General features: G+C 40.6%; 2 protein-coding genes, 1 long non-coding RNA gene and 1 pseudogene across 3 annotated transcripts; all 4 read left to right on the plus strand.

The window, feature by feature from the left end:
- Nucleotides 1-15,823: 15,823 nt before the first annotated feature.
- LOC124777570 (DC-STAMP domain-containing protein 2) lies at nucleotides 15,824-270,281 on the plus strand. The gene is made up of 12 exons (XM_047253029.1): nucleotides 15,824-15,993; nucleotides 28,801-28,940; nucleotides 48,018-48,153; nucleotides 64,719-64,869; nucleotides 94,604-94,763; nucleotides 134,515-134,778; nucleotides 171,907-172,120; nucleotides 177,999-178,152; nucleotides 191,997-192,165; nucleotides 217,545-217,709; nucleotides 252,033-252,276; nucleotides 270,059-270,281. Exons 1-12 carry the CDS (start codon nucleotides 15,845-15,847, stop codon nucleotides 270,279-270,281), a joined length of 2,169 nt encoding a protein of 722 aa, XP_047108985.1. The 5' UTR covers nucleotides 15,824-15,844.
- On the plus strand, nucleotides 109,987-110,104 carry LOC124722961 (annotated as a pseudogene).
- On the plus strand, nucleotides 120,234-121,641 carry LOC124797312. Its single transcript, XR_007016882.1, has 2 exons — nucleotides 120,234-121,170; nucleotides 121,262-121,641. It is a non-coding gene; the product is annotated as an uncharacterized LOC124797312 (long non-coding RNA).
- Nucleotides 270,282-478,952: 208,671 nt separating the features above from the next.
- LOC124777590 (lymphokine-activated killer T-cell-originated protein kinase) lies at nucleotides 478,953-482,121 on the plus strand. The gene is made up of 8 exons (XM_047253052.1): nucleotides 478,953-479,213; nucleotides 479,514-479,894; nucleotides 480,040-480,258; nucleotides 480,308-480,343; nucleotides 480,700-480,828; nucleotides 480,875-480,995; nucleotides 481,544-481,574; nucleotides 481,996-482,121. The coding sequence occupies exons 1-8, from the start codon at nucleotides 479,132-479,134 to the stop codon at nucleotides 482,119-482,121; spliced, it is 1,125 nt and encodes a 374-aa protein (XP_047109008.1). The 5' UTR covers nucleotides 478,953-479,131.
- Nucleotides 482,122-550,103: the final 67,982 nt, after the last annotated feature.

A 550,103-nucleotide genomic window follows, 5' to 3' on the forward strand; every position in this document is an offset into this window, starting at 1 on the left:
TGCTTGGATCTTCACTCTTCATAATATTTGTAAATGGCTTGACCAGTATTGTTGTTGTTGTTGTGGTCTGCAGTCCTGAGACTGGTTTGATGCAACTCTCCATGCTACTCTATCCTGTGCAAGCTTTTTCATCTCCCAGTACCTACTGCAACCTACATCCTTCTGAATCTGCTTAGTGTATTCATCTCTTGGTCTCCCTCTACGATTTTTACCCTCCACGCTGCCCTCCAATACTAAACTGGTGATCCCTTGATGCCTCAGCACATGTCCTACCAACCGATCCCTTCTTCTGGTCAAGTTGTGCCACACTCTTCTCTTCTCCCCAATCCTATTCAATACTTCCTCATTAGTTATGTGATCTACCCATCTAATCTTCAGCATTCTTCTGTAGCACCACATTTCGAAAGCTTCTATTCTCTTCTTGTCCAAACTATTTATCGTCCATGTTTCACTTTCATACATGGCTACACTCCATACGAATACTTTCAGAAATGACTTCCTGACACTAAAATCAATACTGGATGTTAACAAATTTCTCTTCTTCAGAAACGCTTTCCTTGCCATTGCCAGCCTACATTTTATATCCTCTCTACTTCGACCATCATCAGTTATTTTGCTCCCCAAATAGCAAAACTCCTTTACTACTTTAAGTGCCTCATTTCCTAATCTAATTCCCTCAGCATCACCCGACTTAATTCGACTACATTCCATTATCCTTGTTTTGCTTTTGTTGATGTTCATCTTATATCCTCCTTTCAAGACACTGTCCATTCCATTCAACTGCTCTTCCAAGTCCTTTGCTGTCTCTGACAGAATTACCATGTCATCGGCAAACCTCAAAGTTTTTATTTCTTCTCCATGAATTTTAATACCTACTCCGAATTTTTCTTTTGTTTCCTTTACTGCTTGCTCAATATACAGATTGAACAACATCGTGGAGAGGCTACAACCCTGTCTTACTCCCTTCCCAACCACTGCTTCCCTTTCATGTCCCTCGAATCTTATAACTGCCATCTGGTTTCTGTACAAATTGTAAATAGCCTTTCGCTCCCTGTATTTTACTCCTGCCACCTTTAGAATTTGAAAGAGAGTATTCCAGTCAACATTGTCAAAAGCTATCTCTAAGTCTACAAATGCTAGAAACGTAGGTTAGCCTTTCCTTAATCTTTCTTCTAAGATAAGTCGTAAGGTCAGTATTGCCTCACGTGTTCCAGTGTTTCTACGGAATCCAAACTGATCTTCCCGAGGTTGGCTTCTACTAGTTTTTCCATTCGTCTGTAAAGAATTCGTGTTAGTATTTTGCAGCTGTGACTTATTAAGCTGATAGTTCGGTAATTTTCACATCTGTAAACACCTGCTTTCTTTGGGATTGTAATTATTATATTCTTCTTGAAGTCTGAGGGTATTTCGCCTGTTTCATACATCTTGCTCACCAGATGGTAGAGTTTTGTCAGGACTGGCTCTCCCACGGCCGTCAGTAGTTCCAATGGAATATTGTCTACTCCGGGGGCCTTGTTTCAACTCAGGTCTTTCAGTGCACTGTCAAACTCTTCACGCAGTATCATATCTCCCATTTCATCTTCATCTACATCCTCTTCCATTTCCATAATATTGTCCTCAAGTACATCGCCCTTGTATAGACCCTCTATATACTCCTTCCACCTTTATGCTTTCCCTTCTTTGCTTAGAACTGGGTTTCCATCTGAGCTCTTGATATTCATACAAGTCGTTCTCTTATCTCCAAAGGTGTCTTTAATTTTCCTGTAGGCGGTATCTATCTTACCCCTAGTGAGATAGGCCTCTACATCCTTACATTTGTCCTCTAGCCATCCCTGCTTAGCCATTTTGCACTTCCTGTCGATCTCATTTTTGAGACATTTGTATTCCTTTTTGCCTGTTTCACTTACTGCATTTTTATATTTTCTCCTTTCATCAATTAAATTCAATATTTCTTCTGTTGCCCAAGGATTTCTACTAGCCCTCGTCTTTTTACCTACTTGATCCTCTGCTGCCTTCACTACTTCATCCCTCAAAGCTACCCATTCTTCTTCTACTGTATTTCTTTCCCCCATTCCTGTCAATTGCTCCCTTATGCTCTCCCTGAATCTCTGTACAACCTCTGGTTCTTTTAGTTTATCTAGGTCCCATCTCCTTAAATTCCCACCTTTTTGCAGTTTCTTCAGTTTTAATCTACAGGTCATAACCAATAGATTGTGGTCAGAGTCCACATCTGCCCCTGGAAATGTCTTACAATTTAAAACCTGGTTCCTAAATCTCTGTCTTACCATTATATAATCTATCTGATACCTTTTAGTATCTCCAGGGTTCTTCCATGTATACAACCTTCTTTCATGATTCTTAAACCAAGTGTTAGTTATGATTATGTTGTGCTCTGTGCAAAATTCTACCAGGCGGCTTCCTCTTTCATTTCTGTCCCCCAGTCCATATTCACCTACTATGTTTCCTTCTCTCCCTTTTCCTACACTCGAATTCCAGTCACCCATGACTATTAAATTTCGTCTCCCTTCACAATCTGAATAATTTCTTTTATTTCATCATACATTTCTTCAATTTCTTCGTCATCTGCAGAGCTAGTTGGCATATAAACTTGTACTACTGTAGTAGGTGTGGGCTTCGTATCTATCTTGGCCACAATAATGCGTTCACTATGCTGTTTGTAGTAGCTTACCCCGCATTCCTATTTTCCTATTCATTATTAAACCTACTCCTGCATTACCCCTATTTGATTTTGTGTTTATAACCCTGTAGTCACCTGACCAGAAGTCTTGTTCCTCCTGCCACCGAACTTCACTAATTCCCACTATAACTTCAACCTATCCATTTCCCTTTTTAAATTTTCTAACCTACCTGCCCGATTAAGGGATCTGACATTCCACGCTCCGATCCGTAGAACGCCAGTTTTCTTTCTCCTGATAACGACATCCTCTTGAGTAGTCCCCGCCCGGAGATCCGAATGGGGGACTATTTTACCTCCGGAATATTTTACCCAAGAGGACGCCATCATCATGTAATCATACAGTAAAGCTGCATGCCCTCGGGAAAAATTACGGCTGTAGTTTCCCCTTGCTTTCAGCCGTTCGCAGTACCAGCACAGCAAGGCCGTTTTGGTTATTGTTACAAGGCCAGATCAGTCAATCATCCAGACTGTTGCCCTTGCAACTACTGAAAAGGCTGCTGCCCCTCTTCAGGAACCACACGTTTGTCTGGTCTCTCAAACAGATGCCCCTCCGTTGTGGTTGCACCTACGGTACGGCTATCTGTATCGCTGAGGCACGCAAGCCTCCACACCAACGGCAAGGTCCATGGTTCATGGGGGGGGGGGGGGGGGGGGGGGGGGGGGGGGGGGGGGGGGGGGGGGGGGGGGGGGGGGGTGACCAGTATTATGTTGTGTGAATCCACATACTACATAGATGGTATCAATTTTATTGCAGCTGCAAAAAATTGAGCACTGGAACAAAAAAACAGGGATCACCTCAGATCAACACACTGTGTATGAATCATTAAAAAATGTGAGTGTTCTCTTCAGTTTATGTACTGAAGATAATGGCAGTGACTGCACCTCAACTCAAATAAAATTATCATCTAAGATTTGTACTGTTAAGAGTTAAAATGTGATGCATATTTGTTAAGCAAACTAAGGCCTTGAGTAAATGCTAGGCTATTGCTCAATGTAAAATATACCTTTTTCAATGTCCACTTGACATACATCATTTTGTTATGAGGGAATTCCCCAAGAGCAAAACTTGTCCTCATTTGGCAAAAGAATGCAATCAGATGCACGTATGAAGTCAGAAGTAATGAGCCTTGTAGACCACAGTTCAAAAAAACTAAATATACCAACAGTTGTGTGTCTTTATACTAAGTTGTCTAATACAAACAAAAGAAAACCAAATCAAAACTACCAACCAACAAAAATACCTCCACCTCAACAGCTGTCACCTGTTCTGCACCATAAAGTGCTTTCCATACAGCCCAGCCAATGAGTTTCAACTCCCTTTCACATGCCCTCAAATGAGAAATATTGTCCCCCACCCATTCCCCTTTTCAACTACCTCTCATTGTGCCATGAAATGAGAAATATCTCCACTCTTTCCACAGTGGTATTCCGCCACAATATGAATTAAAGTTTAGGGAGAAGAAATAAAAACTTGGAGGTTTGCAATGACATTGTAATTCTATCAGAGGCAGCAAAGGACTTGGAAGAGCATTGAACAGAATGGACAGCATCTTGAAAGGAGGATATAAGATGGGCATCAACAAAGACAAAACAATGGTAATGGAATGTAGTCTAATTAAATCAGGTGATGCTAAGGGAATCAGATTAGGAAACAAGACACAAAGTAGTAGATGAATTTTGCTATTTGGGCAGTAAAATAACTGATGATGGCTGAAGTAGAGAGGATGTAAAATGTTGACTGGCAATGGTAAGAAAAGCTTTTCTGAGGAAGAGAAATTTGTTAGCATCGAATGTAGATTTAAGTGTAAGGAATTATTTTCTGAAAGTATTCGTCTGGAGTGTAGCCATGTATGTAAGTGGAACATAAACAATAAACAGTTTACATAAAAAGAGAATTGAAGCTTTCAAAATATGCTACTACACAAGAATGCTGAAGTTTAGATGAGTTGATCATGTAACTAATGAGGAAGTACTGAACGAAATTGGAGAGAGAAGAAATTTGTGGCGCAACATGACCAAGCGAAGGGATTGGTTCATAGGACACATTCCGAGACATCAAGGGGTCACTAATTCGGTATTGTAGGGAATTGAGGGGAAGGGAGTGGATGCTAAAAATGTACAGGGAAGTCAAGAGATGAATACAGTAAGGAGATTCAGAAAGATATAAGTTACAGTAGTTATTTGTAGGTGAAGAGTGTCTCTCAGTATAGAGTAGCATGGAGAGCTGCATCAAACCAATATTTAGATGAATACCACAACAATAGTTCTAGATGCAAGACCTGTCTCACGCATCCTCAAGCTACCAACTACTCCAGTCCCATCAGAGGCACCTCTTTCATCGGAGACAGGGTTACCTGTGAAAGCAACCATGTGGTCCACAAACTTAGCTGCAACCACTGTGTCACATTCTAAATGGGTGGATCAACTAACAAGCTGTCTATCTGCATGATGGCCACCACCAAACTGCAGTCCAGAGATGGCTGGATCACCCAGTTGCTGTGCATGCACACAACATACAATGCTTCACTTTGACTGTTTCACAGCCCTTGCCATCTACTCATAGCATATTGACACCACCTTTTCCAAAATGTGCATGTGGGTAGTCTCTCTGCAACAAATGCTACGTTTCTGTAACATGTTGGCCATGTCAACCTCTGCTGGTCCTCGTCTCCCATTTTTTACACACACACACACACACACACACACACACACACACACACACACACACACACACACACACACAATCTGATCAATGCACCTGTATAGTCCTTTCCCCTTCTCTCTCCTCTTCCCTTTCCCCCTCCAACTTCTCTTCCTCCTCTCCCTCCCCCCCCCCCTCCCCCCAATCACCACAGCCTTTTTCCTATTGAACCTGCACCTTTAATCTGCATCATATTCCTGCATGCTCTCAGGACAACACTAGCATCTTCCCTCTATCCAGTTATCCCCCCCCCCCCCCACCTCACCCAACAAATTTAAACAGGCACACCATTCAGTCCAGCAAAGATTACTGCTTACCTCGCATGCAGTCACAGCCAGACCTTAGAGCCTTGATATGAAAATAGTTATATGCGTGAGTGAGATCTGATTTCGTATGGTTTTTTTTTTCTGCCTCTGTTGAAGGACTTATCTATCATCCAGAATTCTGTTATGTTCAAAGCCAATCTTAATGCCTTTTTGAAGGGCTATATTTTGCTATTGGCAAATTTTCGGTTTTCCTGATTTTTATTTGAAATTTATGTGCAGTGCAGTGTTCAAACACTGTGTCCAACGTAAGTCTGTGATACCTGCAGGAATTTCATTATGTTTATTACAAAATATTATTTAATTCTGAAATGGAACATGAGATTTCAAATTTGTCATGAAGTTCTCTATGAAATCTCACTCTTACCACTGAATTGCAGAGTAGCTTCTTACTAACTGTAGAATAGCAGTTAAATGCTTGTATGAAAAGGATACATTCTACTCACCATACAGCAAAGACACTGAGTTGCAGACATGCACAACAAAAAGTCTACTACACACATTCCATATTTACAAACCTCATCGAACAGCACCACAAAGCATCAAAAACAATGGCATCCAACACTTTCGGATTTAATAATTTCTTCTCACTGGAATTGCCAAACTTTCTCCTGTTGCACGGGTGGTAATAGTACTGAATTGAATTTTATTCGATCCTGTAAGATTACATTGTGTACAGTAAATGTACGTGTAATATATTACATGTCAAAGTAGTAACATTCATTACCACTTATTTTTCTACCCCTTTAACTTACATTTTTACATCATTGATAATGAGTAACAATATATACAAATTTAATGACATAAGTATTCTGCAACACTGTAAAACTCTTTTTCAGTGAGATAGTCTTTAAATTTCTTTGGAAATTCATTGTCAAGTACACTATCCTGCAGGTTTTTAGGTAGACTTCTTAGTATTCCGATACCAGAGTACTTGGGTCCTTTTTCTAGCATTGCCAGTTGGTGGGGTATGCTCCGTACTGCTGTTGTAGGTATGAGTTTTACTCTTGTAGGTGATGCTGATAGGGGAGTGTCCTTGTTGCTGGTAAACTTTAAGCTTGTGGTGAATTTTCAATTGCTACTGCTGTTGGTGTCGTTGAGGTTTGGTTTGACACAGAAGTTGGAGTGGACACTGTTGTGTCTGCAAAGGTGTTTTGTTGTCAGTGCTTCAGTGTCAATTTCCTCTTCACATTCTGATGCTGCTATTATTTCACAAATCTTTTGGCAGATAATTCTCTTGCCTTTGCCATTCATGTGCTTACCAAGCTTCTGTAACATCCCTCTCTAAATAACTCACAATTATATAAAACACATTGTATGTTTTACATATTTCAGTGAACAATTGATTTGCTTTCTATATTTAAGCACGATGTAGGAATTAAAACACACTTTTATGGAATTCCTACAACCAGCACATGTTTCTTTCCCCTGTGTTTTAACAATGATTCTGAGGTATGTGTTGCTCTTCTCAGGTCATTTCTATAGACATCATTCCCACCTCCTATGATAATTTGTCACTGTTCTTCATTTTTGCTATTTCCCACATTGGTTCTCTCAATTCCACTTATCCACTGGCTTGCAGTTCATATTCATTACGTAAACGTTGTGCCATGCCTCGACCATGCTCATCAGAATGAAGGAATATTTAGTTTTTATCAGTATTTATAGTCATGTTTTTACCCTCTACCATAGTCTTGTTGAATGCATATTGATTTTCACTCGCAGGTGAACTTGATTTAGTCCGTATGTTGTTTTTCACTCAACTGATTGCAGTCTCTCTCACTTACAGTTAAGTTGCACGAATAAAGCTTTTCAGTGTCAGGTGATGTGTTTGTATTTATACTATTTTTCTCCGCCTTTTGCTTCCAGTCTTCTTTTAACATTGAGGCTGAAATATGTTTATTAATTCTAATTAAAACTTGATTTATCACGTGTCACACGATTTGTATTCTTAGGGTGGTTGTAATCATCACTTCATTCTTTCCCCAAAGAAAAAATTGTCACTGAGATGTGTCATTTGCAATTCTATGCGGCGAGCGTGGTTTCTAGCCATTTCAAACTCTTGATGTAATGCAGCCGTAACGTTTTCTTCCCCACATATCCTCGTCTGATGCACTGCGCAAAGCCGCAATGACAACATGGGTTTATTGGTCCTAAATGCTTTAAACACGATGAGTGGCTCCAAACAATAGTTATCGAACCTAGTCTGATGCCTTTATGCAAATTTTTCTTGCACTTTAGATGAAATAAATTACTGTTTTTCGCGGGACGATTTACTATTGCATCTACGCTATCTTGGATAGTAGCCTACTAAGAAACAGACAATATTTATTTTGTAAAGCGTGGTAGTGTAGAAAATTATAAACATTTATAAATTTCTACGATTATTCAATTGTTTCGAATCTTACCTATTTTTTCAGAGCTGCATATTCAAATTGAAAGTTGTGACAGCACGAATCGTCAGAATAGAATAAATTGAGTATGCCAATACCCATCCTGTTTCTATACGAACTTTTGGCAATATTCATTTCACTAAAACATCTCTCTAATTCTGCAGATGGCCAAGGCTTCCAGGTAGCTTGCATTCTGATATTTTGATAGTTCAGACCAAAATCCAACTGCGCCTGTCAGTATCTCCCCCCAGCTAGCACTCAAGCTTATTTCAAGGTGGATATTGAGTTTAGGTTCAGTTGAAAATTCAAGATTGAAAAATCAACCTGTTACACAGTTTACATCAAGCTGTAAAAATTTAGCTCGAATTAAAATAATTTTCCCAAGCTTGAAATAAACTGTAATTTCCCTGGAAGGCTGTACAGCAGATGCGCGTGCAGCATAGCTTCCATAGATGTCCAAGCGTTTATAAGCCTTGCACTGACTCTGCTCGGTTTACGGCCATTTTACCTTTGTGACACGCGTTAATGATTGTTGACTGTTGTGAAGTTTGTTTTATACTGGAAAATAGTTCGGTAAGTGTGTGGCGTCTCGTGCCTTACTGCTACACCCGGTCTGAATAGGATGTATAGTGTATTACAGGTATGTTGGTGCATTTTTCTCTAGTGGTACGTTAATATTACAAATGTTAAATACTATTACGTAACAAAGAAATATCATATTCTTTTACGTAGAAAAATTGAGCCTGGATGAAAGTGAAATGGATTACCAGCTAAGAATACATATTACAAGTTGTTCAGCAAATAGCGATCATTTTAAACTAGCTCTCTAGTATGTGGCACCAATAAATTAAAACTTAATGTTATTTTTAAAATCTCGCCTTTATATATATATATATATATATCGCCCTATTACATTTGTTTACTTGTAAGTACTCGCGTGTGTCACACCATGAATGAATAATCGTGAAATGCGAAAAGTTTCTTTGTGAATACAAATAGTAATGACATGGTGAACGGGAAAAAGTACATCAAGAACCAGTCGCTACATAGGTGTCAGTCTTTTATATTTACGTAGCTTTGACTGCTCTTCAATTGCGGTAATATGAAATTTCTTCCCGTTAGTATGACTCTCTTGCACAAAGTAAACATGCTCAAAAAATTCAAGTCAAAGAAGTCTTCAAGTTGGGGCAACAGTAAAATCAGAGTTGCAGTCTTATTACGCCATCAGTCTTGAGAGATTTTGTTGAAGCTGTTAATTCTTTCTGTGGTGATGGACACAAAATTTCTTGTGACTCATGCTTGGCAAAAGTTAAGCATATTCATAATAAGCGTAACATTACTTTTCGTATTTAGGTTGATCAGTTTCAACTTTTTACATTTGTTAAGTTTAGGTGTGGCAAACATTTTCTTTTACCTGTTACAGGATCATTATACCAGCAGAAGTCAGCGAAATTTGATCCTGCTCTGGTCTGTGTGCTGGGGCCAGAGGGGCATCAGAATAATTAAATTTTGAAATAAAACAATTTTAAACACTTTGAAAATAAAAAATTTTAAACATAAATGTCTTGATAATTTTTTCACACCATTTCCATTCTGATATTTATTTAATTAATTAGGTTCAATAAATTCAGATTAATAATTATATAGCTTAAAACAAGCTGTAAATACCAGGCTGTATTCCACGTGTGTAGATACAGCTGGAGCCAAACTTGATAATTCAAGCTTGAAATATAGCTTGAACTCTGCCAACTTTGATGTTTGTTTCAAGCTTGAATCCAACTAACAGGCCTGAATATTCCAGCTTTGATCAAGCTTATATACTTGAACTTTACATCTGGAAACAAGTTTGAAACAGGTTTACTGTGCTATCTGGGCCACTCCCCATCGTTGATTTCCTGCAACCGAAGCTCTGCAGCAGACAGAATGGCTGGTCTGATACCTATTTCCAAAGCTAATGGTGTGATATTGTCCTTCATTCTTTGTAAACAGTTTTCTGGTGCTGTAAATGCTACCTTGCATCTTCAACATTCTTCAGGAGACGGTATTGGAGCTCGCTGACAATGCGTGCGTTTGCAGACTGACTCAGCTGTGATCCATCGTTTGCGATGATTTGTAGTATCTTCAACTCACTCATTATAATGCGTATTTTACAGATCATTTTAAGCCTTTTGCCTTAACGAGTTGGACTCGCATTCGGGAGAACGATGATTCAGTCCCGTGTCCAGCCATCCTGATTTAGGTTTTCCGTGATTTCCCTAAATCACTTCAGGCAAATGCCAGGATGGTTCCTTTGAAAGGGTACGGCCGATTTCCTTCCCCATCCTTCCCTAATCCGACGAGACCGATGACCTCGCTGTTTGGCCTCGTCCACAAAATCAACCCCCACCCCGCCAACCGTTATCGATCAACGGTGAAATCAGTTGTGTGTTTCTGAAAAAACAAATGAATTCCAAATGGGTTGGTAATTATTCTTTACAAGAATGAAAAAAGGCCAACTGGATGGAGTGACAAGAACATGGTGCGAGGATTAGGTGTGGAATTTCTTGCTTAAGGAGAGTATAAATTCCACTGTCTTTTCCGAGAATATCAGATGCATTATCTGTGCCTATACCAGGCGTCTTCTGCAAATTCAATTCTTACAGCTTCCACACAGCAATTTTTTGCATCATGTGAATAAATCTCTGAACAGTTTCACAAATGTTGAAACTACAAGGCCTTGGTTTTCTGGGAAGTAAAAAGTACAACACCTAGCTGTTTCGTAATAGTAGTTTTTGCTCCCTTCGATAAGTATGATACACGAAATTTCACCAACATAATTTTTCAGTTAAACTTTAAAGTGTTCATATAGTACTTTTTTTTACTTCATTGCATTCTGTGCGATGTATTTTCAGATCACCTATTTGGAAACACCATTTGGTCAGTTCGCTGAGATGATCAACAAACTGTATACCACAATGCATACTCAAAAGTCATTCAGGCATCGGCTCTGGCTGTTGTGACTGATGAAATTTGGACTGTCTAACATGAGAAAATAGTTTAGCCACTTTCACATACTTTTCGGATTTAGAATGATCTCTCAGTTCTGAACACTTGCAGCTGGAAAGGCACTGACAAAAACGACATTGCACCTTCGTTCTATCTGTCGGCACCTTCTGAATCCAGCTTTTACCTCTACATCTTTTTACAACTATTCTGTAGATTGTTGCTTATATGGAGGTTTCTCTGGCATTTTTTAACGAAACGTACACACATCTAAGAAAACTGACTTATATTTCAAAGTGAAAAGATTGAAATAAACGCACTTAGAGACTGATGTCGGTGTAATGTTGATAATAAGAGTGGCTGTGATAGCAACTGCAAGCTATATTTTAGCAAGTGCGATTGTTTACTCAAGGAACCCACTGCAATCCCGCTGCAATCTTACTGCATCAGGCATCGAACAGCAAGCAATAACAATCACAATACTGATTGTTAAACAACGTATTACTATCTGAAAGTCCATTCAAAATTCCGTTACAAACTCTGTCGAATTTCTTGTTTGAGGGTTAATACTTCAATAACAACGTGAAATACGTTAATTAAATTACACTGATTAAATTATTAAATTGTGTTTAATTCATTAAATTACAGTAGCTTGAGAAATCTGACCGATTATCGGCTGTCGGCTGAGAAGAATATTTTCCGGTTATGAAATTGCCAGAACCATCCGAAAATAGCCTGTGTTGGCAACACTTATCGTCAGTCCCTGTTGTAATTACATCACATAAAAGGCCCCACACACCGGTGTCGCAGCGATCCGTCTCAAGGGCGATCGATAGCACTTGTGCGTGCCAATGGCAGTGATCGGTCGCTGATCGCTGGTCGTGTCGAAATCCCAGGCAATTCGAGCGATCGCATGCAATTCATGCTTGCGATGTGACTGGTTGGTTGCCTGGCGATGTGCGACTCGTTTCTCTAATTATTATTAATAATTTTTATATTATTAATAATTACTATTAATAATAAGTTGCCTACTTGGGAAAGAAATTTATTGTAGAATTTAAAGTTACCAAGGGATCACGAACTACTCTGAGGAGTGATATGGAAGCTGCAGTTGCCAGTTTTATTAAGAAGTATTGCAAGATACTCTCTCCTTTTTTGCAGTGATTAGCATTTTGCAGCCTGTGCTATAGAAGCAGAATTGATGGGAAGTTCATAGCAGGGAAACAATGGGCTCCCTCTTATGAATTTGACATATTTTCGAAATTGTAGTGTTGGCAGAAGAGCCAACACAGTTTTTCTAGAGGAGGCCGAAATGCACGCGTTTAATTACACGCTGACTGGCGTGAGGTCTGGAACAGGACAATATCTTGAGAATTGCAAATAAAGTACGTAGTTGATATTATACTTAACTTTAATCCACAATTGTAGAACATCACTCTTGATGATACATGCTTCACATAAATTTCAATTGAATACGGCGCCTTGCTAGGTCGTAGCAAATGTAGCTGAAGACTATGCTAACTATCGTCTCGGCAAATGAGAGCGTATTTGTCAGTGAACCATTGCTATGAACGTTGGCTGTACAACTGGGGCGAGTGCCAGGACGTCTCTCTAGACCTGCCGTGTGGTGGCGCTCGGTCTGCAATTACTGACGCGGGTCCGGCGTATACTAATGGTCCGCGGCCGATTTAAAGGCTACCACCTAGCAAGTGTGGTGTCTGGCGGTGACACCACAGAAATAATTATACGCATTATTAAAATTTTTAGCTTCTAAACGAGATGGTATACATACCTACTATAATATACAGAGGACATTTCAGTTTAAATGTTCAGAGCACATCTGTCATACAGTTACACTCTAATCTCTTGTCATTTCATATTCTCCTTCATTCAGTTTATAACAAGAATTACGGTAATCAGTAGTGACGCTATTGACACCATCGCTACAGATACATCGAATAAATTGTGTAAGTACTTGAAGTTAAATTATAAGACTAATGAATAAGAAGGAACTGAGGACTGATAAATATAAAAGAATTTTATTGGCACACTAGGAAGACGTACACGACCCATATTGTATCAATGGAAAATGTAATATTTTCTGTAAAGTAACCTACAGTTCCAAAGAAAAGCGTTTCAAAACAAGATTCATAAATTATAATTCCTATTTATTTTAAATTTCTGTTTTGCGAGTATTCCCTGGGATAAGGAAATCAGCTGCAACTGCTGCTAAATACAGCAGTTCATGTTCCGTGGCAGAACTTCTCAATACAGTGACATTCATAATACCGATTGAAATTGCTTGGCAAACCGCTCGTGTGTGGGGTGTCAAGGGTAGCGACCAATTACAAGCGACATCGCATTTAACGGATTGCTGTGATCCGTCTCTCTTGTTTGAGGTCCTTAACACTTTCATCTGATCGCAACAATGCTTGTCAGAAATTGATACGTTTGAAACTAGGAGGATTGTCTGTGGTACTCCACGGACGCGCTGCACTCGATTTTGTAGAAGACGTCCTTCGTCTGCATGAAGAGAACCTGAGTACAAGTATAAGGGGCGTTCAAAAATAAATGAGCTGGAGGCATAATTACAGAAACCAATACCAGTATGTTAGAAATATTGACGCTGGCTGTTGAGACACTTGTTCCACTGTGACACAAGGTGGTGAATGGCTCTCTCATAAAATCTTCGGGGCTGCAATGTTAATCACTTCCGCACGTACTGCTGGACGTCGTCGTCCAAGGTGAATCGTTAGCCCCTCTGAGCATTTTTAAGGGGACCAAAAATGGCTTAATCACAGTGTGAGAGGTCCGGACTGTATGGAGATGGCCGAGAACCACCCATTTGAATTTTTGCAGGAGTGCCGCGACTGTGTTGGCCGTATGAGACTGCGTTGTCGCGGAGAAGGACAGGTGAGATTGCCTGGTCGTTTTGATTTTATTGCTTGGTAAAGGGTGGTCAAGTTTTGCGAGTAATGCTGGGCATTCACTGTTGTCTCGTGCTGCAGGAAGTGAATCAGAAGGGGGCCATCTTGGTCAAAGAAGAACATCAGCGTAGCCTTTTCGTTTCACCTCGAACGATGACGTCCAGCTGTACGTGCGGACCTGGTTAACATCGCAGCCCCGGGAATATCATGTTACAGCCATTCACTGCCTTGTGTCAAAGTGGGACAAGTGTCTCAACAGCCAGGGTCAATACTTCTAACATACAGGTACTGGTTTCTATAATTATGTCTCCGGCTCGCTTCTTTCTGAACACCCCTTTTATTTTAATACTCGAAGCATTGCCCGCGTCGTGTTATTCTACAGTACACATGTCAGAGGTCACTGTCTCAGCTGTGTGCGTACGCGAAGTGAGAGATTTGAAAGTGATCCAATCCTCAAACTGATATTACATCCAAACAGTGCATTTCTGGACATGAGTTGCTTATCAAAACTTAGTCTCGTTTACAACTCCTAGAAGACTGTCATAGGAATCTTCAATTGCCCTGTGCATATCGTTTAGGTATCGAAGTAACCTTCATTACAGTGATAATAATTAAATGTTTGAGATAAATTAGATTTCAATACTTTCTGTTAAAATTAGTGGATGGGATACGAAACATTTTCAGACTAACCAAATCAGTTACCGGTATACTGAAAATGCTAGTTTTAGAATTTTGATCATCTTAGAGAAATCTCTGCAGTCGCCAATTGGTGAACATATTTTGTATTTCGTTATGTCTGATAGTGATACAGCTGAAAAATGTGGGCCCAATGCACTTTCTGGAGTATGTGAAAATATCTAAAACAACAAGGAATATTAAATAACTTTCGAAGCGTAAGTAGTGGTTGGTGTCACCCCTTTCACCAACCAAGGTATTTTCTTTCGTATCCTTATCATGTCAGAACATATTTAAAAAGGGACTTTTCCACATTATGGCGAAGTGCTTCAATTTCAAATTTTTCCTGTCGGGTCACCGTCCATTATTCGAATCTATAAATACAAAATACCTGTTTCACCGAGCGAGGTGGCGCAGTGGTTAGCGCACTGGACTCGCATTCGGGAGGACGACGGTTCAAACCTGCGTCCGGCCACACTTATTTAGGTTTTCCGTGATTTCCCTAAATCGCTTTAAGAAAATGCCAGGGTGGGTCCTTCCCTATCCGAGCTTGTGTTCCGTCACTAATGACCTCGTCGATGGGACGTTAAACACCGATCTCCTCCTGTTCGATCGCAGATACTACTCCACCGACTGGCTGGACTGTTCACATGGATACCACACAGAATATAGGATACAGTTTCGTTACACAGTCTGTCGTTTCGACATGCGTAGGCGTACGGTAGTCTTACAGTCAGCAGACATGTATTTTATGATACGATTTTGCGCTGGTTGGAGTAAATTAGGTACCGTACACGGATTCCTCTTGAATTGACACTTCGAATGTTTAGGAGTCCCCATACCGTAGCCAATGTTGTGTTATATTGATAAGTTAATAATTTAAATTTCGTCTGACAGACAAACTGTGAAGTTCATTATGATTCGCGAGCTAACCTGCAATAATACTGTCTGTTTCGATTGTTGAGAGAATAGTTCTTCTCTGTCTGATGTAGCACACTCAACACAACGTCGGTACTGATGATATCAGTGAAAGTAGCTACTGCCACAGATCAAAATTTCATTTTTTTGTCTTACCCGATTGTTTTCTGTGGATGAAGGAAAAGGTATATAGTTCGTCTGGATGTATGGACCATTGAAAGTGCTATATGTCATACTTCGTGTTTTCACTGAAAGCTGTTCGACTGAGGAAGAAATGTTTGCGGTACGAACGAGAAAAACTGAATTCAATAAGGATTCACCAAGGAGAAAAACCTATTTACACCTTCGTCGACCGCTGCCGTCACTGTTGCTCGATGTAAGTGCGGTTTGTCTATATTAAGGGCTTATTTTTTAAAAAAAGTCTATTTGTTTCTTATCTGCTAATAGATTATCCGTAAAATATAAGAACACACGGTAAAACTCTATCTAGACGTAATATACTGAACGCATATACTGCAGAACAATGTTGGAGAAATTGCTCGTGCTGCTGTCTAATGATGAATTCTTCAGACCTCGCCGTGCTTGAGCTTGTCAAGTAGCATCTGTTTCAATTCTTAACCACAATCAATATGAAAGAGACATATTGACATTACTATGGAGTAACTTCAAGCTATCTAACTGTTTCGGAGACATTATTATTATTATAATTGTAATAACGGTACTTTTCATTCCTCACTCTGACCCATTTGAGAGTAAATGACTTATCATCAAAGTACCGGTACCAGTCGAAATGGTAATGGAGCAAAGAGATACCAGATTGAGAATATTTGAGAGAGGATTTCTTTTAGTTTACTCGCCAGTAATTGCCGTTTGAAATACGACTGTTAGTTCTGAACTTATTAGGTTTTTCCTAAAAACTTATTATGAATTTGTTCACATTCGTATTCCACCCTACTGCATTTTTCTTTACTTCTGAAATTTTTATCGTTGTTTTCTTATGCATCAAGTGCTGGGTGTGGCTCTACAGTTTTTCGATTGAAAACGATTTGCTTGCACTGCAAAGATAGCATACCATACATATCATCTTTCGTCAAGAGCGTGCAGGGACAATTTCTTGAAACAATTTCAATGTTTTTGGAGAAACTTTCGCGCTGGAAGTTTTCTCTTGGTTAAGACGAATATAAGTTAGTCAGCGACGACAAGTTAGCCAACACATCAAAAACTGGCGCAAAACTCTTCATATTCTATTTCCGTATGCCATATTTGTTGATATTTTGTATATTTTTTAGCTATCGAAGTTGCATAGAAACCTTCAGAAAGCCTCTTAATTTCTTTCAACTCGAATTCATGGAGCATTATTATGTTTTCTTCTGGCTGTTCAGTAAAAAGTAACGTTTTCGTCACAATTGTAAGCAGCCCAAGTTTTTGTTGTTATTGTAGCAACCAAGTAAGTTCACAGTTTTTGAGTAGTCCTATATCAACTTGTGCATTTTGTCAAGTTGTATTCTCTACTATTGTTTTTAATTTACAAGAAGCAAACTTGAAATTTTAACAAACATGCCACCTTGTACAAAGATGGAAGACTTCAATTCCCTGTTTTCACACAAGTTGCTAATATATTGGCCTAAATGGAAATAAGTGAAATCCCTGGAGGGAGCAATAAGTAAAAGTAAAGAACGGTAACCACTCACCTATATAGCAAATTGATGCTTGGAGCACAAAAACACATAACAGAAAACAGCATTCTTGGAAATTTCTGGATGGAGCAATTTGTAAAATTAAGTAATGGTAACCACTCACCTATAGCAGATCAATGTGAGGAGTGCAGGAAAACATAACAGAAAACAGCATCACACTGGCTTTCGAGCATATTCCTGTGGACAAGGCAGTGTGTATTTGGGCGTCTTTGTGGTTGTGTGGGCGACAGTGTGTGCACAATTACTGGAAAAAGAGCTAGTGCTCGAAAGCTAGTTTGAATGATGTTTTCTGTAATATGTGTTTCTGTGTCTCACACATTGCTCCTGTATAGGTGAGTGGTTACCTTTCATAAATATTGCGTATGAAGAAGAACATATAGGAAATTGCCATGAGTTTAAATTTATGTGTGTAATCCTGACTTTAAACAATAATCTGCTGTAAATGGTACAAACATTGCCTCTATATATGTTTAAGCATTTCGGACTTATACAAATTTGGATTAAAAGTAAAGCATTCTATTCAATTCAAGAAACATTTCAAAGGCATTTTAATAATACTTATTCATATAATGTATAGGCCTACATATGATGTACTTCCTAAAATAATATCTAGATATATAATGTCAAACCAGAAAGGTGCATGGTGTAATTCTTCATATATGTCTAGTTAGACATGTAACGAGAGTTATTTATTTCAAGTTTTAAAGATCCATTTGTGAACAGATCACTGGATATAGAACAAATCAGTTTTTAAAAATTACTGTGTAGTACCTAAGTACACTGGACTTTTGATAGTTCAACATCCATATATTGCTTTGCTTAGGAATATACAGAAAAATGTGAATTTGAGTTTAAGTTACCACTGTACATAAACAAAGAATGATGAATCTGCTATATGGGCCAAAAAATAGGTTTAAGTATACTAAGGAGCTAAAAATTACTGTAAAATTATTATGTGCATTTATGCATCATACACCTTCTTCATAGGCAACAAATAATTCTTTATGGGTACATATGCATATTCTTTCTCACAGTTCACATCTTAGTATTACAGACAATCTTATAATATAATGTTCATTCAAGTCCTCTAGTTTAAAATTGCTTACTGCATGTACCAGTTGTTTCAACTTACATATTTTTCAGGAAACGTATACTACAAACATATGTTGTATTTCATAGTTACATTCTACAAGAACTTTACTGCTACATTTATGGCTAAGTTATTCATCTATACTATAATAAGATCCATCTAAAAGTAACTGCCTTAGTTTTTCTTCAAACTGAGGCATGTTCCCAACCAGGTCTAATGTATTTGCAGCTGTGAATATGGACAATCATCAGCTGTATAATGGAATGATGACAATGAAAATTTGTGCCCGACTGTAACTTAAGCTCGGATTTCGCACTTATCGCGAGTGATCACCTTTCCATTAACCTATCTGAGCCCGCTCCATGGCCAGATCTAAACTTCCATATGCCATCAACCATGTGTCTACAATCTACACTCATACATCCATTTTGTATATTCCCATATGGGGGAGATGTTTTAAATGAAAGTCGCTTGCCAAGTGTTAGCAGATAAATACAATATTGCAGTACCTGTGTTATTCAGAAATACAATGCAGTGTTCCTTTGGGCATGCACTCATGTCTCCTCTGTATGGGAATATACATAACACATGTATGAGTGCAGGTTGTAGACACAGGCTTCAGTTTTCTTGAGGCCTTGTCGAATCTGTGGAGTGTACTGGATTCTCTCCCTGACCAAGGCCAGGCTGGCTCTTCTGGTGATCCAGTTGGTGACTGCAGTTCTGATGTGATGAATAACCTTAACAAATGATGGTATGATTCAAATCATCTATTGCGAAGGCTGTTCATCAAATCAGAACTCCAGCTACCAACCAAATCACCAGAATAGCCAGCCGGCCTTGGTCAGGGAGAGGACTCTGTACACTTGACGCATTCTTAATGAGACCTCAAGAAAACTCTTTTTGCTCCACCTTCAGTGGCGTTGGTAGTCTTCTCTGACTTGTGGAAATGGATAGATGCAGTTAGCAAGCCAATGAAGTGTGGCACTCATCCATCTACAGGCAAACTGCTAAATATGAACACCTTGCTGCTGAACCACCGCAAGAACCTCAGAGAACTGTCATCAATAATTGTACTGAGAAAGCAACTGACAGTGCTATCTTGCATATACTGGGAAAGGGCTAAATTATGCATTGATGCTGGTGACCATAGCAACAGCAGAATTTATCAGCACAATGGAACAGGTAACTCCTGCACTTCCTTGGGACACTGCAGCAGAAATATGACATGGAACATTTAGTTACACTTACCAGGGCTATTCCACTGTTCAGCCAAACATCTCCAAGAAAGTGAGGAAAGGACTCAGCAGCTCCAAGAAATTGCTGAGACAGTCATCCTCCCAGCAAACAAAAGGAACTGCATGTTCTTGTTACCAAGTCACATTTACATGCAAAATTGTATGACCTTCTAGAATGTGACACATACAGGAGAACTGAAGATGACCCTACCAACCGAGTGAAGTGTACGTCTTTTGAGATTCTCCAACACACATACCCAGACAAGAAGACAGTGAAGAAACTTCGTCCACAGCAGCTGCACCACCTGGACTTTATGGACTGCCTAATGTCCCCAATGAAGCTATGCCTCTCCGTCCAAATGTTAACAACATTGGTGCACCAACATATGAATTGGCAAAACATCTGATGGCAATGCCCAACTCCTTTGTGGGGAAAATGGCTGCACCACATATGAAATTCAGCAGATTTCATCCAGCAACTCCGGAACTTCAGACTCATGTTGAGTTTCAGCATAGTCTCTCTCTTCACAAGGGTGCTGCTAAGAGATTCCCTAAGCCTCATAGGATAAATGTTTGGCCAGTGCTAATGAAACTGCTTGAATTCACGCTTATGTGAACCGACTTTCTATTCAGTAGAAAGGTATGTAGACCAGACTATCTAGGCACTACAGGAGAGATGCGCTAACTATAAATGCCACACAGACAATGTACAGCTGACAAAGTCCTCTGTGGCAGAGCACTGCATCTCCTGTGGACATTCCATGAATTACAATGACACCAAGTTGTTGCAATAATTTTGCACCTTATGGGATTGTATTCTCAAAAAAGCTGCAGGATCTGACTGCATGACGAATTGATAAATAAAGGCAGCGGCTTTCAGTTAACGAAGGCCTGGGCTTGCCTTGAGTATGACCAAGGCACAGTGGCAGTATATGTGAAAGGTCACTCCATCTTGACAACTGAAGAGGATGAGGAATCATTGTTGCCATGCTAACAGGGATTAAGGCCCAACACAAGCCACAGCACTACTGAGGACTCTTGATTGATGCCCGATGCCACTCTTCCCCCACCACTGCACCAGGTCCGTGTCCTGCTGGAGGCTGTGAGAGGGGAGGGTGTCGGAGCATATAAAGATGGCACCCAGCAGATATCACTCAGTCATCAGCAACATTTGAAGATAGCAGGAAGTCAGCTTGGAAAAATATCCTGCCCTTTGGACAATGCCACCTAACTGAATACCTGAGAAATATTCAACAATTTTTTTGCTTGCAGTTGATTTTTCCATTATATTATGCCATGAACCATAAGTGGATGAAAATAGCCAAAGTATGCTGTTTTTATTGTGCTCTTCTCCCTACTGTTACATATTACAGTGGAACCTTGCATAGGTAGTCTAATTCATTCCAGAATCTTACTTATAGCATGAAACACATGTTAAGTGAAACAATTTATCCATATAAATTAATGTAAAATATGATAATGCTTTCCATGCAGAAAAAGTACTAAATGTTTTATCTTATTCATGCCATTTATTTAAAGAAAATTATACGTGCAGTATTATGTAATTTATTATTCATGATACGTAACTAATTATTGTTTACTAGGAAGCTATCCATAGTCATTTGTTTCTGCTGATTCTTCAACACGTGGTGAAAATGTGACGCAGCATTGTCATCAGGTAAATTTGTAGCACACATAGCCACTCCTTTATTGGGGTGATGGTTTTCAGTTATGATGCAAGTGATCCCCATGCTTTCAGCATTTCTCCAGAAGATTGCTGCTACCAGCTCCTCCTCCTCTGAAGAACTCCTCTCCACAACCCCCTTCTGTGAAACACACTGCAACTCCACAAGCTCTTCAGTGGTCATTTCTTGGCTGTGATCTTCCACAAGGTCATCGATGTCATTATTATCCACTTCTAGTCCCATACTCTTGGCCAGAGACTGAGGCTCCATAGGTACTGGCTCAAATGCCTCAGAGTCACATTTGACAGTGCACTCTGGCCAAAGCTTCTTCCAAGCAGAAATGAGAGTTCCCTAGGTAACCTCTTCCTATGCCTTTTCGATCATCTTGATGCAGGCTCTGAGAGTGAGATTGTTAGCCTCAGTCATCTCAAAGATGCTTTTTAAAGTTAGAAATAATCTGCTGGTCCATAGGCTGGAGTAACAGAGTTGTGTTGGGAGGCAGAAATTGGATCTTGATGAATTGAAATTCTGCAAGAAGGCAGTCTTGTAGGCATGGTGAATGGGCAGGACCTTTGTCCATAACAAGCAAGACATGGAGTGGCAGATTCATCTCAAGGAAATATTTATTTGGCTGAAGGACCAAACACTTCATTGATCCAATCATAAAAAAGATCACATCACCTAAGCCTTATTGTTAGACCTCCACATCACATTTAACCTGCTCTTCTGGACTTTACACTTCTTGAAGGCTCGTATAGTTTCTGAATGGTAAACAAGCAGTGGTTTAATTTCCAAATTGCCGCTTGCTTTGGCACAGAATAGCAGTGTGAGATGGTCTTTCATTGGCTTGTGACTGGACAATGCATTCTGCTCTCCTGCTGTAAAGGTACAATTCAGCATCTTTTTGCAGAATAGACCCATCTCATTACAAGTAAAAACCTGTTTCGGCAGATAACCCTCAGAATCTATGAACATCTTGAAGTTGCTGATGAAGTTCCCTGCTGCTTTTGTGTAGGAGCTGACTGCTTTGCCATTCCTCACACTGCAGTGGATGCCAGTACTTCTCCTAAACTTCCCAAACCACTCATGGCTTCCCTTAAACTCTTCTTTGGCCACTGATGATCCTGGTGTCTTCTTAATGAGGTCAGCAAAAATCATTCTCACCTTCTTACAAATGATGTTCTTTTTAATAGTATCGCCTTGTAATTGCTTTTCATTTATCCATATAAAGATCAACCTTTTGACATTGTACAGATTGTGAAACCGTTTTTAGCACTTTCTTACTCACAAATAGTTGATGTAGACCGATTGTACAGTATGTGTGTGCTAAATCAACAATACTCACCCCACGTTCGCATTTTACAGTGATTCTGTTTCATTTCGAACGTCATTTTTCTTTCTCTTAAGGTCATATTCTTGTGGCTTTTTCTCCAGAGACATTTCTATGAAGGTTATTAAAATTTGCACACTGAAAAACACTGTGTGAATGCAGGTTTAGAAAAATGTGTGATCACAAGCAGCACTAAGATGGTAGCAGAAAGAACACTAAACTCAGACTGCAGAACATACTACAGACATTGTTCATATGCTGCTTCTGACAATGAAAGGTGTTCATATTGTTGAATGTTCCCTCCCCCCCCCCATCCCACTCCGCACCCCCCTCCCCCGCTGTGTGCAAACTGCTGGTGACATCACACTAAATCATCATCACTTGCTATGCGAAACATTGCTCATGAAGTGAGTAATTTTTTTTACAGTGTGTTTTGTTTGTTATGCGAATTGCGTGTCATTGGAAGTGCTCGTTAAGTGAGGTTCCACTTTATTCTTTAGACAAATGTTGTTGTACTCAGTTTTTTGCATTGAATATGGTATGGACACTTCAGTATGCTGTCTGTATGCAGGACTCTCGTGGCCACCCATTTTTAATTTATTTTGTCTGTGACACTAGTATTAGAGGAGAAATTAATGTAATTTGTCTTTTATAGATTAACCGAAAGACCGTTAATTTTAAATCATTTGTAAACCACATCTGCAAATGCCATATTTAGTGTGTCATTTAATATATTCCCTGCAGGATTATTAACTGATATAGTGGTGTCACATGGCAAATCATTAATAAATACTAGAAAAGCAATAGACCCAATACTGCGCTTTGAGGCAGTCTAATTCTACTGAGCTTTGAGGCATTCTAATTCCAATGGAGCCACAGTTGAAGATACATGGCCACCATGCATTCCTTCCATTATAGCTGTCTGCTTTCTACCACATAACTAAGGTACAAGCTACTAGCCAACTATTCCACTCTTTTTCTGGGTGTTCAAGTGAATATGGGGTTCAACTTTGCCAAAAGCTTCTGACAGGTCACAAAATATTCCAAATGTCATTGTATTGTCATTCATAGATTCCAAAAAATTGTCAACCAATGTATGTATTGCATTCTATGTTGATACCCCCTTTTGGAAACCAAACTGACTATTGCTGAGGCTGTTGTATTTACTAAGATGCTACACCATTCTGCTCTGCTTTGTATCACTTTCTCCAATACCTTAAAAAATGGGAATACTAAAACTGTGATAGATAGTTTGTAGCATCTGTCTTTTCTCCCTTTATCATAAATTGGTCATGTACGTCCATACTTTAATCTGCCAGGGACTACTCCTTCGTCAAGTGACATATTAAAAATGTGGCACAGGGCTTTACTTATTCCTCTACAGCAATATTTCAATAATCACTGGAAATGCTATTAACTCCAGAAGAATTTTTGTTTTTTTAAAGAAAGTTATTTTTTTTCTATTTCCTTCATTGTCATTTTCCAAACATTCATCACTTCTATTTTGTTAGTTTGAGTTTTATGCAAGAATTTTGTAGCTTTGTGTACAGAACCTAAGCACGCTGCTGGATTTCTAACTATTATGAAATGATTGTTCAAAATATTTGCTAGCATTTCAAGATCATCCACGTCAACGCACCCATTTCTTAAACTAATCATTTCTTTGACAGCCGAACATTTTTCACATATTTGCATATGGTTTTCATTGTCTTATTAGATTTATCAGTTTTCTCTTTTAAGCGCATACTTTTGTATTTTTGTAACACCTTCCTTAATATCTTACATTTCTCTTTATCATGCCTCATCATTTTGGAACTGTTAGGCAATCTGGCAGATGCCTACAATTCCCGTTTCGGTTTGCTTGAAATTTCTATGCCCTGAGTAATCCTTGGCTTTGTTGCAGTGTTACGGTGGTTTTCTCTAGCTCTTTTACTTTGAAAACACCTCCTCAAAAAGCCTTGTAGCTTGACTAACAAATAAATCAGATTTTAAGTTAACACTGTTTATATTATATTACATACTTCAGACCACATCTGCAGGCTGTAGATTCTGCCTGTATGTCTCCATTATTTCTTTATGTATTAATCTCACAGTTTTCTAGATAGGTTTGATTGTAAGAGTGAACTGAGGGATAGTAAGACTTACAGCATCATGGTCTATCAAGCCATTTAATAGTTGACTGACTGTCAGGCAGCTGTGTCTAGACTCATCAACAAAAACGTTATCAATTAAAGTACTAGGATGGTCAGCTACCATAGTGGGAAATTCTACCACTTGCACTAAATTGTTAAGAGCTCACCAGTTGATCCAGGTTTACTCTGTTACTACTTTCAGACAAGATATTTACATTAAAGTCATCTAGTAACAGCACTGAAATGGTTGCCCCCCCCCCCCTCCATTTTTTTCTGCTTCCCATATAAAAATTACTCAAGTCTAGGGCTCTAAATACTACATTATTTCTACCATAAATCACTACACCACTTTCTCCATGGTAGATCTATAATAATGAGTTGCTGAACAGAGGCTGTCAATACACAGCATGTGAATTCCACTTGTAACATAGTGTTGTGTGAAATATAGTATGTCAGGTTGCTTTTGACATTCGCTGTCATTTAGGTTCATCACTAACTGGTCTATTTTATTTTTATGTCCTCTTATGTTCTGGTAGAAAATTGCTAGAGATTTAGACTTGCTTAAATTTTTAAAATTATTGGGTGCCAGAGTAATTTCACGGAGTATATGTATCGGAGGTTTGGGCTTCATTCTTTTATTGAAAGCAATAACAACTTTTTCTCATCTGCTGGCCTGCTAAGCCTAACACATCTGAGGGTTCTCCTTCAGGGTTTACTCCCTCAGCCTTTGAAGATCCCTCTTCACCACAAGGCAGTGGTTCCACTCCTCATTTGCCCTTAGGAGTGAAGGGGTGCCTCCTCCACCAGCTGTGCCATACCGAAGATGTTCTTCTCCACCATAGCTGCCGTTAAGGGCTTCGCCTATCCCTGGCAAGGGTTGATAATGGTAAGGAAAAAGGAGAGGTTTAGGATAGGATAGGATAGGAGACAGGCTAATGATAGGTCGTTGTGGGACACACTTTGTCTGGCTCCTCCTCTTTGGCCTGACCGGCATGGGTGACCCTGCTGGTAGCTACGCTACCGCCGGCATAGTCCTCTGGATCCAGAGCACACAAACCTCCTTGCACTGATGGTGCTGTGTTAAGGCGGTGTCCCCTGAGAGACCTGCAGGTGACGTTGACTACAGAGGAGAGGATGAGTGCTTTGAGATTGAAGTGATTCGGTCATGTGAAGCGAATGCACTTAGCTTGAACTCCACACCAGTTTTTGAAGATGGAAGTACCAGGAAGAAGACCAGTTGGGCGGCCTAGAAAGAGGTGGACAGACCAGGTTAAGGAAGATCTCAAGAAGAGAGGAGTAACATGGGATGTAGCAGAGAGAGGGAAAAGCTATACCAGGACAGAAACCAATGGAGGCATATCGTTCATACAGTTCTTATCCGGCTCACTGGAAGGAAATACTGATGATGATGATGGTTTGGGTTTCTGATCTGCTGTATCCTCTTCCTCAGCTGTGAAGGATGTCAAATATCCTCTTGGAGTGTGGAATTCTCTTTTCTTCTTAGCTCATTCTTGTGGTTACTGCCGAGATTCAAATAATTCTGACTTGTCAAGTGTGCTCTGTGAGTCACTGGCATGTGATACTGTATTTCTGTCATCAAATCAGTTGCTAATAATTATTCTACTGCTGGTACATCCAGGTTTTGTACCTATGTAATGGAAACTTTCATTGGAAATGCTACACAAGATGCCAATTTAAATGGTCCAGGTATTCATTTTTCTGGTAATGGGAGTGTCACGTGTTTAACTCTGTTTTGGTTTTGGAAATAGCATTCCAAGATCTGCTTATACAGTTCTCTTTTATCCCTAGAAATTCTATGCAGCCCATGTCTTGTGAAGTGTTCCCTAAGTAAATGGCCTGTTACAATAAATTTTACATGTTTAAAACTGCTAAATATTTTTCTTAGTTTTCAGTTTGCTACCCAAGTAGGAAAATCAGTAACTGATGTCAAATTGAAAGAACCAATCTTTCTGTCAGACTCTTTCAGAAAATCTGCATTGAAATCCCCACAAACAATAATTTGATTTGCTCTGTCTGACAGATAGCAGAACAAAAAATCAAGTTTTTCAAAAATAGTTGAAAATTTTCCAATGGGGGTCTATACATGGCTACAATTATAAAAGTGCCATTATTTAGTTTAAGCTCACATTCACATGTTTCTATATGTTGCTCTACACAAAATTTTTTACAAGGTGTACAACTTTTGATTCTGCCGTTTTTTCCCCAACATTTGAGACTTTAATGAAACAAATTGGTTACACATCTATCGTTCGAAGTATTTTCGATTGCTGGCCCCTACTTTCTCCCATCTTTCGGGTGGTGTACGAATCCCGTTTACACAAATACTTAGCATGGTAAATAACAAATTATCTTGTATCATAGTAACAAGGTTTCGCAAAAACTTATTTATAGGTACACTCATGTTCAAATGTGGAGCTTAATTGTACTCATGAATATGAAATTAAATTGTTATGTCACGTATACTGGCAGCATTGAGAAATGGTTTGATGTACATCAGTATGTGCCAACAGCTTCTGAATGGAGTTGAAGCAGTCACATACATTCTGATGGTGTGTGTGTGTGTGTGTGTGTGTGTGTGTGTGTGTGTGTGTAAAGAGATTTACTTTTGTTGCTGTGAGTATTTGAAAAAACTCTAACACTAACAAAATGACTTCTGTGGAAAAATAACTGTTCATGGTGGCTTCTGGTGGCATTCTCTCTCTCTCTCTCTCTCTCTCTCTCTCTCTTTTTTAACTGCCTTAGGCTTTACCCCTGAATCTAAGCTTCAGACACATTTTTAGACCAAGGAAAAAAATGCCTTGCTTTTGGGTAAATAAGAGTAGAATGATCAGATGAGAATTACTAATAAAATTCTTGTTAAGTAATAAAAGTGCAATTTAATTTGAGTAAATGTATAAGAGTATCAAATCAGTAGTGTTACATCTCTCATTGAACTCTTGAGTTTGCCAACTAAAACAGCTTCAAGATATGACACCACAGTTCTGCATGCATCACTGAGGATTTGTAGTGATAGTGCCAGGTTAGTATTGTTATAGACTATAGATCCAGTGGAAAGTTTATGGTAAGTGTGTATTACCTGTTTTGACATTTAACAGTGGCACAGTGGTACCATTTAAAACTAGTGGAATGTTTAGCAAACATTGGAAAATGTATGTTGGGAATTGCTAGGGGTGACAGGAAAACAAATATGATACCAGGGAATAACCAGAATGAAAGACTCGAGTAAGGCTGTAGTGACAATGATCTACAGATAGGTGGGTCATGTAGTTATAGATGGATGAAGGAATTCCTTGCTGGAGTCCAAGAAATAAGAAAAGACTGAGACAAGATCCTGATGAAACATAGGCTTACATTAGAAAACAAGCAGGAGTAGTGTGGATGCATTTTGCTGAAGACCACAATGATAATAATAATAATAAAGATTTTATTGTCTTTAGGCTATTACAGCAATTGACAACGTCAAATGTAGTTACAATTTATAGTACAGTGTGATACGGTATTGACTACTGAAATATTTTAGCTTATATTACAATAAATGTACAGTGGGTCATCTGTTGGATTACTGCATTTTACAGTTGAAGAATTCATTGATATCATAGAACGGGTGGGCAATAAACCATTCATGTAGTCTTTCTTTGAATGTATGTTCAGGAAGATCCTGTATAGCATGTGGCAGCTTATTAAATAGTTTGTGCCCTGTGACTTCATAGCTATTTATTGATTTTGTTAGTCTGTGGTAGAGTCAAGAGGAGAACTTTACCCAGCAGTGAATGTCAAATTTTTGCTGTTGCTGCTGATTCAGTACGAATGGATAAAAAAAATCAAGATTACATCCAATCTGTTTTACAGTCCACATCTTTTCTGTGTAACTCACAATTCTGCAGTCATTTTGCAACATTTGAAAATGCATGGAACTGCATAGTTCTTGAGACTCATTTTGATAAATAAACTGCAGGAATATTCTTTACATAAAAATTTTTCTTTGGTTTTCAGTGTCAGAAGATTTGTGAAACACTGGTGTTTCTGTACCAGATGGTGCCAACCTGGTACTCGCTTCGGAAAATTTTGGCATAAGCTGTTGTTTTATGGTACACTTGAGAACTATGTAATGACAAGCTGCCTTGGATTTTTTGGTAAGGAAATTTAACTAACAGACTGGAATTGTCAGTATATTTTAACATACAAAAAAACATACTGTCAAAAAAATGGGAGCACGTTGAGAGGGTATGTGATGTTATTTCAGGGATTATAAAATCAAATCCAATATACAGTGAACTTACCAGTACATGCCAAATTAACTTGTTCTTTGACGGGAGGTACAGATTTCAAGGGCTTACAGTGTACTTGGTGCACCATAAGGTCATCCTTCCATGTGTTGGTCAGACATGGTTGACTGGAACTTTGACAATGAGTACACCCGCTCTCACGTTCCTATGCAGTCCAGCATTGGGCAACTGTCAGATCCAAATGCCGTAGTAAATCTGGATACTGCATGATTCTACCAGCTGCCCAAATGGAGCCCCCCAATGAGGCCCCTTTCAAACTCTGTTAGGTGCTGATAATGCTGCCATCTTTCTATCCTTGACTCTTTTCATGCCTTTTGTATGCCATCCACCCATAAAGTTCTTAGACTTCTTCTGTTCTTAGCATATTATCAGTGTCGGAACAGCAACTATTATGTCTACGTGAACTAATCTGCATTTGACCAATCAGTTGTGAGCAGGCAATGTTAAGTAATGGATGTGCAACCATAGTGTGTCAATGTTGTTGCGTCACAAATTGCAGTAGATTGTCCAAGACGTTGTCCACAATGTTTTGAAGATGAGAAAAGTCTGTGCAAAGTTTGTCCTGTACTACACCGTGACTCCCAAACAAAAACAATGATGTATGGATGCATGCAGTGACTTCATTGGAATGCGAAACATGGGCAGTTCTTTTCTGGAAGAAATCATTACTGGTGGAAAGACTTTGTGTTATCAATACAAAACAACAAAGTGCAGGAATTCGCATGTAGTGACAGTGCTTTGACGACATGACCGACATTCCATTTAATTTGAAATGCAAGTTGAACAGCGTCCCAAAGAAGGACTTTTCTGATAGTTTCAGATAGTGCATCGTACTCAAGTGGCATGAGATTATGTAGAAGAGATTAAGCATTAAAACCACTATCTTAACATTCCTCTATTTTTAATTAATCTCACCTCAAAACTTTTTGGACTGTCAGTGTACTTACACCAGGCCTCGTAACAAAGCTAAATGCAATCAAACTAATGTACTCTGATGGCCATTCTATATTTCATGGAGAAGTGCAACGTCAATCATTTATGTACCTGCCATTGGTCTGTACATATCCAAAGTTACATTGACGCTTGCCCATTCCTTCTGCTCTGTGGTCTGTGATGGGCCATGCCCAAAACGTATTATGAAAATAAAGGAGTTGGGTCATTCCATGTCAGTTCAACCAGGGCTCTAGCTCATAGTCTCAGATTTGACTGAAATTCAGTACACTAATTCTACCATGTGTGGAACACTCGTGTACAAAGTATTAGTTTCCCCTACCAATTAGTTCCAGAATTATGACTTGTGAAAGAAGGTGGCATGACCTGGAAATTGCAACCCGCATCTGGCAATCTATCTTCAGACCCAAATTCAGGTTTTAATAACTTTGGAACTATTCCACACAGTCCAGTGAAATTTTTACAACCTAGTAACATCCATTTAGAGATTACACTCCATGAATCAAAACACCAACAACATATTTCTGAGGGAAAATAAAAAATTCCAAAATGTGATTAAAAAAATGTAATATGTTAAAAGATACATATTGTAGGTGCCCTCTGTGCCAAATATAATTCACTCAAAAGGGGTATAAATTTTTTGTGGTAAGCTTAATGTGGCCCAAACACACACAGAACTCATCATGCCCATATCAGTCACAAAAACTGAGTTACATGCACACGAAAATACAAAAATTTGAAAAATTACCTGAAAAACATGGATTTTCGAAGTGTGGTAGCACAAAAGGGACAAGTGGTATCCAAGCCAAATTTCACACAGTGCATTGTTGTTGTTGTGGTCTTCAGTCCTGAGACTGGTTTGATGCAGCTCTCCATGCTACTCTATCCTGTGCAAGCCTCTTCATCTCCCAGTACCTACTGCAACCTACATCCTTCTGAATCTGCTTAGTGTATTCATCACACAGTGCATAAGTAGACCATAATGATATATATCTAAAAATTTCAGCATGTTATTGCAAGACATTTGTGTACAATGGAAGTTGACAGATGTATTTAGTGATGTGGTCATTATTCCACAACACAATTTTGTAAAAACATATCATAAACTGTTCTGCCTCTTCTTATCCTCTCCCACAACTTTTTAATCACTAAGCAACAACATATAGACAGATTAACACAAACTATCATTAATGTTTACTGCACCTTAACTGCTAAAAACCAGTTGATTGTGCTTCGAACAGAAGTTCTCCCACACTTTAGCTACTGTACTCTGTACATCATCATCATCATCATTTAAGACTGATTATGCCTTTCAGCGTTCAGTCTGGAGCATAGTCCCCTTTATAAAATTCCTCCATGATCCCCTGTTCTATGCTAACATTGGTGCCTCTTCTGATGTTAAGCCTATTACTTAAAAATCATTCTTAACCGAATCCAGGTACCTTCTCCTTGGTCTGCCCCGACTCCTCCTACCCTCTACTGCTGAACCCATGAGTCTCTTGGGTAACCTTGCTTCTCCCATGCGTGTAACATGACCCCACCATCTAAGCCTGTTCGCCCTGACTGCTTCATCTATAGAGTTCATTCTCAGTTTTTCTTTGATTTCCTCATTGTGGACACCCTCCTGCCATTGTTCCCATCTAGTAGTACCTGCAATCATCCTAGCTACTTTCATATCTGTAACCTCAACCTTGTTTATAAGGTAACCTGAATCCACCCAGCTTTCGCTCCCATACAACAAAGTTGGTCGAAAGATTGAACGGTGCACAGATAACTTAGTATTGGTACTGACTTCCTTCTTGCTGAAGAGAGTAGATCGTAGCTGAGCACTCACTGCATTAGCTTTGCTACACCTCGCTTCCAGTTCTTTCACTATGTTGCCATCCTGTGAGAATATGCATCCTAAGTACTTGAAACTGTCCACCTGTTCTAACTTTGTTCCTCCTATTTGACACTCAATCCGTTTATATCTCTTTCCCACTGACATTACTTTCGTTTTTGAGATGCTAATCTTCATACCATAGTCCTTACATTTCTGATCTAGCTCTGAAATATTACTTTGCAAACTTTCAATCGAATCTGCCATCACAACTAAGTCATCCGCATATGCAAGACTGCTTATTTTGTGTTCACACATCTTAATCTCACCCAGCCAGTCTATTGTTTTCAACATATGATCCATATATAATATGAACAACAGTGGAGACAGGTTGCAGCCTTGTCTTACCCCTGAAACTACTCTGAACCATGAACTCAATTTACCGTCAACTCTAACTGCTGCCTGACTATCCATGTAAAGACCTTTAATTGCTTGCAAAAGTTTACCTCCTATTCCATAACCTCGTAGAACAGACAATAACTTCCTCCTAGGAACCCGGTCATATGCCTTTTCTAGATCAATAAAGCATAGATACAATTCCCTGTTCCATTCATAACACTTCTCCATTATTTGCCGTAAGCTAAAGATCTGGTCCTGACAACCTCTAAGAGGCCTAAATCCACACTGATTTTCATCCAATTGGTCCTCAACTAATACTCGCACTTTCCTTTCAACAATACCTGAGAAGATTTTACCCACAACGCTGATTAAAGAGATACCTTTGTAGTTGTTACAATCTTTTCTGTTTCCATTTTTAAAGATTGGTGTGATTACTGCTTTTGTCCAGTCTGATGGAACCTATCCCGACTCCCAGGCCATTTCAGTTATCCTGTGTAACCATTTAAGACCTGACATTCCACTGTATTTGATGAGTTCCGACTTAATTTCATCCACCCCAGCTGCTTTATTGCACTGCAATCTATTGACCATTTTCACCACTTCCTCAAATGTGATCCTATTTCCATCCTCGTTCCTATCCCATTGTACATCGAAATCTGAAACATTACTGATCGTATTTTCACCTACATTGAGCAACTCTTCAAAATATTCCCTCCATCTGCCCAAGGAATCCACAGGATTCACAAGCAGTTTTCCTGACCTGTCCAAAATACTTGTCATTTCCTTCTTACCTCCCTTTCGAAGACTGCTAATTACACTCCAGAATGGTTTTCCAGCAGCTTGACCCAAAGTCTCCAACCTGTTTCCAAAGTCTTCCCAAGATTTCTTCTTGGATGCTGCAATTATCTGTTTGGCTTTGTTTCTTTCTTCAACATAACTTTCTCTCTCTACCTGAGTTCTAGTATGTAGCCATTTTTGATACGCCTTCTTTTTCCTTTTACAGGCTGCCTTGACTGTGTCATTCCACCAAGCTGTTTGCTTCATCCTACCTTTACACACTACTGTTCCAAGACATTCTTTAGCCACTTCTAGTACTGTGTCCCTGTACCTTGTGCATTCCTTTTCCAATGACTGTAATTGACTACATTCAACTAACTGAAGTTTCTCCACTCTTACCCTCCTAGATATGGACCTGACCTCCTGCACTTTCGGCCTCACAATACCAATTTCGCTGCAGATTAAATAATGATCAGTGTCATCAAAGAATCCCCTGAATACATGTGTGTCCCTCACAGCCTTCCTGAATTCCTGATCTGTTATTATATAGTCAATGACAGATCTGGTTCCCCTGCCTTCCCAAGTATACCGGTGAATGTTCTTATGTTTAAAAAAAGGAGTTTGTGATTACTAAGCCCATACTGGCACAGAAATCCAAGAGTTGTTTCCCGTTCCTGTTGGCCTCCATATCCTCTCCAAATTTACCCATAACCTTTTCATACCCTTCTGTACGATTTCCAATCCTGCCATTAAAATCACTCATGAGCAGAACACTGTCCTTGTCCTTTACTCTAACAACTACATCACTGAGTGCATCATAAAAACTATCTATCTTATCTTGATCTGTCCCTTCACAATGCGAATATACTGACACAATCCTAATTTTCTTGCTAGACACTGTCAAATCTATCCACATCAGTCGTTAGTTTACATACCTTATTGCAACTACGCTGGGTTCCATTTCTTTCCTGATGTAAAGCCCTACACCCCATTGTGCTATTCCTGCTTTGACTCCTGACAGGTAGACCTTGCATTCTCCCACTTCCTCTTCTTTCTCACCCCTTACCCGAATGTCACTAACAGCTAAAACATCCAGCACCATCTTACTTGCAGCCTCTGCCAGCTCTACCTTCTTCCCAGAGTAGCCCCCATTGATATTAATAGCTCCCCATCTCATTAACATTTGTTTGCCGAGTCGTATCTTGTACTCTGTACATTGAGTGGCAAATTGTACTGTCTTCCTGACACTGTGGTAGGAACTGGAACTGTCATAAGAATATGTTCAAAAGGAATCCAACACCTGTCTGCCAAATGTGGCCAATGAAATGATCTTGATGGTCCTGCTGGTGTCATGAAGTTCACAAATACATCACCTTCTGCTTCGCAGCACTCTGCAACATATCCTGAGTACCATTTGTCATCATAAACAGCAATAACATAGCAACCTGGTTGTATGTTGCTGCTTTTGCTTCTGAATCCTGAGTCAGACACACTGTGAAGACACATGTTGTGCATGAACCTATAGTTATAACCGGACAGTCTGCTCATCTGCACATTGTCAGAGTTTGCTGGAGAGAAGTGATGATGGCTCCTTGTGTCTGCAACAGTTTTAACGTGTTCTAGTCTGCTTTATAGCAACTCTTCGACTGATTTCACCTCATTTTTCGAAACATAGAATGATTGTATGCCAGAGATATTCTTCTGTACCCAGATAAATAATTGAAGAGGTGTTAGAATGTGACCTTCTGTAGGGTGCTGCAGACTAGCTCGTGATGCCATGTGCTTAATGGTAGCACCAATACCATCACATACATTTTTACCATGACTTGTTGCGAAAATATTACATTCTGCGTGAATCTGAAAATCTTGGTAATGCATGCATAAATTTTTGAAATTTTTACAGTTTTTGTACTTACTAGCTGCCCCATCACTGAAGTATTTCTCTAAATGTATGTGAGGCAGCTTGTTTTTCACATATGCCATAACAGTGTGAATGTGGGCATGAACTGCAATGGCATCATGAATTAAACAGTCACTAAAAACGCACAGGTTCATGACAGAGACATCACCTGATTCACCTCTATAGTAAATCGCAAATGGCTGGAGAGTTGCTTGACTGTTGTCCCAATGATATCCTTGGATGGCATCTTGAACTATAAATGCATAATTTCATCTTGTTTCAAATTATCCTTACAAAACTGGAGATAAGCCAATCGTGCTGTTGCTGTGAAGCTGTGTGTGGTCAGTTTGTCCATTTTTTGACAACACATTTCAACAAAATCTTCCACTGTACTTTGCTTTGTTTCAAGACTTGTGCGATCCATGTGTGTCCATTGTTTATAAGAAACAAGTTCATTGTCATCCGTAAGGAGTTCACCATACAGTTTGTTCTTCATGTGCTCTGCAAGATTTGCCTTACCAGGACACTTTTTCACACCTGTGTATCATTCACTGGTAGGAACTGATATCACACACTAGCAGCTTCATTGCACCTTTGTAATCCAGACCAGAATCCTTTACAGCAGCAAACATCAACCTAGCATTTTGATGGGTCTCGCATACACAAACATTGTGTGTGCCCCTTGCACTTACAGGCACAATCCATTTTGGCTGAAGATTGGAAAAAGATGATAAACCTACTTTGGTATTGGGATACTTTTCCTTGAATTCTACATATAGTTCTGATATGTTGCATAGCAACAGTCTTTTTTGCATCTGTACATGTACATTTCCCATTTTCACCATTACATAGTCTTTTTTTTCCAGGCATTATTCGGCTGTAGTCATTATTTTCATAAAACTCCGACACTAGCACCTTTATTTCTGAATGCAATTGCTTACCCTGAGCCTGCTGAAGTTATGGAAGCACTCCTTGGGTTGCTTTTATTTTCCTAGCTTGCTTTACCATACATGTAGAAACATTGAATTCCTTTGTAGTGTAGTCAATAGACCAGCTGGAAGGTGCAAAGGTAGGAATAGCTACTTTTTTCTAGCATGTGGATATGGCACATTTTTCTTTCAAATCATGCAGAATTTTGTCCAAATCAGAACATTTCTGGCATGATTTCTGTTCATTTGGAGCAGACAGTTCTTCCTCTTCAAACATTAGCGTGTCAGCTAACAAACATAGAACCTAACAAACATAGAAGCTGACACAGGTAAATGGTAACAATACATCTGTGAGCGAATGCCTGCTGTACTGTCCTTATATAGAGGAGCACTATGGTACATGGCACAGCAGCTGCCATGCCATGAACTCAAGTCCTGTGACACACTGCAGGCAGCCTCTGGTGGTCAGTCCACACAGATGCCGTTGGTGAATGATTTGAGTGCAGTGCACTGTCGGCCTGATGCCGCAGTGCTTGGTCAGGTATTGCGTACAGGGTTATTGGGGTGACAGCAACTGTGATCGGAAAGCCCATAGTAGGAAACCCATTTACTGTATGTTGCACCACACCATATAAGTGGAAACAAAGGCATTCATCCTGGTCAAAAGTAGGATCTGGCCCCATCGGAAGCCAGGACAGAATATCAGCGTTGGCATGTTGAGTGATAGGCCAAAAATGTATTTCATTGTCAAAGTGGGACAGAAAGAATGCCCAACAGTGGAGACGGCATGCTACTTTGTCAGGCAATGAAGCAGAAGGGTTAATAATGAAACCAAGGGATTGTGGAACTTAGGACCATATAAGAACACGTAAAATTTTCTTAGGTCATAGATGATAGCAAGTACTTTCTTTTCAACTTGGGAGTAGCAGTGCTGAGCAGACTTGAGCATTTGTATTGCGTCAGTTATGAACCATGGACCTTGCCATTGGTGGGGAGGCTTGCGTGCCTCAGCGATACAGATAGCCGTACCGTAGGTGCAACCACAACAGAGGGTTATCTGTTGAGAGGGCAGACAAACGTGTGGTTCCTGAAGAGGGGCAGCAGCCTTTTCAGTAGTTGCAAGGGCAACTGTCTGGATGATTGACTGATCTGGCCTTGTAACACTAACCAAAACGGACTTACTGTGCTGATACTGCGAACGGCTGAAAGCAAGGGGAAACTACGGCCGTGTTTTTTACCGAGGGCATGCAGCTTTACTGTATGGTTAAATGATGATGGCGTCCTCTTGGGTAAAATATTCCGGAGGTAAAATAGTCCCCCATTCGGATCTCCGGGCGGGGAATACTCAAGAGGATGTCATTATCAGGAGAAAGAAAACTGGCATTCTACGGATCGGAGCGTGGAATGTCAGATCCCTTAATCGGCCAGGTAGGTTAGAAAATTTAAAAAGGGCAATGGATAGGTTAAAGATAGATATAGTGGGAATTAGTGAAGTTCGGTGGAAAGAGGAACAAGACTTCTGGTCAGGTGACTACAGGGTTATAAACACAAAATCAAATAGGGGTAATGCAGGAGTAGGTTTAATAATGAATAGGAAAATAGGAATGCGGGTAAGCTACTACAAACAGCATTGTGAACGCATTATTGTGGCCAAGATAGATACGAAGCCCACGCCTATTACAGTAGTACAAGTTTATATGCCAACTAGCTCTGCAGATGACGAAGAAATTGAAGAAATGTATGATGAAATAAAAGAAATTATTCAGATTGTGAAGGGAGACGAAAATTTAATAGTCATGGGTGGCTGGGATTGGGCAGTAGGAAAAGGGAGAGAAGGAAACATGGGTGAATATGGATTGGGGGTAAGAAATGAAAGAGGAAGCCGCCTAGTAGAATTTTGCACAGAGCACTAATTAATCATAGCTAATACTTGGTTCAAGAATCATGAAAGAAGGTTGTATACATGGAAGAACCCTGGAGATACTAAAAGGTATCAAATAGATTATATAATGGTAAGACAGAGATTTAGGAACCAGGTTTTAAATTGTAAGACATTACCAGGGGCAGATGTGGATTCTGACCACAATCTATTGTTTATGAACTGTAGATTAAAACTGAAGAAACTGCAAAAAGGTGGGAATTTAAGGAGATGGGACCTGGATAAACTGACTAAACCAGAGGTTGTACAGAGTTTCAGGTAGAGCATAAGGGAACAATTGACAGGATTGGAGGAAAGAAATACAGAAGAAGAAGAATGGGTAGCTTTGAGGAATGAAGTAGTGAAGGCAGCAGAGGATCAAGTAGGTAAAAAGACGAGGGCTAGTAGAAATCCTTGGGTGACAGAAGAAATACTGAATTTAATTGATGAAAGGAGAAAATATAAAAATGCAGTAAATGAAGCAGGCAAAAAGGAATACAAACGTCTCAAAAATGAGATCGACAGGAAGTGCAAAATGGCTAAGCAGGCATGGCTCGAGGACAAATGTAAGGATGTAGAGGCTTATCTCACTAGGGGTAAGATAGATACAGCCTACAGGAAAATTAGAGAGACCTTGTAACAAGTCCGATTTATGTATCCCGCTCGATCGGGATCTGATAGCAGCCCAAATAAATATTAATTAATGTGACCGTGTACCTAATGGGGCTGGCAATTGGATTTGACTGCTACGGAGTTGTTACATTCCATTTTGTCCTTCTCAAATGCTGTAATAATGAAATGTCCGGTGGCAAGAAGGAACGCCAGCACAGCTTCACTAATCAAGAACCTATATTCGTCTCAAAAACACAAAAAGAAGGAGGCAGTCACTGCCTTCGTCATACATATTTAATAACGGCTAATCTCAGCACAGGCTTCCTCGCTATTCATTATTGTCACACGCAAATTCAATCACTGCAATCCAATACTGCAATCCAAATGATGCCGGCGCGGTAGACGCGAAACCACAAAGATCGGCACAGAAATATCACTGATCACTCTCGTAATTATACTTTTTCACTTTCCCGTATTATTCTAACACAAAGGGGTTAAACCGCGGCGATGGCCACTCCCTTTGTCATTAAAGCCTTGCATTACAGCAACAGGCCTCCACACCGCTCGGCCCGCAACCTGGGAACTGACTCAACTCTCACTCGCTCTCGCCACACGACACTATCGATTGTTTGCCCAATCGACCTGTGCCGAGTGCAAACTTATAGTAAGGGCCTTTGGACCCCTTACATCCCCGCCCTCGAAAACTTCTTTGGAGCCACAGGCATAAAGGAATCGGCAAGGGAATTAGACATTGCTACATCTGAACAAAACACACATTGTAAATAATTAATGAAATTACAATTCACCAAAAAATCCCTCGACTCCGGTAGTGGGCTGCCTCCACAATAATTTCTACAAAAGGTTATTCATCTCATAAACATGGCATTGTCCAAATTACAATTTTTTATCAAGCAGCAATAATCCTCTATAGTCCATATTGAATGCAACACACAACATACAATCAAAAATTATTACTTGAACACATGACATATTAATTATTATACTACAAATTAGTTGTTACAGGTTTTATACCCATTCTCAGGTAATCATCGATATGAAATATGCAATTCTAATTATAATACATCAGAAAACACAATGTAAATAAACATTTTCCTTTTTCAAATGTCCGTTTAACAACTAAATGTTCTAAACATATCTTAGTAGGTTTATTCGGGTCCTCGGACCTCACCTGGAGTGTCATTCAGTTTTCCAGTCCCTCCACCTCTTCCTCTATAATCAGACGAATGATTAAAATGATTCCTTTGGTCACTACTTCCCTCTCGGTTTTGATCCTTAGCTTGATTGTGTTCCTGTGATTGAACAGATTCCAACTGTTCCAGTATCTCCATCAAGGCCTCCCTATCTTTAATTAGGCTCCCAGATATAGTTTCTTGCATTGTCCGGCTCAATCTTCTTTTTATCGCAGATATCATTACGTCATCACTCAGGGGTTGTTCTAAGGTCTCGTTCAATTCCCACAAATGTTCGGCAAACTCTCTCAACGTTCCTCTCCATGTACTAAGTGACTTATGGTGTAGTAGGTCCTCAAGTGCTGCACACTGATGACTTTTGCACCAGTATTTCTTCAAGAATTCTCCTTCAAACTGATCATAACTAGTATTCCCTTCCTTCTTCTTGACTCCCCAAGTGAAGGCCTCACCTTCCATTGCAACCCTCTGGTTATCCTCTTCTCGTTGCACTGCTATAGCATTTCTCAGATTGACTGCCAGTTGGTTTTGCCTATCTCCTATCCCCTTAACCACATCGTTGCATTGTTTCTGCATCTGCGTCATCTCGGTGACCCTTTCTCCCAATTTGGCTTTAGTTTCTTCAATATCGTCTTCTATCTTTTTTGTTAGCTTTCCTTCCATCTTCTCCACGTCTCCCTGGACTTGGTCTATATTCTTCTGTAGCCTACTCTCTCTCTCGTCGATGTTCATCTTCAGTCGTTCTGGTAACTCCTGCATCTCCTTCTTCAGATTACATTCCATCTTCATGTATGATGTTTTGATCTCTTGTGCTATAGTTTCTTGTAAATCTTCCTTTAGTGATTTGTGGAATATTTCTCTCCTTTCTCTTGTTTCTTGAAAACTCTTCTCTAATGATTCTCTGAAACCTCGTAAATTTTTCTGTATTGATTTGTGGAATATTTCTCTCCTTTCTCTTGTTTCTCGTGTCTCGGGATAACTGGTTGAATGCGCTAATGGGCTCTCTAATGACAATCCATAATCACTGATTCCTGAATCATCTCTTGTCTTCCTGCCCTATCCCTTTCCTTTCAACTACTGCCTCACAAACCTGCATATCTTCAGTAGACATGTTTGGTTTATTTTTAATGCACAGGCAAGTAATACAAAATAACCTCTAGCAACCCAAAACACTCCTAATTATCATGAAACTAATCAAACAGTAACTGCAGTATCTTCAGTTAATCCCAAAATTGATACAATATGCATGAGTACTGAACATAACAACTCTCAAAACCTAATAACTTCAAATATCAATTCTCACATACACAGCTTATGTAAAATGTTCTAAATAAGATAAATCACACCACTCATAAAATCTATAAATGTAAAATCCCCAAAAACAATAAGCATATCTGTATAAGCACCATTTAGACTGCGCAGCATGCATCAATAAATATGCTATATTTCAGAGTATGTTTCGCAAATTTTTCGGAAATTACTGTAATTGGGCACTTTTCCTAATATGACTCTCAGTTTACAAATGTTTATCTACCGCGAAGACTGCACACTACAATTTAATGTTATGTCAACCAGTCGTCTTCACTCACCAACTGACGTTACCACGAGTCGCGATGTTTTGACGTTTGAAGTGGGCGTGGCGCTGTACTGCCGCCGGAGCTGCGTGAAGGTGCGCTGAAGATCTGTGGCGAGTCGTCGTAGTTCTCTGTCGGCCGCTCCGTGGCGCTGTAGGCGGGCGTAGTTTGTAGTTTGGCCGCTAGATGCTGGGTCGTCGCTCGGTGTCTCGAAGTCGCGCTGCTCACTGTGGCGGGACGTCGTAGTTCTCAGCTGGCCGCTCTGTGGCGCTGCAGGCGGGCGTAGTTTGTAGTTCAGCCGCTAGATGCCGGGTCGGCGCTCGGTGTCTCGAAGTCGCGCTGAAGACCGTCGGTGTAGTGCGTCTGTGCTTGACCTACTCCTTGCACAGGTAGTTGGGATGACGTGTGAAATCACCTTGCGGATCGAAGCTCTTTGGCGCAACTGCTACACGGGTCTGCGTGACGTCACTCAACAATTGCGTCGCCACATAAATTGTCTTCCGCATAACAGTTTATGGGTCCTCCTGAAGCTGTCCGATTCAAAAGCAATTTCAGTCAAAATATTACTATTAAACACTTCTGTAAAGCTTTCGTGACGAATTCTTAGTTCGTTTTGCTATTGTAATGTTCACACGTGTCTCTCTTTAGTGTTCACTTTTCACAGTTTTTCGCGTGGATTTACGCATTTGCACATTATAACACAGTTTATTGACACTATTATTCTTATCTAATATGGCAAGAAAAAAAAAGTTTAGTCACAGTCGTAAGATGCTATTACTTTGTATTGTTCGAAATGCACTGTTTCTTGTCGCAATTTTAAAGTTTATACTCTGTCTTCATCCGAAATTGGAAAAAAATATTTTCTTGCGTTAATCAAGGTGAAATTACCTATTGTTCTTTACTATTCGTCTGAAAATTGCACTTGTCCTTTCACGGTAAGCCAAGGGTGTAACACCTCCGATTTATGTATCCCACTCGATCGGGATCTGAACAGCAGTCCTAATAATTATTAATTAATGTGACCGTGTACCTAATGGGGCTGGCAATCGGATTTGACTGCTACGGAGTTGTTACATTCCATTTTGTCCTTCTCAAATGCTGTAATAATGAAATGTCCGGTGGCAAGAAGGAACACCAACACAGCTTCACTAATCAAGAACCTATATTCGTCTCAAAAACACAAAAAGAAGGAGACAGCCACTGCCTTCGTCATACATATTTAATAACGGCTAATTTCGGCACAGGCTTCCTCGCTATTCATTATTGTCACACGCAAATTCAATCACTGCAATCCAACACTGCAATCCAAATGATGCCAGCGCGGTAGACGCGAAACCACAAAGATCGGCACAGAAATATCACTGATCACTCTCGTAATTATACTTTTTCACTTTCCCGTATTATTCTAACACAAAGGGGTTAAACCGCGGCGATGGCCACTCCCTTTGTCATTAAAGCCTTGCATTACAGCAACAGGCCTCCACACCGCTCGGCCCGCAACCTGGGAACTGACTCAACTCTCACTCGCTCTCGCCACACGACACTATCGATTGTTTGCCCTATCGACCTGTGCCGAGTGCAAACTTATAGTAAGGGCCTACGGACCCCTTACAACCTTCAGAGAAAAGAGAACCACTTCTATGAATATCAAAAGCTCAGATGGAAACCCAGTTCTAAGCAAAGAAGGGAAAGCAGAAAGGTGGAAGGAGTATATAGAGGGTCTATACAAGGGCAATGTACTTGAGGACAATATTACGGAAATGGAAGAGGATGTAGATGAAGATGAAATGGGAGATACGATACTGCGTGAAGAGTCTGACAGAGTACTGAAAAACCTAAGTCGAAACAAGGCCCCGGGGTAGACAACTTTCCATTAGAACTACTGACGTCCTTGGGAGAGCCAGTCCTGACAAAACTCTACCATCTGGTGCGCAAGATGTATGAAACAGTCGAAATACCCTCAGACTTCAAGAAGAATATAATAATTCCAATCCCAAAGAAAGCAGGTGTTGACAAATGTGAAAATTACCGAACTATCAGTTTAATAAGTCACGGCTCCAAAATACTAATGCAGATTCTTTACAGACGAATGGAAAAACTAGTAGAAGCCGACCTCGGGGAAGATCAGTTTGGATTCCGCAGAAATGTTGGAACACGTGAGGCAATACTGACCCTACGACTTATCTTAGAAGCTAGATTAAGGAAAGGCAAACCTACGTTTCTAGCATTTGTAGACTTAGAGAAAGCTTTTGACAATGTTGACTGGAATACGCTCTTTCAAATTCTGAAGGTGGCAGAGGTAAAATACAGGGAGCGAAAGGCTATTTACAATTTGTACAGAAACCAGATGGCAGTTATAAGAGTCGAGGGGCAGGAAATGGAAGCAGTGGTTGGGAAAGGAGTGAGACAGGGTTGTAGCCTCTCCCCGATGTTATTCAGTCTGTATATTGAGCAAGCAGTGAAGGAAACAAAAGAAAAATTCAGAGTAGGTATTAAAATCCATGGAGAAGAAATAAAAACTTTGAGGTTCGCCGATGACATTGTAATTCTGTCAGAGACAGCAAAGGACTTGGAAGAGCAGTTGAACGGAATGGACAGTGTCATGAAAGGTGGGTATAAGATGAACATCAACAAAAGCGAAACGAGGATAATGGAATGTAGTCGAATTAAGTCGGGTGATGCAGAGGGAATTAGATTAGGAAATGAGACACTTAAAGTAGTAAAGGAATTTTGCTATTTGGGGAGCAAAATAACTGATGATGGTCGAAGTAGAGAGGATATAAAATGTTGACTGGCAATGGCAAGGAAAGTGCTTCTGAAGAAGAGAAATTTGTTAACTTCAAGTATTGATTTAAGTGTCAGGAAGTCATTTCTGAAAGTATTTGTATGGAGTGTAGCCATGTATGGAAGTGAAACATGGACGATAACTAGCTTGGACAGGAAGAGAATAGAAGCTTTCAAAATGTGGTGCTACAGAAGAATGCTGAAGATTAGATGGGTAGATCATAGAACTAATGAGGAGGTATTGAATAGGATTGGGGAGAAGAGAAGTTTGTGGCACAACTTAACTAGAAGAAGGGATCGGTTGGTAGGACATGTGTTGAGGCATCAAGGGATCACCAATTTAGTATTGGAGGGCAGCGTGGAGGGTAAAAATCGTAGAGGGAGATGAAGAGATGAATACACTAAGCAGATTCAGAAGGATGTAGGTTGCAGTAGGTACTGGGAGATGAAGAAGCTTGCACAGGATAGAGTAGCATGGAGAGCTGCATCAAACCAGTCTCAGGACCGAAGACCACAACAATAACAACAACAACAAGTTATTTGGTGTTTGGAACCATCCTCATATCAGTCTGCGAGAACAGCCCCATGTTTGTATTGAAAGGCGTTCGTAGCCAAAAACCAAGTGTTGGCCAGGATGGAAAGTAGCCAAACAAGGAGCAGAACGTAATTTAGATTTCAAAAGTCCGATCACATGCTTGCATGCCAGCATCTACAAGAAAAGGAACATTCTTGTGGAACATCTCATGGAGGGGATGGGCCAATGTGGCCTCACTTGGGATGGATTTGTGACAGTATGTGATTTTACCTAAAAATGCTTTTGAGTTTTTTGAGAATGATAGGGCAAGGCAAAGTTGTGATGGCAGCAACATGGTGACATAAAGGCTTAGCACAGTTCTGAGTAACCTCAAACTCCAGATATGCAATGGATGGCTAAAAAAAGTGTGACATGGGCAAGTTGCACTTCAATTCTGCAATATGTGCGATCATGAACAAGGTTTGTAAATTATAGGAATGCTCTTCCATAGATGCACTCATAAAGAAGATATCATTGAGGTAGTTGATGCATCCTAGAACATATATCATCAGTTTTTCCAAAAAATACTGAAAAATTTCCGGGCCACTTGCCCCACCGAATGGGAGGTGCTGATATGGGTAAAAACCGAAAGGCCTTTTAATCCCCAGGAGCAGTTTAGGATCCTCATCCAATGAAACTTGTAAATAGCATTAAGATGAGTCAGTTTTGGAGAAAAACTGCCCCTTGGCATGTTTATCCATTAACTCATCCTGATGGGGCAAAAGGTAGGTGTCAGTGTTAGATTGAATTCCTATTTCAATTGATAGAGCAAACCATAGGAGGAGGGTGTGTTTGGAAAAAGTGCAGCCATGCCATGGGTTTCAGGGTAATGTGAGCAACAAAATTAGTGGCACAACCTAAATGATCCTAAAAATGAGAAGGGAACTCAGAACACAGAGAATCTAACTGCTAGTAAGGGATGTGGTCTGAAACAAGCTGCATTGTATCTGAAATGGAAAAACCAAAAGCATTGAAAGCATCCAGACTGAACAAATCGTTGGCACCAGCATCATGTACTACCAAGAAAGTCAAGGAATGAACCACATATTTACACATAATGGGAGCATTAAGTACTTCAAAATTGGAGTATGCTGCCTATTTTAACTCACCAAATGTCGAGTAACCACACATTTTCCACCAATTGCACTTCAATAAACAATGTATTATGAATCATAAGCACTGGAGACACACAATTAATATCCATGTCCATGTCTGCTGGAGGGGCTGGGAACAACACACAAACGCCATTTGTCCTTTTTTCCTACAGGTGTTGCAAGTCGCCCAGCACTTAGCGTACATGACCCAATCATGTTGCACAAAACAGTATGGGCAAGATGGGAGGGTGAAGTGCTGTCGTTGCTGTGCTTATTGTTGTTATTTGGCATTGTGCTGTCCAGTGCCACATGGAAGTTGTATTTGTATGGCTACCACATTGTCCTCCCACCGAGAGCTGACTGATGCTCAACAGCCAGGAACAGAAGCCGCTGCGATGATGTCACACCAAGCCACTGCCTGATCAGCTGCAGGGTGAGGTACTTCAAAAGACTGACAAGGGAACCTCCCCTTCGCACCCCCCTCACCCCCTCAGATTTAGTTATCAGTTGGCACAGTGGATAGGCCTTGAAAAACTGAACACAGATCAATCGAGAAAACAGGAAGAAGTTGTGTGGAACTATGAAAAAAATAAGCAAAATATACAAGCTGAGTAGTCCATGTGCAAGATAGGCAACATCAAGGATAGTGTGAGCTCAGGAGCGCTGTGGTCCCATGGTTAACATGAGCAGCTGCGGAACGAGAGGTCCTTGGTTCAAGTCTTCCCTCGAGTGAGAAGTTTAATTTTTTATTTTCAGATTATTGTCAAAGTTCAGGCACTCACACATAATCAACTTCGCTCTCCAAAATTCCAGGACATGTTCAGATTTGCTTGGACATATGCAGGATTTGACGGTCTACACACGGAAAAAATTGAAAACGTTAAAAACATACTTTTTGACAGCACAGGGAAAACTGTGCGACTGTGAAACTGTTGCATTCATTTGTTGCAGTTTATGTGACAAACTCTTATGTTTTCCTCACTTTTTTGGGAGTGATTATCAATCCACAAGAAAACCTAAATTGGGCAAGGTAGAAGAATCTTTTTACCCATTCGCCAAGCGTACAAGTAAGGTGGATCGACAACATATTCCTGTCATGTGACACACATGCCGTCACCAGTGCCGTATAGAATATATCAGACATGTTTTCCTGTGGAGGAATCGGTTGACCTATGACCTTGCGATCAAATGTTTTCGGTTCCCATTGGAGAGGCACATCCTTTTGTCTACTAATTGCACTGTTTTGCGGTGCGGTCGCAAAACACAGACACTAAACTTATTACAGTGAACAGAGATGTCAATGAATGAACGGACAGATCATAACTTTGTGAAAATAAAGAAAGTACACTTTTCACTCGAGAGAAGACTTGAACCAAGAACCTCGTTTTGCAACTGCTCACACTAACCACGGAACCACGGCACGCCTGAGCTCACACTATCTTTGATGTTGCCTATCTTGCACATGGACTACTCAGTTTGTATATTTTGCTTATTTTTTTCATAGTCCCACACAACTTCTTCCTGTTTTCTTGATTGATCTGTGTCCAGTTTTTCAAGGCCTATCCACTGTGCCAACTTATAACTAAATCTGAGGGGGCTGCAATGGGGAGGTTCCCTGTGAGCAATATTTAATACTTCAGCGAAGGATGGATTCTGGTACGGCAATGCACGCTGACGCATCTTCTTATTGGGAGCCAACCAAATAATGACATCACAGACCATAGAGTCAGCAAAGGAATCATGATGATAAGCATCAGTAACAAACTGATATTTATGACTGAGGCCATGGTGTTCAGCTGCCCAAGCTCTGTAGGACTGGTGGGGCTGTTTCTGAAAACGGTAGGACTCTACACATGTTGCAGTGACTTGCATGAATTTATGGCGATAATTTGACAACAACTTACACATTTCATCAAACTGAAGCAATGCAGGTTCTTGTATAGCAGATTAATGTTTGGAAATTTGTGTTTGAAATGAATATAAATGTACACATGTGCATCATGTAAAATCTTTTGTGGTTTCTCCAAATTCATACAAATAATATTTTAGAATGAAGTAATCAGTTGCAGGCATTAAAGAACTTAATTAAGGTACTCAATAAATTTAACAGTGTGTTTGATGTTCAGTTTTAACCACCCAAATCAGAAAATTTTTTGATATTGTTTGGTTAAAACTGCATCAGACTTTATCACTCATTTACAGTTGATTAGGTATACATAATAATTTATGTTTCTCAAGTTATAATGACTGCTTTGGCTGTCTGTTTAATGATGAAGTTCTGTCATTATTATGGACAGTTGTCTATATGGAAAGTATTTCACTATACTTGCTTTGAATCAAAGCAAAAAACTTATGTCTGTAACAATAACTGATTCTTTGTTTCAGGAGGAATGCTACTTACTTACATTTTGTTCATGTTTTTTGTCTTCCAACTGCATTTTTCAACTAAGAAAGCAACTATTTTGTGTTCTATGATTGGAACAGTACTTACACTTGGTTTGGCATTTTCTTACTATGTCAGGTAAGAGTTTATATTGGGATACAAAACACATTATGAAAGAGTGTCCAATTTTCACAATCATTTGTTTCTTCCTAAGTTACAGTCATTAGTTAATGTAATGATAAATCACTGGGCTTTCTAAATGTGTTATAAAAATAGCTAGCTAATTTTCAGACTATTTGTTCCACACATTTCATTTTTCCATCTAATTACAAGGTTAAAACGTTTGTTCGTCATCAGATGGCTGCATTACAGGATGAATTGATAATCAAACATTGGTTGTTTTGCATGCCATTTGCCCTATCATAACAATATATTAACTGATAAACATTCATAAAGGAAATGAAAGTAAATGAATTCTCAAATTCCATAATGGCTGTTTAGGACTACTACTTACAGTGAACAGGTCTTCATAGCTTTGAAGACTTGTGTGTGTTTTCTTTCTTTTTTTTTCCATGTACCATGCAGTCATTCATGCTAAATGTGTCCCATTGTTATAATAAACATACCCAAAATTCACAAAGTAAAAGTTGGGTCACCATTAATATATTTACAACGAACAGTCTGGTTTCGCATATACTCCATGTGTTTTACGTGTACTGATAGCTTCCGAAGATGCTGTGAAGCAAAGGTATACATTGTTTACATAGATGTCAGATATCTTTTTAGTGATATTTGTTGTATGGGCACTAAGCCATGGTCCAAGACGTATTTCTCTGCATAATGCAGACAAGCAAATATAAGAGCTACAAAAAGCGGTATTAAGGAACACAAGAGCAATATGTGTTTGAGCAACACAGATAAATCGGCAGTAGCAGAACTTGCAGTAGGAACAGTGAACCACCAAATTTGTTTCTCTGGTACCATTTTTTTATCAAGGCCTAATCATTATTATGCGAGGTTATACAGAGGTGCCATAGAAAACCCAAAAACAACTTTAACAGAAAAAAAGAAGCATTGAAATTAGACAAGTTGTAGGCCTTATTATAAATAAAGCTCCATAACGCACATTTGTGCGACTGTGTGATTTTAGGCAGTGATTTGATCATGTTACAAACCAACTTTCGCCTAGGTATGTGTAAGCAGTTCAGCTTGCTGGACGTGTTTGGAATTGTAACTGCTTTCTGAATTGTCACAGCCTCTGATGATATCTCTAGCATGGGAAGATGAGATATTAGGCAGGGAAATATGCTTTGGACCGTCACCTAATCCCCATAAAACAAATAGCACCAAAAACTCCATTTATTATTTCCCTGAATAGTGATGTCTTCTATAAGCACTTTACATAATACTTCACAAGATAGCGCAGGACCAAAAACTTTTTTTTCATCATAGCGTTGTGTGACAAAAGAGCTGAGAAAGACATATGATGTTTGAAACAATCAAGATACAATTGGCATGTTTGTATGCTACAAAAGAACTGGTGTACAGTAGTTGAACTTAAATAGCTTTAATTTTTGTGCAGGTATCATTCATCTATTAAATAGAATTTTGTTATGTGTGATTTTGAACTTTTCAGTGTGTACTTAATAGAAAGTATAACAGAGAAACCAGTGTTAATTAACACAATTATGACTTCTTCAACTTCTGTAGTCCTGTCTTCCTCAGTTGCGTGTAATATTAAGGTATATTCATAATTTTTACTTTTGAACCATGTAACTTCAACTGATTCTAACACAGTTTTCGTGCCATATGTGACTAAATAGTAAAAATATGTACATATTCCAGGCCTCTGAAAATGCCTTGCAGAGAATAAAGGCAAAACATTTATGGCACGAAAATTGTGTTTCATTCAGTTGTAGTTTGACAGTCCAAAAGTAAACATTATCAATATACCATAACAGTTATGACTTATTTCTTCATGTTGTTGTTTACTTATTCCAAAATAAGGGTATAGGATGATGGATTTTACTATGGAATATTATGTTTATGTATGTTGAAAAATTCAGACTTGAAAAGATTACTCTTGAATTAAAGGCAGTTTTGTTTATACAATGGTCCAAATGTATCGAGTGATTTATCAGTAAAATTATTTCATTAACTACAGATCTGAAACTGTATCAAAGAGTATGAATTGAACACAGTATCTGTCTCTTCATTTTTCAGTCTGGCCTACTACCTGGTATCTTATCCCCTTCCCCAAATGTTATGCATAGCATATGCATGAGAGTCTGTGAAATTATGGGAAGTATTATTTCCAAATTTTGAGTCATCCCATTTTACACAAAAAAGGCCAGAAATGTTTCAAATTGAAATTGTTTTACTTACTGATCTCTGTTTGTCTATTGAAACAGTATTACTAACCATATTCCCTTTACCATAATTGATTCAATTTTAATTTATAATTTTCATGAAGGAAGTATTTTTTAAATCATCCAATGTAAATTTATACAGGGTGTCTCAAAAAGGTATCTCACCAATTTTAAGCCATTCAATCAGTTTCACATGTTCACCTTTAGGGGCATTCCCAAAATCCAGTATGCATTGAAACTCTGTTCACAGTTGGTGCAACATCTCTACATCAACTGTGGCATTTACAGCAGTTTGGTTCTTTAAATCATTGATGTGGTTGACAAGCATTTGACAGACTCTGTCCTTCGCATAACCCCACAGTAACAATATCAGGTGATCTAGGATGTCAGGGAGTTGGACCCCACATAACTCCACAGAAAGAAGTCTATCAGTCTAATGTCAGGTGAGCTAGCAGGCCAGGGACCTGGACGACCCCTCCAATCCAGTGATCTTGAAACATATGCCTAGAACATGTCACACAGTCTGAGCTCAATGTGGCAATGCACCATCTTGGTGGAAAAGACTGCTTTTTGGTCAGTCAGTTTTGGAAATGCAAATATCTCCAGCATATCAAGGTAGTTGTTAGGATTAACTGTTTGTTTCCGAGAAAAAATGGTACCATGATCCAATCAACCATCAAACAACACCATCCTTCCCTTTTGGGCTGTCATGTACCTCTTCCATCACAGTATGTGGGTTGGTTGTGTGAACATTGTGTTTGTTTACTTTACCACACATGTGGATTGTTGCTTTGTCAGAAATGTACATTGTGGTATGTTGTGTGGTTTTACTGTAAGCAACACTTGTGATCGGTATGTATATATCTGTAAAAGTTTTTGAAGGACCCAGTGCATTGTTGCTCTGGGGATTTGCAGCTGCTGCAACACCCTCCAAGCAGACTTCTGCCGTGGATGTTGCAAAGCCATCTGTATCCTTTCTGTGTTAGCTTAACTTGTTCCAGATTGTCCAGTATGATGCTTCACAGCAACGCTTCCTGCCTGCTGAAAATTCCTGTAACACCAATGTATCAACGTCCTTGAGAGTGAGTGCTTCCTGTACTGTGTTCGCAAGTTCCTTTGAACCTGCATGTCCATTTTGATCTGAATAAACAATTCCACACATTGAGCCCATTCTTGAAACATTGTCATTATGTGTCACTCACGACAATCTGGAACACAAACAAAACTTTGTGAGTTTGTCTGTCACATAAGCCAAATGTGGTATGAAAATCATCTTAATTAGTTTGAATTGTAGCATACCTTTTGAGACACTCTGTATAAAACTATGTGGAAGTACAAAAATGAATACTAACACAGGATATTAGTAATTTTTTGAAGTATTGAATAAGATTAGGTAGTTGAACGTACTATTGAAATAATAGTTTGATACAGAAAAAAATATCACATTAATTTTTCAAAAACTATTCGTATCTACTGCTTTGTAATTAATATTTTCCTAATAGCAACTACAGTATTAATTGTCATGGTGAAATGCCTGCAAAAATTCATTATCTCACTGTGTTTTAAATGTTCATATGACCCCTATTTTTCAAAGAAATTTTTACTAAGTATTAAAAAAATTTCTAACATCTCATAATCATCACATATGTATCCCTTTTTTTCTTCTCGTTTCTCATTCACAAGTTCCCCATGAAAATGAACCAATGGTTTTATTTTTCCAAAGCTGTGACCATTTCATATGTATTTATTATATTATCATGTGAGTCATGTTTTGATTTTTTTTATGCCTTCTCTCTCAAACAAGTCCATTCTGGATATTAGTGGGTTCCTTTTGTGCAAATCACACTTTTATATGAAAAGTACTTATTTGAATTAATGTTGGGGCCAGTGTATATGCACAGTACATATCTTTTGCATTTAAGTCTTGGGATTCCGGAGTGGTCATAACCTAGTATAAAACAACTAATACAGTGGCTGCAGTTTGAATAGTTAAACATTACATTAAAGCTTTGAATCACATGCAAAATATTTGTGTACATAGTTATAAGATAAAATTTTTAGATCAGTTTGCAAAATTTATATTGACACAACTGTTACTTGTAGTGTAACTATAACTGGGGTGCTTTACACAAAAAAATATGGTTATTGTGAAATGTGGAAGAACAAACAGTCTTGGTGACAAAACAGAGTTTTTTATTTTATTTACCATCCAATGATGCAGTTCGCCTTAAACAGGGTGAACATTAATAAAACCAGCAAACTGCAGGGACGGTTTCCTGGCTGGAAATGGAGGAAAAAAAAGTTCTGTGAAAATGTGTTCGGAAATGGATGGTGTGTGTGCAATGACAACAAATCATCCCGGAACACAGTGTAGAGCTGCATCGCATCCATGTTGCAACAGATGTTTGAAGTGGCCTCCAGGGGATGCAAGGCACGCCTTCAAATATCACACCGAGGATTGCTGCACTCTTTTGCATGTTCCGACCTCTCTCCAAATAGCATCGGTGGTGTTGTGAACACGCTGTTGAATGCTCTGCACATCAAAAAATGATTCAGCTTACACATTGCTTTTCAGATGCCCCCAGAGGTAAAAATCCAGGGGGTTTAAGTAATGCAGAAGTGAGGTGGTGCTCTGTCATGCAGAAACCACATGACCTGTCGTATTGCCAAAGGCACATTCTCAAGCAGCCTAGGCAGAGTGTTCTGCAGGAATTCCAGGTATGTTGTGCAATAATAGCCGGTCCAAGTATGTGATAGCCAAGAATCACTGCCCACACATTGATGCTGAACCAATGCTGATGAGATGCCTCAACCATTCCCCTAGGATTGTTTGTAGCCGACAGATGACAATTATGCACATGGATAATGCCAGTTCTGGTAAAACTTGCTTCATTGGAAAGAGGACTGGTGACAGGAATCCCATAATTGTGATGGTCTGTTGTAGGAACCATCAACAGAGGAACCTTTCCATAGAGGGAAATGTGCTGCTGATAATCCTTCCACTTATTGTAAGTGATAGGGATAGTAGCAGTTGTCAAGCAGGATACACCATAATTGTACTTTGCTTACACCATATTGGCAGATCACTTGCCTGGAGCTTGTACTAATGTTCGTCTCAATATCCTGTAGAACCCAGTCCTTCCGACCTGGTTTATGCACTTTCTGCCTCCTCCCTGCACATTCATTTGTCTGGAAGGGCTGATGACCACACAAATGCCCAAAAAGAGCTTGAAATGTTGTGTGATGTGGTTGGTGTCTTTGAGGGTACTTGTTTTAGTATGGCCATGCTGCCACATGACCATTTCCATCTGCTTGGCTATACACATATACCATCTTGGCTTGTTTCTAACATGAATTCAGTATGCTGCGCAACCACACAGCCTGCAACACACAAGGAACACATGGAACATTGTTAGAAGAGCTTCCATTTGTCTGTGCCATCTGCCGTGGCAACTATACATTTCCAGACATATATTCGTATTACCTTTTTCTCCATTTCCAATCAGGAATCTGTCCCTGCAGTTTGTTGGTTTTATTAATGTTCACCCTATAAAAGACTTCTTCAGATTGGCCTAAGAGGAAAAAAATACAACCTTTTGTATAAATGGCATCGTTATCGTTTCATTCAAAAATTATTTGAACAAACGAGAAGCCAAAATAACAAGATTACTTGACTAGTACACACAATGTTTTGCTATTTTTTTCATTCTGATAGAGGTGTTTGTTCTTTGTCTGTTTGGTCCCCCTTACACAAAAGGTGTGTAGCATTAATGACATGACAAAAATTGTTCCAATAATATCCTTATCATAATGTATACACTTAAGAATATTTATTTTCATCATTACAATTTTAAGAATTATTATTGGAGCCTTATGAACACTTTACTACAAAATTTAGAGTATCTCTTTTGTAAATTATCAAAAAAGAATAGATGTCTGATCATTTGTGGTAACTTTAATATTGATTTTTCTGTGGAATCTAAAAAACAAACAGACCTACTAAACTGCCTCTTGAAATTTAATCTGAAACCTACAATATAAACAGCAAAACATGTAACAAACACTTCAGCCACAATAACAGACCACTTGTTTACTGGTGTAGGTATAAAATATAATCAAGCAATGGAAAATCCAGGATGGAATGTAACACTATTATGAGAAGAAAAGTTGCTACTCACCATACAGCGGAGATGCTGAGACTGCAATAATTCGTTTCTTATTGAATATAAGTCCCTTGTTAAAATCAGTGTTTTTTCAATGCAACCAAAATGTTATGGTTCCTTACAACCCTTTATTCTGCTCATTGTAGAGCTCCTTGATTTCATTCAGGACATAATACTCCTAAAAGAACCGAGATGAAGAATATTGTAGATACTGTTCAGATTATAATATTCGATGTTTTTATAATAATTACATTTGGTAAAATTAATGCATTTTCTACATCAAAACTTAAGAAGATGGCGGTAATTAAGAAAAATGAAATGTGTGTTGTACATTTATGGCATACGTGTAAGTAGCACACTGAGATGAAGAATATTGTAGATACTGTTCAGAATATAATATTCGATGTTTTTATAATAATTACTTTGGTAAAATTAATGCATTTACTACATCAAAACTTAAGAAGATGGTGGTAATTAAGAAAAATGAAATGTGTGTTGTACATTTATGGCATACCTGTAAGTAGCACATCAGTCTTATTGGAAATGAGCTGCTCTTTCTGCTGGTGTCATGGAAATATATGTAGCTCTCATAGAATTTAAATTACGGGCAGAACTATCCAAAAATCTTATTAATTAATCAAAAGTAGCAGTTGTGCAGTATAAACTTACAGTCTGAATGCCGTTCATGATTTGAATCTATGTTTTCCAACACATGATGAAATGTTATCTCTTTATCTGTTGTTGTTGTGGTCTTCAGTCCTGAGACTGGTTTGATGCAGCTCTCCATGTTACTCTATCCTGTGCAAGCTTTTTCATCTCCCAGTATCTACTGCAACCTACATCCTTCTGAATCTGCTTAGTGTATTCATCTCTTGGTCTCCCTCTACGATTTTTACCCTCCACGCTGCCCTCCAATACTAAATTGGTGATCCCTTGATGCCTCAGAACATGTCCTACCAACCGATCCCTTCTTCTGGTTAAGTTGTGCCACAAACTTCTCTTCTCCCCAATCCTATTCAATACTTCCTCATTAGTTATGTGATCTACCCCTCTAAACTTCAGCATTTTTCTGTAGCACCACATTTCGAAAGCTTCTATTCTCTTCTTGTCCAAACTATTTACTGTCCATGTTTCACTTCCATACATGGCTACACTCCATACAAATACTTTCAGAAATGACTTCCTGACACTTAAATCTATACTCGATGTTAACAAATTTCTCTTCTTCAGAAACGCTTTCCTTGCTATTGCCAGTCTACATTTTATATCCTCTCTACTTCGACCATCATCAGTTATTTTGCTCCCCAAATAGCAAAACTCCTTTACTACTTGAAGTGTCTCATTTCCTAATCTAATTCCCTCTGCATCACCCGACTTAATTAGACTAAATTCCATTATCCTTGTTTTGCTTTTGTTGATGTTCATCTTATACCCTCCTTTCAAGACACTGTCCATTCCATTCAACTGCTCTTCCAAGTCCTTTGCTGTCTCTGACAGAATTACAATGTCATCGGCGAACCTCAAAGTTTTTATTTCTTCTCCACGAATTTTAATACCTACTCCGAATTTTTCCTTTGTTTCCTTTACTGCTTGCTCAATATACAGATTGAACAACATCGGGGAGAGGCTACAACCCTGTCTTACTCCCTTCGCAACCACTGCTTCTCTTTCATGTCCCTCGACTCTTATAACTGCCATCTGGTTTCTGTACGAATTGTAAATAGCCTTTCGCTCCCTGTATTTTACCCCTGCCACCTTTAGAATTTGAAAGAGCGTATTCCAGTCAACATTGTCAAAAGCTGTCTCTAAGTCTACAAATGCTAGAAACGTAGGTTTGCCTTTCCTTAATCTAGCTTCTAAGATAAGTCATAGGGTCAGTATTGCCTCACGTGTTCCAATATTTCTACGGAATCCAAACTGATCTTCCTCGAGGTCAGCTTCTACCAGTTTTTCCATTCGTCTGTAGAGAATACTCGTTAGTATTTTTCATCCGTGACTTATTAAACTCATTCTTCGGTAATTTTCACATCTGTCAGCACCTGCTTTCTTTGGGATTGGAATTATTATATTCTTCTTGAAGTCTGAGGGTATTTCGCCTGTCTCATACATATTGTTCACCAGATGGTAGAGTTTTGTCAGGACTGGCTCTCCCAAGGCCGTCAGTAGTTCTAATGGAATGTTGTCTACTCCCGGGGCCTTGTTTCGACTTAGGTCTTTCAGTCCTCTGTCAAACTCTTCACGCAGTATCGTATCTCTCATTTCATCTTCATCTACATCCTCTTCCATTTCCATAATGTTGTCCTCAAGTACATTGCCCTTGTATAGGCCCTCTATATACTCCCTCCACCTTTCTGCTTTCCCTTCTTTGCTTAGAACTGGGTTTCCATCTGAGCTCTTGATATTCATACAAGTAGTTCTCTTTTCTCCAAAGGTCTTTATTTTTCCTGTAGGCAGTATCTATCTTACCCCTAGTGAGATAAGCCTCTACATCCTTACATTTGTCCTCTAGCCATCCCTGCTTAGCCATTTTGCACTTCCTGTCGATCTCATTTTTGAGACGTTTGTATTCCTTTTTGCCTGCTTCAATTGCTGCATTTTTATATTTTCTCCTTTCATCAATTAAATTCAGTATTTCTTCTGTTACCCAAGGATTTCTACTAACCCTCGTCCTTTTACCTACTTGATCCCCTGCTGCCTTCACTACTTCATCCCTCAAAGCTACCCATTCTTCTTCTACTGTATTTCTTTCCCCCATTCCTGTCAATTGTTCCCTTATGCTCTCCCTGAAACACTCTACAACCTCTGGTTCTTTCAGTTTATCCAGGTCCCATCTCCTTAAATTCCCACCTTTTTGCAGTTTCTTCAGTTTTAATCTACAGGTCATAACCAATAGATTGTGGTCAGAGTCCACATCTGCCCCTGGCAATGTCTTACAATTTAAAACCTGGTTCCTAAATCTCTGTCATACCATTATATAATCTATCTGATACCTTTTAGTATCTCCAGGGTTCTTCCATGTAAACAGCCTTCTTTCATGATTCTTAAACCAAGTGTTAGCTATGATTATGTTGTGCTCTGTGCAAAATTCTACCAGGCGGCTTCCTCTTTCATTTCTTAGCCCCAATCCATATTCACCTACTATGTTTCCTTCTCTCCCTTTTCCTACACTCGAATTCCAGTCACCCATGACTATTAAATTTTCGTCTCCCTTCACAATCTGAATAATTTCTTTTATTTCATCATACATTTCATCAATTTCTTCATCATCTGCAGAGCTAGTTGGCATATAAACTTGTACTACTGTAGTAGGTGTGGGCTTCGTATCTATCTTGGCCACAATAATGCATTCACTGGCTTACCTGCATTCCTATTTTCCTATTCATTATTAAACCTACTTCTGCATTACCCCTATTTGATTTTGTGTTTATAACCCTGTAGTCACCTGACCAGAAGTCTTGTTCCTCCTGCCACCAAACTTCACTAATTCCCATTATATCTAACTTCAACCTATCCATTTCCCTTTTTAAATTTTCTAACCTACCAGCCCGATTAAGGGATCTGACATTCCACGCTTCGATCCGTAGAACGCCAGTTTTCTTTCTCCTGATAACGACATCCTCTTGAGTAGTCCCCGCCCAGAGATCCGAATGGGGGACTATTTTACCTCCGGAATATTTTACCCAAGAGGACGCCATCATCATTTAATCATACAGTAAAGCTGCATGTCCTCGGGAAAAATTATGACTGTAGTTTCCCCTTGCTTTCAGCCGTTCGCAGTACCAGCACAGCAAGGCCGTTATGGTTATTGTTACAAGGCCAGATCAGTCAATCATCCAGACTGTTGCCCTTGCAACTACTGAAAAGGCTGCTGCCCTTCTTCAGGAACCGCACGTTTGTCTGGCCTCTCAATAGATACCCCTCCGTTGTGGTTGCACCTACGGTATGGCTATCTGTATCGCTGAGGCACGCAAGCCTCCCCACCAACGGCAAGGTCCATGGTTCATGTATAATTAGTGTATAATTAGTTATGCTGACTAGTTAATTACTTAATTTAGAATTTATCACTTGCTAATTAAGTGCAAAAATAAATGTGAACAGCTCATAATAATTTGCCTTGAAGAGTGTTTTCATTTGGCAGGTCAGTCTTCTCTGTGGCTTAATTAGCATAGCTGTTATTACAGTTATTGTAAAAACAAACAATGGAAACTCCAGATAGGAATATCAGCAATGTAGGAAAAGATAGATAGCTACTTACCGTAAAGAATACATGTTAAGTTGCAGACAAACACAATTAGAAGACACCTATATAAAGCTTTTGGCCACAGCCTTCATCAACAAAAGAGAAACGCACACCATTCATACACAAGCAAGCACACCTCATGCAAACATGTGCAGTTTGAGAGAACTCTGGGAGCTGTGTCTGGAATGAAACTATAATGTAGGAAGCAAGCAGCAGCCTGTCAGAGGCAGAGAAGGGGAAAGGGAAGGGGAAGGGATAGTAGTGTACAGGTGGGGGGGAGAGACGAACACTGTTTGGTAGCCTGTGCAGTAGCTAGAATGCCAATAGGCACAATGCCAGGAGGTTGTAGGGCTGGGTTGTGGGGCAGTGAGATGGGGAAAAAAGGAGAGGAGCAGGGAAAGGTGGGCAGGTGCATAACAGAGGGCAGGAAACGAAGAGTGTGGGAGGCTGAGGAAGGAGAGGAGATGATAGCACAGAGAGGGTAGAAACTGTTGGGTGGAGGATATGTTACTGTAGATTGAGGCCAGGATCATCATGGGAGCAGAGAATGTGTTGTAAGGATAACTCCCATCTGCGCAGTTCAGAAAAGTTGGTATTGGAGAGGAGGATCCAGAGGGCTCGAGAAGTGAAGCAACCATTGAAATCAAGCATCAGCTCCATGTTGTGCCACAGGGTGGCCTACTTTGCTCTTTGCCACAGTTTGGCGTTGGCTGTTCATCCTGGTGGACAGCTGGTTGGTAGTCATACCAATATAAAAAGCTGTGCAGTGATTGTAGAGCTGGTAAATGACATCGCTGCATTCACAAGTGGCCCGGCTCCTAATGCGGTAGGATAAACTTGTGACAGGACTGGGATGGGAAGTACTAACTGGCCGGCTTGGGCATGTCTTTCATCTGGGTCTTCTACAGCTGTATGATCCTTGTGGCAAGGTGTTGGGATGGAGAGTTTCATAGGGATGGACTAGGATGTTGTAGAGGTTCCGTGGGCAACGAAGAACCACTTGAAGAGGAGTGGGAAGGATCTAAGGGAGGATGTCATTTCAGGGCATAATGATAGGTTATCAAAGCTCTGGCAAAGGATGTGCTTCAGTTGTTCCAGTCTGAGGTGACAAAGGGGACACTCCTCTGTGGCTGGTTCTTGAGGATGGTGTGAGGGAAAATGGGACTGGAGATCCGTTTGCAGACTAGGTCTGGGGGACAGTGCCTGTCTGTGAAGGCCTTGGTGAGACCCTCATCATTCTGAGCATAGGAATTCTTGTCATCCTTGGGTGGCTGGGCTATATGAGAGGGATTTTTTGGTGTGAAAGGGATGAAAACTGTCGAAATGCAGCTACTGTTGGTGTCTGGTTGGTCTCACATGGACAGAGGTATGGATGGAGCCTTCAGAGAGGAGGAGGTCAATGTCTAGGAAGGTTGCACACTGGGAGAGAAGGTGTTGAGGTTGTGAAGGAACGAAGGTGGGGTGTCTTGATCCTGAGTCCAGATCATGAGAATATCATCAATGAACTGGAACTAGACTAGGTATTTGGCGTTTTGGAAGGTGAAGGAGGTCTCCTCTAGATGGCCTATAAACATTCTGGCATAGGAGTGTGCCATACGGGCGCCCATGGCTGTGCCGCGGATTTGTTTGTATACCTGTCTTTCAAAGGAGAAGTAGTGGGCTAGTACAAAGTTAGTAAGGTGTATTAGGAATGAGGTAGTGTGTTTGTGGTCTGAAGAACTTTGGGAAAGGTAGTGTTCAATACCAGTAAGACTGTGGACATGAGGGATGTTGGTGTGTAAGGAGGTGGCATGAAACAGTAATGAGTAGGGATCTAGGAGGTAAAGGGGTGGGGATGATGGAGAGTCAGTGAAGGAAGTGGTTGGTGTCTGACATGGGAGGATAGATTACAGGTAATTGATTGGAGGTGTTAGTCAGTGAGGGATGAAATTATTTCAGTGTTGGCACAGTAACCAGCCACAATGGGGGCATCCAGGATTGTTTGGTTTGTGGATTTTGGGGAATATGTAGAAGGTGGATGTGCAGGGTGTCATGGGGGTGAGGAGGGAAATGGATTCAGGGATGAGTTCCTGGGAAGGCCGGGCTTTAAGCAGGGACTGGAGGTTGTGTTGGAATTCTCTGATGGGATCACTCTGGCAGAGTTCATAGTTGGAGGAGTCAGATAATTGACGAAAGCCTTCTGCCAGGTTAGCATTGTGATTCATAATAACAATGGTGGAACCTTTGTCTGCAGGTAGGATGACTAGGTCAGGATTTATTTTGAGGTTCTATATGGCTATTCTTTCTTCTATCGGAGGGTTAGTGTTCTGAGGAGGGGATGAAGGGAAGGGCAATCAGGCTAAGTTGGAAATAAGGAATTCCTAGAAGGTGATCAGCAGGTGGTTGGGTGGGTTTGGGGGAGGATCATAGTTGGATAATGGTATGAACTAGAGGAGGCAGGGCTCAGTGTTTGAATTAGGTCAGCTTTGATTGACGGCAAAGAAGTGCTTCCATTGCAGGGATCAGGAGAAGGATAGTAGTATTTGATAAGTCCGGCATGTTAGAATTTGGGTGTGGGGCTAAAGGTTAGGTCTTTGGATATGACTGAAATTTCTATAGAGATGAGGGTTTTGGTGGAAAGGCTAACAACAGAGTTACGGGAATATTTTGGCTTTGGATATGGTGGAGAGCTGGTAGGGAGTTTTGGGGGATGCAGCAAGTTGAAAAGGTCAGCTGGGCAGTGTTTAGGTATTATGGGAGCTGAACAAGGAGGAATGCTTTGGGTAGGATAGGGGTTGGATATTGGTGCACTGAGGTGGTGATAGGATGTTAGCAAGTTGGATAACTTATGGAGGTGGTGTCTGGAATGTTCCTCCAGGTGCTGGAGAACAAGGGATTCAATTTGAGAGATGTGACGTATGGAGCACAGGTATTGCACATTAGTAGTATCTTATGGAGGGATCAGAGGTGGTTCTGGGATGCCTGTGCCTTGGATATGTGGTTTCTCAGTACCAGGTGTGTGAGGGCCAGGGATAGGCAGACTCTGAAAAGGTGAAGATCATTGTGAAAGCAGGGGTGGGATTCAGAGAAAGGAATCTTTATGGTTAGTATTCCAGAAATAGGATGTGGGACTGCATTTTAGCCAGGGAAAGGGGCACTTTTCTGAACTGGTGCAGAAAGCTGGAGTAGGGATCCATTGTGGTAGGAATGGTGCAAAGGAAATGGTAACGATGCAGAAATAGGCAAAATAGATGTTGATGATTGTGAATGGAGCTGGCTAAGAGAAAAGGTGCATAAAGACACATAGAAACATGCACAGGTACGCAAAAATAAGCACAGATACATAAAAACATGAACAAATATATAAAAGTATGTGAAGATGTGTGAAAGCTCTTGAAATCATGTAAGAATATGCACAAATATGTTAAAAACGTTCAAGAATGTGGGAGGAAAGGGACAATGAAGGGTGTGTGTGTGTGTGTGTGTTTTGCCATAAGGCAGGATAGGGGGAGGGAGGATGGGTTAGGTCAAAGGTCATAATTTCATGTGGTATGGGCAGGTGTGGAAAATAAAATGCTAAAGAACACCAGGATGAGGGATGAAGTGGAATCAGTAGGAGTAAATATAATTATAGCTACTGGAGGAAAGAATCAAGGGCATCAGACACTGCATCAACATGCAGCAAGGGCATCAAACATGCAGTCACGAAGCCTGTGCTGTGCACAGATCATTGTTAATACACCATGGCTCGGAAGTGGGTGCAGTTTGGAAGGCAGCGAATAAATGCAGGAAAGGACAGAAAGAATGGACACTGAGAGGAGTAGTGTTTCAGAGAAGAGTAACAAAGGAAAACATCACAGGAGTGTGGGATAGTAGGAAAGCTATTGTGCAGAATCAAACAATGGAAACTCCAGGTAGGAATGTCAACAATGTAGGAAAAGATAGATTGCTGCTTACAATAAAGAAGATATGTTAAGTTGCAGACAGGCACAATTAAAGCACATTTACATAAAGCTTTTGGCCACAGCCTGCATCAGCAAAGGAGAAACACACACCACTCTTATACACAAGCAAGCACACCTCATGCAAACATGCAATTTGAGAGAACTCTGAGCTCGGTCCGGAATGCAACTATCATGTGGGAAGCAAGCAGCAGCCTGCAAGAGGCAAGGCAGGGGAAGGGGAACGGATAGTATGGTATAGGTGGGGGAGAGACAAACGCTGTCTGGCAGCATGTGCAGGGACTGGAATGCAACAGGTGCAGTGCAAGGAGGTTGTAGGGCAGAGTTGTTGGGCAGGGAGGTTGGGAAAAAAGGAGAGGAGCAGGGAAAGATGGGCAGGTGCATTAACAGAGGACAGGTAACGAAGAGCATGGGAGATGAGGAAGGAGAGGGGATGATAGCACAGAGAGGGTGAAAACTGTTGAGTGGAGGGTGTGGGCACAGTACATTACTGTAGATTGAGGCCAGGACAATTTTGGGAGCAGAGGATATGTTGTATGGATAACTCTGATCTGTGCAGTTCAGAAAAGTTGGTGGTGGAGGGGAGGATCCAAATGGCTTGGGAGGATCCAGATGGGGAAGTGATCATTTAAATCAAGCATTAGCTCCATGTTGTGCCACAGGTTGGTCTAGTTCGCTCTTGGCCACAGTTTGGTGGTGACTGTTCATCCTGTTGGACAGCTGGTCAGTAATCATACCAATATAAAAAGCTGTGCAGTGATTGCAGCTAGCCGGCTGGGGTGGCCGAGCGGTTCTAGACGCTACAGTCTGGAACCACGTGACTGCTACGTTCACAGGTTCAGATCCTGCCTCGGGCATGGGTGTGTGTGATGTCCTTATGTTAGTTAGGCTTAAGTAGTTCTAAATTCTAGGGGACTGATGACCTCAGAAGTTAAGTCCCATAGTGCTCAGAGCCATTTGAACCATTTTTAATTGCAGCAGAGCTGGTAAATGAGATGGCTGCTTTTACAGGTGGCCTGGCCCCTGTGGGGTAGGATAAATTTGTGAGAGGACTGGAATAGGAAGTGCTGAGTGGCTGAATTGGGCACATCTTGCACCTCGGTCTTCCACAGGTAAGTGGTCTTTTTGGCAAGTGTTGGGATTGGGAGTGGGCAGGGATAGACTTTGATGTTATTGCGAAAAGCCATTACTGATTCCTTTTCCACCCATTAGCTTATTAAATATTTCGCTTCCATTACCAGCCTATTCATCAAAATAGTTAATCCCTCTACTTTGGTGTATTGGGCCCCAATGTATGCTTAGTGATTTACACTCCATCTCCAAGTGTGTATGATGATGTTTGTATTTTTAGGAACTGTTAACGTCCTTCCATGATGTAACATCCACTTGCTGATAAATCTGACAGCAGCATGTGTGTCCTGCCACACCTTTGCTCCATGACTACCAGGCACCAATCAAACCTCAGACTGGTGCAAAGATGAGCACCTAAGCACTTGAAGCAAAACAAGCCACCGCAGATATCTTTTCAGTCTGTCATGTCACAAGGCGGATGATAGTGATCTCACAGTGATAGTTGGGTCAACAGATTAGCTTGATTTGAAACTGATGGAACACAGTTGGGAAGATACTGGGCAACGGCTTTGCACCCACTAACCATTGGTCCATAATTTACCAGAATTGTGCATAGGCAACAGGTGTCATGTACCTTCAGCAACTTTTGAAAGACTTTTCGAATCCTTCCTTTGTAGAATCACTGCTGTATTGCTTTCTGAAGGTAGACTGACATGCTGTCAAGCAGGTGGTCACAGAATGCTTTGATCTGTCAGTCAGTGTGTGTTTTTTGTGTTTGTGTGTGTGTGTGTGTGTGTGTGTGTGTGTGTGTGTGTGTGTGTGTAAGAAATTTAAAATCAAAGATAATTGTCAGATTTAACACTATCATGTTTGGAGTTATTTAGAATGAAAAATACCGTATCATTGTTTTATTTTGTAGATGCATTGTGGTGCTTGTTCTTCCTCAACTGTGTGTAAATCGAGGCCGGCAGGCCCTCATGCTATATGCCTTTGTGTTGACACTTACTGGGCCTGGGAAGAATACAATGCAAAATGTTGGGGTGCTCGCAGAATCTCTGTCATGTGGACAGGTAAGGCATTATATACAATTACTTAAACATGGCTACAGTGTTTTGCAGCTTTCCTGTTTGAGACAATGGATGAATCTGACGATTAATGCAAGTGTTAATGGGCATATATGTTCTAAAAGTCCCAAAAGGAATGACACATTTAGTGTAGTGGAATATGTCAGTGCTAAACTGAATAAATTCATTGTTGCAGATTGACTCCATAGCAACAAATACCTCAAGTTATTCCACTTCTCTTTATGTTATTAAATGATAGGATCTTTGGACCATCAGTACACTCGGTATCAGAGTAAGTTTCAGGAAATGTGTTAGAGCAAGTTTCAGGAAACACCTGTGGTAAGTTCAACAAATGGGAGTTTGATTTTAGGTTAGGAAGTATTTGCTGACAGGAGCTTAATAATTTCTGTGAGAACACTGAACCAGCAATAGCTGAATTTTCAGCTTGATTAGAACTGTAAAACAGTTGGAATTATGTGTCGCATTACGTCAAGATTTTCAAGCACATATACCGAGGAGCCAAAACTGCTCACCATGATCTTAAGTGCCACCTGTTGGCATTACAAACATGTGACTGGAAAGGAAAGTATATAAATGGAGCACAGATGACTGAGTAATTGTTCTAGCAATGTTATAGGCTTCCAATATGGAAATTCCCTGACATTAGTAACTTTGGCAAAATTCAAATTATTGTGACGTGGCACTTGGAAATGGACATCTTGGAAATGGTGAAGATTGTCAGTTGTTTGCATGTTATTATCACGACCATTTACAGAAATCAGTTGAAAGACATTGAAATCACAAGTAGGTGACAAGGTGTCTGATCTCCATCTCTCATCACAGTATGTGGAGGTCAAAGGCTTGCATTCTTTGTAAAGGAGGACAGATGGCAACCTGTGGCAGATCTTATGCTAAGAATACAGTGCTGGCACAGGTACAAGTGTTGGACAGTGCACTGTCCAGTGCACATTGTTGAAGATGGTACTGTGGAGCAAATGACCCTTACGTGTTCTCAGGTTGACACAGTGACATCATCAGTTATGGTTACTGTGGGCAAAGGATCATAAAGATTGGACTGTGAGTCAATGTAAATGTGTAACGAGATCAGATGGATCACATTTAATGTTACACCAGTTCTAGTGTTGTGTCCAGATAAGGTGTCATCCAAGTGTACAGCTACCTGAAACATGAAAAGCTTCTGTTGGAGGAAGCAGTATTATGTTATTGGAGACATTCACCAGGGCCTCCGTAGGAGCAGCAGTGGACCATATGATCATAACCACACACCTTTGCATCCCTTCATGTTTGATGTGTTACCCAATGGCAGTGGTACCTTACAGCAATACAGCAGTGTCACAAGGCCAGTATTGTGCTCCAGTTGCTTGAGGAGCAGGATAGTGAAGTCACGTTGGTGTCTTCATCGACAAATTCAACTGATTTGAACCTGATGTAACACGTGTGACGCTATCAGATGCCTGTTCTGTGCCCACTAAGCTCTGGCCCATAATTTATGGGAATTGTGTAACCTTTGCCTAGATATTTGATACCACATACTTCAGAAACCTACCAAAGGTTTGTCAAATCCATGCCATACAGCACCATTGTTGTATTTTATTTCAGAGGCGAACCAACTCACTATTAAGTAGGCAGTCATAATGTTCTGATTCATCAGTCTACCTTGTAGGTATAGTTCTTAGGTATGAAACCAAATCTCTTTGTTGTGTGTCACTCACAGATTTCATTGGTGACAGTTGCTTGGGTGGCCCTCTAATGATTTTTCAATAGTGTCACTGATGAGAATTTGTGGTCTGGTTTAGCAGCTTTGCTGAAATTTTTGGATCCCAAGCCATACTGACCTGCAAACAAAATCTCCATGATGAGATGTTTTGCAGATTTGTCTAGCTATCAATATGATGAAAATTAAAGATTTGTTTGCTTCTCATACATCAAGCATTGTCGTGTACTAGAGGAATAGGCCTATTTGACTATTGCTGAATTACCAAGCTTCTCAGGACTCATATAAAATTTTTATTTCCAGCTCCTAAACGTCATGAAGTGTTGAGCCAGTGTAGCCCTACAACTTCCACACATGCATGGAATCTCGTACTTGCCTCATGTCTTGTAGGTCCCAGCATGATTTGTAGTTTTGTTGGGGTACTTGTAGTTTTGTTGGGGTACAAAAAACACTTATTATGTTGTAAGAGATTCTGATGAGATGCTACCAAAATATGACAAGATAGCTATAGTGGTAGAGGACTTCATTTTTTAAAAAAAAAAATAGTAACTTAGTCAGCACACTATGAGTGAAATCAGCAATATTTTTTCCTTATGTACCCATTCTACAAAATAAAACAAAAAACAAAACTTTCCAAAGATGCGGCTACCAAGATAGATAATGAACAATGTGCTCTTTGTGGAATGCTGGCTGATGTGAGCCACCACTTTGTGTTATGCACAACGTTACAGATAGTCATTGATTCTATATTTTAAATATTAAAAACATTTATGTAGGTATTCATGAAAAATATCTAATATCCCTGCCTAATGGTCCCACAGATTCAATATATCATTTGTGTACTGTCATATGCTGGCAGGTTTAACATTGCTGGATGGAGAACTGTTTCTCCAAATTCTCCTATAGAATACTTGACCATCATGGAAGAAAAAGAACTCCTGTTGAAACTCACACCAGTTATCCAAAGTAGTATATAAGTGTATGGCATTGGTGGCCGGGAGACCCCTCGTGTGGTGGTTCAGCCACCGCTCCACAAGTTCTTTAACACCACTACGGCGACTTGTGTGTTAATGAGGATGAAATGATGATGAAAGCCACACAACACTCAGTCATCTCGAGGCAGAGAAAGTCCCTGACCCCGCCGGGAATCGAACCCGGGACCCCATGCGCGGGAAGCAAGAATGCTACCACAAGACCACGAGCTGCGGACATTCAAAGTAGTGATCATTAAACACAGAACGTATTGATGTCATCATATTTTTAAAAACTCCACAATTTATGCCTGCAATTTTCTATCAGCAATCTCCAACAAAACATGTAAAGGATCTCTAGTAAACAGAAATTGTTCTAGGAAACCTTGATAGTTTTCACCTAAAAATCAACATGTGACCTATGAAGTCATATAACTGTTTAAGAAAAAGGTGGTTATATACTCCTCTCAAGGCACCCTGTTATGATGTAATCAGCAGCTACTTTGATCTTCCTCACAACCATAGAGGTAACACATCTTATTGGCTCACATGGTCTTCGAGGAACAGCCTGTTGGAATAAAATCTTTAATGGGACAAGGCACTGGCAGAAGTGAAGCTGTGAGGATGGGGCTGTGAGGATGGGTTGTGAGTTGTGCTTGGGTGGCTCAGATGGTAGAGCACTTGCCCATGAAAGACAAAGGTCCCGAGTTCGAGTCTCAGTCCTGCACATAGTTTTAATCTGCCAGGAAGTTTCAACCTTTAATGTTTTCCTAAGATCTTGGATGATCACCCCCTGCTGTGATGTACAATTGGATCTGGTGAATGGGCTTATTGTTCCATGTAATTTCTTCAGTAGTTTTGCTTTAAGTTGGTTTGATAACATAGTTCTTGATAATAAGAGTGAGAGAATGTAGTAGCCTGTTGGACATGATTTGGACCCCTACAGCAAGCATATGTTGTTGTTGTGGTCTTCAGTCCTGAGACTGGTTTGATGCAGCTCTCCATGCTACTCTATCCTGTGCAAGCTTCTTCATCTCCCAGTACCTACTGCAACCTACATCCTTCTGAATTTGTTTAGCGTATTCATCTCTTGGTCTCCCTCTACGATTTTTACTCTCCACGCTGCCCTCCAATACTAAATTGGCGATCCCTTGATGCCTCAGAACATGTCCTCCCAACCGATCCCTTCTTCTAGTTAAGTTGTGCCACACTCTTCTCTTCTCCCCAATCCTATTCAATACCTCCTCATTAGTTATATGATCTACCCATCTAATCTTCAGCATTCTTCTGTAGCACCACATTTCGAAAGCTTCTATTCCCTTCTTGTCCAAACTAGTTATCGTTCATGTTTCACTTCCATACATGGCTACACTCCATACAAATACTTTCAGAAACGACTTCCTGACACTTAAATCAATACTCGAAGTTAACAAATTTCTCTTCTTAAGAAGCGCTTTCCTTGCCATTGCCAGTCTACACTTTATATCCTCTCTACTTCAACCATCATCAGTTATTTTGCTCCCCAAATAGCAAAATTCCTTTACTACTTTAAGTGTCTCATTTCCTAATCTAATTCCCTCTGCATCACCCGACTTAATTCGACTACATTCCATTATCCTCGTTTTGCTTTTGTTGATGTTCATCTTATACCCTCCTTTCATGACACTGTCCATTCCATTCAACTGCTCTTCCAAGTCCTTTGCTGTCTCTGACAGAATTACAATGTCATCAGCGAACCTCAAAGTTTTTATTTCTTCTCCATGGACTTTAATACCTACTCCGAATTTTTCTTTTGTTTCCTTCACTGCTTGCTCAATATACAGATTGAATAACATCGGGGATAGGCTACAACCCAGTCTCACGCCCTTCCCAACCACTGCTTCCCTTTCATGCCCCTCAACTCTTATAACTGCCATCTGTTTCTGTACAAATTCTAAATAGCCTTTCTCTCCCTGTATTTTACCTCTGCCACCTTCAGAATTTGAAAGAGAGTATTCCAGTCAACATTGTCAAAAGCTTTCTCTAGGTCTACAAATGCTAGAAACGTAGGTTTGCCTTTCCTTAATCTAGCTTCTAAGATAAGTCGTAGGGTCAGTATTGCCTCACGTGTTCCAATATTTCTATGGAATCCAAACTGATCTTCCTCGAGGTCAGCTTCTACCAGTTTTTCCATTCGTCTGTAGAGAATACTCGTTAGTATTTTGCATCCGTGACTTATTAAACTCATTCTTCGGTAATTTTCACATCTGTCAGCACCTGCTTTCTTTGGGATTGGAATTATTATATTCTTCTTGAAGTCTGAGGGTATTTCGCCTGTCTCATACATATTGTTCACCAGATGGTAGAGTTTTGTCAGGACTGGCTCTCCCAAGGCCGTCAGTAGTTCTAATGGAATGTTGTCTACTCCCGGGGCCTTGTTTCGACTTAGGTCTTTCAGTCCTCTGTCAAACTCTTCACGCAGTATCGTATCTCTCATTTCATCTTCATCTACATCCTCTTCCATTTCCATAATATTGTCCTCAAGTACATTGCCCTTGTATAGGCCCTCTATATACTCCCTCCACCTTTCTCTTTTCCCTTCTTTGCTTAGAACTGGGTTTCCATCTGAGCTCTTGATATTCACACAGGTAGTTCTCTTTTCTCCAAAGGTCTTTATTTTTCCTGTAGGCAGTATTTATCTTACCCCTAGTGAGATAAGCCTCTACATCCTTACATTTGTCCTCTAGCCATCTCTGCTTAGCCATTTTGCACTTCCTGTCGATCTCATTTCTGAGACGTTTGTATTCATTTTTGCCTGCTTCATTTACTGCATTTTTATATTTTCTCCTTTCATCAATTAAATTCAGTATTTCTTCTGTTACCCAAGGATTTCTACTAGCCCTCATCTTTTTACCTACTTTATCCTCTGCTGCCTTCACTGCTTCACCTCTCAAAGCTACCCATTCTTCTTCTACTGTATTTCTTTCCCCCATTCCTGTCAATTGTTCCCTTATGCTCTCCCTGAAACACTCTACAACCTCTGGTTCTTTTAGTTATCCAGGTCCAATCTCCTTAAATTCCCACCTTTTTGCAGTTTCTTCAGTTTTATTCTACAGTTCATATCCAACAGATTGTGATCAGAGTCTACATCTGCCCCTGGAAATGTCTTACAATTTAAAACCTGGTTCCTAAATCTCTGTCTTACCATTATGTAATCTATCTGAAACCTGTCAGTATCTCCAGGCTTCTTCCATGTGTACAACCTTCTTTTATGATTCTTGAATCAAGTGTTAGCTATGATTAAGTTGTGCTCTGTGCAAAATTTTATCAGGCGGCTTCCTCTTTCATTTCTTAGCACCAATCCATATTCACCTACTACGTTTCCTTCTCTCCCTTTTCCTTCTACCGAATTCCAGTCACCCATGACTATTAAATTTTCATCTCCCTTCACTATCTGAATAATTTCTTTTATTTCATCATACATTTCTTCAATTTCTTCATCATTTGCAGAGCTAGTTGGCATATAAACTTGTACAACTGTAGTAGGCATGGGCTTCGTGTCTATCTTGGCCACAATAAAGCGTTCGCAATGCTGTTTGTAGTAGCTTACCTGCACTCCTATTTTTTTATTCATTATTAAATTGACTCCTGCATTACCCCTATTTGATTTTGTGTTTATAACCCTGTATTCACCTGACCAGAAGTCGTGTTCCTCCTGCACCGAACTTCACCAATTCCCACTAAATCTAACTTTAACCTATCCATTTCCCTTTTTAAATTTTCTAACCTACCAGCCTGATTAAGGGATCTGACATTCCACGCTCTGATGTGTAGAACGCCAGTTTTCTTTCTCCTGATAACGATGTCCTCCTGAGTAGTCCCCGCCCGGAGATCCGAATGGGGGACTATTTTACATCCGGAATGTTTTACCCGAGAGGACGCCATCATCATTTAATCATACAGTAAAGCTGCATGCCCTCGGGAAAAATTACGGCCGTAGTTTCCCCTTGCTTTCAGCTGTTTGCAGTACCAGCACAGCAAGGCAGTTTTGGTTAGTGTTACAAGGCCAGATCATTCAATCATCCAGACTGTTGCCCTTGCAACTACGGAAAAGGCTGCTGCCCCTCTTTGTCTGGCCTCTCAGCAGATACCCCTCCGTTGTGGTTGCACCTACGGTACGGCTATCTGTATCGCTGAGGCACGCAAGCCTCCCCACCAATGGTTCTTGGGGGGACAGCAAGCATAGCATGCACCAACATTCAAACAGTGCACCCACAGATACCAGAGGTGGTTGCCAGGGATGGCCCAGTCACTGACTAGCAGTCATCTGGTCCACAGTGCACATATGACATAACTCCAATGACACCATATGGAGACAGAATCTTTATAAGGCCCTGCGCATGCTTTCGGGCCCTCATTTATCAGTTGTATGCGAGACTTGTAACTACTCTCTGTGAAGTCTTGTTGTTGATGTTGTTGTTACTCCCAGGCCCAATAAACCATATTTATTTCATGGCAGTGTGTTTCTTTGTGTTCCTAGTTAGAAAACAAAAGGCAATGATTGAGGGTAGGATTTTTGTGTCCGGTGGTTTTTCTGCACCTGGCTCTTTCGTGGAGGCTCTACTCCAAGCAGTTGGCAACAACAGCAGAAAAATACAACCATCTGAGAAGGTTGTACATTACACTGACACTGGCTGCACCACCAAATGTTCACGTGCTTCCACCCCTGCTCCCCTGTGATGAATGCGTGGAAGACTGGGGACTGTTTACATGCATACAAAGGCTCTTTTCTTATATGTAGATCCCCCTCGTATATGCAGAGTCAGAGTCGCTTTCTTTTGAGAATATGTCACATTTGCTGCCCTCCTATCATTGCAAATGTATGCATGTTGTTTGTTGGGCATGTTGAATTCTACCACTGTTGCAAACAGCCGAGCAGTTGTATCCAGCTTGGATGCCGAAGCTTCACGACCTCAGTTGTGAGTGTCGGTTCATCTTGGGTAGGTCTCAGGAGTGTTATGCAGACACCATTATTCATTCAGCCCCAGATGAGGGGTGTCAGTGTGCCCTTCAGTTTGAGGACCATACGTTATAAGAGGTTTTGAATATTGCATAGTTGTTCGAAATCTTGTGTGCTATGGGCTGTCTGTTAAAGGGTTGGAGTGATATTGCTATTGTTGACAGTATGCCACCCTGGTGCTTGGAACTTAGCACGTTGGGAGAAGAGGTGTAAGCCACAGTACAAACAAGCCAATTGGGCTGCAGTAGACAAACACATTCTCGGTAGCAGGAACGGTGAATGCCATTCCTTTGTGCCCGTCTTGTTTTGCACAGCATGAGCAGGTGGCCTGTACCAGATGGTGGGCCTCTTGTCATAAACATAAAAAAGGGTTTCATAGCAGTGATATGTCAATTTCTACCAGCTCAAGAGTCATTGCAGGAACCTATGGACATTGATATTCATACCACTATAACAAACTGCAGATTCCTGCTCTTGACCAAATCACAACCGACAAAGTTTGTTTGTATTAGATGCCTGTGCTACTTCTGGTTTTTCTATTATTGTTGCGGTGCATATGTTTTTTTTTTTTTTTTTGTTTTTTAGCTTGGCTGTTGCCTCTAGCTTAATGTGACCAGGTCAAGACAGAGCTGGATCACCTAACATCATTGAGATCTAATCACAACTAGTTTCCTCAAGCGAATGGGCTCTGCCCCAAGTGATTGTAAAGAAACTCTCCAGTCACTTTCACTTTCAGCTCTGTGGTGACTTCGAGGTCACTATACTTCGAGGTCACTATTAATGCACAGGCAGTCATAGACATGTACCTCCTACCTCACCCAAAGGAGTTGCTCACAAAGTTGGTTGGGGATCAATTCTTATCAAAAACTGACTTGGCCAAAGCTTACATTCAGACTCTGTCGGACAAGTCTTCAAGACAGTTGCTTTTGTTTAATATGCCTTGCAGCCTTTATCAGTGTCAATGGATAGCATTTTGGATCGCTAGTGCGCTTGCCATCTTTCAACATTTTTTAGAACTCATTATATTGGTTGTCTCTTAAGTGCATCGTTTCATGATGATATCACCATGATAGGTGCTACAATAGAGGATCACCTACATAACCTCCATTCTGTGTTTACTGTTCAATAGGTCACAGGTCTCAAATGCAATTTCGCCATGTCCCACTTTTTCCAGCCTTCCATTGTTTATTTGGGTCATGAAATTTCCTGGTAGGACATGTGCCCCATAGAATAACATGTCACTGTAGTTACGGCTTTGCAGCATCCATCTAATTTACGAGAACTTCAGGCATTACTCAGCACAGTGGCATACTATCACAAGTTCATTTCCAAAGTGGCTACTATCGCCCATCCCTTGCATCTGTTCCTCCAGAAATGTGCTCCTTTTGTTTAGTCTGCTGCTTGTGAGTGTGCTGTTGTGCAGCATAAGGATAGTCTGTGCTCTGTGCCATGTCTTGCAACATTTCAATGCAGCAAGCATCTGGTCTGGGCCACAGACGTGTTCAGTTATAGGGTGGTGGTAGTCCTGGTCCCTTGCCATTCAGATGGCTCCAAATAGCCTCTTGCCTTTGCATCAAATCACTCAATTTGGCTCAACATTATTCTCATGTGAAAAAGATGCTCTTGCTATGTTTATGCCTTTAAAAAATTAATGTTCTTGTATGGTACAAATTACATTTAAGTGCCCCCTTGTTCTCCCTGTTTAATCTGTCAATGTCCTTACCAGATAAGGCTGTGCATTATCTCCAGAATTGAGCTCTGTTCTTGTCCCGGTACAATTATGAGATCCGTTTTCATCCCACACATCAACATGTGAGTGTGGATGCTCTGTCCCAGTTCTCCATGGGCCCTGACCTTTTGTTCAACCAGGAGGAGCTGCTTTGTTTTCAACTGGAGACAAGGCACACAGTGGATGGGTTCCCCTTCATCAGTTCTCATGTTGCAACCCCTGTGGCAATGGATTGATGTTGCAACAGGTTGTATGCATGAAACAACATGGATGGTCCGACCATCTGCAGGGTTGGGCATCGGACCCACTTCAGAAATTTTATATGCTGCCCCATCACCTCTCCCTCTTGGATGCCATTATTCTCCTATTGACAGAAAGGTTTATTTCCTGCATCATGGTCCCAGGAGCTCTGTGGCGGGAAATCTTCTGCTTATTGTATCAGGATCACTGAGGAATCTCTCACGCAAACTGTTGGCACGCCACCATGTGTTTTAGCTGGGCATTGACTGGGCATTGGAACACCTTGTCATGGCCTGCCATAAGTGGTCAGATCAGTACATTGTTTTTTCATCACGTCAGGCTCTACACAAAGTTGGGAAGAGTCCACATTGATTTCACTGACCATTTTTTAGACACTTTCTCATTATTGGTCACTGATGCTTCTTCTTGTTTTCTACATCTACATCTACATCCATACTCCGCAAGCCACCTGACGGTGTGTGGCGGAGGGTACCTTGAGTACCTCTATCGGGTCTCCCTTCTATTCCAGTCTCGTATTGTTCGTGGAAAGAAGGATTGTCGATATGCTTCTGTGTGGGCTCTAATCTCTCTGATTTTATCCTCATGGTCTCTTCGCGAGATATACGTAGGAGGGAGCAATATACTGCTTGACTCTTCGGTGAAGGTATGTTCTTGAAACTTCAACAAAAGCCCGTACCAAGCTTCTAAGCGTCTCTCCTGTAGAGTCTTCCACTGGAGTTTATATCCATGATGGCATGCAAAACTGTCAGATACGAGTCTGGAATAGAAGGGAGAACCGATAGAGGTACTCAAGGTACCCTCCGCCACACACTGTCAGGTGACTTGCGGAGTATGGATGTAGATGTAGATGTAGATGTAGAAAACAAGAAGAAGCATCAGTGACCAATAATGAGAAAGTGTCTAAAAAATGGTCAGTGAAATCAATGTGGACTCTTCTCAACTTTGTGTTGAGCCTGACGTGGTGAATGTAAGTTGAAGATAATCTGCATAGGAGGTTTACCTGGCTCCCTGGTTTCAGACAATGGTCTTCAGTTTGTAGCGCAATCTTTCAAGGACTTCTGTACATATATTGGCATTCCATATGCCATGGTGCCTCCCTTCCATTTGCATTCGAATGGCGAGGCAGAATGCCTTGTCAAAACATTTAAAATGTAGATGCTCAAGTATGTAGAAGACTTCCTGGGTGAGGAGGCCCTCATATTTTTTTAAGCTCTTAGCAGGACAACACCAATCGATGACAGGAGTCCTGCTGAGTTTCTGCACGGTCATCAGTAGCTGCACTGCTCAACCTGTGGCTTCTGAGTAGGTGTCCTTCAGCAGTGCCAATTTTGTCAACATTTGCTTCTGGTACACAGTCTAGGCCAATTGTTTTGGATTTAGTCATGTGTCTTCATGATACCCACAAAGTATCAACTTTAGGCTTACCATTAGAACCAGTTGCATTCCAGGATGGGTACCAGGCCCCTCCTCAATCTGTGGGCTTGACATCTCGCTCTTTGTCTGCCCTGACCACTCCAGGACTGAACCTAAGTACACCAGTGGTAAAGGTTTCACCAACATCAACAACGGGTTTGCTTCCTGCAGCCAGTGCCGGCATCTCCCACTGTTCTGATCCCGCACTGCCATTAGTGGGAATGGAAGACAGGTCTTCATTGCCAGAGCCTCTCCACTCCAGTGCACCATCATCACTACCAGTAACAATATCTGTCACTATGGACTCCAACGACATGCAAATGGCTTCCTCCCCAACCGGTCAGCCTGGGGTCCGTAGGTGATGGGGGTGCCTTCATCCCAATAGTTTTGTCCGTACATGCTGGCCCAGGTGGATCAGGAACTTCTCCCACCTTTGGCTACCACTGCTGAGGCAGTAAACTATATTTATTTTACAGCTGTAAGTGTCTTTGTGTTCCTTGTTAGAACAGAAAATCATCAAAAAATCCAGATAATAAATGGACAAAATGATTTGGTCAGAAGAGAGTAGAACTCTGGGATTTCTTGAGGGACATTTATTCTCCTAAAATGAAGGAGATGCTGCATGCCACCACTATCTTTTTCACACTCCATCATTTTGAGGAAGAATTATCAAACAGTGTTGTACAGTGCTAAACATTTGTAGAATAATTATCACATGATGAAGCCAAATGTGAAACAAGAACAATTATTTAATTTACATAAACCATAAATAATACAATTTTCAGCCACTTTTAAAGATAATTTGTCAGTAGTAATGGTGTTTATTGATGTTTTTGTCATGAAGTTTCTGTATGTGACAATGTTTGTCAGCAGATTTGACACCATGTTACATATTTCTCTTTGTCTACTCATATCAATAAAGCAATACACTTCTTTTACTTAACTGTGCACAGAAGCAACAAGAATTTGTCATAATTTGCTATGTGGCAACATGCGAAGCTTGGTCAGTTGCAATGAATAAACCTTACCGAGTATCGACATTCATACCACTGACTTGGTAATGTTATCTGTAAAATTAATGAAAACAGTTATGCATCATATGTGCATTGCACGTGTAAAAGAAATTTTATGTTACTTGTTTTGCTTTATTTGTATTTATGTCAGAGTGTCGAATTAGTCCCTCCAAATTTGTAAGTTATGTCTGCAGCCTGTTTAATCACTATGCTTTCTGACTGATATGAGAAAATTTCGACCACATGGAGTATGATGGAAGAATGATTTGAAAATGGATTCATATTAGCTAATTTTTCGCTTGGTATGTAGTTCAAAATAACATGCGTACAAAATTATACATCAAACAATGGAAAATCGAGGATGGAAAGTAACAATGTTATGAGAAGGAAAGTTGCTACTCACCATACAGCAGAGATGCTGAGTCGCAGGTAGGCACAACAAAAAGTCTCTCACAATTAAAGCTTTTGGCAATTAAGGCGTTTGCCAATAATAGACAACACACACACACACACACACACACACACACACACACACACACACACACACACATGGTGTATACGGCCCGGGAGATCCGCGAAAAACCCTGTAATTTTTTCATCCGGGACAAATCCGGGAAAAACCCTGGAATTTCTTAGAATTCCAGGATTTTTCATTGTTTTAGATTTCAGTTAAAGTTTTGTAGGTTTGACGTGTAAGACCTGATACTCTTGACAAAGAACTTTAGTCCACTACTGCTGAATAATACTGCAGCAATGAAACATAAACCAGAGAATAACACCAAAATAAAATTTTAGTAGCATAGAAAATGGGTAATTTACACAATGCACAGACCAGTTTGCCGACACCGAAAAGTGTCAAAGGCTTTAGGTCGAAGATTGTGCAGTACGTCCGTAACAACTAACATGCATTCGATGTGCGTGACATCACAGTTGTTTACATTTCTAACAGATCACCAGAAAATATTACAAATAGTGGCTTGAGATGCGTTACTTTCAAAGGAAATTTCCACGCAAGATGATTTATGTTACGTGTGAGAATGTGCAGTGAATTTCTTAAATCACAGGGCGTTATAACTCTCATTCAAAACGTAACACTTTGAGGATCAGCCATTTGAAAAATGTCAGGCCCAGAAGATAAGTAATTTATGCCACTATTTAAAATTTTACCGGCACATTTGTATTTGATATGACTTAACGTGTAACACATGCTAAAAAAAGACCGAGCTTCAAGTTAGTTTTCATAGTTAATGTTGTTCTTACATAGATAAAAAAATTATGCAATTGATGGCAAAAAATGTAATTGACCTTCAAAAAAATGTGCATAATGTGTTACTGAGCAATGTCACAAGTCTTTTCATGCCAGAACACCTCGACTTTTCTACACAACTGATAATCATTTTGGCACGATTTTAATTGCCAAATTAGAGCCTGTTAGTAGGCCTACGGACTTCCTATCATTGTAGGACTAATAACAGTGGATGCCAATAGACGATGCAATTCTCGTTCGTACATACACATCTACTTACGAGTTAACCACTGTAGAAACGCACTTTGCTGATTTGAGCGAGCTCGGCCTACCTTCGTAACGTACGTGCCACGGCCTGTCTTTCTCGTAGGCCTCGTGCTCTGAATAACTGCCATCATTCGCTAGCGAGATCACGTGACATAAGCTATGACTGGCTGACAAAAGTGCATCGCTCAACGCAATCTCTATTTTAGAGTTTCGGAAGCTACCGTGCTGTAATTTGTGGAATTTGTGTACATACTTTCACAATACTAAAATAAACTCTGTGCATATTGTCTCGCATCAAACAACTTTCCAAACGCGTTGTTTTTCCTGGATTTCGTTTCCTAAAGTGCTGGGACGTCCTCCGCCGGTATAAGACCTTTTCAATTCAAAGGACTGATAGGTTTTACAGCTCCGAGGGAAAGCATACTGTTACTTAACACGGATGTATTTTCACCCGCTTTATACGTAGTTTCATCCGGGAGAAATTGTGTTTTTAACCGGGAAATCCGGGAATTTTTTTTTCTTGTCCACGTAGACACCCTGCACACAACTCGCTCAAATAGTGTGTTGTGTGTGTGTGTGTGTGTGTGTGTGTGTGTGTGTGTGTGTGTGTGTGTGTGTCCTTCTTCGGTGAAGGATTTTTTAATAACTCTGCTTTAATGGCACTGTCATTGGTAACATAGTCAAAGCATTATGACCATGCCCACCATGAGCTAAAATGCCTCCTGGTGGCATTGCAAGTATTTGAAATGGAAAGTATATAAACAGAGCACAGATGAAGGAGAACACATTATAGTGATAATATTGGCTACAACTAGGAAAATCCACTTACATAAGCAACTAAAAGGAAGAGCAATAACTCTGCACTTTCCATTGTTTAACAAAGGGCAGATTGTCATGGCCTGACACCTGATAACGAGAATCATGGAAACACCGAATGCAGTGAATTCAGGATCATCGAGATTGGACTATGGATCAATGGAAACATGTTGATGGGTCAAGTGAATAATGTTTCTTGTTACTCTAGGTTTGCCTGTGTACGCATCATCCAGGCAAATGGCTGCTCAAAACAAGTCTAAAATGTATGGAAGACAAGACATAGTTTTGTAAATGCTTGAAGTCTCACTTGCTGTGTGACTATTTTTCCTTTGTGCAAGAATACCTAGAACAATGATTTTGCTTAATTGTAACAAATGAACTATTCAGTGAAGGAAACTTTATATAAACCTGCTGCAGTATATTGTAGGTAAACAATAATCTTCCCGTTGTAAATATCAATATATTTGTCCTGCATCCGCAGCACACTGTGTAATATTAGATCCCATGGACCAAATAAATAATGTTATGGACACTGGCAGTGGGGGCAGTGTTATGCTATCGGGAACAATCATCTGGCCTCCATGGGACCTGTGGTAATAAGCAAAGGCACCATGACAAATGTTTCAAATGGCTCTGAGCACTATGGGACTTAACTACTGTGGTTATCAGTCCCCTAGAACTTAGAACTACTTAAACCTAACTGACCTAAGGACATCACACACATCCATGCCCGAAGCAGGATTCGAACCTGCGACCGTAGCAGTCGCGCGGTTCCGGACTGCGCGCCTAGAACCGCTAGACCACCGCGGCCGGCGCACCATGACAACTATAGACTATTTGAACATTATTGTGGACCACCTGCATCGCTTAATGTGTGATGTCATAATCAACAGTTATGGAATCTTCCAGCAGGATAACTGTCCATGTCGCAAGACCCAATCTTGCTGCTGTAGCTTGAAGATAATAATAATAATAATAATAATAATAATAATAATAATGAGCGTATGGCATTGGTGGCCGGGAGACCCCTCACAGGGCAGTTTGGCCGCCACTCCACAAGTTCTTTAATGCCACTACAGCGACTTGCGAGCGAATGAGGATGAAATGATGATGAAAGACACACAACATGCAGTCATCTCGAGGCAGAGAAAATCCCTGACCCTGCCAGGAATCGAACCCGGAACCCTGTGCGCGGGGAAGCGAGAACGCTACCGCAAGACCAGGAGCCGCGGACAGCTTGGAGATAATGGTAGTGAACTCATGTTGATGTCTTGGCTACCAAATTTGTCTTATCTATGGGACACATCTGGGGTGCTTTTGGTTTGCCAGCTCTGCACTAACAAATCTCAGCCCATAAGGTATGGTAGTTAAATGGCATGTGAATAGACATATGGCGACACTTACTTAAGGAATCCTATTGAGGACTTGTTAAATCCATACTGCTCCCCCTGCGGGTTCGGGGGTAAGAATAGGCCCGCGGTATTCCTGCCTGTCGTAAGAGGCGACTAAAAGGAGTCTCAAACGTTTCGGCCTTATGTGATGGTCCCCTCTCGGGTTTGACCTCCATCTATCTAAATTATTCCGAAGAGCGAGCCAATTGGGGAAGGGCACCTTACATGGTGCACTGTATCCTTCGTGCAATTAGACCTATAGCCGTCTTTCTTGTCGTTGCCATGGTGTCCCGCTCGTTTTCAATCTCTTGGGCGATTACCACGCTGCACTCTGCAGTGTTTCTTTTAACTGTGACGACGACCTTGGCCATTTTTGCACCTAAGATCCAGCACGGTAGCCAGTCCGTTGTGGTGGGGTCGCCATGTACCCTCTTGGTTGTAGCCCCCTGACAACACAGGGATCGCTCTACTGATGCCTGCGCCGTTCACTCCCCACGTATGCCAAGGAGTAGATGCCCATCTCCCTGGGGCATCGGGACTCCCGGCAATGGCCATCCTGCCAGGTGGCCTTTGCTGCGGCTGGGTGGCGCCCGTGGGGAGGGCCCTTGGTCGGAGTAGGTGGCATCAGGGCGGATGACCCGCAATGAAGCGTGGTACATCATCTGTCGCTGGCGGCCAGCCGTCAGCAGTCTCTAAGCGTTCGAGAGCCCATTTTAAAGGTAACGTTTCTGACCCCAAATCGTTCCCCTCCCTCGCCACACCATGGGAGGAACGACAGGCATTGCGTGACACTGAGACGTATTCGCCCAGATATCTTGTCTGTACCAGAGCTGATGGGGAATCTTTTCTATCCGTGAAGCCTCAGTTCTTTGTAGAGCATTTAGAGGACAAGTTCGGTGAGGTGGAGGGCTTGTCCAAGATGCGGTCTGGATCGGTGTTGATAAAAACGGCATCCTCTGCCCAGTCACGGAGGTTGCTCAATTGTGACAAGTTGGGGGATGTTTCCGTTAGCATCACGCCGCATAAGAGTCTGAACATGGTCCAGGGTATTATATTCCACCGGGATCTTCTTCTGCAGTCCGACGATGAATTACGCGCCAACCTCGAACGACGAGGTGTTCACTTCGTCCGGCGCGTCCATCGGGGTCCGAGGGATAATCAGGTCGCCACCGGTGCCTTCATCTTGGCCTTTGAGGGTGATGTCTTACCCGAAAAGGTTAAGGTGATGGTTTACCGTTGTGATGTGAAACCATATATCCCTCCTCCGATGCGGTGTTTTAAATGCTGGAAGTTCGGGCACATGTCATCGCGCTGTACTTCCAGCATGACGTGTCGGGATTGCGGGCGTCCTTCGCATCCCGATACTCCATGTGCCCCGCCTCCTATCTGTGTTAACTGCGGAGAACACCATTCCCCCTGCTCGCCGGACTGTAGGATATTGCAGAGAGAACGGAAGATAATGGAATATAAGACCTTGGACCGGCTGACCTACCCCGAGGCTAGACGGAAATATGAGAGGCTCCATCCTGTGGCAATGCCGTCAACTTACGCCGCTGCTGCAACGACGGTTCTCCCGTCATCACGAATCGGCTCTAAGATCGGTCAGCATCCACCGGCCCCCTTGCTTGTGGGGGGCACTTCACACCCTGTTGCTCCTGCTCCATCTTCTCCAGGAGCAACACCCTCCCAACCATCGGGGACATCAGTTCCCCCTTCCCAGCCGGAGAAGCGTAAGACTTCTTCGGCTGCTCTCGCCAGGAAGGGATCCCTTGGGGCTCTCCCTTCACCAGTTCCGACCAGTGGAAAAGCGGACGCCCGCAAGTGGTTGAAACAACCGCCAGTCCCTGGTCGTCGGGCCTCGCGGTCGTCGTCTGTCCCTGAGACTGACCCGGTGAAGCCCATGCCGCCTGAACCGCCGAAGGCGCAGCGTGACAAGCAGACAAAGAAGAAAGTCCCCAAGACCAACGGTATTGCGGTAGCACCGATCCCACCGCTTCCTACAAGCTCTGCCTCTGAGGACGAGGTGGAGATTCTGGCGTCCGCTGAGGACCTCGCTCTTGCCGGTCCCTCGGACGCAATGGATGGCATTTGTACAGATGCTCCATCGGAGGCAGCAGGTGACCCAGTGGCGTAATCTGCCTTCCCAGTCTCGTCACGCCTTTCCCAGCCATGGACAACACCATCCTCCAGTGGAACTGCAGCGGTTTCTTCCACCATCTAGCCGAGCTCCGTCAACTTATCAGCCTTCACCCTTTCTTCTGCATTGCTCTCCAGGAAACTTGGTTTCCAGCGATGCGAACCCCCGCCCTCCGTGGCTATCGGGGTTATTACAAGAACCGAGCAGCTTATGAAAGGGTGTCTGGTGGCGTCTGCATATATGTCCTTCACACTCTGCATAGCGAGTCTGTCCCTCTCCAGATGCCTTTAGAGGCTGTTGCTGTACGCGTGTGGACGCCACAGGCTGTTACCGTCTGCAGTCTTTACATTCCACCGGATGGTGATGTCTCGCAGCATGTCCTGGCTGCACTGGTCGCCCAATTGCCGCCACCTTTCTTGCTATTGGGCGACTTCAACGCCCATAACCCTCTGTGGGGTGGGTCAGTGGCAACAGGTCGAGGCACCATCGTTGAGCATTTATTGTCGCAGCTCGATCTCTCGCTGTTAAATGATGGTGCCTTCACACACTTCAGTGTGGCGCATGGCACCTACTCCGCCATTGACCTTTCAATCTGTAGCCATAGCCTCTTACCGTCTGTCCAATGGAGTGTGCATGACGACCTGTGTGGTAGTGACCACTTTCCGATCTTTTTGTCGCTACCACAGCGCCACTCTTCTGGGCGCCCTCGCAGATGGGCTCTGAATAAGGCTGACTGGGACTTGTTCTCCTCCACTGCCGCTTTTGAGCCTCTCTCTACCGATGACATTGATGCGGTGGTTCAATCGGTCACCACCGGCATCGTTACTGCCGCCGAATCTGCCATTCCCCATTCCTGTGGGTCCCCTCGGCGGAAGGCTGTGCCTTGGTGGTCGCCTGAGATCGCTGAAGCGATTAAAGATCGCCGGCGGGCGCTCCAGCGTCACAAGCGACACCCCTCCCTCGACCACCTTATCGCCTTCAAACGGCTGCGTGCGCGGGCCCGCCTCCTTATCCGCCAAGGCAAGAAGGAGTGCTGGGAGCGGTATGTGTCCACCATTGGCCTCCATGTCACTCCATCGCAGGTGTGGGCCAAGATTCGACGCGTCTACGGCTATCGGCCACCTGTCAGCGTCCCTGCGCTCTCACTGAATGGAGCAGTTTGTACTGACTCCGACGTCATTGCAAATCGCTTAGCAGAGCATTTTGCTATGAGTTCCGCTTCTGCGAATTACCCCCAGGCCTTCCGCTCCATTAAAGAGCGGATGGAACGTCGGAGCCTTTCGTTTCGCACCACCCACCCAGAATCTTACAATGCTCCATTTAGTGAGTGGGAATTTCGCAGTGCCCTCGCTGCTTGCCCTGATACCGCTCCTGGGCCAGATGGCATCCACTGTCAGATGCTGAAACACCTTTCAGTGGACTGCCAGCGGCGCCTTCTCGATCTTTACAACCGTCTTTGGGTCGAGGGGGAGTTTCCGTCGCAATGGCGGGAAGGCATTGTCATCCCCGTTTTGAAGCCTGGGAAGAACCCTCTGGAGGTGGACAGCTACCGTCCCATTAGCCTCACCAACGTTCTTTGCAAGTTGCTTGAACGGATGGTGAGCCGGCGCTTGAATTGGGTACTGGAGTCTCGGGGCCTTCTGGCTCCATCTCAGGGTGGGTTCCGTAAAGGCCGCTCCGCCGCCGACAATCTGGTGAGCCTGGAGTCGGCCATCCGTACTGCCTTTTCCCGCCGTCAGCACCTGGTCGCTGTCTTTTTCGACATGCGGAAGGCGTACGATACGACGTGGCGTCATCACATTCTTTCTACGCTTCATGGATGGGGTCTTCGGGGTCCTCTGCCGATTTTTATCCGCAATTTTCTGTCGTGTCGTACCTTCCGCGTGCAAGTCGCGGCCTCGTATAGTTCCTCCCACGTCCAGGAGAACGGTGTGCCACAGGGCTCTGTTTTAAGTGTCTGTCTGTTTTTAATAGCCATTAACGGGCTTGCTGCGGCCGTGGGAAATTCTGTCTCTGCTTCCCTGTATGCTGACGACTTCTGCCTTTATTACAGCTCTACTGGCATTGCAGCTGTTGAACGTCAGCTACAGGGCGCTATCCGTAGGGCGCAGTCTTGGGCTGTAGCGCATGGGTTTCAGTTTTCGGCATCCAAGACCTGCGTTATGCATTTCTGCCGGCGACGTACTGTCCACCCTGAGCCGCAGCTTTCTCTTAACGGCGCACTTCTTTCGGTGGTGGAATCACACAGGTTTTTGGGGGTGGTTTTCGATGCCCGGTTGACTTGGCTGCCTCATATCCGGCAGCTCAAACAGACGTGTTGGCGGCATCTCAATGCACTGCGATGTTTGAGCCACACCCGCTGGGGAGCCGACCGCTCTACACTGTTACGGCTCTACCAGGCGTTAATCCAGTCCCGTCTGGATTATGGGTGCCTGGCATATGGCTCAGCATCCCCGTCTGCGTTGCGGGTGCTGGACCCAATCCTCCACAGCGGGATACGCCTTGCCACTGGTGCTTTCCGCACCAGCCCTGTGGACAGCTTACTCGTGGAGGCAGGTGTCCCTCCACTGCGGTTCCGGCGCCAACGTTTGCTGGCCGCTTATGCTGCCCATGTTCTAAGCTCGCCCGGGCATCCTAACTATCGTCTCCTGTTCCCGCAGTCAGTCGTCCGTCTGCCGGAACGTCGGCCCCGGTCGGGTTGTCCGATCGCCATACGCGTCAAGGAGCTTCTCTCCGGGCTTGGGCTTGTCCCTGTTCCACCTCCTTTCCGGGCACCTCTGCGTACACCCCCGTGGTGCGTTCCTCGCCCTTGCCTTCGGCTAGACTTGGCACAGGGCTCGAAGGACTCAGTCCCTCCAGAGGCCTTCCGCCGCCGCTTTTATTCCATCCTGGCCACGTATCAGGGCTCTGGCATTGTTTACACCGACGGCTCGATGGTTGCTGGTCGAGTCGGGTATGCGCTCACTCTAGGGGACCATTCCGAACAACGTTCCTTCCCGGCTGGCTGCAGCGTTTACACTGCTGAGCTGGTCGCCATCTTTCGAGCCCTAGAGTATATCCGCTCCTGCTCAGGTGAGTCCTTCGTTATCTGTAGCGATTCCCTGAGCAGTTTACGAGCACTCGACCAGTGTTTTCCTCGTTCCCGTCTGGTGATGGCTATCCATGAGTCCCTGCATACTCTTGCGCGTTGCGGCCGCTCTGCGGTCTTCGTGTGGACCCCAGGACATGTTGGGATCCCCGGCAACGAGAATGTTGACCGGCTGGCGAAAGAGGCGACTAGTGCACCATCTCTGGACGTTGGCCTCCCGGAGACAGATTTGCGGGCGTTCCTACGCCGCAAAATTCTGGACCTTTGGGACACTGAATGGCGCGCCCTGCCTTCACGCAACAAACTTCGGGCCATCAAGGGGGCTACCGGTGTGTGGCGCTCCTCCTTGCGGGTCTCTCGCAAGGAGTCTGTTGTCCTCTGCCGGCTGCGCATTGGGCACACTCGGCTTACCCACGGCCACTTATTGCGCCGTGAGGATGCGCCTCTATGTCGCTGCGGCTCCGTTTTATCCGTGGTTCATGTTTTATTGGAGTGTCCGTTTTTAGCTGCGCTCAGGCAGTCGTTCGCACTGCCTGACTCGCTCCCTGCCCTTTTAACAGATGACCCGGCTATGGCTGACTTAGTTTTACGTTTTATTCGGGCAGGGGGTTTTTATTCTTTACTCTGAGTGTTTCTGTTTTTATCTTATTGTTTTGTGTTGATTCTGGCCTTTGGCCTCCGGTTTTAAACTGATCTTTTTTAATGTGTTTCCAGTGGTTGGCTTTTCCTTTTTTATTTCTCTGGTCGGCCAACCACCGTCACACTCTGTGTGCTTTTAGTTCGTTTTGTCTTGTCTTTGTCTCAGTTTCTCTTGTCCTGTATCGTCTGTGATCTCTTTTGTTCCTCGTTTTTATTCTCTGTGGGTGTTCTTTGTCTTTGGAAAAAGGGACCGATGACCATAGCGGTCTGGTCCCTTTAATCCCCCAAACCAACCAACCAAATCCATACTGCTATACTGTATTTCGAAGAAGGACCAACATACTACTAATCAGGTGAACATAATGTTTTGGCTTATCAGTGTATTTCATTCAGTGTGGTATTTGTTTTGCTTATTTGTGTATGGCACTTTAAAAACTTACTAAATACCGAAAACTGAGACCCTTGCACTCCAGCACCTGGAGGAGCATTCCAGACCCTGCCTCCAAAATTGTCCAACCTGTTGACATCCTACTCTTGGCTCGGGGCACCACTATCTGTCGACACCCATCATATTCACAGTGAACACCTTTGTCAGCCCCTCATACCACCCAGACCCTATCTATCACATCCTCCAAAATTCCATCCCAAAAGTCCACAAAATCTGGAACCCAAGCAAACCCAAAACGCTGTTGTTAGCCTTTCCATCAAAAACCTCAGTCTCACAGAAGTTTAAGTTCTTTCCAAAGAGCTCATCTTCAGCCCCTCAGCCAAGTTTAACGACATTGGGTTTGTCAAAGACCAACTCTTCTTCTCCCAATCCCTACAGTGGAAACACTTCTTTGCAACCAGTCCCTCTAACCAAAGCCAACCTGGTCCCAACATTGGTCCTTGATCCTCCCATTTCGTACTACCAACCAACCATGGCCCTCCACCCCTCCCACTTTAAACCCTCTGGTCACTTTCCAGGAATTCCTTACCTCCAACTTGTTTTTACCATCATTCACCTAGTCCCTTCTTGAGAACACTAACCTTTCAGCAGAAGAAAGGACGGCCATACACAAATGAAAACAGAGCCTGACCTAATCATCCTCCCTGAAGACAAAGGCTCCACTTTTGTCACGATGAGTTGCAGTGACTAACTGGCGGATGGCCTACTAACTTCTTGACTACTCCACCTACAAGCTCTGCCAGTGTGATCCCATTCAAGAAGTCCAACATAACCTCCAATCCCTACTAAAATCCACAGTCCTTTCCCAGACACTCTCCACAAAACCGACCTCACGCCAACAGCAGCCCACACTCCTACCTTCTACGTCCTCCCCAAAATCCTCAAAGCCTACAATCCTGGATGCCCCATTGTAGCTGGCTATTGTGCAACCACTGAAAGAATTTTTGCTCTTGTTGACAAACAGCTTTAGTCAGTTGCCAAAACATTGCCTCCCACATCAAAGATTCCAAGCACTTTCTTCACCCACTATCTACCATCCTCATCCCTTATCCTCATCATAGTTGGTGCCAGCTCCCTCTACACCTCATAACAATGGCCTTACTGCTGTTGAACACAACCTGTCCCAATGTTCTTCAGACTCCAAACACAACACCTCATTCCTTGTACACCTTACCACCCATATCCTGACCCACAACTATGTGTCCTTTAAAGAGAAGGTGTAGAAACAAATCCGTGGCATGTCCATGGGCACTCATTGGCACCGGACTATGCCAGTCTTTTTGTGGGCCATCTAGAACAAACCTTGCTAACCTCCCAAAACTCCCAACACCTTGTCTGGTTCAGGTTCATTGATGGTATCTTCATAATTTGGACTCAGGACAAATATATCCTTTCCTCATTCTTCATAACCCAAAAACCTTCTCTCCCATCCATTACACCTGGTCCTCCTCAACCCAACATGACACCTTCGTAGATGTTGATGTCTACCTCTCTGAAGGCTCCTTCCACACTTCTGCCCACATTAAACTCACCAACTCAGTGTAAACATTTCAACAGTTGCCACCGCTTCCACACCAAATAATACTTCCTATACAGCCTAGCCACCTGTGGATGGTGTATCTGCAGTGATGAGAATACCCTTGCCCAGTATGCTGAAGGCCTCACAAAGGTGCTCACTGACATTCACCACCACTGAAACCTAATCCACAAACAGATTTCCCATGCCGTATCTACTTACACCCCTAACCCTCCCAGCACCTTCAAGAATGAACTACAAATGGAGTGGCCTCCTCATCAACCAACATCTTCCTGGATTGGAACAACTGAACAATATCCTCTGTCAGGGCTTTGATTATCTCTCATCATGCCTACCAGTATCCTTTCCACCCTATTTAAAGTAGTGTTCCATCATCCATCCAACCTACACAACATCCTAATCTATTCCTGTGTCGTTCCCACTCCCACCCCCTTGCCACAAGGATCATATGCCTATGGCAGACCAAGGTGCAAGACCTGCCCAAGCCACCCACCCAGCACCTCCTACTCCAGTCCTATTATGGGCTTATCGTACACCATTGCCGGCCGCGGTGGCCAAGTGGTTCTAGGTGCTCAGTCCGGAACCGGGTGACTGCTACGCTCGCAGGTTCGAAACCTGCCTTGGGCATGGATGTGTGTGATGTCCTCAGGTTAGTTAGGTTTAAGTAGTTCTAAGATCTAGGGGACTGATGACCTCAGATGTTAAGTCCCATAGTTCTCAGAGCCATTTGAACCGTACACCATTAGAGGCAAGGTCAACTGTGACGGCAATTATGTCATACACTAACTCTGCTGTAAACATACCACAGCCTTTTATGTCGGTATGGATACCAACCAGCTATTCACAGGGAAGAGTGTCCACAGCCAGACTGTTCCCAAGAACAGTGTAGATGATCCAGTGGCACAGCATGCACAATTTCAATGGCTGCTCCACAACCCAGGCCATCTGGACCCTTCTCTCCACCACTAGCTTTGCTGAACTACACATATCGTAGGTATACTCGCAATACATCCTGTGCCCCGTAATTGTTGTCACCTCAGCTGCCAGTAATCAGCTGTCCCCACACCCTCCTCCCAATAGTTTTCTGTCATCCTCTCCCAATTCATATTCCCGTGTCACCTTGTGCATGTGCTGCTCTCCACTGGCCCCGACAACTGTGCATCACTTGCGTAGCCCATGTACCTGCCGTCGCTCCCTCCTGCATTCCCAGCTGGCAAACCGACTGCCTCCTTCATAGTCCCTAGTCACCAACCCCCAAACCTTCTCCCTGCCTCCTACTTCTGTCTCCCTCTACCCATCCTACCTGACACAACCACCATCAAAACCTAGTCCACCTGTTGCACTGCTTGTCTGCACTAGCAATTAGAAAGTTTTCTTTCTTTTTGTGTGTATCTATTGACCACTCAACACTTAAGCTTTTCAGTGTATGGTCTCCTTTAATCCAAAAGAATTTATTTTCTTGTTTACAATTTATTGTGTGTGGGGTGAAACATTTTAGTGCAGTATATCTAATGCTATATCCTTGAAACACAACATTGGAATTTGGTGGTCCAAAATAGGAAAACTTTACTCAAGTCTAAAAAGCTGTCAGTGGATTTTCTTTCTCTCAACGTCATGTTTCACAAAATCCTAACCTGCATTGAAGGCATGCGGGGCATCTTTGAGGATTGTGTTTTTGTTCATGAATTTCATTAACCTACCATACACTCATCCAATCTGATATTGAGCAAGGAGTAAAGGAAATGTATAGTGAGCAAGGAGTAAAGGAAACAAAAGAAAAAATTAGGGCAGGAATTAAAATTCAGGGAGAAGAAATAAAAACCTTGAGGTTTGCTGACAACGTTATAATTCTGTCAGAGGCAGCGAATGGCTTGGAAGAGCAGTTGAACGGAATGGACAGTGTCTGGAAAGGAGGATTTAAGCTGAACATCAACAAAAGCAAACCGAGGGTAATGAAATGTGGTCGAATTAAATCAGGTGATGCTGAGGGAATCAGATTAGGATATGAGGCACTTAAAGTAGTAAAGGAGTTTTGCTATTTGGGCAGCAAAATAACTGATGATGGTCAAAGCAGAGAGGATATGAAATGTAGACTGGTGATGCCAAGGAAAGTGCTTCTGAAGAAGAGAAATTTGTTAACATCAAGTATAGATTTAAGTGTCAGGAAGTCTTTTCTGAAAATATTAATGTGGAGTGTAGCCACGTATGGAAGTGAAACATGGATGATAAACAGTTTAGACAAGAAGAAATTAGAAGCTTTGGAAATATGGTGCTGCGGAAGAATGATGAAGATTAGATGGGTAGATCACATAACTAATGAGGATGTACTGAATAGAATTCGGGAGAAGTGGAATTTATGGCACAACTTGACAAGAAGAAGGTAAAAATTGTAGAGGGAGACCAAGAGATGAATACACTAAGCAGATTCAGGAGGGTCTAGGTTGCAGTAGTTACTCAGAGATGAAGAGGCTTGCACAGGATAGAGAAGTGTGGAGAGCTGCATCAGACCAGTCTTTGGACTTAAGACAACAACAACAACAACAACAACCATTCACTATTTTTTATGAATCTGGCATAGTCTAATTATAAAGAGATTGTAGTACAGTGTTGTAAATTTGTTTTGTCTTCTTTGGTATGGCTAGGGATTACTCGGACAGTTTTAAGACAGTCAGGATATGTGTCCATCAAGAAATATAAGTGTACTATATCTGCAAGGGATACTGCAGTGATTTTAATCCATTTATTTGTGATGAAATATGAAGTACCATAAATTTCTGAAGATTTTTGTAAGTTATTGCAGTGAAAATTATTTCATCCAATGTTTTTTTCGTGGATATAGATGGAACGAAGAGAGATAAGAGCTTACCTTTTTTTTTGAAATGATAATTAAATGGACCTATCCATCTGAGCCTCAGATGGATAGAGCGTCTGCCATGTAAGCAGGAGATCCCGGGTTCGAGTCCCGGTCGGGGCACACATTTTCAACTTGTCCCCAATGAAGTACATCAACGCCTGTTTGCAGCTAGGGTGTCCATTTAATTATCATTTCATTTCTAGCAAAGCTGCATGGTCATCCATGGTAACTGTTCTTTCGGGAACAGATACTACCGTCATATATAGTTACCTTTTTTTAATGTTGTTTGGGCCACCTCTATTATCATTGATTATTAAATTATTTATAATGCCAGAAGAAATTTGCAAATATATTTGGAACCAGTAGATGTCATATTGTAAGAGTTCAATGTGTTTTTTCCTTTTCTGGGGACACTGAATTTGTGTTCTTTATTACTTACCAGACTGCTTTACATTTATTTGCTGCGAGTTCAAAAGAATAGTAGGAAATTCTAGAGAAGTTTTCAAACTTTTTGTCAGTGTTGTCTGACGTACCCCTTCATATGTTTCCCTTTTTATTAAGTAATTGAATGTTACTGCAGTCTGTGGATTGAACCTCCATGAAGTCACATTTATGTTATATAAGGGGCATTCAAAAAGAAATGAGCCAGAGGCATGTTTACAGAAACCAGTACCTATTTGTTAGAAGTATTGATCCTGGCCATTGAGAGGCTTGTCCCACTGTGACACAAGGTGGTGAACGGTTGTTTCATAAAATTCCAGGGGCTGTAATGCTCAACAGTTCCGCACGTACAGCTGGATGTTGTCATCTGAGGTGAATCTTTTTCCCCCTATGCTGACGATCTTCTTTGACCAAGATGGCCCCCTTCTGATTCGCTTCCTGCAGCACGGGACAACAGTGAATGCCCAGTGTTACTTGCAAACCTTGACTACCCTTCACCAAGCAATCAATTAAAAATGACGGGGCAATCTCACCTGTGGGGTCATTCTGCCCCATGAGAATGCAAAGTCTCATAAGGCCAACACTGTCGCGGCACTCCTGCAGAAACTCAAATGGGAGGTTCTCGGCCACCCTCCATACAGTCCAGACCTCTCTCCCTGTGATTACGCCATTTTTGGTCCCCTTAGAAAGGCTCTGAGTAGCAAACGATTCACCGCAGATGATGACTTCCAGCTTTATGTGCGGAACTGGTTAACATCACAGCCCTGGGAATTTTATGAGACAGCCATTCACTGCCTTGTTTCACAGTAGGACAAGTGTCTCTACAGCCAGAGTCAATACTTCTAACATACAGGTAATGGTTTCTGTAATTATGCCTCCAGCTCATTTCTTTTTGAACGCCCCTTATAGTTCTGAATGTGAATTAGGTAGTTTGAAAGGATATCTACTTGATTATTAATACTAATATTAATACTTTTTCAGTACAAACTTGCATTTGCAGATATCTGGTGACGGCAGTAGGAGATACTCTTGTTGAGCTTGTGGAGGTTTACTTAAAGTTGAAATTATTTTTTAGTTTGAACATTAGTTGGTTCCTGTTGATGATTCCAAGAAAATCAAAATTGAAATCTCCACACAACACTATTAATTTCTTGCCTAGGTGTGACCCATTTAGTACAGTTTTCATATTGTTGATATATAAATCTTTTCATCTATGGATTGATAAATACATACCACAATTGTTATTTGCACCACTAACCTTAACAACTGTTACCTCAAACTATCTTTCCGCATTGAGAAGTGGAAACATGTTAATAGTTTTATATTTTAACCAACATTTGACTAAAATCACAGTAATTCCATTTTTGTAAGTGGTCGAACAGGAATAATTGGTTAGTATGTAGGCTGTTGTTGAAAATGAAACACACTGGTTGCCGTACTGGTATCCATTAAAGGAATAAAGCCCCAACAGCATCCAGATATAATGTATGTAATATACAGTTTAACTCTGGAATATTAACTAAATAGCTATGTATAATGTTATGAATAGATATAAAGTTGGAGAAACACATAAAAATGGTGTGAGAAATGATGACAAGTCACCACATAGAAGAAATATTGTTCAGCAGATATAGATATAAGTAAGATGGCGTTCACTATAACAGAGCATATGTGTGGTTTGAGAATATGCTGTTTTACAGAAAATATTTGTAAAAGTTCTGTGTAACTACCAGAAATAAGAACCTTTGGAAAAATTAGCAATTGGTGGCAAGATGTAGGCACACATGCAAAAGGTCACACAAATTCCAGATTTTATAACTGGTATTGCTTCCCTCTGAGAAAACAGGCTAAAAATAAGGCTATTACATTCCAAAGAATCTCAGTCAAGGTATCCCTAGAGCAGTATTAAAGGGAAATCAAGAACATCTTGCTGTGTTCCTTTTATTCCGGGGTACTGGGTATTTCCCTACATAATTCCTAAATAGTCATAGTTTCTTTAGTGACTTGCTCTCGTATGGCAACAGTTACTTATTACACTTGAATTAGAGCACTACAACAGCAAACAAAAGTCATTAAGTTTGCAGTAAAATAAAATAATTGTCCTGGACCACAAGCACAGAGGTAGTGATATTGATAAACTGTGGTGAAAACCACAGCAGTAGTTAGTTTAATTGGCTGAGTAAGTATACTAGTCCATAGGCACCAAAATGTAACTTCACTGTAGCAATCTCACATACTAGCGTAGGCAACATGCACAGCACTTCGATCACTTTGATTCACTGTCTGGGTGAATTTGTAAATATAGTGTTGTTGTCTAGGAAACTGTCAGTTAAGACCAGAACATGATTTCAGATGACTAACAGAGAATGGAGCAAGCTCATGGCCACTTGGGCTTAAATCAGCAGCTAGCTGGTTCCCATTATCCGCTGGCCAGAGATGCTGTGTTTTTCTTGCTGGCAGCACACTCACTAAACATAGATGAAATGTCACTTTTCAGTAGTTCTGCACCTTCCATCAATATGCCTAATGGGGTTGCAAGAGTTTCTTCATTCCTTTCCTTTCTTTTCCGTGGTAAGGGAAATTCTGCTCTTGAAAACTGGTGTTCGTGTTATCTTTTTGTGCGTACCTACATTAACATTTGTTATGACAGTAAAAAGTTTTTTTTTCCTTCACTTGTTCGTAGTTTCATTTAGGAGATTCTTCACTCCATGAAAGTTGGAATTTATTGCATTTCTAAATTTCTTAATCCCTACAGGAGCAGCTGAAAATTGCAGCAAAAAAAATTATGGAGGCTATCAAGAAGCCCTTTTTAGCAATGAAAGATGCCCTATCCAATGCTATGAAAACAATTAAATCAATAACACTCAAGATCAAGGATACATTGCTGTCCATAAAAAGAGTTGTGATGTCTGTATGTAAGCTGAGAAAAGAACTTTATGTTATAACTTAACAAAATATTTACAAGTTTCTTGTGGTGGCTGTATATAAATTGCAGTAGTTCAAAAGAAAAACATCTTTTGTGCAAAAGGTGTTTTTCTTTTGAACTAATACAATTTAAAAATATTTGTACCTGTATAGAGTGACAGTACACATGTTAACTAAGATGTTAATCATCTCTTGGGAATTAGTCAGAGAGAAAAAATGGGAGGAGGTGGGACACAGTGATGACTTTCAAGGGAGATATAGCTGATTATGGAGGTGAGGAACTCAGCAGTCATATTCCTGTAATAGATTCCGCAGCTGGTCATGGAGGTGAGAGGAACTCAGCAGTGATTTACTTGTAATAGATGAGTAAATTAAAAGTGCACATAGGGCAATCAGAAGCTTACAGATAAAAGCAGATTGGACTGTGTATAGAGGCAAAGATGGAGAGGAAGGAAAGGGGAAGGAAATAGCCCAGGGGAAGAATAAACATAGAGAAAATAAGACTATTGGCACATGCGAAAGGAAGGTATGGCATTTAGCAGGAAGGTATTATAAATTAAGGAGGGGACCATCAATAAACTGTAGATAACAACAGGAAAGTTCACATTGGTGATGGGACCAAAGGATATGCTTTAGAGGAAGTTACTGGCAGTGAAAATCTGAGGAATTGCTATAAAGTTGAATCATCTATATCATTTATGTTTGAAGTCACATTCAATGTCCTTGATATTACTCTGTGAAATGTTAGAGTGTGTACAATATTACATGGCCCCTAGTTGTACAGAAGGTGTCATAGGGGAGGGGTTATGGTTTGTGATGGGGACTCCTTTGCGGATGTGTCAGCGCAGTAGGGGTGGTGTAGTTCTACATCTGAAACCTTTACATAAACATCTGTCATGTAGAACTTGTAAGCTACAGATAGTTTCTCTGAAAACAGTTGCATTAACGGATTACACCAGTATGACCAATAATTCAAGGTCTACCATATATTATTAAAAACACAATGAGTACAGGACTGTGTTGAAATTTCAACAGAGGGAGCAATTTATTTTTGCCTGTCTTGTATTCTTCTTTTTCTTTCTCTTACTGCCATGTTAAAATTAGATTCTTTTCCCAAAACACAACAGGATTTACACAAATTCATCTCGCTAATGCACTAACATTGCAATTGCAACAGGATCTTGAAACAGTCTAATACTAATCAGACAATTAAGTAAAGTCATTCATTGACTTATGAAAAGCTCATGCTTGGTATAAAAATAAAAGGGTGAGTCTTTTGCTTGTGTTGTTATCAACTCATATTAAGTCTTATTTCACCACCTATGATGGCCTTTATTTAACTGAAAAATCTGTAGTCACTAATATATCACAGTAGATAAGCAATTTTCACAGTTAGCTATATCACACAGTATTCTCAGCTTGCTATCATTTACCAAAAATTTGTTTCAGTACCTTGAGCCATATATAAAATGTGAGGGAAGTTATGGATATTTCACTTCCACAGTATTATTTTTGCACATGATTGGAACTGAGTGCACTACATACAATCCATTTTCTCAAGATTGGTGATCTTGTCTCAAATTTGAAGAAAAATTCAATATTAGCTCTATTTTGTACACAGCAGTATGTTATCTAAGATACACCAAGCACAAAGTCCTAGCAACTCCACGTTTCATTTAAAACTTTTCGAACTTCGCACAGCACCTTACTTAAAATAGAAGTATCACAAAAACTATGACCATTAATGAAATGGTATGAGATTTGTGAGAATCATTTTTTTTTAACAAATAGTTTCTTTAAAATCATATGAGAAGCGTTGCAGTGCAGCCAGCATACACATGTCTCTGTTCTGACAGTGTAGTTGAGACAAGCGGAGAGTGTTTCATTAATAACAGGCAACAAAAACTGAGACAGCACTGAGTTCAAGAATGAGTTTCTAATCTTGTGTGAGTTCTATTTTTTAGTTGGATGCTGCAGTAGCAATATATGTGTACTGCATTTTAACTTCTTTTCTGTTTTGCTGTACTTCCTCTCCACTTCCTCTCATTATTACTTCTTACTCCACCTGAACAGGCCTTAGAAGGCCCAGTGGTACCAACCAATCGCCGTGTCATCCGCAGCTGATTGGTGTCACTGGATGCATATGCGGAGAGATATGTGGTCAGCAAACCTCTCTCCTGGCTGTTGTCAGTTTTTGTGACTTGAACCACTATCTCTCAGTTCAAGTAGCTCCTCAGTTGCCTCACAATGGCTGAGTGCATCTCTCTTGCCAACTGCACTCTGTAGACATGGATGGTCACCCATCCATGTGCTAGTGAAGTCCGACAGCTCTTAACTTTGTGATCTAATGGGAACTGGTGTTACCACTGTGGCAAGACCACGGGCATTACTACATAGTGGTATCTAACAATTTTAATGTCAACAAGATATTAATTTATTGTCTTCTGTGTATCTCAACGATGTGAAAAGAGTCAAGCTATATAAAACTGGATCTACTTGGAGGAACTTAATTTATACACTATATTAAACTAACACTCTACTGCTTGGTACTATTTGTGCTTATGTCAACTAAAAGTAAATTAGTGAATTAGCAGGAAATCTGTTATTCTGAAGAGAAAAAAGGTACTGCTTCCTCAATATGTTAAATAGCTACTTTTTGTGTCCTGTTTGTTTTTAATACGTACATAAATACACAGAGGTTTGTTTACAATGCCGTACTGCTTATGCAGCTTTAGAATGATCATTGCTACCTGCAAAGCAACTAATAGGAATTGAAGCCAGAAAATCAGTTTTGTTAATGAGGTAGGTTTATAAGAATCCTTGTAATTGCTATGGCTTTCCAATGTTTTGCTGTGTGTTAGATGGGAGTTTGTAGAAGTCTTTTGCCCCCAGAGTACATAATTTCACTCTGAACTCTAAATAAGTATTCATACATGTCTTATATTGTGATTATGAAAATCACAATTCACCTGGAACTGACTTATTATCAACACCAAATATCATCAAAGAGTAAACGTGCTGGGAACTAAGTATAATAATTTCAAGATGCTTAAAGAGGCCATTGCAAGATTTGCAGTTATCTGATATGTAAAACTCCATCCACAGGCCCTGGCGGGCCCATCAGTAGCATCTGACCTCCATGTCATCCTCCGCCAAGGGCTTCATTGGATGCAGTATAGAGGGTCATAGGGTCAGGACACTACTCTTCTAGCCATAGTCAGTTTTCATGATGTGGAGCCATTACTCCTCAATCAAATAGCTCCTTGATTTGCCTCACAAGGGTGAGTACAGCTGTTCCAGTCCTCCCACAAGGAAAAGTCCCTGGCAGCACTAGGAATTGAACTCAGTTTCTCCACATGGCAGTCAGCTGCACTGGCCACTCAGACATGGAGGCGGACGTGCAGTTATCCACTGCTCTAAATATCTTTACTGAACACTTCTGCTTAGTAAATATTTTGTTTACTTGAAATGTATTGCTCCATAAAATAATTCCACTGGACAGCATAATGAAAATATGCATAAACAGAACAATTGTCTTTAGATCAACAAGTTGAAAGTGCAAAACACACCAAAATGATTAGCTTACCTATGTGCTGCCATCCAGCTGTTCCACAAGGGTTTTACACACTGTATTTCATTTACTATTTGCCTCTTAGTACATACTTCTGTAACTAGAAAGTCATCATTACTTGTTTGAATTTGCATAATATGAGTCTTGATATGATTGTAGGCACTGCTCAACTATCTTCTAAGCTGTGTCTGGTAGTGTTGAGTTTGAGCACTTGAATGGTATTCTTATGTCATAAGCAAACATTACAGTTTTTAACCATCATTTAAATTTGACGGAATCTTATACAAGTGGCGTGATTGGTTGAGATTGAATTCATCCATTGCAGTAACAATTCTTTTTTATTAACCTTGAACTAAACTCAGTAAACTTTAGAGGACCAAAGTCCACACTTGGGTACAATGAAGTCCATGATCATCGGAAGTGATGATGTGCCGGGATGTATAATGGATGACCAGTGACACTGTACCATGAGGTTATGAGCTCATGGGATATCAAGTGCAGGTCCAGGCAAGGTAGTGGCTGACAGACATACAGCAGCTGATGATCACAGCAAAGGCGTGGGATGGCAGGGTCTAATGGGCATTGGCAGCAGCAGTGATTGTAGTCTGAAGCACAGACACAGACTTGAGGTGGCTGACAATCAGCCTGGAACCCAAGTGGAACAGTCTGTTGACGGCCTGATTGGCAAAATAAGTACCTGTCAGTGAAGAAATACAGGTGTGTTGTCAAAAGGACATAAGATCTCACACATGCAACTAGATACCTTCAACTGCAGTGCTGCTTACTGTGACCTGCGCATTGGTGCAACTTGCACCCCCAGATGCTGTGGCAGCTGCAGGAGTCTTGATGGTAAACAGCCTAATGAATCTTTTGTTGACCAGCAACCTCTCAAGGTAAGTGGGAGCCGTGTCTCGAACAGGAAGCACATCCAAGGGTGTGGTGGTCGAATATACAGGAACCGAACCCTACATATACTACACTCCTCTCCCCTTATGAGAAATGCTGCAACCATCTCAGAGAAGTACAGCACCAAAGGGTGGAGGCACCTTGCCACCACCAGAGCAGTCTGTAATGAAATAACAGGACAATCAAACAATTTGCAAGTGAAGAACTGGACCAGTAAAGGACACAAAAAAATAATCCCAATTATAGAAGCAAGTTGTGTCCACTGTTCCCCATAGACAGCGAGGGGAAGACTGGGCAGAGATAGGGCTGGCGGTGTGAGGTGTCTAAGAAATCACATCCTAAGGCCCAGAAGAACATATGATAGCCGTGATAGCTGGACTGGCTGCAGAACGAGTGTGGCAGGGTTGGCAGTGCAACGGCTGGTGGTGAGGTCGCCAACAGGGCTGGCAAGAACAGGAGAGCCAGCTGCAACAGTGCTGGTGATGAGAGGATCAGCATCTGATGTTGCCATGTCCAAGGGCGAGCTCCAGCAAGAAGGACTTCCATTGGGAACACTGGCAACAACAATGGAGTGCTGTACAGCATGACAACATTGCAAAACAAGTGTGATGGAACGTGGCCCAGATTGCCACACACAAACTTGTGGATGCCCCATCCAAACATTTGTCTTGATCACGCCCACTCAAACACTGAGAGAAAGACTAGAATCTGAATGAGCAGAGAGCTGCTCCGTAGCATCTCTGCTATATGGTGGAACATGAGTGGACAGAGAGATGCTTCCATTGCAGGTCTGATATTGCTTGACTGTAGAGTGGAAAGGCCTGAGGGAATGCTGGCTCTGGTCATTGAACAGACATGGTACACAGAAAGATGAGAAAGACACCAAAAACCTACTGAAAACATTGCAGGTGAAGAAGATCAAGGAATAAAATGCATGTTGGAACAACACATGAATGGATCACCCAAACCACGCTGAAAAGAGAAATTGCCAAGAACTTTCATGTGGCTGAAAATGTGAACACAACAACACAATTGAACACATTTGCGGAAATTCTTGAACACGGAGCAGCAGCGCAGTTTCGTTCACCCATTACCTGCACCTACCTGTGAACTCGTTGCAGCAGATAGCCGGTAGGAAAGCCAAGCAGAAATCTACCATACTGCAACTTGTACCAGGATGCATACAACGTAACTATTCTAAGAATCAGGAAAAGGTCTTAATTTTGAATGAAAGTGGAAATACTTGCAAAACTTTGGTATATTCTGAACCTTGAGATGTACATATTCGCTGCCAAGCTCGTGCTAATCTTAACACAGTCATGCGCAAACCCTTTCATCCACGTTAGCAATGTACAGGATGGGCATATGGGCAGGCGGTGGGCATTATGAAATGAATAGGATAATTTTTAGATAAAGGCCATTTATTGGCAAAAGCATGTTAAAAAGGTGTAACATAGGCCTAGGGAGGTGATGGTGAGCCAGAGCGTAGAGTTTGGCAAAACATAGTTCGCAAAGCTAATGAAAGTTGTTGTCTGCCGAAACTAAGTCCAGAGTGCCGCAGCACCACGAGAAGCGGGAAGGTCTACGCTGCTACAGGGCATGCGTCCGACTCGTGGGCGAGCAAGAATACAAGAGAGCGGGCCCAGCGAGGGGTGGCTGGGTATATTCGATGCACCACGTGGCTTCCTCATTCCTGATTGGTCGGGACCGAGAAACCCACGGGGGCGGCAATGGAACTTTCCATAGCATTGCCTGCTGAGCGACGCCTGGAACGGCGTTACCTCATAAGCACATGAGGGAGGTGCATGATCAAGTTGCCCTTCCTTGGTGCTGACTTCCTGTTACTAGACCGTGGACAAAAGAATTTACAGGCAGCTAACGCTGCCGGCCGTGGCTTGGCTGTAATGTAAAAATGAAGTTACCGTTTGAAAGCTCAAATAATAAAGTAAAATCCCCTATTGTCTGGCTCATCCTTTACTGCAAGTTTATAAATTTATGGTGATGTATTTCCTGAAATTTGAACAGTTACTAAGCATGGATTGTTCTTAAATGAAAATGCTCGCCATACTGTTAAGTTTATCGGTGTCTAATGCACTCAAGTTTTTAGTCACCAATCTGCTCAATATGCCACGTGGAATCTGTCTTTTCTCATACACAAAATTATTTTAAAAACTCTGTTTTTTTCTAAAAAAAACACACAGGCATAAATATGCCTTCACTTTAAAACACTTTTGAAACATGTAGCACTGCTAAGACCGGCAAATTATAACTTACTTTGGAGCTCATACTTCACACGACCGTACACGATCAAAGGCAGAGCCACGTGTGAAAGCACCCACGTGATTTACCAACTGACCTGCCTACACTGTGAAGCCTTCTATGTGGGAATGTGGGAATGACCAGCAACAAACTGTCCATTCGCATGAACGGACACAGGCAGACAGTGTTTGTTGGTAATGAGGATCACCCTGTGGTTAAACATGCCTTGGTGCACGGCCAGCACATCATGGCACAGTGTTACACTGTCCGGGTTATCTGGATACTTCCCACTGACACCAACCTATCAGAACTCCGGAGATGGGAACTTGCTCTTCAATATATCCTCTCTTCCCGTTACCCACCAGGCCTCAACCTCTGCTAATTTCAAGTTGCCGTCCCTTGTACATCACTTGTCACTCAGCAACATCTTTGCCTCTGTACTTCCACCTCGACTGACATCTGTGCCCGAACTCTTTTCCTGTACACATGTCTGCTTGTGTCTGTATATGTGCGGATGATATGTGTGTGTGTGTGTGTGTGTGTGTGTGTGTGTGTGTGTGTGTGTGTGTGTGCGTGTGTGCGTGTGCGTGTGCGTGTGCGTGTGCGTGTGCGAGTGTATACCTGTCCCTTTTTCCCCCTAAGGTAAGTCTTTCCGCTCCCGGGATTGGAATGACTCCTTACCCTCTACCTTAAAACCTACATCCTTTCGTCTTTACCTCTCCTTCCCTCTTTCCTGATGAAGCAACAGTGGGTTGCAAAAGCTTGAAATTTGTGTGTGTGTTTTTTATTGTGTCTATCTACCAGTGCTTTCTCGTTTGGTAAGTCACAGCATATATATATAATGGAAGGAAACATTCCACGTGGGAAAAATTATATATAAAAACAAAGATGAGGTGACTTACCGAACAAAAGCGCTGGCAGGTCGATAGACACACAAACAAACACAAACATACACACAAAATTCAAGCTTTCGCAACAAACTGTTGCCTCATCAGGAAAGAGGGAAGGAGAGGGGAAGACGAAAGGAAGTGGGTTTTAAGGGAGAGGGTAAGGAGTCATTCCAATCCCGGGAGCGGAAAGACTTACCTTAGGGGGAAAAAAGGACAGGTATACACTCGCACACGCACATATCCATCCACACATACAGACACAAGCAGACGGATTGGAATGACTCCTTACCCTCTCCCTTAAAACCCACTTCCTTTCGTCTTCCCCTCTCCTTCCCTCTTTCCTGATGAGGCAACAGTTTGTTGCGAAAGCTTGAATTTTGTGTGTATGTTTGTGTTTGTTTGTGTGTCTATCGACCTGCCAGCGCTTTTGTTCGGTAAGTCACCTCATCTTTGTTTTTTTATATATATATATATATATATATATATATATATATATATATATATATATATATATATATATATATATATATATATATATATATATAATTTTTCCCACGTGGAATGTTTCCTTCCATTATATATATATATATACACACACACATACACACAGGGTGTTTCAAAAATTACCGGTATATTTGAAACGGCAATAGAAACTAAATGAGCAGCGATAGAAATACACCGTTTGTTGCAATATGCTTGGGACAGCAGTACATTTTCAGGCAGACAAACTTTCGAAATTACAGTAGTTACAATTTTCAACAACAGATGGCGCGGCAAGTGTTGTGAAAGATATAGAAGACAACGCAGTCTGTGGGTGCGCCATTCTGTACGTCGTCTTTCTGCTGTAAGCATGTGCTGTTCACAACATGCAAGTCTGCTGTAGACAACATGGTTTATTCCTTAGAACAGAGGATTTTTCTGGTGTTGGAATTCCACCGCCTAGAACACAGTGTTGTTGCAACAAGGCGCAGTTTTCAACGGAGGTTTAATATAACCAAAGGACCGAAAAGCAATACAATAAAGGATCTGTTTGAAAAATTTCAACGGACTGGGAACGTGACGGATGAACGTGCTGGAAAGGTAGGGCGACCGCGTACGGCAACCACAGAGGGCAACGCGCAGCAGGTGATCCAACAGTGGCCTCGGGTTTCCGTTCGCCGTGTTGCAGCTGCGGTCCACATATCGTCTCATGCGCCAGAGTTTACACCTCTATCCATACAAAATTCAAACGCGGCAACCCCTCAGCGCTGCTACCATTGCTGCACGAGAGACATTCACTAACGATATAGTGCACAGGATTGATGACGGCGATATGCATGTGGGCAGCATTTGGTTTACTGACGAAGCTTATTTTTACCTGGACGGCTTCGTCAATAAACAGAACTGGCGCATACGGAGAACCGAAAAGCCCCATGTTGCAGTCCCATCGTCCCTGCATCCTCAAAAAGTACTGGTCTGGGCCGCCATTTCTTCCAAAGGAATCATTGGCCCATTGTTCAGATCCGAAACGATTACTGCATCACGCTATCTGGACATTCTTCGTGAATTTGTGGCGGTACAAACTGCCTTAGACGACACTGCGAACACCTCGTGGTTTATGCAAGATGGTGCCCGGCCACATCGCACGGCCGACGTCTTTAATTTCCTGAATGAATATTTCGATGATCGTGTGATTGCTTTGGGCTATCCGAAACATACAGGAGGCGGCGTGGATTGACCTCCCTATTCGCCAGACATGAACCCCTGTGACTTCTTTCTGTGGGGACACTTGAAAGACCAGGTGTACCGCCAGAATCCAGAAACAATTGAACAGCTGAAGCAGTACATCTCATCTGCATGTGAAGCCATTCCGCCAGACACGTTGTCAAAGGTTTCGGGTAATTTCATTCAGAGACTACGCCATATTATTGCTACGCATGGTGGATAGGTGGAAAATTTCGTACTATAGAGTTTCCCAGACCGCAGCGCCATCTGTTGTTGAAAATTGTAACTACTGTAATTTCGAAAGTTTGTCTGCCTGAAAATGTACTGTTGTCCCAAGCATATTGCAACAAACGGTGTATTTCTATCGCTGCTCGTTTAGTTTTTATTGCCGTTTCAATTATACCGGTCATTTTTGAAACACCCTGTATCAATATAATAGAGGGAAACATTCCACGTGGGAAAAATATATTTAAAAACAAAGATGATGTGACTTACCATACGAAAGCGCTGGCAGGTCGATAGAAACACAAACAGACACATACATACACACAAAATTCAAGCTTTCGCAACAAACTGTTGCCTCATCAGGAAAGAGGGAAGGAGAGGGAAAGACGAAAGGAAGTGGGTTTTAAGGGAGAGGGTAAGGAGTCATTCCAATCCCGGGAGCGGAAAGACTTACCTTATATTTAAATATGTCTGCTTGTGTCTGTATATGTGTGGATGGATGTGTGTGTGTGCGAGTGTATACCCGTCCTTTTTTCCCCCTAAGGTAAGTCTTTCCACTCCCGGGATTGGAATGACTCCTTACCCTCTCCCTTAAAACCCACTTCCTTTCGTCTTTCCCTCTCCTTCCCTCTTTCCTGATGAGGCAACAGTTTGTAGCGAAAGCTTGAATTTTGTATGTATGTATGTGTCTGTTTGTGTTTCTATCGACCTGCCAGCGCTTTCGTATGGTAAGTCACATCATCTTTGTTTTTATAATATATATATATATATAAAAAAATCTCTGCATCTTCTTATCAACAAATGACATTAACAACTAAAAAGATATAAATAAAGGTATCAAATTTAAAGTTATGGGTGTTGTGTGGGATTGTTATTTTTAATTCTCTGTGGCAAGCTATGTCGAAAGACAGTGCATACCTTTAACATGGGGCACTGATCGCAGTGATTTTATCAGATGTAATACCTGCTCAGACACAGGAATAGAAGTTTCATAGATTGCCAGCTTGGCTTGGAGATGTGCTGAGTTCCAAAGTGGAGGACAAAACAAATGAAACATTTTAAGAAAAAAATGAAAACTCCAGGTTGTAATATTGACAATATAAGGAAAAGATAGATTGCTACTCACTGTAAAGATGACACATTAAGTTTGTTGCAGACAGGCACGTGAAAAGACCCATACATATCAGTTTTCGTCCAGAGCCTTCAACAGAAAAGGAAAAACACACAAATTCATTCACACAAACAAGTACACATCATGCACACATGACTGTCATCTTACTTAATCTTGAAGTGTCATGGTAAGTATGATTAGTATTGAAAAGAGAGCCAGTTCATGATCATGCTGTAATGTGAGACTGTAAGTTGTGAAAGAACCAATTTTTTTTTAATCATACAGTTTTCTCAGAATTAGATGGGAAAGACTCTTTGTCAGAGAACACATGCAAATCCTAAAACACCAGTTTTTAATTTTTTATATGGAACACAGTTTTACTGAGAAACTAACTGCAGAGATGGATGTTGATATGTCATGATGTTACACCTGCAGGGTCGACAACACATCATACATTCCAGCATTGGGGATTGCCCACTTGCGCGACAACCATTTTTGCTGAAAAGAGGAGCAGTGTGAATATTGGAAATATGAAGCTTAACACATTGTACTAATTCTAGCAACTCCACGGACTCTAGTAAGACTGCTGGTCCAATGAACTTTTCTGCAAGGTTTAGAGCTTGTCCATATAGAAATTCTACTGATGATGCTTTTCAGTCATCTTTGAATGGTGACCTGACTCTTAATAAAATCAGAGGGAGAGATCCCTGTTCCTCAACCCCAAGACATGTTAATGCTGCCTTTAATGTGTGGTACCACCACTCTACCAGCCTGTTGCTATTGGGGTGATAAGCAGTTGTTTTTAAAGTGTTTCCCTCTGCACATTTTACAGAGGTTCATGAACAGGGCTTACTCAAATTCTCGGCCATGATCAGATGTGATGGCCACAGGGCAAGACCACTTCAATGAATGCTTTCACTGTGGTCTCTGGTTGTGATGTCTGGTAACAGAGTGGGTTCCTCCCACTTGTCATCTTCTCAGTGGCAGATAAAATGTATTTAAAAGACTCTCATGTGGAGGTGAACATGCTGTAAATGGTCAGCTGGAACATCGAACATGCCTAAAGCAGAGCTCGCGTGTCTTTCTGTTTTGCTCTTTTGACAGTCTACACGAGCTTGAGTCCAAACATTACAATTGTTTTTCATGTTCGGGTACACAAAACATCACTAGTCTGTTAGATGGGTTTATTCCCAGATGCAATAATCCATGCACTTACTGAAAGATTGTTTGTATACACCTTTTAGGCATGAAGGTCTGGCTCACCCTTGTGATATGCCACACCATGAAGTGTCTGCTGTATCAATCATTCACCTGCATCCAAATTTTAGACTCATTATGTTGTTTCATAACAACTGTTATAGTTTCTCACCATTTTCTTGGGCTGCTGTGAAGTCATTGGTGTCAAGGCATATTGACAGTGAATTTATTCTGGAAATATAGTCTGCCACAGTATTATCCATCCCTCTAATGTGTGCCATATCTGCTGAGAATTGGTTGATTAAGTTCAGGTACCAAAAACGTCAAGTTAAACAATCTTTGCTAAGATTTATTATTCCATCCACCAGGTGATGGTGGTCCAGCAATGCTGTGAAATTTCATCCTTCGATCTCCGCCTTAAAGTACCTGACTGCCTCATAAAGTGTGAGCAATTCCCTGTCAAGCACTGACCATTTTTGTTGAGCCACGTTAGTTTTTTTAAAAAAGAATCTCAATGGGTATGTCTGATGTAAAAATGCTCCAACATTGACATCGCTTGCATATGCCGTCATAGTTAAAGGGGCAGCTCTACTGTATGTGCTAAGCTGCATTTAATCTTCCCAAAAGCTTGTTGCATACCATCTTTCCACTTCAGCGCACATTCCCCATGATTATCTTCTCCATAAAGGTGCCTCCCCCCCCCCCCCCCCCCAGGGGGCCCACAGCTCTCTTGTGGACATGTGTGTGGTGTGCTTGGGCCCTGAGCTATTGCAGCCTCTCTTCTCTCCCATGCCGTTTTCTCTTCCCCTTACCCACCCTTTCCCATCCTATCTTCCCCCCTCCTGTCCCTCTTTCTCCCTCGGTGTTTCCCTTTACAATGAACTGGCTGTTTCCTTGGTTCTGCTGTTCTTTTACAGTCTTGTCTTACGTTTCCACTTTCCCTTTTCAGTTTATTTATTTGTTTATTTATTTATTTTTTTGCGTACTTCTTGAGGTTTGACCTCCCTTTCTAAATTGTCTCCATAGTGTGAGGCATATGGGGAAGAGCTCTCTCCCTACAGTTTCTGGTGTGTGTTCCTCTCCCCCCCTCCTCCTTTCCCCCTTCCTTTCCCACCATAGCCTCTCCCACCCCTTCCCCACCTGCTAGCTGACTAGCACAGTTCCCAGTCCGTGTGGTGGGCTGGTATGTAGGCATCTGGATAAGCCCCCTGACAACAAAGAGGTACCTGAGCTGTCACTGCCTTGTGCATGCCTAGGAGTCGTTGCTCATCTTTTGATCTTTTGGAGGCATCAGAACTCCTGACGACTGCAGTTCCAGGTGGCACTTGCTGTGCCTGGGTGGCAGCACTGGGGTGAGCCCCCAGTCAGAGTGGGTGGTGCATGTACATCTACATCATACTCTGCAAGCCACTTAATGGTGTGTGGTGGAGGGTCCTTTTGTATCACCAACTGAACCCTCTAACACTTTTCCACTCGCAAATAGTGCATGGGAAGAATGATTGTTGATAAGCCTCTGTAATGGTTCTAATTTCTTGAATTTTCTACTCGTGATCATTATGCGAGATGTATGTGGGGGAAGTAATATGTTGTCTGACTCTTCCCAGAAAGTGCTGTTTCGAAATGTCAATAGTTAATCTCTCTGTGACGCACAGTGCCTTTCTTATAATGTCTGCCAATGCACTTTGTGGAGCATCTCCGTAATGCTCTCGTGCTGGCTAAATGATCCAGTGAAGAAATGTGCTGCTCTTAGTTGTATCTTCTCTATCTATTCTATCAGTCCTACCTGGTAGGGAACAGATTGACAATACTCAATAATCAGTGGAATGAGCACCTTATAAGCCACTTTCTTCATAGATATTTTACAGCAGATAGTGTTGCCAGCGGTTTGTCATCAATACCAGGGCACACTTCGCACTTCTAGCAAATCTTCTGCGGCCATATCTTCAGACAGGAATGAATCTCTCATTGCTTTTGCTTTTGCTCTATCATCCTTATCCTGCCTGGCCACTCCCTGGAAGGAGGGCCAGGCCCTCTGGTTTGGGACAAAACTCTCTGCCAGTTACTTGGTTTATTCCAGGACAGATGGGAGACTTTTACCACTACCAAATTGCTCCTTTTTGTTGAACAAATTGAAGATAAGTTTGGTAAAGTTGATCTGTTAGTAAGATGGGATCTGGTTCCTTACTTATTAAAACCTCCTCTGCCTGTCAGTTGGCTTCCTTTTGTGCTTGCGAGTGCTTAGGAGACATCCCAGTGAGCATTACTCCTCACTAGTTCCTAACTATGACATAGGACATTGTTTTCCACATGGACCTCCTTCTTCAGTGTGATGAGGAACTCTGGACTAATCTGACACAATGCAGCATTAATTTTTCACAGCGAGCCCAGAGAGGTCCTAAGGACAAAGATGTTTATACCAGCACTTTCATCCGGGCATTCAACAGGCATACCCTTCAAGAAGAAATCAGATTTAAGGTTCACTGTTGCAGTGTGAAGCCCCATACCTCACCTCCCATGTGCTGCTTCCAGAGTGTCTGTTTTAGTCACATCTTCACGATGAGAGGTGATTCCTATTTGTGGTGACTGCGGCCGCTCTATCCATGTGGGAAGTCCCTGCACCCCACTACCCAAGTGTGTAAATTGTTGCGGCTCACATTCTCCTCACTCACCAAATTGCCTCATCTATAAAAGGAAGAGGAAGATTCAAGAATTCAAAACTCTCAACCATCTATCATACTCTGTGGCCTTTGCTTCTGTTGCATCTTTTCCTCCTCCTCCTTACCCCCAACATGCCCACCTTCCGTTTCCTCTTCCCTGTGGTTCCTGTTCCCTTCTTTCACAAAACCCCCCCTTCTCCTTAGCCAGAGAAGAAACCCTCTTTTCTGGCTCCCACTGGGGATCGGACTCTCTCTAGGAGCCCTTCCCCAGCGTCTCCAGAAAAAGAAGCCTGTTATTTCAAGTGGAATCTGTGACCTGCACTCGATGGGCCTCAGTGGAACTCATTCTCTTTCAGATCTTGAAATTGCTGTGACCTGCTCTCTTCCCAACTACACCTCTTCTCGCCCTCCAAAGGAGAAAAAGGAGATGTGTAAATCCCAGGACGAGGCCCACATGGTATCACAGAGGATGTCACCCCCTCCCTCTTCATCAGGGTCCAATCTTTCATTCATGAACTTCACTCCATCCTTACCAGTGACAGACACTATCTTTGCACAATAATTGATTCTGGCCTGTTTGACATCCATCAGGGTTCTTCTACCACTTTTCTCCAATGGAATTGGACATACTACTGTCACCTTCTCGAATTGCAGTCTCTTCTTTCTCTTTACTCTGTAGCTTGCATTGTATTGGGTAATGGCCTTGCCACAGTGGATGCACCGGTTCCCATCAGATCACCAAAGTTAAGCGCTGTTGGGTGTGGCCAGCACTTGGATGGGTGACCATCTGGGCCACCATGCGCTGTTGCCATTTTTCGGGGTGCACTCAGCCTTGTGATGCCAATTGAGGAGCTACTCGACCGAATAGTAGGGGCTCCAGTCAAAGAAAACTATCATAACGACCGGGAGGGCGGTGTGCTGACTACACGCCCCTCCTGTCCACATCCTCAGCCAAGGATGACATGGCAGTTGGATGGTCCTTGTGGGCCACTTGTGGCCTGAAGATAGAGTGCTGTTTGTGTTGTATTGCAGGAATCTCATTTCATGGAAACTCAATCTCTGACTCTTTGTGGTTTCCAATCCTTCTGCTGGAATCTGGTTGGCCTGTTGCAAGTCTGTGGTGGTGTCTGTACATTGGGCTGCACAGACATTGTTAGTTGCTGGGTTCCTCTTCAAAGTGCACTGGAAGTGATGGCCATTTGCGTCTGTTTATACTCTGCAGTAATAATATGCAATTTTTATCTGGCCTCAGACCAGTCTCCTACACTACCTGCTCTTCTTGCCCTCCTTCAGCAGCTCCCTCCTCCCGTCCTTCCCCTTGTGGATTTTAATTCCGAAACCCTCTGTGGTGTGGTACTGTGACCACAACCACTGACCAATGCAGGACTGTTGAAGACCTGCTGGCAGGGCTTGATCTCTGTCTCCTCAACACTAGGATTTATCTCTGCCTCCTCAACACTGGAGAGTTCCCACATATTTTAGTGTGGCACAAGGCACTTACTTGGTCTTGATCTTTCCATTTGTAGCTCTTGATTCCTCCCCTCCATTAAATGGGAAGTTAATGAAGTTCATGCTGATCTGTATGACAGTAATCATTTTCGGATTGTTTTATCTTTCCTTCAGCATCACAAACCTGGATGCCCTTCCAGGTGGACCTTTACTAACACAGATTTGTATGCCTTTTTTGTTGGCTATCACCTGTCACAAGATTGAAAGACTTGGCTCCACCTGAGGACCTCCGCTGCCAAATCTTCTCGATTCTCAGCGCAGTGTTTCCACTGCTGAGTTGGTAGCCATCTCTTGTGCTCTTTAGCATATCTGTTCCTGCACTGGTGAGTCCTTCCTCATCTGGAGTGACTCACTAAGCAGTTTACAAGCTCTTGATCAGTGTTACCATCGCATTCTGTCATCCTGACTATCCAGAATGTCCTTTTTGCCCTCAAGCAATGTGGATGATGGAGGTCTTTGTCTGGACCCCAGATCAAATTGGAACCCCTGGGAACAAACTTGCTGACAGGTTGGCCAAAGTGGCTATCAGCAAGCTGCCTCTTGAAATTGGTATTCTGGCACAGGATTTTTGATCAGTATTATGCTTTCAAGTTTTAAGGATTTAGAAGACAGAGTGACACACTCTGAATTTGCCAAACTACTGGCAATAATGGGGACCACAGATTTGTGGAGATCCTCTGTACGGGCCTCTCACAAGGATTCCATTGTTCTTTGTCAGCTTCACATTGGCCATAACTGGCTGCCATCTCCTTCATCATGAGGATACATTCCACTGTTGTCATATTACCCGTTTGATGGAGGTCCACATTTTGATGGACTGTACTAATCTGGCCACCTTGTGGCAGATTCTTTATCTTCCTGACTCACAACCCCTGGTGTTAGCAGATGATGCCTCAGTAGCTGACCTCGTATTACTGTTAGTTTGTGAATGGGGTTTTAGCCACTCTCTCTAAGGGTAATTACCTTAGCTTTGTCAGCCTTTTTTGGGGTTGATAGGATGCCCTGCTGCCTCCTCTGCCCCAAAGGAGCAATGGCTATCTAGGCTTGGCTGTCTGCGCCAGCACTTGCCTTACCCATTCTTTTGCTCTTTTCCCTTTTTCATGTATTCTGTCTGATTTGGTGTTCATCCTCTGCTTTTGTGTGTGTGTGTGTGTGTGTGTGTGTGTGTGTGTGTGTGTGTGTACTTCTCTTGGCCTGTCCATGTTACTAGTTTTTACAGTGTATTGTTAGGTGGGGTGGTATGCCCCCATCAGAGTTCCTGCCCTTCAGGGCCTCTGGCTGCTCCCAGGATGTGGCACCTCACTCTCTTTTCTTCTTTTCCCCCTTTCCTTCTTCCCTGGTCCTTTTTCTAGGCTATTTTGACCTTCAGTATACCTTGGGGTTTTCTTTCCTTGGGATTCAAGCACTAGGCCCTTCTTTGATGGGTAGTTTTGTTGCTTTGCTTGTTCCAGGTAGGAGGGACTCATGACCTCATACTTTGGTCCCTTTAATCCTTAAACCAACCTGTCAAGGCATCTGTCAAAAGTGGCTGCAACTGTACTACTTGAGGCAGATGTCTCATGTGAAAGGTGACAGTTCCAAGAAATCATTGCATCTCTTTGAAGGTTGTAGATCTAGGACTGGAGCAGATAGTTTCAATCCTATCAGCTGTGGGTCTAGTACCTGATTTAGTTACAGAATGACCCAAAAAGGTTACCTCGTTTTTCCGAAGTTGACACTTCTCTTCATAGACCATGACACGATGTATCTTCAGAGTGTCAAAAATAATTTTTAGATGTCTTTCATGCTCTTCTGTTGACTTTGAGAAAATCTGTACAGCATCCAGATAACAAAAACAAAATGTAACCTCTCCTAATTGAGCTGATTCAACACTGTCATGTCTGGCTTGCATTGTTTAACCTGTAAGGCATTTGCATCAATTCAAAAAGGCCAAAGTGCATGATAATTACCATTTTTGGAATGTCTTTTAGTGCCATTGGAATTCGACAGTAGGCCCTTTTGGAATCTGTCGTGCTAAACGTATTTGCATTTCCCAGAACTTGTGAGAAATTCTGTAAGTTGGAAAAAGGATACCTATCTGGTATTACAGGAGCTATATGATCTATAAGCTCCACACAATCTATAAGAACTGTAGAGCTGTTCTTCTTAGGTACTAAATGGATCAGCAATGCCCAGTTACTAGCAGAAGGCCAAACTATGCTGAAGCGAAAAATTTGTTTGCAGTTGTTTAGTTGCCTGACATCTATCTGGTGCAAGTCTTGTTGTCTTGGCATCGATTAAGGGACCTTGCAATGTATAAGTGTAATGCTTTGTCCCCTGAACAAACTTCCAAATGCATTTTGTCTGCATTTTGGATTGACCACATATTTCCCTTTGCCAATACCAGGTAAAATCTTGATCTTGGTGACTTGCACTATACTGACCAGTGTATTTTGTCTCTTTCAATATATGCTGCTCCACCTGAGGTTGAGGCTGCTGCTGCTGATACTGCAAGGCTGGTAGTCCCATGTGTATGCTGTCCAACTGTTCTTGATGATTCCCTATTACGTCTTCTAATCTCTTCTGTATTGATTACAATTTTTGTCAAAAGTTTTCTTTTATCTTCCTGAACTGTTGCACCTAAATTGTCCATATGCCTCTGCACTAAATGTCGAGTAACAGAACAACTAATCGTTCCTTTTGCTAAATCTAGTGAAAGTTTGTGGTGGCAAAGGAAATCTGCCCCAGTAATTGGCACAGATATATCTGCTATCACAAAATTCTATGTGAAAGTGCACTGCAATCCAAAATCTATTGTGAGATGACATGTTCCACAATGATGCACTGGTGTCATTAACAGCAAGTAGTAATGTCCTTGGTTTTCTGTCTGAGTGGGAATGTTCCCATGGTACGCTGCTTACTGCAGAACCAGAGTCTACCAGAAAGCCATAACCGTACCCCCTATCAGGCACATAAATCCTTTGGGCCTTAAACAGAGAAAATGAATTGTTATCCTGGGCCTTTACACCTTGTAGCTGCAGTCTGCTGAGTTTTGTCGTTCATCGCTGTTGCTATTACATGAAATTGCAAGGGAAAACACCGTGTGCTTTTGCTCTGAATTTGTCATGAAACCAGCATATGTCCTTCAGTGATGTGCCGCTGTTATATGATATGTTCATATGCTGTCCTCATGAGGCTAAGAACCTCAGGTGAACAGTTTTCTATCATGAGTAGTACGCTGCTTCTGCTAAAGCTTGTTTAATCAGTTTTCCACGTCATGTCTGTGGATCGCATTATTCCTCACATCGCATGTTGCCAGCCTTGTGCGAATTTGTGTCTTAATTCTCTGGAACCACTCCTCTCTTGCTATGGTAACACGGCTCCCTGCCTAGTATTAGTAATATTTCTTACATGTGAATCTGCTTCCTTAAGTAATTGCATTACTGCATGGAGTCTAACAGACTACTGCAATTTGGTGTCTATAGCCTCATGCTCTCATGAAATAAGCATAGCTTGCAAAGGCAGTAGAATCTTGAGTAGCCATATTCTCCGTAATGTGCTTCTGATATCCACTTCATACAAGGACTTGCCTATTTTTTGTTTAGGTGTCAGGCGTGACAGTAATGCGTTTTTTATTGTATCAAACTTGCTTGAATAGGTGGAGTGGCAATAATGTTGCCAATGTATGAGAATGTTTGGCGTAATTGTTCAGCACTGCTATGAAATTTATGTGTATCATCCATCACTCCATAACTTTGTAAAATGAATTCAGTTGTTTGAAACCAAGTCTGTGTGTGGCTGTATTGGAATGCTTGCTGATAACCTTGGAATGATTCCCACTCTCCATTTTTCAGCACTAATCACTCTCTGAAGAGGCAGTGAATTGTCAGATTCACAAGACGAAAGTTCCTGACATGGTTGAACACCTGATGCACATTCTACATGATTGTGCATTTACTATCATTGTAGTTGAGTCATTGGAGCGCACATCACATCACTCCAGCAGTCGCAGAGTATAATGCAAAGTGGGTAGAAATGTCAGATTATGAACTGGCACAGTATAATCCAGCATGGTTATCTCTTCCAGTAACACTCACTGATAGTAAAACAGCTCCACCTGTGTGTGTCCATATGGTTCAATGTACATGGCACCCTGTATGTGGTTGTATCCACACCATAACACAGTTGCTGTCCATTGCTTTGTTTACATATTGGTCCGCCATTACCACTGTGGTCCGTGAAATTAATAGTTACTGCCTCATTTCCTCTCAGATTTGAGTCTTCTTGATGAAATAATGATTGTGTTAAGTTCGCCATTTGATTCTTCCTTCTGAAGAGAAGTGTGATCTGTGAGTGTGACGTTGTCAGTGACCTACGCAATGTCGGTGGGAAAGAACTATGTGGGTTGCTAAATGCCAGTTATTTGAGAAAAGATGGGAAAACTGAACGTTCGAGAAACAAAACATGCGGTGTTTTTCATGCATTTTGCAGGAAAGAGTACACTAGAGGAGATTCAATTAAAAGATTTGTGAGAGAATCTCTTTCAGAGAAACAGCCTTCAACATCAGCTGAAGTCAAATGATTGCGTTCAGCTGAAGCAAAATTTGATTTTAAAACTGTCTGTTTTGTGAAGAAGCAATTGATGATGAATTTTTTAATAAACAGAAGAAAAAGCCCAAAAAATGGCACCGAAAGGTTTACAGTGTTGGATCCTTCAGTTGTGATAATACAATTTTAGTTTGTGCACAGGAGAGGAAGGATGAATGGGGAGATACCATCCAAAGACATACCTGTTCTGTTGGCGATCTGTATGCTGAAGATGCAAGGTATCTCAAGGATTGCTACAATAGGTTCCTCACAGGTTCAGTGCATAAATCTAGACAGAGTGGACACCCTGAGGATGAAGAAATTAATGCATCAATGGAGGAAATATTCTGTTACATAGAGGAGAATGATGACTGCCAGTTCACCTTAGACAAGTTGTTGGAGCAAGTTTCTGGAACATTATCTCATATAAAGACAGTCAAGGACAGACTGAGAGAAAAATATGGGAACACTGTTTTCAGCACAACCTGCACCAGAAAAACTGTCATGCGCTTTTGTAGTTCAGGCGAAAACATTTTAAATGAAAACATTTTAAATGGTGGATGGTATTCTTCAAAGGGCAAAGATGAACAAGCAGAAAGGAAAGGAATTGTAAAGGCAGCTGTCACTATAATCTTATAAGATGTTCAGTCCATGGTGGCATATGATATTTCTGTTTTTCCACCCTGAGACAAATTCTGTAGTGAAGCTGAGGAAATGGCACCTCGTATACTCCATGTCTTCATGGACTGCACTTCGGTGAAAAAATCCTATTCCATATGACATATTAACATCCACCATGCCAGATATGCTGTGGATATGTTTTAAATGGCTTCATTCTTCGCAGGTCACTCCACAAGTATCAGCAGTTCCTGAGCTGAAGGGGATTTATGACCTCTCTTGGTACCACAGTTAATGCTGAAAGAAGTGCAGAAAATTTCCTACTGTTCATTAATTCACCAACAAATGACTACGACACAGTGTACACAGCTTTACAATACACTGATAACAGTAGCCAGCAGCAAGGTGCCGCAATTTGTTTCATTCCTTCGACCAGCCACTGTATGTAAAGGCTTGAGAAGTCCAGTGTGGTATAATATTCATGAGATTCGGAGGATTTGATACACTCATGTTGTTCATGGGGTGCATCAGTTACATAATGGCAGGGTCTGAGCTGAAAGAACTGTTAAGCTTAGTTTGTGCCGTAAATTCTGTTGAAAAGATGTTAATTGGACATGCTTACAGCATAGGTGTTAGGGGACGATTACTTGTCCAAGCTGTTTTAGCTCGCATAATTCTGGAAGATACCAGTGTCTCAGAGAAGAAAAGAAGAGTGTTGTCAGCATTTTCAGCAATAAAGAAGAACTTACTGTATAAAAAACTGAGGGAGGTGATTGTTTGGCATTAATTTTAAATAAATTTAACAGTGAGCTGGCTTGTCTCAAGGAGAATAGACCTACTGCTGATTTTTGGTTGCAGTATTTTTAAATGGTTTCATTAATGAAGAAGTTTATATATTTTGAACATTATGGTGATTGGAATGGCGATTTGGCATGTGTTCAGAAAGTGATACCATTCTTCCATGCATGTGGTCACTTTCAGTATGAAAAATGTGCCCATCTTTATGTGAAAGATATGATGGCATTATTAACTAGCTGGCCAGATGTGTTCAAGGATTTTGCAGCTAAAGGTTATTTCATCATAAATAGAAGTGCATCTTCTTGTGCAGGAGTTTGGTCAGACATGACCATAGAACAGAGTGCACTCCATTAAATGCTCAGGTTGTTCGATACTAGGAAGAGGCTTAACTAACTCTGTCCTAGCAAAGTGGGTTGGAGGGTCTCCTGGGGCAACCACCATCAGTTCATCATTAGAGGAGCTACTGGAGTGACTTTTTCAAGTGGGCACTAGCATGTTGATCTCCGGGTTTCACGGTAAATTAGGGATGGACAAGACCACACAAAGATCTATGAGTGGTTCAGTGACCATCATCCTTTTCCAAAAATGGATTCACTAATGTCTCTCTTGACAGAGTCAATCTGAAACTCAAAAATAAATTGTTATGAAGCCCTAGAAATTGGCACCAGAACCATGCAGAGTTATATTGTTTGTTATTTTGGTGATGTAAAGCAGTCTAAGAAGAATGTGGCGATGTATTTGGATGGTACCAACTACACTGTAAAGGTGCACAGTGAAGCAGTGACTGTGGACCTTCTGACAATTTTCCAAAGAACAGCCATTTCAAAAAAGACTGATGAGGATGTTGCAGAGCTTATGGAAGATGAATTATCTCCATTCCTATTGTCTCTCTTTAAAGAAGGGGGAAAGAGGAAAGGAAAGAAATCTTCTCTCTGTAATGCTTTTTCAGAAGACAACTATGCAGCTCAGGACCTACAAACCAGCACCAACGTAGTAGATGGGGCTTCCTTCTCCATGGTGTAAAATGGAATGGGGGCACCAATATTTCTGCACTCTGCAATCAGTACATAGCCTATGTGCTCAAACAATTATAGAAATTGTACTGTGGTATTTGATGGTTATGGTGATGTCAACTGTACAAAACGAGCAGAGTAGAAGAGAATGGTCTTCACAAAAACTTCAATTGACATCAATTTTAATGAAAGTATGACTATCACTGTTCAACAGGAGTATTTTGTTGCAAACAAAAAGAACAAAACCAGACTTACAGCACTCCGTACAGGGTTGCTACAAGTTCTGGAAATCATGGAATTTGAAACATGTCAGGAAATATGAGGGAAACTTGAAAACAAAACACTGAAAAAATCTCATTTTTGTCTCAGTAGATGAAATGGTTTGTTTACTGAGATGTCATGCAGTGTCACTGGCTGGGCGCAGCTGAGTACATTCACTGCTTCCCTGCTCCATCATTCTTACTGCTTCTCCCCTTCCTACCATTCCTCTCAGCTTGCAGTCACTGCTGCCACCACTTCTTGCCACTCGCCAAGCAGCTGCCGACGAGAGGCAGGGAGGCATGAGGAATGGTTTGTGTGGATCTGATTCTTAGAGACTATCGTTGCAGCAGCCGGAGACAGTGGTCATGTGTGCATGGCTTGTGTCTGAGTGACTGTGTGAAAGTGTGTGCACTCTCATTTTCTGACAAAGGCAATGGTTGAAAATTTAGTTGTGAGAGTATGATAGTCTTTTCTACATGCCTGTCCACAGCTCTGTGATCAGCTTCACAGTGAGTTGCTTCCCATCCTCAATAGTATTGATTCTCAGAGTATTCGTGCAAGTTATCTGGATTGATCACTGTGGTCTCATTTCATCAACATGGCGTCTGTGACACATAAATAGCTAGCAACACAAGTGGACCTCCACAACGGGCCAAAACTGCAGCCCTTTCTGCAGGCATCTCTAACGGATTGGGCCTGCCAATCTGAAGCCCATCATTTCCCACTAATGTGCAGGCCCTGCCCGTCAGATCTAGCTGCACCAATCCGCCCACAGGCCAGGTTGGTTTGTGTGTGACATAATGCAACGGATTTTCATCATGGACTCAGGACTGTGGTGCTCCTTGGCAGGCCAGTGGTCACAGGCGATGGATTTCAGAAACTGCAACTGTCTTACAGCAAGTACAATGTACAGTGCAGTGTTTTATAGACATTTTATATATTTTAGTACATTGTGGCACTTTGAAAGTACTCCATATATTAGAAAGCATGGACAATAAGAAGAAGAAAATTGTGGCAGTCGCTGGTGGTTTGTACACCATGTACTCATATATTTCTAGAAAGAAAAACCACACAATGCCTGTAAAATGCCAAAAATAGCTGGCGGCACATGTGGACCTCCACAACGGGCCCAAAACTGCACCCTGTTTCTGCTGGTATCCCTAACAGATTTGGCTTGCCGATCTGAAGTCTATCATTTCCCACTAATGTACAGGCCCTGCCCGTCAGGTCTAGCCACACCGATCTGCCCGCAGGCCGGTTCGGTTTGTGTGTGGTATGATGCGACAGATTTTTGTCATGGACTCAGGAATGTGGTGCTCCTCAGCAGGCCAGTGGCCACAGGCAATGGATTTCAGAAACTGTGACTGTCTTACGGCAAGTACATTGTACAGTGCAGCATTTTAGAGACTTTTATGTATTGTAGTACATTGTGGCACTTTGAAAGTAGTCCATATATTAAAAAGTATGGACAATAAAAAGAAGAAAATTGTGGCAATCACTGGTGGTTTGTATGCTATGTACTCATATATATCTTGAAAGAAAAATCACACAATGCCTGTAAAATGAAATGATTATGTGGCATTGATGGCCAGGATGCCCCATACAGGGACGTTCGGCCTCTGAGTTGCAAGTCTTCATTCAGGTGACACCACATTGGACAACTTACGTGTCAGTGATCATGAAATGACGATGAGGACAACACAACACTCAGTCCATGAGTGGAGGAAATCTCCAACCAAGCTAGATATCGAATCTGGGCTTGCAGCATGGTAGGCAAACACATTACCACTTCATAACACAATGTGTAATAACTGACAATAATGAACATAGTAGAACTAACATTTTATTGGCAGTCATATATAGTGTTGGTTTACACAACTCTTTTCCACCTTATCCACTTCTGCCTGGAGGCCTACTTTTCTTTGAGGTTATTTCTGAAATCAGTGAAGGTATTTTAAATCTGTCTTGTGACTCTAAGGAAATGAATATTTTTGTCACCTAATGTGTTTTGTTTTATTGAAATAAAATAACATCAGTGGTCTTAATGAAACACATATACCATTTGGCTTGCTTTGTCCATCTAAATACAGTTCATTACAAGAGATGTTGATGTTAGTACTTAAGATTTTTGCTCATATGTTTAGAAATACAGAAGTCCCTACATTTTTTTGTCAACTTATGTCTTTACTCACCCTTGAGATCTCAAAATTTGTCAGGGAAAAACGCAAAAACTTGTCTGGAAATGAGGGAATTTCACTTGGGGAAATGAAAATGCGCGTATGGCAGTGTTGGCTGGGAGGCCTCATACGGGGAAGTTCGGCTGCTGAGTGCAAGTCTTATTCCAGTCAACGCCACATCGGGCAACTTGCGTACCGGTGATGAGGATGAAATGATGATGAGGACAACACAACACTCAGCCCACGAGCGGAGAAAATTTCCGACCCGGCCGGGAATTGAACCCAGGCCTGCTTACATGGAAGGCAAGCACATTACCACCCAGCTAAGCAGGCAGACTCACTTGGGCAACCGTGCCTTAGTAACAAAATGACAGCAGAGGGAATAGAAACAGTAGTTACTACAGGTGATGCTGATGGTATAGTAGTGAGAAGTGCATTAGGTAAAGCAAACTGTCATGATAAATGGGAACATGTCGACTCAATTGTTTTACTGATTGCTTTTTCACTGCCAGGCACTAACATACGCTTCATGAACCCCGGTAACGGCAAGGCTGACTCCAAATTGTTCTCAACAAATAAACTCCAGCAACTTCCTTTTGCTGAAACCGTACTCATATCCATGCCTTTAGTGGGTGTGAAACAACCTCTGTCATTTACAACTAAAGCAAAGGAGAAATGGTTAAACTGTTAAGTAAGATCCTGGGGCAAATGAAGACAATGTCCAACATCTTCAATAACTCCTCAACACCAGCAGAGGAGGTGGCACAGGCTGGTGAGAAGATGTTGCTAGAAGTGCATCAAGCGAATGAATATCAGCAAGATTTAAATAAGCTCCAATATGATGCATTCTTAAAGGCATCAATGAAGCCAAAACCAGACCTTGCCTCACTACCGCTGAAGCTGAACACCAGCACTATTTTAGAGTTTATTTACAGGTAAATTGATTTTATTAATTGTCTGTTTTTATATAGTTATTTTTACAATGCCAATCTTGTTACTTACTGATGTTTGGTTACTTATTTACAGATACAACAGTGGCTCAGTAACCCCCTACTGCTGACTAAATGGGGATAGAAGCAAGGAGAGGACAGATCACTCCATCCATTGGTTACCAAGGACCCAGTAGCACCTGAAGCTATACTGAACAACATCTTTTGCAGATGTTCTACTGGGTGTGGGGGATGCTGAAAAGCAGGAATCATATCTTCAGTGGTCTGTGGCATGTGCCATGGTACATGTACAAATGGTGCACCATTGCTTGATCTTGAAGATGATGATGATGATGATACAGTTGTTGATTCTTGAAATAAACAAATTGAAGATAAGATGTTGTTTTATAATAACAAATGTATATTTTCTGTTATTTCCAAGTTCATTTGGCATTAAACATTAATTTTACACCATTACAACACTTTTTTTTAATTTAATTTAATTTTATTTATTTATTTTTTTTATTGTGGCTTTTACACGCCTTGAAATGCGGAAACTATTAGTCCTAGAGAAAAAATTAATAGGAGCTTTTTTGTAGGAAATTCAACATACTTTAATTTTGTACTAGGAAACAGTTTTGCTAGAAGCCATGGTTTTCGAGTTACTCAAGGAAAACATGAAAAAGTGCCCCCACCCCTACCCCCAGTGATCACACTCCTCAGGTCAGGATTTGTAGTATGTTGTTCATGACACTTCACCCTACCATTGTACAAAAATTTGCGACAACATGAATTTTGACTGGATTGTTTCACTCATATGCTTTGTCAACAAGAATTGTCCTATTTACAGAATAAGCAGTCCATATCATGATCATGATACAAGAAATAAACATGATCTCCACATAGATATAAGAAATCTCAGCATTATTGGAAAAGAAAGAGTACGTTATTCTAGCATATAAGTGTAAGATAAACTTCCGTGGCTCACCAAGGGCATAAAAACATCATGCCAGAGAAAAAGAGAACTGAAACTTCCTGGCAGCTTAAAACTGTGTGCCGGACTGAGACTTGAAATCTGGAGCTTTGCCTTTCGCAGCTACCCAAGCGCAACTCGCGACCCGTCCTCACAGCTTTACTGGCAAAGGTCCTGAGTTCAAGTCTCAGTTCAGCAAACAGTTTTAATCTACCAGGAAGTTTCATATTAGTGCACACACTGGTGCAGAGTGAAATTTTCATTCTGGAAACATCCCCCAGGCTGTAGCAAAGCTATGTCTCCAAAATGTCCTTTAGTTCAGGAATGCTAGTTCTGCAAATTTTGCAGGAGAGCTTCTGTGAAGTTTGGAAGGTAGGAGATGAGGTACTGGCAGAAGTAAAGCTGTGAGGATGGGTTATGAGTCGTGTTGCCAATGAAAGGCAAAGGTCCTGAGTTTGAGTCACGGTCTGGCACACAGTTTAAATCTGCCAGGAGGTTTCATACCAGCGCACACTCTGTAGCAGAGCGAAAATTTCACTCCGGAAACATCCCCAGGCTTTGGCAAAGCCATATCTCCGCAATATCCATTCTTCCAGGAGTGCTAGTTCTGCAAGTTTCACAGGAGAGCTTCTGTGAAATTTGGGAGGTAGGAGATGAGGTACAAGTGGAAGTAAAGCTGTGAGGACAGGTTGTGAGTCATGCTTGGGTAGCTCAGTTGGTGAAACACTTGCCTACAAAAGGCAGAGGTCCCGAGTTTGTGTCTCAATCTGGCACACAGTTTTAATCTGCCAGGAAATTACATACCAGTACACTCTCCACTGCAGAGTGAAAATTTCATTCTGAAAAAGAGAACTGATTATAATATCCAGAGAATTATAATCCTCTCCAGCTTAACTATTATTGGACATACTGTAAAATTTTAACAAAAGTAATTAGTAAATCAGAGGGTGTGTGGATAACTCCTGAAATTAGCTGTTCAAATAATAAAATCAGAACGATTTGGAATATGATAAAGAGGGAAACAGGAACTGCATCATCTGACAATGTAAGAACTGCTGTCCTAAAAATTAACTATTCAAAAATAGTTGATAGTAAACAGATAGCAGACACATTTAACGACCACTTTTTAACTATCACTTCTCTGATAGGTTGCAGTGGTGACCTAAGTGAAACTGCAGATAATCTGAAACTTTACCTCCCTGAAATTTCTGATGATATAAATGTATCACCCATAACTGTCAATGAAATCAAAAAAATAATTCACCCAATTTAAAAGTAAAAGATCTTCAGGTATAGATATCTGTAGCAAGCTTTTTAAAGCCTGCAGTAATGAAGTAAGTGTAGTATGTCTCACATTTGCAACACATCTTTCTGTGAAGGATTTGTTCCAGAGCCATTGTGAGACCTCTTTACAAGTCTGGCGATGCTATGGATGTCATGAATTATCATTCTGTCTCCCTGTTTACAACATTCTTGGAGTCTGTTAACAGTAAGAAGTCACCAGTTGATGTCTTCTGTGACATTTCCAATGCTTTTGATTGTGTAAACCACAAGATATTCTTAGAGAAGGCCTATCATTATGGAATCAAAGGGCCTGTAGGCAATTGGTTAAAATCATATCTCGAAGAGAGGGAACAAAAGGTGGTCCATATGGCTGCAACAATGGATCTCTTTATACAGCGACTTCTGAATGGGGCAAAAATACAGCATGGGGTTCCCCAGGGACCTGCCCCTGGACTCTTGCTGTTTTTAATATATGTTAGTGATCTACCCCTGTCCATTAGTAAAAAATGTGAATTCACAATGTTTGTTGCTGGTACATGCGTTGTGGTAGATAGGACGTCTGCTACTGATCTAGAGCCTCATGTTAATGACATACTCACAGAAGTTACAGCTGGGTTTATAATTGATTCTCTTTCAATTAATATTTAAAAAAACTAATTTAATTCAGTTCCACACTGAAAATAAAAATCCAGAAAACATAGTCATTGCACACGACAACCAGGTACTAGAACAGGTGCACTTCAGTAAATTCCTAGGGAATCATAAGGACAGTAGGCTGAACTGGGAACATTATGTGTCCCTGACTCTAAAAAGGCTGCCATCAGCAACTTTTGCTTTAAGAATCATCACTCATCTTTGGGACATCACCATTTTGAAATCAGCTTATTTTGGGTACTTTCACTCATTATTGAATTATGGTATAAACTCCTGGGTTAATTTCCCAGTCTAAAAAAAAAATCGTAACATCTCAGAAGAGAGTAGTCAGAATTATGTGTGGGATTTCTCTACGAACCGCATATAAAAAACTTCACACAGTTAGAAATGCTGACAACAACAAATCAGTACATATACCCACTGACGAACTTTGTCATTTAAAACTGTGCTCAGTGTCAAAAAAATTGTTCATCCTACAAATATAACACTAGAGGTAAAGATGATCTCCATTTCGAACTAAAAATTTTGTCACTTACACAGAAGGCAGTAAAGTATGCTGCTGTTAAGACTTTTAATGCACTGCCTAATTATATTAAATGTGCAGAGAAAATGAAATGCTATTCAGTTGTACGTTAAAGGCATACATGCTTGATCATCCACTGTAGTCCGTAGATGAATTCTTTTCCAGATATAATTAAAAGTTCCTATATACACCTTAATGCACTTCTTGAATAAAAAAGTATATCTTGTTATTCAGTTATTAGATGAAAGATACAATACTATGGTAATATTAGACAGTGAATTACAATACTAGATAAATGCTAGTTGATAAATAAGAAAAATTGATGCTTACTATTATTGTACTATGTTATTATAATTCTGTAGTACGAGGGCGGTTCAGAAAGTAACCTCCGATTGGTCACAGTGCGGGTTGTGGGGGGAGTAGCGACACCATCTGTGCGTTCACGCACTCAACAGGTCAGTCGGCATCAAGCCGTGGTCGAGTGAACGTCGTACCTGCGCTAGTTTAGTTTTTGTGGCAGTTTGAAATGTGTGGTGCAATAGAAAACCCCGCCAAATGTGAAGTGCGTGCTGTCATAAGGTTTTTTACAGCCAAAGGATATTCTGCAGCAGCTATTCATCGTGAGCTTTGTGCCGTGTACGGACCAAGAGTTATGAGTGAAGGAGTTGTCCGTGAATGGGTACGTTTATTTAAAAGTGGACGAGAAAACGTTCATGATGAAGAGAGGAGTGGTAGACCATCATTGGTGACTGACGAACTCGTTCAGACAGTTGATGCAAAAGTTCGTGAAAATCGACGTTTCTCAATGTCGGAGTTGTCTACTGGTTTTCCACAGATTTCTAAGACTCTCTTGTACGAGATAGTGACAGCAAGATTGGGTTACCGTAAGTTCTGTGCACGATGGGTGCCCAAAATTCTTCCTGACCACCACAAAACTCAAAGAATGGCCTCTGCATTAGACTTTCTGTCACGTTATGAGGACGAAGGAGAACCATTGTTAAACAGAATCGTGACCGGTGACGAAACCTGGATTAAGTACGTGAACCCTGAGACAAAAGAACAATCAAAGATGTGGGCACATTCAAATTCGCCTACCAAACCAAGAAAAGCCTCGCAAGATTTTTCTGCCAGAAAACTGATGGCAACGGTGTTTTGGGATGCCAAAGGGGTGTTGTTGGTTGAATTCATGGAATGTGGTATGACCATTAATCAAGACGTGTACTGTGAAACAATAAAAAAGTTACGACGGGCTATACAGAACAAACGCCGTGGTATGCTGACTTCCGGTATCGTTTTTTTGCACGATAACGCCCGTCCTCACTCTGCTCGCAGAACAACGGCCGTTCTTGAGTCCTTCAAGTGGGACGTTATCAACCATCCACCTTACAGCCCAGACCTGGCGCCAAGTGATTATCACCTCTTCATGCATTTGAAGAAATGGCTCGGGTCACAGCGGTTTGATGACGACGAAGAGCTCAAAGATACAGTCACAGGCTGGCTCCAGGCACAAGCGGGTGATTTTTATGCAGAAGGAATTTCAAAGCTTGTGAAGAGATACGATAAGTGCCTCAATCGCTATGGAGACTATGTAGAAAAATAGTGCAAAGATGTAGTTGTAAGATGTATATATTAAAATATTTTTATTTAACTTGGTGTATTTGTTTAAATCAACCGGAGGTTACTTTCTGAGCGGCCCTCGTATTTATTGCATTTGTATTGACACATTCCACATCCAAGCAAATTACTCACGTGTGTGAATCCATGGAAAGTGCATACCAAATAAATGAATAAATAACTCCATTTCATGCCGAATCAGTCATTGGGGATATGAATAAATTAAAAAAAAAGAAAGACAGCTAAAACTTTATCTTTTTGATATCTCTTTCTCTTCGTTACAGAATTTTTTGACAGTGTTGAATACTTTATGATCTGTGGTTAATTTTAAGCATTACTATGTGAACTTATTATGCAGTACCTGTATACCACATATTGCCAGAATGCTTTGTATGTAAATTAGAGTGTAAGCCTTATACTTAATTTGTGTGACTGTTATTACTACAGTTTATCAGAGTTATTATCTGAGCACTTAGACCTCATTCTTCATGAATCTGTTTACACACAATATAGATTGTAAACCTTATGACTGAAAGGCAATAGATTATAGAGCCTAGGAATAGATTATTGAAGCTGGGAGGGTCTTAGGATGAAATCATATGTTTGAGCATTTCAAAACAGCTGTTGTTGCTAGGAAAAGTGATGGTTTTGATGCAACCATACCTATTGTGCTAACTAGTAGCATGATGGCTATGCTGGGTGTCCAACAAGGATAAGGCATGTGGGGAAATGAACTATTAATTAGAAGTTGCATAAGGATAGACTGAGCTATTTCATTGATACGATGAGTGTCAGAATATCACTTTTGGAATGGCCAGAGTAACTTTGTACGGGATATCTTATTTTGAAGGATTACAAAAAGTAGTCAAAGTTGTGGTAGGACATTGAAATTCAGCCAATTCAGTCCATCTTGCCCTAGTGCTATAAGAGTAGTCCTCCTGTCCGTGGAGGCCATGGCAAAACTTTCTGTAAATTGCAGTTGGACCTGAGGATGGCACTAAAAAGCATGAACTGTGCTTAAATCTTGTGAATGAGGGTAACTTCTTCAGCACTTTAGCTGCCAAAGGGAGCTGGGGATGTCCTATGAACCTAAGTAACAGGCATCATTTAGCGAGATGGTGCAGTGGTTAGCACACTGGACTTGCATTGGGAGGACGACAGTTCAAAACCCTCATCCAGCCATCCTGATTTAGGTTTTTGGTGATTTCCCTAAATCATGACTTCAGCCAAATGCTGGGATGGTTTATTTGAAAGGGCATGGTTGACTTCCTTCTCCATCCTTCCTTAATCTGATAGGACCGATGACCTCGCTGTTTGCTCCCCTCCCCAAAATCAACCAACCAACCATCATTTTGGCACCAGTATGAGCTGGCTGCAGCCACTGCATTCAGAAATGGTCATTGTTACACATGTGAAAGAATCTGATCAACTGACAGCATGTAATACTCTGTCTGCCAAAAATGGTGAACCACCCAGGAGATGTAGTCAGATGTCAATGTAATTTTGTACACATACATAGCGACAACAGGTATATGAATTATCAGAGTTGCAATTCTCTGCAGCAACCAGAACAGCCATCAGAGTGCATTGGTGTTGCTCATGTTTAGTGCTGTTGCTAGGACTCGTAGGGTATATAAGAGGCATGAACAGTATCAGATGTTGAGTGATTACTGTGAAGGATGTGGAGATGCTGTGCTCTCATTTGACACAGTGTTATCAGCATCTGACAGCGTTAGAAAAGGGTTTGATTGGTCTTAAGTTGTCTGGTTGGTTGATCATGCAATATCCACATTTGTGGGACATTCGGATATGACAGTGCCCTGATATTGAACAGCTTGGGAAAGTGAGGGCAATTATACTTGTTGTCAAGACGATGCTTATATTCTGCACCATGCACCTCATAAACCTTTCACATCTGCACCAGCCATCCAAGAACAATAACAGACACATTGCAACATTCATGTGAGATCTTGCACCATTAGTTGGACTCTGCCAGCAGCTGGACTAGGGAAATACTGCCCATTGCATAGGCTGGTGTTAACTAGAGGCGTGCATTATGCACCACAACAAGAGCTGGCCCACTTTGGACAGGCCAGCTCCCCTAGTGGCTTTGGCCCAGTACAGCCCAGTTTGCGAGGACCCGCCTGTCCCAGGCCAGTACGCTGGGCTCTGCTGTACTCGACCTGATCAGCATGCTGCCGAGCAGATAGCAGTTTGTGTATCGCAACGCTGGAGGCTGCACTTGCCGAGTGACCCACTAGCTTAAGGAGACAGTGCCACTCGTCTTCAGGTGGGAAGACCACTTGTCTGTGCACTACCTTGAACTGTCACTGACTTGGTCAAAGTTAAGAAGAAATAAAAATTACTGATCATCAGAATTGTTTCTTTTTTTTTTCTTAAAACAAACTGTTAACATTCAGTTTCTTGCAGTGCCTTGTGAGAATTAAGTTGTGGGAGTCCGCGAGTATTTCATTTTATTTGCACCTAACACAAGGTGTGATGGTCTGGTAAACATAGTTGTTGAGGATATCCAAGTTAAGTGTATGAAAAATAAACCAACAGTTATCGTAAACATGTTTTACATGTTGTGACTGACTGTATGAGCTTGGGTGGCAGAAATGACAAGGAGAACATCTCAGGCTTGTGATGTGAAACTGCTACTTGGTTCAGCATGTGGTTCTCCAGTCATCATCCCAGGAAGTTGGTGGAAATGGTGTGCCCTGATCCACAGAGAATACAGCACATTCACAGATTTTTTTTTATCTGTGTCAGCTGAAAAATCTGATTGATTAAAAAAAAGGACAGCTACCATTACAATTTTGTATGTAGTAGCATTTAACACATAGAACCAGTTTTTGTTAATTATTTTTAATTAGTATTGTTTAAGTTGGCTGCTGTGTGGTGGAATTTATCTACCAAGAGCTACTACACTGACAAGTAATCCCTTCAGTGCAAGGTCGCAAGTTCAGTCTTTAGTAAGACTCATTTGAAAGAGTTGTGTTAATAATTGGATGGGAAAAATATTAGCTGCTAATGACTCACTGTGAGCATCAATAGGATGACAGAAAATGAGCGTCTGAGAGTTGTAGAGATCGACCTTCTAGGGGATGTTGTATAGCACTTCACAAAATGGACATCATCAACAGTCAAGAAATGTTCCAAACAAACCATTAACTTGCACAACACCAGCACCGTGAACACCAAATGAAAAATGGCATGTCACAGTGATCACAAAAAATCATCAAGATTGAAGACAAACTCCTTGGAAATTACAAACCATGCAGGACTTTCAGCGAGGTATCTAATGCAAAAGGAATCATATTGGTGTAAAGGGATGATGAGAACTTATGGAATGGGATGGCACGTAACCTAATGTGAAACAGTCTGTCATGGAATTTACCGTCTGTCATGGAATTTACTGTGAAACTGGCTATCCTTTAAGGCATAACTTCAGGAAATGTGATAATATGTTATATAGACATGAAAGATGCAAACATCCATAAGCTGAATTGTGTCCAATGATTCCAGATGCTACAAATTGCAATGTCACACATTTTTCAGAAGGGATAGTTTGCTCTAAAAGAGTATTGTCATGGATAACATGATTTGTCCTGTATCTTCTGCACTTCATGTACAGAAAATATGGGGTGTCAGATCCCATAAACATCATTGGCCTTTTGCAACCTCACACTTGAGGGGTTCCTTGTGAGTGTAAATGTACATGCACTGTGAACATTATTCTGTCACAAATAAAAGACTGGGAAGTTACTGAGTATATTATGGATCAACATCAGGACATTCAGGTAGCCAAAGGAAAGAAGTACTCGGAGGATATACCTCAGGAGGATTTATGGATTGAAAGTGTCTCAAGCTTTAAGTGATAGCCTCCACTTCCAAAAGCTTTTGGTTTTATTCAGATGTGCCGCATCATGTTAACAGAGTGCTTTTTACCTAAGTACACCATTGTGAAAGACTTCATAGACCTCTCTAGCCACCAATTGCTTGTTTAGAATTATGTCACAATAGCTATTGCAAGGCAAGTTTGTCCAAATTACACTGCATTTTGGCAAAAGAAGCAAAATTAAACCTCTCAAAAAGAGAAACATAGCATTACTCATAACTGGTGATGCTGCTTCAAATGAGAAAAGGTTAACAATTCAGACAAAAATAACATGCCAATTATGCTGCAGTTTTGGGAGAATCTCATAACACATCATATTTTTAATAGTGTGCGACTGAAATGGACACTTAAGAAAGGATTTCCTGTCTCTTCTTCAGGTGAGAAATATGAAAGTAATTTGCAGCAAATAGCATACTATATTTTTGTTCCAACCTTCTTCTCATTAATTGTCTGTTGATGTATTAAAGATAGATTATACATATTTGTAATCGATTTTAACATTAATGAGTAGTCTCAAGCAGTTCATAAAGTAATGAATATTATGTTTTTGTGACTTTGTTTTCCACAGACAGACAGGCACCAGATTTGTTATTTCTGATAGAACTACTCCGCATTTTTGCTGCAGAGTAGAACTGACCTAATAAAATTGTTTCATAATTCTGAAGCTATGGACTCATCAACAACTTGCAGAACCTTGCCAGCTATTCACCGAATTCAGTATTTCTGATGAATTGAAATATATTTGTAGTTAGAAGATTCTCTATCCAGGGACGGGAATGGAAAGATGTACAGTGTTTGCTGTACTTTTTCATATGTCAAATGATACTGAGATGTAGAGAGAAAATCCTTCTGTAAATTTCATTCCCAGCTGTCATTATTAAAGATAGGTTGGGTTACAGAATAGAGAAAACCTTTTTGTGTTGATTTGCTGTGACATAAGAGAAGAAATTTCATTTATTTTCATGCTATCAGATTCTCTTTTCACTAGTGGTCAGTGACTTTTTTTTTTACAAATGACAGTATTGGACTGAAAAAATAAGTAAATAAAAACTGTAGCTTTGGCTGCATCTATGTAGATTAGAAAAATCCATATGTTAACAATAAGGCGAAATACTCTCCTCATCGTGTGCTATCACATGCTAAAATCTCGTTTTGATATCTTGAGCAATTTAAGAGATATGAGGTACGCTATTAATGTTTCATTCTCATGCATGAGTGGTCAGAAATGAACATGATACATATTTTCCAATTTTTTGAGATTAGAAACACATAGAGACCTCCTGGAAAGTCTAAAGGAAAATTCAATATCTTAGCTAAATTTCATTTCCAGAAACATATGGTGTTATATGCACCAAATGCAAAATCATAGCTACATGTATTTTTCATTATTTTTTTCAGGCTTAATCTGGTGCAAAAATCTTACAAGAAAAATACAGATAAGTGCGAGTAGCATTCATGCACTGAGGATTTTGAACAAAATTAATTATGTATATAGATAGTTCATCCATCCTGGGAATCAATCATTTCAATGCTTTTTGTTTGTTATTGATATCAATACTGTCGAGACAACAAAATATGTGACATAAATAGCTGTATCTTTTGATTGCACCGACATAGAAGGTCCGATATTTTACATCACCTAGAGACCATAGGTTCTAGCGTGTGCGTGAATTTCAACTTGATTCATACATGATCAGAGGGTACCTTGTACCACTACTAATCATTTTCATGTTCCATTCCCAAATAGAGAAAGGGAAAAATTACTGCCAATATGCCCCATACAAGCACGAATTTCATTTATCAGTAGAACCGTTCTGCCGTCAGTTGCAAGTGCTGTTCTCTTAACAGTCAGATAGCAGAGAGACAGACAGACAACAAAGTGATCAAATAGAGGTCCCAATTTTACCGATTGAGGATGGAAACCTAAAAAATGAGCTCTCAGATTTCTACTTCTTGCTTCTTACAGATGTGATGTTTTGTGATCGTTATTTTTTAATTATATTTCACTAAATCCATTGTATCAGAATATAAAAGTACTTCTGACTGTTTATGCTTTAGCAGAATAGATCTTGCAATCTTGGATTACCCTACACACTTAGGTAGGTTATGTGGAACTTTGTGACCCTTAAGGATGTGGTTGATATGAGTGCTGTAAATGTAGCTTAGGGAGCAAACATTGCAGCCCGGGCCTGGCTGCAGCTTGCAAGCAACAGATGGGCAAGCTGGATGGCTGAACATGCTAGCCACAGCTGGGTGTCAGCATGGGGCTGACCTGGACTGAGGCCGGCTGGCAGGCCAGTGAGCTGACAACCTACCTGGAACAGGCCAACCTGCCTGTAGTGGACTGCAGTGGGCCAGCAATCCACTGCACGTGGCTCTGTTGTTAACACCACGACACAGATGGCTGTCCTTGGAGTAATACTGTGAGCAGGAACCATCTACATCTATGTACATTCTTCATAAGCCATTGCATGGTGCGTATCAGAGGGAACCTTGTACCACTATTAATCATTTTTCTGTTCCATTAATAATTAGGGCAAGGGAAAAATTACTGCTTATATGCCACTGTGCAAGCACGAATTTCACGTATCTTGTCTTCATTGACCCTACATAAAATGTACACTGGCTACAGTATAATGATTCAGCAATCAGCTGCTTGTGCCATTCCCTGAATTTTCTCAATAGTGCTTCATGAAAAGAAAGTCATCTTCTCTCCAGGGGTTCCCATTTGAGCTCATGAAGGATCACCATAATACTCTCATGTTGACTGAACCTACTGGTAACAAATCTAGCACCACGTCTCTGAATTGCATCAATGCTTTCCTGTAATCCAACGTAGGGGGTCCCCAAACATTTGAACAGTACTCAAGAATAGGTTACACGAAAGTTCTGTGCCATGTTCTTTTAATGCTGATAAATGGCATCAATTTGTGTCCAGTGATGATTGCAGTTATGCACCATCTCACCTAGTATGATGTGATCTGGGAGGAGGTTCCATTCTTCCAATAATTTGAAGAGGTACAGTGGTGTTTCCACTGGTGTCAGGTATGGGAAGATATCGGGTATGACTTCAGCTCAGGGCTGGTAGCGATTGAGGGAACTTCGATGGCACAATTGTACATCATGGACATCCTGTATCCTTAAGTTTTACCTGTCAATTGACAGTGTCATGTCGCCACTTTTCAACAGAACAATGCTTGTCCACACACAGCATATGTCTCTATGAACTGTCTGCATGACAGTGCACGCATGCCACCAAGAATCCTAGATCTTTCCCCCATAGAACATGTGTGGGACCAACTCACACTACATCTCCGACAAAGAGCCAGAATTGTGGACCAATTACAACAATTGTGAGTCAGTTTGCTTCAGGACAGGCTGCAATGCTTTTGTGACACCCCTCTCAACTGAATCAGTGCAAGCATCTGGACTAGAGGGGGCACAGTGTTGTGCTGAAAAGTGGGCTCAAGCTGCTAAGTTCTTTGTAGATTTGACTCAGTTTCATGATCACTACAGTAAAGTTACATAGCTTCTCAACTTGTGAAGTTTCATTTCATTTCTTCCACCCCATCTGAGTGCATCACGTTTTTGGTCAGGCAGAATGTGTAAGGCAAACCAAATGTGTTGTACAAACAAAGTACTGTGACTGCTGTTTGTGAAGCTGCTGAACTTGATTGGTGATCTACTGGACTACATTTCAGATGGTCACCTATTTGTTCAAATTAGGTGACAATGGCACATGTGGTGGTGTGGAGCCACACCCCTGCAGAATTTATACACTAGAGCCTATCTCTTAAAAACACACAACAACCAAAGAAAGTACAAAATAAATCACTAAAGCAAAATGAAAACAAGAAAATATTTTATATTTGCTATCTCTTGCACATAATAAGTAAAAGTAAACTACATGCTAGTTACATACCAAGTACTGCTGCAGCTGATACAATTACTGTGAAAACTGATGCACTGCTGAAATGAGGAAGGAGTGTCTACTCCCATATTCATAGCCCCATCTTCTGCTGTTTCTTCGTCTTCAAGCCTCTCACCTGTCCTAAGGTGTGCAACTTTAATATTCACCCTGCCCACTCCATTGGCAAATTTATTCACTCAAGGGAGACTGTAGCATCACAAAAGTGCATGGCGTCTGTGTGCCTCTGACAAAAATCAAGGATTGAAAACAGCACTACATTGTCACAAGCCTTCTGTATGTCTCTTTGTACTGTTCATTATTCCTGCTATATGCTGAATGAATAATTTTTCTCATATTAATTGTAGTGTAGGAAATAAGTCATTGCTAAATTATTGATATTATGTGCTACTAAAATCTTCATGTGTTAAAGTGACAAAATTATTTATAAATACATTGGTTCAAGTTATTTTAACTTTCATAACTTGTTGTAGTGCAAGTCATCAAGAGTGCTGCAAGCTGGTTAGGTAGTATTATCAACATCTGCAATAAGGAACTTGGAACCCCATTTGAACGCTGCATGCGTGTATTTGAGCCAGCCATTTCTGACTGTGTGGCTGCACTTGGACCTCTTTTCTCTTGGCTTTGCTCAATTGTGTATGTAGGACAGGCCTTATGTTTTATCTTCAAGGTCTTGGATCTAATATGTGCCTTGGTTGATCTCATTAAAGACACAGTCACTGGACCAATAAAGAAAAGTAAGTTTTGTGATTGTCAACAAATGGGCACCAATTACAATTAATACATTATTAAATGTAATATAGATAGTAACTTCAAAACTTTGGTCTTTTGTTCGTTATTCCTTTGCCCCTTTTTTATCATTGAGTTAGTTGTTTATGGTAGATCTTGAATTTATAGATACAAAATCTGATTGGAAACATTTCTTTCAATATTACTGATGGTTAAAATGTCTATCATGTTAGCAGAATTCCCAATTATTATCTGATGAAATAGCTTCTTATACTTCAGTAGCTTGTGAACTGTTCCAATATGAATAGGATCGTAAGATGGGGGAACATAAAACCATAGCTTTTGCTAGTACAAGTCTTAAATAAATGTGAACTCAAATATACAACCATAGAGAACAGGTTGTTATATAGAGCAAACAAAAGATTCAGATGCTAATTTGGGGTTCTAAGATCATAGTATTGAAAGTAGATTGCTACATAGCAGATTAATGTGATAACAGATTAATGCATTCCTTCAGGAGTATCACATAGAGATTAAGTGTATAAAATATTCATTTTTTTCTATGAAATTCTTAGCTGTAATTTCTATCCGTGATGAGGTAAGATGTTAGCATTATTAACAAAACAAGATGTAAAGGTTAGTGACTATTTTCAGGAAAAATGACAATGATGTGAACAGACAATACCATTATTAGAAGAAAATTCTATGTGGTCAATAATCAAAGATGCTCTATTTAGGAATTAATGGGAGAGCAAAGTCAAGTGGAAGTTATGTATTCCACAAACAGTAGCAAACGATTTCCTATGGCTCATACACAAAGGAATTTGCATTTTGGAATACGTAAATATATCAAATCTATGAATCAAAAATCTAAATAGAAATGTAAGGAGCACATGAAGAACACGTGAGGTGTGCCAAAAATTTGAGGAGGATAATATTAAACTATCTTACAAATTGTACCTCATAATTTCTAAAGCTTAGCGTGATCTTAGTGCAGCAGATTTTTTTGGCCAATTAAAACAAGGTAGAGGAGGGGTAACATATATTTTTGTCCTTATTGAATTTTGGTTGAAATATATAAAACTATATCCAAATAAACAAGAAAAAGTGGCCAGAGTAATAAACTGCTTAAGAGAATACTTTGTAGATATAAGTAAACCACACAGATTATTAGCATATAATGGCTCACAATTCACAAGTAACAGTTTTAAGGAATTTCTAGCTTAGGAGGGTGTTAAACATATGACAGTAGCAAAATACTATCCGCAACTGAACCCTTGTGAACGTATAACGAAAGAAATAGGACAGTTATGGAGAACGCATTGTTCTGAAAGATATACTACTTGGACTCAGAGGATTCCTGGGTTTTAGATGATAATATACGAATTCTCACAAATTCTACAGGACTATCACCAGTGGAGGTGATGAATAAAAAGTTTATTGGAGAACCTATATTAAAAATATTCAAATGGCCACAGAATTAGAAGAATTACATAGGATAGTAGATGACAGTCTACATAGGCAAGTGGAATTCTGGGTGAATAAATATAATGGAAAGGCAAATGCACCTTTCTTTAACACAGATGAATTAGTACTAGCTAAGGATTATCATCAAAGATCGAATGTAAAGAAAGAGATGATGTAACATTTCTGAGATATTGTGGACCTTTTAGAGTAATGAGTGTACCACATTCACAAGTAGTGTTTCTGGTAGACTCTAAAATGGAGCAAGAGATAGGACTGTATGAGATTGATACAATAAAGAAATTTAAGACCTCAAGAGAATGTGCCATTTTTGCAGATTAGGCAGATCGATGACCACCAGGTTCCAAGTTAGCTGCTTCATTACTTCATGTTAAGTTTTCCGTGAAGCAATTTATTTGGCTTCAATTATCCTCTTGATTATATTTTACATCCCTCTATTACTGGTCTACTTTACATCATGAAAGTAAAAGCGAAAGCCTGTTATTTGGACATAAAGAGTATGAAATATGAAAATAATGATTATAAGGTCCATTTGAGTACATGTAAAGTAATTTTTTATATTTTATACATAGGATTTTCTTCTTTTCCTGTTCTCTTATAAACAGTCATTCGGCTTTGTATATCTTTCATAGGGGTATTTGGTCATATAAGGTGCTAAACATGTAATGCAAACTGTTAAGTACGGAGGGACTTACAGTCCAATATATACGTTTCACAGTGGTGAAATATTGTGAGGGGCCTTTGCATACAGACATGTTGACTAGCATGTAGTTATCAATCTCTACTAGCTACTCATGGGGGTGTAGTTACGATCCATTCTGTAGAGCATGCCAACTGCATTTTGTCACACGGCATCTCGGTGAGGAACCCATCAGGAAGGGTACCTTGGGGTAGAGGTTGGTATGGGAGCCTGTCTTTGGTAATCTTGTCTTCTTTATTTCTTCAATCCTATCATATGCATCCTATATTTTCCTTTCATTTTTCTCCAACAGGAGTTCTGGTTCCTTCTTCCTTCTTTCCAGATTCATACATTTCTATCACTGAAACCCTTCATTTATCCATTCCATATTGTGACAGATATAACCTGTTTCACAAGTAATACCAAGGATGGAATGGGGTAACACACAAAAGACGTATTGATATGGTTATAATAGAGGGAAACATTCCACGTAGGAAATATATATCTAAAAACAAAGATGATGTGACTTACCAAATGAAAGTGCTGGCAGGTCGACAGACACACAAACAAACACAAACATACACACAAAATTCAAGCTTTCGCAACAAACTGTTGCCTCATCAGGAAGGAGGGAAGGAGAGGGAAAGACGAAAGGAAGTGGGTTTTAAGGGAGAGGGTAAGGAGTCATTCCAATCCCGGGAGCGGAAAGACTTACCTTAGGGGGAAAAAAGGACGGGTATACACTCGCACACACACACATATCCATCCACACATATACAGACACAAGCAGACATATTTAAAGACTTTTTGGGTGAGGGCAGTGGATTGTTCAGTTTGGAACTGGTATAGGGACTGATGGAAAGAAGGGTTGCAGCCAGAGATGGGAACTTTAAGTGTGAGGCCTTTGGGGGTTATGCCAAATGTCAGACAAGCCTGAGAAAATAAAATATGCGAGCGTAATCTGGCTAGGGTGAAGGCATGTTTGCGGAGGGAATGTAAATAAAACTTAATGGGGTCGTTGTGGGGGTGTTGTGAGGGTGACATGGTATTAGAAGGTGGAAAGTGTAAGATGAGGTTGAAATGAAAATGAAAGATAAAAATATATGGGGAGAGATAAGGGTGAACTAGAAAATAACTGGAGATCTGGTATGAAAAAATGCGAAAAAGTGTTGGTTAAGTTGATCCTGTGGTGAACTTGGGTTGGTAGACAGCGATGTGCATGAAGGTTAGGTGGTTGTGTTGCCGCTAAAACACGTTAAAGGACGGAGAAATTCGGGAAAATTTCGAAAAAACGTGTAAATGTATTAAAAGGCGTGGTGTTGTGGTGAAAGATTACGAAAATGTAAATAATGACGTTAAAACCTGTGGAGAGCAGCTAAAAATGATCAGTGATGTACGAAAAACGGAAGTGGAAATAAAGTAAAAGTTATTAGAACTAGCCGAAATGGTTGTTTAATACGTGAAGGCAGCTGTTATTGAACTAGAAACGGTTAGCGGTATTGTTGAAAGTGCAAAATAAAAATTTTTTGGTTATGGTTTGGAAGTGGGTTACGTATTATAGAGTATATATAGGCGGGATAAAATATGTCTGCTTGTGTCTGTATATGTGTGGATGGATATGTGTGTGTGTGCGAGTGTATACCCGTCCTTTTTTCCCCCCTAAGGTAAGTCTTTCCGCTCCCAGGATTGGAATGACTCCTTACCCTCTCCCTTAAAACCCACTTCCTTTCGTCTTTCCCTCTCCTTCCCTCTTTCCTGATGAGGCAACAGTTTGTTGCGAAAGCTTGAATTTTGTGTGTATGTTTGTGTTTGTTTGTGTGTCTGTCGACCTGCCAGCACTTTCATTTGGTAAGTCACATCATCTTTGTTTTTAGATATAAAAGACGTATTGACATAGACAATGATATTTTTTAATGCATGGACAAGAAGGTTGTGGGTATTATGTTAAAACGCATTTGTCAGTAATGTCAGTTGAATTATGTGAGAAGGAAGGGTGTCAACAATACCACAACAAATGGAAAGTTGTATACTAACAAGTACATGAAAATGGAATGGCAAGGAACATGAACTGTTTTGCTGAGATCACGATAGATGGCATTAGCGTTATCACTGATAAGAAAATGTGGATGCCTTGTTTAACAGATGAGGAGCAAAATTAATCTAAGAAAAAACTTTTGTTATCTCAGAAGAAAGCACTAGCACTTGAAGGGTTTGTGTGAATATAAGAAAACCACAATAATTGGGAATATACACGATGGAAAAAAAAATCACAACACCCAGAAGGAGGTGTGCGAGATAAATGAAAGTTGGTAGGTGTGTTACACCTGAAAGATGATGTATATTCAGATTTCACACCAGTTGCATAAAAGTAGTCCTAATAGCCTAGTAGCACCACTATGAGAATGCAAATCAGAGTTGCTTTATATAAGCACTGTAATGGTCTTGAGCATTAGATACCTTTCAGAATGGACATAGTGGTGGGTGCTAGAAGAAATGCCTTTAAGATGATGAAGATCCCATTATCAATAGCTCACTGTGCATGATAATAGGGTATGTGGTGAAGCTGGATGTTACTCGCAACATGGTTGTTGCCAGCAGTGGTCATGGGAAGATATGGTTGCAAGATGACTGAGCTTTGGATGGCTACCGAGAGGGAAGACTGTCATGTTTGGCGTATGGCCATGCCATATTGTGCTGCACCTGCAGCAGCAATTCTAGCAGCAGTTGGCACAGTGACTGAACAAATTGTTACAAGTCAGTTATTTCAAGGACAGCTCCCCGAGCCAGAAGCCCTGTAGCGTGCACTCCACTGATCCAGACCAACACCATTTGCGATTTCAGTGGCATAAAGTGAGAGTTCATTGGAGGGTAGAGTGGAGGTTTGTTGTGTTTTCTGACAAAAGCCGGTTCTGCCTTGGTGCTAGTGATGGCCATGTGTTGGTCAGGAGGAGGCCAGGTGAGCACTTGTGACCAGTCTGTCTGGAGCCTAGACACTGTACCTACATCTGGAGTTATGGTCTGGGATTTGATTTTGTATGACAGCAGGAGCATTTTCACATTTTTCCTCGCACCTTGACAGCAAATTTGCACATCAGTCCAATGATTTCATCTGTTGTTCTGCAATTTATGAACAGTATTCCAGGGGGAGCTTTCTGACAGGATAATGCTCACCCACATACTAGGTTGTTATAACCCAATATGCCCTACTGAGTGTCAACATGTTGTGTTGACCTGCTTGATCATCGGATCTGTCTCCAGTCGAGCTTGTATGGGACATCAGATGACAGCTGTAGAATCATCCACAACCAGTCATAACCGTCCCTGTATTGACCAACCATGTGCAACAGGCATGAGACTTCATCCCTCAAATTTACATCCAGAACCTGTATGACACAATGCATGCACATTTTCATGCTTAGATTCAACATTCTGACAGCTACACCATTTATTAATGTAGCAGCATTTCACAGTTGCAATGGTTTTTCTGGCACTTACATCTTGCAATGTTAATCGCTTAAATATGTTACCTAGACAAATGTATTCCTGAAATTTCATTACTATGCATTCATTATTTATTGGTCCTGGGATTTTTTCCATCAGTGTATTATGTGTTTTAACCCAAGAATGCAAATCTTAAGAGCAATTAAGTAAATGGTTTGTATGTTACAATAATAAAAAAGATTAAATAAAAATAGCAGCCAACAAAGACATGTTCTTAACAGGATATAAGTATCCACACTGTAATATCTGTTGCTAATATTTGTCTATATATTTGAAAGGGAAAAATAACAGATAAAAGGTACACTTGCCTGAATTTTTCCATTTTTTTTTTCTTTTTGAAGTAAGTTGGATGCAACTATGTGAATAATAAGGAACAAGGAACAATATTATAATCTAGTAACAAGTAATGAGTTCTTGATGAACAGCCCTTAAAGACAAGTACATGTAAGTGAAGACTTGTTGAGAAACACTTGGATAACATACATGTGAGCTACAGCAATTCAAGAAGCATAAAGAAATGGTATGAATGTGGGAGGCAGGAAAATTTTGTTTTAAATAGACAGGTAAAAGTCACTAAGCTACTGAGAAACTTTGATGTTGGAAATTATCAAAGTAAGGGTCATAAGCTGTGCATACAATTTCAAATTTTAAAGTGGAGTGGATCCAGTTTTATGTATGGGAGACATTAAGGATGGGTGGACATGTAGGAGCGGTGGTCTAGTATTTGGTCTGGTGAATCGATGGAAGGGATTATTTGTACCATATATATTGTAGAGCAAAGGATAGGCAGACCAATAGTAGGGATGACTTATGCGTAGGTCAGGTGGATTCATAGAAGGACTGACCTGTACTGTTTCTTTACGTAGAGGGAGAAGGAGAGGGACACACATGTCACAAAGACAACATTGTATTTTCGTGGTATTGGCACAAAGATAAGTGTGAGTGCATTTTTTCCAGAATTATGAAGATGTATAATGATGATTAGTCATGCTGCTAAGGTGTTCTCTATATTAGTCAAAAGCAAACGGGCTTACCTGGGCAATGACTGATCTTCATTTCTGCACATGTTGACTTATCACAAATCTGAGATTCACAATCATGGAAAGTTGTATAGAGTAAAATGTCAACATGTAATTCCTTGTGGTAAATAAATTTTAAACCTTGTACATCTTGATAAAGTAGGAGAGATTTGGTTGTTACAAGCCAGTCACATGAGACTACCATTGATTAAGAATAATGAAATTGTTATAGAGCCTGACTGATCATGGCAAGTACTTCACAGGGATTTTGACAAGGCAGATGTCGAAGCCTCTAATTGTTAGCTGTTCCAACTTATAACTGTGTGCTGTGCTTTAGCTGGATCATGCATCATTATAAATGCCGATGTATCACTTAATTGAGTAACTTTATTGTTTGATGACAGAGAGCAGGTACTTGAATAACATTGTGAAAACTGTAACTGTACAGGAGACTGAAGTAAAAATGAACTGCCTCTAATTACTATGTCATGTTTGTAACTATCAACAGTCAAGGGATGCTGTAACGCCACAGAGCACAACACAAAAAACCTAGCGCCTCTGGAGTGCAGTGTGTGAACTCTGACAGCTCACCTGAACACACACAGCAGCTGATTTCAATCTTATTTCTTGGCAAAATCATCACTAAACTGTCACCACAGCAGCTCCCTCAGAGGAAGTGGACCACCCTACAGAAAGTGTGGAGGAAATTCACTTGTCATTCGGAGAGTGTTGTGCATAATGTAGGTGCTGGTGCTGGTGGCCAAAGTCATCATACCTTAGTCAATCGCAATTTCTGGAACACACCTACTGGCTTTGCTTGGTCAATAGAGATGGCAGTGGGCGTGCCATTTACTTATTTATCAACAGTGCATGCTTCTCATTGTAGGACTCTATGGGACCTTTGTAAATCAGTTGAAGGGATGGTCTGACGCAATCTGTTGGAGACACGGCATCAATACAGGTTTCCTGGTCATGGTGTACATAGGTGGAGATGTCCCATGTCGAGAAGGGTGGCAAGGGCAAACCTGCAAAATGTGTCCCCTCAACTGACGAATGAAGTTGCTATGGTGGTGGTCAGAAAAATGGAAGGACTTCGTGTCTACATATTCTCTCGGTAGGAATAGCACTTCACAATAAACTAGCTCTGTCAATGATGAATCTAAGTTGGGTTCCTAAGCACTTCTTAGAGCAAGGAAGACCATTGTTAGAGCTGTAATCCACTTGGTATGATGACACGTGTGCGCTGCCTTCAGTGAATAGTGCTAACATTCTGTAATACTGTTAATGGCCGACTGGTAACCTGTTGTTTTTTGGTGAAGAGCGCTGTAGAATTTGTTCAGGTGAGCTGAAAGGTCAGATTCGAAAAGGTGGCCATTGTCCATTGATATGTCTAGTGGGCAACCAAATCAAGCAGTTCAGCTTGCGACAAGTGTATAGCGTAAGGTTTCTATGGAAATGTTGAATATTGGCACTGCTTCTGGCCAGTGAGGTAATCAATTGATTGTTAGAATGTAATGTTGGCCAAAAGATGAAGGCAATGGTTGTAAACATCAATATGTACATGTGAAAATTGTGTAGTTGAATCAGGGAAGGCCCCCACAGGTGCAAACACAGGCAGAAAACTTTGCTTTGCTGGCACTTGATGCTTTTTGAATTCACTCTCAATAGTCTTTTTGAACTCCAGGCCAAACAAATCATTGTGAGACTAGGTGAAATGTTGGTCTGATGCCAGGATGACACAAGCTATGCATACTGTCAACTGTTCACTGTTGAAATGTAGCTGGTGAGAATGGATGAGGTTTTCCAGTCAAAATATAATTTGACATCTGCACCAGGAACATCAAGAAGTTGCAGCTCTAAGGCTGATGATGTATCCTTGAGGAGATTCTGGAGTTCCTGGTCAGCCTCTTGTGGCTTGGTGAGTCACACAAAATCAATAGTGTTTGAAATGTTGCTGACATAGGAAAGACAATCTGCTACTACATTGTCAATTCCAGAGATGTGTTTGATGTTGATCTTAAACTGGGTGATAAATACAAGTTGATTATGTTGACAAGGCGAATGGTTGTTGTTGTTTTGCCAGAATGTATAAGTGAGCAGCTTATGGTCTGTATAAACAGTAAAGTCTTTTGTTTATAGTTGTGGTCGAAATTACTTGATGGCCTCATAAATAACAAGTATTGCCCTCTCATATGTGCTCCACTTTTGCTATGATGGAAATAGCTTATGTGAGAAAAAAAGACAGTTGTAGCCCCACACCATTATGGAACTGCTGTAATGCTTCAGCTGTAGCTGTTTGACTTGTGTTTACAACTGGTGCGATGGGTACATCCAGCTCAGGGTATGCAAGGAGTGCTGCATCTGCTATGCTCTGTTTTGTCACTTTGAAGGCACAGTCTGTTGACTGAGTCAGTGAGCTGCCCTTGATTTTTGGACCAGTGAGTGCTGCAATCAACAGTTTTTGTAGCTCAGTCAAGTGTGGCACTTGTTTATGATAGAAGTTTAGCATGCCCAAAGCAGCATCATAATTCTTTAGCAATGTTTGATCAAGCAATTTGTGGGATGGCTTCATTTTGATAGTGAGCCTGCAGATGAAATCTGTTGTCCTAGAAAGCTGAACTGCGGCTGACAAAACATGCACTTAGCTGTTTTGAGAACTGTGCCTTATTGTTGTACCCACTTAAAAACTTCAATTAAATTTATTCTGCTCAGCAGTAGACATAAATACAAGAATATTGTCTAAGTAGGCAAAGCAAGTACTGAGTTGATAAATCCTCGCCGTGTCTGCGCAGCCTTCCTTTGGCCGAATGTCATAAAAAGGCTCTCAAACAATCCAAATGGTGAGATGATGGCTGTCTTTGGAATATCTTCCTCTATCATTGCAATTTGTGTAAAAACCTTAGCACTATCAATCTTACTGAGCAAGGTTGCTCTGGATAAAGCATGATTATAGTCACTTAACAGAGGCACTGAGTTCTAGTCAGGTCTGTTAGAGTGTTAAGTGCATGATAGTTTCCATGCAGATGCCACGCACCACCCTTCGTTGGTACAAGGTCAAATTCAGATGGTCATGGACTACTGGATGGATGATTGATGCCCTCCTTCAGGATGGCATCAAATTCCACATTCACAATGGATAAGCAATCATCGAGCTAAACATCTGGGTCAAGACAAGATAGGCAGACCATCAGTAGTCTTAATTTGAGATACGGTGTTGTGGTATACCTATGTAGGCACCCCAGTTGGGCAGTCAGGGCTGGAAACTGTAGCAGTAGCCGAACTTGCCATCACACCTGGCTGCTTCTACAATGTTGGCTATGTGCACCACTGCACCATGTCAGAAACGCAAAGCTATCAGGCCTGTAATGCTGTCAGCAATTTGCGCATTTGCCATGTCTGGTAGTAGGCGGTAGAATGCCAAAAAGTCAGCCCCAATGATGGTCTCCATGACATCCACAATTGTAAAATCCCATGTTAACACATGACGCAGTCGAAGATTCAGTTCCATATGCTGTGTGCCATGTGTTGTTATAGAGGAACTGTTGACTGCAGATAGACAGAACAAGGTTGGTGGTTGACTACTGTGTAATGAGATCCATGGGAATATACACAAATCTGAGCCTGTGTCTATTAAATACTTTCAGCCTGACTTCCTGTCTCATATAAATAGGCGCTGTGACTGTGCCCTGCAATCGGATGATCGCCACTGCCATTTGGGAAGGCTCAAAGTATGGTGCATTTGTGTACCGTATCACCAAATCTGCAATAATACCAACAGATGGAGTGTCCCAGAAGTTGAAGAGGTTGTGGAAGAAATGGCTTGTTGACTTTAAGTGGCATCAGTTTCCATTCCTACTAAGATCACATCGAGATAACAGCTCACTGATCTGTTTCGAGATACAGCACAGAAATGCCAGTGTCGACATTGGTGATGTCAGTGTGGTTTATCCTGCACTACAACAAATGAGCAACTCAATTTAAAAGTGAATTAAGATTTGCAAACTATGATAGAAATCCCAGACATGTTAATACCATATGTGTTTCCAGACTTGCTTGTGCATTTACTGCCTTTCTGGCCACATAACCTAACATTGTGGTATGCACAGATGGAAGCCAGTTTTTATTATTCCAGAAATACTGTGGGCTCTAAAAAGTTCACAATTGTGGTGAGCCAGTTAGAACATCGATATGAGACTGAAGATGTAATAACCATGCCACCTATCACGAACTCCTATGAGAAGTCAGAACTTATGTGTAGAGTCTCTGCATCTCAAGAGGGGCAAGTTTTAACACAGGAGAATATTTGAGATTGGAAGCCTCCTCAGTATCTCAAACACTTGTGAAACAAGATTGACACTGGCAAAGTATCAGATAACTTGCTACATGTGTCATGGACCAGTCACCTGCTACCTCAAAAGAAGGCAATAGTAGCATCACAAACAGAGATGTCAATGGATGCAGTGGCCGACTTGACTGGCAGGATTATGGATGCAATGATGCTCACTCCAATAAGTGCAGTGATAGCTTTGTGTAGCAGCACATCACACCCACAGACTGCAACAATCTTGCAGCCAAGGTTGATGTCCTCACCTAACAGATTAGTGAGTTATCATCTTGACATGACCATAGTAGTGAAAGAAACCAGTACCACAAAAGGTCACTAAGCCATCTTCCACAAGCTCTTTGACTTTTGGGACCACAGCACTTCCTGGTCCAAAAATCAAAGGCAGCTCACTGATTCAGTAAATGGACACCATGAGCTCTGCCTTTAAGACGCAAAACAGGGCATAGTGGGTGCAGCACTCCTCACATGTCCTGACTGGATGCACCCTTTGCACTAGTTGTAGATGTGAGTCAAATGGCTATAGGTGAGCAGTAGAGCAGCTCCGTGATGGTGTGTGGCAACCACAGGCTTTTTTCTTGCATAAGCTGTCTCCATCATAAGAAAAGTGGAACGCATATGACAGGGAACTACTTGTGATTTATGACATGTCAAGTACTTTCGTCCACAACTAGAAGACAGAGACTTTACTTTTTGTACGGAGCATAAGCCGCTCACTTATTCATTACAACAAAACAGCTACAATCACTCATCTTGCCAACAAAATCAACTTTTATTTATTGCCCAGTTTAAGAAGGACATCAGACACATCTCTGGAATTGACAATGTAGTAGCAGATTATCTTTCCCATGCTAGCAGCATTTCAAACACTATCAATTTTGCGTGACTCACCAAGGCACATGAGACAAACGAAGAACTCCAGAATCTCTTCAAGGAAAGCCTTATAGTTACAACTAGTTGACATTCCAGGTGCAGATGTCAGATTATATTGTGACTTATCTTCTTGAAAACCTCATCCATTCTCGGCAGCTACATTCCTCAGACGCACCTCTGACAGCATGCATAACTTGTGTTATCCTGGTATCAGACCAACATTCTGCATAGCCCCACAATGATTTGTTTGGCCTGGAGTTTTAAAAGGCTGTTGAGAGTGGACTCCTAAATGTGTCAGATGCCAGACAAGTTTCCCGCCAAATGCAAGCACCTGTGGAGGACATTCCAGACTCACATACATGATTCACACATGTATGTATTAATGTTGTAGGTCTGTTGCCTTCATCTAATGGCCAATGTTACATTGTGACCATTTATTTATTATCTTTTTTTGCATATAGTCACCAACTGGTGACTTTTGCAAATGTCATAGCATTTTTGTACAATTTTTGTATAAACAGTAGTAATTTGCAATTCACATGTACAAGAAGCCACTTATGGGTGATGCACTTGGCAATATATGTTACAGTACTTCATAATGCAACATACAGTTGTTACATAGTATAGGTATTTGAATTTACAGCATGTTGTTACAAAAATAATATATATTACAATCACCTCAGAATAGTACATCGTATGGATAGAAGCCCCCCCCATGAACCATGGACCTTGCTGTTGGTGGGGAGGCTTGCGTGCCTCAGCGATACAGATAGCCGTACCGTAGGTGCAACCACAACGGAGGGGTATCTGTTGAGAGGCCAGACAAACGTGTGGCTCCTGAAGAGGGGCAGCAGCCTTTTCAGTAGTTGCAAGGGCAACAGTCTGGATGATTGACTGATCTGGCCTTGTAACAATAACCAAAACGGCCTTGCTGTGCTGGTACTGCGAACGGCTGAAAGCAAGGGGAAACTACAGCCGTAATTTTTCCCGAGGGCATGCAGCTTTACTGTATGATTACATGATGATGGCGTCCTCTTGGGTAAAATATTCCGGAGGTAAAATAGTCCCCCATTCGGATCTCCGGGCGGGGACTACTCAAGAGGATGTCGTTATCAGGAGAAAGAAAACTGGCGTTCTACGGATCGGAGCGTGGAATGTCAGATCCCTTAATCGGGCAGGTAGGTTAGAGAATTTAAAAAGGGAAATGGATAGGTTGAAGTTAGATATAGTGGGAATTAGTGAAGTTCGGTGGCAGGAGGAACAAGACTTCTGGTCAGGTGACTACAGGGTTATAAACACAAAATCAAATAGGGGTAATGCAGGAGTAGGTTTAATAATGAATAGGAAAATAGGAATGCGGGTAAGCTACTACAAACAGCATAGTGAACGCATTATTGTGGCCAAGATAGATACGAAGCCCACACCTACTACAGTAGTACAAGTTTATATGCCAACTAGCTCTGCAGATGACGAAGAAATTGAAGAAATGTATGATGAAATAAAAGAAATTATTCAGATTGTGAAGGGAGACGAAAATTTAATAGTCATGGGTGACTGGAATTCGAGTGTAGGAAAAGGGAGAGAAGGAAACATAGTAGGTGAATATGGATTGGGGGACAGAAATGAAAGAGGAAGCCGCCTGGTAGAATTTTGCACAGAGCACAACATAATCATAACTAACACTTGGTTCAAGAATCATGAAAGAAGGTTGTATACATGGAAGAACCCTGGAGATACTAAAAGGTATCAGATAGATTATATAATGGTAAGACAGAGATTTAGGAACCAGGTTTTAAATTGTAAGACATTTCCAGGGGCAGATGTGGACTCTGACCACAATCTATTGGTTATGACCTGTAGATTAAAACTGAAGAAACTGCAAAAAGGTGGGAATTTAAGGAGATGGGACCTGGATAAACTAAAAGAACCGGAGGTTGTACAGAGATTCAGGGAGAGCATAACGGAGCAATTGACAGGAATGGGGGAAATAAATACAGTAGAAGAAGAATGGGTAGCTTTGAGGGATGAAGTAGTGAAGGCAGCAGAGGATCAAGTAGGTAAAAAGACGAGGGCTAGTAGAAATCCTTGGGTAACAGAAGAAATAGTGAATTTAATTGATGAAAGGAGAAAATATAAAAATGCAGTAAGTGAAACAGGCAAAAAGGAATACAAACGTCTCAAAAATGAGATCGACAGGAAGTGCAAAATGGCTAAGCAGGGATGGCTAGAGGACAAATGTAAGGATGTAGAGGCCTATCTCACTAGGGGTAAGATAGATACCGCCTACAGGAAAATTAAAGAGACCTTTGGAGATAAGAGAACGACTTGTATGAATATCAAGAACTCAGATGGAAACCCAGTTCTAAGTAAAGAAGGGAAAGCAGAAAGGTGGAAGGAGTATATAGAGGGTCTATACAAGGCCGATGTACTTGAGGACAATATTATGGAAATGGAAGAGGATGTAGATGAAGATGAAATGGGAGATATGATACTGCGTGAAGAGTTTGACAGAGCACTGAAAGACCTGAGTCGAAACAAGGCCCCCGGAGTAGACAATATTCCATTGGAACTACTGACGGCCGTGGGAGAGCCAGTCCTGACAAAACTCTACCATCTGGTGAGCAAGATGTATGAAACAGGCGAAATACCCTCAGACTTCAAGAAGAATATAATAATTCCAATCCCAAAGAAAGCAGGTGTTGACAGATGTGAAAATTACCGAACTATCAGCTTAATAAGTCACAGCTGCAAAATACTAACACAAATTCTTGACAGACGAATGGAAAAACTGGTAGAAGCCAACCTCGGGGAAGATCAGTTTGGATTCCGTAGAAACACTGGAACACGTGAGGCAATACTGACCTTACGACTTATCTTAGAAGAAAGATTAAGGAAAGGCAAACCTACGTTTCTAGCATTTGTAGACTTAGAGAAAGCTTTTGACAATGTTGACTGGAATACTCTCTTTCAAATTCTAAAGGTGGCAGGGGTAAAATACAGGGAGCGAAAGGCTATTTACAATTTGTACAGAAACCAGATGGCAGTTATAAGAGTCGAGGGACATGAAAGGGAAGCAGTGGTTGGGAAGGGAGTAAGACAGGGTTGTAGCCTCTCCCCGATGTTGTTCAATCTGTATATTGAGCAAGCAGTAAAGGAAACAAAAGAAAAATTCGGAGTAGGTATTAAAATTCATGGAGAAGAAATAAAAACTTTGAGGTTCGCCGATGACATTGTAATTCTGTCAGAGACAGCCAAGGACTTGGAAGAGCAGTTGAATGGAATGGACAGTGTCTTGAAAGGAGGATATAAGATGAACATCAACAAAAGCAAAACAAGGATAATGGAATGTAGTGTAATTAAGTCGGGTGATGCTGAGGGAATTAGATTAGGAAATGAGGCACTTAAAGTAGTAAAGGAGTTTTGCTATTTGGGGAGCAAAATAACTGATGATGGTCGAAGTAGAGAGGATATAAAATGTAGGCTGGCAATGGCAAGGAAAGCGTTTCTGAAGAAGAGAAATTTGTTAACATCCAGTATTGATTTAAGTGTCAGGAAGTCATTTCTGAAAGTATTTGTATGGAGTGTAGCCATGTATGGAAGTGAAACATGGACGATAAATGGTTTGGACAAGAAGAGAATAGAAGCTTTCGAAATGTGGTGCTACAGAAGAATGCTGAAGATTAGATGGGTAGATCACATAACTAATGAGGAAGTATTGAATAGGATTGGGGAGAAGAGAAGTTTGTGGCACAACTTGACCAGAAGAAGGGATCGGTTGGTAGGACATGTTCTGAGGCATCAAGGGATCACCAATTTAGTATTGGAGGGCAGCGTGGAGGGTAAAAATCGTAGAGGGAGACCAAGAGATGAATACACTAAGCAGATTCAGAAGGATGTAGGTTGCAGTAGGTACTGGGAGATGAAAAAGCTTGCACAGGATAGAGTAGCATGGAGAGCTGCATCAAACCAGTCTCAGGACTGAAGACCACAACAACAACAACATGGATAGAAGAGTTAGGCCTACATGTAAGAATAGCTACATTTTAATATCAGTATTCATTCAGTGAGTACAAACATTTGAGAGTTAAGAATGATTTTAATTCCCTTTTGAATACTTTACCTCTGTGGCATATAAATTTAATAGTCATGGGTGACTGGAATTCGTCGTTAGGAAAAGGGAGAGAAGGAAACATAGTAGGTGAATATGGATTGGGGGGAAGAAATGAAAGAGGAAGCTGCCTTGTAGAATTTTGCACAGAGCATAACTTAATCATAGCTAACACTTGGTTCAAGAATCATAAAAGAAGGTTGTATACCTGGAAGAATCCTGGAGATACTAAAAGGTATCAGATAGATTATATAATGGTAAGACAGAGATTTAGGAACCAGGTTTTAAATTGTGGATTCTGACCACAATCTATTGATTATGAACTGCAGCTTGAAACTGAAGAAACTGCAAAAAGGTGAGAATTTAAGGAGATGGGACCTGGATAAACTAAAAGAACCAGAAGTTGTAGAGAGTTTCAGGGAGAGCATAAGGGAACAATTGACAGGAATGGGGGAAAGAAATACAGTAGAAGAAGAATGGGCAGCTCTGAGGGATGAAATAGTGAAGGCAGCAGGGGATCAAGTAGGTAAAAAGACGAGGGCTAATAGAAATCCTTGGATAACAGAAGAAATATTGAATTTAATTGATGAAAGGAGAAAATATAAAAATGCAGTAAATGAAGCAAGCAAAAAGGAATACAAACGTCTCAAAAATGAGATCGACAGGAAGTGCAAAATGGCTAAGCAGGGATGGCTAGAGGACAAATGTAAGGATGTAGAGGCCTGTCTCACTAGGGGTAAGATAGATACTGCCTACAGGAAAATTAAAGAGACCTTTGGAGAGAAGAGAACCACTTGTATGAATATCAAGAGGTCAGATGGCAACCCAGTTCTAAGCAAAGAAGGGAAGGCAGAAAGGTGGAAGGAGTATATAGAGGGTTTATACAAGGGCGATGTACTTGAGGACAATATTATGGAAATGGAAGAGGATGTAGATGAAGATGAAATGGGAGATAAGATACTGCGTGAAGAGTTTGACAGAGCACTGAAAGACCTGAGTCGAAACAAGGCCCCGGGATTAGACAACATTCCATTAGAACTACTGATGGCCTTGGGAGAGCCAGTCATGACAAAACTCTACCATCTGGCGAGCAAGATGTATGAGACAGGCGAAATACCCTCAGACTTCAAGAAGAATATAATAATTCCAATCCCAAAGAAAGCAGGTGTTGACAGATGTGAAAATCACCGAACTATCAGTTTAATAAGTCACAGTAGCAAAATACTAATGCGAATTCTTTACAGACAAATGGAAAAACTGGTAGAAGCGGACCTCGGGGAAGATCAGTTTGGATTCCGTAGAAATGTTGGAACACGGGAGGCAATACTAACCTTACGACTTATCTTAGAAGAAAGATTAAGAAAAGGCAAACCTACGTTTCTAGCATTTGTAGACTTAGAGAAAGCTTTTGACAATGTTGACTGGAATACTCTCTTTCAAATTCTGAAGGTGGCAGGGGTAAAATACACGGAGCGGAAGGCTATTTACAATTTGTACAGAAACCAGATGGCAGTTATAAGAGTCGAGGGGCATGAAAGGGAAGCAGTGGTTGGGAAAGGAGTGAGACAGGGTTGGAGCCTCTCCCCGATGTTATTAAATCTGTATATTGAGCAAGCAGTAAAGGAAACAAAAGAAAAATTCGGAGTAGGTACTAAAATTCATGGAGAAGAAGTAAAAACTTTGAGGTTTGCCGATGACATTGTAATTCTATCAGAGACAGCAAAGGACTTGGAAGAGCAGTTGAATGGAATGGACAGTGTCTTGAAAGGAGGATATAAGATGAACATCAACAAAAGCAAAACGAGGATAATGGAATGTAGTCAAATTAAATCTGGTGATGCTGAGGGAATTAGATTAGGAAATGAGACACTTTAAGTAGTAAAGGAGTTTTGCTGTTTAGGGAGTAAAATAACTGATGATGGTCGAAGTAGAGAGGATATAAAATGTAGACTGGCAATGGTAAGGAAATTGTTTCTGAAGAAGAGAAATTTGTTAACATCGAGTATAGATTTAAGTGTCAGGAAGTCGTTTCTGAAAGTATTTGTATGGAGTGTAGCCATGTATGGAAGTAACATGGATGATAACTAGTTTGGACAAGAAGAGAATAGAAGCTTTCGAAATGTGGTGCTACAGAAGAATGCTGAAGATTAGATGGGTAGATCATAGAACTAATGAAGAGGTATTGAATAGGAATGGGGAGAAGAGAAGTTTGTGGCACAACTTGACTAGAAGAAGGGATCGGTTGGTAGGACATGTTTTGAGGCATCAAGGGATCACAAATTTAGCATTGGAGGGCAGCGTGGAGGGTAAAAATCGTAGAGGGAGACCAAGAGATGAATACACTAAGCAGATTCAGAAGGATGTAGGTTGCAGTAGGTACTGGGAGATGAAGAAGCTTGCACATGATAGAGTAGCATGGAGAGCTGCATCAAACCAGTCTCAGGACTGAAGACCACAACAACCACAACAACAACATGGGTATGCACATCAGAGCATTTAGTTTCATTATTTTTATGGTCTACAAAGAATGTTATTAATTTGTACAGATACAAGGAATAAACTGTTAGATATTTATGTTGTACAAAGGTTTCCCTACATGAATCTCTGTATCCTAGTCGATGCATGGTCCTGATTCCTGTTTTCTGCCAAGATCAAATTATTTACTTACTGGTCAGAAGCAGTGCCAATAGACAACATCTCCGTAGGAACCTTAGCCTATACATTTGTCGCAAGCTAGACTGCTCGATTTGGTTGGCTGCTACATGTATCAATGGACCATGGCCACCTTTTCAAATCTTACCTGTCCGCTCATCTGAACAAATTCTGTGGTACTCTTCACCATAAAACAACAAGTTACCAGCCGGCCAGTAACAGTATTACAGAATGCCAGCACCATTCAATAAAGGTAGCATTCATGTGTCATCTTACCAACTGGACTACAGCTCTATTGATGGTTGTACTTGGTCCAAGAACTACGTACAAACTTATCTTAGATTCATAGTTGTTGGAGCTAGTTTATAGTGAAGTGCTACACCTACTGGGAGAATTTATAGATGCACAGTCTTTCCAAATTTCTGACCACCACCATAGTGACTTCATTCGTCAGTTGAGGGAACACATGTCCTGAATTCACTCTTGCCAACCTTCTTGACATGGCACACCTTCCACCTATGCACATTATGATTTGGAAAAATGTATGCATGATATGGTTTGTATGGATGAAGTCAAATTCTCCCGTGAACCACCATACACAGATCCTCATAGAGTCCTACAACAAGGAGCATGCACTGTGGACATATCAGTAAATGACAAGCCCTTTACCATCTTTAGTGACTGAGCAAGCCTGTATGTGTGTTCCAAGAACTGTGACTGAAGATGTATCAAGACTTTGACCACCAGCACCACCACTACCTAAGAAACACATGACACATTCGGAAGACAAGTTCATTTCCCAGCATGCTTTCTGTAGGGCACTCCACTCTGCCTGAGCCATGGTTTAGTGATGATTTCACTGAGTGCTGTCACCTGAGATTGACTCAGCTGCTGTTGCAACATGAGCTGTCAAAGAGTTCACACGCTGCCCATCAGAGGCAATTTTTTTTTATGTTACAGCATTCTTTGACTGTTTATGGTTGCAGAGAAGACAGAGACTTTTTCTAGTGTTTGGACACAGTTTGTTTTTACTTCAGGCTCCTATATACTTGAATAACAATGTAAAAACTGTAACAATAGAGGAGCTTGGGAAGTAAAAGCTAACTGTACCTAATTTCTATAAAAAGTCTCTGTCATCTCCATAACTATATTCAATCAAGGAGATGCTGCAACATCACAGAGCACAACACAGAAAACGCAGCACCTCTGACTGGCAGCATTTGAACTTTTTGACAGCTCATGTCAGCACAGCAGCTAACATCAATCGCAGCTGACAGTACTCGATGAAACGGTCACTACACAGTGATGTATAAGCAAAGTAAATGGCTGTTGATAATAAAGATGTAAAATAGGTAAAGAGAAAATTATTTACTTATGTAATAAAGAAATCAACTTACTGTTTAATTGGTATTCTCTATTAACTTAAAAAAGGTATATTAAGAAAGAACAAAGATATCAAAAACATGGAATACCCTTTTATCAGTTAAACTCAAAAATAAATTCAACATTTGTGGTCCTGTCCTCCTCAGTTGCGCGTAATACTACGGTATATTGATAATTTTCACTCGGTCCATAAGTGAAAATTATCAATATACCGTAGTATTACGCGCAACTGAGGAGGACAGGACCACAAATGTTGAAGATGTCAATACAGCTATGTCAAGCATTCCCTGTCAACGTGTAAAACAAGCGTTCAGTGCATAGTGCTGTGGAATGCGGAAAAAACAGCAAATTGACTGTCTACGCAACCTGCCACTGGTGACGCCTTGCAGAAAATAAAGGCGAAACGCGTATGGCACTAAAATTGTGTTTTATTCAGTTGCTATCAGATGGTCCATAAGTGAAAATTATCAAAAATAAATACTTATCAGAAATGGAGATGCAAACTATGATACTTACCTTTGGGAAACCAACAGACTATGAATTGAAAATGACTGATTTAATGTGTATGATCATTCAGTGTTTGTTGAGTGGAGAATCTGTATTCAGTCTCTCGAGATGTTTATTTTAATAATGTTAATAATTTATTAAAAAACATAATGTTATAGGAAAGTTGTAATTAGTTAATTAAATTAATTTGCATGACATCTTTCATTTTGGGGGGGGGGGGGGGGGGGGGAATATGTGGTGTAACAAGTTGTTCCACTGCTTCATCTCAATCAGATGAAAATGTTTGTGTAAAAATGTTGTTTAAGTAGTTAGCATCTAGAGTATCTCCACTGTGCATGCTTTGTGTTGACATATGTGCAGAGATGATGAAAGAAGCATAGGCACAGGACATCGACAAAGCATAACAGCAATCTTGCATCTCCACTTGCTTTGAAGGGATCATGTTTGTTTTGGCATCATGGCCTGGTGGTGGTTTGGAAGGCAGAGACAGGGAGGTGCTGCCTACAGTGTCAACACCCAGAAACAGTTGAACAAAGTCAAAGCGAAATGTCACTCTCTTCTGTGCTGTTTTGAGATTCACTTCGAAAATTTTGTTCTAGCTAATATGAGTGCTGTTCACTGAATGTGTATAAATGTTTCATAAGAGCAACAAAATACAGAAGAGTTATGTAAAGGCAGTTACATCATTTTACAGCTTGAAGATTGCAGTGCTCTCTTACTGTTCTTGACCCTCTGCAAACAGAAGCAAAGTCACAGTGAGAGTCAGTGGTACTCATAGCAGGTCCACAGCATCAAAAAACTATGAGAAGGCAACCATAAGAAAATAGTGAAGGTAAAAACTCATGAATGACATATCTAGTTGACAGATTGTTAGTGAAGATGCTGGTCCAGTTACAATACGTAACCAGAGACTTTTAACACTTCAATTTACCTTAGTCCTATGGCAGCACTGATCTTTAGCACTTCAGGTGTTACAAATCACTCCGGTTGAGTGGTGTGTACCCCCTAAATCTATCTGGCCAATGGATAATGATCATAGTTGTTAAACTACACATATCGAAAAAAAGTTTTGCATCACCTCAGTTCCGAGAGTTTTGGAACCTGTACAGAAAATTGGAATAGAGATCAACATAAAAAACATTTCTGTCCTTTTTATTGCTCAGGAAACAACACATTGCATGTTGTACCACCATACAGTGAGGCCTTCACAGTTGGTGGTCCAGATTGCCGTGCACACCGGTATCTCTAATACCCAGCCGCATGTCCTCTTGCATTGATGCATGCCTGTATTCATCGTGGCATACTATCCACAAATTTGTCAAGGCACTGTTGGTCCAGATTGTCCCACTCCTCAGTGGCTATTCAGTGTAAATCCCACAGAATGGTTGGTAGGTCACCTCGTCCATAAACAGTCCTTTTCCATTTATCCTAGGCATGTTCGATTGGGTTCATGTCTGGAGAACATACTGGACACTCTAGTCGAGTGATGTCATTATTCTGAAGGAAGTCATTCACAAGATGTGAATGCACGATGGGGGTGCAAATTGTCGTCCATGAAGAGGAATGCCTTGCCAATATGCTGCCGATATGGTTACGCTATCAGTTGGAGGATGGCATTTACATATCATACAGCCATTAAGGCACCTCCTATGACCACCAGCGGCGATGTTGGCTCCACATAATGCCACCCCAAAACAGCAGGAAAGCTCCACCTTGCTGCACTCGCTGGACATTGTGTCTAAGGTGTTAAGCCTGACCGGGTTGCCTCCAAACACGTCTCCGACGATTGTCTGTTTGAAGAGATATGTGACACTCATCGGTGAAGAGAACATGATGCCAATCCTGAGCAGTCCATTCGGCATGTCGCTGGCCCCATCTGTACCACACTGCATGGTGCTGTGGTTGCAAAGATGGACCTTGCCATGAATGTCAGGAGTGAAGTTGTGCATCATGCAGCCTATTGCGCACAGTTTGAGTCATAACATGACGTCCTGTGGCTACACAAAAAGCATTATGCAACACGATGGCGTTGCTGTCAGGGTTCCTCTGAACCATAATCCGTAGCTAGCAGTCATCCACTGCAGTAGTAGCCCTTGGGCAGCCTAAGCGAGGCATGTCATCGACAGTTCCTGTCTCTCTGTATTTCCTCCACGTCCGAACAACATCGCTTTGGTTTACTCCAAGACGCCTGGACACTTCCATTGTTGAGAGCCCTTCCTGGCACAAAGTAACAATGCGGATGCAATCAAACCGCAGTATTGATCCTCTAGGCATGGTTGAACTACAGACAACACAAGCCGTATACCTCCTTTATGGTGGAATGACTGGAAGTGATCGGCTTTCGGACCCCCTCTGTCTAGTAGGTGTTGCTCATGCAAGGCTGTTTACATATTTGGGCAGGTTTAGTGACCTCTCTGAACAGTCAAAGGGACTGTATCTGTGATATAATATCCACAGTCAACGTCTATCTTCAGCAGTTCTGGGAACTGGGGTGATGCCAAACTTTTTTTGATTTGTGTGTATAACAATTTAATAATTAAGAATATGATGTGGTATGGTTGATTTAGTTGCCTGTTTTGCATGTAATGAGTGAACAGGAGCAACCATCTGTCTTCAAGGTATGGTGGCAGTTGTATTATCACCAGGAGGTGTGTTACCTGCAGGAGTTTTGTGTATGCTCCTTGAGTCGTCACACCACTGAATAAATGCACACAATATGATAATAAGGCATGATGTCAGTGAGAAACATAAGGAGAAACTTGATACGTACAGATATGTGATTTTCCCTATTTTGAAAAGTAATTAATAGAAGAAATTTTTCTATCTTGCTGAACAATATGTGAAGTTTGTTATAGAAGAAACACTTTGCATTCTGTTGTAAATGCTCAATGTATATTGAAGCAATTCATTGCCCACATAATGAAGATTGCTTTAGGGAAGAAGTACTTTCTAAATGCACTGACACTCTCAGAAAGCAATTTAATTTCAGGTAGAGATGTTCTGAGCTATGAGATCGACTAGAAAACTGTGTGTCCTCTAGTAATGGCACATCCAAGTACAACTTTAAACAACAGTAAATTTCCAGCAAAAGTATCCTATTCTTTTTTCTCTAAGACTAATATTTTTCTGTGATGCAGGGGATTTAAAAACCAAAGATTATTGAAAATAGTATTTAATTGTGTAAAATTGTTAAATGAAGTGGACTAAGTACAAACATGAAATTTGTATACCACATCTAGGTGCAAAAGAGTCATTTTAAAGGATAAATCATGTTATTGGGCTGTGATGGGTTGGAGGGCAATGAGGGTGCAGGGTAGATAAAGCCAATGACATGTGCTACTTTCCTCATTTGTGGGTCTTCAAACTGAGAAGTGGGCCGGTGAGTCCCTACTCACTCAATCCCACTACATCACTGGAAGCAACTATGTGGAGTTCCAGAGTTATACCAGCCTTTCTGCAGCCTACCTTTCAAATTCGTAGCAGTGCAGTGCCCAGTCACATCTGGAGACGTTTATTTTCTGCAAAGTGCATTAACACTACATGGAATACAAATATTTGTTACTAATAGTACTAATTGTAGAACTGTGTATGAACAGAATCTCTGTTCACTGCTCTGCACTACTAGGTGGGAAATTGATTCTTAGTTATGCAGTAAAATAGTTGTAGCATCCTTTCAGGGAAGGCCACATCTCCCACCATGAGAACTGCTCGCTCTGTAGTTTACAGACAGACTATCCATCCCCAGCGTTTCCCATCCAGTTGTTTTATGTGAGCAGATGAAATAAGCTATAATTGTCCTTATTTAGTGGAGCTATTGACAGTTTACAAATGAGTACTTATTTGCAGTTATTAGGTGGATTTCTACATAAAATGCATTTGTGTAAACAATGGCTGAGACATGTTTAATTTGTGAGAATTATGTCAGTGACTGATTGGATTGGTAAATGTGGCACCTTGCTACTGGGTATGACTGAATGCATATTGTAAATCTGTGTACACCGTCATAGTCAGTTGGTGATGAATTAAGGAATGACAGGAAAGCTACTGCACTTCTTTCACTACTAATTATATTACTCATAGATTGCATAAATCTCTTCCACTTAGGAATTGCTGGCAATTTCATAGTTGGCTGCATTTGACAGAGCCATTTGCCACACATTCCCAGTACATATTGCAAGTGGGTGTCAGTATGTCAAATGGAATACAGCTAATCATGTGCAAGCCTAGAACAATAATCTGCCATTAATGGATTGCTTCTGTGAAGTTCAAATATTGGTAGTTCCATAACACATAGGTGGCCTACATCTGTGCCAATTTAAGCATCTGGGCCTCTTCACATGATGGGAGAGCTGAGGCTGGGGTGATGCATTTGCTGTGATGTGAAAAGTATTCCAGCCATTGACAATAGGGAACAGAATTTATCCCTTAATATGAGCCCTTGAGAGAATTTGTGGTGTAAGTCAAAAAATGGAGTTTTGAGATGAAACTGATGGCAGATTGAAGCTGTGAGCCAGATGACCTTTGCCTTTTGAAGTGCTCCACCAACTGAGCCACCCTAGCACAACTCATGACCCATCCTCACAGCTTTATTTCCACCAGTACTTTGTTGTCTACATTCCAAACTTCACACAAGCTCTCCTGCAAAACCTGCAGAACTAGCGCTCCTGGAAGAAAGGTTTGGAAGGTAGGAGACAAGATACTGGTGGAAGTGAAGTGCTTCAGTAGCTGAGTTGGAAAATTACTAGCCTGTGAAAGCCAAAGGTCTCAAGTTTGAGACTCAGCCCAGCACACAAAGTTTCATGTTCAGAGGGATTTCAGGACTGCTGTGGGTTGTTGTAAACTTCACCCCACAATATTTCGATTGGACACCTGCAGTTATCTTCAGGTGAGCCATCAATGACTGATCGAGAAGTTCTGCACTGAAAGTATTGCCACGCATGTGTCAAGAGTCACAATGACAGAAGGACCACACTGCCCAGTGGCAGTGCCCTCCCTGGTGGAACTTCCAAGATCAGCTGTCTTCGGCATTGCTGCTTGCCACAGTTATCGAAGGTGACGGGATTCCACGCATTATCTGTCTGGTAGCCACTGTCACCATTCATTAGATTTTCCACAATGCATATTTCAATGAATTCTTTTATAATGGAGTCCAAAAAATACGCTGCTATGACCAAAACTAATGTTTTGTCATGTTGTTGTTGTGGTCTTCAGTCCTGAGACTGGTTTGATGCAGCTTTCCATGCTACTCTATCCTGTGCAGGCTTCTTCATCTCCCAATACGTACTGCAGCCTACATCCTTCTGAATCTGTTTAGTGTATTCATCTCTTGGTCTCCCTCTACGATTTTTACCCTCCACACTGTCCTCCAATAATAAACAGGTGATCCCTTGATGCCTCAGAACATGTCCTACCAATCGATCCCTTCTTCTTGTCAAGTTGTGCCACAAACTCCTCTTCTCCCCAATCCTATTCAATACTTCCTCATTAGTTACGTGATCTACCCATCTAATCTTCAGCATTCTTCTGTAGCACCACATTTCAAAGGCTTCTATTCTCTTCTTGTCCAAACTATTTATCGCCCATGTTTCACTTCCATACATGGCTACACTCCATACAAATACTTTCAGGAACGACTTCCTGACATTTAAATCTATACTCAATGTTACCAAATTTCTCTTCTTCAGAAACGCTTTCCTTGCCATTGCCAGTCTACATTTTATATCCTCTCTACTTCGTCCATCATAAGTTATTTTGCTCCCCAAATAGCAAAACTCTTTTACTACTTTAAGTGTCTCATTTCCTAATCTAATCCCCTCAGCATCGCCCGACTTAATTCGACTACATTCCTTTATTCTCGTTTTGCTTTTGTTGATGTTCATCTTATATCCTCCCTTCAAGACACTGTCCATTCCGTTCAACTGCTCTTCCAAGTCCTTTGCTGTCTCTGACAGAATTACAATGTCATCAGCGAACCTCAAAGTTTTTATTTCTTCTCCATGGCTTTTAATACCTACTCCGAACTTTTCTTTTGTTTCCTTTATTGCTTGCTCAATATACAGATTGAATAACATCGGGGATAGGCTACAACCCTGTGTCTCTCCCTTCCCAACCACTGCTTCCCTTTCATACCCCTCGACTCTTATAACTGCCATCTGCTTTCTGTACAAATAGTAAATAGCCTCCCTGTATTTTATCCCTGCCACCTTCAGAATTTGAAAGAGAGTATTCCAGTCAACATTGTCAAAAGCTTTCTCTAAGTCTACAAATGCTAGAAACGTAGGTTTGCCTTTTCTTAATCTAGCTTCTAAGATAAGTCGTAGGGTCAGTATTGCCTCACGTGTTCACATATTTCTACAGAATCCAAACTGATCTTCCCCGTGGTTGGCTTCTACTTTGTCATACTCCATTAAATATCCATTGGAGATACAATATTCCAAAATTGCAGACTTTCTGGGTTGCAGAAGGCGATTGCAACATTTACATTCTGGTCAGTGTTCTCCTACTGTGCATGTTGTTTGTCCTATACAGGTCATACCACACTGTCAAGGTATTTTGTAAATTCCAACCTTCCACAATAACAAATTATCCTTCACTGATCCCAGCAAGTCCGAAATCTTAGATGATGGGTGGAAAATCACTTTCAGCTGAAAATTATTAAGGATTTTGAAGGAAATATTTCCAATGAAGCAAAGAAAAGCTAGGGACTTTGCTGACACATTCTTCTTTTTACCCACTTTCCAGTTCTTAGCTGTAGCTGAGAATGCTCTGTTAATTTGCTGGGTAAAGTATTTATTGTCTTTGAACACTGTCTTTAAATGTGCAATCTCTTTAGGCAAATTATCTGCATCCAACACTGTATGCGCTCTCTTTACAAGGGTTTTAAGCACCCTCATAGTTTGAGATGTGTGATGGCAACTTGAAGTGTGTAAGTACAAATCAGTGTGAGTGGGCTTACAATAAGTAGAGTGTCATCACTCTTCCGTCTAACTAAAACATCCAGGAATAGGAGACAACCACCTTTCTCTAACACTGTAGTAAATCAAATGTTCTCATGAATGGAGTTAAGGTAATATAAAAACTCCATTAACTTACCTTCTCCATGGGCTATACTGAAAGTATCATTCACATACCTTCAAGAAACAGTTGGTTTAAGAACTGTTGATTCAAGTGCTCTTTCCTCAAAATCCTCAATAAAAAGGCTAGCCGCCAAGGGAGTCAAGGGGCTACCTATGGTGACACTGTCAGTTTGTTCAAAATATTCTTGGTTAAACATAAAACTGGTTGAGGAAAGAGCATGCCAAAACAAACCAATAACACCAATCTGAAATAGTATATCAGTTAATGCCAAGGAATTAGCAAAAGGTGCCTTTGTAAAAAGAGATATTACAGCAGAACTCACTAAAAGATCCAGCCTATTTAGGAGTAGAGCCCCAAGTCTGTTGATAAAATCGGTTGAGTTCCTTATATAAGTTGACATTTGCCAACCAATGGTCTCAGCAAGAAAGCAAAATGTTTGGTTAACTCATATGTGGGGCAATCAGTATTACTCACTATAGGCTGTAAAGGAAGACCATCTTTGTGCACCTTAGGAAGACCATCCAGTCTTGGTGGAATGCTGCCATGTGATCCTAACCATTTGGTGGTCTCTGTAGGTAACAAGGAAGAATTCAGGAATGTAAACATCTTCCATTGTGCACGGCTGTAGGGTCGTGATCAATCTTCCTGTACATAGTATCTCTAAGTAGGCCAGACACCTTCTCCAAACACAAACTATGAGGTGAAAAAAAAACCAGTTGAGTTACCTTTATGAGCCTTCAGCACCACTATGTCCAGATCCTCTTGGAGATTTCGTATTGCAGCCCTTTCTTCAGAGGTTATATTACTGTGTTGAGGAGGAGCTTTCTAAAGAGCATGGCAAATTTCCCTTCTTATTTCTTTGGCAGCATCCATAGGAGGATGTCGTACACCTTCTTCAAAACCACTCATAAAACTTACCGGAGGTAATGCACTAGGTGGAGGTGCAAAGTTAAGTTCTCTACCCAATACGAACAGTGTAGCATCGCCCAAATTCTTCTCCGTGAAGTTGACAACAGAACGTCATGCAGTTATTCCGTGAGGCAACGGCTGTTGTGGCACTGATCAATCAAATTTTGAGATCTGCCGAGGACGTGCATCCTTATATATCTAGTAGAAATTGGCTGAAGTCACTCCATCCCATGATACAGGAGAGAGAAGTGCTGTAATATTCAGATGTATGTGGAACAATACTCCTTAAATGGCAGCCAATATTCATCTTGTATAACAATCTCTCCTTAACAGTAGCACGAATGACCTTATCGATTATATTCCGTACAATGGCAGTCTTAATAAAGTCATTCTTGCAGATTTTGATATTATGCCATGGTCCCGACATCTCATTAAAAAACTTAAATAACTTAACAGTTTTGCTCTGTTACCACGTAGCTTGTCGAAACTTCTTACATGGAGGCCATCTCCTCCCCATAAAGGTGTTTGATGTGAAATTGCTGGATAATGCGTGTAATCCTGCCATCTCTGAGATTTGCTCCAGTAAAACACACCAGAATACTCTGATAACTGTGATGGGTGGTAATGCCGAAGACAGCTGACCTTCGCAGTTCCAAAAGCAAAGGTGCTCCCACAGGGCAATACGGCCCTTCTGTCACCGTGATTCTTGACAAAAGTCTAGCAATACTCTCAGTGCTCTATACAAGGCAGAGTGGAAAACATCTTCATCAGTCTTAAATGGCTCAGCTGAAGGTAAATGCAGATGTCCAGTCAAAATATTGTGGAGTGAAGTTTATCACAAAATCTCTTCAAACATTTAATTCACCAGGAAAATTTTTAATTTCACAGGAAGTTTCACATCAATTCACGCTCTGCTGCAGAATGAAAATTTCATTCTGGAAACATTCCCCTAAGCCATATCTTCACACTATCCTTTCTTCCAGGAGTACAAATTCTGCAGGAGAGCTTCTGCGAAGATTGGAAGGTAGGAGATGAGATACTGGTTGAAGCAAAGCTTTGAGGATGGGTTGTGAGGTGTGCTTGGGTAGCTCAGTTGATAGAGCATTTGCCAGCAACAGGCAAAGGTCCCGAGTTTTAGTCTCAAACTGGTACACAATTTTAATCTGCCAGGAAGCTTCGTATCAACGCACACTCCATTGCAGAGTTAAAATTTCACTCTGTGATTTTCAGATATTTAAGGGTTATAAGAAATGGAGTAAGTTTTTACATCTTTAATGCATCCTAAATTTATTTGGTGCTACTTATTGTTTTAAGAGTCGTGCAGTTTGAAAGATATTTCATTATGATACATAATAAGCAGTTTTGGAGGGAATATTTTGTTTTTTGACTTGCACCACTAATGCTTCCAGTGTTTTCTTAGGAACGTTTCTATAACTTACACATTTGTAAAATCAACATACACCACTGTTGCTGTCAACAAATAGCATATTTAACATTAAGTAAAATGACTTTATTTTAAAAACCATACAAATGATATTAACAGAAGCATGTCGGCTATACAACAACATATGTAAACTGTAAAGACAACTTAATAAAAATTGTAATTTACTTAAAATACAGTACTTACTTTTAAAATATGTGGTTTTTAGCTATTACTGATTTCCATTAAACAGTCTTCAGGTTGTGCTACTGACTTTATTCAAGGTCCCCCATGGACCAATATCATTTGTGCCATTCATAACTTTGAAATTGGTATAAAATGTGTGAAACACAGGTGAAATGTATGGTAGAAGGTTAATATATCCTGTTTCATTGTGCATGACTCACAGGTCTAGCATGAGAGCAGAGTTTGCTTTGCAAAAGCAGAATAAGTGTCGTGTTTCCTTTCTCTGGGTGTAAATCAAGTTCCCGAAATTCCAAAATTCATTCAAATTCTTCATGTAGAGCATGATGCAAGGCCTCTCTTACATGAATCTAATCCACTAACTAATTTACTGGATCTCTGTTTCTATTTACTTTTCTTTTAACTATTAACTTTTCAAGTACTGCTATTGATTTGAAGTCATCTTGATTCACTTGAGTGATAATAAAATTATTTTGCCTCCCTGCATTATCAGTTGTGTTATACCATCCCTGTGGGATATATTTCACGGCATTTTTTTCATCATATCTATGTTGTCAATGTCCGTGTAAGAATGACCAGACACAAAAAATTTGTGATGGATTGTAAACACATGATTTCCAGTATCAGTAATAATTTTCATCATTTTGAGTGCTACTTTTTATTTCTGTTCTGTACTGTGCAGCCATTGCAGTAAAATGTGATATTATGTTTTTTTCTCTGCTGCCTGTTTCTTTTGGGAAATGCTAAACAATATGCAATTTCCTGGTATGCTCTAGAAGCCATTAGTTCATCCCAAAAATATATGAATGATGTATTAGATGGTGAACATCATATGCCGAGGTTATAGCAATAGATTATAATTATAATTGTAATAATTATAAGGGTTGGAAAATGGAAAGGGTAAGGCCTTCTGCAAATCAAATCAAATTACGTCATTATCACTTGAGGCTGTCCTAGCAAAGTTTGTATTCTCTTTGAAAGACTGCTTTGCTTTTTCAGCTTTTCCCAAATGTAGTTCACGCTCAGCGCATGGCTTACTTTCCTCAGGCTCTTCTGCTGTTTGTAACTTAAACTATAACTCATCACAAGTGGAACACGTTTCTTTCAGAGGAGCATGAAAATTGAGATTTTCATCTGCAAATATTCCCCTTAAATTGATTGCAATACTGGAGATACTTTGCCCTGCACACTTCCACTTACAAATTACACTTTTTTTTTTTTTTTTTTGCACATCCAAATCTGGGTTCAAATATTTACCATTAGGTTTATTGTTTCTTGTGTAATGATTGCTATGGGAGGAAAAACTTAGTATGTGATTCCTGGCCTGTGATAACTGTCCCTCACTTGTTTTATAAACACTAACTGCTTTACCTCTCATATCATTGTCAGGTTTACCTTCTCTATCTTTTTTAAGAGCTTTCATTAATCTTCCATCTGATATTTAGAATGTATTGATGAAGTACTGTTTACATACAAAAAAGCTCTCATTATCAGCATTCAAATAATACTTACTTGTGTTGCCTTTATTTTTGCGACTTCCATATCATGACCTGCTGAATAGATACATGCTTTACCATGCCACACAAATAAATATTTTGTCTACCAATTTTATCCATTTACCAAAATATATCAAAAAGTTTTATACTTTTATTTTCATCCTTTATTTATAAAAATTGTACCAGGAAACGTTTTCTTTTTTAACATTTCATAGTTTTCCCTGCTATTTTACTTTGCTTGTTTCACATTCTGTTTCCATGTTTCCTCTCTATGTGTCCTCTTCTTCTGTCTATCCTTTTCCACTGCCTCATATGTTTGCACTTTTTCTGTATTTGCAGTTGCTCCTGAAATAAGTAAATTCCTCCTTAAAACTATTACCTTGAATATAAAACATTATAATAGCAACAGTGATGGCACATAGAAACGTGGCATAACATAGCTGCATGAAATCATGTTGACAGTAGACACACTAGGGATGTAAGTCATCTTGCATCATAATGGTGATGATAGCTACTAAACATACTTTTAAAAAGAAAGAAGGTTTTGTTAACCAAAAACAAGCTATACTAAATAAATAATCATAACTTCATTAGAACTCTGACTTCAGTAGAACTCTAAAATATTGTTATTGTCTTAATTTTAATAGTATGATTGTCATTATTGTCAGTTTCACTCTCTTGTGAATTTGTGTCACTCGGTGTGTAATCTGAATTGATCACAGTCACTGCTAGTAGACATAGTGAATAATTTTTTCACTCACACAAAACAATTGTAAGGTTTACGAAACGAGCTTTACTGTGCAAAACAGCAAATGCACTCAGTTGTCCTGAACTCTTAACAGCGCATCATACTTGCACTACTCATGTGTACACTGTTATGGCATGGCTATTGTATACTGCTGGATAGTGCTGCCTTCTGTCCAAAGCACAGCGAAGCTATACTTACACCATTCATGCAGTAAACAGAATGGAGGTAGAGCTTTTGGTTTCCAGAGCAAAATTAACAATTTTTTACTTACATCACTAAAGCTTTCAATGGCTTTTATGGCTCTACTGCAGTTAGATGCTGTACACAAATTTCAGTTTATTCTCAACCCACTTCAGTTAACTATAAACATTAATTTTATATCATTACAACATTGTTTTTGGTAATTTATGATTTTTCAATCACTAGCATTAGCCCTAGAGAAAAAATGAATACAACCTCTATGTAGGAAATTTTATATCATTTAAGTTTTTTTACTGGGATCTAGGTTTGCTACAGACTACCAAAGTTTGGTTGATAATTTTTTTTATTAATAAATCGATCAGTTTACATTATATGTAGTTCCTCTTTCAAAACATTGAACAATTAACAGCTTAAAATTAATGTTTGTGCAATAATAGACAATGAATTTTCTTTTAATATAATTACATTTGTTTTTTACTCTTAAATAATTATTATTTCTGTATGTATTATAATAGAGAACTTTCTAAATTAAGTAACTCGTTTTCATTCAGGTATTCCTTTACATTATAGAAACTTTCATTTTGTAAATGATTATTTAGTTTTGCTGTGAAAGAACATGTAGTATCTATGTCTTCTATGTGTCTTGGTAATTTATTATGTGACTTGATGACACTGTATACTAAACACTGTCAAGTTTTAATATTATTTTTTTTTCTGTCGGATGCAAATTATAGCTGTTTCTAGTTCCATAATCATGTTCTAAAAAATTTTAAGACAGTGTTCAATATTTTTTTACATACATAATACACTGGACGATACACTCCTGGAAATTGAAATAAGAACACTGTGAATTCATTGTCCCAGGAAGGGGAAACTTTATTGACACATTCCTGGGGTCAGATACATCACATGATCACACTGACAGAACCACAGGCACATAGACACAGGCAACAGAGCATGCACAATGTCGGCACTAGTACAGTGTATATCCACATTTCGCAGCAATGCAGGCTGCTATTCTCCCATGGAGACGATCGTAGAGATGCTGGATGTAGTCCTGTGGAACGGCTTGCCATGCCATTTCCACCTGGCACCTCAGTTGGACCAGCGTTCGTGCTGGACGTGCAGACCGCGTGAGACGACGCTTCATCCAGTCCCAAACATGCTCAATGGGGGACAGATCTGGAGATCTTGCTGGCCAGGGTAGTTGACTTACACCTTCTAGAGCATGTTGGGTGGCACGGGATACATGCGGACGGGCATTGTCCTGTTGGAACAGCAAGTTCCCTTGCCGGTCTAGGAATGGTAGAACGATGGGTTCGATGACGGTTTGGATGTACCGTGCACTATTCAGTGTCCCCTCGACGATCACCAGTGGTGTACGGCCAGTGTAGGAGATCGCTCCCCACACCATGATGCCGGGTGTTGGCCCTGTGTGCCTCAGTCGTATGCAGTCCTGATTGTGGCGCTCACCTGCACGGCGCCAAACACGCATACGACCATCATTGGCACCAAGGCAGAAGCGACTCTCATCGCTGAAGACGACACGTCTCCATTCGTCCCTCCATTCACACCTGTCGCGACACCACTGGAGGCGGGCTGCACGATGTTGGGGCGTGAGCGGAAGACGGCCTAACGGTGTGCAGGACCGTAGCCCAGCTTCATGGAGACGGTTGCGAATGATCCTCGCCGATACCCCAGGAGCAACAGTGTCCCTAATTTGCTGGGAAGTGATTGTGCGGTCCCCTACGGCACTGCGTAGGATCCTACGGTCTTGGCGTGCATCCGTGTGTCGCTGCAGTCCGGTCCCAGGTCGACGGGCACGTGCATCTTCTGCCGACCATTGGCGACAACATCTATGTACTGTGGAGACCTCATGCCCCATGTGTTGAGCAATTCGGCGGTACGTCCACCCGGCCTCCGGCATGCCCACTATATGCCCTCGCTCAAAGTCCGTCAACTGCACATACGGTTCACATCCACGCTGTCGCGGCATGCTACCAGTGTTAAAGACTGTGATGGAGCTCCGTATGCCACGGCAAACTGGCTGACACTGATGGCGGCGGTGCACAAATGCTGCGCAGCTAGCGCCATTCGACGGCCAACACCGCGGTTCCTGGTGTGTCCGCTGTGCCGTGCGTGTGATCATTGCTTGTACAGCCCTCTCGCAGTGTCCGGAGCAAGTATGGTGGGTCTGACACACCGGTGTCAATGTGTTCTTTTTTCCATTTCCAGGAGTGTATATTCACAAGGGACAGTTATGATTTGCAGCATTTTAAAAAGTTTGGGGCAGTGGGCCATGCAGCCTCTCTTGGTCATTATACGCATTGCTCTTTTCTTTAGTCAGAACATAGGTTGAATATTTTTCCTGTTCACCCCCCAGAAATTGTGCCATAACTAATAACAGAATGAATATAAGCAAAACATACTGACCTGATTTAGGAAATATTGAATATGGATGTAAGAATTAGGAGGGCATGGCATACTGTAGGTATTCTGTTATTAAATATTTTTACATGCGCTTCTCACTGTAATTGACAATCATCATGCATTCGAAGAAATGTTGTGCTTTCCACACGTTTTATGAATTCATTATTTACTTTCTAATTATTATAATCTGTTTCTTTGTTTATGTAGAATTTCATAGTGCTTGTTTCCTTTATGTTAAGTACGAGTTTATTGTTTGTTGCCCACTTTTATACAGTGCTAAGTATTTCTTCAGCTTTCTCTATTACTACTTCTGGTGCTTTGTATTGCCCACTTATATACAATGCTAAGTGTTTCTTCAGCTTTCTCTCTTAGCACTTCTGGTGACTTGCATTTTAGAGTCATCTGCAAACAGTATTGTTTGCCCATGCATGATACTTTGTGGGGAATTATTAACATAAAATGGGAACAGTACTGAACCAAGCACACTTCCCTGGGGTGTGCATGTACATTTACTTTGGGTCAGAAGTATGTTTTTCAGTATAGTAGAGCCAGCCACTTGATATAGATATAATTTCAGTCAGATATATTTCATTTTATAGATATGACTGGAACTACTTTTTCACTAACCCCTTTATTCCCAGTTTGTCTAGCTTATTTAACAGTATTTTGTGATCCACTGTAGAGAATGCCAGGTCGATGAATGTATCTGTTGTATAGTTCCCTTTATGCAATCCTTCTACGACATGTTTTATTAGATATGTTCTTGCTGATTAAGTGCCTTTTCCTGATTGGAAACCAAACAGGCAACTGGAAAGGAGATAGTATTTATTTAAATAGTTCATAAGTCTATCTTTCACAATAGTTACACAAGAAAAACATTAAACAGTCACCTGCAAATTCTCTCCAGTACCATGCGTACCCTACACCAGTCAGGATATTTTATTTGTTGTCTGTGGCTCTCCCTCCTATCAATATACAAATGTTTGTGAGTACACAAATTATTTCCCCTATTTTTCCTCCATTGACTGGACTAACTTGTCCTCCGCCAATTTGTTTTACATAGCAGTGAGTCTGTGTGCATCCACTGAGGTGTGTGGCACTTAACTACTTAGGATTGGCAAAAAACAGCTTCTGTGCCTCATCCATTGTCACACTTTTTGAGAAACAATTCCTATTCAGCCCATTATCACATGTCTTCATCACCTGTAAAATTGGCAAATTGTCATGCAAGCAGTCTAGGGGTGTCCATTACCATTTATGGCACCTGCCAGCAAGACATTTTTGTTATTTTCAAGTCATCATGTAAGATTATTTGCACGGATCCCATGGAAATGGCAGCTACAGATTTGACATGTTTCACACTCAAGCAGTAATCCTCCAGAGAACTGATTCCAATTGCATATGTAGCTGGTGTGCTGCCAAGGATATTTAATTTTATTCTCACATGATGCTTGGCCTTATTTGAACTAACACATTCACAAATGCAGATTCTGCACATTCTTGACATTATCACCACTAGTCTCACCCAACTGGAAATGAATTTCTGTGGGTGTCGCATCACACAAGTTGGAAAAAAAGATCACTCACTGTTCTTATAATAAAAATTTTATTATTTGTAGTACCCATATTACTTATAACTCTTGCCACAGCACTGTATTTCTGAATGCCATTAAGTGCTGCCACCTGTGTCACACATAAGCAAAGAGTGCTTACATATTCTAAGCTAGACTACATATTTTTGTCTGCCTGAAGTACCAGAGAGGGATATCAGACATCTTAGAACTTGATTGCATCATGTAAATGACAAGGCACTGGACATTCATGCATTTTTCTAGACTGTAAGTGTCATAGACTTGCAGAATAGGCAGAAATCTGTGTTGCTAGCGTCCTCATAGCAAAATAGTATAATATAAGAGGACAGTACAATAATCTTTACAAGATATCTGTCTGTGCTGAATTACATTTATCAGAAAGCTACCTTATGTAAATTGATGTAAATTGTTATGTGACCATCTAAACACTCTTGAAAGACATAGAGTATCCATTGTGTCTGTATGCAGTACACTCTGCTATAGTGTAGTGTTTTGTTTCTCTGTCCACAGAGTTACGAGAGTTCTTGTGGCGTTTGAAGAACATATTTTATGTTTCTGTTGATTTTAAACATTCATATGATTTTGAGACAGAACAATCAAAGACCTTAAAAGAAGTAGCAGCTGAGATTACAGCAGAAGTTAAGGAACGAGCTGCTGTAATTTCCTCTATCTTTGATAAAATTAGCCTAGTGGCAAGTCTATTTTTTCTCATCATATTTTTCAGGTATGTCATGGGAAATTAAGCTGTAATTGTATCCAAACATTATAATTTTCACATATTGCAATTCCAATTTTTGTTTTACTTGTTTTCTCTTTTGCTTTGCACAAATGAATCACTGTTTACCAAGTGTGTTTTCTTTGGATTAAATTTATCACCTGACTTCAACTTTTTACAACAGTATGCTCTTCATGCACTAAATTAACAGCATAATTTATACTTAAATGCAAGTCTACTGGTCATCACAACTTCCATGCTGTGAGTATATAACTACAACAATGACCTGTTTACACAATCAGAGTCAATTTGAAATGTAAGTGGATACTAATCTATAAGCTAGTACCATGGTAATACGGGTACTTTCTTTTAATATTGTTTTCAACTGTGCAGTAATCCTCTTTTTTTCTGAACCAAGAAAAAGGCCATTTCTAAAAGACTCTACTGCAGGATAATTGTACAACAGACTAAAACAAAATTGCAAAAAATATATGTGACTTAATATGGGTTTTGACATAAATTAACACTATATCTTTCCATAACCCTTTGTAACTTATTCATTTGTCTCATAATTTTGGAACAGTTTCTATCTCTTAGGTCATACGTACAAAACATAGTGTCTCTACCAAAAAGGGCTCCACCAACAGTTGGTGGATGTGTGTGCGTGAGGTGTGCTTGCTTGTGTTTCTGAATTGTGTGTGTGTGTCTTTTACTGATGAAGGCTGTGGTCAAAAGCTTTATGTAAGTGTTTTCAGTTGTGGCTATCTGCAACTTGATGTCTCTTCTTTACAGTAAATGGCAGTCTGTCTTTTCCTACATTGTTAAAATGTATTTTCATAAGGCATGTGACATTGTAATAAGTTTTTTAATTGTAATCTCTTCCTTTTTCATAAAAAAGATCATCCAAAAGTTAACAAGACCTGTTCAGCCCATGAGGGGGGGGACTGCTCTGTTACAAAATGCTTCTTTTTTCCAATTTATTTATGACTAGAGCAGTGTGACTCACTCATCCTATAAATTAGCAGCCCATTTCGAGGTATGTAAAATATGAAGAAAGGAGGAGTTTTAATGTGCATAAAAATTAAAAAATCAAGTTGAAATCTTTGTAGCTTCTGCTTAGATCAATAATTGGAAGTCTGTGCTTGCGGACTGCTGCTTATGGAAAAGTCATTTATAATTATTACTGTATATTAACCTTCACTGGGAAACTGAAGAATATTCTGGCAAAAATTTGAGTCATTATTATGCCATGTGCAAGGGCTGTTCAATAGAGAATGATCATAATTTTTTTGGCAACATGCCTTAACTCTTCCTCATAATTTTGATGGTCCTTCTCAAAGTAGTCTCCCATGAATGCGATGCACTTGTCGCAGCATTTTTGCCAGTCTTCAAATACATGCTGGAAACCATTTTTTGAGAGGTCCTTCAAAATCGTCTCTGCAGTCTTCACCACTGCTTCTGATGATTGATAATGCCTCCCACAAAGGCGTTTCTTCATATTAGGGAATAGAAAAAAGTCACATGCGGCTAAATCCGGACTGTAGGGAGGGTGAGGGATGCACTTCACATTGATTTTTACAAGATATTCAGCAACAACATTGGCAATATGTGGCCTCGCATTATCATGGTGCAGCATCCAGCCTGCTTCATGGAAATTTGGAATTTTGTGCCTGAAATGGACTTGCAATGTTCTCATGGCATACCTGTAGTATTGCCCAGTTACTGATGTGTGTGCAGGTACAACATGCTGATAAACCATTCCATGAATATCAAAGAATGAGATGACCATAACTTTCCCAGCAGAAGCAAACACTTTTGCTTTTTTGGTGATGAAGGAGTTTTTTACACTGAGCTTTGTTGTTTGCTCTCAGGATCAAAATGATCTAGCCAAGTTTCATCAGCAGTGATTACATTTGAAAGAAACTCCAGATCTTCCTCCAACATCAACTTTAACTGCATGCAGACGTGCACGCAAATGTTCTTTTGTTCAGGAATCAACAGTCTTGGAACCCATCGCACACAAACACATGTCATGTGTAATTTTTCTGTCACCGACATGTGGGTTGCACCCAATAAAATGTTCAGAATTTCAGAAAGTGATCTTCAGGTAATTCGTCGGTCCTCTCTCACAATGACAGCAGCGGTGTTGATGTTTTCTTCCATAAGAGCAGTAACTGGAGCACCAGGTCCACTGTCCTTTGCCGACCACTGTAGCCGAGCGATTCTAGGTGCTTCAGTCCAGAACCATGCGGCTGCTACGGTCACAGGTTCGAATCCTGCCTTGGGCATGGATGTGTGTGATGTCCTTAGGTTACTTAGGTTTAAGTAGTTCTAAGTCTAGGGGATTGATGACCTCAGATGTTAAGTCCCATAGCGCTTAGAGCTATATGAACCGTTTGAACCACCTTCCTTTGAAATTGATTGTGTCCCATCTTTAAACATTTTAAACCATCTTCGAGCAGTGCTGTAGGTACAACAGACTCGCCAAAGGCCTCTTGTAACACTGTATAGGCCTCAACCAAAGATTTGTTGAGATGAAAGCAGAACTTCAAAGCTGCATATTGTTCCTCGCGTGTTACCTCCATCGCAGCGGTAGGCGATACTGAACATGTCTGACCTTGCCTGCCGCTCACAGGTGGGAACAAGGAGTCACAACAAAGAAACTACTACAGTGTGTTTGTTGCAAATTAAGCTAACAAAATACAATAAGATTAAATTTTAGCTTGAGAAATTATGAACATAAAACAAATTATGATCATTCTTTATTGAGCAGCCCTCATAGAAGGCAAAAGAAAGTAAATTCACACCACATTTTGAATATATTCATAGTGATTTTCCTCAGCAGGGGGTGTTTTCATGTCTACCTCAGCTCAGATGGCAACCCAGTTCTAAGCAAAGAAGGGAAAGCAGAAAGGTGGAAGGAGTATATAGAGGGTTTATACAAGGGCGATGTACTTGAGGACAATATTATGGAAATGGAAGAGGATGTAGATGAAGATGAAATGGGAGATAAGATACTGCGTGAAGAGTCTGACAGAGCACTGAAAGACCTGAGTCGAAACAAGGCCCCGGGAGTAGACTACATTCCATTAGAACTACTAATGGCCTTGGGAGAGCCAGTCATGACAAAACTCTACCATCTGGTGAGCAAGATGTATGAGACAGGCGAAATACCCTCAGACTTCAAGAAGAATATAATAATTCCAATCCCAAAGAAAGCAGGTGTTGACAGATGTGAAAATTACCGAACTATCAGTATAATAAGTCACAGCTGCAAAATACTAACGCGAATTCTTTATAGACGAATGGAAAAACTGGTAGAAGCGGACCTCGGGGAAGATCAGTTTGGATTCCGTAGAAATGTTGGAACACGTGAGGCAATACTAACCTTACGACTTATCTTAGAAGAAAGATTAAGAAAAGGCAAACCTACGTTTCTAGCATTTGTAGACTTAGAGAAAGCTTTTGACAATGTTGACTGGAATACTCTCTTTCAAATTCTGAAGGTGGCAGGGGTAAAATACAGGGAGCGAAAGGCTATTTACAATTTGTACAGAAACCAGATGGCAGTTATAAGAGTCGAGGGGCATGAAAGGGAAGCAGTGGTTGGGAAAGGAGTGAGACAGGGTTGTAGCCTCTCCCCGATGTTATTCAATCTGTATATTGAGCAAGCAGTAAAGGAAACAAAAGAAAAATTCGGAGTAGGTATTAAAATTCATGGTGAAGAAGTAAAAACCTTGAGGTTCGCCGATGACATTGTAATTCTGTCAGAGACAGCAAAGGACTTGGAAGAGCAGTTGAACGGAATGGACAGTGTCCTGAAAGGAGGATATAAGATGAACATCAACAAAAGCAAAACGAGGATAATGGAATGTAGTCAAATTAAATCGGGCGATGCTGAGGGGATTAGATTAGGAAATGAGACACTTAAAGTAGTAAAGGAGTTTTGCTATTTAGGGAGTAAAATAACTGAAGATGGTCGAAGTAGAGAGGATATAAAATGTAGACTGACAATGGCAAGGAAATCGTTTCTGAAGAAGAGAAATTTGTTAACATCGAGTATAGATTTAAGTGTCAGGAAGTCGTTTCTGAAAGTATTTGTATGGAGTGTAGCCATGCATGGAAGTGAAACATGGACGATAACCAGTTTGGACAAAAAGAGAATAGAAGCTTTCGAAATGTGGTGCTACAGAAGAATGCTGAAGATAAGGTGGGTACATCACGTAACTAATGAGGAGGTATTGAATAGGATTGGGGAGAAGAGAAGTTTGTGGCACAACTTGACTAGAAGAAGGGATCGGTTGGTAGGACATGTTTTGAGGCATCAAGGGATCACAAATTTAGCATTGGAGGGCAGCGTGGAGGGTAAAAATCGTAGAGGGAGACCAAGAGATGAATACACTAAGCAGATTCAGAAGGATGTAGGTTGCAGTAGGTACTGGGAGATGAAGAAGCTTGCACAGGATAGAGTAGCATGGAGAGCTGCATCAAACCAGTCTCAGGACTGAAGACCACAACAACAACAACTCCGTCTTTGGCTAGATTTATGATTGGGAGATGGCTATTACCATCATATTGTATACTTGATGGAGATTGTCTCTCTCATCTGGTTCTTTTTTATTCAATAATTTTATCAGCTTCTTCACTGCTAGGTCTAACACTTTTTCTCCCTCCATTTGTAGCTGCCCTCAATTGACTTGCAGAGTAGTTCTTCTCCACCTTCAGACTAGATCACAAAAATGTCAAGATAAATCTGTAGCAATCCAGGGGCATTTGAAAGCCATGCTTGTAAGTAGAAATTCAAATTGAAACTTCCTGGCAGCTTAAAACTGTGTGCCAGACTGAGACTTGAACTCAGGACCTTCGCTTTTCATGGACAAATGCTCTACTGACCGAGCTGCCCAAGCACAACTCACAATCTGTCCTTGCAGCTTTACTTCTGCCAGTAGTTTGTCTCCTAACTTTCAAATATCACAGAAGCTCTCCTGTGAAACTTTTGCAAGACTAACACTCCCGTAAGAAAGGATATTATAGGATATTGTGGAGACATGGCTTAGCTACATCCTGGCAGATGTTTCCAGAGTGAAATTTTCACTCTGCAGTGGAGTGTACACTGATGTGAAACACCCTGGCAGTTTAAAACTGTGTGTCAGGCCAAGACTTGATAAAGCACTTGCTCATGAAAGGCAACAGTCCTGAGTTTGAGTCTCACTCTCGGCACAATTTTAATCTGTTAGTATGTTTTATGTCAGGGTAACTCCGCTGCAGAGTGAGAATTTAATTCTATAAATTCAAATTATTTGAAATTTCTGCTGTCTGAGCTGCTTAGTATTTCAAATTTGTGACTCAAATTTTTAAAGGGAAATTTATACTGTTAAGAAATTTGTAATTGGATATTGATAGACCAAAAGCTCTACTGTACTGTACTCTCTCTCTCTCTCTCTCTCTCTCTCTCTCTCTCTCATTCACTCACTCACTCACTCACTCACTCACTTACACCCTCTCTCTCTCTCTCTCTCTCTCTCTCTCTCTCTCTCTCTCTCTCTCTCTCTCTCTCTATCTTGGAACTGATGTATCCTACATCCACTATACTAATAAAGACTATAATTGATCAAAATGGACCAATAAATAATGAGGATAGTGATTTTATTAATTTTCTGCTTGTTTTCTGGCACATTTTTTTAAATTTTTGTCAAAGATTATATGTTTATTCTTTTGCTCTGCTGGAATGAAAAATACCTTTAACTAATATCTGTTGATATACTTTGTAGTTTCCATACTTATTTTGCTTTCTGCTTCTACATCTATATGTTTTCCAGACACAATAAAATATTTACACAGTAAAATATTTTGATCCAATTTATCCATGATATTTTATTTCTTACAGAGCAGTGTATTACTGGAGGAAGTATATGACCAATGATAAATATGACAACCGGTATATAACAAAGGAATTCTACAAACTGGATGAGAACCGTTCTAGGTTAGGTCATGAAACCATACTTCCATTAAAAAATCGTGAAAAGAGGAAATACATTACGGTAACTTTCATAAAAATTAAATTTTACTACAATATAGTTTAAAGATTTCTTGTGAGCTGCATAGACAGTCAGTTTCTGTGAATGTGATTGATCATTCTTTCAGTTTGTTGAGTTAAAGAAAAAGGGAATAAGACTAATCATTGCAGAAATAGTTCCTACACTGTAACAATAATGTTATCCTCTGTCTACACCTGTGAAGTCATAATGTGATGTAACAGGTAATTCCACCTCTGTACCGCCTTCAGGTGAAAGATGTTTGTGTAAAAATGTTTATGTAGTTATCATGCAGAGAACTTTCCATTGTACACCTGTTGGCTTGCTGATTGTACAGAATTGGAGAAAAACACACAAGCAGAGAACATTACCTAGGTGTGACAGTGTCTTTACCTACTGTAAAGGGGTCACTTATGGTTTGGCATCATGGCTTGGCATTGTTTTGGGAGGCAGCAAACAAGAGCTGCTGCCTTCAATGAGAACACCCATAAACAGTTGAAGAGAAGTGTCATTCTCTTCTGTTCTGTTGCGAGATTTGAATGGGTGATGTTGTTCTGATAAATAATGGATCTGTTCAACAAACATTGTAATTGTTGTATAAGAGCAACAAAATACAGAGAGAAGAAGCAGCTTCATCATCTTGTAGTACATTGATGTAGATGTGAGGTCTCTCAGAGCCCTCGACCCTCTGTAGCTGCAAAGGAAAACACATGGTACAGGGCATGGTATGCCATAGCAAGTCCACAGCTTCGGGAGCGTATGAGAAGGCAACTGTAAGAAAATAATCAGGGTAAAAGTTATCATGAAGAGCATCAGTGTGATACTTCATTAGTGAAGTAGTTGACTCTGTTAAAACCCATAACTTGACCTGTAACACTTCAGTAGTCAAATCTTGGCCAGTGTACAAACCTGATAGCTGGATGCTAACCTAGTAAATGTTCAATACACAAAACCAGGTATATTTGTATACCTGCTGCCATATAGTCTTGCCATACAACTTACATGTAACAGGAACTGAGAGCTACTTCTTATTCCATTTGTAAGTCCCAATATGGACACCAGAGTGAATGTGATTTCTCTCTGTTAATAGTCCTGCATTACAATTGTTTCATCAACAGCGTTGATGTTAGCCAATTTCAGGTAAAAAATAACATGAAAATTAAAGAAGGTGCGCTGCAACTTAACTCTATACAATGTGTGCAAGCTTTAGCTATTTCTTCAACATTTAATTTAATTGAATTTTGTTGAATTAATGTTCTTTCCAACTTATACTATATTTCCAGTTCTCACATACTTACTTTCTCTTGTATAGCCCCCTCTGAGCTTCATTCTTTGTTCTAAATTCAGCACCCTTCCCTCCCCAAAAAAAATATCTCTCTCTCTCTCTCTCTCTCTCTCTCTCTCTCCCTCCCTCCCTCCCTCCCTCCCTCCCTCCCTCCCTCCCTCTCCCTCTCCCTCTCCCTCTCCCTCTCCCTCTCTCTCTCTCTCTCTCTCTCTCCCCCTCCCCCTCCCTCCCTGAATGAATTTTGGCCACATGCTGCTGCACCACCTAGGCTCTAGGCTTCCAAAGATAAGCAAACAGGGCACATGTCTAAGACCCATAGTGAGTGCAAAACACTTGTCATTAGTTTTGAGTCCATGTGGCCAATGTGAGCACAACATCAAGAACTCAGCTCAGTTTGCAGAAAGGCTACAGAAACTCAGATTGGCCAGCTCAGATCTCATGGTCAGTTTCGACATTGTGTCACTTTTCACCAGAGTTCCAGTCAAGGAGTCACTGGCACTTATGGAAAAAAAATTTGGGCCCTCATTCACCAAATTTTCAATTTTGTGCTTGTGTCCACATATTTTCTTTTTGGTGGACATTGCTATGAACAGACTGATGGCGTGACTATGGATAGTCCCCTGTCACCTGTGGTGGCCGATACGTGCATGGAAGACTTTGAGGACAAGGCACTGGATGCTGCACCATTAAAACCGACAGTCTTTTACAGATATGTTGATGATATGTTCATCATTTGGCCTCATGGGAAAAATGAGATTCAAGTTTTCTTGCCCCACCTGAACTCTCTCCACAACCAAATTCAGTTCACCAAGGAGATGGAGCAAAACTGTCAGCAGCCACTCTTGGATGTTCTGGTATGGAGAAAGCCAGATGGAATGCTGAGACACAGTGTCTATTAGAAGAAAATCCACATGAACCAGTACTTTTATGCCTCTAGCTGTCACCACCCCTCACAAAGGGAGGAAGATCTAAACATACTGGTCCACAGAGCTCATGTGATCTCCCACAAAGAAAGTCTAAAACCAAAACTGAACCATCTCAGGAACATGTTCTGAAAAATGGCTGTAATGACTACCAAATTCAACACATCTTCAAGTAATAGACAACACCAAAGCCAACACCTGATGAAGATCAGCCGAAAAAGATAGCCCTAATCCAATGAGGGCAACGTATCTGGAAAAATTGGTAGAATTTTACAATGACAGAATATCACATGTGTGTACTACCGCCCGGCAAAGACCAAATCCCTTTTAGGGATAGTAAAAGACAACTTTGTGCTCTAGAAAGGTGGAGTGTATTACATACCATGCAAGTGCAGGAATGCATATGTTGGACAAACCATTTGCAAATTTGAAGAAAGGTGCATGGAACACAAATAGCACAATGACCTCCAGCAGCCCACAAATTCAGCAATTGTTGAACACTGCCTTGAAACAAATCACAGAAGTTAATATGAAGACACAAGAATTCTGCTCAAAACATCCCACTGTTGGGATAGTGTATACAAGGAGGCTATCAAAATCTGGGTACAAACCTCATCAACAAGGACAATGGATTTCATCTTAGTCAAGCATGAATCTTCACACTGAAAATTATCCAGAAGCAGTGGAAATGGAACACAGAGCATGGCAAATGTGGAGTGCAGACTGAGGACTGCCACTCATCTCCCAAGCATGACCTATCCCCACCACAGTGGCTGGCACATCGTGCCGTACATACACGGGGTCAATGGAGGGAGGGAGGCGATTGGTATATACAGGGTGGACATTAATAAAACTGACAAACTGCTGGGATGGATTCCTAACTGGGAATGGAGGAAAAAAATTAATATGAACATGTGTCCAGAAATGCGTCATTGGCACGGTAGATGGTGTTGATGAGTGGCAGTACCTCTGACCAAGCCCGCCTGGCTAGCCATGCGGTCTAATGCACTGCTTCCTGAGCAGGAAGGTGTGCCAGTCCCCGGCACAAATCCGTCCCATATGGATTAGTATTGAATTCCGGTGTGCCAGCCAGCCTGTGGATGGTTTTTAAGGCAGTTTTCCATCCGCCTGGGCAAATGCGGGCTAGTTCCCCTTATTCCACATCAATTACACTATCTCGGCGATTGCTGCATAAACACTGTCTCTCCATGTACGTGTACACCATCATTACCTCTACCACGCAAACATCTGGGGTTACACTCGCCTGGTACAAGACGTTCCCGGGGGAGGGTTACATTGTGGGGTGGCAGTCGCGTGGGTGGACTGCTGTGGCCTGCTGTGGGTTGTGAACCACTGAGGGATACAGTGGGATGAAGCCTCTCCGTCGTTTCTAGGTCCCAGGTTCAAACCCTTCTTAGACTATTGTGTGATCATGGGTCCTTTCAGATAGACAAACTTGCAGGGAGGCAGTAGACTTTGTGTACATCATATTTGGAGAACCAGGTTCTACAGGATATTGAGATAAATCCTAGAAGTTGCTCCAGGCAAGTGGCTGCCAACATAGTGTAAGCCAAAGTATGATTGTGTGTATCCTGCATGACAGTCACTACTATCCCTACCACCTGCTATTCTGTGAAGGCCACTTTGAACATCTGTTGTAATATAGATGCAGTGCAGCTCTTTACTGTGTTCTTGGATGATTGGTTGTCATTGAACACACACTGTCCACTTCTGGACACATGTTCATAGGATCTTCCTTCCTCTATTTCCAGTCAGTAATCCATCTCTACAATTTGTCAGCTTTATTAATGTTCACCTATACGTTTTCCCTTCTGGTCCAGAATGTCAGTCAGCAGCAGTTACCTGATGATAATGGCAAGTTACACTGTCAAAAATCCATTCTGCAATGATCAATCAGTCTGGCTGCAGGCCCAAGATACTTAAAGTTTTTGTGTCATCCTTCTTTCTATTCTACTATGCTCACTTGATGAACGATGCATTTTGTGATTCCAAATCCTTGATCAGATTTGCAGCTAACCCAGTGAGTGTTAATAGTGTGTTTCTGTCTTACTTGGACACCTCATCTGCCTGATTTGTATGTTAAGATTAACTGCATTCTGTGAAATAATATAAGAGGGCCATTTATCATCTCTGTGAAGACTGTGATGGAACCTCTTACCTCAATATGTTGCAGTTGCAGTTGTGGTTGTTTCCACAACTAGCTGCTGATTTCATCTTAAAACAAGATAAGGCATCCCTTCATTGGAGCATCAATGTTTCATAAATGACAAACTTTCCTATTGCTGATTAGGGCAGTGGTGAAAATGACTGGTTCTGTTTCGTGGTACCCCGCGTCGCCTGACCGGTGCCCTGCGTCGCCTGACCTAACACCTTCTGATGGTTTCCTTTAATGGTACTTTAAGGACTGTATGTACACCCCCACCCCCTCACCCCACCCCCACCCCCCTGCCACACTGCCAAGAACAGTGGAACAGCTTAGAGAACGTATGAATGCTGCTGTGACGACCACTTACAGGGGACTTCTACATAAGGTATGGAACGAACTTGACTATTGCTTGGATGGGTGTCGTGTGACCAAAGGGACAGTCATAGAAAGTTTGTAGAGAGCAAGTTGTAGATTTGGTGAATTTACAGCTCTGTTCATGCATCTCTCATATATGTACATGAAAAGTCAAGAACTTTGAAAATCGGAAATGAATAATTTGTGGTAGCCTGTACAATGAAAAGAAACAGCTCAAAAATATACACACACACAGAATATAGAAGTATGCTTTAAGAGAATAGGACAGGCAGTTGGCCATGGCCTTGATGAAGGAAACATCCCAGCATTTGCCAGAAGTGGCTTATAAAAACAATTGAAAGCCTCAATCAGGATGTTAGACAGAATGTGCTCCATCCTCTCAATTGTGGGGTTAGCATCTTAACAACTGCATTTCCTCATTCAGTTGGTCTCTATTGTTCAATGCTCTTTTATATAAACACAGATTTATTCTTCATCACTGCACACATCAAGGACCCCTACTGATGACTCTAGGTATATGAACTCACTGTTATACCCCTTGCACTAACTCCGTACTGTCTGGAAAACTAACTCTAGTCCATTTTGAAAACTGTCTCCTGGCTGATAAAGTCCATCTTCAAGCCCTCTCCTCTGTCCACCTGCAAAACTGAGACAGCAGCGCCTCATAATCAGTGAGAAAGTTGAACACAGGAGATTGACAAGACATTACTGTCATCCAATATACATCTTGGAACATGAGTTCTTGCAAAAGTATTACACTAGTGTAATGTGTGAGGTGATTTAGTTATCTCCTTTCATTATTAACCACCACCCTGAATCCTCTAAGTAACCTTTGACTGTGCGGCTCACAAGAACTGTGTTCGCTGACCGAGTGGTTCTCCTCACATGCACAGAGAAGATGTATGAAGTTCTATGGTCATACAGCCAAAATGGATGACTCTTGCTTCACGAAAAAAATCTTTGCATCATCAATGGAACCACACAATCCAAAATACTTTGGCTGGTAGACACTCAAAGTTACCTCACAGAGATTAGTATTGAGCCACTGGTGACTACATCTACATCTACATCTACATCCATACTCCGCAAGCCACCTGACAGTGTGTGGCGGAGGGTACCTTGAGTACCTCTATCGGTTCTCCCTTCTATTCCAGTCTCGTATTGTTCGTGGAAAGAAGGATTGTTGGTATGCCTCTGTGTGGACTCTAATCTCTCTGATTTTATCCTCATGGTCTCTTCGCGAGATATACGTAGGAGGGAGTAATATACTGCTTGTCTCCTTGGTGAAGGTATGTTCTCGAAACTTCAACAAAAACCCGTACTGAGCTACTGAGCGTCTCTCCTGCAGAATCTTCCACTGGAGTTTATCTATCATCTCCGTAACGCTTTCGCTATTACTAAATGATCCTGTAACGAAGTGCGCTGCTCTCCATTGGATCTTCTCTATCTCTTCTATCAACCCTATCTGGTACGGATCCCCCACTGCTGAGCAGTATTCAAGCAGTGGGCGAACAAGCGTACTGTAACCTACTTCCTTTGTTTTCAGCTTGCATTTCCTTAGGACTCTTCCAATTAATCTCAGTCTGGCATCTGCTTTACCGACGATCAACTTTATATGATCATTCCATTTTAAATCACTCCTAATGCGTACTCCCAGATAATTTATGGAATTAACTGCTTCCAGTTGCTGACCTGCTATATTGTAGCTAAATGATAAGGGATCTTTCTTTCTATGTATTCACAGCACATTACACTTGTCTACATTGAGATTCAATTGCCATTCCCTGCACCATGCGTCAATTCGCTGCAGATCCTCCTGCATTTCAGTACAATTTTCCATTGTTACAACCTCTCGATATACCACAGAATCATCCGCAAAAAGCCTCAGTGAACTTCCGATGTCATCCACAAGGTCATTTATGTATATTGTGGATAGCAATGGTCTTACGACACTCCCCTGCGGCACACCTGAAATCACTCTTACTTCGGAAGACTTCTCTCCATTGAGAATGACATGCTGCATTCTGCTATCTAGGAACTCTTCAATCCAATCACACAATTGGTCTGATAGCCCATATGCTCTTACTTTGTTTATTAAACGACTGTGGGGAACTGTATCAAACGCCTTGCGGAAGTCAAGAAACATGGTATCTACCTGTCTGTGGCTCTCTGAGTCTCATGGACGAATATCTTGAGCTGGGTTTCACATGACCGTCTTTTTCTAAACCCATGCTGATTCATACAGAGTAGATTTCTAGTCTCCAGAAAAGTCATTATACTCGAACATAATACGTGTTCCAAAATTCTACAACTGATCGACGTTAGAGATATAGGTCTATAGTTCTGCACATCTGTTCGATGTCCCTTCTTGAAAACGGGGATGACCTGTGCCCTTTTCCAATCCTTTGGAACGCTACGCTCTTCTAGAGACCTACAGTACACCGCTGCAAGAAGGGGGGCAAGTTCCTTCGCGTACTCTGTGTAAAATCAAACTAGTATCCCATCAGATCCAGCGGCCTTTCCTCTTTTGAGCGATTTTAATTGTTTCTCTTTCCCTCTGTCATCTATTTCAATATCTACCATTTTGTCATCTGTGCGACAATCTAGAGAAGGAACTACAGTGCAGTCTTCCTCTGTGAAACAGCTTTGGAAAAAGACATTTAGTATTTTGGCCTTTATTCTGTCATCCTCTGTTTCAGTACCATTTTGGTCACAGAGTGTCTGGACATTTTGTTTTGATCCACCTACCGCTTTGACATAAGACCAAAATTTCTTAGGATTTTCTGTCAAGTCAGTACATATAACATTACTTTCGAATTCATTGAACGCCTCTTGCATAGCCCTCCTCACACTACATTTCGCTTCGTGTAATTTTAGTTTGTCTGCAAGGCATTGGCTATGTTTATGTTTGCTGTGAAGTTCCCTTTGCTTCCGCAGCAGTTTTCTAACTCGTTTGTTGTACCACGGTGGCCATTTTCCATCTCTTACGATCTTGCCTGGCACATACTCATCTAACACATATTGTACGATGGTTTTGATCTTTGTCCACTGATCCTCAACACTATCTGTACTCGAGACAAAACTTTTGTGTTGAGCCGTCAGGTACTCTGAAATGTGGTTTTTGTCACTTTTGCTAAACAGAAAAATCTTCATACCTTTTTTAATATATCTATTTGTGGCTGAAATCATCGATGCAGTAACTGCTTTATGATTGCTGTTCCCTGTTCTGTGTTAACTGTTTCAAATAGTTCGGGTCTGTTTGTCACCAGAAGGTCTAATATGTTATCGCCACAAATCGGTTCTCTGTTTAACAGCTCAAGGTAGTTTTCAGATAAAGCACTTAAAAAAATTTCACTGGATTCTTTGTCCCTGCCACCCGTTATGAACGTTTGAGTCTCCCAGTCTATATCCGGCAAATTAAAATCTCCACCCAGAACTATAACATGGTTGGGAAATCTACTCGAAATATTTTCCAAATTATCCTTCAGGTGCTCAGCTACAACAGCTGCTGAGCCAGGGGGCCTATGGAGACATCCAATTACCATGTCTGAGCCTGCTTTAACCGTGACCTTCACCCAAATTATTTCACATTTTGGATCTCCGTCAATTTCCTTCAATACCATTGCACTTCTTATCGCTATAAACACGCCTCCCCCTTCACTGTCTAGCCTGTCTCTGCGGTATACATTCCAATCTGAGTTTAGAATTTCTTTACTGTTTACATCTGATTTCAGCCAACTTTCTGTCCCTAGTACTACGCGGGCATTGTGACCGTTTACTAATGAGAGCAGTTCTGGGACCTTTCTATAGATGCTCCTGCAGTTTACTATTAGCACATTAATATTGTTATTCCCTGTTGCATTTTGCCTACTCCTACCTTGCCGCGTCCCAGGAGGTGTCTTGTCGGGCCTAGGGAGGGAATTCTCCAACCTAAAAAACCCTACCCTTGTAGCCACTTCCTGCGTGTAGTGCCTGCCTGACCTATTCAGGGGAACCCTACATTTCTCCACCCGATAGCGGAGGTCGAGAAATTTGCACCCCAGATCTCCACAGAAATGTCTGAGCCTCTGGTTTAAGCCTTCACTCGGCTCCAAACCAGAGGACCACGATCGGCTCTGGGAACAATACTACAAATAGTTAGCTCAGATTCCATCCCGCGAGCAAGGCTTTCCGCCTTCACCAACTCCGCCAACCGCCTGTATGAACTGAGGATGACCTCTGAACCCAGACGGCAGGAGTCATTGGTGCCAATATGAGCAACAATTTGCAGTTGGGTGCACCCAGTGCTCTCTAACACTGCTGGCAGGGCCTCCTCCACATCCAGGGTGAGACCCCCCAGCAAGCAGACAGAGTGAACACTGGCCTTCTTCCCCGACCTTTCCGGTATTTCCCTTAGGGGCTCAATCACCCGCCTAACGTTGGAGCTCCCAATCACTAATAAACCCCTCCCCCCGTGTGCCTGCTCGGACCTTGCTGAAGGAGCGGCTACATGTCCACTCACAGGCAGAGTGGACAATGCCACACGGTCAGCCTCCACGTTGACACTCCGCCTCGTGTGCCGCAAACGCTGCTGAATCCGCCACTCCCCTTGGGGAGAGGGTGGCCCAACCGCTCCCGGTACCCGCAATGATGTCTCGACAGCAGGGACAGTGCGTGAAGCATGTAACACCTGGGGTGTACCATGCGACGCACCAGACTCCCCACTGCTGCTACACTCCGAGGCAGCAGCCTGAAGACGGCTGACCACGGCCATCAACATGTTCAGCTGTTCTCGAACAGTGGCCAGCTCCTCCTGCGTCCATACACAACAGTCACACATCCTATCCATCCTAAGAAATCAATTTACTGTAGAGAGTTAATCAACTTTTAACTAGACTGCTAATTCACTAAAGGCGGCTGATAGTTGACTAAACTGTGGTTACTAGACACTTCTTGTAGAAAACAATGAAAATAACACTACCTGTCTCTGGACTGTATTCAAAACAAACACTAACACTACTGGCACTATGGCTGACTAAAGGGACTCTCTCTGACTGTATTCAAAACAAACACGAAATCTATGGAACACTGTTACTAGCACTCGACAATTAAAGCTTCCTAAAAGCAAAAGAACACGGAAGAAGTGACAAGTAAGAAAAATACAGTTAATACTTAAATTAACGTAGCTCACTGCACAGCAGACATGACACAGACGGCAGTTACAATGACACGGACTACATACAGCCAGAAAACCAGCAAACATAACTTAATTCCCAAGAACACAACAGGAACGAATTTGAAAGTTAAAAACATGGACACAAGAGAGAAGCCACCCCCATAAATAAAGAGGAAGTGCAGGGAAAACAAGAAGAACAAGAAAATCAGTGCCAAGTAATAGTTCCAGTGGAGGATATATATAGTGACAATATTATGAATAAGGTAGATCTCTGCTCACCATATAGTGGAAAAGTTTAGTCACAGATTGACTCAATAAATAGGCTGCTAAGTAAATAAGCTTTCGACCAAAAAGTGTTCTGAAAGGAGCAATCTTGCAAGCTGAGATTGCTTCTCCCATCATGTGCAGTTACTCACAGTCTGGTCTTGGCAGCCACAGACAGTGATCATGTGTGTGAGTTTCAATTTTAATCCCTAAACACCTTCTGCTTGTTAGGCCATCTATCAATGTATCACTTATGTGTGATCCAACAGAACTGTATTCCCTCTTTATGCTGAAGTGGATACTGTTTGTTTTCCTAATGCACACTGCCCAAACATAAACATCCTTGAGAGTTTCTTTGCTTTCTCTAAAAGGGAGTTCCAGTGTTTTGTCAGTAACTATGATGTTGCTGTCATCAGTCAAGAGAACTTTTTCTCTGTGTCTTGTACTAACTGGAAAGTCATTGCTATATATTAAGAACAGATTTAGACCCAATACACTACTCTGCAGAACAACCATGTTTATATGTTTCTTGTCCAACAATTGTTTCACTAGAAATTTATCATGAGCAGATGTGTGAACTATCTCTATCTTCTGCTCCCTGTTTTACAGGTAAGACTACAACCACTTGTTTTTTACTTCTTTTAGACCAAGTGTCCATTCTTGTTTAGAAGGACAATGGTATGTCCTCCAGGAAGGAAGTTCCAATCTTCAATATTTGCAACATTGTGATTTCAAACAATGGAGATTATCTGGCTGTTTTTCAAGGATCTCCTTGCTGGATGGAGGAGTGGTTATGTATGTAAAAAACAGTATTCCATTTGAGTCCATAGGCGTATTACAGCACTGCACTGAACAGATATTTGAATGTTGCGCAGGGGCAGTTGAATTTAGTGAAACTAAACTTTCTATTGCTGTTGTTTATAGGTCCCCTAACTCTGACTTCAGAGCATTTCTGCTCAAGCTAGAAAGGATTCTTGACTCACTTTGTTGGCAGTACCAGAAATTAGTTATATGTGGAGACTTCAATATAAATTTTGTGTATGATGGTGCAAGAAAAAGGATGTTGGTAGATCTCATAAATTCATATGATCTGATGAAGACTATGTTTTCTCCAACAAGGGTGTAGGGGAACAGTAGCAGAGCCGTAGACAATATTTTTATTCATTCTTCATTACTGGATGGGCATTCTGTTAGTGAAAGGGTGAATGGTCTTTCAGACCATGATGCCCAAATTTTAACACTAAAAGGTTTTAGTATTCAAACAAAGTCACATTTAATTACAGACTATGTAGGAAAGTTAATCCAACAGTAATAGAGAGTTTTTTAAACCTTGTCAAGGAACAAGAGTGGCAGGATGTTTATAGTGCCGATATCACAGATGATAAATACAATGCTTTCCATAACACATTTCTCGTGCTCTTTGAGAGTTGCTTTCCATTAGAACATTTTAAACAGGCTACTAGCAGTAATGGGCATCCCGGGTGGCTGACTAGTGGGATAAGAATATCATGTAGAACAAAAGCAGCTTTCACTTGGTTAATACTCGGCAGAAATGAAACCTGCATTTGGATCGGACTTCCTTAACTCTTGTGCAAAAAGGTGTGCAGTATACTGCTGCATCCATTTTCAATAAGCTGCCACTCGAATTGAAAAATCTTAGCAATAATCCACACGCTTTCAAATTGGAACTGAAGAGTTTCCTCATGCGTCACTCCTTCTATTCTGTCGAGGAGTTTCTTGAAAAAGTAAGCTGATTCTTATTGTATTGCTGATAGTGTTTACTTAAACTTATGGACTGACTTTTTTCAGTTTCATGAACATTTATTTTTATCTGTTATTGCTTGTATGTTGTAATCTCATGTACTGATACATTCCATGACGTTGGAGATTTGCTCCTCAATTTGGTCCTACGGAACTTGACGTGTAAATAAAATAAAATACATATGTATTAACAAAATATCAAGAACCGGTTTTAAATGATTACTCTAGGGATATACTACAATCCCTCATGTATTGCTCACAGAGGGATCATGAGGATAAGATTAGAATCATTACTTCATGCACAAAGGCATTGAAACAACCTTTCTTCCCACACTGCATACATGTGGAACAGGAAGAAACCTTAATAACTGGTACAATGGGACAACCCTCTGCCATGCACTACACAGTAGTTTGCAGGGTATAGATGTAGATGTAGATGTAGATGTAGGTCTAGATGCCGAGTCGCAGATAAACAGAACAAAAAGACTGTCAGAAAGTGAGCTTGCTGCCAACATACCATGCTTGATCAGACATTAATTTGTTACACTATCAAGGAGAAGATTTTAATACATTTGTTGAAATGTGCCTTAATTGTCATCTATGTGCCTCAGAATATGAGGGGATAATTTTTAGATTCCTAAAATAGATCAGGAAAATGTAAAATGACAATTATTGTTCCAACTAATGTTATGTGGACAGTGCTGTGTGACATGGATACTGTAAGATTATTAATGAAGAGTTGAGGGCCTAAGGCTCCTCAAAAGGACTCTCCCGCTCTGGAACAATTGTAAGAGATGCTTGCATAACCTTAATATGTTTTAAAGTGAATTACGAAATATTCAGTAGGTTTCAATACATGAAGCACACTAGTTGTATAATTGATATCCGCGGGCAAGTGCTCTACCATCTGAGCTACCGAAGCACGACTCACGCCCGGTCCTCACAGCTTTACTTTGCAGGTAGGAGACGAGATAGTGGCAGAAGTAAAGCTGTGTGGACCGGGCGTGAGTTGTGCTTCGGTAGCTCAGATGGTAGAGCACTTGCCCGCGAAAGGCAAAGGTCCCAAGTTCGAGTCTCGGTCGGGCACACAGTTTTAATCTGCCAGGAAGTTTCATATCAGCGCGCTCTCCGCTGCAGAGTGAAAATCTCATTCTGGAAACATTCCCCAGGCTGTGGCTAAGCCATGTCTTCGCAATATCCTTTCTTTCAGGAGTGCTAGTTCTGCAAGGTTCGCAGGAGAGCTTCTGTAATGTTTGGAAGGTAGGAGACGAGATACTGGCAGAAGTAAAGCTGTGAAGACCGGGCGTGAGTCATGCTTTGGTAGCTCAGATGGTAGAGAACTTGCCCGTGAAAGGCAAAGGTCCCGAGTTCGAGTCTCGGTCGGGCACACAGTTTTAATCTGGCAGCAAGTTTCATATCAGCGCACACTCCGCTGCAGATTGAAAATCTCATTCTGGAAACATCCCCCAGGCTGTGGCTAAGCCATGTCTCCGCAATATCCTTTCTTTCAGGAGTGCTAGTTCTGCAAGGTTCGCAGGAGAGCTTCTGTAAAGTTTGGAAGGTAGGAGACGAGATACTGGCAGAAGTAAAGCTGTGAGGACCGGGCGTGAGTCGTACTTTGGTAGCTCAGATGGTAGAGCACTTGCCCGCGAGAGGCAAAGGTCCCGAGTTTGAGTCTCGATCCGGCACACAGTTTTAATCTGCCAGGAAGTTTCATGTCCTAACATATTTTCCAGGTTGAAAAAGTCTGAGATTGGGTGCTGCTGATGTTAGATTCCAGAGATGGGCAATAGTTGTAACAATAGTAGTCACTGAGGGGGGGGGGGGGGGGGGACATAGAGAGAGCACAAAAAGAAATAGCAAAACAGCATTAATTATAAGAAGTAACATCAGAATACTGTAAGTTGTGAATTGTTACAGATGGTTTCTCTACGTCTGAGTGGCAGCGAGAAGCTGAGGCTTACTAGATCTGTATCATTTGTGATTCACATAGCGATAAAAATATTAATATTAATGGCTTATGATTATTGTCTATATTGGATTCTTGACAAGATCCATCAACATGGTCGATTCACTTCCAAGATTCAAGGTAGGTAAGTTTCTTTAATTTAACTAGGTTGTATGAAATATCAGTAGGTTGTTTTCAACTTTGTCTAACGTTCAAACTAAGAGACAAGAGCTTACTCACTTTAAGTGGGTTTTAACTGACAGTGTCCTTTGCAGATAATGTCATTAAATGCTAAAAGCAAACTTTTATATTCCAAAATTTTTGTTTTAATGTATAATTGGATGGATAAAAAATCTACTCACTGATTGACAACAGGAGAAAACACTTTATGGAAATGTTCCAGCTTTCTGAGCTAGTGGTTCCTTCTTCTTTTATAATTGTAACTGTATATAGGTCCCCATCAGGAAATTTTCATCTATTTCTGAAAAATTTGGACTCCTTGTTGTGCTATCTGTCAGACAGGGGGAAGCAAATTATTATTTGTGGGGACTTCAATGTAGATTCTCTGAAAGAGGGTAATAGGAAAAATGACCTTGAAGTATTACTCGGTTCTTTCAGTTTGACACCCATTATTGATTTGCCTACTCGGGTGGTAAAGGATAGCAGCTCACTGATAGATAACTTCTTTATAGACCAAGATAAGTTTAACCAGATAAATGCTCAGCCTGTTGAGAATGGTCTTTCTGATCATGGTGCACAGCTAGTTACAATATATGACATAGCTCCATTCAGCAATACTAAACAGTCCTCCAAATTAGTACGTTCAGCCAACGATTTAACAATTGCAAATTTCAGGGAAAGCCTACAGCAGTTAGACTGGGATGAGGTGTACCATGAACCTGATGCCAATTTAAAATATAATTTATTTCATGACATTTTTGTAAATGCATTTGAAAACTGCTTCCCCAAGAAAATACTTAAATATACTCATAAGAAACCTTGTAACAAACCATGGCTTACTAAGGGTATAAAAATATCTTGTAACCGGAAAAGGGAAATGTATCTGACAGCAAGAAAGAGTAGTGACCCAGAAACTATCAAACATTATAAAGACTACTGTGTTATATTAAGAAAAGTTATTAAAAAATCCAGAAGTATGTGTATCATGTCTGAAATCAGCAACTCTGATAATAAAATTAAAACAATTTGGAATATTATTAAAAGAGAAACAGGTCAACCAAGAGCACAGGAAGACAGTATCACCATCAAATTGAATGAACACTTTACGAACAAAAAGTCAGAAGTTGAAAATATTTTTAATAATCATTTTCTAAATGTTGTGGATATAGTAGGATCCAGGTGTTCATTAGAAGATGCTAGGCTGTTAATGGAAGAGGCCATACCTATGCAATTTGATACAATTGAAATCTCACCCACTTCTCCCTCTGAAATTAGGAAAATAATAAACTTGCTTAAAAGCAAAAACTCACATGGAATTGATGGCATTTCCAGCAAAATACTAAAAGCTTGTTCTCAACAGATAAGTAAGATTCTCAGCCACCTGTGTAATAGCTCTCTGGAACAGGGCATTTTCCCTGATAGACTGAAATATGCTATTGTTATACCTTTGCATAAAAAGGGGGATAGATCTGATGTCAACAATTACCGTCCAATCTCCCTTCTAACAGCTCTGTCCAAAATCTTTGAGAAAGTAATGTATTCAAGAATAGCTTCACATATCTGTAAAAGTGAAGTACTAACAAAATGTCAGTTTGGTTTCCAGAAAGGTTTTTCAACAGAAAATGCCATATATGCTTTCACCAATCAAATTTTGAATGATCTGAATAACTGAACACCACCCATTGGGATTTTTTGTGATCTCTCAAAGGCTTTTGATTGTGTAAATCATGAAATTCTGCTAGACAAGCTCAAGTATTGTGGCATGAGTGGGACAGTGCACAAATGGTTTAATTCGTACCTAACTGGAAGAGTGCAGAAAGTTGAAATAAGCAGTTCTCATAACATGCAAAGATCAGCACATTCCTCAAACAGGGGAACTATCAAGAATGGGGTTCCACAAGGGTCAGTCTTGGGTCCTTTGTTGTTCTTATTATATATTAATGACTTGCCATTCTATATTCATGAAGAGGCAAAGTTAGTTCTCTTTGCTGATGATACAAGTATAGTAATCACACCTGACAAACAAGAATTAACTGATGAAATTGTCAATACTGTCTTTCAGAAAATTACTAAGTGGTTCCTCATAAACGGACTCTCACTGAATTTTGATAAGACACAGTACATACAGTTCCGTACAGTGAATGGTATGACGCCATTAATAAATATAGACCTTAATCAGAAGCATATAGCTAAGGTAGAATATTCCAAATTTTTAGGTGTGTCCATTGATGAGAGATTAAATTGGAAGAAACACATTGATGACCTGCTGAAACGTTTGAGTTCAGCTACTTATGCAATAAGGGTCATTGCAAATTTTGGTGATAAACATCTTACTAAATTAGCTTACTACGCCTATTTTCACTCATTCCTTTCATATGGCATCATATTTTGGGGTAATTTATCACTGAGGGGCAAAGTATTTATTGCACAAAAGCGTGTAATCAGAATAATAGCTGGAGTCCACCCAAAATCACCCTGCAGACATTTACTTAAGGATCTAGGGATATTCACAGTAGCTTCTCAGTATATATACTCTCTTATGAAATTTGTTATTAACAACCAAACCCAATTCAAAAGTAATAGCAGTGTGCATAACTACTATACTAGGAGAAAGGATGATCTTCACTTTTCAAGATTAAATCTAACTTTGGCACAGAAAGGGGTGAATTATACTACCACTAAAGTCTTTGGTCACTTACCAAATAGTATCAAAAGTCTGACAGATAACCAACAAGTATTTAAGAAGAAATTAAAAGAATTTCTGAATGACAACTCCTTCTACTCCATAGAGGAATTTTTAGATATAAATTAAGAAAAAAGACAAAAAATTATAAAAAAATTAAAAAAATAAAATAAAAAAATAAAAAACACAAAAAATAAAAAAGTTGTTATATTAACTTAAGTATGTTGTTAAATTAACTTAATTATGTCATGTATTGGAAAATTTGACTCGTTCCACATCATTACGAAATATCATATTCATGATCCATGGAACTAATATTAATCTAATCTAATCTGGCAGAAGGGTTGAAAGGAATGAAGAGGAATGAACAAAAGTGACTGGTGTGGCTTAGGAAATGTAGAGTGTCACCAAAACCCCAGTTCAGTGCAGACTTACCAGATGGGATGAAAAGATAAAACTGGTTGATGGGGAATACCTGAGAGCATAAAGGTGGAAGATGGGGTAATAATCAAGTGAAGATAACTTACAAAAACATTGGCAAGAGTTAATAAGAGCAGAAAGCTAAGTTCTTTATATGTGGTAGACAGTGTGGTGGAGGGTGGGGAAAGGTCAGAAAATAAAAGATACAGAAAACTAAAAGGGACTGAAGGAAAGGAATTGTTTCTGAAAAGAAATGCTGAGACAAAATAAATTAATGTAAGTTTAGGCCAGCTGGTTGGTGAGAATCCAAAGACATTTTAATGCCAGTTCCCACCTATGGTGTTCTGAGAAACTGGTGTCAGGGGGAAGGATCTAGACTACACAGGTACTGAGGTCATGACTGTAGAGCTTGCTCTGCAACAGGATATTGTGTGTTACCAGTGTACACCCTCTGGCTATACCCATCCATCCTAACTGATAACTTGGTAGTAGTCATACGAATGTAGAAGGCTAAACAGTATTTACATGACAGCTGGTACACAACATGTGTCATTTCACAAGTGGTGCTCCCTTTGGTTGTTGGTATAGCTATCAGACAGATAGCCACCTGCAATACAACATGTCATGTACCAGCTGTTATGTAAACACCACTGTTACATTAATTTCTTCAGTCTCAGTATTTCTTTTCAGTAACTGTTACTCTTCTTTGGTCCCTTTTATTTTTCTATGTCTTTTATTTTCTGACCTGTCTTCCCCTACCTCTCCACCCACCCCCCTCCCCCCACCTCACCTGTCTATCACCTATCACATGTAATGCACTTAGCTTTCAGCTCTTATTAACCCTTGCACAGTGTTTTGTCAGTAATCTCTGTCATGCTTACTACTCTATCTTCCACCTTTTAGCTTTGAGGTTTTCAAATCTCATCTGGTGTGGTCCCCAACAATCAGTCTTTCCTTCTCATCCCATGTGGTAAGTCTGCCCTGATCTATGGTTTTGGGCAACTTTTTCATAACTCTGCCCATTTGGTAAACCTCAACAGTCTTTTCCTTCATCTCTCTTCCTATGCCTTCAACCCATCTTTCAGAAGAAAGGGTCCCTGGCTCCAAAATCTTCCATATTTCTATAACTGATGCATGTGTTTCCTCCTTTTGCTGCATGGTGAGTAGATTTTTTATACAATTGATTATTTTTGTTGATATAAAATTTTTGTGTTGATACTGGAATGCCACGACACACTGATTGAGGTAACATGTTTCCATTCTTCAAGTGTACAAATTGTGCGAGACGGCATAGTGTTTAAGGCACTTATAAAGATCCTCTCATAATTTTCAACATTGCAGATATTAATTTTAAGTAGTATTGCTTCCAAGTGTCAACCATTTTATGTGCAATGAAAGTATATAATTTTTAAGAAAGGTATCCTTACATATAAGTATAATCATGTACGTAACTTGTTAATGGCATCAATGTCCAGGAGTTTGATAACCGTCCAGATTTGCTGAATAGACAAGGCTGAAATTTTATAACTCATATCCACATATTGGTAATTTATAAACAATTCACACTATAGAGTGACAAACACTGTTAATTTTCATATTATATCACAAACCATAATGAAAACAAAGATACTGCATAGTGGTACATGCCAAAGACCCTAACATGCTGTTTATTGCTAGGGTTGCAAAATTAGTGTGACTGTCTTGATGCCAAAAATATGTGCCCCAGCAACCAGCTCAAGATTCTGATGAGCTATCCCCCCTCAGACATAGAATCTGCACAAGATTGTGTGACTTTGATATATGCATGAAAATTAGTTGTTGGAAAAAACAACTGCTGTGATCGGAGGCTTTCCCAACGTATGTGTTGCTTCCAGGGCTCTCAGTTGTCCAGCCGGATGCGATCGTTGAAGTCCCATGATATTTCAGCAAATAACCTTTCCGCCGTCATCATGTGGTTCTGATGTAATGGTCTATCTTCTCATTGTCAGTGTTATTTATGTCCGCCAGTCAGGCTTCGATTCCCTGTGCCGACAGTCCGATTGCGGCTGCTGAACGTCCGGTTGCGGCCGCCGACATTCCATTTGCGAGCACCGACGCTTCGATTGCAGCCGCCGACAATCCATTTGTGTGCGCCGACCCAGGTCTGCGCCCACCCCGGCGTCGTGCCAGGTGGTGGAAGATGCAGAATCCCGAGGAGTGTCCTCTGCGCCCGTCGTAGAAGGGTCTTGTGTCCGCTTGTGGCGTGACTCCTTGACGGAGTTAAGTAATGGTTGCCATGTCTTGCTTAGTTGAAAACCTGTGTCTTGGTTTATGAGATTGTCCGTTACGTGAATTTCAATGGCCTCCTTGAAGGTGTTGTCGCAGTAGAAACTGGTAGGGGTCAGAACGTTGGTCTCTACTGGCCCCTACCAGTTTCTACTGAGACAGCATCTTCAAGGAGGCCATTGAAATTCGCGTAACAGACAATCTCATAAACTGAGACACAGGTTTTCAACTAAGCAAGACATGGCACCATTACTTAACTCCATCAAGGAGTCACGCCACAAGCAGACACAAGACCCTTCTATGACGGCTGCAGAGGCCACTCCACGGGATTCTGCATCTTCCACCACCCGGCGCAATGCCAGGGTGGGCGCGGACCTGGGTCAGCACTCGCAAACAGATTGTCGGCAGCCGCAATTGGACTGTCAGCGCAGGGAATCAAAGCCCGACTGACAGACATAAATAACACTGACAATGAGCAGACAGACCATTCCATCAGAACCCCTGATGATGGCAGAAAGGTTATTCGCCGAAATATCTTGAGACTTCAACGATTGCATCCGGCTGGACACCCGAGAGCCCTGGAAACAAAAAAATTGCTGTTTGAACTTTCTTGATAGCATTTGAATGTGGAAAATCCTTTGTCATGATAATATCAAATGAGTGGAAACATTTGTTCTTGAAATACTAATTTTTGCATGAAAAGTTTAAGAAAATTTAAATAAAAAATATAAATTTTCAACCAGATAACATTTTTGTGTAACTGTTGATTGGTAATGTCATTTGTAAAGATTACACATAAAAATTTGTAATCCAAATTTTAAATGTCTAAGAGTAAAAGGAGTAAATGACATTGTTGTCTTCTAACGTTCTGATGACTTAAAGTGTGAGTGTGGGTGTGGTTTATACTGATTTATTTCCCCAAACCACATCCCTCTTCTTTATGAAGAGACTTACTTGGAATTTTGCAACCCCTCTTCTTTATGGGATAGTCAGCTGCTGGAAAATCTCTTGACTTCTACTCCGTTGGGTAGCGCTAGTTACAGGAACTTTTAAGCCTCTTTCTACTTATAAAATAGTAAACATACAAACTTTCCTTTTCGCCAGTTAACAATGTATTTGACTTTCATGCACAACATAATTCACACTTTCAACATACACATGCAACTTTCTGTAACTACCTTGTGCTGTCAAACATTACGAACAAAATAATTTACATTCGAAAGAAAGTCTGCTTAGACACCATGACTTTCGATAAAGGATACTGAAAAAATGTCTTGCCTCTACCAAGGCTGAGTCAAGAGTTTATAAGAGTACTTTTTCAACTGTTCTTGTTATAATTAACAATAGTCAATGACATAATAAGCACAGAGCGGCATAAAAACTCCATGGCTCTTCTTTACACACGCACTAAAACCTCTATGGCTTGCCCGACAGATACTTGTCGGATCCATTCGACCGCCATGTCTACTTTCTTCATACAACTGATTTTAAGCCTGCACACACAAACATGTGATGCGCAGTAGGTAGGATTCTACCATTCCACACCTGTGTCTAGAGAATCGTGTGTTTGAGATGGTAGAAGGCCGAGTGGTTCCAGAATTTACACAGAAATTTTCGAATCACTACAGTCTTTCACTAGGAAGATAATTACAAAGTAAAATGAAGTTGTAAATAAGATGAAATGCATATAAGACATGAGAAAGAGTCCATTATGTTACAAGAAACAATTTTTCAAGTATTTGTTCATGAATAAATCTTTTGTGGATGTGTCAGAAAAGTTGTTTTATCCACTTAAGTTTCAGTCACATTCTGAATAAAACCTGTGTTATAACCACTTGAAGTTCTTTTTCACAAAACTGTATTTTTGTTTATACATGTAAATTGTCCATGTGAGATGGCAGTTTTTACACTGTGTTGTGAATTAACAGAAAAATATTTTAGTACTCAGCATAAGTCCTAACTTCTTTTCCTTCACAAAGAGAGAGGTGTCGTTTGGTTTCTCTTCATACCACATACACTCCTGGAAATTGAAATAAGAACACCGTGAATTCATTGTCCCAGGAAGGGGAAACTTGATTGACACATTCCTGGGGTCAGATACATCACATGATCACACTGACAGAACCACAGGCACATAGACACAGGCAACAGAGCATGCACAATGTCGGCACTAGTACAGTGTATATCCACATTTCGCAGCAATGCAGGCTGCTATTCTCCCATGGAGACGATCGTAGAGATGCTGGATGTAGTCCTGTGGAACGGCTTGCCATGCCATTTCCACCTGGCGCCTCAGTTGGACCAGCGTTCGTGCTGGACGTGCAGACCGCGTGAGACGACGCTTCATCCAGTCCCAAACATGCTCAGTGGGGGACAGATCCGGAGATCTTGCTGGCCAGGGTAGTTGACTTACACCCTCTAGAGCACGTTGGGGGGCACGGGATACATGCAGACGTGCATTGTCCTGTTGGAACAGCAAGTTCCCTTGCCGGTCTAGGAATGGTAGAACGATGGGTTCGATGACGGTTTGGATGTACCGTGCACTATTCAGTGTCCCCTCGACGATCACCAGTGGTGTACGGCCAGTGTAGGAGATCGCTCCCCACACCATGATGCCGGGTGTTGGCCCTGTGTGCCTCGGTCGTATGCAGTCCTGATTGTGGCGCTCACCTGCACGGCGCCAAACACGCATACGACCATCATTGGCACCAAGGCAGAAGCGACTCTCATCGCTGAAGACGACACGTCTCCATTTGTACCTCCACTCACGCCTGTCGCGACACCACTGGAGGCGGGCTGCACGATGTTGGGGCGTGAGCGGAAGGCGGCCTAACGGTGTGCGGGACCGTAGCCCAGCTTCATGGAGACGGTTGCGAATGGTCCTCACCGATACCCCAGGAGCAACAGTGTCCCTAATTTGCTGGGAAGTGGCGGTGCGGTCCCCTACGGCACTGCGTAGGATCCTACGGTCTTGGCGTGCATCCGTGCGTCGCTGCGGTCCGGTCCCAGGTCGACGGGCACGTGCACCTTCCGCCGACCACTGGCGACAACATTGATGTACTGTGGAGACCTCACGCCCCACATGTTGAGCAATTCGGCGGTACGTCCACCCGGCCTCCCGCATGCCCACTATACGCCCTCGCTCAAAGTCCGTCAACTGCACATACGGTTCACGTCCACGCTGTTGCGGCATGCTACCAGTGTTAAAGACTGCGATGGAGCTCCGTATGCCACGGCAAACTGGCTGACACTGACGGCGGCGGTGCACAAATGCTGCGCAGCTAGCGCCATTCGACGGCCAACACCGCGGTTCCTGGTGTGTCCGCTGTGCCGTGCGTGTGATCATTGCTTGTACAGCCCTCTCGCAGTGTCCGGAGCAAGTATGGTGGGTCTGACACACCGGTGTCAATGTGTTCTTTTTTCCATTTCCAGGAGTGTATTTGTTTGTTAGGGTGGAGGACTAGCAGACAACATTATGTAAAATATGATTATGGAAACTCCAGGTAGGAATATCAACAATGTAGAAAAAGATAGATTGCTGCTTACCATAAACATAACGTACTAAGTCGCAGACAGGCATAATTAATCACTCAGACATTGCACAGCTTTTTATACTGCTATGACTGCCAACCAGCTGTCCACCAGGAGAATGGCCACTGCTAAAATGTGGCCAAGACCAAAGTAGACCACCTTGTGACACAACACACAGGTGAACATAACATGCTTAATTTCAGTAACTGCTTCACTAAATGAGCCATATGGATCCTCCCCTCTGCCAGCAGCTTTTCTGAACTGCACAGATGGGACTCATCCTTACAACACATTCTTTCTTCACTCCCCTAATTATCCCGGCCTCAACCTTTGGCAAAATACTGTCCCTACACCCTCCATCCAACAGTTTCACCCCCTGTGTTCTGTCACCTCCTTCCCAGTCTTGACTCGTACCCAACACATATATAAAATTGAGCACATGGCTATATCTAAAATTCAAAGACTGAACATTTACACATTAAAAAATTGTTTGATATTTTCACTCATAGTCATGAACTTTGGAATTCAAACAGATATTCAGAATTGAATAAGCCCTTTAAGATATAGTGAAAACAATAAAATTGATTACGCAAAATGTGTAACCAAGTGACAAAAACAATTTGTATATGTAGGCAATGAAACACTAATGGAAAAGTTACATATTAAATTTTGATGCCTATGGATATTTATAAAATTAACAATTTCTTTTGAATCACTTGCACTCTGACAATTAGTACATGAGTGTTTTCATAATAAACATAATTAATTTCCCCCCAATTTTTCAGCATATTTGCTTATTTTCTAGAACATGAAAAAAAAAAGTTTTTCATTACCTTTTGTGCACAGCACCCAGTTTCTTTCAGTTAAATACACAGATTCAAAGAAATTCAAACTACATACTCACTGGGAAAATCTCCAACAACATATTGTATATCTTGTACATCATCCTTCATTCATTTGCCATGCCAACTACCCTACTGCATATGAAGACCTCATTGGGTGATTCATGTCAAGTGATATAGTTTTGGAGATAGTCCTCACTTGACCAGCATAAAATTTATTCAGTTTTTGTGGGCAGCTTTGCAAAATAGTCAAAGTAAGACATTCAAATTTCTAGAATACAATTTCCAATACTTTGTCTTGAGGAGTACATTAAGTGAAAGGTGAGATAATGTCATGGTGACATTTTAAACATTTTGTCCAACTTTGAAGTAGTATATGTCAGTGATCAATTGTGATAAAACTGTAAAACTTGGCAAAGTGGTTTGAAAATTTCCATTGTCCACATTTTGTAAGTTTCATATAATTTGATGCACTACTTTTGCTCCCTGCAGCATTCAGAGTTGTCAATGAATATTGTAATGACAAAGTTTTTCCCAGGTTCTCTTCACGTAGTTAGTTTAGGAAGCACTACTTATGTGACCTAGTTTTCTTGAAGTTTGTCTATAAAATTTGCATGTTTTGTGATTTTGGAATTATAGGTTTTGGTATGTATGGACTGAAGTTGGCATAAAAGATGTGGGGCAAACCTAAGTGAATTTTAAACCATTGTATCTCAAAAGAACATCTGGACCATGATTTTAAAGGTGATTCTTTTCTTTAAAAAATAATGCATTTCAATCATTATTTTTTCCTGAAGATCTGCAACTATCCAACACAGTTTGTAATTCAAATTTCTACTTTGGAGTATCATGCTCTAAGATCACACTATATTGAGAAAGCAGTAGTAATATTCATTCACAAACTCAGTCTACCTCGAATGAAGAGTGAAAAATTGGGGTTATTCTGTAATTTTTATATTTTCTTGAAGTGTCTTACATAAAGTAAAAGTAACTGACCATTAAAACATGTAATCAATTCTTAATTTTGCCTGTGACTTTGTATTGTTGCTTTGAAAATCTGAGGGATTCAAGAAGCGCATAAGTGCTTCAAGCTGACCAATATCTAATTCTGGTAAAAGGCTGAAAAATGTTGATGACTTTTCTCCTGAGCAAAAGAAACTGTTGATGAGTTGTTCTACCCTGAGTTTCAATGCTAACTCCAACATTTGTCTGTATCATATCATAGCTGTGATAACAAACATTCAATCTTTACAAAGTTTATGCTTTAATCAATGTTCAAAGAAGAATCATCAGTTTCAAAAGAAATTGAAACTGAGTACTGAAATTCTTGCTAATCCATTACAAAAATTCAGCAAGCATCATTCAGTTTTGCAAAAGTTTGTCACAATGCGTGCTCTCAGGCACAGACTGCGGAGGGGGTAGTTTATGGTGGGAGGGGACATAAGGTGACTGTGCACCTTCAGGGACTCAGTTCATCAGTGCACTTGATTATTGCTCCAATGTTATTGCTGAAATACTATGCCTATTGGACACTATGGATCAGCACTATATCTGTGATCTGTTCAATCAGCATTTTGCATTTTTTTTTCTTTTTTAAACTCTGGTGGCCAGTAAACATGACTTAAAATTACAAATGAAATGCAATGTCAATCATGAACAAAGCTCAATAAGCATTCAAGTGAATCATGAATTTGTCCCTGATGAGTTACAGCATGAGCAGGTTCTGATGAACAGAGGTGCATGAACTGCTTTGGTTATACACAGCTGTCATCAGACTTTAAATTAAAAAATGCATACTTCATGATAAAATCTTCTCGGGTTGACAGCCGAGTCAATGTGTAGTTCTCCAGCAACGTTTCAGCAAGTTTCTTACTTTCCATCTTCAGTGAAAGTGTCGGGTTCATGTCTTGTCTGGATCTTAATAGTCGCTGGACCACGGGCATCTCTGCATCCTCGGCCCCAGTTGGGCCAATCAGGCGCGAGCAGAATCAGCACGTGGTGGGTGGAGCATTGGCGCCAGGTCTCAGTGCAGCCTTTTTATTCCATCTGCCGCCACCGACCTGCCGCCATCGGCGCACTCTCGTCTCATTCTTGATAATGTTGTGTTCCACGCACTGCTCAAATGGAAGCCACTATCCCGATTGACCAGGTTATCACTGACCCGTATCTCTACTGCCTCTTTTATAACAGAATCCCAGAAACCTTATGCTCTACACAGCCTCTTGGTTTCTTCAAATTGAAACGTGTGTTCTTCACTGAGGCTGTGCTCCGTTATCGCGGATTTTTCTTTTTGTCTGAGGTAGATGCTTCTCACATGTTCAGATATGCGTTGTGTTTTGCAACGCTGCGTCTGTCCAATACATTGTTTCCCACATTCACAGGAAATACTGTAGACACTCGGTGTTCTTAGACTCAAGTTGTCCTACATTGAGCCCAGCATATTTCTGATATTTGCTGGAGGATGGAAGATGGTTTTTATCTTGTTCTTCTCCAGTATCCTGGCAATCTTGGCAGTGGGTGGCCCTGCGTATGGGAGGAAAGCCAGATCTTGGTTGTTCTCTTCTTCCTGAAGGTCCTTCTCCTTCTCCTTCTTGCTCATCTTGAGAGCACATCTAATCTGCTTTTGGGTGTATCCATTCTTCAGGAAGGTTTTCTTCAGGTGCTGCATCTCAGCAGATAAACTGTCCTTGTCGCATATTTCAGGGTCTCTGCGGACAAGAGTAGTGAGTGCGGATTTCCATTGTGCTGGGTAGTGGCAGCTGTTGGCATTGAGGTACATATCTGTGTGCGGTAGACCGAGTGTCCCAGTGTGCCATCCATTTTCTTCTTTATTAGGATATCGGGTAAGGGTAGGCACCCATTCTCTTCCAATTCCATTGTGAACTTGATGTTCTCATGTGTGCTGTTCAGATGGTTGAGAAATTCCATTAGAGTGTCCTTGCCGTGCGGCCAGACAGCGAAAATATCATCCATGTACCAATCAAAGACCTTGGGTTTGAGGCGTGCTGTTTCCAAGACGATATCCTCAAAGTGTTCCATGTACAGATTGGCGATACATGGTGCCAGTGGGGATCCTTGTTGGTTAAACTTGCCCCCATACTGGAAGTACGTGGTCGTGAGCACATGGCGGAATAATTCCACTGTGTCTCCGTCGAAATGATTCTCCAATAGTTTCAAGGAGTCCTCTAACGGTACCCTTGTGAAGAGGGATGTAACGTCGAAGCTGACCATAATATCATTTTTGTCAAGATGTCAATCCTTGAGTGTCTTAACAAACTCCGTGGAATTCTTGATGTGGTGGGGACATTTACCCATGAGAGGCTTAAGTAGTTGCACCAGATTCTCGGGTTGACAACCAAGTCAATGTGTTGTTCTCCAGCAAAGCAATGTTTCAGCAAGTTTCTTACTTGCCATCTTCACGCGAAGTGTCGGGTTCATGTCTCGTCTGAATCCTTATAGCCGCTGGACCATGGGCATCTCTGCATCCTCAGCGCCAGTCGGGCCAATCAGATGTGAGCGGAATCGGCGCAGCAGTGCATGGTGGGGGGAGCTGCGGGCACCGGGTCCTGGAGTCTTGTATCGGTACAGCCTGTACCTGAACGCCAACAGCTGCCATCACCCAGCACAACGGAAATCCGTGCTCACTACTCTTGTCCGCAGAGCCTATGACATATGCGACAAGGACAGTTTATCTACTGAGATTCAGCACCTGAAGAAAACCTTCCAGAAGAATGGATACACCCAAAAGCAGATTAGATGTGCCCTCAAGATGAGCAAGAAGGAGAAGGAGAAGGACCTTCAGGAAGAAGAGAACAAGTAAGGTCTGGCTTTCCTCCAATACGCAGGGCCGCCCACTGCCAAGATTGCCAGGATACTGGAGAAGAACAAGATAAAAACCATCTTCCATCCTCCAGCAAAAATCAGAAATATGCTGGGCTCAATGAAGGACAACTTGAGTCTAAGAACACCGAGTGTCTACAGTATTTCCTGTGAATGTGGGAAACAATATATTGGACAGACGCAGTGTTGCATAACGCAACGCATATCTGAACATGTGAGAAGCGTCCGCCTCAGACAAAAAGAAAAATCCGCAGTAGCAGAGCACAGCCTCAGTGAAGAACACACGTTTCAATTTGAAGAAACCAAGAGACTGTGTAGAGCATAAGGTTTCTGGGACTCTGTTATAAAAGAGGCAGTAGAGATATGGGTCAGTGATAACCTGGTCAATCGGGATAGTGGCATCCAATTCAGCTGCGCGTGGAACACAACATTATCAAGATTGAGACAAGAGCACACCGATAGAGGCACCCGTGGCTCCCCCCACACCACGCGCTGCCGCACTGATTCCGCTCGCACCTGGCCCGACCGGCGCCAAGGATGCAGAGATGCCCATGGTCCAATGGCTATAAAGATCTGGACAAGACATGAACCTAACACTTCGCCTGAAGATGGCAAGTAAGAATCTTGCTGCAACGTTGCTCGAGAACAACACATTGACTCAGCTGTCAACCCAAGAAGATTTTATCATCGAGATTCACCGAGAAAGTCTGCATCCTCATATAATGCACACGTCATCTCTTATGGATATGTTAAAAGTATATCAGTGGAATTTTGTGGCTATGAGAGGATGTGGAGGGTGAGTAGGGTTCTGCCTTCTTTTCTTTTCAGATTGATAACAGCAGATTATAATTTGAGCAGTTCATTGACTCCTGTTTAACTGAAAATGCTGGCTGCTGTAACTCATTATCATCAAAGCCCCTAATAAATGCAACATGGCTGCTTATTATGCTTTGGGCTTGTAAATTTTGCATTTGATGTAGACTTTATGACTGCTTATTAAGCTTTGGGCTGACGAATTATGCATTTGACATAGTCTTTTAAACAACACAGGCTGACCCTCACAATTTTAATTGGGGAAGCTCCAAGAAAATTCAAACTGCTCATCTGTATATTTTCATCAGATGAAGCTAAAGGTGTAACAGAAGCCAATTTGTTATAGAGTTCCATGTGACAGTTTAAACACAGCTTTTGTCCAGATGAACCATGTTTGCTGAATTTTTGTAGCCATAGTTTCATGAGTCAGTCTTAACTTTTTTTAATGGGATGACTCACCTTTTAAAAAGGATTAGAATGTAACCTTTTCAGAGTATCTGATTTTGCCAGAAAATGCCAAATTGTAAGATTTATCACTCAACCTCAGTCTAGAACAGTTTAAAATACATAGTTCCTTTTGTTAATGAGAAAATTCTCAAACAAATTGCAGTCTTTTGCTGGAATTGTAGAGCAACAAATGCTGCTGACTCCATCAGATTTTTAAAGCATAAAAAGTCACCTTCAAGATAAAATTTGATTAAATTTTAACAGATGATTAATTTTTTGTGTAATATGGTTTTAAAAAGTTGAGTAATTGCAGAAAATGTGCATACTTCATTTTTTATTTGTTTTCTTGAAGACATATTGAATTTGGGCATACCTTTTTTACCACTCTCCAGGAAATTGCGTATTTTTAGAACATGATTCTTTGAAATAGTTATTGGTATGGGAAACTTCACTGGATAAATGTTAACCTTAATGGGAAAAAAGTGACTGTACGTTTTCAGTGTTTTATAGAGGAAAGAATGGTGGTTCATGCAAGTATGAATCTGGCATCCCTCTTAGAAATATAAATGATTAAATGCACTTGTTTTTGTCACAAATTGTTATTGGACACCTACAGCCCCTTATATCTCAAAACCTGTAAACCCAGTAGTGATAAATGTTGCACGTTACACAAGTGAACTACAAGAAAACTGGGACACAAAAGGAGAGCTTATAAACTAACTACATGAAGACATCAAGCTGTGTAAATTTGGGAGAAATTTTGTTACAACTGAACTTATTGCTGACTTTGAATGCTACTTGGAGCAGAAGCAATGAATATGTTAGGAATTACAATAGGGTATATTGAAAAGTAATTTCCAACACAAAATTTATGAATAATGATAGCTTAATAAGACAATCTGGAAACAAATCAAAAGCTGCATCGGGTATTGTGGAGACTGAAATAGAGAAGAAATGTGAGGACCAGGATATCATTCTCAAAAGCGTAGAAAATGTCAGTATGAAAAACAAGATTTGATGAATTATATAACAAATTAGCATTTGATGCTTTCAATCGTGGCATTCTTTTAGAGAAATTGAAAGTGTTCAGTGTTCATGGGACAGGAAATAGTGGTTTGAATCATACCTGCAAAACAGCACACAGATTGTAGGATTGATGTCAGATTACTCCAGCCACAAAATAAATTTAGTATCAGATGCAAAAATGTTGAAATAAGAGTACCACAAGGCTAGGTCCCACATTTTTTTCTTATCTGTGTAATTGACACACACATCTCATACAGCTCACCCAATGCTATATTATTTGCACATGATACTACTGTGATACTAAGGACATCAAAGCAGCGGCTGCTAAGAACTACTGATCACGTTCTAAAGACTGTCCAGTCTTGGTTCAGTGCAAACTGTTGACATTAAATGCAAATAAAACAAATTATATGCAATTTGGGAAAATAAGCCAAAGTGTAAACATTGATCTAATGCTGGATGGCAAAGCCGGAGACATAGTGACATATACAAAATTTCTGGGGATGTTGGTGAAAACTTAAATTTTAATGACCATATAATGAAACTTTCATAGAAACTTAATTCAGCCTGTTTTGCTCTTAGAATATTGCAAATGTTTGTACCATAGAGCATACCAGGATGGCCCATTTCAACTGTTTTTAGTCTCTTGCAATATATGGAATAATACTTGCTGCCTGAACCTTTTTTTTTTCCATTACAGAAGAGGGCTATCTGAATAATAACACAGAGTTATCCACAGGCACAATGCAAACCCATATTCAGAAAGATTAAAATATTAACAATACCTTCATTATATGCACACAAATGGGTTTTATATGTTAGCTTCCAACTTGTAGATTTTCAGACAAATGCCGTAACTACAGTACCCGAAATAGTACAGCACTCCATACTCAGCAAACAAAAAGAACAAACACACAAAGGCATCTGAGCCATATTGGCACAAAACTTCTGTCAACATTAGAAGATGAAAACAAATTTACAAATTTAAAGCAAATTAAAAAATAGCCTACTTGAACAATGTTTTTATCCAGTAAATGACAATGTAATCCAATAAAAATTTTCTAATAATGTTTATATTAAGGCAAAACTGAAAATGTTGACTTTTGCCTCACTGTGTATTTTATGACCTTGTATTATTTTGTTTGCACTTTTTTATTTACATGTTTGTATGTTATATATATCCTTGAAATGGTTTCCCATAAATTTTAATGTACATTTGGACAACTTCTGTACAACATTTACTGTTATACAACATTTATTGTCTGCAGGCGGATAAATAAAAATAAATAAAATAAAATGACATAAAACTTATGTATAGTGTGTAGTAACCAAGTAATATATGAGACTGATCCAAGTAACACAAATATAGCTTTATTAACGAAGCACTGAACAATAACAGAAAACAGACTCTTGCTGATTCCCATGTAACAAAACACAGTACACTGATGTGAACTTTACACTGGAAGGACATAGAAGAGAATCAGTTAGTGTTGCTCTGCGCATATATATGCATAAGTCACCAGCAGACTACGCGGCAGAGACCTAGCTGTGTGCATGCCTCCCACAGGCAGCCTCCAGTGGCCAGCCCATGCTGATACATTTGGCATCCAGTTCAAACACACACACACACACACACACACACACACACACACACACACACACACACATGGCAATGCCCAACTCAGCGTACTCACTTTTGCACACACACTGGTCACAGGATACAACAGAGTGGGCACAATGCAAGCTATTAATACATATTACCAAGTTTTACACCTTTACCACAATTATTCACAGAAACACGTCTCTTCAGATTTGTTTGAAATGACATCAGGAGTTTTCGTCACCCTTCACTTAGGTTTTTACTCACCAAGTATTGAAAATTGTGGGCTAGAAATCTGAATACCTTCCTTTGATCATTTAAAAAAATTCTACAAAATCTGTGATGATCAAGTAGGTAAACATAGACCAACTGACAGGTTGGTTTGTGGGGGTTTGTTATAATGTCAAGTTGAACACATGTATTTCAAAAATGACACAATACATGTAAGTCACAGAGCAAGTAGACAAAGTAAGGTATGTGTACAAGGTAACATTCAAATCAGCGCTTAGTCCAAGTCTAGCAGCCGCTGGCTCGCTGGCCGCTCAGGTGGCGCGGCTGCTGCATGGCTGGCAGACAGTGCCGCATGTAGAGGATGCGCGTAACTGCGCAGCGGCACTTTGAAAGATCGGCGAGTCACAACACTTTTCCCCCCCTCTGAATTTTTTGCACTGGTCTTGATGGAGATGGCCTGTATATTGCTAACGTCCATAGGTGTTGTTTGACTGGCCATAAAGTCTCGAGGAGGAGGCTTCCCGTACGGACGGAAGTGTCCCCGATGATAAAGGGTCGAGATGAAAGGAGACGTAGGGGTCGAATCTGCTGGGTCCCTGTCCACCAATCTGCCCGTTGTGGCAAGTCCAGTTGTTATAACACAAGACATGTATGATATGTTGGCGTCCGTAGGAGAAGGAGGCGAGTAGAGTTGCTCCGACAGATAATGGTCATTCGGTTCCTGCATGGGCACGTCTCCTGGTGGCGTCTGTTCTTGTGCTGGCACCAAGATGATGGTGAGAGGGCTGCGTTGTGAGTAATGGGAGATGCCAAGATCCCGTGGTGTAGCGGCATTTGGAACAGGCGTTGCTGGCACACGAGGCCGAAGCTGGTCCGAATGACGCACTGCAACACCCGTGTCCGTCTGGATTTCATACAGGCGTCGGCCATGGTGTCGTAAGACGTGGCCAGGACTCCATTTTGACCACCTGCCATATCCGCGTACACATACAAGGTTGCTGGTGGTGAACCGGCCAAGCGAAGGCACCCGCGGCCATAAGGTGGAAGGCCGCAGAAGATGAAGTAGCGTGCGGGGCTGTCGGCTCAGTTGGGCTGTGGTCGCCCATGGGGGTGAAACGGTAAGAAGCCAGAAATTGGAGAAGCACATCATCAGCAGCAGAAGAAGTCAGGAGTTTCCTCATCTGAGCCTTAAATGTGCGGACCAGTCGTTCATCCTCACCGTTTGACTGTGGATGGAACGGAGGGGCCGTGACATGCATGACACCGTGACGGGCACAAACGTCCACAAATTCAGAAGAGGCAAATTGTGGACCATTATCAGTAACAAGAGTAGAGGGAAGGCCTTCCAAAGAGAAAATGTGAGCTAGAGCACTTGCGGTTGTCACGATGGTAGGCGACGTGCAACGGACAATGAAAGGAAAGTTAGTGTAGGTGTTAATAACGAGCAGCCAATAAGTACCTAAAAAAGGTCCCACGAAATCAGCATGAATATGGTCCCAGGGCTTCTAAGGCGAAGTCCACGGTGACAAAGATGACTTCGAGGCAGCGGCCTGTGGCACACAAGGGCTGCAGGTTGCGACCACGTGTGCGCTTTCAGAATCGATGCCGGGCCAGTACACATGACGGTGCGCCAGAGATTTTGTGTGTGAGACACCCCAGTGCCCTCGGTGATGGAGGCGCAAGACCGAAGCACGCAAAGACGCAGGTACCACAAAACGCGGCAAAGCATTTTCGGTGGAAAGGAAGATAACACCATCCCTAGCTGTGAGGCGGTAGCGCAAAGCATAGTAGTTCCGCAACGGATCAGATGTCTTAGAGGACGGACGATCTGGCCAACCCTTCAGAATACAGTGTAAAACCCGGGAGAGAGTAGGATCAGAACCCATAGCAGCCGCCAGCTTGTCCCCGGTGATGGGGAACCCGTCCACAACCCGCTGCTCGGCAACATCCAGGTGGAACACAAAAGTTCATCCCTGTCGAATGCCAGATCAGGACCCATGGGAAAGTAAGACAGTGCATCCGCATTCACATGTTGAGCCAACGGCCGGAAATGATCTCATAATTGAAACGAGACAAGTAAAGAGCCCAATGCTGGAGGTGGTGTGCAGCCTTGTCGGGAAGTGACGATGATGGATGAAACAAGGAAACAAGTGTGGCTACGAAGTCTTTCGCGACGTATTTCTTGAATAAAAATCTCTCGGTGTACATGCCGCGTCAATTCAGGATAAAACTCCAAGCTTTCGACCACTACCTCCATGGTCGTCGTCAGGGCTAAAACTGGTGCCTACGGGGAGGATATAGCGCGTAGCGTTCGTCACCTGGAGAAGCTGCGCTTGAAACAGTCTCAGTTGCTGGCCAGTCTGTAAGAACCGTTGCCGACCGCTGCATCGAGCACCAGCGCCACCTGAAATACAGGTATTTGGAAAAATCAGTGGTGGCTGAACATAGCCTGCTAACCAAGCATAAGATTTTATTTGAAGAAACCAGAGTAATAGCCCACGCATCAAATTACTGGGACTCTGTGATCCGGGAAGCAGTCGAAATTAGACTTAGCGATAATAACTTTAACAGAAACAACGGCTATGCACTTAGCAACACTTGGAAGAGAGCATTGGATAAAGAAAAATCGCAGAGAAAAACTTCCCGCACTTTACCTCCTGATTCAAGGGATGGCGCTGCAAGCAACGCTGGATAGAAACTACATCTATGGAAGTAGAGGGCACCACTTCACTACGTGCCATATCGCTGTTGCTATGACGTATTCCAGCCAATCAGAAGCCGTCCTTTGCATATAAAAGTGGGAACCTCGCTAGTTCACGACAGTCAGTTTTAGCCCTGACGACGACCATGGAGGTAGTGGTCGAAAGCTTGGAGTTTTATCCTGAATTGACGCAGCATGTACACCGAGATATTTTTATTCAAAGAAACAAGTGGTTTGTGGTCCGTAACAAGATGAAATTAGGATCCATAAAGAAAAACACCAAACTTATGAAGAGCATAAATAATGGTCAAAGCTTCTTTTTCAATTTGAGAATATTTTTGTTGGGCATCCGTGAGCTTTTTGGAGGCATAAGCAATGAGTTGTTCAGAACCGTCAGAAAAATGGTGCGCAAGGACTGCACCAACCCCATATTGAGATGTGTCTGTGGCAAGAACAAGATGTTTGCCAGGTCGATAAGTAGCCAGGCAAGGGGCCTGTTTCAGCATAGTCTTCAATTTCTGGAAAGCTGCATCGCATGATGCAGACCAGTGAAAAGGCGCGTTTCTATGCTACAGGCGATGCAACGGCTGAGCCACCAAAGCCGCAGACGGTAAAAACCTTTGATAGTATGCTATTTTCCCGAAGAAGGCCTGCAGTTCATTAACAGATGTAGGGCGAGGAAGGGCATCAATCACAGCGACAGTTTGCTGAAGCAGATGAATACCATCCCGAGAGAGCTGAAACCCCAAGTACGTGATAGATGCCTGAAAAAATTTTGATTTCTGAAGGTTACACTTAAGACCGGCAGTCTGTAAGACATGAAAAAATGTGCGGAGATTCTGAAGATGTTCTTCAGAGCCAGTGACAACAATGTCATCCATGTAATTTATACACCCAGGGACAGGGAGCAATAATTCTTCCAAGAATCGCTGAAAGAGAGCAAGGGCGCTGTCAACCCTGAATGGCAATCGTCGGTATTGATAGAGGCCAAAAGGCATGTTAAGGACCAGGAACTGCCGGGAAGCAGCGTCGAGAGGAAGTTGATGATAAGATTCTGACAGGTCAATTTTAGAAAAATACTGGCCTCCAACAAGTTTCATGAACAATTCTTCAGGTCGGGGCATAGGGTAAGTGTCAATGAGGCATTGAACATTTACAGTGGCTTTGAAATCGCCACAGAGACGAATATCACCATTTGGCTTAGCAACAACAATGACAGGAGAGGACCACTCACTTGAAGTGACAGGAAGCAAGACCCCTGAAACAGTGAGATGATCCAGCTCCCGTTTGACCCGATCACGATGGGCCACAGGAATGGGTAAGCCGGAAAAAACTTAGGCCGAGCAGTGGGTTTGAGCGTGATATGAGCTTCAAAGTCATTTGCATGGCCTAACCCAGGAGAAAAAAGGGACAAAATGTCGTCGACAAGGAATCCAAGTGAGCATAAGGAATAGCATCAGAGACAATATTGACGGAGTCATCTATGGAGAACCCAAAAACGCGAAAGGCATCGAAACCAAAAAGATTCTCCGCGTTACTGTGGTCGACCACAAATATGGGAACAGTGTGAACAACGGATTTGTAAGATACCTCAGCATCAAATTGTCCCAAGAGAGAAATCTTCTGTTTATTGTATGTCCGTAATTGCCTAGTGACAGGTGATAGGGTTGGAGAACCCAACTGAAGATACGTCTGAGAATTGACGATAGTGGCAGCAGGACCAGTATCCACCTGCATGCAAACATCCTGACCAAGTATTTGGACAGTGAGGAATAACTTCCCTGAAAGGGAAGAAGTGCAATTGACAGACAACACAGAAGCAGAAACAGCGTCACGGTCATGAATATCATGTATGCGGTCGGTTTTGCAAACGGAAGACACATGACCCTACTTTTTGCAATTGTGACACACAGCCCAACATTGGGGACTAACCTCCCATGAATGTTTCATAAAATGAAGGAAGTTGCCGGGGGTTTTGCTGCAGTTTCTTAGAGGTTTGTTTACGGTTAGGCCGAGGCTGCGTGTGGGAGCGTACTGCAGCCACGTCGGACGGCGGGGACACGCCGCACGCGTTGTCAACAGCGCACAGAGGTTGTATTTCCCCGACGTCACCCCACGCCTCTATTTGCGCTCCAGCGGCGCGAGAAATTTCAAAAGACGGCACAATGGATAGGACTTCATGTAGAGTCGGATTTGTCCACTGAAGGGCACGTTGCCTAATGTAGATGTCGGGTGCCGACCGAATAATAGCATCCCATACCATGGGATCGGCGTAGGATTCTTTGTAAACTTCAGGAACAAATTGACACTTTCTACTGAGGCCGTGAAGTTCAGCAGCCCAAGTGTGATAGGATTGTTTCGGTTGTTTTTGACAGCAATAAAAGGCAACACGAGAGGCTACCACATGTGTTTGCTTTTGAAAATAGACGGACAGAAGTGAGCACATTTCAGCAAAGGACAAAGACGCAGGATCTTTCAAAGGAGCCAGTTGCGACAACAACTGATACATTTGCGATGAAATCCTTGAAAGGAACAGAGACTTACATGTTTGTTCATCCGTGACATGAAATTCCAAGAAGTGCTGTCGAAGACATTTTTCGTAATCAGACCAGTCTTCTGCTGTCTTGTTGTAAGGAGGAAAAGGAGGTATAGACAATGACGAGAAACACCCCGCATCTGATGCTGCGACGAAATCGCGAATTGCCGATGTGAGAAGTGTTTGCTGTTCAAGGAGACCTTGCAATAGTTGCTCTAAAGTAGCCATGGAAACCTGTGGGTCAATGATGAAAAGGAAAAATCCGCTACCTCATTGCCAATTGTTATAATGTCAAGTTGAACACATATATGTCAAAAACGACACAACACATGTAAGTCACAGAGCAAGTAGACAAAGTAAGACATGTGTACACGGTAACATTCAAATCAGCACTGAGGTCCAAGTCTAGCGGCTGCTGGCTTGCTGGCCGCTCAGGTGGTGCAGCTGCTGCGTGGCTGGCAGACAGCACGGCTTGTAGAGGACACGCGTAACTGACTGACGGCACTTTGAAAGATCGGCGAGTCACAACAGGGTTGAAGGGACCAGATTGCAAATGTCATCAGTCCAGACCAGCTGACAGGGAATCACCCAATAATCAAGTGATAAAGTGCTATTGAGTTCGCCATGGCGACAGGTCTGTGCCTTCAATGCATTGGCTGTCTCTGATTCAGGTAGCAATAAGTGTTATGCCAAATGTGCTATTGAGGACATAGTGAAATATCTCTAAAGCATGGAGGACACTGCCCTTCCAACATTTCAGGACTCAGTTTTCAGAGAATAATATGTACTACAGTACTTATCGCTCATGAGAAGCGGGAGGGACATCATGAAGATAGCATTATGCTAATAAAAGCTTAAATGAGTGCATGTTAGCAGATTTTCTTCACACATTCCACCTCTGAGGGGAGTGATAACAATCTTGAAACAATGAACCAAGTGCTCCCTGCCACATACTTTCCTGCTATCCACACCATAAACGTGGCCAAAACAGACAAATTTGTGAAATCTCCATGAATATGAAGAATTTAACATTTGGGATTACTTAATTTACCTGCAACAATGATTAACCCTTGCAGTACCATAGGGGGGGGGGGGGGGGGTTGTGTACTTTATGCCCAACTTTTGAAAATATTTTTGATCAAATCACTTACTTTATATTTTTAAATTTTGAAAAAAAAATTACTGTTTTTAATGAATTCTTCTCCCAGATTCCACACGTTTTAATTTTTTAATTAAACTTAACTAAAAATCTAAGTCTCAGTAGTAGAAGTCACTTTTTTCAAGTAAACGTAACTCAAAAATTTAAGTCTCAGTAGTAGAAGTCACTTTTTTCAATTAAACTTAACTCAAAAATTTAAGTCTCAATAGTAGAAGTCACTTTCCCCAGTCAATGTTGTATTCAGTGTTTCCAGGTCCATGGCCTACCTTACAGGTCAGTATTTCTTTAAACGGTATGTTGAGAATAAAAGTCAACAACAGTGAATGAAATTTGTATTTTTAAAAATGTTTTTTTGGGGGCCTTATAATCAGTAGTACATGTTATCGAAAGTGCGTTGTTATTGCTAAGAGTGTGCTAAAAGATATTTTTGGGTTCTGGAGCCTACTTTTCACCAGTAACTTTTTTAAAACCATGTTCTTAATATGTTTCAACAACAGCTGATGAGTTTTGTTTATTTTTTAATTTCTGTAGGGTGGCCACTAAGTGCTCTACCCCCGTAGTAGTGCATGCTATGGAGAATGCCATGGTGTTGCAAAGGTTAATAGTTAGCTTAGGACTGATGAACAAATTAACTGGATTTGGTTTGTTTCTATGCGTGATATGTTTCTCACACTATTATTCTGGTAGTTTAAGACTAGACGTTAATTTATACTTTTTATACTGTCGTATTACAAAAGATATAGTTTTCAAATGGAAAGTTCTCGAACATGAGTCACCCCTGTCAGAGTTTGTTGTTGAACATTTTATTTCACAATGATAAATTTTTATTTATCATAGCATCTTACTTCATATAGAAACCTACACATGTGTATGAGATGAAATTCTTAAAAAGTTTTAGCAGTCGTATATCTGTCACAACTGTGAATTAAAATTACAAATATTTGAGTTGATGGATGATGGATAGAGTCTGTTGATGATAATTATGTAAATATCATAGATGTCCTAAAGACATCATTGACTAACTTAATTTAAAAAATTAGTTATAAAGTAATCTCGTATATTCATTATGTCACCAATAACTACAGCTCTCGCCAGTAACAAATATACACTATTTATTTGCTTTGAAATAAAAGCAGAAAATGTTTCAGTCTCAATAATTTTTGACATAGTAGATGATATGTGAAATTAATGTGAATTTCTAGACAAGAATGTTTCAATAACAAGGCCATCTTTTATGGTGTTTCAGATCCACAAGTGGTTGACGTCAATGTCAAAGGCACAGGATTTCTTGCAAGCATATACAGAAATGTAATGGGAGCATTCAAGCCATTTGATGTGAATGCCAAAGTGGATACAATACCATGTTTACCACACCCATTACCACCAAATTATATGCGTTACATGCAGATAGGTATTTTACTCAGTAAGACTCATTTCTCTAAAACTGTTGTTGATGACAACTATTGGCAATCACTCCATTATTGTATTATAGCAATAAGTATATGCCTCAAACATCTTTAGTACTTAGTCATTCTGTAATCAAATTAACACTTAATCAATTAGCAACTTTCCTTTGGTCATACAGTGAGCATCAGGATTAAATTAGAAGCTGTTTGAAAAGCAGAAAATGTTTCTGCTAATTCCTACTACCTGCTGTGAAGGATCGAATATATTTATTTTTACCTTGTTCCTACGTAAGTTGAATATGCCAATGGCTGTTATAAATCAACTGATTTGTGAAAAGACTATACACTGTACTGCATCATCTGTTTCATAATAATACTGCTCACTAATGCTGGATGCAATCTGGCATTGTAGGAGACTCTTCCATCTCTAATATTTAACAGGTATGAATTTTCCATGAGAATGAGACACTATCACATAGCTGTAAAGATACTTAGTTGTTTGTTATTTTTAGAGGCATACAATCACTGATTGTAGATGATTGCATCTTTGCAATCATTGATCTCAACTTAGCAATTAACAAGCGATGTGCAAAACCAACAGACAGATATAAATGGACCAACGTAAAGTACAAAAGTAGTACACACAGCCCAAAACAAAGTGTTGGAAATGAACTTCTAACAACTGAGAATTCTATGCATAAAGATGCTGTAGCTTCAAGTTGAAAAATCATTGTTCACCCAGATATAAGCACTCATCAACTATATAAGTATCTGAAATATATTTTGGAAGCAAAAAATACCAAATGAAAAGAATTAATTATTTTTTTAACTACAAAGCAGTTTTATGTAAGTAGGAACAAATTCACTTCAAAGCTGCAGTTAAGAAGATGTCATCAGAGAAACAAGAAATGTGATCATAACATTGAATTTGTGACATCAAGAGTAGTAGTAAGGGTCATTATCAAAAGAGGATTGGTGAGTAATAAGTAGACAGATAAAATAAAATACTGTGTCAGAACAGTGTAATAGGCTGCAAACAATATTTATAGACCCCAACAATTTTATAACCACATACAGAATGGCCTGCAATTCAACAGATTCAGAAAAATGTTTATTAATGTGTGTAAATTACAACTGATAAAGGAAGCTAAATGTGAGTGATGGAAGTAACAATCTGCCTAAAGAAATAAAACTTTTAAAAAATCTTAATAAAAACTATCCTTAAAACTACAGGTGAAAGTAAAAGCACATTTTTGGTGCATTACAACGTAAATGGCTTACAGATAAAGCATACAAATGGCAGAGTGGCACAAATAAATATGCTACAAATTTTGCTGTAAAAAGGCAGAAATATTACAGTCCTTTTCCTAAATCATCATTGCCTAACAAAAGATTGCCCTGAAATTGTTAATTAATCTGAAAACTATGTTGTAGACACTAGCTTTTGTAGAAGTAACAGAATTCCTGGAGGCTCCTTCATATGTATTAATAAATCCTTAATGTATAAGATGAGAGATGATTTTAATTTTCTAAATGTGGAAGTTGCCATATAGAACTAGAAGGACAAAATATTCAAATAATAGCAATATGTAGAATCCCAGGTAGAGAAGTAACTGAAGTATATCTGTTTAAACAAAAGAGTGTCTTACAGCAGCCAACAAAGGGAAAAAGAAAAGTATTATGATAACTCCTGATTTCAACATAAACATAATAAAGGATCCAGTGAATTAGTATGATTTACTCATCAGATACAAACATTTAATTTCAAGCTAAACTGTACATTTGATGACGGAAAAAAATTCTGCATTGATTTAGTGATGTCTCATCATTTTGAGTGGTTTTTGTAGCTACCAAAAATAAATGGATATGGTGGTAGGAAACTGTGCATCAAATGATACTGTGGGAAATGCTTTCCTGACTAAGATTGCACATATAAGCCACCTATGATATGGGCATCAGTGGGAAAAAAGAACCAGGACACAGAAAGTGCTTTTGATTTTTCTGTTCCTTCATTGGAACAGAAAACAGTTCCATAAAAATTGACCTGGGAAACATTAGCACAGTAAAATTACTTAGTAATAAGACTGGACACAGGGTAAATAATTCCTATAAAACACAGTAGCCTCACTGAACTAAATGTTACAGTGAAAGGAAAATAAAAAACTGTAAATGTCAAAAATTATATGCAGTGATTCTACATGTAAGCAAATATGAGAAAAAACCTTGTGGGCACAGACGTTGTAATCTACAGCAATCAGACAATGTGCAGCACACTATCGACTAGAATACAATTGTTACTAAGAATTCTGTGATGCAGAAGTAGCCTACTGAGACCGTGAAACTGCTGGAGGGCAGTGTGAAAACATCAGTATCAATTCGTTTGTGTGAATAAAATTTTAACACACTGCCACTAGTGCTCAGCAAGGTTTGTGGATGCCAGTATTCATTGTTCAGCTGAAGTGTGCAGCATGTACTCACCGTCATTGTCTTCTCTGCTCCTGTACATGTCCAGAATACCATTACTGCATCTCATGACAAGTCCCTTCCTCAGGGTCACATAGCACAATACACTCACTATGAAACACTATATCACTCAGACAAGCATGTCAGTTGTTCAGCATCAGTCTGGGAAGTGCGGATCAGGGAGCTCTTTCTGTCTCAAGCTTCTCCCTGGAAAAATCCCAGAGCTGCCACAAGGCAATGCATGGCAGAGAGAGGCCCCCACTACTTAGCCCACTTTGCTAGTGGTCAATCTGCATGTTGTCTGCTGTTATCATCTGCAGAAGCAGACGGGCAGCAGGAACATGTAAGCTGTAGTGCATCACAACGTCCGCAGCTTGTGGTCTCGTGGTCGCATTCTCGCTTACCGAGCACGGGGTTCCGGGTTCAATTCCCAGCGGGGCCAGGGATTTTCACGTGCCTTGAGATGACTGGGTGTTTGTGGTGTCCTCATCATTTCATCATCATTCATGAAAGTGGCCAGATTGGACTGAGCAAAGGTTGGCAATTTGTACGGGCACTGATAACCGCGCAGTTTAGTGCCCCACAAACCAAACATCATCATCATGCATCACTACACAATCCCCCCATGCAAGAAGTACTCAGTGGGGGGAGGGTCACCAGTGATGGCAGTGGCAGCGGGGCTGCTGGCTGTGGCGCCTGTGTCAGGTGGCAGTGTGGTGACAGTAGGGGGATAGCACTGGCTGTGGCAATGAAGGCAGGGGCTTGTATGAGAAGCATCATGGCCCGTGCGGCAGGATGTGTACTCTCTCCACCATGCCACAAACACCAATGTGGTAAGTAGTTGTGAAGTGCACGAGCATGCTGCAAGTTGGTACAAGGGTCTTAAATAAGCAAGACATGTACTTCCACCTGCAGTTAATGGCAATGTGGTGGGGGTACCTGAAACACAGTGACAGTAGGGGGATAGCACTGGCTGTGGCAATGAAGGCAGGGGCTTGTATGAGAAGCATCATGGCCCGTGTGGCAGGATGTGTACTCTCTCCGCCATACCACAAACACCAATGTGGTAAGTTGTTGTGAAGTGCACGAGCATGCTGCAAGTTGGTACAAGGGTCTGAAATAAACAAGACATGAACTTCCACCTGCAGTTAATGGCAATGTGGTGTGGGTACCTGAAACACAAAACCCACATGTCTGTAAAGGTCTTTTCTGCTTGCCCTTGGTTATGTTGGGTAGAGGTACTGCTCCAGGCCACTGGGTGAACCAACTGATGATAGTAAGACAACACCAGTGGCTGGGCCTACAATATCCATATGTAAGTAGCAGAAGCGATGGGGTGGGGGTGGGGTGGAGGCATGGGGCCTGCACATACCTAACTGTTTCAGACTGCTGGCACACGACACAAATGTGCTGGCTCATTGGGTGCAGTCATCCAGGATACTGGACCAAACGAAATGGTCCTAAATGAGCATGACAGATGCATGGACTCCAGGGTGGGCCAAGCCTTGCAGGTGCTCAAAGGCCACCTTGTGGAAGAGGTCTGGAGGATGGTATGGGCAGATGCGTTGGGGTGGGGAGTTGTTCAGTACTGGTGCAAACACTGTGTAGGTACCTGATATCACACACAGTCGGAGGTTGAGCCCCATATGTACATCGTTTTGAAGCCGTAGGAGCTTAGAGTCAGCAACCTGGGCAGCGGATAGGGCTGTATAGTCAAGTGGAGTGGCAAGTGTGCACAATCAGCTAACGCAATCAGAAATTGTTGTCTATCACAGCCATGTGCTGGATGTCACTGCTGAAATGTGCAATACCCTCTTGTTGTCAGAATTGATGGGTTGAGATCTGTGTGCCCTTTCTGCAACAGAAACCTGTTCTCAAGCAGCAGTGGTTAGTAAAAAACGGGAAATGGTGTCCATCCTCCAAGGAGCAGAAATACCTAACCACCTCATACATAGTGAGGAGCATGTGAGGCCAAACGGCCAAACATTGCTGCATCTCCATGAGATTTGTTGAGAAAAATGCCAGGGGCTGCCAAGTCCATTAACTGCGTTTTTGCCGGCCGAAGTGGCTGTGCGGTTCTAGGAGCTACAGTCTGGAACCGAGCGACCGCTATGGTCGCAGGTTCGAATCCTGCCTCAGGCATGGATGTGTGTGATGTCCTTAGGTTAGTTAGGTTTCATTAGTTCTAAGTTCTAGGCGACTGATGACCTCAGCAGTTAAGTCGCATAGTGCTCAGAGCCATTTGAACTGCGTTTTTCCTGTATCTGTGGCCTGCATGGGCAACAATTACAAACAGAGCAGCAGTTGGGTAGGGGTGTGCTTGCAAGAAGTTATGTGTTTTCCATTCAACATTGCTTGGCATTTGTGTCATCCATGGTATGGGCCTGTTGGCCTGTTGCCTTTTGTGTAGGTTCCATAAGAGTCCATCCATGAGCATTCACATTGCTGCGGTATCCTTTAGGGAGTGCCTGAAACATTTATCACCCTGAGCATCCTGCAGAGTTTATTGTATGTGGTGGGACGTGGGAACTTGGACACAGCCCAGAACTGCTGGTCAGTGGCGTGAGACCCAGCAGACAATATCCTGTGTACCAGGAAGTCGATCTCCGGTACACTGAAAACACACTTCTCCAGGTTGATAATGACACCAGCCTCCTCAAGGCTAGAGAATACCTCGTGGAGAAGTCATCTGTGCTTCACTATATCATGTGAATAAATCAGGATATCAGCCAATTAGGTGAAAGGAAAAACATTGCCACATCCGGACAGCATTTTCTAGGCTGAATGGCATGAAACCATTCCAAAAGAGCACAAGAGGTCTATACCCTCAGGGGTGACTGGTATCCGTGTGGAAGCTTGTGCGCAGTCCACTTTGCTGAAAATGATTGCACCACACAGGTTGTCACTATAACTGCGTAAAAGTGGAACAGGGTAACAATTGGGCACTGTCCTGGAGTAAAGCATTCAGAAGTCCCTGTGTAAATATACCGTCTTTCCTTTGCTCTCTGAGGATCAGAGCACACCTGGGGTGATCTCGGCATGCACAGCACTTCGTTTGTCTGTTGGGAGGTGACAGGGATGCCAGAAAATTGTTGGCTCAGGTGTCGAGGCAACAGAGTGCCAGGTGTCATTGTGAACCTCATGGGGAGCACTAGACAGGTGGTCAGTAGGGGGAATGTGGCAAGGAGGTCAGTGAAACAGCCAAAGTAGAGGACCTGTTCAATTTAACAAGAGGTGGGGGGGGGGGGGGGGGAGCAGAGCAGTTGGCCATGGTGTCAAGAAGACAGTGGTTTGCCAGGTTGAGAATGAGACCATAATGAAAATAAAAGCAGCACCAAAGATGGGGTCCAAATGTCGGCCATGGTAGAGGTCCACAGGATATCTCTATTGAAGCATAGGTAGATCGATCAGGTGTAGGTGCAGTAGGTTGTGATGGCTGAGTCATTAGCTTCAGTGAGGAGTAGGGTGAAAGGGGAGTGGCAGCCAGCAGGGGTAATAATGGGCAGAGATGGATGGAAAAGTCGGAACTTTTATCAAGGAGTTAGGGTGATAGAGGAGGCAGAGGTTTCTACAATCACATACAAACAGGTGCTGCAAAATCACAGAGCAACTGAGTGCACTTCCTGCCAGTTGCTGTCAGTGTTTGGGACCCATGCACATGGTGCATGGCAGTTACCAGCATCTCTGCTGACATGCTCATGGTACCGGTGATTCTCACTGGCCCTACGTACACGCCACAGCCATCATCAACTAGTCAGGGGGCTGCGCACCTGTGCAGGCATTCGCTCTGGTCGTCAGAAGCACTGCTAGGCAGATGCAGGTGATGTGTGGTGTGCAGTGAAAGCATGTGCTCCAGAGCAGTAGTAAGCTTGCCCATCTTCCTAATCATCATGGAGCTGTGCCTTGTCTGGGATGGTTTGGAGGGCTGGGGGAGCACAGGTTGGTGCAGTCTGCGTGAGTGTGCAGACATGCACATTAGCTACATAATGCTGCATGTGGGCTGACACAATGTGCGAGTTGAGGGCTTTGAGAAACCTGTCAGAGGTGGCAGTTACTGCATCAGCACTATGAAACTTCTGCATAGATAATAACGTGCTTATGGTTGGTCAAATGGGTGCATCAAGTTGCACAGGTGCTGGAGGAGCCGCAGGGCCACATGTCAGCACTCTCCTCCAATGAGAATAGGACATGTGAGCACTGCAATTCTGATATGGTGAGAATCACTCTGTGAGTTGGGCATATAGGACACTGAATCTGCAGGATTACAGCAGGTTTGCAATGACTTCAGGTGCCTCCATGGTGATCGACAGTTCCAGTTGTGCAACAGTAATTGTAAACTGCATTGTATCATATGTGATGGAAGAGCTTGTGAATATCACCTCTACAGAAGTGAATCAAGGGTGTGGATCATGTGTATTGAACAGCAGAATGTGCTCAGTGCTGCAGGCAGTTGGGGGGGGGGGGCAGTGGGAGAGGGTGCATGTACCTGTACAGTGGCAACAACTGTGAGCTGTGTGAAGTGACTTATGAATGCTTGGGATCCATCCATCTGTCCCCGTGGTTGGTGAGCGTGGGTGGGTCGTTGAGGTTTGGCCGTCAGTGGGGCTGGATCCTCTGGGAGTGGTGTAGCAGGATCAGTCTGTACATTTACATCTATGTCTCTGCTTTGCAAACCACCATGAGGTGCATGGCAGAGGGTATCTTCTATTGTACCAGTTATTAGGCTTTCTTCCTGTTCCATTCACAAATGGAGCGTGGAAAGAATGATTGTTTGAATGCTTCTGTGCATGCAGTAACTATTCTGATCTTATCCTTATGATCTGTATGTGAGTGATATGTAGGGGGTTGTAGTGTGTCTCTAGAGTAATGATTTAAACTCGGCCCTTGAAACTTTGTTAATAGACCTTCTCAGGATAGTTTACATATGTCTTCAAGAGTCTGCCAGACCAGTTCCTTCAGCATGTCTGTGATGCTCTCCCATGGCTTAACCAAACTTGCAACCATTCATGCTGCACTTCTCCGTATAGGTTCAATATCCCTTGTTAGTCCTATTTGGTATGGGTGCCACACAATTCACCAATATTGTAGAAATGGTCACAAAAATGATTCGTAAGCAGGCTCTTTTGTAGACTGATAAGCACTTCCCCAGTATTCTACCAATAAACTGAATTCTACCATCTGCTTTACCCACAACTGGACCTATGTAATCATTCAATTTTATACCCCTACAATGTGTTACACCCAGGTATTTGTATGAGTTTGCCAATTACAACAAAGACTCACTGATATTATAGTCATAAGATACTACATTTTTTCGTTTTGTGAAATGAAAAACTTTACATTTCTGAAGATTTAGAGCAAGTTGACAATCTCCGAACCACATTGAAATCCTATCAGATCTGACTGAATATTTATGCAGCTTCTCTCAGATAGTACTTCATTATAGATAACGGCATCATCTGGAAAAAGCCTGATTTTACTGTTAATATTGTCTGAAAAGTCATTAATATACAACATGAACAGCAAGGGTCCCAACACACTTCCCAGGGGCATACCTGAAGTTACTTCTGACGATGACGCTCCATCCGAGATAACATGCTGTGTCCTCCATATCAAAAAGTCCTCAATCCAGTCACAAATTTCACTTGATCCCCCATATGATCATACTTTGGCAATAAGTGTGGATTTGGTACTGAGTCAAATGTTTGTTGGAAATCAAGAAACTCTGCGTATACCTGTTTGCCTTGCTAAAAACCTTTCAGTATTTCAAGTGAGAAAAGAATGAGTTGGGTTTCACATGATCAGTTTCACATGCTGGTTGGCATGGAGGAGGTCATTTTGTTCAAGATACTTTGTTATGTTTGAGCTCAAAATATGTTCTACGATTCTACAAATTGATGTGAAGAATATTGGGTGGTAGTTTTGTGGATCACTTCTGCTACCCATCTTGTAGATGGTGTGACCTGTGCCTTTTTCCAAGAATTGGGCACAGTTTTTTGTTCAATGGATCTACAGTAGATTATAGTTAGAAGAGGGGCTAACTCAGCTGCAAATTCAGTATCGAATCAATAGGGATTCCATCAGAGCCTGGAGCTTTGTTCAGCTTTAACAATTTCAGCTGTTTCTCAAAACCACTGATACTATTACTTATTTCATTCATCTTTTCAGTGGTACATGGATTAAACTGGGGCAATTCTTATGAGTTTTCCTTTGTAAAGGAACATTTGAAAACAGAGTTAAACATTTCAGCTTTTCCTTTGCTACCCTCAATCAGTACCTGTCTCATTTGCTAGGGTCTGGACACACTATGGCGCACTGCTCTCTTTGCTAGCATGGCAGACTGAGGGGTAGGCATGTAGTGCAGTGTGGTGAGTGGAAACCAGAAGATGGAGGTGGTTCAGTTGATGGTCATCAGTGTGGGATATGCATTTCTCACTAACCTAGCATTTATAAGCTGTCTGTGGTACATAAGTACATAAGTGTCAGTGGGAATAAATCGAACAGGACACAGAAATTGCTTTTGATTTTTCAGTTCCTATGTTGGTATACCTCCCCCCATGAACCATGGACCTTGCCGTTGGTGGGGAGGCTTGCGTGCCTCAGCGATACAGATGGCCGTACCGTAGGTGCAACCACAACGGAGGGGTATCTGTTGAGAGGCCAGACAAACATGTGGTTCCTGAAGAGGGGCAGCAGCCTTTTCAGTAGTTGCAGGGGCAACAGTCTGAATGATTGACTGATCTGGCCTTGTAACATTAACCAAAACGGCCTTGCTGTGCTGGTACTGCGAACGGCTGAAAGCAAGGGGAAACTACAGCCGTAATTTTTCCCGAGGACATGCAGCTTTACTGTATGATTAAATGATGATGGCGTCCTCGTGGGTAAAATATTCCGGAGGTAAATTAGTCCCCCATTCGGATCTCCGGGCGGGGACTACTCAAGAGGACGCCGTTATCAGGAGAAAGAAAACTGGCGTTCTACGGATCGGAGCGTGGAATGTCAGATCCCTTAATCAGGCAGGTAGGTTAGAAAATTTAAAAAGGGAAATGGATAAGTTAAAGTTAGATATAGTGGGAATTAGTGAAGTTCGGTGGCAGGAGGAACAAGACTTTTGGTCAGGTGATTACAGGGCTATAAATACAAAATCAAATAGGGGTAATGCAGGAGTAGGTTTAATAATGAATAAAAAAATAGGAGTGCGGGCTAGCTACTACAAACAGCATAGTGAACGCATTATTGTGGCCAAGATAGACACAACGCCCATGCCTACTACAGTAGTACAAGTTTATATGCCAACTAGCTCTGCAGATGATGAAGAAATAGGTGAAATGTATGACGAGATAAAAGAAATTATTCAGGTAGCGAAGGGAGACGAAAATTTAATAGTCATGGGTGACTGGAATTTGAGAGTAGGAAAAGGGAGAGAAGGAAACATAGTAGGTGAATATCTATTGGGGGGAAGAAATGAAAGAGGGAGCCGCCTTGTAGAATTTTGCACAGAGCATAACTTAATCATAGCTAACACTTGGTTCAAGAATCGTAAAAGAAGGTTGTATACCTCGAAGAATGCTGGCGATACTAAAAGGTATCAGATAGATTATATAATGGTAAGACAGAGATTTAGGAACCAGGTTTTAAACTGTAAGACATTTCCAGGGGCAGATGTGGATTCTGACCACGATCTATTGGTTATGAACTGCAGATTGAAACTGAAGAAACTGCAAAAAGGTGGGAATCTAAGGAGATGGGACCTGGATAAACTGACTAAACCAGAGGTTGTAGAGAGTTTCAGGGAGAGCATAAGGGAGCAATTGACAGGAATGGGGGAAAGAAATACAGTAGAAGAAGAATGGGTAGCTTTGAGGGATGAAGTAGTAAAGGCAGCAGAGGATCAAATAGGTAAAAAGACGAGGGCTAGTAGAAATCCTTGGGTAACAGAAGAAATATTGAATTTAATTGATGAAAGGAGAAAATATAAAAATGCAGTAAATGAAGCAGGCAAAAAGGAATACAAACGTCTCAAAAATGAGATCGACAGGAAGTGCAAAATGGCTAAGCAGGGATGGCTGGAGGACAAATGTAAGGATGTAGAGGCCTATCTCACTAGGGGTAAGATAGATACTGCCTACAGGAAAATTAAAGAGACCTTTGGAGAGGAGAACGACTTGTATGAATATCAAGAGCTCAGATGGCAACCCAGTTCTAAGCAAAGAAGGGAAGGCAGAAAGGTGGAAGGAGTATATAGAGGGTTTATACAAGGGCGATGTACTTGAGGAGAATATTATGGAAATGGAAGAGGATGTAGATGAAGACGAAATGGAAGATAAGATACTGCGTGAAGAGTTTGACAGAGCACTGAAAGACCTGAGTCGAAACAAGGCCCCGGGAGTAGACAACATTCCATTAGAACTACTGATGGCCTTGGGAGAGCCAGTCATGACAAAACTCTACCATCTGGTGAGCAAGGCGAAATACCCTCAGACTTCAAGAAGAATATAATAATTCCAATCACAAAGAAAGCAGGTGTCGACAGATGTGAAAATTACCGAACTATCAGTTTAATAAGTCACAGCTGCAAAATACTAACGCGAATCCTTTACAGACGAATGGAAAAACTGGTAGAAGTGGACCTCGGGGAAGATCAGTTTGGATTCCGTAGAAATGTTGGAACACGTGAGGCAATACTAACCTTACGACTTATCTTAGAAGAAAGATTAAGAAAAGGCAAACCTACGTTTCTAGCATTTGTAGACTTAGAGAAAGCTTTTGACAATGTTGACTGGAATACTCTCTTTCAAATTCTGAAGGTGGCAGGTATAAAATACAGGGAGCGAAAGGCTATTTACAATTTGTACAGAAATCAGATGGCAGTTATAAGAGTCGAGGGGCATGAAAGGGAAGCAGTGGTTGGGAAAGGAGTGAGACAGGGTTGTAGCCTCTCCCCGATGTTATTCAATCTGTATATTGAGCAAGCAGTAAAGGAAACAAAAGAAAAATTTGGAGTAGGTATTAAAATTCATGGAGAAGAAGTAAAAACTTTGAGGTTCACCGATGTCATTGTAATTCTGTCAGAGACAGCAAAGGACTTGGAAGACCAGTTGAACGGAATGGACAGTGTCTTGAAAGGAGGATATAAGATGAACATCAACAAAAGCAAAACAAGGATAATGGAATGTAGTCGAATTAAGTCGGGTGATGCTGAGGGAATTAGATTAGGAAATGAGACACTTAAAATAGTAAAGGAGTTTTGCTATTTGGGGAGCAAAATAACTGATGATGGTTGAAGTAGAGAGGATATAAAATATAGACTGGCAATGGCAAGGAAAGCGTTTCTGAAGAAGAGAAATTTGTTAACATCGAGTATAGATTTAAGTGTCAGGAAGTCGTTTCTGAAAGTATTTGTATGGAGTGTAGCCATGTATAGAAGTGAAACATGGACGATAACTAGTTTGGACAAGAAGAGAATAGAAGCTTTCGAAATGTGGTGCTACAGAAGAATGCTGAAGATAAGGTGGGTACATCACGTAACTAATGAGGAGGTATTGAATAGGATTGGGGAGAAGAGAAGTTTGTGGCACAACTTGACTAGAAGAAGGGATCGGTTGGTAGGGCATGTTTTGAGGCATCAAGGGATCTTAAATTTAGCATTAGAGGGCAGCATGGAGGGTAAAAGTCGTAGAGGGAGACCAAGAGATGAATACACTAAGCAGATTCAGAAGGATGTAGGTTGCAGTAGGTACTGGGAGATGAAGAAGCTTGCACAGGATAGAGTAGCATGGAGAGCTGCATCAAACCAGACTCAGGACTGAAGACCACAACAACAACAACATGTTGGTATAGAACACAATTACATAAAAATTAACCAGGGGAACATTAGCACAGTAAAATTACTTGTCAATAAGAATGGATACAGGGGAAACAATTCCTGTAGAACACATTAACCTCACTGAACTGCAAGTTTCAGCGAGAGTAAAGTAGTGAATTGTAAATTTCAAAGGTTATCTACAGTGATTCTATATTTAAGTGAATATGAAAAGCTTGCAGACACACAAGTGATAGTCTACTGCAATCAGGCAACATGCAGCATGCTGTCTGCTAGGGTACAGTCATTACTAAGAATTCCATGATGCAGAAGTAACCTACCAATTGTGTGAAACTGCCTGGGATGACATGAACACATCAATAGCAAATTCATTGATATGAAATCCATCTTAACACTCTGCCATTAGTGCTCAGCAACGTTTCTGGATGCCATCAATAATTGTTCATCTTAAAAGTGTGGTACAGTCATCTTCTCTGCACTTGCACATGTCCAGAATACCATTAGTGCACCTCATGACAAGTCCCTCTTTCAAGTTCAGACAGCACGATACATTGCTGTGAGACACTGTCTCGCTCGGACGAGCTTGTCAGTCATGCTGCAGCAAAGCAGTGCATTGCAGACAGAGATTCCACTATTTAGCCCGTGTCACCAAAATACTTCAGTAAAGAAAGTGTAAACTTGTTTTACTGTTGACCTGAAGAAGTAAACTAGCAAGTGGATCGTTGTGTTACAAGTTATAAAAGTTATGGCAGTTTTTTGATAGCTTTTTGTATGTTTCAACAAAATATTGCCTGCTACAGTGTGCTATGTAAAAATGCCAAGCAAAGTGTAATCGATAACTGCTGGTATAAAAGTATCAGGTGCTAGAAAAAGACAATCAGTGAACAGAAAGGTAATACAAATGTAGATTTTACAGACTTCGTATAATGGCATAAAACTATTTAGTAGTGCGGTGTTGTTGTTGTTGTGGTCTTCAGTCCTGAGACTGGTTTGATGCAGCTCTCCATGCTAATCTATCCTGTGCAAGCTCCTTCATTTCCCAGTACCTACTGCAACCTACATCCTTCTGAATCTGCTTAGTGTATTCATCTCTTGGTCTCCCTCTATGATTTTTACCCTCCACGCTGCCCTCCAATGCTAAATTTGTGATCCCTTGAGGCCTCAGGACATGTCCTACCAGCCGATCCCTTCTTCTAGTCAAGTTGTGCCACAAACTTCTCTTCTCCCCAATCCTATTCAATACCTCCTCATTAGTTACGTGATCTACCCACCTAATCTTCAACATTCTTCTGTAGCACCACATTTCGAAAGCTTCTATTCTCTTCTTGTCCAAACTATTTATTGTCCATGTTTCACTTCTATACATGGCTACACTCCATACAAATACTTTCAGAAACGACTTCCTGACACTTAAATCTATACTCGATGTTAACAAATTTCTCTTCTTCAGAAACGCTTTCCTTGCCATTGCCAGTCTACATTTTATATCCTCTCTACTTCAACCATCATCAGTTATTTTGCTCCCCAAATAGCAAAACTCCTTTACTATTTTAAGTGTCTCATTTCCTAATCTAATTCCCTCAGCATCACCCGACTTAATTCGACTACATTCCATTATCCTTGTTTTGCTTTTGTTGATGTTCATCTTATATCCTCCTTTCAAGACACTGTCCATTCCATTCAACTGTTCTTCCAAGTCCTTTGCTGTCTCTGACAGAATTACAATGTCATCGGTGAACCTCAAAGTTTTTTTTTCTTCTCCCTGGATTTTAATACCTACTCCAGATTTTTCTTTTGTTTCCTTCACTGCTTGCTCAATATACAGATTGAATAACATCGAGGAGAGGCTACAACCCTGTCTCACTCCCTTCCCAACCACTGCTTCCCTTTCATGTCCCTTGACTCTTATAACTGCTATCTGGTTTCTGTACAAATTGTAAATAGCCTTTCGCTCCCTGTATTTTACCCCTGCCACCTTTAGAATTTGAAAGAGAGTATTCCAGTCAACATTGTCAAAAGCTTTCTCTAAGTCTACAAATGCTAGAAACGTAGGTTTGCCTTTCCTTAATCTTTCTTCTAAGATAAGTCTTAAGCTCAGTATTGCCTCACGTGTTCCAACATTTCTACAGAATCCAAACTGATCTTCCCCCGAGGTCGGCTTCTATCAGTTTTTCCATTCGCCTGTAAATAATTCATGTTAGTATTTTGCAGGTGTGACTTATTAAATTGATAGTTAGGTAATTTTTACATCTGTCAACACCTGCTTTCTTTGGGATTGGAATTATTATATTCTTCTTGAAGTCTGAGGGTATTTCGCCTGTCTCGTACATCTTGCTCACCAGATGGAAGAGTTTTGTCAGGACTGGCTCTCCCAAGGCCGTCAGTAGTTCTAATGGAATGTTGTCTACTCCCTTGGCCTTGTTTCGACTCAGGTCTTTCAGTGCTCTGTCAAACTCTTCATGCAGTATCGTATCTCCCATTTCATCTTCATCTACATCCTCTCCCATTTCCATAATATTGTCCGCAAGTACATCGCCCTTTTATAGACCCTCTATATACTCCTTCCACCTTTCTGATTTCCCCTGTTTGCTTAGAACTGGGTTTCCATCTGAGCTCTTGATATTCATACAAGTGGCTCTCTTTTCTCCAAAGGTCTCTTTAATTTTCCTGTAGGAGGTATCAACCTTAGCCCTAGTGAGATAAGCCCCCTCATCCTTACAATTGTCCTTCAGCCATGCCTGCTTAGCCATTTTGCACTTCCTGTCGATCTCATTTTTGAGACGATTGTATTCTTTTTTGTCTGCTTCATTTACTGCATTTTTATATTTTCTCCTTTCATCAATTAAATTCAATATTTCTTCTGTTACCCAAGGATTTCTACTAGCCCTCGTCTTTTTACCTACTTGATCCTCTGCTGCCTTCACTACTTCATCCCTCAGAGCTACCCATTCGTCTTCTACTGTATTTCTTTCCCCTGTTCCTGTCAATTGTTCCTTTATGCTCTCCCTGAAACTCTGTACAACCTCTGGTTTAGTCAGTTTATCCAGGTCCCATCTCCTTAAATGGGACCTGGATAAACTGACTAAAGCAGAGGTTGTACGGGGTTTCAGGGAGAGCATAAAGGAACAATTGACAGGAACGGGGGAAAGAAACAGTGCGGTGAAGGTAACAAAAGAAATGACACACTCAAGAATTCATTCTGAACCACACAATTAAATCAAAGGCAATATGGCCATTCTTAAAACCTAAATTTGGTGTCATAGCTGGCAGTTCTCAAAGCTTCAAAAATTAAGTGAAGTGATAAATCAACCGTAAACCCTTAAAAAATTTCAGAGCATTTTTTCAAAATGTGTCACAGGTCAGATGTTGATGTAAGTGGTCACTTAGATAATGTTCATCCCTTCAGTTTCAAACAGAATGACAGGAAAATTCTCTCCTATATTAATGATCTACCCCTGTCCTCAAACAGTGCTAGCAATATCACAATGTTTGCATAAGACACCAGTATAGTGACAGCCAGCAAAACCTCCATTGACGTAGAGTTAAATGCCAACCAAGCACTTGCAAATGCTCTGAACTGGTTCATAGCAAATTCTCTAGCAGTAAACTTCAGTAAATCAAATTACATGCAGTTCCAATCCAGTTACATAAGCCCAGAAGAGATTAACATTGGACATGAGAGCCAACAGTTACAGAGCGTTCAGTGCACAAAGTTCCTTGGCGTTCACATAGATAACTGGCTCATCTGGGAATTCCACACACAGCAAACCCTAAAAAAGCTTAGCTCATCAACATTTGCCATCCAAATAAACCTGGAGACATCAAAGTCTGCATATTTTAGCTACTTTCATTCAGTGATGTGCTATGGAATAATCTTTTGGGGCAACTCACTGCTTTAAAAAAAAATTGTAAGCCAGAAAAAAGTAGTCTGAATTATATGTGGTGTTTCTTCAAGAACCTCATGTCGCAATCTTTTTAAACAGTTAGGTATATTAACCACTACCTCACAATATCTCCTCTCACTCATGGCTTTCACACTTCTCTGAATATGAAACAAATGAGGCATACCATCATTATAACACAAGATGGAAAGGTGATATGCACTGTGAACTGAAAATTCTGTCTCTGGTACAAACCGGGGTAAAGTACACAAGTACAAAAAAACTTTAACACACTCCTGAGTAATATAAAGTGTCTAAAAGAAAAGAAAACGCTATTTAAAAAAAGCTAAAGGAATTCCTACTGGAAAAATGTTTCTACTCTTTAGATGAATTCTTCAGCAGAGATAAATAATTTGAGTAATAATTCAGATTATTCCCTTTGTCATTGTATCTGTATTGTTTTTTATCAATATTGTATTTTTGTACTGTATTGTTTATTATCTCTATTATATTATTGTATTGTACCAGTTTTGAATCATTGTATCTGCTTTGACTCCTTCCACATCCATGCATAATCACGCCATACTGGATCTATGGAATATGTATCTCAAATAAATAAAATAAATAGATCTGACAGAACTGCAGCTAAATACGTAGAAAAAATAGTATTATCCTTTAAAAACATGACTGGAGGGGATGAAACACCCTTTAAAGTAATTAAAACAGTTTTAACAAATATCTGCGCCCCCCCCCCCCCCCCAATCAGTAATAGTTAATCAGTTATTTGACGAAGGATGTTTCCAAGATGCTCTTAAGTACACAATAGAAAAGCTTTTATTCAATGGTAGTGCTTTGAAATGGTTCAAATCCAACGTAACAGAGGGAAAGCAAAGTGTAGTTGTAACATCAGGGACAGCAAATTGCTCATCAGACTACAAAATAATTTCACAGGGAACCCCAAAAGTCTTTGTTTCAAGCCAAATTCTGCTTTTATTTTACATTAATGTTTTACCACTAAATATGACATCCCACTCAGTTTTGTTTGCAGACAAGGCATCTGTACTCATTGAAAGTGAGACCATAGTCATTCCCCATATAGTCACTGACACCTGAAACAACTCATAACATTATTCTGATCTAAATAGATTAGAATGAAACATGATAAACACCCATCTAACATAGTTTACAACTAAACAGTTGAAGTCAAATAACTTCCAAATTATCCATAAAAATCAAGAACTTAAGAAAGCAGACTCTGTAAAAATTCTGGAGGAATTTCTAGAAAATAATTTATGATGGTATTCTCCCATAATTTATTGGCAAACAAATTAAACAGTCTTCCATTTGCAATGACAATACTGTCCTACATAAATGACATGGACGCAAGAAAAATTCTGTTTCACAGCTAATTTGACTCTGTTGTGAGATACAGAGCAATTATTTTGGGGTATGCAAGTAGTGTAGGTAGGATATTATTACTACAAGAACTATTATTTGAAATATGTAGAATATTAGAGCTAGGGTTTCAGGTGCTGACAAATGTTTAGCAGCCTAAATATTTTAACTATTCTGTGTATTTATATGGACAATTTATCTTTATATACAATAATCCTGAATTATTTAAAGGAAATCATTTCCAACATATGTACAATACTAGAAATAAAGGTAATTTCATGTTTACATCACATAGATGACAGCAATACTCCCAGACTCCTCATTACGTATCTATGAACATTTATGATGAATTAAAAGTGAAAAACTTTCACAGTATGGAACTAGTTCTGCAGAAAAGAAAATTACAGGCCATCCTGATATAAAAATATTATTATTCACTAATGAGTCTTCAGCTCGTGGTCTCATGGTAGTGTTCTCGCTTCCTAAGCATGGGGTTCTGGCTTCGATTCCCGGTTGGGTCAGGGATTTTCACCTGCCTCTAGATGACTGGGTGCTGTTGTGTCTTCATCATCATCATTCATCCCCATTACGGTCAGAGGAAGGCAACTGCAAACCACCTCCATTAGGACCTTGCCTGGTATGGCGTTGCGGGTCACCCACATCGTTCCCTTATGCTCTGTCAAGAAGCATGGGACTTCATTTCCACTAATGGAATTTTTAAATGGTAATAGAACTATGTTTGTAGACTAATGTAATAAACTTGTGCTGATGGTTGTTAATTAAGATAAAGCTTAGAATTTTTTGACATATTGTATGTGTCTCAGTTATACTGCTTATTATTGATGAGTCTCTTGCATATTACATCAGTGATTTGTGTATGTGCACAATAAAATAATAACATTCTGCCTCTCATGCTGATTCTGAGCAGATATGGTTTAATGTTCCTATCTTGGTGCTTCCAGATAGAGAACAAGTACCTATTCAATTCTGCTGTCCTCTGCCTTATTTGTTGTGGCAGTAGTGGTGGTGGAGCTTATGATCACTCCCCAGTGGCAGATTCTGACTTGAAGGCGGGTAGTTCAAGCCATAATAGGTGAAGAAATTTTCATTGGTGAAATTTGGTGACAGATGAAACAGCGGTCGAAGCATAAAATTCCTGGTCACTGGACTGTATCCTTAAGTTGTAAGCTATATCGCCCAATTCTTCACAGTGGCTCATAGGGTGAAAGTATGTAAAACACTTAATGCTGATTCACCCATCAGATGGGGACAGTCCACTATGACTTCACCAAATGAATGAAGTTCTCTCAAGCAAGAATCACAATAAGACCACTGACAAGGAGCAGGAAAAGAAATGCTTCTTTTCTTGCTGTGCTGTGGCTACATGTTGTATAACATAAACCGCCTGTGCAAAAGACGTGAAATCAAATTGATTTTCAGGCCTGTGACAAAAATCCGACAATTACTGAGACTAGTTAAAGACACAGAAAATCTCAGGAACATCTAGCATCTATGAGATACCTTCTGAGTGTGCCAGTCTTTGGACAAACAGTGTACACTGTAGAACAAACCAGTAAGCTGCCTGAGATTTCATCACCTACACTACCCTGAAAAATCCACTTTGGCTGAGCATGCTATGTAAAATGATGACTGGATCAAATCTGACAAAACATCTGCTATGGCTCACACAAAGAGCTTCTGGGACTGTTTTATTAAAGAAGGCATTGGAATAAAACTCACTGCTGACACACTATATAGAGATGGTGGCCTGCAGCTCAGGTGTGGGATCCAGTAATTGTGAGGTAGAAGGATCACAACAGATGTCAAGTGAACTTATGGCTCTGCTGTCAGAATATGCTGAAGTTGAATGCGCGCCAGAGAATATGGACCTGGATACCCACTAGGGGTCTCTGTGCCTGTGCCAGGAGTCTCACTATGTGAGTGTGCCACTCTCTATATCATGTGAAGTCTGCAGCCAATCGCTTTTCCCACAGTCGTGTATTTAGGCAGCTGTGTGGTGCTACCCTGGCAGTCTGGTACTCACTGTAGTTTGCGTGTGCCTCTTGGCCATACTGTGTTCTAGTGTGTGTTGAGATACATACTGTCATTGTTTGGAGTGTTCCTGTGTTGTTGTTGTCTCGCTGTATTTATCACCTCAGTTTTTGCATGCTTGCCTCCTGTTGTGTCCTGGTTGGTTGTATAGTGTCTGTCGTCCCCTAGTTGTTTGTCTGCCCTATCTGTTCATTGTTAGCGATACCTACAGTGGGTCCCCCACCTGGCAGCCTTGCATCTCCATTCTGTGCTGTGCACCACTCACTGGTCGCTCACAGTTATGACATTGGTGATGAGGTAAAAGGATTGATAGCATGGAGGCTAAGTTGGTCTGTCTCCTGGTGCAATAGCAGCAGCTCATGCAGCAGCAGCAGTGCCAGTTAGATGTCTTACAACAATCCTTGTAGTTGCTGATGGACAAAGTCATGGCGCGGGTGCCATACTGCACCAGCTCCCATGTGTCCCAGTTTCTGACCCTTCCCCATGTCCACCATTGTTTCCATCCTTTAACGATGCTAAGAAAGACTGGGAAACATACTTGCATCATCTGAAACAACATTTCACAGCATTTCGGGTCAAAGATGACTCCCTACAGCAGTAGTTATTCTTGTCCAGGGCATCACTAGACCATTCTTTCTGCTACGCAAGTTGGCACTGTTGTCAGACCCCATGGCTTTCTCCTTAAACGAGATATGTGTGCTGCTGACTAACTACTATTCCCAGTGATACCATGTTATGGCATCTTGGCTTGAGATCCACCTGTACCCAAAACAGCCTGGTCAGTCATACCGTTCTTGGATCATGGACATGATGTGTCTCAGCCACAAATGTGACTTCACTTGCACCAATCAGCATTGCAAGGTCTCATATGTGGACTCCTTAATTTGTGATGTTGCCGTTCAACTGGCACCCAATCCAGAGGTCTGCACGGCTGCGTTGATTCTTGATAACCCCTTACTGGAAGATATTTTGCGCATAGCCCACTTCTTTGAAATCGCACAAACGGCAAACGAGCATCTCATGGCGAGGCCACAGGTGGCAGCAGTAGAGTCCTCCCCACAGGTGCCTCCCTCAAGCTGTCAATGTGGTACAGCCCGCAGAGAGCGACATCATTGAGATTCCTCCTTGTTCGACATCTCTATGGTTTCAGAGCCACCAATAGTTCCTCGTGGGTCACGTGGATCACTGCAGTGCATTTCTGCCCTCTCTCCATTGGATGCCCTATTGACACAGAAGTTGTTCCTCACGCTATGCATTTTTAACATGGACATTCATTTTTAGATCTATATGGGGACACCATCTCTTTGATCAATCTGGCAACATATACACGCCTGGGTTTCCCAGAGCTGTCTCCTATCTTTTGGTGATTGGTCGCATATGGTGATGGTTCTATCACCCTCCGTGGGCAGTTCTTGGTCCCGGCCACCTATAAACATGTTTCCCGGCTCCTAACCCTACTGGTGGTTGACCATCCCTCAGATTCAAACATTTTTGGATTTGATGCTTTCACACTGTTTGGCTTTTCGATTTCTGATGAAGTTAAGGTTGTTTCCATTGCCGTCCTGTACCAGGACCTCGACGATCTGTGCTCAGCCTAGGTCTCTCTGTTTCAGTCTGACTTAGGTTGTGCTTCAGACTGCCAGGAGCACATTGCTCTCCGGCCAAATGCTCAGCCATGGTTCTTCTGGGCTCGACCTAATTGGGTGACCTTACATCCAGCAGTCAAGCAAGAACTCGATCGACTACAGGCTGCTGGTGTCATCGAGCCCCTGAAAGCAAATGCTTTGGTGACCCCATTAGTAGTGAACGCACAGTCCGTGGTTGATACTTATTCGATTCCCTGGCAGGAAGACCTTCTTGCCAAACTTGCACATGGTGAGTACTTCTCTAAGATTGATGTGGCAGAGGCTTACCACCATTTACCCTCGGATGAGGAAACCCAAAACATTGTTGTAATCAACATGCCTTTTGGATATATAATTACAAGTGCCTTCCGTTCGGTATTCCCTTGGCCCCAGCCATTTTCAAGACATACCTGGAGCAGCTCACACAGCCCATCCCAGCTTGTGTCAATTATCGTGATGACTTTTTGGTCACCAGCCAAACACACGAGCATTTGTGGAACCTTGGTACCCTGTTTCACACCCTGCAGGCAGCAGGCTTATCTTTTGGCTGGAAAAGTATAGTTTCTTTCAACCGGAAGTTGAATACCTGGGGCACTGGCTCAGTAAAGACAGCATTTGGCCATCGGATCACAATGTCACCACCATCAACTCCCTTCTCTGCCCCAAGGATTTATCTGATCTCCAGGTTTTTTTGGGCAAGAATAACTACTACTTAAAGTTTTTACCCCAGGCTGCTGACATTCCACAGCCCCTTAATCACTTCTGTCGCATATGGGTGCCTTTCAATGGGACTCCTGTGTGATCAAGCTTTTCTCCACTTGAAAAATATGCTCAAGTCTGTCCCTTCCTGATTCCCTTCTCTCCGGACCTCCCCTTGCTTTTGGTGGCCAATGCTTTGGCTTATGGTATTGGGGCAGACCTGGCTCATAGGAATGAGGATGGCTTAGAACAGCCCATTGTGTATGCTCCCAAGATGCTGTCCCCAGCACAGAGGAACTATTCTCAGATTGAGAAAGAGGCTCTGGTGATTGTGTTTGCCATTCAAAAGTTTCACATCTACCTGTTTGGGATGAATTTCACTCTCCTCGTTGATCACAAGCCGTTGATTACCGTATTCGGCCTACACACACCCACACACCTGCCAGAATGAACTACTCAATGTCTCCAGCGCTGGGTACTGTTTTTACACAACTCCACTTACGTTATCCAATATAAGCCCACCTCTCAATGCTCCATCGCAGATGCCTTGTCATGTTTCTCCTTGGGCCTGATGAGTCTGACTCGCAGGAAGTCCTCTGCTTTCACATTGATATGGCCCATCAAGGTAAACTGGATGGATTTCAAGCCCACCTCTCAATGCTCTATCACAGATGCCTTGTCATGGGCCTGATTTGTTTGACTAGCAGGAAGTCCTCTGCTTTCACATTGATATGGCCCACCAAGGTAAACTAGATGGGTTTCCTCTCATGGCTGCCACACTCCAGGACCCCATTCTACAGCACATTCCCCACTATGTGACCCATGATTGGTCCACCTATCTGACTCACTGGTTGAAAACTGAATTCAGCCCCTGACAACACCTCTCTCACAGGCTCGGATGTCCTGTTGGCCGCAGAGGACAATGGTGATGTCCTGTATGAAGGTGTTGGCTTGCCGGCATGTATATTGGCCTGGCGTCGATGGCGACATTGAACACTTGGTCCGTGGATACACAGTGTTGCGCATCAGCAGGCCAGCCGTTCGCAATCATTTGCACCCTGGCCCATGCCTTGCCAGCCCTGGGACCACATTCATCTCAATTTTGCAGGCCTATTCTTGGGATCAATGTGGTTTCTCATTGTGGATGCGTGCTCTAGACACCCGTAAGTGATGCGCATGGCGTCTGCCACAACTAATGCCATACTCAAGGCCTTGACTCAGATTCTTGCTGCTCAGGTTCTTGCTGTCTCCAATTATGGCCCCCAATTCATGGCAGCCTTCTTCCATGTATTCTGTGAGGCCAACAGTTTCAAACACATCCGCACTCCTCCATTCCATTCGTCCTCCAATGGTACAGCAAAACGACTGATCAGGACATTTAAATAACAGCTGACAAAAGTGGTCAAATCCTCTGCCACCACATTGGCCTTCGCCTTATTCCTGAGCACTTATCGCACCACACCGATTGATGGTCATAGTTTAGCTGAACATCTCCATGGTGGCACCCACAGACCCTGCTCCAACTGCTGACGCCATCACCTTCTGAGCCCCACTTCTGACCCTCTCATTGCTACACCCTGGGCACTAGAGATTAGCAAAGTCGTTCACCCTTGGGAACTAGTTCACTGGTGATTGCTCTTTTCTGGGAACCATTCATTTTTACTCGTTCAACATTCATTGTGCTTGGTATATGCTTCTTATGAAAAATTGAACATTAGTAGCATAGGTGACTGAAGATAGAAGGTGCCAAGAGGGAGCAATTGCCTCCCTCCTGGAGTATAGATTCTTTATTCATAACACAATTCTCACACACTTGTAATTTTCGTGATTCTGCAAAACATCTTGTTTAGCCAACTGTAGCGTTATGTGACTGATCGCAGTGAAATAATATAAGGTGGCACATGAAAAACCAGCCCCAAGTACAGACTGCTTGCCAGGCACACACAATTTGTTGACCGCTACGAGCAGAATAGATAAAAATGTAATAATTAGGCAGTGAAGAAATAACAAATAAGCTAACACAAACAACTTCAAAACAATAGATGAAGATTGGTGGGCGACAATGAGCAGTCTAGTGCTCAGGGCCAATTTTTTGTGCACCACCCTGTACCACTGAAATAATATTGTAGAAGTTAAAATATTCTCTTTACAAAATGTGACACCACACACTTGGTTACAAAGCACAAGCTTCATTCGTTTGTAAGTCGGTCTGTCTTCCATAACAATGAACATGTTCTTTTACCTTGGATAAAAAAAAGACAGAAAATGGCCACATGTGTATGCCACATCGATGTCCTGTGCATGTGTAATTACAAAAAATCTTGCCTTTTTACAAGTATTTCTACTGCTGTATATCGAAATGGTGAAGTAAGCTGATACGCCATTTTGTTACCTGAAAAGATGTATGTCTTACATACCACGTAATTTTTATGTAATTCATGTAATTATAAAATACATTTTAATTACCGGTTGTGGATGCTTAATAGAATATGAAAAGAACCAGAAGTTCAGATTTTAAAAAAGGTTTGAAACAGATCTAGAATGGGCTTGCGAAGTGATAAAACGAACAACAACAACAACTTGATACTGAACTAACTATGAGCAGTTGGCAGTGGAACTGCAATGAGTGGCCACGCGAAAAAGGACGAGATTGGCCAAGCGAGACCGAGACTGAGACAGACAGGAACGGGACCGAGGCTGGAACGAGACCTGCCGACATGCCATTCGGGAATGAGACCGACCATTTCCCGTTCCTGGTAACTATAAGTAGAAAGCTGCGACCAAGACCGAGACAGACGGGAACGGGACTGTGGCTGGAACGAGACCAGCCGATGTGCCGTTGCGAGAAGAAGACTGACCGTTTCCTGTTCCCATGAACTAGAAGTAGAAAGCCACAACCAAAGTGAATTATGAAAGACTGTTCTTAGAATTCGTTCCTCGCTCATTCTGTTCATCTTGGTGAACCATTCCTTTGGACCTGTTAGTTAACGAACAACTCATCTCTACTGGGCACATCCGTGTGGGCCTGCTCTAATGGAAGCAAGGCTGCTTTGGCTCCCACCACAGTAGTCGTGACCCATAGGCACTGTGTGACATCGGTACAGACAAGAAAGGGGCTCAAGTGCTGCCACTATAACCAACTCCGGCCTCATAACCCTTCGTGTTACCTCACTTCCCCCAAACCTCTGCCTCCTCCTGGTGTGCACAAGGTCCTCGAGTCGGCCTCATACTGATGACTTATGGCTCCGTGCATGCATTACTGGCACTCCTTCCTGCATCCTCAAGGATTGGAGGTGCCATGCAATGCCCTGCCCTCCGGTGATGTTTTGATGGATTCCATGGACTGCCTTCCCAACTCACCTCTGGCAGTCAATGACACAGGACCTCCCTCCATTCTCTCCTTCCGCCCACCACAGCATCATCCAGGGCATTTACACCCCTACACATGGGTTTCGGGGAGGAAGGGTCTGGTGTCAGAGAGCGTGGAAGCTGAATGCATGCCTGAGAGTATGGATCTGGATACTCACAAGGGGTCTCTGTGCCTGTGCCGGGAGCCTCGTCGTGCAAATGCGCCACTCTCCATACCACGTGTAATCCCCGGGCCATTCGCATTTCCCACAGTCATGTATTTAGGCGACCACGCGCCTTTATCCTGGCAGTCTGGTACTCACTGTAGTTTGGATGTGCCTCTCGGCCATACTGTGTTGTGATATGTGCTGTCATTGTTTGGAGTGTTCCTGTGTTGTTGTTGTCTCGCTGTTTATCACCTCAGTTCTTGCTCGCTTGCATCTTGTTGTGTCCTGGTTGGCTGTTGTGTCTGTCATCCCTTACTAGTTCGTCTGTCCTGTCTGTTCATTGTTAGCAATACCTCCAGCGGCTCCCCCACCTGGTGGCTTTGCGTATCCATTCTCTACCATGCACCACTCACTGGTCGATTGTGGCTATAACAATGGCCATAAATGTTGATGCTGTGAGCAACAGTGACATCACAGCTGGCAGTTAGAGTATGTATATAAGGATGTACCAGCAACCCATCAACAGTCATTCACTTGACAATGGTTAGCAGGTGCTTGGTCAAAAACACAAAGCATTTTAACCATGAGATGTGGCTGCAACCCCAAGACCATTTTATTCTACTTTCCACAATAATGTTTCTGTCTTCCACACCTGTTTCTGTCGATTTTTTTCTGCTGTTTCAGTTATGAACATTAACAACAACTGTTCTTTCAGTTCTATATCAATTGATATTATTATATTTTCAGTTTTCTCGTCCATCAGAGCATCCTTTGCCTAGTAATCATCATGCACTTTTTAACATGACATACCATTATTCTCTGGTGTTCTGATATTACAGCAGCAATAGCAGTAGGTGCTATATTTTTAACTAACAAAATGAGGTGCTTGATATATTAAGGCTATATTTCTTATTCTTTGCAAGGTTCCAGATCAGTTTTTGGGATTTCATCTGCATTGTATGGCAGCAGGCAGAGAACAACAGATCCACTTCCGTGCAGAATTTTGTCTGTGGAATAAACTGTAGAATGTTGATGCTCCTTAAGGAATGCAAGTTCAGGTTTACATTGATCAGATTCCTACTGTACGTTATTACTGGCTGGTTGGAGCTCTACTTCAGTTTTTAGCAAAATTGAGGAAGGCGATTTATTTTTCTGCTCTCTAGATATGGAGCATTATCAAACAGACCCTTCTTCTAGATGATAATTGGAGAATAAGCTGGGACTCTATGTAATTTTTTCTTAACTTTTGTTCTCTTCTTCTGAAAGATAGTCCAAAGTTCTATTTTTTTAGTTATACACAGAGAGTGTACGCGTAATGAAACTCACATGTACAGCAATTAAACACTGACCAGCATTTTTGTTTTCTAATACTCCTTGCACAATTTTATCTTGGCAACATTTATTTATCGGCCATACTACACTAGACCTTTACCAAAATAAATTAAAGCTGCCAGTGGTTTCTTTGAACAAAACATGGTTTCATGCAAGCATGAAACCATGTGTTGTCTAAATTAATCACTGGCAGCTTTAATTCTGATCATTCATCTTTTTGGTAAAAATGTAATGGCCTTTTGCAACTATATGATCTCACTCAGACATGATGACTCATTTAGTCTAGCAACTTTCACAACCAATTCCAATACACAAAATAGTTTTTTTCTCAGAGTTTCATTGCTAGCTTTAAAGTCTAATTTTGTACAGCAAAAGCGTGGGACTTTTATAAGTTGTGATTTCCCTGTATTGTTCATAATTAATATCACAGAAATTGATGCTGAATAACACACTACTGTCAACAGAATATTCCTTGTGTGTAGTTTGCTTCTTTTACTTTGGGATGGATACTTAAATCTCAGTACACTCAGCTTTACATCCCTCCTTCCATAATTTATATACTATTGATTTATTCAACTTCTGCTTTTGGTTATTGCCTTTTACTTGCATTTTCTGCCACATTTTTGTTGGCACTGTCATACCTTTCTCCTTCTTATTATGAATAAATTTAATGACTTTAACAGCAAGCTCCCCCCCCATGAACCATGGACCTTGCCGTTGGTGGGGAGGCTTGCGTGCCTCAGCGATACAGATAGCCGTACCGTAGGTGCAACCACAACGGAGGGGTATCTGTTGAGAGGCCAGACAAACGTGTGGTTCCTGAAGAGGGGCAGCAGCCTTTTCAGTAGTTGCAAGGGCAACAGTCTGGATGATTGACTGATCTGGCCTTGTAACAATAACCAAAACGGCCTTGCCGTGCCGGTACTGCGAACGGCTGAAAGCAAGGGGAAACTACAGCCGTAATTTTTCCCGAGGGCATGCAGCTTTACTGTATGATTACATGATGATGGCGTCCTCTTGGGTAAAATATTCCGGAGGTAAAATAGTCCCCCATTCGGATCTCCGGGCGGGGACTACTCAAGAGGATGTCGTTATCAGGAGAAAGAAAACTGGCGTTCTACGGATCGGAGCGTGGAATGTCAGATCCCTTAATCAGGCAGGTAGGTTAGAAAATTTAAAAAGGGAAATGGATAGGTTGAAGTTAGATATTGTGGGAATTAGTGAAGTTCGGTGGCAGGAGGAACAAGACTTCTGGTCAGGTGACTACAGGGTTATAAACACAAAATCAAATAGGGGTAATGCAGGAGTAGGTTTAATAATGAATAGGAAAATAGGAATGCGGGTAAGCTACTACAAACAGCATAGTGAACGCATTATTGTGGCCAAGATAGATACGAAGCCCACACCTACTACAGTAGTACAAGTTTATATGCCAACTAGCTCTGCAGATGACGAAGAAATTGAAGAAATGTATGATGAAATAAAAGAAATTATTCAGATTGTGAAGGGAGACGAAAATTTAATAGTCATGGGTGACTGGAATTCGAGTGTAGGAAAAGGGAGAGAAGGAAACATAGTAGGTGAATATGGATTGGGGGACAGAAATGAAAGAGGAAGCCGCCTGGTAGAATTTTGCACAGAGCACAACATAATCATAACTAACACTTGGTTTAAGAATCATGAAAGAAGGTTGTATACATGGAAGAACCCTGGAGATACTAAAAGGTATCAGATAGATTATATAATGGTAAGACAGAGATTTAGGAACCAGGTTTTAATTTGTAAGACATTTCCAGGGGCAGATGTGGACTCTGACCACAATCTATTGGTTATGACCTGTAGATTAAAACTGAAGAAACTGCAAAAAGGTGAGAATTTAAGGAGATGGGACCTGGATAAACTGAAAGAACCAGAGGTGGTACAGAGATTCAGGGAGAGCATAAGGGAGCAATTGATAGGAATGGGGGAAATAAATACAGTAGAAGAAGAATGGGTAGCTTTGAGGGATGAAGTAGTGAAGGCAGCAGAGCATCAAGTAGGTAAAAAGACGAGGGCTAGTAGAAATCCTTGGGTAACAGAAGAAATATTGAATTTAATTGATGAAAGGAGAAAATATAAAAATGCAGTAAGTGAAACAGGCAAAAAGGAATACAAACGTCTCAAAAATGAGATCGACAGGAAGTGCTAAATGGCTAAGCAGGGATGGCTAGAGGACAAATGTAAGGATGTAGAGGCCTATCTCACTAGGGGTAAGATAGATACCGCCTACAGGAAAATTAAAGAGACCTTTGGAGATAAGAGAACGACTTGTATGAATATCAAGAGCTCAGATGGAAACCCAGTTCTAAGCAAAGAAGGGAAAGCAGAAAGGTGGAAGGAGTATATAGAGGGTCTATACAAGGGCGATGTACTTGAGGACAATATTATGGAAATGGAAGAGGATGTAGATGAAGATGAAATGGGAGATATGATACTGTGTGAAGAGTTTGACAGAGCACTGAAAGACCTGAGTCGAAACAAAGCCCCCGGAGTAGACAATATTCCATTGGAACTACTGACGGCCGTGGGAGAGCCAGTCCTGACAAAACTCTACCATCTGGTGAGGATGATGTATGAGACAGGCGAAATACCCTCAGACTTCAAGAAGAATATAATAATTCCAATCCCAAAGAAAGCAGGTGTTGACAGATGTGAAAATTACCGAACTATCAGCTTAATAAGTCACAGCTGCAAAATACTAACACGAATTCTTTACAGACGAATGGAAAAACTAGTAGAAGCCAACCTCGGGGAAGATCAGTTTGGATTCCGTAGAAACACTGGAACACGTGAGGCAATACTGACCTTACGACTTATCTTAGAAGAAAGATTAAGGAAAGGCAAACCTACGTTTCTAGCATTTGTAGACTTAGAGAAAGCTTTTGACAATGTTGACTGGAATACTCTCTTTCAAATTCTAAAGGTGGCAGGGGTAAAATACAGGGAGCGAAAGGCTATTTACAATTTGTACAGAAACCAGATGGCAGTTATAAGAGTCGAGGGACATGAAAGGGAAGCAGTGGTTGGGAAGGGAGTAAGACAGGGTTGTAGCCTCTCCCCGATGTTGTTCAATCTGTATATTGAGCAAGCAGTAAAGGAAACAAAAGAAAAATTCAGAGTAGGTATTAAAATTCATGGAGAAGAAATAAAAACTTTGAGGTTCGCCGATGACATTGTAATTCTGTCCGAGACAGCAAAGGACTTGGAAGAGCAGTTGAATGGAATGGACAGTGTCTTGAAAGGAGGATATAAGATGAACATCAACAAAAGCAAAACAAGGATAATGGAATGTAGCCTAATTAAGTCGGGTGATGCTGAGGGAATTAGATTAGGAAATGAGGCACTTAAAGTAGTAAAGGAGTTTTGCTATTTGGGGAGCAAAATAACTGATGATGGTCGAAGTAGAGAGGATATAAAATGTAGGCTGGCAATGGCAAGGAAAGCGTTTCTGAAGAAGAGAAATTTGTTAACATCCAGTATTGATTTAAGTGTCAGGAAGTCATTTCTGAAAGTATTCGTATGGAGTGTAGCCATGTATGGAAGTGAAACATGGACGATAAATAGTTTGGACAAGAAGAGAATAGAAGCTTTCGAAATGTGGTGCTACAGAAGAATGCTGAAGATTAGATGGGTGGATCACATAACTAATGAGGAAGTATTGAATAGGATTGGGAAGAAGAGAAGTTTGTGGCACAACTTGACCAGAAGAAGGGATCGGTTGGTAGGACATGTTCTGAGGCATCAAGGGATCACCAATTTAGTATTGGAGGGCAGCGTGGAGGGTAAAAATCGTAGAGGGAGACCAAGAGATGAATACACTAAGCAGATTCAGAAGGATGTGGGTTGCAGTAGGTACTGGGAGATGAAAAAGCTTGCACAGGATAGAGTAGCATGGAGAGCTGCATCAAACCAGTCTCAGGACTGAAGACCACAACAACAACAACAACAGCAAGCTGTCATACCAGGATGTGACAACATCTTCTGTAACCACTTTCCGTGCTTGTACTGTGAGGTAACACCACTTTGAATTGGAATGTGGCTGGAGTAGTAATCTAGACACACACATATGAGCACACGCACCCGCTTGCACAGGCACCATTGTACATAGAGAAAGAAAACGTTACCTGTTATATAGTTTTATCTGTCCCTCAGAGTTAACAATGCCACATACCCTTACTCTCTGTGTGGAGAAATGAAGTAATAAACTCAAATAAATCTCAAAGAATACAAAATATGTGAATTTTAAATGTACCATTTGATGTGATGAACAGTGCCTTACATATAGTATCTCATCTCATATAGAATTTCAGTGATAAATTCATTAATGTTCCATTACCGCTGATCAAACTACTTACGAAACAGAAAGCATTTTGAGAAATAAAATGAACATCTTACTACAGTTACTCTTCATACTGTATTCACACCAATAGATCAGATATAGTTTTTGTTCCATAAAGCCACAGTGAGGAGCACTTCAAGGATGTAGAACATATCACAGAACAAGAATAATTAATAAATAATGAGAGAGAGAGAAACAAGTGTTAATTCCCTTCCAAATACCCAAAGTGCAACAATCTTGGGTGTGGAATAAGTAAAAAATCTTAAACATATTTTCATTTTATAGGTAACAATACACTTGTCACGAAACATATAAATGTATAAATGTACAGTATACTGCACGCGATAATACTTGCACTCTTGTAACCACAAGCAATCAAATAGAAAACAACACTTCACAATGCTGCCTATGGAGATGCACAGAACTCTGATTCTATTTAACAATCACATTATCTGACATTATTAATAATAGATACAGAAATCAGTTGTAATAAGAAATTCGTCAGTCTAATAAAAAGGATACCCCAGCAATAAATCCCATATGCTCCATATAAACTAAGCATTTGTAGTTAAACTTTTTATGGCTGTTGGCAAATTACTGAAAACATTTGTTCCTGAATAATGGATGCCTTTGTGGACCAAAGTAAGTGCCATTAAATCTTTATGAACACTATTCTTATTTCTAGTACTGATACCATGAACTGATCTGTTATTATGAAAATGAGATGTTTTAATTAAGGAACAAATATACTGGAAAGCATTAGTTAGTATACCCATTTCCTTGAACAGGCATTGGTGAATTTCATGCCCTCATTTGTTGGGGTCTGCTGCCATGATTTTTTTTCTGACAAGTATCGTCATTTGTTTCATTAGCAATCAAGTATCACTGACAGATGTTTGTAATCTATTTTATGTCCTTTGGCTGGCTTTACCGTCCATAACAGTTGCTGGTGTCATATCAGTACTGTTATGTGTGGTGCATTACTTATTGTTATGCTGTCTTCGCTCCTTCTGCAAGCAAGCATGAAACCTCAGAATTTAGAATGACAAAATGTTAAGGCAACAATTATGAAAAGAATAGACTACTACTCACCATAAAAATGGCATGTTGAGTTGCAGACAGGCACCACAAAAATACTGTTACTCACTTAGCTTTCAGCCAAAGCCTTCTGCAGAAAAGAAAGGGAAAATAGACACACATTCACATAAGCAGACACACCTCATGCGCACAAGACCACTGTCCCCATCCACTTTAACCAGACTGCTAGCTGGCCAGTCTGACTAAAGTGGCCAGAGATAAAAGATCATGTTTGTATCAAGTATGACTGCTTGCAGGAAAGTGTGTGTGTATGTGGGTGGCTGTAAGTGTGTAACAGTCTTCTCATTGGCCCTGTCTGAAACTCAGCATGTTCTCTTTACAGTGAGTAGCAGCAATCTACACTCCTGGAAATGGAAAAAAGAACACATTGACACCGGTGTGTCAGACCCACCATACTTGCTCCGGACACTGCGAGAGGGCTGTACAAGCAATGATCACACGCACGGCACAGCGGACACACCAGGAACCGCGGTGTTGGCCGTCGAATGGCGCTAGCTGCGCAGCATTTGTGCACCACCGCCGTCAGTGTCAGCCAGTTTGCCGTGGCATACGGAGCTCCATCGCAGTCTTTAACACTGGTAGCATGCCGCGACAGCGTGGACGTGAACCGTATGTACAGTTGACGGACTTTGAGCGAGGGCGTATAGTGGGCATGCGGGAGGCCGGGTGGACGTACCACCGAATTGCTCAACACGTGGGGCGTGAGGTCTCCACAGTACATCGATGTTGTCGCCAGTGATCGGCGGAAGGTGCACGTGCCCGTCGACCTGGGACCGGACTGCAGCGACGCACGGATGCACGCCAGGACCGTAGGATCCTACGCAGTGCCGTAGGGGACCGCACCGCCACTTCCCAGCAAATTAGGGACACTGTTGCTCCTGGGGTATCGGCGAGGACCATTCACAACCGTCTCCATGAAGCTGGGCTACGGTCCCGCACACCGTTAGGCCATCTTCCACTCACGCCCCAACATCATGCAGCCCGCCTCCAGTGGTGTCGCGACAGGTGTGAATGGAGGGACGAATGGAGACGTGTCGTCTTCAGCGATGAGAGTCGCTTCTGCCTTGGTGCCAATGATGGTCATATGCGTGTTTGGCGCCGTGCAGGTGAGCGCCACAATCAGGACTGCATACGACCGAGGCACACAGGGCCAACACCCGGCATCATGGTGTGGGGAGCGATCTCCTACACTGGCCGTACACCACTGGTGATCGTCGAGGGGACACTGAATAGTGCACGGTACATCCAAACCGTCATCGAACCCATCGTTCTACCATTCCTAGACCGTCAAGGGAACTTGCTGTTCCAACAGGACACTGCACGTCCGCATGTATCCCGTGCCACCCAACGTGCTCTAGAATGTGTAAGTCAACTACCCTGGCCAGCAAGATCTCCGGATCTGTCCCCCATTGAGCATGTTTGGGACTGGATGAAGCGTCGTCTCACGCGGTCTGCACGTCCAGCACGAACGCTGGTCCAACTGAGGCGCCAGGTGGAAATGGCATGGCAAGCCGTTCCACAGGACTACATCCAGCATCTCTACGATCATCTCCATGGGAGAATAGCAGCCTGCATTGCTGCGAAAGGTGGATATACACTGTACTAGTGCCGACATTGTGCATGCTCTGTTGCCTGTGTCTATGTGCCTGTGGTTCTGTCAGTGTGATCATGTGATGTATCTGACCCCAGGAATGTGTCAATAAAGTTTCCCCTTCCTGGGACAATGAATTCACGGTGTTCTTATTTCAATTTCCAGGAGTGTATTACTAATATTCTAACCTGACTTTCCACTGTTTCAAAATATAAAGTCATTCAGACTGAGAGTGAACTGATCCATTTTACACTTAATGATTTGAAACATGCTAAATTTACGCTGGATATGTAAAATATTAAAGAAGTTCATGCAATTGTCAGGTAAACACTCAGACATTTTGTTATATTTGAATTACATCTATCTCATAAATAACTCTGAAAATAAATATCCATCATGCTTGAATTCAAACAGAATAATGCAAAATTTAATCAAGTGTGTGCTATATATTAAAATAAATTTAATACTTTTTTCAGGGTTTATAGTACTGCTATGTCTTATTTTGGCAATAATTGAGCCATATGTATTACGTCTAAGGCAGTGGTTTATGGGCTACTATTATCCTCAAAGAGCACAACAGAGGGCTGTATGGCTTTACAACCATATACTTAGATCAAGAGAAAATTTTCTTAAATTTGCTCGTAGACACCTAAGAAGAAAGTTTGGTAAGGGAAAAAGAGGAGGAGATGAGGAGTCATTTTTTACCCAGCTATGGCAGAGGTAAATAACACTTTTAAAATTAGAAGAATTTTTCTATGTGTAACATAGCAAACATGTGCAATGTTTATAGTGTTCCAGATATTTTTGTTGGAGAGCAACGTGTATTTGTAACATTTTGCACACTAACATTGTTCAAATATTTTAACACTTAAGGCAGAAGGCTTTTGTTCTCAAATCCATCATATTTTCATTTGTTTATGTTTTCAAGTTTCCTATTGTTTATGTTTGCATTATTGTTTATGTTTGCATCGGGAGACATTTATTTGTATTCGACAGACACAAATATTAATATAGAGCACAATAAATAAATTTTATATGTCATAATTGCTCCTGTAATGACTGCATTGTGCTACTGTCTCTTATTCTAGTTATGCCAGGAAACACTCCAGTGTTTTGTGTAAATATATCAAGAGAAAAGCTAGCACTACTCCTCATAGAGTCCATAAACAAAGTCTGTGAATTGTGAGGTCAATTGTATCAAGTTCCATGTGGAATTTCAATGAATATCCCCCAGGGAATACCAGAGCAAGGCTATGGGTGGTTTGTGCTGCATCTTTTTGGGTTCTATGTTGTGAGGAATGAAGCTCTCATAACACGCTGTAGGTGGTATTTTGGCAGTGACGTACTTTCTTGCTGTAGTGCATCCTGAAGTTGTGCAGCTTCTTTGGGCTGCTCTTCTGTATCATTCTTTATCTCCATGGATACAGCACCCACCTCCAAATGACTGTATAAAGCTTGAAGTGTTGAATCTTGTTTTTCTGATGAGTTAAGAGACTCGGGGGTTGTAGGGTGGAATCCATTTTGCCACAATGTTTGTGCTGAAGCTGATGTCAGTGGTGTTGTATTTGAAGTTGAAGAAGCTAGCAAGACTTTTTATGGCCATCGGCAAATTGATGCCCATATTATCACAAATGTACAAGAATGGACACCTGACAGTCCTAGATATCCAGAATGAGATTTTCACTCTGCAGCAGAGTGTGCGCTGATATGAAACTTCATGGCAGATTAAAACTGTGTGCCCAACCGAGACTCGAACTCGGGACCTTTGCCTTTCGTGGGCAAGTGCTCTACCATCTGAGCTACCGAAGCACGACTCACGCCCGGTACTCACAGCTTTACTTCTGCCAGTATCTCGTCTCCTACCTTCCAAACTTTACAGAAGCTCTCCTGCGAACCTTGCAGAACTAGCACTCCTGAAAGAAACGGTACAGCGGAGACATGGCTTAGCCACGGCCTGGGGGATGTTTCCAGAATGAGATTTTCACTCTGCAGTGGAGTGTGCGCTGATATGAAATTTCCTGGCAGATTAAAACTGTGTGCCTGACCTAGACTCGAACTCAGGACCTTTGCCTTTCGCGGGCAAGTGCTCTACCATCTGAGCTACGAAGCACGACTCACGCCCGGTACTCACTGTGAGTACCGGGTGTGAGTCGTGCTTCGGTAGCTCAGATGGTAGAGCACTTGCCCGCGAAGGGCAAAGGTCCCGAGTTCGAGTCTCGGTCGGGCACACAGTTTTAATCTGCCAGAAAGTTTCAGTCCTAGATATGTTGCCATGGATGTAGTGGCAGCCTTAGACGTCTGCAAGGCTGCAAAGCCAGCTGGGTTAGAGCATGATATGACAGTTACAGTGCACTGGCTCGTAGTGGTGGCAGTGGTGCAGTTCTAGGGCTCAACTGTAGTTCTGAAGGCAGTGACACTTGTTTTTGAGCCAGGAAAAGTAGCAAGATAACAGGGGAAATAGTTGATGTGGTAACTGAGCTCACAGCTAAGTCTCATGATGCCTCCACCATGATGACATTCCATCCTGTCTCCTGCTAAAAGTCGTGGCCAAATTTGTAGTGCCAAGTCAGAACTACATTGTGTAATGTGGATGTCAGTATGGCAGCAGGAGAGAGAGAAACATACATACTTGATGTTCATTCAGGATCTCTGTTGGACTCTTGCTTTTTGCCAGTGTATTTCCGTAAGTTAAGGTTGCATTATAATGTTGAATATTTGTGTTTTGAATTTTGACTTAATCTCCTGTCTACTCATTTTCTTGGGGGATTGAACTGTGAGGAAATGAGGTGGAGATTGTATTTTGTTTACAGAAGCTTCAAAACTGGTGAGAGGCAAGTTTGGGTCAATTACTTGAGATGATTGTATGTGGGAACTTTCATATAATGCTTTAGTATTCACATTAATTTTAGACTTAATGTTATTGTTATGGACTGCAGTCTGAAGACTGGTTTTATGCAGCACTCCACACTAGTCCAGTCCTGTACAAGTCTATTTTTCTGTGCATCACTACTGCAAACTACTTACGCTCAAAGCTGTTTACTGTAATCAGATTTTGTTCTCCTTCCATACCTTGCACAGTGCCACAGCACACATTCCTCCACCACCATATTAACTATTCCTACATCAACCTATTCCTTATTTTAGTTATGGCATGTACCAAATTTCTTTTCATGTCACTTCAGTTCAGTAACTCTTCATTAATTAGCTAACATATCCTTCTACTCTTCAATATTTTTCTGTGGTGCCACACTTTCTTCTTGTTTGAACTGTTTATCATCCACATTTCACTTCTGTACAATGCTTCACTTCAGACAAATACGTTCAGGAACAAATCCATAACATTTAAATCTGCTTTTGATGTTAACAAATTTATCTTTTTTAGAAATGTTCCTTGCCATTTCCAGTCAGCGCTCTGTATCCTCTCTAATTCTGCCACCATCTGGTATTTTGTTTCCCACATAGCAAAACCTCCTATTACATTCAGCATCTCCTTTTGTAATCTAATTCTCTCAGCAACACCTACTTTATTCGACTAAACCTCATAACTTTCATTGATGTTCATCTTATTACCTGTTTGCCTTACACTTTCATGAAGTTCTGCTAGGTGGTCCCAATATATATAGGCCTCAAACTGCTTGATCAGCGGTCCATGAATGATTTGAGTTAGGACGCACCGGTATGTCTCCAGGCACAGTTTTGTTCAATTTCAAACAGTGCGTGATATATATATATAAAAGTTGTCACTGATGTTCAGTACATAAAATCCTGCTGATCCTAGACCATCCATGCCAGTAGTTGAAAAGTTTGACCTACATATGATAGACTTTGCAAGGGGATCTGCTGATGACTAACTTTTCTCCTTTGCACACAATTTATGCAGTTCTTCACATTTTGCTCTATATTTGTTTGTGGAGGTCTGCCACCAATGATTTAGTTTTCCATAACTCATCACACCATACCTCACTATCCTTCATGTCCTGCCAGGATAAAATTGTGGGTGTGTCTCAACATTTCACCCCATAAATTCACTGGTATGACAATAACTCTTCAGTCTAAAAAGTTGTGAGACTATGTTCACAAAAAATAGAGAAAAGTTAAGATGATGGTTTTCATGTTTAAGGTGTTCTGCATACTCTCCCACCACTTGAGTACAATGCACAGAATTTTCATAGAACTGTGTGAAACAATAATAAAAGTCCTTTGGGATGTTGTTCAACTCATGTATCACATTGACAACATTGTCAATTATGTCATCAAAGCATTGACACTTCATTTGAATTGCTGCAGTTTGTCATCTTTTGCTAGATTAATATTGATAACTTCAGGTCTCATCACCCATGAAGATTTTTTCCAGAGAAGTATTATCTGTGCTTTGCATTTCAATAAGTTGACGCAGGCTCTACATGTCATTGTTTTTGTTCTGGAGTCAGGATGTGTGGAACAAATTTTGTACACACTATTCTCTTCTTCAAAACATTCTGGAGAATGTCTTGAACATTTGGTTTAGAGACGTTGCTCTTTCTGATTTGTGACACAACAATGTTGACACACTATGGAAATGACTAAGTTATGACTTGACGCACAAACTAAGGCATAGCTACTAGCATCACTTGGTAATATAAACTTCTTCTGGAATGTTGAAGAGCAAGGATAGAACTGAAGCTTATCTTTCAGGGGTATAAGAAAGCCACTAAATTGCATGTAATACATTGGTGTACAACATGCAGCAAATGTGAGCAAGTGTTTGTTTAATGTGCATGATCAGTTAACATTTTGAAGCATTTTCCATACAAGTAGCAACAGAAGTACCTAATGCCACATATCTACTACTTAACAGTACCTGTTCACAAGTGACTGGTCAAATGCACCTCTTTTGTTTACTGTTGTTAGTTCAAGGTTTCACCATAGTTACTGCACTGATGTCACTTATATGCCAGGGAAAAAAAAGTCTTGGAACTTTTTGAACAGATAGTGCATGTCACCTATCCTTTAGTCTGTTTATACAGTTTCCTCATATGGGCACAGAACTGTGTTTGTGTCAGGGACAGTGTCCTGCACTTTTTGGTATTTGTTTGCTGAAATTCCAAATGCTCTGCTATGTACACTTTATGTGTCAAGTTGATTGCATTACCATGAGTTTTTCTGGGACAGTGTGTAACTTCAGTGTCAAATGCACTAAGATGTAATGTCCATCGGGTAAGGCAGATAGTTGGATTCTTCAGATCAATAAACCATTTTAATGTGCACGATCCGTTAATGTTTTGAAGAATTTTCCATACAAGTAGCAACAGAAGTACATTTCATTAAGATGTAATGTCCATTGGGTAAGGCAGATAGTTGGATCCTTCAGATCAATAAACCATTTTAATGTGCATGATCAGTTAACGTTTTGAAGCATTTTCCATACAAGTAGCAACAGAAGTACCTAATGCCACATACCAGGATTGGCATTGCTGTATAGTGGAATAGTTCCTCTCAGTCTTGGTTAATTGAATAGAAGCATAGGCTATAGGGCACACTGTTCCATCCACCTCTTGACTTGATGGACAATCTAAGACATAGCTACTAGAGTCACATGGCAATATAAACTTCTTCTGGAATGTTGAAGAGCAAGGATGGAACTGAAGCTTATGTTTCAGGGGTATAAGAAAGCCACTAAATTGCATGTAATACATTGGTGTACAACATGCAGCAAATGTGAGCATTATTCTCTCTTCCATAGCAAAAAACTCTCCACTTTCAACTACGTAAAGGAAAGTTGTGTACATTGAGAACAGGAACGTTTATTGGAAATGAAGAGGATAAGAAAATTTGTCTCCATGCAGATAACAACAGAATAATAATATTAAAAACTAAAGCTACAGAGTTCAATAGTATCTCTTCTTAGGCACGTAATAAGCACGCATGTCAGAGTCCCAGCACAGGCGAGCATGTGAACTTCTTTGATGTAACTTGGCAATCACCTGATCATGCTGCGGGACATGTGATCTTCACTGTTGCCACATCAGCCTTCCCAGTAGAAGCAGAGTGTCATCTCCTTCCATCAGCCCTGATGCCATTGAGAAATCTTGATGGAAAATTGAAGTGCCGGCCCGACTGTGTTTGGCATGGCAGCTGAGGCACCAGCAGTTCATCAGATGGTGGTTTGATCATAGAAGGAGGGAAAGGCAGTTGTCTGCTTGTAGAAGGTGGGGGTGTATCAAAAGAGTCAGCAAACACAAATGTGGGCTTCACACTATTGTTGGAGACTGCACTGCATTTGTACTGTAGCAGGATGTCCATTGTTTTATCAATATTGGTGAGAACATGATGAGGTCCCGTATATGGCAGTGTGAGAGGTGCTTCAACCCCATCTTGTTGAAGCATGATGTGTGTGCTGTTTGTTAATTCTTTATGCACAAATGAGGAATCTGAACCATGTCATGGCACCAGTTAAGGTCGCATTTCAGCAATGTGTTCTCTGAGTCAAGTTATTAATTTGGGTTGACGTAAAAGGTCTGCCAACGATGCTCTTGACTGAACAATTTTCCCTGGTAGACAGAGTGTCTCTCCATAAACAAGATCTGCCGATAAGGCATCGAGATCTGGCTTGTGTACTGTTTGTAGGCCAAGAAGTACGAGTGGTAAGGCCGTGGCCTGATTCGTATCGTAGCATGTTAGCGCTGCTTTCAAGGAGCTGTGCCAGCACTCCACCGTCCCATTGCTGGCTGGGTGTTAGCTTGTGGTCAGATGGTGTGTAGCATCACATAATTTGCCCATCTGTATGAAAAGTTCAGATTCAAACTGGAACCCTCTATCAATTGTTATATGTAGTGGACAACCAAATTTTCAATCCCATTGCGCCATAAATGCTGCTGCCAGTGTATCAGCAGAAGTACTGATTCAGGACAACACATCAATCTATCAATAATTGTAATGGGTATCGCCATCCTTCTAACAGTGGCAGGAGTCCCACAATGTGTAGGTGAATGTGGGCAAATCTCTCAGTGATCTTCAGAAAGTTGCCAATGGGTGCATACACATGCCATATAATCTTGCTTTGTAGGAATGCTATGCAAGAGCGGGCCCACTGCCAACAACCATTTTGGATAGCTTGCCAAATGTAGTGGGAGGCACTGAGTTTCACTGATGCTCTGATGCCTGGGTGGCAGGGGTGGTGTACGCCATGGAAAATTAACTTGCCCATAGTCCTGCTGGCATGTATGGGTGGTTTCTTCCAGTGAAAGTGTTGCAATAGGGTTGTGTGTTTGCTTCAGGTACGATGACCAGTTTCAGTTGTAGACCAGTCTGTGTATCATGCAGAAGGTTACAGAGCTCCTGATCCATCTGTTACACATCACATAAGTGTGAAAGGCTGACAGTCTCTGTGACCAGCCAACCTGAGACAAGCAGTCAGCCACCATGTTATTGAGGCCTGAGACGACGTGTTGTATGTCAGTCGAGAGTTGCATTACATATTCCAGCTAGCTAAATTGCCATGGCGAACACTTGTTGTTGTTTAGCAGGAAGGTGTATGTGAGTGGCTTGTGATCTGTGTACATGGTAAAGGTTCTTGTTTCCAGTTGGGTGCAGAAGTACTTTACTGCTGCATATGTGGCATGATCGTATGCTCTCCATCTTTGCTGCGCTGGTGTCAGTTTACATGAAAATAAGGCAAGGGGTTGTCATGTGTCACCGATACATTTCCGAAGTTGCCACTCCAATTGCTATTTGACTGGCATCTGTAACTAATGCCAGGGGCGCATCTGTAACTAATGCCAGGGGCGCATCTGTGGTAGGGTGTGCAGGGAGTGCAGCATCCGCAAGAGTCTTCTAGGTTGCCTCACATGCATCGATCATTGTTGGGGTCCACTGCAGTAATGCTTTGCCCTTCACCTTGGGACAGTCATGAGTGGTTCCTGCTCTTCAGCGGCATGTGGCAGATGACATTAGTAAAAATTGAGCATGCCAAGGAATCTGCACAACTCTTTTGCTGTAGCTGGTCATTTGATGTTTAATAGGGCCTCGACTTTTTCTGATAGTGGGCACAAGCTTTATGATGAAATGCCATGTCCCAAGAAAGTCACCTCTGACTGATCAAATACAAACTTTGACATGTTTAGGACAATGCAGTAAGTAGCAAGACATTTGAAAACCCGAGTAAAGAGCCACTGGTGTAATTCTGGCATTTCTGAGAAGATGAGGACATCATCGAGGTAAGCAAAGCAATGTAGCAATCCTGTTAATACAGAATCGATGAATCTCTGTTAGGTTTGTGCTGTGTTCCTAAGACCAAAGGTCATAAACAGGCTCTCAAATAAACAGAGAGGTGTAATTATTGCCATCATGGGAATTTCTTTCTTCCTGCTGCGAGGCCCTGAGGGGCCTGGTAAGCGTTGAGAACTGGTCGAGTAACTTGGTGAACTCACCTGCCACTGCTTGGACGAGCTTGACATTGCAGTTGACCATGCGACATCAATATCCGATTGCAAAAACCAAAAATCTCTCCAAATGCCATAGCTTCCCACAAGTAACAAAGTCCAGAACACCAAGAGACAAAACACACACAGTAGAAATAAAGCGTGAACTCAGAAATATATGGAATCAGGTGACAGAGACTGAATAAGCTTACCCTTTCACACTTGAAGAAATCGAATCAGTGCTCAAGAGTATCACACCAGGGAAAGTGCCAGGATTTGATGACATCAGCCCCGAATTCCTAATAAACTGTAGTAAACAAGCAAAACTCTGCCTAGCCAGATTCTTCACCGACATCATCCAGACTAGTAATCTACCCAGAGAGTTCAAACAAAAAAGATAATGGCCATCCTAAAACGATGGAAAGCAGCAAACTTATCTGAGAGCTACAGGCTTATTGCTTTATTATCAGTAACATACAAGTTACTTGAAAGTCTCACATACATCAGAATCTCTCAGAAAATATTTGATGTAATACCAATCAAACAGGCAGGCTTCAGACCAATAAGAAGCAGTGCTGACCAAGTTCTCTAGCTTACAACTTATATTGAAGCGGGATTTCAAAGAAAGCTTAAATCCTCTGCTGCATTTATTGACGTATCAGCCACCTAAACCACTGTCTGGTGAGTAGGCATGATCCACAAATTACTTCATCTAAAGTCAACAGCACATTTGCTAAATGACATACTGAATGACAGAACATTTCAGGTTATCACAGGGATCAATGTAAGTTCACCAAGAAAACTCAAGAATGGCCTGCCACAAGGATCGGTACTTGCACCAGTCCTATTCGACCTCTATATTGCTAACATGCCAGAGACGAGATCTAAAAAGCACAACTATGCTGGTGACTGGATACCTGCACCAAGATGTAACTCATTTGAAGAATCAGAGGAGGTCCTTACAGCTGACCTGGAGAAGTTGGGAGGGTACTACCAAAAATGGTGCTCCAAGCAAATGACAACAAAACAGCTGTTACATGCTTTCATCTGATTAACAAACTTGCCAAAAGGGAGCTTAGAATATGATTTGAGAACACAGGACTTACTCATAATAAAACATCAAAATATCTGGGTGTGATACTCGATATAAGTCTCACATTTAAAGAGCATATAACAAAAATAGCAGAGAAATTACAATCAAGCAACAATATTATACAAAACTGTGGAACAATATGGGGAGCATCAGCCTCTGTCCTACACTCATCCGCTCTGAACCTTGTCTTCTCAAGTGCTGAATACTGTGTGCCAATGTGGCTTAACAGTCCTCACACTTGTAAAATTGAAGCTCAACTCAATAACACAATGAGAATGATTGCAGGAGTCATCAAATCTGCTCCTACATAATGGCTCCCAGTACTGAGTTATATACCATCATCAAATTTGCATCATATAAACGCACTCATGATGAGTACAAGAAGATCTTGAGCAACAATAACCTACCAACACATGAGGACACTGAATACACCTCCCATAGACGCCTTCAATCCAGAAAGCCCCCTATCAAAATGGCAATTAAAGCCACAGAGGAAAAATTCAGTTTGATTCAAGCCTGGCGTCAACAGTGGGCCACAAAACAGAGTAATGAAATTCCACGTATTACCCAAAAGCCAGAGGTTTTGAGTTACGATGTAAAATCTGATCAACTCTGAACAGAATACGGCCTCAGCATGGTAGATGTGCCTATTTCTTGCATAAATGTGGCAAGAAATTGACACCCTTCTGTGAATGTTGTGAAATCCTAACAGTAAAACACATCGTAGAAGAATGCCCTCAGACAGCTTATGAAGGGAAACCCGAAAATTTCCCGACAGCAACTCCAGAAGCAATAGCCTGTTAGATGTTTGTTTATAACTATAATAATTTCAACTAATTGTATTATCATTTGTGTTTTACTGCCACACACTAAATAAATAAATCCAGTTGCTGACAGCCCAGTGACAGCATACTGGAGGCAGGTGTCAACAACATCGGGTAGTGGGTGGCAGTGGGCAAGTAGGTCTGCCCCAATAATCGGTTCTGCTATGTCAATGATGACGAATTTAGAAGTTATTGCATGATGCAGTTCCTGGTCTGATTCCATATGCTGTGTGCCGTACGTTCAAGTATCAAAATTGTTGGCCGCTGTCAGCATGAAGCTGGCAGTTGGGCAATACTTATGAGCCTTATCTCACAGCAGAATATTTAAACCTGAGCCGTTATCTATCAAGAATTTGTGTCCTGACTACAGCTGGTGAGATAGAGGTGGGTAGAAGGTCAGACAGGCACAGCAACATCTGCTTGGCACTTAACATTTCTATATTCGCAAAGTGCGTTGCACTTATGAGCTGGATCCCCAAATTGCTGATGATACCAGCATATATTCATGACTTTGGTGTCATTTCAATGAGACACATCATGAGTGGAATGGCTCTGTGATCACTAATGGTAACTACTTGTAGCGCCGGGATCAGTGAAGAGTTTATTCAGTTGATTAGACAGAACATCAATTTTACTTATCAAGCCTTCATTTAATTATTGCTCCATTGCTGTGACTTTTTTTGAAAGCTTGTTGCAATCATGTTTTGTTTTCATTGCGGTGCTGTCGCACATAATGGTAACATCGGATCCAGATGGGGGCACAATAGCAGCTTGTATCTTGTCAGCCTTTGTCCAAGGATATCTCGGTTTGAGAGGCAATTATCGCTTTCACTTGCACTAGCAGCCTACTGCTCCATATTGTGTGTAGTAGTGCTTCTGGCATAGTGTGAGCATCCACTTTGCTTCTGAAGTGACATAAGCATTGTGAGGTTTTCTTGTCATTGACGTCTTCTTGCAAAAGTACCTCTCACACTCTCTCCTCTTAAGAGGCAGACACGGAGCATATTAGTTCTGACTTCAGTTTAGAATAGGCGTCCGTGTCCAGAGGTGCCATTAGTATATCTTGCACTTCTGCTGCATATCTGTTGTCAAGTTGGCTTACCACACTGACTTACCACCAGGGCAAATTTAGTGGTGCCTGTCATTACACCAGAACATAAAAAATTTACTTTCACTTGCACAAACCAGAGAGTTGGATTAGTAGGCCAGAGTAATGGAAGTTGTACAGTCAATATTGACATGTTATGCATTTCTTCATTTGGCATTTTGTTACTGTAAATCAATGTTTTCTCATTGCGAACTACTCGTCTGAGGCACTATCAGGTTGTGGTCACCACTGAAGCTTATCTTATGGGGCTATAAGATAGCTACTAAATTGCATGTGATACATGGGCAAACAGCATGCAACAAATGCGAGTGTTATTCTTTCTTCTGTATTAAAAAACTCTCCACTCTCAACTACATAAAGGAAAGTGTTGTACATTGAGAACAGGAACATTGATTGGAAATGAAAAAGATAATAAAACTTGTCACTGTGACAGACAACAACAGAATAATAATATTTAAAACTAAAACCACAGAGCTCAATAGTGTCTCTTCTTAGTCTTGGAATAAGTGCACACTTCAGCACCCCAGGTGGTGAGCTTGTGAACTTTTTTGATGAAACTTTGACAAAACGCATGATCTCCCCCATTGCCACAGGACGACTGGTCAGTAAATCCTTCAATCTCTAAGGCATGTGTCATCCTGTGAAACTTACCTCTTTCTTCAGAATATGTGTGACCAGTCTCACCATTTCCTCAGATTTTGGCACAAATATTCAGTATTAGTTAGCCAGACCTAAAAATAAGTGTAACTTGTTTTCTGTATTAGGAATAGGAAATTTCCACAAAGCTTGTACAACCCAGGGATCTGTTTGCCTGCCATCCTCATCAAAATGAAAGGCATTCCTGCAAACTCATTATTAGCTGTGTTGCTTGTAGTCAACTAAACGTGCCACATAACCACACGATGAGCTTCTGTATGTCCTTGGGAAACACTATACTATCATCAATGTAAACTGTGCACTGTTGTTCTTTGTTCTGTATTTAAAAAACTCTCCACTCTCAACTATGTAAAGGAAAGCTTTGTACATTGAGAACAGGAACATTGATTGGAAATGAAAAAGATAATAAAATTTGTCACTGTGACAGATAGTTTCAGACCTTGTAACATCCCTTCTGACAGGTGTTGGAATGTTGGCATTGCATTCATCAATCCATATGTCATTTAGCAGTATTGGTATTGACCAGATAAAGGCATAAATCTAATCTGGAGTCAGTCCTCTGCTGTTACTTCTAACTGATGATACCGTCTTTTCAAATCCATGTTTGTGAAATATTGGCATTGCCCTAGTTACCAGTATACAAATTTTCCATAACATTTGGCCCTAGGTGACAGTGCACTAATTAAAATACTGATAACACAACAAAAACAATATGCTCTTTTTGGGCACAACTACCACTTGTGCCTCTCTATGACTGGCACTTAATTCTGTAATCCTACTGATCTACAAACCCTTCATCACCAACTGGAGATAATGTCAAACTCAGTATGGTTTTTTGTACATCAGCAGTTCATTCCCTGCTACTTATTCTGGCAGCTTTCTCTTGAATTCTACTGTATATTAAGTAAATTTATTTAATCTCTCCAGTTTATTCCATAAAAAAACTACACTCATCACAAAAAATGCTGACATTAATTGTCAGAATCTATACATCTATATCATTCATAAGCAGTTATATTTTAGAAATAACTGCTGTGTTGAAGTGGGAACACTCCTTTAACCATGCAAAATGGAGTAGTTTGGTGTTTCACCAGATTCAAATGGCATCAGAGCTTGTACTGGCTGCCGCTTGGGGAGTGACAATCAAGTGTAGATTGAGCAACATACTTGAAATCAGCATATTTGATGTCAGCCAAATGATAAGTGCCTGAAAACTGGGTATCTTGTGTCTCCTAGGGACTAGACTGTGGCACCATAAAATGTTATTCTGTTAGTACCTACCTCAGACTGCTGTGTAAGCTGCTGTAGGTAGCAACATGTTAAAGAGATGTGTTGACATCATTTACCACATTGTGTAACAACAGATAAAAAGGCCACAGGCAGCATACATTCACCATCCAACACTGATTGACAACAATTGGTGAGCAGCCACACAATTCACACTGATCTCACAATGTATACAGAAGCCACAGCCCAACATGTGTAACTCTTCTCAGAGAGATTAGCATGGATAAAGGAAAGTTCCGTTCGGATGCTCATAAAGTATGGAGAAAGTGGTTAGCATGCTTGATTAATAATTAGTGAACCCTTGCTTGATTCCCAAAGAATTTGTTGCTAAATAGCACACTTTAATCATGACATTAGTCAGAAACCATTAATTTATGATATAAGAAGTCAGTCTTAAATCAACAGTTGCCTTCTAACAAGACGATGGAACAGTGGCTGAAAAGGACTAGGGCACCCTCTTGCCACTGGAGTGGGAAACTGTCCTTAAAAAGCAGATTAGCCAGCTGCATGGTGGTTCAAAAGTCAGCTATTGCAAAAAATAAGGAAACTGTTGCACTGAAGTCATAGAATATAAATCCACTGAAAATAGGGCTCCTAATTGGAAAAATGCCATAATGATCTCCCTATGGGCAAAATATTCAAGATTAGTGCCTCAGTCAGATCTCTGGGAGGTAACTGCTATGTGGGAGGTGACCCCAAGAAAAGGGTTCAAGTATCAACAAAAGGGATTGGAAAATGCCAAAATTCTGAATTTGGTATAGAAGCTAAAAAATGGGAAAAATATCCAGATACTGAAACTGGACGTAGTCAGAGTCAATAAGTGAAATGAAAACAAAATAAAGCTATCTGATCAGGTGAAATTGAATAATAGGCCTACCTGCAGCATCTGAAAAAAGTGTAATTAGTGTATGGTTCATTATGAATAAGATGCTGGAGCAGAGAGTGAGTTTCCATGAACAGTTCAGTGACAGAAATATTCTCATCAGAATAAAAACTAAAACCAGTGCCAAAAACTGTAGTTATGGTATGCTTGCTATCATCAAAAGCAGAAGATGAAGAAAGAGAATTTTGAGGGAATTGAATAAGTAATTCTTTATACAACGTGCATCTGAAAAGTTAGGTGAATTGTCCCAGAAAACATAGAAGACAAGGATTACAAACAAAGTACCTTTACTGGCCTCCAGAGTAATCACCATTAGCTACAACACACTTCTGAAATCATTTGTAAAGCATCAGTGAATTCTTCTTTTTGGAATTGCTTCAAGCATTCTGGTCATATGTCGTTGGATATTCACAATGTCTGCTGACGTTCATGAAGAATAGTGCTTCTTCTGTCTTTCCTTATCTTCAACTCTTCTGCCCTCAAGCTCAATGACAGCCACTGAGCATACACAAGCACTCGTTCGATGAGGTCTGGGATTGTGCATGTTGACCCAAGCGTGGCTCATCCTCATCATTGTCCTTTCCATCTCTTAAGCATTTAAACCACCCAGACATACATTTTTCCTTAGTGCTTCAACACTGTGTACTTGCAATAATACTCCATGAGTCTTCATCACCATTTTCCCTAATTTGAAGCAAAACTTCATGTTACATAGTGCTAGATTTTTCTCTCCATTTTGCAATGACAAGAGTGCGCACAGATGCTTGCAGATGATCGATGGCTGTCTTTGAGAATGAAAGCAGAAGATTTGAAGATAAGCAAAGACAGTACAGGCACTGTTGTTCTTGAACTTTAGCAAACATTGTGAATATTAGCGAACATTGTGAATATCCAACAGCATGAGACCATGGTGCTTCAAGCAGCTCCACAACGATCATTTGCTGACAGTTTCCAACAGCTTTACAAATGGTGTCAGAAGTGTGCTATCGCTAATGCTGAAGATCAGTAAACATAGTTTGCTCTTAACTGTTGTTTTCTTTATTTTCTGAGACCAGTCATTGGACTTTTCAGATATATCTTGTACAAAGGAAAATGAAATCTATCAATTGTGGAGGGTGGGGGGGTTGAAACATTGTAATAGGGGAAAGAATAGGAGGTATAGTTATAAGAGAACATAGGCTCAGCAGTAGAAATGAGAGAAAAAAATATTCTCTGAGTTCTGCAAAAACTTCCAGCTAATAGTGGCAAGTTCTCTGTTCAAAAGTCAGAAGAGGAGGTATTATAGGCCTACATGAAAAAGGCTAGGCAACACACAATGATATCAGCTGGTGAGACAGAGATTCTGAAATCAGACACTGGATTATAAGGCCTACCTAGGAGGAGCTATAGATTCAGGTCACAAATTAGTGATGATGAAGAGTAGGCTGAAGTGTGAGAGAATTATTAGAGAGAGTCACCATAGTAATAGGATACTGAATTATGCAGGAATGATGTGCATTTGAAGTTCTCTGACATTGTAAAAACTGTGTTGTATGTAGTTTGGTTAAGGAGGAATAAACATCTTCAAAATGGCTAGTCAGAATAGTTCAACAATTTAGATATGGGAGTGGCCACTGGGTCACTGCAGTGAAATTGGGAGTGATAGGAGAAATATTTCAAATGATTAAAAAAGAAGGAAATATAAATATATTCATAAAGAGAAAGTTATTCAGCAATCAAGTCATTTAGGAATAAAATCAGTAGGCAGTACAAGAAGGCTACAGCAAAATGGTCACTGAAAAAATTGATGGAATTGAGAAACAAATGCTTGTTTTAATCACTGATTCAGCATATAGGAAAGTAAAACTGTGAAACCTGGAGGAGAATGTAGGAAGGTGGAAAGAGTACTTTGAGATGGAACTATCTGTTAACATTATAGACAAAGAAACAGTTGTCAGATTGGAGGACATAAAGGATGCAGCATTAGAGTCAGAGTTTGACAGAGATCAAGGTCAGGTATATATGAAAAATTGCTTATAATTAACTTAGTGGCTCATGCATCTAAATTATCAGAATAATATACAGAAAAGTAGGATAGAAAATTGAGCCTCCGTTAGATGACAACCGAAAACCAAGAGATACCAGAAAGGTAGTTCGGCATTATACTTGACTATGGAAACAAGACTTGAGAGAAATCAAGACGCTTTCATGAGATATTTTGTGTAGTAGTACATTGGTTACAGTTGTGGCCATGCATTCTCATGCTGGAAAAGTACCCTTAAAGCACTGCCATCAAAGTCAAAACACACGGGCATTGGATTTCGTGAACATAGGATAACACTGTCTGTTTCTTGTATTACTGCAAGCACAGTCATATATCACAAGCAATTACCATCTGTGGCTGCATGGCCAGAAGAGGACTACCTCACCACACAGAAGCATTGAGGCTTTCGTGTCAGTGTCTTGAAATATGAACATGACCTTAGTCAGTACCCAAAGAAAATCTGTATTTGTTACTAAGAGCAGCCTACCTGTATTTCGACACAGTCCACTGCTACAACTGCATCTGTAATCTGCAAGCTGGCATGTGACATAGGGTGCATACCATTCTTATCTTCCCCTCCTATTCCATTCATGTATGGCACACAGAAAAAAAGCCTGTCAGTATCCCTTCATATAGACAGAAATTTGTCTAATGTTAGCATTGTGGCCACTATGCAAGATGTATAGCAGAGTAAATAGCATGCTTCTTGACTCATTTTGGAACATAAGCTTGTGGAATTTTGTTGAGTAATGTTCTCTGTGATGCACAACACATTTCTTGTAATATATTCTAGTGCAGTTAGTTGACCTTTTGCATGTATTCTCATGCCGACTGAAGAAACCAGTGACGAATCTTGACTCTCCTTTCAGCCTTTTCTATTTGTCCCTCTAACCCAAGGTAAGAGTTCCAGACTGATAGACAGTTCTCAAGAACTGGTCAAATGAGGATGTTGTAAGTTTTCTTCTATTTACGCACATTATACTACATTTATATATGTTATGATTCAGCAGCTAATATTCGTACTATCTGCGAGTACCTCTGCATTTTGTAACAAGTTTCTAAAAATTTCAGCTCCTTTTACACAACTCTGTCATCTGCTAATAGTTTCATAGAGTTACAGTTATTATCTACCAGGTCATTTAGTTACAGCACCAACCGTATCACACTATGTTGCAGTACACCAGATACTACCTTTGCTTCTGACAGTGCCTCCCCATTAAGAGCGACACAGTGAGTTCTGTCTACTAGGAAGTCTTCTATCCAATTGCATATCGGGGGGCATTTTTTTAAATTTACTAAGTAACAGTGCAGAACTGTATCAAAGAGTTCCTGGAAGCCAAGAAACTCAGCATCAACCTGAACTCCTACTGCTTTCTGATTCCCAGGACTGAACAGAGTAAGCTGGGTTCACCACAATCATTGCTTTTGAAAACAATGTTGATTCCTACATAGAGGGTATTGAGGCTCCAGGGTAGTCATCATATGCAAGCATAGTTTCATTTTCTGCAATTGTATTAGAAAACTATGTCAGCGACTTCGATCTGTGGCTCTGTGTGTCCATCTTGCGACCCTTCTTATGAGCTGATTGACCTGTACCTTTCTCCAGTCATGTGATATGCACTATTGTTCCAGTGATGTACTGTAAACTGATGCTAGAAGAGGGCCCAGTTCCAATGCAAAACTGATGGGCATCCCATCATGTCCTGTGGTCTTTCCTCTAGTGAGTGATTTGTGCAGTTTTTCAGTTATTTTTATATCTGTCCCCATTGTTATATCAAAGGAAAATTCAACTGAGAAAACTAATAAATTGTGTGACATAATTTTTGGCCATTAATTGCCTTCAAAGGTGAAATGTGTACTCATATCTCCATCCATCTTGACTACAAGTGGGCCCCTCTCACGCTGTGGTCTGAGAGACCTGTCCTTCCTTTTTAACTTCCTCAACCAGTCCCTCTCTCCTCCCCAAGGAAGGAACTATTAGTTCTACAAGCTAGGTGGTGCATGTCTCTTAATTTTATGTATGCCTATCAGTAGTACTACACATTCCATATCCTGAAGGTAAGCACTAGCCAATAATTGTCCCCATAGTTGATTAGTGAAATGGAATTAGTTAAATCCTGAATGAATAGTGTAGAGCCAATAGCAAATACATAAAACAGAAGTAATCGTCTGCAGTTGAACTGACTAATTTTATTTATATTTTCATTTGTCTTTTCTTTAAATGGCAGATGTGCTCTTCTGCAAAGGATAATACCCCATACACCACAAAAGGCTTGCCTAGTTTGTGCAGAAACTCAAGGGGAACTCAAGAGTTGTCCCAAACTCGACTGTGCAGGCACCTACTGTCATCAGTGCTTCAAAGATCTGAAGAACATTTGCACTATCTGCATGGAACCAATTGAATATGGTGATTTAACAGATGTCAGTGAAGAAAAGTTAGTACATATGTAGTATTTTGTATATATTATTAATGCAAATTTATGTTTGTGAAAGTAGATATTTTGTTTAATAGAATAAAGTAGCAATCACTAACTCCAAGAAATACAAATGTTTTTTAAGCTATGATCCTGTCAGAGGTGTCATGCTCTTTGTTTCCCCTGATCTGAGAACCAGAATGGAAGAAGAAAGATTAGAGTTCAAGTCTCATCAATGCAGAGGTCATCAGGGCCACAATCAAAGCAGCAGCTCACCCATCCAGTTGCAGGGGAATCTGAACTAATGTTCAACTTTACATTTTTCTCATTCCAAAGAACCATCTGAGTGGAATATCATGTCAAGAGAAAGAAAATAATTTCTGGGAGCAAATGGATATTAAATCCTGAACTTTCTGCTTGTAAGCTGAAAAGTACAACTGGGCAAGTGACCACCTTATAATTTTGAGGTCTAGTTCCATTACATGCTGTCTTCAGTTTAAAAATGCATAAATTTTCACATGTAATCACATCTGATTTTTAAGATTTGTTGTAGTAACAATGTCTTTCCATTTCACAGCAATTGAAGGGTTAATGTCTACTGAGTTTGTACTTTGCGGAACGTAAAGCTACAAGCGCTACATTTTGCATTTTCAACAAGATTTGTATTAATTTTTCTGTCATTTAAAGTGAGCTGGATTAAGCTTGGACACACAGTTAATTTTCTTAAGAGGTGTTTTTTAGGGCAGTTCTTTATAGCTGTTGTGCTGCACTGATCTACATAGCTGCATTCAGATGTGAGACTCTCAATTTTTTTATTTATACATGTTTCAAAAACTGTGGCTTGCACACTAAACAATGGAGATATGTGCATTGGCAATTTTAGAAGCTACAGTAAAAGAAATAAAGGGATAAGGGAACAGACTGGAACCTAATTTGTGTATTTTCATTGTACCTGCCTGCAATTCAGTATGACATATTTACAGTCAGTAGCAATCAATCTTTAATTTATATTGCTGATATTCCAACCTGGAGTTTCCACTGTTTGAAAGTAAGTTGTGTGAGACATGTAGTCAGGAAGTAAAAACTGGAAGTTTTTTGCTAGATGCCCAGAGATAAGAAGAGCCCATGTTAATGACCTGAGAAAATGAGGCTAAATAACATTAAGACAACATGTGGGAGAAATTCGAGAAATCTGGGTGCGTACAACTGAATATAAAAAAATATGAAGCTTGATGATGGTCTTTATTTAGCAATGGATGTCAAGTAGCTGATGGGAAAGAAGCAGACATTATGTTCATATTCTCCTGGGCAAATAAAGTACTGTCTTTCCATTCAGAACATTGTCAGCCTCACCACATGAATGAAAAAAGAAAATTCTTTTACATACAAAGCTATATATTAAAAGGTGCTAGTCCTTAGATAAAAGTAGATTCCATATACCTATCTGAATCAGATAATTCATTTATTTATCCAAATTAGTAACTAATTAAGGATTTAGCTGAATTAGAGAAATTATTAATCTGAGAGTTTTATAAAAAAAAGTCAGTAAACCACTGCGTAGGTGTATAGTGTATCAGTCACAAAACAGTGTGAATTTTAATACTTCTGCAAGAATCTAGTATGTAGCCATACAAAATTATTACAGTGATGATCAAATAGAATGACATTTCTACTAATTTTGATCCTTATATTATTATAAACTGTAATACTGTTACCAGTTCCATAAAATATCCCTACACCAGTCTTTATACACCACTTCCAGCCAATGAGTCCTCAGTCTGCTGGTAGATTTCAGTCAGCAGTGTCTCTATGTACTCCTCTTGTTAACGACATGTAGCTTCTGTTTCACTGAGGGACCGTACTTTGAAACTATGTAAGGAGCCTGCACCTAGCTATCAGCTGGTCATCACATCAATGTTAAAGTCTACAGTAATTATAAATTTCTCTATATCAAAAAGATGAGCATTTGCATATCACTATCAGATACCAGCAGATGTATTGTGTTCAGTGACTGTGTAATAGTCATAGCTAGAACAAACACGATATAGAAAACATAATTATTTAATTGGATAGATAAAAAGTTTACTCACCAAGCAGTGGCAGAACACACATATAAAAGATGGTTGTAACTGGCAAGCTTTCATAGCCAGTGGCCCCTTCTGCATGCAGAAGGGTTGAAGGGGAAGCAAGAGGGTTGAAGGAAAAGGACTGTAGAGATCTAGGAAAAGGGGAAAGTCACCCAGAACCATGGGGCAGGAGAGACTTATCCTACAGGATGAGAAGGAAAGACTGATTGTCGGTGACTGCATTGGACGAGATTCTAAAACCTGAGAGTTTAAAGTGGAAGACAGGGTAATATGCAGACAGAGATTACTGCTTAAACATTATGCATGAGTTAATAAGAGTGAAAAGCTAAGTGCATTGTACATAGCAGAGGTGTGAGGAGGGTGGTGAAAAATAGATGGGTAAGACAATGAAAGATGTAGAAAACTAAGACGGAGTGAATCAAAGAGTATCTACAGTGAAGAAATGTTGGGATGGAAGAAATTAACATAAATTAAAGCAAGGTGGATCGCGAGAACCAACGACATGTTGTAATGTTAGTTCCCACCTGTGGAGTTCTGAGAAACTGGTGTCTGGGGGAAGAATCCAGATGGTGCATGTGGTGAAACAGGAGCCAAGGTTACAATTGTCATGTAGAGAATGCTCTGCAACAGAGTATTGTGGGTTGCCAGTATACACCTTCTGCCTATGCCCATTCATCCTAATTGATAATTTGGTGACAGTCATTCCAATGCAGAAGGCCAAACAGTGTTTACATAACAGCTGGTTTATGATGTGTCATTTTTCAGGTGGCTCTCCCTTTGATAGTACATGTTTTGCCAGTTACGGGATTGTTATAGGTTATGGTAGGAGGGTGCATGGGCCAAGTCTTGCAGTGGGAACAGTCACAGGGGTAGGAGCCACAGGGTAGAGAGATGGGTGCAGAAGGAGCATAGTGTCAGACAAGAATATTGCAGAGATTTGGAGGGCGATGGAAAGCTATTCTAGGTGGTGCGGGGCAAAATTTCAGAGTGAATGGATCTCATTTGAGGTCATGATTTTAGGAAGTCATGGCCCAGTTGAAGTAGCTGATTAACACATTCTAGACCAGGATAATATTGACTCACCAATGGTGTGCTCCATAGTTGTTTTTTGGAAGGATCAGCAGTACCAGGATTGGATGTGATGGCCCAGGAAATCTGCTGTTTAACTAGGCTGGTGGGGTGATTACATACAGTGAATGCTGACTGAGATGAGAATGGTGGTGTATTGCTGTAAAGAATCTACATCTGAACAAATACGTTTGCCTCGGATGCCAAGGGAACATGGGAGGGAATATTTGACATGGAAAGGATGGCATCTGTCAAAATGTTGTTTGTCGGTAGATTTAATGTGGATGGAAGTGTGTAGCTGGCCTTTGGTGAGGACAAGATCAACATCAAGGAAAGTGGCATGGGATTCAGAATAAGACCATGTGCAATTTAATTGGAAGAAGGTATTCACAGATTCCAGGAGTTTTAGCAGGCCAGCATCACCATGCGTTCATATGGTAAATATGTCATCAATATATTTAAACCAAACCAAGGGCTGAAGACTTATGGATCCCAGGAATGCCCCCTGTAAGCGAAAAGGTTGGCATAGAAAGGAGCCATCCCGGTTCCCAAGGCCATACCCCTGATCTGTTTATATGTCTGCTCCTTAAGGTGAAGTAGTTGGTAAGTATAAAGTTGATTAAGGTGAATAGGAAGGATGTCATAGGTTTGGAATCAGGTGGGCACTGACTGAGGAAACGTTGGTATAGAAAGAGGTGGCATTAATGGTGACAAGCAGGGTGTGTTGTGGGAGTGGGACGGGTATGCATTTTAGACAGTGTAGGAAATGGTTGGTATCTTTGATGTAGGAAGGGCGTCTTTGTACTATGGGTTGCAGGTGTTGATCAACTAAGGCAGATATATGTTCAGTGGGTGCTTTGACGCCAGCAACTAAAGGATGGCCAGGATGATTGGGTTTGTGGATCTTAGGAAGAAGGTAAAAGGTGAGGGTGCATGGTTTGGGTGGGGTAAGAAGTTCTATGGATTGAGGTGTTAGTCCTTGTGAGGGGCCTGAGGTTTTAAGGACGGACTGCAGGTCAATTTGAAACACAGGGATGGGATCTTGATGGCAGACACTGTATGTAGAGGTGCCAGACAGCTGGTGTAGACCTCCACTAATATACTCCTTTCGGTCTATGGTGGTAGATACTTTATCTGCTGGGAGGATAATGATGGACTCATTGGCTTTTAGGGAATGTAGAGCCTTGAGTTCTGCAGAGGACAGTTTAGGGACATGTTGCAGGAAACTGAGGAAGGGTTGTGAAGCAATTCGGGATGTGAGGACTCTTGGAAAGCTTGTAAGGGATGATTTTGAGGTAGTGGTAGTGGATCAAGTTAGGGCTGAAAGTGAGACCCTTAGATAATACAGATAATTCAGGAGGGAAGAGTGCTTTAGATGAGAGGTTAAGGACACTGTACTGTTGTGACTGGTTCTGGGGATTATGGGTTATTCTTGGTTTGGGAGGCAATGGTGTAGGCTGTGGGATATTAAGGAGGTTGGCCACACATTGTTTGTAGGAGAGGAGTGGTGGTTGATGGTATGTCTGTTTAGGGAGCTGCAGAGGGACATGAAAGGAAACACCACAGTTCAGGTAGTTAAGAAGAAGGTGGGATAACTTTTTGAGGTGAATTCTGGCATGTTGTTGCAGTGTGAAGTTGGCTTGGCAGATGAAACCATTCATGGAAATTTGAGGGGCAGATAACTGCTGGATTTTGTAGGATGAGAGAAGTCTGGTAGAGTGGAGATCGCCTGATGAGGCATACAGGTCACAGATTAGTGGGGTAAGAGCAAGACATTGCTGTACTTGAAATCGTAAAAGAGCCTGGTGTAGGGTAGGACTGCATCCAGAAACAGGGACTTTCAGTGTTAGGCCTTTGGGAGTAATTCCAAGGAACAAGCAGGTTTCAAGAAACAGAATGTGGGACCTCAGTTTTGATATCAAAAGCATGTTTTCAAAAAGAATGGACATAATATGACATGGGATTCATTGTGGCAAGAGAGGACAGTTCGGAGAGTTAGAAATCATGGGAATGGCAAAATAAATAAATAAATAATATTGAGTCACCAATGATGTGCTCTGAAGTTGATTTTTGGAGGGATCAGCAATATCAGGATTGGATGAGAGGACCCGGGAAATCTGCTTTTTAGTTAGGCTGGTGGGATAATTATGTGCAGTGAAGGCTGAGGTGAGAATGGCGGTGTATTGCTGTAATCCAAACAAATACGTTTGCCTCAGATTCCAAAGCCATAAGGGATGGAACGTCTGACATGGGAAGGATGGCAACTGTCAAAATGCAAGTACTGTTGTTTGTCGGTAGGTTTAATGTGGACTGAAGATTGCAGCTGGCCTTTGGTGAGGACGAGATCAATATCAAGGAAAGTGGTGCGGGATTCAGAATAAGACCATGTGAAATTTAATTGGGAGAAGATATTCAGAGATTCCAGGAATATTAACAGGTCAGTCAGGCTGGGGCAGGGAGGGAGACGAATATCGGGGTAAGAGTGGGGGATGGTGCTGCTTGTGGGAGCATACAGGGATGAGGTGGAGACAGGGCAGCTAGGTCAGTCAGGAGGTTGGATGGAGAGCAGGGGGAAGTGGGCAGTTAGCGGAAAAGGAGAGAACTAAAACGACTGGGTGCACTGCTGGGATAGGGGAGTGGGAACAGGGACAGGGCTGATGGATAAGGACAATGCCTAATGAAGGCTGATGCCAGGAGGGTTATGGGAATGTAGGATATATTGAAGGGAGAGATCCCATCTGCACAATTCAGAAAAGCTGGTGTTGGAGGGAAGGGTCCAGATGGCACAGGCTGTGAAGCAATCATTGAAATGAAGAACATTGTGTTCGGCAGCTTGCTTGGCAATGAGATGGTCCAGCTGTTTCTTGGCCACAGTTTGTCGGTGGCCGTAATGCAGACAAACAGCGTGTTGGTTGTCATGCCCATGTAAAATGAAGCACAGTGACTGCATCTTAGCTTTTAGATCACATGACTGGTTTCACAGGTATCCCTACATTTGCTGGGATTGGTGATGCTTCTGATGGGACTGGAGTAGGTGGTGGTGGGAGGCTGTGTGGGACAGGTCTTGCATCTTGATCTATTACAGGGATATGAGCCATGATGCAAAGGGTTGGGAGCAGGGGTTGTGTAAGGATGGGCAATGATATGACGCAGGTTTGGTGGGTGGCAGAATACCACAGTCAGGAGGGAGGGGGGGGGGGAGGATAATGGGTATGACATTCCTCATTTCAAAGCCTAATGATAAGAGGCAGTCAAAACACTGGTGGAGAATGTGATTTAGTTGCTCCTCCAGACCTGGGTGGTACTGAGTCATGAGAGGAATGCTCCTCTGTGACTGGACGGTGGGGCTTTGGGAGGTGCTGGGTGACTGGAGAGATAAGGCACAGGGAGATCTTTTCTTTACAAGGTTGCGAGGGTAATTACAGTCTGTGAAGACCTTAGTGAGACCCTCATTATATTTCGAGAGGGACTGCTCGTCACTGCAAATGCTGCGGCTACATGTCACTAGGCTTTACGGAAGGGATTTCTTGGTAAAGAATGGATGGCAGCTGTCGAAGTGGAGGTATTGCTGGTGGTTGGGAGGTTTGATATTGACAGAGGTACTAATGTAGCTGTCTTTGAGGTGGAAGTGAACATAGAGGAAGGTGGCTTGTTGGGTTGATTAAGACCAGGTGAAACAAATGGAAGAGAAGGTTTTGAGATTCTGGAGGAATGTGGATAGGGTGTCCTCACCCTCATTCCAGATCATGAAATTGTCATTAATAAATCCAAACGAAGTGAGCTGTCTGCGGGTGTTTAGGAAGGACTCCTATAGTAGACCCATGAATTTGTTGGCATAGGATGGTGCCATGTGGGTGCACATACCCATACCATGGATTTGTTTGTAGGTAATGCCTTCAAAGGAGGCTTATTTGTGGGTGAGGATACAGTTGGTCATGACAACTAGGAAGGAGGTTGTAGGTTTGGAGTCTGTTAAATACTGGTAAGGTCATGGACATTAGTAATGTTAGTGTAAAAAGAGGTGACATTAATAGTGATGAGCAGGGCACCATGTGGTAAATGAAAATGAACTATGGAGAGTCAGTGGAGGAAATAGTTTGTATCTTTTATATAGGAGGGTAGGTTGCAGGTAATAGGTTGAAGATGTTGGTCTGTGAGAGCAGAGATTCCCTGAGTGGGACACAGAAACCGGCCACAATGGGGCATCCAGGGTGGTTCAGGTTATGGACTTTATGAAGATGTGGAAAGGAGGAGTGGGGGAGTGATAAGGGTGAGGAGAGAGATAAATTACAGGTAGAATTTCTGGGATGGGCCTAAGGATTTGAGGACATGACTGTGGAGATTTTGCTGAATTTGTGGAATGGAGGGACTGTGGCAGGGTTTGTAGATGGATGACTCTGACATCTGGTGGAGTCCTTCTACCATGGTTCAAAACAACAGTGGTAGAGCCATTATCAACATGTAGGATTATAAGATTGGGATCAGTTTTTAGGTGGTGGATTGTGGTCCTTTCTGCGGAAGTAAGGTTAGTGTGCACGTAGAGGGATTTGGAGAATGATGGTGAGGCAAGGTTAAAGATTAAGAACTTCTGGAAAGTAAACAGGGGGTGATTTGGGGGCAGTCACAGTTGGATGGAGGAGTGAAATGAGTCAGGCAGGGTTGATCTTTGGTTGAGTCTGGTTGGTAGGGCTAGTGGCAAAAAAGTTTTTCCACTGTAGAGACTGGGAGAAGGGAAGAAGATATTTAGCAAATCCTTGCACGATTGAATTCGGTAATGAGGCAAAAGGTGAGGCTTTTAGAAAGGACTGATACTTCTGTGGGACTACAACTTTTGGAGGAAAGGTTCATGACTGTGTTTCAGATCCATTTAGGTTCTGGATTATGTATGGTGGTGGGAGGGAGTTTTGAAGCAGGGGTAAATGTAGTAGGTCTGCGAGACAGTTTTTGTCAGCTGAGAGGGGATGTATCAATCCTTTCCAAAAGCCTCACCTTTTGCCCCACTTGCAAATTTTTTCATGCAAGGCTTGTTAAGGTCCTTCTCTCCTTATTCCAGTCCCTACAGTGGAAACACTTTTTTGCCACCAACCCTACCTATCAGACTCAACCAAATATCAATATTGAACCCTGCCTGACTCAGTTCACTCCTCCAGCCAACTGTGATTAACCCCCACTGACCCCAAATCATCCCCTGTTAAATTTACACAATTGCTTAACCTCAAACCTTTCATCACCATCGTTCCCCTAACCCCTCAATGTGCAAACTAACCTTACTTCTGCAGAAAGAACCGCAATCCATCATCTGAAAACTGATCCAGACCTTATGATCCTACCTGTTGGCCAAGGCTCCAGCATTGTTGTTTTGAACCACAAGGATTACCTGGCAGGAGGACTCCACCAGCTGTCAGACTCATCCATCTACAAACCCTGCCACAGTCACCCCATTCCAGAAATTCAGCAAGATCTCCAGTCTTTCCTCAAATCCTTATGCCCATCTCAGGACCCCTGCCTATAGCCCATCTCTCTCCTCACCCCCATCACTCCCTCTTTCTACATGCTTCCTGAAGTCCATAAAGCCAACCACCCAGGATATCTCACTGTGGCCGGTTACTGTGCCCCGACTGAGAGAATCTCTGCTGCTGTAGACCAACACCTTCCACCTATTACCTGCAACCTAGCTTCCTGTATAAAAGATACCACCAAATCCTGCACCGACTCTCTACAGGTCCTGGTCCTTTACTACAGGGTGCCCTGCTCATCACTATTGATGCCATCTTGCTTTACACTAAGATCCCTAATGATCACAACCTTACTGCTATTGAACACTACCTTTCCCAATGCCCAACGGATTCCAAACCTACACGCTCCTTCCTGGTCACCATGACCAACTATATCCTCACCCACAATTACTTTTCCTTTTAAGGCATTACCTACAAACAGATCCATAGTATGGCTATGGGCACCTGCATGGCACTATCCTATGCCAACCTATTCATGGGTAACCTAGAGGAATCTTTCCTAAATACCCAGAATCCCAAACCCTTCACCTTTATCATGACATCTTCATCATCTGGAATGAGGGTGAGTACACCTTACGCACATTCCTTCATAAAATCAACACCTTCTCCCCCATTCACTTCACCTGGTCTCACTCAACCCAACAAGCCACCTTCCCTGACGTTCACCTGCACCTCAAAGACTGCTACATCAGCACCTCCATCCATATCAGACCTGCCAAACCACTAACAATATCTCCACTTCAGCAGCTGCCATCCACTCATAACAAGAAGTCCCTTCCATAAAGCCTAGCGACATGTGGCCATCGCATTTGTAGTAGCATACTCTTGAAGTATGCCGAGGATCCCACCAAGACCTTCACAGATCGTACTTACCCTCCCAGCCTTATACAAAAACAGATCTCTGGTGCCTTATCTCTCCAGTCACCCACCACTTTCCGAAGTCACACTGTGTGGCCACAGTGGAGCATACCCTTCATGCCTCAGTACCATCCGGGACTGGAGCAACTGAATCACACACTTTTCCAGGGTTTTTACTACCTCTTGTCATGCCCTGAAATAAGAAATGTCCTTTGCATTACCCTTCCCACCCCTCCCACAGAGGTATTCTGCCACCAACTGAACCTACACAATGTCCTTGTCCATCCCTACACAACCCACACTCCCAACCCCTTGCCTCATGGCTCATATCTCTGTAATAGACCTGGAAGCTAGACCTGTCCCATACATCCTCCCACCACCACCTACTCCAGTCCCATCTCAAGCATCACCTCTCCCAGCAAATGCAGGGCTACCTGTGGAACCAGTTAGGTGAACTACAAGCTAACCTGCAACCCCTGTGCTTCATTTTACATGAGCATGACAACCAACAAGCTGTTTGTCTGCATGATGGCCACTGATAAACTGTGGCCAAGAAACAGCTGGACCACCTCATTGCCAAGCACACTGCCCAACACAACGTTCTTTATTTCAATGATTGCTTCACAGCCTGTGCCATGTGGATCTTTCCCACCAACACCAGCTTTTCTGAAGTGTGCAGGTGGGATCTCTCCCTACAATATATCCTATGTTCCCATAACTCTCCTGGCTTCAGCCTTCATTAGTCATTGTCCATTGGCCATGTCTTTGTTCCCACTCTAGCACTACACAGCCCTCCATCCCACCAACACACCCACAGTCTTTTTAGTTCTCTCCTTTTCTGCTAACCTCACACCTCCCCCTGGCCCTCTGTCTAACCTTCTGACTGCATCTATTTACCCTCATCCCTGTATACTCCCACAAGCAGCACTTTACCATCCCTTACCCCTAACCTGCTATCCCTCCCTCTCCCCCCTCCACCAGCCAACTCCCTACCACCACCACCCAATTCCTTTTCCCAGAATGCTTTGCTCCTCAGAGTCTGGTTCCAGTAGCCAGAGACTGTGTGTGTATGTGTGTGTGTGTGTGTGTGTAGTGTAGTGTAGTGTTGTCTATTTCTGACGAAGACCAAGTTGACCAAAAGCTCTCTTCCTGGCAGTTTTTTTGTTATGCGTATCTGCAATTCAGTATCTCCACTATATGGTGAGTAGCAGTTATCCTTTTCATAAGACAAGAATGAAAAGTTTACATAGAAATTATTTTTACATTTTGTATTGTGGCTGTGAAGGTCACAGTTAATCCTAAACTTACTCTTTTCACCAACCACAAATACCACTAAAGAGTAATGGTATTAACATGTGAGTGTAGGAAGTACAATATTCTTATAATAGCTTCAGCAAGATGTTGAGTTATTAGCTTTACTCGTTATCCTTACTGAAAGCTTCTGCAAAACAAAATGCTTTTCTGAACTCTAGTGCATTGCCCTAGTTATTTTGTGATAGGATATCACCAAGTGACAGTAAGCTAGCAGTCCTGCCTGCAGTTAGTTGGTTGGCAGCTGTCCACTGGGACAGCAAATTTCTTCATTTCTGTGTAATTAGAGGCTCCTGCATTATGTACTACAGCTTGTTCTACAAGTGGCAGTTGCAGTCTTTCTTTGTAATGTTCCTTCCAGGACACCTATAAGAAACTGATTGTGTCATATTATGTAACCGGTCCACTTGTGTTTTCTTTACTCTGTTGTTCTCATAAATGACCTTGCTTGTCTGGTGGTTTTATCTGTCCAGTTGATCTTTAAGAGGTGTCTCCAGCACCAAAAGCTTCAAGTGATTTCCTTTCATTTCTGTGTATTTTCCATGTTTCACAGCCATGCATTGATACACTCCAAATACAGCTCTTAACCACCTTTAGTCTCACATCAATATTTATGTTTTTTTAACAAAGCACTTTTCTTTTATTCAGGAACATTGCTTTTGCTTCTCTATTTCTTTGTTTTATGTCTTCTTTGATTATTCCATCTTCAATTATCTTACTTCCTAAAATTTTGTATGATCATCTTTGTTTTATGTTAGTTTGTCTAATGTTGATATTTGTTTCTTTAGGTTCCTTGGAGCACATAAATATTATTGTCTTTCTGAGTAACTTCCTTTTAACACTCTTCTCTTACTACTGTAGCTGTAACTTCGAATATTCTTTAGAGATTTCCTTCACCTGAAGCTATCACAGCTATGTCACCTGCAAACCCAAACATTTGTGTTCTTCCTACATTTATTCTGATTCCAGTACAGTATTCTTTGCACTCATGTATTGCATGCTCTATGTAGATCTTAAATAGGAATGGAATACCTTTCAGAATTGTAGCTTCTTTTTGCCTATTTCTTATCATTGCTATCATCATTTTTTTCTTTGCATAGTTCTCTGTCTCTATAGTCTAATTTAAGGATTTTTAGAATTTCCATTAATCTGTTGCAACTAACAGTGTCAAATGGTTTTCTGACAATGTTAAAGCGTTCTTCAGTTATATTGTGAAGGCATATGCTTCTGCCTTCTTGGAAGCCTAACTAGAGTTTAGCTAAATTGGCCTCAGTGTATTATTTTTGCTAATGTGTAAATGTGAGCTATAACACCCAAAGTCCTGTGATTTTCACATGTAGCTGTTTCATTCGTCTTTAAAATCACTATCATGAAACTTTTCTTAAAGTCTTCTGGAATGAAACATATATATATCATTGATTAAGACTTATATCAGATGCTTTGCTTCTGGGTCCCGTGCTTTAAGCATTTCACCAGGGATGTTATCAGTACATCTAGCTTTCCTTCTTTTCAGACCAATTAACAACTTTTGTAATTTCCATTTTTTCTACTTTTTCCTTATCGCATCCTCATTCATTCTGCCGTTTGTACTTTCTTCTTGTTCTATTAATGCTGTTATGTGGTCATTTACGTCATTTTGTGAGAGTAATCGAATCCTTTGCTGCAATTATTTTTGCGTTTTTTTGGTTTTCACAACGTTGGTTTTTCAGTCATGATTTCACAGAATTTCTGTAGATTTCTCTGCTACTCAATGTATTTAATTTATCTGTTGCCCAACTCTCAGGTTCTGCTTTGAATTTGCAATTTCTTTTTGGACATACATTGTACTGCACTGAAAGTAATTTATGTCCACTGCATATATCAGCTACTGGATGAGATTAACTTTGTTTGATGTAGTTTCTTTGTTTCTTTCTGAGCGTAATGTTATCAGATTGAAAGTGTCCCAGTCAAGAAGAACTGCGCTCGACACAGCATGAGTGGCAGGTTGTAACACATCTGCGTCACTCGAAGTGCCTATGTGGCAACTGGCCACCCCAGTGGGATCTGAGCAAGCATGTGTATGGGAGGGGTTTCTAGTTATCAGGAACTCAAATGTTAGACACACAATGGAGCCCCTTAGAAAATGAGCATCCCCCACTGGGAAGAAATCCAGTGTGCACTGTGTCACTATTGAGCTGTCTAACGATGTGTTATGATAAGAAGTGGTGTGACGTTGGATTGCAAGTAAAATTCACACCTCTCTCACTTCGGTTGACTTATTTGATCTGCACAGCCGATCTTCTTCTCTGGATTGACGGCTCCGTCAATCTCCGAAACCTTCTTCTCCGAAGAATAATGCTGGTTACGGGAATTTACAAGACTCTCTCTCCATTTTTGAAATAATTTAGTACTTGAAGAATAATTTTAACTCAGTCATAGTATATTTCAACTTCCACAGAGAACAAATTCAATATTTCCCACATATAAATATTCAAACTCATGCAAGTCAACCGACTTGTTTCACATCAGTTCTGATTAGAATACATTTACAGTATAGTTGGCTTAATAACAACCCGCAGTTATGCACATGTCCTACTTCTCTCTCAAATCCAATATGTGAATTTTAATTTTTTAATTAACAATGTTTCAACTCTTCTTCTTCTTCTTCTTCTTCTTCTTCTCTCTCTCTCTCTCTCTCTCTCTCTCTCTCTCTCTCTCTCTCTCTTTTTTTTACAATAATCCACTATATAAAACACCATAAGATACACAAACACTCCTAGTTTTTCCCATACAGCTTCTGTGGTGCAAGCGGCAAAAACTTGTCGATGCCATTCGACCGTCGCGTCTCCCTTGGGCTTGTGACTCCTTTCCAGCCTACACACAAAAACGTGTTGCACAGTATGTGCGTTCTCTCACACTTATTTTTTTAAAATATCGTGTGTTCGAGACAGTAGAACGACAAGTGGTTCTTCAATTTATGCGGAAATTCTCGAAGCACTACATATCCCTCCCCTCAGCGCCAACACACAATATTTTATACATACTCATTATGTACATTAATATTACATATATTTCAAAAGTATGCACTCCACATTTTTTTTATTAACCGTGCATAACCCTTTTGTTTACTATTTAGCTTTTCTTTTATCATTTTACTTTGATTATAAAACAGGAGTATTTCACTCAATGTTGGAGTCAATTCTTTTATATCTAGGAGTCGTGGGGCACCTTTGGTTTCCAATTGTAAGCTCCAGGTGTTCATGACACTCGAGTATTTTACTCTTTATTCTAATTCTTTGTACTGCTTCCTTAGTACATAGTAGGCTCATTAATTATAGACTGTTTGTAGTCTGGAGGAACTCTGGACACTTGTAAACTCACATAAAACATAATAATGCTAGTGGAATATAGAATTCAAACTTACCAGAATAATGCCTATTAAGTTTGTGACTTCTGTAATGATACTGTCCTTACACACACACATGTGATATAGAACCATCACAATAAACAACAATGTGTGCATATTTCCTGATGTACACATACCTTCCCCCTATAACACTTCATGGTTCATACCTCTCGACAGGTTTCTAGCTAGTAGTTTCATTTTTTGTGTACTCGTATATCTTTGTGTGTATGATGACGTGTGTTTATGCAGCCTGATTCTTTGGCATTCTTATCTGGAGATAAGTTGTAGGTTATTGGAAACCATGGAGAATATGAAGGACTTCTGCAATAGAAGTAGATGAATATGGAAAGAGGGGAAAAAATAGGCAGGTACTCAAAAGAGAAGTAAGAAAGGAAAAAATAGAAATGGTTGCTAAGATCAAAGAAGAGAAAGAAGATAGACCCAAAGACAGGAAACCCTTCCCACCCCCCTTCCCCAGGATTTTTACCTCACCGGTACTTGGAGTGAGAAGCTGGAGGAGGTATGGTGTTAAATCAGCCTACAGAACGGACATTCTCCCGTCACCCTTGTGGTCCCCGAAGAAAATCTTAGCAACCCGTATGGAATGGCAGATGGTGAAGAATCAGTCACAATTGTTTGCGAGGGTTGTCTGGAAGGTGTTCTGTGTTAGCCTGGATTTATATGTTGGTGTAAATCATGTTTTAATGTACCACACCCATTCCTTCCAAAAATTATACAAACCCTACCATTTACATCACGTCTCATAAAAGGTATAAAATATTATGTATCAAGTATAAAATTATATATTCTATTCAGTTTCCTAGGTGAATTCTGCTTCAATGACTTTAACTCGATTATCTTACATTCAGAGTGAGAATGGTATTCTCACAAATTCGGAAATTATCTCAATAGTTATGTGCCAGGTATGGTTTTCTTTATTTACTTAGGACTAGGATTACCAGGCAGCTTTTCTGAAAACTATTTTTTTTGTTTGGAATCACTCATATTAATAGATTTAATGATGCTGACTTCACCCAGACTTCTGTCCACAGATTTGCACAGAACACTGGTGAAGCCATTACTTACAAAGACTAATTCAGGCAAAAATAAAACCTAACTATACGTGGATGGTGGGAGAGACTGGCTGGTTAGGCATATTTAGTCTATCTTACCTCAAGGGTAATGTGCGCACCAATTCCCATCTCATGTCGCCACCTAGCAATTCAGAATACGTTGGGATAAGACAGGACGAGCCATGAGGACAGGCAGGGGTGCCCCCTGGAATAACCGAGGACGATGCAATCAAAACTCTTAGTGGGCACAACTCTTTAACAACTGAGGATGACACAGTCAAACTCCTAGCAGGCACAACTCTCTAACAACTGAGGATTATGCAGTCACATACCAGGAGCAGTTGTGGGTGACGTAATCACAATTTCTTGCTGGTATGTTTCTCTATTAAACTGTAAGCAGGGGATGATAGGATAGTTTAAGAAGGTGGGGAATTTGGAGCAGGAAATTTTTTTACAGACGAAACACCAAAAACAACTCGGGATCCAACGGTCGTCACTCTGCCCGTTAACACAGAACGTTAACGTTCCTGGGAGATATACAACTTTATGTCCTTTACATTGCACTTTCCTTTCTCTGATCCCATTATAGGATCCACGAAAAATAATGTATTGGGATGTACCACCGTTTGAACTTAGTAAGGTCCCTCATACTTTTGAGAAAACTTATGTGTCTCTTTTCTCAGGGCAGAGCTCTGAAGATGCTGTTTTACGAGAACTAGATGGCTCTGAGCACTATGGGACTTAACAGCTATGGTCATCAGTCCGAGAACTAGATCATCGACCTTTTACTGAGGTTCAATAGCCTTCTCATTATGTCTACTTACTCATTGTTGTGCTAGAAACTATTTCCTGTTTAAGCTTGTAATCTTCAGTAGGCTGTTCAGACCAAATGAAACATTTAATAAGAGGTTCTCCTATAAAGGGTTTGCCTATTACTTCTAAAGGTGTTAATCCCATTGATAAACGTGGTAGTTCATTTAAAATAAGTTCAAAGTCTTCGATCTTCGTTGCCCATAAAGTGTGTTTTTCATGACAGTAGGTGCGGCATAATTTCCCATTCTCTTTCATTACCTGTACACATGGATTCAAGGACGAGTTATAGTTGGATATTAACACTTGACGAATACCTTCCCACACTAAAAAATTCTTTAAAACCATTACTTACAAACTGTGGTCCATTATCGGAGAGAAATCATTTCAGTTTGCCTACCTCCAGAAAATATTGTTGCAGTGTATCACAACGGGTGTATTTGCTTTTTTAATAGGCTACAACTTAACATACTTTGACCAACACTCTATGATGACTAAAATGTACGACACTCCTCCCTTACCTTTTGGAATTGGTCCAAAGAAATCCGCTGCTGTAATTTCATTTATAGCCTTAGGAATGATTGGATAAATTTTGCTTTTAACATGAGTGTTACTCTCTTTCACCTTCTGACAGATTTCACAAGTCCTAATTAAAGATGCTACTTTATGTCTTAGCCTTTTAAAGTAATAGAACTTATTCATATGAGCTACACATTTCTTTATTCTGAAGTGTCCATACCCTGTATGAACATACCTCACAATTTTGTCTTCCATCAACTTTGGAATGCGTAAACGCCACCATTGCGATGTTATAGTATCTCTCCAAAATAAATTATGACCCATAATTTTCCACTTTCCTGCTTGATTAGGAGGCAAGGAATTCCTAATATACATAGCAAACATCGTGGTAAAATAGGGATCATGATGTATGTTCTCTGTTACTCTTTGTGCCATCTCTTGTACCCTGGTGTGTGGATATTCTCCTGTCAGAAAATTAATTGCAAAGATTACGCTGGGTCCTTCCATCTGTTTTAACTCTTCCATTCCTATAGGTAACCTAGACAAAGCAACTGGTACAATATTCTCAGAACCTTTTACATACTGCATTCTAATGTCATATACTTGTAGGAACTACATCCATCACATTAATGTACTATGTAACAAAAGAATGTCCATCAAGAAATATAGAGCTTGATGATCTGTGTAGATATGGATTTCTGACCCCCATACCAGTGTTTGGAATTTTTGGATACTTCATACTATTGCTAACAGTTCTTTTTCAGTAGCTGTGTAGTTTAATTCAGGTTTATTAAGACTATGGCTAGCAAAAGCTATAGATCTGTAATTTACATTATCTATACCCCACTCTCCTTGGAATAGTTTTGTCACGATCCCATAATCAGATGCGCCAGTTGCAATTTTAAATGGTTTGCCCATACTCAGGTGATGCAACATGGGTGCTTCTACTAGTGCTCTTTTTATGTTTTCAAATGCATTATTTGCCTCTGGATCCCAAACCCACAGTATTCCCTTTCTTAACAAACATAAAATTCTTGTGTCATTTAGTTCTTGTCCCCTAATATACCGTCTATAGCACCCGGCCATTCTGATAAATCCCTTCAATTGTCTCACGTTTTCAGGTACCCAATATCTACTGTCCCCTTTCCCAAAACATAGAAGATTTTCCTCAAAATTTACAATGACTTTAAATTCTAATAGCCAATCTAACCCAAATAATACATCTCTGTTGATATTTTCTACTATTAACAATGACTGATGAAGCAAATTATTTCCAATGGGGTAATTCACCTGGGTATAGTGTTTCATAACTTTGCTCTTTGTTCCTGTTATACCAACTGTGTAAACTCCAGTTACTGGTAACAGAGGTAGATGATATTTAGTTTGTAATAAGTTAAAGAACGCACTAGAAATGAGTGACACCTCACTCCTCGAATCTATAAATATGTTAACTTCAAAAATTCTTCAACCGTTTTCCACCCACTACGTAATATATAATTCTCACGTAAATGGGCAGTCTTCTTATTAAAATTCAAACTAACCCCTCTTCCTCCATTGGCTTATCTAAGTATTTTGCTCGTGTTAAATGCCAGTTGAAATACTTTCTCATTGTTCCCCACGTATTACTGCAATACTTCGGGTCCCACAAGTCTGATAACAGTTTTTCCTGGGCACTTTGTGACCAATACTTCTCTTTAAACTTCTTTTGAAAATCTTCCCAAGAGGAAAAGTTATCAATGTTTACCGTACCCCACTCTGAGGCTTCCCCTAATAGACACCCCACAGAAAACTCAATCTTTTTCGAATCCTCCCAGTTCTTGGGTAAGGCATGGTTGAACCATTCTTGGGCAAGGCTTGGTTGAACCTTTTCAAAAAATGGGCTTAAACTTAGGGAATTGCCTGAATAATCCAAAATTTGCTCCCCATTGTAAATCCGTCATTACCTCACTAGTTAATACCCCATTAGTAGAAGTCACCCTATTATCTACTTTGTTGTGAATAAGTATGAATTCCTTCCATAAATTATTTATCTCTCTCTGGGTATCGTTAAGTTCAGAAGACAAATTTGGAGACACATTGTCGGAGGTTACTCTCACAGCCACTCTTCAGTCTATCATTTCCTCTACCTGTTCCTCCAGCTACTTAAATTTATCATATCTGAAGTTGCTAGTTTCTCTTTAAAGTTTTGTTCCATGTTATTTACTCAAGTACTGATGCATGCAATTTGTGATTGGACTAATGGTAATAACTTGTCCTGCTTCTCAATACTCTCTTTTAAAGTGTGTAATCTATGTTTTACAGCATTAAATGTAACATTACATACCCTTTGAAATGATCCTAATTTCTCACCAAGTTCAGCTTCTACATTATTATATTTATCTTCAATATCCAATTCTAACTTTTTAGCTAAGTCCTGAAATTGGTTACTCTGTGTCTGACTAAAGTCCGTGAACAGTTGGTTTACATGACTGCTTAACAAACTAGTTAATTCCTCTTTCAATTCTATTTTAAAATTTTCTACTTTAGTAGTTAAAGCATCCAATTCAATCTTCAAATTTCCCATACCTTCACATAAATTACTAAAGTCTTTACTTTGTGAATCTACCTTAGCACTTAACAATCCAAAAGTTTCATTCTGAACATCCATTTTATTATTTAATGGAGTATTCACTGGATGCAGTTTAAGACTTTGAGCATTTAAAGTTGTATTTTGCTCATCCAATCGAGAATTTAAAGTTTCATTTAAATGAGTATTTACTGAGTCTAATTTAAGACTTAGTTCCTTTCTTAAAGGCTCTAAATCTGTCATTTGGGATTTTATTAAATTTACTACTTCAGACCAGTCAGGCACCTTCTTACTCACTTTCATTCCCATGGCTGGTTCTGAAGTTTCCCCATTTCTCTGTGTATTATCCATATTTATCTTAGTTTTTCGTCTAGTAAATATAAAAAAATTCTACACTGAGTATAATAACTACACTAACAGTCTATTATTCAACAGTTTCTTTTTAACTTTACACTCAAACAATTATTGTTTTGCATTCACCCGGCGTAGAGTTCTGGCTGCGTTGGTGAGCGTTTGCATAATCAGGCCAGTGAACAGTAATGGTGCCAGCGGCGTCGAATGTTAGTTTCAGCATCGGCGCATCGTTGGGTGTGTGTGGAATCAGCACTAGTGATCAGCGACTGGTGCCAGTGTCGTCAGATTTAGGATGGTTTCCATGTCTGCATCCCCGCAATGTGTGTGTGAGCTGTTTACTCCCCTCACCGGATCTTCTTTGATGAGTTATTCTCATCATATTTCTTCTTGGTCTAATACTCGGAATCTTCTCTCTCTTCTTTTAACGTTATATTTTCCTTACGTCTTCTCTTTTATTGCATTTATTAACTTTCACCATTTGAACTTTTTAGGCAGAATCCAATTCCATGAAACAGTTCTCTTGTCTTGTTATACCTGGTTGCTATGGAAACACATCATATTTTCTGCTTCGATTTCCTCTCAAAATTCCCATTTTTCAAGTCCTTTCCACTGGTCGCCACGTTCTAACAATGTGGATGATAGAATGTGTGGAGTAAATATACAAACTTTAAGTTTTCACCAATTAACAATGTATTGGATTATGCAGAATAACATTCTCACATTTCACATCTAAATATATCCATCTTCTCGTATTTCGAGCTTTAGAAACGCATTAAATTAACATTCATAAGTGAGTTGGTTTAAGAACCACTCATAATTTATAAACATGTCTTGCTTCTCTCGAGTCCAATACATGAATTTTAATTAACAATGTTTCAACTGTTCTTCTTTTTTCTCATTACAATAATTAACAATATAAAACACCATACGATACATAAACACTCCTTGCTTCTGTGGCGCGAGCAGCAAACACTTGTCTATGCTGTTCAATTGTTGTTTCTACCTTGTGCTCGTGACTCCTTTCCAGCCTGCACACACAAACATGTGTCACGCAGTAGTATGTAGGTTCTCTCACACTTATTTTTTTTAAATATCATGTATTCGAGATGGTAAAAGGACGAGTGGTTCTAGAATTTATGCGGAAATTCTCGAAGCACTACAAAGGCCTCATCCATGATGTGCTGGAGATCCTGCCAGAGACTATCAAGGCTGCAACAGCAGTGATCTTCAAGTTTTGGCACATGCTGTCACCACTGATGTCTGTCACGTAGGTTCTGAAGCCACCCTCATTTCGTACAGTTGGCTGGCAGACATGGTGAAAACTGCTGACTTTGCTCTTGGGGTGAAAGCAAAACTTATGATTTGCACTGTCTGGTTTGATACCAAGTGGAGAGTCTCAACCAGAGGCTCCATCAGTTTTGTGACAGTCTTGGCTACAGATTTATGGATCTTCATTATGCATTGGAGAATTGTAGGACTCTCTTTGACAGGTCAAGGGTGCACTACACACAGGAAACAGCCTCTTATGTAGCAGGGTACTTACGGAGTGCACATGGGTTTTTATTAGGCTAGGCAATAATTTGAGGTCTTCCAGCTGATACACAGAAAGTGAAATCAGATTGCGCACAAAGTAAAGTCGCTTTGAATGTCAGAATTACAACTGTAAATTGCCAAAGCATTCATAACAAAGTTTCTAAATTTACGGCCTTCCAGGAAAGCTGTCACATTCAAATTACAGGGTGGTCCAAAAGTCTGGAAACACCCTCGTAAAATTCTAATGGAGAGGCAAACAAGGAAACAGAGTCCCTACACTCGAGAAACGGGAAGGGGGAAACTTTATAGACTACGCCACCAACATGGCAGCCATCTTGAAAGCCGCCATCTTGGATTCAACTCCAAAATTTCAAATGGGAATGTGGTCATGTGACATATCAAACAGATAGAGAATTTCGCCAGAAAAACAATGCCGTTGTTATTTTAAACATAGATTTATTCGTTCTCGGGTAGAGCCAGTTACATGTGGCAGCGTTGGGGCGCTCGGCAGCATGTGTGTTATGTGCCGAAGAGACATTAAGCCGATGTCACACAGTCTCGAGAGACCACCAACAGTCATGGGAATGACTCGATATGTTGCCCATTATGTTGGATTGTTAATGCTATCCTCCGAACCCAGCCCTGATGAACTTTCACCAACACATCTGGCTGAATTTGACCACACGCATCAACAATGCACTGCTTTAGATGATGCAAATCCCGTATTTTCACAGAATAAACCAGTGCTTTGACATGACCCCAAAAATAAAAATCCAAAGGAGTCAAATCTGGTGAACGTGGTGGCCACTCCACAGCACCCATACGACCAATCCACTTTTGAGGGAACTGCACATCCAGATATGCTCGCACATTGTGTCCATAATGTGGCGGGGCTCCATCATGCTGGAAGAATTCCGGGAATGTCCCAACAATGAGGGAAACACTTCTTCATCCAATAACCTCAGATAACCGTTGGCTGTTAACGTACCATCAATTAAAAAAGTTCCAACGACTTTGGTACCCCACACAGCACACCAGACCATCATTTTTTGTGAGTCGACCATTTTGGAAGCATCAATCCAGTGCAAATTTGTGTCGGACCAGTATCTGGGATTCTGCTTGTTCACTTCACCATTGATAAAAAAATTGGCTTCATCACTGAACAGCACCTGATAGGAGAAATGTGGGTTTATCTGCAGCTGCTGTGTCACCCATTCTGCGAACTGTACCTGACGGTCTGGGTCATCCTCGTTCAGGTGTTGGAGCAGCTGAATTTTGTACGGGTGCCATTTGTGTTGCGATAAAATTCGCAGTATGGAAGTACGGCTAACCCCACATTCTTGTGACAGGAGACGAGTACTCCGTTGCGGACTCTTGCTAAATGATGCCAACGCGCTCTCTGTTGTTGTTTCATCGGTGGCGGATTTTGGTCTTCCAGCCTTAGGTTTATCTGTGACAGGGCCTGTTGCTCGGAATTTGGCCAAAAGCTTGGCAACTGCGCTGTGAGTGATGGGCTGTCTGGTTGGGTGACGACTGTTGAAATCCTCAGCAATGACCCGTGTGCTTCTTTCTCCTGATATCAAGATGATTTCAATGCATTCTTCATGTGTTAAGGACATTTTGTAACCTGTAAATAAGGAAACAATGATTAAAACGTTAGCATGACTAAATGATACCTAACAGTTAAACACATGTAACATATCAGGCATGGAATAGTCACTTTGCCCCATTTCAGACTCCATTTTATGACTTCTCAGTACGTAATACTACGCTGCCGAGCGTCCCACTCCTGCCGCAAGTAATTGGCTATAACCAGAGAATGAATAAAGCTATGTTTAAAATAACAACGGCATTGTTTTTCTGGTGAAATTCTCTATCTGTTTGATATGTCGCATGACCACATTCCCATTTGAAATTTTGAAGTTGAATCCAAGATGGCAGCTTTCAAGATGGCCGCCATGTTGGTGGCATAGCCTATAAGGTTTCCCCCTTCCCGTTCCTCTTGTGTAGGGACTCTACTTTCCTTGTTTGCTACTCCATTTGGATTTTATCAGGGTGTTTCCCGACTTTTGGACCACCCTGTATAATTGAAAGTGAGAGTTCGATCAAACCCAAAGTAGAATACTCCAAAATATTTAATTAGGTGTGGAAGGTACATCAAAAAGGCAGGTTAGATGCCGTAGGGGGTGGAGGGTTCATTGCAATCGACAAAACTATTGTGCTTATGAAGTCAGAATTGTCTGTAAAGTCTGTGAAGTTACCTGGATGCAAGTAACCAGTGTAGGTGAACACAGGTTAGTCATTGGATGTTTTTATTTGCCATCTGATTCCACTATAACATTTGAGGAATCATTCAGTCCCTCAGCAGCACATAAGTACGTTTTTCATGCAATATTAGTGGAAGGCAAGTTTAACCTAGCATTTATAGACTGGGACATCTATAGATATATTGTAGGTTGCATGGACGGGCAGCCTTGGAAGCAGTTCTGAACACATTTTCCTAAAACTAGTGGAAATATTTCGTATCTTGTAGCTACAAACAGGTCGGACATAATCACAGTGTCTGTATAGAGACATGGATTATGGATCATAACGATGAAGGACTCATTGACTTAATACACGATCAAGAGAATTATAGGTTATAGCAATGACGGATTCATTAACTTAATACATCCATCAAGAAGGCAGGGAGAGTCCATCAAGAAGGCTGGGAGAGTTTTTATATTGGAAAGAGGAGATAGCAGTTGTTAGCACCTTACTTATACAGTGAACTGACATTATTCAGTTTGTGTGTGATGGTTATAGACAAACTGAGGGCAAAGTTTAAACCGATTGTAAATAATGCTATAGGGAAGTATGTGTTGAAAAGTGGATTAAAGACAGGAAATATTATTATTTAATTATTTAATAATAAAATTTGGAAAATGTTGAGACAGCAGAGACTGTTACCTCTTGGATAGAAAAAAAATGAGCAATTGACAGAAGGCAAAACTTAGTAGAAATTCATGCATCTGTAATAAAAGATCAATGTGTGAAGCATACAAAACTTTCACCATCATACCCCAGCAAAAGATCTTGCCAGGAACCCAAGAAAACTCTGGTCCTACATAAAATTACTAATTGGTTCAAAGTCTTCTACCCAGTCACCTGTTGATCAGTCTGTTGTGGCACTAGAAGACAGCAAAATGAAAACTGAAGTTTTAAATTTTGCGTTTAAGAAATCATTCAAGCAGGAGGATCATACAAACATACAATCATTTGAACATCACATAGACTCTTATGTAGAGGTTGTACCAACAGGCATTCCTCGTGTAGGGAAGCAACTGAAAGAGATGAAAAACAAATAAGTCACCAGATCCAGATGGAACCACAATTTTATTTTACATTGGTGCATTACTGAGCTTGCATTTATTGCAAACCTCTTTCCCAGCAAATAGTCCAAAGTGACTGGAAAACAGTGCAGGTGACTTCTGTATACAGAGTCTTCCAAAAATACTTTTACAAACTTTGGAGGCAGGTTTTGTGCACCAAAACAAGGAAAAAAAGTTCATAGAAACATACATCCAGAAATCCTTTATTTTCATGTTATTAATGAAATTTTACAATTTAGCTGATTGGAGCCCATCAACACATAAACTCACAATAAATACACGAAATGTGCTCCTCTTGCTGCTAAGCATGTACGCACTTGTTGAATCATGGACTGTTGCACCATTTCAAATACTCCCTGATCATTTTGAATGGTTTTGCAGGCTTCCGTGACACACCGATGAAGAGTTTCTGCATCAGGTCTGGGTGGTTTGCTACATGGACCAATTGTTTAAGGTGCCCCAGAGATAGTAAACCAAAAGACAGAGGTCATGGGAACATGCAGATCCATCTGTCATGGTAGATACTGGCCGGTACATCTCAAACACTGAGACTGAAATGAGCTGGAGATCTATTATGCATAAGCCATGTTTCTTCTTATATGCAAGGGAACATATTCTGTATGTCTTGGAGGATGTTCTGAATTGAGTCCCGACACACAAGGCGTGCTGGGAGGAGGTATGGTTCTATCAGACAGCCACGTGCGATTCCAGCCCACAATAAATCTTAAACTGATGCTGATGTTTAGCCAGTACTGTAGCATGAGGATTCCAACTTGTCCATATTCACTGGTTGTGGAAATTTGGTATTCTGTATTTCCTAAATTATACCTCATCTATAAACAAAATTGAATAGGCAAACAATGGATTGGCAGTTTGTGCAACAAACCATTGGCAGTAGATCTGATGTCGTGAGTGATTTTCAGGCATAAGGCACTACACATATTGAAGATGATACGGATACGTGGTTTACTCCATGCTGAACATAGAGATGTACCAAGCCACAGTGCCACTTGCCTTGTGCTGATACATGGCTATGCTTTGACAATCCATACAACATGGTCTTCCTGGTCATGTACACGAGCAACCTAGGTCAAAAGTCTCCGGATCATGTCTCTGCAATGCAGTGATACACAGCATCAAAGGTTGGGTGACTTGGCTGTCTTCAGTCTGGAAACGCCATCTGATGCAGCTGCGCAGACTCGTGGGGGTTACCATTTGCATGGCTGTACACAAAAATCATGTCTGCTTGCTCACAAAATGAATATATTGCAATGTTTGAATGGAGCTTTTTTAGTTTGCTTACTACTTGTAGCCCATGTCACAGTGGGTGTGTTGACGAAAGATGAATGACAAATATAAACAAATCTCCCTGGCACCTCAACACCATCTAGGATACAATGAGTCAATAGAGTGCATAGATAAGTGAAGTTGTTGGGTTATTCCTGGAAAGCCATTGAATGTCAATGTTCACTAACAACTTGAAAACAAAATATTTTCAGACATATGTTTACATTAACTTTTTTTTCCTGTTTTGTTGTAAGGAAAAAAGTTCATATAAATGTATGTCTGAAAATACTTCACTTTCGAGTTATTAGTGAAAGTCGATGTTCAACGGCTTTTCAGGTACAATCCAACAGTTTCACATATCTATGCACCTTTACATTCATCCTTCTTCTGTGTTCAGCACGTCCATTGTTGGCATGTACTACAAACAGAGAGTTAACTGAAAGCACCCTGTACAAAAAGGGTTAAAAGAATGGACCCACAAAATTGCAACTCCTTATCTCTAACATCAGTTTCCTTGAGATGGAAAAGCTTCCGTTCTTAACCCTTTCGGACCTGGTGGTCACAATTGGGCACATAAAGTTTGTTCACTAATATTTCGCTGACAAGAAATGTCAGGCGCATCAAAACTCACTGTCCACATTTGTGTAGGTTTATTTCAACCATGCTCCATCAGCTGCTGCTCTCTTGTGAGCAGTCTCTGAACTATATAGTAAAATATACTCTCTGGTGTTGTCCCTCTGTAGGAAGACATTACTTGTTGATTTTATTGCTGTAATAGTCACATTGTGGGTTTTGTTAATGAATGTTTTGTGTGGTTTCCTTCTATTGGAAGCATTAGACATTCATTCAGTGGAATTTTCAGCAATTTCATTCAGTTCATATTTGTGTCATGTATCAGGTAAATTTAATGTACACATTTGTGTACAACAGGTCCTTAATGGTGTAAAATAGGAAACATAACCTAAAATTTGTCTCAGTTGTATTTGCATGGCAATGGTAGTTATGCATGCTTTTTTTTCTTCAGTAATTTCAGTACCAGCAGCAAGGAGGAGAATAACTGACCAGTACACATGATTTTATGTTTCTGGCTTTTGACTTACAAATATGGATAAGGAATATCTTTCTGTGGAGAAAGATTGGGACTTGATTATGGACATAATTGAAAATAGTGACGTTTCTGACATTAGTTTGAGTGGAGATGAGGATGACAGTGTACCACTTACTAAAAGGCAAGCTCCACAAACAATGAAATGTGTTGGAGCAGATAAACTGGACGTGAATGATGTGTGTAGTAACACCATATCTGAAGATGAAGATGATGGAGACGTGGTGGATGCTGAAATGAACTTTGTATGCAATGAAAACAACCCAGAATTGAATAATCTGTGTGACACCTAAAGAATCCATAAAATGGAAACGCAAGCCTCTAAGTGTCATGGCAGAAAAATCAAAGCTCCCAATTTTGAAGAATCTGTCTTGTGTTCTCCAATACAATACTTCAAAAGATATATACCAGATGATTTGTTCACTAGCATGGCAGCACATACTAATATTTATGCATTACAACAAGGCAAATCCTCATTCAAGCAGACAACAACTCAAGAACTAGAGGTGCTATTTGGTTTGCATATACTGACTGGCGCTTTGAAATTTCCCAGATTACGAATGTATTGGGATACAAGCCTGAAGTAAATATGTTTTGTGAAAACATGTCACGAGAGAGATTTTTAGAATTATGAACAAATTTACACTTGGTGAACAATCTGGAGAAGCCACCTGAAATTAAAGATAAATTTTACAAAGTCAGGCCAGTTTACACAGCCATTCGAAAACACTGCAGTGAACTTCCTATAGAAGAGAATGTTTGTGTGGATGAAGGAATTATTCCTTTCACTGGGAAGTTTTCTGCAAAGCAGTATGTCAAGGGGAAACCAAGTCCATGGGGAATCAAAGTCTTCATGTTGTGTGGAAAGAGTGGAATAATGCATGATTTCCTTTTGTATCAAGGTGCTACAACTGAACAAAATACCACACGCTGTAAAAAAATTGGATTAGGTCCTGCTGTTGTTTTAGGATTTTCTGTTCTACTCTCAAAAGGTAAAGGTCATAAATTATACTTTCACAAGTTCTTTTCATCTTATTATCTGTTTCAAGTTCTGAAATCTCAAGGCATCAATGCAGCAGGTACTGTCCATCAAAACAGTTTTGGAAAGAACTTGCCTTTTTCAGATGATAAAACAATAATGAAACAAACCAGAGGTTACAGTGAAGAAATCACTAGTGCTGATGACATTACCATATGTAAGTGGTTAGACAATAGGCCAGTTGTATTGTGTTCAAACTTTGTTGGTAAAGGCTCAGTGGATGAAGTCGAGCATTGGGACAAAAAGTACCATAAATATGTGAAAGTAAAAAGACCTGAAATAGTGAGAAGATATAATCATACAGTGGGTGGTGTGTATCTATTTGATCAATTGATAAGTTACTACAGAGTTTTCATCCGATCTCGAAAATGGCCTTTGCGTATGATTTTTCACGCTGTTGACTTTGCCATCGTGTAAAGTTGGTTGGAATACAGACGAGATGCAGACAACCTGTCTATCCCAAAGAAGAAGCAAATGGACCTTCTTTCCTTTCACATCAGAGTAGCAGATGGTTTGATACTGTGCCAAAAGAAAGTGACTGGAAAGACGAGGGGGCATCCGTATGATGAAGGACTGGCTTCAGTCATGAGAGTCATACCAAGAAAAAGAGGAGAATTACGACCAGCCACAGAGATACAGTTTGATTCCATTGACCATTTGCCTTTGCATGATGTAGGAGCTCCAAGTCGCTGCAAATTTCCAAAATGTACAGGGCGTTCAAGAATTCTGTGCAGAAAATGTAAAGTACATTTGTGTCTCCAAAAGGACAGAAATTGTTTTTTTGCAGTTTCATACTAAACCCTAAAATCATGTGTTGACCATTGTTGTCTAACAAGAATGTAATATCGAATTATTTTTATTGCTTCCTCTGTTTTAAAGTGAAATAAAGAGTGGCATAATTGATCCATACTGTTAACCTCCATAATGTATGACATGAAGGTAGAGACCTGATGAACACATTTGTGTACATTAAATATCTAGAAAAGAAGAGATCATACGAAATTTTTTCATAGAAAAATGTTGTCAGGAGACTCACCTGAATCTAAAAATGATGTCAGACATTTTTTTTACATGTAAATAAAAAATCAGGTCTGAAAGGTTTAAAACAGCAAAGATTTAGAAAGATCACACATGCAAAACTAAACTTGCCCTTTTCTCACATGATATCCTACAAAGCATTATGAAGGGCAACAGGCAAATACCACATTCCTAAATTTCTGTAATGGGCACAGTGCCTCATTGCAGACTGTTCATGAAGGTCCAAGCAATGGAATATGTTCCCAGACATGTGAGTGGCTAATAAAGCGAAATACATTGTCCCGGACAGTGAGTGTTCATTATGGACAAGGGTGTCATCAGGAGTGCCCCAGCAAAGTGTGATGTCACTGCTCTTGTTTTTTATATACATAAATGATCTGACAGAAAGAGCATGTAACAATCTGCAACTGTTTGCTGATGATGCTGTAGTGTAAAGGAAAGTGTCATCATTGAATGAATGGTAGAGGAAAGAGGAGAACTCAGACAGAATTTCTGTTTGGTGTGATGAATGGTAGCTTGCCCGAAATGTCAAAAAATGCTAGTTAATACAGATGAGAAGGAAAAACTATCCTGTAATGTTTGAATTCAATTTTAATGTGTGCTGCATGACAGTCATATTGTTGCAAACTGACACAAAGTGGAATTTGCACATAAGATTTGCTGTGGGAAAGATTAATGGTCAACTTTGGCTCATAGGGAGAATTCTAGGAGAGTGTAGCTCATCTGTAGAGGAGACTGCATACAGAACACCCGTGCAACCCATTCTTAAGTACTGTTACAGTGCCTGTGCTGGCAAGATTAAAGGAAGACACTGAAGAAATTCAGAAGTAGGCTGCTGATAGATTTGTTACCAGTTGGTTTGGTTAACACACAAGTATTGAGTAGATGGTTGGTGAAATCAAATGGAAATCCCTGGAGAGAAGATGACACTCATTTCACAAAACACTATTGAGAAAATTTAGAGAACCAGCATTTTTGGCTGACTGTAGAACCATCCTACTGCTACCAGTGTACGTTTCATGTAAGGACTGCGAAGACAAGATAAGAGAAATTAGGTCTCATATGGAGCATACAGGCAGACCTTTTTCCCTCACTCCATTTAAGAGTGAAACAGGAAAGGGAAAGTCTAGTAGAGATACGAGATATCCTCCACACTGCACCTTTTTGTCACTTGTGGATTATGCATATAGATTTAGATGTAAATTCCAGTCACCCATAACAATATGATTATCATTGTCTTCCAGAGTTAGCAGAACTTCAAATTATTTTTGTACACTTCTACTTCATCATCACTGTATCCAGATGCTGACATGTGTATTTTGATGACAGCTAAATCTCCTGTTCTGCTTTCAGTTTGTTTGTTTGTTTTTTTTTTTTCAGTTTATCACTGCCCTGCCACTACACAGCAAGTAACTTTTGATTCTTCTTTCCCATTCCTTCGACACTATACACCAACTCTAATTTTCTTCATCAGCTGAATATATTACATGAAAATTGTTGTTCCAGAAATCCCCAGCTTCACATTTAATTTTTTCTCTTCATAATATACCTATTTGTAGGCTTGTCATTTCCCAATTTATGTTCTCGAGTTTCCTGCCAACTCCCAATGATCAACCATTCCATATTGCCACTTTTTATATAGTCTCTTTGCTTTAATTTTATTCTTGTTTGTGTACTATTATTAACCACTCTGAAATTGTCCCCATCTGCACATCCAAAAAAGCGACTATTTTACCTGCAGAAAATTTAGTCCCAGAAGGGTAGATTATAGATACAAATGGTATACTGACATGAGATTATTTATGTAGTAGTATCCCCTTGCTTTCCACATCACAGTGAGACAGTTAGGTTGATGGTGCCCTCTTCATCTGTCTGTGTTTGCTTCATAGCTATGCCTATCTCATCTCTATCTATAATGAATACTACAGCTGCTGCTGCCCACTTATAGGCAGTTTATTTAAAGTTCACTCTCAATATGTCATTACCTCAGTACCAGTCATCTCTCAGAAGCACCCCTTACCCATCACCTGAGGAGGTGCCCAAATGAGAGGAAAGTAGCAGAACTGCATAGGGGGCTACTGTCATACGGAGCTGAAGAACATTTCCATTTCAGAGTTTATTAATTTTGTGGCTAATCAAGCTCCACATTATGTTTGCTTTTTCATAGAATTTTGTATTTGTTGTGCATGGTGTATAGTTTCTGATGTTTTCTCGACCTAACAGAAGATGCTGTGCTCCCTATTGCTAGACATCTATTGTCTTGGCTTCTGCTGTGATTGCTTCTGACCTATTGTTAAAAAAATTTGATTTAAATTATTGCAAGACAATATTTAAGAAAGAATTAAATCTATCATCTACTTCAGCCTTTACTTAACTTCTCCACATTGTTTGTCCTTACTGGACAAATTATCTCTGAAAAATGGGGCTGAGTCGGTAATTATGGTTCTTTCAAACTGTTTATTTCCCTTCTGCACTTGATTTATGGGGCTATTCTACTACTGTCATTTGACCATTATAGGTGTACAATCTGAGATGACATCAATATTGGCATCACTACAGACCTCTGCACGCTACAAAGTTTCCTACTTCACAAAAGATTATTCCTCTTTGCATCTTCTAAATGAATACCTATTTATTTTAGATTTATGCATAAAGATAATATTCTGAGACAACAGGAATTGAAAGTAAGTAAAAATAAATCAGCACCAAGGATTTCAAGTCAACAAAAATTCATGGAGGAGCCACTCTTACCTGCAAATTTTTTGTGTATGCTTGAAGATTGGCCTGGACGTTATCACCAAGTTCACTGTGATTGGCTTGTGTATGTCAGAGGAAGATTTTCAGTATATTAAGTGAACAAGAACTTGTTTTGGCAGTTAATTGCACTGTCTCAGCAACAGATGTGAATTGAATTAGTTCAAGATGATCACATTCATGACAGATGTATCACAATGTGAGTTTTCAGTGGTCTGTCGATTCTGAACTTCCACTGTTACTTGTTCAGCAGATTTTTTGGTAATCCTACCTTTGAACTATCCTGTACTATTTAAATATGGTAAGCATTACAGTATGAATAAGTTCTTTGTCAGATTGATGCTAATATTCCATTATCTTGTGTACTACGTGTGTTGCAGAGGTTCTTCTGAGGAAGAAAATACCACTGCTGGTGTCCCGAATGGTGCTTCAAAGGCTGATCATGGCAAGCATGGTGAAATAACTCCTGCCTATCCAACTGAATATCAGTATGACACTAAATCAGTTTCAGGAAATAATAGTGCCCCTTTCCCATCACGACCCAGATTCAAAGATTTGGAAGCTCAGAAGATTTTAGATGTGGCCACGGTTCGTCAGTTTCCAGGAACTGATGATGAAAAACCAGAAGTGAGTTTATAGATGTTTTCAATTCCATGAAATCGTGTATTTCACTTTATTCAAAACTATTCTTGTCATTATTTTTAGATAATCATACTCTAGTAAATACACAAAACAAAAATGCAAAAAATATTAGATTAAGATGAAAATTTAATACAAAATGAAAACACCATTAATCTAAGAATATACTACTAATGCCTGAATATCACTCCCATGGGTATTGTGAAGACAAGATTAGACTAATTACATAACACACAGGCACTTTTAAGCAATCACTAGTCTCCTACACCATATGTGAATGGAACTGGAAGAAGCACTAATAATTAGTGCAATTGAAAGTACCTTTGTGGTGGTCTCCTGCTTTATTTCTTCGTTGATTGTCCTTGGTGTCTATGTACTGCGTTGCTACACTGGCTCAAAAACGGGATGTGGAAGTACAACACTGACTACTTTAAATGATGTAGCTGACAGGTGCACATTTATGTTTGACAGTACTTTACTTTCTCTGTTCACAACTCCCCAATAATCCACAGTTACTTTGGCCAGTGCACTATTGTTTAACTTTCGATAGTTAATAGTCTGCAGGCAAACGTCCACATACTGCTACAGTAATTTACTATTGAACATCTAAGAGCAGTAAAAACCTAACCACACAGTACTTGAAGAATAAAAAATTATGTATGGAACAGACACTGACATTGTTTTAACACACGGCCTAATTGTGTTACACTTATTCATGGATGCATTGTTGTTCATATAACCAATGCAGGTTCATCGGCTGAAACTCGGCCATGGACTGACTGTCTCAGGAACAAAATCGAGCCCTTATATATCCTCACAATAATAGGTACTGAAACCAAATATTGTTCAATGTTTAATTTACTGAAATTACAATTAAAACTTACATCATTCAATTACCTGCATACATCGAAAAATTGGTTCTTTTTAACAGTTTCTTCTACCACAAGAGTTACGCCAAATTAGTTGTTTGAATGATGAAATTAACATATATTGTTACACAAACAATACTTTTGACAAAACTGTTAATAACTTTGGATTTGATTAACGGCTGGCTTTGCTAACATGTTTTTGAATAGAGCTAAATAGATCCTTTAAGAATATTATTACAATCAGTACACAATTTATGTTTGTTTATAAATCAACAACAGAATTTAAGTTAATGAAAAAATTACTGATTTCACCCTGTAAAAAAAAAGATATTAAGTAGGAATAGTCAAAATAAATTAGAAAATCAATTACATGCATGAAACTAAGCAGAAAATTAGATCTGATGTTAAATTCTTTAAAACTGAGGGCCAACCTTACTCTTCTATGAAAATGCAGATTATACTCATGTATGTTAATGGTAATTAGTTAAAATTGAAAAAACAAATTTAAGGAGGCAGATGGCAAAACAAGAGGGGAAGTAAAAAATATCCCAGCTTGCTCTGTCACATCACCCCCTCATTGGACTGATCAGATAGATATTGCAAACAGCTAACTCGGCAATTTAATGAACACAAGTGACCCCACACAGTGGGTTAAAAATCTACACAAAAATATGATGGTAATCCCAAAAGTAAGGTCTCCTATTTTTTTATAAGTACAGAACTCTGTTTGTGTGGCAGTTAGTCACACTGTTATGAAGAGTGCTTCATGTGCTGCGTGTAGACATGCGCACGCCACACTGAGGTGCTCAGTCTTGGCTTGGCAACTTGAGAATGGAGCTCCCGTTAGATGTTACCGCCAAGTACGAATTGCACACAGTTATTCAGTTTTGCAAAGGGCACTGCGCCGAATGAAATTCATTGCCAATTGACGGAAGTGTATAGTGAGTTGTGCATGGATGTCAAAAATGTTCGTAAGTAGTGTAGAGAGTTTGCAGCTGGACAAACAAAGGAGCGGGTGACCGTCCATTTCTGAGGAGATAGTGTTGAAGGTTAAGCAAAGTATGCTTGAAGATCGGCGGATCATCCTGGATGATCTCAGCACGTTGGTTCCTGAGGTTTCCCGAAGCACTGCTCACAGAATTTTAATGGAAACATTGAACTACCAGGTGTGCACAAGATGGGTGCCACGCTTGCTGACTGAGGACCACATGCGGCAATGAGTTGATGCTTCCTGTGCATTTCTTCACCGCCTTGCAGCCGAACAGGACAACTTTCTGGACTCAATTGCCATGGGTGATGAAACCTGGACATACCAGTTTACACTTGAGACCAAGTAACAATCATGCCAGTTCATAACTTTCTGAACAGCATGGCAGCGAGCTGGTATGGCATGGGCATACAAAAACTGCCACAGGGTCTACAAAAATGCATTGACAGATATGGTGATTATGTCGAAAAAAAGCTAAATGTTCAAGCTTGTAGAAATAAACAGGTCTATGTACTCATAAAAAAATAGTAGACCTTACTTTTGGGATTACCCTCGTATTGAATATGAAATCTTATCAAAACAACAGTACTTATGTTTTTTCTTTTTTTTTCAAATTTATACTTATATCAAATGGGCATATGAAAATCCCCATGCAACATATATACATACAATGTATTGTACATTTGTACAAAATATCCACAACTTATACTTTTAATAAAAATTTGGCATCTTCATCATAAGTGATGTCATTTTTGGGTTAAACAAGCATTACATTCAAAGATACATATCACTTTGTACAAGTCCTGTCTTGCTAAACAAAATAAATCCTCATGGCTTACAAAAGAAACTAAATTACACTGCTCATTGCCGTTCACTTTCAGGCAGAAAATGTCACTTGCTCAATGTTTAATATTTTTCACAAGCACTTTCACACTTTTAATGAGCTTTTTCACATTTTCTCACCAAGTTGTCCTCGACTTCAACAGGTCCAAGTGGCAGTTAGTAAGGAAATGCACTGTTATCAGTTCCCTTGGAGGTGGTTCTCCTCTGCCACAGTACATTAAAAAATGAGACAAAATACTCTACATTAGTACACTTACTTTTACTTCTAACTTAAGTATAAGAAAAAATGTTTAACACTAATGGCAAATGATAGTCATTACATCATAAATAAATACATTACATAGTCCTCATAACATTACAATAATTAGCACTAAAATTGACTATAGTACGAAAAGTGTGGACTAGTAAAAATTTAAAATCAAGTACACATTACACTACAAAACATTACTTTAAGTCATAACTTTCTGAAACTGGTGAAACTTGTAAGATTTGGGTTTCTTTTCCATTTGCAAAATATCACCTTAGTGTCTAAAATATGTACATTACCCTCAGTAAAAACTCAAGGTGTGCAGTAGCACAGCATCATTAGGCTATTAAAAAAGATGAGTCAGCAGCGCATAACTTAATTACTATTAAAAACAGAATTAAGGGGTGGGAAGTTGTACCATATCATTGACCCACTTCTCTACTCAACCCTGAGCACTACTCTCATTCAACCAGAAAATTAAATCCTCATAAAATGCTACCAAATAGTTTACCTGTCAGAATATTGACATCAGTCTAGCACCACAGTTATCAGTTAACCAGCAAACTTATTGTTCTTCATCCCAGTAATAGCACTTTAAGCTCATAATTCCTCAGAACACAAATAGAAGTTTTCAGATAACATATAGATCCAATGATGCAGCATTATATTACTTGTACCTCACTAAAATATTGCTCTTTTGGTTAAGCTCTCATTCCCAGCCGTAGTGTCACAGTACCCAATGTTGCCTAGTTCAAAATTTAGATCTTCAAAACAGTTACACCACATTTGTTTGTATACAGTCATCTTTTTCATTAATTATGTCTGTCAGCTCCATTATTTTACTTACCTTTCTTACCTCATTAGCTAGTGGAGTGCATTCTCAAAATATCCCTACTGCAGAGACAGGTTCCCTAACCATTAAGACCCTAACATTATTCATTGTTTTATTATTTCATTATCTAATAAATAAACACCTGCTCTGCTTATGTAATGCAAAATTGATTCTACTGAAAAACAACTCCACAGTAACAGATCCTTATGCTAAGGCTAACTTCACTCTCATTACTGATCAGACAAAAATATCACTTAGAAAAACTATTATCTCACTGTATTCCATCAAATTGCTTAAGATTCTTGCCTGAAGGGTGATATACAGACAAATCTTGCTTATTCTTTCCACACACATTACTCCAGGTGACCGCGCCCCGTAGCTGAGTGGTCAGCACGACAAACTGTCAATCCTAAGGGCCCGGGTTCGATTCCTGGCTGGGTCGGAGATTTTCTCTGCTCAGGGACTGGGTGTTGTGTTGTCCTAATCATCATCATTTCATCCCCATTGACGCGCAAGTCGGCGAAGTGGCGTCAAATCGAAAGACTTGCACCAGGCGAGCAGTCTACCCGACGGGAGGCCCTCGTCACACATCATTATTATTATTATTATTATTATTACTCCAGGCAACTATGTCTAAAGTTGGAATTCCTTAATGTTAGAAAAGGTTGTAACATGACACACTTCTATAGTTATCTCCATATACCGATGGCACAGAACACAAACACTTCTATTATACAATTAATATTAAGATCTAGTATTCAAGATGATTTTTACTGCATATTGCCTCTGCTGGTGCATCAATGAGCTGATTACTTCAGATGTTAATTATTCTCCACAATGCTGACACCTTTCATTTTCTGTTTACCTTACCTCTTTGACAGAAATTCTGTAACTGTGCTACCAATTTACTTTCTTCCATCCTATTTACGACTCCATTACTTATAACTAACAGAAGAGAAACTTTTTCTAAAATATTCTTATACTAAAGACTCCTACTGTACAAAATCACATGAAAGTAGATAGACTGTTCCTGATTCACTTATAAACTACAGACAGGATAGGAGCAGAGTTTGACTGCCTCATGAAACATGATATATAAGACAGACAGCTGGGGTAATCATTATCGCCACTAATGAATCCAACACAGAATGTTGAACCCCCTACTTGCTGGTATGTCTTAGTTCTGGTTTAATGCACACTCCACTCTCGTAACAAAATCAATACCACCCATGCTCAGAAACATAGACTGTTATGGACCAATATTCAAACATCTGATGGATGATACATAGGGTTTCAGGTCAATAATATTCTTTAACCCAGAAGTCCTGTTAGTCTTTGTGCACTCCAATTCAGAAGAGTTTTCATGGGCAATGCATACCGTGCTGAAAGAACCATGATACACATGCATAAATTTCTTTATCTCATCATTTACTTTGCTAATTTTTCTTTGGTTTTGATGAGGACCAGGTCACCTATTCTGAAACTAGTCAGATTCACTCCTGTCATGTCTTCTCTTCCTTCCTGCTGCTTTCTTTTTCATCATCTCTTTAGGCAATCTGATCTTTTCATTCTGTACTACTTCACTTACGTGAGGGAAATCCACTTCTTCTCTGATGATGTTACTGGGTCTCTCGTTGAACATAACCTCAAATGGGGCGTATCCTGTCAATTCGTTCCACAAGTTTTTGATAATATTTTCAAAATGTTGAATATGACCTGCCCAAGCAGTGTGTTTATTATTACAATAAGTCCTGCACAGCCTATTAATCTCCTTCATAACCCTTCCACTCATGTTACCTTGTGGAAAATAGGTAGAAATCTGTGTATTTAATCTTGTGTATTGCCATACATTGTTCAAACCTCTATGAAAAAAAATTGTGGACCATTGTCAGACAAAAGTGATTTTGGTACCCTTACATTTCAAAAGTAATCAGATGTCAACTTCTCAATTATAGTACTAGTATTTGCCTTCTTAATTGGATACAGTTTTACATATTTTGTGAATGTGTCCACAACAACGAAAATATATTTACAACCTCCTGTAGATGCAGGCGACACTCCTAGAACGTCCACTGCTATAAGCTCTTTAGGTTCGCTAGGAAGGACAAAATGCATTAATCCTTTTGATGCACACCAGTTGTTTTTACTCTCTTACATTTATCACACTTTTCTAATCTCTGCTTAACTCTTCTCTACAAGCTGTTAAATATTACTGTCCACTTAGCTACTGTTTTCCTCATCCCATAATGACCATAACTCACATGTAAGTAGTCAATAAATTTATCAACATGTTGGTCAGGAAAGCATAACTTCCAGTCCTGATCATTCAAATTTTTCCTCCTAAACAACAATCCTTTATGTATAGTATAGTACTGTTTCACCTTGGGCATGTTGTCTGAATTGTAATAATACTTAACCAAGCTTAAATTTGGATCCTCATTTTGCTCCCTTCTCATTTGCTAGAAAATCCTTCTAATAAGCTTCTCATCCTTCACTCCCTGCAAATAAAACAACTTTACTTGCTCTTCATGGTTTTCGCTACTGTCAGTATCATCCTTCCCTGCTGGCATCCTAGACAAATCATCAGCCACAATATTGTCTTTTCCTTTTACATACCTTATCTCCAAATCAAATTGTTGCAAAAACAAAGCCCACCTAGTTAACCTGGCGTGTTTCCGCCTGCATTTCTGAAGGTAACTCAAAGCCTTATGATCTGTATACACTATGGCCTTATGTCCAAGCAAATAGTACTCAAACTTCTGAAATCCAAAATAAAAATAGTTGTGTGAATTGCAAAAAAAAAAAGAGGGAGAGGGAGGGAGAGAGGGGGGGGGGGGGAGAGAGAGAGAGAGAGAGAGAGAGAGAGAGAGAGAGAGAGAGAGAGAGAGAGAGTGTGTCCAAGTTTCAGACAAGGAACCCGTATTGGTTAGATCACCAACAATGCATCCGGGAAATAAGTGTAACACTATTAGGCCATGTGTTAAAACAATGACAGTGTCTGCTCTATACATGCCTTGTTATTCTTCAAGAACTGTGTGGTTAGGTTTTTACTGCTTGTAGATGTTCAGTAGTAAACTACTGTAGCAGTATGTGGATGTTTGCCTGCAGACTATTAACTATCAAAAGTTAAACAATAGTGCACTGTCCATAGTAACTGTGTATTATTGTGGGGTAGTGAACAGAAAAAGTAAAGTACTGTGAAATTCAAATATGCAACTGTTGGCTACATCATTTAAAGTAGTCATTGTTGTACTTCCACACCCCATTTTTCAGCCAGTGTACCAATGCAGTACATCGACTCAATGAAAAATAAAGCAGCAGACCGCCACATTTGATGCCCCGGGTGAGGACTATTGTATGTGGTCACAACAAACTAGAACTTGCAAACTTTGAACAGTGAACTCAACAGCGGTTTACAATGCAGTGATGCAACAGCTAATCAGCATGTGGGTTTCATGGCCACAGTATAACAGCAACCAATCAGCGAGTGGGTTCTATGGAAGCAGCCACTGAGTACAGGAGCAGCCAATCAGCAAGCAGGTGGACACAGTTGACCGGAGATATGCAAGACGCTTTGCCGAGAGAATTACAACTTGCCGCAGCCATGCAGATCGAGATGACAACCACAACAGCAGCAGCAGAGCAGCAGAAGAAGAGTGAATGAGAATAAGGTAATTTCATAGCAGAAGCTGTTTTGTATTAAGTGATACATAATGAGTGGCCTTAACAAGCAAGACAGTGTGACTGACGACAAAGCTGTAGACGTTAAGTTGTTAAATGAACAGAAGGACGTAAGTGGGACTGGTTCTGTAGATAATATTGATTATAAATCAAACATGAATGTAACTTTGAATGGTGGGGATGAAAGTCCTATTGTAGATGGAATGATGAAAGCATCATGTATATTGTGAACTGATGTGAGCAAAATGGACGAAAACAGTACTGAAGTGGGTGAGATCGTTAAGGAGGAGGAACCTGGTAGCGAAAATCAGCAAGAGCAAAAGTTTATGGCAGATGGAAATTTGGAAGCAATATTAAGGCAAATTATGAATTGTTTGAGTAGTATGTATATGAAAGAAGACAGTAGGGTGGAAAACAGTATGTAAGAAGACATCAATAGGGTGGAAAAGAAAACTGATAGCATTAGAACTGACATGGTTAGCTTAAAGGATGAACTAAAGAAAGAAATTAAAAAGGAGATTCGGGTAGTCAGCTGTAATCTTTCGGAATTAAATAGCAAGGTTGAGGTGGTAGCTAAAGATTGTGATTAAAAGATAAAGAAAGCAGTACATATCACTAATGAGAACTTAACATTAATGATTAGTAAATGTGTAGAAGAGAAAAAGAAACTTTGTCATGACTATAGTAGGAGGGTGGAGGCTTCTGAAAAACAGTTAAAGATGTAGTCAAAGCTGCCAGGAAATTTTGTACTGAAAATAGGGTTAAACTTGAAAACCAAATGTATCAGATTAAAAAATGATTTAAAACAGAAGTAGAAACCAAGTGTGCAGTAGTGGTAGAGGAAAAACGGGTAAAAGTAAATAAAAATGTAGATTCCAAATTGGCTGAAATGGAGAAAAGATGGAAGAGGTACAAAATCAAAAGCATAGAGTATGCAGTGTCCCAAACAGGCCTTCATTTGTTAGTTGTAAGAAATTTAATAATTTTGAACCATGTGGGGAAGTGCATCCACTGGATTTCATTAGGGAATATAATGATTAGCCTTAAACATGGGATGACAAAGAGAAAATGTCATTTGTGAGAGGTTTTTTAAAGGAGGTGCTTAAGGATGTGCAGCTCAGGTAGCTGACAGTTGTACTTTGTGGCAAACCTTTGTGAAAACATTTTTAGGTGAATATTGGTCCAAAGAGAAGCAGCAGAGAATTTTGGGGAGGAGAGAGATTTGACTGTAGGAACAATACTGTGAAAGGTTTCTGATGGCACTGGATAAACAAACTGAAATATTTGGACAAAGAGCTATGTAGTGAATCAATAATTATGGGTTTAGAAACTAAGTTGCCTCAGAAAGTTAGAGAATTGCTTGTACCTGCCCCTAGGTGTAATATTAGTGATTTCTTGAATTATGTTGATAAAGTGGAGAAGGTGAAGCCCTCAGTGGAAGATCGTAGAAGGAATTTTGATGACAATAAACAATCAGGGAGAAAATTTCAGGTAAATAGGATGAACAGGACTAATTACACTAGAAATTCTAGGAATGGTTGGGTGGAGGATGGCCAGATGGATATGGAAATGGTAGGAGAAATTCAAGTAACAGAAATGGAAGAAATAATTTTAATTCTGCATCAAACCATTTAAACTAGATAATGCTCCAGTTTTGGCTTTCACTAGAGCAGGTAGTGATGAAGAGCCACTTGTATATAAATGTGCTGTAATCACAGGTAGGGGTGATGTAAATGATACGTGTAAGATGAGTGTAATTTCTAATTCTAGTGAGATGTTGGATGATGGTGTGGGTAACAAAGTTTATCCTGTAAAAAAAGAGGAGGAACTTATTGTAATGTGCGTTGAACCAGAAGTAAGACCTGCAAGCAAGTAGGAAGTTCAACATTCTATGTTGGATTCATTATGTGTCAATAATGCTTACCCCAGCTGTGTCTCATTTTTTGAGTTTCCTGAGGCAGTCAAACTCTTCTCCTATCTTATGTGTAGTTTGTAAGTGAATCAGAACATTCTATCTACGACTATGTAATTTTGTCAAGTAGGATGCTTTATTGTAGGAATATTTTAGAAAAGAAACTAAATTGGTACCATAATCAAGGAATTTCTGTCAAACAAAGAGACAAGGTAAATGGAAAATGAAAGGTGTCAGCATTAGATGGAGGAGAACGTGCAGATTATCTGAAAACTGTAACATCTGAAGTAATTAGCTCATTGGTGTATCAGCAGAGGCAATATGCAGTATAAAACATCTAATTATAAATTGTGGTATAATAGAAGTGTTTGTGTTCAGTGCAGTCAGTATATTGAGACAACTATCCACCCATAGAAGTGTGCCATGGTACAGCTTTTTTTAATATTACAGAAGTACAACTTTAAACATAGTTGCCTGGAGTAATGTGTGTGGACAGAGTAAGCAGGGCTTGTATGTATATCGCCCTTCAAGCTAGAATCGTAAGCAATTTGATGGAATACAGTGAAGTAAAAATTTTTCTAAGTGATAATTTTGTCTGATCAGTAATGAGAGTTAAGTTGCTTTAGCACAAGGATCTGTTACTGTGGAGTGTTCTTCACTAGAATCAATTTTGCATTACATAAGCAGAGCAGGTGTTTATTTATTAGATAATGAAACAATAATGAAATAATAAAACGATGAATAATGTTAGGGTCTTAAGAGTTAGGGAACATGTTTCTGCAGTATGGATATTTTTTGAGAATGCACTCCACAAGTTAACTAAGTGAGAAGGGTAAGTAAAATAATGAAGCTGACAGACATGATTAATGAAACGGATAACTGTACACAAACAAATATGATGTAACTATAGTGATGATCTAATTTTGAATTAGGCAATGTAGGGTATTGTGTATATTGTGCAATTCTTGACACTGCCGGGAATGAGAGCTTAACCAAAAGAGCAATATTTTAGTGAGTTTCACATCATATAATGCTACATCATTGGATCTATAGGTTATCTGAAAACTTCTGTTTGTTTTCTGAGGAATTATGAGCTTAAACTCGTAATACTAGGATGAAGAACAATATGTTTGCTGACTAACTGATAACTGTGGTGCTAGACTGATATGAATATTCTGACAGGTCAACTATGTGGTAGCATTTTATGAGGATTTAATTTTCTGGTTGAATGAGAGTAGTTCTCAGAGTTGAGTGGAGAAATAGAGCAATGATTTGGTACAACTTCCATCCGTTTAATTTTAATTTCAGTAGTAATTAAGTTTTGTAATGGTGACTATTCTTTTTTCATAGCATAATGATTACTAAATCTATGCTACTGCACATCTTAAGTTTGTGGTGCTGATGAAATCGACACCAACATTGATGCATCCATCTTTGAACTAAGCTAAGATTATCTTTGGCCTCTTCCGCCATAGCCAGTTCTTTGTGAGCCTTGCTTGTGTAAAGTGGTGAATAAATGAACTACTGCTAAATGGGGGTTTTTTGGTGTAACTAACCCGAACTTTCTCCTCAAGTTTATACTAGAGGTAATGTACATATTTTAGATACTAAGGGGATATTTTGCAAGTGAGAAAGAAACAAAAGTCTTTCAAGTTTAACCAGTTTCAGACAGTTATGAGTTATGACTTAGAGTAATGTTTTATAGTGTAATGTGTAATTGATTTTAAAAATTTTTATAGTCACTACCTTTTGTACTATAGTCAATTCTGCTAATTGTTGTAATGTTATGAGAACTATGTTAAATATATATATGAAGCAATGACTATCGTTTTTAGTGTGAAACTATTTTTTTCTTAGACTTAAGTTAGATGCAAAAGTAAGTGTACTAAAGTAGGGTAGTATTCTATTTTTGTATTTTTTTTATTTTTTATTTTTTTATTTTTTTTTTCATGTACTGTGGTGGAGGAGATCCACCGCCAAGGGAATTGATAGCAGTACATACCCTTACTAACTGCCACTTGGACCTGTTGAAGGCATGGACAACTTGGTGAGAAAGTGTGTTAAGCTCATTAAAGGTGTGAAAGTGCTTGTGAAAAATACTAAACACTGAGCAAGTGAATCTTACTATCTAAAACTGAACTGCAGTGCGCTGTGTAATTTAACTTTTTTGCTCCCCTTGAGGGTTAATTTTTTGTTAAGCAAGACAGGACTTGTGTCAAGTGATATGTATTTTAAAATGTAATCTTTGTTTACCCAAGAAGGACATCACTTATGATGAAGATGCCTAATTGTGGATGTTTTGTGCAAATGTACAATACACTGTATGTAAATAAATTGTATGGGGATTTTCATGGCCAGTTCATATAAGTATCAATTTGGAAAGACATATGTACTGTAGTTTTGATAAGATTTCGTATGTAATATTTTTTTGTGTGTAGATTGTTTAACCCACTTTCTGGGGTCACTGAACTGCCCATTTAGCTATTTGCAATATCTATCTGGTCAATCCAATGAGGGGGTGATGCGACGAAGCAAGCTGGGATCATTTTACTTCCTTTCTTGTTTTGCCATCTGCCTCCTTAAAATTAATTTTTTCGTGTATGGCCAGTTACCATTAACATACATGAGTATAATCTGCATTTTCATAAAAAAGAAAGGTTGACCCTCAGTTTTAAAGAATATAACACCAGATCCAATTATATGCTTAGTTTTATGTGTGTAATTGATTTTCTAATTTATTTTGATTATTACTAGCTGGTATATTTCATTATAGAGTGAAATGAGTAATTCTTTCCTAGCTTAAATTCTGCTGCTGACTTATAAACAAACATAAATTCTGTACTAATTATAAACATTTTGAGGAAGAACTAACTGCATTCTTATAGGATTTATTTGGCTCTATTCGAAAATGTGTTAGCAAAGTCAGCCCTTAATTAATACCAAAGTAATTAACAGTTTTGTCAAAATTATTGTTTGTGTAAATATATATGTTTTTTCATGATTTAAACAAATAATTCTGCTTAACCCTTGTAGTAGGAGAAACAGTTAAAAAGATCCAATTTTTCAGTGTATTCAGTTGATGTAATGAGTTAAGATTTAATTGTAATTTCTGTAAATTAACTTCAAACAATGTGTAGTTTCAGTACCTATCATTGTGAGGATATATAAGGGCCCAATTTTTGGTCCAGACACAAATCAGTCCACGGCTGAGTTTCAGACAAGAAATCTGTGTTGGTTAGAACAACAATGCTTCAGCTTAACTGCGTAATAAGTGTTACACAATTAGGCCATGTGTTAAAACAATTACAGTGTCTGCTCCATATGTACCTTTCTATTCTTCAAGAACTGTGAACTTTGTGGTTAGGTTTTTACTGCTGCTCGAAGATGTTCAATAGTAAACTATTGTAGCAGTATGTGGAGGTTTGCCTGCAAACTATTAATGAGGCTTATCAAAAGTTAAAACAATAGTGCACTCACCATATATAACTGTGTATTGTTGGGGGAATGTGAACAGTGAAAGTAAACTACTGTGAAACGCAACTGTGTACGTTTCGGCTACATTATTTAAAGTAGTCAGTGTTGTACTTCCACACCCCATTTTTCAGAAAGTATCACAATGCAGTACATTGACACCGAGGACAACAAACAAAGCAAACAGAAGGTGAACCGTCACACCTTCTGCGATGTATTTCACAGTGGGTTGTAGCTTATAGATGTAGATGTAATTGTCATTCCAAATGCATGATTTTACCATTTATATTCATATTTGTTCATCAGTTTCCATTCCAACACTCAAGAAGTTTAATGTATTGCCTGTTAACTTGAGAAATTAAATCATCTAAGGAAATACCCCCTATGAACCATGGACCTTGCCATTGGTGGGGAGGCTTGCATGCCTCAACGATACAGATAGCTGTACCATAGGTGCAACCACAACAGAGGGGTATCTGTTGAGAGGCCAGACAAACATGTGGTTCCTGAAGAGGGGCAGCAGCCTTTTCAGTAGTTGCAGGGGCAACAGTGTGGATGATTGACTCATCTGGCCTTCTAACACTAACCAAAACGGCCTTGCTGTTTTGGTACTGCGAACGGCTGAAAGCAAAGGGAGACTACAGCCGTAATTTTTCCCGAGGGCATGCAGCTTTACTGTATGCTTAAATGATGATGGTGTCCTCTTGGGTAAAATATTCCGGAGGTAAAATAGTCCCCCATTCGGATCTCCAGGCGGAGACTACTCAAGAGGACATTGTTATCAGGAGAAAGAAAACTGGCTTTCTACGGATCAGAGGGTGGAATGTCAGATCCCTTAATCAGGCAGGTAGGTTAGAAAATTTAAAAAGAGAAATGGATAGGTTGAAGTTAGATATAGTGGGAATTAGTGAAGTTCGGTGGCAGGAGGAACAAGACTTTTGGTCAGGTGAATACAGGGTTATAAATACAAAATCAAATAGGGGTATTGCAGGAGTAGGTTTAATAATGAATAAAAAAAATAGGAGTGTGTGTAAGCTACTACAAACAGCATAATGAATGCATTATTGTGGCGAAGATAGACACGAAGCCCATCCCTACTACAGTAATGCCAACTAGCTCTGCAGATGATGAAGAAATTGATGAAATGTATGATGAGATAAAATAAATTATTCAGGTAGTGAAGGGAGATGAAAATTTAATAGTCATGGGTGACTGGAATTCGAGAGTAGGAAAAGGGAGAGAAGGAAACATAGTGGGTGAATATGGATTGGGGCGAAGAAATGAAAGAGGAAGCCATCTGGTAGAATTTTGCACAGAGCATAACTTAATCATAGCTAACACTTGGTTCAAGAATCATAAAAGAAGGTTGTATACATGGACGAATCCTGGAGATACTAGAAGGTTTCAGATAGATTATATAATGGTAAGACAGAGATTTAGGAACCAGGTTTTAAATTGTAAGACATTTCCAGGGGCAGATGTGGACTCTGACCACAATCTATTGGTTATGAACTGTAGATTAACACTGAAGAAACTGCAAAAAGGTGGGAATTTAAGGAGATGAGACCTGGTTAAACTGAAAGAACCAGAGGTTGTACAGAATTTCAGGGAGAGCATAAGGGAACGATTGACAGGAATGGAGGAAAGAAATGCAGTAGAAGAAGAATGGGTAGCTTTGAGGAATGAAATAGTGAAGGCAGCAGAGGATCAAGTAGGTAAAAAGATGAAGGCTAGTAGAAATCCTGGGGTAACAGAAGAGATACTGAATTTAATTGATGAAAGGAGAAAATACAAAAATGCAGTAAGTGAAGCAGGCAAAAAGGAATAAAAAAGTCTCAAAAATGAAATCGACAGGAAGTGCAAAATGGCTAAGCAGGGATGGCTAGAGGACAAATGTAAGGATGTAGAGGTTTATCTCATGAGGGGTAAGATAGATACTGCCTACAGGAAAATTAAAGAGACCTTTGGAGATAAGAGAACCACTTGTATGACTATCAAGAGCTCAGATGGAAACCCAGTTCTAAGCAAAGAAGGGAAAGCAGAAAGGTGGAAGGAGAATATAGAGGGTTTATACAGGGGCGATGTTCTTGAGGACAATATTATGGAAATGGAAGAGGATGTAGATGAAGATGAAATGGGAGATACGACACTGCGTGAAGAGTTTGACAGAGCACTGAAAGACCTAAGTCGAAACAAGGCCCCAGGAGTAGACAACATTCCATTAGAACTACTGACGGCCTTGGGAGAGCCAGACCTGACAAAACTCTACCATCTGGTGAGCAAGATGTATGAGACAGGCGAAATTCCCTCAGACTTCAAGAAGAATATAATAATTCCAATCCCAAAGAAAGCAGGTGTTGACAGATTTGAAAATTACTGAACTATTAGTTTGATAAGTCACAGCTGCAAAATACTAACGCGAATTCTTTACAGACGAATGGAAAAAATGGTAGAAGCCGACCTCGGGGAAGATCAGTTTGGATTCCGTAGAATTGTGTGAACACGTGCGGCAATACTGACCTTACACCTTATCTTAGAAGAATGATTAAGGAAAGGCAAAAATACGTTTCTAGCATTTGTAGACTTAGAGAAAGCTTTTGACAATGTTGACTGGAATACTCTATTTCAAATTCTAAAGGTTGCATGGGTAAAATACAGGGACGAAAGGCTATTTACAATTTGTACAGAAAGCAGATGGCAGTTATAAGAGTCGAGGGACATGAAAGGGAAGCAGTGGTTGGGAAGGGAGTGGGACAGGGTTGTAGCCTCACCCCATTGCTATTCAATCTGTATATTGAGCAGGCAGTAACGGAAACAATACAAAAGTTCGGAGTAGGTATTAAAATCCACGGAGAAGAAATAAAAACTTTGAGGTTCGCCAGTGACATTGTAATTCTGTCAGAGACAGCAAAGGACTTGGAAGAACAGTTGAACAGAATGGACAGTGTCTTGAAAGGAGGGTATAAGATGAACATCAACGAAAGCAAAACGAGGATAATGGAATGTAGTCGAAGAAAGTCGGGTGATGCTGCGGAAATGAGATTAGGAAATGAGATGCTTAAAGTAGTAAAGGAGTTTTGCTATTTGGGGAGCAAAATAACTGATGATGGTTGAAGTAGAGAGGGTATAAAATGTAGACTGGCAATGGCAAGGAAATCGTTTCTGAAGAAGAGAAATTTGTTAACATCCAGTATTGATTTACGTGGCAGGAAGTCGTTTCTGAAAGTATTTGTATGGAGTGTAGCCATGTATGGAAGTGAAACATGGACGATAAATAGTTTAGACAAGAAGAGAATAGAAGCTTTCGAAATGTGGTGCTACAGAATAATGCTGAAGATTAGATGGGTAGATCACATAACTAATGAGGAGGTATTGAATAGAATTGGGGAGAAGAGGAGTTTGTGGCACAACTTGACTAGATGAAGGGATCGGTTGGTAGGACATGTTCTGAGGCATCAAGGGATCACCAATTTAGTATTGGAGGGCAGCGTAGAGGGCAAAAATTGCAGAGGGAGACCAAGAGATGAATGCACTAAGCAGATTCAGAAGGATGTAGGCTGCAGTAGGTACTGGGAGATGAAGAGGTTTGCACAGGATAGAGTATCATGGAGAGCTGCATCAAACCAGTCTCAGGACTGAAGACCACAACAACAACAACAACAACAACAAGGAACCAATGACAGGATGGAACTTTTCGTCTCGTATCAATAATCTTAGATACAGCATAAGGCAGAGTGCATTAATGAGGGTGAGGCATCACCAAATGCAAAGGTATAAAAAAAGTTGGGGTGTCATTATTTTACTAGGTGAAATAATAGTTCTAGAAAAAAGCTGTTCTGCTAAGATTATACAAATACTGATAGTAATATTTATTTACATCAAAGTATTGGCCAATTTTGGTTATAGAGCAGAGGTGCATGGCCATAAACATATGTCACAGCAATTAAAAAACATATATCACACAGCAATTAAATGGTAGGGCCATCCTGGCCACAAATAACTGCATGTCATATGACATTTAAAAGTAGGCCATTCATAACCGCAAATAATAAGCCACAATTTTGTTCCTTGCAAGTGGCAAACATTAGGAAACTCCCAACTGTCAATAAACAGAACACAGCATACTCTCCCTTATACAAATGCGTAGCGAGACATTAGTGCTATCTTTTAGATGCCATATGACATACTTTTAACATTGTGTACCTGATAAATCGCACGAAAATGGGCCTATGCGGGAAATCAGCTAATAGAGTGATATAAACAAATGCTATTATCTACAACTGTGTGATCTTGATAAAACAATATTGTTATTCAAAAGATATCTGAAGGCTGTAGAAACTGGGCTGTGACTGTTTAAGTAGACCAAGTTCATACATCACTTCTCTCTATCTGTCCTGAACTGCATTTGTAAGACCATTCTGTAGAAATGAGTAACTTTTACTATTCACTGTTTCTCAGTGCTCTTGATAATGCATGAAAACAGGCCCTATCATGTCCTAAAACAGCATTAACATTATGTTCAAAGATTCACATTCACTTTCGGATTTCTGCTTCAGTGGGATACTAGTTGACACCAGTCAGTGCTTTGTCACTTATAGCAATAAACTCTCATCTCATTATTCATGACAGTTCATTCCATATGACAAGAAGTGCTTTTACTGACTGACAAACAGGGAGCAGCCTCAATCACTGTTGTTTGTGGGAACCCACAATGAACTGTACTCACTAATGTCACTGTGGCACAGTTGTGTTATAATGCTGTATCCACAGGTGTCCTGTTTGACTCCTGGTGGTGGAAGAATTATCCATTTGTAATATTTAGTCAGTGAAAGAATCGCCAGGCTGTGCAGTAATGTATGGGTAGCACTACAAATCTCTCCATAGTATCTCACGCAGTGAGGGCATGTCACAATGTTGATGGTGATCCATTTGATATACATTCATTCATTCACACATCAGGTTCTGCGAACCTCATCATGAAGGAGAGCCCTTAAGGGTGTGCCAAAAATCAATCTATATAACACACAGAAGAATATAGACAACAAATTATGTTCATGGTAGTTCTAATGTACTGACAACTATGGGAATCATGTCTAAATGACTTAATATATGTTTATGTACATCAGGAGAAAAACACCATTTACATTTCTTTACAAAAAATACTATATTCTGTGTTTTCTGGCAAATATGAGGTCTCGTTATATTAAATGTTAGGGTAATGCATAATTTATTTTCCTTATTCCAGATATTCTGGTAAATTGTAGGAATGGCTAGTGAAGTTTTCTTTAGAACTTCCAGATCAGCACGATTCTTGATGTTACTCAAAATGAATAAGCCATATATTAGCACCCAGTTTCATTCACTCACATCTCTCTTCAACAGTATAAACACAGCATTCCGTGTACTCAGTATACTCAGCTACATTACTTTTTTCCGCCCTGGTTGTGAGATGTGCTCATATACCACATTTGGTGAAACAGAAGGAAAGTTTAGGGTTTAATATCCCACTGGTGAGAAGGTAATTAGAGACAGAGCAAAATAATGGATAGGGAAGGAACTCACCTTGTCCATTTCAAAGGGATCACCCTAGCAGCCACCACCTTAATGGCTTTAGGGAAATCATGGAAAACTTTAACGATCTGAACTCCACTCAGCTCCAATGTGAGTTAAGTGTGCTAACCATGAGCCATCTTTCTCAAACAAACCATGTGCGAACTTTCTCAAACAAGCACTCTGGGTAGATATTCTGGTCTGGCACTCGGTTTCAATCTACATTTTATTATGGGGCACATTCTGCTGCAGACCAAAATATTCAATATTCTTTCATAATGTTCTGGAAAGTAAGCTCATGAATAAGAGGTTATTACATCAGTTTTCAACAAGATGCATGCCTTAGAACCATTTCATTTCGGGAAATAGCATCACGGATTTGAAAAAAATTGCAAGTCACTTTCTGTTCACAGAGAGGAATCGGCTGAATTAATCCATGCTGTAATAATAATTTTGCCCTGGTTACAGCATGTGATATTTTTAGCTTTCAGACTGTCTTCTAAATCTGCATCTATTCTGTGAAAAACACTGACATGCATGGCAGAAGGCATGACCTTTTGTATGAGTTATTATGGATTTTTTCCTTTCCATTCACAAATGGAGTGCAGAAAGAATGATTACTGGAATACCTCCATGCATGCTGTCATTATTCTATTTTTGTCTTCGTGATCCCTCTTGGTATGATACATAGAAAGCTGTTTTATATTACTAGATTTCTCACTTAAAGATTGTTTTTGAAACATAGTATGTAGGCTTTCACAGGATAGTTTGTGTTTATCTTGTAGCACCTACCAGTTCAGGTGTTTTAGCATTTATGTGGCACTCTGTCATGACCTGTGACCATTCATGCTGCCCCTCTTTGTATACATTCAATAACCCTTGTTAGTCCCATTTATTAAGGGTCCAACCACTTGAGCTACATTCTAGGATGGGTAGTTTAGTAGGCAGTCTCTTTTGCAGATTTACTGCATTGTCCCAATATCATACCATTGAATTGAAGCGAGACACCTGGTTTATCTACCACTAAGTCTGTGAACATTCCATTTCATATACCTACAAAGTGTTGCACTCGGTTGTTTGAATGAGTAGACCGATTCCAATTGTGTCCCATTGTTGTTATAGTCACAGGGTAATTAATTTTTTTTTTCTTTTTGTGAAGCACACAGTTTTGTATTTCTGAAGCAAGTTGCCAATCTTTGCACCACTTTGAAAACTTATCAAGATCTGACTGAAAATCTGTGCACATTTTTTCAAATAGTATTTCATTATTGATAACTGTGTTATCTCCAAAAAGTTGTGAGGTCGGTAATATACAGCATGAATAGCAAGTGTCTCAATACACTTCTGTTGGTGACTCTCCAGCCAAGATTATGTGCTATGTCTTCCATACCAGGAAATTCTTAGTCCAATCATTTAATACTCTGTATAATAATAAAGGGTGAGCACAAAGTCTCGCCCTGATTATAACAATTTATTACAGAATAATCGTTTGACATAATAATTTACATTTGATGCTGTTACATAGGTTAGCGTTACTAGTTTTTTAAGAAGAATATTAACCATGGATAATTTTCCAGCAAGATGGAGCACCCCCCCCCCCCCCTCCCCCATTGGGCTTTGATAGTGCGTGATTTCCTGGATGAAACGTTTCTGGATCGGTGGATTGGAAGGGACAGTCCAACACCTTGTCCACCCCATTCTCCAGACATTACGCCCCTTGACTTTTTTTTCTGGGGCTATATTAGAGGGTAGTTTGTGTTGTTGCCCCGAATGATGATTACACAACTATTTTGTCAGGATTTGTAAGAACAAATTGTCAGCATTCCAGATAGGCCGGCTGGCGAGTGCGTGTCCGTACCGTACAGCTATGTGCAACCCATAGACCCTTACATCACTCTCCCCAGAGAAAAAGAGCAACCATAGGTGGCTCAAAACGACCTCCTGGGCGTTATGAATCTATTTCGCCATTTGTGGCATCAGAAGGCATTGTAACATGTATTTCATTTTCAGACACAGTAACGTTCGGTACAGAGAAGTGTGCCTTCAAGATGACCATTTCATACATGACAAAAGCTGTTGAAAGCAATAAAAACACAATACTGACAATCAAGTATGCGTTAACATTTCTGGATGAATCGAAGGACTTAATTCTATTTGCTGCTTCAATGAAGTTCAACTCATTGTTGGAAGAGATTACATTTTCATGGATGCCCTTAATTAAATTATTGTCTTCAGAAAAACTTGATAAGGAATGCCTTCCATATGTCAATATGTACGAATCATTGTAATAAACAGATAACATTCTAGTTAATGGCAAATGTCCAGTTGTATGAAATGTAGTTGGCAAGACACTAGGCATATCAAATAGTTCACATGATAAATCACAATGTGTGGCATTCAAGATTAATCTACTATTGTTCAATTTTAGTGTAAAGTGTAGCTCAGGTGTATCACAGTTTTTACATGTAAATGTGACATCAAGGGTGGAGTTGAATGAGAAAATTATACCTTCAGAACATCGTTTAAGAAATGGACGATAAAGATGCATTAAAATTCTAGGGCAATCATCTCATGGGGGATGATTCATAAACAATTCTTTCTCACAGCTGTACATTCTACTGTCTAAGAATACTGCCGATTAAGGGCAAATTAACTTATGACTACGTTTACACATATGCAAATCATTTTCATTTAGGGACACAAAATATCTTCGATCCTTGCTGATCAGTAGATAATCATTCAGTACATACTTTACATGAATACCTGCCTGTCTCCATTTCACAGGTTAATATAAATCTTTTACATTTCAAAATTATGCTTTGATCTAGCAAAGGGAATAGAAACAATAACAGTTAATTCATCTTCAACCATCAAAGAGAGTGTGGTGGTTAACTTGAAATAAATATATAAATTGTAAGAGTTAACAGGGTAAATCATAGAATATGTTGCATCTAGCTTTCGTGCAATAGATAGTAGGATCTGTAAAAATTGTTCTGGATGCTGCTCAAACAATCATTTGAACCACTTTCTAAGGCTGTTCTTAAGTTAAGGGCATAAATTCTAGCATTTGATAAACTATCAGTTATCCCAAACAAAAGAGTGTTAAAACCTAAGTGTGCACTCACAGAATTTAATCCTTGGAATAGTTCTTGGATATTTGCGTTCGTTTCATTACGAATTACGTGGAAATGTGAGATAAATTGCTTTACAATCTGTTCAATGAAAACTGTGTGGCTAGTAGTGGTTCTTTGCATATTCTTTAATACGATAATTTCATTAGAGAGGTTAGTTGAATCTGTACTGGACTGTTGTTCAAGAGCTAATATTTTATCTTTACCTTCCAGTAGATCTCGACTAGTTAAAGTACCAAATACAGTATGAAGGATACTCTCTCCAAAATCAAACCAGGCACGTTTATGCCTAATTAAAGTTTTGTGTGGCAAAATATCTTTTGTTCTTAATTAGCAAATGTAGACTCTACCTGCATTTTGGCTGTGATCCAGTTATTATACCAAGATGTACCCATTTCCAAAATTGTATTATTGCCCTTAACAGAATGAATTAGGTCAATTTGCTTCTTTACAGAATTGAACTGTTGCTGGATTTCACTCAGATTGTACTTGAGGACAAGTTTTGTATTACTTGTTGAAACTATCATGTCTGATCGTGGTTCAAACAAAACACCTGTTCTCTGTAGTACTATTACCACAGCATTAGTAGAATACGCTATCATAGCAAGCTTTAGAATAAAAACGAACATGGTTAATTAGTTCTAAATACTAGAGTTACCAATGAACATAAAAAAAAGTTTCTTGCGGTAATCTGTGTACTAAAAGGTTTAGTTTCACTTGTGCACTCATGCAATAGCTTCAATACTAAATTTTCACTACACATTCACATAAGCACATGGCTCAAATAAACACATGCATTGCATTCTCACACATTACACACGTTGTCTGGGTGTCTGGAACAGGATTGCTTGGAACGTGGTGATGCCTCGGCCTCGAAGTGTGGATTGCGACCTCGCGATTCTTGCTTCCTGGGTTTGAGATCAGCAGGTCTGCCTCTCGGTCAGTCCTTGTCGTCTTGCAATACTACAGGAAATCTATCCAGAAATGGCTGTACATGATTGACATGAACAACAGTTGAATGAAAGGGCAGTTGGAGCTTAAGAGTGACTGGTGGCAACACCTCCAAGATTGGATATGGTCCTTTCCAAAACTTCTTAAACTTTTTGACTTGACTCTTCTTTAACACCACACTGCTCAGATACACGAGATCTCCAATTCAATACTGCGGCACTGCTGCTTGGCGGTCATGTTGTCTTGCTTGCTGAAGAAGGTATTGATGATTCTGCTGTTTCACTCCCCTACATGCTTCCTTTAGCTTCCATGCTAGATCCCTTATGTGTTCATTGCTGATTCCGGCAGTCGATCATGCAAAGTCCAAGGATGAATGTGTTCTTCTTCCGTTGACAATCTCATGTGGACTTAGGCCAGTTGAGCTGTGCATTTTGACATAGTAACAACTTACAAAGTACGGTAAACAGACATCCCAATTGTCATGTTTGCTGCTCACATAATGGCTAACCATTTTAATAATTGTTCTGTGGACTCACTCAACTCTTCCATTTCCTTCAGGGTGTGCTGGTGTAGTCCTTAACTGAGTTATTTGCATGAACTTACAAGTCTGTTTAAGTAATTCACTCATAAAATTCGCTCCTTGGTCACTAATTATACTTAATGGTGATCCAAACTTAAGAATTCATTCTTTTACAAAAACTTTAGCTATAGTCTCAGCACTCTGATCTGGTATTGGTATCATTAGAAGGTATCTAGAGAAATGATCTAACATTGACAATATGTATTTGTTTCCATCTTTAGTCTTAGGCAATGGTCCTACATCTAGCCCTAATCCAGTTCTTGCAATGGTGCTCTACTTTTTCCTGTATTATTCCGTCTGTTACAGGAATCACATTGTGAAACAAACTCGTAAACGTCAGCTTTGCGGTTCAGCCACCAAAACATTTGAGCTGTTTTAATGTGTTGCTCTCACATGATTTGCCCTTTAATGCTTCCTGGAATAACTAGGCGGTTTCCTTTACTAGTGATTTTGTACAATAATCCATCTATTTCGACAAAACGTTGATCATTTTTCCATAATTTCCATTGTGGATCTTCTTCCTGAGCTGCCTTTAACTCTTCTTCTCGACTCATTGTAACACAAACATTGACTTTTCAACTCATTGCATCAGCATTCACATGTTGCTTACCCAGTTGGTGAATAACCTTAAAGGGGTACTCATCTTAATGCCCATCTTGTTAATCTGGAACATGGATCCTTTCAGCTCAATAACCATTTAAGTGCGGCATGATCTGTAATAACTGTAAATTCTCCGCCTGTTAAGAAAGATCTGTTATGTGTTATACCAAACACCGAAGCACATTCTGCTTTGTTTAATTGTCTTGAGGCAAATGAGATTGGATGCTCATGACCATCATCTTCTTGAGACAAGATTGCACCTATGGCAAAATTGGATGCATCTGTTGAAAGAATAAAAGGTTTACTGAAATCTGTATAGGCTAACACTGGGGCTGTGGTTAGAGCAGTTTTAAGTTCTTCCATTGCCTTTTTGCATTCTGTTGACCAATTGAATGTGACTCCTTTCTTCAGTAGCTGTGTCATTGGACATGCTATATTCACATAACTGGCTATAAATCATCTGTAGAAATTCGATAATCTCAAGAATGATTGTAGTTCTTTCAAATTCTGTGGTTCAGGAAAATTCTTTACATCTTCAATTAATTTTGGATCAGGTCGAACACCTTCACTGGTTATAACATGACCAAGATAGTTAACTTTCCTTTGTGCAAAATGACATTTATCTATTGATAAAGACAGGTTTGTGATTCTTATATGCTCAAAAACAGCTTGTGGTCTCTCAGTATGCTGCTTCATGTTTGCACCAAAAATTATTACATCATCAAGGTAAACAAGTGCTTGTGTTGGGGTAAGCCCTCATAAAACTGAATCCATCAGGCATTGAAATGTTGCTGGAGCATTACGGAGTCCAAAAGGCATACAAAGATACTTGTATACTCCTGTTTCTGTTACAAATGAGGATTTTGCTTGATCATCTGGATGCACTGTTAACTGGTGATAACCACTTGTTAAATCACACACTGAAAAAATTCAACTCCTGCCCAAGTAATCCAAGGTTTCCACAAAATATGGTAAAGGGTAAACGTTGGGTGTGGTCACAGCATTCAAAGATCGGTAATCAACACAAAAACAGATCTGTGATTCTCCAGAAATGGATTTCTTCTTTACAATTACAACAGGCGAACACCACGGTGGGTCTGAAGGCTCTCTTGGTTTAATAATTCTGGCTTCTAATTGTTCTTTAACCGTGTCTTGTACCAACTCTCTTTGACTAAATGGTATTTGGTAAGGTTTCTGTGTGATCGGGGCTGCATAACCTGTATGAATACGATGCTGAACTAAATGAGTGACAGGTAAATTTGCATGTTCTCAGAATAAACCGGCATACTCCAACAAAACAGGCGCTAAAATCTTCTGTTCATTAGCTGTCAAGTCAGTTCATTATTAACTTTGTCTCCTCATTGTAATTTTGCGATACTGTTACAAAAATATGTGTTTATAACTGCAGCATTTGTTACCTCATCTGGAATCTGTATTACGTCATTTTTACTTACGTTCGACACTTCAGCAACTTTTGTTCCTCGTGGCAAAGCAGCATCCTCATTGCTCATAGTCATTATTGTAACCGGGACCTTTGCGACATTCTGTCTCACCATTGTAGCGACACCTACACTTCTAGCAACATAACAATGCATTGTATCCAAGAACTCACTTTTCTCAGATCACTCAATTAGTAACAAAGTTCCTTCCTTGCATCAGGGTGACTTAACTTCAACATAGATTGTCTTTCCTGCTCCCTTGGGAATTTGCTGAGGCTGATCAATCTGAATATCGACTCGGACGGTTTGAACTGATGCATTGTTTGGGTGGTCCATTCCCATTACGTCAGTATTGCTGCTCCTTTGAGTACGATATGAAGAATGATTTGCTAGGTTGTAGTTACTGCGGCCTAGTCTGATCCTTCTTTCTGTGACAAAGATCTCTGCCTCATTAGCGGACAGGAAATCAAATCCAAGTACACCGTCGTAACGCGTTTCGTTATTTGAAACTACTTGCACCCTTGCTGTGTATTTATCTTTATCTTTATTTTCACCTTCATCTTGGCCTTGGCCAAGAATAAATTCTACATCAACTTCTCCATAGTTACATAGCTTTCCTCCATTTAACCCTTGCACTTTTAATTGCAGCAGTTTCAGTGTATCCCGTTTATCTTTGTAACACCACATTAATGAGGTCTGTGCTCCTGTGTCAATAAGAAGTTTGATGTTTCTCCCACGATATAAAGCACCTATCACAAAGTCATTTTCGGTCTGATTTTGACTGGAACTAACAGAAATCACTGTCTCTGGTAAGGGGCGGACAGACTGGTGGCATGTACATCCTCAGTACTCGTTTAAAGATCTGGCAGATTGTCTGCTGTTTGCATTACCTTTCTTCTTGTTGCAACGATCTCTCAAAACATGACCCTGCATCCCACAATGATAGCAGATTCGATTCTCTGTACAATCCTTACACTTGTGGCCCAGCTTATTGCATCTGTAGCATTGTACTGTTGTGTTGAAAACTCTGTGTTCTTGTTTCTGCATCTCATTCAGTCGTCTTAGTGCTTGCACTTATAAGAGTTGAGAGGCTTGAGAGGGAAGCAGTGGTTGGGAAGGGAGTGAGACGGGGTTGTAACCTCTCCCCGATGTTATTCAATCTGTATATTGGGCAAGCAGTAAAGGAAACAAAAGAAACATTCGGAGTAGGTATTAAAGTCCATGGAGAAGAAATAAAAACATTGAGGTTCGCCGATGACATTGTAATTCTGTCAGAGACAGCAAAGGACTTGGAAGAACAGTTGAACAGAATCGACAGTGTCTTGAAAGGAGGATATAAGATGAACATCAACAAAAGCAAAACGAGGATAATGGAATGTAGTCTAATTAAGTCAGGTGAGCTGAGGGTATTAGATTAGGAAATGAGACTCTTAAAGTAGTAAAGGAATTTTGCTATTTGGGGAGCAAAATAACTGATGATGGTCGAAGTAGAGAGGATATAAAATGTAGACTGGCAATGGCAAGGAAAGCGTTTCTGAAGAAGAGAAATTTGTTAACATCGAGTATAGATTTAAGTGTCAGGAAGTCGTTTCTGAAAGTATTTGTATGGAGTGTAGCCATGTATGGAAGAGAAACATGGATGATAAATAGTTTAGACAAGAAGAGAATAGAAGCTTTCAAAATGTGGTGCTACAGAAGAATGCTGAAGATTAGATGGGTAGATCACATAACTAATGAGGAGGTATTGAATAGGATTGGGGAGAAGAGAATTTTGTGGCACAACTTGACTAGAAGAAGGGATCGATTGGTAGGACATGTTCTGAGGCATCAAGGGATCACCCATTTAGTATTGGAGGGCAGCGTGGAGGGTAAGAATCGTAGAGGGAGACCAAGAGATGAATACACTAAGCATATTCAGAAGGATGTAGGTTGCAGTAAGTACTGGGAGATGAAGAAGCTTGCACAGGATAGAGTAGCATGGAGAGCTGCATCAAACCAGTCTCAGGACAGAAGACCACAACAACAACAACAACAGTGCTTCAACGAAATCAACAGCTGATCCTTCTGCTTCCTGAAACGTTTTACGTCATGCCAATCTAACAGCTTTACTTACTTCCTCTCAGTGCAACCCATGAATGAATGTGTCCAAGGCTCTCTGGTCGGCTTCAATCAACTGAATGCGATTTTCATTTTCATCATCTACTAACTCGTACGTTGATTGATTGATTTCAACAGGGGAGCTAAAACAGCTTAGGTCTGACCCGCCACTGCCTGCACTGAAACTAGGTTTATTGTGTGGTATCGTTCCCTGTATATCTAGTAAAGCCAACCAGTGCCCTTAAATAGTACCAGTTTTTTGTTAGACACAATTTCTTCAGGTCTAGTTGTCCCGAAGATTCTGTATCTTTTACTCTCCATTGCCATGCATTCGAAGATTAGGTATGATGCAGTTTCTTTACCCTCATCACAGATCCTACATTTAGGATCCTCTTCTGTTATACCCATTGTGTGTAGGTGTTTTTTGAAATTCCCATGGCCGGTCATTAGTCCAGTCATGAATTTGATCTCTTTCCTGTTCAATCCCAGGATTACAGAGCTGCTTTTAAAACATGGCTTGGGCATCATTACCTTAACATGTTTTTGTTTATGGACCTTGATCCAATATCCTACATGCTGTTTCCAAAGCCAGTTCCATAGTTCTAATTTGATCATAGCCTTGGTGATTGTCAGGACAGCTTCCGGTCCAATAAATGGAGTTGTTGCCCCTATCCTAGCCAATCTATCAGCTTGTTCATTGCCACAGATCCCTGAGTGGCCAGGGACCCACACTGGGTTCACCCTGTTGCTTCCCCCTAGCTCCACCAGAACTCTGTGGCAATCTGCAACAATCTTAGATCTTGTTGCAGGAGTTTCCAATGATTTCAGGGCTGCCTGGCTGTCTGAATAGATGTAGATGCTACAGTCATTGTAGCACCTATGCATATTCTTCTCCACACATGCCCTGACTGCAGTAATTTCATCTTGGAATACAGAGGCCACTTTCCCTAGAGAGATGCTGCTCTCCAGTCTTGGCTGAACCCCATACAACCCTGCCCCAACGCCTTGGTCTGTTTTCAACCCATCGGTGAATCAAACGATGTCTCCCATATGGTGTCGAACTGTTTTCTCCCACTGCTCCCTACTTCCAAGAATTATATTGTAAGGCTTGTTGAAGCAGTTGGGAGTTATTATATAGTCAGCAGGGATTTCCCCGGCCATACCTATGTTTACCTCATTCACTATGTTAGTGTGTGATTCTGGATATCCGAATGAGACCCAGTTTTGGCCAGTTTTAAGTCTGTGTGCCCCAGCGGCTGTCTCCATCTTGACTCAAAGGTGAAGTGGAGACATATCCAGCATGGCTTCCATTCCAGTGGCTGGTGTGCTACTAATTCTGCCCGTTATGGCTAAGCAGGCCAATCTCTGCACCTTAGCAAGCTCCTTAGCAGCAACCCGCTGTTCTGCCTTCTTCCACCACACTACGGCCCCATAGGAAATCCTAAGTCTAACCACTGTGGTGTATATCCTGTGCATACCCCTAGGGCTTAGGCTCCAGTTTTTGCCACAAGCCCTCCTAGTACTCACTAAAGTACTTTTTGCCTTGGAGCAGATGCTCTTAATATGAGGGGTTCAAGTTAGCTTCTCATCCAAGGTTACCCCTAGATATTTCACTATCCCCTTCACAGGTAGAGTTTCATCAAAGAGCTTTAGATTCCAACTTGCGTGCTGAATATGTCTCTTCGTAAATGGCACTACAACAGTCTTCTTAGGATTAACTCTCAGATCCTGTTTAATGCACCATTTTTGCACAATGTCCAACCCCCCTAGTGCCATATTCCTGACTGTGTCAGTGAATTTACCAAGTATTACTACGACAAGATCATCTGCTTATCCTTGGCAGAAGCACTGTCTAGAATTTAGTTCCTCAATGAGTTCGTTCACCACTAGATTCCACAACAGAGGAGACAAAACTCCTCCTTGTGGGCAGCCTCTAGTGGTGTTAATTACCATCTTTTCATTCATCATGGTAGCCTCTACCTTCCTTTCACTAAGCATGGCCCTGGTCCACCTACATTTAGTGGACCCCAGGCCATGCACCTCTGCCGCCCTTACCATGGAACCAAAGGTCATGTTACTGAAGGCCCCCTCAATATCCAGGAAGACGCAGAGGGCTATTTCTTGGAAGTGAAGTGCTTTTTCCACTTTCCCAACGAGTTGGTGGAGAGCTGCCTCACATGATTTACCTGGTTGGTATGCGTGTTGGTTTGGGTGTAGAGGGACCCTACTTAGCTCCTCTCCCCAACATATACATTAACCAGTTTTTCCAATGTTTTGAGAATGAAGGAGGACAGACTGATTGGTCTCATATCCTTGGCCTTGGTACAATCAATTCTCCCTGGCTTTGGAATGTAGACAACCTTCACTGCCCTCCAAGCAGTGGGAATGATTCCTACTGCTAGGCTAACCCTGAATAGCTTGCATAGGAGAGCTGGAAAAATTCCATCTGGGCCAGGTGACTTGAACGGTTGGAATGTTCCCACCGCCCACTGGATTTTGTTGAAGTTCACACACTCCTTGGCCGATTCCCAGTCCTCTCTTTGAGTGCCTGAGAACTGTTGTCTCTCTGGGGTCACATACTGGTCTGTGTTGTCCGGCAGAGCATATTGAGGAAAGTGAGTTTTGAGGAGCAATTCCAGCGTTTCATGTGCTGTCTTTGTACATTCCCCATCCTCCTTCCTCAATGTACCTCCTGGATTGGTTGGTACTCTAGTGAGAATCTTGTGAAGTCCGACTTGTGCAGCCGTGCCCTCCACTTTCTGGCAGAATGCCTCCTTTGCTTGTCTTATTGCAAGATTGTACTTGACAAGGGCCTCACGATATTTAGCCCATTGTCCTTTACGTCTCACAATTTTAAACAGTCTCCTTACCTGTTTTCTCTGCATTTCTAGTTTGTCATTCCACCAAGGAACACTCCTATTTGTGCGCTTCCTGATGATTGGGCAGTTGTCCTGATATGAGGTCCATATGGCAGAGGCAACAGCCTCTGCTACTTCCTCAAATTCTACTGGCTTCCTTATTGAGGTTTTAATTTCTGGTAAGCCTAAGTCAAGGTTCCTCCTATATGTCTCCCAGTCTGTCTTCCTGGGATTCCTATAGGTCATGGTCTGTCTGATTCCCATTTCAACCTTGAATTTAATGTACATGTGGTCCAATGAGGATGGCTCCAACACCACATGCCATTGTTTGACATAGCTACCCATCATCATGGAACCAAATGTTATGTCAATTACTTCTTCGCTTCTGCTATTCCTGAATGTAGGTTCATTGTTGCCCCTATTCAGAACCTCTAAGTTGTTAGCTAAAAGAAATTCGAGAAGATACTCACCTCTACTGTTGGTGTCCTTGCTTCCCCACACTAGGTTGTGGGCATTGGCATCACATCCCACCAGCAGTTGATCACCTTGCTGATGGCAAGTCTCTACCAGTCTCCTCACCTCCAAGGGAGGAGGATAGGTGTCTTCGTAAGGAAGGTATGCTGAGACCAAAATAATTTCCCTTGTTATACCTTCCTCACATTGCTGCATTTTAATGGTCACTAAGTCCCTAAGCAGAAATCCATCATTGGCATGAAAGAAATGCCATTTCTTACATAGACACATGTTCTGGAGTTTCTTAGATTCCTAGCATAGATCAGCTTACCTCCAGTGCCTCCGAGGCCCGATACACTCCCTTTGTATAAATAGGGTTCTTGTATCAGGGCCACGTCCACTTCCTGTCTCCCCAGGCAGTGGTTCAGGGCAGCAGAGGTCCCTTTACTGTGCTGCAGATTAATCTGGCTCCATCTTACTGCCATCTTTGAGGTCTTTGAGAACCCGAATGGTGATGTGCGAGAACCCTAAAAACAGTTTCAGGTCCTTCTCCCACATCGTCCTTCTGGAGCAACCTTCTGGTTAATCACTCTCCAGTCTCCTGTTGAGACTTTTGGGTTCTGGGCCCCTATTTTCCTGAACAGTCTTGGGAGAGACTTCCTTAAGGATCTTAGGTACCCATAATGATATCTTTGCGGCCTTCAGAAGCTCCGCTGCCGTCTTGACCAGCAGCTTCACATCTTCCCATGGATATATCATGGGCACCTTGTCCTTGAGCCATTCTACTGTGTGCACCCCCTCACAGACAAAAATGAGTGCACCGCGACCTAGATAGACCAGCCTGAAGTTGGGACCTGGGCCAGCCCCCCCCCCCCCCCCAATCTTTTTAAAAAGGGCCATCTGTACCAGTTCCTCCTGCTGTGAGGTGATGGCCACCACTGGATAACCTTCTTGGATAACTGCCATCCTAAAAACCGAGACTGCAATACTATAGGTCTGTTTCCCTATTTCTTGCCTCGGTTTTTTCTGGACTTGCTTATCCAGGGAGGAGGAAGTCTTTGATTCCTCCCTTATCTGCTTATTACCTGTCTTTCACGTTGTGGGGGTCTGCGTGTCCCCTTCAACCTGAGACAGTTTTTTCCTGGGGGTCTTAGGTTCTAGTCCCTACACTTCCCTCCACTTGTTTTTAGGAAGCCATTCTTTCCCTTCCTTTTTCCTCTGTTCCCTGAGTAGCTTCCTCCTCTGGGCCCCAGACAAGCTTTTGATCTTAATCTGGTCTAGCTTCTTGGTTACAATACCCACTTCTGGCTCAGGTCTAGACCCTGATTCACCAGTGGAAATGCCTTCCATCGGTTCTGTCCCCGATGTTTGAGTATCTGAGGTCTCAATTTGCCCCTCAGTTTCTTTTTCTTTATTTTCTATAATCGTGTCCATATTGGTCCCACGAGATTTGGGGATCTAGAAGGTCTACACCACAAATACCCCGCACGGAGTAAGGTTAATTATTTGGAGGTAGCCTGGTATATCTGAGGCTCCGTTTGTAACACATCTTCCCATGTGCCATGCACCCCTCAGCACGGATCACATCACACCTTGGGTTGGGTCATGGAATAGGGTAGGACTAGGAGTGGATAGAGAAGATGGGACATTGTGGGACACTCTTAGACTGATCCATCAGCTGAAGCCTTTCTGGCAGTAGGTCCTCTACCTTCGGCATAGCCCTCAGCTTCCTGCAGATACTCAAGCCTCTCCACCTGCACGGACAGTGCTTCGTCTAGGTGGTGTCCCCCGGAGAGGAACTAATACGTTTGAGCGCTGATGTTCCGAATTCTGTCAGCAAACTGCTCGATAGATGCGTCTCGTTGCATTCACAAACTGTGAAGCTGCTCTCTGTAAAATCTGATTGCATTTTTATGTTTAAATCCCTGAACAACAATCGTTTTAAACTCATTGTAATCTTCTGTTTTCAGACAAGTAGGCTCCGCACTAATGCAATCTTGTGGTGCTTTCTGAATTCTTAATTTGGCAACCACTAGTTTATCGGGATCTGTCCATGACCCTAACAGGGTGGTACCTTCAAGTTTACAAAAAAACACTTCCACATCATCTTCGGGTTTCCTGCTAAACACCGGTACTGATGGCAATAATGAAAAATTTTATTGTAGTTGTACCTGTACTGCATGAACTATCATTTGACAAGTCTCTTGGAATGTTAAGCTCACTTCTTTCTGATTTTAACCGCCGAATCTCTTCTTGCAGTTTGTGGATCAACAACATTACTCTGACTGGATTGCGACATTTCGTCTAATTTAACGCCAGTGAGTCATTCAAATGTAAAATAAGAATCCATCACAGCCTTTTGTATTCTAGCCAAACTGGAGTAGACCAACCTGAATTCCAGTGCTGGATGTCCCCGCATAGTCAGAAGATGTTCACGCTGCTGCTCGAAGTTCACATTGTACTGCGCCTCTTCAGGACTGTAGATTTTCCATAATTATACCCATGCTGACACCACTTCTATAAGGGAGTAGTTTGTGTTGTTGCCCCGGATGATGATTACATGACTATTTTGTCAGGATTTGTAAGCGGTGGGTCCTTGAGGTACAGCAATACGCGAACACAAGAAGTATGTTTAAACAGTTTCATTAACAAAGGCGGATTATAAAACACACACGCTACGCACACCCATCATCAGTGTGTCTGACATCCTAACATCGGCCAATTACAGTCATATCGAAAGGCTCCATGGTGAGCTAAGAAAAGACACATATTCGTGCCGAGGCCGCACTAGTTAATACTGCATCCTGCAGACAGCAGCCAGTCGCGTACTCTCCGTTGCAGTGTGGCCAGATGCACATGTACTGACCAAGCAAATTGTCAGCATTCCAGATAGGCCGGCTGGCAAGCGCATGTCTGTACCATATGGCTGGGTGCAACCTGTAGACCCTTACAGGCTATATCAAGGACAGAGTCTTCGTTACACCAATTGCTGATGTCGAACTGAAGGCTAGGATACAAGCTGCTGTGGTTACTGTGACAGAAACACATCTTACGAAACACCTGGAATACTGTGCTCACCCTGTATTTTGAAAAATTTTGGTGTGGTATTAAGTCAAATGCAGTTTGGATATCACGAAATATTGCATCCACTAGACCACCTTGATCCATGGCTTTCAATTTGTTGTGTGCGAAAGTGCCACATGGGTTTTGCATTACCAATGTGTTAAAAAAGAAGAAAGAAAATCTATGCTGATTGGCATGTAGGAGATCATTCTGTCCAAGGTATTTCATTATGCTTGAGCACAGAATATGCTGTAAGTGCAACTGACAGATGTTAATGATATTGGATAGTTGGTCTGTGTTGATCACTTCTTCGAACAACTGGGCAGAGTTTTTTGTTCAAGGGGCCTACAGTATATTGTGGTTAAAGAAGGGACTAACTCAGCTGCAAATGTAGTACAGAATGTGACAGGGATTCCATTCAGTCCTGGAGCTTTAATTTTTGCGGTTTCATTTGTTTCTCAACAACACTGACGCTAATATCAATAATCACTCCTCTTTGCAGTGTAGCAAGAATTAAACTGGGTCAGTACTCCTGGATTTTCCTTCATAAAGGAACATTTGAAAATTGAGTTCAGCATTTCTGCCTTTGCTTCAGAAACCTCAATGTCACTGCTAGCTGTTATTACCTATGGCCAGAATTTCTTCGGGTTTTGTGAGAAATATTTCAGTAATATTCTGCCAGTCATTAAACGCTTCATTCATTGCCCTCTTTACAGGTAAATATGTTTCATTCAATATATCTTTATCTCTAAAAAACGTTGGTCACTCTATAAATTCATTATGTAATTATATCACAGACATACCAAGACTTATCTTTCAGAATATTTGCTGCATGAATAATAGTAACTGTAACACCCCAAGGACAGAAAACCCCAAATAACAAACTTTGTGGAAGCAAAGTGGGGGAGTGAGTCATCTTGACAGTGACAGCAAGTATTGACGATAAAATCTACACTGGTAATATTTTGATTAACACCTATATCATTCAAATATTGAGAATAGCATACAAAAAGGGGAGAAAAGGAAAGAATTATCATAGATTCTTTATCAAACATCTATAGAATAAATTCAAAATCATTGACAAAGGTTAAATCCAAGAAAGTAATTCAGTCAAAGATAACCATGGAAGAGAGTTGTAGCTGCATCTAAAAGGAAATTCGATGCGACTACAATGCAACTCGGATATGGAAATGTTCAGTTAGTTGCTCTAGAGTAGTTTTGCAATAGTTGTCTGGAAGCAAATGCTATGAGATTGTTTCAGTTTTGGAAGTTTGATAATTCGTGAGATAGAGATTGAAGTATTGCTCAGTCATTCAACTGAAGAAAGTTAATCTTTACCATTCTCGATGTGACAGTATAGTAAGATGAGTGTTAGACTTCAATTGAGTGATATTGGTTTATCAGACTTAGCCTTCGTACTGATGAACAGTTACAACCTTGAGAGCAATGGATCAATGACAGAAAAACAATTCATAGTCTTGAGTGTTGTTGTTGTTGTGGTCTTCAGTCCTGAGACTGGTTTTATGCAGCTCTCCATGCTACCCTATCCTGTGCAAGTTTCTTCATAGCCCAGTACCTACTGCACCCTACATCTTTCTGAATCTGCTTAATGTATTCATCTCTTGGTCTCCCTCTACGATTTTTACCCTCCACGCTGCCCTCCAATGCTAAATTTGTGATCCCTTGATGCCTCAGAACGTGTCCTACAACCGGTCCCTTCTTCTCGTCAAGTTGTGCCACAAACTCCTCTTCTCTCCAATTCTATTCAATACCTCCTCATTAGTTATGTGATCTACCCATCTAATCTTCAGCATTCTTCTGTAGCACCACATTTCGAAAGCTTCTATTCTCTTCCTGTCCAAACTATTTACCGTCCATGTTTCACTTCCATACATGGCTACACTCCATACAAATACTTTCAGAAACGGCTTCCTGACACTTAAATCTATACTCGATGTTAACAAATTTCTCTTCTTCAGAAACGCTTTCCTTGCCATTGCCAGTCTACATTTTATATCCTCTCTACTTTGACCATCATCAGTTATTTTGCTCCCCAAATAGCAAAATTCCTTTACTACTTTAAGAGTCTCATTTCCTAATCTAATACCCTCAGCTCACCTGACTTAATTAGACTACATTCCATTATCCTCGTTTTGCTTTTGTTGATGTTCATCTTAAATCCTCCTTTCAAGACACTGTTCATTCCATTCAACTGTTCTTCCAAGTCCTTTGCTGTCTCTGACAGAATTACAATGTCATCGGCGAACCTCAAAGTTTTTATTTCTTCTCCATGGATTTTAATTCCTTCTCCGAATTTTTCTTTTGTTTCCTTGCTCAATATACAGATTGAATAACAATGGGGAGAGGCTACAACCCTGTCTCACTCCCTTCCCAACCGCTGCTTCCCTTTCATGCCCCTCAACTCTTATAACTGCCATCTGCTTTCTGTACAAATTGTAAATAGCCTTTCACTCCCTGTATTTTACCCCTGCCACCTTTAGAATTTGAAAGAGAGTATTCCAGTCAACATTGTCAAAAGCTTTCTCTAAGATCACAAATGCTAGAAATGTAGGTTTGCCTTTCCTTAATCTTTCTTCTAAGATAAGTTCCAATATTTCTGCGGAATCCAAACTGATCTTCCCCAAGGTCGGCTTCTACCAGTTTTTCCATTCGTCTGTAAAGAATTCGCGTTAGTATTTTGCGGCTGTGACTTATTAAACTGATAGTTCGGTAATTTTCACATCTGTCAACACCTGCTTTCTTTGGGATTGGAATTATTATATTCTTCTTGAAGTCTGAGGATACTTCGCCTATCTCATACATCTTCCTCACCAGATGGTAGAGTTTTGTCAGGACTGGCTCTCCCAAGGTCGTCAGTAGTTCTAATGGAATGTTGTCTACTCCCGGGGCCTTGTTTCGGCTCAGGTCTTTCAGTGCTCTGTCAAACTCTTCGCGCAGTATCGTATCTCCCATTTCATCTTCATTTACATTCTCTTCCATTTGTATAATATTGTCCTCAAGTACATCGTCCTTGTATAGACCCTCTATATACTCCTTCTATCTTTCTGCTTTCCCTTCTTTGGTTAGAACTGGGTTTCCATCTGAGCTCATGATATTCATACAAGTGGTTCTCTTTTCCCCAAAGGTCTCTTTAATTTTCCTGTAGGCAGTATCTATCTTACCCCTAGTGAGATAAGCCTCTACATCCTTACATTTGTCCTCTAGCCTTCCCTGCGTAGCCATTTTGCACTTCCTGTCGATCTCATTTTTGAGACGTTTGTATTCCTTTTTGCCTGCTTCATTTACTGCGTTTTTATATTTTCTCCTTTCACCAATTAAATTCAATATTTCTTCTGTTACCCAAGGATTTTTACTAGCCCTCGTCTTTTTACCTACTTGATCCTCTGCTACCTTCACTACTTCATCCCTCAGAGCTACCCATTCTTCTTCTAATGTACTCATTTCCCCCACTGCTGTCAATTGTTCCCTTTGCTCTCCCTGAAATTCTGTACAACCTCTGGTTCAGTCAGTTGATCCAGGTCCCATCTCCTTAAATTCCCACCTTTATGCAGTTTTTTTCAGTTTTAATCTACAGTTCATAACCAGTAGATTGTGGTCAGAGTCCACTTCTGCCCCTGGAAACGTCTTACAATTTAAAACCTGGTTCCTAAATCTCTGTCTTACCATTATATAATCTCTCTGATACCTTTTAGTATCTCCGGGATTCTTCCATGTATACAACCTTCTTTTATGATTCTTGAACCAAGTGTTAGCTATGATTAAGTTATGCTCTGTGCAAAATTCTACCAGACGGCTTCCTCTTTCATTTCTTAGCTCCAATCCATATTCACCTATTATGTTTCCTTCTCTCCCTTTTCCTACACTCGAATTCCAGTCACCCATGACTATTAAATTTTCATCTCCCTTCACTATCTGAATAATTTCTTTTATCTCATCATACATTTCATCAATTTCTTCATCATCTGCAGAGCAAGTTGGCATATAAACTTGTACTACTGCAGTAGGCATGGGCTTCATGTCTATCTTGGCCACAATAATGCGTTCACTATGCTGTTTGTAGTAGCTAGCCCGCACTCCTATTTTTTTATTCATTATTAAACCTACTCCTGCATTACCCCTATTTGATTTTGTATTTATAGCCCTGTATTCACCTGACCAAAAGTCTTGTTCCTCCTGCCACCGAACTTCACTAATTCCCACTATATCTAACTTTAACCTATCCATTTCCCTTTTTAAATTTTCTAACCTGCCTGCTCGATTAAGGGATCTGACATTCCATGCTCCGATCCGTGGAACGCCAGTTTTCTTTCTCCTGATAACGACGTCCTCTTGAGTAGTCCCCGCGTGGAGATCCGAATGGGGGAGTATTTTACCTCTGGAATATTTTACCCAAGAGGACGCCATCATCATTAACCATACAGTAAAGCTGCATGCCCTCGGGAAAAATTACAGCTGTAGTTTCCCCTTGCTTTCAGCCGTTTGCAGTACCAGCACAGCAAGGCCGTTTTGGTTAGTGTTGCAAGGCCAGATGAGTCAATCATCCAGACTGTTGCCCCTGCAACTACTGAGAAGGCTGCTGCCCCTCTTCAGGAACCACACGTTTGTCTGGCCTCTCAACAGATACCCCTCCGTTGTGGTTGCACCTACGGTACGGCCATCTGTATCACTGAGGCATGCAAGCCTCCCCACCAATGGCAAGGTCCATGGTTCATGGGAGCAGAAAAATATGTTAATGTTCAAAAATATTATATACTTATGCAATGCTGTATTACAAATGTCTCTTAAATAATGATTTCTTCATTAGCAAGCTAATATTCTGGGTTCAGCAACAATAAATCACCCACTAAACTGGATATTTCGGTGGTGGTAATGCGGTTACATCAGGCACATATATAATAAATTTTTAGCAGTATTTATTTATTTCATACTGAAGCAAATTACAACATGGACAGAGGTAATCTGAAATACGTATTCAATCCAATGTTCTGCTTTGCACATTATACAACCTTTTTGCCATCATCATACATCTTCTTCAGAACTGACTACACCATTAAATCCTTCAAAGCCACCAACAACTTGATCATCTCCTAGAAGAGTCCGATAAAAGTGCTCGACATTACTGGGTATCAAGTGCAACACTGATTTTGTATCTTCAGGTTTAGGTCTAGATGTGGCATTTCCTCGTGGCCACAGTGGTTCAGTGAGTCCGTAAAAGTTAGGTCTTCCCCACTGTTTCTTCTGTAGGACCACAGTGACATAGGCACCATTATTATGGTCTTCCTTTATCAGCATCATCATATTTGTGGCCAATTAATTTTGTTTCTTGTGGTGTCAACCTTACGGTTCACAATGCAGTTATACATTTTAGAAATTCCAACAGAGTCTCTGGTCTCCATTAAAGTTACAACAAGTTCTTTTCATAGAAGCTCTCATAACATTTAGATAGTCATTTGGTAGGTACATGGGTTGCTGAATTTTCAAAGCTCATTCAACGTCACTGGGATTGGCATCATTTGGCAGAAATGTGTGTTCAGGAGTCAGGGACCTTGGAGAAACTGAAGTAAGAGATAGATGATTTTCCACAATAGCCTTCAAGATCAAGGTTATTTTGCAATATACTTCTTGAGATACAAACCTGGTTGCTGGACACCTCACCTCAACAAAGCAAAACCTTTTTCCAGTTGCACCAGAATGAAATAGACCATTATACACTCACAATATTCTTTTACAGAATGTAGTGTTATTTGGGATTATCGGCAACAGCTACATACTTAATGAGTATTTAGACCCATGCAGCACTTCTTGATGTCCCACACCTGTGTGACTTAGTGGTGTTATTATTGACAGTGTTATATTTTATAATGTTTTACTCTCTTTTCATCATGTGTCCATTATGATGATTTTTTTTTTAATTCATGATCACTCTTCAGCTGACAGTGTCAGGATTTACAAAAATTGCATTGATTTTCAAAATCAACACAATTACAGGGTCCAGTCACTTTAATGCGGCCACCTGTCAACAGCCTGAATAACCACCTTTTGCAGCACAGATATGTAGGAAAAGAGTCAGTAAGGTTCTGGAAGGTACTGACACATGTGGAGCCATGCCAACTACAGTGCCATAGCCAGCTGCGCTAAGTTTCTTGTTTGAGTATCCTCGGTATGAAGAGCCCAACTGAGGTGGTCCCACAGATTCCCAGTTAGGTTTAAATCCATAGCATTTGGTGGCCAAGGCGTATGGTAAACTCACCTTAGTGCTCTTGGAACTATACATGTACACTGCGTGCTGTGTGACACATTGCATGTCCTGCTTGTAGAAGCTGATATGCCATAGAAAAATTAACTGAATGAAGTGGTGGACATGGTCTCCAAGAATAGATGCGTACTTGTGTTGTCCATAATGCCTTCCAGAATGACAAGATCACAAGCGAATGCCACAAAAACATGCCCACATCATAACACTCCTGCCTTCAGCCTGGACCCTTCCGACCATTGTTGCAAGGCCATACACCAGTAGCCATCTGTCTAATGGAGCATAAAACTTGATTCATCTGAAAAGGCCACCTGTCAGCACTCAATGTGATATTGGCATTCAAATTCCAGCATTTGTCACCGATGAACAGCAGACAGCATGGATGCATGGACCAGGTGCCTGCTGCAGAGGCCCATCTGCAGTAATGTTCGCTGATTGCTTGTTGAGAAGACACTGCTGGTAGCCCTTGGTTCATCTGGGTGGTCAGCTGCTCAACAGTTGCAGATCTGTTTGCCCATAGACATTTCCTTGGCCATCATTCACCCCTGTCACCTATGGCCTGGGCTGCACCACTGTTGCCTTGGCACTGGTTTTTTTTTGGGGGGGGGGGGGCACCATTTTGCCATGCACAGTATATTTTAACCATGGTGGCACATTAACAGATAGTAAACTTTCAGAAATGCTTCCACCCTTGGCCTGAAAGCCAATGATTATTCCCTTGTGCATGCCAGATAAATCGTTCTGTTTCTGCATTAAAAGATGATGACTGCACTGTTTTCCATGTCCCCCTGACATGCATTTATATACCCTCCACAGCTAGCACTGCCACTTGCTGTGTGTGAGTGATTATTGCGCACTGACATGGAACACAGGCAGTGGTGACACTAAAGTGACTGGAGCATGTAAAACAAATCACATTACTGCACAGTGAAACAGAATGCACAGGCTCAAAATCAGTCAATAAAAAAACAAAATTCACAGGCAAAAATACAGTGTACCTTCTAATGCAAAGAAATATGCTTTCATGATGAAACAGCTTACATGTTCCAAAGGACTCTTACAATCAATCATAATGTTTTGGGACCAACAAATAAATTAACAGAAGTTAATGATGCATAAAAGGAAGGCCAAAATAGAATAAATGAATTACAAATAATCATATTTTTCTTTGTGTAAATACACATTACACTAGCATTTCTATAACCAGAAAAATAAACTAAAACAAAAGAAACAGAAAACACTCAAACATATATTTATACAAAAATATAGAGGGATTCACAGAATTGGGCTGCAAGTTCTTACCAAAATAATGGTACATGCTACTATACATAAGTTGCAAGAACCTGAAAATACCCATAGTATGGTATTCTGACACTAAATATTTCCAAGAGTGTCGGGCTACCTACAATGATGTGCTGTTAAACTTTCATTACATGATCTTTCCAGTTCATGTACCTGCCAACATTCACTCCTAAGAGTTTTTTCTACTATCTTTAAACTTGGAAGTAACTTTTAATTTCATCAGCTTCTTCATGCCTTTTGCAATATGAAAATAATACTGTGATATAAGCTGTTGGTTAGGGAGAGGCAGTACAGGCCAAAACAGATGACTGAGAAAGAAAGGAAAGTTAAAGGACCCATTCTGGCTATACCAGAAAGTAATACTGGGAAATCAAGGAAAATACAAACCCAGATAGATGGCTGGGGATTTAAACTCCTCACAAACATGACACTGTGCCACCCTGTTCATCAATGATTGCAGCACACATTGCCCAATCATGTTAAACTGATCTTCAAGAGAGAGTCAAGTTATCATAGATACTAACAGAAGCTGGTGTCCAAACAAATTTCTAACTTCACCTGAAAGTTGTAAAACAGCCATGTTACAAAATGGGTATGAACATTTGGATCTTAGTTTGTTCTGCATAAGTAAAGAAAATTTATCCACAGTTAGCATTGATCCTTTTATACTGTTGATCAAAGCATAATAAAAGAAACGTGCTAATTAAGATGTGTCTTATTTATTTATGAAACACCTTTTATTGACCAAAACAGGTCGACTATCAAGGTATACATGCAGTTATAGAAACAAATGCATGAACTTTTTTACTTTTAGTTTAAGAGGAAAATTATAATGCATGTTAAGATACATTTTCTCATTCCAGGAATCAGATGCAGACAAGAGGAAACATAAAGAGCAAATTTCGAGGCATGTTACTGGTGTAAGCATCCCTCAAAGAAGGAAAGTAAGATTTGCAGAAGAAGAAATGCCACTTCTTAGTTCTCATGAAACAAAGGAATAGATGACTGGAGGTGTTGGGACTAAGAAAGGATCTTCTGTATGATTGTAAAAGTTACTTTCTCGTCTCATTTATGAATTCAATTAAAGTCAGTGATGAGAATATTGTTTAATTGTTTGTTGTGTAATTTACTAAGCCAGGGTTGGTCAAATACCATACACTGTGTAAAAGCACGGAAGTGTGGCACAGGTGTGCATATCAGCCAGCAGGCAAAGTGGAACAGTGACATCTGTTACTAAATGTGTATACCAAATAAGCAGTGACTGCTTCCTTGTTTGTGCAGTGTCAGGAGGACAGAAGCACATCCAGTCTTGCTTTCCTCTGGCAACTGTAGTGTCACAGGAGACGTACTGAGAAATGGTAAGTACTGCAAACAAGCAGAGAATGGGAGAGCTGTGTTCTCAATTACTTAAACACAACTGGGAACTTCAATCCTTCCTTAAAACAGTAGGTAAAAACCCACAGTGTTAGTTGTGCCACAGAATAATAGGCCAGTGCAGGTTCACAACTGAAAGACACTACAACTCATTTAAAAGACACTACAATTCATTTCATAAGGACAAGTATAATATACTGAAGAGAGAAGAACGGCAATCCAAATTAAGTGTGCTTGAGAATATGGATGAGGCAATTCATCACGATTTTAATGTAAGTCATAATAATTTATACCTTTTGAACTTTTCATTTCTTGTGTTACATTTGTTTCTATTTTACTGTATAACATAGTTTCCACTTTTCCATAATGACAATCACAGTACATCTGTACTGCGAGCAAGTTTCAAAATTGCATTAAGAATAGCAACATACAGAAACAATTTCCTGAAGGGGAGTTTGTAAAAGACTGTCTCATTGATGCTGTAGAACTTTTGTGTCCCTTTAACATTAGCAGATTTCAAGAAAGCAGCCTTTCCAAACAAACAGTGACCCGGCATGTAAGTGTTATGGTCGGCAATGTTCATAGGCCGTAAATAAATAAGGCTAAGGACTTTGTTGCTTTCTCTGTTGTGTTGGATGAAGCAATAGATCTTACAGGTACAGGTCAAACAGTGATATACATAGGAGGTGTCAATAGCACTCAGAATGTAACAGAGGATGTTTTGGACGTAGTTCCTTTGAAAGAAATAATGACGGGTGTAGATTTACTCGAAGCTGTTGAGCAAGTGATTGATGGTTTCGGTATAGAATGGAATCAGTTAACATCAGTGACCACTGATAGAGCACTGGCAATCTACATCTACATTTATACTCCGCAAGCCAGCCAACGGTGTGTGGCGGAGGGCACTTTACGTGCCACTGTCATTACCTCCCTTTTCTGTTCCAGTCGCGTATGGTTTGTGGGAAGAACGACTGTCTGAAAGCCTCTGTGCATGCTCGAATCTCTCTAATTTTACATTCGTGATCTCCTCGGGAGGTATAAGTAGGGGGAAGCAATATATTCGATACCTCATCCAGAAACGTGCCCTCTCAAAACCTGGCGAGTAAGCTACACCGCGATGCAGAGCACCTCTCTTGCAGAGTCTGCCACTTGAGTTTGCTAAACATCTCCATAACGCTATCACAGCTACCAAATAACCCTGTGACGAAACGTGCCGCTCTTCTTTGGATCTTCTCTATCTCCTCCGTCAACCGACCTGCAATGAGAGAGGACTCATAGCACTGATGTGCAAAAAGCTAGGATGCACAGAAGACACATCATATGCAGTTCACTGCATTCTATACTGAGAGACGCTTTTAGAAAATCACAAACATTAGAAAACATCATGCAAATTGTTGTGCATCATGTAAACTATCTGAAGACACTTGGGCTTACACATCAGCAGTTTAAGCAGTTCTTGGAGTAGTTGGGAGACAAGTATCGCGACATACTTTACACATCGAAGTATGCTGGCTCACCCAAGATAAAATGCTGAAAAGATTTCTTTGATTTAATTTTGACTGTAGTACATTTCTTACATGAGAAGGGAAAGAGTGAACTGAAAGTAGAATACCCTTGGTGGATATCAGACCTTGCTGGTAAGGTATGGGTTTGTAAGCAGGGCACATGGGCTGGTGGAGTGGAACACTGACCCCATTTGAGGATACAAAAATTTGTTTTCACCATGTTAATTAAAACAGAGCACTGGTGACAACACAACAATTAATTAGCATTTGCAAGTTGTGGTGATCCACACCGATTATTCGACTGTATAAAAGCAATGAGACTAATTAAAAAAATTTAAAAGAAAAACAACCTTATGCCCCCAACTTTAAATTAATAAAAAATTACTTTACACAAATATAACTTTAACATAACTACAGATCTGAGCTCTCTAGTTGTGAAATTAAGTCAATTATCAAACCTTATGAATATGAAAAATAACAATTTATAAAAGCTGTTAGGTTTTAAAAATACTCAGATAGCAAGATCTCATAAATAACTAAACAGATATGTACAATTTAGGCCAGTTATCTCTATGCACCTGATAACACAAGAAGTCTTTGTGCAAAGAATGTCCAGGCACCTGTTCACCAGCCTCTAATTTGACCCAAACAGATTCTAAGTCAGGGTCCAGCCATTTTTCTGCCTTGAGATTAGTAAATAATGAAGGAATTTCAGTTAAGACCCCCATGGTAAGACCCACTTCCACCTGGCGCTCCACGCTGCGTTCCTCCTCAGACTCCCGGAACATCCAACTCAAAGCATCGGCAGTTTGATTCTGTCCTGTTCTTGTATGACAAACATCAAATTGAATGGCTGATATTCTAATCGCCCATTGGGCTATCCACCCAGTTTTGCAGGGTAGAGCCAAAACCAAACTTAGTGCTTGGTTGTTGGTTTCAAGGCTGAATTTTCGATGCTCAAGACAAAATTTGAATCTTTATAAGACAAACAAGAAGGCTAATGCCTCTAGCTCATATACCGAATACTTAGCTTCAGTCGCTGACAATGCACGAGACGCATAGACTAGCGGGAATCTCTCCCTGTTCTGTTCTTGCAACAGAACCATCCCCACCCCACATTGGACATGTCCGTTTGTACTACAAAGGGCAAATTGAAGTCAGGTATACCTTACACTGGGGCCATGCTTAATGCCTGTGTCAACCCTTCAAGCGATTCTCCCTGGACAAATTTTTCGCCCTTCCTACATAATTGATTAAAGGTTGCCACCAACCAAGTGAAATTGGGAACAAATTTACAAAAAAAATTTATCGCCGCACCAATAGCCAACCCAAAAGGCACTCTATTGAATTCGAATAAGTTGTAATCAGTATAAAATGTGGTAATACGTTTAGACTCCTCAGCCAGGGGTATCTGATAATACGCTTGGTTCAAGTCAAGGACAGTGAAAACCTTAGCACCAGCAAACCAAGTAAGTAATTATGAAGATCTAGAAGTGGAACAGATTCCAAAACACTCTTCTTATTTAAGGCCCACTAGTCAACCATTGGCTGAAAACCTTCACCATGAGGCTTGGAAACTAGGAAAATTGGGACTGCATACGGCGAAATGGAAGGCCTAATTACACCATCTGCTAATAGCTAATCTATTTCATTTTAGGAGGAGACAATCGGTATGGTGTCTGGCTATGGGGTTCTGATCAGAGTTGAATATTATACTCAATTTTATTAGTCATGCCTAACCGATCTGTGAATGCATCAGGAAATTCGCCCAACAACTTAATGATCACAGCTGCTTGAGTTTCCGGCAGATGGCTCACATCTGCCCTGTTCACATGAACGCTCACCTTGCAAGCCTTCACTCCACCCTTATGAGGACATAAATTAAAATTTTCACTTTACCTAAACTTAAAAGAAACACTACCACTCATATAATCCACTATACATTGTGTTAAGTGCAAAAAATTGCATCCCAATAGGACTTTGACTGCCAGCCCTTTCAGAACAAGGAATTCCAAATGCCATGTAAGGCCTTGAATGCTCAATTTAAAATCGGCCTGACCTACTACTTCAAGAAGTCGCCCATCCACAGAACAACAAGAATGATTAACTTGAGCCAACACTGGTAATTTAGCTGTACATCGGTATCTCCAATACCCATCATAATGAATGCGAGAAACACTTCTGCCTGAATCAACTAAAGCACAAACAAGTTCAGTACCAATCACCGCACATACGTAAGGGAGGCAGTCACCATCTACAGTGCACATTTTACGACCTCCTGCCGGCAGTTTTCTGTGGAAAGATGATGGAATCTTTTTCTTCTGGCATCAGCTATTTATTCCCCTACTCTTTCAGCTCAGGCTATCTCTAACAAAATGACCTGTTTCTCCACAATGGTAGCACACTCCTTTAGCTGACAAACCCTGCTGATAATGCTAAATGTCAATACTATTTACTCTATCCCCACTACACCCCGCTTCTAATTCTCCACATCTGCCATCACCATAATGAACATTTTCAAATTTAGTCAACAGTTCATCCAATTCGGCAAAGGAGGATGGTTTCTCACAAAAGAGAATTCTACTCCTATCAGTGGACCGCATACCTTCCAAAATATTTGTGACCACTTCAGCCTCTGAGATTTCAACACACAAGGCTAATAAGATAGCAAGAAAGACCTGGTTAACATATTGGGATAGTGTTTCATTCTTTCTTTGTACCCGATAAACATATTTATCAATAATGTTTTCCGGAAAACCTCCTGGTTCTCTAAGGCCTCAGCAATAATCCTGGCTAAACGTCCATGGCTAAAGGATGAATAAGTTGCAATGCTTCACTATGATTGACACCCAACACATTGGCCTGCTCATGTGCAACCTAGCTACCAACCACAGAAGTTCTCATAACTCGGTAGTACTTTCCACTGACAACTTTGATACTCCATTAAGAATTGCCATTATTGGGTTAGGTAATCATGCGAACACAGTATGACTGACACTGACCTTTCATGACTAACATTAATCTCAATATGTTGTTCATCCTCACGCCAATAGAAGCACATCATCATCTTGCAACCTTTTAAGCTCCGACAACAAACACAGGAGGATCATTACTAACACCACGCAGGGAGGCAAGGCAGCCCGTCCACTGAGCAAGTTCCACCATGCTACATTCCTCACTTTGCTTCCAAATTCTTAATTCATATTGCAGACAAGGTTTTCCAAGACTGGCCATACCAGTGACCTTCCTTGCTCTTGTGTAATTCATCCTGTAACATGATAAACAGCACAACAGCCACAATACAAAGAACAAGTGATACATTTCAATGAATAAAAGTATTACACCAGTTACTATGCTGACACCAGTGAACTTTACTTATTATTATCCTCCTCCTCCTCCCCCTCCTCCCCCACCCCCACCCCCCCCCCACCCCCATGAAAATCACAAACATGCTCTGCTAATATTGGTAAGGTATAGGACTGGCAAGCAGGGCACATGGGCTGCTGGCATGGAATGATGACCCCATTCGAGGGCACAAAAGTTTATTTTCAACATGTTAATTAAAACAGAGCACTGGTAACAACACAATGATTAATTAGCATTAGCACATTGCGGTGATCTACACCGATTATTAAATTGTATAAAAGTAATGAGAATAATTTAAAAAATTTTAAAATAAAAACAACCTTATGGCCCCAACTTTAAATTAATAAAAAACTACTTTACGCGAATATAACTTTAACATAACTGCAGATCTGACCTCACTAGTTGTCAAATTAAGTCAGTAATTTCCAAGAATGATTGCCTGTCGAAGTCGCTGGGTCCAAACGATACATATCGAATGTGCGTTCGGAAATCGATCATGCGACTCCAGTGGCGGGTGTTGTGATCAATTATTTGTGATCGTCATTTTTATCTGTTTTCCATCATGCCTTTACTTGCTCTAAATTACATACCTCCATAAAGGCTCCTTTGAAAAAAAAAATTTTTTTTACTACTACTGCTAGGCTAATTACTGTTTAGCTCTACAGGACCTTTATCCTGAAATGTTTCCCACACCACCTTGTATCGTCTTTCTATGTGTGTGAGTAACTGTATGTTCACTGTTGTAATACATACAACAAACACAGGGCGATGTGTGAAACTGATGGCGATTACACGCTTCCGCTGTTGTAAAAATCTGCTCCAGCTGCTGCAGATACCGTGTTGAGCTGAAAGTGGTAACCAAAGTACAGAGAAATATTCTTCAGGGCTCTGTTGCATAGCAATAAGATTGCTTTCAGTTCTGAGAAATGTCCAGGTACAACCGTGGATTTGAATGATCCATGAAGTGACTTCTTTTCCGAAGAAAGCATCGAACTATGTCACTAGAACTGAGTGCTCTGTCAGAACTATTCTCAAGCTGGTATTTATTATTAAATCACAATAGAAGTATATGCTGGTTGTAGAATAACACGTACCTTCTTGAAATGAACAGTATTTTACTGTTCTGTCATTTATCCACTGCGCCAAAAACAGCAGGTGAAAGCTGCAGCTGATAGATATTTATCTTTGCCGTAGTCGGCTTGGTTACGAGTTGTCTATTCTTGTTAGTTTTTGATCTGTGCTTGGAAAATAAAATGTTTTCTCATCTCATGAAAAAGCTGTTACTTCATAAAATATAAAGGCTCCCGTAGTGGTGACCCCGAAAAATCGTAGCAGAAACATAAAGAAAATATATATACCGACGAGAATAATGAATTCAGAGACAAAAGCATGGGGCAGTGGAATCAAGATTGAAGAATACAGTCTGTTCGACCAAGGATCACGGTCCACACCCTTTGATTCGCCACAAAACAGAACGACAGATGTTAACGCAAAAGATGGGAGTACCTACACGCGACACGGAAATGCTAAGCTTTCCGCGTTCTGGCCGACGCGCCCCCAGCTTTGGTTTACGCAGGCTGAATGCGTATTTCGGCAGCGTGGGGTGTCTAACAACATTGACAAATTTAATATAGTGGTTTCACATCTAAATTTAGAAGTGATAGAGCAAGTAGAAGAAACCTTGTCGCAACAAAATTACTTTGTGCTAAAGGAAGCTCTCATACAGCATTATATGTTGTCACCAGACTACAAAAAATTTTCGCGTACGAAGATTTGGGCGACAAGACTCCGTCACAAGTACTCAAAGCCTTACGTACATTAGCCGGCCCGGAACTCCTACCTGAAGAGTCTTTACGTCTAATAAGGCTTCTTAAACTTCCTGCCAACATCCGTGCCGTCATTGCAGCAGAAACAGACTTACCATTGCAAGTCTTATCAAAAAAGGCAGACACCATCGCAAACACCTTAACCGAAGTTTCTGCGTGTTCTGAATTCAAAGTGGTTCAAATGGCTCTGAGCACTATGGGACTTAACATCTATGGTCATCAGTGCCCTAGAACTCAGAACTACTTAAACCTAACTAACCTAAGGACAGCACACAACACCCAGTCATCACGAGGCAGAGAAAATCCCTGACCCCGCCGGGAATCGAACCCGGGAACCCGGGCATGGGAAGCGAGAACGCTACCGCACGACCACGAGCTGCGGACTCCGAATTCAACTACAGCCAGGATAGAGGCCCAAGAACGTGTAGTGTGATGGAATCTGACGTCTGTGAGCCAGAAACATGCAATAATACTTCCCAACAGCAGTGCTCATCGACCGAACCAACCATACAGCAACTGGCAGCACAAGTGGCAAAACTCAACGTGCAAGTAACTTCACACCACCACCAGCTACGAAGTCACAGTTGGAAAAGACGAAGAAATGGTATCTAACAGGATTTGACAGATCAATGGTGCTGGTACCACAGATGCTTCGGTAACACTGCCCGTCAATGTATTCAACCCTGCAGCTACCCAAACTTAAAAGGTGGGCGTTAAAGGGCGCTAACGTTCGTCAACAACAACATAGGCGCCCGAGTCATAGCGTGATTCAAAGAGGTAAAAACGCCACGGTATCTGCAGTCAACCAATCACATCGATTGTTCGTGTTGGACCTCTCTTCAGGTGAGAAGTTTCTGATTGACACAGGTTCCGAAGTCAGTGTTTATCCAAGAAAGAGAGGTGATATACTCACGACAACAACGCAACATGTGCTGACTGCGGCAAACAATTCCAGAATATCTACCTATGGTGAGAAACAGTTGGCATTACATCTGAATTCCAACTTCCATCCAAAATGGACTTTTGTGGTTGCTGATGTGCCGAGTCCTATAATTGGAGCGGACTTTTTACGGAACTACCGACTTCTGCCCGACCTGGTTAACCGTCGTTTGGTGACAGTTCCCACAGAAGGGATATTGCCTACTGCGTCTTCCGCGTCGGTTCAAGTGCAGTGCGATGTCCCCGTGTCTTTCCGTACAAAGATTTCCGGCTCCTCTACCGCGTCATCCGCGTCAAGATATTGTGATACGATTTCGTACCCGCAACTAAGCGGGGCGCACACGTGTGCGTCACGCAAGAAGACACCCGACAGTCGTAACGATTCGTATACTGTAGGCAATATCAGAGCACTGTCGGAGGAATCACTTTTTTGTAAACTGTTTCAAGACTTTCCAGCACTTACCGAACCCGTCAACGCAACCAGGAAATGCAGACACAATACTCAACACCACATCAGCACGACACAAGGTCAACCCGTTGCCTTCCGCCCGCGGCGTCTGCCTCCAGAGAAGCTGCTCGCGGTGCGAGCTGAGTTCGACAGACTTCTAAACACTGGTATTGTAAGTAGGTCTGACAGTTCATGGGCATCTCCAATTCACATGGTCCATAAAAAAGACAATTCATGGAGAGTATGTGGAGACTACAGGCCGTTCAATGCCCGCACAATTCCCGACCGCTACCCAGTACCAAATGTGACTGATTTTAACAGTACGATTAGCAATGCCAAAATATTTAGTGTGATTGATTGCGCCAAAGCATTTTTCCAGATTCCCATGGCTCCATCTGACATTAAAAAAACAGCAGTTATCACACCATTCGGTTTGTTTGAGTACAGTTTTATGCCATTTGGCCTCAGAAACGCTGCCCAAACATGGCAAAGATTCATGCATGAGGTGCTTCGAGAATTACCATTCGTATTTTGTTATATGGGCGACATTTTAGTATTCTCTGGTTCTGTATATCTGCGGCAGCTTTTCCGCCGTCTGACAGAGTATGGCATAATTATTAACGAAACAAAGTGCACGTTTGGAAAACGGGAGGTTAAGTTCCTGGGATGTTTGGTTTCAGCAACAGGCCTGTCACCTTTGCCTGAGCGGGTTGAAGCAGCACAACAGATGCCCCTTCCCACAACTTACAAAGGACTTCGCAGATTTTTAGGCATGCTCAACTATTACAGACGTCACTTACCTAAATTAGCTGCCGCCCTACAGCCACTCACAACGTTACTTGCAGGTGAAAATACAACAGGAAATCGTAAAATTCCATGGAGTCTAGAAGCTGAAGCAGCTTTCCATGACTTAAAGAAATGTCTTTCTCGGGCAACACTACTGGGACATCCAAGACTGAGCGCTCCTTTAGCGCTCATGGTTGATGCGAGCCAAACAGCAGTGGGTGCAGCGCTACAGCAAGACGTTGATGGCAGATGGCAGCCGCTCGCATTTTTCTCTAAAAACCTGACTCGACAGCAGCAAAAATGGAGTGCTATTGACCGTGAGTTGCTTGCTATTTACTTAGCCGTAAGGCATTTTCGCACGTCTGTCGAAGGGAGGCACTTTGCAATTTTTACCGATCACAAGCCGTTAGTAGCTATATTTCAACGAGACACAGATCTCAAGTCACCACATCAGTGCAGGCAAGTCGAGTACATTGCACAGTTGACAACTGACGTGCGTCACATTTCAGGAAAAGACAACCTGGTCGCAGATTGCCTGTCTAGGAATTGTGCCAGTTTAAATTCAATTGGTTGGACCGAGTTAGCATCTAAACAACGAGAAGATCCTTTCTTGCACCGTCTAATAGAGGAACAGAGAACTGCGCTGCAGCTCAGACATGTGTCTGTCCCAAATGTTCCAGACGGAATTTGGTGTGATGTAGCAAAAGGAAAGGAGCGACCTTAGATACCAGAACAATATCGTCGTGAGATTTATAGTGCACTACATAACCTATCACATCCAGGAGTACGAGCTACAGCCAAGTTAGTTTCCTCCAAAGTAGTGTGGCCTGGAATACAAAAAGATTGTTGTGCATGGGCGCGTGCATGTCTAACATGCCAGCGTAATAAAATCAGCAGACATGTCTTTGCACCTATTGCTGACTTCCCGACGCCATCTGCAAGATTTTCACATATACATGTGGACATTGTGGGCCCGCTATCATGCTCTTCAGAACAACGCTATTTGCTCACAATTATTGATCGTTTTACCAGGTGGTCAGAAGTAGTTGTAATACAAGACATTTCTGCGGAGTCGGTTGCAAAAGCACTGTTGCATTCATGGTTCTCCAGGTTTGGCGTTCCGCAAAACATAACAACAGATCGCGGAAGGCAGTTTGAAAGCCAACTTTTCAATTAACTTTTACTACTGTGCGGGTGCAACCACCTACGCACCACAAGCTATCATCCATCTAGTAATGGAATGGTGGAACGATTACACCGCACGCCCAAAGCTGCATTAATGTGTAGTTCCACTACATGGCCTGAAACACTACCGCTGGTCCTACTCGTATTGAGAATGGCCGTGAAGGGGGACTTACAATGCTCTTCCACAGAATTGGTTTATGGCGAGCAATTGAGGGTTCCTGGAGAATTTATCGTTCCAGCATCTACACAGCCGTTCGCCCCTGAGCTATGCACGCAATTCGCAAGACAACTCAGCGTTAGAATGAGAAACATCAAACCCACTAACCCTGTCAGACATGGAGACCGGAGAGTGTTTGTACATAACGACCTGCAAGCAATGTCCCTCATGTGGCTTAGGGATGATACGGTGCGCCCGCCGCTTGTTTCGCCTTTCTCTGGACCATGCAGGGTAATCACAAGAGGAAGCCACAGCTTCAAAATCGATAAGGATGGTAAAGAAGAGACAGTCTCAATTGAGCGGCTTAAACCTGCTTACACCGAAGAGGGAACACTCCTTCCTCAGTCTGCAAAATCACCCTTAAACGTGGAGGCCAAAGAAACAGCAGAGAGTCTCGCCGAGCCCTCGGTTTCAGAAGAGGACAACGAAGCAGCAAGTGCAGAACAGGAGCAGCCATTGCCTGCACCAGATGTTTTCACGAGAGCTGGTAGAAAATCAAGTGTAAGTTTCCCCACATACCTGGTGCACCCGGTTTCAAAAGGAGGGGGACTGATGTGGCGACGTCATTTATTCACTGCGCCAAAAACAGCGGGTGAAAGCTGCCGCTGATAGATATTTATCTTTCCCGTAGTCGGCTTGGTTACGAGTTGTTTATTCTTGTTAGTTTTTGATCTGTGCTTGGAAAATAAAATGTTTTCTCATCCCATGAAAAAGCTGTTACTTCATAAAATATAAAGGCTCCCATAGTTCTATTAACTGATTTCTTTCCATATACACATATATTTTACAATGTGAATCAAAATCTCGCAATGGCGTCGATTTTTACATCACAAGAATGGCTCTCTTCTAGTAAAATTACTGTTAACAAGAACAAAAGCTCTATATCCTAAGAATAATTACGTGAGCGCTGACCGCCACAAAGTAATAAACATCTTTGCCTATATCTCTCTCTCTCTCTCGCACTGTCACAGCACGCTGCATGACACATCATACTATCGACGTCGCTTGGTCCAAACGATACATATCGAATGTGCGTTCGGAAATCGATCATGCGTCTCCAGTGGCGGGCGTTGTGATCTATTATTTGTGATCGTTATTTTTATCTGTTTTGCATCGTGCCCTTACTTGCTCTAAATTACATATCTCCGCGAATTATTTGTGAGTTTCTAGGGTAACCCAGACGATTTACGTCGTTAGTGAGTGGGGTATCTGGTGTTCTTGGTGTTTCTTCAGCGGATTCTCTCACATGGGAGACTCTAATTCCATGTTTATCCAGTGTAGAAAATTGTTCCACTTTTTGTCAAAAATATGGAGTACTACTAGACGAGGAAAGAAGGGACTGTGTAGAATGTGGTGGTGCGAAATATGTAAAATGTCATAAGTACAGTTTCGATGCTGACATATCGTTAAATTTCGGGTCTAGTTTAGCAGGGGATACAACCCGTCGGCTTTGAACAATGACGTCATTCCTTAGTCATAGATAGTAATGTCTTCACTTCGAGGCATAGATAATAAATGAGTTCTGTGTTCCGGATAAGCGCTATCATTGTACATTAAAATAATTATTCATAATGATATTGAGGTAATTTGGAGTATTAGTTTGTTATTGTAGAACAATTTTTAGTGTCTTATTTTCGTTTATAGAAATGAATTTGCCTGTTTGTGGGTATGTAATTTTCGTTACTGTCTGTCTAGACGAGCTTCGGTTATTCCTCGATATTTCCGTGTGGTAAGCTCACTTTTCCATTTGCTTCTTTCACTGTATTTCACAATTTTGACATATTTCACAGTTTTATTCCACCAGCATGTGTGTTTTCGTGTTGTGAAGTACTTAATAGAAATTTCTCAGCTGTCGATCTTCTTTCGTTTCCCAGCACTAGTATCAGTTCGACATTTTCGAATGTTTACTTGCTATATTACAGGCGAAACCCCCGACACAACTAAAATTTGTATCCCATCCTTCACTTCGCCTTTATACTGACGACACAACTATAATTTGTATCCCGTTCTTCACTTTGCCTTTACACTGACACTATATATGTCAATTGGCGAGCAAGATACAAATGTTGCGTATAGCTATATAGCTCAAGTAACGAATGGGATACTGTTAGCGTCCAAGGCAAAACGAAAACTGTACCCCATAGTGAAGTACGGGATGCAAATTGTACATGTCTCGTCTTCTTGTCTCCACCTTTCGTAGCGACACAGCTGAACCTAAGACAGCCATGCATAACACCCACCCACCTCCCAGGAGTCGGAACTCCCGCTCCCATTAGAAGATACAGATGCTTCAGTAGCTGATAAGTGTTTTTTGGCTTAAAAAAAAAATCTTACGAGATAGAATAAACTGATCCTACTTTATTAAGCAATCAATAAAAAAACTAAACTAAAACATAACAGCAAAACCGAAAATGGTAAACTGAAAATAGAATAGATTACGAAGACAATACCAAAGTGACCAGGACAAGGCAGAGTGACCCAGAGAATCCCAGAGTGTCCCAGAGAATCCCAGAGTGTCCCAGAGAATCCCAGAGTGACCCAGAGAACATCTCAGAATGCCCCAGGGAGCTACAACACGAAGAAGAATCGCTTCTCGGCTTTTGACAAGATCAATGTGTAGTTCCCTTTCAACAAGTGAAACACAAAGGTTAAATAAACAATCAAAACATATAAAATGAAACAGGTTGCAAATTTAACGTACGTGTATTTCCACCTATTCGTTACCAGTGTACATATATCGAGGTCAATGGAAGTCTGGTATACATATATTACATACGTAGGTCCTTCTATCATCAGTAATACTGATATGTACGTAAGAAAAGACTGTTAGTAATAGCGGAGACGAAATAAACAGCACATCTACAATTTGTATCCCGTGTTCCACTTAGGGTTTACTGAAGCGGAGGATACATCGTTCAGGTGAAGAACAGGACAGTAATGCTATTGAAAACGAAGAAATCGACTTACGACAAACTCGTATTCCGGACTGTACTTAAGCAACACACTACGAATGAGCTTTTAATTTGTATCAGGTGTTTCATTTGCGGTTTAGTGAAGCAGGGGATACATAGTTCAAGTGAACAACAGGACAGCAATGCTAGTTGAAACTAAGAAATCGACTACGTTGAACTTTTATCCCATACTGCACTTAAGCAATACAGTTCGAAAGACTTTCGAGATACAACTGACATACATGTAACGTGATGTATTCTTTGCTAGTAACATATTTCATTCATTTCTTTCCATTGTATTTTGCGGAGAAATACTAAGATACAAACACGCGATATCGTTAACGTGAAAATACTACTGGCCCTTATATATGTGAAGTATAGTTTTTCTCTCTGGCATTCCTTTGTTTCTGAACATTCTTCTCAGCTCTTTCATCTATGTAATACATGCGCTCTGTCGAATTCTGACGTCATTGTTCAAAGCCGACGGGTTGTATCCCCTGCTGACATATCGTTAAATTTCGTTGCGGACAGTGGGGAAAACGAACGATTATCAGGATGAATACATAGTTCAACTCTTCCAAATTATCCACCCAGACCACCGTAATGGACTTCCACATGACGAAAACACCGACGACGAGTAAGGTAAGTCGTCTCCTTTGCAATTACAAGTATTTTTTAACGCTCTTCTTTTGTTGTTGCCAACAGAGTCGCATGATCGATTTACGATCGCACATTCGATATGTATCGTTTGGACACATCGACTTAGATATGCAATCATTCTTGGAAATTACCATCACAGTCTAACATAACAGTCGCGACACTCACTGCTGTAAAAGTTGTTGCCGTTTGACAGATGGAGCGACACTAGCGCTCCAAGCGGCAGGTAAGGTGAACGTCAGACGCGTTGTAAGCATAATGTTTGTTTACATCCATTTCCTACGTAATTTCCGAATTATTCGAGTTATTTTCTTGCCTCCAAGAGTTTGTTTAGTATCGGAAGGCATATATGTTTCTATTAATGATTCTAAAATAAGCGCAAGTATGGACAAAAACCATTAATAGAGTGGCAAGCTACAACACATTCGTGAAGAAACACTTGTGACATTGGACAGAATTGCAGCTTACCACGTTGATATCAAAAGAATATAAACACACAGATTCACATGTAAGAAGCACAGACATGTAGCTCTACATGCAAAAGCGATCGACAGCTCGTTTATCGTTCTGTAGGCCTACTGTGTTTGTCATTGTCGCCTGTTGCCACAAGTACGACCTTCATCTTTATATTATTCTAAGTGCGACAAGCAACTGCCAAATAGTGGGAGAAATGTACTGTAAACATTATAATGAGCTGATTACATTACATTTCACGAAAAACCAAATATTTTAATAATTTTCAAACAATCTGTCTGTAGGCATTTTCCTTGTCCCATAATAGTTTCACTCGAAGTCTAGCGATCTGCACATTCTGACACTTCACACGCTTTTGTAAGACACGAACAGCTGCACTTAATCTAACCACTTCATCGTCAAAGCAGGTCTGTGTTGATGATTCACACGAATCTGGCACTGATACATGGAGAGTTGAACTGGCTGCTTCTGTGTCATAGGACGGTTTTACAGCTTTAGATTGACTGTAGAATTTTTGTGGCAGTTTCCTCTTCATCGTCAGCTGAGGTGGCTTATTTGGAATGTCAAACTCTGTGGGTACTGCATTCCACACGAGTTCGTTATTGTCTGCGTTCATGAACTGGTTTTGTTCGAAATTATTATACAGGTAAACTGGGTCTTCCTTCATAAGGTCTTCTCGTCTGCTATTAACTAGCCATTTTCTGCTCCTAAAACGATACATTCATCATTTATACACATATAGTTTGCAAGTGAATCCTGACGATACAGTGTAGTAACATGATGGTATATACCTCTCAGGATCCTTAGGAAACCTAAAAAGAGACAGCTGTGGTGTCTTCTTCCTGTTGTTGCTGCAATTTATTGGGCTACAAACGCTCCCGATGGTATAAACCATTGTATAAATCAAAATAATCAATCACTATTCGCTTTCACGATCGCGCCGAACTCACAGTTCAACCTACCAGCCGCTTGGGGCGCTGCTGGCGCTGTGGGCAACAAAATCAAGGCGAAGTGTCGCGACTGTTATGTTAGACTGTGATTACCATTAAGTCAGTTGTCAAGCCTTGTGAATACGAAAAATAACAATTTGTAGAAGCTATTAGGATTCAAACTACAGGATCTCATAAATAGAAGAATTAACTATTATGAAAAACATTCGGTAATATGATGTTATGATAGCCTGAAAGATCTAAACAGCGATCAGCGCATTCTCGACGTTTGGTATTCACATCAGTCGCGCGTCTGAATTCTGTGCTCGAGAGCTCAAGTGACAACAGGCAGGAGGACCTCCGCACACTTCTAGGACACACAAACCCAGTATTAATACACAGTTCAATAAGATACTAAAACCAACCGCCCAGCACTGGGTAGAGCCAAATGCAGGAAGAGATGTTAAACCTTATAGTGTGATAACAGCAGTTACTATTAATGCACACTTGATAAATTTATAAACCGCAATTAGCTCAAAGTGATAATGATCAGACAATCGGCACACAGCCTTAAATACCAAAGCACCGTTAAAGGGCACAAAATTGTTATTATAGTTACCAACAAGGAAGAAGTTTACAATACAAAATTAAATTGGCAGCTGAAGTTTTATACAGAGAATAAACTTCGATTTATAAAACATGTTAACAATAACAATAAAAAAAGGAATCCCCGAATAATGGCCACACTTTTAATTCAAGATAAATGCCATAGAACAAGGGCACAGCGCAGTTACATGGGCTTGCAATACCAAGTATCCCAGACCCATGTCCAATTGGTTTAAGGAATGACTAGCAAAAATCAGAGTGGCTACACAGAGCAGTCACATCCAAAAGTTCTGCCGCAAAATGGCTCACCATTTAAAGTTAGTCCAGGAGCTCACTGTTAACATGCACGCCAGGGTAAACTCCTGCACTCTCTTTACGATTCAAGACTGAGGCTATGTTGACTGTTGACTGCTTCCGGACTCCATTTCTGCTTGCTCCAGAACCCATGGGCTGGAAAGTCAACACCATGTGTCCTCACAGTACACCAAGCGCCGACTGACTATTTGCAATGCTCTGTGAGCTGCCTTCCCTCTCTCAATGCTGCCAACCGAGTCTCCGTCACCACCCCAACTGAGTCTCCATCACTGCCCCTGACCACCTCTCTCTACGCGAGCCGCTGCCATCATAAATAGAGGGCGCTAGCCACCCAGCATGCCACAAAGCGTGTAACTTTGACAGAGACACTATCCTGCCAAGAGCATCACCGGAAGTGACGTCTCACTTGCATTTCTCACAGATATTATGTCTCACATGAATGCATGAATATCAGTTTCCTAGTTGAAAATAATTCACTTTCTGACATATGTACATGAAAGATTTTTCTTCAAAATCAAAATGAATAAATCAAGGCTTCGACTGAGAATTAGTGACAAAAATCTTCACAGCTGCTTGCATTTACCAGTGTGCTGTGGTTTTGTGCGTAACACTAACTTTATCATTTCTCACCACCAATGATAAACATGTTTTGGATAAGATCAATACAATGCTGTCGACTACAAATATCTACATTAATACAACGTTACAATGTCAACTAGTACACTTAATAAACAAATAATTGTAATTGCTATAAATTGTTTGTTGATTTAACATTATAAAATTCTGAGAGGTATTAATTTACAGAGTAGAAACTGTGGTCCATCAGAAATGACTTCAGCTTTTTTTTTTTTTTTTTTTTTTTTTTTTTGAACAAGCTTTCTTGTTTTTACCAACTTGTGTTGTTAGGAAGGTGGTTATACAATTGTGTCCCTCTATGAAGGACACTCTTCTGGTAGGCTGATGTTCTGGCATATGAGACATGAATGTTATTGCCATTTCTTGTTGTGTAATTGTGCAAAGAGCTGTTCAGCTGGTAGGCATTGGAGGTTCTTAAATATTCTCTTACAGAGACTATTGTTTCAAATATACACTCCTGGAAATGGAAAAAAGAACACATTGACACCGGTGTGTCAGACCCACCATACTTGCTCCGGACACTGCGAGAGGGCTGTACAAGCAATGATCACACGCACGGCACAGCGGACACACCAGGAACCGTGGTGTTGGCCGTCGAATGGCGCTAGCTGCGCAGCATTTGTGCACCGCCGCCGTCAGTGTCAGCCAGTTTGCCGTGGCATACGGAGTTCCATCGCAGTCTGTAACACTGGTAGCATGCCGCGACAGCGTGGGCGTGAACCGTATGTGCAGTTGACGGACTTTGAGCGAGGGCGTATAGTGGGCATGCGGGAGGCCGGATGGACGTACCGCCGAATTGCTCAACACGTGGGGCGTGAGGTCTCCACAGTACATCGATGTTGTCGCCAGTGGTCGGCGGAAGGTGCACGTGCCCGTCGACCTGGGACCGGACCGCAGCGACGCACGGATGCACGCCAAGACCATAGGATCCTACGCAGTGCCGTAGGGGACCGCACCGCCACTTCCCAGCAAATTAGGGACACTGTTGCTCCTGGGGTATCGGCGAGGACCATTCGCAACCGTCTCCATGAAGCTGGGCTATGGTCCCGCACACCGTTAGGCCGTCTTCCGCTAACGCCCCAACATCGTGCAGCCCGCCTCCAGTGGTGTCGCGACAGGCGTGAATGGAGGGACGAATGGAGACGTGTCGTCTTCAGCGATGAGAGTCGCTTCTGCCTTGGTGCCAATGATGGTCATATGCGTGTTTGGCGCCGTGCAGGTGAGCGCCACAATCAGGACTGCATACGACCGAGGCACACAGGGCCAACACCCGGCATCATGGTGTGGGGAGCGATCTCCTACACTGGCCGTACACCACTGGTGATCGTCGAGGGGACATTGAATAGTGCACGGTACATCCAAACCGTCATCGAACCCATCGTTCTACCATTCCTAGACCGGCAAGGGAACTTGCTGTTCCAACAGGACAATGCACGTCCACATGTATCCCGTGCCACCCAACGTGCTCTAGAAGGTGTAAGTCAACTACCCTGGCCAGCAAGATCTCCGGATCTGTCCCCCATTGAGCATGTTTGGGACTGGATGAAGCGTCGTCTCACGCGGTCTGCACGTCCAGCACGAACGCTGGTCCAACTGAGGCGCCAGGTGGAAATGGCATGGCAAGCCGTTCCACAGGACTACATCCAGCATCTCTACGATCGTCTCCATGGGAGAATAGCAGCCTGCATTGCTGCGAAAGGTGGATATACACTGTACTAGTGCCGATATTGTGCATGCTCTGTTGCCTTTGTCTATGTGCCTGTGGTTCTGTCAGTGTGATCATGTGATGTATTTGACCCCAGGAATGTGTCAATCAAGTTTCCCCTTCCTGGGACAATGAATTCATGGTGTTCTTATTTCAATTTCCAGGAGTGTATATAGGCATGGAAGTTTCAGTATCTTTAGAATAGGAAAAAATGAGCGACATCAACCTTGCCTCTTAATGTTGCAGATGATTCTGATAGCTCGTTTCTAGATTTGGAAAACAGATTGACTACAGGGTGCATTCCCCCAAAATATTATTCTATGTCAGATTGCTGTCTGGAAATGTGCATGATATGCCTGTACTATTATTTCTGTATTACAGCTTGTGCTTATTATCCATAGCACGTAACATATTGATGATGGCTTGGTTGTAAGAGCTGTCATGTATATATTCCACTTGACATTACTCTGCAGATATATTCCTAGGAACTTAACATCATCAACTAATTTTACAGCTTTGTTGTTTATTTTCAATGCATGTTCATTTTGTTGCTTATAGTGGGATATATGAAAGTTCATGGTCACTATTTTCCCAGTGTTAATTATAAGTTTATTTTTTCCAAACCAGTGTGTTAGCTCCAGCAATGATGCATCTTTAGTTAATTGAAGCTCTTTTTGTTCTGACCTGTGATCGAAATACTGGAATCATCTCCAAATAAAGTTTTCTGTTTGGTATGGACATTATCATTCAGGTCATTAGTATACAAAAGAAAGAGGATAGGACCTAATGTTGATCCTCGTGGCACACCATATCACCATATTTGATGATACTTTTTTCTGATGTGTATGTTTTTTTCTTGAAATGTTTTCAGTCATTGTGTCTTGTTTGAGAACAACTTTTTGTTGCTGGCTAGTAAGATATGATCTAATCCAGGGGTGGGCAAACGTTGCACGCAGCTCATGAGTGCACAGCGCTGCACATGTGCTGCTCTTGTGCAATCGTCGACTGGAGCAGTGGCTACAGCTGGCAGGTTGCGCAGTGTAGTACCAGGCTAAGCTGTGGACGTTGATGCGAAGTGCCCACTAAGTAGTGAACATTGTATTTCAAGAACCAGAAAATGAAGAGTGAATCAAGGAAATGCAGAAGTGGGGATGTGCTATCTTTTAAAAGGGAATGGAAGAATCATTTTTTCTTTGTGCAAAAACGTGAAAATTCGAAATGTTTAATATGTGGCAGCGGAAGTTTAGTATTGAACGCCATTATAATAAATTTCACAAGGACGAGTACAATTCATTGTCGGATTCTGAGCGGATAGGGAAATTGACTGAGCTTAAGAAGAGCAATCTGACAATAGTAGACGAATCTGACGTAAGTTGCTGTTGTCACGAGAGATCTACGACTTTCTTTCGTCATGTCTCTCATCTGGCTGATTTAACATTTTATGGAGCCCTGTTTTCAATTTTTTAGGACGACAACAATGATAGCCCAGCGGTACGTGCAAGTTATAAGATTGCACTTAACATAGCGAGAGCTGGAAAACCATTTGCTGATGGTGAGTTTATAAAGGAGTGCATCAATGACGCTGCTGATTTACTTTGCCCACTGAATGCAAATCAGTTTCGAGCTATCACTCTTTCTCAGTGGACTGTAAGTCGTCGTATAAGTGCCATGGCAGGTAACGTTTACCGTCAGTTAAGGAGTGCAGTGAAGGAGTTGATTGCATTTTCCAACGCATTTGATGAGTCCACAGATATTTCAGACACCGCACAATTGGTGATTTATGTCTGCAGCGTGGACAGTGCTCTGCACATAACAGAGGATTTTTTAAATATGATATCTTTAAAAAGCACAACCACCGGCGCGGACATCATAAAAGCCGTTGAAGAAGCTATTGATTCAGCTGGCTTAAACTGGGAACGTTTGGTGTCAGTGACAACAGACGGAGCACCTGCAATGAAAGGGAAACAAAAATTGGGTTTGTTGGATTACTAAAGAAAAAGCTACAGTGTACAGAAGACTCATTGTACAGCATCCACTGCATTTTGCATCAAGAAGTACTCTGTTCAAAAACAGCAAAACTTGGGGACGTCATGCAAGTGATTATTCGGGCAGTTAATTATTTGAGATCCCACAGGCTTACACGTAGACAGTTTCACACATATTTACCTGAAATTGGGGAAGAGTACGGTGACATACCATACCACAGTGAATTCCACTGGCTTAGCCACGAGAATGTACTCAAAAGATATTTTGAGCTGTGAATACCAATAAATCAGTTTTTAAAGGACAAAGGAAAGTACGACCCCAAGTTAGAAGATCCAGAGTGGGTTGCCGACCTTGCGTTTTTAGTGGACATCACTGGACAAATGAATGCATTGAATACAAATTTGCAAGGAGAAAATCAGCTAATTTGTGAAATGGCTGAAAAGGTGTAAGCTTTCACTAGCAAGCTTGAGCTGTGGGAACGACAGCTCTTGTCAGGGAATGCAGTGCATTTCCCTACTCTGTCTACTGTGCATAAACAGAATTGCAAAAAATATGTTTCTGTACTTAGTGCAATAAAAGAGGTATTTCTCAAGTGATATGGGTATACATCATATTTATCCCAAGCTTTTGAATGGTTCTCGAGACCATTTGCTGTTTCTGTAGATGACATTCATCCCAATTTGCAAATGGAATTAATAGGTCTACGATGTAATTCTTGTCTGAGAGACAAGTTCCTTTTGGCAAGACGTGTAATAGACTTTTATCACGACTTTCCACAGCAAGAGTTTCCTCTTCTCTATTGTGAAGCAGGGAAGATAATGTCAGCGTTTGGCTCGCCATACGTTTGTGAGATATTTTTTTCTGTTACGAAAATTAATAAGTCTCGGTTAAGAGCAAACATCAGTGACGAAAATTTACGTAACTGTTTGCGTTTTTCTGTATGTAGAAATTTTGTTCCAGACATTAAACGTATTGTAAACTCAACCTGTGATAATTAAATAAAACGTATCGTAGGTAATAGGTACTCTTTCAAATCATGATTTCTTTCAAGCACTCCTACTAACCTTATTCCTTCATTCAATAAAGTAAGCTAGGAAACAAAACGCATTACAGAGGAAGGAGCAGAGAGATGGTATGGTGGGGAGAGGAGAGGAGCAGGTGGCCAGCTTGCCCCTGTGTGCACGCAGAGGAGGGGGAGGAGTAACAACTCAATAAAAAACCTTGGTTCATCTGGCCAGGGTGATAGAACCTCGTGAGAGCCCTTTGCCAGGGATACGGTGAAGACCTCAATGGCATTGAAGGCGAACAAGATGGACTTTGGTACGGCGGAGCTGACGGAAGAGGCACCTTTTCTCTTTGGGTACAAAAAAAGTACAAGTAGCGACTGAGCCCCAGAGGGGCGGCTACAGTCAGCATCTGACTTATGGTGAGCGGCTGACTTTAGGCTGGGCATCCTACTGCCTATGTAGAAAGTAACGGGAAACTACCGCACTACATTCCCAAGCAGTACATGGTATATCTCTGCATATGAAAGATTCTGGAGTTAAAACTTCCCCTCATGCGGATCTCTGGGAGGGGAACACATTGAGAGTAGATGTATTTGAAAGGAAGAAAGGGACAGTGAAGGGAGGAGAGATAAGGATTGGAACATGGAATGTGAGGACACTACTGCAAGCAGGAAAGCTAGAGAATGCAAAACAGGAGATAAAAAGGAACAGATTAGATGCCCTCGGTTTGTGTAAATTGAGATGGGGAGAGAATGGGGAGATAGAAAGTGTAGATTACAAGCTCTTTTACTCAGGGGAAATCAAAAGAGTGGTGAAAACAGAGTAGGAATATTGATAGGGCAAAAGTTGAAAAATAAGGTAATGAAGGTACAATACATTGATGGAAGACTGATAATGATACGACTCAAGGATAGTTCAAAAGATTTGGTATAAATCTTTTATATGTGCCAACCAGCCAGCATAGAGATGACTCATCGGGAAAGAAAATAGAAATGTCTGTGTTATCATCATGGGGGAATGGAATGAAGTGGTGGGTGAAGGAAGAGATGAAGACGCAGTAGGAAAATTTGGATTAGGAATAAGAAATGAGAGAGGTGAACGACTTATTAGTTTCTGTAAAGAAAATTCATTAGGTAACGCATAATTCGAGCACCACAAAAGGAGACATTACACATGGATATCACATTTTAATAGAGAAAGATATCAGTTGGACTACATCATGATACAAAAAAGGTTTAGAAACTGTTTGAAGAATGCTAAAGCTTATCCACGAGCGGATATAAATTCAGACCACAACCTAGTATTGGGAGAAATACATGTGAAGTTGAAAAAAGTCTGGAGAGGTAAAGCAGAGGAAAGGTTTAAACATAGAAAGACTCAAAGAGGTACGAAAGGCATTAGATTTGGAGAACAGATTTATGGAAAAATGGGAAGGAGGTAGTGTTGATGAAAGTGTTAATGACAAATGGATAAAAATGAGGGAAGGACTCATGGACTCTGCCAAAGAAGTACTAGGAATCAGAATATCCCAAAACACCAGGAAAGAACGGATAACAGAAAACATGTTGAAAAAGATGGAAGAGCAGAGAAAGTGGAAAAGTGTAGAAACTGAAGAAGGTAAAAAGAGGTACAGGAAACTGAATATTGAATTAAGAAGAGAAACTGAAGAAGCAAGAGAAAAATGGATGAAACAGAAATGTGACGAAATGGAGAAAATGGAGAAAGAGGGAAAGTAGGAAATGATGTATAGACTGGCTAGTGAAATAGTTTTTGAGTGTAGAAGAAAGAGGAATAACATGGAAATAGAAGAGCGGATGGTACTCTAGCAAAAGAACCACAGGAGGTTTTGAACAGATGGCAAGAATATATTGAATGTCTGTATAAGGTGGATGAAATGCAAAGCGAAATTAAGGCTGAAGAGGAGCAATATGTGCCAGAAGATGGAAAGGAATTTACCATTTTGGAAGCAGAAGTAGAAAAGGCGCTGAAGGAGATGAAGAATAGGAACGCATGTGAAACTGATGATTTGCCAGCAGAACTGATGAAGAGTGTGGGAAACAAGGCAAGAAAAGAAATAGTCTACCTCTGTAACGAGATATATGACAAAGGAGAATGGCCTGAGAACTTCCTTGCAACAGTTATGATACCAATAGAGGAAAAGAGAAACACTAAAAAAATGTGAATAGCACCGGACCATCAGTCTAATTTCTCATGCAGCTAAAGTCTTGCTGAGAGTGTTGAATAGAAGGCTATATGGCAAGCTGGATAGAAGGATTGCAGAGGAGCAGTTCGGATTTAAAAGAGGTAAAGCCACAAGAGATGCTATTGGCCTGTTAACAACTATAGGGGAAAGATATATGGAAAAAGGTAGAGAAATCTTTGCTGTTTTTATAGATTTATAAAGGGCTTTTGACAGAGTTCAATGGAACAAGCTGATGGATATTTTGAAGGGAATGCTTGCTAGCAGATACTTTGGAAGGATTGGTTTGTGGGAGAAGACTGAGAGTAAAAAGGAGATACAAGATGATAGACGACATAAAGGGAAGAGGAAAAATATGCAGACCTGAAGAGGATGGCAGAAGACCGGACAGCCTGGAGAACTGCCATGTGAAAACCTGCCTTTTGGCAGAACACTGGTGATGATGATGATGATGATGAGGTGTTAAGAGAATCTTATATTCTAAACTTTATATTTGTCTTCCACATACATACTGAATGTCAGTCATTTTATGTTAATTGGAATATGCCTGCACAACTTCAAATAAATTGAGCAAAACTGATTTCGAGTATGCCCCTACTTGTAGAGGTATTATTTAAGTCCTGTTAAAAAATCCAATACTCACATTAAAGATGCTGACCTGGTCCCAGTAAAACTAGAAGTGACACATTGATATTTGACATCTGTCGATTACATCTTTCCAGTAATAAGATCTATACCATGAACTGAAAAGTACAGTTTAAAAGTTTTTGTGTGATATGTTGGATGCTATTTACTATACCCTTAATAGTAACTTAAATCTAATTTTTTCATTCTTGCACCCCACATACGAGTATTTTGCTTCATACAAATGCTCTAAAATACGCTGCAATATTGTTAACTTTCTTTATTAAAAGGTACACTCAATCTGAAATAATACTGCCACCAAATACCTTGTTACTTCCTTCATCATATTCACTGGGCAAGTGTTTAAAGAGCACCGATGTATACCAGCACCTGATTATCTGAAATACTGCCAGTACTGCATTAATTTTCACCATTTTTAGAATAGAGCTTGTGATGATCTCACCCCATAGGAAAAATAATTATCAAAATCTGACCTGTGAAGTCACCCAAAATTCTAGTTGGAAAACCAAACTAATTGTTATACTCTTCAATTGCTCACAATCCCACTTTTTTTATGAACTGAAAAAAAAATGTTTATGAAAGACAACAATGAAAATAACCCGATTCAACAAAATTGTGTATATACCCTCCAAAACTTCAAAAACATCAAAGACAATATCTGACAGAATTTTGAAAATGTGACAAAATTACGTGAATCACATACAACACTGTTAATAATTACATGAACACTGGGGGGATTCACCATGCATCTACTCACTTTTGAGTATAACCATCATCTCTCAATATTACGACTCATAGCAATACAATATCAAAGCTTTTAATACTATGTAAACATTCCCCACGTGTTTTGACAATTGACATACATGATTCACACTCACAGCAGGAAATACACCAATGGTGAAATAGCAGCTTTTACATCGTTGGTCGATCTCAGGCAACTCTGACAGTTGCCGTAATTTATGTGTGCAGCCGTATTTCGCGACAAAATACTCTTATTAGTCACTATCACGTTGCTGTACTCATAACAGTACATGAAATCATCTAAAATAATGTGGCTGCAATAATTTCGACATGCAAGGAGAAATAGTTCTAACGAGAGGAACTGGTGTTTCAACAATGACAACCATGCAGCTATTAGTTCACTAATGGTACTTTTATTTTCGATAGCACAAAAATTAGATTAGATTTGATTAGATTAGTACTTGTTCCATAGATCATGAATACGACACTTCGTAATGATGTGGAATGTGTCAGGGTAATAAAAGGTATCAACATAAGATATTACATTACACAAAATATTACAGGACACTTAATATTTTTAATTTTTTGTGGGGGTTGGGGAAATTACCCACTTACTATATCCAAAAATTCATCTAATGAGTTGAAGGAGTTGCCATTAAGAAATTCTTTTAATTTCCTTTTAAATGCTATATGGCTATCTGTCAGACTTTTGAGGCTATTAGGTACGTGACCATAAACTTTTGTGGCAGCATAATTTATCCCCTTCTGAGCCAAAGTTAGATTTAACCTTGAGTAGTGAAGATCATCCTTTCTCCTAGTGTTGTTGTCATGTACACTGCTGTTACTTTTGAATTCGTTCGAATTGTTAATAACAAATTTCATAAGTGAATATATATATTGAGAGGCTACAGTGAAGATCCCTAGCTCTTTAAATAAGTGTCTGCAGGATGATCTCGGATGAGCTCCAGCAATTATTCTGATTACACACTTTTGTGCAATGAACACTCTTTTACTCAATGATGAGTTACCCCAGAATATGATGCCATTCAAAAGCAGAGAATGAAAATATGCGTGATAAAGCTAATTTACTGAGATGTATATCGCCAAAATTTGCAATGACCCTAACAGCATAAGTAGCTGAACTCAAACGTTTCAGCAGATCCTCAGTGTATTTTTTCCAGATCAACCCCTCAGCAGTGCATACACCTAGAAATTTTGAATATTCAACCTTAGCTACCAATTTCTGATCGAAGTATATATTTATTAATGGTGTTATTCCATTTACTGTGTGGAACTGTATATACTGTGTTTTGTCAAAGTTTAATGAGAGCCCATTTGCAGAGAACCACTTAATGATTTTCTGAAAAACATCATTTACAATTTCACCAGCAAACATAAACAAGCAAAATATTGATTTGAATAGAGTCCAAAATTCTACTGCTTTTAAAAGAGAAAGAAAGTTTTTTAATCAGAGGATAGCATTCGGCGAAATATTTCAACTTCACGTTGCACACGAAGCGTTGCACTGGGCAGCATGTGTTATGCTATGAGCGGGATACAGGCAGCTCTGGTGAAACACGAACAAAGTTTCTCCACAGATGTATCAGTAACCCAGTGGCAATTAACAAACCACAAGATGCTGGAAGCGACCGTTGTTGACATGCCCCCTCTTGCAAAGTACATTATGTAGACAGCGTTCCTACATACACCTTGTGCACTGTCCGTGACACTTTCGTGTATATCTACACAGTTCATCAAATTCATATAGCTGTAGCCACAAATACACAGTTCATAGAACTGTTCTTTTCCGTGATGCACAATGTCCACTCTGTTCTCGCAGTTCAAGCTTCCGTAACGTCACTGAAAGTCAGATATCCTGAAAAATTCATTAAAGTCTCCACTTTGACGGCTTAATAGAACGCGAAAGACAACAGTTCCATCACCCCAATATCAATGCTAGCAATTTTCATTCGCATAAAAGCATTGTTCCTGCCGGTCACAACAAAGTCTTGTTAGTGGCAATATCACATCCCGGTTTATTTGCTTCTAAAGTTTACTGACGATGGCATTACGTACCGCAGTGGTAAAGTGAATTGACATTCTCTTCGTTCGGTATCACTGTCCCATACAATTTCAGGTGTTTTTCATAAAAACATAGTATCATCTTCCCACACATGTTTCACAAACGCATCGTCGACCACACTTTCTGCTACACAGCCTGTGTTTGAATATCAATATCGCTATCGCTGTCCCCTGTCTACAGATGTTATATCATTATCGTAAATTACATAAATCTTTATAAATGTTCTTGGCTGCATTTTTCACAATTAATAATGCACCAAAAAGAAATTTACAAACTTGTCCACAGTTACAAAGCAAAAAACATATTTATCCATTGGCAAACGAAACAATCACAATTACATCTTTACATTTAAAAACCACAGTAGTACGTTATGTCATCATAATTACTTGTGCATGTAAAAAAAATTATATACGTAATCAGCAATGCCTTTAGGAGCTGCTGTGAAACCATAAATACTTGTTTATTCACACACAAGTTTTGATCCATGCACCATATAATAGAGACATCTACTTTCACCATGTAAATTAAGCATTATTTATATATTCATAACATCATTCGTAGATCTTTACACATCGAAGTCACACATCCTGCACTGCAACATAATAAACCATACTCTGAACAATGTGTTTTGTAGAGATCCTTAGTAGGGTGTATCAGTGAAACTATACATTTTTGTAATACACCCATATAAATACATAAAATATCAGATACAGCGTTTTAACTTCGATGTGGTGGTCTGTTGTAACGTTAGTTGGTGGTGAGAGAAGGAAAGTGGTGTCACAAAGTGAAAGCGTTTTTAAATTTTGTGGCATGGCATTTTCCCTTTATCTCATATATTCATAAAGTTTATCTGGTAATTCCAATAAAGGCCAATTCACACTGGCCGTCACGGCACTGTCACGTCACGTCACGGTGTATTCAAACTGCTCATCACATCACGGAATGTGAAGTCAATTCAAGTCACGTGATCTCGATTTGCATGGCTGCCCTCAACTGTTTTTCACAGGAATTGCGATCTTTGCAAGATGATTTTGAACTGCTTTTATGTGTGAAGTGCGTCTTGAAGGCACAGCTTGTGTACTAGAGAAGGAAGACAGAAGCGCAAAACAAAGCAAAAAGAATATGGGGCCAAATAAGTCATTACTTGGTACATAAGGGGAATTTCCCACATTATACAAGGAGCTGGAGGAAGAGGAAACTGCAATTTATAAGTATTTTAGGCAGTCGAAGCACCAGATATTTCTTTTTTTACGTCAAATAGCCCCCAGAATTACTGCAAAGACCACAATGTTATGAGCTCCCATCACATGGTGTGAAAAATTGGTTTGTGTAAGTTTAGTTGCTAGTCCCATGCAAATTTTTTTGCAATAGTCATATCTTCCACAATACCTTTTCCCTCAAGATTTATACTTCTTTTTTTCTGTATTTGGGTTTCAATAGTCAAGTGCCTTATTTGTACTAGGTTTAGCTAGTGAAACCACATAAATATTGACCACTGGTGCTTGCAAAACTCTTTTACACACGAACTGCTGACCTGCCTGCCACAGAGAGATATCTGAACAAACAACTCTAATACATTACTTGATGTGTACTTCACAAAAAAAGAATGTTGTTACTGTTGCAGTGCCTGAAAGTTTCAGTCCATTTCCTTAGGGAACATCACAAATGCCTGGCAACATACAAATAAATTCCACTTACTAATCAATCTGATCCTACCACAGTACATTTTCACTTCAAGTTGCAGCAATACTGTAAACCATTTCATTGTAAAATATTAAATGTGGTACCAGTATCTATGAAAATGAACTTTATAAATGTAGTAGAGAGCAAGTAATTTAGCACACCCATGTCATACAATCCAGACTGCTGCCTCATTGCTTCAATTAATCTTTCATCATTTATTATAAAATTAGGAATTTTATCAAAAGAACTGGTGAAACAAAATAATTTGTAACAAATAATGAACAACAAACAACTGATATCAACCACAATGAAATGAAATATGGGGATCTATACATGGCCATTCATGAGGTGGAAATGAGCTTCAAGGTCATGTGATCGACAGCAAATGGATGACATCAGCCATCGAAACTTTATTCCATATAAACATGGATGCAAAGTGAATACACGGACAAGGAAAAAAAATTCCCAGATTTTTCCCGGATTTCGCGGTTAAAAACACACTTTCTCACGGGTGAAAACACGCTTTTTCTGTGTTAAGTGACAGTATTTTTTCCCTTATCAATCCTTTGAATGGTTATGGTTTTATACAAGGGCGAAGAATTTCCCGGCACTTTAGAAAACGAAACTCAGGGAAAAAGACACGATTTGGAAATATCTTTAATGTGCAGCAACATGTACGTTGCGTATTTTCGTATTACGAAACTATACATTGGAATTCCGCCAAACACCGCATGTCACTTTTCGAATAATCGAAATCGAGATTGCGATGCCTTTTTGCAGGCCAGTCATAGATCATGTCACGTGATCTCGCCAGCCGATGACAGCGGATATTCAGAGCATAGGACACGTGATGTAGTCAGCCAACAGCAACATCACTGTTAAGTAGCACAAACACACAAACAGGGAAAGTTAATAGTTTAAATTAATATAAATAGTGCTGCTACAAGAAAAGCAAAGCTTTCACATATAATATTAGTCTCTAAGGTTAATAAGCTGTAAGAGAAGCTAAGCTTTCGCATTTAATGTTAACCTTTTTTGCGCATGTTACACTTTAAGAGATATCACACAAACGTGCCAGTAAAATTTTTAATAATGACGAAAATGTCTGATCTTCAGGGCTCGAAATTCTTCTAAATGGCACGTCATCAAATAGTTGATTTTTAAATGAGAGTCAAACGCTCTGTGATTTAATAGATTCATGGTACATTCTCGCACATAGTTCAACTTACGTAAAAGGATATTTACTCTGAAAGTAACGCTTTTCAAATCACCATTCGTAATATTTTCCCGCGACCTGTTAAAAATAGGTTCGTTTCAGCAGTTGCCAGAGAGCGCAGATAACAGGCGACATCGCGCTTGCGCAGCTATCGTGACGTAGGAAGCCAGTATGTACATACGTACGTACGTACGTACGTACATGTAAAACATTGATAGATCATACATTATGTCATAAAAGAAACAAGAAATCAGAAGATCCTCCAAGAGCGTTGGAAATTCATGAACCATACTAAAATGTGCGCGTTTAAAGTGCATACCTAAAGTACACATTCGTATGTCCAGATTCCCAATGAAGTGAACCTCAACCTGATATTAAGCTTTTCAGTGTGGTTTTCGGGATGTAAATTTTCTTGAAGTTAGAACATCAAATCGTGCACTTGAAATGCAGTGAACAGTTGAAACTAGCCAGTAGTGTGGAATTAAACATTTCGTTTCAAATACATTGACTGCCTCTGCGGAAAAGGTTAATAAAAGTCAAATTTCTTTAGCAAACAGATAAAAATAACTTCATTGTTCCTTAAGGCGATTAATGCTGGACTGTCAGAAAGGTGGAAATAAAATAAAATCTGAAACTAATTAGATATTTTAGCCCTCCGCAATTATGTGAATGTATTTTAATTCCATTATGGTAGTCTGAATCTATGGAATTCGCCAGTAATTATAACAACGCTTATCATTCGCAAACCCAATCAACCACATAATCAGACAGCGATTGGCATTCATCCGTTCGTCTTTACTCCACGCTCAGCTCATATAGCCCCGTCCCCTTTTTTATGCGGAAAGTTTATTTCTGGATGTGACGAGGATTCTCCTGACACAGACATCATGTACACTATGCACGCATTCAAAAATCAACTTATGATTCATTCAGAAATCAACTTAAAATGTGTTAAAAATGTTCAAAAACCAAAAGGAAAGCGTTTCAAAATCATATGAATAATCGATAGACAAACGTGCGCTGGATGCTAGCCGCTTTGTAAAACAAGTTTTTTTCCTCAAGAATATGAACTTGGCGCCCCCTTTTCCCGGTAGCATCTAGCTGCTTGCTGTGACTTCTTGCACAGCCAACAGCCACATTCCTGTACCCAGAAGCGGGAGTATCTACTACTCAAACGCAACTCAACTGCGCACGCCCATGAGTCCGCTCGTAACTGCTAAAACGAATCTGATGTAAACAGTTGTGACTTCACGCTCATCGGAGGCTATTTGTTGTTATGAAGCACTGCACAGTGTTCCCAAAGCCTGTGACACATTTTGCTGTTGGCAGACACTTGCGTGAGCACTGTGTGTCGTAGTTGTATATGGCGCATTTGCTTTGCAGTTTAAGTTATTTTCTTTTTTTTCTCTCGTTTATGTTGTATTGCTGAAGTATTATTCTGCAGTAGTGGGATACAGTAATATCCTTTGTTAGAGTATTGGTTCTTACCAGTCAAAATTTTAAAAATGTAACTGAAAATTAAAGCAATGAAAAATTCCCAGAATTCTAAAAAATTCCCGAGTTTTTCCCGGTTTTCTCCCAGATGAAAAAAATCCCGCGTTTTTCCCGAATCTCCCGGTTGTCCCAGGTAGTATACACCCTGTGGATGGTGCCATGCCGTGCCATGACACGATTGTCAATGTGGATGCCGTCATTTGAAATGCATTGCAGACTGTTTTGACGGGACGTGATGTGATGTGATGGACAGTGTGAATTGGCCTTAACTGAAGATAGAGAGTATGGAACTTGCCACATTCTTTTCGAGGCAGATATACTCATTTACATGCATTCGGCATCTTTTTAATAACAGATGCTGTAATGCAGCATTCATCTCCAATCACAGAGGCATCGTGGTAGCCACCACCAAAAACTGACAAATGAGATTGTAACACAGTGACCAAGCTGTTTGCTCATGTTACTATGCAATCTCTGGCGCCTAATAGCACCAGGAATATTCCCAACGTCATGAAAATTATTTATTTGCAGCTCTTACTGACCCTTCATCAATGCACCCATCACCCACATCACCTATATATGATATACAAAAGTAACTGTAGGTATTTTTAGGCCCTTCTTTCAGTTGAAGAGGAGCAAAATGTATTTTTGCGTGTGGTTTTGGGAAACCCAAGTTGTATGGAAGTATTCTACAAGACTATTAATCTTCAGTATACAGTGAGTGCATTTTACACATAACTCCGTTCTTGCTGCTGGGATGTCTCTACATTCTGTTGCAAATATTCGTTCCATCATTACACTTTCTGAGTTAAAATTCAAGTGAATGGAGAAGACAAAGGACAAAGATCTCTGGGCCAGAATAATTAATTTTTTCATGGAGATTACCCTGTATGTTTTCTAGCTGTTGGATACTCTCCTCTGTCACAGTATGGAGAAACAGTTCTATGCACCAAGTTTGTGTCAAAATCGTCAAATTCTGTAATTTTCATTTATACCCTTTTCTTGGAGAATCAAAACACGTGCTCACATCATGAGATTCTGATGATGATACTGCACTGTTAATACGGAATACAGTCAATTCAGAAATATCATAAGGTTTTGTTGTCATTTGATGAACTTGCACAAAATTTATGTTATTCCTGGGTTCTCCACTGTTGCACAGATCAGTAAATAAACATCAGTACATTTGTGGCGTCGATCCACAGATTGATAGGCCAGAATATCATATGTGTATTATGTCTTCGAGTTGATCTTTGTTTTGTATACTTCCGGGACCTCAGTTCCCACCTAGTCTTCGACCTGTGCGTTTGTCGCATAATAAAATTACTGATGATTAGAAGAGAGAACCGTGGTCATTACCTTACCACCTTGATATCTCCATCAGTGGTGACCCCGAAGTTCGAATAATCTGTCGAACCGAGTACAAAGTGATTACCGCATTCCACGTGGACCTTTGTCTGCTACACAATGGCCTTCTAAAACACGCCATCTTGTTTATGAATCTCTGCCAAGTTTGTGCACCGTTGGAGATGCCAAAGGGTATGAACCGGTACTGGAAAAGGCTGAAAGGTGTTGTAACAGCTGTGTTTTCAATATCCTCTGGTGCCATCGGAATTTGATGATAGGCCCTCCTACAGTCCACTACCGAGAAATATTTGGCGCCTGCAAGAGCATGGTTGAAATCCACGACGTTAGGAACCGGGTACTTGTCTCAGATAGTACGAGAGTTCAACTGAGTATAGTCGCCAACCATACGCCAGGTGCCGTCGCTTTTTGTGACGAAGTGGATAGGCGAGGCCAAGCATCCGGCAGATGGTTCGATGACGCCGGCTGCTAAGAATTTGTCTATTTGTTCGCGAGCTTCTTTCATGAGTTCTGGCTTGAGACGGCGTGGTCGGCAAGAGATAGGCAGTCCGTCTTGCAAGCGAAGTTTGTGGGCGGTGCCGTCTGTAACCACGGAAACGCGCGACGCTGTACACGAGGCGACTGTCTGTGGTATAGTGTGCGCGGCGGCCGCTAGGCTGGGTTGTGGCGTGGATGGCGAAAGTTTGCATAAGTGCCAACTGTTGGGTGGCTGCGAGTGACAAACAAGTGAGCTACATGAAACAACGTTGGTACACTGTTTATTAATAACTGAAGGCGCTGCTGTCGAGCTTGGTGGCGGTAGCGGGCGCGAATGAGCAGCTGATGGCAGTGAATCAAAAACATTAACGTGCGCCTGGGAAGTCAGCTGCCCAAGCGAGGAGGGAATGTGCGCTCAAATGAACACAGTTTGAGCTGGCGGGAGCGCGGACACTGTACAGTTTATGTGGCACCCAGTCACAAATGCATTCGTACACGAGACTAATCTTGTGTGTTGCCGAGGCGTCGTCTGCTACAAGCTGCTGCCGTGCCGTAGATAACTCGGTACTTAAGGCGTTGAGGCGATGGCATATCTCAAGTTGTTCAAGCGCAGGCGTGTAGACTCGACACGCTCCGTGAGCCACTTCTTGGTCCACGACAAGAAATCAGAGGAGGGGTTATTACACTTCCTTGCCAAGTGGACCTGTTTAGCAGTACTATTGACACTCGACGAAGCACACGGGATGTGGTCAGCCACCAGGAAGGACCTAAGCACGACAAACTAGATGAGTTTACAGCACGTAGGACAGTTTTGTGTAGTCGGATCTTTTCGGTAGCAAGACGAGATGGAAGTAGGGAAACATCTGCACCCATGTCGATGAGAAAGTTTGTGCCAGAGTTCAAGTCGTGGACGTAGACTCGTCCATCCAAGCGTTAGTGTTGGACACAGAATGGAGCGTGGGACGGCGCCTGTTGTTCACGTTGAAGGAGGTGGTGCCGCTGCCTACCTGCGGTTGAAGTTTGGGTAGGAACACGGCGGTTTCCAATTGTGTACTTGTTCCCCGAATTTTGCATGGAAGAAACAGTATTTATTGGCGGACATCTGCTCCCGCGAGTGGTCAGACGGCCCACCTTGGGGCCCTGGTTGTGGTTGGAAACTGGCTTAGCTGCTGGACTGCTGGGCACGGCGTTCAAGTAGTAGAACGGAGTAAGCTCGGTCAGCGGCACGCAAGCGTTCGCTATTTGGTCTATCTTCATAGGCGTAGATGGCCATTTGGACAGACAGAGGCAGCTTTTCCGTCCAATTCTCGGTGAGCGTGGCATCTGGCATGTCGCATTCACCGATGATAAGTCGAAGGCATCGCCACAGCTGGGACAGAGATCTGTCGCCGAAGCGTTCTTCATAGAAGAGCTGTCGAACGTTTTCCCTTCTTGTCTTGGAGACACGTTTCAGTATTGCTTGTTTAGCTGTAGCATACTTCTCGTTTGGAGGAGGTGACTTAACCAGATCATAAATTAAGTCGACACATTTGTGGAATTGGTTCATGAGGCATGTGAAACGGGCGTTGTCATCAAGTGCACAGACACTGAAAGTTTGCTCGACCAGGTTGAAACAGAATTCCAGGTGGGCAGGTTTGAATTCCGAAAGTTTCGGTAGATTCGATGAACTGGCGGTTGAAGAATGCGGGCAGCCGCTCGCTGACGCAGGAGTAGGCAAGTCAAAGTTAACTCTGCGTCATGAGGGAGGTAGAGAGGAAGCAGACGTGCCGGCTGTGTTCATGGTAGCTGGAGGGGAAGCGAAATCCGTTAGCGGGAAGCCCAGCATGGAGCGTAGCAGGACCAGTTGTTGCGGCGGAAGGTCAAAGTTGTCACGACGGTTGCTCGACAGGTTATTAAGCAATTGGTCCTCCACATCTGCAGCGAAATTGCCCATCACAGAGTCACTGATGAGCTTGGTGGAACCTGACGTGCTCAAATTACTGCACTGATGAACACTAGGAGTAACAGGCTGGCAGATGTCATTCATGTAGTGTGCAACCAGTGCAGAGTGATACACACGTGGAGCTCGCACATTCAAAAAGGCGTCCTGTGGTGGCACATTATGAAAAGTATGTTCCCCACTATTTACAGTACTTGCATTAAAGTTCTGTATCAGTGTGTAGTGGTTTCTTGTACCACTGTGCGGCGAAAACCGAAGCACTTCGGGGTAACAAAGCCAGAGCCGGAGACCATGGCGTCATGTTCAGAACCACTGTAAGTGATGAAGTTCCTGGTTCTTGAGGCTAAAGGACTGCAGAAATTCACATCGGGCACCGACTACAGCTGGCGCGCTTGAATTTTGTTGCTGTTGCTGTTGAAAACCGGGCGGCAGCGGCATGTTGTAGAAGGCCATTGTGTAGTGGACAAAGGTCCACGTGGAACGCGGAAGCCGGTGCGGTAGTCAGTTAATACTCAGTTCGACGGATTATTCGAACTTCGGGGTCACCACTGAAGGAGATATCAAGGTGGTAAGGTAATGACGACGGTTCTCTCTTCTAATCGTCAATACTTTTATTACACGACAAACGCACAGGTCAAAGACTAGGCGGGAACTGAGGTCCCGGAAGTATACAAAACAAAGATCAACTCGAAGACATAATACACATATGGTGTGCTGGGCTATCGATCCGTGGATCGACGCCACAATGTGTAGTGTAAATCCAAGAACATCATGTAGAAACCTATTCAAAGAATTTGGCATACTAACGACAGCGTCTCAGTATATTTTTTCCTTAATGAAGTTTGTTGTAAATAATACATCTCTTTTCCCAACTAACTGCTTAGAACACAGTATCAATTCTAGGAATAAGAACAATATATATAAAGATTTAAAATCACTTACTCTTGCCCAGAAAGGAGTCCAGTATTCAGCAACACATATTTTCAATAAGTTACCAGCAACCATTAAGTGTTTAGTTTCAGACAAGACACAATTTAAACATAATTTAAAACAATTCTTGGTGGCCAACTCCTTCTATTCCATCCATGAGTTTCTCAACAAGGAAGAGTTAAGCGACAGTAATTGACATATGCTCAAGTGCCAATATTATTGATTACAACATAAATAATAAACAGCTTTCATACTGCACAGAATAATATAAAAAACTATGAAACAAATAACTAAAGAGGCCACAATGAAAGAAAACATACTGCCGCACATAATCAGCGCCCTCTGTTAGTGCTAATGCCAGTATTACACATATGCAAGAAGTGGTTAGAGGAACGTGACCACCAGAGGGACCCCTCGTACCATGCAGCACGCCATTGCAAGAAAAGAATGACAAAACTCCATACTAGTGCATGAACAAGATTATTTATTCTGGCGTTAGCACTAACAGAAGGGTGCTGATTATATGCGGCAGTACGTTTTCTTTCATAGTGGCTTCTTTAGCTATTTGTTTCTTAGTTTTTTATATTCTTCTGTGCACTATGAAAGCTGTTTATTATTTATGTCATTATCTATAATACAGGCATTGAGCATATGTGAGCTGCTGTCTCTCTTAATTCTTCCTGTTTTTAACAATCATTCCTTCTTGCTTTTCTTTCCTGTGTTTCTCTTTTTAACAATCTATCTTTTTGTCGTGTTTAATTTCATCACTTTTTATTATTGTAATGCCTCTTATACCTTATAGTCCCATTACAGACTTTACCGATTGTATCCCCCCCCCCCCCCCCTTTGTTTTACGTTGTTCAATTAATCATGGAATACTATGTGATGCCTACAGTAGCGGAATCTAGTAAACATCTTGTGGCTACTGTACAGCAGTTTGTTTTGAAAAGTAGTGCTGCTGACAAGATGACTCTTGCATATACTGTTATCTATAAATATTTGAGGATGCTGGTGCTGATTTTGCATTTAACATTTGACGATGCCACTATGGCTGCAGTACCTTAGGAGATGTTTTTATAAATCAGGTACACCTCTTCATACTTAAAGTGCACAAATATACATGTATGTCAGTAGTACTTTTGATTATGGTCTATTTTATTATTTTAAGCTGTAGACAATCTGCTAGTGTATTTATGTTTTCCCATATTTTGCTGCAGATCTGAAGATGGCCATTACAGACTGAAACTGGTAGTCTGATGACAGGTTGTGACCGTAGATGTAAAGTAAAGGAAATATGTTCTATATTCGGGTCATTGTTTTACTTGTGACAGTGTCACAGTTTGGGAAGCCGCAAAGATTTTTCTTATTACACGTCTGGTACAGATGAGTAGGAACGAATTTTTAGTGACTTTTTAAATTCTTAACTGTTTAAGGGCCAAGTCCATTGTTCCTTCTTAAGATTCATGTGAAAATTTTTGTATCGGTTTGAAATATTAATTGCATGAGGGCCAAAGCCCACTGCATAGTCATAGTGGCTTACTGCTCAAGGATCCCTGCATTTAAGCTAACAAGCTCCATGGTTAACTACCACCATTTCAAAAACCCAACATAGAAATTGGTTAAAACAGTTCCAGTGTCACTCCAGATGTGATCCTCCTCTCCTTTCAACCAGTCAGCCCCTGGTAATCTCTCAGGAATTCCTCACTTCTAACATGGCATTTCACCCTCCTCTCCTAATGCCTCTCCAGTGAGTCCAATGTCACTCTTATGGGACATAAAATTGTCCATAATCTGAAAACTAATCCAGACTTCAGCATACTTCACACAGACAGAGACTTCACCACAGTGGTCATGAATCACAGTGACTATGTGACTCAGGATCTCTGTCAACTTTCTGACACCTCTGCATACAAACCTTAAGACCACAATCCAATACAAGTTCCAGCAGCACCTCAAGGACTAAATAAACCACAAAACCAGACACCTCAATCCATCTCCATCATCACACCAGAGACCCCCCCCTCCACACACACACACACACACACACACACACACACACACACACACACACACACACACACACACACACACACACTCCTACATTTTACCTCTTCCCCAAACTCCATACACCTAGAAGTTATCAAAATATACCAATAACCTTAACAGAGCCTTTACGGACAGACCGCTCACACATTTAAAAAAATCTCCCATGCCATCTTCTCCTCTGCCACCTGTAAACCTGTCAACCAGCCACCGAACAGCACTCCTTTGATTACCCAGCATTGCAGTGCCTCGAAAAGCTCAACCACATCTTTCACCATGGCTTCCACTACATCTTGCCATGTCCTGACATGAGGGACATCCTACCCAGAATCCTACCCTCATCACCCAAAGTACAAGGGTAAGTGAGTTATTATCCACAAATTAGTTATAAAATTTTATTGTAATCAAATTGGAAACTTAAAAGAACATGATTTTTCGACGTAGTCTCCTTGCGTTTCAAGGCACTTGTTCCATCACTGCACAAGCTTTGTGATGCCCTCATAAAAGAAGGTTCTTGGTTGAGCTGCAAGCCAGAAATGAACCGCTTCTTTCACTGCTTCGTCTGAGGCAAATCGACAGCTCCTTAATGCCTCTTTGAGTGGACCAAGCAAGTGATAGTCAGAGGGGGCAAGATCGGGACTATATGGAGGATGAACCAGTACTTCAAATTTGAGTTTCTGGAGCGTTTCAGCAGTGTGGGTAGCAGTATGCTGATGGGTATTGTCATGCAACAACACAACACCTTTTGACAGCAAACCTCAGTGTTTGCTTCGAATTGCAGGCTTTAGCCCCTGGCAGTAAGCATCTCACTGTAACGTACACTGTTTATTGTTGTGCCTCTTTCCCCATAACATTCCAGTACTGGACATCGTGCGTCCCAAAAAATCTTAAGTATCAGTTTTCCTGCAGATGGTTGGGTCTTGAACTTTTTCTTGCACGGTGAATTTCGATGTTTCCATTCCATACTCTGCTGTTTACACTCCGGCTTGTGATGATGGATCCAGGTTTAGTCACCAGTAATGATCCTCTCTAAGAAGTTGTCCCCATCATTACCATAGCAAGCCAAATGTTTTTTGCAGATGTCCAAGCACATTTGTTTATGCAACTGTGTGAGTTGCACCCACCTTACACAAACTTTATGAAACCCAAGTCTGCTGTGGATGATTTCATAGGCAGAACCATGACTAATTTGCAGATGATGTGCCACTTTATCAATAGTTAATTGTCTGTCTAAGAGAATCATTTCACATGAATGCTCAGTAGTTTCATTTGTGGCGGTAAACGGTCGTCCGGCTTTTTCATCTTGCGTAACACTTGTGTGACCATTTCATAATTTTTCACTCCATTCGTAGACACTCTGTTGTGGCAAAACACTGTTCCCGTACTGTACCAAAAGCCTTCGATGATTTTTGGCCCCTGATATGCCTCCGGCCACAAAAAACAGATCACTGAACGTTGCTCTTCTTTGGTGCAAATAGACAGTGGAGCAGCCTTGTTTAACAGCATGGCAGCGATAACGAAACTAACCTAGCAGCTTGAAAATTGCAAAGATATAACAACAAATAAACAAAGCATGTGTCATCAATGTAAAACAATATTACTGCCAAAATAAACAAAAATATAACTAAATTGTGGATAATAATTGGCTTACCCTCATAGTGTTCTGTCACCCACCTAACCTTTAGAATATGCTTGTCCATTTTTACTCCAATGCTGCACCTATGGAACATTTCCCTTGTGATCGGCCCAGGTGCAAGATGTGAATCATACTCCCTGCCACCATCTCCTAATGTAGTCAAGTCACTAGCACCTACCCAATAAAAGGCAGAGCCATGTGCGAAAGCAACCCTGTTATATACCAGCTGTGCTGCAATTATTGTACAACTCTCTATATGGGCATGGCAGGTATCCAACTGCCTGCTTGCATAAATGGTCATCACCAAACTGTGGTAAACTACAAATACAACCATCCAGTTGCCGAACATTCTGCACACCAGAACACAAACGACATCTGCAAATGCTTGACTATGCAGTCCATTTCGAGACTCCAATCCAGCAGAACGTTCTGTGACCTGTGTGGGTGAAAGTTGTCTCTCCAGCATATCCCGTACTCTTGAAATGGCGCAGACCTTAAACTCTTCTAAGCTGTTTCCCACTGCCCCACTTACCATTTCGTTTCTCTCTTCTTCCCACATCATTTCTTCCCTGTCCAGATTATGTACTGCCTTCTCCCACCTCTCCCCCCCCCCCCACCCCCCACCCTTTCCGGGCATTTCCCTCTCTTCCTCCCTCCCCCCTCTCTCTATCTCTCCACCTTCCTTGCCTTTCTTCCACATCCCTGACTTCCCCCCTCTCTCCCTCTTTCCATATCTCTTTCATTCAATACCCTCTGCACTCTTGTTGTGCAGTCAAATCAATCTGTCAAAAGATCTGCATCTTTCCCACTGCCCTCTCCCCATCTCCATCAGCCCAGGCCGATAACTGGGAATCAATAATCAGTCTCACCATGGCCACAGGACTGTGCTTTTGGATGTCTATGTGGTTGTGAGTGTGAATGTGTACTTTTACTTGGGAAAGAGCAAGAGCTCAAAAGCTAACGTGAATAGTGTTTTCTGTTATGTATTGCTAAGCTCCATATATCAGTTCACTGTAGGTGAGCTTTTGAAGATAGGAACTTGTATATCTGAAATAAAGAAAATTACTTTATAGCTCTATTTGAGGGGTTCAAAGTCAGCCAAGACCCATGCAGGGGTACTCAAAATTTAAAGGTATATGTTGTCACTACGTATGGCCTGTGCACTGAAGCCACTCAAGGGAATCTTGATATGTTAGGCAATGGTTGTACAGTTCAAGAGACTTAAATACAGGAGGAATTCAGAAGCAGGATTAATTCACAGTAACATATATCTTTTGAATAATCTCTTCACTTGTTGAACATATTGTTACATACCAGCAGAGTATTTTCTAAATGTCTAGGTACTCTTAGAATTAACAATTTCATCACAAGAAACATGCATCAAGATCATACTCGCTCCCTCACTCTAAAAAGAAAGCAGTGAAGAAAGAAATTGATCACATGTTGCTGTGGGGCAGTATTGAAAAGTCTTCTAGTGATAATGTAAATTCAATGATTGTTGTTTCAAAACATGAGGGAAGCATGAAACTGATCAATCCTCAGTTCAGGAAACCATTCTGTTTATGCAACGTGCCTGATTTGAACCCTTATATTAGACTGTATAAGTGTTGCATTAGTTAGCATTGCAGCCATCCCTGTTGAGAAGACAGTCGCTTGGTGCTCTGCTTTAGCTTGCAGTGTATTTGTTTTGTTTACAGATGAATGAACTCAATGGGAGCAATGGCATATTGTGTTTCCATCATAGATTTTAGGTTTCAAGCCAATGAAGGTGAGTGTTAGTTGTAATATTAAAGCAGTCTTAAACAATGTCTGACTTTAGCACTAGAAGTATTATAAAAGGGGAAGAAGTTTAACTTTTCCAGCACTTATAGCTATTATGATTAATTATTAAGATCTGTAAAAAGATTTTATTTGTACGAGGGGGTTAAATGTTACTTAGGTAGCCTTGATAATTGTACTGTGGACAGAAAAAGTGTCTTTTGCAGTACATGTATATTTTTCATAAAAATTTAATGACTTTCATTAGACTTATATCGAAAGAGAAACATGTATATTTGGCTACTGCCAATAATTTTACCAACTTTAGATTTGTTCTAAAAACAAATTGAAGTAAAAAAACGTTACCAGATTATCAATGTAGAATAAGTAACTGGTCAACAAGGATTATAGTACAAGGAAAATGTAGGCTTATGTGATACTGTGCTGTTTAGAGGAATTAGTTAAGAGACATACCAACTGTAGCCAATGAATTATTTGCAGCCAGTAATAGCAATGTGGCAGTGGCTTAAGACCTCCCAGCCTATCCTATCCAGTCTTATGGCAGGCACTGAGAACAGAGTCAGATGTAGATTTGTTCCCCTACCTTACTAAAGTGGAATGCTACTAGCAACAGTGATGTAAATTTTACTGTGTATCTACCCAAGTGCAAATAAAGGACAGACAGTGTGTGTTGGCAAAGAATGGGATTTGTTTAAAAATATCAGTTATGTAAGAAAAAGTCATTCTGAGGAGTATACATCAATGTCGTAGTAGTAATATGTGTACCCGTATTAACATTTTATGTATATTTTTCTATACATGCTAACTGAGCACTTGTGCTGAAAAGAATGAAGAAATGCTTCCAATTATGTATTAAGGTTTTACATTCATACATTAAAAAGGGTAAAATTCATAGTAATTAGATAAAAGAGTGAACCCCAGATTCAAATGACATATATGTTGTGTAGTTTTAAGGGTGTTCAGTGATGTTTAATCAGTAAACCCAAAAGAAGGCCACTGTAACCATGGCCAAAATGTTGGTTTCTCCAGTATAGTTTTTTACATTTTGATGTGGTATGGTACCCAGCAAACTTTAATTTTATTTACAAGTAATTAATTTCCTAAGCTAATTATGCATCAGAGGAGAGTGCCAACATGGCCTACTTTACACTGTATTCTCATCAGAAAGGGATACATGGATGCCGGGAAGCTTCTAGACAGCGAGGCATAGGAATACCAAACAAGCACTCTATTTTGAGTTGGATAGCTAGACCTGAGGCACAGCATGGTGCAGGAATTTATTTTATACAACACCGTAGACATTTTTCCTCCTTTATTTGTTTATTTGTTTGCGACACCCTTCATTACCACTTTTTGTTATACTGTGTGTGTGTGTGTGTGTGTGTGTGTGTGTGTGTGTGTGTGTGTGTGTGTGTGTGTAGGCAATGTTTGTGTTGTATGCTGCTGACTACAGGAGAAGGAAGAGGGTGAAACCCAGTGTCGGCACATGGCCTACTCCTTGTGAATAGAACCCAGTGGGCCGTGAAGTTTAACGTCCCCAACTGATGGATGGACCATAATCAACAATGCCACATACCCTCACTTCATGAGACACGGTGAGGAGGTTTCATACATAAACCAGGATATTGGCACAAAGTGTGCTGATCAGGAACTTTATGTCGCCACCTCGCCTACCCCTACCGACCAAATACTAGCAGTGAAAATTTTTCCACCACCAGGATTCGAACCAGTTTACCCCTGGGTCAAGCGCCACTGCATAAATGTGTGTTAGCAACATCAGTCACAGAGGTGCATTGCGCCATAGATATTGACAAGATAAGAACTAGTTATTCATTGATGAACTGAAGTTATAAATGCAGTGCCTTCAAATTTTTGGCAGAACATGTCGGGACTGAGTGTGTCCTGAATGAAAATGACATAGATGAAAGATATTGTGAAGCTAGTCATGACAAGAGCTACAAAGAAGCTATCAGTTGCTCCTTCATGCTGTATTACACTGATGGTAGCATGAGCAGCAGTGCCTCCTCCCAGCAGCAACTGTAATGTCATCCCTCGGTGTTAGTGACAGTGACACAACTGTGCAGGTTGCCTTATGTCTCAAGTATGCCTCTGACATGCTAATGCCTCGAGTTTGCATCTTTATGATAGCCACTGAAATCGCTGAGGGCTGCTTCACCCCAATAACTAATGGGATGTGTTCCTACATTTGCGTGCCGTGATTCTGATTGTCCCATCTATCGTAACCTTTCCTTAACAAATTCAACTATCTTTCCCACATTCAACTATTTTATGGAGAGCACATCATTTGATCATACTTTTTGAAGACTATAAGCAGCTACATCTTGCTGGACCCCAGCCCTCCAGGCAGTGGGGTGATACACAGTGCTAAGGTAAATGCTTTTACTTGAAGATACATTAGCATGCTATCTGGTCACCACGAGAGGATGTGATCAGATGTATTACTCACACAATCTGGGGACTTCCAGCCATCAGTGCCATACGGTCATATCATTTTCGTAATGGAAAGAGAAATCACCATAAAATATCAACATGTTACCATCCATTGTGACCTAAAGTGGAATGACCACATAAAACAAAGTCTGAGAAGAGCAGATACTGGGCTAAGAAGATTCACTGGAAGAGTTTTATGAAAAAGTAATTCATCTACAAAGAAAGTAACTTATAAAACACTTGTTCGGCTCATTCTTGAGTGTTTCTTATCAGTTATGGGGATATTTACCAAGTTGGATTAATAAGAAAGCGAAATGTGTCCTCATACAAAGCGGCGGTGACAAGGGGGGGAGGGGTATAGCCCCCCCCCCCCCCCCCCCCATGGAGTATCATATTAAACTGGATAAAATGACTTCAGAAATCAGTGAATATATTACTCCAACAGATCCAATCTTTGTTTTAAAATAATTATGTAGCAATATAGTTTACTCTGGTACCGCGCGCCGCGGAATTTGAATCCCCGCCAGACATCATGGACGTCGAAGACCCATAGAGGTCTCTGCACCATCGCGCCGTAAGCTGTGGTGCCGCGCACCTCCTGGCCCGCATTTAGAGTGAGGGCACCACAGTGGAACAAGTGGTTGCAGCAGCCAATAGCAGCGTCCCTGAAAGAGTACTTAAGCGCCTGCCTCTCGCTCAGCCTGCCAGTCTAACCTTGCGTACGTCTCAGGACATATCGCCTTGCCTTAGGCAGCATATTTATTTTCGTGTTTTGTTTACGAGTGGATGTGGTTGTCTAGTTAGGATTTCTTGACTCTGCTGTTTCGTTCTTGTTGTTGTTGTAAGGTCCCTCGTTGGTCGTGTGTCCATCCTCTCCCATTGTGTTGTTGTTCACGGGCCGCTCCGCGGGTCCCGCCGCGTTTTCCGTCACTTAAACCCCGCGACTGTTCTGGTCGCCATTAAAACATTTTGGCGACGAGGTAAATGGTGGTCGTTGTTGGTATGGAGGCGAAGTTGGTCTGTCTGCTGGAGCAACAGCAGCAGCTCATGCAGCAGCAGCTGCTCCAGTTAGACATCTTACAAAAGTCGCTGCAGTTGCTAATGGACAAGGTCGATGCCCGGGACGTGTTACCACAACAGCTTCAGAGTCCTCAGGTGTCCGATGCTTTCCCGCGTCCGCCATCGTTTCCACCCTTTAATGACGCTAACGAGGACCTGGAAACCTACTTACATCAGCTGAAACAACATTTCATGGCTTTTCAAGTCACAGATGACTCCTTGCAGTGGTCGTTGTTTTTGTCTTGGGCCTCCCCGGACACGTTCTCCCTTCTCCACAAGTTGGCACCCTTGTCTGGTCCTGTGGCTCTCTCTTTCCAGGAGATCTCCCTTTTGCTGACAAACTATTATTCCCAACGCTACCATGTGGTTGCCTCTCGGCTGGAGTTCCACCAGTACCATAAACAGCCTGGGTCACGGACTTCTAGGGTCTCAGCCGCCGATGCGATTTTACGTGCACCAATCAGCAGTGTTAGGCTTTGTATGCGGACTCTCTGATCCGGGATGTGGTGGTTCAGCTGGCTCCAGATCCTGAGGTCCGTACTGCAGCGTTGAAACTCGACAACCCCTCCTTGGAAGAGATTCTCCACATTGCCCACTCCTTTGAAATTGCTCAAGCGGCTAACGAGCGTCTTATGGCGCGACCGCAGGTGGCAGTGATCGCGGCGTCACGGCGGGTTCCGCCCTCGCGACGTCGACGTGGCCCGGCCGACAGAGGCCAGCGCCACCGGGACTCCTCGTTGTCCGACGTCTCTATGGCATCGGCGCCTTCGGTCGCCCCTCGTCTCCGGCTCACTTCCATCTTGCCCACAGTGCTCTGCTGCCCATTCACGAGCTAATTGTCCCCACCGCTGGGAAACGTGCACGCTGTGTAACAAGGAGAGCCACATCCGATTGGTTTGTCGTAGTCGCTCGCTGCAATCGGTCGTTCACAGGACGACCCGTCAGTGCGGAAGCTTTTCCTCATGCTCCGCATTTTCATTGAGGATGTCAGTTTTCAGGTAGACACTGGGGCCACCGTCTCCCTGATTAATATGGCGACATATATCCGGCTGGGCTCTCCTGCATTGTCGCCTCCCCCTCACCATTTGGTCACCTACGGAGACGGTTTCATTCCCCTTCATGGGCAGTCCGTCGTCCAGGCGACGTATAAGCCTGTTCCCCGGCTCCTTACCCTCTTTGTCGTCAACAATCCGTCGGCTTCGAATATTTTTGGCTTGGTTGCGTTTCAACTGTTTGGCTTTTCAATTTCCAACGAAGTTAAAGTCGTTTCCACGGCTGTTCCCCTTCAGGGCTTGGACGATCTGTGCTCCGCTTTTGCGTCGTTGTTTGCACCGGATCTCGGATGTGCTTCCAGCTTTCAGGCACACATCACCCTATGGCTGGATACACAGCCTCGCTTTTTCCAAGCCCGGCCCCTTCCGGTGGCCTTACAGCCAGTGGTCAAGCAGGAACTTTATTGGCTCCAGACCGCTGGGGTACTGGAGCCTGTAACTTACAGTGCATGGACGACACCATTGGTGGTCATACGGAAACCCAATGAGTCCCTTCAGGTGTGTGGGGACTTCGGCGCTACAGTCAATGCTCAGTCCGTCGTTGACACTTACCCCATCACCTGACAGGAAGACCTTCTTACCAAGCTTGCTGGGTATTTTTCCAAGATCGACCTGGCTGAGGCATACCACCAGTTGCCCTTGGATGCCATATCTCAGAACATCATGGTTATCAACACGCCTTTTGGATTATATAAGTACAAGCACCTTCCCTTTCGTGTCTCTTCGGCGTCGGCAATTTTCCAGCGATTCCTGGAGCAGCTTACACAGCCTATCCCTGCCTGTGTGAATTATCTGGATGACATCTTGGTCACCGGGCGTTCCCACCAGGTGATCTGATATATATTGAATTTGATGAAATGTTCTGCTGATAAAGGCAGATCTACTTTTATGACAATGTTTTTCGAACTCCTGCTCACAAGGCACACATGGCTATCTTCTGTTTCCCTATTGCGCACATTATTCTCAACTGCTAACAATACACTGACCATTTTGCTGTGGGACAGATCAATTGTTTACTGTTCTCACTAATAACTACCTATTTCGTGAATCACACATTGTCAGTTTGGCAATGTGTAGGTGAGTAACCAGCATCTGGCGTATGCCTGTCATTCCGCATGAAGTGTACACTCGTCAGTATTTAATACAGCTCAGATGAAGAAAAGGAATAAAATCCTTTGCTAAGTTTCCATTCCAGTCGCTCATTGTTTAAAATAGATTGGTTATGGGATTGAACCAAAATTCCAACAGAATTTATTTTTGTATCAATTGTTAACATTTTCTCATTCGAAGAAGCATCACCATTTATGAGTAACGACCACATTTCTCTTTTTGACACATTTAATTGTACTTTTTTTGCCAAAACACTGTAATTTGCATAAACTCATTGTTTCATCAGGTATTATGACAGAATTCTGAAACAGTGTCTTATTAAACAAGTAACTGGCCACCAGAGAGCTCAATAACTTACGGAAAACCGCGATGTGTCGCTTTGCAGTAACATAAGAGAAGAAATTTCATTTTTATTTTCATACTGGGAAACTCTTGTTTCACTACCTGTCGAAAATTCTTAAAGAACTGCAGTCACTGGAATGAAAAAAAATAAAATAGAAAGTACAATTTCTGATATATCGTCATAGATAAGACAGTTCAGTGTGTTTACGAACTGGCAAAGTACTCGTCTCCTTGTATGCCATCATCGCCAAAATCTCGTTTCGATGTCTCGAGCGCTTTCGGAGATTTGAAGGATGTGAATATTTCAATTCCATGGGAGTGAGATCGGGAGTGAATGCGCTACATAGGATCCATTTTCTCGAGCTCATGGACAGATAGAGACTTCCTCCCAGGTCCGAAAAAAAAATTCAACATGTTAGCTAAATTTCATACGCAACAACATATGGTGTAATTCGCACCAAATGCAAAATAAGAGCGACCCTTACTTTTTATTGCAGACTTTTTGAATTAATGCATAGTGTCTTACTAAAATGTGTATATTACAATAAGTATTACCATTAGTGAGATAATGGGCACTTCATCACTAAGCTGACATATAACTCTACAAGTAAGTTAAAAATCGAGTTTTTCACTCAATAGTTTCTGTAAAATCGTTTGAGGAAGTTTACTGGGTGCACGCGCTTCGGTTCTGTTAGCGCAGAGCGTAGCCAGTCGGCGCATGTGAAGTATGTTTACACGTCACAATATGCACAGGAACTGCATATCGTGCGCATCGCGGTGTAGTATCGTGTCACGTCACACATGCTATATGCGTCGCAATTTGCACTTAGGCCGTGTCCTACGTGAGCGACAGAAGGGAGCGACAGCGAGCGACTTCTGGATATGTGACACTCCAGTGGCAAGCAGCAGCATCGGGTGAAAAGCTTGGATGTCCTGCGTGCGAGCGGCCATAGCGCACTACAAGATGGCTGCTGAGACCCAACCAGCTGTTTTTATTAAATGGCGTCCCTATCCTGTAGAATACTGCAGTTGGAGAGTAAGACTACAGAATTAGGTTTACTTAATAAAATAAAGCGAAAATGAATGCTAAGCATGAAATTTACTAAGGGAGGAATCTCCATGGAGAATTTCTTAAATATCAACTACAAAGATCACCAGACAAATTCTTCAAATACACTTGAATGAGCAGAGGAGCATTCGACTATCTCATCAATAAATTAAATACGAATGTTTTTTTACATGATCAAGAACTTTTAATAGCCAATAAATTCCAAGGAATTACTACTACATGACTAACTACGCTAAATACAAACATAAGTATACAAATGGGCAACAAAAATACAGCTAGATGTGGAGTAGGGGTAGTGTTACAGTTTGGGGAAAAGGTCTTGGGTACGATTCCAGGCTATTCTTATATTTTTACTGACTCAGTTACAATTCTGTATACTAAGTTTTATGTATACTATTTACACTCCATCGGTAAGTATATTTTTAAGGTGTTGCCAAAGAACTTGATCTTCACACCTATCCAGAATATCACACATATTTATTTCCTAACAAATTACAATGAACCATGAAATTTTACAGATATTTGATGTTACATCAGCATCAACGTTAAGGCCACATGTTTCAATTAATCTAAATAGTCTGCAAAAGTAAAGCGCACAAAATTTTAGAAAAGAAAGTCAAACGTGTAATGATTTGTCTAAAGGTATGAAATAAAAAAAATATTAGGAAAACATTTAGTACACCTCATTTTCGGTTCATGATTTCGAGCATCATTCAGAGGCGTGTAGAACGTTTCTCTGATGTACTTATTTCTTTTACACAAACCATTTCATAATATTTGATTGATTTCTTTCATTTTTTAATTTCAAGTTTTATTCAGAATACATGATCTTACTGACACCTCGTTTGCCTTCATAACATACTTGATTCGAAGGAAGCCTTTTTGATATTTAAATACTGCACCAATGTATCTTTTTATGTGCAAAGTAGCTAGGTCTTGAACAGATGAAATTTTTGACACTTCATTTACATAGCTTGGCAGCAGCTTTTCGTGAAATATTTCAATTTTTCCTCAGTTTATTAATTAAGTTTTCGTTAATTACTCTGATTACTTTCAAGCAGTTAAATATCTTCATGCCAAACTAGACTTCATGCTGGTCACTTTGATTCCCTGTTTACTGGGTTTTCTCCCTTTGTTTGGCTATGAAAATTTTGACAAAACCTCATGGTGTAATTTATAGGGAGTCTTGTTCTCGCTCTGCTCACGCGTTTACAAAAACGTATCTAGTGTTAATAATATGATAAAATAGTGCTTTCTGCGTGCTGTCATTTTCAAAAATCGTCGTTTCGATATCTTGACCCGTTTATGAGATACGACTGCTTTTACGATGACATGATTCCCGAATCGCAGGAAAGGTTAGGACGGGCCGCGAGCGACCCGTCCGCGGATGTAACAACCAATATCTCAAGAATGAAAAGAGATATCATTTCGGTATCAACTTTAAATACAATTTAGATATATTGGTTACATTTCATACTCAATAATATATGGCCTTATGTGAACTATAAGGAAAGTCTACGCAGAGTGATTTTACCTTTGTAAAATCTTAAAAAATTCTTGCAGCACAGTAACTATGACGAATAACGAAAATAAATTAAGACCTTCATCGTTTAAAGATATCAAGCTATAAGATACGGAAGAATCAATTTTTTACACCGAATAGTTTTCTTAAAAACGGATATTAAGTAATTCATAGCTGCCGTCGCGTCCGCTCTACTGCTTTGCCAGGAAGACTCGTGGCTGTCGCCCTCTGTCACGCGTGCTGCAGTGACAAGATTTAAACGCATTTAAATTCAAATATAGCCAATTGCGCGGGAGACGGGCAGCCACACACACGTCGCTCACGTAGGGCACTTCCGTAACTATACATGCAGTTGTGTTTTGTCTCCTGAAGCTGTCGAGCACTTCGATCGCTTCTGTTGCTTACGTAGGACGCGGCCTAAGCCTTAGGCTAAGCGCAAATTGAGACACTTATAGCACATGTTACGTGACACGACACTACAACGTTACACGCACGTTCCTCATGTGCCACGCTGGTCCAACACATATTGATATGCATATGCATACTTAGCACAAGTCCGTTGGCGGCGCTCTGTGCTGACAGAATCGAAGTAAGTGCACCCTATAATCTTTCTCAAACGACTTTACAGAAACTAATTCGTAAAAATATTTGGGTTTTCCCTTGCTTGTAGTGTTATATGTCAGCTTCAAAGTGAAGTGGCCCTTATCTCGCTAATTGTCATATTTTTTTGTGATATACGCATTTAAGTAAGACATAACACAAAATTCGAAAAGATTGTAATGAAAAGTAGGGGTCACTATGATTTTGCGTTTTTTGCATATTACACCATATTTTGCTGTGTACGAAACTTAACTCACATATTGAATTTTTCTTTGTACTTGGGAGAACGTCTCTATCCGTCTACAATCTCGAGGAAATGTATCCTATGTAGCGCATCACTCCAGATCTCACGCCCTAGGGAATGAAATATCCACAACATCCGTCGTATCTCCTAAACCACTCGAGACATCGAAACGAGATTTTGGCGACTGGTAGCACACACAAGGAGGAGAGTAATTTGCCAATTCGTAAACTAATGGAGCTTTCTTATCTATGGCGATATATCAGAAGTTATATTTCCTATTTTATTTTTTTCACTCCAGTGATTGTAATTCTTTAAGAGTTATTGACAGCTAGTGAAACAAAAGATTCCTATTATGAAAATAAACATGATATTTCTTCTCTTATGTTCCTGCCAACCAACACAATGAGGTTTTTTGTAAGCTATTGAGCTCTTTGGTCGCCAATTACTTGTTTAATGAAACACTCTGTTTCAGAATTCTGTCGCAGTAGCTGCTGCAAAATGAGTTTGTGCAAATTATGTTGTGTTTTGGTAAAAGAAATACAATTAAACCTGTCAAGAAGATAAATGTGGCTGTTTTTCATAGATGGTGCTGCTTCTTCAAATGAGAAAAGCTTTACAATTGACACAAAAATAATTTGATAATTCTGTTGGAATTTTAGTAGAATCCCCGTAACACATCTTTTCTTTAACACTTAACGACTGGAATGGAAACTTACCAAAGGATTTTATCCCTTTTCTTCCTCCAAACAATATTAAAATATAGACAAGCGTTCACTTCAGGCGGAATGACAGGCACATGCCAGATGCTGGTGCTCACCTACAGCTTGCCAAACTGGTAATGTGTGATTCACGAAATAAATAGTTGTTATTGAGAAAAGTAAACAAATGATCTGTCTCACAATACAATGGTCAGTGTATTGTTAGCAGCTGAAAATAATGTGCATGACAGGAATGCTGAAGCTAGCCAGGTGTGCCTTGTGAGTGGGAGATTTCACGTCATTAGAAAAGCATTGTCATGGAAGTAGATCTGCCTTTGTCAGCAATACATTTCAACAAATTAAATATATCAGATCACCACACTTTTTCAGGATACTCATACTTTTGGAATAATGGAGACGGTTTCTTCATTTGTATAGCTTGTTGTATAATTAGTTTATTAATGCTGATAGTGTGTTTGTAACCACTGAAATGCTTTTCTCGTCACAATGAGCCAATTCAAACACTGTTATTCTGAGGACTTCTTGACTGTTTCTCGCTTGCAGTGGAAATGTGATGTTTGCTTGTATGTAATATAATGCCTATTATTACATCCATATCCAAGTAATGATAGTGAAACTTATGTACTTCATACCTTGGACGCTTTTTATCAGGAGCAGAAAGAGGTCATACAAGTTAAAATTACGCCTTTTCTACTTTTTGCAACGGATCGTAGAGATACGCCAGCATAACAGGCAGAAATTATATAACTTTCTCTTACACTCCTACCTTGCTTCTAGATCACATGATTTTATAATATTCGTTACTTCGTTATTCTCTACCCTCACGATGAATCAATCATCTGTCCCTTCTTATGAGCTGAAAACATTGTGGAGGCAGAAGATACAATCCCAGTGGCTAATGACTCATCAGTTACTGAACTGCGGATTGTTCTTGACTAAAGAACAAATGGAAGAAAAAACTATACAGATATATGTAACGAAACACTACTCAGTGATAATTAAATTCAGTATACTGTAAGGCCGTATTTTTCGGTTGGGCAATACTTCCAATGCCCATGTGCGCCATGCTGAAGTGAGCATATGGTAGGATTGCCTTCCCGCTCCCCACCTCACCCCTCCTGCAGTGCTCGAGTGGCGCGCAGTGCGAGAAACTGTGCCTCAACCGCAACACCACGCAATCAGGCGTGTCCCCGTCACGTCGCGTCCCGATTTACTCGGTCCCATTTGAACCTGTGAAGTTACAAAAACGCGAGCTGCGTTGTGCTACAAGCGCTATACGCTCACTTTGCGCTTGGTTGTGGCTCAGTTTCTCGCACCACTCTACCGCTGTGTTAGGGGTGTGGTGGGGAGTGGGAAGACAGACCTGCCATATGCTCCCTTTGGCATAGAGCATATGGGCAGTGGTAGTACTGGCCATGCCGGCCGCAGTGGCCGAGCGGTTCTAGGCGCTACAGTCTGGAAGCGTGCGAACGCTGCGGTCGCAGGTTCGAATCCCGCCTCGGACATGGATGTGTGTGATGTTCTTAGGTTAGTTAAGTTTAAGTAGTTCTAAGTTCTAGGGGACTCATGACCTCATAAGTTAAGTGCCATAGTGCTCAGAGCCATTTGAACCATTAGTACTGGCCATCTGAAAAATGTAGCTTTACCGTACACTGAATTTTGTTGTCACTCACTAGTCTTTCTTTTTTCGCCATTTAAGGGCTCCATCATTTTTCATTAGTTTATTATATTTTCCACTTATTTATCCATGTTTTGTTGTTTTATTTCGTTATTGTTTTGCTTTGTCAAGAATGATACACAGTTCAGTGACTGTGAGCCATTACCCACTGTGATTATATCTTCTGCCTCCATGATATCTTCAAATTGCAAGAAGGCACAGACAGTTCATCACAAGGTTAGTGAAATAGGAAGTAATATTATAAAATCATGTGATCAAGAAGCAAGGCCAGCAATTTTAAATATTATACAGTGAAACAAGGATGTCCATATGCTGCTTAAGTTGATATTTCTGTATGATCCATTACAAAAGTTCGAAAAATGGGTATTTCCATAGATGTATCCCCTTTGTGCTCTTGCGAAAGAGCGTCGAAGATCTGAAATATATGAGTTTTAGTCTGATGTCTTGGATATCAATGTAATAAAAGACTATGTACGACATGTATGTGGATATCATCTTTTCACTGTAAACTAGAAACAATCACGAAACCCTCCAGAATGACAATGTTTTCAATGGCATGTAGTATAAATAAAAAGCGTTTCAATGGTTGCATACATGATACCATTATCGATAAAGTAATTACACAAATGAAGAACGTAGTCAATATTATTCAGAAAGTATGAGTGTTCTGGAAGAGTCTGTGACATGATACATTTAACATACTGAAATGTATTGTTGACAAGGCAGGCCTACATTCATGACAATGTTTTTTCAAATGAAGTCAACTCTTCCCCCACACAAGGCTCACCTGGCTAGCTTCTGCATTCCAGTTTCTGCTGACAGTACACTGATCATCATGTTGTGTGATATATCAACTGTTTACTTTTGGCAATAGCAACTATTCTATTCATGATTTACACACTGTCAGTTTGGCATGCCATAGGTGAGTAACCAGTGGCTGGCATCTGGCATTTGCGCATCTCTCTACCTGAAGGGTAGACTCGTCATTATTTTAGTATTGCTCAGATGAAGAATGGGAATAAAACCCTTTGGTAAGTTTCCACTCCAATCACTCAGTGTTAAAAATATGGTGGGTTATGGGGATTCAGCTTCTGGTAAACCTTTTGGGATGTATGGTTGTGGTCCAAGAAACTCTTCTGTTCATGACGTTTCATCCAGAACTGCGCTGGACATCCTCAGAGGCGCTCCTCCTCTGAGTCTTGCTGACTGACTGGTCAGACGTCCAAGAGTTACATAAATACTGTAGGAAAGGAGGTGTGGTCACAGTAACACATGATGAGCTGACAACGATTACCTCTGTTCATCACGTGTTACTTTGACCATGCCCTTTTTCCTACGGTATTTATACCACTCTCGGATGTCTGGCTGGTCAGTTGGCAAGACTCAGCAGAGGAGCGCCACTTAGGATGTCCATAGCAATTCTCGACGAAACCTCAGGAACAGAAGAGTTTCTTGGACCACAACCTCACATACCAAAAGGTTTACCAGCAGCTATGTCGTCCAGCCATGAAAGCCTTCCTTCTATGATATGGGAATTCAACCAAACTTGCAACAGAATTGGCGATTTATTTTTGTGTCAATTGTTAACCTTTTCTCATTCGAAAAAGAGTCACCATTTATCAGTTACAGCTAAATTCCTCTTGTTGCCAGATTTCATTGTGCTTCTTTTACCAAAACATGGTATAATTAGGACAAATTCACCTTGCAGCACCTATTGCGACAGAATTCTGTAATAGACAGTACGGGGACAAAGTTCGTTTTGGTGCATGCTATTAGTGCGGGTTGCCTACATCAGGGCCAAGGTATGTACTCAGGGGCAAACCTATTGTTCTCCTTTGATTGACAGGTCATTAACTTATTGTTCTCCTTAGATTGACGGGTCCTTCACCTATTGTTCTGCTAAAGTGATCCTTCCTTTTGATTGACAAGTGCTTAACCTATGGTTCCCCTGCCCTCTTCCCTCTCCCCTTTCCCCCACTCCTCAGGAACCCCCCCCCCCTCACTGCTACAGGTACACTTTCAGGTCTGAGTTATTGGAATAGCCTGTATCACTCTTATCAATTTGATTGATTACTTAATTAAATTGATCATTTAATTAACCTCTCCCCCTCTGGTAAATAACTTCACCTCCCACTGTCCCTCCCGGAAATTGGCAGGAAAGAGACTCAGTTGATCGGTCATTTGCATGTGATTCGGTTGCAGAGTGTGGAATATTGTTTATTTAAACAATTTAGGGCTTTCAAGACAGTGTATGGAATATATGAAAATTGGTAGCTCGTTGGGGGAGAGGAAGGATCTCATAACAGCAAATTCAAGAATATATTGTTTATTTATAAAAAATTCAGTTTGTGGGGGTTGTATTCCTCTTGCTCATCATTCTCTGCTGTTTGGAAACATGTAGGTCTTGTAAGAAGTAATTACAGGGGGCAAACATGTTTAATAACCTGATGTTCGGCAGTGTACTCTGGGTTTCTTAACCTAATGTTCGGCCCTTTGTTGGCACTTAACCTATTGTTCTATTAAGTGGTTTTCCGTGTCACCCCCTTTTCCCTAAACTATTATACCGCCTTTAATACCAAAGTAAGTAATTAGTTATGTCGTCCCACCATTTTCTGGTACACTTCTTGAATTTTACATGCTTCTGAATGACATTTCTGGCGCATTCTTCTTTGTCACCCAGCCCCTTGCACTACAGTACTGTGTTTTACATAAAAATTATGCAAAGTAACCTAGTGTTCTGCCCTTAACCTGCTGTTCTGCTCCATGTTACCCACTTGTAACCTCCCCCTCACTTATCGACCTTAATGACAGTGAAAAATTAAACCGCTTGTACCTAATGGAAATTTGGGAAAAAGCAATCGTCACCAAAGTTAATCTGTCGGTAAAGAGGGAGGAAAGGGTTACATCTTAATGAAAGGAAAAATGCAAATGAAACTGGTGGAAATTAATTTTGAAAAGGGGTAACGTTAATAAAGAAAGTAAATGTGCGGCCATTACGTTAACAATTAACCAGCGGTAATTAGATATTTGAGATTTGGGGGAAATCACGGTCGCCAGTCCTAAGGACAATCACTATAGTAACTGAAAAAGAAAGGTTATTACACATATAATTAGCACTAGAAGCGTGGCAACTGAAGGTTGACACGTGTAGTGTGAAAACTGAAAGTTTGTCAGAAGTAATAAATTTCGCTACACTCTGACTTAATTTAGCAAAAGAATTAATAAAACCGGAAAATCGAAAGTTAATTTAGTGACTGAAGTTAATAGTGAGCTTTCTTTCTGAAACACATCGAAATCCAGTAAAATACGGTTAGTCTTGGACTACCTCAACAATCATTTCAAAAGCAACTGGACTCTACGCAATTTAGAAACAAGAAGTTTAACTTTGAACTTGAATTAAATGATTCTGAACAATTAACAATAGTAAAATTTAGTACGTACCAAGCTGAGCTGCAGTCACAGGTAAGCTAAAATATGCTAACAAAACTCGCACTCTTAATTTGTGCTCGTGTAATCCAAATATTGTAGCCAGCTATGAATACTTTAACTGAACTTTGAAATTAAAGCAGTTAAATCTAATTATATTATTTTAATGCTGGCTTTTGAATTTCAACGACACTCGGGTTCATTTCGGAAAAGGAAGGGACCCTGCTTGGCAATGCAATTGGGACAATGAGCAACAAAGGTTCATGCTAAGTTGCTGTAATTTTGCGAGGCAAATGGAACAATTTGAAAAGCTGAGGTCTGCCATACAGTTCTGAAACTTTACGTGCTTTTATTCTTCCTTGTTGGTTGATTGAAGGTTTGAAGCCGTCGATCGAGGAGGTGGCGACAGTCACTCATTGTCAGCCGTCGCTGTTGCAGAAGCTGGATGTTGGCGCGCCTTCTTCTCAACACGGTCACCAGACGAAACGGGCTCTTGATGTGCGCCAGCTAACGCTTCCCGTCCGCGACACCATGTCAGAAACTATCATCGCAAGTCGAGCGCAATTACATGCTGCCAAACCCCGAAAGCGCGGCAACTCGCGGGAGCTACACACAACACACCTGCTCCACTCGCTACTCCAGCCAGACTCTCTCTCTGCCCGCGCTCCACGCCGCAGAGTTCACACTACCAAAGATCCTACACACTTTGATTCTTCCAACGAGTTAAAATTTCAATTTTAACTCGTTGGATTCTTCACACGACCTATCGATGTAATCGTTCGATAGCAGTTTTCCCTAGGCAAGACCCAGCGTAAAAATACAAATAATATTTACGAAACAAATACATCGACATAAATGCATATATATATATATATATATATATATATATATATATATATATATATATATATATATATATACAAATAGTAAAACAATTACAATATATAAAGGCACAGAAATGTCATATATTCAGGTAACAAAATAAGGAAAAAAATTACAGTACAATAGATGGAAATAGGAGGATATGCATATCCGGCGTTACACACTCACGCACACCCTCCCCTTAACAATTGTACCGCTAACACCACATTCATACAAAAAGTGTATGCAAACTAATTAAATCGATATTCTTCACATGTATGGGGTGGTTTTTTTTTTCTTTTTCGCAGCATCCTATTGGTCGGTGAAATCGATGGAATATACTTTGAATGAAAGATCGCTAGTAACAAAACACATCCCGCCACCCGATGCCCGACGCCGACGCCGCCGATTCCGCACACGCCCCCAGAAGTCAGGGTGCACTGTCGGCCTCCACGAAGTGACGACGCAGTCGACCCATGATTTATGATGTATGCAATGTACTCCTTTCCCCTGTCGCATCTTGGGAATAAAATCAAGACTTCAGTTACATGACTAAGATGATTCAAAGTCAGTGATAAGTGTTTGTGAGGCATTGCAATCCCCGTGGATTCATTTGCTTGACAGATGTCTTGTTTACAGAGTTAATGGAAGCATGACGTGTAATTTCACACGTCATACGCCGCTGTTATGGATTTATCTGTTTCTTTCTAAGAGGTATTCTCCGTTACTCATGATCATTTTATATAGGACTGTTGTGGGCATTGTATACATTCTGAACCGTGATCGGATGTGAACAGTGGAAGCTATACATCTCTGAAAAACTATACTGTGCAAATATCATACAGAATCGATATTTCAAGGAAGTGGTTTTTTCACTTTACGATTCGTTACCATAGTTTATCGCAGAGAAATCAGGAAGAAGGATGCACGTCATGCACTGAAAATATATTTCTTACATTGGAATATTAACAGCGTTACATTTCATGTGACTAATAGGTCGGAAACTGAAGTGATCTAACATTATAGCCTGTTTTAAGTGAGGAACCTTGTAGCCTTGGGAGTGCATGTGTTTATTTTCTTTCTTACCAGTACCTTCCAGGTACTGGGCCCAGACTCTAGAACAACACTTTAGAATTGATAGCGTGGTTGATTTACGTAAAAATACTTCGAACTCCATCCTTCTGGAGCTCCAACATGCACAAAAACCAGCCGTTTCTTGTTCTTCTTAATCATCTGTTATTACATCACAACACTTTCAAATATGTTACTACACACCGATAAGGGGTGCCAACCTCCTCGACAGTGGGGCATCAGGAGAGACCTTGTGTACCTGGATGGGCGAGGACTGAACTAGCGCCATTCATTCACGAGACACGGAATGTAGCGGTCTACTTCTCGTCAGATGCACATTAAATCGGTAACGGTGCTGCAGGGTGGGCTGGTCAAAGACAGTGCTAGTGGGCCTTTCAGTCACTAATTTTATCCTAAGACTGTGAGAATGCTCTGTGACTCTCCTCCACATAGAGATACATCATAAATTAAGCACTATGCTTGAGGTGCTGGAAATATGTAGAGTGCTGTCTGGTATACTTTGATGATATATGTTTTCGAAAATCAACAATGAATGGACGTACTGCACAGTCATCTATCTACATTCGCAATAATACAAAGTAGAGAAGGGACGGTTTAGCTATGATACTGAAATTGGGAAACATGCTGTCGCATCATTGGTTGGTGTTGAAATTACTGTAAAATTGCTAAAATTGTTCACACTATCAACTGCGATGCTCATTGCCACAGAACATCGATGGTGTCTTTTCCATCCCATCTGTCCACTGGTTCACTGTTGGTTACCACATAATGATTGATTGACATCGCTTGTTTGAGTTGGAGAAGGAATTATGGAGGAGGATCAACACCTTCTGGGGATGGCTAGCACCGAAACAGTGATCGCATACGAGACTGAAGTATGCGGAATCAGTTGAAAGGAAATGCAGAGCCATCAGCTATTCCGGCACTATGACATATGAGTTTAAATGTAGAGCTCGTCAATCACCGCATCGTCACTTCGTGGGGGCCGACTGTGGACCCCGACTCCTGGGGGCGTGCGCGGAGTCGGCGGCGTCGGCGTCGGGTGGCGCGATGTGTCTTTTACTAACGATCTTTCATTCAAAGTTTTTTCCATCGATTTCACCGACCAATAGGATGCTGCGAATTAAAAAAAACCACCCCATACATGTGAAGAATAACGATTTAATTAATTTGCATAAACTTTTATATGAATGTGGTGTTAGCGGTACAATAGTTAAGGGGAGGGTGTGCGTGAGTGGGTGACATGGAGCAGAACAGCAGGTTAAGGGCAGAACACTAGGTTACTTTGCATAATTTTTATGTAAAACACAGTACTGTAATTTAAGGGTCTGGGTGACAAAGAAGAATGCGCCAGAAATGTCATTCAAAAGCATGTAAAATTCAAGACGTGTACCAGAAAATGGTGGGAGGACATAACTAATTACTTACTTTGGTATTAAAGGCGGTCAATAGCTTAAGGAAGTGGGGGTGACATGGAAAACCACTTAACAGAACAATAGGTTAAGTGCCAACAAAGAGCCGAACATTAGGTTCAGTCATCCAGAGTACATTGCCAAACATTAGGTTATGCAACATGTTTGCCCCATGTAATTACTTCTTACAAGACCTAGCTGTTTTCAAACAGCCGAGCGGTTCTAGGCGCTAAGGTCTGGAAGCGCGCGAACGCTGCGGTCGCAGGTTCGAATCCTGCCTCGGACATGGATGTGTGTGATGTTCTTAGGTTAGTTACGTTTAAGTAGTTCTAAGATCTAGGGGACTCATGACCTCATAAGTTAAGTGCCATAGTGCTCAGAGCCATTTGAACCATTAGTACTGGCCATCTGAAAAATGTAGCTTTACCGTACACTGAATTTTGTTGTCACTCACTAGTCTTTCTTTTTTCGCCATTTAAGGGCTCCATCATTTTTCATTAGTTTATTATATTTTCCACTTATTTATCCATGTTTTGTTGTTTTATTTCGTTATTGTTTTGCTTTGTCAAGAATGATATACAGTTCAGTGACTGTGAGCCATTACCCACTGTGATTATATCTTCTGCCTCCATGATATCTTCAAATTGCAAGAAGGCACAGACAGTTCATCACAAGGTTAGTGAAATAGGAAGTAATATTATAAAATCATGTGATCAAGAAGCAAGGCCAGCAATTTTAAATATTATACAGTGAAACAAGGATGTCCATATGCTGCTTAAGTTGATATTTCTGTATGATCCATTACAAAAGTTCGAAAAATGGGTATTTCCATAGATGTATCCCCTTTGTGCTCTTGCGAAAGAGCGTCGAAGATCTGAAATATATGAGTTTTAGTCTAATGTCTTGGATATCAATGTAATAAAAGACTATGTACGACATGTATGTGGATATCATCTTTTCACTGTAAACTAGAAACAATCACGAAACCCTCCAGAATGACAATGTTTTCAATGGCATGTAGTATAAATAAAAAGCGTTTCAATGGTTGCATACATGATACCATTATCGATAAAGTAATTACACAAATGAAGAACGTAGTCAATATTATTCAGAAAGTATGAGTGTTCTGGAAGAGTCTGTGACATGATACATTTAACATACTGAAATGTATTGTTGACAAGGCAGGCCTACATTCATGACAATGTTTTTTCAAATGAAGTCAACTCTTCCCCCACACAAGGCTCACCTGGCTAGCTTCTGCATTCCAGTTTCTGCTGACAGTACACTGATCATCATGTTGTGTGATATATCAACTGTTTACTTTTGGCAATAGCAACTATTCTATTCATGATTTACACACTGTCAGTTTGGCATGCCATAGGTGAGTAACCAGTGGCTGGCATCTGGCATTTGCGCATCTCTCTACCTGAAGGGTAGACTCGTCATTATTTTAGTATTGCTCAGATGAAGAATGGGAATAAAACCCTTTGGTAAGTTTCCACTCCAATCACTCAGTGTTAAAAATATGGTGGGTTATGGGGATTCAGCTTCTGGTAAACCTTTTGGGATGTATGGTTGTGGTCCAAGAAACTCTTCTGTTCATGACGTTTCATCCAGAACTGCGCTGGACATCCTCAGAGGCGCTCCTCCTCTGAGTCTTGCTGACTGACTGGTCAGACGTCCAAGAGTTACATAAATACTGTAGGAAAGGAGGTGTGGTCACAGTAACACATGATGAGCTGACAACGATTACCTCTGTTCATCACGTGTTACTTTGACCATGCCCTTTTTCCTACGGTATTTATACCACTCTCGGATGTCTGGCTGGTCAGTTGGCAAGACTCAGCAGAGGAGCGCCACTTAGGATGTCCATAGCAATTCTCGACGAAACCTCAGGAACAGAAGAGTTTCTTGGACCACAACCTCACATACCAAAAGGTTTACCAGCAGCTATGTCGTCCAGCCATGAAAGCCTTCCTTCTATGATATGGGAATTCAACCAAACTTGCAACAGAATTGGCGATTTATTTTTGTGTCAATTGTTAACCTTTTCTCATTCGAAAAAGAGTCACCATTTATCAGTTACAGCTAAATTCCTCTTGTTGCCAGATTTCATTGTGCTTCTTTTACCAAAACATGGTATAATTAGGACAAATTCACCTTGCAGCACCTATTGCGACAGAATTCTGTAATAGACAGTACGGGGACAAAGTTCGTTTTGGTGCATGCTATTAGTGCGGGTTGCCTACATCAGGGCCAAGGTATGTACTCAGGGGCAAACCTATTGTTCTCCTTTGATTGACAGGTCATTAACTTATTGTTCTCCTTAGATTGACGGGTCCTTCACCTATTGTTCTGCTAAAGTGATCCTTCCTTTTGATTGACAAGTGCTTAACCTATGGTTCCCCTGCCCTCTTCCCTCTCCCCTTTCCCCCACTCCTCAGGAACCCCCCCCCCCTCACTGCTACAGGTACACTTTCAGGTTTGAGTCATTGGAATAGCCTGTATCACTCTTATCAATTTGATTGATTACTTAATTAAATTGATCATTTAATTAACCTCTCCCCCTCTGGTAAATAACTTCACCTCCCACTGTCCCTCCCGGAAATTGGCAGGAAAGAGACTCAGTTGATCGGTCATTTGCATGTGATTCGGTTGCAGAGTGTGGAATATTGTTTATTTAAACAATTTAGGGCTTTCAAGACAGTGTATGGAATATATGAAAATTGGTAGCTCGTTGGGGGAGAGGAAGGATCTCATAACAGCAAATTCAAGAATATATTGTTTATTTATAAAAAATTCAGTTTGTGGGGGTTGTATTCCTCTTGCTCATCATTCTCTGCTGTTTGGAAACATGTAGGTCTTGTAAGAAGTAATTACAGGGGGCAAACATGTTTAATAACCTGATGTTCGGCAGTGTACTCTGGGTTTCTTAACCTAATGTTCGGCCCTTTGTTGGCACTTAACCTATTGTTCTATTAAGTGGTTTTCCGTGTCACCCCCTTTTCCCTAAACTATTATACCGCCTTTAATACCAAAGTAAGTAATTAGTTATGTCGTCCCACCATTTTCTGGTACACTTCTTGAATTTTACATGCTTCTGAATGACATTTCTGGCGCATTCTTCTTTGTCACCCAGCCCCTTGCACTACAGTACTGTGTTTTACATAAAAATTATGCAAAGTAACCTAGTGTTCTGCCCTTAACCTGCTGTTCTGCTCCATGTTACCCACTTGTAACCTCCCCCTCACTTATCGACCTTAATGACAGTGAAAAATTAAACCGCTTGTACCTAATGGAAATTTGGGAAAAAGCAATCGTCACCAAAGTTAATCTGTCGGTAAAGAGGGAGGAAAGGGTTACATCTTAATGAAAGGAAAAATGCAAATGAAACTGGTGGAAATTAATTTTGAAAAGGGGTAACGTTAATAAAGAAAGTAAATGTGCGGCCATTACGTTAACAATTAACCAGCGGTAATTAGATATTTGAGATTTGGGGGAAATCACGGTCGCCAGTCCTAAGGACAATCACTATAGTAACTGAAAAAGAAAGGTTATTACACATATAATTAGCACTAGAAGCGTGGCAACTGAAGGTTGACACGTGTAGTGTGAAAACTGAAAGTTTGTCAGAAGTAATAAATTTCGCTACACTCTGACTTAATTTAGCAAAAGAATTAATAAAACCGGAAAATCGAAAGTTAATTTAGTGACTGAAGTTAATAGTGAGCTTTCTTTCTGAAACACATCGAAATCCAGTAAAATACGGTTAGTCTTGGACTACCTCAACAATCATTTCAAAAGCAACTGGACTCTACGCAATTTAGAAACAAGAAGTTTAACTTTGAACTTGAATTAAATGATTCTGAACAATTAACAATAGTAAAATTTAGTACGTACCAAGCTGAGCTGCAGTCACAGGTAAGCTAAAATATGCTAACAAAACTCGCACTCTTAATTTGTGCTCGTGTAATCCAAATATTGTAGCCAGCTATGAATACTTTAACTGAACTTTGAAATTAAAGCAGTTAAATCTAATTATATTATTTTAATGCTGGCTTTTGAATTTCAACGACACTCGGGTTCATTTCGGAAAAGGAAGGGACCCTGCTTGGCAATGCAATTGGGACAATGAGCAACAAAGGTTCATGCTAAGTTGCTGTAATTTTGCGAGGCAAATGGAACAATTTGAAAAGCTGAGGTCTGCCATACAGTTCTGAAACTTTACGTGCTTTTATTCTTCCTTGTTGGTTGATTGAAGGTTTGAAGCCGTCGATCGAGGAGGTGGCGACAGTCACTCATTGTCAGCCGTCGCTGTTGCAGAAGCTGGATGTTGGCGCGCCTTCTTCTCAACACGGTCACCAGACGAAACGGGCTCTTGATGTGCGCCAGCTAACGCTTCCCGTCCGCGACACCATGTCAGAAACTATCATCGCAAGTCGAGCGCAATTACATGCTGCCAAACCCCGAAAGCGCGGCAACTCGCGGGAGCTACACACAACACACCTGCTCCACTCGCTACTCCAGCCAGACTCTCTCTCTGCCCGCGCTCCACGCCGCAGAGTTCACACTACCAAAGATCCTACACACTTTGATTCTTCCAACGAGTTAAAATTTCAATTTTAACTCGTTGGATTCTTCACACGACCTATCGATGTAATCGTTCGATAGCAGTTTTCCCTAGGCAAGACCCAGCGTAAAAATACAAATAATATTTACGAAACAAATACATCGACATAAATGCATATATATATATATATATATATATATATATATATATATATATATATATATACAAATAGTAAAACAATTACAATATATAAAGGCACAGAAATGTCATATATTCAGGTAACAAAATAAGGAAAAAAATTACAGTACAATAGATGGAAATAGGAGGATATGCATATCCGGCGTTACACACTCACGCACACCCTCCCCTTAACAATTGTACCGCTAACACCACATTCATACAAAAAGTGTATGCAAACTAATTAAATCGATATTCTTCACATGTATGGGGTGGTTTTTTTTTCTTTTTCGCAGCATCCTATTGGTCGGTGAAATCGATGGAATATACTTTGAATGAAAGATCGCTAGTAACAAAACACATCCCGCCACCCGATGCCCGACGCCGACGCCGCCGATTCCGCACACGCCCCCAGAAGTCAGGGTGCACTGTCGGCCTCCACGAAGTGACGACGCAGTCGACCCATGATTTATGATGTATGCAATGTACTCCTTTCCCCTGTCGCATCTTGGGAATAAAATCAAGACTTCAGTTACATGACTAAGATGATTCAAAGTCAGTGATAAGTGTTTGTGAGGCATTGCAATCCCCGTGGATTCATTTGCTTGACAGATGTCTTGTTTACAGAGTTAATGGAAGCATGACGTGTAATTTCACACGTCATACGCCGCTGTTATGGATTTATCTGTTTCTTTCTAAGAGGTATTCTCCGTTACTCATGATCATTTTATATAGGACTGTTGTGGGCATTGTATACATTCTGAACCGTGATCGGATGTGAACAGTGGAAGCTATACATCTCTGAAAAACTATACTGTGCAAATATCATACAGAATCGATATTTCAAGGAAGTGGTTTTTTCACTTTACGATTCGTTACCATAGTTTATCGCAGAGAAATCAGGAAGAAGGATGCACGTCATGCACTGAAAATATATTTCTTACATTGGAATATTAACAGCGTTACATTTCATGTGACTAATAGGTCGGAAACTGAAGTGATCTAACATTATAGCCTGTTTTAAGTGAGGAACCTTGTAGCCTTGGGAGTGCATGTGTTTATTTTCTTTCTTACCAGTACCTTCCAGGTACTGGGCCCAGACTCTAGAACAACACTTTAGAATTGATAGCGTGGTTGATTTACGTAAAAATACTTCGAACTCCATCCTTCTGGAGCTCCAACATGCACAAAAACCAGCCGTTTCTTGTTCTTCTTAATCATCTGTTATTACATCACAACACTTTCAAATATGTTACTACACACCGATAAGGGGTGCCAACCTCCTCGACAGTGGGGCATCAGGAGAGACCTTGTGTACCTGGATGGGCGAGGACTGAACTAGCGCCATTCATTCACGAGACACGGAATGTAGCGGTCTACTTCTCGTCAGATGCACATTAAATCGGTAACGGTGCTGCAGGGTGGGCTGGTCAAAGACAGTGCTAGTGGGCCTTTCAGTCACTAATTTTATCCTAAGACTGTGAGAATGCTCTGTGACTCTCCTCCACATAGAGATACATCATAAATTAAGCACTATGCTTGAGGTGCTGGAAATATGTAGAGTGCTGTCTGGTATACTTTGATGATATATGTTTTCGAAAATCAACAATGAATGGACGTACTGCACAGTCATCTATCTACATTCGCAATAATACAAAGTAGAGAAGGGACGGTTTAGCTATGATACTGAAATTGGGAAACATGCTGTCGCATCATTGGTTGGTGTTGAAATTACTGTAAAATTGCTAAAATTGTTCACACTATCAACTGCGATGCTCATTGCCACAGAACATCGATGGTGTCTTTTCCATCCCATCTGTCCACTGGTTCACTGTTGGTTACCACATAATGATTGATTGACATCGCTTGTTTGAGTTGGAGAAGGAATTATGGAGGAGGATCAACACCTTCTGGGGATGGCTAGCACCGAAACAGTGATCGCATACGAGACTGAAGTATGCGGAATCAGTTGAAAGGAAATGCAGAGCCATCAGCTATTCCGGCACTATGACATATGAGTTTAAATGTAGAGCTCGTCAATCACCGCATCGTCACTTCGTGGGGGCCGACTGTGGACCCCGACTCCTGGGGGCGTGCGCGGAGTCGGCGGCGTCGGCGTCGGGTGGCGCGATGTGTCTTTTACTAACGATCTTTCATTCAAAGTTTTTTCCATCGATTTCACCGACCAATAGGATGCTGCGAATTAAAAAAAACCACCCCATACATGTGAAGAATAACGATTTAATTAATTTGCATAAACTTTTATATGAATGTGGTGTTAGCGGTACAATAGTTAAGGGGAGGGTGTGCGTGAGTGGGTGACATGGAGCAGAACAGCAGGTTAAGGGCAGAACACTAGGTTACTTTGCATAATTTTTATGTAAAACACAGTACTGTAATTTAAGGGTCTGGGTGACAAAGAAGAATGCGCCAGAAATGTCATTCAAAAGCATGTAAAATTCAAGACGTGTACCAGAAAATGGTGGGAGGACATAACTAATTACTTACTTTGGTATTAAAGGCGGTCAATAGCTTAAGGAAGTGGGGGTGACATGGAAAACCACTTAACAGAACAATAGGTTAAGTGCCAACAAAGAGCCGAACATTAGGTTCAGTCATCCAGAGTACATTGCCAAACATTAGGTTATGCAACATGTTTGCCCCATGTAATTACTTCTTACAAGACCTAGCTGTTTTCAAACAGCCGAGCGGTTCTAGGCGCTAAGGTCTGGAAGCGCGCGAACGCTGCGGTCGCAGGTTCGAATCCTGCCTCGGACATGGATGTGTGTGATGTTCTTAGGTTAGTTACGTTTAAGTAGTTCTAAGATCTAGGGGACTCATGACCTCATAAGTTAAGTGCCATAGTGCTCAGAGCCATTTGAACCATTAGTACTGGCCATCTGAAAAATGTAGCTTTACCGTACACTGAATTTTGTTGTCACTCACTAGTCTTTCTTTTTTCGCCATTTAAGGGCTCCATCATTTTTCATTAGTTTATTATATTTTCCACTTATTTATCCATGTTTTGTTGTTTTATTTCGTTATTGTTTTGCTTTGTCAAGAATGATATACAGTTCAGTGACTGTGAGCCATTACCCACTGTGATTATATCTTCTGCCTCCATGATATCTTCAAATTGCAAGAAGGCACAGACAGTTCATCACAAGGTTAGTGAAATAGGAAGTAATATTATAAAATCATGTGATCAAGAAGCAAGGCCAGCAATTTTAAATATTATACAGTGAAACAAGGATGTCCATATGCTGCTTAAGTTGATATTTCTGTATGATCCATTACAAAAGTTCGAAAAATGGGTATTTCCATAGATGTATCCCCTTTGTGCTCTTGCGAAAGAGCGTCGAAGATCTGAAATATATGAGTTTTAGTCTAATGTCTTGGATATCAATGTAATAAAAGACTATGTACGACATGTATGTGGATATCATCTTTTCACTGTAAACTAGAAACAATCACGAAACCCTCCAGAATGACAATGTTTTCAATGGCATGTAGTATAAATAAAAAGCGTTTCAATGGTTTACTTTTGCTATGTGAATAAATTAGCTGGAACTGAACTATTAATTTTCAATGTAGCTTTGTTAACCCCATTAGTTATAAGCATTTTGCTTTCACTTAAATCATCTCTTTTTTTTTAATTAAGCTGCTGCAATTGCATATTTTTTCTGTGGTTTTTGAGGACACTGATCCAAATGAGTGTGCAGTGTTAATTTCAAAGTGAGCTGGTACACTAAAATGTCTGATATGTTCAGGTGCGTAAATCATGGCATCTGCCATTAGTTTCTGGGTTCTGACCAATAGAATTAATGCTGCTTCTTTGCACATGCTGGTTGCCGATGCACTGTGCTGACAGAATCGAAGTGCGCCCACCCTGTAATCTTTCTGAAACAATTTTACGGAAACAATTTAGTCAAAATATTTGATTTTCTTAGCGTTGTACGTCAGCTTCGTAGAGAATTGCACGTAATCTCGCTAATTTGCTGAGAATCGAATCTGGGCCCCTTCACAACACACTCCGCCGCGCTGACCACGCAGCTATCGAGGTAAACGAAAGTTGGTATCTTAAGAACGATATATTAAAGCAAAAAACACTTCCAGCATGTTTCCGTTCAATATATCAAAATAATATCTCAAATTTCAGAAGCTCAATAAATCTTCACATATTGTCAGACTTGTCTTCGCAAGTTTCTTTATAAATTTGACTGTTTCAGAACTTTTTCGTATATGATACAAACGTCGCGATTGTGGCTCTAATTTTCGTAGATCACAACTTCCTACATCCTACTGTGTAACTTCTGACTATAGAATGTGCTGCATATGTATTTAATCTCACTTTAAGCTTTTACAATGTAAAATGGCTATGTTAATAGCAAATGTTTTAATTTTACCAGTGTACTTTCAGTGCTGCACAACAATATGTTATCCACATTGCCTTCGCCTAAAATAATTACAAGCGATGTTCGGTACCATTTTACCAAAATGGAAAAAAATGGAAAATGCAGCTACTTTCAGCAGTTAATTGTCATGGCTTCTGGCCCTATATCAAACATGAAGAGATATCCAAAATCGAGGGATACTATAGTACCTCTAGCACAATGTGGGTCAGGAAGCCGATCAAGATCGCCATCAATCCATGCAGAAATCCAGGAAATCATTTCTCGTGAACTGTCTTCACCGACGTCTGCTTCGACCTAGAATGAAGGTATCCTCCCAAAAAAGCAAATTGAGTCTCATGCACTAGCCAGCCCATCATTGTCGTAAGGTTCTGGACCAAGTCCTTATTTATCTCCTTACCCTCAACTGATTTTCATTTACAACAACCAATAAGTATTTTTTTTAAATATTATAAAGCTGTTCACATTAAGTAAAGGTATGCCATTAAATGTACAGCTTTTAAAAATGATTTGCACTATAAATTAAAAATTTTTCGGCCACCAAAAAGGTAAACTGTCGTATGTCTCATGCATGGACGAATGCAAGTAGCATTAGTTTGAGAAGAGTGAACTAAAGTCATACCTTTTAGAGTTCTCACAATTCGAAGACAGATGGGTTGCGGAAAACATCTCAAAATGGGTCTGTTATTCCAAATACAATATCAATGTTAAAATCACTTCCACAATAAAAGACAATGCGTCAAATACGTAATTAATTGCTGTGCTTTTAAAAGTTCCACATATCACATGCTTTGCACATTATTAAACTCCACTGCACAACACGCAGTTCAGAAGTCCATACAGAAAACCGTTGATGTGTTCAAATGAGTTATTGTGTTTCTTAAGAAGAAACCCTTTGCTTTAAGCAAACTTGCTGAAATGCAATAAAATTAAAAAAAGACCAACTGAAATTGAAACAAGATGTCCCAACTAGATGGAACTACTTCCGAAATGTTGAAAAGATTTGCTTTAAATAATGGTCTCATAATTACTTACCTCGCTATTTTAGGTGGACAATTGATCTCCTTGAACTTAAAAGATACAGACTGGGAACTGCTCCCTCGAAGTCGTCCAGGGTGCTCTTTGAGTCTGGTGCGGCTGGCGGGATGGGGGAGGTGCTCTCTGCCGGCAGTGCTGTTCTTCGACAGACTGTGTAGCGACACAATGGGTCATGGGCAGCACCGTTCTCGGAGGTTCCGTGGCCCGCGGTCGGCGGCCTTCCAGGGCTATTGGCATCTTCATGTAGAGCTGCCGCCATATAATGCAACAGGCTTTACAGAGTTTGAATGTTTTTGATGAGGTAACCGAAGAGGTGCCCTCACAGAAAACAGTCTTAGTCTCAATAATGAAAATCTTAACAAGATCAATAAAATGGCGACCAAAACCTTTTAAAGACTAAAATAAAGAATACCCTCAAGAAAAAAGTCACTGGTTGATAATTTGCTTGAAGAGTTACCAGAGTGGTTTGGTGTTATCTCCAGAAATGAAAGGATCAGTCAGGCAACATTAATGAACTCCCAATTCAAAATCAAGGCTTTTCAGATGACAAAACATTTCAGGACATTTGCATGAAGGCTGTTGTATAAATGAAAGCGTTGGTTACTAAACAAGAAAAAACAGAGCTTGTGTCTCAACCAGTTGCCACCTTTACACATGAGACTTCTTCAGTCTGGTAGGAGTTCAGTGAAACTATTGATCAACTTCTAGCAAGTCACAACCCAACAAATGCAGCAATTATCGAATTGGCCAAATATTTAGTGGAGGGATATTAGCCTACAAGCAGCCATCTCATAAACAAAAAATTTGCTGTGACCAGCGCTGTATCAACTGGTTCTAAAGGTATTATGTATTGCAGCAATGTCAGTGGCCTATTTTCAAAAGCAGGACAAATGTGCACTGAGTAGAGAAAGACACTCACATCAACTAAAATTTGTCAAATTTTATTCATAAATGACAATATTTATTAACTTTTCTTTTATGGGATCATGTATGGTAATATGGGCCGTAAATTATGACTGCACATACACTTCAATTACAGTTCTTATAAGTCTTATATTGTATTTTCTTTCAATAAAAATATCAAAATATAGCAAAAATCAGTCTTCATTAATTAATTTACACTTGATAAAAAGTGTTTAGGATTTTGTTGTAATATTTATAATTTTTGCAGTAGACGATATTTAAAACTTTTGGATCTGAAAGATTAGATTAGATTAATACTAGTTCCATGGATCATGAATACGATATTTCGTAATGATGTGGAACGAGTCAAATTTTCCAATACATGACATAATTAAGTTAATTTAACAACATGCTTAAGTTAATATAACAACTTTTTTATTTTTTGTATTTTATTTTTTTATTTTATTTTTTTAATATTTTTTGTTTTTTTTTCTTTTTTTTCTTAATTTATATCTAAAAATTCCTCTGTGGAGTAGAAGGAGTTGTCATTCAGAAATTCTTTTAATTTGTTCTTAAATACTTCTTGGTTATCTGTCAGACTTTTGATACTATTTGGTAAGTGACCAAAGACTTTAGTGGCAGTATAATTCACCTCTTTCTGTGCCAAAGTTAGAATTAATCTTGAATAGTGAAGATCATCCTTTCTCCTAGTATTGTAGTTACGCACACTGCTATTACTTTTGATTTGGGTTTGGTTGTTAATAACAAATTTCATAAGAGAGTATATATACTGAGAAGCTACTGTGAATATCCCTAGATCCTAAGAAAAATGTCTGCAGCGTGATCTTGGGTGGACTCCAGCTATTATTCTGATTACACGCTTTTGTGCAATAAATACTTTACCCCTCAGTGATGAATTACCCCAAAATATGATGCCATATGAAAGAAATATGTGAAAATAGGCGTAGTAAGCTAATTTAGTAAGATGTTTATCACCAAATTTGCAATGACCCTTATTGCATAACGTTTCAGCAGATCACCAATGTGTTTCTTCCAATTTAATCGCTCATCAATGGACACACCTAAAAATTTGGAATATTCTACCTTAGCTATATGCTTCTGATTAAGGTCTATCCTTATTAATGGCGTCATACCATTCAGTGTATGGAACTGTATGTACTGTGTCTTATCAAAATTCAGTGAGAGTCCATTTACAAGGAACCACTTAGTAATTTTCTGAAAGACAGTATTGACAATTTCATCAGTTAATTCTTGTTTGTCAGGTGTGATTACTATACTTGTATCATCAGGAAAGAGAACTAACTTTTCCTCTTCATGAATATAGAATGGCAAGTCATCAATATATATTAAGAACAACAAAGGACCCAAGACTGACCTTGTGGAACCCCATTCTTGATAGTTCCCCTGTTTGAGGAATGTGCTGATCTTTGCATGTTATGAGAACTAGTTATTTCAACTTTCTGCACTCTTCCAGTTAGGTACGAATTAAACCATTTGTGCACTGTCCCACTCATGCCACAATACTTGAGCTTGTCTAGCAGAATTTCATGATTTACACAATCAAAAGCCTTTGAGAGATCACAAAAAATCCCAATGGGTGGTGTTCGGTTATTCAGATCATTCAGAATTTGATTGGTGAAAGCATATATGGCATCTTCTGTTGAAAAACCTTTCTGGATACCAAACTGTCATTTTGTTAGTACTTCATTTTAACAGAAATGTGAAGCTACTCTTGAATACATTACTTTCTCAAAAATTTTGGATACAGCTGTTAGAAGGGAGATTGGATGGTAATTGTTGACATCAGATCCATCCCCCTTTTTATGCAAAGGTATAACAATAGCATATTTCAGTCTATCAGGGAAAATGCCCTGTTCCAGAGAGCTATTACACAGGTGGCTGAGAATCTTACTTATCTGTTGAGAACAAGCTTTTAGTATTTTGCTGGAAATGCCATCAATTCCATGTGAGTTTTTGCTTTTAAGCAAGTTTATTATTTTCTTAATTTCAGAGGGAGAAGTGGGTGAGATTTTAATTGTATCAAATTGAGTAGGTATGGCCTCTTCCATTAACAGCCTAGCATCTTCTAATGAACACCTGGATCCTACTATATCCACAACATTTAGAAAATTATTATTAAAAATATTTTCAACTTCTGACTTTTTGTTCGTAAAGTTTTCATTCAATTTGATGGTAATACTGTCTTCCTGTGCTCTTGGTTGACCTGTTTCTCTTTTAATAATATTCCAAATTGTTTTAATTTTATTATCAGAGTTGCTGATTTCAGACATGATATACATACTTCTGGATTTTTTAATAACTTTTCTTAATATAACACAGTAGTTTTTATAATGTTTGGTAGTTTCTGGGTCACTACTCTTTCTTGCTGTCAGATACATTTCCCTTTTCCGGTTACAAGATATTTTTGTACCCTTAGTAAGCCATGGTTTGTCACAAGGTTTCTTACGAGTGTATTTAACTACTGTCTTGGGGAAGCAGTTTTCAAATGCATTTACAAAAATGTCATGAAATAAATTATATTTTAAATTGGCATCAGTTTCACGGTACACCTCAGCCCAGTCTAACTGCTGTAGGCTTTCCCTGAAATTTGCAATTGTTAAATCGTTGACTGAACGTACTACTACTTTGGAGGACTGTTTAGTATTGCTGAATGGAGCTATGTCATATATTGTAACTAGCTGTGCACCATGATCAGAAAGACCATTCTCAACAGGCTGAGCATTTATCTGGTTAAACTTATCTTGGTCTATAAAGAAGTTATCTATCAGCGAGCTGCTATCCTTTACCACCCGAGTAGGAAAATCAATAACGGGTGTCAAATTGAAAGAACCGAGTAATACTTCAAGGTCATTTTTCCTATTACCCTCTTTCAGAGAATCTACATTGAAGTCTCCACAAAAAATAATTTGCTTCCCCCTGTCTGACAGATAGCACAACAAGGAGTCCAAATTTTTCAGAAATAGATGAAAATTTCCTAATGGGGACCTATATATAGTTACAATTATAAATGTGCCTTTATTTAATTTAAGCTCACAGCCACATGCTTCTATATGTTTCTCTACACAAAACTTTTTTGTTTCTATACACAATGATAACTTTTGACATATATGGCAACTCCTCCTTTCTGCATATTTTCTCTCTTTACATGTGCAGAGAGCTTATATCCACTTACATTTACCTTATACATATCAGTAACAATGTGATGCTCAGTCAGGCATAGCATATCTATTTCATCCTCAGCTTCTAAATCTTCTAAACAAACCAGAAGCACATCTATTTTATTCTTTAAACTCCCAATATTTTGATGAAATATACTTACGTTATTTTTAGTTATACTTTTATGAGAACCTTTCCTTATTCTAACATTTGCAGTACTCTCCTGTCTGAGTTTCCCATTGTGCTTAGGCCTAGTTCCTATACCAGTGGCCACATGGTGTTCAGAGAGGCAGATTAAGTCAACTGGGTTGGGTGACTTTAATTCATCAATGCAATTACCTAGGACTGAGATAGAACTTGGTGGAGATAAAATTTCTGGTGATTGGTGAAAATTTATAATTGACAGCTGTGATTGGTGATCCAATGTGCAAGAATTGTGCTGTTTAATTGCTTTCCTAAACTGAAGATTTGTTTCAATCCTGACCTCTCGTAGAACTTGACATCTTTCTGTCTTACCTATAATTTTTACTTTAATTACAGTGTGTATGTGTGTGTGTGTGTGTGTGTGTGTGTGTGTGTGTGTGTGTCTCCATTATTATGGTTCACATTCAGTATGGTGATTTCTTATTCACATGCGAAGAATATACAACCAAAGTGTGAAGAGGACAGTGTTGTGATAAAAATAAATAATAGAAGTGTTTTGTGGCAGACGTATGCAGAAAATACTGAAATTTCATCCACAACAGCATGTCATATTTTCCAGGTTTGATAACCTTCACAGCTCTGCATTTCACATGGCTATCAGCGTATATTTAACTTCCTGTTTTCACGAACATTTTGATTTTGAAAAAAACACGAAACTGTTTCTTCATGTTATATAGTACCATATGGGAAGTATCTTACAGTTTAAAACAAATAAACTTCCAAGTGGGTGTGCTGTCAGAAATGTATAAAAATTATGAAAGTCCATCTTCTACCAGAGATTTACCACTGTCAAAAGCAAAGGTCATTTTTGATGTTGTGGGTTTCTTGCCTTTTTAATATGTACGAATACCAAGAAATTACTGCCACATATTATCAAAGACTTTGCTCAACAATCTTATATATTTTGCACACATAATAATGGATTTAAAACATTTATTGAAAATACAGTACGATACTGGTATGTCAAAGTATTCATACAATATCAGCTTTTTCTCATTTGAAGCAATCCTCTTTGTACCTGTAGCAACTACAATAATTCTTCATTGGTGTTATGAATAAACAAATGGTGTAAACGCAGAAATATATCACAACTAAAAATAAACAGCGTCTTCCCAAGACCACATGGCACTTGCAGTTTAATACTGTGTAAAATTCCATACCAGCAAGACATTGTACAGACAAATTATGCCATATATCATCAGAACAAGTACATTGTAAAAACCTGTGAACAATACAATCATGTCACAGTACTTGATGTAAGCAGATTCCTAAGAATACTAGATTTTACATGGCAAGGATAGCATTTAAACAAAATAGGTGTGCAATAGCAACCAAAAGCAGACCATAGTCATGGGAAACAACATAGCAGTAACCATCCTGCCAGAAGAAGAAAATTCTTCTATAGGATCAAAAAATCAGGAAAATGGAAAAACAGGACCATCACATTCCAACAATGAGATTGACCACACTGAAACAAGAAAAATAGAAGCAGATGCAGCATTGACAGCAGTATTGGAACAAGCAACATCATAATCATCCCAGTCAACAGCAGAAGCATAACCAGCATTGGCAACAGCAGCAGAGTCACAGTCACCAGTGCCAGCAGCATCCCCAGAATCATTATCATCAGAAACACAGGCAACAAGAAAAGAATCAACACCAATAACTGAAAATGCAACATCAACACTGGCAGAAGTAATAGGAGCCACTCATCCCCTTACAAGACAAGAACTTCACCACCATGCCCTCTGAAGGAGCAGTCAACATTGGAAAACCCACCAAATGGTCGTACACTGAGGAAGAGGAAAGAAGCAGTTCCATCACATCTCAATGATTTTTTGCTGAAGGGCTACAGGAAAATCACAGTAATGTAAGTAAAAGTGTAATGTTCTTACATATTAATGTGCAGTCTCTTAAGAACAAACTTAATGAACTTCAGTATTGGCTGGAAAACTTAAACTGCACTGTGATTTCAATAAATGAACACTAGCTTAGCAATGAGGAACTAAAATTAAGTGTACCATTTGGATATTAATTGGCAACCAGCTACTGTAGAACAGGCATTGAACATATGTTAAAAATAGTGTGAACCTAATCTATGAAGTTATAGATGTAAGTGGACTGTGCATAAAAGGAAAATTTGAAGCTGCAGCCATAATGTTGCCAAACCAGGATATTATAATAGCTTCAGTAGGCATACCTCCTCCCAAAACACAATGAAGACCTGTTTGTGGAGCGTCTGAAGAAACTGATACTCTTGCTACTCAAATACAAAAATTTGGTGATACCAATATAGACATTAGGTATAAGAATAGGAAGGTTGGTCACTTGCTAAATACGTTGAGATCCCTTAACTTCAGTTACATAAATGACAAACCCATAAGACAGGAGGCATGTCTAGATAATCTATATAACATAATTTGTAATTTTCATCTAAATAAAACAGAATTCAACACAATTGAGCTAGGCATTTCAGATCATGAGGGACTATGGCTCAGACAAACTCCTAACAGTAAAGCCACTGAAACTTCCACAGCCTGTAGAAAAATATAAGACCAAATAACGAAGCAAAGCTTAAAAAGATGATAAGTAAATTGAATTTAATAACATGGCATAAAATAATAACCACTGCAGGTGCAAATGAATCTACTAACAAATTTCTAGAATTTTTAAATTAAAATCTTGAAGCATATTGTCCTAAATGCTGCAAGAGTATCAAAGCAAAATCGTTACACCAAATCACAAAATCTAAAAAGCTGGTACACCTCACATCTAAGTAGAATAAGAATCATAATGCTGCTCTATAATTATAGGGCCAAACACAATAATGCTGACAAGGAAATGCATGTTGTTTTGTTGTTGTGGTCTTCAGTCCTGAGTCTGGTTTGATGCAGCTCTCCATGCTACTCTATCCTGTGCAAGCTTTTCCATCTCCCAGTACCTACTGCAACCTACATCCTTCTGAATCTGCTTAGTGTATTCATCTCTTGGTCTCCCTCTACGATTTTTACCCTCCACGCTGCCCTCCAATACTAAATTGGTGATCCCTTGATGCCTCAGAACATGTCCTACCAACCGATCCCTTCTTCTGGTCAAGTTGTGCCACAAACTTCTCTTCTCCCCAATCCTATTCAATACTTCCTCATTAGTTACGTGATCTACCCATCTAATCTTCAGCATTCTTCTGTAGCACCACATTTCGAAAGCTTCTATTCTCTTCTTGTCCAAACTATTTATCGTCCATGTTTCACTTCCATACATGGCTACACTCCATACGAATACTTTCAGAAATGACTTCCTGACACTTAAATCAATACTGGATGTTAACAAATTTCTCTTCTTCAGAAACGCTTTCCTTGCCATTGCCAGCCTACATTTTATATCCTCTCTACTTCGACCATCATCAGTTATTTTGCTCCCCAAATAGCAAAACTCCTTTACTACTTTAAGCGCCTCATTTCCTAATCTAATTCCCTCAGCATCACCCGACTTAATTAGACTACATTCCATTATCCTTGTTTTGCTTTTGTTGATGTTCATCTTATATCCTCCTTTCAAGACACTGTCCATTCCATTCAACTGCTCTTCCAAGTCCTTTGCTGTCTCTGACAGAATTACAATGTCATCGGCGAACCTCAAAGTTTTTATTTCTTCTCCATGAATTTTAATACTTACTCCGAATTTTTCTTTTGTTTCCTTTACTGCATGCTCAATATACAGATTGAACAACATTGGGGAGAGGCTACAACCCTGTCTTACTCCCTTCCCAACCACTGCTTCCCTTTCATGTCACTCGACTCTTATAACTGCCATCTGGCTTCTGTACAAATTGTAAATAGCATTTCGCTCCCTGTATTTTACCCCTGCCACCTTTAGAATTTGAAAGAGAGTATTCCAGTCAACATTGTCAAAAGCTTTCTCTAAGTCTACAAATGCTAGAAACGTAGGTTTGCCTTTCCTTAATCTTTCTTCTAAGATAAGTCGTAAGGTCAGTATTGCCTCACGTGTTCCAGTGTTTCTACGGAATCCAAACTGATCTTCCCCGAGGTTGGCTTCTACTAGTTTTTCCATTCGTCTGTAAAGAATTCGTGTTAGTATTTTGCAGCTGTGACTTATTAAGCTGATAGTTCAGTAATTTTCACATCTGTCAACACCTGCGTTCTTTGGGATTGGAATTATTATATTCTTCTTGAAGTCTGAGGGCATTTCGCCTGTTTCATACATCTTGCTCACCAGATGGTAGAGTTTTGTCAGGACTGGCTCTCCCACGGCCGTCAGTAGTTCCAATGGAATATTGTCTACTCCTGGGGCCTTGTTTCGACTCAGGTCTTTCAGTGCTCTGTCAAACTCTTCACGCAGTATCGTATCTCCCATTTCATCTTCATCTACATCCTCTTCCATTTCCATAATATTGTCCTCAAGTACATCGCCCTTGTATAGACCCTCTATATACTCCTTCCACCTTTTTGCTTTCCCTTCTTTGCTTAGAACTGGGTTTCCATCTGAGCTCTTGATATTCATACAAGTCGTTCTCTTATCTCCAAAGGTCTCTTTAATTTTCCTGTAGGTGGTATCTATCTTACCCCTAGTGAGATAGGCCTCTACATCCTTACATTTGTCCTCTAGCCATCTCTGCTTAGCCATTTTGCACTTCCTGTCGATCTCATTTTTGAGACGTTTGTATTCCTTTTTGCCTGTTTCACTTACTGCATTTTTATATTTTCTCCTTTCATCAATTAAATTCAATATTTCTTCTGTTACCCAAGGATTTCTACTAGCCCTCGTCTTTTTACCTACTTGATCCTCTGCTGCCTTCACTACTTCATCCCTCAAAGCTACCCATTCTTCTTCTACTGTATTTATTTCCCCAATTCCTGTCAATTGCTCCCTTATGCTCTCCCTGAATCTCTGTACAACCTCTGGTTCTTTTAGTTTATCCAGGTCCCATCTCCTTAAATTCCCACCTTTTTGCAGTTTCTTCAGTTTTAATCTACAGGTCATAACCAATAGATTGTGGTCAGAGTCCACATCTGCCCCTGGAAATATCTTACAATTTAAAACCTGGTTCCTAAATCTCTGTCTTACCATTATATAATCTATCTGATACCTTTTAGTATCTCCAGGGTTCTTCCATGTATACAACCTTCTTTCATGATTCTTAAACCAAGTGTTAGTTATGATTATGTTGTGCTCTGTGCAAAATTCTACCAGGCGGCTTCCTCTTTCATTTCTGTCCCCCAATCCATATTCACCTACTGTGTTTCCTTCTCTCCCTTTTCCTACACTCGAATTCCAGTCACCCATGACTATTAAATTTTCGTCTCCCTTCACAATCTGAATAATTTCTTTTATTTCATCATACATTTCTTCAATTTCTTCATCATCTGCAGAGCTAGTTGGCATATAAACTTGTACTACTGTAGTAGGTGTGGGCTTCGTATCTATCTTGGCCACAATAATGCGTTCACTATGCTGTTTGTAGTAGCTTACCCGCATTCCTATTTTCCTATTCATTATTAAACCTACTCCTGCATTCCCCCTATTTGATTTTGTGTTTATAACCCTGTTGTCACCTGACCAGAAGTCTTGTTCCTCCTGCCACCGAACTTCACTAATTCCCACTATATCTAACTTCAACCTATCCATTTCCCTTTTTAAATTTTCTAACCTACCTGCCCGATTAAGGGATCTGACATTCCACGCTCCGATCCGTAGAACGCCAGTTTTCTTTCTCCTGATAACGACATCCTCTTGAGTAGTCCCCGCCCGGAGATCCGAATGGGGGACTATTTTACCTCCGGAATATTTTACCCAAGAGGACGCCATCATCATGTAATCATACAGTAAAGCTGCATGCCCTCGGGAAAAATTACGGCTGTAGTTTCCCCTTGCTTTCAGCCGTTCGCAGTACCAGCACAGCAAGGCCGTTTTGGTTATTGTTACAAGGCCAGATCAGTCAATCATCCAGACTGTTGCCCTTGCAACTACTGAAAAGGCTGCTGCCCCTCTTCAGGAACCACACGTTTGTCTGGCCTCTCAACAGATACCCCTCCGTTGTGGTTGCACCTACGGTACGGCTATCTGTATCGCTGAGGCACGCAAGCCTCCCCACCAACGGCAAGGTCCATGGTTCATGGGGGGGAGGAAATGCATATGAAAGAGAAAAAGATTTACAGCTCTGAAATTAAGGAAGCTAAGTGCAAATAAAATGATACGTATATACTGAACTCAGTGAATAAATGCAGAGCTGTATGGGAAATTATTAAAACAGAAACTAACTGTTATGATAAAGAGTACCAGACACCAATTCCACATGATATTCGAAATGTACTTTCTATCAGTCCTCAATCAGATAACAGCATAATGGAGAATGTGAGTAAGGCAGAGGCACTGCTGCCAGAAATGACAGCAAGCAGACAGACAGCTTCCACTGGACTTGTGTAACTGAGAAGATGGTCAATGAATCAACAGCTAAGCTCAGTAACTCTAGAGCAGAGGATTACCATGGTGTCTCAAATTATGTTATTAAATATGTAAGAAATCAAATTGTATAGCCACTGACTAAAATAATCAAAAAAATTTTAAATGAAGGTATTAATCCAGAATGTTTAAAAATATCTGTAGTTAAACCAGTACATAAGCCATAATATCAAAAATAATAGAATACTGCATGCATTAACAGGTGAGTCAATATTTTGAACATAATGATCTACTCATTTCCTCACAGTATGGTTTCAGATCCAGCCTTTCTACAGTCAAAGCAGTTAAGAGTATGGCAGCGAAAGTATACAATTTTTTTGAAAATGAATATATTATCTGTGCGACACCGTTGGACTTCATGAAAGCTTTTGATATGGTCTCCCACAATATTCTCATACAAAAACTCTACCGCTACGGGGTGAGAGAGAATGCTCTATGCTTAATGCAGTCATACTTGGACAATAGAAAGCAGTTAGTTAAAGTAAATAATCAAATGTCAGAATGTCTCCCAGTTGTAAAGAGTGTACTTCAAGGATGTGTACTGCAGAAGAATGATAGTAAAACTGAAAGCTATTGTATTCTGTCTGAATGCTTAGATTAGATTAGATTAGTTTTTCGTTCCATAGGTCCGTGCTGAGGAGATCCTCATGGATGTGGAACATGAAATTTTTTTAACCTGAAATAACAATACTAAAAGTATGAAGATATACTATACATCATTAGTTTCTATTAAAAAATTCGTCAATGGAGTAGAAGGAGTTGGCCACTAGTAAGTCTTTCAGGCTCTTTTTAAACTGATCTTTATTTGTAACTAAATTTTTTATGTTTGCTGCCAAATTAATGAAGATGGGTGTTCCTGAGTAGTGGATCCCTTTTGAACTAAAGTAAATGCTTTTAAGTCCTTGTGCAGATCATTATTGTTCCTGGTATTGTATGTATGAACTGAGCTGTTTGTTGAAAAAAGAGATACATTATTTAGGACAAATTTCATTAAGGAGTAAATATACTGAGAGGCAGTAGTTAGTATATCCAGTTCTTTGAAGAGGTTTCTACAGGACGTCCATGAATTTACTCCACAAATAATATGTATTACACGCTTTTGGATTCTGAAAACTTTTGTTTGACTTGAAGAGTTACCCCAAAATATTACACCATATGACATCATGGAATGAAAGTAGGCAAAGTATGCAAGCTTTTTCATTTTTATGTCGCCTATGTCTGCTATCACTCGAATTGCAAATATAGATTTGTTAAGGCGTTTCTGCAGTTCTGTGGTGTGCTCCTCCCAACTGAATTTATTATCAAGTTGTAATCCCAGGAATTTAAGACTGTCAACCTCTTCTATCTGCTCTTCTTCACACTTTATGCATATGCTGGGTGGAAACCTCTTACAGGTGTGGCGGAGAGCGCCATAAAAATCGATATTTGTTCTGTGCGTAAGTGTGCTATCTTCGAAGAGAGGGCTTTGGGAGTGCACGTTGGATGCTAACGGCAGTTAGCCTCCGGACTTGTATCTGTGTAGACGCTAAGTGTGAATAAATCTGTATATGAGAGAATTCTAGTTGTTTACCTACAACTATACCATATTTCCTCACTGGTGACCCTGTTTTTGTGTAATACGCGTCCGAGTTACCGCCTGAAGGTTATTTATGCGCCTACTGCGTCGGGTTTCTCCGCGATCCCGAGGGCCTTTGTTCAGCTCCAGACAATGGCCTTTCAGCATTCACCGCCGCCCAGATTCCAGCAACATCTCTCCAGCACTCCTGCCGTCGTAGTGGACAAGCCGCAAGAATCTTCGGAATCCTTCAGCCAGAACATACAGTGGAATTCATCGAGTGCCGCCAGTTTCCTCCAACTGCCAACGGTCGTGGACTCTGGCTTTGTTAGCCTGGACCTTCCCACGTGTTCTCCACAGAGTGTTGGTCGGAACATTTCTACTCCTGTGTCGAACACACAATTCAATACAGTTCGTGGTGTAGAGCGAGGTTTTGCTACTTTGGAAAATCCAGTAGGAAATTCAAACTCAAATCAGTTCCCGCCACATGTGTATCCTTCCGCGCCGGCTAGTCAACAGGTGTTCAATGCTCGCCAAACAGCAAATATCACACCGAGTGTGCATCCTAGTGGACGTGTGTGGGATCCTTGTGTTGCTTCTAATCAGGTCAACAATTCTGTGCTGGATAGTAATTACTCCGACATCTACAACCAGCCCCACCACTCACGGTTGAGTGAATACTGTGTGCATAACGGACATTCACCGGCGTACTTAAGCACTTGTGGCTTCTCTCCGAGCTACCACCTCAATGAGAATGCACATTTTGACTACGACCCTCACACCGTTCGAGTGTCCGTCGCTTCTCAGCCGCCCCCCCCGGCGTCAAGTGAATTTCGCGATTCCCGCATTACAGGACGCCAATAATCCGGACTCGCAATCTTCTGCATGCTCTACTTCCGTCCGAAGTAATAGGCGCACCTCCGCAGTGACTGCAGTGCCGAATCTGCCAAAATTACCAGACTTCAAACCCGCTCACCCGGAGTTCTGGTTTAACCTGGTTGAGCAAACATTCAATGTCTGTGCTTTGGACGACGACGCACGCTTCGCCTGCCTCATGAACCATCTTCACGACCGTGTCGATTTAACTTATGATCTGGTCAAAGCACCCCCCCCCCCCCCCCCTAGCAGGGAAGTACAGTGTGGCGAAACAAACGATACTGGAGCACGTCTCTAAAACCAGGAGAGAAAATGTGCGACAGCTCATCTACGAAGAGCGTCTCGGCGACAGGTCTCCGTCCCAGCTGTGGCGGTGCATCCGTCTTCTCGTCGATGAGCAAGTTATGCCTGATGACACGCTCGTAGAAATCTGGACTGAAAAGCTGCCTTTGCCTGTCCAGACTGCAATCTCTGCGTATGAAGATAGGCCAGTAAATGAACGTTTACGCACCGCCGACAGAGCATACTCCGCCAGGCAACGTGAGCTCCGTGCACTGCATTCTGGAGGTGACCGCACTAAGACGCTTTCTGACACCACGCCCTTGTCCGGTGCTGCTGATAACAAGTTTTTTAAACTAGCCGCCCTGCCTGCACCTTCAACTCCTCGCAACGACAGTGCATCGGCCACTGTGGAAGACTCTGGGGCACATACTCCATCACCTAGCAACTACCCACAAGGGCACAGGCCCGCCCAACCTTGCTGTTTCTTCCACGCCAGATTCGGGGAGCAAGCTCGCAAATGCCAGTCACCGTGTTCTTACCCAAACTCCAACCGCAGGTAGGCTACGGTGCCACCTCCTGCGATGTAAACAACGGGCACCATTCCACGTTGCACTCCGTTTCGGACAATAACAGTAAGTGTGGTCGAGTCTATGTTCGCGATTTTCGATCAGGTGTATGTTTTCTGGTAGACACTGGCGCAGACGTCTCTTTGCTGCCGGTTTGCCTAGCAACCAATAAAGTGCAACCACACAAAACAGTACTTCATGCAGTGAACTTGTCTAACCTACAGTGTTCGGGTTCCACTTTGTATACAGTGAAACTTTCGCCCGAGTGCAAGCTGGAGTGGACGTTTCTAGTGTCACCAATTGAAGAACCTATTCTCGGAATTGATTTCCTCAAGCACTATCAGTTGTCACTAGATTTTGTGCAAAATACAGTGTTTTATCCCCCCCCCCCCCCCTTAACAAACATATTCCTTTCGTTTCGCCGAGTGACAGTTCGGCTAACACGAAACATGTGTGCTGTGCTAAGAAGTGTGTAAACCTATCCTTGGAGCTGCAATCTTGGACAAACAAGTGGCTAGTGGACTGCGCCAAGTCTTCTAAGTTGCGGATGGAACGTATGCAAATGCTGCTGCATCTCCGCGACATACACCACAAGTTGGCCTCCACACAACAACGCCTCGCGGCACTACAAGTAGACGACTCGTCGGCTACAGACAAGGTCAGTCCGTGCCAATCTGGTGTTCCCGCGCCCGCGCACGTTAACGACAATGTTGTGAACTCTGTAAACTGCGTCAGCACCTCCTTTTGTAATGATAGGGAATGCCCGAGTGCTCATACTCCTTGCGAATGGAAAATTAACTTTCCAAGCTTGTGGCAATGAACTACGGCCATCTACTGTCCGGCCACGCCCACTCGTGCCTACAGCGCTCATAGCGGCACGACCCGCTACCAAGAACCAGTGTACCAACCTCGCCCATGTTAACACGTGTGCGGCCTTTACGCAGCCTACGAGCGGGTGGCACACCTGTACTTCCATGCCCTCAGCGCCACAGCTTGGCCCATCTGCCACTGCCTGCTCCGCTTCACGGACATCTGACTATCGTGCCACGCCACGTATTGCAGTAGTCACTAACGGCACAGTTCATCAGTTACGTCTAACCAATGGGCCACCCATATCGCAACGTCCACGCCGCCTCAAGCCGGAATTTATGAAAATTGCAAAAGAACAATTGGACGATCTGTTACAAAAGGGAATAATTGAACCTTCTTCCGGTTGCTGGGCTAGTCCTATTCTGTTTGACCAAAAGAAAGACGCTACTTGGCGTATGGTCAGAGACTATAGGCATTTAAATGCCCGCACCATCATTGATAAATATCCGGTCCCACACATCACAGACTTCAATCATGCGCTCGCAGGTGCAAAGTACTTCACTGTTTTGGACTGTAAGCACGCATTTCATCAGATTCCTATGGCTCTGGAGGACATTGAAAAGACTGCCATAACCACTCCCTTCGGGCTGTTCCAATACAAATTTATGCCGTTTGGGTTGAAAAATGCACCCCAAACGTGGCAGCGTTTCATCAATCAAACTTTATCCCATCTAGACTTTTGTTTCGTGTATATGGACGACATATTGGTTTTTGCTTCTACTTTAGAACAGAGTGAGGAGCGTGTTCAAGTCGTGACAGATATTTTAGCAGCCGCTGATATTGAACTGAACAATAAAAAGACTCAATTGCACCAGTCATCCGTCACATTCCTAAGTTATGTTGTGTCATCGGACGGTCTGACACCACCACAGGACAAGATCAAGCCTGTTCTCGAGATGCTACGCCCTCAGACCTACAGGGAATTACGCAGGTTCATCGGAACAGTTAATTATTACCGGAAACATTTGCCAGCCGCTTCTGCGGTGCAGGCTCCTCTCACAGATGCTCTCGCTGGCCCACAAACTTCTGGCACCCGCCAGTTACCATGGACACCAGACATGGACACGGCATTTAATGAACTCAAACAGCTGTTGTCCTCCGCTGTCACTATTGCTCACCCACGGGCGGACGCCACAATGTTTATCACTACTGACGCTAGTGACAATGCTATCGGCGCAGTACTGAGTCAGACATACAACGATGTTACGACCCCCCTGCAGTTTTTCTCAAAAAAGCTAAACAACGCGCAGAAGAAATACTCAGCATTCGACAGATAACTACTTGCAGTTTACGAGGCCATAAGACACTTCAGAACTGATGTTGAGGGACGAGATTTCTATGTGATCACTGATCACAAGCCGTTGGTTCCTGCCATAAAAAATCCTGCGGCTGATCCGCCCCCACGACGCTTTCGTTACATCGATTACATCTTGCAATTTACAAATGACATTCGCTACATCCGAGGAGCGGACAATGTGGTCGCTGATTTTTCTCTCACGTGTTGGTGCTGTCACAACCTTAATTGACTTAACGGACCTACCTTGGTTGCAATCGGCAGACCCCGATACCATGCAGTTAATTTCAGACCACAGCTCCTCTCTCCAACCGGTACGCTCTACTTTCCCTGGCATATCTGACTTAGTGTGGTGTGATGAATCGACTGGTATGTTGCGGCCAGTCATTCCTAAGCCCCTTCAACGCCAGGTCTTTGACAAACTACACACATTAGCACACCCCGGTGTCAAAGCCTCCACCCGTCTGGTAGCTGAACGGTTTGTCTGGAGAAACATGCGCCATGACTGTCAGTCTTGGGCAAGGGCATGCATGGTGTGTCAACAGAACAAAGTTTCCAGGCACACTTCTCCACCCCTTGGCTGTTTTGCCCAACCCCCAGGCCGGTTTCAACATGTTCATGTCGACCTCGTAGGCCATTTTCCCCCCTCCGAGGGTTTCCGTTACTTGTTTACAGCTATTGACAGGATGACTCGGTGGGCTGAGGCTGTGCCTATTCCGAACATTACCTCCGAGACAGTAAGTCGAGCATTCTTAGATTCGTGGATCTCTAGATTTGGCTCACCTGACCAGGGGCGCCAATTCGAGTCTTCAGTTTTCTCTGACTTATGTAAAATGTGTGGTATTGTCAAAATTCTTACTTCTGCATACCACCCCCAAAGCAATGGGCTTGTCGAGCGATGGCATCGCACCCTGAAGTCTGCCCTGCATTGCCATGACTCACTATGGACAGAGGCACTGCCCTTCGTGCTTCTTGGCCTTCGTGCAACTTTCAAGAAAGGCCTCAAGGGGTCCGTAGCCGAGTTTGTATATGGCCAACCTCTGGTTTTGCCTGGAGAATTAGTCACTCCGACCCCACTTCCACAGCCCTCTGAACTCCCTTCACTTCTTGAGCGGGTGCGCTTGCACTGCAGCAAAATTCAGCTGCCACCTCTGGCTGCTCATACACCTCCGCGTGTGTACGTACCGCGCACGCTAGACTCTTCTGAGTACGTGTTTGTGAGAGACGACTCAGTCAAAGCCCCACTTCAGTCGCCCTACACAGGTCCTTACAAGGTCGTCAAACGCTCTGAGAATAACATGGATCTCCTCATAAAAGACTCTGTAACCACGGTCTCACTCAACCGAGTGATACCAGCTTTCATTGAGCCTCAGGTGAACCTCCCTGAGTCTGCCCCTATTTCTCCCACTCCTGCTTCGCGCGGCCATTCATCTTCCCACACCATGCATTTGGGTATTGATTTTCCACAGCGTGTTTCTCTGCCGAGCACTGCTCCTTCTCCACGTTCATCTAATTCGAGTGGTCAATCTTTTCGGGGCTTCACTCCTCACAGCCCTCGCAGTCGAACTGCCAACCACTCGGATTCTACCATTGTGTTACCATCTTCGTGTGACAGCTCTTTGTCACGCCATTCAACCCACACTGGCTCCTCGTTGCCTTTGGTCATGCTCCCTCATCTGTCAGCTGATCGCCTGAGGTTGTCTCCTGCACAGTCTAGTGCACCTGCCACCCCCCTCTTAGCAGATGCTTCCCCCTGCCATGGCTTTCCCACACCTCCCTGCCTCCCTACCATTGCTCGTACAGGTGCCATCCAAGAATTTACAACATATGTGCACCCTGATGACATACATAAATTATCTATTGTCGTAGATGGTGATACAGTGTGTGTGGTACTCGCGTGTGACAATATTGAGGGAGGAAGTGCAGAATCTCATGTGGTGCGCCGCTTTAAATTGAGCAGAAGTGCTGCGTGTGGCAATTTGCGTGCCTTTGTTAGGCCTTCTGGCAAGGTGATTCTCCGCCTGCCGGCTGACGAAGTGCTACACCTTCACTCCAGGACGGGACGTCGTCTTCAGCCGCCGGCGTCGCTTGCTGACTTCACCGTCGACGTACCGGGCTTAACCCCCCGGTCTCCTATCAGTCAACCGCTTCCGCCTGATGCAGAAGAACTGTGCGTTACCTATCTAACTTCTCACCTCCCCATTCACAGGGACGTACTCCATACTGTGCGGGGGGGGGGGGGGGGGGGGGGGCTATGTGGCGTAGAACGCCATAAAAATCGATATTTGTTCTGTGCGTAAGTGTGCTATCTTCGAGGAGAGGGCTTTGGGAGAGCACATTCCAAACTTGTATCTGTGTAGACGCTAAGTGTGAATAAATCTGTATATGAGAGAATTCTAGTTGTTTACCTACAACTATACCATATTCCCTCACAGGTACTGAATTGCATATAGTGTGTCTTTTCGAAGTTTAATGTCAGTGAGTTGGCTTTAAACTATTTAGTAATATCTATGAAAATATCATTAGCAGATCTTTCTAGAACTACACTCGACATACGATTTGTTGCAATACTTGTGTCATCTGCAAACAAAACAAACTCTGCTACTGGCAGTGTAACTGATGAGATATCATTAATGTACACAATAAAAAGAAATGTCTCTAAGATGGATCCTTGTGGGACACCACATGTAATTTCTTCCCATTCTGATGATGACTGATGATTTAATTCACTAGTCCCTTGCACTAACATCCTTTGTTTCCTGTTAGCGAGGTATGACTTGAACCATTTTGCAGCATTGCCAGTGACACCATAAAATTCTAATTTATTTAAAAGGATGTTGTTGTTCATACAATCAAATGCCTTTGACAAATCACAGAAAATACCTGCTGCTTGTAATTTGTTATTAAATGAATTAAGTACATTTTCACTGTAGGTGTAAATAGCCTTCTCGATATCAGAACCCTTCAGAAATCCAAACTGTGTTCTTGATAATATGTTATTTATGGTCAGATGGTTGAGAAGCTGCCTGTACATTACTTTTTCTAAACTTTTTGAGAATGCTGGCAAAAGTGAAATAGGTCTGTAGTTTGATGGTATCTCTTTATCCCCTTTCTTGAATAGAGGCTTAACATCTGCATATTTTAGCCAGTCAGGAAATGTCCCAGTTATAATTGACTGGTTACACAAGTAACTTAGAATTGTACTAAATTCACAAGAACATACCTTAATTAACTCTGTTGATATTTCATTGTAACCACTAGAATGCTTTGTTTTTAAAGATTTTATTATGGGAGTTATTTCTTTTGGTGAAGTGAGTGACATATTCATGTACCTGAAGCTATTTGTAAAGGCTAGTTTCAAATATTCAAGGGCATTATTTATTGATCTTGACAATCCTATTCTATCAGTAACGGATATAAAGTATTTGTTAAATAGATTTGCCACACTATGCCCATCAGTTACTAATGTGTCATCTACTCTTAATGCTATTTGCTCCTGTTCCTTCTCCCAGTCATGATAACAAAACAGTTAAATTATTAGGATCTCATATAGATTGAAAGCATAGCTGGGATAACTACATGGGGAAGATATGTGGCAAATTGGCATGTGCCATATATCTGCTGTACAAGTTGAGGAGAACAGTTCATGACAATAACGTAAGAAGTGGATATACAATTAATATGCCATATGCTAGGCTTGCAATGACACATAAGAGCTCGAAAAATCTTGGTCCAGTCTACTTCAACAAATTGCCTGAAAATGCCTACACAGTGCCAGTAAATAAATTTAGAACTAGTCTTTCGAGGTGGGTGAAAAGTAAAGTAATTTACTCTGCTCAAGAGTTCCTTGAGTATGTGACAAGTGACTCACTTTCTTTATGAGAATGAAATATAAATTAACTGCAAACCATACATATGCCACACTGTGCAACTGTTTTATTACTGTTTCATGCACTTATTGTTAATTATCTCTTTGATTATTTATTTGTCATTCACTGAACTATGGAGTTCATTTATCTTGTAAGTGATCTGTCAGGAAACGTTTTGTTGTTATTGATATTTGCACATATATGTATTGTATCCAGCTTTGATTATTATATTGTAGTTAATAACATTTATCATGCTAAAGTTAATATTATTATTATTGTTGTTATTATTCTTGTGTTAACATTGATAACACCAATTGCATGTAAATATGATCATAAGTGGAATAAAACAGTTGTATTTACATTTGTAATATTGACAACATGTCAGAACGCAATGCTCACTACACAGAGAGTTCTATTCTATGTCTCTATATTTTCATGTCTACGATTTACTATCAGTTACTCACATCACAGTTAATATTACAGATGCAGATCAAATAAACAACAGAAATAAAAATCTTTCCATATTCAAGTAATAATACGAAAACATGTTTATCCACTAAAGATCTTTGCTCAGTTTCTCGATGGGCACAGAACCTAGGTCTGAAACTAAACCCCAAGAAATCCCAGGTCATACTTATATCTCATCCAAAGTTAATCAGTCGGTACTTTCGCGAAACAGTCCCTCAAATACTCCTCAATGGTACCCAACTACCATACCAAAAAACAGTAAAAGACCTTGGAACAATCTTGGATGAACACCTACACTGGGAAGAACAAACAGTCACAGCTTGCCGGAAATCGCTCTCCTCCCTACATGCAATTCAAAAATTTAGAAAAATATTTCCAACCCATGTTAAACAAAAATTAGTCCAAACACTAGTCTTGCCTAATCTTTACTACTGTGATGTAGTTCAACATGGCACAAATAATGAAAATTCGAGATGCCTCGAGCTAGTGATGAATGCTTGTGTTAGATACGTATGCAACATACGGTTGTATGATCATATCAGTCCTTCATACTCCCAGCTAGGTTGGATACGCCCACATAAGGCACGCGATCTCCACACGATGTGCTTACTTCATCGATTTCTTAGCCACTGGTGCCCCCAATACTTATCTTCTCACATTAAACACCTATCATCATTCCACAACCGCAATACCAGATCGGATACGTCTAGCATCTTGGCTGTACCTTTACATAACACAAAATCTTTCTCCGTGTCATTCTCCATCTCAGCCATACGACTATGGAACGCGCTCCCCTGTGATCTGCGTCTTATCCAAAACCACTCAACATTCAAGAGGGAACTTAAGACTTACATATTAGGAACGGTATAGCCACCATTGTTGTGCCCCCCCTCATCTTTTTCTTTCTCCTCTCCATCATAGCTTCGAATTTTACCATTCTATTTCTCTTCCTCTAACCTATCTACCTCTTCTATATCTCTTTCACCCCATTCCATCGTCTTATGTCTCTGCTTGATGAGAATAACTCACAAGCTGCAAGAATATATCGAGAAAATTCCCAACTAGCAATAGGACTGACACTCATAAAAGAAAAATATGTTTACTTTCATATACATAGTCATTATTATTATTTTTATTATTCTTGATTGTTATAATTATTTTTTGATTGTTATAATTATCATTGTACTACTTTTATAATCTCTATTTTTTTTTCTTTAACATTAATACTGTATAACATGTTATATGTCCTAATTTTCTGTAGACACTGAAATTTGTTGAATCTGAGTATGCCTGGTTAGGTGTAAGAGAGGGCCTGAAGGCCCTAATCTTGCCAGGTAAAATAAATGCATAAATAAATAAATAAAGAAAGAAAAAGAAATAAATTGCAGTTACAAATCACATTATTACCAAACACAGCTATGCTACAACATCAAAGATATGAATAATTAGTCCATCATAGCAAAACAAAAAGAATAAAAGAGAGAAAAAATTACCTATCATTAAAGGCTTTATCTTCACATGTGCCCCCCTCTCTACCAGGAGATATTCCTAGGAACATATCAGGATAAAATGTTCTTGACGTTTGCAAAATATTAACTATTTTAGAATTTACCAGAGTTTGTTTAACTATTAAACTTAAAAGTCAAAATTACTTTAACCCTTTTGACATACAATGTTAAATAAATAAAAAATTAGTGGGTAATCTTCATAGCAATAATGAAGAGATTACTCAACAAATTTTGGCATTAAGTAAACAAATCATTCAAATAACTGATTACGTTCTACAGTACAAAATTTGCAGTAAACAATATGTGGTTTTTGTTTCAAAATTTACAAATACGCATTGGTTAAGACTAACTTCGTAGTTCTTTTCTTATCAGTTGTCACTTTTATTATTCACGTTCCAGTGTCATTATAATTCGTCCATTTTTTTACATTTCATTATTTCCATTTACATTTCTTCAGTTCCATACTCTTCCATACTTTGTACTCTTTTCACATTTCAATATTTCCACTTATTCACACTTTTTTAGTTCCATACTCTTTCATACTTCTAGTCAGAACAGTATGCTAAATATTCCCTTTCTTAAACAGATTCCATCTTTCCATTGCTGTTGGATATATCATTCTAATTTTATTTTGTTTCTTTTGACAATTACTTGTTGGTGACTCAAAACAACTTCAATCTGAACACCTAAAGCTATCAGTTAATTGTCCCATCATATTACCACATACCTCACATCATATGTCCATCTGCTCTTGTGTTACAAAATCAAAATTTAAATCCATTGTGCTACAGCATCTAACCAACTCTCCTCCACATACCTAATATACATAATTAATTCCTTCCTATTTTTTCTCGGTTTGTGGAGTTACCCCAAAATATGATACCATATGACATAATGGAGTGAAAATGTGCAAAATTTGCAATGCTCTTCCCAGGATTCTGTTGCAGCCTACAGGTAATCGACGTACACTGTTATTTTGGAACTTAACTGGGGTCCTAAAACTTGGTCTAGTACTCATATGGACACTGACACACTACTAATCTACCTAAACGGAAGCACTGTATAGTGGTAACACTTTCTGTTCACAACAAAGGCAGTATACTTCCTATACTCCTCTGTAAGTGGTTCTAGTGGATGTCAAACCAAGACTGGTCATACAATTCAACTTGTAGTATTTTTGCAATATCCCATCCATACTCACTATCATATTCAATATCCTAACGTTTATGATAACACTACCATCCTTTTCACATACGAAAGTCAGTGAACTATTGCATTATCTCTTATTCCTCTCTATTACACCACACTCCAGCATCCTCTCAATTTTTTTGTACACTGCTTCTCTCAGGGCAAACAGTATAGAAAAAGGTTTCTTGCAAAAGGTTCACACCTAATTTACGCTCAGATTTCTCAACTTTACCTGGTTTATCAGGAAATACCTCTCTATACATCCATAAAACTTCTCTCAACTCCTCTTTCTGTTGCTCATTCAATCCTTCCACTTTATCCAGTTGGTTCTTCAATTCATCCATTATTCCTCACTCATTTCTACTACCACCACAGTCCAAGTTCTAAATCTCCAACATCAATTTCTACTGCAATGACTTTTATTTTCAGTTGTCCCACTAAATTGCCAATACCCACTATCACCCTATCGAAACTTACTTCCACTTCTGTCCTTTCACTACCAGAACTAATAAAACTGTCTCCAAAGGTAATCTCTGCTCTGCATTCCATTAACTGATCCACCCCAAAAATAATATCCACACTCAGACCAGGTAAAACCAAAAACTGTGGGCAAGACTTGGGCCCCCAAGTTCAGATTACAAATTAATTTGATGTTTAACAGCGTTACTTAATTTACTCATGCACCCACTATTTTCAGTCCCAATATTGGCATGTCCATTACTTTGTATCATCCTTTATATGGTTATAAAATTCTTTAGCAACTGCACTAATTTCACTACCAGTGTCCAAAAGTGATTTTTCTTCTCTAGCATAGGTTCTTATTCTTACAAAGCGTTTTCCCGCTTTAATATCATCAACCTCCTCCTCCACATGAATAAATCTCTCTCAATGTTGCCATGTTCTCAATTCCTACAACATAACTTCGAACCTGTTTCTTCTCCTGGCCCTTTTCTATTTGTGTATAAAATTCTTTCCTCCTCCTTACAAGTTACCATCCCCTTATCTTTGCCAATGATGAAAACATTAACCTCCTCCTCCACATTTGCATCTGTAACACTGGTCATAGGATTTTTTTGTTGTCTACCCTCTGACAGAAATTTTCTCTTCTCCTTTCTTATTACTTTCCTGCAGGCCTCCATGTAAGAGAAATGTACTTCCTTGTGTCCTTTCTTCTTCTTCTTCTTCTTCTTCTCCTTCTTCTTCTTCATTACAACTACTTTCACCAACAGGGAAAGCCCTACTATCAACACTTTCAATTTATATCACTGTATCTTCCTTTCTCTCATTTCATTACACCTCTCCATATTCTTTAACTCCATTGTACATTTGTGAAAACATTTCTATACATGAACTCACTGACTCTATATGACTTCTACAATTAATGTCAGGCACTATCTCTTCAATCACCAAATTCGGACTTACACATCTCGTATCATCATGACATGTATTACCGATACTTTATATTACTAAACTTATTGCCTCACATGAGAACTTTTAACTCTGGTAGTCCCAAACCCCAGCATGGGCCCTCACTATCATGGTGTACTGTTCCCATCTGAAATTCTCCTCTTCTACCATGACCTCTACTGTTATCCCTAGAACTCATTTGACCTCTTCCTCCTCAGCCTCTCACATTTACTTGCTTCACTCTGCTAGTCTGCTCATGATTCTCTTGGTACCACTCAGAGTCTGTGTCTTCATGAACTGAACAGTTTGTTGGCCATCTATCTACGTCCCTCACTCTGTTTAGAAAGTCTTTAATGTCGTTATTACTACACCCTATCAATCTGCATCTTTTGCCAGGAGGTAATGTCCTCATTAGTATCTCTGTAGTATCCCTATCACTCCAAGTACTATCCAAATGTTTCCTTTTATTGACCTATCTCTCTCAGTTTTCTCACATACTCTCCCTGTTTCTCGTATTGTACCACAGTGATTTCTTCAAAGCTTCTATAACACCAATTTGTTTCTCTTTGTACTAGTACTCTCCCAGAAAAGCGACACAAATTCCTCAAAAGTTTCATATTTGGCAGGCACATCTGCTCCCCAAATTGAACTTTCTCCTTCTATGCAAGGACTGGCCCTCCTTAGCATATCTTTCTCTATGTACTCTATAGTAAACTGACTTCTCAGACTGTTTATAAAAGACACAGGATGTACTTTGCCTTTAGGCCCAAACACTACATTATTAATTCTACTACCACTCCAAAATGTACTACCAAAGCTGAAGCTGCACCACTTTCTCTTGTATTGTTCCCTCCAAACTCTCTAACCGATTCTGAATCACAGAAATGGTCCTTTTAACTTCTTCCACTCCCACCTTAGTCTTTTGGCTATGTTACTATAAAAAATTGATCGTAATATTCTTTGACTTTGTCCTTTCTTTGTTCACACTTTTAAGCTTAGACTTCAATACTTTTATCCAGGCTTTCTAGCTTTTCCTTTATGGCGCTCTCAAATTTCTTTTGTTTTTCATTTAATTCAAATTTCATTTCCTTAAATGTCTCTCTAACATCCTCTTTGAAGTAACCAAATTTTTATTTACCTTCAGCTTGGACTCAGACATCGTCTTTTCTAATCCATCTTCCAACTTGCATTTAAATTCCTTCAAGCTTTGTTTGAAATTTTGATCTAGCTCCTGTTTCGACTCATCTGTCTTTGTGCTACCAGCTTGTATCTGCCCCCTCAGTTCTTTCTTCACATCTTTCTGCCCTTCTTCCAATTTTCTGCCCTTCTTTCATTTTCGCTAACAGCAGTTCCAAACACACCTTCTACTCTTCCCATCACATCTACTTCCCTTTTTACCCTGACTCCTATTTAACAAGTAATCCTTTTTGTACATTTTCCATAGCAGGTCCTGCATATTTATCTGCCACTTGTTCATTTCCCCATATCTGGAAACTAACTACCGTTTCATCCACTTCAATCGCCATTTTATATACTCAGTGAATACAATACAAACAAGACAAGTCACCTCCTACCAAATTTCAAACTTCGATCCTTAGATTAACAGATTTGTCAGGACAGTGTTGAGTAACACTGTCCTGTCACTAAATGCTCAACACATGTGGAGAAAACGGTTCTCAGGGGTGCTTTCCTCTAATTATAGATCGTTTATTTATACGAAATCTTAATAGAAATAACCTAACTGAATTCATGTCTCATTATTCCCACCACAAGGACTGGTTTTACTTCCAGTTGTGTGGTTTATTTATTTGTTAATGGTCCTGCGAATCATACAATATGTACAGTGAAGCACATCATGGCATAGAAGAAGTCAATTTGAAAATTATGTTAAGATGGTGTATGATAAGAGATAAAGGTAGTGGTACATAACTCACATAGCAGAATACCTACAGGATATATAGACAAAACAAAAAAAAGGTGGTGTGTGATGAGAGATGAGAGCAGTGGTACATACTAGACATAGCAGAATACATATAAGAGATACAGACAGAATGTGAATAACATACAATAATTAAATTATCTTACTAAGTAGAAATACCTACAAGTGAATAAACAGCCTACTACAACCAATTAAACATTTTTGGTACATACTTCACACAGCAGAATACATATATGAGATACAGACAGACTATAAATAACATACAATAATTCAATTATCTTAGTAAGTAGAAATATCTACACATGAATAAACAGATTATTACAAATAATTAAAATTTTATTTCCAGAAATTCGTGTGTGGAATAGAAACAGTGATTTAGTAGTAATTCCTTTAATTTAATTCTCATTATTTTTGTGTTATTGCTTGTTTTTATGTCTGTTGGGACGTGGTTGTATATTTTAATGCCAATACACTTAACACTATGTCATATAATTTTGTTTTGTGAGCTATAATTTGTAATTGGGTTTGTTTCTGGTGTCATGTGTGTGGCAGTCTGCATTTCTGTGGAGTGGTTCTAAGTGCTGTACTGTAAAACAAGCTAGCTACATTATATAGAGCCATGGCAGTGACAGAACTTTTAACTGTTGAAACAGTGGTTTACAGCGTTCAGTTATTTTTTTACATTTCATTATTCTTACCACCTGTTTTTGTAACTTGAAAGTCATGAGAGAATCAGAGCTATTTCCCTAGGCTATAGCTCAAGACAGACTCAGACTGGGTATGGTACACCATCTTCAAGGTATCTACACTGGCAGTGTCTTTTAATGATCTTAATAGATAAGAGTTTTTATTAACCTTTGGAGACGGTGTCTCAAAACGTGGTTTCCAGTTTAGAGTGTTACTGATGGTAAGTCCAAGACATTTGGTGTCGTGCCTGTTTGTAATGTCACCTTTGTCAATAACTACAACTGCATTGAAGAAGGTAAGATTTTGTCTAGTGTGGAAGTTCATACTTACGGTTTTTTGAGTATTTATGAGTTGTCTATTTGCTTCAAACCAAGATTGTTACTGGCAAGTAGTTTCATTGACTGCATCTTGCAATGTATCATCTCTACTGGTTATAAGGATATTTGTGTCCATCAGCATATAGAATGGAGCTGGCATTTGGCATTTGATATGTGTTCTGGGAGATCATTTATGAACAATATGAAAAGAACAGAGCCAAGAACAGATCCCTGAGGGACACTATTTGTTTTATGTAGTCTATCTGACCTGCAGTGCCTGGATAGCTTTGATTTTCTTATTTTTACATACCCCTTCTTTCACTAAGGTAGCTACAGAACCAATTGTGGGCTACACCTCTAATTACATACATCTGGAGTTTCATAAGAAGCAGCTTGTAGTCGACCATGTATAATGGTTGAGGAGAACGTGATTCAACCAGCCGCTAAGTTAATTGAATCACCCACAGTGCTGTTACTACTCCTGTAAACACTATGGGATTTGACTGTAAATCTGTTCACTTATTCTTGTAACTATCAACAACCCACTTATTACTTGTGAAAGTGTGGTAACATGACAAGTATGACGTAAACATATCCTGAAAAATTTGACAGCTGTCACATTCAATTCACCCTCGCCACGAAGGTGAACAAGTAATAGTGAACAAGCAGCTTTAATTTTATTGATCGGTGCCTAGAAATCAACGGCGGACGCCGCGATTTACGCACCTGAACATTTCAGACATTAAAGTGTGGCAACTCACTTTGAAATGAACACCACACACGCATTTCTAACACGTCACCGCAAAAAGGCTCACAAGAAACACACAACTGCAGCAGCATTAATTTAAAACAGATGTTCGAAGTTAAATAAAGATACTTAATAACTAATGGGGTTTCAACAAAGCTACATCACTTCCAGCTGTTTTATTGACGTAGCAAAAGCTACAGAAAATAAAAGAAAGAAAATAGTTTTGTAACGAAACTGACTATTTACAATCTACGCTGCTGTAGTCTATTATGTCTTTAGCTTCGGAGCGCGCACAGCAATGCGGACTATCTGTTCATTGTTGCAGAGGCGTGGGAGCATATTGAGTTGACGGTGGCAACTTGTGACATTGCAGACGAAGTTATTACTGCTACTCCGTTCGTCCTAGTTCCATGGAGAAGTATGCTGGTGAGGTCTCTTCTTGTTTATGCTGCAAAGCCATATGCAGCGGCGTTTAACAGGCCACTGTCTGAGTCGACGTAATAGTTCGTAATAAAACACAGATTTAACATGTGCATGTTTATTACTCATTTTGCACGCTTAGTTCCCGTTTCAGTTCTTTATACACTGTTCGTGATAATTTACGATGTGTATATAACCGTTCATCATGTTTGCTTGCATATGACTACCGTGGTTGCGAACTCACAGTAGTTGTAATTATGTTCATGACTGTTACGGCTTCAAACACATGACTGTTCATTAAGAAGACAAATGTAATACACAGTTTTATGGAGCCTTGTGTCTCGGATTCGGTTAAATGCAAGAACAGTTTCACTCACAATGTGGCTATAACTACGATGCCAAAGGGTTGTCAGTACCAGTTAAGACACAGCCATTTAGTAATACTCAAATCGTACGATCTTTCTGTTCATAATATTTATTTCAACTTTCATTATGTATTGCAACGATAATACCAGTCCTCAGTCGTTGAGTTCCCGATCCTCTTGTCTCGGCAAGTTTTCCCGTCTCGAAGCAGCAACATATGTCTGCCCACAGACTTACTGAAAATAAAGTGTATAGTAGCGTGTCCCTTCCTTTTTTACCTTCGTGACGCTACCTCTCTCGATAAAATATCTCAGACACACAGGTTATGAATGCACACAAAAGTGAGCTCACTGGCGTGCAACAGCAGAATCACTTACCAACCTTCTGGAAAAAGGAAATGGACCTCCAACTAACAGTATACATTTTTTCAGTTGATTTATTAGATTCATGTGTGAAGTACATCAGTTAACCATAATAAATATGTCAGGTTATTAAATACATATGTCAGGTTATCGAAAGACTTACAAACAAGGTTTACCTTACCAATATGTAACCCTCATTAGTAAAGTAACATATAAGAGAAATTATACTGTCTGAGCATTCAGTTTAGCGTGTTATACTTACTGATAAACTTTATTGTACGTGAATGAAACGAAGACTGTAGCTTCTGCGTTGCCTACAGTGAAATGGAAGAAGATGGTGACAAGGTAAGACTAGCTCTCAGCTTAAGCTTGTCAGAGGCTGCTGAGAGAGAGGAAGCAAATCAATGAAGAGCGCAAAAGCTTGGGTTGCGGAGCTGGAGGAAATGACATCTGAACAGTACATACATGCAAAGATGCCAATCAACTATATTTTGTCAGAAGACCAACTTGGCGATTTGCGTAGCAACTGTATTGAAATACACCAACCTCCCACAGCCACAATATTGGTACTGATTTCTCCTTCGGCACTTACTAAGCTTACAGTAGCATCGAATCCACAGGAGACAGCAACGATATATGCAGCAGATGCAGCGTAACATTTCTCTCAATTTACACAGTTCATCCTGTTATTTTCGTTGAAATACCATTACGTGATTTCTAATACTTCATTGGAATCTGCACCTGTTTCCCTGGAAATTTTTATCCTTTCTAATTATTTCCGCAATTCTGGTTTTAAAGAATTAAATTTCTTTACATCTTCCTTTGTGGCGGTGAGATACCATTAGCTGTATTCGTTAGTCAAATATCTACTACTCATTTGTTATATTTTTGGAACAATGTGGAGTCTGTGTACCCTTTTTCTCTAGTACTCATAAAAATTGCAAACTCTATATATTTTATTGCATGACACATTTCCATAACTCTGACTACAGTTCTGAGATGAAACCACAGTTTTGAATTTTAGATCTTCGAATGCATTGCCAAGAGTAATGCATCACAGCATAATAGAGAAGTGCTGACTTGGTGGAATTGCATTTCTCATTGCAGTGTGTTTTGCTTTTTGATAAAGAGGCCAATCATTTACAGTAGTGCATCAAATGTTTGGCCATCAACATGTAAAAAATTATGATAATCTTCTTTCTCAATCAGTCTCCATTCCCTCAACTAGTTTTTGTGAGTGAATGTTCATACCAATTTTCCATCCATATGCTTACCTTTCTCTAGTTGCAACACAATAAAGCAATTATCACTGCTGCTGCATCTTTCTTGTCCATGATTTCGAATACTTCATGCCTCAAAAATATTGTACAATAATATTGTGTAATATTGTTGAGCAGTCTGTGGAGAGCTCCAGTAATATTGCACAATATTACTGGCCATCTAGGGTCCGCGTAGCACCAGACGAAGAAACATGGGCTGAAACACCTCAAGGATTTGAACAGTATGCAATATTTTCTCACTGCATTAGAGCTCTCGGTGATAAATGTGTCTCAATATGAAGTTCATAACATTCAAATACTTATATTCCACTTATAAATATTTTCTCACTAGTGCTGTTGGCGCTATGTGACTATCATTTATTTCTGAGAACACTTGTGCTTACTGAAAAGACAGCAACTGGGAATTTTCAGAGATTCCATTCTCTGAAAAATCTTAGGATATATCTAAACAAAGACCTTTAACAGAAAACCGCGACAAGGCACTTTCTCAAGTGCTGATAGGTAATGTAGCATTTCGGCTCATGGAAAATTTAATGAGATCCTGTGGAGAAAAGAAGCTGACTTACAGAAAAAAGATATTTAACTATCAGCTATCTTTAGCACATAGGTATGTTGAGTGTGCATCTGGTATAGCATGCAATAACTACATCACGCATCTACATCTATACTGTGCAAACCATATAAGTGAATTAAGAGGGTATTCCCCATTGTACTGATTGTTGGGTTTCTTCTCATTCGATTCACATATGGGGAAGAGGATGAATGTTTGTTGGAATGCCTGCATGGATGCTGAAATTATTCTAATCTTGTTCTGACGATTCCAATGCGAACGATCTGTAGGGGGTTGTAGTAGATTCCTAAAATGACTTGTTGACGTTATAGTCATACGATACTATATTTTTTCGTTTAGTAAATTGCACCATTATATGTTTCTGAACATTTAAATCCGGCTGCCAATCTTTGCACCAGTTTGAAATCTTATCACAATCTAACTAAAGATTTATGCTCTTCTTTCAGACAGTACTTCACTATAGATAATTGCATCATCTGTAAAATGCCTTAGGATACTACTAATATTATTCTCAAGGTCTTTGGTATACAATACAAACAGCAAGGGTCCCAACACACTTCCCTCGTGCGCACCTGAAGTTACTTCTACATCTGAGAGGGTCTCTCCATCCAAGATAGCATGCTGCATCCTCCCTACCGAAAAGTCCTCAGTCCAGTCACAAATTTCACTTGATATTCCATATGATCGTACTTTTGACAATAAGCTTAGGTGTAGTACTAAGCCAAATGTTTTTCGGAAATCAATAAATACTATATCTACATGACTGCCTTGATCTGAAGCTTTCAGTATGCCATGTGGGAAAAGTGCGAGTTGGGTTTCACACGATCGATGTTTTCGGAATCAATGCTGGTTGGCATTGAGGTCATTCTGTTCGATATACCTCATTATGTTTGAGCTCAGGATGTGTTCTAAGATTCTACAACGAATCGATGTCAAGGATACTGGATGGTAGTTTTGTGGATCACTTCTACTACCCTCCATGCAGACAGTTGTTATCAGTGCTTTCTTTCAACAGCTGCGCATTTTTTTCGCTCGAGAGATCTGCGATAGATTATAGTTAGAAGATGGGCTAATTTAGCCGCAATTTCAGTATAGAATCTGATAGGGATCCCCTTGTTCCTGTGCCCTGTTCAATTTTAACAATTTCGACTGTTTTTCAATACCACTGACTTTATTACTTATTTCAATCACCTTTTCAGTCGTACAAGGACTAAATTGGGGCAATTCTCCTGTGTTTTCCTTCTAAAAGGAACATTTTCTACCTCATTCACTAGGGACTGGACACTAACTTTAGTGCCAATAACAGTCTTTACATGTGATCTGAATTTCCATAGGTTTTGTGAAATATAATTTGACAGAATTCTGCTGCTCAGGAGATGTCAGTGTGAATTCTGCCGAACGCATTGTAAAATCCATTATGGTACTTCACAATTATGTTGGAATGAGATATGGATTTAAACACAAAGACATAGTAGAAAGAAATCTGACAGGTATAAACGCTACCTGGGTTGGACAACCCGAAAACGATGGATACTTTTCAGTACATACATTGGAACAGGCTTCATCCATTACACATAATTATGGACATACATAGTTGCCAATATAGTTAATTACAAGCATGCATAATTACAGTCTTTTAGTAATGTATTCTTAATTTTAACATACCATTTTGTGTCAACAGTTATACAACTTTTTAAATAATTTCCAAGACTTGGGCCACAATGAATGTTAAAGATTTTAAGAGAGATGACTATAAAGGATTGAACTATATTCGTATTTTTTACTGTGTTGATTAGTGGTTAGCAAATTACTATAAGTTTACATTTTTGATTAAATCTTGGTGCATATCCTTGTGTAAGGCGGTTTTCTAGCGTAATTTTCCCGCCGTCAGACCACCACACCACGCCACTAAGGTTAAATCTCGTGTGGTACACAACATATAGTTTCGATCAGTGCATTCAAGTTTGCAAAATGATCTTGTGCAGTAGCTTTTGGGTAAGCAGAGTTTCTAGTAATCGGTAACTGTAGATACATCCACTTCATCAGAGAACTTTATTTCTGTTTAGGAGTCTACCATCTCAGGACATAGTGAAAAATCAGCAGAGCATCTTTTTTAGTGTTTCTGTATTGTCCTCGGTGTATTTATCGTGCATTCCGAACTCAGTGACGCCATTTGAGATCTAGTATGTATTTTTACACGATATGGTATGACTAGCATCTGTGCTTGTTGTGAGCAGACGCAAGGAGAACTGGCTGCTGTCCGTAAACATCTGGAAGCACTGTTGGCTACCGTTGACATGCTTCTGGCTAACGCTCAAAGTTGCGGCGACACTGGGACGCTAGGAGCGAGACCTACAACATCTTTGGTGCCCTTGGAATCCCCTGTTGACCAGAGTATCGCTGCATCTTCTCATACGCAACATCTGGCAGGTCTGTCCTCACACGAGAGTGTGTAGCAGACAGCAGTGGGTTCGCAAATCACTGGGTAGAAGGTGGAGGAGGGGGCAGATCGCGCGCCTGGCTCTCTAAACCTTAGCAACAGGTACGAGTTGCTACCCAGTGTTCATGATGACTCTGAGCGAACATAGGATGCCTCTGCTGTTGGGCCAGCAGCCGCCATTCCTGCTCAATCCATAAAAGTGCAGAGGGTGGGTATGTTTGTCGTTGCGAGCTCCAGTGTAAAAGCAGATAAGGCGGGAAATAATGCCATTGCACACTCGTTATGTTTGCCTGGGGGTCTCGTCCGTGATGTGGAAGAGGTCCTGCCAGTGGCTATCAAGAGTGCAACTGGCTGCGTGTAGTGGCACTTGGTGGCAAGAATGTCGCCTGCCGCTTGGGTTCTAAGGAAAGCCTCAGCTCCTTTCGGCGGATGGCTGATTTGCACGTGGTGAGCAGGATAAGCTGTCTATTTGTAACGTCGTACCAAGGGATGATTACGGTCAGCCGGCCGACGTGGCCGAGCGGTTCTAGCCGCTTCAGTCTCGAACCGCGAGACCGCTACGGTCGCAGGTTCGAATCCTGCCTCGGGCATGGATGTTGTGTGATGTCCTTAGGTTAGTTAGGTTTAAGTATTTCTAAGTTCTAGGGGACTGATGACCTCAGATGTTAAGTCCCATAGTGCTCAGAGCCATTTGAACCATTTTTTTGATTACGGTGCTCTGGTTTGAAGCAGAGTGGAAGGTCTAAACCACAGGCTCAGACGACTCTACGACGGTATTGGATGCAAATTTCTCTATTTCAGCTATCGTGTACAGACTTCTTGGGTTTCCCCTAGTAGGGCATGCGTGCACCATTCACAAGAGGTCGCTACAGCGGTAGCGGAGTGGGTGTGGCCTGCACATAAAGCGATTTTAGGTTAGAGAAACCCTTCCTTGTGATCAAAGACGATTTGCCTGATAAATTTGCCACAAAGCCCTCAGAGAACGTTCGTCGTCGCAGATCAGGGAGAGAAATTTAGTAAACTGCAGGAGCCTCCAAGGAAAGGTCCCCAAGTTAGTATTGCTTACTGAAGTTTATAATACACAGATGGTAATAGCAACAGAAAGTTGATTGAAACCAGACTTTAATGACAACGAAATCCTAAGGATTATCGAAAGGATAGGTTAGTCGCCAACGCAGACAGCACGTTTATTGCAGTAAGGAGTTCGGTAAAATCTAGCAAGATTATCACGGATTCCGATTGTCAATTAATCTGGGTGAAGTTAAGTACCAAAGATCGATCAAAAATGCTAATCGAATGCTTTTTTAGACCGCCTGGGTCAGGAAACCTAGGGCTAGAGCGCTTCAGACAGAATAATTTTCCTAATCATGCTGCTGAAATAGTGGGTGACTTCAGCTTGCCAGGTATGGATTGAGAGTGTCATGCTGTGAAAATTGGTTCCAGAGGCAGGGATTCCTGAGACATCGTTCTGGATAGCTTTCCGAAAATTACTTTGAGCAAATAGTTAGAGAACCAACTCGTGATCGTAACAAACAGACCAGAACTTATCGAATAAGTTAACGTAGAAGAAAGCATCAGCGATCGTAGGGCTGTGATAGCATCCATGACAACGGGTCTGACAAAAAATGTAAAAAAGGTAGGAAGATGTTTTTGCTTAGCAAGAGTGACAGGGCACAAATTTCAGAATATCCGAGAAGCCAGCTTCTAATATTCGATGATGTGGACGAAGAAGTAGAAAACCAATGGAAAAAATTCAGAGGAATCGTGCAATATGCCCTGGACAAGTATGTGCTGAGTAAGGTCTTAAGAAATGGGAAAGACCCATCATGTTTAATAGCCGTGTTAGAAAACTGCCAAGTAAACAAAGAGAACTTCATCTCAGATTCAAGAGAAGTAAAAACCTAGCAGACAAACAAAAGCTGAACGAAGAGAAAATGCGCGTAAGGAGAGCAATGAGAGAAGCGTTCTATCACTTTGAGAGTAAAACTTTGTCAATCGATCTGAGTAAAATCCCTAAGGGGTTTAGGTCGTATGTAAAATCAGTAAGTGGGTCAAAATCGTCTATTCATTCACTCAGTGGCCGTGCTGGCACCGAAACGGAAGATACCAGAGAGAAGGCCGAAATCCTGAAATCGATCTCACGAAATTGTTTCACTGCGCGAGACTGTAACACGATCCCAGCTTTCAACCGTCGTACGGACGTCGAAATGGCAGATATTGACATAACCGATCGCGGAACAGAAAAACAACTATAATCGCTTAATAGTGGAGAGGCGTCATGACCAGATGAGATACCTGTAAGATCCTACAAAGATTATGCAATTTGCTTCCGTTCTAGCAGTAATTTATCGTGGATCACTTGAGCAACGAAGGGTAACTGGCGACTGTAAGAATGTAGAGGTCTTTAAAAAGGACCGTAGGATATACGCACACAATTATAGACTTATATCGTTGACGTCAATGTGTTGCAGAATTATGGTATGTGAAGCATAAGAATTATGACGTTCTTGGCGAAGGAAAATCTCCTCTATAAAAATCAACGTGGATTCCACATGCAGATCTCCTGAGAAATTCAGCTCGCTCTGTTCCTCCATGAGATCCACAGCGCCGTAGACAATGGCACTCAGGTTGAAGCCGTGTTCCTTAACTTCAGGAAGGCATTTGACCCCGTCTCGCACTGCTGTTTAGTGAAAAAAATACTCTCTTGCAGACGTAACTCCCTTGCAGACATAGCTCAAAACGTCGCTCTTAACGGAGCAAAATCAACAGATGTAAAGGTAATTCACGGAGGACTCCAACGAAGAGTGATAGGACTGTTACTATCTACAATACATGTAAATGATCTAGTAGAAAGCGTCGTACGCTCTCTAGGGTTGTTTGTGATGATGCGGTTATCTACAAAAAAGTCGCAACACCAGACAATAGTAACGATTTGCAGAATGATCTCAAGAGAATTGGTGAATGGTGCTGGCTCTGGCACTTGACCCCAGATGTACAGTGTGTTAACTGTAAGATGGCAGAGTTGTGAGGGGAGTGCGGGGAGAGGAGGAAGCAAGCATTGGCTGACGATGGAAGGGGAGCCGTTGGGTGGGGGGGGGGGTAGGGGGGGGGACAAGGCACGCCTACCAGTTGCAGTGCTGGCACTACAAATTGCGCGTCATGCTTACACGAAAGCAGACGAGAGGCTTGGAAGTAAAACTCGCTTTAAATGTTGTACGTAAACGAAACTGAAATAATCGTGTGCATTAAAATCTATATATATAAAAATGAATGTATGTATGTTTGTCTACTATGCACTCACAAACCATTCATCCGATTCCAATGAATCTTTGGTGAGTTGTTCTCCGTACGCCCAAGAAGGTTCCTAGCTGAAAAAAAAAGAAATAAGACACATTCTTGAGGAGATATGACGTCATAAACAATGAGATGCCACCGCGGGAAAATACCCAGATTTATGCATCCACTATTTGAGAATGAGAGCACTTAGCGACTAGCAACAAACGTTACATACAATTTCAAACCTTTAAGAAAATTTTTCTCGCTGACACCCCCCACAAAATAATGAAAGAAAAAAGGTTATCGCTTACTACATTTTCTCAGTACATACAGTAAATCTGCCGCAGTAGGCATGGCGTTTTAATGTATTATTTCGTTGCTATTAACTCTAATCGCAACATATTTCGCTTACAGTATCCACATATATCAGTAAATGCGCCGGCAAGTTTATGTCTCTTTACGACATATAATTCAGGAGATATGACGTGGTAAACATCGAGATGCGTGAAAAGTGCCGCGCAGCATTCAATCACACGCATTATAATTTTGCGAGCATCGCTACGTAATATTGGTTTCTTTCTAACCGTAGGCCTACCGGTATGGGTTGTTGGCGACTCCCGAGATGGACCAGCAACTGCCTCTTCACTCATTTTGATAATGTTTAGCACAATTGCACAATAAAAACACGCAGAACAGTACAGCGCAAAACAATAACGAAGCAGACGTCAATGGCTACCTTGTACAACACAGTCAGCTACGTAATGTTGGCAGCAGTCGAAACTGCGTGCCTACCGAAGCCTTCCGACGTTTACCGACTTCTACCGATTCAGGACTAGGGAGAGGTCTGCCATCTAAAAGTTTCCACACTGTAAATAAATGTAACGTTGCGCATACATAGGACAAGAAATCCACTAGTGTATAGCTGCGCTATTGATCACAAACCGCTAGAAACAGTATCTCCGTAAAACATCTAAGAGTAACTATACAGAGCAACCATAACTCCAATGACCGCATAAAACAAACTGTGAGAAAAGCAAATGTCAGACTCAGATTCGTAGCAAGAATCTTAAGGAAAAGTAATTCGTCCACGAAGGAAGTGGCTTATAAGGCACTCTTTCGACTTATTCTTGAGTATTGTTCATCTATCTGGGATTCCTACGAGACAGGATTGATAGAAGAGAGAGAGAAGATCCAACAAAGAGCAGGATCGTTTAGTCGGCACGAGCGCTTTACTGAGACGCTCAGCGAACTCCATTGGCAGGCGTTGTTCATCATACAGAGATTTATTACCGAAATTTCGAGAGCGCACTTTCCGGGAATGTCGGACAACATATTACTGCCCCCCTCCCCCCCCCCCCAAAATACGTCACGCGTAATGACCATGAGGATAACATTCGAAAAATTAGAGCCAATATAGAGGCTTCTGCATCTACATCTACGTCATTACTCTGCTATTCACAATAAAGTGCCTGGCAGAGTTTTCAATGAACCACCTTCATGCTGTCTCTCTACCGTTCCACTCTCGAACGGCACACGGGAAAAACCAGCACTTAAATTTTTCCGTGCGACCCCTGATTTCTCCTATTTTATCGTAATGATCATTTCTCCCTATGTAGGTGGGTGCCAACAGAATGTTTTCGCAATCGGAGGAGAAAACTGGTGATTGAAATTTCATGAGAAGATCCCTTCGCTACGAAAAACGCCTTTGTTTTAATGATTGCCTCTCCAATTCACGTATCATTTCTGTGACACTATCTCCCCTATTTCGCGATAATACAAAACGAGCTACCCTTCTTTGTACTTTTTCGATGTCATCCGTCAGTCCCACCTGATGCGGATCCCACACTGCACAGCAGTAGTCCAGAATAGGGCGGACAAACGTAGTGTATGCAATCTCTTTGGTAGACCTGTTGTACCTTCTAAGTGTTTTGCCAACGAGTCGCAGTCTTTGGTTTGCTCTACCCACAACATTATCTATGCGATTATTGTAATTGTAATCCCTGAGTATTTAGTTGAATTTACAGCCCTCAGATTTGTATGCCTTATAGCGTAATTGAAATTTAGCTGATTTCTTTTAGTACTCACGCGGATAACTTCGCACTTTTCTTTATTCAGGGTCAGTTGACACTTTTCGCACCATACAGATATCTTATCTAAATCATTTTGCAAGTTGTTTTGATCATCTGATGAATTTACAAGACAGTAAATGACAGCATCATCTGCAAACAATCTAAGACGGCTACTCTGATTGTCTCCTATGTCGTTAATATAGATCAGGAACAATAGAGGGCCTATAACACTTCCTTGGGGGACGCCGGACATTACTTCTGTTTTACTCGATGACTTTCCGTCTATTACGACAAACTGTGACCTTTCTGACAGGAAATCACGAATCCAGTCGCACAACTGAGGCGATACTAGGTAGGCACGCAGTTTGATTAGAAGACGCTTGTGAGGAACGGTGTCGAAAGCCTGCTGGAAATCTAAAAATATGGAATCAATTTGACATCCCCTGTCGATAGCACTTATTACTTCATGAGTATAAAGAGCTAGTTGTGTTTCAGAAGAACGATATTTTCTGAATCCGTGCTGACTATGTGTCACTAAATCGTTTTCTTCGAGATACTTCATAATGTTCGAATACAGTATATGTTCTAAAACCCCACTGCAAACCGATGTTAGTGATACAGGCCTGTAATTCAGCGGATTTCTCCTACTTCCCTTTTTGGGTATTGGTGTGATATTGGTGTGACTTGAGCAATTTTCCAGTCTTTAGGTACGTATCTTTCTGTGAGCGAGTGGTTGTATATAATTGCTAAATGTGGAGCTATTTTATCAGCATACTCTGAAAGGAACCTGACTGGTATACAATCTGGACCGGAGACCTTGCCTTTATTAAGTGATTTAAGCTGCTTTGTTACATCGAGCATATCTACTTCTATGTTTCTCCTCTTGGCAGTTGTTCTTGATTGGAATTCAGGAACTTACCGACAAGCATTCTTTCCACGCGCTTTTCGCGATTGGAACGGGCTGGTGGGCTCAGTGGTACAAAAAGTACCATTAGGTGGCTTGCGGGGTGTGATGTAGCTGTAGATGTAGATTACACTGGGTGAGTGGGCTGCTTTTACCAGTTTTTGTCGTATAATTTTGACTCTGGTTTTGGGCTAATGAATATATCCTCTTACACCGAGCGAGGTGGCAGAGCGGTTAGCACACTGGACTCGCATTCGGGAGGACGACGGTTCAATCCCGCTTCCAGCTATCCAGATTTAGGTTTTCCGTGATTACCCTAAATCGCTTCAGACAAATGTCGGAATGGTTCCTTTGACAGTGCACGGCCGACTTCATTCACCATCCTTACCTAATCCGATGAGACCGATGACCACGCTCTCTTACCCCAAATCAATCCCCCAATCTTCTTACGTTATATTCTTCCAGGTTAATGTATAATGGTGTGACATACATACGTGAGTGTTTTCGATTGCATCAGATGTTTTAACAGTGATTTGTTTAGTCTGCTCTACATATTTCACGTATTACTTTCTGTATTTTCAATCGTTCTGTAATATAGCGAGGAGAGTTCCCCACACCAGCTGCTCTTAAGAAATGTGAACCAAACAGTCGAAACTATGTCTGTCTTAGACATTCAGAAATAATTACTTCTCTCACTTTTGACATTAGGTGTGTTGTTCCTGTCATCCTTTTGGAAATATGAAGCAAGCGTGACTGACGCGTTCTCCCTAGTTCAACTTGGAATCAGTGTGAAATCGTAAAAGTTAAACTGGCTTTTCTCTTTGTTATTAGATAGTCCTAATATAAGACGATGGATCTTATCTTTACACACAAGTTCGCTGGTGATGAACTATTTCACTGCAGCATCTAATGATAGCAGTTACATCTGTTTTAATACTAATGTATATAATACTAATACTGGCGATACGTACTAAATTTTTCATAATGTGTGATGGAGTGCAAGAAATTTTTCATACTGTCCGTATGTTTACACCAGTGGAAGCCATGACACTCAAATATAGCATGTAATTAATAGTGGCTGCTCATGAGTACACATTTTGGGTGTTCACAAATTTTTAGATACAGATAAATTGGAGAGTGTGACATTAATAGCATCTGTTGTGTAACAGTTATGCTTATCAACAAGTTTATACAACTGCAGTCACTGCCAATTATAATAGCAACACTAATAATAATAAGATGCATAAATTAGCTGACAAAAGAAAGATCTACTTTTGTGGAATTTTGTTGTTTTGTATTTAATTAAGCACAGTTTAGGACAATAACGAAATAATGTGTAAGCTTTCACAACATGCCGTTGGCAAAGTGGGAGTTTTCGTGCTTTTCCATTTTTTGGTCAAATGTACAAGATCCCAAACACGTGTATTAGTTCACGAATTTACTTTTGGACTGAAAATCAGATGATCTTACGCTGCACCCACACAGCAACTTATGCTAATTGAACACATCCTTGTAAGATGTTCGAATGTAGTCACACTTATTCGATTTCGTCACTGTCTTAATCAAAGGATTTGTTCTCAGAGGCCCTAGTTTCTTTTTGGCTAAGTTTTCCTGGTAATTTGCTTTTCTGTTCCCAGAATGAGATTTTCACTCTCCAACTGAATGTGCGCTGATAAGAAACTTCCTGGCAGATTAAAGCTGTGTGCCGGACCGAGACTCGAACTAGGGACCTTTGCCTTTCACAGGCAAGTGCTCTTCTGACTGAGCTACCCAAGCACGACTCACGACTGGTCCTCACAGTTTTACTTTTCTGTTAGTATTTAAAATAGGCCCAACATAGCTCACGCTTGACTAAACTCAAGTAGTAATGTCTGCTAATATGGTCATCTGACTAAAATACAAATGAGGCGCTGAGATCCATAAGGGCCTAAAGCACACCGCCGTCTATCGCACATTTAAGTGAATATCTGAGAAACAAGTGATACAGCTTTTCGTGAATTTTCATATATACAATGTGGGCCTACAACACAGATAAACATGCTCACTGTAAGATCAGCAGATTTGCAGATAGAGATCTCACAATTTACAGTCATATGCTTTAGGCCCTTATTATTCTCAGCACCTCAAATTGACTACTGTTCATTGAGAAACCCCCAAATAAATTTACTATCAGTACAATTTCAACATATACTGACGTCCAATCTAATGTTACTACAGTATGTACTGAGTGAATTAGCATATCTGAGGAGTGTGCTATTATCTAAACAGGCTTTATGCCAAGCAAATGGGGGTGAAAGTCTGCTGCTGTATGCTACCACCTGGTGGCAGTGACATAATCTTCTAGTTGAGTTGTAAGGGCTGTGCATACCATGAACCGTGCACATTATTTGTCAAATCCATACGTATTTTACCCATAAGGCAATGACGCCACACGAACAGCGCATGCTCAGAAACCCGTTAAAACGTGCACAACTGAAGATGTGCCCACGACCCTGATGCCAAGCTCAATCGAGTCTAGAGGAATGTGGTAGGTTTATGTGCTGTATCTTTCAGATTGTAGCGTCTATGTGACGTTTAACAGCAGTCAAAGAAAAATTATTAATAAATCCGCAAGGTGTCGAAAGTTAGGGTGTTCACGTGCTCTTGCACTCTTACACTGGTAATTAAAGACAAAATGTCGATTTCCTAAATATAGTTTTTGTTAATTAGTTTAACACACTCAATAACTGTTTTGTCGAAAACGTAATAGGTTGTCGAGTTCGTAGTTTTAACGTTCAATTCATAAAAAAATGTACAAGCATCTGGGTTGAGTGGCCTCACGCATTGTTAGCGCCATATGCAAAAAAGCGTTAACAAAAGTTGGATCTGAAGCAGTAGTCAGATGGCGGAGGGTCCCATGTGGTAGGTGCACATGTGAGAACATAAATCCATTCTCATACAGAAAAATTAAGAGGGCTTGTTTAAATGAGAGTGGCATCAAGTTTGAAGATAATACACACATAAAAAAAGTTTGGCATCACCTCGGTGCCGAGAGTTCCAGAACCCATACAGAAAATTGGAATAGAGATCAACATAAGCATCATTTCCGCCCATTTTATTGCTCATGAAATCCACACGTTACATGTTGTACCACCATACAATGAGACCTTCAGAAAGTGGTGGTCCAGATTGCTGTACACACTGGTACCTCTATCACAGTAGCATGTCCTCTTGCATTGATGGATGCCTGTAGTCGTCGTGGCATGACCACCAGGGGAGTACGTCGACCCCACATAATGCCACCCCAAAACAGCAGGGAACCTCCACTTTGCTGCACTCGCTGGACAGTGTGTCTAAGGTGTTCAGCCTGATGGGGTTGCCTCCAAACACGTATCCAACGATTGTCTGGTTGAAGGCATATGCGACACTCAGCAGTGAAGAAAACGTGATGTCAGTCCTGAGAGGTCCATTCGGCATGTTGTTGGGCCCATCTGTACCGCGCTGCATAGTATCGTGGTTGCGAAGATGGACCTCGCCATGGACGTTGGAAGCGAAGTTGTGCACCGTGCAACATATTGCACACAGTTTGAGTCGTAACACGACGTATTGTGGCTGCACGAAAAGCATCATTCAATATGGTGGCGTTGCTGTAGTATTCCTCCGAGCCACAATCCATAGGTAGCGGTCATCTACTGCAGTAGTAGCCCATGGGCGGCCTGAGCGAGGCATGTCATCGACAGTTCCTGTGCCTCTGTGTCTCTTCATGTCAGAACAACATAGCTTTGGTTCACTCTGAGACGCCTGGATACTTCCCTTGTTGAGAGCGCTTCCTGCCACAAAGTAACAATGCAGATGCGATCGAACCGCGATATTGACAGTCTAGGCATGGTTGAACTACAGAAAACATGAGCCATGTACCTTGTTCCTGGTGGAATGACTGGAACTGATCGGCTGTTGGACCCCTTCCATCTAATAGGCTCTGCTAATGCATGGTTGTTTACATCTTTGGCTGGGGTTAGTGACATCTCTGAACAGTCAAAGGGCTGTGTCTGTTCTACGAAATCCACAGTCAACGTCTATCTTCAGAAGTTCTGGCAACCAGGCTGATGCAAAACGTTTTTTGATGTGTGTAGTTTTAGATGATAGGATATGTCATATCTGGAACACAAACTTTTGGAGTGCAACAATTTCCGACCGAATTGATGGCAACATGGCATATGCTAAACAGGGCATAATAATGTAGAAATGCACAAAAGCATACATGTAAGAACGACTACCAGTTTGGAGACATGACGACATCATCCAGTCGCCATTCCACCTCAGCTACAGTGTCTCGACTTGTAATGACAAAAGACAAGGCAGAAAACTTTTGTTAAACAACTTTCAGATTTTTTCAGAAAACCACTTGCCAGTGATTGCAATTTCTGATCAATTTAGTAGTAATGTAGAACAAATTATTGGATTTCTTGTAAAGTTGTTTTACCTCAAAAATAATTCCTCTTTCCTAAAGCAAATTCAGTTTAAATATCAATACTACTATCAAGTGTATTTCTAGCACCGTATAAAGACAAAAACATGTCGTCTTATACTTTCTTACATTACAATGTTACATGCGCTTTCAGAGCAGCACTATTAGTGGAAAAATAGTATGGTCACCCTTTTATAGGTCAATTGTTTAAACTTATCTTTTGTTGAGTTGCAAAATATGGTAAAGATATTGCAAAGAATAAATTAAATTTAAAATCAATTCAGTGCATTTTTGGTCAAAAAAGTGTCTATACTAAGAGTATTAAAATTTCAGTTCACATTTCCATGTTGTATCTCAGTTCACAGAGAAACAAAACTTCATTCATGCGTGTAACTTGTCAGTCAAAATACAAGTCAGTAAAGTCATCTAAAGCTTTCTAAAAGGAATTAAAATTTCAAATGTCAATGCGTTCACATTTCTTTCAGAAATGTGGAACAAAATTTGTTCCTTCAGTATTGATGACTGATCTTTGTAGAATTAGTCAATCATTCATGTAGTATACCTCACACTAAGCGATCCATGCTCTCGTCGGATATTGCTGAGGTTGTCTGCCTTTAAGACCACTGACTGGAGTCCATTAATGCACAGCAAAGTGTGTAAGGTAGGAAGTGCGACTGTGTACAGATAGTACAGCACTGTTCTACCTAGCATTAATCCCCCAATCAACGCTGCATTACGATAACAGAGTTAGATTAGCCATCTATTTTCTGCATTATCCAAATAAAATGTTTTCGCTAGGAACACTTCAAAAAGTGCTCAATTTATTATTCAGTAACTGTGTAAGATAAAGTGTGAATATTGTATGTAGTATTTCGCTAATGCTCAGCTGAGTGAAGTGGCAGAGAAATACTTTGTAGGGTGTACAGAACAGTGCTGACGACCTGCGTTTTTGTGAACGACTGCTGTGTGACCGACCACGTCAGAAAAAAATCGAGGAAGCGCTGGTGTATAGGTAGTCTGTAGCAACCGATTCCAAAAAGGTTAATACATTAAAATTTCGATTATTCATTAAATTACGCCGATGCTAATTGTAAATGAAGCTCATTGACGGGGTTAGGAGTAAAGAGAGCCAGTTTTACGTGACATTACAGCGATTGAAATTAAATAATCTATTGTAGACGAAGTGACGTCATAGAAACAACATGCAAGCAACGCCATTTGGGTTCGTCGCTCAGGGTATAGCTCTTGACACTCCAGTTTTAATTATATTGAAAATTAACATCTTTTTAGCCTTGCACATACCTTGAAGGGTGATAATTATTGTTGTATTATCTGCACAACACATCACAGAGTGAGGAAACGATGTGGCAAATCGTTGGTTGCAGTAATGAAAAAAATGGCCCAACGACTAATCCCTATGGTAACCTTGCATCAATTATTTTCAGTTGAGAAAGTCTTTTTTTCACAGAGACATATCGTTTTCTATTAGTTAAGTATGAATCAATTACTTTTATTGATGTATGATGTACTCTATCAAATCCAAGCTTCTCACTAAATATTTCATAAGGAATACTATCAAAGGATTTACTTTGGTCACTTAAGATGTATGAGATCTCATTCTAAAGCTGTGATTATTTGCCTTGCAAAGTCAATAACTTTTGAAGTGGTACTTTCCCCCATCTGTTCCCAAACTTATTCTTTGAAAGGAGGCAATTTTATTCAATATAATCAGCTAGTAGATTGTGTAAAGAATTTCAAATGTTTTGGAAACTGTTCGACCTATTGAGACTGGTTGATGGTGTTGGGGAGATTTTTTTAAAATTGGTACAACTTAGAAGTTTTTAGTGATTTTGAGAAATTAAAAACTGTGCAAATTCGTTAAAAACGAGTGCTTAAGTTTGACAGATCAAATGAATAGTTTTTTGATAATGTAGTTATATAGCCAGTGACTATGTATAGTATAAGAGTTGGAGAATTTTTTACCTCTTTTATGACAAATGGATGTGCTAATTTCCACTTAAAAGACCATTTCACTAACAGCTACTTACCAAGTAGTTCACTGGGACAACTGCCAGTCAACTCATATCTGTTTCCAATTTCTTTTTTTGGAGACATATTGAAATCTTTCAATTGGTCTGGTTCAGTGGCGCTTCTTATATGTGGGTAGCAGAGTAGTCTAGCAGCAAACAAATTTACAAACCCATCCCTCTGGCCTCTCACTCAAGTCATTATATCTTCTTCATAGGGAGAATTATTGGTGCAACTTAACTGCTGCAGAGTGTAATGTGTAATAATTTGTTGTTAGAAAAACATCAATCTACAAGACTAACATTAAACATGTCACTGAACTAGTTAAAAATAAAATTTTCTAATCATCCTTTGTGAATAGCACTTTCGTTCATACAGAATAAATATAGTGGCCTTAGAGTATTAAAGAAACTTGAAACTTCATTATCAGTATTTGCCATTTCTACACCTAAGTCACGACAGTTATTGGTGTTTCCTATTTCCTTTTTTCACTATAAGTTCAAATTTTTGAAGAATATTTCTACAGCTAAATTTGGTGACTTATAAAGATATAAAACTGTCATATCCTGGCCTCTCACTTTTATGGAGCTGAACGCAATCTAATTGGGAAAAAAATAATCTTATATCAACTTTTGTGAATATCAGACCACGTTCAACAAAAATTCCAACACTATCATTTTCTCCTATTTTCTATACATTAGACTAGAACAACATAACAATGAGGAACAAAAATTAAAATAGAAATAGACTAATAAGATTTACAGTAAACTAACAATTTTCCATTAAACAGATGACAAGATGAAGTTCTACTGATATAATGACTTAGTGGATTCACCACTAATCCTGCTATAAAGCATATAGTTTCAAAATAATGTTTAATCTTTTTTCATAACATATGACCACGATTAAATGCTTAGTGTAAGCATATTACGATTATTATTTTTATTTTTTATTTGTTCTTCAATGACTTGTATAAAACACCATAGAGTACATGCTAATAACCTAGATGTAAAATTTGTATGAATTGCATTGTCATGTTCCCTAAAAATGTTTATTGATAATTCAGTTAAATGTACAATGACCAGAATTGACATTAATGATATTATTTTTGAAAATAATGCATATTTACAGGAAAAACAACACAATTCTATAACGACAAATTTTCTTCTCATTTGATAAATTACAAAGCTTTACCACACAGAGGAGAATATGCTAGGCAAAAAACATACCTTTTAAAAAGTTCCCAATAAGGATGCTTCTTACTGCTGCTTGCTAAGACACCAAATGACAAAAAATTTCAATTTCCTCAAGGAGGCCCATAAATCTGTCCATCTCACCTCCATATAGCAACCTCAAGAAGGTCAAACGTGGAACTCTGTTTCTGCCTTCTGTTAAGTGGGTAGTGAACTTAGATTTTTCGGCTATATCTGTCCTCTCTAAGAACTTGAAGAGGAATTTGAAGGGAAAGAAATTAGCTGATGGTAAGTGCATTAGAGGTCATCATCGGCTTACAAGTGAAGAAATAGAGAGGCTGCAGTATTATTATGGACAAGCCATAAGACAAAATAAAAATGATCTTGAGAGAATGAAAAAGACAGTGTGGGCTACATTGAAAGTACAGTACCGCCTGACATTGAAAATAGGTACAACATTCTTCGTAATTCTTGTCAGAACAGCATATTTTTTGTAATAATAACTCAATTTCACTTAATACACCAAAGCTGGATACAAGTGTAGGAAAGAAGGGCAATTTATTTAATTGATCACATGTGCACTCCCACAAAATAAATCCCTACATCCAATTTGGTGAGCTCTGTGAAATGAATGAATGTATGGTCGTCTGCTAACCACAGATAGTGAATGTGGATATATGATCATCTTTGAGACAGTCCTTTGGTCACCTTTGGTGGAAACAAAGAGATTAAATTTACCGGAGCTTTGAGCGCCTGAAATGTGGCTGACCAATACGGTAGCAAGGTGCTCCCCCACTTCGGCAGAGGTGCGACATGACCTGAAGAACGGCCATGTTTTCAGCACTCTGGCGATGGATCTTGTGTTGGTAAAATCTGTCTTAGGTGTGCTCCGTAAAGACAAAAGAGTGGTGAGAATGGTATGCATGTGGAATACTTAAGAGTAGTTTGGAATATTAATTTCTCTATTTCAGGAACTTTTGTGGGGAGAATTAAATGTCAGGCAGGTAATATTAAGGGGATTGTAGTAATCTTCGGAAGTGACCGACGGTCACAATGAAACCACGTGTAGCAATCAGTTGAAATACTTCTGTGTGCATAAGTTAAGCTGAATTACTGGCGTGTGTACTATGAGTTGGAAATATTTAAGAAATGGCGTGTGCAGGACTTGAAATTAGAGACGAGTACTTCCACATGGTGATTACTGTGTGAGTCTCAATCTGTGTATGAGACAAAGGATAAGTAGAAGTACTCGTCCATGGTATCAGTTGAGGACTCGCGTGTCTGATGAATATGTTCTTAATATTACTTTCCATGTTATGTTTCTGTGTGACGCTTAATTCAAACTATAACACTCTGAGAGTGAAGCAAGTTGAGTCAGCCGTCTATCCAGAAACGCCACTTGGCTTGCATTGCACTGGAAGACGTGCATATATCCTCCAGAGTTACGAAGTGAGGCAGTGTCGTGTGAAACTGGGATGAATGCTAATTGAAGTGGGAAAGCTGAAAGTGATGTAATTATAACGTTGAGACAATTCCTTGTGCTGTATTGCATGTTGCCAGTGTGGTGTATTTCATGTAATTTAAGTATGTGTGGTTCGCATGGGAGAGTAGCAAGATAGGTTCAGAGGCAGTGGGTTACGCATGTTCCTTTTTGTACTGCTCGGTCTGGAGTAAATTTTCGTGATGATGGGTGTGAGAGTCGAAGTGTGAGATATAGCAAAAGATCCACCATCCTATCCAGAAAGTGCACTGTAGTATTAGATAATTACGAGACCATAAGATAGACAATCACCAATGTAAAGCCATGCCCACTGGGTGGAGTTTCTCATTTGCAATTGTTGCAGAAAATGTAATGGTGCGTTTAGGGTATAGAATTTATCGGAATAAAAAAGATAGTGAAAAGAAAAAGATTGGTGGCCTTTTTCTTTGAATACTATGTTGTCATGATATCCAGAATTTATAATGTGTGCGCCATTCATATTTAGTGCGATGGCCACGTGTTGATCAAAGCCGTTGGGTAAGAAAAAAAATGTGGTATTGCCAATGTGTAGTGAACAGTCAGGGTTGTGTAAATTACTAATAGTCATAAGTGCGTTATCCTTTTCCGTTGCCTAATATTCAAACAGGAGAATAATTTGTAACTTAATTGTGAGTACTAGAACTCATGTTGCTCGATAATTAAGAATGAATCCACTCGCTTGGCAGACCACTCATCTTGCAGGCCTGACTGCTTTATGCCACAGTATGAGCAAGGCATGTGGGTGCCTCTCAACATTATTTAATAAATCCTCCACAACCAATGTCATGCACTCTGCCCACTTGGCAGCGATTCATGGTGTGGCTACCAGAGGACTGCTATTCAAGGTGAGACCTACAAACACAAACATCCTTTGCCATTTGCTGTAATGGAGTTTTAAAACGCATATATGGGGATCTTAGAGACACAAGATTATCAGAGAAAAGTTTACATGTTAGGACTCAAAATCCAAATGAAAGTTTCAGCAATTGTGTATGGAAACAGACACCAAAAACTTTTCTAGTTGGACTAAATGCTTTGAAATTAAGTGTGCTAGATGCTGTTCTATGTTTCAATGATGGTGCAGTGCAGGAAGAACAACAAAGGAAACAACATAAATATGGATTTGGAGTGCATTAGTGCCATGGACGTTTAATACAAAAAGAAAGTTTTAACTTTAACTTTTATTTCCCAAAAGTTAAATTATTTGATGTTCTGGTACACTTCGGCTGAAAACTATTAAAGGTAGAGTGCTGAAATTTTCTGTGCTGTCTTAAAACATGCTTAACTAAAAAGTAGTACTCTTGTGACATAACTTTGAAAATGAAATTCTTTTTTGAAGAAAAAAACCTAAATTCATTTCGAAAATTTTTGATAATCATACTTTATTGTTTTGAACCACAACTTATGACAGCACCATCTTTTCAGTAGTCTGTTTTAAACATAATAGTGAACAGAACTTAAAAAACAAGCCCCCTTCTTTGTTTGTATTTTGAATAATGTGTAACTATGATGTACATAAATAATTAGCGTGATTTATTAAAGTTGCAACAAGAAAATACAATTTAAAAAAGTGTAAGAGTAAAGCTGCGATTCATACATAAAAATTCTTCCAAAAGATGTCTTCAAAGATGGTAAGCATTATATGGGCTTAGAAATCTTATTCTTTGAGTTACACTGTTAAGAAAACTGACAATTTTTTCAAGGTTTCTCCTGGTATTCACAGATCACTCCCCTTAAAATCGTTTCTTGGTAATGTATTGGCAGGATCCCTGTAGATACTATAAGTTCAATACAAAATTTGCCTTTTCATACTATTTATGAAAATAATAAAAAATATATTGAAGATTATTTTGTTTTATTTGCAGTGTACGTAAAGTAAAAACGGAGAATGAAAAAAGTTTCCGCATTGGGCCTAGACACTTCGACCATCGTATTATCGTTCTGTGCTGTTTCTGGTGTGCCATTCGCAACTTGGAAAATATCTACTGTAATTTTCTCATGCCCTCTCCAACGCACACCAAAATGCTATTTTTGTGATGTCTTAACCATCCCCTTGCAAGCCATTATATTGGTCCCACCCTACCTTGTCATCTGTTTATTATAAAACTGTTATTTTACTAAAATTGTCATCTACTTTTAGTTTAATACAAAATTTGTTTTAACTACTAGTCTTAGACGGATATCATTGGTGTAGTGGGCACTGTTTATCCTCTGTTAAGTATGCTGTAGGTTTTTGTGTAGGTCTGTAAACATCAGTCGCAATTTGAAGTTGTAAATGGAAAGGCTTTGTAATAACATGTGTAATTACAAGCCTGTACGGTTCACTTCGTCCAGTATGATACTTACTATAGAGTCTTCTGTTCTATATAACTGCCATATAGCTCTCGTTTTGTGCCATTCAGTATCTGATTCCTTTGTATTTTTGTACATTTTCTAGCACTGATGGTAGCTATACTGTAGCTGAAATATGGATCTGCAATAAAGTGCAGACTCAGTCTTGACTGATTGCTGAATTCCTTTCTGCTTGTATTAACCCACAGTAGCTGTGCACATTGGTTCCAAAGGGATCCCACCTGATGAACACATACAGATGTCCCTTTGTTTACTATTTTGTCTTTGTTTAGTGCTGTGCTTTTGGCTTGATGCTTTACCTTCTCCAATATGTATTTGATTCAGGTGTAATGGAGTGGACTGTATTTGTAGCTATTTGGCTGTTCCTCTCTCTTTATAGTTTTCCAGGACGTCGAATATCTTTGTCACTGACGCTGCATAATCCACATTATTTGTAGTGTTCTAGTGTTAACGAGAAACGCGTCTTTGTTTATCAGAATCATGCATTGCACACTTAATTGATAGATTCCAGTGAAGTGATGTATTTTTAGCTTAATTTGAATCCTTTTGTTATGAACCTAGGACATCACTTAAATTCAGCACCTAATTTTTCAGGTAAATGTATTCATTTATTAACATTCTGATCATCTTTTTTCTGTTGCCTTTCTTTACGAGTTTTTGCCTATGCGAATATCACAATTTGCACATATTTTCTGTTTATATTCACCATTCACACAACTATAATGATGTGAGACTTTGCTTTTAGACAGACAGTTCCCTTCCTTGTATGTTCCCCACGTAAAAGGTTTTCTTCTAAAGTGTGTTAGTAACCATGATGTGATGTGATTACTGCACACTCAGGCTGATTTATGCGTTTTTCTTCGTTTGTTGTACTTATTTCGGTCACTATTGGTATTATAAAACATAAAATGCACAGATTTTCATCGTGAATGTTTAATTTTTAGCAACTTAGATATTTTCCCTTTACAGTATTTGCTAAATTTACGTAGCTCTGGTACTCAGATGTATTCTCAGGTCCGTCTTCTGAATGTGAATGATAAATACAACTTCATATTACACTGTATAATGATGGACATCTAGATATCAAGTATATCAGCTCCAAGGAAAACATGACAGATATCTTCACTAAAGGAATTATGAGTGTGCAGTTCAGTTGACCAAGTATCAAGAAGGATATAATGAAATTGGGAGATACATGAGGCTTCAATATTTGTGCTCATAATAAAGTGCTAAAAACGTGTCAATTTTTACATCTCTGAGTGGAGTTATTAAATTGAAGGGGAGTGTTCAAGTATGAAATACTTGTGACATGACTAATTTTCACTTTGCTTTGATGCATGTGTTTTTTCTCTGCCTTTGGTTGTTGTTGTGTATCTTGTCTGCTATGATGGCTGTAATGTAACCATAATTCCTAATAAATTGTTATTACTTATCTAACTGGGGCTTTTCGAACTTTAAATGGGAAATATTCACGGAAATTTGTATTTAAAACAACGAATAAAAATCATATCAAATAAAATAAAACTGTTTATAATTGTACCACATGTTGCAAGAAAAATTTCCAGCTCTTTTATGTACTTTGATTCTGATGAGTAGTCAGAGTTATGTCTACAGGCTATTTCCTTTTATTGTTTCTGAAAATGACCAACAATTGATGGAAATGGATAGAAAGCTATGAAAATTTGACATAATTATTTCAGCCAGACTAATACTACAAAAATAGGCATTATACAACAGTCTGTGCATACATCAATGGATCACTCTGGGAAGTTCAGAACTCCACACATCTTGTGTTGGAGAAATTTATGACGGGTAAGTGGTGAAAGATATGTTGATGGAAGTGAAACTGGGCCAAACAATATTATAAACAGATTGATAATGAAAAAAAACTATTTTATACTTCCAAAAAACTTTAATTAATTTGAGTTGAGGAGCCAAATGATTCATGTGTTGATGCATGTAATAAAAGTTTATCATTTCATTAAATGCATCAGTGATGGTTTCTGAAACAGAAGAGCTTAATGTGATTTTTATGTCAATTAATAATTGTGATGAAATTGGGAAACTACAGAAAGGACAAAACAATACTATGAAAGAAAAATACCTAATTGTTTATTTGGAAAAATGTCTTGGACGGATATATTTCAGGAAATAGCAAAGTCTGATGTACTTCTTTTTGGAATTGTGTGACAATGTATTTAGTGAGCACAATGCATCAGGTGTAATATAATGGACCTCTCTGGTGCTGTTGTATGCTCTGAGTTTTATGTGTCTAATGTAATGTTCCTTGATTGTTGTGAGCGACGTATTTTTCCTGGAAGTGCTAAAATAGTTGCTGGCACTAAACGTCTTTTACTCACTATTACTTATTCAACTGTGTCGACTCTAGTAGGTTGTGGGCCCAGCGATGCATTTGGAATATGTATATCCATAATATAGTAGTGAGAAAGTATTGAAAAACTTCTAAGTATTGCACTTGTGTGAAGTACGAGTTATCCTTACAAGATGAACGCATCTCTTTCGTATTATTCTTTGGTATTATTCCTTATGTTAAGAAGGATCAAAGTTACCGTTAAAATGAGTGTGGCACAAATTCTACAGATTGAAAGACTTATGGTTCGCAAAAACCATGGAATGTGTAAATTTGAAATAGAAGCATATTTATGTTTGGACGACCTATGGGATGTGTTTTATGGGACAATGAAATCCACTGATCAGAATTATTCAAGTAAAGCTAGGCAAGTAAAATCAAAGTTCATATTACAGGTTGACTTAGTGAATTATGTTCACACTGAAAAAGCTGCAACAGCGAAAGAAGTCTGGGACAAATTACGAAGTGCATTTGAGGATGGAGGTCTTATAAGAAAAGTAAGATTATTGCATGAGTTAATTACCACTCAGCTGGACAAATGCAAGAATGTAGACAATGTCGACAAAATAATAGCCACGTTGAACCGACTGACAAACATTGGGTTTGAAATCGCTGACAAATGGATAGGGACACTACAGTTGGCAGGACTGCCCAAAAGGTAAGCGCATATGATTATGGGGCTGGAAAGCTCAGGCGACAGTGTAAAATGAAAATCGTACAAGATGTAAAGAGTACTTAAAGCTGACATATATTGGAGAAAGGAACTGCATCTGCTCTTTCTTCAAAAAGCAAAAGGAAGAAATCAACGAGGTGATGTCAGAAGAAGGGGCATATTTGCATCTCAGTGCAGAGAAAAAGTAAACCCAAGGTCAGACATGCAGCAAAAGAGGTATGTTGCTAATAGCCTAGAGAGAGGGACCAATATAAGACTCATATGGGAATATGTACTGTTGATGGCAGCAACCTCCAATGTCATTTGGCTGGGAAACTAGACCTACATGCAAGTGTAAATGACGAACTCAATATGGTTACAGCATATGATGTTCATTATGTAAAAAATGTTATGACTAACCTACTGTCTGTATGGGACATTGTCAAAAAGGGAAATACAGTCACTTTTGACATGCATGGAGCAAAGGTAATCAACGAAAATGGTGAAGTTATAACTACAGCAAGTAACGAATGGGGTATTTTTAAGTTCGATACCACTGACAATAAACATAGACATGTTAGTTATTCAATATACTCAGAGGAATGTTTTTATGGCACTGCAGACTTGGACACCTAAATAGAAAGAGTATGTCTTTAATAAGGGGATGTGGTAAAGGGAATACAGAATTATAGTGTACCCAAGGACCTTTGTGAGATATGCATAAAATGAAAAGAATCGAGGCTACCTTTTAAGACTAGTAAAAGTAAATATGCAGAGGTCTTACAGTTAATCCATACAGATGTATGTGGCCCAATGGAGTGCGAATCCATAGGTATGAGTTGTTATTTTCTTACTTTTATTGATGATTATACATGATATACTCATGTTTATTTTCTTAGTTCCAAAGACCAAATGAGTGACACTTTTGAGGGATATCGTAATATGGTCGAAAGGTGACCAGGAAAGAACATAAGGATCATCAGGTCTGATAACAGGAGAGAATATATTAAGACACTTCTGGCAAAAGTGGGAATCAGGCATCAAACTACCATAACGTACAGCCCATCTCAAAGGGGTTGCTGAAAGGGCTAATAGAACCATTGTCAAAAAGGTAAGGAGCATGATAACTGATGCCGGATTGTCAAAAGATTTTTGGGCAGAGGGGGTATCAACAGCCTTATATTTGAACAATAGATCACCTACAAAAGCATTAAGGAATAGAACCCCCTATGTATAATGGGCAGGAAGGAAACCTGACCTAACAATATGAGGGTTTGAGTGTGATGTAATGGCGCACGCTCCAAAATGGCTGAGAGGAAAATGGGATCCTATAGGTAAAAAGTATATTTTTGCAGGCTATTGTGGGAATTCAAAGGGCTATTGGACCCATTGAATAAAACCATAATTACAAGCAGAGATGTAGTATTCTTTGAAAACAGAAAGAATTCTCAAGAGGCCAAGACTACTAAGTTAACTGCACCTCATTCCGTGAGTGAAATGTTATGTGAAGAAAGAGAAAGTGAAGAACAGGAAAGGGACAGACAAAGGCAAATGGAAACTATTTATGATGACAATGAGTTTGAGGATGGACAAAATGAAGAGAACAATGTAAGGCATTCTTCTCGTGTACCAAAACCGAAAGAATATCCAGATTTTGAGATGTATGCAGCACAGGCTTCAATGATGAGGCAGCAACAGCAGAAGAAGCAATGATCAGCAGGAACTCTCAAACAGGGAAAGAAGCGATGGAGAGGGAATTGGAATCTTTAGCTCAGAACGAAACCGTTGAATGGGTAAATACGCCAGCAGATAAGAAACCATTACAGGCAAGATGGGTGTTTACTCTGAAGACCCCAAAAATTCGTCACCAAGGTCTAAATCACGACGTGTATAAGAGGATATTCTCAAAAACAAAGCGCAGATTACAAAGAAACTCTTTCACCTGTAGACAAGTATGCCTCACTGAGATATCTTTTAGCCTTAGCCGCAAATCGAAATTTAACAGTTCATCATATGGATGTAAAAACAGCATATTTAAATGGGAAATTGGAGGGGGAGATATATGTCATTCCACCAAGAGAAGTCATGAAAACTTGATCGGAAAGGGAAAAGATTTGGCGTTTGTGAAGAAGTATTTATGGACTTAGAGTGGATATTGCTGGAATCAAGGTCTACATAAAACTCTAATAAGTATGAATATGAAGCAATCTAAGGCAGATCCCAGTATATACTATAAATGGGGAAGAGAAGGGATAATAATAATGGCAATATGGGTGGGCGACTTCTTTATCCTGATAGAAAACGAAAGCCAAATGAGAATTTTTAAGAAACAGCTGCAAACCAAGTTTAAGGTGCATGATTTGGGAGAACTTAAATGTTATTTAGGTATGCAGATCACTAAGGATGAAGAGAGACAAGAATTGAGCATAAATCAGTCATCATAAAATGAAAAAATCTTAAAGAAATTTGGCATCAGTGACTGTAAACCCATGACAACTCCAATGGAAGTAGGAGTAAAGTTAAATATAAATGAGACAGATGTGTAATGTGATAAGAATGTTTCATATTTAGAAGCAGTAGTGAGTCTGTTACATTTGTCTCAGACATCACGATCTGACATTGCTTTTGCCACCAACGTAGTGAGCAGATATTCCAGAGACCCAAACGAAAAGCACTGGAAAGCTTTGAAAAGGATATTCCGATATCTAAAAGGAACTTCAAACCACGAATTAAGATACCATAGGGAAGGTAATGAAAAACTAGAAGGCTGCAACGATGCGGACTGGGGGAGTGAATTGGGAGATCAGCACTCCACTATCCACTACCGGCTGCTACTTTAAATTAATGGGGGGCCTCATTTCACAGTCTTGTCAAAAGCAAAAAACTGTTCCAATGAGAACTGTAGAGGCCAAGTATATGGCGCTATCTTAAACCACACAGGAAGCATTGTCTTTAAGAACATTAATACGTGAAATAGAACCCAATTTAACTGTGGAACCTATAACGATCTTCTTTGACAATAAAGAAACCATTAGCCTAGCTAAAATGATGTCATAGTGCTAGGACAAAACATATTGATATAAGGCACCATTTTATAAGGACCACAAAGAGCAACAGAATAACGCCATGGACTACCTGCACACAGAAGACATGTTGGCTGACTTTCTGACAAAACCCTTGGACAAAGATAAGTTTGAAAATATTGTGGGGCTATTTGGTTTATCTTGCGAAGGTAAACCACAAAATATACATTCGAAGGGAGATACTGGAATTCTGTGAACAATATATTTCGTGTGAGACGGGACCAAAGTGCATCATGTGAAATGTAATAGACCTCTCTGGTGCTAGTGTACACTATGAGTTCTGTGTGCATAACTTGATGTTCCTTGGTTGTTGCGTTCAATGTATTTAACCTTGAAGTGCAAATATAGTTACTTGCACTAAATGTCCTTTGCTCACTATTACTTATTCAATGTGTCGAGTCTAACAGTCTTGTTAATCTATGGAATTTGAATGTCTCTGTGTTCATGAGTAAGTCATGTCATACACTGACATGTTGGAGTAGATCACAAACTTTGTTTGACATGCCATGTCAGTTTATCTTACTGCTTTTTATTATGACAGAACGAAAACCTGGTGCCGGCGGAAAATTTTGTTAATGTGATGATTTCTGCAGTTTCATGGAATGAAAGAGATTTTCTGACTCCTATTATGTCACATAACTTCCTGTTGTACATTACTTTCTTGTCATCTCAATGTCACTTTGCTTAGCCTTCTACCGAACACTGACAGGGATATTATGAGACGCAATGTGAGATATAAAAAGTTGGAATATGGTAGCAAAATTAAGGAACTAAGGACGTTAAAGCTTATAATGCAAGCAAACTTCATAACAGGTGTTACTGATAATGTTAGTATGATAAACTGCTGCAAAGTGACACACCAGGAAAAATGTCTTACAAACACACAAATACATCAAATAATACCTATAAGGTAATACCAGTAGTTACGGCCTGTTTATGTTATTCACTGAATTTTTTTCTGAGTACCAAATACCATCGAAACTACTTTACCTTTCTCCTTCAATAGAGCTGACTTTTTCCTGTCTTCATAAACATGGCTTTCCTACAGTTTACACTTAAGTGCTTCGAAAAGGGTTCGGACCACTTCTTGATGGTTCCACTCCTAAATAGCTCTTGGGAAAAATAATAACCTAAATCTTTCCATGTGACTTCTTATTTTATAACGATGGACCATTCTCTTATTTAGTTGGGAGCCAATAAAATATTTTAGTAGTTGGAGAAGAAAACATGTGATCGAAATTTCCTGAAAAGATGTCTCTGCAATGAAAAATTCCATTGACAGCTAGTGTGAACTGGCCTTTCTCTGAGCAAGCACACAAAATTTAACAAGAAAGTAGTATACAAAAGGAAGTTTTGTGATATAATAAGAGTCAGAAAATCTCTTTCATTCCACGACACTGCAGAACTCATCACATTTCACAAAATTTTCTGATGGCACTAGGCTTCCATTCTGTCATTATAAAAAGAAGTAAGATAAATTGACGTGGCATGTCGAACAAAGTTTATGATATACTCAACATATCAGTGTATGACATGACTTACTCATGAGCACAGAGACATTCACATTCCACACATTATCAAGACATACATCAGACTTTGCTACTTACTGAAAGATATCTGTCCAAGACCTTTTCTTAAATAAACGATTAGGAATTTTTCTTTCATAGTATTGTTTTGTCCTTCCTATACTCTTTCCAATTTCATCATAATTATTAATTGACGTAAAAATCACATTAAGCTCTTCTGTTTCAGAAACCATCACCTATTCATTTAATCAAATGATACGACTTTTACTACATGTCTCAACACATGAATCATTCAGCACCGCAATTGAAACCAATTAAAGTTTTTTGGCAGTGCAAAACAGTTTTTTCATTTTCAATCTGCTTATAACATTGTTTGGCCCAGATTTACTTCCATCAACATATCTTTCACCAGTTATTCATCATAGACTTCTCCAACACAAGATGTGTGGAGTTCTGAACTTCACAGAGTGATCCAGTGAAATACACACATACTGTTGTACAAAGCCTATTTTTGTAGTATTAGTCTGGCTGAAATAATTATGTCAAATTTTCATAGCTTTCTATCCATTTCCATCAATAGTTGGTCATTTTCAGAAACAATGAAAGTAAATAGCCTGTAGACTTAACACTGACTCCTTATCAGAATCAAAATACGCAAAAGAGCTGGAAAATTTACTTACAACATGTGGCACAATTATTAACAGTTTCATTTGACTTGATATGATTTTATTTGTTGTTTTAAATACAAATTTCTGTGAATATTTCCTAGTTAAGGACTGAAAAAGGCACAGTTAGACAAGTAATAACAATTTATTAGGAATTATGGTTACAACACAACCATCATAGTGGACAAGATACACAACAACAACCAAAGGCAGAGGAAAAACACATGTATCAAAGCAAAGTGAAAATTAGTCATTACATAATAATTCTGTATTTCATAGTTCAGCCCCCCCCCCCCTCAGTTTAATAACTCCTCTCAAAGATGTAAAAAATGACACGTTTTTAGCACTTGATTATGAGCACAAGTATTAAAGCTTCAAGTATCTCCTAACTTCATTATACTCATCTTGATTCATGGCCAACTGAACTGCACACCCTTAATTCCTTTAGTGAAGATATCTGTCATCTGTTCCTTAGAGCTGATATACGGAATATCTAGATGTCCATTCAAATTCAGAGGAGACTGCAGGTATCTGCAGTTCATCAGTCATTTTAATGAGGCCCCATGAAGTCAGTTCGAAAGCAAGCCTTGATTTAGCATTTCATTGATCAGTACACTGTCCTCAACATAGACATATTGGGATTTCTGGAAAGTTATGATTGTAGGGTCAGGGTGGTCTGCAGTGATGAGAAAACCTCCCATATCAGTGGCAAAGTTAACAGGAATAATCCTTGAATCTCAGATTCACAACACACTATATGAATCATTAAGCATATCAGAGATTCTTCAGAGTTGTACTTCTTCACTGTCATTTGCAGAATGACGCTTTGTGGACCATTTTTATTCAAAGAAATAACAGTAACAGTGAAGTGTCACATTCAAGGGTGAACACTTTGTGCTGTAAGTGTATCTCTTATTGGACCACGTGAATACAGAGCAGCTATAATTCAATTATGTTTTAGGGCTTCTTGTTACTAACAAGTCCGCTTGCTGGTTATCATGGGATAATTAAGCATATTTCTTTCATTTGCCTTTGATGTATGTTGAACTGGTTAAGGGAGATGGTACACTTGTGTTGCTCTCTTTTGTTATTAAAACTTCGTAATGAGTATTCATGGTGTTCTACTATCTACTTTCTTTGTCCTGACTACGAAATATTTAAGAAGTTTCGTGAAGAGATTTAAAGCCTACCATTTTCTTTGAAGGAACAGTTTCATAATGTGTAATGCATAAGTATCCCATCTTGTGTTAGCTAGCTTGCACAACCCTTAATAAATCCTTCATTTAGCTGCATTAGAACCTACACTTCTGATAGGTGTCCTTTTCAGAGAATAAGTTCATTTGAGTTAGAAATCAAATTTACTAGGATTTTGTTACTCTAATTTAAGTTGGGCAAACAGAGTATACTACAACATACATTCTGTATGTTTAACATATCAGTACACTGTAACAGGACACTCTTATCTTGCCATAATTCAGGTGTGATATATACTATAACATAAAGAGGATTCCCAAAATTTCGTTTTCCAATAGTATAGGACTTCAGTCCACTTCCATGATGAAGTAGGGGGTACCTAAATGAATATCTTGCACAGTGTTGGATAGCTCATAATGGGCCTGATGATGAAATATTCTTGAGATGACCCCCAAAATCACCAGACATGATACCCTGTGACTTCTTTTTAGGTTTTTGTCAAAGACCGTATCTATTTTCCATCTTTGCCTTGAGATCCTACATAGCTGCTAGAGTGGATCACAGAAGCCTTTGCTGCTGTTACAGGAGACATGTTGATTCAACTATGAGAGGAAATTGACTATTGAACAGATGTCTGTCATGTCAGAAAGAGAGCATATATTGAATATTTGTAAACTAAGTAAAAAGCTTTGATAAATGACTTTACTTTTAGTATATAAGGGATTCTAATATCACATCAAGGGTCCCAAAATATTTTTTGGAAAGGATATAATCTTTTTTTGGACAACCTGCATGTTCCAAAAGCAGACTGCAAATTGATGTCAGCGATATGGATCTGTAATTCAGCAAGTACATCTGTTCCTTTCTTGTGTATTTGTGTGACGTGTACACCTTTCTAGTGTTTAGGCATGGGTCTTTGGTCGAGTGAGCAGTTGTATACGATCGCTGAAAATGGAATTATTTCATCAACAGACTCTTAAAAAAACTAATTGGTATAGAGTGCAGACTGGAAGACTTGCCTTTTCTGAATGACATAAGCTCTTTCGCTAAACTGAGGGTATCTACTTCTAAATTACTCAAATTGATTCGAATCCTGGAATATTTACTGCATCTCCTATGGTGGAGGAATTTCGGAAAACAGTATTTAGTAACTCCACTTTTGTCGCACTATCGTCGCAAACGTTAACATTGCTATCATGCAGTGAAGCTGTTGATTGTGGTCTGCGACCTGTACACTTTACTTATATACGAAATCTCTTAGGATTTTCTACAGATTTCGAGACGGATTTTCTATCTCGCACTGAAGTTTGTTCTAAAATTCGCGCCTTTGTAAAACATTCCCAGTTTTGCGGATTTTTCATTCTTTCTAATCTGCCATGCTTCTTTGTTGTTTCTGTCACACTATCCTAACTTGCTTCGTGCACCATGGCGGATCTATGGCGTCTCTTAATAATTTACTTGGTCTGAAACTCTCCATTGTCATCAATAGTATTTCTCTGAATTTCATCCACATCTGATCCACGCCTACATGCAATTTAGAGTTAAAATAGGTTACTGAATGAAAATTACTTCCTAAGTTTATTTTCTTATATACAAACATGTATGTTGTTTCTATACCCAGATATTCTAAAACTTACTTCTTTTTTTTTACTTTCAGATATGTAGCCTGTTTTGCGGAAGGGCATTCAATGGAAAAATATATAAGTCGTCATGGAACAACTTTATTGTCACTAAAACAAAGCAAAATAATAAAATATAATCGAAGAAATCGCGAACGCGCAAAGTAAGCTACTAGTAGTACGAGGGTGTGTAGCGAAATTATGTTAACTCCCGATGTTTGCAGTCGACGACAATGGCCCTACAAACAACTTCCCGAGCAACCTACACTTTGTCGTCCCTCTCCCCCCCCCCCCCCCCCCCCCTCGCCACCCTCCTCATGACCATTATCGTTCTGTTGACGGCCTGTTTGACTGCCGCTATTTGAAATGTACTACTGTTTTGAAGTTTCGCTCTGTTCCGTTCCGTCAAGTGTGAAACGATGTTAAAATACTACGTTCATATGACGCTGTGTTCACTGTCGCTTGTACTGCGATTTTCTTATTAAGGTGTGAATAAAAATAAGTTATATTTTTGTTATAAAGCAAATATATCTGTTTTCGAAACATTTTACTGACTGGACGTCGATCAGAAAAAAATGTAATACTGTATCACTGATGTATGTTGTGTGGTAATCTTTGATGTGCCGCCAGCAGTTCGAATGTTTGAATTGAGTTTGTTTTGGCATTCGCTGTTGTTTTTCCAAAAGAATAGTATTTTGAGTGGGTTTTGCCGTGCGAGTGAGGTTGACAGCCTAGATTTGTCTGTTGTGTTTTGCGTCCTGCCATGGATACGCCAATACAAACGCGTGGTAGGAACCGTCTGATCCCACCTACACCGCAAATGAGGAAAATTGGTTTTGGAACAGGTAAGGCTCGTGTTGCTAGATTTCGTGTTCTTGTTTTCGAACAGTTATATGTTGTGTGAAGCCTCAAAGTTGTACAGTAAGTAGTTTATCGCTAATGTGGCATTTGAATTATTGAATGTAATTTTATTCTCTACTTGTCAGTAAAACGCCCGACGGATGAGTGTATTTTTGAATTTCTACTCTTTCATTATGTTAATAAAAGCTGTATTCATGGCCTTGTGTAACATGTAAACCGTTTTTACCCTCCAAATTTTTGTCATGAGAGAGAAAAATATAAAATACGTTTCACGTTGTTTTTAGGTGTGTCTGTGTATAGTATGCAGAGGTCGCCGTGCAATGGGAACGAGAGATCCCCTTGGGCAGTGAAGAAACTGCTGAGGAGCAGCATGGACAGGAGTTACGAAAAACGTTTGGACATTGAAGCAGACCTGTTAAAGAAATTACAGCACCCGAATATAGTAGAATTCCGTGCTTTTGAGCTGAATTCGAACGGCAGCAAATGCCTGGCAATGGAGAAATGTGAAATTTCATTGGGAGATTTCTTAGAACGGTGTGAAGCTCCTTTGCCACCTTTTATTATTAAAAAAGTTGGTCTTGATATAGCAAATGCATTGCATTACTTGCATTCGGAGTGCATGATCTTACATGGAGACATCAAGTCATACAACATACTTATCAAAGGTAATATGTGTTCATTGTCTGTGATTTACTCTTTTGTGTGTAACACACAAATGTAAACAGTGTAGTTGCGTGCGTTCATTATCTGTGATTAATCCTTTTGTGTGTAACTCAGAAATCTAAATAGTGTCATTGTGGATGTTCACAGGTAATTTTGAAGTTGCAAAATTATGTGACTTTGGGGTAGCACAACGTCTTGATGAGAATGGAATAAACTCTGAAGACAATTACATTGGCACACTTCTGTGGTCAGCTCCAGAGGTACTGCCAATGGGTTCTGGCCCAACAACCAGTAAGGCTGACATATTTTCATTTGGTCTTGTTCTTTATGAGATGATGACACTTCATCCGCCCCCACATGGATGCAGAATCATCATCATCATCTGAGAAAGGATCTGATGGCTGTGGGTCATCAGGGAGTTCTTTAGATGACAGCACTGATGAAAAACTAGGTAGCTATTGAACAAATCACTCCAACACTTTGGATGTCATTAATATAGACCTAATTACAAAATAAGTATTGCTACTCTTCTTCTTCTTCTTCTTCTGCACTTTAGGCATTAGACCCCTGCCTGTTACAGTGCCCATCTCTTCCTTGGCTTTCCTAGACTTGTTCAGCCCTCTGGTTTATTATTTTAGACTTGTAAGGTAAGCTTTCACTCTTCTTTCTGTCGTTCACTTCATTTTCTTCTCTCATCTCCTGTATTGTGATAGTACTGGATAGGTATTAGAGAGATAGCAGACTATGCGAAATGTATTGCTGTGGCTCATATAAAATGAGAATAATCTTTTCCCCTTCCTCCTCCAGGAACAAGACCTGATTTGCCTTGCTTAAGCCAAGAATATGAGCCTATCATCCATTTATTCAACTGGTGTACAGAACACGATTTAAATCTTAGACCCACGGCAGGTGAAGTAATAGTGTATCTGGAGAAATGTAAGTATATTTATTAAAAATTAGTAATAAGTGCTGATATACAAAGTCGAAATGAATGTGTATTTGTTGCAGGTTGAGGAAGCAGTCTTCAAAGTCAATTCAATGAGAGGAATTATCTTTGAATTCTTTGGCAACATGCTGTTGTTTGGACAACTTGCTGTGAACTTGTTTGTTTACAGTAAAATATATATATATATATTTTAAATGTTGATTCATTATAACACTCTGAATGAAATTTTTATTTGCATAATGCAAAGAAAATTTTTTGTATCTTATAATGCCAAATCATTGTAGCCCTACTGCCTGGAAGCTTTTTCAGTGAGGTGTGCAAATGAACTAGCCAGTCACCTAGCTAAATGTCTTGCTGCACGTGGGAAACCCCCCTCCTCTCCTTCCCCATGTATTTCTCAGTATGGCAGTATCAAACATTAGGCTCAGGTTGTTACCATGACCAGATTTGATACTTTAACATTTGTTGGCTTCACCAAGTCACAACCATGTTGTCACCTTCGGATCTAACCTAGCCCTCTGGTTGTGCTGCAAATCAGTCTGTCACCACAACTAAGATTCTGGATTTGGGGGGGGAGGTGGGTTTCTGGTGCATAACTTTAGCCTAATTTTTGACACTGGTCAAATTACAAAATGCTTGCTGGTATTGATTCATACAGGGAGTGGTGAATTTAAAAACATTTCAAACTCATTGTTGAGCTTCCAGAGTTGAAAGGAAACTGAACTTAGAGAACTCAGTATGTTGAGAGTGGTTTAACTGTCATAGTGTCAGCCATTGAAATGGCCGGACCACACAAAAATCCACACATTCATGGCACGCATACAAGAGTTAAATCATTACACTTATATTATGCATTGAGTGTTTTGTCACAAAACAGTGCCATAGCTCCATTACAAAACAGGTTTACACCTATATCTCAGTAATGAATGAAATTGTGGATTCGTGTTGGTCTTCATTTCATGTGATGACCAGTGTCAAACTACCATATTGGTTTGTTACTGGTTACAAAGATGTTAAAGCGGAATTTTATATTTCCATTTGATAGTGGTGAAAAGTTAGCCTAGTGTGATTTTGTTTACACACACTTATATAAACACAGACTCAAAAGACAGAATAACCATCACCAGTAGAATGAGGGTAGTACTGCTCATGGTTAGAGGCAGGCAAGCAGTGCAACACATGTTGGTGAACAAGGTCAAGCAAAACAAGGGAGACTGTCAAACATTTATCATTATGTATATGAAGATAGTGAAGAAGGCGATCTTGCATCTCCCGAAGAATGAAATTAAAGTGAAATCCAGACCATTAGCTGCTTACAAGTGTTGATAAATATCAATGGGGACAGCTGAAAATATGTGCCTCGGTTGAGACTCGTACCCGGGATCTCCTGCTTACATGGCAGATACTATTTCAACATTTATCGATACGAAAAGTTCTAGAAGTTATATTGTTAAACGAAATTGCCACATGAAATTTAATTTCAGAATATTGTTTATAACAAGGAAAAAATGTTATGTTCTAGCGTTGACATTGGGTGACTTGAGCAGCAATATTTCTTTATGCAACTCAATCTGCACATTCCACTTGCAAATCTGCAAACCCTTGCATTTCTCTCTTGTTCGTGTGCAAAGGGGGGGGGGGGGTGTTTCTAAAGTGGGCACCACATATTTTGTGTACTTTGTGATTTGTACAATACTTTTTCCTCAATGATTTGCGGTAAAATGTGACAGAAGACATTGGTGAACAAAAGCAGGGAAGGTAAGTAAACTTTTTGACAATTTCATTCTAAAAATCTGATATTACCTGTAATGCACAAGTTGCAGGGCTCACACATTTCAAGAGATCTGAAATGTAAACATGTAAAAATTTAGATTATTAAGTTTCATTTATTAATGAAAATAATCAATCTTTGAAAACATATACTGTAATTGGATGGATAAAAAAATCTACTATCCAAGCAACACCAGGAGAATACAGACATAAAGATACTGAAATTTGCAAGCTTTTTGGAGTCAGTGGCTCCTCCTCCTGGTAGAAGTGTTGAAGGGGAAGGAAGAGGGGTGAAAGAAAATGATCGGTGAGGTTTAAAAAAGGGGGAGAATTTGTAAAAGTCAACCAGAACTACGGGTCTGGGGAGACTTACCAGATTGGACGAGAAGGTAAGCCTGATTGTTGGGGACTGCACCGGATGACATTTGAAAACCTGTGCCTTAAAGAAGGTGGAAGACTGGGTAATACTCAAGACAGTTTACTGCCAAAACATTGTTCAAGTCAATAAGATCGGAAAGCTAAGTGCATGGTATATGGTAGAGTTGGGGGGGGGGGGGGGGGGCGAATAAACAGGTGAGATAATAAAACCTATAGAAGACTAAACAGGGGTTAAAAAAGGAATTGTTACTGTGAATAAATGCGGGGACTGAAGAAATTAATGTAAATTAAGGCCAGGTGGGTGGTGAGAATGAAGTATATGGAATGCCAGTCCCCACCTGGAGACTGAGCGAGGTGGTGCAGGTGGCTAGCACACTGGACTCACACTCAGGAGGGTGATGGTCCTACTAACCCTTGTCTGGCCATCCTGATATCTGTGATTCAGCTCAATCACTTAAGACAAATGTCAGAATGGTTGGGACCGATGACTTAGTAGTTTGGTCCCTTCCCCCCCCCCTCTTTAAACCAACACCAACCAGAATGCTTCCTTCAAAAGGACATTGCCAATTTCTTTCGCCAGACTTCCTAATCCAGGCTTGTGCTCTGTCTCAATGACCTTGTTGTCGATAGGACATTAAACTCTACAAAAATAATCTCCCCCCACCCGGAGAGTTCTGAGAAACATGTTTGCGGAAAGAATCCAGATGGCACATGTAAAAAAGGCGCCGAGGTCACAACTGTCGTGTAGAGCATGCTCTGCAACAATGTACTGTGTGTTGCTAGTATACAACCTCTGCCTGTGCCCATTCATCCTAACTGATAACTTAGTGGTAGTCATACCAATGTAAAAGGCCGAACAGTGTTCACATAGCAGCTGGTACATGACATGCATCATTTGATGGCTCTCCCATTGATAGCATATGTTTTGCCTGTGTAAGTGATATTTGGGTGGGGGGGGGGGGGTCACAGGTGTAGGAGCCATAGGGTACAGAACTGGTTGTAGGTTGTAGAAGCAGCATAGAATCTGACAAGGAGATTGGGAGGACAACAGAAAGATATTCTGAAGGTGTGGGCAAAATGTCGAACAGAATGGATGATTTTAGGAGGCCAGAGCAGCATTGTTGAAGTATCAGATTAATACATTCAAGACCTGGATAATAATAAGTGACAAAGGGTGTACTCTTAACTTGTTTTTTGGGGTATCATCAATACCATAATTGGACTGATGGGAAATATGCTTTTGAACTAGGTTAAAGAAGGCTGAGGTGTGAATGATGGTGTATTTCTGTAAAGAGACTGCATCTGAACGAATAAGTTTGCCTTGAATGCCGCTGTTTGACGTCAAGAATGAATGTGTGTCATCACTTTTTCAAAGTTTACTAAAAAAAAAAAAAAAAAAAAAAAAAGGTTGAATTTCCATATGATACCTCCCCAAAACTACAATATTTTGATTTTCTGATGATTTGTTAAAACACTACAGACGTCTCTAAATGAGAGTAATTGTGAAAGTGTCGTAACAAAAGGAAAAATTGAGAACTTGAGATAAAGAAGCCAAAAGTGAGAGAGATCTGAATTTATTTTCAGTAAATACTTTGTGACCAATACTATGAGACATTATTAATGCACACACAATTAAATTTTTTGCGAATTTCAAAATTATGTTTTGAAAACATCAGTAATCAGAGAAATGATAAAATGGAAGGACTGCTAATTGTCAGTTATCACATTAATGCCTGAAACTCTTAGACTGTCAAAATATTTGTACATAAAGATTAAAGAATCTGAAATTTTTTGGTTTTTTAGAAATAATTTTATTCAAAACACACATTCTAATATCTCTAAAAATTTCATGGTACGTTAGGTGGCCATTGTACTTAGGGAATGTACAACCAGAGTGGGCAATACTTGTCTGTACATAACATGAGACATTTTTTAGGTAGACCTAGCTCTACTCTGAAGCTCAAAAAATCATGGATACTTAAATATTTAAACCGATCGCTGATTTTAAGTAAAAGTCGTGCAAAACTGGCACTTCCGAATCAAAATAATTGCTTTACAACATTACAAGTGAGTGGGAAAACAATTCATATATTTGTTTGAAACATTTTATAACAAAAATAGAATATTTATACCGATTTTCTTTCTATGTTATTGTTCACAAATTATTATGGTCTTCTGTCATGATTTTACTTCTTCATGACTTTCCATGAATTAAAATGGCCTACAATGTAACAATCAACACTGCACTGTTGAAAAGAGTTCCATTTTTTTTTCCCCTTCATATGTTTCTCATTGAACTCCTACAGCTGAGCTGAATTTGCACATGGACAAGGATGATCCAACGAGCAGTACTTGGGAAATGGGAACTGCACACTGAACTTTTGATGACGGCCATTTGAAAGCATTAGCAGGACCATGAGGTGTCATAAAGGAGGCGATTATATATTGCGGCTCATGAGAGACACTTATTATCTGTCCAACCTGCCACTGATTGTCATACACACAAAAAAATGAAGTGGTTCACTACAAAGTCTTCTAATGTATACTGTGATCTCTGCATGTCACACAGAGTAACAGGCTGCAGCCTTCCCAGCAAAGAGTGCTCTCTCTCTCTCTCTCTCTCTCTCTCTCTCTCTCTCTCTCTCTCTCTCTCTCTGTGTGTGTGTGTGTGTGTGTGTGTGTGTGTGTGTGTGTGTGTGTGTGTGTGTGTGTTCCCTCTTAATATACTTTCATTTGGAATTAATTTTTAAAATGAGCTGCTGCACTATCAGTCACATACACATGTTTAGGAAATACGTTTGCTATCAAATGTACAGTTCGGTGTTAGAAGTCATTTAACATCTGAAAATGCTATATTGTCTTTTCTCAGTGAGGTACTGTTTGGGCTAAACAAAAGGTTTTGAACACTTGGCATATTTTTTGATTTAACTAAGGCATTTGATTGTGTTGATCACAAAATATTGCTCCAGAAGTTGGACCATTACGGAATACAGGGAGTAGCTTGCAATTGGTTCACCTCTTACTTTAGCAACAGGCAGCAAAAGGTCATTATTCACAATGTTGATAACGGCTGTGACGTGGGGTACTGTCAAGTGGGGGGGGGGGGGGGGGGGGGCAGGGATCAGTGTTGGGCCACTCCTGTTCCTTATTTATATAAATGATATGCCCTCTAGTATTACAGGTAAATCTAAAATATTTCTGTTTGCTGATGACAGTAGCTTGGTAGTAAAGGATGTTGTGTGCAACATTGGCTCGGTTTCAAATAGTGCAGTACATGATCTAAGTTCATGGCTTGTAGAAAATAAACTAACGCTAAATCACAGTAAGACTCAGTTTTTACAGTTTCTAACACACAATTCAACAAAACCTGACATTTTAATTTCACAGAACGGGCATATGATTAGTGAAACTGAACAGTTCAAATTTCTAGGTGTTCAGATAGATAGTAAGCTGTCATGGAAAGCTCACGTTCCGGATCTTGTTCAAAGACTTAATACTACCATTTTTACTATTCGAATGATATCAGGAGTGAGTGATCATTTGACACGAAAATTAGTCTACTTTGCTTATTTTCATTCGCTTATGTTGTATGCTATTATATTTTGGGGTAACTCTTCCCATTCTAAAAGGATGTTTTTGGCTCAGAAACGGGCAGTAATTGGTGTAAGTTCACGAACCTCTTGTCGACCCCTGTTCATGAGTCTGAGTATTTTGACATTGGTCTCTCAATAGACATATTCCTTACTGTCAGTTCTTGTTAACAATATTAGCTTATTCCCAAGAATAAGCATCTTTCACTCGGTTAATACTTGGCAGAAATCAAACCTGCATTTGGATTGGACTTACTTAACTCTTCTGCAAAATGTGTACAGTATACTGCTGCATCCATTTTCATTAATGTACCTCTCGAATTCAAAAATCTTAGCAGTAATCCACGCGCTTTCAAATCAAAACGGAAGAGTTTCCTCATGGGGTTAGTCCTTCCATTCTGTCGAGGAGTTCCTTGAAAAATTAAGCTGATTGTTATTGTATTATTGATTGTAAGTAAACTTATGGACTGACTTTTTTCAGGTTCATAAACATTTATTTTTATCTGTTATTTTTATGTTGTAATTTCATGTACTGACACATTATATGACCTTGGAGATTTGCTCATCAATTTGGCCCTACGGAACTTGACGTGTAAATAAATAAATAAACATGGCCTCTAGATGCTATGTCATCAATTATCATGCTGACAGTGTAGCATGTCTGTGCACTGGCATGAATGAGATCATCACTGACATTAGCAAAACAGTGTGATGTTTGAAGGAAGTGAGCAACACATGTGAATATTGATATCTGTGATATGTGCCAGTGGTAACTTTGAATTTCATTCTGTAAAGCAACAGGCCAGTTCTTAGCAAAATCAAAATGAAGAATAACGTGTCAGTATTTTGGTATGTGGCTGACTTTACTTCTGCTATGGCCTGCCTCTGAATCCTCCGGATATGATGGCGAGGTATTCCTTTCATGACCCAATGTGTAACCTCTGTAACAAACTTCTCTGGCTCTACTGTCTTCTTCTACAACTCTCCTCCCTCCCACAATGCATAGGTTACCTCAGTATCCTAAAGGTGTAATACTTCAACAGCCATCACTTTGGCACTAGGACACATTGCAGACTCCTGCAGCCAACACGTATTTTGCGGCTCTTGACGTATATGCAGAAGCATCCAGTCCACCTCTGTGCATTTCTTTCCTGTGACAATGGTCATGGCGAAACAGACAAGTTTCAAATTAGTACAGGATATACATCTGCACACTTCCTTCACTGGCTGGCATGTTACTCACTTTGGTCATAAGAAGTAGAATTTTGTGAGACCAATTTTTAAATTCATGTTCTCCTTTTCCATTACGAGATATGTTTGTTTTATTGATCTTGTAATATATCTTTTTACCTTTTGACCTTTTTCACTAACAGAGGTAACAGCCTAGTTAGGACTTTGCCTGCTGCAATCTCTGTCATCACTTAGGTAATATTCCAGAGCAACAGTAAGTGTGCCATCATGCAACAGATGCCCACAGTAAGAATCTGGGATTGCTCAAATACTGTGCTCATTCTGTATTTTATGAGCTTTTTAAATCAAAGAATGTGAGCAAGTGAGTATGTATTTCTGTATCTGCTGCTTGGAGTATGTACCTGGTATCAGTAACTGTAACTTGTCAGTGTAGGTGACTGCTGAGATAGCAGTATTTAGAGTTTGAAACCACACATCACATTTTGTGCACAGATTACTATCTTCGGCTTCTGCACCAAGTGCATCTACCTTATGCAGTTCACAAAGTTTTGAAGATGTTGCTTGTGTGAAACCTGTTTCAATTACTTTCACTTTTCTTTTTACATATTTTCTTCTTATGCTTCTTACCTTTCCTGGACATTTAAGGGGGGGATATAGTAGGGGCAACAGTAGAAATGCTAACTTTCAACACAACTTCACACCCAGGAATTTAACATCTGCACTGTCTTCTTCAGTTTCACATTCGGGTGGTTATAGTTCAGGTGGGTTGTCACTAAATTTCTTCTTGTAGTGAGTGTAGTAGCAATTCCTGCACAACAGGTGTGATGCTAATACCATTACTTGAGGACCAAGATATTTGTGCAATACCTCGGACAGATTTTCAACAACTGTGAAGTGTTGTTCACTTTTCTTAAACACCACCTTCTTGTATCTTTTTTCGTAGTCCATACATCTCACTCTTTCGCTACTGTATTTTCTCACTGACATTGTCTAACAAAAAGTTCATACCAAACACAAAACTTTATGCAGAATGGTTTATGCGCAAGTTCTCACTCATTTGTTATAAACATAGAGTGTTCTGGGAAACAGTGTTGCCAACATGCATATTTTAACTAGAAATTCAGTGAAGCAAAATATGCAAGTTGCCAACATGCGTATTTTAACTAGAAATTCAGTGATGCGAAATATGCACAATGTTGAAAAATTTTCAACATTTGACATAGAAAAATATTGCTCTCTGTCTTTGCACTGACTTCCAACATATTAATCAAACAATATTTTGTGTAGTTCTAAAAAGTTTTTGGATTGGGGTTTTTGAAAAAATAATCATAAAAATGCATTTTTTTTACGTTTTAGTGATAAATATTTACATAATACAGATAGCTAGAGCACAGAAGATACTGTTTATAATTACTTCAGTAATATCTTATAATGACAGAAAAGACAGGGTTCTGTGAGTATGCAAATTAGAAAAATAATTAAGTGGAAAAAATAACTTAAATTTCGTATTTTCATCTTAAATTTGTAAGTTAAAGGAAGCCCATAAGTGTGTGGGTGTCAACCAAATTTCAACACACTAAGATGGAGCATTAATGCAAAACATCTGCCAGGTCTTTAGTACTTTTGGTTTATTAGTTAGAATTTTTTTGTTCTCTATTGCTTTAAGAGCTATTTACGAAACATACATTTTTGAAAGGACTGTACCATTTACAAAAATTAATATAAAACAAAAATACTTCATTTCTTAGCACTTATGAAACAGAGGTCTACTATATATTTTTTCCAGAATAATTCATGACCATGAGTTGACATGACCTGTATGATTTGAGATAAAATCACCCATTATTATTGTCAACATCAAGGAAAGTGACATGGTATTCTAAATGTATTTAGGTATTCCAAGAATTCTAACAGGTCAGTCTCACCACAAGTCTATATTGCAAAGATGTTATCAATGTATGTAAATCAAATCGGCAGTAGAGGGCCTATGGATCCAAGGAAAGCTCCAGCTAAGCAACCTGTGAAAAGGTTGACATAGGAAGGCGCCATCCTCATTCCTATAGCAATGCCACTGATCTGTTTGTGACCCTGCCCCTCAAAGGTAAAGCAGTGGTTAGTAAGTATAAAGCTGATTAAGATAAGCAGGAAGGAGGTCATAGGTATGGATTCAGTGAGCGCTGATCGAGGAAATGTTCAGCAGCAGACAGACCATGTATATAAGGGATGTTGTTGTGTGTGGGGGGTTGTTGATAGACTGGGACAGGCACAGATTGCAGACGCTCTTGCTAGGAAAAGTTCCGATGCAGCTGATGTCATTAGTTGCTTCCCTTCCCTGTTTTTCCATTCTCTCCCCTTCGATTTACGTAAGATCTGGGTAATGGTTGGTGTCTTTGTGCTGTATGCTGCAGGGGTTGATCAACGTAGGCAGATATACGTTCAATGGGTACTTTGAAGCTAGCAACTATGGGACAGCCAGGATGTTTGGGTTCGTGGACCTTAGGTAAGGATGGGGTAAGAAGTTCTGTGTATTGAGGTGTTAATCCTTGTGTAACTGACCTAAAGTCTCTCCTTAAAACCTCTAGCCACTCACAGCGACCACATCAATCTATAGAACATTGGTTTCAATTAGTGTACTGCTTTGCCGTGTAATTCTCATGGGAAAAATAACAGAACACATGTAAGTGTTAAGTAATGCTCCTAAATTATCCCTTTTATTTGCATCTTCCAGAATACTCAAAGTCACATTAGTGTGTGGAGACTATTGTCTTGCTTTCTTTTGTGTGCTGGCCTTTTTGCAAGAATAGATCTATATAAGCTGTAACACTTGTAAGTACTTTTCTGGGAGTAGAAACTACTGGTACCAAATGATTTGAGGTCGATTTTACTTTCTGATACACAACTCCTCCTGTCTCCATATTTTCCCTACAGAAATGGACTGCTAATGTTTAGTCCTCTATGTTTTAACATCTCTGAATGAGCCATGGAACTTGTTGAGGTGGTGTGGCTTGCATTCCTGAATGACACAGATAGCAATGCTGAAAGTGCGACCTAAAATATTCTGGAGGCAAAAAGGGAACTGGATAGATTGAAGTTATAATGGGAATTTGTAAAGTGTGCTGGGAGGAAGAACAGAACTCTGGTCAGGTAAATGCAGGATTGTAAATATAAAACCAAAGTGGTAATGCAGAGTAGGTCTAATAATGAATAAGAAAATAGGAATGCAGGTAAGCTACTAAGAATGACATAGTGAACACATTATCGTAACCAAGGCAGACACAAAACCAACACTCACCACAATCGTACAAGTTTATATGCCAAATAGCTTAGTATATTATTCAGATAATTAAGGGAGACAAAGATTTAATAGTAAGAAAAGGAAGAGAAGTGAAAATAATAGAACATGGACTGGAGGGAAAGGAATGAAAGAAGTTACCTGGTAAAATGTTGCACAGAGCATAATTTAATCGCTGCTAATACTTGGTTTAAAAATCAAGAAAGAAGGTCTCGTAGACGGAGATTTCGAAGTCAGATTTTAATACATTGCCTGCTGCACATGTGGTGATGGATGTCTCATGGTAATGATGTCAGTTTTGATGTTCTGCTGTGGTAAACAATGATGCACTGAATCTGGGAAAAGAATGAAATAGAACACAAGTGGATAACTTTGAAAGACATACTGGTGAAGGCAGCAGAGGATCAATAGCCAAAAAGAGCCAAGTAAGAAGCCTTCAGTGATGCATAAGGTAATGGACCTAAATGAAAAAAGGAGACAATACAGTTTCTTGAAAAATGAGATTAAATAGGAAGTGAAAAATAGCAAAGTGGGAGTGGTTAGATGAGAAATGCAAGGCTGTAGAAGCATGCATAACTAGAAGAGAGAGAGAGATGCTGCCTGCAGGAAAATGAAAGAAATCTTTGGAAAAAAAAGAGCAGCAGGTGCATGATTATTAAGAGCTCAGATGGCAAACCAGTACTAAGCAAAGAAGGGAAAGGTGGAAGGCATATATTGAAGGGCTATGTAGGGGTAAGACAACAGTATAGAAGAGAATAGAAATAGACGAAGATGACTTGGGAGGTAAGATACTGCGAGAATAATTTGACAGAACAGTGAACGACCAAAGTTGAAACAAGGCTCCTGCAATAGAAGATATTCTCTCAGAATTATTCACATCCTTAGGAGAGTCAGCCATGGCAAAATTATTCCACCTGGTTTGTAAAATATTCAGTAGAAGAGATGTATTTAACAGTAATGAAGATGAAGTAGTGCTCATAACTCTCGAGGTACACATTTTAGAGCCTTTGTCTACTAGATATTTTTGCTTTGAATGATCATTCCTGTCATATCCTTGAATATTGACCATTCTTCCAGCTTCAAGAATGTAATGAGCACATGAAGGCAGGTGCCGACAGGTACGAATATTGGCAAACCATCAGTTTAATAAGTCATAGTTGCAAAAAATTGACATGAATTATTTTCTGAGGAATACAAATCAGGTGGAAGCTAACCTCGGAGAACTATCAGTTTGAGTTCCGCAGAAATGTACACCCTAGGCAATACTGACCCTAGAAGATTGACTGGAGAAGGGAAACCTACATTTACATGCTGCCTGACCAAGAAAGTGAAGCACCCAGAAGAGATCGTCGGAGTCAATGTAACTTCATACTTGTAAGCACAATTGATGGGCATGTAATTTATTAGGGTTGCAATTCACTGTGACAGAGAGACAGGCCATCAGAGTACACTAGTGGTGTTACCTGGTGTGGTAATATATATAAGGAGTGTAAACAGCTTCATGTTGGTGATGACTAGGAAGGACATGGAGAGGCCATGTGCTCATGTGAGACAGCATTATCAGCACCTGACCAAGTTTGAAAGGAGCCTCATTGCAGGTTCCCATTTGGCTAGCTGGTTGGATCATGCAGCATCCAGTTCTGTGGGGCATTCGGATATGGTAGTAGCCTGGTGATGGACAGCATGAGATAATGAGGGCAGACATACTTGTCAAGGTTCCGGTTGACCATGTTTGACCTCTACAAGAAAGAATTGCCATATTGTGCATGAAGCTCTTCATAACCCTTTCACATCTGCACCTGCCATCTGAGGCCAAGTATTGGACTCTGCAACATTCTGTGTCATCCCACACCAGTGGTCAGAGACTAACAGTAGCCAGAGTAGGGAATTGCTGTCCCATATGTAGGCTACCACTAACTAGGTGCCTGGGAAGCATGGACTGCTGAATGGCATTTCATTTTGTACAGTGAGAAATCACAATTCTGCATTACCCCAGGTGACTGTCAATGAATAGGGTGGAAATCTGGGAAGAGACTCCATTCTTCCAATGTTATGGAGAGGCACAGCAGTGTTACTCTTGATGTCATGGTTTGGGAAGTCATCAGGTATCACTTCAGTTCATGACTGGCAGTGATTGAAAGAACTCTGACTACACAGCAGTACATCATGGACATCCTGCACCCTCATCTGTTTCATCTCATGTGACAGTATTGTAGTACCATTTTTGACAGGTCAGTGCTCATCCACATATGGTATGTTTATCTATGAACTGATTGCATGATGTTGACTGCACCTGTGTTAGCAAGATCCCTATGTCTGTCCCTGTTGACCCATGTGTGGAACTAGTTTGGATGTCAACTCCGTCCCAGTATCCTGGATATCAACGACCAGTTAAGACATTTGTTGGCTAGCTTGATTCGGGAAAGCATAAATCGGCTTTGACATCTCTCACAACTGAATCAGTGCCTGCATCATACTGATAAGTGGTCTCATACTGCCTCTCAGTCCACAAAGTTATATTTTGTTTCCTCCTACTATTCAGGTTTTGACAGTGCTGACTGAGATATATTCATTCAAACTCTGAAGGCAGGAGGGATGAAACACAGGGAGTGAAAGACTGTGTGCTACTTTTACAGAAACCAAATGGCAGTTATATGAACTGAAGGATGTGAAAGGGAAGCAGTGGTTGAGAAGAGAGAGCGACAGTGCTGTAGCCTATTTCTGATGTTATTCAATATGTACATTGAGCAAGCAGGAAAAGAAACCAAGAACAAATTTGGAGAAGAAATTACAGCCCAGGGAGAAAAAATATTAGTGGGAAGTTCGCCAGTGACACTGTAATTCTTTAGGTTGCAATATCAACAATATAAGGAAAAATGTGGACTGCTACTCATCATAAAGATGACCCATTGAATTACAGACATGCACATTGAGAAGGTCTTTACACATTTAGCTTTTGACCAAAGCCTTCTTCAGAAAAGTAGAATCATATACACACACACAGCTTGGACCGGAATGCAACTGTTACACTGAACGGAAGCTGCAATCTGGAAGAGAAGGCATAGCAGGATACAGGGAATGAGGAAGAGCACTGTCTGGCAGAATGTGCAGGGACTAGGATGTGACATGACAAGATCCAACAGGTTCAGCATCAGGAGGCTGCGAGGTGGAGGGGGGGGGGGGGGTAGTGGAAAAGGAGAGTAGCGAGGAGGAGGGAAGACAGACGGTGTGATGGCAGAGGGCAACGTGGCGTGAATAGGGAGGAGGTGATAGTTCGGGGGGGGGGGGGGGGTATTGTTGGTTGGAGAATGTGTGGGCAGTAGGTTGAGGGAGCAGAGATTGTGTTGTAATGGTAGCTCCCATCTCTGCAATTCTGGAAAGCTGGTGGACAACGGGAAGATCCAGGTGGCCCAGGTTGTCAAGCAGCCATTGAAGTTATGAATGTAATGTTCAGTAGCATGTTGTGCCACAGGGTGGTCTACTTTGTATTTGGTCACAGTTTTGCTGATGCTGTTCATTCCGGTGGACAGCTGGTTAGTAGTAATACCAATATAAAAAGCTGTGCAATGATTGCAGCAGAGCTGGTATATGACACGGCTGCTTTTGCAGATGGCCCCGCCTCTGATGGAGTAGGATAAGCCTGTGACACGACTGGAATAGGAATTGCTGGATGGGTGGATTGGGCAAGTCTTGCACCTGTGTCTTCCACAGGAATGTGATACCTGTAGCAAGGGGTTGGTATTGGGAGGGCACAGGGGTGAACCAGGATGCGGTGGAGATTGGGTGGGCGACAGAAAAGCCTGTCCAAAAGGACGAGCGACCACTGCCAAACTGTGAGCAATAACAAAATAGACCACCCTGCGACACAACATGCTACTGAACATTACATTCTTAACTTCAGCGGCTGCTTGACAATCTGGGCCATCTGGATTTTCCCCTTCCCTTTTCATCTCCGTTTCCCCCTCCCTGTCCCATGGCCTCATGACGCAGCAGCTGTTGGCAGTCTATCGCTCGCATATTCTGTGAGACAGCACCCTTTTTCTTGTGCTATCCATACCCTACTATCCCTTCCCTAACCCCTCCAGGTTGCTTCTTCCATTCTATGTGAAAATTGCATTCCCATCTGAGCTGTCAGAGATGGCCATTATGTGAGTGTGAGGCATGCCGTCAGACAGAACAAAGGACTTGAAAGAACAATTGAATGGAAAATACAGCGTCTTGAAAAGAGATTATAAGACGAACATAAAGTAAAACAAGGGTAATAAAATGTGGTCAAATTGAACCAGCTTATGCTGATAGAACTAGATTAAAAAATGACATTAAAAGCAGTAGAACAGTTTTCTTATTTGAGCAGCAAAATAACACAGTTGCCAAAGTTAAGATGATATAAAGTGGAGACTGGGTACAGCACAAAAAATATTTTTGAAAAAGCAGAATCTGTTAACCTCTACAGCTACATGGATACTCTGCAAATGACATTTAAGTGCCTGGCAGAGGATTCATTAAATATGAATGGTAGGAGGTCTTTTCTGAAAGTCTGGAGTGCAGCCTTGTACAGAAGTCAAACCTGGATAAGAACCAGTTCAGACAAGAAGAGAATAGCGGCTTATGAAATGTGGTGCTGCAGAAGAATGCTGAAGATTAGATTGGTGGATAGAGTAATTAGTGAAGTTCTGAAATGAACTGGGGAAAAAAATTGTCACAACTCAACTAAAAAAAGGATCACTTGATAGGACACTCCTGAAGCATGCAGGACTCAGTCAGTTTGGTAATTGAGGCAAGTGTGGGGCCAAAAACCAGTAGAGGGAGACCAAGGGATGAATACAGTAAGCCCATTCAAATGGATGTGAGTACCTGCCAGGGTAGCCGAGAGCACTAACGCACTGCTTCCTGGACTCGGGTAGGTGTGCCGGCCCCAGATCGAATCCGCCCAGCGGACGAATGACGATGGCTGGATGTGGTTTTTAGGCAGTTTTCCACATCCCGCTAGGTGAATACTGGGCTGGTCCCCACGTTCTGCCTCAGTTAAATGACTCACAGACATTTGAAACATGTTCACACTATTCTATGGCTTATACTAGATGCAGACAGTTGGGGTACACTGATTCCATTCCATGGGGTATGGGGTGGTGACAGGACGTGTATCCAGCCACCCCTTGCAATTAACATGCCACGTCTGTTTAACCTTAACAGCAGACCCCCAGTCGAGATTAATACTTGGAAAGAGAGAGATTCAAATGGATGTGAGTAACATAAGACATTTGGAGATGAAGAGGCAGTTTAAGGATACATAGTGTGGGGAGCTGCATCGAACCAGTGTTTGGACTGAAGTTAATAACAACTGTTTAACATTGCTATGCTACAGAACAGTCTGCCGTCACAACCTACATTCTATGGCATCAAACACCACATCATTATTATGTTAAGAGATAAAGCTATCATCAGGTATTGGTAGGTTCAGTTGACCCCTTTCATATATTTTCAGCAGAAAAACATATCAAAGGTTCTCTTCTCTACTTGCAGTAACGGATTCTAAAGTTGTTCAAATTTTGGCAACTTGCTGTAAATGTTGAGAAATCCAAAATTGTGCACTTCACAAAATGAAGAAACATAGCATCTATGATAACAATATCAACAAGTAACAATTGGAATCTGTCACTTTATACAATTGTGTGAATTTTCATTGAAAATTAAATTCTGTGTAAAGGAGTGAACTTTAAAGACAGGCAATTTATACAATGTTTTCGACAGCAATATGAGTCTTTCAACGAAGTGGATGGTGAAGTGTGGTGACATTAACATTCATGTGCAACAAAGTAATTTCTGAGTATGTATCTCACAATGCCTGATACGTTTATAAGTGAACTATAGTCGTTCAATGGATGCTGTTGGCCAGGGTTCTCTCCACTGAAAATGTGAGTGTGATGGGTAATAATGACGCCCGGCCCAGAAGAATGGAGATCTTCTGCCACAGCGTTGGATTCTGAACATCCACCACACACACTACACCCAGAATGAAGACAAACACCACAGCAATTCTTTTAATATGTAATACTCAGGTGAAAGTGTGACATTCAATGTGAAATTAACACTAAGAAATGAGTGCACGCATGTACGATGGTAGCAACTAGCATGTTGACTGTTAGCAATTCGTGCTTAGCCGCCAAACATACTAGCGTACAGGCGCAAAACCTGGCAACGAGGCTGAAGCAAACTGAACGTTATTGTCAGCACGCTAAATTCAAATATTTAGTCGACTATCAAATTATGTATATAATCTTTTAATTTCTTGTAGAACCTTAACATACATAGGATAAGCTGACATATCCATTCCATTGAATAAAGGAGAAGCTGACAAATAAATGGGATCGACCTCTATCAGCAAATGTAAATATAAGTTATGTACATGCATAAACACTGTATGTCTCCATACCATGTCAACGTACAGTGTGGCAGCAATTTTGTAGGTACACGGTGAAAGACCCCTCCTCCCCGATGTGGTAAAGTTAAAATTTATTAAAAAATTAAACAGCAATAACGATAGAATCAAAGACCAATTGTAAGTGCCGGCAAAGGCATTAGCTATGAATGACAGTAAAGCGTACAGAAATGACCATAAAACATCATTCACTGTTTTTATACATGATTTTGTTTCACTATCTCATATGTAGAAGTTATTAAAGTGAAACAGAACCAAGTTAAGAAGAATTCCTTCATATTTTATGAGAGGCACTGTAGTTCCTTGGAGTCGGCTACCTGCATCTACAATTCAAATTGAGGAAAAGAAGTCCACGGTCATATTTTCATAAAATTAACAGAAGGAGAAGCTTTCAGAAGACAACAAATGGACACAAAAAGAAACGACGCAAGGTAAAGTGAATGAAAAATGGCACAGTTTTGTACACCAGAACATTTCGTAATAATACACTGTACTAATATTTGCCTTTCATTGCAAGTGAAAGAACAATTACCAAGCAATTCCTTTACTTTTTTCCTTTTAATTGTATTGTTTTATTAATAAAATACAGAAGACACCAACATGTGGTGCTCGCTATGTGTGAATATCAGCACATGATGTGCACTATTTGATAACGAGAGTTTAAGCCATTCTTTGAATGTTGACTAGCCCTCTGTTTTGGATGACAATAGTGAGGAGGTCAGAAGCCTCATTATTTGTTGAAAGCATCAATCTAGCTGCCACTGCCCCCCCCCCCTCCCCCCATATTTTGTGTGTCAGAGTACAGGCATTTTCTAACGTTATAATCCCAATAACCTGAGAACTTCAGATGTATTCTTTCGTTTCTTTTATTTTTTATGACACAATCACATGAGCATTTCACAATGCCATAACCATTTTCTACCAACCACTGGTCATCTTCAAACTGTCAATAGGCAGAGGAAATAATCATTTTAGAGCCTTTAAAATTTGCTAGTAAAAATCTACAAAATGATAAAAAAGAATAAAAAATTGCTAAAGGCGTGTGCTGCAAGTGGATTCTATTGTGTTTACAATAATACTGAAAGCAACAGTAGGTAGAGGTCAATGTCTTGGAGGTGGGGGGTGAAATCCCCTCTTTGTCTTTACATACATATCTATATTTGTAAAAGAATATCTGCTTTGGAATATTTGTAGTTACAGTCATTAGTGTGTGATATGATTTTTAAAACACAAATTAAATTCCAGCATTTGTAACAAGGGACAGGAGGGTTGGGGAAGGGGGAGGAGGGAAGTGTTTCATATGTACATGATGACATGGCTAGAGTAATAAATTGACTCCCTCACACATACTGATGGATGTTTCACTGCCAGGCCACAGTTTCAGGTGTGAGACTGCACTGTAGCCTGGTGGAAAGGAAATTATTGCATAAGAATAGTAAATTACTTTGGATATCTTTTGTTACTGTATGCTGATATTTTTTATGGTTGTATATCTGTATTTACTATACTTTTAGCTTTTATAATTTTGATCACACTCATTGTAGTTGAGAGACTGAATGATGGAGAAGCACATGAAAGAGGCTGAGAATGTCGCTGGGCTTTCAGACAATGTCTTAGTTCTGAATGAACTGGTACAGAATAAACATAAACTCATGTGGCTACATTTTACTGGCACTGCAGCTCAGCTGGCGTGATGGGATGCATTGAATGGAGCAGGCAAGAAGATAAAATGTTGGAGAGAAGGATGGCTAGTGTTTGAAGCAGAAAGCACACAGGATAGGAATGTAGTTCACATTGCAAGAGGTAGGGAGAATTGCAGGTGGTGCGCAGTGATGCGGCCGAATGGACTGTGAGAGGGAGACAGAACAGGGAGGCTACATAGAGGAGATTGCAAACGTAGATTGAGTGGAGGTGTGAGGATAGAGGTGTAGGTGGGACAGGTGCCCGGGGAGCTCAATGCCAGGAGGATTGTGGGATCGAAGACTGTGGTATGAGGGTAGTTCCCACCTTTGTAGTTACTGATCGCGCATTTTTACTTGGCTCCTCCTTGATTGGTGGAAGTCAGCAGACTTCATGCTGCTCCAGAATGTTAACAATTGATGCCAACACTAGCTACCTATTAGTATTGTGCATGATAATAATGAGCTGTTGTGAATAAAGTGTTGATCAGTGTGCGATCTTGTTCATAGTGATTGTTAATATTATTCACAAAAATGAGCAAAGAGCCTGTACCTGGTCCTTGTAGTAACTCACCATCAACTTTCATGTCACTTTTATGACACATTAACCTGTTAAATGTTCATTCCTTTTGTAAGCTGTAAGCTGACTGCTCTGGGAGGAGGAGGTGGGATTTGTCTCAGCAGTCAGTGTGCTACGAGCCAAACACAAACTTCTGCTCCCAGAGTCTTCTACTCAGGAGCTAAGTAAAAGTGTGCAAGATCTAAGAGAACCCTATGGACTTTGTCTTTTGGCTACTTTTGAATACGTTTTTATGCCCAAATACCATGTCAGTAATTCATTGATCAGTATGTCTCGAAAATTTAAAAACTCTGTTGGCTGTGCCTGATGCATGTGAAAGTTATTGCTTCTTTAGAACGGACATTTCTGCCTCATCATCACTGCTATTTCTGTCCTTAGACATACTGATTAAATTTTGAAACAATGTTGTCATTTGCGTGTTGTCTGACAACCAGCATTTTGTCTTCAACCTCTCGAAGCTCTTCAAATATAGGCTGACATGCTTGTTTCATGTTAGCCAGACTTGGCTCATTCCTTATTGCAGGGCCCAACTTTAGCACCATTCTTCAGTCAGTGGAAATCTCGGTAGTGTGCACAAAACTGAAATCCAGCTTTCTTGATAGTAATACCACTTGCTGCAAACAGCTCTCCAAGCAAACGTCATGCCAAAGAGTGTGTGTACAATGGAATCAGTGGCCTTGTACTGGCCAGCTGTACTGTTGTCCTTGATGTTCACTTTGATGTGCCTTGGAGCCACTTTTCCTGCTAGACATTTTTTTGTTAAAACAATGTTACCTCACCAGATAAAGAGAAATGTATGTGACTTCAGAAAGTGCAAATTTCAATTAATGAAACAATTGCTTTTAACAAAAAGTGTCTATCATAAAAAAGGAGACATCAATAACAATAGTAGAGCTGCACATATAAAAGGATATAAATAATGCAAAATTTGTGCAAGGAATTATGCTGCCGTCTGATGATGGACTCGCGTCAGAAACTAGTTATAGCAAAATATTCATCAAAAAGTGCGGCTGGTAGAAGCTTTCTTTTTCCCAGTGACATTTATGAACACAGGGGCAGTCTTCGCAAACCATTGTGGATAAAATGTCACATTTTTGTTAGTACCATAAAATATAATCAAATAAATAATAATTATGAAACATTTTAGGTAAAAAATAGAAAGAAAACGGAATTTGTCAAGAGATGTTTTCCTGTGACATTATTTTTATAATACACAGACAGCAGTTGAAATCATAATCTTGCTAAACCCATCAATTGAAAGTGTTTCAGCAAAAGACGTATTGCTACATCATCACAAATTATCAGTGATAGTTTTTCCTAAATAAACTATAAAGTGTCACTGAATATTATTAGAGATGTGAATCATGCCAGAAAGTAGGGAGTCTTCATTTTGGATATTTACTTGGACATTGTAGGGTTTGTTCACATTATATGCTGTAGTCTGAGAGAGCATGTAACTTCCGTGTCAGAAACAGGTGGTATAAGGTGGCAGTTTAGGTAACGTCCGTGTCAAAAACAGGTGGTATAAGGCGGCAGTCCACTGTTAGGCTGCTATACGTCATCTCATCATAAATTAAATTTGCGTGAAAAAGAGTATTGCAAACTTATCTTTAAATGTCGAGGCCTTTTTGATCTCTTGCTAAGTCATTTTGTCCCTTCCAGTTATGTTTGTGGAGAGCAGACCATTGAGGCACTCCTTACTTTATCTTACCTCAGTTATACTTTTACCCTCTATGTGTGAAGTTTTAATTCACAAAGCACTGGAAAAACAAACTACTCTTGTCTGCACTATAAATATTGTGTGGATTACAGCCTTTTTCTTTGTTTATGCAAAGGTTACACAATTCTGTAAATTATGGCCATTGGTTTCCACACGTCACCCATCAAGCTGAGATCAGGTCATTTTGGTGGCCAGAGCACCAATGTGAGTTTATTATCATGCTCATCAAACCAATGTGAGTTTACTATCATGCTCATCAAACCACTATGGCATGACTCTGGCATTGTGAAATCGACAGTTACCTCGCTGGAAGATGCCACCATTTTCAGGGGAGACATCAAATAAGAAGGGATGCAGTCAGTCCATAATAATGTTTATGCAGTTCATAGATGCCATGATGCCTTCAGTCACTACCACAGGTCCCAGAAAGAGCAAATGAATGTGTTCCATAGCATAATACTGTACCCAGTGTCCTGCATCAGTGGTGTGGTGCACATTTTGAGCACCTCTTTGTCGGGATGGTGGCATATCCAGACACAATCATCAACTTTCTGTAACAAGAGATGTGATTCATCTGACCAGGTGACATGTTTCCATTAATCCGAGGTCTGATCTCAATGAGATTGTGCCCACAGCAATCATAATTGATGATGCTGAGTCAACATGGGTCATCTGGTGCAGAGCTCGATGTTCAACATTGTGCACTGAAGGGTCTGCTCCAAAACACTTGTGCCTGCATGAGCATTGTACTTTGTCGTCGTATGTACCACAGATCAGTGGAGAAGTAGAAGTGTAGGATACTGTCTGACGGTCCACCTGCTTTTATTTCTTCGTTTGTTGATTTGTGTCTTTGGTGTCAACATACTGCATTGCTACACTGGCTGAAAAATGGGTTGTGGCTTCCGACACACACTACTGTAAATCATGTAGCTGACAGGTGCACAGTTGTGTTTCATGGTACTTTAATTTCCACTTTGCACAACCCCCAATATTACACAGTTATATCACCAGTGCGTTATTCTTTAACCTTCAATAAGCCTCATTAATAGTTAGCAGGTGAAACTCCACATACTGCTACAATAGTTTACTGCTGAACATCTAAGAGCAGTAAAACCTAACCATAAAGTTCACAGTTCTTGAAGAATAATCAGGTGTGTATGGAGCAGACACTGTCACTGTTTTTACACACAGCCTAATTTTTAAAACTTATTTCACAGTTAATTTGAAGCATTGTTGTTGTTCTAACCATCATAGATTACTTGTCTCAAACGCGACCGTGGATGGCCTGTCTTGTGACAAAAAATCGGGTGCTTATATATCCTCACAGTAATAAGTGCTGAAACTACACATTGTTCGAAGTTTAATTTACAGAAATTACAATTAAAACTTAACTCATTAAATTAACTGACTACATCAAAAAATTTGTTCCTTTTATCACTTTCTTCTGCTTCAAGAGTTCAGCAGAATTATTTGTTTAAACCATGAAATTAACTAATATAAGTACACAAACAATACTTTGGACAAAACTGTTAATCACTTTGGAATTAATTTAGAGTTGGTTTTGCTAACATGTTTCCGACTAGAGCCAAATAGATACTTAAAGATTGCTAGCATTTCGTCTTCCAAATGTGTACAATTATTACAAAATTTATATTTGTTTATACGTCAACAATAGAATTTAAGTTACGAAACAATTACTGATTTCGCCCTATAATAGAAGATACTAACTGAGAATAGTCAAAATAAATTAGAAAATCAGTTACATACATAAAACTAAGCCCAAAATTAGATCTGGTGTTATATTCTTTCAAACTGAGGGCCAACCTTTCTCTTTTATGAAAATGCAGATTATATTCATGTATGCTAATAGTAAAGTAACAAAACGAATTTAAGGATGCAGAAGGCAAAACAAGAGGGGAACTAAAATTATCCCAGCTTGCTTTGTCACAGCTGTGACCTATCCATGGTATCGCTGTCCTTCAACCACTTTCCAGAAATGCTCATGGCAGCAATATTCAAACAGCCAACCAGCTTTGCTTTTTCCAAGATGCCCGTTCATGATGCTTATCCATAATCTGTCCTTTGACAGAGTCACTTATGTCAGTGGATTTCCCTATTTGCAGCCCATTCCATTACTAGAATAATACCTCACTTAGCACTATTACCCAACTACCACTGTCTGGTTTCATGCTTCCAGTTCTGTGTTTGTTCCACATGGCACTTCTCAATATTATGACACTCAATGGCTCAGTAATATTTCCTTGTCCCAAATGTGAAAGGTGAGCTGATGCAAGACAACTTAGAATCCTGCATTGCAATGTTTTGCCTTCAAATGTGATCAAAATTTTATTCTATCACTAAACAAAAGAATTTTAATTTTTTGATTCAGCATCCTGAAATTACAACCCAGCATCATCAGCCTATGTCTGCATCTACATCTACATCTATATCTGCAGTCTGCAAACCATCCTGGGCTGAGATGCATGGCAGAGGGTATGTCCCTTTGTACTAATTATTAGGGTTTCTTCCTGTTCCATTCATGTATGGGGCATGGGAAGAACAATTGTTTGAATGCCTTTGTGCATGCAATTATTATCCTCAGCCTGCCTTCACAATCCCTATGTGAGTGATACATAGGGGGTTGTAGTGTATTATTAATCATTTAAAGCTGGTTCTTGAAACTTTGTTCTTAGATTTTCTTGGAATTGTTTATGTCTATCTTAAAGAGTCTTCCAGTTCAGTTCCTTCAGTATCTCTGTGACAGTCTCCAATGGCTTAAACAAACCTGTGACCATTCGTGCTACCCTTCTCTGCATACATTCAATATGTACTATCTGGTACAGGTCCCACACACTTGAGCAATATTCTAGAACTGGTCACACAATGTTTTAAGGAATATCCTCTGTAGACTGATTGCACCTGCCCAGTATTCTACCAATAAACTGAAGCCTGCCAACTGCTTTATCCACAACTGTGCCTGTGTTATCATTCCATTTCATATTCCTACAAAGTGTTACACCTAGGTATTTGTTTGAGTTGGCTGAGTCCAACAGTGACTCACTGATATTATACTCATAGGATACTATGTTTTTCTTCATTTTGTGAAATACACAATTTTACATTTCCGAAAATTTAAAGCAAGTTGCAAATCTTTGCACAACTTTGAAATATTGTTGAGATCAGAGTGAATATTTGTGAAGCTCCTTTCAGACAGTACTTCATTATAGATAAGTACATCATCTGTAAAAAGCCTGATTTTACTAGTATTAATATTGTCTGCAAGGTCATTAATATACAACTGAACAGCAAGGGCTCCAACACACTTCCCTGGGGCACACCTGAAGCTACGTCTACATTTGATGTGGGATCTCTGTCCAAGATAACATGCTACATCCTCACTACCAATAATTCCTCAGTCCAGTCACAAATTTCACTTGATACCCCATATGATTGTACTTTTGACAATAAGTGTAGATGTGGTATTGAGTCAAATGCTTTTTGGAAATCAAGAAATACTGCGTCTACCTAACTGCCTTGATCTGAAGCTTTCAGTATACCTTGTGAGAAAAGTATGAGTCAGGTTTCACAAGATCAATGTTTTCAGAATCCATAATAGTTGGCACTGAGCAAGTCATTCTCTTCAAATTAGCTCATTATACTTGAGCTCAGAATTTGGTCTAAGATTCTACAACAAATCATTGTCAAGGATATTGGTCAGTAGTTTTGCAGTTCACTTCTACTAGCCTTCTTGTAGACAGGTGTGACCTGTGATTTTTTCCAAGAACTGGGCATGATTTTTTGTTCCAAGGATCTGTGATAGATTTAAGTTAGAAGAGGAGCTAACTCAGTTGCAAATTCAGTATTGAATCTGATAGACATTCCATCAGGCCCTGGAGCTCTGTTCAATTTTAACAATTTAAGCTGTTTCTCAACACCATTGACTCTGATACTTATTTAATTAATCTCTTCAGTGGTACGAGTATTGAATTGGGACAATTTTCCTTGCTTTCCCTTTGTAAAGGAACATTTGAAAACAGAGTTAAGCATTTCAGCTTCTGCTTTGTTACCCTCAATTTCAGCTCCTGTCTCTGCTAGGGACTAGACACTAACTTTGGTGCCACTAAAGCTTGTACATACGACCAGAATTTCTTTGAGTTTTGTGAAATATCACCTGACAGTATTCTGCTATGGCAGTCATTAAAGGCATCATCCATTGTTCTCATGACAGTCAAACACGTGTCATTCAGCATCCCTCTATCTACAGCCACACACTTTGTTTTACACCTATAATGCATCTGTTTCTTTAGAAGTTTATTTACGGTGACTGTATATCATGGAGGTTCCCTCCCATTATGTACTGTTCTACTGGTCATGTATCTGTCATGCGCATGGTCAACTATTCTTTTAAACTTGAGCCATGGTTCTTTTACATTCTCCTTCCCTGTGCTGAAAGTTTCAAGCTGCTGTTTGAGATAAGACACTAGTGAATTTTTTTAATCTCATTTACTGAATATATATATCTTTCTGCTTGTTTAATTGTCCTTTGTACTTTGGTAATCATTGTTGGCACAACCACATCATGGTTACTGACCAGTTTTGATGTGGACATCCTCAAAGAGATCAGGTCTGTCTGTTGCCATTAGACCCAATATATTTCCATCATGAATGGGATTCCTAACTATCTGTTCTAAGTAATCTCCAGAGAAGGCATGCCTTGTCACACCCACCACTAACAAAACTATAATTTTCCTTATTAATTGCTGGATGATTGAAGTCTCCACTGATGATCACAGTATGACTGGGGAACTTAAGCACAAATGAACTGAGGTTTTCTCTAAAGTTTTTGGTTTACATCAGGAGATGAGGCTGGTGGGCTGTAGAAGGATCCAGTTATCTACTCAAAACAATTTCACTTGCAGCTTCATCTTCTACCTTGGTGGGTTTGAGTTTCTTGTCTACTGTGACAAATATGTCACCTCCATTTCCCATTTGCCTATCCTTTCAGTCAGTAACATTTGTCAATTAATTTATCTTGGTTTTGTGGAGCACTGATTCCACAAGAACATTATTTACCACTTATCAAAATGTGCAGTGCAGTGCACTTTCATTCATCATTTTCCATAGGTCCCACCAAGCAATGCACAAGTCAAGCAGCTGAATGTAACCCAATAAATTAAAAGGAAGATGTACTAAAAAAAACCTGAAACTATATTGCTTCTTTTTGCCTCCCATGAACCATGGACCTTTCCATTAGTGGGGAGGCTTGCATACCTAAACTATACAGATAGGTGTTCCGTAGGTGCAACAACAATGGAGGGGTATCTGTTGAGAGGCCAGACAAATGTGTGGTTCCTGAAGAGGGGCAATTGCCCTTACAATAGTTGCAGGGGCAACAGTCTGGATGATTGGCTGATCTGGCCTTACAACATTAATCAAAAGGGCCTTGCTGTGCTGGTACTGCGAACGGTTGAAAGCAAGGGGAAACTACAGCCCTGATTTTCCCAAGGGTACACAGCTTTATTGTACAGTTAAATGATGCTGGCATCCTCTTGGGTAAAATATTCCAGAGGTAAAATAGTCCCCCATTTGGATCTCTGGGCGGGGACTACTCAGGAGGATGATGTTATCAGGACAAAGAAAACTGGCGTTCTTCGGATTGGAGTGTGGAAAGTCAGATCCCTTAATTGGACAGGTAGGTAAGAAAATTTAAACTGGGAAATGGATGGGTTAAAGCTAGATATAGTGGGAATAAGTGAACTTTGGTGGCAGGAGGAACAAGACGTCTGCTCAGGTGAATACTGGGTTATAGATACAAAATCAAATAGGGGTAGTACAGGAGTACGTTTAATGTTGTTGTTGTCTTCAGTCCTAAGACTGGTTTGATGCAGCTCTCCATGCTACTCTATCCTGTGCAAGCTTCTTCATCTCCCAGTAACTACTGCAACCTACATCCTTCTGAATCTGCTTAGTGTATTCATCTCTTGGTCTCCCTCTACGATATTTACCCTCCACATTACCCTCCAATACTTAATTGGTGAGCCCTTGATACCTCAGAACATGTCCTACCAGCCGATCCCTTCTTCTTGCCAAGTTGTGCCACAAACTCCTCTTCTCCCCAGTTCTGTTCAATACCTCCTCATTAGTTATGTGATCTATCCATCTAATCTTCAGCATTCTTCTGTAGCACCACATTTTGAAAGCTACTATTCTCTTCTTGTCCAAACTATTTATCGTCCATGTTTCACTTCCATACATGGTTACACTCCATACTAATACTTTCAGAAATGACTTACTGACACTTAAATCTATACTCGATGTTAACAAACTTCTCTTCTTCAGAAACGCTTTCCTTGCCGTTGCCAGTCTACATTTTATATCCTCTCTACTTCGACCATCATCAGTTATTTTGCTCCCCAAATAGCAAAACTCCTTTACTACTCTAAAGTGTCTCATTTCCTAATCTAATTCCCTCAGCATCACCCGATTTAATTCGACTACATTCCATTATTCTGGTTTTGATTTTGTTGATGTTAATCTTATATCCTCCTTTCAAGACACTGTCCATTCCGTTCAACTGCTCTTCCAAGTCCTTTGCTGTCTCCGACATAATAACAGTGTCATCGGTTAACCTCAGAGTTTTTATTTCTTCTCCATGGATTTTAATACCTACTCCAAATTTTCGTTTGTTTCCTTTACTGCTTGCTCAATATACAGATTGAATAACATCTGGGAGACGCTACAACCCTGTCTCACTCCCTTCCCAACCACTGTTTCCCTTTCATGCCCCTCGATTCTTATAACTGCCATCTGGTTTCCGTACAAATTGTAAATAGCCTTTTGCTCCTTGTATTTTACCCCTGCCACCTTCAGAATTTGAAAGACAGTATTCCAGTCAACATTGTTGAAATCTTTCTCTAAGTCTACAAATGCTAGGTTTGCCTTTCCTTAATCTATCTTCCAAGATAAGTCATAGGGTGAGTATTGCCTCACGTGTTCCAATATTACTGCGGAATCCAAACTGATCTTCACCGAGGTCGGCTTCTATCAGTTTTTCCATTCGTCTGTGAAGAATTTGCATTATTATTATGCAGCCATGACTTATTAAACCGATAGTAATTTTCACATCTGTCAACACCTGCTTTTATGGGATTGGAATTAATACATTCTTCTTGAAGTCTGAGGGTCTTGCTCACCAGATGGTAGAGTTTTGTCAGGTCTGGCTCTCCCAAGGCTGTCAGTAGTCCCAATGGAATGTTGTCTACTCCCAGGGCCTTGTTTTGACTTAAGTCTTTGAGTGCTCTGTCAAACTCTTCACGCAGTATAGTATCTCCCATTTCATCTTCATCTACATCCTCTTCCATTTCCATAACACTGTCCTCAAGTACATCACCCTTGTATAGACCCTCTATATACTCCTTCCACCTTTCTGCTTTCCCTTTTTTGCTTAGAACTGGGTTTCCATCTGAGCTCTATATTCATGCAAGTGGTTCTCTTTTCTCCAAAGGTCTCTCTATTATTCCTGCAAGCAGTATCCATCTTACCCCTGGTGAGATAAGCCTCTACATTCTTACATTTGTCCTCTAGCCATCACTGCTTCGCTATTTTGCACATCCTGTTGATCTCATTCTTGAGACATCTGTATTCCTTTTTGCATGATTCATTTTCTGCATTTTTATATTTTCTCCTTTCATCAGTTAAATTCAATATTTCTTCTGTTACCCGAGGATTTCTACTAGCCCTCGTCTTTTTACCTACTTGATCCTCTGCTGCCTTCACTATTTCATTCCTCAAAGCTACGCATTCTTTTTCTACTGTATTTCTTTCCCCCATTCCTGTCAATTGTTCCCTTATGTTCTCCCTGAAACTCTGTACAACCTCTGGTTTAGTCAGTTTATCCAGGTCCCATCTCCTTAAATTCCTATCTTTTTGCAGTTTCTTCAGATTTAATCTACAGTTCATAACCAATAGATTGTGGTCATAGTCCACATCTGCCCCTGGAAATGTCTTACAATTTAAAACCTGTTTCCTAAATCTCTGTCTTACAATTATATAATCTATCTGAAACCTTCCAGTATCTCCAGGCTTCTTCCAAGTATACAATTTTCTTTCATGATTCTTTTATCTCTAGGAGTGCGAGTAAGCTACTATGAACAGCATAGTGAACGCATTATTGTGGCAAAGATAGATGTGAAGCCCACACCTACCACAGTAGTACAAGGTTATATGCCAACTAGCTCTGCAGATGATGAAGAGGTTGATGAAATGTATGATGAAATGAAAGAAATTATTCAGATAGTGAAGGGAGAAAAAAATTTAATAGTCATGGGTGACTGGAATTCGATAGTAGGAAAAGGTAGAGAAGGAAATGTAGTAGGTGACTATGGACTGGGGGTAAGGAATGAAAGAGGAAGCCACCTGATAAAATTTTGCACAGAGCATAACTTAATCATAGCTAACACTTGGTTTAAGAATCATGAAAGAAGGTTTTATATGTGGAAAAGGTCTGAAGACATTGGAAGGTTTTGGATAGATTACATAATGGTAAGGACCAGGTTTTAAATTGTGAGACATTTCCAGGGGCAGATGTGGACTCTGACCACAATCTATTTAATCTGTAGATTAAAACTGAATAAGTTGCGAAAAGGTGAGAATTTAAGGAGATGAAACCTGGATAAACTGAAAGAACCAGAGGTTGCAGAGAGTTTAAGGGAGAGCATTAGGGCACGATTGACAAGAATGGGGGGAATAAATACAGTAGAAGAAGAATGGGTAGCTTTGAGAGACGAAATAGTGAAGGCAGCAGAGGATCAAGTAGGTAAAAAAATGAGGGCTAATAGAAATCCTTGGGTAACAGAAGAGATATTGAATTTAATTGGTGAAAGGAGAAAATATAAAAATGCAGTAAATGAAGCAGGCAAAAAGGAATACAAACGTCTCAAAAATGAGATCAACAGGAAGTGCAAAATGGCTAAGCAAGGGTGATACCTAAGTCAAAACCAGGCCCCTGGACAACATTCCATTAGAACTATTGATAGCAGTGGGACAGCAAGCCCTGACAAAACTGTACCCCAAGCCCTGACAAAACTGTACCCCCTGGTGAGCTAGATGTGTGAGACAGGCGAAATACCCACAGACTTCAAATAGAATATAATAATTCCAATCCCAAGGAAAGCAGACTATCACTTTAGTAAGTCACAGCTGCAAAATACTGACACGAATTCTTTACAGACGGATGGAAAAACTGGCAGAAGCTGACCTTGGGGAAGATCAGTTTGGATTCCATAGAAATGTTGGAACACTTGAGGCAATACTGACCGTAAGACTTATCTTAGAAAATGGATTAAGGAAAGGAAAACCTATGTTTCTAGCATTTGTAGACTTAGAGAAAGCTTTTGACAATGTTGACTGGAATACTCTCTTTCAAATTCTGAAGGTGGCAGGGAGCAAATACAGGGAGCAAAAGGCTATTTACTAATTGTACAGAAATGATATGGCAGTTATAAGAGTCGAGGGGTACGAAAGGGAAGTAGTGTTTTGAGAAGGGAGTGAGACAGGGTTGTAGCCTACCTCCAATGTTATTCAATCTGTATATTGAGCAAGCAGTAAAGGAAACAAAGAACAATTTGTAGTAGGAATTAAAATCCATGGAGAAGGTTACCTGATGACATAGTAATTCTGTCAGATAGCAAAGGACCTGGAAGAGCAGTTGAACAGTAGTCAAATTAAATCAGGTGATGCTGAGGGAATTAGTTTAGGAAATGAGACACTTAAAGTAGTTGATGAGTTTTGCTATTTGAGGAGAAAAATATCTGATGATGCTCAAAGTAGAGTGTATATAAAATGTATACTGGCAATGGCAAGGAAAGCGTTTCTGAGGAAGAGAAATTTGTTAACATCAAGTATAGATTTAAGTGTCATGAAGTCTTTTCTGAAAATATTTGAGTTTGAGTGTAGCCATGTATGGAAGTGAAACATGGACGATAAATAGTTTAGACAAGAAAAGAATAAAAGCTTCGAAATGTGGTGCTACGAAGAATGCTGAAGATTAGATGGGTAGATCACGTAACTAATGAAGAGGTACTGAACTTGTGGCACTTCTTGACTAGAAGAAGGGATCGGTTGGTAGGACACGTTCTGAGGCATCAAGGTGTAGGGAAGCAGCATACTCACGCCTTATAAAATTCACATCAGTCTTTCCATTGTGTGCCAGCCTAGTCCGCTGTAACTAGATCTGACGTCATAAATATTGCACAATACTTTAAAATGAAGTAAATAACGTGAAACGTTTCTAGCGTGTCAGGAGTAATACAAAATCAATATGTGTTGGATATCAATTCAATAACTTTAACCATTTTTGAAATTTGGATGTTTTTCTGTAAAAATCATTGGCGCAACAGAAAAGAGCTAGAAACTTAAAAATTTATATTTAGATTCCTTTTGCATAATAATTTAGTAGAAACAGTATTCTGGATCTCACAAATTAATATTTTAGTTGAAATTCATGATTTTCTGGTTTTTGTCTTAGAAATTAAGGAAGCAAGATAGATTAAGTAGGTGAATAAATAAAGCTAGGATGTTTAAATTTAAGTAGAAGGGATATCCGCTATAATCATAAAAATGTGAGAAGTTTCAGCAGAATAACTATAAAACTATAGCTATAGCGTATCTCCAAAGAGCAAGTTCAGAGCTCGTCTACTGCGTGTAGTGTAATTAAATTAATTCTCTCGCCCAAAATATTTGACTTAGCCACATCAGACTTTTATTATGATTACTTACTTGTGTGCTGATTGCACAATTAAATTGAAAGCTTCATCGGCCATCAGTAAAGGAAGCAATGATTTATTCGATAACTTAAAGTGGTGCATTACTAGCCCAGCAGCTAGTCTGGAGAGCAGATTTGATCAGGCGTTCCCTTAGCCATCCGCACCGCGGCTTTATATGTAAGAACGCTGCGCAAGAGAAGGAGGCCCCAGTTCTCTCCAGACGCTAATTAGCCCACCACCTGTGCCAGGAGTCGCATCGTGTCGGTATCGTTGATATAAACAGCCTCGGATGCAGTAATAAGTTACTCAGGATACGCGTAACCATGAAATCGTTTTCAAGTGAAGTGTTAATTCTGGGATGACTTTAATGATCTATCTTCAGTTTGCGTATGTTGTATTTTCACATGCCGCCGCAGGACAGACATTCTACCATTATTTAGCGTGGCGTTTGATGAACATTATCATCAAATTATGGCGAGCATTCACTTAAACATTTAATTTGAACAGTTATAGTGGCATCAGCGCATTAGACTCTGAACTGCTCTGGTAGTTGGATTGTTTGGATTCTTTTTGGTCTGTGACTTTCAGAATATAGTGAACATTTTGGAGAGAATGGTTTTTGATTATGAATCCCAGACAATCTCCTAATTCCTCAGAGCTATAAGCTGTAGCTATAAATGTATTTCTCAGATGAAGGGGGCACTAGGAATTCTAATTACAGGCTTCACATTTTGCTAATCACTTTCTGGTTGCCAATATTGTAGTTAGAGAGCCAGTGTTGAGAACGGCAAACAACAGCATTAAATAAATAATAGGAACATTAACAATTATTCCACCCACTGCCCCACAAAGGGATAATCAATTTAGTATTGGAGGGAAGTGGAGAGGATAAAAATCATAGAGGTAGACCAAGACCAAGGTATGAATACACTAAACAGATTCATAAAGATGTAGGTTGCAGTAGTTACTCAGAAATGAAGAAGCTTGCACAGGATAGAGTAGCATGGAGAGCTTCATCAAACCAGCCTCTGGACTGAAGACCACAACAACAACAACAACAACAACAACAACAACAACACCATTTGTCATGTAGTTTACAATGAATGCTGTTTGCCGCACTGCTAACAGACATTTTCAGTCACTCAATATTGAGATTGCTTATAAGAGTGACTAATGATGTATCTTTCTAATTTTCTATAGAATTGGTGAAGATTCTGAATTACTTGATTAATTAGATGAAAACTTGTTGAATTTCTTTGCAGAAGAGCACAGAATGCCAATCTGAACCCTACGCAAAGTGATAAAGTCTTCATGAAAAAATATCTTATATATATATATGGTTATAATAGAGGGAAACATTCCACGTAGGAAAAATATATCTAAAAACAAAGATGTAGTGACTTACCAAATGAAAGCGCTGGCAGGTCGACAGACACACAAACAAACAAACACAAACATACACACAAAATTCAAGCTTTCGCAATAAACTGTTGCCTCATCAGGAAAGAGGGAAGGAGAGGGAAAGACGAAAGGATGTGGGTTTTAAGGGAGAGGGTAAGGAGTCATTCCAATCCCAGGAGCGGAAAGACTTACCTTAGGGGGAAAAAAGGACGGGTATACACTCGCGCGCACACACACACATATCCATCCACACATATACAGACACACTGCTTGTGTCTGTATATGTGTGGATGGATATGTGTGTGTGTGCGAGTGTATACCCGTCCTTTTTTCCCCCTAAGGTAAGTCTTTCCGCTCCTGGGATTGGAATGACTCCTTACCCTCTCCCTTAAAACCCACATCCTTTCGTCTTTCCCTCTCCTTCCCTCTTTCCTGATGAGGCAACAGTTTGTTGCGAAAGCTTGAATTTTGTGTGTATGTTTGTGTTTGTTTGTGTGTCTGTCGACCTGCCAGCACTTTCATTTGGTAAGTCACTACATCTTTGTTTTATATATATATATAAAATTATCTTGGTAAATGATTGTATGTATTCCAAGATTCTTAATTATGCATTTACAAGATGTGCAATTATATCCTTTACACAACATTTTTGCAACTAACTTCTGAATAAATACTTTACTTACTTGAGAGGTGCATAGCACTAGAAGATGATTCCGTAAAGCAGTAGGCTGAAAATATGCAAAATAAGCAACATCTTTGTCTTAAAGTAAACTAGCCAGAGTTTAATTTTTAAAATTGTCTTGGCGGAGAATGTAGTATCTGCTGAAGTAAAACTAGTGTATCTGTTTGCTGCCAATCAGCAGAAGTAAATGTTGAATTTGATTTCAATGTTATCATTGTTTCTGGGTACTCAATATTTTAGTTTTTCTTATTTAATAAGGTTCCACATTGCCTTTGCTGTGTTCTTAGTCTATTTTATTTTTTGAGCGTAGTATGCAAGTTTTGTGGGTTTAATAATAGGCAAGAAGACTCTAAAATGCTAGTAGTAATAGCATTTCAACTTTTGACTTTTCTTGTGTTCTGAATTAGGTAGAGCACTCTCTTCTTGACATAAGATACTTTAACCCCAGGAACTATCCATCCCTGGTTTCTGCTTTTGGTTAATTTTATTCCCTTTTTAGCATTCTTCCTATAATTTTTCTCTAAACAATATGGCTGAGTCATTGTTTGTGAGATTGTGATAAAATACCTTCCTTCTATGATCTGTACTTACTGTTCAGCATATTTTATTATTAACATGTGGCCATCACAGACAGAGACATCAGTACCACTTTTACATCTATATCATCAGAGTTATTTGGATAAAATAAACTGTTAGTGTTAGTTGCTCTATGTCCTTTAATCCTCTTAAGGATTTTTACTGTGGCAAATAATCCAAAGCTACTTGTCAAAAACTATAAGTAATTTGTAATTTATTTGCTTGAAGTGTGCAGTTACATGAATAGCAATTGGTAGTACAATGCAACAGTATACATCTAAATTTACTTTATAATAGGAACTTAAGAATGTTGTCCAAATTATTTGACATAATAATACTTTAGGTTTTAGTTTCTACAGTAGGCTGTAGAAGCACTGCTCAATGAGCCACGATTTTAGATGGTTTTTTTTTAATATCTCTCCAGTTATTACCTTCAATTCATTTGGCAGTGCAATGAAGTATTTTTCTCCATTAATATATGGACTGTTTGCTAGTTTTTTGTTGTTGTTTTTTTTTTTTTTGTTTTTTTCTCAGTCTTCTGTTTATCATACGGTAATTTTGTACTTATTTAGTATTGTGATCATGAATTTGTGCATTAAAAAATAGATATTTCTTATCTTCAACAGTTAATACTATTGTTTCAAACATATACATAGAATAGATAGAATTTTAAAATCTATAAAAAATCCCTTACATGATGTTCTAGAATCTTTTTTGCCTAATATTCTCAAGGCTCTTTTCTGGAGTTTAAATACTCGGTCTACATGAGTTTTGGAAACCCCCTCCCACAATGAAAGACTATATGCTAGAAAGGAATGTATTAAACCGAAATAGTCATCCTCATTGTTTGGGTATTGACATATGGAGCTATTCTTCTTAAGACATGTAGCTAGATGATAGGCTTACACATACATTGTCAATTTATTGTGTCAATAGTAGTTTGCTATCTATGCATATACCTAGGAATTTACACTCACCACGAATTTTCCCCAAAATATTACTACCTTGAGAATCAATTCAAGTCTGCAAATTACCAACATTGTCATTTTCATACCTTTCCTTTGCAATATCTATAAATTTTTTACCTCTATGCTGAGATTAAGTATATCATTTCCCCAACAAAAGACTGAAATGTCGTCTGCATACATTGTAATGAAGGTATCATTTTTTACTATCTTTGGAAAGTCATTAATGTAACATATAAAAAGAAAGGGACCAATTATTGATCCCTGAGGCACACCAAATTTAATATTCCTGACCCTTGATATATCACTTTTTAATGTTTCTCCATTGTTGTGTGAGATTGAGGTACACTGTCTTCTGGTTTTTTTTAATATGATGTGATGAGATGCAATAGTTTTCCACTTATGCCATCTCTGGCCAGATTTGACAGAAGTACCTTAGGATCAACCCTATCAAAAGCCTTTGGTAAGTCTAGGAAAAATCCAGCTACTTGCATGGCTTCATCAATTTTGTCAAGAGCTTTCAGTATAAATTGAAGTGTTGAAGTCATGGTGCTGCAACCACTTCTGAAACCATACTGAAAATCTCCCAGGATGTTGTGCTTATTATAATGCTCTACCATATATTTCAGAATTATTTTTTCAATTAACTTGCTAAAAATGGAAGTTAAAGCGAGTGGTCTGTAATTTTTTACTAGTTGTTTATCACATTTTTTGTAGAGAGGTTTAACAATGGCTAATTTTAGTCTGTCAGGGAACACTCCTTCTTTTAAGACACTATTTATTAGATACACCAAAGGATATGCTAGATTATTTTTGCACTGTTTAAGTGGACATGGAGAAATTTCATCCCAGCAAATTCATCGTTTTTACATTTTCTGATGAGCTGCAAAATAGCCTTGATTTCAAGTTCATGGAGTTGATTAGTTTCAGAATGGTCCTCAGCAAGACTTCCAATTGGTACTTTATCTGTGGTACAAAAGTCAGATTCTATGATATCTATGAAACAGTCATTAAAAATGTTACTGATCTGCTGAGGATCGGTGACATCAATATTGTTATTAGATATTTGTATGTTGATGTTACACTTTAGTTTTGTTTTATTGTCTCTTATTTCATTTAATATTGACCAGCTGGTCTTGGAGATACAATCTGTGTTTTGCATGTTCGAGTTAATCTTTTCAGCCTTCAGTCTTTTGACTTACTTACAAAACTGGTACTTACATTGTTTGTATTTATCCCTGTGCTCATCATTTTTGGTCTCTCTTTGTATCATATGCATTTCTTCCATTTTTTCTTTCAGTTCTTTGGTAGAATTATCAAATTCCATGGGTCTTGACTGTCTTGCCTTATTCTTATTAATATTTATCTTTCTGATGAGAATAGTATTATTTAGATGAAAAGATAATGTATCTAGGAAGGCATCCCATTTATTATTCACTCCTTCAGCTTGCAATACTAGATGCTAAGATTCATCCTTGATCTGCCAGAAAGTCAACTTTAAAGAACTCACACATAATGATTCTTCAGTTAATTCTGAATAATTTTATTAAGCCTTTATCTAGCTGCAGAATTTAAGATATTTTCCTCCAGGCAGCCTGTAAACCATTTGTACAACAGGCTTGCGTGTTTCCTAATCCAGTATTGTGGCAAAGCATTCAGAGATCTGTTTGATGCAATATTCGTTAACCTGAATAGCCCAGGACTTTCTAATTTTTGCAAACATAAGCACATGTCATTTTCTTTACTGAATCTATAGTAGAATGTTATTAGATACTGTACATCGAGATGTGGGTTTGGTTTAAATGACTTCCATGGTGCGTTCTGATAAGCCTGCGTAACAGCAAGAGCAAAGGTGAGGGCTTTTTACTCTAATCGAGATGCTTGCCATAACCAGCCATCACTACATTTCACAACCTAGCCTGTCTCAGTGCACCAGCACAACTGTTTGATCAACAATCAATGGTATTACCATAACCTGGAGCACTTCAGCAGCGTTGCAGCACATAGTGTACACAGCACCTGGGGCATCTGCTCAATGAGGGTGCCTGGCTTATACAAATACTGGCTAAGTAGTCCCACTGGGGCACTGAACTGGTGACCACTGTACAGCAGGCTGCTGCTGCAAGGCCATCATTACTCACCAACCATATACTGGAATAGCTGTCTCTGTTTTTGGCAGGGTGGCCTGCCTGGGGTTCTGGCCATAGTGCTGATGGGCTGAAGGTCAAAGTGTGGTCCTTCTAGCTGCCTATCCACTGGGTGTCTGATGTCAACTGTCACCAGTCAGCCAGACATCGAGGCATGGCCAGGTAGGCCCACATCCTGCCTTGCTTGCTGAACATTTTGTGGGCCTCTGTTGCAGCCACACCACTGTCCTGGATTGCCCACAGTGCAAAGGTGCCACTCTACCGGACTGGACTGGGCATAGCGTCTTTACAACTAAGCATTTGGGACTGAGAACTGTGGGAACAACAATAATAGAACTCTGGGCTCAACCCTCCCCCCCACCCCACCCCCTCCCCTCCCTCTCCCCCTCCCCACCCCCCTCCCCCCTGATGTAAGCGTGAGTCTAATGTAATAAACTATGGGCAAAGAAATAAAGGATTCAGTTGCCCTTTAGCTGTCCATTAATTATGCTGCCCACCTATCTCCAATCTCCTCCAAGAACCACAGAACCTCTGTGCACAATACATCTGCTGACATCTGACTGCCCTAGTATTTTCCAGTGTGTACTTGAGAAATTCATCTCTTTTATTGATTAGGCTTTTAATTTTTTGGTGGAAAATACTAAATGAGTTTTATTTAATATCTGTAGCATTGTTCAAACTGCAGTATTTTCTTTCGTTAGAAGCTGTTTCAATTGTAACTAGTGCTTTTTTCAGACTGGATGGGTTAGATAAGTAAGCTGTTCCCAGAAACATTCCAATCCATCAGTTGCACCCATGTGTGAACAATCCGGTCTCCAAAAGTCTGCATTTACATGTTCCACAGAACATCTGATCCAGTGTTTATACTGTTCAAAGAGGGATGTGATATTCATATTAATGCAATGAGCATTTTCACGAATGTGGCCATCCTAAGCTGTATAGATGAGGATACATTCCAAACTATTGCCTACGCCAACTGTTATTATATTATCTTATTTGCCAAGCTGTTTCACCAGAGAGCCCATATCATAGCTGAAATCACTGTCTTGTACTTGCCATAAAAATAATAATGATTTGGTAATAATGTCGCAGAGTATGTTCAAATAATCAAACACTGCTACTGATACACTTCTGATTTTGAATCAATCATAACAAACATGTATTTGTAAACATCTGAAGTTCTGAACCAAATGGGTGTGCAGGTACAATAAACAATTTTCTGTATTTCCTGGAGGTCTGTTACTTATAGAAGTTGAATCTCAGAGATCTCATTTGCAGGTTTCAGGTGGTGAAAATTCAGAGCCTGGCTATAAGAATTACATACAGAATTCTCTTACTTATTCGGGTCCAATTGTAGCAACCATGTTGTTCTAGTGGTCTTCAGTCCAAAGACTGGTTTGGTGCAGCTCTCCATGCTACTCTATCCTGTGCAAGCTTCTTCATCTCTGAGTAACTACTGCAACCCACATCCTTCTCAATCTGCTTAGTGTATTCATCTCTTGGTCTCCCTCTACAATTTTTACCCTCCAATACTAAATTGGTAATTCCTTGATGCCTCAGAACATGTCCTACCAACTGATCCCTTCTTCGAGTCAAATTGTGCCACAAAATCTCTCTTCTCCCCCATTCTATTCAGTACCACCTCATTACTTACGTGATCTACCCATCAGATCTTCAGCACTCTTCTGTAGCACCACATTTCAAAAGCTTCTATGCTCTTCTTGTTTAAACTATTTATCATTGATGTTTCACTTCCATACATGGCTACACTCCATACAAATACTTCCAGAAATGACTTCCACACTCTGATACGTAGAATGCCAGTTTTTTTTTCTCCTGATAGTGATGTCCTCCTGAGTAGTCCCCGCCCGGAAATCCAAATGGGAGACTATTTTACCTCCGGAATATTTTACCCAAGAGGACGCCATTATCATTTAACCATACAGTAAAATTTCTCTAATTCACATCAGTGCAATGGTGCCCATACCTAGTGCCCCTAGGTATGAGCACCCTTGCATTGATGTGAATTAGAGAAAAAGGGGGAGCTGTGGCCCCCTCCCTAGCTCTCAGGGAAAAGGAAAATTATTGTGCAGTCATGTGTTTTTATTTCAAGAAAATGACTGAAAAGTTGGTACTATACAGGTATTTAGCAGGTTTAGAATTAGACCTTTTTAATGGCTACTTGCAAGTTACCATCTGTCTTCCAAAATATTAAAAACACACTATGCCCCAGACAATGTTGTGATCTGCATACTGAAAAGTCAGCAGGTGATTCTCCACCCTACCCACCACACTACATCACAAGAAGGAACTACAGGGTGTTTCAGAAAGTTGCTAGGGGGCAAGGATGTTTATTCTCCGCAAAGTGTGATAACAATATAACAGTACATGGGATGCACATACAAATTACTAATAACGCTAATGTGAGAAACTCATAAGGATAGAATCCACGTAAATCTCTGCACACTATTCTACACTGGTACAAGGGAAATTGATGCTTAGTCATCCTGCAGGACAGTTATAGCATTTTTCCGAAGAAAAAGGCAACTTCCCTCGCCTGAAACGCTACTTGATTTTCAGATTTCAGACAGGCTATACCTCCTCAGCCTTTCCTGTCCATTTCTCTTATAGGGAGTATCATGACAAATACAGGGATTAGTGACCACAAGGCAGTTGCTGGTAGGCTGAATACCTACAACCATGTTGTTGTTGTTGTTGTTGTCTTCAGTCCTGAGACTGGTTTGATGCGGCTCTCCATGCTACTCTATCCTGTGCAAGCTTCTTCATCTCCCAGTACCTACTGCAACCTACATCCTTCTGAATCGGCTTGGTGTATTCATCTCTTGGTCTCCCTCTACGATTTTTACCCTCAATGCTGCCCTCCAATACTAAATTGGTGATCCCTTGATGCCTCAGAACGTATCCTACCAACCGATCCCTTCTTCTAGTCAAGTTGTGCCACAAACTTCTCTTCTCCCCAATCCTATTCAACACCTCCTCATTAGTTATGTGATCTACCCATCTAATCTTCAGCATTCTTCTGTAGCACCACATTTCGAAAGCTACTATTCTCTTCTTGTCCAAACTATTTATCGCCCATGTTTCACTTCCATACATGGATACACTCCATACAAATACTTTCAGAAACGACTTACTGACACTTAAATCTATACTCGATGTTAACAAATTTCTCTTCTTCAGAAACGCTTTCCTTGCCATTGCCAGTCTACATTTTATATCTTCTCTACTTCGACCATCATCAGTTATTTTGCTCCCCAAATAGCAAAACTCCTTTACTACTTTAAGTGTCTCATTTCCTAATCTAATTCCCTCAGCATCACCCGACTTAATTCGACTACATTCCATTATCTTCATTTTGCTTTTGTTGATGTTCATCTTATTTCCTCCTTTCAAGACACTATCCATTCCGTTCAACTGCTCTTCTAAGTCCTTTGCTGTCTCTGGGAGAATTACAATGTCATCGGCAAACCTCAAAATTTTTATTTCTTCTCCATGGACTTTAATACCTACTCCAAATTTTTCTTTTGTTTCCTTCACTGCTTGCTCAATATACAGATTGAATAACATTGGGGAGAGGCTACAACCCTGTCTCACTCCCTTCCCAACCACTGCTTCCCTTTCATGCCCCTCAACTCTTATAACTGCCATTTGGTTTCTATACAAATTGTAAATAGCCTTTCACTCCCTATATTTTACCCCTGCCACCTTCAAAATTTGAAAGAGAGTATTCCAGTCAACATTGTCAAAAGCTTTCTCTAAGTCTACAAATGCTAGAAACGTAGGTTTGCCTTTCCTCAATCTAGCTTCTAAGATAAGTCGTAGGGTCAGTATTGCCTCACGTGTTCCAATATTTCTACGGAACCCGAACTGATCTTCCCCAAGGTTGGCTTCTACTGGTTTTTCCATTCGTCTGTAAAGAATTCGCGTTAGTATTTAGCAGCCGTGACTTATTAAACTGATAGTTCAGTAATTTTCACATCTGTCAACATCTGCTTTCTTTGGGATTGGAATTATTATATTCTTTTTGAAGTCTGAGGGTATTTCGCCTGTCTCATACATCTTGCTCATCAGATGGTAGAGTTTTGTCATGACTGGCTCTCCCAAGGCCGTCAGTAGTTCTAATGGAATGTTGTCTACTCCCGGGGCCTTGTTTCGACTCAGGTATTTCAGTGCTCTGTCAAACTCTTCATGCAGTATCATATCTCCCATTTCATCTTCATCTACATCCTCTTCCATTTCCATAATATTGCCCCCAAGTACATCGCCCTTGTATAGACCCTCTATATACTCCTTCCGTCTTTCTGCTTTCCCTTCTTTGCTTGGAACTGGGTTTCCATCTGAAAGCTGCATGCCCTCGGGAAAATTTACGGCTGTAGTTTCCCCTTAACCATAAAAAAGTATATATATTTGAAATAAGCTGATAAAAATGCCCTTAATGCCTTTTTAAGAGGCGGTCTTCACTTCTTCCAATATGAGCATGTAAGCCTAGAAAAATGTGGAATGATTGCAAAGAGATATAATTGATGGCAATTGAGAGATATATACCACATAAATTAATAAGTGATGGTACTCATCCCCCATGATACACAAAATGGATATGATTGCTGTTGCAGAAGCAATGAAAAAAGCATGTCAAATTTAAAAGAACGCAAAATCCCCAAGATTGGCAAAGTTTTGCAGAAGTCCGAAATATAGCGTGTACTTCAATGCATGATGCTTTTAATAACTTCCACAATGAAACTCTGTCTCCTAATCTGGCAGAAAACCCAAAGACATTCTGGTCATACATAAAGCACACCAGTGGCAAGACACAGTCAATACCTTCACTGCGTGATAACAATGGTGAAGTCACTGATGACAGTACCACTAAAGCAGAGTTATTAAATACGGTTTTCCAAAACTCCTTCACCAAACTCAACAAAGTAAATATTCCTGAATTCCAATCAAGAATAACTGCCAAGATGAGAAACATAGAAGTAGATATCCTCGGTGTAGCAAAACAGCTTCAATCACTTAATAAAGGCAAGGCCTCCGGTCCAGATTGTATACCAGTCAGGTTCTTTTCAGAGTATGCTGTTACAATAGCTCTATATGTAGCAATTATATACAACTGCTCGCTCACAGAAAGATCCATATCTAAAGACTGGAAAATTGCTCAAGTCACACCAATATTCAAAAAGGGAAGTAGTAGTAATATGCTAAATTACAGGCCCATATGACTAACATCAATTTGCAGTAGGTTTTTGGATATCATTCTTGTGAAACACAACTAACTCTTTATACTCATGAAGTAATGAGTGCTATTGACATGGGATGTCATATTGATTCCATATTTTTAGGTTTACAGACGGCTTTCGACATTGTTCCTCCCAAGCGTCTTCTAACCAAACTGCATGCCTATGGAATATCGCCTCAGTTGTGTGACTGGATTCATGATTTCCCATCAGAAAGGTCACAGTTCATAGTAATAGATGGAAAGTCTTCGGGTAAAACAGAAGTAATGTCTGGCATTCCCCAAGATAGTGTTGTAGGTCCTCTATTGTTCCTGATCTACATTAATGACACAGGAGACAATAAGAGTAGTTGCCTTAGATTGTTTGCAGATGATGCTGTCATTTACCATCTTGTAAAGTCATCAGATGACCAAAACGAATTGCAAAATGATTTAGATATCTGTATTGTGCAAAAAGTGGTAATTGACCCTGAATAAAGAAAAGTGTAAAGTTATCCACATGACTACTAAAAGAAACCCACTAAATTTAGATTACACGAGAAGTCAGACGAATCTGAAAGCTGTAAATTCAACTAAATACTTAGGGATTACAATTACAAATAACCTAAATTGGAACAGTCACATAGATAATGTTGTGGGTAGAGCAAACCAAAGACTGCGATTCATTGGCAGAACACTTAGAAGGTGCAACTTGTCTACTAAAGAGACTGCTTACACCACGATTGTCCGCCCTATTCTGGAGTATTGCTGTGCAGTGTGGAATCTGCATCAGGTGGGACTGACTGATGACATCAAAAAAGTTCAAAGAAGGGCAGCTCGTTTTGTATTACCGCAAAATAGGGGAGATAATGCCACAGACATGATACATGAATTTGAGTGGCAATCATTAAAACAAAGGCATTTTCATTGCGAAGGGATCTTCTCATGAAATTTCAATCACCAGTTTTCTCCTCTGGTTGCGAAAACGTTCTGTTGGCACCCACCCACATAGGGAGAAATTATCATCACAATAAAATAAGAGAAATCAGGGCTCACATAGAAAATTTTAAGTGCTCATTTTCCCCGCGCACTGTTCAAGAGTGGAACGGTAGAGGTAGCTTGAAGGTGGTTCATTGCACCCTCTGCCAAGCAGTTTATTGTGAATAGCAGAGTAATCACATAGATGTAGATGTCTTATGCGAAAAGGAAAATAACTTCACTGGCATGTACACTCCTGAAAATGGAAAAAAGAACACATTGACACCGGTGTGTCAGACCCACCATACTTGCTCCGGACACTGCGAGAGGGCTGTACAAGCAATGATCACACGCACCGCACAGTGGACACACCAGGAACCGCGGTGTTGGCCGTCGAATGGCGCTAGCTGCGCAGCATTTGTGCACCGACGCCGTCAGTGTCAGCCAGTTTGCTGTGGCATACGGAGCTCCATCGCAGTCTTTAACACTGGTAGCATGCCGCGACAGCGTGGACGTGAACCGTATGTGCAGTTGACGGACTTTGAGCGAGGGCGTATAGTGGGCATGCGGGAGGCCGGGTGGACGTACCGCCGAATTGCTCAACACGTGGGGCGTGAGGTCTCCACAGTACATCGATGTTGTCGCCAGTGGTCGGCGGACGGTGCACGTGCCCGTCGACCTGGGACCGGACCGCAGCGACGCACGGATGCACGCCAAGACCGTAGGATCCTACGCAGTGCCGTAGGGGACCGCACCGCCACTTCCCAGCAAATTAGGGACACTGTTGCTCCTGGGGTATCGGCGAGGACCATTCGCAACCGTCTCCATGAGGCTGGGCTACGGTCCCGCACACCGTTAGGCCGTCTTCCGCTCACGCCCCAACATCGTGCAGCCCGCCTCCAGTGGTGTCGCGACAGGCGTGAATGGAAGGACGAATGGAGACGTGTCGTCTTCAGCGATGAGAGTCGCTTCTGCCTTGGTGCCAATGATGGTCGTATGCGTGTTTGGCGCTGTGCAGGTGAGCGCCACAATCAGGACTGCATACGACCGAGGCACACAGGGCCAACACCCGGCATCATGGTGTGGGGAGCGATCTCCTACACTGGCCGTACACCACTGGTGATCGTCAAGGGGACACTGAATAGTGCACGGTACATCCAAACCGTCATCGAACCCATCGTTCTACCATTCCTAGACCGGCAAGGGAACTTGCTGTTCCAACAGGACAATGCATGACCGCATGTATCCCGTGCCACCCAACGTGCTCTAGAAGGTGTAAGTCAACTACCCTGGCCAGCAAGATCTCCGGATCTGTCTCCCATTGAGCATGTTTGGAACTGGATGAAGCGTCTTCTCACGCGGTCTGCACGTCCAGCACGAACGCTGGTCCAACTGAGGCGCCAGGTGGAAATGGCATGGCAAGCCGTTCCACAGGACTACATCCAGCATCTCTACGATCGTCTCCATGGGAGAATAGCAGCCTGCATTGCTGCGAAAGGTGGATATACACTGTACTAGTGCCGACATCGTGCATGCTCTGTTGCCTGTGTCTATGTGCCTGTGGTTCTGTCAGTGTGATCATGTGATGTATCTGACCCCAGGAATGTGTCAATAAAGTTTCCCCTTCCTGGGACAATGAATTCACGGTGTTCTTATTTCAATTTCCAGGAGTGTATTTATACAGTGGAGTTATTTTCAGTTTATTAAATGAGTGTTTATTTGCAGTTGCTCAATTAGCCATGTAAAACACATTCCACTACACAATAGCTGCTGCCACCTGCCCCCTCAACCTGCACGCCTAGCTAGCCCACGGATGGCTCCCCAATCTCTCACAAGCCGTCCCCCCCCCCCCCCCCCAACTCTCTCCTTGCCTCCTGCCCCTCTCCATCCCTCAGCCTCCCCCACCCCCACTACGCACACCCCATTACACTGACTGTGGGTCAGGAAAGAATGGTAGTTGACTAAGCACAATGTAGGGAGACAGGTGTGTGTAGATGAGTGATTATATGTGTGTTTGTTTGCATGTTTTTCCTACAAGCTTAAATAGCCATAAAGTTACTGCAGTTCTCTTTCATTAATTGTGTTACTCATAGACTGGATAAATCTCTTCCATTCAGGAATTACTGGTATTTATAGAATGGGCTGCACTGAAAGGAGTGATTTCCTACACTTCCACAGTATATCTTCCAAGATTGTCAGGAACATGTCTGATGGAATGGAACTGAATTTATTCAGATCTAGAACAGTAATCTACTGCAATGCATTGTTTCACTTATATTGAAATATCTAAAGTTCCGTAACACCTAGGTGACCTATTTCTGTTGCAAGAGGGGGACTATTTTAAGCCTCTGAGCCACTCCAGATGCTGTGAAAGTTGAGGCTGTGGTGATGCAGTTGATACCCGTCATGCTGCGAAAAGTACTCCAGCCAGCTATAGAGGGGACAATAAAATCAACACTGTCAAAAACATTTTGACAGCATATTACACTTGAGACAGGCTCTTCAGTGTCCCCCTCCTCCCCCCCCCCCCCCCCCCCCATTATTGATCGTTGTGTTTGGTCATTGCGGACGTCACATGACATCCATTCAAGTTCATTTGTTGATCGTTCCACTCAGTTTTTTTTACTACGGAGGCCAATTGGCTCTCTAACCAAACACACTGAGCTACCATGCTGGCAATGTGTTAGGCAGTAGACAGCTCCAGCTATTGAGCTTTTTCATGTAATGGCTCACTTATCTGCTGCATTCACATACCCACTTAATAACCAAAAATAGCTCCACTATATATGTATGGGCTAAGAACTGGACAGGAAATGCTGGGAAGGTGTAGTATGTCTGTAAACTGGAAAGCAAGCAGTGCTCATGGTGGAGGAAGTTGTCTATCTCAGAAGAACATTGCAGCTGCCGTGTATGATGACTGAGGCTTGATTTCCCCGCTAGCAGTGTGGAACAGTGTCTGTCCATATGCATTTCTTGCATTGGTATTATTAGTGACTACTATATGCCTTCCATGGAGTGTTAACACACTTTGTGGAAAATAAACATTGCCCAGGCATGTCTGTGCACTGTGTCACCAGGTAGGTATGACTTTGTGAAGGACCCTGTAGATACTTTTTGTAATGTACTGAGGCAGATAGAATGGGGAATCACCTGCTTACTCTTCAGTTTGCCGACGTATAAAGGAGGAAAGTGCATGGCAATAATTCAATGACCAACCCTCCAAGCTCCTTCCCCCCTGTTGCACTGCCAGAACACAATTTATTCCTTAATATGGCTCCACTGCTCTTAGATGTTGTACACATATTTAATATTTGTTTTAACATACTTCTGTGGCATCGATAGGTCACATCGACCACACAAATTACTATCTTTGGAACATTAACTGCTCTGACGAGCTGCCATGTTTAACTCAGTCTGCCTTTGTACTTCATGCAGTGTTCATGTGTATCAGTCTTCATGGTAAAAAATATGTGTATATAGAAAACTTGGGAACTGTTTATTACGTATATTATGATCTGTATCCAGAATCCCATATTGGTGACCCCGGACAAAAAGGTCTATGTCTTCTGCGACTTCCACATTGGTTGTATAGAATTAACAGGTTTCACATCCAATGCCATGGCTACATCACCGAAAATTCTTTACAAAGATTTGGAGGCCCAGCTCTTACGACCAGGCCAACACAACCCTCCGCCGTCGGTTATTTCACATCTAACGGACAATGATCTACGATTTTCGATGAGGATAACCTCTACTTTAGCAACTCCACAACGACCGAGTGTTACGCAGTTACCTCAAACAATGGACTCAGGCTTCGTTTCGCTGAATTACACACAACAACAAGTGAAAAGTGAAGTGGATGATCTACTAAATAGTGTGACGATCGATCACTCGTACAAAGTTCAAAGGGACCGAAATTTGCCACATGCTTTCATCCTCTATGTGCCATGAAGTTGGTTACAGTAGTGCCGTGTGCAACACCACCATTTGTGCAAAATGCACATGCAGTTAACTATTACCAAGCTACACCAGCCTCGCCTTCCTCACAAATCAGGAACAAACATTTTTACATTTTTATGCATCCAGTTCGCCAGAAGAAATCACCAGATTGGTGGCCCAGTTTCGTGACCACGTGGGTACAAGTGCACCCAACATAGCCTCTTCACCCAGTAATGTTGTACTATGACAGTGCGACCACCAACAGCTTTCACCAGTGTTTTATGGTCCTGCCACGAAGGGTGCATGGCCAGTGTGTGCAGGAAACTCTCATTGTTGCCACTTTAAGCTCCAGGTCACTCCCCTCCTCTACCCCCCCTCACCCACGGGGGGGCCTCGATTCTAACCATACAACCACTCGCTCCCTCCGCAGTACCGTCTGCACCTGCTGTGCCGGCCTTCCACGTCATTTCTGAGTTGGACAATGTCAGTGCTATTCCTGCAATTTCTGATCCAGTTTTGCGGGCCCTTATTACACACCGCTCGCCCATTCGCTCCTACAGTACTGACCGTGTCTGCCGCATCGTGTTTTTGAGCGGCTTCAGAGACATTACAACCAGCCATTTTTCTGAATGCGTGTGCTAGTAACATTTCCACTCTGGTGATGCCAGATCCTAGCATGAACTCTTGTGCAGCAGGACTGCAGGCCTTCCAAGACACGCCGACGCCATCTTCTTCTCCATCTCCAGGCCACGTACCCAAGCTACATCCCCTATATGAGGACAATCCAGTTTCATGGTTCACACTGGTGGAGCACCTCTTCGAGCTGCATCAAGTGACTGATGACAACTCCAAGTTCCTATGTTTGGTCACACACATTCACGACCACTCAGATTTAATTTGTGATCTCCTACTTTTGCCGCCACCGCCACCAAAGTACGAGTTCGCCAAGAAATCGATATTGGACTGACTTGCCTGCTCACCACAGGAGCTGATAATCAAGATTCTGTATGAGGAGCACCTGGGGGACCACACTCTGTCACAACTTTGGCACCGCTGCAGGTTACTCGTGAGTGAACACACAATGCCAGATGTCACTCTTTGGGCGGTATGGTCTGCCAATTTACCTACCGACCTACAGATACATCTACTGCAGTACTCTTTCAAGTCTATCGGTTCTCGCCTATGCATCACAGATCAGCTGTATGCGCTCCTGCACCAGAAACACCCAGCTCATCCCCCATCGCTGTGTGACACTACACCTCCTGTTTACCGGACGTCTGCAGGCAGGGGCAGGGCCCGTTCCACTGCCATGACTTCTATACCACCAGGCAGTACTCATTCACTCTCTCCTCTTTTTGAGCACTCAAGACTCACCCACACTCCATACGTCCCAATTTACATCCCAGAACAGATCAACGAGGACAAGCCTCCCCCGCTATCACAGTCACCGCCACATCCGGTTCATCCGTACTGTTGGTATCACAAGATTTTTGGTCCACTGAGTGGTCATTTATACGTGACAGACATTTCTTCGCAGTTTGTCTACTTGATTGACACTGGTGCTGACGTGTCTATCATACCTCGATCGTTGGCTCCTACCAACTTTTCACCAACAAAGTCTCTCCTACAAGCTGTCAACGCATCGACATTACAAACTGTCAGTTCTGTGAAAGTGATGGTGCACCAAACCCCCTCTCTGCGTTTCCTGTGGACCTTCTACATCACCGACATTGACGAACCAATTCTCGGTATGAATTTTTTGTCCCATTACAAGCTCTCCCAGAACGTACTCCAGTGTTCAGTGTTACACCACCCATCTAACAGTCAGATACAGTGCTCCAGCACCCATACTCCTCCTTCCGTTTCCGCCGCAACATGGGATTTAGTTCGCAAGTGTTCTGCCCTCATGGGCGAGATTGTGACCTGCGTCACTAACCTACTTTCAGAATATGACTCAGCGGTGCACCTCCACCAGGAGAATGACGAGCTGAAACAATGGATCGTTCACACTTACAATGAGCTCACTGCGGCCCGCACCTTGCTGTCGAAACTGCAATCCACAGTTCCTTCGCTGGATCAAACTTCATCACGAAGCATCAGTTCAAACACTCATCAGGTTAGTTCAAAACCATTCATTGCGTGTGACGATTCGCGTTCATTGACCTCCACACTGTCCAAGTGCCCGCTATGCACAGTGCCTCATGTTTTAAACACTATGCACAGTGCCTCATGTTTTAAACAGTGTCTCTAATAACAGTCGCTCGTGCAGCACGACCATGCCCACTACACAGACAGCTGCCCCGCTTGTTGATAAACATTCCCCCTCTCCCGCACGCCAGCCAAGCAACTTGGTGTCCATAGCTGTCCCTTGAGCGATGCCAGCGCCTCTCTCGCCCGCGCCTGTTACCCAAGGCAAAGTTAACAACAGACTGTCATTGCACGCCTCACTCTGCTCTGTGCTGTGCGCGCAGCTGATCTCTACAAACAAGTGCATACCGCCGCGCTCGCGTAATAAGCACGTGACTTTCGTGCTGCCTTTTCCCACTCGCGCTAACGGCTATGCCTCATCGCGACCATCTCATCGCAAACCTCCAAGGCAGAACATTACTCAGCCTCGTGTGCAGTTCTTAGTCTCTTGCATCACTGACGGAATGACACACAAGATAATTACCACTGCTGGCCCTCCTATTAGATGCCTCAACCCCATTAAGTTGGGGGCAGCCCGGCAGCAAATTAACAAACTTCTGGAGGCAGGCATTCTACAGCCATCAGGCAGCAATTGGTCTTCACCAATCCACCTCATCTCCAAACATGACGGTTCTTTTCAAATGTGTGGTGACAACAGACATTTAAATGCTTGCACTGTCAAGGACAATTACCCCATGCCAAACATAAAAGATTTCACTCATATGTTATTGAACGCCACAATCTTCAGTGTGATTGACTGCAAATGTGCTTATCACGAGATTCCTGTAGCACCAGAAGACATTCCAAAGACTGCGATCATCACACTGCTCGGTTTGTTCCAGTACAACTTCATGCCATTCAGTTTAAAGAATGTGGCACAAACGTGGCAACGTTTCATTGACTCAATCTTATGACAATTCGAGTTCTGCTTCGCATACCTGGATGACATACTCATTTTCAGCAAATCGACTGAAGACCACGAAGATCATTTATCCCAGGTCCTCAAGACTTTGGCATACAACAGTGTCGAAGTCAACAAAGAAAAATTGCAATTACGTCAGCCTTCTGTGACATTTCTGTACTCGCCCACCCTGATCCGTCTGCCAATCTGTTCATCACTACGGATGCCAGCAACATCGTGGTCAGGGCAGTATTACAACACAGCAAAGGCAACACAGTTTCACCACTTCATTTCTTCTCCAAAAACTGTCTACAGCACAGAAGAAATATTCCACTTTTGATAGAGAGCTTATGGCAGTGTACGAGGCTGTCAAACATTTCCGCACTTTAGAAAAAAAAAGTGTGTTCAAAATGTGTGTGAAATCTTATGGGACTTAACTGTGAAGGTCATCAGTCCCTAAGCTTACACACTACTTAACCTAAATTAGCCTGCGCTCCAACGTACCACCTGACCGCGTCGACAACATGTCGATTATGGTGTTAGATAATCATGTGCTTGTACTGCTCACCAACAGCACAGACCCAACCCTCACTGAGGAATTCAACATCAAGATAGTGCACAGCTTGTCCCTCCCACAAGAGTGTGCCCCGTCATGCGTTCGAGCTTTCATTTCTTCGGACAGCTCAGTCTGCATTCACGGAAGGCACACTCACACACCGTCTCCTCTCCCATCATACCGCTACTCTCGAGTTGGCTGACGCATCATTTCCACCCCCTTTCCCCCCCCCCCCCCCCTCCCCCCCAATGCATTTTTAGCATCGATAACCTAAGGGAGAAGGATGCAGTGAACTGATAGACTTCTCTTCAGGTAAATGCTTTCGAAATATCACTAGCGAAAACATTGTAATTGATTTAGTAAGAACAAAGGTAGAGCATAGTAAGTACTCCCAAGGTTTAAAGGTAAAGTTACTGCCAAGGCTTAAAGGTAAAGTTTCTTAGGACAAAGACAACATACACCTTCACACAGTAGTCCAGTTGAGAATATTTAAAATCAAGTCAAAGAAAACATTATGGAGTCCACCACCACTGATTCAATGCAACAGGCAGAATCAAAAGGATTACTGTTAAAGTATGTACATGTATCCGAGAACAAACCTGGTATTATTAACAGATACCAATATCAATGGAACCATGAAATATAATGTCAGAATATACACTCCATCCCAAGGACCAAGACAGTGGCAGTCACTAATGGAATAAGGAAATTGCTCGAGTGAATAACAACAGAGCCCTCAGTATCACTATATTGCATCCCTCTACTAGCTGTGGCAAGCTCAGTGGAAATGTTCACCTAGTTTTAGATGCAAGAACCATCAACAAAATCATTATTTGTGTAGCAACCAGGCCTGAGAATTTAGATGAACAGTGGCATGTAAGCCTATCCTATGAATCCAGAAAACATACTGCTTTCACCTTTGGAGGAAGGAGTTATCCATTTTGTGCATTACCATTCAGATTAAACACTTGTCTGTTAATGTAGGAGCAACATGGCTGAGTACACATTTCCTATTACTGCCTTGGATACAGTCTTAGGGCCTGAATTATTAGCTAGCCACTTTATATGTTGTTGGTCTATTAATAGTCACTGCTACATGGGAAGAGTATGTAGATTTGTTGGAAAGAACTACACACAAATGTTTGGAAGCAGGAATTGCAGAAAATATACAGAAGCCAAAATTTGTAACAGAAAATTAAATTTCTAGACCACATAATTTCTTCCACAGGAATAACATCAAACCCAGACAAAATCAGTGCTATACAGAATTTTTGTTACACCAGAAATAAAAAACAGGTTAAGGTGTTTTTTGGGCTGTGCTTATTTTTCAGGAATGTACCCAATCAACTTTTGAATAGCACTGTCCTGTTTAACGTACTGAAGAAAAATGCTAATTCACCGAGCAAGCACACTTGAGAAAGGCCAACGATAGGAGATTACAGCAAATGCAGAGATATCAGGTAGGAGAAAGCATTCTTTCAAGAATTACGCTGAAATCCTCACTTCTTTGCAAAAGAAATTGTAAATGGCAGCTATGTACATAGGGCCTTATAAATTAGTATGAACAAAGTTATCACCTGTCCTATTATAAAACCAACAAAATTAAGGGATTATATGCTCATTGGGATCTTAAAAGATACCTACATGAATAACTAATGTTATTTATGTTATGTAAGATGATTATCAAATTGATTATAAAGTGTGATCTAATAACTGGTTTAACAAGTAATGTTAGTAGAAACTTTTAGAACCAATGTAAGAAAAATATCCAAAAGGACTGAAAGAGTACTATGAGATTACTACTATTAGTAATTGGACATTCATTAGGAGGAGAAAATTTAGACTAGTGCTGTCTGGGTGAAGTTAGTTCTTGGAGATTGAGTACATAATACTTTGAATAGGAACCCATGTCCGGAAATGTACCGTTTTCATGCAACAGTCATTTGAAACCATATTTGTTAGGCAGGTATGCAACTGGGTAGTTATGGTGGATGGTGGTTATATCAGTTCTACTGATGTCATTTGACATCTATCCTACCTCTTCGACATGGTTCGAGCCTCCTTCACAACTGATGTCATTTGGCATCTATCCTACCTCTTCGACCTGGTTCGAGGCTCCTTCACTTGTCTGTTAGTGTAGGAGCAACATGACTGAGTACACATTTGCAAAATGCACTGACATTATCCTTCTGAGTGGTGAAGCCCATAGTAATGGAAGAGCTGCTTGTTGCATTTATCAAAATTATTCTCCACAATGACCAACTCCGCAGCATACCCTTTTCACCACAATTACACAATGGCTTCAAGGTAAGGTATCTTATCTGTCAGCAGGTGTGACTGTGGTGCTCCAAGGAGACACCACAAAACAAAATCTGAGGAGGCCATACTCCATCATGGTCAAGGGAACCTGCCAATGAATACATGAGCAATTTCTTGGGCTGTTAATGAGTGAAACTGTAAAACAAATAATGTACCGGGTCATGCCTAACCAGTTACTTGTAAATGTGGTCACATTACAAACATGTTTTCAAATGGTTGTAGTATTTTGATTTTTGTCTTATAAATAGACACTGTTAGCCTGGCCTGCACAAAATGTGGTTCTTTTACAATGCAGGATTTTGTAAAGCCAGGCGAGCGTCGTAAAAGAAAACTATTTTCATGCTTGTCAATTTACTTCTCTATGTGAATTATTCAATGGCCTAGAACTACTAGGAGCCATATGGAACTATGTCAATCGTGGGAAACAAAAATGCTTGGACACTTACTAGGTTTTATTCATAATAGCACCTCTCATAGAGGGAGTTTCCAGAAAGATTCATCCAGCTTCACAAGGCTGTTTCTTCTTCATGAACGAAAACAGAAGCTCGGAGTGAATTTTAACTTAGGCGTCAAAACTAAGTTTATCTTGGCACCAGTTCATGTAGCTGGTGGTAGGGGTCTCCCTGGTATAGCTAGCTAATCGTTCATTACCCTATGTGCATTGAGACGAGATGATGATAACACAGCAATGAAAGATGCTTTGTGTTCTCTGTTTCAAAAGGTGTGATGCAGTTTTCAACTGCGCAGTGTGACTTTTTTTCCACAAGGGGTGTACAGGTATCACATTGCACCACTGGCCTCCAAGGTTACCTTATATCACAATGTGTCTGAGCAGTGACAGTGAATCCAGTCACTTCAGACAGGCTTGGGAAAGTAAGGGGTGAGTTTGACTCTCGTCTGGATATTTGCCATATGTCTGGCAGAGAACATATTGAACATTTGTGAAAGATAAATAAAAACTTTGGCCTAAATGTACCTGCAACAAGTACCCCAAAGTTCTGTGAGCAGGCATGTAAAGGACACAACTTTGTACTTTTGAGAACAAAAAATTTTTAATGCTATGTGCAAGCTAAAATTTACTCCAAGCCTGCATCTTCATTCATGTAGTCTTATTAAACAGGATAATCTTTCTAAAAGATCCCTTCCATTTCAGTTATTAAAGCTGCTACAAGTCTATACATTTCAATAAATCTTTGTTGCAGGCCTATGGAATGATTAATGAAAGAACCTTCTTATAGCTTTAAATCATATCAGAAAGAGGCAGATCTTTGGATACATGACTTTGTGGCTGCACAAAGGGTACAACCAACAAAAAGAGCTATAGGAATACAAAGGGGGGGGGGGACTAAGGGGGGAATGAGGAGGGGAGAAAAAAAGAAGAGGAAGTTGATAGTGAAGAGGGAGAAAGGAATGGGGGGAGAAGCTAAAGGAGTTTAAATGGCAGAGAGGATAGGGTGAGGGAGAAGGTCTGTATGGGGCAGGGGGAAGGAAGAGTGTTGAGATAGAACAGTGCATGATCTGGACAGAGAAGAAGTGTTGTGGACAGAAAAGAGGCAGGAAAAGGCAAGGAGAGGCAGTCGGGGACAGCTTAGTGGAGGCTTAGGCCAGGGAGATTGCAAGAGTGGGGATTCTGTTGAGAAACAATACCCATCTGTGTAGTTCAAAGAAACTTATGCTTGAAGGTAGTATCCAAATAACCTGCATAATGAAGCAGGTTTTGAAGTCATTTGTGTTGTGGTGTGCAGCTTGTTCAGCTTTTGGACATGGAGTGGGAGACAGCTGTCAAACTAGAGGTACTATTGGTGGTTGGTACACTTGATATGGACAGACATATTTATGGAGCCATCTGAGGGTTGGAGATCAACATCTAAGATGGTGGCTCAATGAGTTTGGAAGCACCAGGTGAAGCTGATTTGGGAACACACACTGAGGTTTTGGAGGAAAGAGTAAAGGTTATCTTCGTCGTGAGTCCATTTCATGAAAATGTCATCAGTCAATCTGAATCACACAAGAGGTTGTTGGTGTTGACTGATGGACAGGAATGGTTCCTCCAGATGGCCCATAAATAAGTTGTACAGGATGGTATCAGGAGCATATCCATGTCAGTACGCAAATCTGTTTATAGCTTTAACCTTCGAAAGTGAAATAATTGCCAGGATGTAGTTGGCTAGGAGGAGGAGGAGAATATTGGGAAAGGTAGTGTTTCATGGCTGTAAGATCATGGGCATGGGGGATGTTTGTGTACAAGAATGTCGCATCCACAGTGACCATAAAGGAGTCTGCTGTTAATGGGACAGGAACTACAGAGAAGTGGTGAAGGAAGTGAGCAGTGTCTTCGATGTAGAATAAGAGTTTATGGATAGTAGTTTGTAGGTGTTAGTCAATGATGACAGAGGTTCTTTGTATGGGAGTGTTGTATCTTTTCACATTGGGATGACCAATAGGGAGACCTGTGGCATTGAGTTTGGAGAGTAGCTAAAAGGTAGCATTGCGGGGGACTGTTGGTGTGAGAATGGACAGAAATTCAGTTGCCAAATTTTGAGATTGATCTCAGGTCTTGATAAACTGCTCAAGGTCATTCTGCATTTCTGAGGTGGGATCATGTTTGTACACGGAGGCTTTCTGGCAGTCGCTCTTCCCGCGAACCATACGCGACTGGAACAGAAAAGGGAGGTAATGACAGTGGCACGAAAAGTGCCCTCTGCCACACACGGTTGGGTGGCTTGCGGAGTGTAAATGTAAATGTAAATGTAAATGTACATGTACATAGAGTTGTTGGAAAGTTGGTGGAGACCCTCAGCGACATAGTCACTATGATTCATGACCATTGCAGTGCACCTTTGTCTGTGGGAAGAATGATAAGATCTGGATTGTTTTTCAGGTTACAGACAGCAGTATGTTCCATAGGAGTGATGTTATACTCACAAGGCAGAGACTTAGGAAAGGAAGGTGATGTCATGTTAGAAATGAAGAATTCCTGAAAGATTACCAGTGGATTGTAGGGTGGAAGGAGGGGATGATCATGGTTGGAACTGTTGCAGACAAGGTTCTATATGTAGTTTATCTTGGTTGTTGTCAATTAGGGGTTGGAAGAAAGAAATGTTTCCTCTGCAAAGAATGAGTAAAGGGAAAAATGTACTTTACAAGTCAGCATGGTTGAAATTTGGTTGGTTGGTTGGCTTAAATAGGGGGGAAGGGACCATCGATATTTGGTTTGGGACTAATTTTGTAGCCTTTAGAAAGTACTGAGACTTCTGAAGGGGTCAGGAATTTTCTGAACTTCACATAGCTCTCTATATGGTAGCCACCATCTATTACCCTTGTAACACTTCAGCCATAAATTTTCACCTGCTTATTTTCCATCTTTTTTAACAAATTTTCAGTTACTCCTCTTGTCCCTCGACCATCTAACCATGAATACCTGTTCATTCCGACTTTGCCAAATCCAAAAACTCTTCTTTGCCCTTGCCAAACTCCAATCACCCACCTTCTTTCTAAAATCCTGTCTGTCACGTGATATCCCATCACATGATATTTCACCTAATGGGCTTAACATATAATGGAAAAGCAACTAGATCACTTAGTAGTGGAAAGGCATCAGGAGCAGATGAGATACCTGTAAGGTTCTACACATACACTCCTGGAAATTGAAATAAGAACACCGTGAATTCATTGTCCCAGGAAGGGGAAACTTTATTGATACATTCCTGGGGTCAGATACATCACATGATCACACTGACAGAACCACAGGCACATAGACACAGGCAACAGAGCATGCACAATGTCGGCACTAGTACAGTGTATATCCACCTTTCGCAGCAATGCAGGCTGCTATTCTCCCATGGAGACGATCGTAGAGATGCTGGATGTAGTCCTGTGGAACGGCTTGCCATGCCATTTCCACCTGGCGCCTCAGTTGGACCAGCGTTCGTGCTGGACGTGCAGACCGCGTGAGACGACGCTTCACCCAGTCCCAAACATGCTCAATGGGGGACAGATCCGGAGATCTTGCTGGCCAGGGTAGTTGACTTAACCTTCTAGAGCACGTTGGGTGGCACGGGATACATGCGGACGTGCATTGTCCTGTTGGAACAGCAAGTTCCCTTGCCGGTCTAGGAATGGTAGAACGATGGGTTCGATGACGGTTTGGATGTACCGTGCACTATTCAGTGTCCCCTCGACGATCACCAGTGGTGTACGGCCAGTGTAGGAGATCGCTCCCCACACCATGATGCCGGGTGTTGGCCCTGTGTGCCTCGGTCGTATGCAGTCCTGATTGTGGCGCTCACCTGCACGGCGCCAAACACGCATACGATCATCATTGGCACCAAGGCAGAAGCGACTCTCATCGCTGAAGACGACACGTCTCCATTCGTCCCTCCATTCACGCCTGTCGCGACACCACTGGAGGCGGGCTGCACGATGTTGGGGCGTGAGCGGAAGACGGCCTAACGGTGTGCGGGACCGTAGCCCAGCTTCATGGAGACGGTTGCGAATGGTCCTCGCCAATACCCCAGGAGCAACAGTGTCCCTAATTTGCTGGGAAGTGGCGGTGCGATCCCCTACGGCACTGCGTAGGATCCTACGGTCTTGGCGTGCATCCGTGCGTCGCTGCGGTCCGGTCCCAGGTCGACGGGCACGTGCACCTTCCGCCGACCACTGGCGACAACATTGATGTACTGTGGAGACCTCACGCCCCACGTGTTGAGCAATTCAGCGGTACGTCCACCCGGCCTCCCGCATGCCCACTACACACCCTCGCTCAAAGTCCGTCAACTGCACATACGGTTCACGTCCACGCTGTCGCGGCATGCTACCAGTGTTAAAGACTGCGATGGAGCTCCGTATGCGACGGCAAACTGGCTGACACTGACGGCGGCGGTGCACAAATGCTGCGCAGCTAGCGCCATTCGATGGCCAACACCGCGGTTCCTGGTGTGTCCGCTGTGCCGTGCGTGTGATCATTGCTTGTACAGCCCTCTCGCAGTGTCCGGAGCAAGTATGGTGGGTCTGACACACCGGTGTCAATGTATTCTTTTTTCCATTTCCAGGAGTGTATTATGTAAAAGAACTTGCTCCCCTCCTAGCAGCTGTTTATCATATATCACTGGAGCAACAAAAGGTACTGGGAAAAAAAGCAGGTCATTACCATTTTCAAGAAGGGCCTTAGGACAGATGCCCTTAACTATAGGCCAATGTTGTCAAAATCTAACTGTTGTAAAATTATGGAACATGTTTTATGCTCAAGAACTATATGACGTCTATTGAGAAAAAAATCTCCCCTATAAAAATCAACATGGATTCTGCGACTAGATATCTTGTACAATTCAGCACACGCTGTTCCTCCATGAGATCCATAGCACTGTAGACAACAGTGCTCAGGTTAATGCAGTATTCCATGACTTCAGGAAGGCATTTGACAGTGTCCCGCACCGCAGGTTAATGGGGAAAAAGAGAGAGAGAGAGACCTTATCGAGTGTCAGATGAGATTTTGTTCTGGATTCAAGACTTCATTGCAGATAGAACTAAACAAGTAACTTTTGATGGAACAAAATCAACAGACGTAAATGTAATTTCTGGAGTACTCCATGGAAGTGAGAGAGGACTGTTACTATTTACAGTGTACATAAATGAGCTAGTAAAATGCTTTGAAAGCTCTTTAAGGCTGTTTGCGGTGGACTGTGGTTGTCTATAAGAAGGTAGCAATGATGAGAGACAGTATGGATTCGCAGAATTACCTGCGGAGAATTGATTAATGGTGAAGGCTCAGGCAGATGACCCCAAACCTATTAAAAATAAGATATTGCGAATACATGGGTGGGAAACTCCACTGCTGTACAACTACTCTATTGATGAAAAACTGCTGGAAACAATACTTACCGCAAAGTAACTAGGGGTAACTATTCAGAGCAACCATAAGTGGAATGACTACATGTAACTCATCCACAAAGGAAGTGGCTTGTGGGGTTCAACTGATTCTTGAGTATAGTTCATCAATATGGGATCCTTACCAGGTAGGTCTAATAGGATAATAGAAGAGGGGGGCGGGAGGGGGAGGGAGGGAGGGAGGAGAAGAAGAAGAAGAAGAAGAAGAAGAAGAAGAAGAAGATCCAATGAAGAGCAGCGTCTTTATTAAGGCACTGTTTATTCAGCATGAGAGCATTACAGAGATGCTCAACAAACTCCAGTGGCAGACATTACAACAGAGGTGTTGTGCATCACAGAGACGTTTCCTACTGAAGTTTTGAGGGAGTGCTTTCCAAAGAGAGCTGGACAACATATTACTTCCTTCCCCATACATCTTGCAAAATGACCACAAAGAGAAAATTAGAGAAATTAGACCTAATACAGAGGCTTATGACAATCATTCTTCCCATGCACCATTTGCAAGTGGAACAAGGTAGGAGGGACCAGTTCGTGGTACCAGAATGGCACTCTGCGGAGTATGATGTAAATGTAGATGTGGGTGTACCATCAAAATTGGCATCTCAGGCTGACATCCACACTACCACAAGATTCTTCTCCTTTTCCAGTTCTATCAGTCCCTCACCCTCACCAATCTGGTCTTTCATAATCACAGAATCTAATTGCAAACCATACTTGACAGCATCTGCTCCTTTTGCAAAATCCTTTTACTCTGTGACTCCAGTTTCTGGAATTACTCTTGTCCTCCAACAGTTGGAACAGCAATCCCAGCTCCATCTGAGGAATCTGTCCCAGTTACTTCTGACTTATGTCCAAATGGGACAACCTATTGCCCAAAAAAAGGCTTACCACTCTGATCCAATCCACCATCAACCACTCATAGTTGTTCGATCATGCCTTGCTGACTTACTCTGCCATCCACATCCACAAAAACTTCATCCACCCTCCAGAAAACACACTATTGTCAATCTTTTTCCCAAAATTGTGACCCTTGCAAAGTCTCAGTACTTTCTAAAGGCCTTACCGTTAGTTCCAAACCTAATTTCAACCATGCTGGACTAGTAAACGACCTCCTTTCCTCTACTCATTCTTTGCAGTCAAAACATTTCTTTGCCATGCAACCCACTGACAACAGCCAACAGCCAACCTAGACCCCATATAGAACCTCTTTTAACACAGTTCCAACTATGATCCTCCTCCCCTTCACGCAGTAATTCCCATGGGAATCTTTCAGGATTTCCTCAGTTCTAAGCTGGTCTCAACTTCCTTTCTCCCTGGGGAACCCAACATAACTCCTATGGAACACACTGTTATCTGAAACAGTAAAAACAATCTAGATCTTATCATTCTTCTCTCAGATAAAGGTGCCACAGCAGTGGTCATGAATCAAAGCAACTATGTCATTGAGGGTCTCCGTCAACTTTCCCACAACTCTGCATACAAACAAGATCCCATCCCAGAAAGACCTGAGGTCAGTCCCAAAACTTGACAACTGAATCTCTCTCCATTCTCACACCAGCAATCCCCTGCAATACTACCTTTTGCCTACTCCACAAACTCAATGCCACAGGTCTCCCTACTGGTCGTCCCATTGTGACTGGACACAACACCCCCAAACAACAGATCTCTGCCTTTGTTGGCTAACAACTACAAACTATTGTCTATAACTCTTGTCCTTGCAGCCATGGAACACTACCTTTCTCAATATCCTCCTCCTCCTAGCCAACCACATCCTGGCAATTATTTCACTTCTGAAGACAAAAGCTGTAAACAAATCCGTGGTAATGACATGGATATGCCCATGGCACCAGCCTGTGCAACTTATGTATGGACCCTCTGGAGGAACCATTCCTATCCATCCAGTCGACACCTAGAACCTCTTGTCTGATTCAGAATCATTGGCGACATTTTCATGATGTGGACTCAACTGCAAGTGTAACCTTTACTCTTTCCTCCAAAACCTCAACATCTGTTCCCAAATCTGATTCACCTGGAGCTTCCAAATTCATTGAACCAACTTCCTAGATGTTGGTCTCAAACTCTCAGATGGCTCCATAAATATGTCTGTCCATATCATGTGCAGCAACCGCCAACAGTACCTCCAGTTTAACAGATGTCATCCATTCCATGTCAAAAAGCCTCTTCCTAACAGCTATGCCATCTGTAGACACCATATCTGCAGTGCAAAGCAGGAATTGTCAAAATATACTGATAACCCTACGAGAACATTTACCAACAGATAATATCCTATCCAGCTTGTCCTTCAACAAATCTTCCATGCCATCTGCTCCTCTGACGACAGTGAGCCTGTTAACCAGCCACTGGCCAGCACTCCTCTGATCACCAAGTACCACCCTGGCCTTGCAAAGATCAACCACTTCCTCTACCAGGGCTTTAACTATGTCTTCTTGTACTATGAGATGACGGATATCATACCCACATCCCCCAATGTAGTGTTCCACTGCTCACCAAACCTATAGAATATCCTTGCCCACCCATATTCCAATTGTATTGCATTGCGTGGGTGTGGTCAGCCCAGGTGCAAGACCAATCTCATGCATTCACCCACCAGCTCCTAGAGCAGTCCAAGTCACTGGCTTTTTCTATCAAATGTGAAAGCAGCCATAACCAAGTCTTTACTCGCAAGAATGGTCACTGCCAAACTGCGGGAAACTGCAGACATGACCATCCAGTTCTGAATGTGCTGCACACCACAACACAAATGACTTCAAAACCAACTTCATTTTTGGGCCATTCAGGTATTACCTTCAAGCATAAGGTCCTTTGAACTATGCAGATGGGTAGTGTTCAACACATTCTGTGCTCTCACAATCTCCCTGGTCTAAACTTTTGGTAACCTGTTCCCTCATCATGCACTGCTTTCTCCTACCACTCTCCCTCCTCCCCCCATCCCATCCCATGCAGACCTCTCCCTATCCTCTCCCTCTCTTCACTTTCACCTTCCTCCCTTTTCTCTACTCTCTCCATTCCCTCCTCAGTTACCTCCCTCTTTGTCTTACTACAGCTCTTTCTGTTGTATCCTCTGTACTCTTTTCATGTTGTTGTGCAGCCATGACATCACCTCTCTAGAAACTTGCCTCTCTCATTACTGCCTCCTTGCATCTTGTACTGCCCACTCCCTTCTTCCATCAGATCAGGCAACAGTTTTCAATAATAGAGTATCACTAATAGGGCTTTCCATGGCAGTGGGAGTGTACATTTGGGAGTTTGTATGGTTGTGTGCATGTGTGTACTTTTGCTAGAAAAAGAACTAGTGCCAAAAGCTAGTGTGAAAGTTGTTTTCTGTCATGTGTTACAGTGCCCCACACATCAACCACACCCTAAAACTCTCATACTACTAGGTCCAGTAAAGGATCTTCTGGGCCTTCAAAAACCAGTGGTTTACCAAATCCAGTGCCAGTGCAGCAAAGCTTACATTGGGAAACTGTACACACCATAGAAGGGAGGTGCCACGAACATAGAGGCCAGAGTGAATTATGTCAGACCACCAAATTGGCCATGGCCAATCATAGTATAAAAACTGGTCACACTCTAGATTATAACACAAAAATACTGAGGCAGCCTTTCTTCACCCGGGACTGCGTGATTAACGAGGCCATTGAAATTAGGGTTCAATATGGTTAAATCAACAAAGATCGTGACTTACACCTGAGTAAGGCAGCGATCTCTGCCCTGAGCCTAGGGAAAGAAATGCATTCCCATACAGTGAGGTCTGCATCCAACAGCGATAGTCCGGACACAGGAGGCCACAGTGCGGAGCCAGATGCCCCTACTCCCACCACCATGACGGCCACATGGACAACAATAGGAGTGGTGTGGTGGAGGATGCAACAGCCAGTGTACACAGGATGCTGACAAGAGCAGAGCAGCAGTCATAAGGGCCATAAAAATATGGCAGCTAGTCAGTCTGTTCCAATATTGTGGAGGAATCATGAGGTGACCCAAGTGGACACCTGAGAATTCTACAAGTTAGAAATACGCCCGGAAAACATATTGCTTTGGATCTACGAGCCAGAGGCAGCATAGTAGTATATGTATTGTGTCAATAACTCCAGCCACTAAAGTATGAGAATAGCTCCTTCAAACCATTGCAGGATTTCAAGGCTTTATTATTTAAAGTAATTTTGTATAGAACTCAAATTGTATTAGTATTTCAATATGGTAAATGCCAACTTCCATGCAGAGGCATGCATCACACATGGCCAATCTGTTCTAGCCTGCCTCAGCCTGTGCACACTGTAGAGAGCATGCAGTATTACTTGGCCATTAGCTGTACACAAGGTGCTGTAGGGGAGGGGACAATAGAAGTGGCGAGGGCTCTCTTTCTGATGAGACAGCGTGGTAGGGGAGATGTAGCTCTTCACACAAACAAGTATCTCATGGAACTCTTAAGCTACAGTCAGCAAATCTGCAAATGATCATATTAACAGGTTATGTCAATATGACAAATAATTCAATGAGCCAACCAATTATTATTATTATTATTATTATTATTATTATTATTATTAAAAACAAGACAAGTACAGGCTACCACTGAAATTGGGTCAGAGAAAACGATTTACTTTCACCTGCCTTGTACACTTTTTTCCTTTCTCTTGTTGTCGTGTTAAAATTAGCTTCTTTCCCCAAAACACATTGACGTTTGCACAGTTCCATCTCACTAACATGCTAATGCAGCTTCAATTGTGGCAGAATACTGAAACTGTTTATTATTAATTGAACAATTGAGGACAAGTACAGGTCAACAGCTTAAGAAAGCTCATGCCTGGTATTAAAATGAATGTAAGACTCCTTCATTTGTGGTGTTATACAATCCACACTAATTCTCATTTCACCACCTATCAATATCCATTCAAAGAATTACATTATTTTATTGAAAAAAATCTGTAGTCACTCGCATATTGCAGTAGACAAAAAAGTTTTGCATGTAAGCTATGTGGCAAAATACTCTCTGCTTTGCATGCTATAGTTTGCCAAGTATTTGTTTAAATATCTCAAACCATTTGTGATATCTGAAGGATGATACGACTATTTCACTTCTACTCTGGTTTCCACAGACAATCAGAAGTGAGTGCACTACGTATAATCCATATTCTTGAATTGTCAGTAATATAAATCTTGTCTCAAGTTTAAAGAAAAATTCTATATGTTACCTCCATGCCATACACAGCAATATGTTGACTAACGTGCATCCAACAAACTCATAGCGAACCCAATTTTTCATTGCAAAGTATTAGAATTTAGCACAGTACATTACCAATTATAGAAATATCATTATAGCTATGACCATTAACAAAATGATAGCCAGTTCATCATGAAGCTGACAAATGACGCTATGAGCTGAGTGAGAATCAATTTTTTTATCGAACGGTTTCTTTCAAATCATTTGAGAAAGTTAGCAGTGCAGCTGCCATTCCTTATTTGTGTATGCATTTTTGCTGTTTTGAATATTTAGTTTATTGTTGACACTCAAAAGGTTGTGTGTGTTTTTGAGTGCCCAGCAAATTTTTTCTTTCGAAAAAGATGGGTCAAAAAATGTGTATTGAATTTTGCATGAAAAATGGAATAAAGGGCAGCACTGAGATTTGAAATGTTGACTAAGGCTATTGGTGAATCTACTATGAGTAAGACAAGAGCTTAGGATTGATAGAAACATTTCATGAGAATCAAGAAGATGTTGAAGATGCCGACCACCCTGGATGCCTTAGCACATCAATTACTGATGACAGTGTGGAAGAAGTAAAAACAATGGCTCTGGAAAATCGCAAAATCACCATGTTGGCACATCTTTTGACTCATGCCAAGCAACTTTTTCAGACGTTTTGAGCAAGAAACATATAGGAGCAAAAGTTTGTTCCGAAATTGTTGAATTTCAAACAAAAATTACATCAAATAGAAATCACTCAGAAACTACTTAATGAAGTCAACAACAATCCAACAATTCTAAAGAAGATTATAAAATGTGATGAAAAGTGTATGTAGTTGAAACTGAGGCTCAATCATCCCTATGGAAACTGCTTGATGAGAAAAGACCAAAAAAATTCGACAAGTTTGATCACATGTGAAGATTATTCTCACTGTTTTCTTTTACTACAATAGGATACTGCATTACAAGTTCCTGCCTTGTAGTAATATGGTCAACAAGTAATATTAAGAAGTTATGTGCCATTTGCATGAAGCATTACGAAGAAAATGACCAGAATTGTGGCAAAACTACTCGTGGAAATTGCATTACAATAATGATCCCGCTCATACCCCCATCCTCATTTGTGATTTTTTAGCAAAAAACAAATCTGTTATGTTACCACAGCCAATGTACTTGCTGGACACGGCCCCTGTGACTTCTTTCTATTTCCAAGGCTGAAAAGAACCATGAAAGGATGTGGTTTTTGCCACCACTGATGAGATAAAAACAGAATTGCTTAAAAAGCTGAAGGCCAAATAAAAAACAAGTTCCAGAAGAGCTTTGCATGGAAAAAAGAGCTGATACAAGTGTATTATATCTGAGGAGGATTACCTGAAAGAGACAAAGTTAATGTTGATAAATAAAGATCATTCAAGAAAAACAAAAATTCCCATTACTTTTTTATTACAACTCGTGTAGTATGACTGAACAAACTGGACGTACTTTCCTTGCGTTCTTTCAATTGGTATTGTTTAAGTTGGTCTGGTCTGATCTGCATGTAACCTAGCAAGGGCTACTGCAATTGCTGAGAGGTAATGTATGAATGCTGTTAACACACTTGTATCTCCAATAAAATAATGGAAAACTATCATGTCTATCTTAGAATGTCAATGTGAAAAAGTACTCAGAGGACACAAATCAGGAATGAAAGATTTTTCAATGAAATGTTCTCAATTGACTTTTTGCATCAGATTAGAAAAAAATCTGAACTTTGCTGTTGTAATTCTTCTAACAGTCATTTGACAGTGATTTATTCTTTCCTTAGATGTGCAAAATGAAACTATATCATAGAATAAAAGCCCATCATCTAAGAAGAGCAGATTTGGAGAGTGGGCTTCTGAGAGTGAAACAACCGATTATGCAGTATTTGAAGGCGAAATGAGACTGTACCTGACGACAAGCAATTCAGACAACAAAGACCCAAATATGCCGTTTTACAGTTGGAAATTATGGCATAATTCTTTCAAACTTTTGTATGCTGGGACACAAGATTTCAGCCATTCATGTGGCTAGTTTATTCTGAGAAATTAATTCAGGATCTCTCACAAAGTGTGAATGATGGTGATGAGATACTGCACCAGTTAGTGAAAATCAATCCTGAGCAATGACAGATAAAGGAATTAGTGACCAAATGGTGGTTGTAGTGAGACTGAGTACCACGTCATTCAAATGCACCAAAAATAAACTCAAAACACACACATTTAAAAAAAGATAAAAATTCTCTTGATGTCTTCCTAAGAGGTAGTATGCAGTCCTTACGTATTAAATATGGAACTGTTGGCCGGATGTGGTTTAGATCCAAAGTAACTGCAGTTGAGCATTTTATACAAAGCAAATTAATAACAAGGCAGAACAAATCCTCTGTGGTATACAAAACAGATCCAGACACCGTTACACAAACAATGAAACATTCATGACACATTTAAAAGAACATAAAATCTCCAAAAATTGACAACAGTTTTCATATGCTTGAAACTTGCAGACTTCAATAGGAGATGCTTTTTTAGTTTCCACAATGAAACTCCATCTCAAAATCTGTCAGCAATTTAGAGAGATTCTGGTTGTACGTAAAGTACACCATTGGTAAGGCACAATCAATACCTTCAGTGCGTGACTGCAGTGGCACTGTTACCAACCGTGCAACAAAAATGGAGTTACTAAACAGTTTTCCAAAATTCCTTCACAAAAGAAGTCACAATAAGTATTTCAGAATTCGAATCAGAAACAGCTGTCAACATGAATAATTTGGTACCAGATATTCACAGAACTGAAGCAACTTTGGTCACTTAATAAGGGCAAGTCTTTTGGTCTAGACTGTAAACAAGTTAGGTTCCTTTTGTAGTACACTGATGAACTACTCCGTTTTTAGCCATTATATACAATCACTCACTTGGTGAAAAATCCATACCTCAAGACTGAAACTTACACAAGCCATACGAATAGACAAGAAAGAACAAACAGAAGTTACCCACTTACACACACACACACACACACACACACACACACACACACACACCACTGATATCAATTTCTAGCATGATTTTGGAACATAACACAGTGTTCCAACATTATGAAATACCTCAAAGAGAACAATCTATTGACACACAACAAGCACAGATTCTGAAACTGCCATTCTTCTGAAACAGAACTGGCTCTTTATTCATAAGAAGTAATGATGCTATTGAGAGGGGATCTCAAGTTGATTCCCTATTTCTAGATTTCCAGAAGGCTTTTGAAACCATTCCTCCCAAGAGGCTTCTCATCAAATTGCTTGTCTATGAATCATTGTTTTAGCTGCACGATTAGATTTGCAATTTCCTGTCACAAAGATCATAGTTCACATTAGTGGACAGGTTGTGAATTCAACAAAATATGAATGGATTACAATTACAAACACCTTGAATTGGAACCATGACACAAAGTGTTATGAAGAAGGTAAATCAAGCACTGCATTTTACTGATGGAACATCTAAATGATGCAACAAATCTACTAAAGAGACTCTACACTATGCAGGCCCATCCGCTTCTGGATTACTGTTATGTGGTATGGGCACCTTACTTAATTGGATAGATTCATGACATTGAAAAAGTTCGAAGATCATGTAATACGAGTTGGGGTGACGACCATTAAAACAAAGGCATTATCTGCTGTGACCTAATCTTTTCAAGAAATTTCAATTAACAGCTTTCCCCTCCAAATGCTGAAATACACAAAACAAAAAAAGTTTTTCATCACCTCTGTTCCGAGAGTTCCAGAACCTGTACAGAAAACTGGAACAGAGATCAATATAAATAGCATTTCCGCCCTTTTTATTCCTCACGTAAACCACACATTGCATGTTGTACCACCATACAGCGATACCTTCAGAGGTGGTGTCCAGATTGCTGCACACCCCGGTACCTCTAATACCCAGTAGCACGTCCTCTTCCATTAATGCATGCCTGTATTCGTCGTGGCATACCATCCACCAGTTCATCAAGGCACGGTTGGTCCAGATTGTCCCACTCCTCAACAGCAATTTGGCGTAGATCCCTCAGAGTGGTTGGTGGGTCACACCGTTCATAAACAGCCCTTTTCAATCTATCCCAGCCATGTTCAATGGGGTTTATGTCTGGAGAACATGCTGGCCACTCTAGACAAGTGATGTCATTATCCTGAAGGAAGTCGTTCTCAAGATGTGCACAATGGGGATATGAATTGTCGTCCATGAACACGAATGCCTCACCAATATGCTGCTGAGACTTGGAAGAGCATATGACCGGAATGGACAGTGTCTTGAAAGGATGATATAAGATGAACATCAACAAAAGGAAAACGAGGGTAATGGAATGTAGTCGAATTAAGTTGGGTGATACAGAGGGAATTAGATTAGGAAATGAGACACTTAAGGTAGTAAAGGAGTTTTGCTATTTAGGAAGTAAAATAACTGATGATGGTCGAAGTAGAGAAGACACAAACTGTAGACTGACAATGGCAAGGAAAGCGTTTCTGAAGAAGAGAAATTCATTAACATCGAGTATAAATTTAAGTGCCAGGAAGTCATTTCTGAAAATATTTGTATGGAGTGTAGCTATGTATGGAAGTGAAACATGGACGATAAATAGTCTAGACGAGAAGAAAATAGAAGCTTTCAAAATGTGGTGCTACAGAAGAATGCTGAAGATTAGATGGGTAGATCACATAACTAATGAGGAGGTATTGAATAGAAATGGGGAGAAGAGGAGTTTGTGGCACAACTTTACAAGAAGAAGGGACCGATTGGTAGGACACGTTCTGAAGCATCAAGGGATCAAAAATTTAGCATTGGAGGGCAGCGTGGAGGGTAAAAATCGTAGAAGAAGATCAAG

Source organism: Schistocerca piceifrons, chromosome 1 (genome assembly GCF_021461385.2).
Source record: "Schistocerca piceifrons isolate TAMUIC-IGC-003096 chromosome 1, iqSchPice1.1, whole genome shotgun sequence".
NCBI classification, from domain to species: domain Eukaryota; kingdom Metazoa; phylum Arthropoda; class Insecta; order Orthoptera; family Acrididae; genus Schistocerca; species Schistocerca piceifrons.

Bases quoted from the DNA above. Each gene is read 5' to 3' on its own strand.
- LOC124777570 (XM_047253029.1), top strand. From the start codon at position 15,845: ATGTCATACTTCGTGTTTTCACTGAAAGCTGTTCGACTGAGGAAGAAA. The intron at 134,779-171,906 runs GTAAGTTTTGTG...CTCTGTCCACAG, and splicing joins CACTGGACCAATAAAGAAAA to AGTTACGAGAGTTCTTGTGG. The intron at 252,277-270,058 runs GTAAATAACACT...TTTAAATGGCAG, and splicing joins TTTACCCAGCTATGGCAGAG to ATGTGCTCTTCTGCAAAGGA.
- LOC124777590 (XM_047253052.1), top strand. From the start codon at position 479,132: ATGGATACGCCAATACAAACGCGTGGTAGGAACCGTCTGATCCCACCT. The intron at 479,895-480,039 runs GTAATATGTGTT...GGATGTTCACAG, and splicing joins ATACAACATACTTATCAAAG to GTAATTTTGAAGTTGCAAAA. The intron at 480,259-480,307 runs GAATCATCATCA...GTGGGTCATCAG, and splicing joins TCCGCCCCCACATGGATGCA to GGAGTTCTTTAGATGACAGC.